Below are 558,662 nucleotides of genomic sequence, written 5' to 3' on the forward strand. Positions count from 1 at the left end.
TTTATCTCTCTCTCGGTTCCATCTTTACGGTATCAAATTGCCTAACATCTACCTGTGTGTTAGTCACTCAGTCATGTCCGACTCCTTGTGACCTCATGGACTGTAGCCCGCCAGGCTCCTCTGTCCATGGAATTCTCCAGGCAAGAATGCATTGGAAGGACTTATGCTGAAGCTGAAGTTCCAATACTTTGGCCACCTGACATGAAGAGCCAACTCATTGGAAAAGACCCTGGTGCTGGGAAAGATTGAGGGCAGGAGGAGAAGAGGGTGATAGAGGATGAGATGGTTGGATGGCATCACTGACTCAATGGACATGAGTTTGAGCAAATTTCAGGAGATAGTGAAGAACAGGGAAGCTTGGTGTGCTTCGATCTATCAGGTTGCAAAGAGTCGGACACAACTTAGCGACTCTCCATGGGATTTCCCAGGCAAGAATACTAGAGCAGGTTGCCATTTCCTACATTACACTTAATTATTTATTGGAAACATTAAACAAAAGGTACATCTAAATGTTAAAAATCCAAACCATAAAGTTTTATAAGATAAAGAAATATATCATCACAACATTGGAGTAATGGAAGTCTTTCTAAGTAGGACACAAGTACCAACTTTTTATAAAAGAAAGAAAAAAGTAATACAAACTTGACTACATAAAGGAAAGAAGTGGTAAATTTGACTACATTAAAATTTAGAATTTTGGATAATCAAAAGCAGAGCTGCCACTGTTATGTAATGCATTATATAGGTGATCTGCACAAAGACATCTGACAGAAGCAAGTGAAAGTTGAAATTCAGCCCACATTACACTTACCAAGCCATCAGAAAGGGAGCATTTTTATAAATTGTACAAAGGTATCCAATGTACTAGACACAGTCTCAATCAAAAGATGGATGCCATAAGCAAGTGAAAAAGCAAGCCACAGATTTGGGGAAGATACTTATAATACTTTATCCAACAAAGAACTAGTATCCAGAAAATGTAAAGAATAACTACAAATCAGTAAGAAAAAGACAGATAATTTAGTTTATCAGAAGGTAACATAGATAGATAAAAGACAGTCACTTCAGAAAATAAGCATATGAAAAGGTATTTGTCCACACTATTTCAGAATTCAAATGTTAGTCATTTATGATTTAAGGCAGAATGAAATGCCTCACTCTAGCGCATGAATTTAAAACAGAAACTAAATGTATATTGGGCTTCGCCTCGTAGCTCAGTCCGTAACAAATTTGTTTGCAATGCTGGAATTCACTTGCCATGCAGGAGTCTGGGGTTCAGGTCCTGAGTCTGGAAGATCCCCTGGAGAAGGAAATGGCAACCCACTCCAGTATTCTTCCCTGGAAAATCCCATGGACAGAGGAGACTGGCGGGCTGCAGTCCATGGGGTGGCAAGAGTCGGACATGACTTGGCGACTAAACACCCACAGATGTGTTTACAGGGTTTTTTAAATGCAAAAAGCAACAATATTTCAGTTAAAGAGACTTGATTTCTTAAGCTAAATTAGAGTTTCCACAGAGATATTGCAAAAGGACAGTGATAATTTGGCTGAACGTGGCATGGTAGTTGTATACCGTGTGCTTCATCATTTTCAAAGGCACTGAAGTCACACCCGGCTGTGTTAGATTGGGAGCAAGATCATTGTTGTAGATTGAGAACTATTTCACATCCACAGCTAGACTTGGAATCTTCCACAGAAGAAGGATAAAAGTAAGCCATGTGTCCTATGTCTTAGAAAATGAAGTACCTCTACAGCCTCCATCTAAAAAACTAATCATTTACTATTATATATTCCAACTATTTCCAGTGCATTTAGTCCCTTCTCCTAATGGGAAAGAACAGTACAAGGTAGGACTAGCCAGTTAGGTGCAGCATAGCAGAGCTGGTATGAATACAGGCCTCTGAAGTCAGAGTGAGTACTGGGTTTTTATGTGTTTTTTAATTTTTTTAAAAAGTAGTATAGAGAAAGAAATCAACAAAGCAATATACCGTGAGAAAAATAATGGATTGAAAATTTAAATATAAACTACTTACTTATCTGTCATTCAAAAGCAGGCAAGAGGTCAAGTGTTCAGGATACAAACAGCACAATTTGGAGAGGTCAAGAGTTACTATGAAGAGTGACATGATTTTCATGGGTCCCAGTTGCTTTTGTGTGAATATTGATAACTTCCTAAGTATGATTATAAGACTTAGTGATGTGATCTACTACCCAATTCTCTCTAGTCTCACCCATAGTGAGACTCCCACATAAACTGTCAATTTAAGGTAATTCTTTAAGCAGCCAGCATACATTCATTATCTTTCTTTGCGTCTCTGGGAATCCTCATGTTCTGTTTCCTCTTTATAATTTTCAGATTAGAAAAATCTTCCCTCATCTAAATCTTTCCTAAATTGCAGATTTTCCCCAACCTGAATCACTACTCTTTATTTTTTTCTTTTATTTTATCTTAATTTTATTTTTGTCTTCACTGGGTCTTTGTTGCTGCATGTGGGCTTTCCCTAGTTGCAGCTAGCAGGGGGCTACTCTCTAGTTGCTGTGTGCAGTCTTCTCATAGCAGTGATCTTTCTTGTTGCAGATCACGTGCTCTAGAGTGTGGACTCAGTAGTTATCGATCATGGGCTTAGTTGCCCCATGGTTTGTGGAATCTTCCCAGAGCAGAGATCGAACCCATGTCCCTTCCACTGGCAGGTAGATTCCTAACCACTGGACCACCAGGGAAGTCCCACTACTGTTTATTTTTATGACATCTTTCAACATTTAGCCCAAATGCCACATCAGGGAAGCCCTTACTGCTCAGCTTAGACTTTAAAGAAGTTAATTGTTTTATCTTAGAGTTCATTGAATCCTTTTTTTTTTTTCTTATTCCTGTTGTAATCTAACAAGAACATCCTCCCCCTGTAATAAGGGACAATTCTATGAAACTTGTGGAGATGTTTATTTTTGTTGCTCTTCAATTCAACAGCTACTTATTGAGAGAGTTCTAGGTGCAAAATTATTTTAAAGGCTAAAAAGCATAGTAGTGGACAAAACCAACAAAACTTACTGTCCTTATGGATTTCACACTTAAGTTGTTGCAAACGCGTACATACCAAGGCAAACCAGTACTGACACAAATTGGGGAATTCTAAAGAGAAAGCGCTGTATAAGGAACCAAACGATTGGAGTGCAACTTGACCTGAAGAAGTCTCTGGAAGGAACCAATAACTAGGAAAATGACTAAGATTCTCTCTTTTCCTTTGCTCATCTATCCCCTAAGATTATGATTTATTTTTTTCTACAATCTCTCTCTCTCTCTCTCTGAAGACTGGATTTTTAGGTACCCTATACATAACCACCTACATAATACAAAAATTGAATCTCTTTTCTTCATTCTGGGAGAAAGTTTTCTGATTGCACTAGCTTGGTCAATATTTGATTTATGGTTTATCAACTGTGACTGGGGCTAGTGGCATGATTAAATTGCACAAAATGGTACAAAATAGCTGTCAAGACCATCATCTCATGAATAAGATTTTTTAAAAAGCGGTGATACTTCAGAGCTCAGATCTCTTGGTCGACCTTAGAATGTCCTTATGGATGTAGGATTTGGGGTATTGGTTTTATGTCTATACTGGCTCCCAGGGAAAAGACAAAAGGTATTTATCTCCGGCCTCTCATATTCAGATGTTCAGGCTATGCACTGTACAACCTCGTAATATCTATTGTATAGACACAATAGATTTATGTATGTATTAAGACAATTTCTCCACAGATGGCAGTGGAAACTCATGCACTACAACTGAGGTTATATTAATAGATTGGTACAACTACTTTGGAAGACAATTTGCCTGAAATGCAGTACTTGGATGCAATCTCAAAAATGACAGAATGATCTCTGTTTGTTTCCAAGGGAAACTATTCAATATCACGGTAATCCAAGTCTATGCCTCAACCAGTAACATTAAAGAAGCTAAAGTTGAACAGTTCTATGAAGACCTACAAGACCTTCTAGAGCTAACACCCAAAAAAGATGTCCTTTTCATTATAGAGGACTGGAATGCAAAAGTAGGAAGTCAAGAAACACCTGGAGTAACAGGCAAATTTGGCCTTGGAGTACAGAATGAAGCAGGGCAAAGGCTAATAGAGTTCTGCCAAGAGAATGCACTGGTCATAGCAAACACCCTCTTCCAACAGCACAAGAGACGACTCTACACATGGACATCACCAGACAGTCAACACCAAAATCAGACAGATTATATTCTTTGCAGCCAAAGATGGAGAAGCTCTATACAATCAGCAAAAACAAGACTGGGAACTGACTGTGGCTTGGATCATGAACTCCTTATTGCCAAATCCAGATTGAAATTGAAGAAAGTGGAGAAAACCACTAGACCATTCAGGTATGACTTAAATTAAATCCCTTATGATTATACAGTGGAAGTGAGAAATAGATTTAAGGGACTAGATCTGATAGAGTGCCTGATGAACTATGGATGGAGGTTCGTGACACTGTACAGGAGACAGGAATCAAGACCATCCCCAAGAAAAAGAAATGCAAAAAAGCAAAATGGCTGTCTGGGGAGGCCTTACAAATAGCTGTGAAAAGAAAAGAAACGAAAAGCAAAGGAGAAAAGGAAAGATATACCCATTTGATTGCAGAGTTCCAAAGAATAGCAAGGAGAGATAAGAAAGCCTTCCTCAGCAATCAATGCAAAGAAATAGAGGAAAACAATAGAACAGGAAAGACTAGAGATCTCTTCAAGAAAATTAGAGATACCAAGGGAACATTTCATGCAAAGATGGGCTCAATAAAGGACAGAAATGGTAGAGACCTAATAGAAGCAGAAGATATTAAGAAGAGGTGGCAAGAATACACAGAAGAACTGTACAAAAAAGATCTTCACGACCCAGATAATCATGATGGTGTGATCACTCACCTAGAGCCAGACATCCTTGAATGTGAAGTCAAGTGGGCCTTAGGAAGCATCACTACCAACAAAGCTAGTGGAGGTGATGGAATTCCAGTTGAGCTATTTCAAATCCTGAAAAATGACGCTGTGAAAGTGCTGCACTCAATATGCCAGCAAATTTGGAAAACTCAGCAGTGGCCACAGGACTGGAAAAGGTCCGTTTTCATTCCAATCCCAAAGAAAGGCAATGCCAAAGAATGCTCAAACTACCACACAATTGCACTCATTCCACATGCTAGTAAAGTAATACTCAAAATTCTCCAAGCCAGGCTTCAGCAATACGTGAACCGTGAACTTCCTAATGTTCAAGCTGGTTTTAGAAAAGGCAGAGGAACCAGAGATCAAATTGCCAACATCCGCTGGATCATGGAAAAAGCAAGAGAGTTCCAGAAAAACATCTATTTCTGCTTTATTGACTATGCCAAAGCCTTTGACTGTGTGGATCACAATAAACTGTGGAAAATTCTGGAAGAGATGGGAATACCAGACCACCTGACCTGCCTCTTGAGAAATCTATATGCAGGTCAGGAAGCAACAGTTAGAAGTGGACACGGAACAACAGACTGGTTCCAAATAGGAAAAAGAGTACATCAAGGCTGTATATTGTCACCCTGCTTATTTAACGTATATGCAGAGTACATCATGAGAAACGTTGAGCTGGAAGAAGCACAAGCTGGAATCAAGATTGCTGGGACAAGTATCAATAACCTCAGATATGCAGATGACACCACCCTTATGGCAGAAAGTGAAGAAGAACTAAAGAGCCTCTTGATGAAAGTAAAAGAGGAGAGTGAAAAAGTTGGCTTAAAGCTCAACATTCAGAAAACGAAGATCATGGCATCTGGTCCCATCACCTCATGGCAAATAGATGGGGAAACAGTGACTGACTTTATTTTTTTGGGCTCCAAAATCACTGGAGATGGTGATTGCAGCCATGAAATTAAAAGACGCTTACTCCTTGGAAGGAAAGTTATGACCAACCTAGATAGCATATTCAAAAGCAGAGACATTATTTTGCCAACAAAGGTCCGTCTAGTCAAGGCTATGGTTTCTCCAGTGGTCATGTATGGATGTGAGAGTTGGACCATTAAGAAAGCTGAGCACCAAAGAATTGATGCTTTTGAGCTGTGGTGTTGGAGAAGACTCTTGAGAGTCCTTTGGACTGCAAGGAGACCCAACGAGTCCATCCTAAAGGAGATCAGTCCTGGGTGTTCATTGGAAGGACTGATGTTGAAGCTGAAACTCCAGTACTTTGGCCACTTGATGCGAAGAGCTGACTCATTTGAAAAGACCCTGATGCTGGGAAAGATTGAGGGCAGGAAGAGAAGGGGACGACAGAGGATGAGATGGTTGGATGGCATCACTGACTCGATGGACATGGGTTTGTGTGGACTCCGGGAGTTGGTGATGGACAGGCAGGCCTGGCATGCTGCGCGGTTCATGGGGTTGCAAAGAGTCAGTCACGACTGAGCGACTGAACTGAACTGAGTAAAATAAAAGATATTTATGCATACTCTTTGATCCAGGAAACCTCCTCAGGGACATGAGCATCAGAATACTTATACAAAGCTTTTAATATTGGCCTTGACTTCCCCGGTGGCTCAGACGGTAAAGCTTCTGCCTATAATCCGGGAGACCCGGGTTCGATCCCTGGGTTGGGAAGATCCCCTGGAGAGGGAAATGACAATACACTCCAGTACTATTGCCTGGAAAATCCCATGGTCGGAGGAGCCTTGTAGGCTACAGTCCATGGGGTCACAAAGAGTCGGACACGACTGAGCGACTTCACTTTCACTTTCAATTTATCCCTAATTAGGAAAAACCAGAAACAGTATAAATGTCCCTCAGCGATGGAGTATGTAAATAGGTTATGGTACATTTATATACTGGATGCTAGCAATAAACTATAGTCACATACAACATTAATGAATTTTTCAAACAAATATTAATTTTTTCTTATTTTTCTAAATCTTTTTAGAACTCAATGAACTGTGTAAAGCCCAAAATATATATAAATGTATTGTGAGGTTTATAACTTATGTATAAATAAAGCAAATGACAACAATAACACAAACAGTGGAAGAGGGGCAGTGAAAGAATCTTGCTGCAAGATCTCATACTCTTCATTGAAGTGGCACAATACTATTTAAAAGTAGGCTATTACCATAGTGTAAAACCTAAGGCAAACGAAGAGGCACAGCTTGTAAGCCAACAACAAAGATAAAATGAAATCATGAAAGACAGTTACTCCAAAGAATGTAGAAAAAGTTTTCCATTGCTACCGCTTTCAAATTCCAGAGGACAAACTGGTGATGCCTCCCTGGAGGAGCCACCCCTGCCTCTGTGAGTCCTGGCTGCTCACAGTACAACCCACACCAAAGTCATCTCCCACTCAAGCCCCTCAGTCACCCATTCTGGGAAAGTTAATGCCTCATCAATCTCAGTGTGTACATACATGCTCAGCACTCATGCACAAGCATATGTGTACATGCACACACACCACACTTTTCACTGTCACCCAAATGCCCCTTCCTGCCTTTGGCTGACCCCCAAATTGCAGGAGCTCCTTCCCCTCAGTGGAGCCCCAGGTCATCCCAGTCAGTCATCCCCAGTCTGTTAGTCCCCTGGGATGGAAGCCTCCCTGAACCCTGACTTGCTCTCTCTGAGTCTCTAATGGCTCATCTGTAAAGTGGGGGAACCCCTCTGCAGATGTGACCACTCTGTGAGAAAAAGCTGGAGCCATAGAAATAAAAATGTTAGTACACCATCATCTCCACACAGCCTCTCTCCCTCTCTCCTCCTTCAATTCTCCTGGGTTTCTCATTGATTTCTCCTTTGAGTCCCTGGAAACACTTACCCACTAGGAATCTCATCCTCCACTGGGAATCCCCTGGAGACACAGGTCTACTTATCCATCCCTCCCCTCAGCCTCATAGCGCAGTCTCTTGGAGTTGGGCACAGACCTCAGGCCTTACCTTTTCAGAGGTGATACCAAAGCCATAGCAGGCCACCACCCAACAGGAAGCGTTCTACAGGCTGCCACAGTGAGGCTGGGCATGAGAAGACAAGGGACTTATGGGGAGTTTGAGGCAGGTAAGCCTGAGATTGGCATTGAACTTCACCACTGGCAAACCTACATCACATCCCAGCTATCATTTAACATCTATGATACTTTAATAAAATTAGTTATTGTCTTTGAGCCTCAGTATTAATGTCTGTAAACTGGGTTAATAAATAGTATTCATCTCTTAGTGTTGCTTTGAATATTACAGATACCAAATGGAAAAGCCTTTGGAACCATGCCCGGTATGCAGTAAGTACTCAATAAATTTTAACTCATAGTATTGTTGCTGAGGCTAGGACTGCTTGGAGCCTGTCCAGTGCTATCTCATGTGTGGATGTGAAGGAAGAAGTGTGGTACAGACAGAAGAGTCCAAGAAGACCTAGATTTGAGGCCTGGCTCTTCTTGCTAGGTGAGACGAAGCAAATCACTTGGTATCTCTGAGCCTTGATAGGGTTTGTTTTTCATTCATTCACTCATTTATTCATTCAACCTCAAAGAGCTACTCTAAGTTAGTAGTACATGAGAATGTTTATTAAAATTCCTTGGTGCATTATGTATTCTTGCAACACAACACTTACTGAGCAGGTACTCTGCAGTGGGCTCTATGCCGGGCACTGGGACAGAGAGGAGAGAGGAGTAAGACACGGTTGCCCCACCAGCAACATCTTCAGTCTAGTGGGGAGCCTGATCAGCAATTCAGCGATTATTGCATGATAAAGGCATGTCCAGGGCCTTGGCTTCAGGGGTGAGGAGAAAGATTGAAAGCTTGAGGACTGAATGAAGTTATGGAAGAGTTTATTTTCACCAGACAGACTTGAATTCCATATTCAAGGGATACAAAGAGGAGAAGTGGAAGATATCCTGAGGACGAAAGAGAGGAGAGGGACTTCCCTGGAGGGTCAGTGGTTAAGATTCCATGCTTACACTGCAGAGGGCTTGGGTTCAATCCTTGATAGGGGAACTAAGATCCCACATGCTGCATGGTGCAGGAAAAAAAGAGGGAGTGGGGAGAGAAAAGAGAGACTTCTCTTTTACTGGGAATCTTACTGGGAACAGAGGAAGAGAGAAAGACGAGCGCAGTAGCCCAAGTGTGAGGAGGGGGGAGTTCAAGGAGCTCTTGTCTGCAGTGTTGATTCTCACAGTGGAGGAGCCGTGCTTCTTTCTGCAGAAAGCACACGATGTCTGGCCTCTTCATCTCAGCCCTCTTACCTGTTCCCTCCCCTACTACTCAGAACAATAAGCTTTGCAGGGTGACTTAGCTGTGTTGATCTTTTGCCTCTGTGTGGTGGTTTAGTCCCTAAGTCATGTCTGACTCTTGCAGCCCCATGGACTATAGCCTGACAGGCTCCTCTGGCCATGGGATTTTCCAGGCAGGAATACTGGAGTGGGTTGCCATTTCCTTCTCCAGGGGATCTTCCAGACCCAGGAATCGAACCCCAGTCTCATGTACCCCAAGAAAATTCCTACATTGCAAACAGATTTTTACCAACTAAGCTATGAGGGAAGCCCACAGTCGTGTCCGACTGTTTGCAACCCCATGGACTATACAGTCCATGGAATTCTCCAGGCCTGAATACTGGAGTGGGTAGCTTTTCCCTTCTCCAGGGTATCTTCCCAACCCAGGGAACGAAGTCAGGTCTCCCGCACTGCAGGCAGGTTCTTTACCAGCTGAACCACAAGGGAAGCCCAAGAATGCCGGAGTGGGTAGCTTATCCCTTCTCCAGCAGATCTTCCCAACCCAGGAGTCAATGTGGTCTCTTGCATTGCAGGCAGATTCTTTATTGACTGAGCTATTCTTTACCGTGAAGCCTCCAAAGCAGCAGAACCTTTCGTCCTCTGGTTTCCAGAATCCCGTTTGCTCCTGGCTCTCACTCCATCTCTCTACTCTTTATGTCTCCTTCACTGACACCAGTTATTCTGTCTGTCCCTCAGGATTCTATCTCATGCCCTTAATAAAATTATCATCCCCATCTCTAGTTTCAATCCTTCATCTGAGCACTCCACTCTCATTTCCAGTTGTTGATGACTGGACATCTCTTCATTTGTGAGTTTTCACAACATCCAAATGTGTTTATTGACTGTACCTCCCAACACCCCAACCCTGTTGCTCTTTCCTCAGGTTTTAGCAGCTTCAATGTAGTCATCATAGCTGAAAAAAACAAAAAGAAACCTTATAATTTTTGATTCCTCTGTCTCTCTCCACTTCCAGTTGGTTCTTAAGTCTGATTGATCTGTCTCTAGAAACATCTCTTTATCTCCTTTAAGACCTTCATTAGACAGTAAACTGATCTCCTCATCTTTCAGTCTTTTCCATCCCTTCTGCCCCTCCTTGAGGAGATTGTTATTCTATCTTTCCTCTCCTGGATGCTTTAGGGCCCAGTGTCAAAGAAGCTCTTTTACTAGTTTACTTAAGCAATCTTAAGATAAAAACAGAAGAGCAAAGTACAGTTCACATGATGGAGATAGACCACCCTTGTGAAAGGGTTGTGGGCAGCCCATGCCAGCTTTTTCTCCCCCTCAAGGGACCACCCTGGGGCATTTGGGAAGAAGGAGCACGGGTCCCTGAACGTCTTCTTGGCCTCTGCTCCTCCAGGTTGCATTTTCCTCCTCACCCCTTTATTCTATCACAGGTCACCTCTCACCTCCTTCGCTCACAGATTCTCAATTCCACCCCACTGGACCATCTTCAACAGAACTCCCCTAAGGATTTTTACCACCTCCTCACAGGGTAGTCTGGCCCAACCACAACAGAAGTCCACTTCCCCAAATCTGAGTTATTCTGTCTAAAACAATGCTCTAAGTGTTCCAGAAACACATTCCAGGGTGGGCCCTGGAATTCCAAATCCAATTCCTACATAGAGGGCTCCCTGTGAACTTCGGGATGTTTCTCTGTACTCTTCTGAGTATACAGAGGGTGGCTATAGTAACACCAGTATAAATACTGATTTTCAGAGACACTACATTCAAACCTCTAAGAAGGAAGAATGTTTCTTTCTGGCTGCTCTACAAGTTATGTTGTTATTGTTGCTTAGTCACTAAGTCATGTCTGACTCGTGACGCCATGGACTGTACCCGCCAGGCTCCTCTGTCCATGGGATTTCCCAGGGAAGAATACTGGAGTGGGTTGTCATTTCCTACTCCAGGGGATCTTCCTGACACAGGGATCAAACCCAAGTCTCTTGTGTTTCCTGCATTGGTAGGTGGATTCTTTACCACTGAGCCACCAGGGAAGCCCTACAATTTATGAGGCTTCTCTAATCTTCAAGGTTACCAGTGATAATAGTAAAATGATCAACTGCCTGGTTTGCCTGAAAACTTTCCTGGGACCCCACATGTTCAGCTCTAATGCCAGGAACACCTCAGGCACAGCAGGACAAGCTGATCATCCTGATGTTGTTAAGAGCATGCACTCCGGAGTCTGACTTCAAAGCCAGGTCTGCCATTTAACAGCTGTAGAACTAGAGTTAATCCTCTCTGTGCCTCACTTTCTTTTTCAGTAAAATTAAGAAGATTGGAAAATTAATAAATGAAAGCATTTAGAACGCTACCTGAAATAAGGTAAACAGTTACCTCAGTGTTAATTCCTCTTATCATCACACCTACCACCACCAAATGGTGCTCCCTAAGATTCCCTAAGAATCTGGGTAAGATGTGGGCCCAGTACAGAATTACACATCTTTTAATATCCTAATTATACAAAAACCAGGCCAAAGCATTGAAACTGCTGCTCTTCAGAGCCCAGCTGACTAGCTTCTTACCACCTTCTCCCTTTTCCTCATTCACCTACTCAACAAGCAATGTTCCAGCACCTCCCCTGTGCCTGTGGTGGCTCTGTGCTTGGAGCACCAGAGAACACAACAGAAGGGTGCTGTTACCCCTGCTCCCCCAGAACGCACATTCTGAAAGGAAAGCAAGCATTATCCACTGGGGGCAAGCCCAGGCAAGAGGCCCCTCAGCCAGTCGAGAGGGTCTTAAGAAGAGACAAGTCTCTGTGGCCCATGCTTTGTGTCCAAGAAGACAGAAGTTCTGCTCAGCAGCTTCCTCTATCCTTGACATAGAGTGTACCCCAGGCACAAAAGGGAGACCGTCATTCCTCACCGGTGCTTCACTCCAATAAACCCCTACATGGTCCTTCCCAGGTTTCTTAGACCCAATGTGGGGGCTCCCCAGGCGGTGCTAGTGGTAAAGAACCTGCTTGCCAATCCAGGGGACCTTCCCTGGGTTGGGAAGGTCCCCTGGAGAAGGGCATGGCCACCCGCTCCAGTACTCTTGCCTAGAGAATCCCATGGATAGATGAGCCTGGTATTTTCCTCACTCCCCAAAACCCTTACTTGGTCCTTCCCAGGTTTCCTAGACCAAAGATTCTTCATATACTTTTCTTCCTCCTAATCAAGGATCTTCTTCATCCTTTTTAGTGCCTCTGGGCCATCACTCTTTTTTCTTCTCTCCTACACCATACCTACTTTCCTCTGAGCCTTTTTACTCAGCAATCGAATATCAGGAATATCACAGAAAGAGTATCTAGTTCCCAGACCAGGAGTCAAACCTGGGCCCCCTGCATTGGAAGCTCAGAGTCTTAGCCACTGGACCACCAGGGAAGTCCTGATAAACAGTATCTTGTAAGTTTATACCTCATGTACATAATCTAAGAGCTCCCTGAAGACAAAGAATGTCTTTTTCATCTTTGTAGCTCCCATTACGTCTGACACAATACCTGTCTGTTGCCCCAAAGAGTGGCCATAGATATGGCCATAGATACATGAAGAGGTGGATCTTCATCACAAACCCCTCAGGCCTCAAAATAGCAATAGAAATCGGCTTTCTTCACTGACCATTTTGTTATAACAGTCTCTGATCCCCACTTCTGGGGCCAGCCCAGGGCCAAAGCCAATGAGTGAGGATGGAAATACCAGCACCTTCAACATTTCCTACACCAACTTCTTCCTGGTGGGCTTTCCTGGACTGTCAGAGTGGAGGCCCTTCCTGGTCCTGCCTCTTACTTTCCTCTATGTGACCATCATCTCTGCCAACGCCCTGGTCATCCACACAGTGGCAGCCCAGCGGAGCCTGCACCAGCCCATGTACGTGCTCATTGCCCTGCTCCTGGCTGTTAACATCTGTGCTGCTACAGCGGTCATGCCCAAAATGCTGGAAGGCTTTGTGCATTATGCTAATCCCATATCACTGCATGGCTGCCTGGCCCAGATGTTCTTCATCTACTTCACTCTCCTTCTGGACTACAACCTCCTGCTGGCCATGGCCCTAGACCGCTATGTGGCCATCTGCCACCCACTCCGCTACAGTGATCTGATGACCTCCCATTTGCTGGGTGTGCTGGCCTTTTTCACCCTGACACGGAGCTTGGGAGTGGCAGTGCCCTTGGTGGTGCTAACCTCACGAGCTCGATTTTGCCGGACAGCAGTGATCCGACATTTCACCTGCGAGTACATTGCACTGCTGAGTATAGCTTGTGGAGACTTGACCTTCAACAACCATTTGGGGCTGGCCATGCGGTTGGCCACTGTGAGCTTTGACCTAGCCCTGCTGGGGACCTCCTACACGCGCATCATCTATGCTGCCTTCCGAATATCTTCCGGGGGAGCCCGAGCCAAGGCCTTGCACACGTGTGGCTCCCACTTACTGGTCATCCTCACCATCTACCTCTCTGGTCTCTCCACTTCCATCGTGTTCCGAGTAGCCAAGACTGTGTCTCAGGATGTCCAGAACCTCCTCAGTGCCATCTATTTGCTGCTCCCAGGAACCTTGAATCCAGTCATTTACGGGGTGAGGACCAGAGAGATCCGGCAACATATAGAAAAGATGCTCTGTGGAAAGGAAATAGCCCGGGAAGTTAGGGAGAAGCCAGAGAGGCTGCAAAATACTAGAGTGAAAGGGAAACTTCCAGGGTGAACTTCCTCAATATGGGAGACTGGGGCTGTGACCTCTGGGAACAAGAGATAAACAGGCAGTACTGAGGGACGGGCTGGAATTTCCTGAGATTACAGGCTCAACAGCGGGTTCACTGTTGGTAAACTATTCCTTTTTGAATCCTTAGAATGCTGTTTTCAATCTAATAATAAAATTGTTTTTCCCTATTTATCGCTGTTAGTTTCATTTCTCTGTCCTCTTCTCCCTGACTCCTGAGAAAGTCCCCAGTAAATACTTGGATATATGGAGCTCCACTGGAAGTTCTATAAAGTCATGCAGATAATCATTTGCCCTGAACACACAGTTTGAAACAATACTGGACAGACCCTTCCCTGGTGCCCAATCAGTCCCAAATATGGCATAAGACTTGACATGAAGCCCAGTCTGACCAAATATCCAGGTCAGTCTTGATGCCTAGGTCCAGTCTAATGCAAGCACACAGGCTGGATTCCAGAGTTCAGGCAGTTCCAAACACAGGTGAGGCTCTGCCTGATATCCCCATCTGACACGGGCACACGGGTCAGACCTATCCCAGGTGTCCAGTCTAGCCTAAAGAGTTCAAGTCCAGCCAAGGGGCCCAGCAGTCGGAGACCACCAAACCAGGTCTTCTCTTGGGACCCAATTTCATCCAAAGGCCAGACTAGGCCTTATCTGTACTTGACCTTGACCCAAACCCATTGGTCAGGACACTCTTCCCATAGTACCCAGTGTGATTTATCTAAGTCACCCCTACTTGAAAGATCTCCATAACTGTCATCTATGGAATGGAGTGTCCTTTAGGGATGTCCCCAAAAGAGGTGTCCTGTACTGTGCAGAACCAGCTGTAAACCACCCAAGTTTTCTCTTCCTCTGTCAACTGATTATATGGAATGTCCCATGAGGCCATGGTGCAGGCTGGGAGAGAAGCAGGAGTGATGGGCATTTGGGCCACTTCTTCAGTAGATTACTTGTGCATCCAGGGCCTGCTTGAGGCCAGGCTTGTATATACAACTTCCATTTGATGATGCTATGTAATGCTACTACACATGCCAACTTTAGGTTTTGTGGGCAGATAATACCCAGTTCATGATAGCAGTTCAGGCTGCATAGGAACTTGGTCTTTAGTTAAGCAGTCTTGAGGCACAGCAAGTAGCAGCCAAAAGCTGTCTCTCTCAAGGGATCGAAAGAGGATGGTTACTGATATTTGAGTAGGTTGCATGACAGGTTGGACATGTTGCAGAGCCTTCTTTGTTCTGGGCCCCACTCAAAACTAGCAGCTTTTAGGGTCATACAGTAAATGGGTCAAAATAACACACCCAAATGAGGAGTATGTTACCATTTTGTCTCCAAAGTCCATAGAGGACCACTAGGCTTTATGCCTCTTTTGATTGTAAGAGGAGTCAGAACAATTTATCCCTTACCATGGAAAGAATACCTCAACATGCCTCATATCAGTGACCCCTAGAAATTTCACTGATAGAGGTGCCTTAATTTTTGTCAGACTTATTACTCTGATACACAAACGTCGTACTGGTAAGTCTATAGTAGCTGCTTCTTTTCGCTCACTAGGTCCAACCTGACCTCAATGTAATGGAGCAGTGTGATGTACCGTGGAAAGGAAAAGTGATCAAGATGAACTATTAATTACGATACTGGGCTGGAGAGCTGATATATCCCTGAGGCAGAACACATACACGGTAACCCAGACCCTTGCCCCTTGTATTTGATTAGGAATATCCAGTGATGGTATTCTGCATCTCTATTGCCACATCACCCCATGGGCTATCAGAGCTCTCTTCACTACTGAGAAGTCATGCTTAAATCCCATCAAATTAGATAACCAATTCAGGAAATTCATCTTCATTCCAATAGAACCATTTTCAGTACCAAAAACTTTATTAGTCAGGGCTCTCATTCTCCAGAGAAAATAAGGTGTGTGTGTATATATATATACACACACATATACTATCTTATCTATATATTCCCTTAACCCTTGAACAATGCAAGGATTCGTTCTAGGACATACCAAGGATATGAAAATCCATGGATGTTCAAGTCCCATGATACATCCATGGTTCCACATCCAGATTCAACCAAACACAGATTGTACAGAACTGTCATATTTACTGAAGAAATCCAAATATAAGTGGGCTCATGCACTTAAAACTCATGCTGTTCAATGGTCAACCATTATCTCTCCCCCTTCTCTATATATACACATATATAAAACTATGGAACTGGGAAATCCAAAATTGGCAGAGTAAGCCACCAGGATGGGGACCCAGAGAAGAGCAGATATTGTAGATCAGTCCAATGGCAGTCTGGAGGCAGAAGTCCTTCTTTCTCAGAGGACCACAGTCTTCTTCCTCTTAAGGACTTTAACTGATTGGATGAGGCTACCCACATTTTGGAGGATGATCTGATTTACTCAAAGTCAATAAATTTAAATGCTAATTTCATCTAAAGAAATACCTTCATAGATCTATTTAGTGTTTGATCAAATATCTAGATACTATGGCCTAGCCAGTTGACACATAAAATCAACCATCACATTGCTTAGGCTCAGAGCAAGCCTGGAGAAGTATGAGAGTGTCCTAGCACAGAGCCAATCTGCAAAGACCTAGGAAAGCTATCAGAACATTAACTGAACATACTCTGAAGAGCAGACTTCACTGCAAAAACATTTTGGAAATGTCTCAGAATGTTTCAACAACAAATATCACAAGCATTATAAAGAAACAAGAAAACATTCAAAGGAACAAGATAAACTGACAAAAACCGCTTCAGAGAAACTCAGCCATCAGACTTTCTAGACAGACATTAAAACAACTGTCTTAATCATAACCAAAGAGCTAAAGGCAAACAATGTAGTAACAAAGATTTTGTAGTAACAAAATCAGACTATCAACAAAGACATAGAAATAAAAGGAACCAGACATTCTAGAGCTGGAAAGAGCAATAAGTGAAATGAAAATTTCACTAGAGGGGCTCAACAGCAAAGTTGAGGAAGAAGAAAGAATAAATGAACTGGAACATAAGACAACTGAGATTAGAGGAAAAAATAGGATGAAGAAAAGTGAACAAAGCCTAAAGGACCCGTTGAGACACTAATAATGTGGACTGACAAATGCAACATAGACATCCCAGAAGGAAAAGAGGGAAAGCAGCAAAATCATTATCTGAAGTAATAATGGCTGAAAACTTCCCCAATTTAACAAAAGATGTGAATCTACTATACCAAGCAGCTCAATAAACCCTAGTTAGGATAAATTCAGGGACCCACACCAAGACACATTATAATCAAACTGTCAAAAGTCATTAGTACAGTTAGACAGAAGATTACCAGATATTCCAAGCACTGAACTTCTAGTACATACCCAAAAGAACTGAAAGCAGGAATTCAAACAGACTACTTGTGCATCAGTGTTAACAGCAGCATTATTCACAATAGACAAAAGGTGGAAACAACCCAAATGTCCATTAAGGGATGAATGGATAAACAAAATGGGGTATATATATATGTGTGTGTATATACATATATATATACACAATGAGGTATTACTCATCCTTAAAAAGATATGAAATTCTGACATGTGATACATAAATGAACCTTGAAAACATTATGCTAAGTGAAATAAGCCAGATAGAAAAGGACACATATTAAGATCCCTTCTACTTGAGATACCTAGAATAAGCAAATTTAGAGATAGAAAGTAGAATAGAAGTTACCAGGCAATGACAGGAGAAGGGGATCAGGAATTCATTGTTTTATATATAAACTTTCTGTTTGGGACGATGAAAAAGTTCTGGAAATAGTGGTGATGGCTGTACTTTGTATATGTACTTAATGTCACTAAATTGTATACTTTAAAATGGGTAAAATGGTAACATTTAGTTATGCTTATTTTACCACAGTTTTTTAAAAAGAGGAAAAAGGCACATATTAAAATCAGAATTCTATATGGTGTCTAAGTAATTTGTCTTAAAATTTCTTCCCTGAACTCTCAAAGAACAAAAAATGCTTTTACAAATTTGACCTTTGAAAGAAAATAAGTGACAAAATTAGTCTCACACAGTCATTTAGAAATGTTTATTATCTTTATTTCAGAATGACCTATTTAGACCACACCCAATAAAGGCCCCATCAGCACTTCTCACAGGTTATGACTCATTTTGTTTCTATGCACACACCAAACTTTCCTTACCAAAATGGAAGTCACCAGAAAAGGGGTGCCAGATGGGTGATAAAAACCCTACTTAATCACTCCCTATTTGCAAAATGACTTCTTTTGCATTTCTAAAACATCTAGTTTGATTCCCAATATATCAATTAAAAAAAATCATTACTTTCACACTTATACAGAAACAGTACTTTAAACCAGTTGATCTTTTTGCTGCAAAAAGGTCCAGCAAAGCCTTACCACTTCAAGCAAACCTACTGCACCTATCTAAGCTCAAGAAGTAGTTTGGCTACTGAGGAAGTGCTGGTCTCTTCTAAGCCCTTCCTCAGGACCCACACATCAGACATTCATCTCTGTTCTCCAAAGAGCACACCATGGCTGCTGTGTTCCTCTCCTTCTCTTCTTCTTTCGATACCTTTTCCTTATCTTTCAGCTTTTCTTTATTTAGAGTGAACTGGATTGGATTAGCGGCTGGTCTTGTCCTTAAATAATACATCCCAGTCTTCAAACCCTGAAAGGGAAGTAAGTACAACTAATTAGGAGAAGCTGTGAGAACATTAAACATTCAAGACCAATGTTTAAAATACATTTTCATAGACCAGGTCAAACTGCTTTCTAAATCTGGAATTATATCTCCTCTAGGAAGCCCCAGCTGTTTTTTTATTTGGGCTTCCCTGGTGGCTCAGCTGGTAAGAATCCGCTTGCAATGCGGGAGACCTGGTTCGATCCCCAGGTTGGGGAGATCCCCCGGAGAAGGGAAAGGCTACCCACTCCAGTATTCTTGCCTGGAGAATTCCATGGACAAAGGAGCCTGCTGGGCTGCAGTCCATGAGGTCACAAAGAGTCGGACACAACTGAGTGACCAGGCAGAGCACACACACAGCACAGGAAGCCCTCTCAAAAACGCTGAGAGAGAGAGAAGGAGACAGACAGTACCCGCTACCCTTTTCACCACTAAAACAAGCTTATCATTTTCAAAATGTCAAATATTTTTGTTCTCTAGTCTTTTTTTGTTTGTTTACGTGCACGACTTCCAGGAGTTCCTAAGAAAACATGTCTGCTTTAGATTATAACTATTTAGAGGTCTAGACCATTTCTCTGTATAAGTACAGATGACAACTATTTCATGGTTAAGAACCATCACCTTCTATTCAGTACCCCTAGTCCTGGAACACAGTACAAGTTCAATAAAAGTTTGTTAAATAAAAGGATAAAATTATAATTCTATATAAATACCTAGAACATTGTTAGGGAATAAGAATACATTATAGGGACTTCCCTGATGGTTCAGGGGTTAAGACTCTGCCTCACAATGCAGGAGACATGGGTTTGACCCCTGGTTCAGGAACTAAGATCCTACATGCTGCAGAGCAACTAAGCCTGCACCACAACTACTGAGCCCGCACACTCCAGAGTCCAAGCACCACAACTAGAGGGTCTGCGGTCTGCGTGCCCCAACAAAAAAGAACCTGTGTCACAACTAAGGCCCGATGCAAGTCAAATAAATAAAAATAAATACTCTTTTTTTTAAAAAAAGAACACATCATAGACTCACAGGTCTTTACAGTTGGCAGTGACTAGCTAAATGATTGGCTTTTATTCTGTTTTAAAGCTGGGAAACAATGGGTATTTTTGAATAGGTGGTTGATGTATAGTTTTATTTTAGGAATGGTAGCAGGACACAAGCTGGCCTAGAGTAAAGATACCAGAAGCAAAGAGATCAGGTAAGAACTTAAGAATAAAGGTGGTGGCGGTGATGGAATAGAAAGAAAGGCATTCAAGAAACAGTACAAACGAACAACCAACAGCACACGGTGAATGACTACATGGGAAGTAAAGGAAGGATCATAGGTAACGCCTATGAGCCTACAAGCTTTGAATAAAATAATCCCACCCAAAATAAGAAAATTCAAAGTGAGAGCTTAATCTAGTATAAATCCACATGTTTTAACATATTGGACTTAAAGTGAAAGAACTTCCAGGTGGCAATATTTAATAGGTAGCTAGAAAATAAAACTCTGTTCCAATTCTAAAGTATTCTAAGTTGGTTGACTTCCTCCACCAACCTGTTTCCAGCCGTAGAAGTGCATACTAGTGAGTTTGCCATAGTTAGGCTCAGCAATATGTATGTTCAAAGACTGGCTTTGATCAATGAAAGCGCCTCTCTCAGCGGCCATCTTGAGCACGGTTTTCTGAGAGATTTCCCACACAGTCTTATAAAGCTGCTTCAGGTCATCAGGAATTTCTGGTATGCTCTGAAGAAGGTAAAGCAGATGCTATTGTACTCTGGTTGAAGAAAGCAGTATAATTAATAGAACGATGCCCCAGGGTCTGGCTGTGATTCTACTTCCAGTCAGATCTGATCCTAGCCATTCCATTTAATACAGTATGATCCTTATCAAGTTTCCTAAGACTACTCACTTCCAGCTTATAAAGTCTAATAAAACCCCATCTAACCAACAAAATATCAATCTGGTGGTAGTTATGTAAGATTCATTTTTAATTGGTTAATGGCCAAAACATTCACTGTTTTAGAGGCACTTAATAAAGAAAGGCGGAGAAGGCAATGGCAGCCCACTCCAGTACTCTTGCCTGGAAAATCCCATGGATGGAGGAGCCTGCTAGGCTTCAGTCCATGGGGTCGCTAAGTCGGACATGACTGAGAGACTTCACTTTCACTTTTCACTTTCATGCACTGGAGAAGGAAATGGCAACCCACTCCAGTGTTCTTGCCTGGAGAATCCCAGGGACAGCGGAGCCTGGTAGGCTGCCGTCTATGGGGTCGCACAGAGTCGGACACGACTGACGTGACTTAGCAGCAGCAATAAAGGAAGGCCAGATCAAAGCTAAGCAATAAAAGACCCTTGAGTTTTGCAGAAAATATAAAAATTCAGGGCTGTAACTCACAGAAACATGACCCAAGGAAGCAATGACACAAAAACCTTTTAAATATGGTAGGACTCCACAAACTCCACTCGAAGTCAATAGAAATAAGGCTTTCTTATTTCTTAGGTCTAGGGTTAGCGTGCATCAAAACATAGACTGGCTAATGCTACAGTTTCTATCAGCAAATACAGAAATGTTACAGGAATCTTTATCTGTGTTGCTGAGCAGACCAATATCTAATAAGTGGCCTCTATCTACAAATAAATGCTTCTTGATTCTCAATTGCACATATTTTATTGTTAAACACTATTTGTGGCTCTGACTTTTGAACTATCAGTCTTCAATCTCCATCAAACTTTTTAATTAAGTTTGACTCTAATTTCAGGCTTTACATCACTGGTCTCCAAACTCTGATGCACTTTGGAATTATCTAGAGAGTCTTTAAAAAATGCTGATGCCTGAACTCTCATTCCCAGACATTTAATTGGTATGGAAACAATCTAAGCTTCAGCTTTAATAGCTCTTTAATGTATTCTAACATGCAGAGAAGTTGGGAACCATTGTTTTATAGTGCTGCACAAACAAGAGGGTAAGGCCTGGATATATGACCAGAGTGAACAGCCATTCTTTCTCTGTATTGCCTGGGATAATCGAGAAGGTACCAATGTTCAACTTAGCTCCTGAAGAGCACACTTTGTTTTTTTTGGTCATTCTGTACCTGGATGGACCCATTGCATGCAATAATCTGATTTTTCATCTCTTCATTCCACAAGCCCCGCTCAGTAAGATCTTTCAGTAAGTGAGGATTTACAATCTGAAAGGAAAAGGAGGAAAAATGTGAAAGAATAAACAACAACAGGGCCTGAAGAGGATTACACACTTGGAGTTTAACATTAGATTGCTTGGTAAATTCTATTTTTTATGAAACTGAGTGACATATCCCATCACATGAAATATTCCTCTAAAATCCTGATACCTGTTATTCAAAACATAACATACAGTACTGCAAAAGTGAAAGGAGCTAACTGCCTAAGCTGGGTATGTAGAATGATTCTTTTCTTGTTTTAAGTATGGACACAATAAATACTTGAGAAAATTGTAAATGTACCCAACCCAAACCTTACAGAAATTTACTTCAGAATATCTGTAAATTCACAAATAAATATCTGTTAAATTAGTGGTTCTCAACCTGCACACAAGAATTACTTGGGAACCTCAAAAAAAAAAAAAAATAAAGTGGTCCTTCCAATCACAAATTCCTAGTTTGTAACCAAGGCTGAGAACCACTATCTTAAAAGATACTTCTATACATCTGGAGTATCATCAACTTAAGCATTTGAGGCTATAGTATATGTGTTATAGTTTAGCACACGTAGTAAAGCGTAGTATATGACATATACTACATGATTAAAGAATGGTTACACATTACATGAACTCTAATATCAACAAACTGCTTTCATACTCAACCCTCAATCCTTCATTCTTCTGATAGATATTTATAAAATGTCTATTATATGCTGAAATAACATAAATAACATTAGAGATGACAGCTCACTTTATCAAAACTTTGCCCCCATTCTAAGATAGAGGGGCATCTTAAATATGAGCAGCATTTACTCCTAACATCAGGCTTCTAAAAGACTTTCCAGTACGTCTGGTTGTAATCTTCTCACCTGAAATTCTCCTGACAAGACTCTGCGAGTGTAGATGTTACTGGTATAAGGTTCAATTGACTCATTATTTCCCAATATCTGAGCAGTTGAAGCAGTAGGCATCGGGGCAATAAGTAAACTGTTTCTTACACCATACCTGAAGAAAAGGAGATTATTAGGTGCTGGTCCTTATGCTACTATCTGTCAGGAAGACAGCTACTTTAATCAACGTAGTAAAGCAGTTGCTGTAAATACCATACATGCACCACACTCACATGCTGACATTTGCATTTAACCCCTACAGGGATGCAACTCTACAGTATGCCCTTTTCCTAAATGAATGATTGATTCCTAAACAGAATTAGCACAACTTTTACTGCTGACAACCTTTATCATGCCATGACTTATGCCACTTAAGAATCACAGCACTTGATACACCATCTTGCCTAAGGAAACACTCAAATGGCTGTTGGAGAGTCCCCACCTGTTACAGGTACACTCATTTAACCCTCACTCTTTTCTAAGAGACTATGTGATCACTGTGCTAGGCTCTTTAAGGAAACTTAATGATGTGAAAGTGGTAAGACCCAAACGTCTATCACCACAACTCTTCATTATACTGAATAAGATAATGAATACAGAAAATGACGCTCAAAGTATAATATTCCTGACTTCCTCTATCACCTCGTTAATTAAAGTTCCTAGAAGAATGCTAACCTCTTGACTCCGTTCAGTGCCAAAGAGAATGCTTAAAAATGTAGTATCTGAGCTCTGAAAATCTTCAAACTGTGCTAAGCACATCTTTCAAAGCTCAGCCTAGGGAATTCCCTGGTGGTCCAGTGGTTAAGAATCTGTCTTCCAATGCAGGAGATGGGGGTTTGATCTCTGGTTGAGAAACTAAGATCCTACATGCCTCAGGGCAACTCAGCCCACGTGCCTCAATGAAGAACCAGCACAGCCAAAATAAACAATAATAGTAGTAATAAAATAGTAATAATAAAAACCTTAGCTGAAGAGATACCTATGCTAAAACATCTTTCCTGATCAGGCAGACAACAGTAAGTAAAAATGTCAAATACAAGTATGTGCATTGCAAATATTTTTTATGACCTGTACCTTTACGTATATTTTATTTGTGTACATGTCTCACCTTACTTAGTTTCTCGAGCACAAAGAGCTTGCCTTTGCTGCATTCCATACCTCTAGATTCATACAGTACTTAGCACCGAGCCTCATATCCTAATGGAGTGTATACAACTGAAATTTCAACTTCTCTATGTCACTTTCACCAGGGCTTCCCTGGTGGCTCAGATGGTAAAGCGTCTGCCTGCAATGTGGGAGACCAGGGTTCGATCCCTGGGTCAGGAATATCCCTGGAGAAGGAAATGGCAACACACTCCAGTACTCTCGCCTGGAAAATTCCATGGACGGAGGAGCCTGGTAGGCTACAGTCCACAGGGGTCGCAAAGAGTCGGACACGACTGAGCTAATTCACTTTCACTTTCATGTCACTTTCTAGTTGTGAGGCATCAAGTAAACCACCAACTAGCTCCATGTCTACTCCCTCAGTAAAGTGGACAGTGGTTTCTTGTCCACAGATAAGAAAATGTTTTGAAAAGTCACATACATCCAAACTATGGAATCATCTGTAATCACTAAAAACATTAAATAGATTTGCATGTACTAAAAGAGAAAGATCTCCAAAATAAATCACTAAATAAAAAGTCTCAGAATGTGTCAAGTTTGATCACATCTGCAAATGAACTGAAAAAGGTCTAGAAAAACATACACCATTCATGTTGGTGATCTCTGAGAAAAGAAATAAGTTGTTTTTTTGTTTGTTTTGTAGGACAAGTGGTTGGTAGAAGAGGTATAAAAAAGGGCTTTTACTTTCTATTTTGTTTCTGTACTTGAACTTTATTAACAATGAATGTGTATTTATGTTGAAATTTTTATTTTAATTTTGAAACTTTAAAAAGTTATACATAAAAGACATTTAAACTACAGTATTTTGAGAAAAAAACAAAGTAAAAATAGAGTTCAGGGGCATTTTTTAAAAAATTGAATTTGCATGTAAATACACATATATATACAAAACCAGAAGAAAGTCTGAGGATGACAGACAAAAAAATACAAACAGGTGGTATTGGGGTAATTTTCATTTTACTCCCTTTTCACTTGTATGTTTTTCTAAATTGTCTAACATATATTATTTGAGCAATGAAACAATCTGAAGGTAAACGGGTATATTTAAAGAGCATTTAAAGCTACTGCTTCCTTCTGCAAACATTAAACACTATGTATATTCATCAACCTGGACGTGTCAGACAGTCATGATAGAAAGCAAAAGCAACCTGTTTCATTATTGACTCAGAAAAACATTCTGCCTGCACTCAAATTTCTTATGTTTATTAATTGAAAAGGCCTACAGACTCAATTTTTACATTTTTCTCTCCAACAGTTTAATATATTAAACCCTCCAAAAGCTCTTTAAATTCCCTAATGTAGTCCTATGATAATCAATTCAGTGAAAGCCATTTATGGGCCCAATGTAATTAAGCAATAAATAAAAGTGGAAAACATTTAAAAAGCAAACACACTTGGAAATATGAATGCTTAATGAGAAAAAGAATTACCCATTCTTGCTAGTTAAGCCCTAAAACAACATCAACTAATAATACCTACCAGGTACTAAAATGTTTTCATTGCAGACTACTGTACATATATTGTCCTAGGAAGTATTTTCACAATAACAGTTCTATAGATAGGTCCTTTTAGTCCCATTTAAAAGAGAAAAAGATGAATTTCAGAAGATAAAATAACATACCTAAGTTTGAAAGAGCCAGGATGAAAACCTGAACCCAAAGCTACTTTACATCTCTACTTACTTTGCAATCTTCTCCTTGAGAAGGTTCCAGTCCCACAGGTCTGTAGGAGTAACATTCCACATATCATACTGAAGGATCTAAGGAACAAACAACCCAAATTGATGATAAATCATTCAATGACCATCTGAAACTATGACAAAAACCAAGCAAATGACTAATTGCCATGTCCCCATATCCCAACAAATGCTGTCATGTAAGGAGTATAAGGCCCAGAGATTTTCCTAGACAAACTGCTATGTAGTCATATTGATTCAAAGCAGGCTGACTAAGGCTTACCTCTTCCCCTTATCCCTGCTGAGTCCTCTCAGAAGACCCATATCATCTCTACAAACCAGGAAATTTTAACAAATGAAAGCATGTTGCTGAAATGTATTCTCTTTTTGTACAATAAAAGAATTACTCTACCCTCTACCTTCATCTTTCTTTACAGCCTTGATCTATCCTATCTCTAAATATTATCTACTTAGCTAATTAACACCTATTTTCAAACAATGTAGAGTTCCTAAATATCAGTAGGAACTGTGAGAACTAAATCTAACATCTTATTTTACAGGGAAGAGAATCATCCTACTGGGGATAAAGGCAGTGTGATGGCAGAATGCTAGGACAGCACTCAGATTCCCACCTCCTGGGGTATAGGCCCTCAAACTCTCCTCCTCTTCAGTATACACAGGACCTGGAAACACGATGGATGTCACTCACACAATTGTGACAAATGTGAAGGGTTTCTGCAGATGCAATTAAGGTTGAGAATCAGTTTAATTTTTTAGCAAAAAGGGAGATTATCCTGGGTGGCCCTGACCTGACAAATGAAAATGCCCAAATTGGTGACTGGACTGGGCTCTTGAAATGAGGGACTCTCCCTCCTACTGGCTTTGAAGCATCAAGATGCCATGAGCTCTAGAACTGCAAGGAAATGAACAACCAGGAGGGGTTGGAGAACTGTGCCTGAGATGAGATCACAGCTTCTACTGACATCTTGACTTTGAGAGACCCAGAGATTAAGCTAACCCAAGTCTGCACTCCTTACCCATGGAAATTGATACTGAATGTACATTGTTTTAATCTGCTAAGTTTAGGTATAGAAAACTAATACCTGGGAGTTCCCTGGTGATCTAGTAGTTAAGATTCAGTGTTTTCACTACTGTGGGCTCAGGATCCCTGCTCAGGGAACTAAGATCCTGCAAGCCATGCAAGGTACCACTCCCTTTCCCCACCCATCCAAAAAGAAAAAAAAAACTAACTCAGCAGTCTTCCTATGTCTTTTAGCAATAATTAGTTTTAAATAAAAGAGATTTAAATAGAATATACTTTTTACTCCAGAGAACAAAAGGACTATATGAGCTTCAGATGTCTGGTGTAACAGATTACAACTTTAGTGGCTTAAAATAACAAAATTTATTCTCTTGCAGTCTTGGAGGCCGGAAGCCCAAATTCAATATGTTGGGAAGGCCCCCTCCATCCCCAGAGTCTAGGGGAGATTCGGTTCTTTGCCTCTCCCAGCTTCTAGTGGCTTCAATTCTCCTGGGCTGTGGCTACAGCTCTCCAACCTCTGCCTCTATGGTTGTGTTGCTCCTTCTTCTCTGTGTCTCTTGTAAGGACAACTGTGACTGTATTTAGGGCCCACCTGGATAATCCAGGATAATCTCCTCAATTACATCTGCAAAGATCCTTTTTACACCAAATAATTTAATAGTCAGAGGTTCCAGACATTAGGATGTGAACATCTTTTTGAGGGCTACCATTAAGCCTACTACAGGAACCCATAGGCAAAGACAAATTTCATCCATATACTTACTCCTTTGCTGACTGGAGAGCCCTCATAGGTTTCATATGGGCCATACTCCTTGGCCAGGTCACAGCTGGCTTCCAAGGCTCCATAATAAATGGTTTCAAAGATCTGCTTATTCAATAATTGGGCCTCTGGACTCTCAAAAGGGTACCTCATCAGAATAAAAGCATCTGCCAGACCTTGTACCCCAATTCCAATGGGGCGATGGAGTTTATTCGACAAGCTAGCCTTTGTGCCAATAGATTTAGAAAAGAAAGAGATGACATTAACGATCAGTAAAACCAACATTCTGTACCAAATGACACACTCTCTATCTCAGTTTTCTCACACCATTCCAATCATTCCAATGATAACATGATGACTAGAAGACTATGATCAACTCCTTCCACCTTGGATTTCAATTATCACCAATAAGCAGAGAAATCTATTCATACCTCTGGGACAGGGTAGTAGTTAATATCAATAATTTTATTCAAGTTTCGGACAATGACTTTGGTGACTTCGGCCAACTTTGTAAAGTCATATGTGTGTTCTGATGTGACATACATATTCAGGGCCAGGGAAGCCAAGTTACAGACTGCAACCTAGAATTTGAAGAAAAAGGGTCAAGAATCACATGATTTTTATTTCAATGACACTACCCTGTACACCTCTGACACTTGTTGACATTAAAGTTTTAGTTTCTATCTTTGACTGCTTCCTCTTCACCATTCACCTGTTCATTTCTAAACCCCAGGACCTATTCCCATGTGTGAATGGTTACATGCACCAGTGAGACAGCTTAAGATGGGGGAAGAACCGTACACTCCATAGTACAAGGCTCTTTACCAGACGTATGTCACTGTGCTATAATTTTTTATGTATGTCAGTAGATGTGCACTGTCTAATACAACAGCCACTAAATAAAAACTACATGAAATTTAAAATTGTTTCTCAATTGCACTAGTTATATTTCAAATGCTCAGTAGCCACCCAATACAGAACATTTCTATCACTGTAAAAAGCTGTTCCAAATTACCCATGTCTACCTCATCCTCACTGAGACTCCAACAGCCCATAACAAAGGATCCAAGTTTGAATTTTAAAAAAGCTCTTTAGGTGATTCTTACTATACTAAGTGGTGAGCATTTTCAGGTTAGGGATCATATCTTTTTTATCCTTACATTTTCAGGACTAGCACCACCACACCTGGCATATAGCAAATGCTAAATAATACTGAATGAATATACTTCCTTCACCATTTTGATTATGACTCTCCCAATCCAAACTCTCAACTCCTTTCACCTAGACTCCCTCATGCCCTTCATACCTAATCAATTCTACACATGGTGACAAAGTACCCATTTTTAAAACATAGCTCGAATCACATAAGCCTGATAAATGCAAGGGAGAAAAATAAGGCAGGAAATTGGGGCTAAGCATGGAAGGAGTGCCATTTTTAAATAGTCATCAAGGGAGACACCACTGAGAATGTGACATATGAAGAAAGAACTGAAGAAGTTAGAAAGCAAGTCACATGGCTCTCTGGGGAAAAGAGCATTTTACCACTCAAAACTCCTGCAGCAGGAGTATGAGAAATGGCAATGAAATTAGAAGGGTTGGAGCACAGTGAGCAAGGGGAAAAATAAGAACAGATGAGGTGGGATACTCAATTGTGTACCATCTCACAGGGCATTATAAGGACAGAAATGAGGTAATGATACATACTACAGCATGGACAACTGACACAAAAGGCCCAATATTACATGATTCCATTCATACGGAATGCCCACAATAGACAAATCCAGAGACATAAAATAGATCAGTGTTGCCAGGGGATGGGTGAAGAGGGGAACAGACAGTGAATGCTAACAGGTACAAGGTTTCTTTCTGGGGTGGTGACAATGTTCTAGAATTAGTTATCAGTGATAGTTGTACAACTTTATGAATATACTAATAAAAAATCACAGAACTGTATCCTTTAGAAGGGTGAAATTTATGGTATGTGACTTATATCTCCATTTTTAAAAAATGAACAAACTCTGGATGGGTTGGAAAGTCAAAGATAAATATTGCGCAGAGAATGGTATGATCTGATTTTTTGTTTTTAAAAAAGGTCATTTTATTCTCTGTAATACAGTCTAACTATATAACAATATAAATATATGCCAATTTCCTCCAACTGAATTGTAAGTTTCTAGAGGGCAGGGATTGAGCCACATTCATTTGTATCTCAGAGCACCTAGTCCGGTGTCTTACATATGCCTGGTGGTCAGTAAACTTTGTTAAATCAAACTGCAAGCTCAGCAGTATGTTCAGCTCACTTACCATTTTCTTTGACTTTTCATCTGTCATGTTTTTAGGTCCTAGAATTCAGGATCTGTTCCTTCCTCCTCATTTTCATAGCTTACATCCAATATCCACACAGTCTGTCATCTGACTAACGCAACAATCTCTATAAAGTAACTTCCAACTGCTTCTCACACCAAGCCATTCTATAACCAGAATCAAGAGCTATCCTTCCCATCCTAGCAATGCTATTTTCCTTTCAAAAATCTACAAGGGCTTTCCTATGTCTGAAATATGCCAGCTTTCACGTACTTTCTCTCTTCCCTCAACCACAGCCATCCCTCCTTTAATATATCTGCTCCATCACAATAAACTTACTTTCCACTCCCTGCGCAAAACCTATCCCTGTCTCTAATCTGTCATACTGGTGGTTCTTCCCAAATAGAAAGCTTTTTCATAAACTTCTTTTTAAAATAACCAAATCTATATCCCATTTCCAGCCTTGCCTCTTCTATGAATGGCCTTAAAGATTTGAGATGAGAATTTTGTCTCACATTCACTGAAAGGACTCTCATGCTTACATATTTTAAACTGAATACACACTCTAACACGTTACTGTGTTTGTCCTAACTCTAACCTAAATAATTATGTATTGCTATTTTTCTCATGAAAAGATTATTACAACAATGTGTGTGTAAGAAAAAGTCTACAGTCTTTTCTATATGGCTCAGACTAGAAGATTTTTAAGGGCACACATCATACCTCTTCCTTCCTTTATAATCTATTTCAGTGCCCTTCTGCTTACAGCAAGCTATGAATACTCCCTTCACTCAACTCAAGGGAAATCAAGTGAGAGATTCACAAACAATTCACAAACTCCTAAGATTCTTCTCTCAGTACCTGAGGCAGAAGTTTTTCTACCTACCTCATCTTTGCTGGTATACTCTACTATTTCTGTGCACAGGTTGCTGCATTTGATGGTTCCCAAGTTCTGCTGGTTGCTCTTCCGATTACAGGAATCTTTGTAGAGCATATACGGGGTACCTGTCTCTGTCTGAGACTCAATGATGGCATACCAAAGCTGCTGAGCTTTTATAACTTTGCGGACACGACCTTCTTTCTCATACCTGGAAGGCAAAGCTAGTATTATTTTAATATTCCCTAAGAAAATCTTTATTGCAGACAACATGAAGAGAAGCACCAAAATATAAAATATTGAAAACTCTTAAATTTTTACTAAGTTTTGCTAAGGGAAAAAAATTAGGAATATGATACACATTTTACTATGGCTAAAGCCAGACTCACTAAATCAATAATACCTTCCTTAATAAAAAGGAACAAAGACTGAATTAGTTAAATAGTGCCATTGTGCTACAGCAGTACTCTGGTGCTATTACTTAATGAACTTCTGACACGTGCACCCCAGTTGCTCTCAATTCCTGTGTATAATACAAAAGCATAACTTGCTTTATCAAATGTACTTTATAACAAAGCAAATTAATAACTCTGCATTAATTGTTTAGAGGATCTATTAAAATATGATTTAACTTGAACACCTATTTACATGTCCCAAAGATTTTTGTTCTGTTTCTTAATAATTATCTTTTGTTATATTAACAAAGAAATATTTCCAGGGCCCACCTGGTCTGCTCCTGCACAGAAAGGGTTAACTTTCAACATTCGATTATCAGGGTACTGGGATGCGGGTGGTAAGGAAAGGCAGACTGGCAAGAGGGAGGGCGCTTAACAACAGAGAGGGACAAGCCAATGTGTAACTGCTGCTGCTGGGGGCCCTCCAAAACATCCAAAACAGAAAAGGGGGAGGGTGCCTGTTAGAGACAGAACCAGTGGTGTCCCAAGGGTTGTCATACTTCTGTTCCCTGTGTCTAATGCTCTGGAGTGATCTGTGCTTTCAGAGACCTCTGTGAGGTTCCAATGTCAGGATCCATCCTTTCCTCACAGTCCCAGCACGTTCAACTCACAACACAGTGTTTAAGGAGCAGCCCCTCCCCAAGTAAGAGGAAAGCTGTAGGTTCTTCCTGAGAGGAGGGTATTCTGGGGATGAGCCACTCCTGGGGTCCCCCTTCAGTCCCTAACCAGGCAGTAAATGTGATGCTGGGCACCCTGTTCACTGGTAAAGACCTCGAAGATGTAGGCAGTGCAGAGCAGCAGTTCCTAGGTGTCTCTGTGTCACCACCCGGAGGATGGTAAAGTTCTCCAGGATGCTGTTCATCGCATGGCGCTCCAGCAGCTGCCGCAGCTTGTGAGAAAATTCACCAGGTGCTTGCACATGGGTGAGTGCAACATGTGGTACACAAACCTCCCATCCTCCATCAGGGCATGTTCTGTCTACACCTTTTCCACCACCTGCTTGTGAAAGGAGTAGACCTTAAAGGAACAGGCAAGGGTCACGTGGTCCAGGCTCTCATACTGGCTGCTCTCTCCACAGAAGCCACTGCTGCCGCTGGCGGCCCCACCTCCTCACCACTTGGGCCCTAGGTCAGGTCCACCCAGAACCTGACCAGGAAGAAAGTATGGCTGGCCCCACTGTCACACAGCTCCTATAGCCCCTCTTTTTTCAGGGAATTTGTCATAGATCTGTCAGATGTCCACATTCTCGAGGCAGGGCACTCCAGGGTTGGGGCAGTGCAGGCTGATGTGTACAAACAGGTGCTGTGACCGAGCAGTGCCCAGAGCCCAAGCCTACCAGGCTGGGGGTGATGTGGCAGGTGGGAGCAAAGCAAAGGATGAGAGGGCTTGGGAAGCTCATACCCTGGCAGAGCAGTAGATGGAGGATTCAGTGACAAGAACAGTGTTTTGAGAATGGCTTCACATCTGGAACATTCCAGGAGGGCCCAGAAGCCCCGACCTAAAATGGAAAGGTTCTGGGGCCTGAGGACTGGTGGGATCCAGTCTGGCCTGCAGGGAAGGTGCTGAGATGAGCTGGGCAAAGGACACAGAAGTCATTGTCTGGAAAGCCTTGTCCTTGGAAACCTGGTCCACATTCAGTGCCTTGAGCATCAGCTGGATTTCCCCAGACCTCCCCTGGACCAAAGCCTGGACATGACTAGAGACTGTTTGCGAGTTTAGGTCTTCCATGTTCTCAGTTTGATGTTGCAGGCAATCAGTTTATCACAACCATACAACCTGACTCCATTGAATAGGATTTTCCACTGGCCACAGGATAGGTAAGAGGCCGTGGCCTCCTGGAAGCTCTGCTCAATGTCTGTACTCCAGACACCCTCTGTATCTGTCAGGGCCCTCATCGCCCCCCACCCCCTCACTGCCCTCCTCGCTTCCTTCCATACTTTCTGTCCAGCCACTGCCATTGGGGGTGTTCCCCTACCTGGGCATCCTGGCCATGGGGCTGGGGGGAAGTTTGTCATGAGTAATTTTTTTGGCCATGCCACGCAGCATGCTGGATCTTAGTTCCCCAATCGGGGATCAAATCTGTGGCCTCTGCAGTGGTAGAGTGGAGTCTTAACCACTGGACAGCCAGGGAAGTCCCTCCAAAGTTTTAAGAAAGACAAACCAAAATTTTGGTGAAGATTCAGGAAGAAAACACACTAAAACAAAATTACTAGTCACATTCTCTTCTAGATGCTTCTGAAGAATCCTAGAAACTAGGCTAATAATTGACATAGTTTTGAAATTTACATCCTATAAATAAAAGAAACAAGGTTAAAACATTATTACTTTTGTATTTTTTCCATACCTTTCATATAGCTTCTCAAATTCTTCTCCCCAGACCTCATCCAGACCAGGACATTCATTTGGACACATCAAAGACCAGTCCTGCCAAGGGAAGAAGAATACCAACCATAAGAAACTTCAAATAACCAATCACACATGGTCCATTAGGAATACTACAAGGGAGAGGGTGGCCTCCATAGACTGTCTTAAAATTCTGCTTCAGAAATAATATTTAGGCTCAAGTCCAAACATCTAGTTCTGCCTATTTGTTCGTGACTCCTAAAGCATTTAGAGCATCTGCTTTAGAAAATAAAAATCCAAGAAGGCAAGAAAGGCCATCTCTTGCTCAGCATGCCTTGCTGTTGCATAACATATAGGTAGATTCTTCCTAAGCATGATTTAAGATGATTGAGGAGAAAACTCATATGAACCAAGTTGTTATTACTAACAAGTAACTATCTCTCACCTGATTAGTCTCCACTCGCTTCATGAAGAGATCTGGAATCCAAAGGGCAAAGAAAAGGTCCCTGGCACGCTGCTCTTCCTTTCCTGTGTTCTTCTTTAAATCAAGGAACTCAAAGATGTCTAAATGCCAAGGTTCCAGGTAAATAGCAAATGCCCCAGGTCGCTAAAGGTAAATAAATCATCATTCTTTTCAGAATCAGAATGAAATAAAGGAACTTCATATTTTCCAAAGCACTTCAATAATATCTTCTTGGATCTTCACTACAATTAATGAATTACATGAGATAATACAAATAAAAGTACTATAAAATATAAAGTAGTAGAAAAATACTACTACTTTATATTTTATAGTATACAATACAATCCTAGGTGTAAAAAAGAACAATTAACACAAAGAAAATGTAGAACAAGAAAGACTAAATAATTTATCCAAAGTGACACAGTGAACTAGAGATGAAGCTTCCTCTTCAGCTGTCATGCAGCTCACTTTACACTCTGTGACGTGTATGTAAAGCCCCAAAAATTGCTTTAACTTTGACAATAAGTTGTGCTTTTTATTAAAGATCACAAAAAGGTGGTATGTCTTATCAAGGTCCTCACAGATTCCATTAGATAGGCTAGATGGCTGCAAAGTATTCTGCTGATAACATTGGAAAAATGGCCCAGTACTCTCTATTTTTCCCTCTATAAAACAGGCCAAGTTTTGCTTTTTGTCTTTTTTTTTTTTTAATAAAAACCTAGAAAAAATATTACAACCCCTTTTCAAGATTAGGTATCAATATGTGCTTAATTGCTCAGACGTGTCCAACTGTTTGCGAGCCCATGGACTATAGCCTGCCAGGCTCCTATGTCTATGGGGATTCTCCAGCCAAGAATTCTGGAGTGGGTCGCCATGCCCTCCCTCCAAGGTTATCAATATGAGTCACCACTTTAGAAATTCTTTGCAAATAAACTGTCTTGTAAGAAAGCTGACTAGATCACTGGCTGCCTGGAGCCAAGGATAACGTATGTATGTGTAGGAGTGATGGATGATTAATACAAAGGTACACAAGGAGACACATTGGTGTCTGTGTTCTATGGCTTGACTGGTATATATGTATAATATATATTGTATATGTATACTTCAAGTGTCTATACTTTAAGTAAAAAGTATACACACATTAAATTGATCATAAAAGTGGAAAAAAACAGAGTTGTTAGAAACATACATAGTGAGCTATCTTATTATAGCTTATATGAGATTTTCAGTTCTGATTTCTAGGGCTTTCACTCACAAAGCATACCTTGTTTCCACCTTGATCCACATATCGAGCTGTGTTGTTATATACTCTCAGCATCGGTACAAGACCATTGGAATTGCCATTAGTCTGAAAAAGAAACAGGATAAAGTCATCCGGAGGAACAAGAGGGGGTCAGCAAGGAAAAGAAGAAGATGGCTCAACAGCAGGCAAATTACTCTCTCCCAGTCTAGTGTCATCTGCTCCCCATCTCTACCTCTGCTTTGAAAACATAATGCCCAACATAAAACTGTGGAATAAATTACAAATATGTACAACATTATTTCATGGCATCTCTAGCTTACGATGAGAAATAACTATAAGTCAAACGAATCCAAAATCAGCATAGTTGAATTTAAACCCCCATACTTTCAAAAGGTCATCATATAATGAAATACTTTGGGTAGAGTAAAAACCCTACTACAGTATATTTTTCCCAAAAGAATTCAAGGCGATTTATAGTAAGAATTATATGCAGTGGATAAATCAAGACAATAAGGCAAATGGAGATTCTCCAATAAATACATTCTAGAATGAAGATGAGATACCTATCAATTTTTTAAAATAATCATTCTAACCCAAGGCAAGCCTTTAAGCAGAAAGGTAATGAACACCACATAACAGAATGGTTTTCTTCTGGACTCTCTTTCTATAGGGCAAGACATTTTCTTCACCTTATAGAGGAGGAAGCAACTCAGAGAAGTAAAATAACTTCTACTAGGCCACACTACTAGTAATTAGTAGAGACAGGATTTAAATCCAGGTCTTACTCAAAATCATTACCTTTTTTCTTTTGTTTTTTAAATTGAAGTATGGTTGATTTACAATATTGTTATTAGTTTCAGGTATACAGCATAGTGATTCAGTATTTTATACTGAATGTGATTTCAGCATATTATACTCCATTATACGTTATTATAATATAATGGGCTATAATTCTCTATTCTATACAGTATATCCTTGCTTAAATATTTTATATATAGTAGTTTATATATCAGTTAATGCCATATCCCTAATTTGTCACTCCCTGCTTCCCTGACCATTTGGTAACCACAAGTTTGTCTTCTTTATCTGTGAGTCTGTTTCTGTCATGCATACGCATCCATTTGCATTATTTTTAAGATTCCACCCAAAACCATGATCTTGACTCCCAGTGAATAGTGAACTAAAAGAGCTGAAATTTCCCTCATAAAGTATTAATGATTAAGCTTGAACCCTGGCTCTATCACATATTAAATGACTAATCTCTGGAAGTAATTTAACTTTGTAAGCTTCAGCTTCCTCACTTGTAAAATGAAAACAACAGTGGCTATACTCACAAAGTCACTGTAAGGAGTAAAGTTTACTGTGTTTGTAATATCTATCTATCTCATAAGGTTGTAGTAATTCACATAAAATTTTTATAACATTTAGCATATAGTAAGCAATGAATCCGAAGAATCGATGCTTTTGAACTGTGGTGTTGGAGAAGACTCTTGAGAGTTCCCTTGGACTGCAAGGAGATCCAACCAGTCCATTCTAAAGATCAGTCCCTGGTGTTCTGTGGAAGGAATGATGTTAAAGCTGAAACTCCGTACTTTGGCCACCTCATGCGAAGAGTTGACTCATTAGAAAAGACTCTGATGCTGGGAGGGATTGGGGGCAGGAGGAGAAGGGGACGACAGAGGATGAGATGGCTGAATGGCATCACCGACTCAATGGACGTGAGTTTGAGTGAACTCTGGGAGTTGGTGATGGACAGTGAGGCCTGGCGTGCTGCAATTCATGGGGTCACAAAGAGTCGGACACAACTCAGCGACTGAACTGAACTGAAGCAATGAATAATAAAAGCTATTAATATTATTATTGCTAAAGTAAATCAGAATTCCAAAATCTGAGCTAAAAAGGACCCTGCTGCTGCTGCTAAGTCGCTTCAGTCGTGTTCGACTCTGTGCAACCCCACAGACGGCAGCCCGCTAGGCTCCTCTGTCCCTGGGATTCTCCAGGCAAGAATAATGGAGTGGGTTGTCATTTCCTTCTCCAATGCATGAAAGTGAAAAGTGAAAGTGAAGTCGCTCAGTCGTGCCCGACTCTTAGCGACCCCATGGACTACAGCCTACCAGGCTCCTCCGTCCATGGGATTTTCCAGGCAAGAATACTGGAGTGGGAAAAAGGACCCTAGAGCCCAACTAACCAACCTCTAATAAGATAGAAGTAGTGAACTCACTCATTGTAAGTTGCACAGCCAGCTAGTAATTAACAGAGATCCAGGTCTCCCACACTCCCGCAAATGCCTTCTCAACCACAACCCTGGTTGTTTATGGACTTGAGTCCCTCCAGCCACATATTTTTAGTCACACAACAGAAGCTTACCCCAGCAATGTAGCTGCCAGTAGCTCGAATACAACTCACAGCAACACCAATTCCACCAGCGGACTTGGAAATCAATGCACACTGCTTTAGAGTGTCATAAATGCCTTCAATGCTATCATCTTTCATACTCAGAAGGAAACAGCTATAGGGGGAAAAAGTCACAATTCAGCAAGGAAATGAAGGAGAGTCAAAAAACAACTATGTAATTCAAAGAGAATAAGGCAAATAAATGATCTAAAACTTACAAATTTTTTTTTAGAAGGAAAAAAAAATTTTTTTAGATGTTTTTAGAAGGAAAAAGAACCAAAACCTGGATATGACACAATGAAACATATCAGCATACATTGTTTTAAAATCATCTTGCCATCTACTCTAGATGATGAGCCTACATGAAAGTCTTAGGGATAGGTAAATATTAGCTTACCTATTCACCGGATTACAAATGTGTCATTATAACATTTTCTGATATAAATTCCTAAGCATACTTAACATCTTTTCAAGCCAAGAAATTTAAACATTTATGAAAAAAAACCCCACCAATCCAATAATGAACCAAATTTGATATGTCCATCAAAATTTAGCTCCCTTACAGTCTTTTTAAAGACAATCCTTCTACCTGTGATTTGGATCTCATCCTCCTACTCCAGGACCCTTATTCTACCAATGATTCCTTTTACCAACTTTAATATTCATCCAAACAAATAGACTTTATCTTTTGACTTTTTCTACTGAATATTCAGACATTCACAAATAACAGAGAATTTATAACATATACTTTGTACTTACCATCTGCCTCAAGAAATTTGATACTACAAATATAACCTAATATAATATATATATATAATATATGCTGTTTCCATGCTTTCTACGTTCCTTTAGCATTTACATATGTTCCACATTTTTTAAAAAATTTCTGGTTTCATACTATTGTTCTGCAACCCACTTTTATTTAACTCAGTATTGTTTTAGAGAGTCATTCCTACTGATATAGGACTAGTTTATTTTCATTGCTGTAAGGTATTCCATTGTATGAATATACCAATATATTTGTCCATTTGCCTGCTGGTGGACATTTAGATTATTTCCAACTTGTTTGCTATTCTAAACAATGCTCCTGTGGAAGTTTTTAAACATATCTCCTTGTGTTTACATCTAAGGATTGTCTATAGGGTGTAAACCTAGGAAAGGAATTTCTGAGTCAAAAGATATGCATGTGTTCCACTTTACTAAAGAGTCTCCAAAGTGAATGAGTAAGTATACTATATCAATCAATGCATGAGCCTGCCCACATGCTTACCAATACTTAGTTCATCAGCCTTTTAACTTGTATCAATCTGTTGGGTATGAAATATCTCATTATGATGTTAATTTTCACTTTCTTAATTAAAAGCAAAGTTTAACATCATCTCACGTGTTTAACAGCCAATCAGTTTCTTCTACAAATTAGCCCATGTTTCTATTTGGTTTTGTGTCTTTTTCTTATAATCTTTCAACAGTTAACGTACATTGCAAGTTTCCTCTCACCGTCTGAAATCTTTTTCACTGTATTTGGTTTGCTGAAGTTTAAAATTTTAATGTAGTCAATTTGTCCTTTATGTTGTTTGCTTATTATATCTATTTTAAGAAACCTTTCACTCCTCGGAGGTCATATATATTCTATCAAGATGTAAGTTGATAGTTATGACGTCTGCAACTCACTGTCAAATGACTTAGCCAAAAATATTTTTAATTTTAAAGACAAAAATAAAAAATACATGTATATGCAAAATATCAGTACTTTTTAAAATCTAGGCATAAGTGGGTGTATGAGTGGAGTTCACTCCTTTTCTTCAAATTTTTCTAAATGTTTGAAATTCATATTAAAAAGCTGGGGAGGAAAATATTTATTTTTTCTACATGTTCTTTTAAAAGATTTTACTTTCATATTTATATTTTTTTCTTGAATTTATTTCTGTATATGACATGAAGAAAGGAAATCTAATTATACATTTCCCTATAGGATAACCGATTTTCCTAGCACTGTTTTCACAATGAAATGCAATGACATCTGTTATTCATCAAGTTCTCACACAATCCACAAAGTAGGGTGTTTACTCTAGGATAGATAAACATAGATTTATAGTAGTCCTGAATATAGCAGGACTTTTTCTTCAAAACTATCTTGCTATTTATATTAATTTCTTGTGGCTACCCTAACAAATGCCACTAACTTGGTGGCTTAAAATAGAAATTAATTCTCTCACAGTTTAGGAGGTAAGAAGCTCAGCATCAGTTTCACTGGGCCAAAATCAAGAACATTCCTCCAGAGGCTCTAGTGGAGAACATTCCTAGACGAGCCAGCTTCTGGGCTCCTCTGCTTATAGCTACCTCACTCCAATTTCTGTCTCTATCTACATACTGCCTTCTTTTCTCTGTATGTCTTATATTTCCCTTAGCCTCTGTCTTATAAGGATATTTTTTATTAGATTCAGGGCCCACCTGAATAATTTGGGATAATCTCCCTATGTCAAGATCTTTCTTGGAGGGGGAAAATGACAACCCACTCCAATATTCTTGCCTGGAAAATACCATGGACAGAGAAGCTTGGCGGGCCACAGTCCATGGATTTGCAAAAGAGTCAGAAACAACTATCTGACTAAATAATAATATGGATTTGTCAGTTTCTGTTTTGTGGATACTCTAAGAAGCTAAATAATTAAAAGTATTATTTGTGATTAAAAAAAAAAAAAGATCTTAGTCATACCTGAAAAACTGTTTTTCCTTATAAGGTAACATTTATAAATTTCAGGGATTAGGATTTGGTGTATTTGACCAGCACTAGATTATTCTTAGCCATTTGCTCCTCCATATTTATTTTAGAATCAGCATGTTGAAATTCTGACTGGAATTACACTGAATCTGTAGATTAACTTGGGAAAAACTGACATTGTTACAACATTAAATCCATTTATGAAAATATGATCACTCTCGATTTGTTATATAACGTCCTTCAATTACGTTTTAGAATTTTTTCCTTAAAAGCCTTGCACACCTTTCATTAGATTTATTCCTGAGTACCTTCCACTATTACACATTTTAAAATTTAAATCTTCTTTTTTTGGTTTCGTTTTTTATTTGCTGTGTCCAACTCTTTTGCAACCCCATGGGCTGTAGCCCACCAGGCTCCTCTGTCCATGGGATATCACAGGCAAGAATACTAGAATGGGTTGCCACATCCTTCTTTAAGAGATCTTCCCAACACAGGGATTGAACCCATGTCCTCTGCATTGGCAGGCGAATTCTTTATCACTGAGTCATGGGAAGCTCCTTAAATCTTCTAACAGCTAAAGTACAAAAATTCAATTAATTAACTTATGTTGAATTTATATCCAGATATTCTACTGAAGGGCTTCCCTGGTGTCTCAGATGGTAAAGAATCTGCCTGCAATGCAGGAGACCCAGGTTTGATCCCTGGGTCAGGAAGATTCCCTGGAGAAGGGAATGGCTACCCAATCCAGTATTCTTGCCTGGAGAATTCCATGGACAGACGAGCCTGGCAGGCTATAGTCCATGGGATTGCAAAGAGTCGGACACAACTGAGCAATTAACGTACACACACACACATTCTGCTGAAATCCTTTTACTTCTAATAACTTGTCTATAGATGCTCTTGAGGAATCATTAGTTTCATTCCCTCATTTCCAACCATTTTTTTTCTTATCTTACAATTACAATGCTGGCTCAGGCCTCCACTACAATGCTAAAAACAGAGGTCCAACAGATCTAAGTTTTTAGTGGATATCTTTTACCAAAGAAAGGAAGTTATTTTCTACATCTATTTTGCTATTTTTTTATGAAAGTATTAAATGATATAAAATGTTAGGGCAATGAATTACATTAATACACTTTTTGATGTTAGCATATTCTTCAATTCCTGGGATAACCCAACTTGCTTAGGGTGTATTAGCTGTTTTTTTTTTTTTTTAATACATTACTGGACTCTGTTCCAGTGTTTCCTTTCTCAGAAAATGACACCATAATAAATCTTGTTATTTACCCATAAACTCAGGAACCACTCTTTGAATGACTCATTCAAATCATCAATTCTGTCAATTTTACCTCCTAAATCTCTTAAATCAGTCTACTTCTCTCAATCTCTACTTTCACTTCCCTAACCCAAAATATCTACTCTCATACAGACTACTACTAGAATCCTCTAATTATTATCAGAAAATACTTTATTGAGATATAATTCACATACCATACAATTCTCCATTTAAAGTGTACAACTGATGGGTTTTAGTATATTTACAGAGTTGTACAACCATCACCAGAAACAAGCTTAAAATTTCACTACTGGCGTTTGTCTCTCATCAATTTGTTTACCACAATGCAATAAGAGAGTTTTTCAGAAAGTAAATCTCATTTAATGATTAAATGTTTATCAAATTAATTTTTATGTGATGAACTGTCTAGTTTCTTCAGGTCAAGGTTTATTTCCCTAGTCAAAAGCATTTTAGGATGTTAAAAGTGACTATAGGTGACATATACCTAGAAAGTTGTGGGCGGTTGGTACCAGCATTGAAGAGAGTGGGAGAGGCATGGGTAAACCACTTCTCAGAAAGAAGGTTGTAGGTTTCAATAGCAGCATCAATATCTTCTTTGTGAATCCCCACAGATACCCTCATCAACATGTGTTGTGGTCTTTCAGCCACTAAAAACAAGATAAATTTTTCACATGAAAACTAGGCTGAGATATGTACTTGAGTCTAAAAAAAGGAACAACAAAAGAAATTTAAAAAATTTTATACCAATAAGCAGCAAGATTATTCATAAACTAAACCTAAAGTTTAAAGTGTTACTTAGAGTTTAAATAGAAATGTTAAGGCAAATAGCTTAAAGTTCTATTTTCAATACAATGAACAGAAAATATAACACACAAACACATTCATGTCTCACCCTTCCCATTGATCTTCAACAAATAGGATCGCTCCAGTGTCTAGAAAAAGCAAAACAACCGAAAAACTTCCAGAGCATAGTTTTTAAAGACATAGTAGACATATCATTCACAATATGCAACTGTTTAAATCTACTCAGTTTTTAAAATAATCTTAAATGACAAGAATATCATATTTATATTTACTAGCTTTAGCTTAGAACATTATCAATTGACTATTTTTTTGGAAAAGAATGCCTGAAAATTTCTGGAAAAAGCTAACTCTACATTAATATGTATAATGTTAATAGCAGAAGTTGTGGTATTCACTATATTATAATGGTTCATATCATTAACATTTATAAAATCCTTATAACAGCCTAGGTACTGATCAAAGCAACAAACACACACTCACTTAAACTTCAAGAGCATTTGATATTGAAATTTTATTATTATCCCCATTCTAAAGATGAGAAAACTGAAGGACAAAGGGATTAAGTACCTTGCTAATAAGAAATGAAGCAGTGATTTGAACCTAGGTGGTCTGACATCAGCATCCACATTCTCAATCACTATATAACAGTTTATCAACAAAAAAGTACCTAGAAAATCACTTAGCACATAGTAGGAATTCAATAAATAGTTGTTGCATATACAGAATAATATTGAATCATTCTGACAAATTACTTGCATAACTCCACAGGTATCCAGAAATAGTATTTGGAAAATTTGAAAACTGCAAATGAATAAGCTATCTTTCTTTAATTCAAACAATCACCACTACCCTAACCACACTAATCCCTCAGGACCATCCCAACTCCCAACAAATTACTACCTTTATAATTATATCACTAAAACATAAACAAAAAACTGCATTTCCTAACTGAAGAAGGAATTCCCACTTATTTGAAACCCATTATTTACCTTAAAGCCAAAGTAATTATAAGAGAAATCTCGGTCATAGATAATTGCAGAATTCAGGCGCTGGTGAAGGTTTAAAAAAACAAAAACCCATAATTAAGATAATTAGACTTATTTTCACAAAATTTGTTACCTTTCAGCCCTGATTTCAGAACTAAAATTGATACAGGATACAAGAGATAACACTAAGTATTATTGTTGTAGAATAGAAATCCATACCTAATATTAAGGGAAAAAATTATATAAATTGAGTATCCTAACTAGGCTTAAAAACACGTACATTAAAAGACTAGAAGAAAACATATAAGTTGTACATAAGTAAAAACATAAATGTGACTTTCCCTATTGTGCTTACAGTATCTCTAAAAAGGGAAAGAATATGAGCATAAAAGGGACTATATTATCATCCTAAAACATGTTTTTAGATTGGCTATTAATCCAAAAGTATTGGAGCCATATAAATACTAATACATATCTTTATTTTCCATTTTAAACTGTACATAACAATATATGATAAACAATTACATTAATTCTAAGGCTAATCAAATCCATAGTCCTTTAACAGGTTTTGAACAAAATATTGCTGTGACAGTGATGTTTTAAAGCAGAACTGGCCATTGTTACAGAGCTTTTGTAGGCTATAAAGCCATTTAAAGGAAAGAAAGCAATTAGGTACTAATAATCATTTTGGATAGAGGAAAATAGAGCCAATTTTTCAAAATACTATCAGTGTTGCCATATAAGGATCCATGTCCGAGGACTAGAAAAATCTATACAAAACTCCTCACTTTCTCTTAAACTTTTAAGGGCATCTTTGTTGCCAAAGGCAGGTAGGGGCTTTGCATGATTTATGGAGAACTGAGATACTTGATTATCAAAATTTATATTTTAGATACAAGTTTTTGATGTCATTAATTTTTGTTTCTCACCTATCTTCAAGATAATACACATGAACACAAACAACTCACTCAGTTTTCTCTCAGTCTCTTTAACATGTGATACATATTTACAGATAGCCAACGAATCACTCTATTACCTTCAGTTAAAACTGATTTCTAATCTGTGCAGATATGCATGGTAAATAAATTCCGTGTGCAAAGGGCCTGGCTGGATCTACCCATCTTTCCCTCTGTCCTCTGAAATGTAGTTAAGAAAGGAATTGAAACACAAATGGATAATTTTTAAGTTGCTGTGCAAGAAGATCTTCCAAAATTTTATCTGAGCAACCTTTTTGGAAGTCAGTTTGGCAATGTCTACCAAAATTTTGAACGCACATACTTTTTGGCTCAGCAATTCCACTGAAGGGATTTACCTCACCAATATACTCATCTATAAGCAACTCACTACCATATGAGAATAGCGACTGCAGTGATAAATGGAAACAAATATTCATCACTAGATCAATTCTTACATATATATATATAGTGATGATATGGCTATAGGATAGAATGCTATGCAGGTGTTAAAAAGAACAAGGTAAATTCATAAATGCTAATAAAGAACTATCTCTAAGATACACCTGTAAGTGAAAAAATATTAGAAAGAATAGTATGCACAGTACATTACCACTAAAAGGCAAAATAAATGTACATACACCATGTGTTATAGAACAATTCTGGAAAAATACATTTTAAAATGACAAAGTGCTATTCTTTCTAGACAAGAAAACTAGGATTCAGAGAAGGAGAATTACTTTTTACCTCTATCACTTATCATAGTGTTTAAATTTTTTAAAATGTGTTCATTGCCTTAAAAAAAAAAAACCTATAAAAGCTTTTTCACCAGAAAAGCATTCTACATACATCTTTATTTGCCAAAACAATATCCAATGTTGACTTGGCCACCATGGGAGAGTGTTTGCCATTGTGTGGGTTTATATAGTTGAAGAGGTCTTCCATTACATCTAAAAACAAAACAACAGAAAATTAAAATACCAAAATCACTTAACAGCAAGTTCAATACTCAGGTTAACAATTTAAAAGTGGTTCTCAACTGTTTTTCATCCCAACTCACCTTAGTACCTAGCAAAGACAGTGCTCAATGGACAAATACATGTTATATAAATATACACGGAAATTTACATAAGTAAAATAAGGAAACCCTTAAAGAAATAACTTTCCAGAGTTGGAGTGAGCATATGCTCTTATAGTATAGCATATGCTCTTTGAAAAAGACTGCCAGATGATTCTAACATCTTACCCCATTAAGGATTTATTAGGTGAAAATAAATAAAAGAATAAATTATAATCTCAAGTTTTCTTTTATCCTAACAAAACAGAAACTCAACTTAAAATTCAAAATCTATCATCTCAAGGATTTTACTTCTATAAATGCACATTGAGTAAAAAGCTCTCTCTCTTTCAGACATCATAGCAGATATTTGGTCCCCTGAGTTTACATATAATACAGACACATACAAAGCTGGCATTCTGACACTGACTTGAATCCATAGATCAATTTTGGAAGATCTGATATCTTTACTCTTATAAATCTACTGAAGAGGGAGATATAATGTTTAAAGTCCCACATAAAAGATCTGGAATTGAGAGCCAAAAGATTTCTACTCTCAGTCTACCAGCTGACTTCTTACATATCACTTTTTATATACTTAACAAATTATTTAACTGTCTTTTGCCCACATTCTGAGCTGTAAAATGGGAGTGATGACTAATGGTGACAAAAGACTAACTGTAACATTTTGTTTAACCTAGGAATTATCAATAATTTTTTTTTCCAACCATACCACCACCAAGTATGTAAAGAGGAGCTTCAAAAAAAAAAAAAAAAAATAGAGAGAGAACAAAAAGATAAAGAAAAGTTTTCACTGACCCTTCCATGCAGCAGATGAGCAGCATGGAGAAACAGGAAGTTCTAGTCTCCCTCTGCCATCAACTTGCACACTTCGCTTTTTTAAACAAGATATAACTTTTCTTTTGATACTCAAGGTTTCATTCTAGTATGCCTATACATTTTCTGAGAATACTAAAGTCTTTCTTTTTCTTCTAGACTCACCACTGAATACTTTCTTGGTTTCTTTGTGCAAGTTAGAGACGGCAATCCTTGCTGCCAGGATGGCATAGTCAGGGTGCTTAGTAGTCAAGGTTGCGGCTGTCTCAGCAGCCAAAGTATCCAGTTCCACAGTAGTGACCCCACTGTATAAGCCTTGGATTACCTTCATAGTGATCTGAGCCTATAAAAGCAAAGCTAAGAATTACTTGTGCTTTTCCAAAAATCAACATCTTCCTTAAAAGAGCAATGAAGAAAACAATCAAATTTATATCAAAATAAAAGATAATTTCCTTTTATGAAAAATCATCTTTCAGAATTGTACGCTGTGGAAAATTTAGTAATGAGACTTCATAAGTGAATAGAGCTGCTAGAAAATGCATACTACATATATAATGAAGCGTCCAAAGAAAGAAGGAAGGAAAGAGGGAGAGGGGTGAGGGAGAGAGAGAGGGGAGAGAGGCAGGGAGTGGGCAAGGGAGGAAGGAGTGAAGAAAAGAAGAAAATTAGTTTTAAAGTCTAAGTAGAGCTTTACAAAGATTAACAGACACATAGGGAAACAGCTGAAAACAGACCAATTTTTCTATAAGTATTTTCCCATCTTTCATTCAAATTTTCTGTATATAATCATGGTTCAGGCCATATACTTACCTATTTTCCCCCAATTATTCCTAAGGACAAGTACAGGAAAGCAAACAAATCAAACTTTAATCAGTCTAGTGAAAGGAGATCAAAGTGTAAGCTAGAATTGGGGCTGAGCAGTTAGATAATTTAATGGCTACCCTTTAACACCTCCCTGGTGTGAATGGCTTCCCTGGTAGCTCAGACGGTAAAGAATCTGCCTACAATGCTGGTTCCATCCCTGGGTCAGGAAGATCCCCTGGAGAAAGGCATGGCAACCGATTCCAGTATTCTTGACTGGAGAATTCCATGGACAGAGGAGCCTGGCGGGCTACAATCCGTGGTGTCGCAAAGAGTTGGACACAACTGCATGCCTTTCACTTCACTTCACTTCTTTAACACTTCACAAAATATCTCAACTTTCATAATCTTCTCTGACATTTCACAATTACCTGTGAGATGGGTATTATAATTATCCCCACTTTACATGAGGAACCAGGTTACGGGGACTTGCCCAAGGTTTTTAATGTCTAAGTCTTCTGGCTCCATATCCCATTCAACCTCACTACATTTCACTGTTTTCAAGACCATACTGTAAGAGGCACCCCTTTTTAAAATACACAATGCCCAAGTCAAGAAAGACAAATTCTAAGTTGTATGTTGCTGCTGTTCAGTTGCCCAGTTATGTCCAACTCTTTGCAACCCCATGGACTGTAGCACACCAATCTAAGCTGTATATGTGTATGTATTTACTGAATCTCAAAAAAAAGAAAAAAACAGATTAGGGAATCCCTGAATGTCCAGTGGTTGGGACTCCGAGCTTCCACTGCAGGAGTTCAATCCCTGATGGAAACTAAGGTTGCCCAAGCTGTGTGGCCGCAAAGGAAAAAAAAAGATCAATCCAAATAGGAAAAGGAGTACATCAAAGCTGTATATTGTCACCCTGCTTATTTAACTTCTATGCAGAGTACATCATTAGAAACACTGGGCTGGAAGAAGCACAAGCTGGAATCAAGACTGCCGGGAGAAATATCAATAACCTCAGATATGCAGATGACACCACCCTTATGGCAGAAAGTGAAGAGGAACTCAAAAGCCTCTTGATGAAAGTGAAAGAGGAGAGTGAAAAAGTTGGCTTACAGCTCAACATTCAGAAAACGAAGATCATGGCATACGGTCCCATCACTTCATGGGAAATAGATGGGGAAACAGTGGAAACAGTGTCAGACTTTATTTTTCTGGGCTCCAAAATCACTGCAGATGGTGACTGCAGCCATGAAATTAAAAGACACTTACTCCTTGGAAGGAAAGTTATGACCAACCTAGATAGCATATTCAAAAGCAGAGACATTACTTTGCCAACAAAGGTCCATCTAGTCAAGGCTATGGTTTTTCTAGTGGTCATGTATGGATGTGACAGTTGGACTGTGAAGAAAGCTGAGCGCCGAAGAATTGATGCTTTTGAACTGTGGTGTTGGAGGAGACTCTTGAGAGTCCCTTGGACTGCAAGGAGATCCAACCAGTCCATTCTGAAGGAGATCAGTCCTGGGTGTTCTTTGGAAGGAATGATGCTAAAGCTGAAAGTCCAGTACTTTGGCCACCTCATGCGAAGAGTTAACTCATTGGAAAAGACTCTGATATTGGGAGGGATTGAGGGCAGGAGGAGAAGGGGACGACAGAGGATGAGATGGCTGAATGGCATCACCGACTCGATGGATATGAGTTTGTGTGAACTCCGGGAGTTGGTGATGGACAGGGAGGCCTGGCATGCTGTGATTCATGGGGTCGCAAAGAGTCGGACACAACTGAGCAACTGAACTGAACTAAATCCAACAGAAAATGAATGTCATTTCCCAGTTGACCAAAGCATGCCTCTGTCAAAAAAAAAAGTGTAATTACTAGTTTAAAATTTATCCCAATTACATGTTAGACCTAAACTCAAGTTCCTCCTGATCATTTTCTTCTCAGCAGATAGTCATGTTCAGTAAAAGAGTAATGAAGTCTTCTAAACACTTTCTGGTGCTACAAGGCAAGTAATCAGAACTCAGAATAAAACAACATCCATGTGCTAATAACCACTCCATATAAGCATGGAGATTTGTTCATCTACCCTAGAATGCTCATGTTGGCTCCAGCACCCTTGCGCTCTGAAATGTATGCAACTGGCAACAGAACACCTAGGAGTCAAGATACCAATATTCTTCTTCCTATACTCTCACTCACTTGTACTAGTCATCCCCCTTCTCTTTGAACCTTTCTTATCTATAAAACAAGGGAGATAAGATGATCTCTCAGGTTTGTTCCAACTCTAATATTCTAAATGTAAAAGGGAAATGTAGTATTTAAATGTAAAAGGGAAATGATAATAAATATATCTTAAAGCTGTATAAAATTATTTTCTTTCGACCATTTGGTCAATTCAATATTTATCAAGCTTCTACTTATGTATGTGTTAAGCATTGTGGATATCACAAGAACAAGATACAGGCCTCCTCAACAATTCTGGGGGAGGCTAGGAACATATAGTTAAATTCTATACTAGGTGGTTAATGCTATGAGGCCAGGGCAAGTGCTACAGTAATACAGATGTTGTTGTTCAGTCACTAAGTCATATCCGACTCTTTACGACCCCATGAACTGCAGCATGCCAGACTTCCCTGCCCTTCACCATCTCCCAGAGTTTGCTCAAACTCATGTTCATTGAGTCAGTGACGCCATCCAACAATCTCATCATTTGTTACCCCCATCTCCTCCTGCCCTCAATCTTTCCCAGAATCAGGGTCTTTTCCAATGAGTCAGCTCTTCAAATCAAGTGGTCAAAGTATTGGAGCTTCAGCGTCAGCATCACTCCTTCCAATGACTATTCAGGATAGTAATATAGATAAAATATCTAAACAAGGATGGGGCAATATGAGTTTTAAGACAAAGATTATTAGAGACTCTATTTAGTAAGATCATTTTGAAAGTCATGTGGAATATGGATTGGAAGATGGCAAGGTGAGGAAGACCTGGAGGACAGTTTGGAGACCACTATGGACAGCAGTCTAGATAAGGGATGCTGCAGGTCTAGAGTAGAGGAGTTACAGAAGCTGAGGAGAAAAGCAGAGCAACTTGCTTATGGCTCTCCTGAATTTAAAGGTTGGCTGTGAACTCTATATTACTTTAACGTATCCTTTCCATATGGATAACAAAAAAAGCAAATTTCAAACCAATTTCTACCCAAATGACCACAATTTCAAACAAGTTTTACTACAGATTTTTGCACTTATGAATAAAATAATTTACTCAAGGAAGCCCCTAAGTGAAATGTTAATGTCAAGTTTTCCTCTTTCCTCAGCTTTATAGTTCTCTGAGAAGTCAGAATTCACAGCATAAACAAAAATTTAGGGGAAAAAGTGAGTTTTTTGTTGCTTGTTGTCTTTTTGTTTTGTTTTTTTTGCCATGCCACATGGCTTAGGGACTGAACCCGGGCCACAGCAGTGAAAGCCCAGAGTCCTAATTACTGGATCACCAGGGAATTCCCATAATAAAAAAAAGTTTTAAACAATAAATTCACATTTTACAACCAAGGCTGTAAGAGAATACCACACCAAAATATGTATATATAGCAAGAGAGTGAAGGGGAAGAGGTAAGAGACAAGTAAATGGAATCACATGAAACAAGCAACACAAGATATAAATCCTATTTACTTACAGGATCAACAAAGTCCATATTGAGCCCATAACAAAGCTTCTGGATTCGGGATGTAATTTTGTCGAACATAACTCGCTCTTGGCGGCCATCTAAAGAATCAAACCATACAATTCGTATTAGCACTTACTAAGTTAGCAATACCAAAGAATCAAACATAATCAGCATGTAAACTTTTTCAACTGATCAAAACGAAATGCTCTTTTGTAGACAAATGACTCAGACCCCCAAGAGATTCATTGAGAGATTATTTTTTCATCTTCAAAAAGGAGAGACTTTATATTGAGTCTTCCCTTACATTACATACCAGATGGATTCTTGCAATAAATTTCCCAAATGATCTGTCCCCCCCAACCCTTGTCCCAAATGACAGGCATAATTATTCTTTAAAACTTAAGTCAAAACCATGTCATTACTCTACTGCCAAGAGTGGTTTATCATCTGTTTCAGAATCAAAGTCAAAATCATTACAATAGTCCACAGAATCCTACACAACCTGTCCTGTGAGCCCCTCCTCCAGGTCACCTCCTACTGTCCCACCTGACCCTGGCAACCTTGACTGCTTACTATATATACCTCTATTAGATCTTTGCTCAATGTCAACTTCTCAATAAGGTTTTCCCCAATCACTCTATTTTAAATTCCAATGCCCCAAACACAACCTTGCCCCTCTTACCCTTCTTCTATGCTTTATTTTTCTCCAGAGCACTTCTGATCATCTGACATGCTCTACATTTTACCTGTGTATTTGTTTATTGTATGACTCTTTCACTAGAATATAATTTCCAAAAGGAAAAAGATTTTGTTGTGATTTATTTATCAATGTATTTATTTCCCAGTGCCCAGACCAAAGCTCAAGGCCTAGCACATAGCAGGTACTCAAATAACTATTGAATGCTAAATGATTTATAAACCTGTCTCCATCCTAACACCTTCATGATAAATATGGCTTTTGTACTCTCCTAGAGTAATTAATGATTTGAATTTACTTCATACCATGTAAAGAAGTACTTCTTTCTACTTGTAACTCAAAACAATCTTCCAGAGGCAACCTGTTATTTTTTATTTTGGGGATATGGAAGCACATACATATGGACCTTATATAGTTAGTCCTTTCATGGTTTGGACTTATATCCTACAGCTCTTCCTTCTTCCTAACAAAAAGTCCGGCTGGCCCAAGGACTTTCTCAAACGTTTGATAAAGAATAATGAACAATAAGAAACTGTTAGTAACCCATCATCAATAAAAGAAGTTAGTTTTTCTTAAACACTAATACATTAACTAAGACAGCTCTTCTCTTTCTGATTACCACTGTGATCTCCTTTTCTAACCAGACTCACATATGCATTGTTTAACTCTGAAATAAAGTAAATTAGTTGGCACACACCAGGACTGAGCCCTTAATGCTATACTAACTGGTTAGGCAGATAGGTGACCACAAGGCAGCTGAAAATTTGCAGCTGTCAAATTAATCAGGAAACTGACAAAAAGTACAAAACCAACTCTCTAAATTCACACTGGGAAGAGGAGGCATACTAAAGGGCTAAAGGATCAGTGATCCACTGTTCTCTAGCCTATCATTTCACTTGGTCATTTTTTTTCAACCCATAAACTGATTTCATCATTTCACTAATCCCTGCTTACATTATCCTCTTCTCTCAAACAAGGCCCACCTTAATTTGGCCCCACATCTCTTCTGCTGATCCTTGTAAAAGGATCCTAATAAGGATCCTACATTCTAATAAGGCCTCCCATTCCCACATCCATATAACTGATTATACCTTACTCTGCCCAAAAGTCCTTCTTCCACCTTTCCATACATCTAACTCCTACTCACTCTCCAACTCTCACCATATCCGTGAAACCTGCCCCAAACACTGTAACTCACATTGCCCTCTTCCTCCTGTGAAATCCTCTTGAACACTAATTGTCTGATTTCCTCTTGGGTATAAGCTGTCTTTTTAAATTCCTCTCTTCAGGAAGACTTTGCTAATACTGTAAGACCAAGTATATGCCTCTTCTGCAAGATATGAACTTTCTATTCCCTCTACCTACAAAGTTCAGCTCACATATCTTCACACAGCTGGCTCTTAGTATTATTCAGAGCTCAGCTGAAATGTCACCTCCCTACCTGAGGATCCAATCCAAGGTTACCTTTTCATTCATCTTTATCACATTACCCTGTTTTACCACCACCATCTCACAAACCACTATCTGGAATTAACTCATTCTTACTTGTTTCTTGTATACATTTAACTACTGTCAGTCACTCACAACAGAATGTAAACTCCAGTCAGAAAAGAATTTAGCTTGTTTTGTTCACTGCTGAATCCATAGTACCTAACACAGTTCTCGGCATAAAAGAGATGCTGAATATAGTCAGTCCTCTGAATCCACGGGTTCCACATCCATAAACAGTATATGATCTGTGGTTGGCTGAAGCCCTGGATGCTGAACTGGAATTTGCACATGAAGAATCCACAGAGACTGAGGGGTGACCATGAGACTTGAGCATACACAGATTTTGCTATCCACAACAGGTCCTAGAACCAAATGCCCCATGGATACAGGGGAACGACTGTAAATACTTTCTGAATAATTGAATGAATGGGCTGCTTAGCCTGTATTTTACATATTAGAATACTGATCACCTTATGTTAATGTTTTTGTCTATTTTTCTCAATTGATTGTAAGATCTTTGAAAGCCAAACTATTTCTGCCTACTCACAATAACCTCAGTGCCGAGCACAGTAGCCACACAGATCTGTAAAATTATACAGTGGGCTGTTAAGGGAATGAGAAAGGATGGGAAGGAAGAAGGGAGAGGAAGGGTGGTGCGGGGAGAGAGAGGATCTGGAATAGAAGAGATTATCAGAGTGCAAATAGATGCTTTAGAAAGTATTATTTTGAAAACTTTGTTTCAGTTTTACATAAATACTTACATATACATGTGTTTACTCAGTCATAATGGAAAATAATTTTTACTGTGGGTTACAAAACCCAAAGTTTTGAAAACACTATACTGAATTTCAAAGCACATTTTACAACTCGGCTACATTGCATTTATTCCAATGGTTCTCAACTTTTAATCTTAACCTCCTTGAGCAATACGATGCTGTCCCACCAAGAATAACAAGACAACAAATAAGAAAAATTCATCTACTATTCCCTTCTGTTATCTAATACTTTTCATATAGATTATTCCTATATCCCTAACACCCCTAAGATCATGGAAGATGGAGATGCCTTCTCCCTCTGCTATTTACCTCATGGTGCTTGGCAAGACATTACTACATTCAGTAAGTATTTTAAGTTTACTGCAGTTGCCCTACTGAATAATTATACTACGATTGGCAAAAATTGCATGTGTTAGTCTGCTTCTATACTATCATCCCAAAAATAAGGGGAGGAGAAAATACCCTAAACAAATTAAAGATGAAAAATAAAATTAACCTAAGTACAACTTTGTATATGAACAAGGCTTGCTGAATGTTACTTGCAGTCTAGCAGCAAACCATCTGGATCAAATTATGTTCTCTGAGGGAATTAGAAACAAAATAAGACCTGCCTTTTGTTGTAGGTAGTACTTTTTAAACGACAGTACTTGAAAGTGGACCCAAAAGGTTAAAAATGTAACACAGAGGTGTTACCCACTCCAGAGATTTATGACCACAAGTTTTTGATTCATCTGTTACAGATGTATCTTAAGAGCTTCTCATCCTTCCATATCTTTTTCTAAAGGTCTAAAAAAACTGAATCGTCCCCTCTCACAGGAATCAACCAACAAAAGTGCATTATGTGTTTCGGTCTTTGGTCTCGACAGCTAAAATGGGAGACTACAGAAATGGAGAGAATGATGTTTCAAAGATACTAATGACAAGAAGGGCCATAACTCTATCTCTAGGCTGTAAATGACCTAGTTACAATCAAATCAACTACATTCCTACTTACAACACTCATCATATTCTATATTTTAAAGTATTAGTTTGGTACAAAAGTAATTGAAGTTTCAGACTGTAAATTTTAAATCATTATAACTAGGCTCAAACATCTTTATTAATCAAAATAGGAACCATTACAATCAACACATTTTTGCTAATTAGAAATAAGTTCCTTTATTCCTGTAGTATAAAAATCTGTGCTTCAGGATTCGACGAACTCTTGGAAAGTATTTTCTGCCTCCTCAGGTTGTGGAAGCGTTTTGCCTGAAAACAGTTGTGGAGATGTTTTAAGAAGTGGTAGTCAGTTGGCGAGAGGTCAGGTAATGGTGGATGAGGCAAAGCTTCGTAGCCCAATTCATTCAACTTCTGAAGTGTTGGTTGTGTGACGTGCAGTCGGGCATTGTAGTGCAGAAGAATTGGGCCCACTCTGTTGCCCAATGCCAGCTGTAGGCGTTGCAGTTTTCGGTGCATCTCATCGATTTGATGAGCATACTTCTCAGATGTAATGGTTTCACCAAGATTCAGAAAGCTATAGTGCACCAGAGCAGTAGCAGATCACCCAATAGTGACCATGACCATTTTCTGGCGAAAGTTTGGCTTTGGAGCTTCTTCTCTGTTCAACCACTGAGCTGGTCATCACCAGTTGCCATATAAAATCCACTTTTCATCACATTTCACAGTTCAATCGAGAAACGGTCATTGTTGCATAAAATAAGAGAAGATGACACTTCAAATTATTTTTTTTTAATTTTCAGTCAGCTCATGAGGCATCCATTTATCAAGTTTTTACACTTTTTCAATTTGCTTCAAATGCCAAAGGACCACAGAATGGTCGACTTTGAGTTCTTCAGCAACTTCTTGAGTGGTTGTCTAAGAGGATCAGCTTCGATGATGGCTCTCAATTGTCATCAACTTTCAATGGCTGGCCACTACACTCATCTTCAAGGCTCTCTTTGCAAAACTTCTTTAACCACCACTGCACTGTACATTCATTAGCAGTTCCTGGGCCAAAGTAATGCTTAAAATTCTCCAAGCCAGGCTTCAGCAATGTGTGAACCGTGAACTTCCTGATGTTCAAGCTGGTTTTAGAAAAGGCAGAGGAACCAGAGATCAAATTGCCAACATCTGCTGGATCATGGAAAAAGCAAGAAAAGCAAGATGTTCCAGAAAAACATCTATTTTTGCTTTATTGACTATGCCAAAGCCTTTGACTGTGTGGATCACAATAAACTGTGGAAAATTTTGAAAGAGATGGGAATACCAGACTACCTGATCTGCCTCTTGAGAAATCTGTATGCAGGTCAGGAAGCAACAGTTAGAACTGGACATGGAACAACAGACTGGTTCCAAATAGGAAAAGGAGTCCGTCAAGGCTGTATATTGTCACCCTGCTTATTTAACTTATATGCAGAGTACATCATGAGAAACGCTGGACTGGAAGAAGCACAAGCTGGAATCAAGATTGCCGGGAGAAATCTCAATAACCTCAGATATGCAGATGACACCACCCTTATGGCAGAAAGTGAAGAGGAACTCAAAAGCCTCTTGATGAATGTGAAAGTGGAGAGTGAAAAAGTTGGCTTAAAGCTCAACATTCAGAAAACGAAGATCATGGCATCCGGTCCCATCACTTCATGGGAAATAGATGGGGAAACAGTGGAAACAGTGTTAGACTTTATTTTTCTGGGCTCCAAAATCACTGGAGATGGTGATTGCAGCCATGAAATGAAAAGACGCTTACTCCTTGGAAGGAAAGTTATGACCAACCTAGATAGCATATTCAAAAGCAGAGACATTACTTTGCCAACAAAGATCCGTCTAGTCAAGGCTATGGTTTTCCCTATGGTCATGTATGGATGTGAGAGTTGGACTGTGAAGAAAGCTGAGCGCCAAAGAGTTAATGCTTTTGAACTGTGGTGTTGGAGAAGACTCTTGAGAGTCCCTTGGACTGCAAGGAGATCCAACCAGTCCATTCTGAAGGAGATCAGCCCTGGGATTTCTTTGGAAGGAATGATACTAATGCTGAAACTCCAGTACTTTGGCCACCTCATGGAAGAGTTGACTCATTGGAAAAGACTCTGATGCTGGGAGGGATTGGGGGCAAGAGGAGAAGGGGACAACAGAGGATGACATGGCTGGATGGCATCACTGACTCGATGGACATGAGTCTGAGTGAACTCTGGGAGTTGGTGATGGACAGGGAGGCCTGGCGTGCTGCGGTTCATGGGGTCACAAAGAGTCGAACACGACTGAGCGACTGATCTGATCTGATCTGATCTGGGCCAAATGCGCTGTTGATGTTGCAAGCTGTCTTTGCTGCTTTACAACCCATTTTGAACTCAAAAAAATCGCTCAAATTTACTTTTTGTCTAACATCATTTCTATAGTCTAAAATAAATATAAAAATAAATAGCAAATAATCTTCAGCAAAAAAAGCACAAAGTGAGAAATATGCATTAAAATGATATATAACATAACCACATTTATTTAAGAATTATTCCAATACCAAACAGCAAAGTTCAAAAATGTAAAACCGCAATTACTTCTGCACCAACCTAATTATCTCACCCACTTCTGGAGCCTCTATTCACGGGCAGGTTCAGTAATAAATTTGGGCATAAAGTCCCCATCTTTGAGACACTCACAACCTAGTGGACAAAACAGTCAGTCAACCAGTATTTACTAAGTGCCTACAATTTTGAAATAACTTTAATGCTTTAACAGAGGCATACTGAGTAGACTCAAAACTTGTTCCTATCTGTCCCACATGGTTCTCTGTTAAAAGTATGCTTTGCCCTTGTTTTTCGAACCTGATTATAAACCTTTTCCTGAGGCAAGTCTGTCTCCTCTTAAAATTAATTTCACAGAATCAAGCAAAGGACTGACACAAACGAAGTCCTCAGCAAGTCTAACGGAAAATGTGTCGAGGAAGAACACAAGTTCCTGGCTCTTCTCGGTCCCCACCCTGTCAGAAGATGTCTTGGCCACCCTACTCTTAATTCCCTATCTCTTCCTATCAAAGGTAAAGCCAACTAGTCCCGATCCCAAACTCCTCTGGGGCTATTCTTCCAACAATGGAAACACGGAGCGACAACTCTGTGGAGATGTCTGTGTCTGAGACTGACTTTTTAACCCCACAAAAAGAGATCAGGAAGCTGGTAGGTGCCCGTAGAATGCAGAGCCCCTGATTACCTAGCTTCCCCGGGGCCTAGGTTAGGACAGGCGACCATCTTTTTTTTATTGTTGTGACCAACAACAATAAAACTGTTGCTGGCTACGGGTTCGAAGTCCGGTATCACCAGCATCTAACTGGGTGACAATGCAGTTCGGAAGCCTCTCTCTGCCCGAAACGGAGCTAATAATCCCTACCTCAGGGGCTCGCGGAGAGGAATAAAGTACCGCCTGCAAAGTGCTGGGCGCACACAGTTACAACTCGCTAAGGGAAAGGTGTTACTACTCTTTAGATACGCGGCTGGATGACAGAGCCGAGGGGCGCAGATTGAAGCTCAGAACGGGGTTTGGGACAGACTGACGAAAGGGCAGGAGGCCGAGCGGCTGACAGGGCGGGAAACCGCTGCCGGTAGCGCGGGAAGCGGCAGAAGCCGGCGGGAGCGGCTAACTGCAGGGCGGCGGCGGCCCGCGTCCCTCACCCGCCAGCCCCTCCCCGGCCTCTCACCTCGCTTGATCACATGCATCGCAGCTAGTAACTGAGGCGCTGAGGGATGCGACACGAGACTGCAGCTCTGAGGCTCCGGTGCGATCGAGAAGGTGGCCGAGCACGGAGGGTCAGGCTCGAAGGTTTGCTCGGGTGCAGGGCCTGGAATTAGGACCAGAGAGCACTTTCCTCCACAGAGCAGAGGAAGGCAATCCGAATCCGCTTCCCGCTCCCGCCAGCCGCGACGCAAAAGCAGCGCGACCAAGCTCCAGTGACGTCACGTGACGCAGCCAGCGCTGCGGCCGGTGGGCAAGGCTAGCGTAGCAGAATCGGCCTGGCCCCACAGCCACCATGTTAAGTGTGGGCAGGGCCGAGGAGATGGCGCCTCTCCTACGGCAGCGTTGGCAGTGAAAGCCCCTGGCGGGAACGGAGATATCCCGCCGCCATGTTGGATGTGGGCACAGCGGAATTCTGGGCTCAGCCCGCCGGGTCTTGCCCCGCCCCTCGAGTGTATTGGAAATAGCAAAACTCCATCCATCCACTTTTTCGTGTCTTGACGGTTGTTAAATTATGATAACCCAAGACTGTCGTCTGAGGTGGGCTCTAGCCGGAGATACGTAGACGGAAGCTGGGAGCCCCAGGGCCCTTCTTAGGTGGGCCTGAGTCCGGTTGGGGAGAGAGCCTTGCTATGCCAAGGAAGGGCCTTTGTATTTTATCCTGATAGAAATCGGAGCGAGCTTTGGCAGAGTTTGAGTGGGGCAAGGCTATGATCCGTTTGCTTTTAGAATTATCAAGTGGGTGGTGGCAGAGATAGGGTCAGCCGTAAGGCCTTGGGGAGGTAGAATGGACAGGACTTGGTGACCGAACGTGGGGAGTAAGCATAGGTGAGACATGACTCACAAGTCTGGTGTAGAACCTTCAGCTTTGGGCTAGGCAAACTAATTTTTATGAAATCTCATGTGGCATCTCCACTGTAAAATCTTTCATTGGTTCCTTATTGCCATCAAGGTGATCCCAAGGTTCCTGTGAGGCATAGCAATACCTCAAAGATATTGGTGATTTGGTTCTCATAGGGACAGAGTAAAGGGACAAAATAGGTAATTAGTTAATCCCACTAGGGGATTGTAAGTAGAATAATTATGGGAGACCCCATAAGTTAATGATTACTCAAGAAAGCAGACTTGATTAGCAAGAAAACCATGCAACACAGCATGAGACATGTCCCCAAACAATGAAACAATGATGGCATGAGCCCCACATCCTGCCCCATGAGCTAAGTAAGTTAATGATTCCTAGGACATGGTCTCTGTACACATTAAAAAAAAAAAATTATGGACCTAGCTTGACTGTTTAGGAAAACACTCCCCTGCTCAACTTGGAGGAGGAGCTAATGATGTCTACTCAAGAAAGACAAAAAAAGTTCTCCTCCCTGCCTTTCCTTTGATTATAAAACTGTAGCACAGTAAGCTCTTGGGGCACAGCACCCCCCTCCCTCACCAGCCTGCTCATAAGCCTCACAAGCATCCTATTCTAATAAATCACCTCTTATATATCACTTTGCCTCTTGCTGAGTTCTTTCTGCACTGAGACATAAAGCACCAGGAGTTCTTCAGAGCCCCCTGAAATGACACCGAATGGTCAGTTCCAGACCACTGCAATACAGCAAATATCATGATAAAGCAAGTCATGAAATTTTTGGTTTCCTGGTGCATATAAAAGTTATGTTTACACTATACTGTAGTCTTTTATGTGTGCAATAGCATTGTCTAAAAAAAATGCACAGCTTAATAAAAAATACATTACTGCTAAAAAACATTAACCACCATCTGAGCCGTCAACAGTGGTAATATTTTTCCAGGTGGAGGGTTTGAACTACTGCAAGAATTACCAAATGTGACACAGAAACATGAAGCAAGTAAATGCTGTTGGGAAAAACATAAGACTCCCTTGCCACTAATCTTCAATTTGTAAAAAGTGCAATACTTGCAAAGTGCAATAAAATGAGATATGCCTGTAATTCTAAAAGTCATAGGTGATCAGTGAAGCTATAGGATAGATAGGATCAAATAGCCTAGAGGTAGGGTTGCCAGGTTAAGCTAATAAAAATTTATCCCTAACATTTCATAGGACATAATTACATTTTTAAAAGTTATTTGTTTAATATTCAAATGTAACTGAGTATCCTGTATTTCATCTGGTAACCCCACCAGAGAGTTTTGGGTAAGTGTATTAGAGTTTCATTTTCCCTTGGCAGAAGAGAAATGTCCCTTCATCCTATCTGCTATGCCACAAAGAGCACAGAGAACACAATGAGAGTCAAAGCCAGCAGAGGTTAAAATCTCCTACATGCTTTATTGGACTTCAAAGAGTCTTATGAAATAACACAGAAAAACCCATGTGAGGTTGTCCAGGGGGTACAAGGCAGTCTGCAGCCTAGAACCTCCTAAGACCAGCCCCAGGTGCCCCCACCCCAGGCCCAAAATAGGATCCCAGAGTAAAGATGGCAGGGAGTGGGGCAGAGGGAAAATACCTTTACAGCCATAGCAAAAACAGGTAAGGGAGAGAGTTGTCTAGAGGGTGGGAAGGGTGAGGGAGAAGTGGTCACACAGCCACCTTGACCTACACCAGCTTCCTCAGCCACCCCCATCCCTAAACTGGCTGTGTCCTTGAGCCTCTAGCCCAGGCTATGCAGTAACATGAACACAGGTCTGACGGGGAGTATGTGGTGCAGGCACTTGGGAAGTTCAGGAGATTTCAATTTTAAAATGTCTTTTGGTTCAAATGTGACGACACTCTGCCCAACAGCTTCGGGGCCCCATTAGAGCCCTCTATCATAGCTGAGGCTCCTATGGTTGGGGAGCCGACTGTCCTGAGCCTTAGGAGTAATGATGCTTGGGGAGCATTTGGGAAGCATTTCTTACAGCATTTCTTACCCCTGCAGTGTGGGGCAGTGGGGATAAGAGAGAAGCAGGTGTGGGTGAGAGAAGAGAGAAAAAGTGACTGCCTTGTAGCCCACATCTCTGGCTCCTACTCATCCTCAGACTAGAAGTTGCTTCCAATCTATCCCTGAGCCTAGCCTCTCTTCAAAACTCTAGTGACTTGTTCTCTGGGAATTGGTTTTACTCCCCCATGGACCCCTGGAGTCCTAGTAAGCTCCAAGCCGAGGTTACCTCTGGCCTACCACACTTGCAGAGAGCAAACCTCAAACATTAAGTCCTAGGCCCCAGTCTGGGGCAAAGAGAACCATCGTCAGTGGCGGGGTGGGGGTGGGGGTGCAGGGATAGAGATCTGAGGCACAGGTGTCAGAAGTTACTCCCCCATCCTCCCCCGCTAGCTGCTAGGGGAAGTTGGGGAGTGGTGGGAGGGAGAAGCCTGAAAGCAGGAGACAGAGTAACAAGAAACCAAACCTCAAAACTGGGACAGCAGAGACACAGCAGCCGGACCCCAGAGGTGGTGCTGGGAGCCGAGGGCACAGCAACCAAGACATGCACTGAAGCGGAGAGGGGGTGACAGCAGCAGCCCATGTTTGGGAGGGAGGCAGGCCATGGTGGTCAGTTAATAAATAATGTTGAAGGACCCAAGGATGTGGGAGGCAGGTATGTACAGTGCCCAGGCCCCAGAGCCAGCCCCTCCCAGGCCCTGTGCTGGGGGCCAGGTATCTTGGAAGGGAGGGGAGGGGAGGCAGAAGACCAGGGAAGGACAAGTTGTCCCACCACTGCCACCCCCATCCTGTCTACTTCTTAAGAGGCTTCTTAAAGATTTTGAGGGGAAACTTCTTCCGGCCTGGGCTGGAGTCTGTCTCCTCGCCAATGGAGCCATTATCCTCCTCAGCCGCGGCCTTCTTGCCAGCCAGGTGGGGGATACGTGTATTTCGGCTAGCCTGGAGGGCTCGGCTGTCCCCAGCTGGAGATGGTGTGTCTGGGTCTGGGGGACTTGGGCTGTGAGAACGGGAAGAATCCAAATGTGGAGAGCCACTAGGTAGGGCCGGGGAACTCAGCTCCATCAGGCTGTGGGCCTTGTCCAGCCCGTGGTTCAGCGCCAGCAGTGCTTTCTTGGCCAGGGCAGGGCTGTCAGGCAGTTTCTCCACCAGAGAGCCGGGGTGGGCCCCCTCAATCAGCCGGTGGCTGCCGTTGGAGGTCATGGCGCTGAGAGCCTCATCTGCAGCACGGATCATCTGAGGAGGTTTGGGGGCCAGACGCTGGCGGTCACTCATGTGGAGGGAGGACTCCGAATCGGAATGGGTCAAATCCCTGCAAGAAAGGTCAGAGAGGAAGAAAGAGACACAGAGGAATGGGGCACGGGGGCGGGGGGGTGGGGAAGGGGGTTGAAGAGGAGAGGGACCACGGAGAAGACAAGAGCAGGGTAGGAAAATGGGGATGAGAGAGGGGCGGGAGAGAGCAAATAGGGTGCCCAGCAGGTGGGAAAGAGGGAAGAATGGGAAACAGAGGGAAGTTGACACGGCACAAGAGAGGATGTAGGAATAGGGAATAAGGATAGATTGGAGAAGAGATAAGGAGAAAAGAGTAATATGGGGGGGGGGAGGACATGGGGAGCAAAAGGAGAAGCAGGTAGAAATACAGAGGACCAAGGGAAAGAAAAAAAAGAGGGAAAAGTGATGGAGAGAAAAGAGAAATAAGAAGCAAAAACAAATGTCATTATACCATTAACTCTCTGGCTAAGGGCTTTCGCAGGTCTGGCCCCCACCCCTGATGACTAGCCAGGCCTTAAACCAAAACAGCCATAGGCTTCAGTGCTACACGCATCCTCCTCAGCAAAACCTCTGCTTCCAGAGCTGGTTAGACTTCTTAGGACTCAACCCTAAGCTAACATACATAACTCCCATCCCACCCAAGGACACATCCAGTCTGGGCCAGGCCCTGAGGAACAGGAAAACATGCAGTCAGTGGGCCTGACCCGGACTAGGGAGAAAAAGACTAGAACAGCCTTGCAAATAATCCCTCACCCCCCTGAAAGGCCAAGATGCTGCCTCTTCCAACCCTCTCTCAGGATTCAAAGAAGGTCACAGAGAAGTGTTTTGGAGTTCAAAGTTGGTTGGCAATAGGAAGACTGGGGTCTTTTTCAGAGCTCTGCTGACAGGGAGAATGTATGGAGGTGCAGAAAGACAGGATATTGGCCTTTGAAGAGCAGTGGTTCAGAAGAGCTGCCCACTGGAAGTCCCAAGGTCTATTTCAATTTCCACTTCTGCCTGATACTTGCTGTGTGACCTTGGACAAGTCATATAACCTTGCTGGTCCTCAGTTTTGGCCAAATGAAGATAACATTGATTCAATTATTTTGCAAGACTGTTTAGAGGCCCAAGTATGTTGGCAAAGCACTTGAAAATGTAGAAAGAATTGTGGGAATGAAGATGATGAGGCCAGTCGAGCAGGAAGACCCTTCCATGGGCCACTCACAAGAGGCTTCTTTGCAAGGCTGAGCTATGCGGACATGGCACTGCACACTGGACATGCACACAGAGGTGGTCCAGCATAGTTGAGACCCTTTAAAGGGCTGGCTATTCCTAAGAAGACCATGAACTAATTCTGGATGCCACCCCTCCTACCTTACAGACAAAAAGGTAGATACAGGAGTCCCCTGCCAATCCTTTAATCCTTCCACTTTCCCAGAGGCCCTAGACCCCATGGCAGGGGCAGAGGAGAGGGCTAAGGGAAATGTTTAAACATCCACATCAGAAAACTAAAGGGAAAGGGTCATGAGTGGGAGGGGAGAGGACAGCACAGCAGGACCTAGAAAGGAGAAGGCTGTGGGTAAAAAATTAGGGAGGGCACCGGGCTCCAAAAACAGGCAAAAGCAGGAGGCTGGCTAATAGTTATTATAGGTTTAATTCTCAGTAGGAAACAATTAACCAAGCAGCCACTCTGTGGGCCAGTACCTTCCTGGAGACATGGAATAGCAGAGAACAATCTCAGTTCCAACTTCCAATCCAAACACTGTTCCAGCCACCTACTCTAGTATTTTACCAAGTGTCTCCCATTTGATTTCATAGTTCTGATGGTGCCCCTCTTCTATCTAAATGTGTCCTTGTTTCTCTAAGTCCCAAGATGATCCTCTCCATACCCTGCCTTTTCCACACAGATATGAACCACTGAGCAAGGTGCCAAGGAAATTCTGGGAGCAGTCACACTGGGACAAGGGGCCTTCTAGACTGAGGAGGTGAGGATTCTAGGAGACTGCCTTTTCAATGCCAAGGAAGGAAGAGAGGTCAAGAGGTTGGGGTACACTCAGACTCACTCCTCCTGGCCTATTGCCCCATTTGGTCATAATTCCCAGCCCTCAATGCCTCCATCATCAACAAAAGCTGAGACTTCCAAAGCAAGAAAAGAACCTAGGAGGAAGCCTGGGTGGACATGTGAGGGAAAGGCCCCACTGAGCAAGCTCACTTTCCCTCCCTGAACCTCTGAGACAATTCAGGTCATGGGTGTCCCTCCCCAAAGGCTGGGCTGCCTTGGGCTCCCATCCCAAGCTACTAACCTTACTAGAGAGCCTGTTTGCCTTTAGAGATGATCCTCTGATGCATGGTGTGAAAGAAAATTCAGTAGTGAACAGGCCAGGTGGATGCAGGTACTCCTCCCCTTCCCCCCGCCCACTGCCCTCAGCCTGGGCCTTTGAGCATGAGATTTACAGCATCCTCTAGTACCCCCACACCACTTTGATCCTGTCCATCTGTACTTGGAAGGGCAGTCTCCCTGTCTAGGCTTCTGGATGAAAATGAGGATGAGGATGAAAATGAGCAACTCTGCTGAGTGATAACACTAGGAAAGGCTGTCCTTTTGTGAAAGAGAAAGGAACAGACTTCAAGGATAACCATCCAGAGGTCCAAGGGGCAGAGCTAGAAAGACTGGTATCCAGAGTGACGCAGGACCAAAAGGAAGCAACAGGGTAAGCTGCAGCTCAGAGGCCAGGGCTAAACCGTGGTCACAACTTCAGAGATGACAGGTGCTTCCTGAAGGTCTTTCTGAGGGTCCTCTAAGCTTGTCCAGGCAGGGTCAAGGCTACTATCTCTTACCGTAGCCTGTTATCTTGAGGTGTGAGCAGGGCAAGTCCCTGCGGCTGCCAGACCAGGCTGTGGGAGAAAGCCTGTCATCCGTTCTTACACAGTTCACTTACTGAGACCTTGTGGAAGCACAAACATAACCAACAGAGCATCCTGGAATGGAGAGCCAAGGCCTAGTCTGTGTTCTGCTCCTAACTAGCTTTGGGACCTGGGGAAAATTACTTAACCTGCAGAATCTTAACTCCTTCTCTGAACAGGAGTGTTTTTATGCCTGCCTGACATAAAGCTAGCTTGTCCAAAATCCTTAAATCTGTTTCTTCCTCCCTTCTGAAGAGTAATTTTATGAAGGGTACTACAGTTTTCCTGTCACCCAAGCTAGAAACCTGGGCATCATCCTAAATGCCTCCTTCTCCTCCACCCCTCAAAGTCAGTTACCAATTAATACTCTTGTTTTTACCCCCAAACCTCATTACCTCCCCTGGTGGCCTACTGCAATGACTTCCAAGTTCTCTAGTCTCCCCATTCTTTCCTATATACAGGCTATAAAATGTTATTTCTAAAATGCAAATATGACCAATTCACTTCCTTCTAAAAGCCCCTTTGCAGTTCTCCATCTTAAAGGGTGATGGCCCAAGCTCCTAGCCTTTCAGAGCCCTGCATCATTCTAGCCTCCTTTGCTACCCTGTCCCATCAACACATAGCCAATGTTCTAACCACACATAGATCAGATTCTCATGAACTTCCAAGCCTATATATGTGTTCCCTCTGCCTAGAATACCCAATCTCCTTTTCCTACACACAGGGTGTTGGCATAAATGTCATCTCTTTTGTGAAGCGTTCCACCCAGGTTCACACTGTTAGTCATTCCCTCTTCAACACCCCCATAGCACTTATCAACTGTTCCAGAATCATTTATGTACCTCTCCCAGATCAGACCATGATTCTTGATGGCTGAGATTGTATCTTATCATCTACAAATCCCCAAGCCCAGCAGTCTGGCAGAGAGTAGGTATCCATAAATGTTTGCTGAGGGGATAAAAGAAGTGAGAACTCCACTGAGATAACAAGTTTAGGCCAAAGTGCTATAGGACCGTGAGGGAGGGGTTCTGTTACTCATTTTTAGAGTCAGCAAACCCCAAGGAGAGAAGGGAAGAAAGGTATAGGGCATTAGGCTGACCTCAAGGAGGAGTCCCAGGCTGGGAAAAGACAGGACAAGGAGAAGGTACCCCAATCCACAGTCCCCACAGCCCACCAAGCAGCAGCCAGCAGGCAAAGGCCAAGGTAAAGGCAGCAGAGAGGCACGGACAGGAAGAAGGGGAGAGAAGAGAGACAGCTGATACCCCAAGCTCTCTGAGTGCCAAGGCATCACAGCGGTGCTGTCAGAAGGGGGTGGGTCAGGGTAGGGCTCCATCTGGAGGAAATAGGAAGTGCTGTGGTGGTAATAGACAGGGTGGACATGGACGGTGGTGATGGAGGTGGTGGTGGTGGTTGTGGTGGTGGTGGTGGTGGTGGTGGTGGTGGTAGTGGTGGTGGCAGAGGAGCAGGAAGAAGAAGCAGAGGCAGGTGGAGCGCTGGTCCCGAGGCCTTCAGAACTGAAAGACTGTCCAGATGAAAGGCTGCGCATTCGCCGCAGAGAGACCCGGCTTGTCAAGAAGTGGCCAGCCTCGCCCTCTACCAACCTCTGAGACCCCAGGCCATGTTGTGGCTCCGTCAGGCGCTGCCGGACGCTGCTCTGCAGGCTGGGAGCTGCAAGGAGAGAGAAGAGAGTGTGAGGAAGGGCCACCTGCTCTGGGCTGGCCGGGAAACAAGTTTGCCCGTGGAGAGATGCTTGCTGGAGACCACTCTGGGTCCTTGGTCCCCAGTCTGGAGAATGGGGCACCTCCTCCCAAGAACCTCCCACCAGGGATCCTAAAGGAGGGGCCAGTTGAAAATGAAGTGCCCAGGTCAATTTCAATGGCAATTCCAATGGAAGGAGACCTAGGGCCAACATTACTAGGAAGGGAGGTGGTAAGGCAGTTAGCAGGAGGACACAGGCAGGACGGGGTAGGACAGGGGTTTGGGACAAGGTCCGGGAGGGCACAAAGAACCAGCCTTTTTAGAAAGCCAAAGTTGGGACAATAGTCACAATTCAGAAAAGGATTTATACATAAACATGTTTATCACACCTTTATTAATAATCATATGAAAGCAAAAATAAAGGTGGAATGACGAGAAAATGGTAACACATCCAGTTACTGGAAGGTTATACAGCTATTAAAAATGCTACTTATGGGAATTCCCTGGTGGTCCAGTGGTTAGGACTTGACACTTTCACTGCCAGGACTCAGGTTCAACCCCTGAGAAACTAAGATCCCATAAGACTTGCAGTGCAGCCAAAAAAAACTGCTGCTTGAGAAGACTTTTAAAACACAGAAAAAGGCCTATTAAAATGCTCAGGGGAAACAAAAGGATACAGATTTCCATGTACAAGGAATACCTTGAGTAATAGAATACAAAGGACAAGAGTTTGAAACCAGGTCTTTCTATTTCTAGCTGTGACCTTGATTAACTTACTTCCCCATTTTAATTCCTAACTTATAAAATCCTACAGAGTTGTCATGAGGCTTCAAGATAATATTTTTAAAGTACCTGACACAGTTCATGGCACTCTGTAAATGACAGTGGTTACCATTATCTTGACTACATAAAAAATTACTTAAAAATTCACAAACAAAAAACTGCTCAAATATGGTGGGAACTACATGTGCCTTTTAAAGCCCATATTTACTCTTTTTACTTTCCAAACTTCCTCTAATAAGCATTTACACAACAAAGAACCAGCTCTTGGATCAATGCTTCAAATCAGGCTCTTAGAAGATGGTGGCCACCATGCCCAGAGAAGGGGTATATGGGTACCAGGTAACTTAGAGACATGCTAGAGCATCCCTCTTGGGCTCACTGCCAGCTCCAGATGAAAATGGAATTCACACTTTTGTTTTTTCTCCTCTGCCCTGATAGATGGGCCTCCCTTCCTTCTCCCTAAAGATGGGAGAAAGGGTCAGGTTACACGGATGGCAGAAGCCTTGGAAGGGCCACCAGGAAGAGAGCACAGCTGCATGGTAATGGAGAGCTAGCGAGGTAGGGCCTCTAAATGGCTGGTGGCTTTCAAGACATCAAAGAGAGGCTTAAGGGGAAGAGGAAACGTGGAATAGGGATGGACAAAGACAGACAGAATGGGAAGCAGAGAAAGAGAAAGGAGGAGGCGGCTCTCTCATTCCTTCTTTCCATCTCAGCCCAGCTAGATGAAGGGCCACTGGGACATCAGTTGAGCTGGGCTGAAAGGAGAAGCCGAAGCCTCCCATCACCACGGCTGTTCCCTCTCCAGGCCTCAGCTGAGCAGGCTGATTCTTCTCACCCCCCGAACCCTTCCCTGAAGTTAGTAGGGACTGTAGTGAAGGAACAGAGGGAACAGGCAGGGGAGTGATGCAGGCAGGAGAAGGGGCCCGTGGGGTGGGAGTGCTGGTTTAGTCCCCAAAGTCGGAAAAAACAAAAGCCCCAAAGGGGCTCCTCAAACCCGGGTATTTCCAGAGGGACTGATCGTCCGAGCCGGCGGATGCTGAGCAGAGAGAGCGGTCACTGAACCTACGCCCCATCAGCCAGGCAGCATCTAGGGTCCAACAACCAGGCCGAAAGGAGAAGAGAATCGGATTCACCGAGGGCTTCACCCTGCCCCCATGGGTAAGGGAAGGGCCAGGGGCAAGGGGGGAGTGGCTCAGAGCTCATGAAAGTCCCTCCCAACCCGGAGAACACAGGAGTCTTTAGAGCAATATGTCAAAATCAAGTTCTACTTGCTCGTGACCTTAACCTTCTTGGGCCTTTAATGAAAGCCTTGCAGGGCATCAGTCCACAGAAAGAAGAGGCTTGGCCAGAGGCAAACTATGGCTGAAGAAACTTACAAAAACATCCAGCCTGATTAAAGATCTGGCTATCTCAAAGTGAGCCCCTAACCCAGCCCAGGTTTCCATCATCCCCCTTGCACGCATGGGATATGGGCCCAGGACAAGAGCTTTTCCATAAAAGTCTATTCTGTTTATAGACTCTGATCCACAGAAAAATTCAGCGGGTCACTAGGGGGTGTGTCCCTTCCTTCACTGAAGAATTCCCACAGAGTGCTGTCTTCCTCGACTCTGCTCTACTCAGCTCTCAACACTTGCAGGGAGAACAGGGAGAGGGAAGACCCAGGACAGAGGTCGGAGCGGGCAGGGATGGCCAAGTTCAGATGGAAAGGCGGAAATGCTTGTGCAGGAGATCCCTCCTGGACAAGAACGTCTTTCTGGCTTGGAGGATTTGGGGCTTTATCACTGTAAGGGACTATTGCTTCCTGGGGCCTCACGTGAAAAAACAGAAAGAGACATCATTTATCTACTTAGCAATTAAAAATAAGGAATATAAAATTAAAACAGGTAAAAGCAACAGTCAAATGAATGCCATTTTTATGTTATGAATCTCTAAAGGAGGTTATTTTTATAAAGGTAGATAGGAACGGAAGGGGGGAAGGAGAATAAAAGGATTAAAAAAACATAGAGAGTGAGGGAGACACGCTTAACACAATAGACCCATAGGGCAGATGGAGCATACAGCAAGGGAAACCACTAACAGGACAACCATAAAGGAATACCTGATGCAGGCTGTGCTTTATGAACCAAGGTAATGAGTTAAACCATCTTGGCTTCTGCCCCATATCTGGCTTAAGCACGGCAGAGACCAGCAGACTTCCCAGTCTGCACATCAAAGCCTCCTTCCCTCATCCCTACCCAAGAGGTCACCTACACTGCATGGACAAGGGCGACACAATCTCCTCATCCATGTCATCCACGTCGTCAGTCATGATGAAGTGGGTGGGGTTGGGGCGTGTGCTACCCATCCAGCTGGGGTCTATGTTGAGGGCAGCCACCAGGGAATGGATGCCGGGATTATTGACAATCTGGAAGCCACAAAGGATCTCAATCTGTTGCCAGCGGTGCAGGCGCTCCCTCAGTGCTGCTGTCACCTCGCTCAGAGCTTGCCTGGAGAGAGAAGAAAGAAAATGGGAGGCATGGGCTGGGCTTAAGCCCCAGGAGAAAGGAGTCATCTTCTCAGAGGAACAAGTTGCAGGGGCAGGGGGCAGTACGTGTATGTAAGAAGCACACTTAAATCATAGACTTAAGAGCAGTGTGGGAGGTAGTTAAGGGCTGAGGCAGGAGACCAGAGCTGTACCTCTTCCAGTGAAGAAACAGAATCGGGACTGGAGGCCCTGGACACCCTCCAACTCTGAGGATGGGATGGACATCGCCAGAGCTGGGCAGCAGGTGTGACTTACTTAGCTGTTAAGATTTTGTGATCCACATCATCCAGGGAAGAGCTGTGGGCCACATGGAAGGTGCCAAAGAGTGTGTTTCTCTTCTTTTTTATCTTCTCAGCCTGCAAAGATGAGGCCCTCAGCTTAAAAAGAGCAGGGAGTATAGGCTGGAAAAATTAAAAACATTATTTTGTGGCTGGCTCCCCCTCCTCCTAGCACAGTTTAGGAGGCATGAGAAAAAGGAAGAGAATATGGGAAAGAAAAATGGAAGCCAACGGAAGAGGAAAGAGTAGGGAAAGAAAGAAAACAGAAGCAATGAGAGGAGCCGAGGGATCCTGACACCAGGAGTCTGTCCCTGTGTCAGTCTGGGGCCAGCAGAGACTTCCCTCTACCTGCCTCCACCACACCTTTCCCAAAAGGCAGGTCGGAGTAGCCCTGCACCCTCGTTCCCTTCTCCAGGAGCTTGAGGACATTATTAGAAACTGTGCATCAGGAAAAGAAACAAAACCCAACACCAGGATGTCTTTTTGTCCAACAGAGGGATATAGAGAGGCAGAGAGGAGGAAAAAGGGCAAGTGAAGGGAGTGGGGCAAGGAGGAGAGAATAGTGCAGCAGGAGGGCAGGTCTCACCCCCTCCTTGGCCACCAGCAGCTGCTTCTCGGCATTTTGCTTCTTGATATTGTAGTACTGCACCTCCACCTCATGGGTCAGCTGCAGCCACTTCTGAAGGGCCTCTGGAGCATACCATGAGCTATGCGATTCCAGCTCCTTCTCTGCTTTCCTCAAGGCCTCCCGTACCTGTGAGGCAAGAGGATATGAGTCCTTACTATTACCAAGGCCCTCTCCAATGCCTCCATATGATACATCAGCCTTCTTTTCTTCCATCTCATCTAAGCTTCACCACTCTCACAAGAGGGAGAAAGGGCAAGGATTATTTTCTGTATTTTATATATAAGAAACCAAGCTAGGAGAAGGAAAGTAACCTACTCAAGGTCAACATATTTAGAAGTGTCAACCAGAAGGCAAATCGAGACTTTTTTTCCTTTCTTTGATTTATTTATTTATTTATTGCTGCCAGACTAGAGGATTCTTTTCTCACCTATTAGTCACTTCTCCTGGTCATACAGCCAATCTCAGCAATTTTCCCTGCTCTCATGAGGTACAGGTTATCTCAGTGAATCCTCTTCTTTCTGAGAGCTGGGGTCTATTCTTGAACCCAAGCCTTCACAATGTGGCAAGAAAAGCACTTGGGTGGGAGTCTGGAAATCTGACCTGGTCCCTGGTCTGTCACTCAACTGGCTGTGTGACCATGTGCTTCCTAAAGCAGATCTCGCTCGGTGTAAGGTCTTATCCCAGGCAAACCCAAACCGTAAGCAAAGTGATGATGTCAGGAGACAGTGAGCTCCCTATCCTGAGAGGTATGGAAAAAGCTCATGTCAGAAAGACCTTCAAAATGATTGCTACTGCAGGGGGCAACTGGCCTGAACCCTCTCCAAAGACTCCTCTAGCCCAGAGACTTTGTGATTCCCTCACTGATTAGGGTGGGTAGGCTGTAATGGGCACTCTCTACAAGGCAAGAAAACAACAAGCAAGGTTATACCTAACATGGGTATTGCCAACAGAGGCCAAGATCAGAAAGGACCAATGTGTAAGCAGACATCTCCTCACTGACTTCTAAGCAAGGAGCATAAAATAAAGCAGACGGCCACAAAGCACTTAAATATGAAAGGTCTGGAAAGTACTGTACATACAGAACCCATTATCTATGCTGAATTCCTTCTATCTCATCCAGGCTACCAGTATAAACAATCCCCAGCTCCCCCATCTGAACACTGACTTTTCACTGTTCAGAATCCCAGAGAAAGGGGATTGAGAGCAGTCTAATGTCCAACTTTAGCCCATGGGGAAGTATCCCACAGCAGGTCTGGGGTCCTCCCCTGAGCCTAATATAGACCAGGAGGGCCTTAGCTAAGGACAAAACACCTTCATTCCTCTGAGAGCCCATGAGAGGACCAAGCTTCATTGGGTTTTTGTTCCTTGAAAAGGAAACTACAAAATAGCCCACTCCTGGCTTTATAGATTTAAAACGAGGAACAGACACCTTAGCGACTAATACACTGAGTCTGGAAATGTAGGATCAAGTTCTACATTAAAAACAGTTGAAGGATTGGGATCAGCTAAAGAGAGAATGGAGAGAGAAGAGAGAGCAAGTAGATGGAAGTATGACAGTTGGGGAGGCACATGAAAGGGCTGGTCAAACACACTCAAAAACTGTGTAATGAGAGAAACAGTTACAAAACAGGGAACACGGGGATCATGAGCATTTACTGCACTCTGGAGCTGTGCAAGAGAATAGGTAGCTAGGCCAAAGAGTGGAATAAAATATCCCATAATGTCACAATGCTTAGGAGACAAGGCATTGCAAGAAAGAAGGGATCTGACTCAAGCACACAGCCAGTCCCCTCCTCAAGAGAGCTGCAAAACTTGAAAGTTATGAGGAGTAGGAGGCCAAAGAGCTAACTTAAAAATGTCCAAGGGGCAGAAATAATCTCATAGTCATTCAGGACTGGGAAGAAATAAATTCACCAGATCTCAATAAAAAGTCAGGAAGCAGAATGCCTGAGGAAACAGGGACAAATGAGGCTTGGACCAACTCTTACTAAACTACAGCCCAGTTCTGACACATTTCAGTCTCTCATTGGCTTGAGATGACCAGATCCTTACCCAGCATACCTAACTAAACCCTATATCTGACAGAAGATGAAAATCAACTGTGGCCTTTATTATTCTTTATGCACACTATCCACCATGTACTAAATTACTAGACATGAGAATAGAACAGGCAAATAGAAGTAATAATCAAGAGGAAAAACAAGCAGTCCCACAAATGATCCAGATGTTAAGAGTTACCCGTCAAGGACTTTAAGACAGCTATGACTAAAATGTTAAAGAAAAATATGGGAAAATTCTAGACAGGGAACAGAATCAATAAAAGAGTAAAATGGGCATTCTAGAAAAATACATTACCTGAGAGTAGGATTCCACTGTATGAGCTAAATACCACAATGTTCTTGGCAAAATACAGGATTAGGGAACTCAAAGACAGATTAATATAAAATAACCAAACCAAAGCACAGAGGGAGGAAAAAAGAACAGAACTAAGCATAAGAGACACGTGGAATAGAGTTAAAAGGTCTAACATAAATACTGGATACCCAGAAGGAGAGAGAATGGAGCAGAAGCAACATGTAAACACTACAGTGAATGTGTATTCTGCGGCTGTGGGGTAAAACGCTCTACATGCAGCAATGAGGTCAAATTGATCAGTCATGTTTAAATTTTTATATCCTTACTGATACTTTTGGCTGCTTATTATTGGGAGGGGGATGCTAAAAATCTCTAACTTTGATTATGAAATTTGTCTATTAATCCTTTTAGTTTTTCTTAACTTTTGCTTTATATACACACACATACACACACACACACACACACACATATACACACACATATATTTTAAACTATATTATTAGGCGCATCCAAATTAAAGGTTGTTATATATTACTGTTTAATTCACATATTTATCTTACATGAAATGTCCATTTTTGTCTCTAGTAATACTTTTTTCTCTAAGTCTATTTTGTCTGACATTTACATAGCTACCCTTGCTTTATTTTCCTTAGTGTTTATTGTATATTAGTATCTTTTCTCATCTTTTTACTTTTAACCATTTTGTATCCTTATTTCTAAAGCATGTCTGTTGTAAACAGCATATACTTGGGTTTTGTTTTTTATCCAGTCTGACACTCTTTGCCTTTTAGTTGTTTTCTGTAGTCTGCTTACATCATCCAAGTTTCAACATATTTGAAAGGACTGGAACCTGTGGTCAAAGCACATGTTCTTTGAACACAGCAAAGTTAAACTGGAAATCAATGAGAAAGATAAACAGAAAAGTCCCCAAGTGTTTGACAATTAGGCAACACACTATTAAATAACCATGGGTCAAAAAGAAATCACAATGGAAGTTAGGAAATGTTTTTAACTGAATCCCAATTTCTTAAATTAGAAGATTCCCAAATAAAGTCATCAATAAATTTATGAAAAGGTATTCAATATTATTGGTCAATAGGAAAATTAAAATCACAACAAGATACTATTATATCTACATCATAATGTATAAAATGAAAATGCCTAAAAATACTCAGGCTATAGCTCAACTAGAACTCTCACACTATCACTAGTGGCAGTACAGATTGGTACAGTCATTTAGGAAAATCACCAATTTCTTAAAACTAAATATATGAATGCCCTGTTACATATTCAAAAGAAATAAGTGATGCCCACAAAGAAGTTTTAAAAGAAAACAAACTTGCAAACAATCCAAATGTCTATCAATAGGAGAATGGATAAATAATTTATAGTATATCCATATAAGGGATTAACACTCAGCAACAGAAATAAATTAATTATCACTACATGCAATAACATGGTTGCCTCTCACAGATATAATGTTCAATGAAAGAAACCAAACACAAAAGAACACATACTGTATAATGCTATTTACATGATGTTAAAAATCAGGTGAAACTAATCTGCTTTAGAGGTCACGACTGTAGTTACCTTTTGGGTGAAGTATTGACAGGGAGAAAGGGGAAGCAGAAGTGAGCCCTCTGAGTGCTTACGAGATTCTGTACCTTGACGTGGATGGTAGTTACACAGTACATGCATATGTAAAGTGTTCCAGCTGTATACTTATGATCTGTATATGTAAATACCTCAACTAAAAAGGGACAGAATAACATCAGCTAGTTATTCACTGTGCTTTCACAACCGCAGTGATCATTTTTGCAACTTTTCCACGACTCCTGGCCAGACCTTTGGCTCCTGCCCTTTGACCCCAGCCCCTCGGGACTGTAGACTCTCCTACCTGCTCCAACTCCTCCTCGGCATACTTCTGGCGGCTCCGCTCATTCTCCGTTCCCTCCCGCAGCTCCTTCAGCCTCTGGGCTTCCTGCTTGGCAAGGTTGATCTCATCGCGCAGCTTCTTCTCCAGGTGCACCTTTTCCACCTCCACCGTACGGTGCTCCTCCTGGGCTTTGTGCAGCCTGGAGACAATGTGGGGAGCTGGAGGAGGCCAGGCAAGGCAGTGCCCACCAACTAGCCACAGGGCATGGCATCCAAGAGGAAGATGAAGCCTCCAGCACTCAGAATATATTCTCCCTACTCTGCCACCTGCCTGGCCCTGGTGAGGCAGCTCAGGATCAGCAGAAACCATGTCATTACCCTACTTACTTGGACCATCATTCTGCTGCCAGTAACAAAGGCCAGTAACAAAAGCTTGTGAAGCCAAGGTTCCAGGGTATCTGAATCCTTCCTTCTAAGGTGTTGGGGAGACAGTGAAGGACAAGAGAGCCTGGAGCGCTGCAGTCCATGGGGTCGCAAACAGTCAGACATGACTTACTGATTGAACAACAACAAGATGTCTCACATACTCAGATCATAACAACTACTATCCTCCCTGCAGATAATGATATATTGTACAATTATCAGCCTGGGACAGGTATGGACACAAAGGCTTAGGAAAGGGAACAGATGGCAGACAGAATTGAGACCAGAATTCTAATCTTTATGTGTTCAAATTGCACAGTTACTACCCTTATACCAAGGTATCTGGAAGGTACAATCAATGTAGAATACTCTGAAACATGGACCAAAGACCCAGGGAAAGCCTGATGGTGAAATATGCTGGGGGTGATGGTCATGGCGGGATTTAAGGAAGATGAGAAGGGAACTATTGAGTTGTACCTCTTGGACTCCTGAGTACCTAAATCCCAAAAGCACAGAAACATGAAATTCATGCTAAAGGGGCTGGGCAGGATTTGGGGGAGCCCCTCATGCCCCTGACCTTAAGTTCCCTTCCTAAGCACATTCCTTCTCGAGGGCATCACTTATAATGAAAATATGCCCTTGGACCCACCCACACATTCCCTCTGTTTACTGACAAAATCCTTCATCCATCCGGCTAAACTTCCTTCCTTCTTCCCACTACATATCTATGTTTATTCATTCATTCATTCACCTTTTCCTTCACCTAGTACTTTAAAGTGTCTACTAAATGCCAAGCCCTGTTGTGACTCCTAGACATATGGAGATGAATGAGAAGACTGTCCCTGCCACTGAGGTGCTCATGGCTTAGTCCAATATAGACAAGTAAACAAGGGCACACAGTGTGATAAGTTCTATAATAGAGAAATAAAGTGTTGGATAGACCCAAAGGATGGGGTGATCAACTCTGCCTGAAAGGAGTAGGGGAAGGTGAGGCCTGGGTTAGACCCAGAAGAAAGAATAAGCATTAGCTGGTCCCTCTGGAAGAGGGAAAGGACTTAGCTACTGTCAGGTCTTCCTACCTGAGTAGGAACCACTATGTTACAGGATAAGAGGGGAAAGGAAGAGGAAGAAAACAAGTGATATATGGCTTAGACTTGAGGTACAGAAGAGAGAGGATAGGCTGCAGAACAAGTAGGGAAGCACTGACCACTGAGTTAATTAAGCAGGTAACAGAAGAGGTAGAAACAGAATTGAACCTCTAAAAAAAATCCCAAGTCCAGATCTGTCAATGACTGAAGCCTCAAAAGATGTGGCGACAAGTAAGGAGGGAAGAGGAAAAATGCCTAAGCTGCAAGCTTTCTGCTGACAAATTGCAGCCTTCTGCGCACTTTATCCCTGGAGTGAAAAGGAATTGAACCTCGTCAAGGCACTCAGCAGGTGGCGCTATGTGCACAGCTAAAAACAAGTCAGGGGCGCCATTTCCAGCACAATCTCCCTGCCCTGAATATCCTCCTTTATTGTACTCTCCCATGACTCAACTGCTTGAAATTAGGGATTCAATTCTTCACTGAAATATTATCCTCTCTGAAAGCAGCCTCTTCTGAAAAGTCTATGATATGCCTCTCTTCTTCATACAATAGGGAGTTCCTTTAAAGTAGAATCAAGACTGACCCATTTTGGTCGTAATAGAGATGAAGATCAATAAATACTACTGGGTGAAGAAATGAGCTAATAAATGTACAGTCGAGCCTGGGCCCACCCCGTCTCCTTCACAGAAGACTGAGCATCTTGAAGGCGACAATCAGTTACCATCAGAAGAAAAGCAGGCAGTCTGACCACAGCTCGGATCTACGCAGCTGTGTGACTGTGGACAAGTCTGTTCCCTGGACCAGGCCTGTTTCTTCCTTTTTAAGTGGGACTCAAAATTCCTGCTTGCCTCAAAGAATTATCTTGAAACCCAGTGAAATCTTAACTGGAATGCACATATAGCATTACATTTACTCACCTAAAGCATCAGAACTCTGGAAAAAGCTCTTTGGTGACTGGCAGTGTAGGCCTCCAAAGTAAGGAGGCGCAAAGAGGCACATGGGCCCCTGTGTCAGAGGAGGATATGTGTGTGCACAGGTGTGGGCCTGTCTTGGGTTGGGAGGCGTGTGCATTCGTTTCTCAAAGTGCCACAGTGGCCGGTTAGCTCTGGAGGCCTTGGGGAGCAGAGAGGGCTGGGAGTTTAGTTTTATCCCCAAACTTGGAATGCCTCCTGCCTAGATTCTTTGCCTTTGGAATGAAAACAGTACATGTTTTTCAGACAAATGAAGAATGGGGACTGCCCACATAGCAGCATTTAGCCCCCCGTTGGAAAAGGGCCCAGGAACAAGGGGCCCAGCAAAGTAGCCAGGAATCAGCTCAAAGATAAAACTCCTCTTGCCTCCTAAAAGCCCATGGAAACGAATCTGCTAGGGGTGCCTTTACTGAGGCAGCAGCCTGTGGTTAAAGAAATTCCTAATTTACTACTTATGGACACTCACCCTCTCCGAGGCTTCATTTCTTCACTCTAAAATTGGGATAACAATACCTACCTAAGGGGGTTGTGGTGATTACAAACAATAATGCTTAAATGTACTTAACAATATCCAGTTCTTAAGAAACCATTTCCCCATCCTTCCAAAGAAAATAGTATCTATCATTTAAAAATAATAGAAAAGAGACAAACTTCACTTCCTTTTACATGGATTCCTGCAAAGACTCCCCAACAGGAGTCCCTAGGCTGTCGGAATCATTTTCTGACAAAACACTCCTGAAGTAGGCCTCTCCTCTTCTTAAAACCAAAACAAAGCAAAAAAGTCAAATACCCACATTGATTCTCTATTGCCTTTTGCATCCTACTAATGTGTGAGTCCGAAGGTACCAGGGATCTGGTCTCACTCTATACACTCAACCACAACCACCAGGTTAATCTTTCCTACGCATCTTTCAAGGCCACCTCCTCAGACTCCACATCCACTCATCTCCTGCCTCTGTGCCATTCCAGTCCTTCCAGCTCTCTTCCTACAGGCTGGCACTGAGTCACTGCTCCTTCTTAAGTGTGTGCTCTGTGGCCCAGAAGCAGTGACTTCCTTCCAATTCCCCACACAGACCTGGTTCCTAGATGTCAGGAAGTACTTAGGTCGGCTGGCAGACTGTCACCTTCCCTTCACAGCTAGATCTTCTACAATAGTTTCTAAGCCATGCTTTATTCAAACAGAACCTCAGACTATCAGAGCTAAAATGTCCTGGTATGCTCCTAGTTCAACTCCTTTACATTACTAATGAGGAAATATATCCCAGAAAGGAAAGGGATTTACCCAGTCATACAACAGTGGGCGCTTCCCAGGTGGTGTTAGTGGTAAAGAATCCGCCTGCCAACACAGGAGATGCAAGAGGCATGGGTTCAATCCCTGGGTTGGGAAGATCCCCTGGAGTAGCAAATGGCACCCCATTCCAGAATTCTTGCCTGGAAGATTCCATGGGCAGAGGAGTCTGGCAGATTACAGTCCATGGGCTACAAAGAGTCAGACTGAGCACAGCACACATACAACAAGTGAATACTCATGAGATTTAGATGCCATATAAGACAGCATGAAAGGTATTAGGAAGACAGGTTTGCGAGGTTTCTTTGGGAAACAGAGAAGGACAGTAATCATGTCTACTTCTATGGAAAGGGAAGCAGTCAAGAGGTGGGATGGAGGATGGAATGACCCCACACAAGCCATCCAACCAGGGAAGCTCAAGACCTTCCAGCAGCTCCACACTTCTCCCTCTGAAGCTCCGGGGGAGAAAGGATAGAAATAAGCTTCTGCCCCGGGGAGGGATACTTGCCTGTGTGACTGGAACGGCAGGAACCTAGGCTCCAACGCAGGTTTGGGAGGATGACACAGCCTGGGCCACCATGTCAGCAGGGTCTTGGGAGCCAGACGGCCCGCATCTTAGGTGGAAACTGGAGGCTCCCAAGAGCTGGCAACACCAGGGTCAGGGGGCAGGGACAGGGCCTTACCTTTCCTGAAGGTCATGCAGACTCTGCTCGGCTCGGTGTAAGCCCTCCAGGTCCTTCATCATCTTCTTCATGTGCTCCTTGGAGTAACGGTTCTGGATATAGGCAAACCAGCAGCCACCCACACCAATAACGATAGACACCACCAGCATGAAGTCCTTGAGGTGGTTATGGCGGGTCACTGCCAGAGAGGAAGGGCACAGTGAGTCAGGGTGCCCACTGCCTGCTCAGCCTCACACACTCTGCGTGTCTCCTCCTCCACAAAGCCTTCCCACTCAGGAGGAATTGGTTTCTCTTCTTAGACACACACTCACCACACTCTGCTTATTTCTCTGCTAAGTCAAGGCCTAGTTTGGAAAGATGAGAGGCCTTAGAGCAATATAGGAAGCTCACTGGATCACACTTCCCTAACGTGCAGTGAAGAGAACTAGTGCCTTCTCAGTACATCCCAGCCATTCTGGGCTGCAGCGGGCCCATGTGCCCAGATGCAGTGGCTTCTGCCCTACAGGGTAAGAAACACTAGGATACTATAGTAGGCGGAAGAGGGGTGGCTGGTAAGGGTACAAGCAAAGTCGCTGGAGCCTGAGGATTGGCTGTGGGACTGAGGTTACTGCAGGAGCTGGGTCTCCCAGACCATGAGGCTATTCTAGGTGCAAGGTACAAAGACTAGATCATATAGAGGTCTGCAAGTCTCATCTACAGAGAGCATTTCTATCTAGGCTGTGGTTCAACCAGAAACCATGTAGAACGGGAGCAGCATCAGGATGTCCCGGAACAGAGGGCCAGGTCTACCTCCAGAGAACACCTGGCGGCTATTGGTGAAGTGCCAGGGCCCTGTCCACCAACTGGGGTTCAAAGCAATGCTTTGCTCTGGAGAGAGCGACACCGAAAAGCTAAACAAGGAATAACATCAGAAGATAAGAACAAACGCCGTGTCCCAAGAACTGAGCTGACCAGAAGAGGGGCAGTGCTGGAGCCTGAGACCGGTCCCCAGTGTGCCAGACCTAGGCTCTGGGGCACAGCACAGAAGACTGAAAGAGATACCAGGAGGGAAAGAGGCTGCTATTGTATGCCCCACATGCACTGTACTCCACTAGAAATAGAGCCGCAATGGCTAAGAAAAGCCCCAAAGGGAAAGAGGTAATGACCTCCTGTGCACGGTGGCTCACCTGGTGTTGGGGAAGGGGTGGTGGGACTGACAGGATCTCACTGCCCAGGAAGGGGCTGAGGGGGACCCAAAAGGACCCAGTGGAGCCACCAAGTTGGGGCAGGATCTAGACAGACAGCAGGAAAAGACACATGTAGCTGACATTCTACCTCATGAAGCTGATGCCCACTTTGACAAAAAGGGTTATATTCATGGCTCCTCATTGGACATGGGGATGGTGTGAAATCAAGGACAGATTAGCACATGTTATTTCCGTCCACGGGAGGGGAATTACTAGGCCCAGGGTGTAGCCATGTCCTTGACATGTCTATGCCAGACCATACAGAGGAACTGGTGGCTTCCTTGGTGGCTCAGATGGTAAAGAATCTGCCTGCAATGCAGGAGACCAGGTTTGATCCCTGGGTCAAGAAGCTCCGCTGCAGAAGGGAATGACAACCCACTCCAAGATTCCCATAGACAGAGGAGACTGGTGAGCTACAGTCCAAGAGGTCACAAAGAGTTGGACATGACTGAGTGACTAACACCTTCACAGAGCAACTGAGGGCCCTCCAACAGCCACGCTCCAGCTTCCTGGAAGGTCTACACTTGCAGCCATGCTCACGTCCCCACTCCCCTGTCCTTAGATCACAAGAAGCAATATCTCTGCAGTATAGGGAGTTGTCTTACTTTCTGGAACACACCTACCTCCTATCCAGCCTCCACCACAGGCTAGGGTACTCTTTGTCTCCCCTGTTTTTAAGGACTTTTCATCTTGGATTCCCAGGCTTTCTCACCTCCAACATCCCCAACATTCCTATCCAAAGTCTAAGGTACTACATTCCAACAATTCTTCATGTGACTAGCTCCCTCCCACTATTGCCTCCAACACTTCAAAGCCCTTGAGGTGGACACACATGTCTCAGTTCCTTATTCTACCTTGTCCAGATCAATTTGAAACAAGATCCTGTTTTTTCCAGCTTCATATTCTCATCCAGCTCATGAATAAAAATATTGAATTACCAGGGACAAGGATAGGATCTATCCATCACCCCCTCTTCTAAGGTAATACTGTTCCACCTATCGGTACCCTCTGGATCTCTTCAGTGAGTTTTGACTCCACTTAAATACATAAGCATTTATCCCCTATATCCTTCTGCCTTGTCAGATACATAGCTGAAACTCAGACATGCTGCCTATCAACAGCCTGTGGGCTACCAAGTTTGGTGGGAAGAAAATGAGCCTAATCTGGTTGATTTACTCTGTGGCCCCTACCGATCACTTCTCTGTAGGCCAGCACTGACCAGCACATAGAAGCCACTCAATAAATATTTGTGGGGTTGAATCTTCACTGAAAAGCCTTAAGTGTGATAGTTCCCTCTCTTTAATCCACATAAGAAGGAATTAAAAAAAAAGGGGGGGGGAAATAGAGAAAACATAAAATGTATCAGGTATTTACATTAACATTTCAAATTCTCACAACTAATCTATACAGTAGAGTATTCCCAGGCTGTAGACCAGAAAAGTGAGGTTCCGTAGAGGCACTGACTTGTCAGAGTCCATGAAAAGTGACAGAGCTGGAATTCAAATTTTCTCATCCTCATGCAGCAGGGATTGTTTCTGTTTATTACATGCAAACATGTCTCACCAGGGTACACCTATATCCCCTGATCTCGCCCGAGTGCAACCATAGGAATTCCACGGCCTAAGTTTCCCCCTCAACCCTCTGGGAACTGACTGTGGCACTGCCATCAGAGAGTGAAGATCCAAAAGCTGAATGGCCAGGCCTTTGAAGTTAAAAATAAGGCCTCGTGTAGAGAAATTTTTATTTCAACAAAGGAAGCATCTTGCATGAAGTATTAGGAAGTTTGAGTTCTATCCTTGCCTCTGCCCCAATTTGTTATGAAATTCACTTCCCCCATCTCGGTCTCAGCTTCCTCAGCTGTAAAATGCATTATCACAGAATTGCTAAAAGATTAAATGCCTAGTTGTAAATGAAAGTACTTTGAGGTGTTCAGAGAAATAGATGTGAGAATTGTCAGTTCCCTTCAGTGGGGTCCACAGTCCTAGTTCAGTTCAGTTCAGTACTCAGTCGTGTCCGACTCTTTGTGACCCCATGGACTGCAGCACGCCAGGCCTCCCTGTCCATCGCCAACTCCCAGAGTTTACTTGAATTCATGTCCATTGAGTCGGTGATGTCATCCAACCATCTCATCCTCTGTCGTCCCCTTCTCCTCCTGCCTTCGATATTTCCCAACATCAGGGTCTTTACAAATGAGTCAGTTCTTCATCAGGTGGCCAAAGTATTGGAGCTTCAGCATCAGTCCTTCCAATGAATATTCAGGACTGATTTCCTTTAGGATGAATTGGTTAGATCTCCTTGCAGTCCAAGGGACTCTCAAGAGTCTTCTCCAACACCACAGTTCAAAAGCATCAATTTTTTGGCGCTCAGCTTTCTTTATAGTCCAACTCTCACATCTATATATGACTACTGGAAAAACCATAGCTTTGACTAGATGGATTTTTGTTGGCAAAGTAATGTCTCTGTTTTTTAATATGCTGTCTAGATTGGTCATAACTTTTCTTCCAAGGAGCAAGCGCCTTTTAATTTCATGGCTGAAGTCACCATCTGCAGTGACTTTGAAGCCCCCAAAATGAAGTCTCTCACTGCTTCCACTGTTTCCCCATCTATTTCCCAAGAAGTGATGGGACCAGATGCCATGATCTTAGTTTTCTGAATGTTGAGTTTTAAGCCAAATTTTTCACTCTCCTCTTTCACTTTCATCAAGAGGCTCTTTAGTTCTTCTTCACTTTCTGCCATAAGGGTGGTGTCATCTGCATATCTGAGGTGATTGATACTTCTCCCGGCAATCTTGATTCCAGCTTGTGCTTCTTCCAGCCTAGCGTTTCTCATGATGTACTCTGCATAGAAGTTAAATAAGCCTTGATGTACTAATTTCCCAATGTGGAACCAGCCTGTTGTTCCATGTCAAGTTCTACCTCTGTTGCTTCCTGACCTGCATACAGATTTCTCAAGAAGCAGTCAGGTGGTCTGGTATTCCCATCTCTTTAAGAATTTTCCAGACTTTGTTGTAGTCCACACAGTCAAAGGCTTTGGCATAGTCAATAAAGCAAAGTAGATATTTTTCTGGAACTCTCTTGCTTTTTTGATGATCCAATGAATGTTGGCAATTTGATCTTTGGTTCCTGTGCCTTTTCTAAATCCAGCTTGAGGATCTGGAAGTTCACGGTTCACATACTGTTGAAGCCTGGCTTGGAGAATTTTGAGTTCTAAGGGAATCCCTAATGGTTAACTTTATGTGTCACCTTGATTGGGCTAAGGGGTTGTCTGGATAGATGATAAAGAATTATTCCAGGGTGTGTCTGTGGAGTTGTCTTCATATGAGATTAATATTTGAATCAGTAGACTGTGTTAAGAAGGTCATCTTCATTAATGAGACTGGGCATCAACTAATTGTTCACATGGCACTAAGGGTCTGAACAGAACCAAAAGGCAGAGGAAGGGCAAATATGCTCTCCAGCTTGAGTTTACACATCCGTTTTCCTCTGCCCACCTATATCAGCACTCCCAGCTCTTGATCTTCAGACTCACAGGGATTCACACCATCAGCTCCCCTGGTCCTCAGCCTGCAGACTCAGACTGAATTACAACCCCACCTTTCCTGGGTTTCAGCTTATATATGGAAGACTGTGGGACTTCTTGGCCTCCAAGATAGCGTGAATCAATTTTCATAATAAATCTCCTCATATACATATCTATATATATATCCTATTGGTTCTGTTTATCTGAAGAACCTTGACTAATACAAAAATCTATAAACTACTGTGTCAGGAAAAAAGAAGGAGAAACAGGGAAACTAAGAATCTAGTATGTACCTTATTCATGATGTTTTTCTTCCTATCATAACCCGAGTCCCATTCTTCGATTCCTACCACCTTCCCAGCCCACCACAGTTTACAGAGACCTGACCATTCCTTCTCCTCTGGACTAGGATTCCCTGACCAGCCCACTCACTGGACAGCTAAAAACATGTATTTTCTCAAGGATTGCCCTGTGTGCTTTTCAGCTTTCATATCAGTCACTGTGGGTTCCTCAGGACCAGGGCACAAGACTTATTTATCTCTGTAGCCTCACACTTAGCATAGAGCCTGACCAGAGCAGGCACTTAGCAAAGGTGGAAAGGAGGCAAAAAGGAAGAAGAAAGCGAGATTCTAGCAGGAAAGGGGGGAGAAGGCAATGGCACTCCACCCCAGTACTCTTGTCTGGAAAATTCCATGGATGGAGGAGCCTGGTAGGCTGCAGTCCATGGGGTCGCTAAGAGTCGGACATGACTGAGCGACTTCACTTTCACTTTTCACTTTCAGGCATTGGAGAAGGATACGGCAACCCACTCCAGTGTTCTTGCCTGGAGAACCCCAGGGATGGGGAAGCCTGGTGGGCTGCCGTCTATGGGGTCGCACAGAGTCGGACATGACTGAAGCGGCTTAGCAGCAGCAGCAGAAAAGGGGAGGTACAATATAAAGTGCATACAGAAGGCAAATACCAGCTCCTGGGAACAAGAAGAGTCTGGCAAAGTGGGAGTTTGATGTATGATGCAGAGAACCCAGAGCCAGTGCTCTGTGAAAATCTGGAGGGATGGGATGGGGAAGGAGGTGGGAGGGGGGTTCAGGAGGAGGGGACACATGTATGCCTATAGCTGATTCATGTTGATGTATGGCAAAAAAAATCACAATATTGTAAAGTAATTATCCCCAATTAAAATAAATTAATTAAAGAAAAGAAGAAAAGTCTGGCGAGCTGTCCTCACAGCCTCTACTGGAACTCAGCTCTCAGAATCCACCTGTCACCAGTGAACACAGCCATGGACAATGAGAGCAGACATGGCCAGTGAGATGAACAGAACTAACCCAGGGAAGCTGGTTAGGGCCTGGGGAGCCAGAGGGTGGCAAAATTCCCAGGCTGAGTGCTACAAATAGATTTTAGCAAAATGAGGTCAACTGTTAACACAATCAGGCTTGAGGCAAGGGAGGAGGGTGTAAACAAATGAGATGCTGACATGTGAACAGAGTGCGGAGTGATAGAATTTTCAGGGTGCCAGTTTTCAGGGTGAGAATGTGAGGCTCCAGTAATTATCACGTTCTGGAATCCCCTCTCCCCATGTATTCTATCTGCTTCTCTACTGCCCACAGTCCCCTGTGCCTGACAGATACAGATACTCACTCCTCATTGCCACAGTAGGTGCTAGGAATTTCTTTTGTCATTTACATAGCCTTCTATGCTGAGCTGTCTGTTTAACCTGTAAGAACTATTTCTGGGCCCTCTTTTCTTCTGATTGTAGCCCCCCAAAAAATGCCTTAGCTGCCCCACTGGTGCACAGATACTACACGGGGAGCAGTTCTCCACACAGCTAAGCTGAGCCAGACTCTTCCCCTACTTCCCCCAAGCCTGTAGCTTCGGAGAGGCCCAGCCTCCTCCTGTATAACTTCCATCTCTTTCTTGCTGGGTTTTACGCTGAGTGGCAACGACAGATGAACAAAGCTGTGTCTACCCTCAAGGAGTTTCCAGTTTAAAGAGTAGCAGACAGGAAAACAGATTGTTATACAGAAAGCAGATACAATTACTTTTCTGTGCTCCTGAAACTAACACAATATTGTACTAGTATAATCAATTGATTGATTGCACTAGATACTACACAGGGAGCAGTTCTCCGCACAGCTAAGCTGAGCCAGACTCTTCCCCTACTTCCCCCAAGCCTGTAGCTTATCCCCCGTATAATCAATTATACTTTCAATAAAAGAGAGGGAAATCTGAAATAACAAACAAACAAAAAAGCAGGTACAAAGGGCTGTGGATCCCCAAGGGAAAGTGGAAAGTAAGAGGGAAGGGTTGAGCATGCCCAGGAAGAGGCTGGAAAGGCATCCTAGAGAAGGAACATAACAAAAAGGAGAAAGCAGGTAAGAACAGAGCAAGCTGTGCCAGACAGGCAGCCCCTCCTGCTCACTGATGACTTCCCCTATTACCTGAGCCACTGTGGAAGGAAGACAAGGTGCAGTCTTTGTCTTTTCCTCTTCACAAGTCCCCCCAACCCCATGATTACTGTGCAGGCCTCTTTCTGCACCTTTAACAACACAAAGGGCACCCAGCCCTGAGTCCAAGACAGTGATACACACTAACAATAGCAGCTACCACGTAGGGGAAACTGGGACACAGAGAACCTTAGGAATGTCCCCAAGGTCACCAAATGACTGAGTGATAGAGCCAGTCTGTTTGATTTCAGAGCTGGGACTCTTACATCTTGTCTCCTCTAACAGAAGTGGAGGGTGGGATAATATAGTAGAAAAGAGAGCTGAAATATAAGCTAAAAATCTAGGTTTGAGTCATGGCTCTGCTGTTTAAAACTCGCCTCATTTTAGCCTCAGTTTCTCTCTCAGCGAATCATTTGCTGCCATAATGAGAGATCAGCTGAGACCCCAAACTGAACACTGTCTTTGGGCCTCTGTGTCTCAGAGCACACCTGACATCTGGCCACCGGCACTGTCAGGAGAGCCCCAGCTGGGCCAGCCCAGAGCCAGCTCTGCTGGCAGAAAAGACAGGAAACACCTGTGCTGCTCTGTGGCCCACGTAGGGAGGGCCAAGCTGTCTTCTATGGTCAGGACTCCAGACTAAGCCAGTCTGATCCTCCTTCCCTCTTCCCAAGCTCTGAGGCTCCTGCGGGCAGATGGATCCACTCACTCAGCAGACCCCACAGCTACTGTAAACAAAATTGTGATTTGCAATTTCTCAAGCCTCAGACTGGCAGTGGGACTTCATTAATATGGGCAAGGTAGCCACAACTGCAACTGAAGCCAGCCCAGGTGCTCAGAGGGTGTTCACTGCAAGCCAGTGGGGAGGCCTGAGACCACACCATAACAGCTCACCCTGGATGCAGAACCCAGGTCCAAGCTAGCACAGGCCATCACTCTAAATCCTGCATGGGTGCTGGACAGGGAAGAGCACTGACTAGGGGTTTTAGTCCATGTGCAAATGGAAAAACAGAACCTAGGGGACTCAGGTCAAGGAATTCTCTGCAGGCACCCATCAGGGGTGGCCCACTCTTGCAGAAGTCTCCTGGCAAAGAGCTTCCTAGTATCTTCCTTAGGTTCCATCTGATAATTTTCTAAATTTTTCTTTAAGAAGCATCAGCAGGAAAGTATAAAAAACAATCTCTGCCATCAGGACAGCTGCTGGATTCATCTTAGCTCCCAGGAGAACACCAATTCTGAGTTCTTAAATGAGAGAGCCAGTAAGAGCCTAAATGACCGAGACCATTTCACAGATAAGGGAAGCCAAATCTAAGCAGAAGTGAACTGCCAAAGGTCACGTGATAAGAAAATGGCTGAACACAGAAGTCCTAAAAGTACAGGATACAGGCAGTAGGGGGAAAGAACAGGCCTCCCACCTTTTACACAGAATCCTTATCAACCAAAGGGTTTCTCCCCAAAACCATGGAATGTCACAGCTGAAAGGAGTCATAAGGATCCTTAAGTTCAGTTGTTTCATGATACAAACCAGCAAATATATACTGAGAAAAACAATCTACACAAGGTCACACAGTGAGTGGCAATTATGAAAAGAGACCAAGGTGCTTCCCTAGGTTTATAAGAAGTTCTCTAAATGGAAGTCTAAAGGTTATAAAAAATCAAGTTGTAATAATGATGATGATGACGATGGGAGACATAATCCACATACTCTAAAATTCATTCTTTTAAATTAAACAATTCAGTGATTTTAGTGTATTCACAAGGTTGTGCAACCATCAGCACAATTAACTTTAGAACCTTAATCATTATCCCAAAAGAAATCCCACACCCATTATCAGCCACTTCCCATTTCCCACTCACTCTAGCCCCTGCCAGCCACCAATCTTAATTTGATCCCCATGGATTTATCTATTCTGAATATTGCATATAAATGGAATCATACAATACATGTTCTTGCAGCATGTAATCAGAACTTCACTTCCTTTTATGGTTGAGTTATATTTCATTGTGTTTATATACTACAACTATTTATCCATTCATCCATCAATGTATATATGGGTTGCTTCCACCTCAGCTATTGTGAATAATGCTGCTATGTACATGTACTTGTTTCAGTACCTGTTTTCAATTTTGGGGTACATTCCTGGGTATGAAATCGCTGAGTTATATGGTAACTATGTTTAACTTTTTGAGGAATGATGAGACTATTTTCTAAAGTAGCTGAAGCTTTCTCGTTATCACTAGAAACGTACAAGTGTTCTAATTTCTCCATCTCCCTGCCAACACTTACTTTCTGTTCTTCCCTCTGTTTTCACTTTTATTGTAGCTCTCCTAGTGGATGTGAAATATCTTCTTAACTCTAGCACCTCTGCTCTGCCTACCTCAGAAACAGTTTTCTGCTAACCTCTGACCTCCTTTAGATTAGGTTACAGGCAACCTAGAGGCTAAATGAAAAGAGTCTAGGAGAAGATACTCCTGTCCTCGTATCAGCCTAACCAAATTCACTGGGGCTCCCCTTGCTGGCTCTGACCTCCAGGACCCAGTACCATGTACTCAGGATTCTGATTCTCATGCTCTCTAGACCTAGCTGATTTTTCTCTTTTTTTTAATTTATTTATTTTAATTAGAGGCTAATTACTTTACAATATTGTACTGCTTTTGCCATACATTGACATGAATCCGCCATGGGTTTACATGTGTTCCCCATCCTGAACCCCTCTCCCACATCCCTCCCCATACCATCCCTCTGGGTCATCTCAGTGCATGAGCCCCGAGCGCCCTGTATCATGCATCAAACCTGGACTGGCGATTCATTTCACATGTGATAATATACATGTTTCAGTGCCATTTTCCCAAATCATCCCACCCTCTCCCTCTCCCACAGAGTCCAAAAGACTGTTCTATACATCTGTGTCTCTTTTGCTGTCTCGCATACAGCGTTATCATTACCATCTTTCTAAATTCCATATATATGCATTAGTATACTGTATTGGTGTTTTTCTTTCTGGCTTACTTCACTCTGTATAATAGGCTCCAGTTTCATCCACCTCATTAGAACTGATTCAAATGTATTCTTTTTAATGGCTGAGTAATACTCCATTGTGTATATGTACCACTGCTTTCTTATCCATTCGTCTGCTGATGGGCATCCAGGTTGCTTCCATGACCTGGCTATTATAAACAGTGCTGTGATGAACATTGGGGTACACGTGTCTCTTTCAATTCTGGTTTCAGTGTGTATGCTCAGCAGTGGGATTGCTGGGTCATAAGGCAGTTCTATTTCCAGTTTTTTAAGGAATCTCCACACTGTTCTCCATAGTGGCTGTACTAGTTTGCATTCCCACCAACAGTGTAAGAGGGTTCCCTTTTCTCCACACCCTCTCCAGCATTTATTGCTTATAGACTTTTGGATGGCAGCCATTCTGACTGGCATGAAGTGATACCTAATAGTGGTTTTAATTTGCATTTCTCTGATAATGAGTGACGTTGAGCATCTTTTCATGTGTTTGTTAACCAGCTGTATGTCTTCTTTGGAGAAATGCCTATTTAGTTCTTTGGCCCATTTTTTGATTGGGTCATCTATTTTTCTGGAATTGAGCTGTAGGAGTTGCTTGTATATTTTTGAGATTAGTTGTTTGTCAGTTGCTTCATTAGCTATTATTTTCTCCCATTCTGAAGGCTGTCTTTTCACCTTGCTTATAGTTTCCTTTGTTGTGCAGAAGCTTTTAAGTTTAATTAGGTCCCATTTGTTTATTTTTGCTTTTATTTCCAATATTCGGGGAGGTGGGTCATAGAGGATCCTGCTATGATGTATGTCAGAGAGTGTTTTGCCTATGTTCTCCTCTAGGAGTTTTATAGTTTCTGGTTTTACGTTTAGATCTTTAATCCATTTTGAGTTTATTTTTGTGTATGGTGTTAGAAAGTGTTCTAGTTTCATTCTTTTACAAGTGGTTGACCAGTTTTCCCAGCACCACTTATTAAAGAGATTGTCTTTTCTCCATTGTATATTCTTGCCTCCTTTGTCAAAGATAAGGTGTCCATAGGTGCGCGGATTTATCTCTGGGCTTTCTATTTTGTTCCATTGATCTCTTTCTGTCTTTGTGCCAGTATGATACTGTCTTGATGACTGTGGCTTTGTAGTAGAGCCTGAAGTCAGGCAGGTTGATTCCTCCAGTTCCATTCTTCTTTCTCAAGATTGCTTTGGCTAGTCGAGGTTTTTTGTATTTCCATACAAACTGTGAAATTATTTGTTCTAGTTCTCTGAAAAATAACGTTGGTAGCTTGATAAGGATTGCATTGAATCTATAGATTGCTTTGGGCAGTATACTCATTTTCACTATATTGATTCTTCCAATCCATGAACACGGTATATTTCTCCATCTATTAGTGTCCTCTTTGATTTCTTTCACCAGTGTTCTATAGTTTTCTATATATACATCTTTTGTTTCTTTAGGTAGATATCTTCCTAAGTATTTTATTCTTTTCATTGCAATGGTGAATGGAATTTTTTCCTTAATTTCTCTTTCTGCTTTCTCATTGTTAGTGTATAGGAATGCAAGGAATTTCTGTGTTTTGATTTTATATCCTGCAACTTTACTGTATTCATTTATTAGTTCTAGTAATTTTCTGGTGGAGTCTTTAGGGTTTTCTATGTAGAGGATCATGTCATCTGCAAATAGTGAGGGTTTTGCTTCTTCTTTTCCAATCTGGATTCCTTTTATTTCTTTTTCTGCTCTGATTGCTGTGGTCAAAACTTCCAAAACTATGTTGAATAGTAGTGGTAAGAGTGGGCACCCTTGTCTTGTTCCTGACTTTAGGGGAAATGCTTTCAATTTTTCACCATTGAGGATAATGTTTGCTGTGAGTTTGTCATATATAGCTTTTATTATGTTGAGGTATGTTCCTTCTATTCCTGCTTTCTGGAGGGTTTTTATCATAAATGGATGTTGAATTTTGTCAAAGGCTTTCTCTGCATCTATTGACATAACCATATGGTTTTTACTTTTCAATTTTTTAATGTGATGTATTACATTGATTGATTTGCAGATATTGAAGAATCCTTGCATCCCTGGGATAAAGCCCATTTGGTCATGATGTATGATCTTTTTAATATGTTGTTGGATTCTATTTGCTAGAATTTTGTTAAGGATTTTTGCATCTATGTTCATCAGTGATATTGGCCTGTAGTTTTCTTTTTTTGTGGCATCTTTGTCAGGTATTGGTATTAGGGTGATGGTGGCCTCATAGAATGATTTTGGAAGTTTACCTTCCTCTGCAATTTTCTGGAAGAGTTTGAGTAGGATAGGTGTTAGCTCTTCTCTAAATTTTTTTGGTAGAATTCAGCTGTGAAGCCGTCTGGATCTGGGCTTTTGTTTGTTGGAAGATTCCTGATTACAGTTTCAATTTCTTTGCTTCTGATCTGTCTGTTAAGATTTTCTATTTCTTCCTGGTTCAGTTTTGGAAAGTTGTACTTTTCTAAGAATTTGTCCAGTTCTTCCATGTTGTCTGTTTTATTGGCATATAGTTGCTGATAATAGTCTCTTACGATCCTTCGTACTTCTGTGTTGTCTGTTGTGATCTCTCCATTTCATTTCTAATTTTGTTGATTTGATTTTTCTCCCTTTGTTTCTTCATGAGTCTGGCTAATGGTTTGTCAATTTTATTTATCTTCTCAAAGAACCAGCTTTTGGCTTTGTTGATTTTTGCTATGGTCTCTTTTGTTTCTTTTGCATTTATTTCTGCCCTAATTTTTAAGATTTCTTTCCTTCTACTAACCCTGGGGTTCTTCATTTCTCCCTTTTCTAGTTGCTTTAGGTGTAGAGTTAGGTTATTTATTTGACTTTTTTCTTGTTTCTTGAGGTAAGCCTGTATTGCTATGAACCTTCCCCTTCATACTGCTTTTATAGTGTCCCATAGGTTTTGGGTTGTTGTGTTTTCATTTTCGTTTCTATGCATATTTTGATTTCTTTTTTGATTTCTTCTGTGATTTGTTGGTTGTTCAGCAGCATGTTGTTCAGCCTCCATATGTTGGAATTTTTAATAGTTTTTCTCCTGTAATTGACATCTAATCTTACTGCATTATGGTCAGAAAAGATGCTTGGAATGATTTAAATTTTTTCGAATTTACCAAGGCTAGATTTATGGCCCAGGATATGATCTATCCTGGAGAAGGTTCTGTGTGTGCTTGAGAAAAAGGTGATTTTTCCATTTGCAATTCTTGCTTAACCTGTTTTTAACACACCCTTTCAGATACAGTAAATACTATTTCGATACAGACCCTGTGTATGCTACATTGCTTCAGTCGTGTCTGACTCTTTGCAACCCTATAGACTGTAGCCTGCCAGGCTCCTCTGTCCATGGGATTCTCCAGGCAACAATACTGGAGTGGGTTGCCATTTCCTTTTCCAGGGGATCTTCCTGAACCAGGGATCAAACCCACATCTCTTATGTCTTACGTCTCCTGCTCTGGCAGGGTAGGTTCTTTACCGCTAGCACTAGCTGTCTTAACAGTCTATTAGTATATCTCAGAAGACTAAAGAAGATTTCAGGCTGCCAAAGGCCTCCCTATAACTGCAGGGTGACATGGGAGAGCCTCTGAAAAAATAACCTAGCTTTCACTGCTAGGTTTGATTCTTCTGGTATAAACGTTTTTGCTGGTGTATACAAAGAGAGGGGGATAGGCTGATAATAAAGAAAGTTTAATAAGGCCACTTCCCATTTTTCAAGAGTCAGCTCAAGAGTGATCCTTTCCATAAAACTTCTTGGTCTCCAACTGAAAACTCCTCCCTACTTTGTGCTCCCATCTGAACTATGGAATGACTTATACGACTGTTATACCACTGTATCTGTTGACCATTTACTGAATTTGTTGACACGCCAATGTTCATTTAGATGGAACTTCCTGAGAGAAGAGACTGTCATTTAGTGGTGCACTGTAGGTGCTTTAAAAATGTTGGTAGATGACCCAATCAAAAAATGGGCCAAAGAACTAAATAGACATTTCTCCAAAGAAGACATACAGATGGCTAACAAACACATGAAAAGATGCTCAACATCACTCATTATCAGAGAAATGCAAATCAAAACCACTATGAGGTACCATTTCACGCCAGTCAGAATGGCTGCCATCCAAAAGTCTACAAGCAATAAATGCTGGAGAGGATGTGGTGAAAAGGGAACCCTCTTACACTGTTGGTGGGAATGCAAACTAGTACAGCCACTATGGAGAACAGTGTGGAGATTCCTTAAAAAACTGGAAATAGAACTGCCTTATGACCCAGCAATCCCACTGCTGGGCATACACACTGAGGAAACCAGAAGGGAAAGAGACACATGTACCCCAATGTTCATCACAGCACTGTTTATAATAGCCAGGACATGGAAGCAACCTAGATGTCCATCAGCAGACGAATGGATAAGAAAGCTGTGGTACATATACACAATGGAGTATTACTCAGCCATTAAAAAGAAAACATTTGAATCAGTTCTAATGAGGTGGATGAAACTGGAGCCTATTATACAGAGTGAAGTAAGCCAGAAAGAAAAACACCAATACAGTATACTAACGCATATATATGGAATTTAGAAAGATGGTAACGATAACCCTGTATATGAGACAGCAAAAGAGACACAGATGTATAGAACAGTCTTTTGGACTCTGTGGGAGAGGGAGAGGGTGGGGATGATTTGGGAGAATGGCATTGAAATATGTATAACATCATATATGAAACGAGTCGCCAGTCCAGGTTCGATGCACGATACTGGATGCTTGGGGCTGGTGCACTGGGACGACCCAGAGGGATGGTATGGGGAGGGAGAAGGGAGGAGGGTTCAGGATGGGGAACACATGTATGCCTGTGGCAGATTCATTTCGATATATGGCAGAACCAATACAATATTGTAAAGTTTAAAAATAAAATAAAATTAAAAAAAATGTTGGTAGTACAGAGGTTGGGCCTCACAATTAGAGCCTTCATTGTGTCATTTATTCAAAACTTATAAATGAATGATAAGAAAAAATGTGTCCTAGGACCAAAAAGGAGAAGGCAATGGCACCCTACTCCAGTACTGTTGCCTGGAAAATCACATGGATGGAGGGGCCTGGTTAGGCTGCAGTCCATGGGGTCGCTAAGACTCGGACACAACTGAGCGACTTCACTTTCACTTTCCACTTTCATGCATTGGACAAGGAAATGGCAACCCACTCCAGTGTTCTTGCCTGGAGAATCCCATGGACGGAGAAGCCTGGTAGGCTGCAGTCCATGGGGTCGCACAGAGTCAGACACGACTGAAGCAACTTAGTAGTAGTAGTAGTATGACCAAAAAGGCTTCCCTAGTGGCTTACACATAAAGAATCCACCTGCGATGCAGGAGAGCTGGGTTCAATCCCTGGGTTGGGAAGATTCCCTGGAGGAGGGCATGGTAACCCACTCCAGTATTCTTGCCTGGAGAATCCTTATAGACAGAGAGGCCTGGCGGGCTACAGTCCATCAGGTTGCAAAGAGTCGGACATGACTGAGTGACTAAGCACATAGAACAGGTTCAAAAAAGGCAACAAAGCAGATGAAAATGGTCTTCTCCCATGTTGCTCTGTTTCACACTTACAAAAGGTATAGACCTTCTGAAGAAGACAAAACTATGGAGAGGTTAAAAAAAAAAAATCAGTGATTGCCAGGGGTTGAGGAAGAAAGAAGGATAAACAGGTGGAGCACAGAGGATCTTTAGGGCAGTGAAAAACCATTCTTTCTGACACCACACAGGTGGACACAAGTCATCATACATTTGTCCAAACCCACAGACCGCACAATACCAAGAGTGAATCTTAATGTAAACTATGGACTCTGGGTGATAATGCTGTGTCAGTGTAGGTTCAGCAGTTGTTACAAATGTACCACTGTGGTGAGGATGTTTTTAATGGGGAAGGCTATGCATGTATGGGGGCAGAAGTCTATGGAAAATCTCTGTACCTTCCACTCAGTTTTGACGTGAACCTAAATCTACTCAAAAAAATAAAATCTAGGGACTTCCCCAGTGGTAGAGTGGTTAAGACTCTGCTTCCACTGCAGTGGCATGGGTTCAACCCCCGGTAAGGGAACTATGATCCCACATGCCATGCAGCATGGCTAAAAGAGAAAAAAAAAATTTAATGTTTTAAATTAAAAAATAAAAATAGGGGATGTCTTGGTGGTTAGGACTTGGGCGTTCACTGCTGTGGGCCTGAGTTTGATCCCTGGTTAGGGAACTAAGATCCCACAAGCCCTGTGGCCAAAAACTAAAATAAATAAATCTTAAAAAATAATAAAAATAAAGTCTATTAAAGCTTTTTTAAACCAAAAAATTATGGACCTATCCACCTCTATTGAGATATCAGCTTGGGTACTTGTCAAGAGAAATGTCACACTGCCACTGACCCTGCCTGCCGGCAGCTTCTCTGGACTGGTGTTGGGCTTCACAGTATCCTGCTGCTGGCATCTTCCGCTGGGGTCAGGCTGGTGCCAACAGCTCCCAGAGGACACAGAGTAGGCCGTAAGAGCCTTCTGGTCAAGGCAAATTTTCTAAGAAATTTTACTACTCTGTGTTGAGTTCACTTAGAATAAAAAAGGATAGCAAGGTTGATCATTCCCACCTGACAGATGTTCAGGAGCTGAAGCACCTAATCCCCGCAACTGACCCTGGGCTGAAGAGACCAACCTGCCCTAGTCCAAGATATCTCTGTTGCTTCAGTGAAAGCCTGCTTAGCCCTGTTTGGTTGTTCAAGGACACAAAATGTTCAGCAATCAGTCCATGGCCTCTGCATGTCCAGTGACAGCAGGAACAGCTAGACGGCACTCAGCCTGCTTCAGGTTGTTATCCCTGAGCATACCATTCATATTTAGTGTCTGTATTCTCACTCAGGTTGTTTTCTCCACCTAGACTGCCTTCTCCTGGCTCCTCCATGGAATAAAGCCCTACCCATCTTTAAAGGCAGAGGTCACATGCCACCTCTTTTATAGAATGCCTTCTTTAACCTTCTGATGTACCTCTGTAGAATATTCATTTTATCCCTTTGGGGCAGACCCAGGACCTCAACCCAGCCGTGGGGTCCATGGCACATCAGCAGCCTTCCCTCTCCCCCGACTCACAGAGAGGAGGCCCAAAGAGCACCGTGTCCAGGGCCTTCAGCTGCAGCTTCTGCCGATGGCTCCGGTCTGTCATCTTCAACACAGTCCCTGTCATGGTGGTATTGGTTACAGCGAGCCTGTGGGGGCAAACAGGAGGGGCTCAGTTCCCTGCCGACAAAGCAGAAAGGATCCTGGTAGGATTACACACCTCCTCCAGGAACACTTCCATGAATTCTAGCTCCTAGTGCTTGCTCCCCTCTGCACTCTAGTATACAGAGTCAACACCAGTGGATCTCAACAAGCAGTAAAGAGAGCACATAACATTCACCAAGAATTTGTTCACCTTTCTCCCCATGTCCATCATCTCCTGAATATCATATTTTCTAAGGATTAACTATCTGTGACCATTCCCATACTCAACTGTAAATTTTCTGTTGTGCTTCTCCTCCCAGGGATTATCCACCAAACACCTGTCTCCACACTCCACCATCTGTAAACGCATTCTCCTGTCCAGCCCAGGTCAAAATGTTACACCACATGACCCAGGGATTCTGAGGGCCTCTGAATTTACCTGATCCTAACTGTCATTAAATATAAATCTGCTGACAAAGAGCATTGCATTAGTCTTGTCATCTTGTATTTGAGTAATAGTAATTGACTCTCAATCACATTACTATATTTTTTATATTCTTCAATCATACTGTTAATGAGAGGAATATGTATATTCCTCTCTTATTAAGTTATTATTAACAGTATGATTATAATGGTATATGATTATATACCATTTCCAAGGAAATGGTATAGGAAAAACTGGACTTTGTTTCTCTTCTGCTTGAATTTAGTGGGTATAGAGGGGAGAGGAGTGTAAGACATGAAAGGCTGAAAAACCACTGGTCTGGGTCCCACAAGTGAGGATGATCTACTATACTATGGTTTGTGCTCTTTTCTGATTCATAGCTTTGTTTCCCTAGATAAAGAAAAGCTTCTGACATCAGTGTGTCATTTACACTCCTGCCTGGGCATGCAGGCATAGTTACTTCTTTCTCTAGTCCTGGGAAGCAACCAAGCCCATCTATAAAACAGGCAGTGAGATACCCTGATGTGGGTGAGGGTGGGGTAGGGGTGGGGATGGTCAGGAGATTCAGCTTCTGGCCCCAGCTCCATCAATGATTCACTTGTCTGACATAAGCTGCTTAATCTCTTCCCTGGGGCCTCAATTTCCTTCTGTGTAAACTTAAGTAAATCCAATGCTTCTCACAAACTTGGGAGTTCTTGGGGCTCTCTTTAGAGCACTTCTAACAAGTGTACTGGCCTTCATCTAACTGATCAAAGTTAAGTATCACCTTTTCTACAGTCTATTTGTCAAAGAAACCTATGAATTTCTAAGCAACAAGAAATGAGAAAGGAACTAACATTTATTAAGCAGCTGTGTATCTCATACTATTCTGACACTTTACATACAATACCTCATTTAGTCCCCACACTTTAGGAACCCAGTTCTTTTATTAGCAGCTCCACTTTACGATAAGAAAACTGAGACTTAGGGATAAGTAATTTGCCCAAAGTCACACAGCAAGTAAGTGGCAAAGGCAGGATTCAACCCAAATCTGCTAGATTCATCCCATTATACCATGCTGCCTAGTGATAGGCCTAGAAAAACACCCCCACTCCACCTCACACTCCCTGCTCTGAAGGCTCCAGGCTTCCTACTGTCACTGAGGCACCACAGTTTGGCTGCCTCTACCCCTGCGCCCAGCCTGGCCGGGTCTGGTCTCAGATCTAATCCTAGTCACAGAATGGCCAAGTGAGCTCAGTACCTGAGAACTGATTCCTCATCTATGTTTTCCAGCTTAATCCAAGCCATTGCCATTCTTCAAGATGGAATGGGTCAGGGATCCATAAGGTAGGTAATACTGCTATTTCCATGAGAAAGAACCTAAATCCTGGAGCTTCATGGTTAATCATCTGTTTGATTGTCTGTCTCTTCCACTAAACACAGAGTTCCTCAAGGCAAATGTGGGGTCTAATGTGTTTCTTTGTCCTCAGGGCCCAGGAGAGAGCATGACACAGGGTATGCTTGGTAAAGTGTTGTTAAATAGAACTACACTGAGTATTTCCAGGATGCCTATGTTCAACTACATGGGGCAAGAGGAAGATGCAGTGAAAAAAGCAGGGCATTTAGAACCAGGCAGACCTAAGTTCAAATCCCAACTCTGCAACTTACTGGCTTTGATAAATCATAAAATATTTGAAATTCAGTTTGTTTGCCCAAAAGTTGGGATAATAATTCCTTCCTCCCAGAATAGTGGGACTCAACTGAAATAACAGGTAGGAAAGAAACTCTATAAAGGGATGTACAAACATTAAGATTATTACTCTCTCTACAGTAGGGAGAAGCCGTGAAGAAGAGGCTGCGGGCAGCAGAGGAGGGACCAGCCAGCTCAGCTAAGCCTGGACAGCACTGCCCGGTAGCTCTATGGCTAGAGGCTGCAATGTGTGGATATTCCAACAGCTTCACCTTCCCCTTTTCCCTTTGCTGAAGCTCATAACCAGATGCACCTACATAATAAGATGACAGGTTATACATAATGAGCACTTACCAGACAGTAAGCCCTTTGAGGGGAAGAGCAACTTGTTGCCATCTTTATTCCCAGCACCCAGCATAAGTGCTTGGCACAGAACAGGTACCCAGTAAATATTGATTGAATGAATAAGTAAATGGATTAATCACTGGATGATATACGGCACTAGTTGACACAACAAGAAGTCCAAGCAGTACTCTAGCCCCTCCCCACACCACCCCAAGTCCTAGCATACTGTATCTGTAAGAGGGGCAGAGTTAGGACACAACAGGTGTTGGAACAGTCACTCCAGAGAGGAGGCTGGGGCCAATGCTAGTTGGCCCCCATCTCTGCACCATTTTTTTAGAGTAGATAAACTGTGTATGGGTAACTCAGGGGAAGTTAAAGGAGCCCCGGGGCCCTAGTGCCATGGGCAATAAAAGAGACAGCTGCTGGGGGGAGCCAGAAGAAGAAAAGAGAAGTAGCACAGGCTTTGAAGTCTACCCAGATCTAGGTTCAAATCACAGTTTTGCCTCTAACTAGCCATGTGGCCTTGGAAAAGTTACTTAGCCAGGCTTACCACCTAGACACATTAATATCTACCTTACAGGACTGATGTAAGAATTAAATGATACTGTATATAAAGTGTTGAGTACAGTGCCTGGCACGTACTAAGAACTCAATAAATGGCAGCCATTAGTACTCTTCCCAGGATTGATAGAAATATTAAATAAGAGAATAGATGTGAAGTGCCCATTATGCTTTATAGCAAGTATACAGTAAATGTGAGAAAAGAAGTCTACAAATTCTGCACTGAAAGGACTGAAACTTCATTTAACACATGAGAGCAACCAGAAGGCAGGCCAACCCCATCCCATTCCCTACACCCCAAGTGAGAAAACCCACTCTCCTCCTGACCTTGGCATGGCATGGCCACTGAGCTGCAGCTTCCGGAAGGTCTCCTCATACTGAGGCAGCTCCACATATGTGATCAGCCACTGCACCACCTCATCCACGGTCCAGTTGTATACTGCAGGAAGAGATAAGTAAAGCCATGATTCCGGAATGCAAGCAATGCTTGCAACTTACTGTCATAGTCACAGTGACCTTAACATTCGCCACATCTATGTGTTTTCTCCCATAAAATCCTAACTATGAAAGGAATACATACAGTACTTTTTGTTTTCTTGGGTTCCAAAATCTCTGCTGACAGTGACTGCAGCCATGAAATTAAAAGACGCTTGGAAGAAAAGCTATGACCAATGACCAATCTAGACAGCATATTAAAAAGCAGAGACATTACTTTGACGACAAAGTTCTGTCTAGTAAAACGTATAGTTTTTCCAGTAATCATGCATGGATGTGAGAGTTGGACCATTAGGAAAGCTGAGTGCCGAAGAATTGATGCTTTTGAACTGTGGTGTTAGAGAAGACTCTTGAGAGTCCCTTGGACTGCAAGGAGATCAAATCAGTCAATCCTAAAGGAAATCCACCCTGAATATTCACTGGAAGGACTGATGCTGAAGCTGAAGCTCCAATACTTTGGCCACCTGATATGAAGAACTGACTCATTGGAAAAGACCTTGATGCTGGGAAACACTGAAGGCTGGAGGAGAAGGGGACGACAGAGGATGAGATGGTTGGATGGCATCATCAACTCAATGGACATGAGTTTGACCAAGCTCCAGGAGCTGGTGATGGACAGGGAAGCCTGGCATGGTGCAGTCAATGGGGTCGCAGAGAGTCAGACACGACTGAGCAACTGAACTGAACTGAATTGATAGAGAATGGATTTTTTTCTTGTACTATCCTGGTGTATCTGGGATAAAATAATCCTGAATTACTATATCATGACTTCCCTGGTGGCTCAGATGGTAAAAGCATCTGCCTACGATGCGAGAGACCCAGGTTAGATCCCTGGGTTGGGAAGATCCCCTGGAGAAGGAAATGGCAATCCACTCCAGTATTCTTGCCTGGAAAATCCCACGGACAGAGGAGCCTGGCAGGCTACAGTCCATGGGGTCACAAAGAGTCGGACATGACTGGGCAACTTCACTTCACTTCACTTCATATTATATATTTTTATAATAATAATAAAATGATACTAATAGAATCCATCATTTACATAGCACTTACTTTATAACAGGAACTGTGCTAAGTACTTTACATATATTAGCTCACTAATCTTTTTGACAACCATGTAAAGGATATATACCACTTTATCCCTATTTTACAGATGAAGAAACTGAGGCACAAAAAGGTTATGTAACTTTCCCAAAATTATCCAGCCAGGAACTGGTAAATATTGAACTCAAGCAGTCTGGCTTCATGACTTTCCCTGGCCATTATGTCATAAACATCATATGTATATAACATTCTTTAATTTATATAAGAATATACATAGAGATTATTTATACACACACACACACACACACACACACACACACACATTCTCCCTGACACTGCAGGAAAGCTTCATACAAATCTGAGCCAAGAGATGGATCCAGATGACATCACTTAAGTTCTGAATGAGATCATACCTATAGATAGCCCTATTCATATATTTTTCAGTTCTGTGCAAAAAATAAATTTCCCCTTTTGCTTATATCAGGTTGAAAAGATTTTCTCTCACAAGAGGAGTCAATTCTACCTGAAACAATTACTGAATGATCATTCATAATATTGCAAATCACATCATTACCATATGTGGACCACTGTACCTAATCATTTCCTCAATGTTATAAGACTATGACTTTTTTTTAATGGGAACTATAAAAATAATAGTTTAAAAATATTTTAATAGTTGTGTGGTATTTAGCCACAGAGATAACAAATTTATCTCCATGTTTTGTCAAGAATCAACAATAAAGGAATAGAAGGGGACTTAATGTGCAAGGAATATGTTCAAGCCAAGAAAAGGTCAAGTGAAATCATGATGCATCATATAAAACAAAGTTTCATAGGAGCTTGAATACAGAAAAATAGTGGGAGGACTGAGTCACCATATAGCACCCAGTAATACACCCATGCTGAACTTAAAGAACCTTGGGTGGGAGCAGTCGGGTTTCGGCAAAAATATATCATTTTATTGGATTTGAAATGTGCTTTTATTTAAAGTATCAGTGTGTTTTTGTTTGTTTATATTTGTACACAAATTTTATATAGCAACTTAAACTTTATTTTATGTTTGTACATATTTGAATGCTATTAAATAAAACCAGCTTTGCAGGCCCAAGATAAATGATTTGCCTTAAAAGGAATTTGTACATTCCTCAAGTTTGAAAACTACTGCTGTGAGCAGCAAGAAGCCAAAAAAGTTTTGAAGCAGAATGAAATGGTGAGATTTATTACCATCCTCTTTTAAGATCTATATCTTTCCCCAAAACTGTCCTGCATGAGAAGGCTTTCTAATTTCCCCTTAATGGTCAGGAGAAATTGAAGGCAGGGACCATGTCCTTTTCTGTTTTGCTCACCTTCTTTGTCTCTAAAATAGTGTTTTTTATACAGTGGCATCAATAAGAATTTACTCAAAAAATAACTATCCTAAATGAGGCGTTCCAGAAATGTTCTGAATGTGTGCCACCAAACAGCAACAACAATCTTCCCAGACAAATATACAGCCCAGGTGGAGGTTAACTTCTGAAACGCGTGACCAAAAATCAGCATTCCTCTGATTGTTGTTGTTCAGTCACTCAGTCATGTCAGACTCTTTGTGACCCCATGGACTGCAGCATTCCAGGCTTCCCTGTCCTTCACTGTCTCCCAGAGTTTGTTCAAACTCATGTCTACTGAGTCAGTGATGCTACTGGTATTCCTCTGGTAGGCACACCTCAGATCTTAGGTTGCTTCTGCCACTCTATTTAAACTAGAGAAGTTACAAGTCTGGGCCCTGTCCCTTTATCCTTCTCCTCCCCCACAGTGGAGCCCAGCACATGGTATAAAGCAGACACTCAGAAAGAACAAAACAGTGGAAGACAAAAGTACTCTAGTCTCTCTATGTCCCCCCAAAACCGCTGGGGCTCAGGAGAAAAGTTCTAAAGCCAAGAGACTTTGGAGGTAGCTTAGACCATTCACAGAGGCACAGGAAAGGTTCTGCGAGAGGAAATGAGGCAGATCTAGCGCATTCAACTGCATCCTAGAAAACAAGGTCCTGGAGGCTTAGGTGGAGACTGCTTAGTCATCGCCTGGTTGAATTTCTAATTTCCAGACTAGAATACACTGGAGGGAAGAGAGAGATTAATTTCCAAGAGATATGCTCAAATCATAGGGCTTAGGAAAGGAGGGATGACAGAACAGGCATTAAAGATGTGCTGAGGAAAGTACAACGGATTGGCCTTTTATTCCTGAAAATGAATATATCTCCACATACATTGTAAACATGATCACTTGCTATCATCCAGAGTGTTAGGTAATGAAGACCGAGCAGAGTGGCACAAGATGTGAGGTGGACAGACAAGTGTCAACCTGCAAAGTGCAGGGAACACATTCCTGCCTGTATTGTCAAAGGAGCTTGGCCTCACCCAGCATGACGTATGGAGTAGAAAGGCCACTTCATGTCTTGTTGCTTGAAAGGTCCACAGCCAGAAGTGCCACAAGAGTCTTTTGTCTACAGGGAAGACACCCTGATACAGGCCTGAGCATAGACCCTTGGCAGGCAGGAACTTCACTGCTTGTGCCCTACACTGCAGTGGAGACAAGCAGGAGTCAGTCTAGGCTAGGGTTTCTTAGTCTCTGCAGCACTGACCTTTTGGACAGGTTAATTCTTTGTTGTAGGGGGCTGCCCTATGCACTGTACAACACTTAACAACCCTGGCATCTACCGACCAGATGCCAGTAGTATGCTGCCAATCATAACAATCAAAACTGTCTCGAGATACTGCCAAATGTTCTCTGGGGAACAAAACTGCCCCCGGCTGAGAACCACTGCTCTTAACACATGGCAGAAGGTCTATAAGGAGACCTCCAATGAGGACAGTCAGTCTCTACAGAGCTAAGCTTTGTGGAAAAGGACAAAGACTCCAACATATTAGGACAAACCTCAAGGCAGTCGTTTTTTGGGCTATGCGTCCATATATTATTCTGTTATCCGGCAGATGCCCTACCTAGGTAAGGCTTGCCAGTAAGGTGTTGCCCACTCGGAATCACTGCAATCTGAACAAAGTAAGCCAGAGTGAGCTGTGTCCTTGTCAGACAGCAGCCCTGTGTCCCAGCATGATATCCCACCATTTAGTCAAGGCGGGGTGCCAGGACCTTGTTCCTAAGGTTCAAAGTGCCTAAAAGCTAAAAATCTTGTTCTGTTTTCTCATTCCAAAAGAGAAAATGGGAAGAATCCCTGGCCCAAAGTGAGGAAGAAGGCAACACCAAGTACAGAGAGCTGTGGCTGTCAGTAAGGGGAGACAGAATTTGGCCAGGAGAGCTTAGTACCGAGAGAGATGCCAAGTGATTCACATGACCAAATCCCAGGAGGACATGCAAGCAAGAGACAGTCTTCTAAAGTCATGATTCTCTCATCCCCTTAAGCCTCTGTCCATTTGGCTCCTAAAGACATCAAAGACTACATCTCTGGGCAAAATGACAAACAATATTACACAAAATTGGAGAAGGCCAACCCCTGGAGTTTTCAGCAACACATAGTCCTTCATAAAAGAGATGCACAAGGTGACTAACTTTGTAGTCTCCAACATTTTTAATGACATAATCTGCATGTAAAAAAATTCAAGCACACATTACCATATATGAATATATATTTATAAATTAGATATATATACTGACATTGCTGCTGCTGCTAAGTCGCTTCAGTCGTGTCCGACTCTGTGCGACCCCATAGACAGAAGCCCACTAGGCTCCCCCGTCCCTGGGATTCTCCAGGCAAGAACACTGGAGTGGGTTGTCATGTCCTTCTCCAATACTGACAATAGGTATATTGTAAAAATATATAAAACTTAAAGAATGAGACGGAGAAGGCAATGGCACCCCACTCCAGTACTCTTGCATGCAAAATCCATGGACAGAGGAGCCTGGTAGGCTGCAGTCCATGGAGTCGCTAAGAGTCGGACACGACTGAGCGACTTCACTTTCACTTTTCACCTTCATGCATTGGAGAAGGAAATGGCAACCCACTCCAGTATTCTTGCCTGGAGAATCCCAGGGACAGGGAGCCTGGTGGGCTGCCGTCTATGGGGTCGCACAGAGTCGGACATGACTGAAGCGACTTAGCAGCAGTAGCAGCAGCAAAGAATGAGATAAAAATAAATGTAATATAAATACACACTATTATATTCTCCTGTTGACCCCAGTTGATTGTCTTGTGCAGTTGGAAACCACTGGCCTTTGAGCCATGTAGATGCTTGAGAGAAGGGCATTTCAAGCAGATGGAAGAGTAAGTATTACTCCCTAGCACATGAGCTATAGCAATACCTCCAGGGATATACCAGAACAGATCTCTGGCCTTGGCCAATCCTTTTTCTTGTCAGAGAAAGAATAAGCAGTAAGAAATGGGCTCCTAAATCATAATGTTTTTTCCCCTGATGGACCAGTGGTGCCTCCAGATAGAGCCCCCACTCACCTTTGTAGTTTCAAACTCACAGCCCAGAACTATGTCTGGCAGAAGAGTTACCAGTACCTTCTCTGCCTCTCTTTCACACAACTGTTAGTCACTTACTTAGCTACTCAGTTAGCCTTTGGTCAGTCTTTTGTCAACCTTTTGGTCACCTCTAGCACCATGGTTAAGGATTTGGACTCTAGAACCAAGTGATTTGGATTGAATTTGAGATCTGCTACTGACTAGATGTAAGGTCATGAACAAGTTACTTTTTTCAACCTCATTCTGTCACCTACAAAATGGTGAGAATCAGAGTTCCTACATCATAAGAATGTAGTGAAAATATGAGAAGTTCCTAGCATACAGTAAGTGCTAAAAAAAAAATAAGCTATTATTATCACCATTCATTCACTCACTAAGCTTTCACTGGCTTCTACTCTAATAGATCCCTGGTTGGTTACAAGATACAGAGATCAGTCTGAATGATCTCCATCATCAAGGACTCTTTTCTAGAGAAGGAGACATACAGGAAATTAAATGAATATAATACAATGTGACAAGCGCTAGGTAAAAGCAATGTATGGGATGATGTGGGAGCACAGAGGAAGGAGCGACTGCCAGAGTGAGTCAGAAAAGGCATCACAAAGCCTAGATTCTTATCTGGCTACTCAGGAGACAGCATTCCAAGACACCTACAGAATCTCATCAAAGGGGCCCTCCCTAAAGACAGTTTGTAGCCTAGACTTGTGATTTTTCTCTAAGTGGTTTCCTTCTGGCTCTCACTAGCAGTTTGCCATCTGAGCCTAGAATGAGGCAGATATCATGTTAGTTTTCTAACATGGAATCAATACCAAGCTTTAAACCATTATTGCAAAAAGAACCTGGCCCTTTCACCTAGGACTCATGTGATAGACCCACTAGGCCCCTGGCAAAAATCAGCTCTGCCAGTGTTCAAAAGAACATACTAGTGAACACCATCCCATAGGAAGCTACTTGGCTAGCAGAGACCAGATTAGAGAAAGACTAGCAGCATGGCTGCAGAATATTATGAGAACCTAAAGTTTGGAATGTTAAATGAGTCAAATAACTTGTATAAGATCACACAAAGGCAGACTCCTGTCTTCTACATCCCTGCTCTGGGCCAGCTCCCACACTGTGAGTTAAAATATGGAATCATATCTTTAGGGAATGAAATCATATAGGGACTTCCCTGGTGGTCCAATGGTTAACAATCTGCTTTGGAATGCAGGGCATTCAGGTTCCATCCCTGGTCGGGGAAGTAAGATCCCACATGCCACAGAACAACTAAGCCTGCACACCGCAACTACTGAGCCCATGTGCCACAACTAGAGAGTCCGTGCACCACAACTAAACACCTCATATGGCACAACGAACTCCTGTGTGTCATGACAAAGACCCAAAGCAGCCAAATACATTTTTCTAAAAAATATGGAATCATGTAAGATAATGCCCTCAAGCATTTTTGTGGGGAAATAAAAAGGCAGGTAGCCAAGAACTTCCAGATGTACAAGTTGGATTTAGAAAAGGCAGAAGGACCAGAGATCAAATTGCCAACATCCATTGGATCATAGAAAAAGCAAGACAATTCCAGAAAAATATCTACTTTTGTGCTTCATTGACTACGCTAAAATCTTTGATTGTGTCAATCACAACAAACTGTGGGAAATTCTTAAAGAGATGGGAATACCAGACCACCTCACCTTCCTCTTGAGAAACCTGTATGCAGGTCAAGAAGCAACAGTTAGAACTAGACATGGATCAACAGATTGGCTCCAAATTGGGAAAGGAGTATGTCAAGGCTGTATATTGTTATCCTATTTATTTCACTTATATGGAGAGTACATTATGTGAAATGCCAGGCTGGATGAAGCTCAAGCTGGAGTCAAGCTTTCTGGGAGAAATATCAATAACCACATATATGCAGATGACACCACTCTAAAGGCAGAAAGTGAACAGGAACTAAATAGCCTCTTGATAAAGGTGAAAGAGGAGAGTGAAAAAACTGGTTTAAAACTCAACATTCAAAAAACTAAGATCACGGCATCTGGTCCCATCATTTCTTGGCAAATAAATGAGGAAAAAATTGAAACAGTGACAGACTTTATTTTCTTGGGCTCCAAAATCACTGTGGGCAGTGACTGCAGCCATGAAATTAAAAGACTTGCTCCTTGCTCTTGCTCCTTGGAAGAAAAGCTATGACAAACCTAGACAGTGTATTAAAAACCAGAGACATCACTTTGCCGACAAAGGTCTGTGTAGCCAAAGCTATGGTTTTTCTAGTAGTTGTGTACAGATATGGAAGTTGGACCATAAAGAAGCATACTTTCAAACTGTGGTGCTGGAGAAGACTCTTGAGAGTCCCTTGAACTGCAAGGAGATCAAACCAGTCAGTTCTAAAGGAAATCAGTCCTGAATATTCATTGGAAGGACTGATGCTAAAGTTGAAGCTCCAACACATTAAATACTTTGGCCACCTGATGCAAAGAGCTGACTCACTGGAAAAGACTCTGATGCTGGGAAAGATTGAGGGCAGGAGGAGAAGGGTGCAACAGAGGATGAGAAGGATGGATGGTATCATCGATTCAATGGACATGAGTTTGAGCAAACTCCAGGAGTTAGTGATGAACAGGGAAGCCTGATATGCTGCAGTCCATGGGGTTGCAAAGAGTCAGACATGACTGAGCTACCGAACAACAAATTAAAGAAATTGATACTGTAAAAAAGAAAACAGAAAACCTTCCCACAAGGAAAACACCAGGCTCAAATTGCTTTACTGGTGAATTCTACCAAATATTCAAGGAAAAATACACCAATTCTGCATGAAGTCTTCTGAAAATTGATGAATACTTACCAACTCATTTTATGAGGCCAGCATTATCCTGATAAAACAAGAAAAGAAAATGACAAACCAATATCCCTAAACCCCTAACAAAGGTCCACAAGTTTGAAACAAAGTTTTAGCAAATATGAAATATTAGCTTTTAATAGTGACAATCTGTAAAAAAAAAAAAAATACAAAATTGCTATGCTGTATGCCTGAAACTAATAAAATACTGTAAATCAACTATATCTCAATTTAAACATTTTAATAGAAAAATAAAAATAATAAAATTTTAACAAGTAAAATCCAACCATATATTTAGAAAATGACCAAGTGGGGTTCATCCCAAGAATACAACTAGTTCAACATGGAAAAATCAGTCAATATAATTTATCATATTAGCAAACAAAAGCAGAAAAACCAGGCAATCAACTCTGAAACTCACTGGATAAAATCCAACATCCAGGACTTCCTTGGTGGCTCAGTGGTAAAGAATTTGCCTGCCAATGTAGGAGACGAGTGTTCCACCCCTGATTCAGGAATATTTCACATGCTGCGGGGCAACGAAGCCCATGCGCCACAGCTACTGAGCCTGTGCTCTAGAGCCTGGGAGCCACAACTTCTGAAGCCCTCGAGCCCTAGAGCCGTGCTCCTCAACAAGAGAGTCCATTGCAGTGAGACGCCCACGAACCATAACTAGGCAGTAGCGCCCACTCACAACTAGAGAAAAGCCTGTTCAGCAACCAAGACCCAGAACAGCCAAAAATAAAATAAAGAAAATTTAAAAAGAAAATCCAACATCCATTCCTGATCAAAGTTCTCAGCAAACTAGGAATAGAAGGTAGCTTCCTTGATCTGACGAAAGGTTTTTTATAGAAAACAAACAAAAACAACCAACTAACCAACCAAAGAGCAACAGCTAATGTTATATTTGAGGGCTTCCCTTGTAGCTCAGTTGGTAAAGTATCTGCCTGCAATGCAGGAGACCCACGTTCAATTCTTGGGTGGGGAAGATCCCCTGGAAAAGGAAATGGCAACCCACTTCAGTATTCTTGCCTGGAGAATCCCATGGACAGAGGAGCCTGGCAGGCTACAGTCCATGGGGTCGCAAGAGTTGGACACACCATTATATTTAATGTTATATTTAATGGTGAAAGACTAAATGATTTCCCTTTAATATCAGAAACAAGATGAAGATGCCTGCTCTTACTGCTTCTCTTCAATACAGTACTGGAGATACTAACCAGGGCAATCAGATAAGAAAAATATTTCTTAAAGGCATCCAGGTTGGAAAAGAAAAAAATTAAACTTTCTTTACTAGCAGACATAACTGTCTAATTTGAAAATCTGATGGTATCCTACTAGTAAGTGAGTTTAACAAGATTGCAGAGTACAAGATCAATATATAAAATCAATTATGTTTTTCTTATAAAGCAATAATCAAAATTAAATTAACATCACTTAATAGTAAAATTTGGGGTGGTCAAGTGGCACAGTGGTAGAGAATCTGCTGCCAGTGAAGGAGACACAAGAGACAGGGATTTGATCCCTGGGTTGGGAAGATCCCCTGGAGTAGGAAATGGCAACCCATTCCAGTATTCTTGCCTGGAAAATTTCATGGACAGAGGAGTCTGGGAAGCTACAGTCTAAGGGTTCGCAAAGAGTCAGACATGACTGAGTGACTGAGCATACACACACACAATAGTAAAATTTACATGATGTATATTTTACCACAATTTAAAAACTACTACTCACAATACAATCAAAACCTGTGAAATACTTATAAATAAATCCAACAAAAGATATGAAAGATTTGTATCCTGAAAACTGATCCTGAGAGGGACTTCCCTGGTGGTCTAGTGGCTAAGATTCCGAGCTCCCAATATAGGGGGCCCAGATTCAACTCTTGGTCAGGGAACTAGATCCTATACGCCACAACTAAGACCCGACACAACCAAATAAATTAATAAATTAATTTTAAAAAACATGCTGAGAGAAAATGTACCTCCTAAACAAATGTAGCAATATACTCTGTCCATAGGTCAGAAAACTAAATCTTGTTAAGATGTCAGCTCTTACACACTGATCTACAGATAAAATCCCATAGGGATTTTTTTTTTAGAAATTGACAAGCTGAATTGAGGACAAACAGCCAAAACAATTTTGAAAAAGAAAAACAAAGCTGGAGGGCTAACACTATCTGACTGAAAGAATTACTATAAGACTATTGTAACAAAAATACCATGGTACTGACACAAAGACAAATAGATGAGTAGACAGAACAGAGTCCATAAGTAAACCCACAGTTATATGGACAACTGATTTTTTACAAAAAGTGCAAGGCAACGCAGTGGAGAAAAGACAGAATTTTCAACAAATGGTTCTAGAACAACTGGGACATCCATAAGCACAAAAATAACTAAAATCCATACTTAACACCATATACAAAAATGAATACAAAACAGATCATAAGTCTAAATGTAAAACCTAAAACTATAAAACTTCTAGAAAGAAATACAGTAGAAAATGCTTGCACAAGTGTGGGTTAAGCAAAAATTTCTTACAAATGACACCAAAAGCATGATCCATAAAAGAACTAACTGATAAACTGAAGTTCAGAAAAAAAGTAAAACTTTCTGCTCTTTAAAAGATACTGTTAAGAGGATGATAAGACAAACCATAGACTGGAGAAAATCTTTACAAAGCATACATCTTATAAAGGCTTTTTTTTTTCCATAAAGAATTTATATCCAGAATATATAAAGGACTCTTAAACTTCAACAATAAAAAAAAAAAAAAAAAACCCCACAAGCCAATTAAAATATAGACATACAATTTGGACAGATAATTCACCAAAGAAGATATGTGAATGGCACATGAAAAAGATGCCCAATATCAATAATCATCAGGAAAATGCAAAATAAAATCACTATGAAACAACACTATACTGTTAGAATAGCTAAAATTTAAAAGACTGACCAGGAACTTCCCTGGTGGTCCAGAGGCTAAGACTCCGAGCTCTTATGGTAGGGGCCCAGGGTTCGATCCCTGGTCAAGGAACTAGATACCACATGCCACAACTAAGAGTTCGCTACAACTAGAGATCCCATGTGTAGCAACTAAGACCCAGCACAGCCAAAAAAATAAATATTAAAAAAAAAAAAGAAAAAAGAAAGACTGATCATACCAAGTGCTAGCAAGGATGTGGAAGAACTGCAAGTCATACACTACTGGTGAGAATGTATAATGATACAACTACTTTGAAGACAATCTGACAGTTTTTTAAAAATATATACCTACCAAATGATCTAGCCATTTCACTCCTAGATACTTACCTAAGAGAAAAGAAAATATATGTCCATAGAAAAACTTGTATGTGAATGTTCATAGAAGCTTTATTTATAAGAACCGAAAACTGGATATAACTCAAATGTCTGTCAGTAGGTGAATGGATAAATAAATTGTGGTATATTTAGAGAATGGACTGTTATACTATTAAGCAATAAAAATAATTAAAATATTTATATATGCAACAACATGAATGAATCTCAAAACAACTACGCTAAGTGAAAGAAGTACATATTTAAATACCTATTATATGACTCCATGTATGGAAAATTCTATAAAATGCAAGCCTATAGTGACTGAAAGAAGATCAGTAATTGTCTGAGAGGTAGGAAGGGAAAGATCACAAAGGACTGTGAGAAAAACTGTAGGGGTGATGAATATATTCACTATCTTGATTGTGGTGATGGTTTCACAGTTGTATACATGTGTCAAAACTTCAAAAACCGTACACTTTAACTATATTTTATTGTCAATTACAACTGAATAAATCTCCTTTAGAAGAGGTAGTTGAGTGAAAACAGTATCATAGGAAATGCACATAAAATATATTAAAGAGGTAGAATCCTCTGGACTTGGGAACAGAAACAGGTGAGAGATGCTCAGTTTCCTTTATTAAATGGGGATGCAAGTAGGACATTTTTACCCTCAAGTGACTATTAATATAAATAGAAAATGACTGTGGTTTGTTCAATTTTTTTTAGATAACAAATACAACCAGCATTGATGCAATGATTTTAACACTTATCACAGTCATTTTACATTTATACCTGAAAGAATGTAAGAGAAAGAAAAAGCCAAGTGTATCTTTTTTCCCCAAAAAATGTAGCCACAAACAACTAATGGTTGAGGAATTTAACTAAATGATTTGAAGATTCACTTAGCAAAGTAATTTTTAAATAGCTAAAAGAACAGAATAAATAGATCTCTTGTCGGGTTTATGTAAAAGCAAAAAAGGGGATGTCTGCTCTTTTATATTGATCTGACTTCTGAAATGGTTTATGCTAAATTCCAATGCCACCGGGTCCCCTGTGTTATGTCAACAGAGAGGCCAGTTCTGCTGAGTTTTCTTCCTGAAACCCTTCTGGTTCTCCAATATTGCTCTACAGCTCCTGTAAAAAATCCTGTCCTACGATGAACAGCACAGATAGAACAGGAGGACAGTCAGCTTATTTTCTTATTTCCAAAAGCCTAGTAGAAAACAAACATCCTCTCAAGACAAAGTTCTGAGTGATACTAAAATACCAAGTTCTTTTGCTTTTATCTGGAATCATATTCCTTAGAATCAAACTTGATAGTTAAGGTGCTTCTGATCCATAAAAATGGGTAAGAAATTATTACCAAATATGCTTTGTTCAACAGACAACATCTTTTTAAACCTCATGTTCAGGAAAGGGAGAAGAAACAGTAAAACAGCACAATTTGTTTAAAGAATGGAAGCCCCGCTTTAGAAAGTAATTCTCTTGGGTCAATGCCTCCCCTCACTACAAAGGGCATAGTTACTGTTTTCACTGGCTCAAACAAACAAACAATTCTATTTCTCAAAGATCCTACAAAATTCACTCAGTTTCTCTTCCGTTAAAGAACTGCCACTCCCCTTACCTCAAGGATCTTAAAGGGATTCGGATTTACCGCACCCTCCAGCACCGCTCCCCCCTACACACATACTCTCTCACTATCACTATCATACGGAAGGCTGTGATCCAAACTGTGCCAATCTGATTCTCCCTCCACCATATCTGACTCTTGAACAAAGACACTTAGAGATGAAAAATGAATATAGCTGAGTCATATGAGAGTTACCAGTTCAGTTCAGTTCAGTTCAGATCAGTCGCTCAATCGTGTCCGACTCTTTGCGACCCCATGAATCGCAGCACGCCAGGTTTCCCTGTCCATCACCAATTCCCGGAGTTCACCCAGACTCACGTCCATCGAGTCAGTGATGCCATCCAGCCAGCTCATCCTCTGTCGTCCCCTTCTCCTCCTACCCCCAATCCCTCCCAGCATCAGAGTCTTTTCCAATGAGTCAACTCTTCGCACAAGGTGATCCAGAGTACTGGAGTTTCAGCTTTAGCATCATTCCTTCCAAAGAAATCCCAGGACTGATCTCCTTCAGAATGGACTGGTTGGATCTCCTTGCAGTCCAAGGGACTCTCAAGAGTCTTCTCCAGCACCACAATTCAAAAGCATCAATTCTTTGGCGCTCAGCTTTCTTCACAGTCCAACTCTCGCATACATACATGACCACTGGAAAAACCATAGCCTTGACTAGATGGACCTTTGCTGGCAAAGTAATGTCTCTGCTTTTGAATATGCTATCTAGGTTGGTCATAACTTTTCTTCCAAGGAGTAAGTGTCTTTTAATTTCATGGCTGCAGTCACCGTCTGCAGTGATTTTGGAGCCCCCCCAAATAAAGTCTGACACTGTTTCCACTCTTTCCCCATCTATCTCCCATGAAGTGATGGGACCAGATGCCATGATCTTCGTTTTCTGAATGCTGAGTTTTAAGCCAACTTTTTCAGTCTCCTCTTTCACCTTCATCAAGAGGCTTTTTAGTTCCTTTTCAATTTCTGCCATAAGGGTGGTGTCATCTGCATATCTGAGGTTATTGATATTTCTCCCCGCAATCTTGATTCCAGCTTGTGCTTCTTCCAGTCCAGCGTTTCTCATGATGTACTCTGCATATACGTTAAATAAGCAGGGTGACAGTATACAGCCTTGACGTACTCCTTTTCCTATTTGGAACCAGTCTGTTGTTCCATGTCCAGTTCTAACTGTTGCTTCCTGACCTGCATACAGATTTCTCAAGAGGCAGGTCAGGTGGTCTGGTATTCCCATCTCTTTCAGAATTTTCCACAGTTTCTTGTGATCCACACAGTCAAAGGCTTTGGCATGGTCAATAAAGCAGAAATAGATGTTTTTCTGGAACTCCCTTGGATCTGTTTTCGATGATACAGCGGATGTTGGCTATTTGGTCTCTGGTTCCTCTGCCTCTTCAAAACCAGCTTGAACATCAGGAAGTTCACGGTTCACGTATTGCTGAAGTCTGGCTTGGAGAATTTTGAGCATTACTTTACTAGCGTGTGAGATGAGTGCAATTGTGCAGTAGTTTGAGCATTCTTTGGCATTGCCTTTCTTTGGGGTTGGAATGAAAACGGACCTTTTCCAGTCCTGTGGCCACTGCTGAGTTTTCCAAATATGCTGGCATATTGAGTGCAGCACTTTTACAGCATCATCTTTCAGGATTTGAAATAGCTCAACTGGAATTCCATCACCTCCACTAGCTTTGTTCGTAGTGATACTTTCTAAGGCCCACTTAACTTCACATTCCGGGATATCTGGCTCTAGGTCAGTGATCACACCATTGTGATTATCTTGGTCGTGAAGATCTTTTTTGTACAGTTATTCTGTGTATTCTTGCCAGCTCTTCTTAATATCTTCTGCTTCTATTAGGTCCATACCATTTCTGTCCTTTATTGAGCCCATCTTTGCATGAAATGTTCCCTTGGTATCTCTAATTTTCTTGAAGAGATCTCTAGTCTTTCCCATTCTGTTGTTTTCCTCTATTTCTTTGCAATGATCGCTGAGGAAGGCTTTCTTATCTCTTCTTGCTATTCTTTGGAACTCTGCATTCAGATGTTTGTATCTTTCCTTTTCTCCTTTGCTTTTTGCTTCTCTTCTTTTCACAGCTATTTGTAAGGCCTCCCCAGACAGCCATTTTGCTTTTTTGCATTTCTTTGCCATGGGGATGGTCTTGATCCCTGTCTCCTGTACAATGTCACAAACCTCATTCCATAGTTCATCAGGCACTCTATCTATCAGATCTAGTCCCTTAAATCTATTTCTCACTTCCACTGTATAATCATAAGGGAATTAATTTAAGTCATACCTGAATGGTCTAGTGGTTTTCTCTACTTTCTTCCATTTAAGTCTGAATTTGGCAATAAGGAGTTCATGATCTGAGCCACAGTCAGCTCCTGGTCTTGTTTTTGTTGACTGTATAGAGCTTCTCCATCTTTGGCTTTGAGTTACCAGTTAGAAGAGGCCAATTCCCCAGTCCTGGCTGCTGGGATCCCTGGAGTTGCCCTTGTTCTCAACTCTTCCTCAGCCCTACTAGTTCAGCTCTCCCTTACTTAATGACTTAACTGTGTATAATAAAGAATTTGGTTGTTTTTTATCTTAAGGTCATTTTCCTTGATGATAGGAGTATCTTTGTTATTTGTGGTGGGCCCTGGATCACACTTGAGTTCATACTAATAAGAGAACTCTGGATCGGGGCTGGTCACCAGAAAGATCAACCATGTGACTAGAGGATTGGGACTTTGAGTCAAGTGACATCAGCCCAACCTTTGGAGAGGAACAGGGACCTGGAGATTGAATTCAGTCATGTGTGTCAATCAATCACGCTTATATTATAGGAGACCCCAATAAAAACTCTTGACAATGAAGCTTAGCTGAGCTTCATGGTTGCATTACGACTCATGCGCCAGGAGGGTGATATGTTCTGATTCCATGGGGAGAGGGCACAGAAGCTCCACATTCAGGACCCTATAAGACCTTGCCATATGGGTGTCTGTCTTTCTTTTGCTGGTCCTAATTTTTATCCTTTATAATAAAATTACAATCATAGGCATACCACTTCCCTGAATCCTGACAGTCATTTAGTAAATTATTAAACCTGAGGGGATTGTGGGAACCCCTGCTTTTGTAGCCAGTTAGTCAGAGTACAGGTGGTCTGGAAATACCTAAAGTTTACAGCTATTAATAGTTTGGTGTCTGAAATGAGAGTAGTCTTGTTAGGTACTGTACCCTTTTCTTATGAAGTCTGCACTAACCCTGGACAGTGAGTAACAAAATTGCATTACATTATTTCACTTAATGACTCTCTCTGCTTCATCTTCCTCATCTGTAAATGGTGACAATTGTAATAAGTGTACTCCATAAGCTTTTTGTAAGAAATAAATGAGCTAATATACGTAAAGCACTCAGAACATTGCCTGCTGCTGCTGCTGCTAAGTCACTTCAGTCCTAGCACATGTTAAATATCAGTTTTTTAGTTGTTATTGTTTTTTATTATTAAAGTTAAGAGCTGGCTAATGTAGAAATTATCGGGTTTTTGGCTTAAATCTAAATAACAGAGAAAAGACTGGCTCCAACATTAGTCAGAAAATGTTAACAACACTAATCACATAGACGGTACTGACATTAGTCAGCTAATGTTCTGAATAGAAATGACCACTGCTAATAACTACATCATCTAGCAAAACCCAGGCCAGCAAGTTTGAGCCAGTGCCAGAATAGCACATGCTTTTTGTAGCCCTGGAAATTGTAACTCTAGAGAAATTAGGAGCTTTACTTGGAATAATGAAACAAATTGTTTGGAGAAATAGTACATAAGATTTTCACTTTTAGTTTGTCAAACCATCAGGCATGACACATGGTGAGCAAATCCAAAATTGTATGTATGTATCATTTCTAGCTTAGCTATGAGCAACATCACTGCAATGAAATGCTTTTCTCTGCTCATCAGTGATGGGTACAAACTCTTAAAAACTCACTCCATCATCTTCCATCTTCCTGTCATTTAGAACATGTTTGGAAGTGTTCCAATTAGTTGCTAAGTTCAGAAATAAAGTCCTTAACCAGAAAATTGCCTTGAGCTGTTTTCTAATATTATGATTTTGTCCCTCTGTTTCTGCACTCTCTTGGTCACTTTCCCTTCCCAGTTTTTCTCTGTGGCTTTCAGAGAAGGCCAGGAATGTTCTCCCTGCCATCTTTCATTCTAAGTTCTTACTTATGACATCCACTCTTAAAACCCAGGCGCCATGGCCTCAAGTTATTACAAAAAAAGAAGAAAACTAAAATTAAATGGTAATGTTAGAAGATTTTTCCTGGCAGTGCTGGTATCATTCCAAAGATCATTTCTGTGCTTGATCTCTCATCAGTAGACAGCCTGAGTTGCTCAGGAGCCATTAAACAAAAGCACCCCAAGGAACTCAACTTCTAATGATTTCCAGTAAGCTATGTATATAGCTAAGTTATGATTCTTCTAAACTGATTTTTTTAAAAATAGAGTTAACAGGAAGTATCAGCCTGTCCATCCTACAATCAGGATTAGCATCTAGGTCTTACTGTTTAAATTACTGTTTTCCATCTACATTATAGATGATCCCTTCCAGAACTGAAATTCCATAATCCTAGGTAAGAATTTAAACAAAAATAGAAACTGCCTCATTCCTACCAAAACTAATCTTCTCTACAGCCAGATCAGTGCTTTCAACCAAGGTGGTATGGAAAAACAATGGCCTAGAGAGCAGAAGGCCCAGGTCTAAGTCCTGGCTCCACTATTTACTAAATACAATGAACAAATAACTTTATAAATCTAGGCCTAAGGTTCCTCATCTGAAAAACCAGGGACTCTGGTGGTCACTTACGTTTAATTCTTCTTAGCATCAAGACCTACCCTCAGGGAGCCAAGGGAGAGATTGCCTCCATTCTTGTTCATATCAAAGGACATTAGCCACAGACACAAATGGAAAGGAGGCTAATGCACTTTTTTTCCCTTCCCTGTCAAGTCTCACACAGTTAGACATGCCCTTTCACTTGGAATTCTGAAGCAAATGCTCTAGGAAAAACAACCCCTCCCCCAAGAAAAGGTACTCTTAGTTTAGTAGGGTTTCCCAAGTGGCCCAGGAGTAAAGAAGCCACCTGCCAATAAAGGAGATGCAAGAGACACGAGTTCAATTCCTGCGTCAGGAAGATCCCCTGGAGGAGGGCATAGCAACCTACTCCAGTATTCTTGCTTGGAAAATTCCATGGACAGAGGAGCCTGGCGAGCTACAGTCCATGGGGTCACAAAAAGTCAGACACGACTGAGAGACTGAGCACACAATCATAGTTTAGCAGTCTTACACAAGAAAAGGATCTAAAGAGCTAAAGCTTTAATAAGTTCAACATGAGTCTGCAGAGTGATATGACTGCTGAAGATACCAGCAGCTAATCAGACTGCATTAACAGACACACAGGGCATCTCCGTGCTGATCAAACTATACCTGCAGGTCTGCGTCCAACTCTAGGAGCCATGACCTAAGAAAGACATTAATGAAAGTATTTACAAGAAGGAGACCAAGATGAAGAGTAGGATGGGAAAAAAAAAATGTTTTCTTCTCACTAGGTCTATTTTACCTGGAAGAGAAGACTCAAGAGAGAGTCTTAACTGTACTTTGACCCAATCTTTGAATCATCCAGGACTCAGCAGAGCCAGGACCAAGTGGGGATCTTCAGAAGCAAAGGCTGCTTCAAAAAGCCAGCAGGCTCCCTGTCTCTGGAGATGAAGCAGCCAAAGCTGTGGGATTCCTCTGGGGGATGTGGGGAGCTAGTGAAGAGAGGGGGTAGGGAAATAGGATGGTACTAAATCCAAAGAGTTGGGTTTGTTCCTTAGTAGAATTCTCTCACCACTACTATTCAACATAGTTTTGGAAGTTTTGGCCACAGCAATCAGAGCAGAAAAAGAAATAAAAGAAATCCAGATTGGAAAAGAAGAAGTAAAACTCTCACTGTTTGCAGATGACATGATCCTCTACATAGAAAATCCTAAAGACTTCAACCAGAAAATTACTAGAGCTAATCAATGAATATAGTAAAGTTTCAGGATATAAAATCAACACACAGAAATCCCTTGCATTCCTATACACTAATAATGAGAAAATAGAAAGACAAATTAAGGAAACAATTCCATTCACCATTGCAACGAAAAGAATAAAATACTTAGGAAGATATCTACCTAAAGAAACTAAAGACCTATATATAGAAAACTATAAAACACTGATGAAAGAAATCAAAGAGGACACAAATAGATGGAGAAATATACCATGTTCATGGATTGGAAGAATCAATATAGTGAAAATGAGTATACTACCCAAAGCAATCTATAGATTCAATGAAATCCCTATCAAGCTACCAATGGTATTTTTCACAGAGCTAGAACAAATAATTTCACAATTTGTATGGAAATACAAAAAACCTCGACTAGCCAAAGCAATCTTGAGAAAGAAGAATGGAACTGGAGGAATCAACCTGCCTGACTTCAGGCTCTACTACAAAGCCACAGTCATCAAGACAGTATCATACTGGCACAAAGACAGAAAGAGATCAATGGAACAAAATAGAAAGCCCAGAGATAAACCCACACACCTATGGACACCTTATCTTTGACAAAGGAGGCAAGGATATACAATGGAGAAAAGACAATCTCTTTAACAAGTGGTGCTGGGAAAACTGGTCAACCACTTGTAAAAGAATGAAACTAGAACACTTTCTAACACCATACACAAAAATAAACTCAAAATGGATTAAAGATCTAAACATAAGACCAGAAACTATAAAACTCTTAGAGGAGAACATAGGCAAAACACTCTCCGACATACATCACAGCAGGATCCTCTATGACCCACCTCCCAGAATATTGGAAATAAAAGCAAAAATAAACAAATGGGATCTAATTAAAATTAAAAGCTTCTGCACAACAAAGGAAACTATAAGCAAGGTGAAAAGACAGCCTTCAGAATGGGAGAAAATAATAGCTAATGAAGCAACTGACAAACAACTAATCTCAAAAATATACAAGCAACTCCTACAGCTCAATTCCAGAAAAATGACCCAATCAAAAAATGGGCCAAAGAACTAAATAGACATTTCTCCAAAGAAGACATACAGATGGCTAACAAACACATGAAAAGATGCTCAACATCACTCATTATCAAAGAAATGCAAATCAAAACCACAATGAGGTACCATTTCACGCCAGTCAGAATGGCTGCGATCCAAAAATCTACAAGCAATAAATGCTGGAGAGGGTGTGGAGAAAAGGGAACCCTCTTACACTGTTGGTGGGAATGCAAACTAGTACAGCCACTATGGAGAACAGTGTGGAGATTCCTTAAAAAACTGGAAATAGAACTGCCTTATGACCCAGCAATCCCATTGCTGGGCATACACACCGAGGAAACCAGAATTGAAAGAGACAGGTGTATCCCATTGTTCATCGCAGCACTGTTTATAATAGCCAGGTCATGGAAGCAACCTGGATGCCCATCAGCAGACGAATGGATAAGAAAGCTGTGGTACATATACACAACGGAATATTACTCAGCCATTAAAAAGAATACATTTGAATCCGTTCTAATGAGGTGGATGAAACTGGAGCCTATTACACAGAGTGAAGTAAGCCAGAAAGAAAAACACCAATACAGTATACTAATGCATATATATGGAATTTATAAAGATGGTAACGACAATCCTGTATGCGAGACAGCAAAAGAGACACAGATGTATAGAACAGTCTTTTGGACTCTGTGGGAGAGGGAGGGTGGGATGATTTGGGAGAATGGCATTAGAATATGTATAATATCATATAAGAAACGAATCGCCAGTCCAGGTTCGATGCAGGATACAGGAAGCTTGGGACTGGTGCACTGGGATGACCCAGAGGGATCGTATGGGGAGGGAGGTGGGAGGGGGGTTCAGGATGGGGAACACGTGTACACCTGTGGCGGATGCATGTTGATGTATGGCAAAACTAATACAATATTGTAAAGTAAAAAAAAAAAAAAAAAAAAGCCAGCAGGCTCCCTGTCTCTGGAGATGAAGCAGCCAAAGCTGGGGGATTCCTCTGGGGGATGTGGGGAGCTGGTGAAGAGAAGGGTAGGGAAATAGGATGGTTTTCAATAAGAATTCTACTAAAGAACAAACCCAGCTCTCTTTGGAGCATCTTTCCCCATTCTCAACAGAGTGACTCTACTCAGTGTTATTCAGTCTTGATACAGTCTCTTTTCAGTGACTGGACATAGAATCATTTCAGTAGTTTGCTCTTTACTAAGCATTTTTACTCATGTCCTTTTAAAGCCAAATTGCTACCCATCTTCTCTCTTCTCTAAACCTTCCAGGAACTAGCATTGACAACCAAGCTATTAATTACCTTCTGAAGACTTCCATGCCTTCCACAGGTCCTCCACGCTGATGAGCTTATCCTCACCATGGAAGGTGCTGTGTTTCACTGTTGGGTCATGGTAATTGAGGTCTTCCCTCAGGAACTGCAAGGGAAAAGCACACAAGTCATAAGAGACCCCTGGGCACCACCCCACTAAGATCTCGTCACAGGTCACAGCACATCCCATCTGCCAGATGTACAAGTGTATCACATCATCTATGTGTCCTTCCATGGGAATACGTCCTACTTGCCAACCAGACTGCCTTTTCTTCTTTGTTACATGTTTCACTCAAGAAAAAAATATAAGAAATTCCTTCCTCATATTTTTTAATCATGGAAAAAGGAAGAGGAATTAACAACTTTGAGTGCTTATTTATACACTAAGCAACATTCCAAGAGCTTCTATTTTCTCATTTAATCTTCACAACCAATGGATTATATCATACCTATTTTACAAATGAGAACAGTAATACCCGATAAGAACACAATTTGTCCCCCAAATTTTGCCTCAAAACATTAAGTTTAAAGAGATTAAATTACTTGCTGTGAAGATTTTAAAATATGTCCCCAAGTCTTTGACAATCCTCCCACAAAAGTTGAACTTGAACTCTCCCCTTGAACACAGACTGACATTAGTGACTCGTTTTCTGAAAAAGAGAATGTGGCAGCAATGATGTCGAATGACTTCCCAGGCTAGGTTAGAAACGGCAGTATAGATTCCACCTGGCTCACTCCCTTTTGGGATACATGCCTTGGGAGCACTGAGCCAACATGTAAGAAGCCTGGCCACCCTGAATCTGTCATTCTGGAGAGGTCATTTGCAGAGACTACAGAGAGCTAGCGATGCCTGAGCAGGCCCAGATGTCTGAGTCTTGCAGCCCAGGAACCAGACAAATGAGTGACTGAGACTTTAGGTTATTCTAGTCCCCAGTTTTTGAGTTACTTCACCTGATGCCAAGCGGACACAGAGGAACTGTGCAAGAAGAGGGGGTCAAGTGACGAACGTAGGCTGATGGAAGCTATACCTAAAGGAAGGGCCAGATGCTGAGTGGAACCTCTTTAGAGAACAAAGAAGTGGGGCTGCAACCATCAAGCCTTAAGGAAGGAAAGGAGTGTACTGTAAATATAAAAAGTCAGAACCTATAGAAACAGACCATTTCCTGTGCGACTTTGGGGCAAGCAACTCAGCATCTCTGAGCCTGTTTTCCCCTCAAAATGAGGGCTAATTATCCCTCTCACTTGAGTGTGGTAAGAATTAAATACGTCATGTTTGCAGAAGTCATAAACTGCCTTTGCACATGTCTTTTAATAGTCCACAGAGCATTTTATAAATTGAAACTATACTTAAAAAATCAAATTTCACCCAAAAAGTCCAAATCTCATTAAAAAAACAACCTAAAGTTCTAAGAACACTGAATTCCAGTGACAACTCTAGAATTTTATTTAGGAGAGGCTTAAGGGCTGCAGTTTGATGGGAAGGGAGGGTGGTGGCTAAGGGACTTGTCATAAGACTGCTTGCATAACAAGCACATTGTTTTTATGTAGATTGCTCATTAAAATTAATATTATAATGCAAAATTTTATAAAGATGCTTTTGTTTAAATTTTACTTAAAATAAGAAAAAATTAACTGTCCATATCAAACAATATGATGTCACAGTTGGGGCAGCTTAGAGGTGGGGGAGTGGTACTGAGGAAGATAATGAGGGCTTCTTGATCAAAGATGATAATTCTGTGCTCCCACGGCCCCTATGTATACCTTTTTCAGTCTTGTTATGGGTCTATCTCCCCTACCAAACTGTATAGCCTATGATAGACAGTCCCAGTTACCTAGCTATAAACACAGCATTGGAAAATGTTGTGTAGAACCAGAACTCTGAGGTCCAATATACTTGAAGCAGGCATTATCCCATATCACTCTGAACTGTCCCACATTCAGCTAATAGCTAAAGTCTAATTTAAGACAAAGTTTAAAAGCAACAAAAAGGCAGAAACAAAACCAAAGAGGCAACTCTCAGCTCCCACAACAAGGATTTACTATCTCAGACTCAGAACAAGCAGCTCTTCTGTCAGGAAGGTCTAAGAGGCTCCGTGAGAGTCCTGCCTCGCCAGGGGGAATGTAGCACTGGCTAGAGCTGTAGCTCAGCAGCTCTCTGAAGAGCCAAGGGACCAGTTGTCACTAGGTAAATTTAGTTCTGTGAGCTCAGAAAAGTGATTTCCCTGGCAGTGGCACAAAGTGTGCAACCCCACCCCAAGTGAAGCAGTAGTGAAGGGGTGTGGGTGAGAGCAGACAGGAGGGGAGACATCTCTCCAGAATTCCCAACAAAATAGGTCCATCCAGCTTCATCAGGGAACAGAATTCACTGAGGTAATGCTGGAAGAGCAGCAGCACATCTTTGGGTGCAGGAATCAGGCAGGCCTCCTGGGTTCTTCCCTGGAAGCAATTCTCCTCCTTCCCCTTTTCACCTTGTTCCCCACTGCTCACCCTCCATGTTTCCCAAACCACACCACACCACCTGCCCTCTCACTTCTCCATACAATGTTAATAACCCACAACACACGTACCTCAGGTCTGAGAAGCTTCCCAACTCTTGTTTACTCCTTGAATATCTAGCAAGGACCCACATTTTAGCTACAACAGCTCTGTACAACATTGGTACTGATTGCTGGGACATGAACATGTTGGGGGTGAAGTATCTGTTCTCAGTGAGACCAGGAGCTATTGCTCAAAGTAAGGGAGAAGGCAGTTATTTCTCATTCACCTTTATACATCTAGTCTTACTCCTGACAGCCCAGCTACCATACTACTCACCAAAATGAGATTTGTAAAGTATAAATCTAATTATTCCAACATACCCACTTAAAACCCCATGACTCGCCATAACCTCCAGGATAAAGCCCTAGTTTCTTGGCCTTACATTCAAGGCCTGTTCCAATCTGGCCCATAGAGTAACTTCTCAGTCAGTTTCCTGGCCATTCCCCCTCCCTACCAGACATCTACAGTCCAGGCCAGGGGTCGAGAAACTACAGTCATGGGCCAAATCCATCTTGCTGCTTGTTTTTTTAAATAAAGTTTTATTGGAATACAGACACGTCATTCATTTATGTACTGCTCTCATGCTTCCAAGGCAGAACTGAGTTGTTGTGACAGATTATATGGACAGTAAAGCCTAAAATATTGACTATCTGGCCATTTATAGAAAAAGTCTGCCAACATTTGCTCTAGATACATCAAGCCACTTCAGGTTCCTTGAACAAACCGTGCTCCTTTATACTTCTAAGCTTTTACACAAGGTGCTCCATTTAATATATATCTCCTCTTCCATCTGCTGAAGAAAAAGTCTCTGCTTCTGTGAAGTTTTCCAGATCTCTCCCAAGCAAGTTAATTGCCCTATCCTATTTGTTCTCTTATTCTCGGGGTCATCCATCTGTGACAGTACTTATCCCATTAGACCATAATTGCTATTTAATTACTCCCCTTTTACTCCCCCTAAGCAACTCAAATATAGAAACTGTATTTTATTTGTCATTTATCTCTTTATCCAGCACCTTGCAAATTCTCTGGAACACCTAAATAAATAAGTAATTTAGCTCTGTAAGCCAATCTCCAGGCATAGAGCCTGGCACAGAGCAGGGTATGGGGTTATTCAATAACTGAATGAGCGTCTCTCATTTGAGCTTGCCCTACAAGACCCAGAAGAATGCTTAGTTTACAATAGGTAGTCAACGCATATTATGTCTACTATATAGAAGAAAGAAAAGAGTCTCCAAATTGCCAGCCAATCTAAAACAAAGGTATTCATCTAGGAGCCAGGGGATTATACTGGCTTGGGTTCAATATAACATGATGGGTTCAAGCTTGGTTCTGGAGCCAGTATTATAAATGGTATTATAAATGGATTAATTCACATAAAGAACTTAGACTAGTACCTGGCACAAAATAAGCTCTCATATGTATGAACTGAGCTCCACTAAATATTAATACATTTAATATACTATAAGAGGAATATAAGGATACTAAGAACATTCAATCCTGGAGCTTACTATTACAATGATGCTGATCTCTCATGTGTAAAGAAGACACAGAAGAGGTAGAAGACAGATAGTTCCTAAGTGCTTGTTATTCAATATATCAGGACCATGTGCCAAGCAATCAGCAATAGACAAGGCACTGTAATCTACTGCCTTCTAAGGCCCTTTCTATTCTATTCAATGATTCTTACTTTGAAAGCTTTAACTCCATTTAAAATAGAAATTTCACAACCTTGGCAAGACCCTCCCTGCCTTATTTGCCATATTAACTGTCACTTCTTCCCATCCCCAGTAATAATGAAATACTTGAAATTCCCTGAAAGTACCAGGCTCTTGGCAGTTTTCACATCTTTGCACATACTATTCCCTTAGCTAAAACACTCTCCTTCTCCTAATCATTCCAAATCATCCTTTTCAGATTCAAATGACACATTAGCAACTCTGTACATGGGTAAAACTAACTTAACTCTTCCTCTTCTGTGACTCCATCATAATATGCACTTATCCTTTTTATATCCTTATCTGTTTACACAGCTATTTCCACAACCAGAGGAACATTCTAGGCAGCAACTTCACCTTTCCTTTTACTTCCATATATCTAGTACCCAGCACATGCAGGTATATAGAATCTCTCTGAGGTCAATAATATAGTTTAATCCTTGTCATGGAATTCTCTTTGATGTCCTCAGGCCATGACATTGGTCATATGATGCAGATCAAACCTTAGAGGAAGCATCTAAAGTTGCAACTTGCTAAGTACCTGGCCAGAATGGTAAAGACTAATAAATTTAACATCTCCAGTCTTGAAAACTATCAGGACCAAAGTATCCCTAAACAAGCCAAGGACTACTGCCTGGGGATTCTGATGAGAGGGGGATGAAGATGGATCACTAAAAATATTTCCCCAGAGAAAAAGGATTATCTTCTTAATTGGGATCAATTCTGCTATATTTTGGAGAAGGTGATGGCACCCCACTCCAGTACTCTTGCCTGGAAAATCCCATGGACGAAGGAGCCTGATGGGCTGCAGTCCATGGGGTCGTGAAGAGTCGGACATGACTGGGTGACTTCACTTTCACTTTTCACTTTCATGCATTGGAGAAGGAAATGGCAACCCACTCCAGTGTTCTTGCCTGGAGAATCCCCGGGATAGGGGAGTCTGGTGGGCTGCCGTCTATGGGGTTGCACAGAGTTGGACATGACTGAAGCGACTTAGCAGCAGCAGCAGTAGCAGCTGCTATATTTGGGGTTGCCTGGTGGCTCACTGGGTAAATCAGCCTGCAATGCAGGAGACTGCCTGCAATACAGGATTACCTGGATTTGATCCCTGGGTTAGGAAGATCCCCTGGAGAAGGAAATCACAACTCATTCCAGTATTCTTGCCTGGGAAATCCCATGAACAGAGAAGCCTAAGGGGCTACAGTCCATGAGGTCATGAGAGTTGGACACAACTTAGCAACTAAACCACCACTGCTATATTTATATAGGATGAATACACAGCACGGTACAGAATGTGCTATGGGTAAGAATGTTTTTAAAAACTGATGAGTTAGAGGGGACTTCTGGCTTGACAGTGTAAGGAGCTCCACAGACCCACTCTCCAGTAAACGTAGCAAAAATTACTTTCTAACAGCAATCATTTAAAGTCTCTAGAAATGGTCCTAGGGCATATAGCAAATGAAGAAACATTTGCTCAAGATCTACTAAAACTCAGGAAGAAGAGTGACAGTCTGTAGTATTTTAATTAACACTTGCTTTCTCTCTTCCTCCCCACTTTCAAATCAGTAAGATAGAAACTCCATTCCAGGCTGATGCAGCCAAGAACAGAAGGCTCCCTCTTCCCCAGGCTCCCAGTTGGAGGGCTATCTGCTTAAGAGAAGCAGATGGCAGCATGTCTCCTCCCATCTTCAGTTACCTGTTGCTAAAGCTAAGTTCTAGGTGAATCCAGCCAAGAAGTGGGCCTCCCTACTTCCACCTGCTGCTGCTGCTGCTGCTGCTGCTGCTAAGTCGCTTTAGTCGTGTCCAACTCTGTGTGACCCCATGGACAGCAGCCCACCAGGGTCCCCCGTCCCTGGGATTCTCCAGGCAAGGACCCTGGAGTGGGTTGCCATTTCCTTCTCCAATGCATGAAAGTGAAAAGTGAAAGTGAAGTTGCTCAGTCATGTCCGACTCTTAGTGACCCAATGGACTGCAGCCTACGAGGCTCCTCCGTTACTTCCACCTAGGTCCCACTTATGGGGCAGGGACTTCACCTTGGATGCAGAGCCACAGAGGATATTGGGGAGTTGACTGCCATTTTCCTAGCTTACAAGACAGCAATTATACTCTGGGAGAGGTAAGCCAAGAAGGGTACTGCCACCCTTCCATCAAATGCTCGGCTACTAAGGTGGGGGTGTCAACTGACCTTCAATTCCAGAACCAGAGCTCAGAGATTTTCCTGGTGGGAGAAGCAGGGTTTAAACAGAGAGTTTTTAACCTCCCCCTAAAGGAAATTATTTTATTTGCAACAGAATGTGAAGAAGTTCAATACTTACTAAGGGCTCTCTGAAAAACAGTGAAAGTTGTGGTGAAAGGCAATTGAGAGGAGATGGGTGGATTCATTAGAGATATAGGTTAAACTGTAGGCTAAAGAATTTGCTGATGAGAACAAGGAAAAGAGACAGCTGGGAGGAGCCCCCCTGGATTAGGAACAAATCTCTACACTGATCTCAGGAACTATCCTTTCAAACGAGCTCTAATATGATTGGATCAGTCTGTGGAGAAAACTTCTGCCCCAGGGCACTGTTGAAAGCAATAGAGTAACAATCAAATGACAACTAACAGCACTTAACAGCTGAGTGTGGCCAGGAAAAGACAGTCAAAGACAGCCCTGCCAAAACCACTGCCGTGCAAAGGTGACTGCAGGCTTATCCAAGGCTGCACCCTCTGAGAAGCAACATCAGAGGCTTCACATTATAAGGAGGTGGTGGGAATAGACCACTGAAATAATCTTTCTAGTCACCAAACAAATAAACAAGTAAATAATAAGCCTCAGAGGAGTTGGGAGTTGCAGCCAGAGTTGCTACAGTATAGTATCAAAAAATCCACTAACAACATATATATTGTGCATGTATGTATATGTGTGTATATGTGTGCATGCTAAGTTGCTTCAGTTGTGCCCGACTCTTTGCAACCCCATGGACCATAGCCCGCCAGGCTCCTCCGTCCACGGGATTCTCCAGGCAAGAATACTGGAGTGTGTTGCTGTGCCTTCCTCCAAGGGATCTTATCAACCCAGGGTTTGAACCCACATTTCTTATGTCTCCTACATTGGCAGGCAGGTTCTTTCCCACTAGCACTACCTGAGGACCCATACATATATAGATATGTCTCTCTTTCTCCCCCACCCCATATACATATATGGCATGCAAAATAAGTGTGACCCATACACCAGGAAAAAAGCACACAACAGAAATTGTGAGAGCAACCAAATTTCAAACTTAACAGAAAAAGGCTTCAAAGTAACCACTATAAATATGTTCAAAGACAAAAGGAAACCATAAGTAAAGAAGTAAGGGAATGTGTGATGACAATGTCACATTAAATAAGGAATATGAACAGATAGAAATTACAAAAAAGAACCAAAGGGGTGCTGTGGAGTTGAAAAATACAATAACTAAAATGAAGATTTCAGAAGAAGAGCTCAACAGCAGCTCTGAACCAGCAAAGACAGAAGTAGCAAATCTGATGATGGACTAAAAGAGACTATTACACAATCCAAAAAGACAGATGGGAAAAAAGGATGAGAAAAATGAACAGCTTCAGAGGAATGTGGAATACCACTTTGCTCACATGCATAATGGAAGGATCAAAACGTGAGGATGGGGAGTTCCCTGGTGGCCTAGTGGTTAGGATTCTGAGCTTTCACTGCTGTGACCTGAGTTCAATCCCTGATCAGGAAAATGAGATCCTGAAAGCCACAGAACATGGCCAAAAGAAAAAGGAGAGGATGAAGAGAAAGCAGCAGGGAAAAAAATTAGGGTTTTTCCATAGCACAGGAAAACCAAACAAACTTTTTGGCCAACCCAATACAAAAAAAATAACACCTGAGAATTTCCCAAGTTTACTGAAAAGCATTAATCTAGTCATCCAGAAAGTTCAACAAACTTCTAAGAGAACAGGATAAATGCAAAGAGATTCACAAACAGACACATCATAGAAAATGTTAAAAGCCAAAGGCAAAGAGAAAATCTTAAAAGCAGCAAAAAAAAAAAAATCATTGCACATCAAGGAAGTTAAATAAATCAACAACCTACTTCTCATCAAAAACAATAGATGCCATATATCCATAGAAAAAACATGGTCCAAAAGGATAGATGTACCCCAATGTTCACTGCAGCACTGTTTACAATAGTCAATACATGTTAACAACCTAAATGTCCACTGACAGAGAAATGGATAAAAAAGATGTGGTACATATATAAATAGAATATTACTCAGTCATTAAAAAGAATGAAATAATAACTCATATGTAGCAAGATGGATGGACTTATAGATCGTGATACAGAGTGAAGTAAATCAGACAGAGGAGAAATACTGTATTACATCCCTTATATGCAGAATATAAAACGAAATAATACAAATGAACTTATTTATGAAACAGATTCACAGACTTAGAGAACAAATTTATGATTCCCAGGGGGGAAGGGTAAGGGAAAGGGATAGTTAGGGAGTTTGGGATGGACAGGTACACTCTGCTATATTTAAAATGGATAACCAACAAGGACCTACTGTATAGCACAAGGAGTTCTGCTCAATGTTATGTGGCAGCCTGGATGAGAGGGGAGTTTGGGAGAGACTAGATATATATATGTGTGTGGCTGAGTCCTTTTGCTGTCCACCTGCAATGATCACAACATTGCTAATCAGTTATACTCCAATACAAAATTAAAAAAAAATTAATGCTAGAAGGCAGTGGGATTACAAGTTTTAAGTGCTGAGAGAAAAAACTGTGAACCAAGAACCCTGCATTCAGCACAACTATCTTTTAAGAGCAAAGGCATAATAAAGAAAAACAAACACTGAAAAATTCATTGCTAGATGACATACCTTATAAAAAGCCTTAAAGGAAATTCTTAAGGTAAGTAAGGGATGCCAGATAGTAATTTGAATCCACATTTAAAAAAAAGATTTTTTAAAATAGATTCATTCATTCATTTAATATATATTGAGCAGGCACTATTAATATATAATGAGCAGCACTGAGCCAGGCACTGTTCTAGGTACCAGGGACTCAGCAGTAAACAAAACAGTTCCTTTGCCCTTTTGGATTAAATGATACAATTCAGAAGGGGATTACAACAAGCAAACAAATAAAAAAAGTCTAATGTATAATGTTATATAAAAAAAGTGTGTATATATATGTATAACATATATAAAAAAGTATAACAATGACCAAGGTGTCAGAAATGGGGTATACTTGCAGATTTCGTTAGTAAGTAGCATAGTCTGAGAAAGACCTCACTAATAAGAAGAATGAGAAAACACAGAATATTTGGAAACATGAGGAACTTATCAAAGAGGATACCTGGGGGAAGACTATTCCAGACAGAGGTAAGAGCTAGAACCAAGGCCCTAAGATGGGGGGTTGGGAGAAGGGGAGGGGGGAGGAATGTTTGAGAAACAGCATGGAGTGTGACCGGAGTAAAAAACTAAGAAAGTGAAAGTGAAGTCGCTCAGTCATGTCCGACTGTTTGAGACCCCATGGACTGTAGCCTACAACGTTCTTCTGTCCGTGGGATTTTCCAGGCAAGAGTACTGGAGTGGGTTGCCATTTCCTTCGCCAGAGGATCTTCCCAACCCAGGGATCGAACCTGGGTCTCCCACATTGTAGGCAGATGCTTTACCATCTGAGCCACCAGGGAAGTTCATGCTTAACAAAATAATAATAATAATAATAAGGGAGATGTAATAAAGAGGAGGAGATCCTAATGATAAGTGGGAGTCAAGTCACATAGGACCTTGCTGACTCTTGTGTTAACTTTGGCTTTCACACTAAAGGAGAAACAAGGCTATAACAGTGTTTTGAGCAGAGGAGTGAAATGATCTCGTTTACATTTTTTTAAAGCTCTCTGGCTGCTACACTGAGAATAGATTATAGACATGGTGATTTGTTAAGAGGCTGTTGCATCTCAGTGCCTGCAGGGGAGTAGTGGTGAGAAATGAATAAATTTTGGACACATTCTGAAGGTAGAACCCACTGGATTTATCAATGGATACAGTGCATGAGAGGAATTAATGGATGATTCATAATATTTTTTGGCCCAGGCAATGGAAACAATGGAGTTGCCTTCAACTGAGATGATGAAGTTGGGGAAAGAGCAGGTTTTGGATGAGGTGATATTTAGAACCTAGTTTGGGTCATGGCAAGCTTCAGATGCCTTTAAAATTCTTAGAAGAAAAAATCAGGGTAAATCACCATGATCTTGGATTTGGCAATGGATTCTTAGATATGACATCAAAAGCATACACAATTACAAAAAAAAATTAAACTGGACTTCACTGAAGTTTAAAATTTTTGTGCCTCAAAAGACACTATCACGAAAGTGAACAGTTAACCTTAGAACGGGGTAAATATTTGCAGATGATGTACCTCATAAGGGATAAGGGACTTGTATCTAGAATGTAAAAAGAATTTTTACAACTCAATAATAAAAAGACAAATAGCCCAATTAAAAACTGGGAAAAGGATATGAATAAAACATGGATGGACCTGAAGATTATCATATTCAATACTGAATGAAGTAAGTCATACAGAGAAAGACAAATAGCATATGATAACATTTATATGCACAATCTAAAAAAAATTATACAAATGAAGTTATTAACAAAACAGAAACAGACTCACAGACTTAGAGAATGAACTTACAGTTACGAGGTGAGAAGGCTTGGTGGGGGATAGATTGGGAGTTTGGGACTGGCATGCAGACACTGCTGTATTTAAAATAGATAACCAACAAGGACCTATAGTATAGCATAAGAAACTCTGCTCAATATTATGTAATAACCTAAATAAGAAAAGAATTTGAAAAACAATAGACATATGTATATGTTTAACTCAGTTTGCTGTATACCTGAAACTAACACAAAATTTTTAATCAACTATGCCCAATATGAAATAAATTTTTTTTAATTTCTCAAAAGAAGATATACAAATATCAATAAGCATATGAAAAAATGTTTGGAAAAATTAATCACCAAAGGAACGCAAATCAAAACCATAATGAGATATTATTTCACATCCAGTATGATAGTTATAATTTTAAAAATCAGATAAAAACAAGTGTTAGTGAGGATATGGAGAAATTAGAACCCTCATGCACTGCTGACATGAATGTAACAACATTCAGTGACACTGTGGAAAAAGTCTGGTAGTTCCTCAAAGGGTAAACATAGAATTACTATATGACCTAGACCCAGCAATTCCACTCCTAAGTATACATTCAAGAGAAATAAAAACATCTGTCCACTGGGAATCCCCTGCTAGTCCAGTGGTAAGGACTATGTGCTTTCACTGTCACGGCCTGGGTTCTATCCCTGTGTGGGGAACTAAGATCCCAGAAGTTGTAAGGCATGGCCAAAATAACAATAATACAAAACTTTTTTAAAATTTTAAATAAAAAAATAAAATAAAAGTAAAAATCTGTCCACAAAAAACTATACCATGGCAGAACTATTCATAATAGCCAAAAGGTAGAAACTACTCAAGTGTCCATCAACTGATGAGTGAATAGCAAAATGTAGCATGTCCATACAATAGAATATTATTTAGCCATAAAAAGGAATGAAGTTCTGATATATGCTACAACATGGATGAACCTGGAAAACACTATATTAAGTGAAATAAGCCAGTCACAAAGCACCACATATTACATGACTCAAATATGAAATGTCTAGAATAAGCAAATCTTCAGAGACAGAAAATACATTAAGATTAGGGGACTGGGAGGCAGGAGGACAATAGCCAACGTGTACTAGTTTTCTCTTTGAGGTGACAAAAATGTTCAAAAATGGACTCTGGTGATAGTTGCATATATCTGTGAATATATTCCAACTCTTTGCAATCCCATGGACTGTAGCCTACAACACTCCTCTGTCCATGGGATTTTCCAGGCAAGAGTACTGAGTGGGTTGCCATTTCCTTCTCCAGAGGATCTTCCCAACCCAGGGATCAAACCTGGGTCTCCCACATTGTAGGCAAATGCTTTACCATCTGAGCCACCAGGAAAGTCCATAAATAACCATTAAATTGTATATTTTAAATGAGTACAGTATGTGAATTATATCCCAATAAAGCTGATTTTTTAAAATGGTAGGTTCAACCAGGGGCCAGGCAAACTTTTTTGTAAAGGATCAGACAATAAATATTTTAGACTTGGTGAGTCATACAGTCTCAGTTACAACTACTCAACTCTTCTCTTCTGTGAAAGTAGCCAGGGACAAGATGTAAATGAGTAAGAGTGGTTCTATGCCAATGAATCTTTACTTATGGACACCGAAATCTGAATTTCATGTAGATTTCACATGTCATCAGAGAAGGCAATGGCACCCCACTCCAGTACTCTTGCCTGGAAAATCCCATGGACGGAGGAGCCTGGTGGGCTGCAGTCCATGGGGTCACTAGGAGTTGGACACAACTGAGCGACTTCACTTTCACTTTTCACTTTCATGCATTGGAGAAGGAAATGGCAACCACTCCAGTGTTCTTGCCTGGAGAATCCCAGGGACAGGGGAGCCTGGTGGGCTGCCATCTATGGGGTCGCAGAGAGTCAGACATGACTGAAGCGACTTAGCAGCAGCAGCAGTCACATGTCATAAAATTCTTCCATGGGTGTTTTTCCCCAACTATTCAAAAAAATGTAAAAGCTAGTCTTAGTTTGCAAATGTTATAAAAACCAGGAAGGGGGTCATAGAGATGCCTCTGGACTAAATGCACCTAGTTCTCCCTCCATTATGGCTTCAAGTACTAAGGAAATTTCTCTCCCTTAACAATCCCCATGAACAAGAGTCAATTTTTATTTCCTTTTCAGTTTTCTCCCCACAGCACTACCACCCCTATGCGTGGCTTTCCAAGACCCTGGGAAATACAAACCCAGCCAAGCACTCAACAGCAGGAAAACCTCCTGGACCCCATTTCCAAAATAGAACACCAATTTATACCAACTTGCTAAGAGTTTAGGGCTCACCATGTGTTCCTTATAATGGCCAATCACCATTGGGCAGTGAGTAGGTAGAGGAAAAGGCTTGGGAACAGAGAATTTAAAAGCGTAAGGCAAACTCATGTCCCCTTTTTAAGAACGCTCTGGCTCTTAATTCTAAGAGCCAGAATTAGAATTAAGCTTACATTTTTTAGAATGTAAGCTTATGTGTCAATGAGCAATATTAAAAAAAGAAATCCTTAAGAACAAAATCTCATATTAGAGCATTATGGTACCACAAGAGAAGGCAGAAGGGAGGAGTAAACACAGGAAGCCTCTATTAAGAGGCATTTGTTTATTCATTTGCCCAACCAGCATTTACTGAGCAGTGACCACGTGTCATGTCCTATGCTGGGATCTGAGGACACAGGGATTAATCCTGCTGAAAAGCACCTGGATGAGTCAGATATATGGCGGAAAGTCAGTCCTTGAAGGCAAGAACTACTGTCCTATGTGGAGGAAAGGGCTATGGTTCAATCCCAGAGAAACACCTCTCCAATCCTCTTAACCCCACACTGCCTGAGACCTCACAGTTTTCCACTGAACTAACCAGGGAGCTTGCTCACCACCCAGAGGTATCAGAAGGCTTGTGAAGGGACACATGGGAAAAAAATCTCACAGATACAGACTCGAATCCCATCGGAACCACTTACTCACCACATCACTTTAAGCCTGAAAAATGCAGATGACCTCACAGTTACAATGGGGAGACAATGAGATCATGGAAGGCGCAGTCCCTCACACTTCCTACATGTAGAAGGTGCTTCATGAATGTTTGACTATTCTGAAGCTGGGTCGCTTGGCTCATACTGTGAGAAATGATGTAATCTGGGTGAACCAGCACTCAGCCTCTGAGTTCCAGCAACTTCTAATCTCAGCCTTTCCTCCTCGAGATGCGGGACTGCTAGGTGACAAAGGGCCTAGTTCTCACCAGTCATGCCATGTTGCTGAGGCGCATGCCTACCTGACCTACACCTGCAAGGGCCTGATGCTGCTGGGCACTGAGGGAGAAGAGGACAAAGCTGGGCAATAACTACCACTACGGAAATGTTCACACTGCATTACAGTTTACAGATGCTTCTTTACATCCATTATCTTATTTGAGCCTTATGCCAGCAATCAAAGGGATGTATTGATATTACTAGTATCACTATCTTGTAGATGAAGAGACTCTTCGATAGACACCTTCCTTCTTGAAGGAAGTGTCCCTTTTTTTTCTTGCCTCCTGCCTTTACTCACAAAGTTCTTCTTTCCTGGAATGCTCCTCCTCCTTTTTTCATTGGTAAACCCTGCTCTCCTTTAAAAGACCAAGTTCCAGTTTTACCTGCTCAGCAAGGCCTGCTCCTGACAAACCTTCAGTCAGAATTAGAGCCATCTCTGTTTAAAATCCTTCAAGCTCATCATCTTTGGGATGAAATCCAACTTTCTCAGTATGGCTAGAATCTGGCTGGCTCATGCCTGCATCTCCAACCACATTTTCAGCCTCTCCCTCCCTGCTCCACCATTACTTTCTATGCTCACAGTAAAAGAACCACTGAGTCACAGATCCCTAAGGACATCATACTCATTCCTTCACTTGCTATATACCCTTCTCATCCTCAGGTTAACTCCTATTCATCTCAGGCATCATCTCTTCTGAGTCATCTTTCCTGGCATCCTAGAATGGGTTAAACTGAGTCATCTTTCCTGGCATCCTAGAATGGGTTAAATTCCCTATTCTGTGTTTACAGATCATGCAGTGCTCCATCTCTCACCACAATACCTACTAGGATTGAACACACAGTCTTTCTGCCTCACTAATATGTGAGCTCTCTGCAGGTAGAAAATTCGTCTTCCTCATTAGTCTTTGCATACTCAGCATCCAGCACAGAGCAGACAGTAAATATGTCTAGAGAAGGAAGACAGAAAAAAAGGGTGGGGAACACAAGAACAAATAAAGGGGGTGGTGGCGATCCTGGGTCCTCAAGTCAATGAGACACTGCACTGGCAACCAGTTGTTTCTAATGCAATTAGGTACACTGAATGTGATGCACACGTCGATACAGACATGCACAGAGAGGCTGGCATCAACACAAACACCAATCAGGTATGAACACAAGCAGGACCTTGGAAGCCAGTGGCCAATTCCTCCGTAGACAGGAAGATCCAGAAGCTTACTTAATACCTGAAACAGAACTTTTCTCTCTTCTGGCTTGACCATTTTGGGCCATAGACTACCCTTGCATTCTACTACCACATTATAGGGCCCAGATCCTGCCTGGACTAACAGCATCTTTGGGTCCCTGATTATACTTCTGGCTCTGTGTTTACCAGGTCCTGCACACTGTACTACACCCTCACCTTTCTCTCCTAATCTTTTGCTTCATCTTTGACCTGGTTTATGTGTCTTCTCTGAGCTCCTTCCTTGGCTCAGTGTTCCCTCCCTCCTCCACTTCTTATGCACACCACCAGGGAAGCCTTCATATGCACACAGATAACACCTAAATACAAAAAGACACATACAAATACAGAAAGGCAGAAAATGATGTATACACACACACAATGGCACAGACAGACATATACACATATATAGACACACACAGAGAAGCCTTACAACTAACCCCTGCCATTAATAGGACTGCCATCCAGAACAGACAAAGCAGACTCACCAACAAAGACGGAAGGAAGGAAAACAACAGTCTGCTTGGTGAGAAAGAATTTCCTTATCTATCAAAGCAAACCACCGTCTGGGTTTTCCTGGAAACATGAGCGAAGCCATCTGGGGGAGCTGCTGCTTCACCCTGTATCTGGCTAAGGAGCTGGGACAGATTGCAAACGATGCCTACTCCCTCGGATGTGTAGCTCAGCTTGTCTAGCAACAGCTACCCTTCCCTGAGTGCTGGCTGACAATGTGTCTTCTGCTACACCAGCACATGTTAGATTACCTCACCCCTATTCCTCTTGAAATTCCCACAGTCTCCTGTGCACGCCACCATTACAGCCCTGAAGATGTGATGTTGTCATTGCCAGTTTACATAACTGCCTCTCTCATTAGCCTGAGGGCTTAAGAATGGCAAAGGGTATCTTATTTCCATCTCTATTCTATTCTACAGATGAGGCAAGTGAGCCTCCAAATTACTTGGTCATACAGCTAGTACACTGGCAAGCTTGCATTTGAACTCAGGTCAGACTCCAAAGTTCATGTTTAGGCTTTTTAAAAGTCAATTTCCAAATATTTTAAGAAACCCACAAAAACACCATGAAGCCCTCATAAAAGTTAGAGCAAGGCCACAGACTTTGGACTCAATGGGGTTGCAGCCCGGAAGCTGACTGTGAGCCAGCCCTGGTAAGTGAATGCTACAGCCGTCCATTAAGTAGGTATTTACAAGGAAAATGAGGATAGGTCCTTTCCCTAGCCGAAAGAGCAGGTTTCACCTGACGAACGATACCATTCACTTATTCATCATCCCTGTTCTGTCGAAAGGGCCCAAGCAGACTTCAGTTTGTGCTCTGTCCAAATTAAGGGCAGGGGTCAGCATGTTCCACAAGGCAGGAGATAAGATGGCGACTGCACCAGGAGATAGGCAGGGAGCTAGAAGGCAAAAAACCCATGGGGTGCCTCCATACTGTAACAGTCCTTTAGATCAAAGAAGAAGAATTGTAGCAACAGAAAGGTATACATCAAAACTTATGCTGAGGTTATTTGAATAATTGTGTGTAATTATTTTCTTCTGCCCTACTTTACATGTAGTAAACTTAAAAAAAAAAAAAAAAACCTTCCGGCTGTCAAAATTGTTCCAAGAGGAAGCAAGGAAAATCCATGTTCAGGACTGGGTCCAGGGGAGAACTCTGCTTCTGACAGGCAGCATGGTAGCAGCAGTAGAAATTAGAGGAAGGCCCTGAGCACGAGGCAGACCCAGGAAAAATAAAACTGGGGATAATAGCCAGCTGCCTTTGACATCTCCCCTTATGGAGTTCCATATGATAAGGGGCTAGAATTTGATTCGGGTCCCTGGTCTGTGGGTGAGAGGGAATTATTACTAGGGTTCTCCTTTAGCTTCCCTAGAACTACCAAAAAAGAGAAATGAAGGGATAGAGGGCGAGAGGAAGAGGGAAAGGAATTCTCCCAAAGGCTCTTCAGTCTGGTGTCCTCAAAGCCATCTACACCTGCCTAGAAACAGAGACAACTTAACTGTCGGCTAGCTAACCAGGGATCTCTGCTTCCAGAAACCATGGTAATTTGGACTTGGAAGCACCTCGGCATATCTGTCAAAGTAAGGAGAGGGAGAAATAAAGATAGAAGTCAACAGAGTTTTCAATGTGTTTTTTAATAGAGCCCTAGGGATTCTTATGGGTTGGGCTACAGAAAGGCAAGTAGGAGGTGACCACTACTCCAACCAAAATAGTGACACTTTTACTTTTTTAACATCTTCACTGAGTTATAATTCACTACCAACTTAGTATACAACTGAAGGGTTTTTAGTAAAATCACAGAGGTGTACAACCACAAGTCTGAAATACTCTCATCAGCCTGAGGCAGATCTGAGTTGCAATAACCCCAAAAAATGGATTACTATGAGCTACTTCAGTCTCAGTTTCCTTACTGGTTATATGGAAAAATTACTATCTAGCCCACAGTAGAGGTTTCTTGTAAAGATGATGTGAGCAAAGCACCCAGCACCATCACAGGTGTGTAGGAATAGCAAAAGAAGTAGTAATACAACTGCTGCAACTAAACCACAGGCTGGGGACTCTTATACACAAGTTCATTTCATCTTTGCCATAATCTTACAAGGTAAGGATTACTATCCCCATTTGACAGCTAGGAAACGTAAGCTTACAGAGAACTTTCCAAGGTCACCAACTATTAATTGGTGAAAGTACACCTAAAACCCTAATTTTTCTTGCTCCAATGCCTATGCATTTCTTTGCTCAGTCACACAGCCTTTTAGCAGTCTCAGTATCTTCCTTTCTTAAACAATACGCCTCTTGTATGTCTTTCTCTAAGTCTTTCCTAATGCTTTGACTATAGTGATTTTACCTCCATTCAGATTCTGTATGTGATTCACAGAACAGAGCTGAAGGGCAAAGAAGGGGTCACAAACATGTCTGGAGTCCAGACCCTAGCAACTCCTAGACACAGCCCACCATTGACTTAGCTGCTATCCTGGCCAGGAACTCACAAGTCAGAAGCACCCTGTCCCCCATATCATTGACCAGCTAACTCTATACTCTCACTCTGCCCCAGAGAAACAATTTAAGGAGCACACAGCAATAAGATAGGATCTTTGCTTTCAAATTAAAAAACACATAACTCATCACTTTTGTGTGTAAGACCCTGCGACAAGCACTGTGGGAGAAGCAGTGATGGATGAGACCTGGTTCCTGTTATTGGAGGCACTCACAATCTGGAAGGACAGACAGATGAATCCAACTAATTTCAATATGGAGCAGAGCAATATGCCAGATGAGGGCTTCACGCCCAGTACTCTGGAGCATGGGAGAGGAAGGATTACTTCCCAATGTAGGGGAACAAATAGGATTTCTTGGAGGAAACATTAAATCTAGGGCCAGTAGTTCTCTACTGGGAGAAATTCTATCCCCAGGACAACTGACAGGTGCCCAGTTGCTCAGTGGCGTCTGCATAGACTGCAGCCCACCAGGCTTCTTTGCCCATGGAAAATTTCCAGGCAAGAATACTGGAGCAGGTTGCCATTTCCTCCTCCAGGGGATCTTTCCAACCCAGAGATTGAACCCTCGTCTCCTACACTGGCAGGCAGATTCTTTACCACTGCACCACCTGAGAAGCCAATTGACAACTGGTGATAAAAAGTTTGGAGTTACCACAGTTTGGTGGGGTTGGGAACATGGTGGCTGCTAGTAGTGGCCAGTGTGTAGGGATGGTGCTAAATATCCTACAATCTGGCCCAAAATGTCAATAATGCTTGCAGCTGAAAAATCCTGATCTAGGCCTTGGTGGACAAGTAGAATTCTCACAGGCAAAATTGGGAGACAGAGTGATGCCCAGATGAGGATTTATCCGGAGCAAAGGCATAGCGATACTAGGAGCATGTTTGAGATGGCTGCAGCATAGAGTAAGAGAGAGCAGGGTAACAAGGACTAGTCAGGTGAGCTAAAGTCAGACTGCAGGAGCACTGATAGGCAGGTCAGAACTTAGTTTAGTAAGTGAAGGTAGGCCACTCTCTTATCATTTCATCATCTCTATACAGAGTTAATAAAACCTAGCTCTTAGAGTGGTTGAGAAGTAAATGAAACTGTATATGTACTCAGCCGGCAGAGGACTTGGTACATTCTATGAGTGCTCCTTTTCCACCATTATCCCTTCACAAGGTAGACTACGGTTCAGAGCTGTGCTCTAGAAATTCCAGTAGTAGTACAAAAAGGCAAACTTTTTGGCAATAATACAATCAAAATTATCAGGGTACAAAGCAAGTCATTCTAATAAAGTGCTAAATGAGCGATGGAGACTGCACTGCAGGAGTTAATACTGAGATGACAGAGATCAGAGGGGTGAGAAAGTCAGGGAAGGTTAACGAAAAGTGAGCCAGGGGTATTCCAGAGGACAATCTAAGACTGATACAGACAGAACCAGGAAGGGATGTGAGAACTTAATTCCCAGAAAGGAGAACTATCTGAGCAAAGGAAGGCACCTGGAATAAACACGGAATGACTATGAAAAGACAAGTGTCAGATCAGAGTGGTAGGAGATGTGTCTAATGCTGGGAAATTCCCTGGCGGTCCAGTGGTTAGGACTTGGTGCTTTCATTGCCATGGCCTGGCTTCAATCACTGGTGAGGGAACTAAGATCCTGCAAGTTGGCAGTACAGCCAAAGGGAAAAAAAAAAAAAGGCTAAGGCCAGATTTGAAGGGATAGAGTGCCAGGCACAGGAAGTTGGATGGAAAAATAAAAGGAAACTCAAATGAAACTTTGGAAGATCACTCACAGCATGGACATATGCTGGTGGAGGAGAAACTAGAAGCGAGGGAATACTGAGAAGAGTCCACAGCTACCCAGATACAAAGAACTGAGGTCCCAAGCCTGAGGAGGGAATAACAATTATTATTAGTCATGATGATAACTTATGAGCATAATGCAGCCATTTATCTTCATCCAAATTAGCGCATGCTGGCCACAGCACTGGCTCTGTGTGAGAAGCACACAGGGCCCTATGGACCACTGCCCCTCCAGTTCATTCCTACTGATCCTCTGGCTATCTGCAAGTGGAACTGCCAGCTGCCCCTCTTAGGGTTTAGTTTGCCCAGGCCTGGTTCCACCTGGGGCCAGAGTCCATTCTTCCCCAAGTCTCACAGCCTCCAAGGACCTAGCATGCCTCTTGATGGAATAATTTAAAACAGGTAAGAAGCAAGTCAACTTTCATCCTGCTGAAGTCAAGGAGATCTGATGACCCTACCACAACACAGCCTTGTTCAAAATCCTCTACCCTTCCAGATAGGTAGGAGGAAATTATAAGTTCTCACCTGCTGCTTTTGATGCTGCTAAGTCGCTTCAGTCGTATCCGACTCTGTGAGACCCCATAGACAGCAGCCCACCAGGCTCCCCCGTCCCTGGGATTCTCCAGGCAAGAATACTGGAGTGGGTTGCCATTTCCTTCTCCAATGCATGAAAGTGAAAAGTGAAAGTGAAGTCGCTCAGTCATGTCCGACTCTTAGCGACCCAGGCTACCAGGGTCGCTACCGACTCTGTGAGACCCCATAGACAGCAGCCTACCAGGCTCCTCCGTCCATGGGATTTTCCAGGAAAGAGTACTGGAGTGGGGTGCCATTGCCTTCTCCGAGTTCTCACCTAGACCTTTTCAAAAAATAAAGGCATAGGCAGGAGGCTGAGTGAGCTGATAGAGAAACTGTGCCCCTAGAAACATGTGTCCCTGCTCTATCATTCCCCATTTCCCTTAACATCAGCCACTTGGATAACTATCTCCTGCAGCGGCCTGGCTCTTGGCATGTAGGCCAAGCTGCTGGGGGTGGCTCCCAGAGTTGAATGCACTGGTGCCCTGGGATGATGAGGGAACTGATTTGGTATTCTTGTGATAGAGGCTAGCCCTCACTATCTGTATCATCATGCTGAGGGAGGGATAAAACATGAATTTGGAACCTATCATATGCCAGCCTTTGTGCTTGGTGCTTTGCATACATTAACTTCTTACAACCACCATGCAGAGAGTCGCCCTCCTCAAATATTAATAGCTGAATAACTGAGGCTCAAAGAGAAGTGATTTGCCTATTGTCACATAGCCAGTAAGAAGCTAGTAAGAAGTTCAAAACCAAATTTTGAACACAGGCCTATCTATATCAAAATGCATGCTCTTTCTGAAGATAACAACAAAAACTCATGGAGACTCTTCTATAAGCCAGGCATTGCACTAAGTGTTTTATATGCACTATTTCTTTTTTAATCTTTATTTATTTGGCTGTGCCAGGTCTTAGTTGCGGCACACAGGATCTTTGATCTTTCTTGCAGCATGAGGGCTCTTTGGGTGCAGCATGTGGGACCTAGTTCCCTGACCAGCAATCAAACCTGGGCCCCCTGCATTGGGAGCGTGCAGTCTAGCCACTGGATCACCAGGGAAGTCCTTATGTGCATTATTTCACTTAATCTTCACAATAACTTCATAAGTGCCTCATATTATCGCTCCACTTCTAATGAGGAAACTGATGCTCAAAAAGATTAAATAACTTCTCAAAGTTTCCACAGCTGGTAAAGGGAGTGCCAGATTTAAACCTAAGTCTGTGACTCTGCAGCACAAGCTCTTAACCCTATGCTATATTCTATAGCAGACACAACAGGCACTAACGGAAGCTTAAGTATATTTTGCAACTTCCCAGTTCAGTTCAGTCACTCAGTCATGTCGAACTCTTTGAGACCCCATGGACTGCAGCACGCCAAGCTTCCCTGTCCTTCACCAACTCCCAGAGCTTGCTCAAACTCATGTCCATCAAGTCGGCAGTGCCATCCAACCATTTCATCCTCTGTCATCCCCTTCTCCCACCTTCAATCTTTCCCTGCATCAGCGTCTTTTCCAGTGAGTCAGTTCTTCGAATCAGGTGGCCAAAGTATTGGAGCTTCAGTTTCATCATCAGCCCTCCCAATGAATATTCAGGACTGATTTCCTTTAGGATTGACTGGATTGATCTCTCTGCAGTCCAAGGGACTCTTGAGTCTTCTTCAACACCACAGTTCAAAAGCATCAATTCTTCAGCACTCAGCTTTCTTTATGGTCCAACTTGCACATCCATACATGACTACTGGAACAAACCATAGCTTTGACTATATGGACCTCTGTCAACAAACCAATGTCTCTGCTTTTTAATATGCTGTCTAGATTGGTCATAGTTTTTCTTCTAAGGAGCAATAGTCTTTTAATTTCATGGCTACAGTCACCATCTGCAGTGATTTTGGAGCCCAAGAAAATAAAGTCTCTCACTGTTTCCATTGTTTCCCCATCTATTTGCCATGAAGTGATGGGACCGGATGCCATGATCTTACTTTTTTGAATGCTGAGTTTTTGTTTTTTTTTTGAATGCTGAGTTTTAAACCAGCTTTTTCACTCTCCTCTTTCACTTTCATCAAGAGACTCTTTAGTTCCTCTTCACTTTCTGCCATAAGGGTAGTGTCATCAGCATATCTGAGGGTATTGATATTTCTCCTGGCAATCTTGATTTCAGCTTGTGTTTCATCCAGCCTGGTATTTCGTATGATGTACTCTGCATATAAGTTAAATAAGCAAGGTGACAGTATACAGCCTTGATGTACTCCTTTCCCAATTTGGAACCAGTCTGTTGTTCCATGTCTGGTTCTAACTGTTGCTTCTTGAACTGCATACAGGTTTCTCAGAAGGCAGGTAAGGTGGTCTGGTATTCCCATCCAGTTTGTCATGATCCACACAGTCAGGCTTTAGCGTAGTCAATGAAGTAGAAGTAGATGTGTTTCTGGAATTCTCTTGCTTTTTCTATGATTCAACAGATGCTGGCAATTTGCTTTCTGGTTCCTCTGCCTTTTCTAAATCCAGCTTGAACATCTGGAATTTCTTGGTTCACATACTGTTGAAGCCTAGGTTGGAGAATTTTCAGCATTACTTTGCCTGTGTGTGAGATGAGTATAATTGTGCAGTGGTTTGAACATTCTTTGGCATTGTCTTTCTTTGGGATTGGAATGAAAACTGACCTTTTCCAGTCCTGTGGCATTACAGCTTCCGAGGCTCATACTAACCTATTCAGCTTCATCCCCCAAAACGTGTGATCACACCCTTGTGTAAGACTCCCATCTCAGACTAACAGCATGCTTGCTACAATGATATTAGTCAGTCATTCCACACACGAACATTAAAATACAAGTGTCAGATGTAGGTAGCTTTCCTGGAAATATAGAAGAAAACAGAACAGCAGCAATAAGTAGCATTCACTGAGCTTGAATTGTGTGTCATTGCTATGCTAGGAACACTTTTCTTAATTAACATATGATTAAATTAACTGTAGTGGAGGGGGGCAGAATATCTTCTTATGAGTTTTAGTACATATGTAAATTCTTATAACTGCCCCACAACCCAGACACAGGACAGTTCTATTATCAAAAAAATTCCCTCATGCTGTCCCCTCATAATCAAACCCACCCCATATCCCTTATCCCAGGTAACCACTGATCTGGCCTCCATTCCTATAGTTTCTCAGCAAGTCATTAGATGTTATCATATATTAATAGTATGTAACTATTTGAGATGGCTTCCTTCCCTCAGCATAATGCCTTTGAGATTCCTCCATGCTGTGTGCATCAGCAGCTCACTTCTTCTATTGCTAAGTAGTTTCCCAAAGTTTGTTTTCTCCATTTACATATTGAAGGACATCTGATTTGTGTCCAATTTCTGGTGATAATGAGTAAAACTGCTAAAACATTTGTGTAGAGGTTTTAGTACAAATATAAATTTTCATTTATCTCCGGGGTAAATACCTAGAAGTAGAAATGCTGAGACACGTATTAAATCATGTTGTTCAGCTTTATAAAAACCTCTGTAAGAGTTCAAGTGACTCTTCCTCATCACAGGGTACTTGGTGTTGACCGCTTTTTAATTTGAGCCATTCAAAGAGGTGTGGAATGATATCTCATTGTGGTTTTAATTTGTACTTCCCTTAGTAGCTAACAATATTGAGTATTTTTTCATATGCTTGTTTATCATCCATATGACAATAAGAATTGTTTAATGGCTCAACAAATGTCCTTTATTTTCTATGTAGGTGCCACAGAAGAAAATAAAACTGCCCTCAAACTGTCTGGTCCAGTCAAGGGGCCAGTGTTTTTTTTTTTTTTTCCCCAAGCACCAGGCGAGCCATGCTGAGCGCCTGCGCCGCCACACACTCCAGCCGCCGCCTCACCGCCGCGCCGCACCCCCACCGCCGCCAGTGTTTTTAGGAAGGCTCTTGTCTACACACCTCAGACTGTCAGGACAGGCTGAAATGCCATACTATGGCTGCAAATCCTTTGTCCAAAGGCAGTGTCTCCACCAGAGGTTTCAGTAGAACACAGGTCATGAATTCCCACCCTGCCAGCCTGCAAGAACTCCCTATCAGCTTTACAAAGAGGACACCAGTGTCAGTAATGCCATCTTGCTCATCTGAAGGGCCCTCAATCCTTGGCTGCCTAGGACAAAAGCAAGCAAGGATAGCACTTGAGAAGCCAAATCCTCCACACAAATGACTACATATTTTCTGTAAAATGGTGGCTGAATCTCAGTGTACTATAAGTCTAACTTCATAGCTCATAGCAGAGATAGAACAATTAGAAATGAGAATGAATCAAAGAAGAGACAGGAAACTATAAAAAGAAATCACAACAATGCATACGGGAATGCGGGCACTAGGCTAACAGTGCAAGAGGCTGTGCAGGCCTGCTCTGAACGATCCAAAGAAAGTTAAGACTGTTCACAATAGTCTGTAAGACGGAAACCTGGCCTCAAGAATGGCTAAAATTTTTAAATATCTAGAAATCGGGTTATAGTTCAGTTATCTGAAAAACTTACTGATATGAGGCTGAATAAATGAGGCCTGAATACAGTATCCTCGCAGACTGCTACTAGGCTCCTTGGGTAATCAGCAGTTCTGTTAAATGGGTCATAAAAACCTCAGGTCCTTGATCACTAGCACAACCAGGGTTTCATCTCTGCTGTCTCGGAGTCCATAATCCAATGTACCAAGCTCTGACCTGTCTACCCAATGGGTCTAGTTAGATCCTGAACTCCATATATGTTGAGACTATCTTAAACACATAGACTTTGCTACCACGACTATATGTTTCAAAAAGAAAGTAGCCTGTAACTGATCATGAGAAACCCAGACTGGCAGGCCCCTCTGCCCACCAGAGGCCTGACACTGCAGGGAGAGCAGATGAAGAAGCCCAGGCAGGCAGAAGCTCCACTGAAAAAGAACAGCTCACCACTGGCACAGGGAAGAGCAGGGTGACAGCTTTTGTGTTATTTTAGAACAGTTTGTGCTGATGAGCTTTTTGTTGTGGTACATTCCTCTAAAAAGAACATTTTCTTCCTCCTCTCATTGACAAAGTAATTCAGCAGAAAGTGAAAAAAGAAAGAGGAGCAGATGACAAAGATATCCAGGAATTTGTGAATCTTGGAACACATCACCTTCTTGACTGTGATGCCATGCACCTCCCAGTTGGGTGGCCAGGTCCTTGGAGAGACGTCAGGAAACCTCTCAGCCTCTCTCACCACCAGGAACATGGCACTATTCCCAGCACAGACAAATAAAATTTGGGTCCTTTGAAAGCCAGTGACACTTCTAGATGTGACCAAAAGCTCAGATACAGTCATCATGGCTGTTGCCCTTAAAAACCTACAGCTGCCAGATCGTATACGTATCTCAGCCTGGTTGCCTGGGCCCCCTTTCCTCTTCAGGTTTTTGTCCTGTGGTTTTCCACCACAGTCACTCTGTCCCACCAAACCTACCAAAAATGCTTCTTCCTGCCTCCACATCTTTGCTCACGCTCCTTCCTACTGCTCAGGCTGCCCCATCCCTTTCCACTCTATCCCAATTCTACGTTTCCTCTAGGAAGTCTATTTTTCTCCTCTCATTAGACATTATCTAGTTCAACCTGATCAAGGATCCCCTCAGTAGACCAATCAGTGGAGGTTTGTGTTCCACTTGCCGATCTTCAGTGACAGGGAGTTCACGATCTACCTACCAAGGAAGCCTCTACTGTGACGAGATAGAACTGTTAGGTGATTCTTTACTCCAGAAGAATATGCCTACATTTTACTTTCCCCACAGTGTTCCTGGTTCCGCCCTTAGAATAAGAGAGACAATACAGCAGTACTTAACAGCATAGGCTTTAAAATCAGATCTGTGCTCATACTCAGCGTGTCCTTGAACGAAATGCTTAACCTTTCCAAAATTCCAGTCCTTGACAATAATACCAACTTCATAAGGCTGTTAACAAAGTTAAAAGAGTAACTATGCAAAGAGCTTAACACTGTGCCTGGCATAGAGTAAGAATTTCATTGCTAACCATTATCATCTTTTAAGCCTGATTCCTCTACTTCTATTTTATTTGAAGATAGGAATTGTATTATCTGAATCTCTTCTTTTCCAGATTAAAGTTTCTTCATTAGATTGTAAATTATATAAGGACAGCTGTATCGCTATGTAATTATAGGTATTTACTGTCACATTCGCCACGTCTATAACAGTGCCTGGCACATATATAATAGATACTTATAGACACTGAATTGTACTGAATGCTCTCCATTTCATGGTTTTCACACCCCTCATCAGTCATGTCACCCCTCCGTACAGGCTTTCACTGCTTCAAGATGTTTCTGACAATGTGAAATCCAGAACTGAATTCAAAATTTAAAAGCGGACTAACCAGCAGGAAGGAGAGACCAGAATTACCTCCTCCCTCAAGATATACACCATATCACTACTAGGATTGGGCATAATTTGGCAGCTTCACCAAAGTGCTGGCTCAAGTTGAGCCTGAAAACAACTGAAATTTTTCAATCTTCTCACACATGATGACTTTGTACTCTGGGCTCTGTACTCTGGGCTCTTTGTACTCTGTACTTTGTACTCTGTGGAACTGGAGCTGTAGTAATGCCCAACAGGGCTCTTCCATCCAGAGATTCCTCTCACTCTTGCTGTCTGGACCACTCAACTGACTTCTAGCAGTTGCAACCTGGAATTCAGAACGACCTTTCTAGGAACCTCTGTCTCTTCTTCACAAACAGTATAAGTTTCCAAAGGGCAAGATCTGACTGCCTTGCCTTCTCCTCCACAGGCCAGCACAGGGTTGAACACAGAGTCAGGACAGATGGGTGCCCTCCACCTCCAGCAGGAGTACAATAAGGACGCAGGCAAACTGTACAGACCAGCCTCAGGGCTCCCTCTCCCTCTCAAACAGCACAGCTCGGTCAGCGTTGTGCTTCCAGCTGGCAGGCAGACGGGGGCCGGTCCAGACACAGACAGAGAGGTAAGGCCTGCTCCTCGAGGCTGCTCTGCTGAGAATCACCTTCCCTGGTAGGGATGCGACGCTAGAGAACAAGCCAGTAGCAAGAACACCTCTCCCCAGGGAAGAGCCTGTCTAGACAGCTTCAGGGACTGTTCGCACAGGAAGAGAAGAGAGCCACGCAGGGTGAGGGAGCTCACCTCATCACTTTCTTCCACATCCACATCACCATTGGCATCATCATCCATCAGCTTGTGGATGCTGCGGACTGCATCAAAGCTGAGCTTCTCATCCTCACTGTGGCACAGGGGTTTGTCGATCCGGCAAAACTCTGTACAGGAAAAGCAAGAGACAATGTTACAGGGGGCTGCCGCCCAGCTCTATTACCCACCTGTCTCATTGTCCCTAGCTTCTAACATCTGACTCCACTTAACAGCGAGAAGAGTGTTTCTTATTAACTGTCTTCCCCATTTAGGAACAATGCTTTATTATCCTAATAGTTTCTTGGCAGGGAAGTCAAGCATAGGACTAGGAATACACTGGGATCTACACAAAGAGCATGAATAAATAACTCAACAAGAAAAAAAAATACAAATGAGAGAAAATACAAATAGTCAATGAACACAGGACAAGGTCTCCCTAGTAATCAAAGAAATACATATTCAAAAGAAACAACAAACAAATGTAAATTAATACAATCTCTCTAGAAATAGGAAAACAGCCCATTTGTTCCAATGCCAGAGTACTACATAGCTTTCCTCTTTGTTCGCTTTGTCACTGCCTCTATACATAATGCCAGTCACAGGCTACTCAGGGAAACCCTTCACATCGGACGCCTTCTCCGAGCCAGCCTTCAGCTGTCTATTAGACATCTAAGGTCCTAAGCATGCCTGACACAACTGCATGGGAGGTGTGGAGTGAAGCCTCCTCTGCCCACCACCATACAGTTATACAGCAAAAAAACCACCCAGTCCACTTCATGACACCTAATCCTCTCATGAACCTGGAAAATGCCTAGCAGAAAGAGCCTGGAATCTAGTTGTAGCTCTACTATGTGACTCTAAGATCACTTCCCTTCTTCAGGCTTCAAGTTCACTACTTGAAAAAGACATTTTAACTAAAGTTTTTGGCATTTCTTCCAATTCCTAGAGTGTAAACTCCTCTTTTTTTTTGACCTTGATCTTGAAAACTACTTTCTAGGCAAAATACTCTTCAAATCATCCCCAATGAAGATAGAAGAAAGATCCTGATTTCCCAAATAGAAGTAGTCACAGAAGAGGAAGCAAAGACAAGGTGAAGAAGCTGTGGCTGCGAAGCCTTCTAGAAAGCCCTGATCAGAGACCTGAAATGCTCTCATCCATCTAATCATTTACTTATCTGCTGGTCAGAAACAGAGACAAGATCAGACAGGTCACCTCTTTATCACTTGCTAGTCACTCAAATCCTTTTCAAAATGAGGAGGGGTATAAATATCAAATTTTTTAAGTCTCAGATGCAACTCAATAAAAATGTGTTGAATATTGAAGCTCACAGATGTTAATAGATGTATCCCAAGTCAAAAGCCACTATAGAGGCACAACAAGAGCCCAGGTCTGCTGACTCCTAGGCCAGCACTTCACCTGCCTGCCTTTACACCAAGGTAACCAGATAGCTTTAAGTTAGTTGTATCTTCTGGAAGCCACGGATGGTAATGCTGGTAAGAACCACACTGAAAAAATGGCTTTAGAAAAGAAAAAATAAGATAAATAGTATGCATACAAAAGAAATAAGTACCTCCATAGACTCTATGTTCCTCTATCTGTCCTGGCAAGCTGGAGCAGAATATGGAAGGTGAGGTAAAGGTGTGGTGGATACTGAGGGAAAAGAGTAGAAAATAGCCCAAAATTAAGGCACTGTTTCTAGTTTCCTCACCAACAAGAGCTCTTAACACGATTGCTTTATTCATGGACTCCTATCCACTACTTATCCCAAACAAACTGCAGTAAGTAATGACTAGTTTGGAGATGAAGCAAACAGCACTGAGATTAGGATAACCAACATAACATTTTTCTTCCCTTATTCCTGTATTTATACTACTCAAAGGCATATATAATTGCCTATAATAGCTTTTTTGATCAGCATATGATATGCCCATTCAAACAACATTTATTGAGTTCTGTTTATATGTCAGGGTCTATAATCAGCCCAGGGGATGAAAAGATGAAGCAGACCTCATCTTTGCTCTCAAGGAGCTCAGTTATAAAAGCAAGGGACTCTGCCAGGACCAGCTTGAGTGAGCCTCACAGTGTTGCTGTACATGCTTTTATTATAACATTTATTGACTCATATTTAAATTATACATGCTCATGCCTGTCTTTTCCACTATACTGTGGGTATGAAATGCTTCAAAAAGTAATATATTAGATTTGAAAAAAAAGTGGGGGAAATAGGCAATTAAAATACCAAGTGCTAAGTGCCATAATAGAAAGAACTGAGGTTATGCTAAGAGTCAACAGCTTCTTCGGTAAAAGGCCAGACAGTAAACAATTCAGGATTTATGGGCTATACAGTCTCTGTTGCAGCTATCTAACTCTGTCACAAAAGCAGCCAAAGACAAAACATGAGTAAGAGAACTCAACTGTGCTTCAATAAAACTTTATTTACAAAAACAGACAGTGGGCTGGATTTGGCCCTTGGACCATACTTTGCTGACACCATTTCTAGAGCTCCCTAGGTAGTACAACTGAAGCACACTGGATCAACAGATTTTTGACCCAAAACAAAGAAATCTAATCTTTTCACTAGCCTGTATCCACACACAGGATTATCTGAAGTAAAGCACTTCTATTAGGCTTTTAAAAATAATGGAAATAGTTTACCAAGCTCTAGGGACTGGGGTCTCCAGGCTGGGCCTGATTGGCCTACAACAGGTCCAACATGTTTAGGCTTCAAACATCAGCCTCTAGTTTGTAACCTGATCAGACAGACAGGTGACTTTTGCTTCTGGCGTCATTTGGCACAGAGAAAGATTAAAGGAATTGAGGATAAGGGAATACAAAGTCTTGATGCCCTATATTGCCATGGAATCCTGTCCAGAAAAATCATCAGACAAAATTCACAAAAAATCCCTTCAATGGAGCATTGCCTATGAGGTCTCTCCTTCCTGAGATCTTTACTATCTTTCTTAATACATTCCAACCTGGCAAGGTTTCACAGATCCATCTGGAAATTACCTTAAAAAATCCACACTTTTAGCAACACATTATTACTACAGTACAAGAGCCCTGCCCTTGGAGTCAGAATACATATGTCAAAATTCTGGCTTCATCAGTTACAACCATATGATATTGGACAAGTTGTTTAACTTTTCCCAGCCTCCAACATCTCACTTACAAAATAAGGATAATTAATTCTGCTGCATATGGTTTTGTTAGAATTAGGTGTTGCGAGAAGACTCTTGAGATTTTTCATGGACTGCAAGGAGATCCAACCAGTCCATTCTAAAGGAGATCAGCCCTGGGTGTTCTTTGGAAGGAATGATGCTAAAGCTGAAACTCCAGTACTTTGGCCACCTCATGCGAAGAGTTGACTCATTGGAAAAGACTCTGATGCTGGGAGGGATTGGGGGCAGGAGGAAAAGGGGACGACAGAGGATGAGATGGCTGGATGGCATCATCAATTCGATGAATGTGAGTTTGAGTGAACTCCGGGAGTTGGTGATGGACAGGGAGGCCTGGCGTGCTGCAATTCATGGGGTCACAAAGAGTCAGACACGACTGAGCGACTGAACTGACTGACTGACAATTGTTAAAGCACTTAGCATAGGGCTTGCATGAAATTGACACTAAATATATTTGTTATCTCTTTCTTTCCTGCCAGAGCAGCAAGTAAACAGTTCCCATCTTTCACTAACTTCAGCCACTTTCCCTCTATGGACCATAAAGAGTCAAATAAAGGAAGTACAGTCCAATCAAATTGCTCAAAAGAATGTTTCTAGGTGAGCTGGCAAGTGAGTGTCTGACAATAGCCTGTCTTCCCCCAGTATTTACATGTCTATCACTGGTAACATTTATCACACAGTATTGTTGTTGTTCAGCGCTCAGTCGTGTCAACTCTTTGCGACCCCATGGACTGCAGCATGCCAGGCTTCCCTGTCCTACACCATCTCCCAGAGTTTGCTCAAATTCATGTCCATTGAGTTGGTGATGCCATCCAACCATCTCATCCTTTGTCATTCCCTTCTCCTCCTGCCATCAATCTTTCCCAGCATCAGGGTCTTTTCTAAGGAGTCGGCTCTTTGCATCAGGTAGCCAAAGTATTGGAGCTTCTGTTTCAGCATCAGTCCTGCCGATGAATATTCAGGACTGATTTCCTTCAGGATTGACTGGTTTGATTGCCTTGCAGTCCAAGGGACTCTCAAGAGTCTTCTCCAACACCACAGTTCAAAAGAATCAATTCTTTTTTTTTTTTAATTTTATTTTATTTTTAAACTTTACAAATTGTATTAGTTTTGCCAAATATCAAAATGAATCCGCCACAGGTATACATGTGTTCCCCATCCTGAACCTCAAAAGCATCAATTCTTCGGCACTCAGCTTTCTTTACGGTCCATCTCTCACATCCATACATGACTACTGGAAAAACGAGAGCTTTGACTGTATGGACCTTTGTCAGCAAAGTAATGTCTCTGCTTTTTAATATGCTGTCTAGGTTGGTCAGAGCTTTTCTCCCAAGGAGCAAGCGTCTTTTAATTCCATGGCTACAGTCACCATCCACAGTGATTTTAGAGCCCAAGAAAATAAAGTCTGTCACTGTTTCCATTGTTTCTCCATGTATTTGCCATGAAGTGATAGGACCGGATGCCATGATCTTAGTTTTTTAAATGAGTTTTAAGCCTGCTTTTTTAGTCTCTTTCACATACAGTGTTATAGTTGTTTAACCCATCTTCCCCATAATGGCTTGAGACCATGTATCCAGCAGCAAGAAAAAGCCAGGTTCTTGATAGATATTCAACAAATGTTTTTTGAATGAATAACTAAATACTAGTTCTACAATCATTTAAGGATTTTTGGAGGCAGAAAAGAGAATTTTAGGTAGAGAGAAGAGCACAAGACCAAGTTTAACTTTTTTTTTATCTTAGGACCAATTTTTACACTTAAAAACTGAAACTCCCCAAACTGATTGATATTTACTATATTAGAAATTAAAATATAAACCCCATATATATTATAGAAGCATGTTTTATGAAAAAATAATTGTTTTCTGCAAAAAAATTCATGAGGAGAGTGGGACTGTTACACATTTTTATAAATGTCTGGCTTGATAGAAACAGCTGTTACAGCCTTATTATATCTATTTATGCATTCAGTGTGTTGTTTTGCCTTCAATCAAAACATAGATATGCAGTTGGAAAGCAGGAGTATTTTAATAATTTTTCAGATAATTGTGGTCAGTCTTCTTTGATACTTCACCAAAACTTCAACAAGTAGTAGGTTTGTTAAAGGTTACAATGTGAAATCTGAAACTATACAGGTGAACTTTTTGTACTCTGTCACAGTAAAATCCATCTTCTATCTTGTAGTCTATCTTGCATTTTGAATGGATCTTTTATCCATGGATGATTCTGAAACAACATATCCTAATCATTTGGAAACTAGTGATTCAATGAGTTAAGCAGAGTTTCCAAATTTGACACAGTTCATTATTCAATATCAAAATAATCACAACTATAAAAAAAAAGGCTGTAAATTTAGGGAAGCTGTCAAGTTATTGTGGCAGGTACAAGTTTTCTGAAACTTTTATTTTCAATTAAAAGCTAGAAGTTTATCATTGGCAACAAATACTACCAGTTGTTCTTAAAGCAGTACACTTGCTTCATTCATTTTCAAGAAAATGTCTGCCAAAAACACAACTCTCAGTAATTGTGATTTGTCAGTTATTCTTTCAAGTGAAAATAGTGTTCCCTGAAAAAGGGAGGTAGTTTCGCTCAATTGCACAAATGCATTTCCTTGAGATAAACATCAGGCTTCGATATGCAGCATTAAGTGCTTAAAGTGTACTTCCTGTTTTATCACACAGAATACTACAGAAACAATTCAATAAATTATAAAAAATTTTTAATTCTCTATTAAAAACTTTAAAAAACCTGACAGTGCATGGAGCGGAGGATGCAATGGTTACTGGCACAATTTTGTGACAGTCATGATTCCTGTTAAGATGCCAGCAGTTTTACCTACTAAGTTCTTCTGCACCAACAGTGCAAATGTACACAGGATGGGAAAAGCAAATACTATCTTAGCATTATTATTAAGATGGCTTTGACCTTCTGGACCCCCCCAAAGACCTTGGTGACCCCCAATGGTCTGCAGACCACACTCTGTGACCCATGGGCAGATAAAATGACAAAGACCTTTCCCTCACATCCAAAGCTCCTCTCCTTTCTCTAGACAGACCTAATCATTTACTGCTCTATGTTCCAAGCACTTTGTACCTAACTCTGTTATATTAATTCTCATGCTCTGAGTTGTTTGCATGCCACAGCCAGAAAAGGGCAAGGACTAAATTTGACTCACTCTATCCCCCAGGGCCCAGTATGGCACGATCCTAATAACCACCTTGTCAAGTATGAAATCAGTAAATGCTGGCTGAATGAATGAATGCATGAATGAATGGATTTATAACAAACCATATCCCGCCAAAAGACAAGAGAATTCTTGAGTGTAGCCTCCCAATTCCCACCACCAATATCCAGTATCCACCTAATGCCTCTCCCTCTCCCAGCCACTTTCATTTCTCGTCATAAACACTAACTCATCCCCAGAGAACACATATCTGAAGGCATGCAAAGCAGAGCCACTGTAGTTGAGCTGGACAATGGATTGTCTGATGTGAGACACAAGCTCAGAGGGAAAGAAGTGAGAAACAGCAGTCAAGGAAGAAAGCATAGAGAGAGAGAGGAGAAGGACACTGATCAGACTGTTCCTCAGTGCTTGGCTGGAACCCGAGGAGAATCTGGAAATGACTAAATTGTAAATGTAAAACAAACAGGGGCTTCATCTCTGAAAATAATTTCTCCCCCTTCACTCAGGCTCTGTAGTGACTCTGATGGGATCAGAATCCACACTTACCCTTAGAAAAGGCTCAAAAGAGTATATGACTGAGACCATGAACCCTGAGAAGACGTTCAGATTTGATCAAGACCATGAGGTTGCAGAGATAAAACAGCCTGGAACCTAGAATGAGGATAGGACTGAAGGGAGAGCAGGGGACCCTCTAGATGAAAATGTAAAGGCTGAGAAGATGAACTGGCTTGGGACCTGGAACTAGCAAGAAAGGTCTCCCCTGGAATACAGCACATAGCAGGCCTAACCACAGAGAAAAGAGGAGTCAGATTCCTGGGCTGTGTAAAACCCAGCCTACCTGAGGGATGTTCCTATCCCTGGTAGAACATCATGCTCAGTTGCTCAGTTGTCTCTGACTCTTTGCAACCCTGTGGACTGTAGCCCACCAGGCTCCTCTGTCCCTGGAATTTTCTAGGCAAGAATACTGGAGTGGGTTGCCATTTCCTCCTCCAGGGGATCTTCCCAACCCAGGGACTTGAACCCACATCTCCTGTGTCTCCTGCATTGGCAAGCGGATTCTTTACCCATGAGTCACCTGGAAAGCCCCAGTTAGAACATCACATCCTCGTATCCAAGAAGAGGCCCAGCTCGTCTCAGCAGGGGACAGGAATTGAGAAGAGCTTTCCTTCTGGACAAAGCTGGCACTGGTTTCAGCTAACTAAGCAACGTTAACCCAAAAGGCTTCTAACCATGCTCATTTCTCCTCCAAGAGAGAACACATCAAAAATAACCTATATAGCACCAAGAGTGAACCCTAGGGTAAACCACGAGCTTTGGGTATTATGATGTGTCAATGTGAGAGACTTTTTTTTTTGGAGGGGGGCTCAAAAATCACTGCAGATGGTGAGTACAGCCATGAAATTAAGTCATGCTCCTTGGAAGAAAATTATGACCAACCTAGACAGCATGTTAAAAAGCAGAGACATTACTTTGCCGACAAAGGTCCGTCTATTCAAAGCTATGGTTTTCCTAGTAGTCGTGTATAGATGTGAGAGTTGGACTACAAAGAAAGCTGAGCACTGCAGAATTGATGCTTTTGAACTGTGGTATTGGAGAAGACTCTTGAGAGTCCCTTGGACTGCAAGATCAAATCAGTCAATCCTCAAGGAAACCAGTCCTGAATATTCATTGGAAGGACTGATTCTGAAGCTGAAACTCTAATACTTTGGCCACCTGATGAGAACTGATTTCTTGGAAAAGACCCTAATGCTGGGAAAGATTGAAGGCAGGAGGAGAAGAGAACGACAGAGGATGAGATGGTTGGATGGCATCACTGACTCTATGGACATGAGCTTGAGCAAGCTCCACAAGTTGGTGATGGACAGGGAGGCCTGGCGTGCTGCAGTCCATGGGGTCGCAAAGAGTCAAACTCGACTGAACTGAACTGAATGTAGCACCTACTACCACCTCACATGATACATTTGTTCACTGATTTGCTTATTGTCTGTCTCCCTCCAATATATGTAAGGTTCACAAGCAGGGACTTTTTTTGTACGCTGCAGTATCCTCAGGGACTCTCACAGTGCCTGGCACATATTAGGTATTCAATATAGATTTGCTGCATGAATGAATGTACAGATAAATGGATCTTTGCCTTTCTTAATGTACAGAATTCTCCTTTCTACCTGACTATTAAACGTTGGAGTTTCAAAGAATTTGAGTTCAGTTCTAGTCTCTCTTTTCATACTGCACTCTCTTCTAAATAATCATCTCTCCTCATAGCTTCAACCACCATTTGAAGAAATTACTAGGTATTACCAACTCCCAAAAAACAAAATGATGTTTCTGGTTCAAGTTTCACTTTTGGCCCACAGAAACCCAGACTCCAACTACCTACTAAACATCTCCACATGGATGTCCAAGAGGCACTTCAACTCATAATGTCTAAACCTCAACTCGTTACCTTTCCCCCAAACTTCCTACTTCACCAGTTGTTTGTGTCAGAAACCTTAACATCTCACTCCCTCAGTCTGCACATTCATTCAGTCACCAAACCCAGTTCAAGATTCCTCAACTATTTCAAACCTCATTCTCCACACATCATGTCACTCTCAGCAGAGATATTCTAAACACTTAATGAGCAGTCAACAGGAATGCTGGCTATAGGCAGTGCTAGTACATACCAGCTGCACACCTGCACAAGTCCTCTCACTTCCTACAACCCTTCAACGCTTTTCATTATTCTTAAGATAAAGTTCAACTTCCCTACCTGCCAGGCCCAGAACAATCTGTCACCTATTACCTTTCTGGTCTCATGTTCAGCAACTTCTCCTGCTTCCTGTAACCCTTCTTTGATGGGTCAAGTTTCTTCTCTCCTTTCTACACAGCACAGGGATTCTCAGCTCTGGCGGCGTATTAGAATCACTTAAGGAGCTCTTAAACTGCTGACACGAAGGCCCCAGTATCTCTATGGTTGAGACCGAGGTATGGGTTTGGGGGCAGGGTTTTTTTCTTTTTCTTCTTTAATTGAGAAATAACACACATAGGGGACTTCCTTGGTGGTCTGTTGGTTAAGAATCCACCTTGCAATGTGGAGGACTCAGGTTCGATCCCTGGTCTGAGAGGATTCTACATGCCACAGAGCAGCTAAGTCTGTGTGCCACAATTAGAAAATCTGTGCACTGCAATGAAAGATCCCACATACCACAACTAAGACTTGACACAGCCAAATAAATAAATACTTAAAAATAAATAGAAATAACACACATAAAATAAAGTGCATAAATAAACCTAAGAACCAGACTTCCCTTATGGTCCAGTGGTTAAGAATCCACCCGCCAATGCAAGGGACACAAGTTCAGTCCCTGTTCCAGGAAGATCCCACGTGCCACAGGGCAACTGAGTCTATGCACCACAACTGCTGAGCCAGCGCTGTAGAACCCATGTTCCACAACAAGAGAAGCCACCACAGTGAGAAGCCTGGGCACTGCAACCAGAGAGCAGCCCCGGCTTGCTTCAGCTAGAGGAATCCCATGAACAGCAACAAAGACCCAACACAGCCATAAACCCATCCATCACTAAATTTTAAAAATACAAGGATCAATTAACTTATATATATATTATGTATAAGTTTATAATTATATACTTATATTTATATAATTATATATAATATATATATCCTTTAAACTTCCACCAAAATCAAGATATAGAGCATTCCTAACACTATGGGAAGACTCTCTCCCTTTTCCTCTCTCCAATCAGTGCTACCATGACCCCATAGTGGTAATCACTATTCTGACTTTCAACATCATAGGTTAAGTTTTACCTTTTTTTTTGACGTTTATTAAAATGGAGCATGGGTATTTTCAGGGTACAGTTGCACACAATAAAATGTCCCAAATTTTAAGTGTAAACAGTTCAATGTGTTTGACAAACATAAGCACTCACGTAACACTAACCTGTTTAAGATCTAGAACACTTCCACTGTCACAAAATGCTCCCACTCAGTTCCTCAGTGCCAACCTTCATCCTCTTCCCCACACAATCACTGATCTGATTTCTATCATTAGAAATTAGTTTAGCCTCTTCTGGGCCTCCCTGGTGGCTCAAACAGTAAAGAATCTGCCTGCAATGCGGGAGACCTGGGTTCAATCCCTGGGCTGGGAAGATCCTCTGGAGAAGGGAACGGTTACTCTGGCCTGCAAAATTCCATGGACCGAAGAGCCTGGCTGGCTACAGTCTATGGGGCTGCAAAGAGTTGGACACGACTGAGACTTTCATTTGCCTGTTCTAGAACTTCAAATAAATATAATAATAACTCTGTAGTCTTTTGTGTTTGGCTTCTTTTGTTCAGTGTGATTTAAGATTCAACCCTGCTATCACATGAATCAGTAGTTTGCTCCAATTTATTGCTGAGTAGGATTCCATTGCAGAGAAGGCAATGGCACCCCACTCCAGTACTCTTGCCTAGAAAATCCATGAATGGAGGAGCCTGGTAGGCTGCAGTCCATGGGGTCACTAAGTCGGACACAACTGAGCAACTTCACTTTCACTTTTATGCATTGGAGAAGGAAATGGCAACCCACTCCAGTATTCTTGCCTGGAGAATCCCAGGGACGGCAGAGCCTGGTGGGCTGCCGTCTATGGGGTTGCACAGAGTCGGACACGACTGAAGCGACTTAGCTTAGCTTAGGATTCCACTGACGGAGCAGGCAATGGCAACCCACTCCAGTATTCCTGCCTGGAAAATCCCATGGACGGAGGAGCCTGGTAGGCTGCAGTCCACGGGGTCACTAAGTCGGACACAACTGAGCGACTTCACTTTCACTTTTATGCATTGGAGAAGGAAATGGCAACCCACTCCAGTATTCTTGCCTGGAGAATCCCAAGGATGGTGGAGCCTGGTGGGCTGCCGTCTATGGGGTCACACAGAGTCGGATACAACTGAAGCGACTTAGCAACAGCAGCAGGAAGATTCCATTGAATGGATATACAACTTGTTTATCCATTAACCAATTTCTAGCTGTTACAAATAAAGTGTTATTAATATTAGTGTATAAATCTTTGTGTGGACACTTGTTTTCATTTTTCTTGAGTGAAAATGAGGTGTTTTCTTTTCCTTAAGTTCCACTAGGGATGGAACTGCTGGGTTATACAACAAGGCCATGCTTACCTTTCTAAGTAACTGACAAACTGTTTTCCAAAGCAGTCATATCACTTTATACTCCCATCAGTAAGCACAAGGATGAGGCACCAGTCCAGTTGCTTCATATACTCTTTATTTGGTGATGCTAATGTCTAGCCCAGGTTAAAATCCACCTAGAATTCCTTTTATATGAAAGACTCTTCTCTTTCTTAAGGTGCACATTGTGACTCATACTGCTAGTCTCAGCTTAAACATTTTCGTCTTCCAAGAATCTTCTTTGATTCATCTTCTTTCCCAAACTAGTTTAGGCCCACATTATATATCCCCCAAAGTACTCTGTATTTTTCATTTCTAACATTTTTCACAATCATGATTATGTGATACTTTGCTAAATATTTGTCTTCTTCACTACACTGTAAGCGCCACTGCAGCAAGAATCATGGCTATCTTCATGGCTGAATCCTAGCTTCTAGCACCTAGTACAAAAGTTGGGCTTCAATAAACATCTGTTGAATAAGCAAATAAATACCCAGAAGAATAAATACCCAAATACCCAAAAGAATTTGCTACACGAAGGAGCAAAATCAGAGATGAACAAATACAGTCCTTGCTCACAGAAAGTACTAGAATGAGCATAATTCATGTGTTACAAAGACATGAAGTAGAATATGGTACAGGGTCAAGAGACCAGAGTGACAGGAGATGGCGCAGCCTGAACAACAGGCAGAAGACGGCGGGGGTAGAAGCAAAGGCTATCCAAGCAAAGCAACCCAAGAGCGAGGAGCACAGCGTCTCACACAATTTGATTTATTAAAAGACTCCAAGTCAAAGGGGGTTTTTTTTGCCAGTTGTGCAAAAGGTCCTGGCAAAGAACAGGTGTAACGGATATTGGGATCCCTCATCAAACTCTAACTCTACATGGCAGAGTTAGAAGAGCTTTGGTTGGCATTAAGGGCCACTGCTCACTTTACAACGAGAGTAGGAAACTGAGGCCATGAAATGGGTTTGTTTTGCCCTAGGTGGGCTGGCAAAGCAGTGTCAGAACCAGATTAGAAGATTCACTAAATTCTTTTTTTAATTTATTTCATTGAAGTATAGTTGATTTACAATGTTGTATTGATTTCTGCTGTATAGCTAAATAGTTCAGTTATATATATATATATATATATACACATATAATTTTATGGTTTATATATATATATATATACACATATAATTTTATGGTTTATATATATATATATACACACACATAATTTTATGGTTTAACACAGGATATTGAACATAGTTCCCTGTGCTTTACAACAGGACCTCATTGTTTAGCTATCCTACATCCTATATATAACCGTTTGATTCTGCTAACCCCAAATTCCCAATCTATCCATCCCCCACCCTCCTTCCCCTTGACACACACAAGCCTGTTCTCTATGTCTGTGAATCTGTTTCCGTTTCATAGATAAGTTCATTTGTGTCATACCTTATATGTATAAGTGATATCATATGGTATTTGTCTTTCTCTTTTTGACTTACTTCACTTAGTGTGATAACTTCTAGTCCATCCAGGTTGCTACAAATGGCATTACTTCATTCTTTTTTATGGCTGAGTAGTATTCCATTCAGAAAAGACGATGGCACCCCACTCCAGTACTCTTGCCTGGAAAATCCCATGGATGGAGGAGTCTGGTAGGCTGCAGTCCATGGGGTCGTGAACAGTCGGATATGACTGAGCGACTTCACTTTCACTTTTCACTTTCATGCATTGGAGAAGGAAATGGCAAGCCACTCCAGTGTTCTTGCCTGGAGAATCCCAGGGACGGGGGCGCCTGGTGGGCTGCCGTCTATGGGGTCGCACAGAGTCGGACACGACTGAAGTGACTTAGCAGGAGCAGTATTCCATTGCATATGTATACCACATCTTCTCTATCCATTCATCTGTCAATGGACATTTAGGTTGCTCCCACACCTTGGCTATTGCTAAAAGTGCTGCTATCGACATAGAGGTGCATGTATCTTTTTGAATTTTAGTTTTTTTCTAGATATACACCCAGGAGTGGGATTGCTGGGTCACATGACAACTCTATTTTAGTTTTTTCAAGAACCACCATACTGTTCTCCATAGCGACTGCACCAACTTACATTCCCACTCACAGTGTAGCAGGGTTTCCTTTTCTCCACACCCTCTCCAGCATTTGTTGTCATCTTTTTAATGAGAGCCATTCTGACTTGCGGGAGAGCCCTCACCAACATCTATGCCATGTATGTGGCAAGATTATGGCTGATAGACAAGATGAGCCTTTGCAAGAGGGCTTCTTAAAACTACTAACTCTTACTCTCCATGGCCAACAAAGCAGGGGGTAGAGGGTGGGCAGGAGGGTTCCATCAGGTTCTTTTTGTCTATTAAGGGCAATCACAGAAGCCTTAACTGAGCTTGTGCCACTCCCCAAGAAGAGTAAAACAGAACTTCCTGGGTTTGCCTTAACTTCTTCAGTGCCCAGCACTAGCCAAAGACCCCTTCTCTACTAGGACTTAGAAACAAAGTTTAAAAGACACTAGGAGGGCACTTAGTCACCCCTTTGTGTCCCATTTCTACCATCTTCCTCCTCCAAGTATTCTTTTCTTCAAATTCTGATCTAACAAGAAGCCTCTTTCCAGAGTAAGATGGCTAATCCTCAAAGTTAGTCCCCACAAAGCAGCCCATGACCTCAATAACTGAGGCTTCTGGTGCAGGAGCCTTCTTGTTGTTCTGACTCCCAGTGTATACTCCTGGGTGCCCTCCATTCTTACCCCGAATTATTAAAATATATACTGAATAACAGAGGTGGTAGACGTAGGTCTTTGAATTCAACTTTCTTATACTCTGACTACTTCTAAGGATTAATTTTCTTGTCTGAAAAATCAGTAAAGTTCTTTACAAACAGTAAACCCCTATTAAAATACCAGTCATTCATTTGTCACTTCTCTGGTCTTTGCTTTTTACCTGTGAGTCTGATGTTCCCAACTACAGCAAGAGGAGTCTGATTTTTCTGGCGTCCCTTGTTTCTGGATTAGGGCTGGGCAACACAGTACCTGGCCTAGTGACAACTGAAAGCTGTGGACTGACTTGGAAGATCTGCTTTCTCAGCTCTGGGGTCCTAAACACCATAGGTCTTTACACTCTTTGCATTCTAAAGGTATCTGAGCCAAGAAGCATGACAGTCCCAGAGAAATTCAACACACATTTGTTCAAAAGCCACCCCAAATTCTCTGACCTGGAGCCTGACCCAAACATTCCTGTGTCCTGGCCAGTACTTGTCAGGGTCTGAGATAGCCAAAAAAATAATTACAAACAACTCAAAAGAGTGTTCTGCTAGGAAGAGTTTTCTAACAATGCTGGAGTAAGTTCCAAGGACCTGCCCAGATAGGGACTCTGCACAGTGCCCAGGGCAGATGTGCAGCCTATTAGTGGATCCTCTAGGATTATACCCTCGGGTTCAGAAGCTGGGCTGGCTCCTAACAATCAGTGCTTATCACAGCAGCCCCAAGAGCACAGTGATAAATGCCTTGAAGATATAAACACTGAGGAGCCAGGCACACCATGGCGTGGGGTAAAAACAATGTGGATTCCAGTTTCCATAGCAATAAGAGGTCATCCTCAAGTCTCCCAGACCCACTGCTGGCTGGCTTACCAGAGAACACATTCCTAGGCTCCAAAAGAGATTGGGACTAGGAAAGAGCTTCTCACCATCTTTCTGCCCCACGTAAGCCACCACTTGGACAATACAAGAAGCTAACTGACCCCCCTTCCTATTTTCTTGAGAGAAGATAATCAAGAACACCTACTGAAAACCCTGGCAGTCTGAGGATCATGCCAAGAACCAGGTTCACAGCCCTTCCTCACCCGACGCAGTTCTCAGCTATGGTAGCGGAGCTGTTCCTGTGAACAGGGACTACGAGGAATGAGTGTGCCTGAGGCTCCTCACAGTCCAGGCTCCCCGACCCTGATATCACCCTCATGTGCACAAGCCTGATGCGATTTCTGAGGAAGGGCCTCTCTGGCAAAGCACATTCCATCTCATAGAGAACAGAGCTCAGGTCTCGATGAGTCTTGCCAGGGTTACTACAGTAGCTTCCTCACTGATTTCTCCATCTCTGCTATAGTTTCCCTTAAACTCATCCTCTACCAAAGCAGTCAGTATAATTTTTCTAAAATTCAGATCTGACCAGACCACAGTCTTGAATCAAATCACTCACAGGTTACCATAAAAACCTGTACACAAATATTCACAGAAGCTTTACCTGTAATAGCCAAAAACTGGAATAGGTCTGTATGTCCTTCATTCGTTTACACTCTAGTACTTACATACTACTCAGCAATAAACAGGAATGAAGGGATGATTCACATAACTACTTGGGTGAAGTCCCAGGGAATTATGCTGAGCAAAAAGAGCCAATTCCAAAAGGTTACAAACTCATGATTCTATTTATATAACATTTTTTAAAGGACAGAATTTTAGAAATGAAGAGTAGAGGGATTAGGGACATGGAAGGGAATGGGAGGGAAGGGTGTGATTATAGAAGGACAAAATGAAGGAACTCTCTGGTGGTCCGGTGGTTAGGACTCAGTGCATTAACTGCCAAGGGCCCAGGTTCCATCCCCACTTGGGAAACTAAGATCTCACAAGCCATGTGGGCAGTTAAAAAAAAAAAAAAACTAGAACAACAATATGAATGACCCTTATGGTGTCAGACTAGAACTTGGTACACACAAATACACACACACAAGTACATGTAAAACTGAGGAAATCTGAACAAGATCAGTGGGTTGTGCTAATGTCAATATTCTGGTTGTGATATACTACAGTTTATCAAAATGCTACTGTGGGGGAAGTTGCACAAAGTTTCCCAGTGATCTTCCTATATTATTTCTTAAAATCACAAATAAATCTATAATTACCTCAACAAAAATTTTAATTAAAAAAATTCTTTGTAATGCTCCCAAGTTCCTACAACTGTGATTCCTAGCTTTTTTTTAATGAGTAATTCAAAAAAGCTGCATAAATAATAGTTGTACTTTTAGTAACCCCCAACTGAAAAATGACTGTGGAAATAACATGGATTCACAAGACACTCCTCAAGGACCTTTACAGGGCTTCAAATCTCCAAGACTGGAAACCAGTGAAAACCTATGGCTCATATAATGAATATAAAAAAACAAATCACACAAGGCTCCTCAAGAGGCAGTCCCTAACCAAGTTCTCTAGCCTTATCCCTCACCACTCACTCACACACACCCCACGCTCCCACCACACTAAACCATTTTCAATTACATAAATAAAATAAAAAAGCAGACTCACTTTGCAGCTCTGTACATGATGTACCCTCTGCCTGCAATATCCTTGCCCCATTCTTCACCTGACTAACTCCTACTCAAGTTTCAAGATTCTTTTCAGGCTTTTTCCAGTTCCTCTAACAGGTCTCTGCACTGAATCTCCTCGGGTTATACTAGAGCCCCTCTTGTGTTCTCGTAACCCCTGTGCTGCCCTCTATCACACTTAGACCAATGACAACCTCTTGATGCCTCATTTCACTTTCATTGTTGTTTTTTTTGTTGTTGTTGCACTGCACAGCTTGTGGAAATCCTACAGAGTTCCCCAACAAGGGATCAAACCCAGGACCCTGCAGTGGAAGCACAGAGTCCTAACCACTGGACCACCAGGGAAGTCATCTCATTTCATTATCTTAAAACAAGTAGAAAATAATATGTACCTACCTCATAAAGTTGTGCAAATTAAGTGAGTTACTACATCTAACGTATAATACTTCCAATAAAGCATGGCACATAGTAAGCGTTTGATTACTACCAAGTGGTTTTTGTCTAATTGTCTAATTACTACACTAAAAGATCCAAACATAAACCAGTATTTGCATCCATCTCTAGGTATATATAGCATATAGTACGTGCTTGATCAATATTTGGGAAAAGAATTAAGGGTTCTAAGTTTAGGTAAGGCGGTAGAATTTAAGTCAACAGTAGAACTGGAGATTTAGAGAATTGGAAATTTCTACTAAAAGCAAGAGATGAATATAGGGTGCAAGCCAGGAATAAGATAGCCATCTCAGAAAAATAAGCACTATTACAGATTACTGAAAACTTGGGTGAATAAACAGAACTGAGAACTGCTAAATTATACATATCTCCTAACCCAGCTTTGACTATACTCAATTATCATGAAGAACTCCTTTGACTTGTCATTGTAACTTGTTAACATTGACCTGAAAAAGTTGTTCAACCTTTTGGAGGCACTGTTTCTTCATCTGTAAAATGTGGCATAAAAACCATAATGTTCTAAGTGTTTAAAATTATGCAAGCAAACTTTACCTTGCCCACTGATTGAAGTAAAACTAGTTTGGTCTAGATAAATGTTATGTCTTCTTACTGCCTTAAAATTTTTTTTCTCTTAAAAACTTAAATCTCTTGAATAATAACTACCTAGCTGAAGGGAGAAGGAAGAGATGTATGTGAAACTGACCTATCCAACATGCCAGCTTGACAGAGGATATAGGTGGGTAGCTAACCCTACTCACCCCCCAGCTATTCATGTTTAAGGCTTGCTAGCCCTTCAAGGCCCAGGGAAAGTCCATCTCCACCAGGAAAGCTTCTTGAACCACTCCAGGTCAGAGCACTGAGCCCAGTCTGGGCCAGGCACCACCTCATAAGGTTTCTTCTGCTCATAATTGAATTATATCCCAGGTGGCCTGTTAGCTCCTCTGGAGTGGGACTTGAGAGTCCTACCACTATTTCCGCAAGAACAGAATTAAGGACATTATAACTACCTAAGGGAGAAAGGGAGGATGAACAAGACAGGAACTATGCTGTGACTTCTACACATGGTGTCTCTTTTATTATTCTGTGAATTGGTACCTTTATCATTCCCAATATAAGATGAGGAAGCTGAAGCCCAGATACACTACATGATCTACTCAAGTCACATAAATGGTGAAAGTAGGGGTGGAACTGGGATATTATCTATCTACAGAATCTTAATAAGAATAAATACATATTGGTGCCCACTTGGTTACCCACCATACAGCTGGTTTGTTAGGCAATTCAGTCACACCAGCCTTCTACCTCAACTCCTTTTTGCTGCCAGTTTGGGCCTGAGATGCTGGTTTGACTTTCTTTCTTACTCTTATTTTATCTCACATGGAAAATGTGAAGGGAGCTCCCCAGGGTCCCTTCCAGGGTGGAGTATGTGGAAAAAACAGGCTAAACAAAGGGTGCTTCAGGGGGAATTAAAAAAAGGAGGCAAATATCCATACCCTATAATATCAGAGCCAGAAAGACTCACTAGTTAAATTCTTTGGTTTTACAGATGAAGATATTGAACCCTAAGAGGCAAGGTTATTTGCCTAAGGTCACACAGCTGAGTGGAGACTGAAATCCTGTCTCTCAACTTCCAAATTAGTACTCACTTGGGTCTACCCTGCACCAGGCTATGGAGACAGAACTGGAGTATGACCTGTCAGGCCTGTCACTAAGCAAAAAACCCAAACGCTGTAAACACAGGAAATGGGCTGGGATGAGGTTCAGAGGGAGTAGCAATCTTTGCCAAGTTAGAAGTGTTCAAGCGTTTCCTGTCCACAGCTGCTAACTGTCACAGAAATGTTCCAGAAAGTAATACAGGCAGAAAAAAAAAAAAGGAAAGACTAAGGCCTAGAACTGACTATAAATTATTCAGGCTAACCCACTTAGTTTTACAGATGAGGAAGCTAAGACTACCCCCCAAAAGAAAAATGACTTGACCAAACTCACACCATAGAATTCAAAGATCCTTAGAAACCACTTACTTGGTTCAAATCCTTCACTTTAACGATGAAGTATCTGAGCCCCAGAGAGGGAAAGAGCCTTGCCCAAGGTCACACAGCTAGACTTGTGTCACAGCCAGCACTGGAACTCGGGTCTTCTACCTCACAGGCCACTATGCTCACTAGTTAGAGTGAGCAAGATAAAGGGCTCTGCTCAGATGATTTGGGTGCTATTTTGGCCTTGAAAAAAAATACAACGTGTCAGGAAACTGAAAATAAGCAGGATATACTAATAGCTAATGAAGAATGACAAGGGCCAAACAGAGTAAGCTTAGAGGAGCCAAAACAAAAGTGGTCTGGTTGCTTAAGACTTTGGGAAACTAAGAGGTAGAAAAATATTATGGCTATTCTAGGAACTTAGAATCCAAAGGAGAACAATCAGGGAAAACAGACAGAAAAGGCCGGAAACACTAAGGGAAATCCCAAGGTAATGGTTCTTTCTTCTGTCCTAAGTCAAAATATCCAGAAAACATCACTGCAGGAGCAATCCTCGGCTCACTAGGCCACTAAGGGGTACAACAGTAATTGGCAGATTCCTGGGCCCCCATTCTACACAGCTCATGGGTATGGAGGGAATTATATTTACACAATTCCTAGCAGTTCATATATATTCAATCTTCACATCAGCCCTGCATGACAAGGACCATGATTGCCATTTAACAGATGAGGAAACTAGGGCTCAGAGAAGACAAGTCTCTTGGTCACAGTCACAAAGTTAGTATTATATATGGCAAATCAAATTGTTGTTGTTGTTTAGTTGCTCAGTTGTGTCCAACTCTTTGCAACCCCATGGACTGTAGCCCACCAGGCTTCCCTGTCCATGGGATTTCCCAGGCAGGAATTCTGAAACGTGTTGCCATTTCCCACTCGAGGGGATCTTCCTGACCCAACCCACATCTCCTGCATTGCAGGTGGATTGTTTACCACCTAGCCACCAGGGAATCCAGTATTCACACTTAAACTCTCCTTCCAGAAATTCTTAGCAAATGTCTGCTGCTCCAATCCTACGGGATACAATGAGGAAATGGATATGCTCCTGGCCTACTGGCATTCCCATCAGAGATTGGAGAGTTAAGTAATTATTATAACAACACATAACAATTTTGAATGCTTACTAATATGGCAAGTGCTATTCTAAGCTCTCCACGTATACTGCTGCATTTAATTTACACAGGAACTTAGTGAAGTGGTTACGGTTTTGGTTTTGTTTTTCTGTTTTTGGTCATGCTGCATGGCTTGCAGGATCGTCATTCCCCTATGAAGGATTAAACCTGGCCACAGTGGTGAAAGCACTGAGTCTCAACCACTGGACTGCCATGGAATTCCGACATCATTACTATTATTTTCCTCATGTACAGATAGGAAAACAAGGCACAGAGAGTAACTTGCTTAAGAGCACACAGCAAGTAAGTTGTAAAAGTAAGGATTCAAACCCAGGCAGCTTGACTCTACACCTCATAGTCTTCTTTTTTTAAATTTATCGAGTATAGTTGATTTACAGTGTTGTGTTCATTTCTACTTTACAGCAATGTGATTCAGTTATACATATATTCTTTTACATATTCTTTTCAATGATGATTTATCACAGGATATTGAATATACTAGTTCCCTGTGCTATACAGAAGAACCTCATTGTTCATCCATTCTGTACATAATAGTTTGTATCTGCTAACCCCAAACTTTCAAGCCATCTCTCTCCCAACCCTCCCTTGGCAACCACATATGGTTCTCTACATCAGTTAGTCTGTTTTGTAAATAAGTTCATTTATATCCTACTTTATATTCCACATATAAGTGATATCATATGATATTTATCTTTTTCTGACTGACTTCACTTAGTATAATAATCTCTAGGCCCATCCATGTTGCTGTAAATGGCATTATTTCACTCCTTTTATGGCTGGGTAATATTCCATTGTATATATGCACCACATCTTCTTCATCCATTGATCTTTTGATGGACAATTAGGTTGTTTTCATGTCTTGACTATTGTGTATAGTGCTGCTATGAACATAGGGGTGCATGTATCTTTTTGAAGTATAGTTTTGTCTGGATATATTCCCAGGAGTGAGATTGCTGGATCATATGGCAACTCTATTTTTAGTTTTTTTTAGGAACCTCCATACTGTTTTCATAGTGGCTGCACCAATGTACATTCCCACCAACAGTGTAGGAGGGTTTCCTATTTAGAGCCTATACTCTTAACAGCCACTTCCAAATAGGCAATGCCAAGGCACCTCGGTTAGGGCTCTGACAGAGGGAGGCCAGAGGCAATGGAGGGCCTTGCTGGGACAACTGTAATGAAGAATGACTATCAAGAGGCTGGAGAGCACAGAAAGGTCAGAGAAACCTGAACATCAAGAACTGGGCTACAACAGTTGGTTCTTCCAGAGACAAGACTCTGGTCAGAAAAGATTTGAACGGTGACCACAGACATTATACTTATCTCCTGCTTTGATAATGGCACCTCTGTTCTGCAGAGCTTTCTCATCCAACATCTCACCAATCCTCATTACAGTCAAGGGAATTAGGCAGGGCAGAGATTCCCAATTACACTTGACAAATAAAAATGAGAACAATAGAGCAGCAGCAATTTGTCCTAGATATGAGCTAGTGGCAGAAGAAAGTCAAGTCTCTTGACTTCTGCTCTTTCTACTAACCTACTCTGACTCTGATCAGGAAAACCCAAAACATGGTACTGAGGAAGAGTTTAAAACTCTAGATTTCTCTGAACACTCTTTTCATCTTACCATCACTCCTACCACTCCATTCCCTCCACCACTCACTCTACGTGCACATAGAGTTCTTGAACTCTCCTTACATATACCCATGCTCCCTCCCTTGATGCCTCAAAGTCAGTGATTCAATCAGTGAGTTATTCAACCACAAAGCCTTGACTGCTATTAGACACCATGTCCTCGGGGAAACATTCTCCTCCATCAGTTCATTCTCAGAATGCAGATGTTTAATGGCAATTAAAGAAAAGAGAGAAATGCTGAAAAAGGAAAGGCCAGGGAGAAACACCCTATTAGGGGAGAACATTTCAAATGATTCTTAAGTCTGCACAGGAGACATCAAATTTAACCCCAGCCTGAGGCCCAATCACAAAATCAATGCAGTTAAGGTCTTGAGCTTTTAATAAGGAAAAGAACTAAAAATCCACCAAAAAATCTTAAATCATTCATTGATTTATTCTTCATTATTGATGTTTACCTTGTATACAACTCAGGTGCTAGACACACACACAAACACACAAAACAACAACTTCTGCCTTCAAAAAGCCTAAGTTTTAGTTTATGCTCCATTGTTGTAGACAAAGCCATCTTTTCACTAACTCATTTGCTTCTAACGCCTATGTGAGTTTTATACATACAAGTGATAATTTGTGTTCTTCAAGTCTTAGTAATATAACTATGTGAGTTACACAGAAAGGAAGCATGAAGGAAAGGTATGTTTGTTCTTGATAAATTTTTTCATCTATTTCAGAAAATTTTTTTAGAAACTTGAGTTGGCCTGAGGTTCCTTTTGGAAAGAGCTATGTTCAGCAGTAAATAATCTTTTTTTATTAAAAAAAAAAAATCAATAGATTTACCAGAAAAACAAGAACAAAACCTTACCTTCTAGTGGAGACAGCAGGCAATCAGGATATAAACAAGGGCTACAATCAAGGGAAATACCAAGTTCTGTGGAAGCAAGATGAGAAATTCTCCTTTAAGGGGCAGGGAAAGGCTTCCCAGAGAAGAATGATTGGCCATTGACTTGGCCTTAGAGAATATGGAACATCTGGATACTGGAATGCTGGATGCTTGAGTCCTGCACAGACAGGACTGGAGAGGTCTCTAAGGGCAAACTAGAGAGTCCTAGGTTGGGAATTCCCTGGATTTCCAGTGGTTAGGACTCTGCTAAGCCGTGCAGCGTGGCCTAGATTCCTAGTAGAGGTGTTGCCTTGGGATAAAAGGAATACGCTATAGCCCTGGATGCTTCAAAAACTATATTACCCCTCTGGGGCATCTCCTTCAGGTAAAGCTCATCAAACTCTGTAATGGCCCAAGCTCTACCCTGCACGCAAACAGACCCAAAGCTCTGAGCATAAGCTTGAGACTCTGCATGAGGCTTCTCTATCTTGCCCTCACACACTTCTTCCTGCCTTGCACACAGCCTCCCACAGAAACCAGAGCCACCTTATCTCACAAAGAGCTCTGCTGGTGGATACCAGCATAAGACCATTAATGGTCTTAAGACTTAAAACTTAAAGCCAGCCAATATGAGAAATTGTTCCATTCAAATGCAACCTTTAGTGATTTAACCTTGAGCAAGCCAAAGATGAAAACAAAAGTCCTTTTAATGCTTCATAAACACAGAGCAAAGCAAACAACTCATACCAAACCACAGTTCATTCAAGGGAAGCTCCAAATTTGGTAGTCCCTGCCACCCTACTGCCCCATCACCAAACCCATGTTCCAGCAAGGCCCCGCCTAGGCACACAGCACAGGCAGTGTGGAAAAAAGCATGGGGCGGGGCAGGGAGGAACAGGTCCTCAGATCCTTTCCTGAAGCCCTATCCAAATGGAAGAGAGTAACTACACCTTTTCCATATCCCACTCCAGCCCCACAGAATGCCAGTTCAGCCTGGCCCTTGTGGGACTTGAAAATCTGCAAAGAAGCTAGCAAGGTGCCACCTGAGCACCACAGACCACACTTCTCGGAAAATGGGAGCTACTTTTGCAGTTCACATGATGAGACCGCCACACACAGTCTGGAAACAAGTGGCTAGTTAAGGAGCGATGCTCTGGAATAGAGAAACTGGGTCCAAGTTTGGCTCCTAACTTGATGATATTCTATATCCATTCTCACCTCCCTGAAGTCTGCAGTAATCATATCCTAACCAACCTTCAAGCCCAATCCACCTACTATGTCCTCTGGGGACACCTTCCAGTTTCCTACAGTACTCCATCATCCTATTTTATTCGGACATTTACTTACTCATAAAAATGTGCAGTCATGTTTTTTCTAAGGCAACACTGTTTACTGTGGGTACTGTGCCTTTCCCTCACCAGAACTCAAGTTCTTTGACAAGGCTGCCCAAGGCCTACACTTCTACTGCCTAACTCCACCAAGAATTGCCTCCAAATGCAACAAATCTATTATCCTAGATGATTTCATGTGGACACACCCTAAAACCCAAGCCCAAGCTCCACATTCCAAGCCCACTGCCAATTCTCCTCTCTCTCCTTCAGACTGCACCTCCCAATCAGATCTTGCTTATCACCACTTTTGCAGGTTCACCACACTGATGACTCTTCATTAACTAGAACAGAGGTCTTCAAAGTACAGATGCCAATCCCTCAGTTAATAGATCAGCCTTTTTTTTTTAATTATCAAAGTTGATCAGTGTATCAAAGGGCGTACACTATTTTCAAAAAGTCTTCTTTCATTTAAACAATAGTTACAATAATTACTGGAGAAGGAAATGGTAACCAACTCCAGTATTCTTGCCCGAGAAATCCCATGGACAGAGGAGACTGGCCGGCTACTACAGTTCATGGGGTTGCAAAGAGTCGGATACAACTTAGCAACCAGAACAACAACAAACAACAATAATTACAGCAGCTAACATGTATGTAGTACTAAGTGACAATTACTATTCTAGCACTCTTTACTTTTTATCTCATTCATCACAACAACCTTACAAGGTATCATTATTATCACCTCCAGTTTTCAGATCAGGAAACTAAGGCACAGAGAAGTAAACTAAGTGGTAGCATTTAGAGACAGGTAATCTGGCTCCAGACCCAAACTCCTAGCTACTATACTACACTGCAGAATATAAAAAGGGCTTTTCCATACATATATACACACCAGTATACAGAGCTCCAAAAAACAAAAAAACCTTCCCTTCCCATGACAACATGTCCTTTAAATAAAGCCTAAACTTCAGTTTCTTTAGCTTTACTCCTCATTGCTTCTTTCACGTGCCCTCCACCCCCACCAGACTGATAGATTCACGGGACCTGACCATTCCCATGACTCCTTTTCCCATCACCCTTCTTCCACTCTTTCCTGCCCCCAAATCCAAATCAACCTTTCAGGCTTAGCTCCTCTAGGAAGCCTCCTGGAAAAGGGGAGGAGGGAATTACCACTGGTTTTATGACTACCATATATCAGACATTATGCAGGTACTTTAGACTCATTAAACATCATTTGATCTTCACAACCTTATAAGACTGCTATTACTATGCCCATATCAAAGAAAAGAGAAAAGTATTAATAGTTCAGAGGGTTAACTTGTCAATGGCCCATAATACTAAAGCACACACTCTTTCTACACACTATACCTTCTAAGCCCCTAGGACTTATTTTCCATGTTTAAATATTTGTAGGTATACAATTTGATTTTTGTATTTTATTAAAAACTGCCTCACAGTATTTTCTTGTTTATAGATGTGCTTTATCTCTCCAGCTGAACTCTGAGCCTCTTACCCCAAGGACTTCCCCTATATAATACCTGACACATAGCTAAGCACACAGTGGCTACAAAATTTTACCAAACCAAAGCAATGTGTCTGGCCTTAGCTAGAAGAGAGGATTCTTGTGTTCTGGGTAAAGCTGCTGAACACCTGTGCCTTAATCACACATAATTATTAATTAATTTCTTCTAGAGCTAAGGAAAAAGTTCCCTTAACCAAGAAAATAACATAGTGAAGTCTATGAGTCACTCTTGTCAGCAATAACATGAAGATCCAAGAAAACAAGTAACAAAAAAAGAATCACAGTGGGTGGAGTGTTTTTCCCTTCTCACTTTGTAGGGAACACAATTGGGATGATGCTCTACAACGAGTGCACACAGATTCAGCTATGGAATGAGGGAATCCCAAAGGAAAGGCCAGCAGAACCCAGCCAGTCCTAAAGTTGCTCACAGAAAGGACCCAGAGGGCTCAGAATAACACAGTAGCAAAATACTGGCCAAGGAAACAGAATGTAGACTCCAGTTCTGCTTCATTCACTTATTCAACAATATGTATTAAAAGTACTAAGGATAACAGTTGTCTAGCATGTAATTCCAGAGAAGGCAATGGCACCCCACTCCAGTACTCTTGCCTGGAAAGTCCCATGGACGGAGGAGCCTGGTAGGCTGCAGTCCATGGGGTCGCTAAGGGTCGGACACGACTGAGCGACTTCACTTTCACTTTTCACTTTCATGCATTGGAGAAGGAAATGGCAACCCACTCCAGTGTTATTGCCTGGAGAATCCCAGGGACGGGGGAGCCTGATGGCCTGCCGTCTATGGGGTTGCAGAGAGTCGGACACGACTGAAGCGACTTAGCAGCAGCAGCAGCATGTAATTCAGACAAGCAAGTTGCTTAACTTCTCTGGACCTCAATTTCTTCACCTCTAAAAGAGGTTAAAAAAGAGTTTTAAAAAGAGAGTTTACAAAAAAGATCTTCACAACCCAGATAATCATGACGGTGTGATCACTGACCTAGAGCCAGACATCCTAGAATGTGAAGTCAAGTGGACTTTAGGAAGCATCACTATGAACAAAGGTAGTGGAGGTGATGGAATTCCAGTTGAGCCATTTCAAATCCTAAAAGATGATGCTGTGAAAGTGCTGCACTCAATATGCCAGCAAATGTGGAAAACTCAGTGGTGGCCAAGGGATTGGAAAAGGTCAGTTTTCATTCCAATCCCAAAGAAAGGCAATGCCATGAATGCTCAAACTACCCCACAATTGTACTCATCTCACATGCTAGTAAAGTAATCTCAAAATTCTCCAAGCCAGGCTTCAGCAATACGTGAACCATGAACTTCCAGATGTTCAAGCTGGTTTTAGAAAAGGCAGAGGAACCAGAGATCAAATTGCCAACATCCGCTGGATCATGGAAAAAGCAAGAGAGTTCCAGAAAAACATCTATTTCTGCTTTATTGACTATGCCAAAGCCTTTGACTGTGTGGATCACAAGAAACTGTGGAAAATTCTGAAAGAGATGGGAATCCCAGACCACCCAACCTGCTTCTTGAGAAACCTATATGCAGGTCAGGAAGCAACAGTTAGAAGTGGACATGGAACAACACACTGGTTCCAAATCAGGAAAGGAGTCTGTCAAGGCTGTATATTGTCACCCTGCTTATTTAACTTATATGTGGAGTACATCATGAGAAACGCTGGGCTGGAGAAAGCACAAGCTGGAATCAAGATTGCCCGGAGAAATATCAATAACCTCAGATATGCAGATGACACCACCCTTATGGCAGAAAGTGAAGAAGAACCAAAAAACCTCTTGATAAAAGTGAAAGAGGAGAGTGAAAAAGTTGGCTTAAAACTCAGCATTCAGAAAACGAAGATCATGGCATCCGGTCCCATCACTTCATGGCAAATAAATGTGGAAACAGTGGAAAGAGTAGATTTATTTTGGGGGGCTCCAAAATCACTGCAGATGGTGATTGCAGCCATGAAATTAAAAGATGCTTTCTCTTTGGAAGAAAAGTTATGACCAACCTAGACAGCATATTAAAAAGCAGAGACATTACTTTGCCAACAAAGGTCTGTCTAGTCAAGGCTATGGTTTTTCCAGTAGTCATGTATGGATGTGAGAGTTGGACTATAAAGAAAGCTGAGCACCAAAGAATTGACGCTTTTGAACTGTGGCGTTGGAGAAGACTCTTGAGAGTCCCGTGGACTGCAAGGAGATCCAACCAGTCCATCCTAAAGGCGATTAGTCATGAGTGTTCATTGGAAGGACTGATGTTGAAGCTGAAACTCCAATACTTTGGCCACCTCATGCAAAGAACTGACTCATTTGAAAAGACCCTGATGCTGGGAAAGATTGAGGGCAGGAGGAGAAGGGGACGACAGAGGATGGGATGGTTGGATGGCATCACCGACTCAATGGACATGAGCTTGGGTAGACTCCGGGAGTTGGTGATGGACAGGGAGGCCTGGCATGCTGCAGTCCATGGGATAGCAAAGAGTTGGACACGACTGAGCAACTGAACCGAACTGAAAAAGAGTTTAATGAGCACTTTCTTGCCCATTTCACAAGCTGTTTAAGTTGTCAAATGAGAAGACAGAGCAACATCATGGACAAAATACAAGGCTGTGGGTTTTCTTAACTGTGTAAAACATACATAACACAGCGGCTCAGTCGCTCAGTTGTGTCTGACTCTTTGCAGCCCCATTCACTGTAGCCCACCAGGCTCCTCTGCCCATGGAACTTTACAAGCAAGAATATTGGAGTAGATTGCCATTTCCTACTTCAGGGGGTCTTCCCAATCCAGGGATCAAACCTGTGTCTCCTGTGGCTCCTGCATTGCAGGCAGATTCTTTACCACTGAGCCACCAGGGAAGCCCCATACAAAACACAAGAGGCTCTATTTCATATCTGCATTTCTCTGGCTTAAGGAGAGAGCAGCTGAGGGGAAAAACGGGGAAGTGAGGTCAGTGGTAGCCTCAACTGTATCATATCACCCACTTTACTGACCCCCTGTTGGGCCCGTAAGATTTCCAGAAATCACTGCCCAAAGTCAGTTCTAGAATTTGCAGGATGGAAAAGCCTAGAAGACTCATAGAATCTCAGAGCTAGAAGTGCTTTTCAGATGAAATGCATCCTAACCCACATCCATTTGTCATCTTTCTTCCATCCCATGACCAGATAACTGTCATGGCACTACTGATCTTCTGAGAGCCTCAGATATCAAACAGCATTTTATAAGCCAGCCTCTCTAGTTTCAATAATTATGTTTAGAGTCCTATTGCCATGTCTGAGTCTATAAAAAATTGTTGTCTAAATTTTGTGTAGGACTCAGTTACATTAGCCTATCAGGTTCCTCCATCCATGGGATTTTCCAGGCAAGAGTGCTGGAGTGGATTGCCATTTCCTTCTCCAGGGGATCTTCCCAACCCAGGAATTGAACCCAGGTCTCCTGCATTGCAGGCAGACGCTTTACTGTCTGAGCCACCAGGGAGGCCCAGTTACATGATAGTGTAAAAAAAAAAGTTCCTATACTCAACTTGGACCTAAACATAAAAGGAAAGAGGTACCTTCCTGAAGCGAGTACGGTGGTATTAACAGCACAGATGTTTAGTAAGAGTCGCTCCATGGAAGAAACGGTTTCAAGATTGAGGCTCAGATGACATGGTCCAGCTGCCCCTTCTTACATCTTCTAATGCTAACCTTACTTATTCTGGATGGTGGTCTTATCATATTAAGGAATTCAGCATTTCCTCACAGTGGCCCTAGGTAGCTAGTCTCTTTTTAACAGCTGTAATGTCAAAGCGCTATCTCTGTGTGGCCCACTCCAACGATCAGGAGTTACAGTACTTCAAAAAAATCTTCCTTGTGTATTAAGGACCAGATTAAACAACAATTCAAACTACTTTAGTTAGAGAAAAATGGCCATTTTAAAAGTTATCAGCCCTTCTCTGTCTTAGAAACATCAAGTCATCTTGGGGCACATCACTGTTCCTGAGGGGCTTTTTTAGCCCCCATTAACTAAATAAATATAAGGCAAGTAGGCACATTTCACCTTTAAGGAAAAGGATGCAACAGGATCTGTGACTTGGCAAAGACCATCCCCAATGCCCTTTGGTAGGCAAAACTGGGGAAAATGAATATGAATATACACAGGGTTCAAAGTCCCCCAGGAACAAAGACTGAAACCTTGACCACCTTTCCTTTGAGGTTCAATACTATTAGAATTTCTCAGACTGACTGAGATTTTAAGTCAAGTTAAAGGAAGAAAGAGGCAGTAATGGCCTACAGTAAGTACTCACTCCTGAGGAAAGAGAACGTCCAAATGGGTGTTCCAAACTCAATACCATAACCCAAATGATCATGGAAGAAGGCTGGCTATGAAACACTTCAAGACCCAGCCAACCAGAGACTGAACGGGCTCCCTTCTCCAGTGGATGAGTACATATGGACATGACTTGGAGGGGTCAAGCACCGCAGAGCCTAGGCCAAATGACACTTAAGGAGAACTATCATCCTTCCTCAAAGAACCACTGTCACTTAGGCAGAACCAAGTCCCCGCAGCTATACTAAATAAGGAAACAACATTCCGTGCAAAGTCCGTTTTTAAAAGCCACACTGTGTTATCATCAGCAGAAGCTAAAATATGGGGCCCACAACCAGAACAATACAATTCTCTAGTCCTCTATCTGGAACTAAGCCTGAACCCTTAGATTTCTTGAATAGTTTGACAAAGAGAAAGAGTAGGGACAAAAAGCCCCAAGAGAAACATACTAAATTTCCTGATAAGTTCAGTCATTCAAGAGATTAATCTTAATATTGGAAAGACATTTGACCTTATTTGTATTTCAAGCAAATGACAAGCTGATGAGGTATTTCATATTCACTGCACTTTAATTTTTCCAAAATATGCTACACTGGTCCACCCAAAAGGCTCTGGTTATGCCTTCTGAAGCCACACAGAAAAATAAGATTTTTTTTTTCCTCTTCCAAAGAACAGCCTTTCAAGGACAGGAAGACAATGATTACTTTTTCTCCAGGAATTCCAAACCTGGCTCCTTCAACTCCTCTTCAAAGCACTAGATTTCAAGGCCCCTCTCCACCTCACCTCCTTTACATATGCTCTGGCCTGTCCATGGTGCCCTTACAGTGCCCAGTGCCTCTCACTGTAGCCTACCACAGACAGCAGTCTCAGAGCACGTGAGACTACTGTGTCTTATCATCTATATTTCTATATCTTGTTCTGTGAGCCTTGGAGCCAGGCCCTTTTTCAGACACTATATTATACCCTTGTTAGCAGGCTTGTAGTCCACCCCACTCTTCATAGGCCTGGAGAGGCAAAGGCTGGGCATAGTAGTTCTGCCTACTCTGGTCTTGAGATTCTAAGGGTACTTATAGCTGTCTCATCCCTCCCCACTGCCTACCTCTGGGCTTTGTGCTCCTCCAGACCCCTTTAGGGCTTAGACTTTAAGCCTATGTCATCTTACTCCTTAATGCACTTAATTACTTAATGCACCAGGGCAAGGCAGGCAATGGCTGGACCACGAAAGAAGAGATGGAAGGCAGAATAGCACAGCAGTTAAGAACATGGGCTCTGGAGTCAGACAGCCTAGGTTCAAATCCTGGTTCTATCACAAGCCATGAGACCTTGAACAAATCCTTTAAGTCTCTGTATCTCAGATTCCTCCTTGTAGAATGAAGACAATAATAGTACCCACTGATGGAAGCATTCTGTACCTCGATTGCAGGGGAGGTATATATATTTTTACAAAGCTGTATATATTTATCAAAACTCAAACTGAACACTTAAAATGAGAGCATTTTACTCTATGTAAACTATATCTCAATAAAGTCAATTTGAAAGGCTTGAAAAAATTGTAGTAACTTCTCATAGAGGATTGTGAGGATTAAAAGAATTTTGAAATACCTAAAACAGTTTCCTAAATCACAGTAAGCACTCAAGCAATGTTATCTACTTGTAATGGAGCCAGCAAGGCTGCACCTCATCTCTATGTCCTGTGATTGCTACTGGAGAGCAAGGGAGGGTCCTGAAAACCTGAAGGCATCCTCAGTGGGCTGAGACGTGGTATTTTCCCAAAAGTTTCATTACAGATCTGGCTTTCACCAGATAAAACACCAGGGTTACAAACCACACCTCTTCCATGCTCCAGCCAAGGGTGCGTTTAACACTAGGAAAGCCAAACCACAGGAATCATCACCAAAACCAAAGATATTCCAGTGAAACTGGGAGGGATCTTCTTTCTTTAGTCTCCTCTGGCTTAGCCCATGAGGTCTTCCTGGGCCAATTTAGGTTTCTGTTCAGTACTTCACCACATCTTCCCTGAATGTCTTCTCTGCCCAGCCTGTGCAGGAGGAGGGAGTGACAGAAGGAAAAGATATCAAGTTTCCTGGCTCCCTCACCCCCACCAAGTTCACAATCTACAGGAATTACAAATAGAAAGAGGAAACTGATATTAGAGGCAACGAGGCACAGGGAAGAGAACGCTCTGCAGGGAGCTGGATGACCGGTGTCTAGCCTCAACTGACACTTACTAGTCACATGACCATGAGCTAGTTCCCATGTCACTGTGAACTTCAATTTCATCCCCTATAAAATGAAGGGATAGGAATAAACACTCTCAGTCTGTGGCCTGACGATGGTAGAAAAACAAGTGTAATAGGACTTGTTTCAGGCTCTCAGTTCTGTGAGAAATCTCAGGGTGAGCCAAGTGAGCTAATGTAGAAGAACTGATTGTCTCAGACCCAGAAGACAGTAAGGGGAGTGAGTGCCTCAGGGCTGTGGCTGCTGCAGCAACAGTGATGGTGGGCAGTTCAGCCACTATTACAGGGAACAGGTTCATTTCCATTTTCTCACCTTGCACTGCCCCACAAGACCAAACCTGCAAATTAAGGATTCAGGATGCCAAGAGTGGCTCATTTCTGGCATTTCCTCCCTATTCATTCCCTGGATCAGGCCCAGGGGCCCAGAAGAACACTGTAAGGTGAAGGGCAAAGTAGACAAAGATAACATCTATAGAGCACGACACTGTTCTGTCTGGAAATCAGCTACTGCGGTGCATGTTTGAAAGACTATGGGGCCTAGAAGATAACACAATACAGTGAATTATGCAAGAGAATCCTTTTTTAGTTTATGGAGGTACACAAGATAGTTGTACAACCATCTAATTCAGGCATCAATGTAGTTCAGTTCAAATTTCTTGATATTCTAGTCTCCCTCTGGCCCTGTGCCTGCTAAAGAGAGATGAAACCAACTCAGACGCTTGCTCTAAAGAGGCTCAAGATGTGGACAGGGAAGCAGTGAGGAACATGGTACAACAGAGGCCTGTACAGAGTGCCGTGGGGGCACAAAAGTAGGGGTGCCTACCTCCACAGAGAGAAGCACTTACAGGCAAGTCACTGAAGAGGTAACATCTAAACTGAGTCTTAAGGGACTCCCCTGGTGGTCCAGTGATCAAGAATCTGCCTTTCAATGTAGGGGATGCTGGTTTGATCCCTGGTCAGGGCACTAAGATTCCACACGCTGCGGAGCAACTAAGCCTGCAACACCACAACCAGACAGCCGTGCAACAGCTGGAGAAGCCCACATGCCACAACAAAGACCCAGTGTATTCAAAATTAAATATATATTTTATATATCGATACACTGAGCCTTGAAACGATGAAGAGGTAAACATGGAGCAGAGAAGACACAACGGACATCGTCCCTCTTTTCTAGGGATGGAAAGGACAGAGGGAACAGAATTCAGGACCTGCAAGCAGTCTGGGGGAGTTGAAGCACAAGCTAGGTGGGTCCAGAGGCCTTCTGTTACTTAGACCCTACTTCTCAAACAGGACTGCAGAGCTGCCAAGAGAAAGGAAGGAAGGAAAGAGTACTGAAAAGCAAGTGAGGCAGTGAATACACACCCCCCACTCCCCTCCTGCCTTCCCCCAGACTCTGCCTGACACAGCCTTCTCCCACACCACACACACCCCTGACAACTCCAGGAAGGAAAAGCCCTTCCCACTCTAAGGTCAGCAGCTCCAGACACCCCAAGTGAAGAGGCATGTCCTCTCCTAAAAGAGAAAACAAGAACCATGGGTCCCTGGCAAAGGGACATTAAATTCTAATTTACAAAGAGCCAAACAACCCTAGCAGCCATGCAACTCAGAAAGGATGAAGGAATTGCATCTCATCACCCAAGCTCAGATCTAATGTCTTTTTCACCCCAGCTCATCTTCAGTGAGCCATCCCCAGCCTCTGTCCTACTGAGAACATTATGGGAGCTGGAGTGAGAAAAGCAGCCCAACAAATCCAGAGCTGACTTATCCTTTAAAATGACTAGCTACAGTTATATCGTTGCCTCCTGCTAAACACAAAAATAAATTTTAGATGGGAAAAAAATGACTCTAGAGCATCTCTGAAGCAGGACACATTCCTGAGCCTCAGCCAGGCTGAGGATCCTGAGGTTACTGACACAGGGCGGCCAGGCAGATAAGTCAAATCAGACAAGGCCAAGAAAGCCATGGAAACAAGATGACACGCAAGACCTGAAGTCTATGACCATGCTGGGAAACAGCTGGGAGTGGGAGAGAAGCACGGACTTCAGTCAGACCCAAGCTCTAATTCCAAGGCACCACTCACTAGCTTCACCGAACCTTCAGTCTTCTCATCTGTAAACAAGAAGAACAATGCATTTACCTCAGAGAATTACTGAGATTATCAAATGAAGTAAAGAATATAAACCACTAGCTTGAGGCACACAGTCAGAGTTTAAATAACTTCTCTTCCCCTTATCTAGACACAACAAAGCACTGCTACACAATTAGGGAGGCGTGACCCATTCACAACACAGTCTATATAAACAGTACACCCTGAAGTTAGGCAACGCACAATCCAAGGCAACTAGCCACTGAGACTTCTGCCTATAAGCGGAGCCACAGCTCAGAATATCAGTGCTAAAACACTACCAAAGATGCATTCAAGACAATGGATGGGCCTGAAACCACACAATCAAGTCAACTAATAAATACAAGGCACCAGGGGCACAGAACCCTGACAACCATTGTAACTCCATCTTAGCCAGAAAGCCTCTTCTATGCTCCTGCAGGGGTAAAAGCCAATTTCTCGACCTCCATCAACCTCGAATCTGTAGATGAACACAGATTAACCAAGGATCTGGCAAGTGTGAAGCCAGGGATGAAAGCAAATGCTACAAGTTTGCAGCTGAGGTCTACATCCTCTTTGCTTGACAGGTGGGACAAATACTCAAGGGCAGGCAGTGCCACTAAAAGTGTTAAGTCTTGTCCCATGAGACCCAGGAGACTGAGTCCAAGACCTAGGATGACCTTAGCACCCTAGTTACCAAGGAGTAATGCCACCACTCCTGAGTGTCTCCAGGATAGGTAGAGACCATGTCTGATTGTTTTATATGTCCCCACACACTAGCACAGTGCATGACATAAGCCACCAGCTGTAAATGGTTGCTTAATGAATGAACCAACGTGGATGTGGCCTTATCCCTATCACTGGCCTCTGAGTCTCTGCATATATTCTACCTGTGGCCTAGAATTTGCCTTTCTGAGCCCCATTACTTAGGTATTTTTTCTCAATTTTCAGGTCTGTATTTAAATGTCAACTAGTAGGGTAGTGTTGAGGTCTTTTCCAACACCCTAAACAATATTAAGTTCTCCTGCAATGTGTACCCTCTCATCACATCCCTTATTTTCCACTGCATAAGTCATCAGACTTCACTGTGATTATCGGCTTCATTTTTGCCTTCTCTGCTACAGTGTAAGCTCTAGCAGAGCAGGAACCACATCTGTCTTGTTCATTATGCTGATTCCCAGAGCCTAGTGCAGTACCTGGCACAGAGGGAAAGCCCAGTGTTAGAATGACTGAACACACGAATGAAGGAATGCGAGCGCTCCAGTACAAAATGACTCTGGAGGGACTGGGGATTCAAAACTGGCTACACAGCCCTAAGCTGTCAAAGGTTACTTTTTGACTCGTATCTTAATACAGCCAAAAATACATGGAAAATGACAGCAGATTTGATAAACAATAGGATAAAGTAATCCCATGGACGGAGTAGCCTGGTAGGCTGCAGTCCATGGGGTCATGAAGAGTCGGGCACAACTGAAGCGGCTTAGCAGCAGCAGCAACAACAGCAGCAGCAGCAGGACAAAGTACAGTTTGTTTCAAAGAAGCAGTAAGAAGAGATAAAGTAGGAGTTATGGGACTTCCCTGGTAGCTCAGTGGTAAATAAAGAATCCCCTTGCCAATGCAGGAGGCTCACATTTGATCCCTGATACAGGAGGATCCCACATGCCAAGCAGCAACTAAGCCCACGTGCCACAACTACCAAGCCTGTGCTCTAGAACCCCGGAGCCACAACTACTGAGGCCACATGCCACAACAGCTGAAGCCTGTGCGCCCCAGAGCCCGTGCTCCAAGAGAAGCCACCACGATGAGAGGCAAGAACACCACAACTAGAGAGTAGCTCTCAGTCGCCACTAGTAGAGAAAAGCCCGTGCAGGCAAACATTGTTAAAACATAAACAATGTTTTTAAAGTAGGAGTTATAAATCAGAAACCCCGCCTTGGAGTGCCTTAAATGCCATACTAAGGAATATGGTTTATTAGCCTACAGGACAGCACTATCTGACTTGAGTTCACTAAGGGCACACAGGCCTATGCTAGGTACCATCCTGCTATAGCCAACCACTGAGTTCCCTCTGATGCCCACAGACTGACAGGGCTTCTCCCCCTCCCTTCAGGTTCACCCCATTTCTCTGAGCCAAATGGACTCATTCAATAACACAGGTGCCCCCAAGGATAATTTACTAAAGAAAGTTGTAAACTTTACTGTCATTTAAGAAAAACAAGATCAGAACGCCTAGATTCAAGTTGTTTAGCTGTGTGACAGTAGGTTAGTCAATTTTATAGAGGAGTTTTAGTAATCTCTTCTATAAAATAACAATAATAGGGACTTCTCTAGTGGTCTAGTGGTTAAGAATCTGCCTTGCAATGCAGGGGATGCAGGTTTGATCCCTGATTGGGGAACCAAGATCCCACATGCCATGGAGCAACTAAGCTAGCGCCACAGCTACTAAGCACTCAGGCCACAACTAGAGAGTCCATGCATTGCAACAAGAGATCCCACGTGTCACAACTAAGACCCAATGCAGCCAAATAAACAGATCAATATTTGGAAAAAAAAATAATGCCTATCTCACAAGGTTGTAGAGAAGGTTGAAATAACACATTCAAAGGACCTAGTTCAGTGTACTTCATATAGTGAGGGTCCAACATAGGTTTACTTAAAAAAAAACAGTCCCACCTAGGGCAGAAGACTATTATTTCCTCCTAAGTACTAAGCACTTTCACTTAACCTAATATAGCACAGAGACCCATAAGGCCAGAGGTTACTCATAAAGAATTGGGCCTGCCTTACCTCCTAAAAGGGGATGGGCGTATTGCCCTGTTTCCATTCTCTCTCAAGCCGTCTGAGCACTGAGGAAATTACAAGCAGGCAGGCTGTTGGGAGTGGGGAGGTAGGGGAAGAGCTGAGACTCTCCCAGAACTTGAGCTCTATTAATCGCCTGGTCACATGTCTACAGAGGCACAGGATTGTTGTCTATAAACTTGGTAACCTATGGACCAAGACAGGCAACTTAGGACTGGGGTGTGTTCCAGACCAAAGACTGCAAAATGGGGTCCACTCTGCAGTGAAGTGTGGAGCAAACTAGAGCAATAAGAACTAAGGTGTTGACTTAGGTCAACACCTTCAACTAAGGTGTTGAATTCATACGATTCAGGGAAGGAAACTGCAGAATAAATCCTTCACCCTCCCTAACCCTGCTAGCTTTATGTTACAGGAAACCTAAGATGGGGCTCAGTGTTCACAGGACTTTGGTTTGCCCTTGAGAATATATTTAGATGCTCACTTGAGCCCTGACTGCATCACCTTGGACAAGTCACTACCCTCTAGGCTTGTTTCTTTTGAATACATCTGAAACTCAAGAAGGGAGGGCCAGATGATCCTGCCTCTTGATGAGCTTGCTCACAAATCTTCACCACAAAGTCCCAGCCCTGATTTGTGAGAACACAAAGTCTACAACACTGTGTTCTAGAGATGGAGAGAGAACGATCTCCAGTATACTGCCCTCTGCAACCAGCCTCAGCCACTCCACCAGGAAGACAGGCAAGGACCCTTAGGAACCGAGAACAGGCCACCTCAACCTCTCAAGTCCAGCGTCAGAAGGGCCTCATCCTATGGCCCCCAGGGAGGGGCTCAGTGAATATAAACAAACAACCAGAATGTGGGTGCAGACTGTCAGTTCCCTTACAGTTTCTTCAAGAGAAGACCTGGAACAGAGGAAAAAAAAGAGAGGACAGATAGGGGAGTTAAGGGACCTGTATTTTTTGCCTTTCCCAATCTCACACCACCATCAGGGGAAAAGCAGGACATCTGTAGGAAACTTACCTACTTAAAGTCATCAAGTTATTAGATTTAAATACACACATGTACAGAACTGTCTGTGGGCATATGGTCTTTTCTTTATTCCACAAAAAATCTCATGAGAAAGAGTCAAGAAATGATGGCTTCCAGAATGCCAGGAAAGAATTTAAGTCCTTGTCAGCACTTTGTGTATGCTATACACACATACATACATGCAACACACAATCACAGATAATCATGCATCCCAAGGCTAAACTAAAAAGTGCACAGAGCACAGATAAGCCAAATGAGTTTAAAAGACAAAACAGCTCCCAAGCCAGTAAAATGAAACTGTTATATAGGGTTGCTGCTGCTGCTAAGTCGCTTCAGTCGTGTCGGACTCTGTGTGACCCCACAGACGGCAGCCCACCGGGCTCCCCCGTCCCTGGGATTCTCCAGGCAAGAACGCTGGAGTGGGTTGCCAGTTCTTTCTCCAATGCATGAAAGTGAAAAAATAAAGTGAAGTTGCTCAGTCATGTCCGACTCCTAGCGACCCCATGGACTGCAGCCCACCAGGCCCCTCCGTCCATGGGATTTTCTAGGCAAGAGTACTGGAGTGGGGTGCCATCGCCTTCTCCATTATGTAGGGTTACATATGTATTAATACACCTAAAGAAAAAATCTGTACTTCATCAGGGAGCTTTGGACAGCTGTGGAAGCTGAGAAAAAGCAGAGTCACAAATACACATACCAGCCAACATACAAATAGGTTCACTGGCAGAATGAACCCAACACTCATTCATTCCACAGTTTTACTGAGCACCTCTTATATACCAGGCACAACCACAGACCCTGGGAATAGTGACCCTAACACTGTGAAAAAGAGAGGAAAAACAAAAAAAAAGAGAGGGAGCCAATGAAGTTCAAACATTCCAGTTGCTTTCCATCCCTACTATGATATGAATGCATCAGGTATGAGATGAATGCATCAACTTGGATCAGTATCAGCCAGAGTCCTTAGTTGCAGGAACAACTTAGCTGGTAAATTCAACAACTGAAACTAATTCTGCATAGTCTAAGCAGGAAAAAAAAATAAAAATAAAAACATTTTAAGAACAGCTCACTCAGCTGGAGAAGTGGAAAACCCAGGAATGGATGCCAAGAATAATGCCTAAAATCAGGAAGCAGAACTAGTCTGGTCAGGACACCTCTGCCTCCACTGCCAACGTCCACTGTCCCTGGCCACTATGATCCAGCCTGAAACACCACTCCACTGCTGCTCCAGAATCTCAATCCTGCTACACATACCACACCACCACAGTCCCTGCTTCCCTTCATACCAGCTCTTCAGAGTCAAAGTCCATGGTGAGCGGATCAGACCAAAAGAACCTATGAAAGTTGAAAGTTTAATCGCTCAGTCGTGACCGACTCTTTGCGACCCCATGGATTGTAGACTACCAGGCTCCTCCATCTACTCTAGATTTTCCAGGCAAGAGCACTGGAGTGGGTTGCCATTTCCTTCTCCAAAGGATCTTCCAGACCCAGGGATCGAACCTGGGTCTCCCACATTGTAGGCAGACACTTTACCGTCTAAGCCACCAGGGAAGTCCCCATGGCGAGCTACAAAAGAGGCTGAAAGTAAATGTCTAACGTTTTAAGTGGAGAAATTCTTAAATACAGGAAAAGGTAATAAACATTCATTTTAGCTATCTTGGCATTATACACAAAACACTGGATTCATCTAACTAAAGCCCCTAATCTAGAGTCCATGTTCAGCATAAGCTTTATGGTGAGGATTTGGTGTTCCATGTTGCCACCCAACAGTAAAAACGCACTGGTCATACCAACAGACCATACCACAGGCATTCTTGAGGTTTTTATATATTAGCCTCATGAACTTAGTCAAAAGAGTCTGCTTGAAGAGGTAAATATTCTCAGTATACCGACAAAATCTGAACCTTCAAAAAGTGAAATACTAACAAACATTCATTGAGCACTTCATATGTGCAGATACTACCCTAAGCACTTTATATGGATTAACTAATTTTTCATAACAACCATATACATTGGATACCATTCTCCTATATAACATAAGAGAAAACTGTGACACAGAGAGTTTAAAATAAGCATGCTTAAGAATACACAACTAATAAAACAAGGAGTCCAGAATTTGAACAAGGTAGTGTGACTCCATCTTTTTGTCAACTTCCCAAAGTAAATCCCCACTTAATGAAGCCTGTTAGGTGGCTTCTTGCTCACTGCAGTGCTTCTGGTGGGTTACAGAATGGCAGGAAGACACAGACCTATAACCTCCACTCTACGGTCCCGTTCTTGATTTACTTAGATACAAACTCTTACTGGAAGAGAGATGGTTATCCACACAGGACAAGAACAGATGAAGCATCTAAGCGAGGCTTTGTTTGGCCTGCGGATTCTCTAACCATAGCTGCTGATAGTATTATTCACACAAGATAGTCTTTGCTGGACTTCAAGCTCAATTCTTCTCAATGGAAAATCTTATCTTCTCAATGGAAAATCTTATAAAGGTTGCTACATACAACCTTTTATTTATATTCAGGAATTATGCCTACATTCAGAAAGAATTTACACAGACAATACATATTAAGAGAGTTATCTCCAAAGTGGGATGCTCAAGACTTTCCAACAAAAGTACAGAAAGAAACGTTAAAACTCTTATTTTAACCTGTTTTTATCCTTAAAATATAAGAATTATGCTTTACTAATATTAAGTATACAGACGAACAATGATGCCCTCTCTGAGTCTGTCAAATGTTTCTATAGCATTTATTACATATAAGATGTCCTGAGAATAGAGTGGGAGTTCCACAGTGTTTGAGGGAGAAGAGTGTCTGTCTGCACTCACTCGTGTGCTCTCAGGATACCATGACATAGGGAAGTTAATACATGTCTGACTAAATAAACTTATGAATTATGGTTTCTATTTTTTCCCCACTAAACCAACCTCCATCACACAGATAAATGATTTTAAAGGATTCTTGCAAATAAATAAACAAAAATAAAAAATAATCCCCATGAGTTGAAGACAATATTAAAATTACACACAAAAATAAATAACAAGAAAGTGACAGAGCTGACCTTTCTAGTCATAATTTAAGCTCTCTATCAGCTACAGGGTAAAAACAATCTGCTGCTGCTGCTGTTGCTAAGTCACTTCAGTCGTGTCCAACTCTGTGCGACCCCATAGATGGAAGCCCACCAGGCTCCTCCGTCCCTGGGATTCTCTAGGCAAGAACATTCGAGTGGGTTGCCATTTCCTTCTCCAATGTAGGAAAGTGAAAAGTGAAAGTGAATTCGCTCAGTCGTGCCCGACTCTTCGCGACCCCGTGGACTGCAGCCTACCAGGCTCCATGGGATTCTCCAGGCAAGAGTATTGGAGTGGGGTGCCATCACCTTCTAATTGGTTCAAATAATAAGTTTGCCAAAAAGATTCAAAATTATTATTTTTTAATCTCTGAAAAGATGGATTTACATTTATTATTAACAATGAACTACATCCTTAGTGTATACTGTGCCTTAATATACTACACTAAATCAAGGGGTCAGCAAACATTTTCTATAAAGGGCCAGACAGTAAAAATATTAGGCTCACAGGCCATATCTCCTCTATTCTATTGTGACTAAATAACTCTGCCATTATAGTACAAAAGTAGTCATAGATAATATACAAGTGAATATGGCTTTATTTATAGAAGCAAGTGCAGTTTGCCAATCCTTGTATTAAATAAAGATGAAATAAAGCTATCATGATTAAAAATACATTTAAAAATTAAATTTAAAGATAAACCTCTATAAATATTCTGTGATGTTTAAAATCTAGAGATACTGAATTCAGTTAAGAAGTTTCTATATAGGCTTTCCACTTACTTGTGAAAAATGCAAGGCACAGATCACTGGTGAAACACTATTTCCTTCTTGCTGCAGTGAAAAATGGGATTAAATAGAACGTGAAAAGCAATCTTTTTTAAATTTCATTTGTAAGCAAATGTAATTTGAACAAACATTTCTTAAGATTAAAAACAAAATTACAAACTATGGAGCATGGGAGATTGCTATCCAGTAAATATAAGTTTTCCTTCATGTTCCAATTAAACATATCTGCTACCTTCTGTTAAACGGTGAAATTCAAAAGGAACTGCCTTTGAAGAGCCACTAAAGGAAAAATACACAAGAAAAAATAACCTCTATAGTATAAGAATTCTTTTATAAAACAAAGTTTTATTTTAAAAATTATAAATAAAGTTTTTTTTAAAATAAGTATAACCATTGATAAGGCATCTGATATAACTGTTAATTTAAAGGGATTCTAGGTGAGATTAAAGAAACAACACTCCACACACAGAATCATCTATAAGGAAGCTATTGTAGCAAAGATACAACAAAGAGGAAAGTGCTGAATGCTAGGAGATTTCCTTAAAATTATTTATTTCATTTTCAGAAAAAGACCTTTAAAATTTAGTAGTTCCATTTACTATAGCATCAAAAACACATCAAATACATACACATATGTATATGCATACGTGCGTGCTCAGGCACTCAGTAATGTCTGACTCTCTCTGACCCCGTGGACTGTAGCCCGCCAGGCTCCTCCGCCCATGGAATTTTCCAGGCAAGAATACTGGAGTGGGTTGCCACTGTCTACTCCAGGGGATCATCCTGACCCAGAGATCAAACACACGTCTCCTGCACTGGCAGGTGGATTCTTTACCACTATGCCACCTGGGAAGCACCACAGATGTAGACAGATATACATAAAAGAAAAGATGCTCTACTTCATTAATCATTGGGGAAACACAAATTAAAACCACAATATGAGAATACTACACACTAACCAGAATGGCTAAAATGACAAAAATAGGGAAATCCTAGGTGTTGAAAAGGATGTCAACTAGAACTCTCACGCATAGCTTGTGGGACTGTGTATTACTGTCTCCTGTTATATAACAAATACCCTAAAATTAAGTTGCTTAAAACAGTAAACATTTATTACTCACACTATTTCTGAGAGTCAGGGACAGAGAGAGTGACTTAACTGGGTGGTTCTGGCTCAGGTCTCACACAAAGATTCATAAAGGACTATAGCCACTGAAGGCCTGATTGGGGGACTTTCCTGGTGGCTTATTGGTAAAGAATCTGCCTGCCAATGCAAGAGACAGAGGTTCATTCCCTGATCCAGGAAGATCCTACATGCCATTGAGCAACTACTGAGCCTTTGCTTTAGAGCTCGGGAGCCACAACTACTGAGCCCATATGTCGCAGCTACTAAAGTGGTCATGCCCTTTAGGGCCCGTGCTGCACAAGAGAAACTACCACAGTGAGAAGCCCATGCACCACAACTAAAGAGTGGTCCCTGCTTGCCGCAACTAGGGAAAAGCCCATGCAGCAGCAAAGTCCCAGCACAGCCCCCCAAATAATAATAACTAATTAATTTAATTTAAAAAAAAAGACTTGACTGCAGCTGGAGGATCTGCTTCCAAGATGGCTCACTCCACAAACAAAGGAAAATTACAGGTCAATATTACTGATGAACACAGATGTAAAAATATTCAACAATATACTAACAAACCAAATCCAACTGTACATTAAAAGGATCATCCACTGTGATCAAGTAGGATTCAGCCAGGAATGTAACAATTCTTCAATATTCGCAAATCAATCTATATGATACACCACCACATTAACAAACTGAAGAATAAAAACCATATGATCATCTCAATAGATGCAGAAAAAGCTTTTGACAAAATTCAACACCCATTTATAATCAAAGCTTTCCAGAAAGTGGGACTAGAGGGAACTTACCTCAACATAATAAAATGCCAAATATGTTTAACTCACAGCTAACATTATTCTCAGCAGTGAAAAACTGAAAGCAATACCTCTGAGATCAGGAACAAGGCAAGGATGTCCACTGTCATCTCTTTTTTTAACATAGTTTTGGACGTCCTAACCACAGCAATCAAAGAAGAGGAAATAAAAGAAATCCAAATCAATGAATTCAGAAAAGTTGCAGGATACAGAATTAACACACAGAAATCTCTTGCATTCCGATACACTAAGAATGAAAGATCAGAAAGAGAAATCAAGGAAACAATCCCATTTATCATCCCAGCAAAAAGAATAAAATATCTAAGAATAAACCTACCTAAGGAGACAAAATACCTCTATTCTCAAAATTCTAAGAAGCTAATGAAAGAAACTGGAGATGACACAAACAGATGGAAGGATATACTATATTCTTGAGTTGGAAGAATCAATACTATTAAAATGACTATACTACTCAAAGCAATCTACAGATTCAATGCAATCCCTATCAAATTACCAATGGCATTTTTCATAGAACTAGAACAAAAAAATTCTAAAATTAATATGGGAGCACAAAAGACCCCCAAATAGCCAAAGCAATCCTGAGAAAGAAAAACACAGTTGGAGGAATCAGACACCCTGACTTCAGACTATACTACAAAGCTACAGTAATCAAAACAGTAATGGTACTGGCACAAAAAGAGAAATACAGATCAATGGAACAAGATAGAAAGCCCAGAGATAAACCTACACACCTATGGTCAACTAATCCATTACAAATGAAGCAAGAATATACAATGGAGAAAAAGTCTCTTCAATAAGTGGTGCTAGGAAAACTGGACAGCTACACGTTAAAAAAAGAAAGAAAGAAATTAGAACACTCTCTAACAACATACACAAAAACAAATTCAAAATGAATCAAAGACCTAAATGTAAGGCTGAACACTATAAAACTCTCAGAAGAAAACATAGGAACAACACTCTTTGACATAAATAGCAGCAATATCATTTTGGATCCACCTTCCACAGTAATGGAAATACAAAACAAAAATAAACATAAATATTTTGTTTATGAAAAACAAAATAAACAAATGGAACCTAGTTAAAAGCTACTGCACAGCAAAGGAAACTATAAACAAAATGAAAAGACAACCCACAGAATGGGAGAAAATATTTGCAAATGATGCAACCCACAAGGGATTAATCTCCAAAATATACAAACAGCCCATACAGCTCTGTCAAAAAAACAACCCAATCAAAAAATGGGCTAACCAAAATTAATATTTTTCCAAAGAAGACATATAGATGGCCAAAAAGCACATGAAAAGATGCTCAACACCACTAAATATAAGAAAAATGCAACTCAAAACTACAGTGAGGTATTACCTCACACTGGTCAGAATGGTCATCATCAAAAGTCTACAAACAAATGCTGGAGAGGGTGTGGAGCAAAAGGAATCCTCCTACACTGTTAGTGGGAATGTAAATTGGTACAACTGCTATGAAGTAAAGTATGGAGGTTCCTTTAAAAAAAAAATAGAACTACATATAATCCAGCAATCTCACTCCTGGGCAAATATCCAGAGAAAACCATAATCCTAAAGGATATATGTACCCCAAAACTTACTGCAGCACTGTTTACAATAGCCAAGACATGGAAGCAACCTAAATGTTCATCAACAGAGGAATGGATAAAGAAGATATACAATACATATATATGGTGGAATATTAGCCATAAAAAAAGAATGAAATAATGCCATTTGCAGCAATGTGGAAGGACCTAGGGATTATCATACTAAGTGAAGTGAAAGACAATATATGATATTGTTTATATATGGCATCTAAAAAAAATGGTACAAATGAACTTATTTACAAAACAGAAATAGAATCACAGATGTAGAAAACAAACTTATGCTTACCAGGGGATAAGTGGGAGTGAGCGAAATATTAGGAGATTAGGACTGACATATACACACTACTAGATAACATTTACGGAACTACTGTATACCACAGGGAACTCTACTCAATACTCTATAATGACCTATATAGGGAAAGAATCTTAAAAGAAGGGGGGTATACGTATAACTGATTCACTTTGCTGAACAGCAGAAATTAACACAACATTGCAAATCAACTATACTCCAAAAAAAATTAAAAGAAAAAAAAAGATGGCTCACACACACTCTTAGCAAGTCAGTGCTGGGTGTGGTCAGGAAGCCTCAGTTCTTCTCCAAGTGGGCAGTTCCATAGCCTGCTTCAGTGTGCTCACAATATATGAGTGGGCTTCTACCAGAGTGAGTGATCCAAGAGACACTGAGACAAACAAACGGTAGTACCTTTTATGACCTAGTCATTGAAGTCATACAACATCAGTTCCATGCAGTTCAGTTGTTCAGTCACGTCCAACTCTTTATAACCCCATGGACTCAGCACACCAGGCTTTCCTGTCCATCACCAACTCCCGGAGCTTGCTCAAACTCACGTCCATCGAGTTAGCGATGCCATCCAAACATCTCATCCTCTGCCACCCAACCATCTCATCCTCTGTCATCCCCTTCTTCTCCTGCCTTCAATCTTTCCCAGCATCAGGGTCTATTCCAATGAGTCAGTTCTTCACATCAACTGGCCAAAATATTGGATTTTCAGCTTCAGCATCAGTCCTTCCAATTAATACTCAGGACTGATTTCCTTTAGGAAATCCTTTAGGATGGAATGGTTGGATCTCCTTGCAGTCCAAGAGACTCTGACAAGAGTCTTCTCCAACACCATAGTTCAAAAGCATCAATTCTTCAGCGCTCAGCTTCCTTTATGGTCCAACTCTCACATCCATACATAACCACTGGAACAAACCATAGCTGTGACTAGATGGACCTTTGTCAGCAAAGTAATATCTCTGCTTTTTAATATGCTGTCTAGGTTGGTCATAACTTTTCTTACAAGGAGCAAGCGTCTTTTGCTACAGTCATCATCTGCAGTGATTTTGGAGTGCCAAAAAATAAAGTCTCTCACTGTTTCCACTGTTTCCCCATCTATTTGCCATGAAGTGATGGGACCAGATGCCATGATCTTCATTTTTTGAATGTTAAGTTTTAAGGCAGCTTTTTCACTCTCCTCTTCAACTTTCATCAAGAGGCTCTTCAGTTCTTCTTCACTTTCTGCCATAAGGGTGGTGTCATCTGCATATCTGAGGTTATTGATATTTCTTCTGGCAATCTTGATTCCAGCTTGTGCTTCATCCAGCCTGGCATTTTGCATGATGTACTCTGCATATAAGTTAAATAAGCAGGGTGACAATATACAGCCTTAACGTACTTCTTTCCCAATTTGGAACTAGTCTGTTGTTCCATGTCCAGTTCTAACTGTTGCTTCTTGACCTGCATACAGATTTCTCAGGAAGCAGGTCAGGTGGTCTGGTATTCCCATCTATTTCAGAATTTTCCACAGTTTGTGATGATCTACACAGTCAAAGGCTTTGGTGTAATCAATAAAGCAGAAGAAGATGTTTTTCTGGTATTCTCTTGCTTTTTCAATGATCCAGTGGATGTTGGCAATTTGATCTCTGGTTCCTCTGCCTTTTCTAAATCCAGCTTGAACGTCTGAATGTATCGGTTCACGTACTACTGAAGCCTGGCTTGGAGAATTTTGAGCATTACTTTGCTAGCATGTGAGATGAGTGCAACTGTGCGGTAATTTGAACATTCTTTGGCATTGCCTTTCTTAGGGATTGGAATGAAAACTGACCTTTTCCAGTCCTGTGGCCACTGCTGAGTTTCCAAATTTGCTGGCATATTGAGTGCAGCACTTTTACAGCATCATCTTTTAGGATGTGAAATAGCTCAACTGGAATTCCATCACCTCCACTAGCTTTGTTCATAGTGATGCTTCCTAAGGCCACTTGACTTCGCATTCCAGGATGTCTGGCTCTAGGTGAGTGATCACACCATCATGGTTATCTGGATCATTAAAATCTTTTTTGTATAGTTCTTCTGTGTATCCTTGCCACCTCCTCTTAATATCTTCTGTTCCTGTTAGGCCCATATCATTTCTGTCCTTTATCGAGCCCATCTTTGCATGAAATGTTCCCTTAGTATCTCTAATTTTCTTGAAGAGATCTCTAGTCTGCCCATTCTATTGTTTTCCTCTATTTCTTTGCATTGATCACTGAGGAAGGCTTTCTTATCTCTCCTTGCTATTCTTTGGAACTCTGCATTCAAATGGGTATATCTTTCCTTTTCTCCTTTGCCTTTAGCATCTCTTCTTTTCTCAGCTACTTGTAAGGCCTCGTCAGACAACCATTTTGCCTTTTTGTATTTCTTTTTCTTGGGGATGGTCTTGATCACTGCCTCCTGTACAACGTCAAGAACCTCCATCCACAGTTCTTCAGGCACTCTATCAGATCTAATCCCTTGAATCTATTTGTCACATCCATTGTATAATCGTAAGGGATTTGATTTAGGTTATACCTGAATGGGCTACTGGTTTTCCCTACTTTCTTCAACTTAAGTCTGAATTTGGCAATAAGGAGTTCATGATCAGGGGACCATACTTTGAGCATCTCTGCTTTAAACTAAGGAGAAGGCAATGGCATCCGACTCCAGTACTCTTGCCTGGAAAATCCCATGGACAGAGGAACCTAGCAGGCTGCAGTCCATGGGGTCGCTAAGAGTCAGACATAACTGAGCAACTTCACTTTCAGTTTTCACTTTCATGCATTGGAGAAGGAAATGGCAACCTACTCCAGTATTCTTGCCTGGAGAATCCCAGGGACTGGGGAGCCTGGTGGGCTGCCATCTATCGGGTCGCACGGAGTCAGACATGACTGAACAGACTTAGCAGCAGCAGCAATTCATGATCTGAGCCACAGTTAGCTCCAGGTCTTATTTTTGCTGACTGTACAGAACTTCTCCATCTTCGATTACAAAGAATATAATCAATCTGATTTCAGTATTGATCATCTGGTGAAATTCATGTGTAGAGTCTTCTCTTGTGTTGTTGGAAGAGGGTTTTTGCTATGACCAGTGAGTTCTCTTGGCAAAACTCTGTTAGCCTTTGCCCTGCTTCATTTTGTTCTCCAAGGCCAAATTTGCCTGTTACTCCAGGTATCTCTTGACTTCCTGCTTTTGCATTCCAGTCCCCTGTGATGAAAAGGACATCTTTTTTGGGTGCTAGTTCTAAAAGGTCTTGTAGGTCTTCATAGAACCGTTCAGCTTCTTCAGCATTACTGGTTGGGGCACAGACTTGGATTACTGTGATATTTAATGGCTTGCCTTGGGAAAGAACAGAGATCATTCTGTTGTTTTTGAGATTGCACCCAAGTACTGCATTTTGGACTCTTTCTGTTGTTCTTTTGTTGTTCATACACCATCACTTTCACTTTATTCTATTTGTTAGAATTGAGTTACTTACGTCTAGCTGAGTTAAAGGAGAAAAATTAGGTTCCACCTCTTGATGGGAGGAGTATTAAACAATCTGTGGACATATTTAAAAACAACTAATCTCAAAAATATACAAGCAACTCCTACAGCTCAACGCCAGAAAAATAAATGACCCAATCAAAAAATGGGCCAAAGAACTAGACATTTCTCCAAAGAAGACATATAGATGGCTAACAAACACATGAAAAGATGCTCAACATCACTCATTATCAGAGAAATGCAAATCAAAACCACTATGAGGTACCATTTCACGCCAGTCAGAATGGCTGCCATCCAAAAGTCTACAAGCAATAAATGCTGGAGAGGGTGTGGAGAAAAGGGAACCCTCTTATACTGTTGGTGGGAATGCAAACTAGTACAGCCACTATGGAGAACAGTGTGGAGATTCCTTAAAAAACTGGAAATAGAACTGCCTTATGATCCAGCAATCCCACTGCTGGGCATACACACTGAGGAAACCAGAAGGGAAAGAGACACGTGTACCCCAATGTTCATCGCAGCACTGTTTATAATAGCCAGGACATGGAAGCAACCTAGATGTCCATCAGCAGACAAATGGATAAGAAAGCAGTGGTACATATACACAATGGAGTATTACTCAGCCATTAAAAAGAATTCATTTGAATCAGTTCTAATGAGGTGGATGAAACTGGAACCTATTATACAGAGTGAAGTAAGCCAGAAAGAAAAACACCAATACAGTATACTAATGCATATATATGGAATTTAGAAAGATGGTAACACTAACCCTGTGTACAAGACAGCAAAAGAGACACTGATGTATAGATCAGTCTTATGGACTCTGTGGGAGAGGGAGAGGGTGGGGAGATTTGGGAGAATGGCATTGAAACATGTATAATATCATGGACGAAACGAGTCGCCAGTCCAGGTTCGATGCACGATACTGGATGCTTGGGGCTGGTGCACTGGGACGACCCAGAGGGAGGGTATGGGGAGGGAGGAGGGAGGAGGGAGGAGGGTTCAGGATGGGGAACACATGTATACCTGTGGCGGATTCATTTCGATATTTGGCAAAACTAATACAATATTGTAAAGTTTAAAAATAAAATAAAATTAAAAAAAAAAACAAATACACTGACTTTGGCAAAGAATGTGGCAGTACCCACTTACCCACAGTGGAGGACCTGTATCTTACCAAGGCCTCTGTGTGCTAATCTCCTCTTATGCATGCTGTGTGATTAGCATGATGTTGTCAAAGTAACAGATGAAAGTGATGTTCTATGAGATGGCCAAATGGTCCAAGTCTCTTTTGACTATATTGTGAGAAAATTAAAAGTCTGGAAAGGTTTACATAGCCTCCAGCAAAACTATGAAGGTGTAATGATATCTGTACCACATGAATACAAATGGTTTTTGGTCTTTTTTCCAACTGAGATAGAAAAGAACACATTCACCAAATCAATACCCACATACCAAATTAATCTGCTCTAGCAAAGATACCGTATCTATCCAGCAGTCATAATTGAGGATACTAAATGAAAATTACTAAAGTGGAGGGTCTCCAGAATCCATCCAGTTTTGCAAAGAGGGCAGACTAAGTAATTAAATGTAGACATAAGAGAGACCAACACCCCTGTATTCTTAAGATCCTTAATGGCAGCACTAATCTCCATCAACCGTCACAGAATGTAATATTGCTTTTGATTCACCATCTTGGCCAGAGGAGAAAGCAACAGTTTCAAAAGCTTCCACTTGGCCTTCTCCACTTAGCTCTTATTTGACAGGTCAAGGATCTGATGTGGGTGCTACTCCAACAGTTGAGTATGTCCATCCCAATTATACGTTTGATGATAGGTCTGTGGGATAATTCTACTTCTAAAAAGAAAATAATTAGGTAAATATATGCTAACATTACATTAAGTGAAGCTAGACGTGATTCCATTTACATGAAATGTCTAGAACAGGCAAATCCACAGAGAAGGGAAGTAGATTAGTGGTTGCCAGGGACTACAGAATAAGGAGTGACTGTTTAATAGGGATGATGAAAGTGTTCTGGAATTACATAGTCAGATGCTGCACAAAATTGTTTAAAACCACTGAATTGTACACTTTAGAGTGGCAAATTTTATGTTATATGAATTTTAGCACATTAAAAAAAGTCAGTTGTTGGCTGCCTGATGACCTGGCTGGTGGATGAGGGCTGCTTTCCCCCTCACTCAGTATACAACACAGAAGCCAGCTCATGGCACCGTACATTCTAGCACCCTGAGCCCTTGCAAAATGCTGAGGATAGAAATATATTTCATCACTCACATTAACCAATACATTGTGAAGCCACTTCCTCCTGTTTTCTAGGAGTCCCTATTCACATTTGAAAGGCTCATGGCTTAAAAAAACAAAAAAGTACAGTTTGGTGTCCAGGTTAAGCAAGGTTCTTGGCATCTTCAACCCCCAGCAGTGACTGGCTCTGCTACTAACCTCACTCTCTCAGATTTTCTTTTTAATTTTAATTTTTTTTTTGGTTGCTCCGGGTCTTCACTGCTGTATGTGGGCTTTCTCTAGCAGTGGCGAGCGCGAGCTACACTCTAGTTTCAGTGCACGGGCTTCTCTTGTTGTAGCACTCAGGCTCTAGAGAGTGTGGGCTCAAGAGTTCTGGCCCATAGGCTTAGTTGCCAAACAGAACGTGGGATCTTCCTGGATCAGGGATGGAATTCATATCTCCTGCATTGGCAGGCATATTCTTTACCATTGAACCACCAGGGAAGTCTATACTCTACCAGATTTGAAGGAAAATACAATCTCTTCTACAAAAAGCCGGAAAGATAGGAAGAAAGGATTCAGAAAATATCACATCTCAAACAAGTATTTGTTGGACAAATTGTCTAGCAGTTTTCAAATTATGCTCTGCAGATCCCTCCTCCCACTAAGGTATCTTGATATGATCGACTTCTTCAAGCAGAGTAGCTCTGCTTTGTTGAGTTTTAAACATTAAAAGCATGCTTTAAAAAACTTTAATGGCTCAATTATGAAGCAGATATCTGTGAATTTTGCTGATTTAATTATCTCCCCACCTCCAAACCCTCTGTAAGTACATGTACCTTGATCTTCCCTGAGGGAACCATTCCTCCCCTGCTCTCAGTCCACATGACTCCAGAGGAGCTGACCCTGATCCCTGGGTTCCATGAGTATAATATACCTGTTGGCTAATGAAAGTCCAGCATTCTTCCAACCACAGTAATACTTCAGGGTGGGCAAATGACTCAAGCCAAAATCACACCTAGGACTGCCAGCACCATCAGGAAACAGGTATTATCTTTCCAAAAGTGGTTGCTTAGCTGGTAGATTACATACCCAACTATCTTTGCCACTACATGGGTGGAGCCTGCCTAAGACCAAAACAAAGAAAAGCAAAGCCAAGAGGAGAGAGATTAGGTCCAAATGACATCATTCAAGTCCCTGGATCTTGCTGTGTCTAAAAGTAAATGGCTTTTTAGTCACTTCAGTCTTAAGTCCCTCTTATAAGTCAGCATGAATTGTATTTCTGTCACTTGCAAAAGAGTCACAACAAATTTAAAATTATTTGCAAAAAAATATTGAAAAACCTCAATTTGGTCAATAAACCTCAAACCTTTACTATAAATCAATAGTTGGGGAAAGAATTTTTAAAAAAAGAAAAACAAAAAAAATGTTACCAGTAGGCTTAGTCTCCTCCTTAATTCCACATTACATTCCCAAAATTACATGGGATTTTACAGTTTCCATTGATAACTTTGAAAGTGAAGTCGCTCAGTCGTGTCCGACTCTTTGCGACCCCATGGACTGTAACCTACCAAGCTCCTCTGTCCATGGGATTTTCCAGGCAATAGTACTGGAGTGGATTGCCATTTCCTTCTCCAGGGGATCTTCCCAACCCAGGGATCAAACTGTGTCTCCCACCTTATAGACAGACACTTTACCATCTGAGCCATCTCCAAAAACAAAACCACTCTGTGAGGTCAGCATTCACCTTGAAGACACTTAGGCCCAGAGAGAAGATGACCTGCAGTCATCAAATTTGAAATCAAGGCTTCTGTCTCCAAATTATACCTTTTTACTCCCCATTACTGCTTTGCATAGTTCTCAGCAAGTCATACACAAGGCTGGGAACCTGACCAGGCTCAGTACAGACTTGCCACCTGACAGCATTGTTCCCCTGACCCCTGCCAACTTTGCTCTGTTTCAGTAAGGCCTCACCCTGCTGCTTTCCACATAGCCTGAGATACAGACAAGCTCAAAGCACAGCATCCCACTGTCCGCACATAAGGGTGTGTCACTCAACTGACTGGCAACACAAAGTCAGTAGCCTTAACTCTCAAAGTAGCCCTACAACTATCAAATGCACATCAGTAGACAGACCTTATCTAAGGAGGAAGAAATGACTCCTAAGTTATACCTATGATAAGAGAAGCTACAATTCAGCTAACAGCAACTAATACAACTTCTGTAACTATTGGAATCTGAAGATCCAAAAATCATTACTGACTAGAAAAACCCCAACAGCATACATTCAGAGTTTAAAAGTACATTAGGCTTACACTATATGCAAAAATTAATTCAAAGTGGATCAACAACCCAAGAGCTAAATCCATAAAACTCTTAGAAGAAAACAGGAATAATCTTCACTGCCTTAGATGTGGCATTGGATTCTTAGATATAATATAAAAAGCATGAGCAACAAAAGAAAAAATAGATAAATATGACTCCATAAAAATTAAAAACGACTGTGCATCAAAGAACATTATTAAGAAAGTGAAAAATCAATCTACAGAAGGGGAAGGAATATTTACAAACCATATATTTGATAAGGGTCTAGTATCCAGAATATACAAAAAATTCTAACAATTCAATCACAAAAAGACAGACAACCTAATTTTAAACAAATAAAGGACCTGGACAGACACTGCTCCAAAGAAGACATATACACAGCCAACAAGTACATGACAAGATGTTCAACATCATTAGCATTAGAGAAATGCAAATGAAAACTACAATAAAATGTCACTTCACACTCACTAAGATAGCTGTAATTAAAACAAACAAACCGAAAAATAGCAAGTGTTGGCAAAGATATAAAGAAATGGAATCCTTATATTTGCTGATAGGAATGTGAAATGGTGCAGTTGCTATGGAAAACAGTTTTGGCAGTCTCTCAATAAGCTAAACATATATTACCATATAACCCCAAAATTCTACTCCAAGGTATATAGCCAGAAGAGTTGAAAACTGATACTCATACAAGTACATGTACAGACATGTCCACAGCAGCACTATTCATTCACAATAGCCAAAAAGTGGAAACAACCAAAGCGTCCAGCACCAGATGGATGGATAGACAAGTTGGGGCATTTTCCAGCCATATAAAGGAACAAATCGTTCTGGTACATACTACAACATGGAAGAACCTTATAGACATTATTCTTAAGGAAATAAAGCCAGACACAAAAGGATATAATTGTATGATTCCATTTATATGAAATATCTGGAATAGACAAATTCATGGAGACAGAAAGTAGATTAGGATCTAACAATATCTAGGAGGAGGGGAAAATGGGGAGTTATTGCTTAACGGGTAAAGAGTTTCTGTCTGGGATGATGAAAAAGTTTTGCAAATAGATAGTGATGGTTGCACAACAGCGTGAATGTAATTATTGCCACAGAGTTATACACTTAAAAATGGTTAAAATTGCTAATTGAATGCTATATATTTTACCACAACAATAACAAAAAACTTGAAAAAGAGAAAAAAAGAATGACATGCTGACCCACGCTACAAAATTTTATGCTAAGTTAAAGAAGCCAGGGGGCTTCCTAGGTGGCGCAGTGGTAAAGAATCCACCTGCCAGTGCAGGAGATGCAAGAGACGTGGTTAGGTCCCTGGATCAGGAAGATCCCCTGGAAAAGGAAATGGCAACCCACTCCAGTATTCTTGCCTGGGAAATCTCATGGACAGAGGAGCCTGGTGGGCTACAGTCCATGAGGTCACAAAGAGTCAGACACGACTGAGTGACTGATTGAGCACACATGCACGCAAAGAAGCCAAAAGTAAAAGGCCACATATTGTACGACTCTATATAAACATCCAAAATAGGTAAACCCATCAAGACAAAAATGCAGACTGATGGCTGCAGGGGGAGGGAGAAATGAGGAGGAACTGCTGACTGGTGAGATGTTTTACTGTGGAGTAATAGAACTGTTTCGGAACTAGACAGAGGTGGCGGTTGTATACAACACTGTAAAAGCACCAAATGGCACTGAATCGCTCAATTTAAAATGATTAATTTTATGTTATGTGACTTTCATCTCAATAAACGCATTGAAAGTACACAAGAGAACTCAGGCGATCACCTGGGAAGGAGAAATTAGGGCTAAGTAGCAAGGCAAGGCCAACAAGTTCTATGGTCTACAAATAAACACTTCTTTTAAAAAAAAAGAAAGAAACAGTGAGAGCTGTCTCTGGGCAGTACTGTCACAGGAGCACAGAAAAAAAACCTGTATGGCACCTGTCTTTGAAAAACTCCCAATCTATGTGGCAATCACATATAAAGCAATGACAAAGCAGTGAGATAATTAACAGAAATAGACAACTTAACGGAAGAATAACATTGGAGGGGACTGTCTGTCTATGATGGGAGAACAGAGAAGGGTTCAAAAAAGTGGTAATGCTGGAAAATAGTATAGAAGGATGAGTTTACCAGATAGAAATGGCAGGAAGATATTCAAGCAAGATGAATGAGTAAAGCATGAATAAAAACAAGCAAGATATTTACAAGAAAATACGCAGGAGTCATATCATGGAATGTCATGAAACCAGATTCCATCAAAGGTTGGATTTTATAATATGCAGAGAATGGGAAAGCAACAGAGATTTCTTAGCAGAGAAAGGCAGGGGTTAGATTAACTTGTTACTATGGGAATTTTTCTAGTGGTTTGGTGGCTAAGACTCTGTGCTCCCAATGCAGGGGGCCTGGGTTCGATCTCTGGTGAGGGAACTAGAGCCCACAGGCTGCAACGAAGACTTTGCATGACACAACAAATACCCAGCGCAGTCAAATAGGTAAGTAAATTTGTTTTTAAAGTTAAAAAAAAAAAAAGATGACTGTGGCAGCCAGTAGGAAGGATGGACAAAAAGAGAACATGGGGCTTCCTCGGCAGCTCAGCAGTAAAGAATCTGCCTGCCACTACAGGAGACGTGGGTTCAATCCCTGATCCAGGAAGATCCCACATGCTGAGGAGCAACTAAGCCTGGTGCCACAAGTGTTAAGAGCCCAGAAACCAGGACTATTGAGCCCACACACTGAAACTACTGAAGCCTGTGAGCCTAGGGCCTGTGCTCCACAACAAGAGAAGCAGCTGCAAGAAGACCTCACACCACGAGGAAGAGCAGCCCCCAGTCGCCACAACCAGAGAAAAGCCCACACAGCAGCAGTGAAGACAGCCCAGCCAAAAATAAATCAAAAGGGAAAGAGATCATGGATTGGACACACACCCCTCCTGCTATGCCTAGTTCCAACCTGGACTCCCCAGGACCACCACCAACACGACAAACCCTTACAGAAAAAAAAAAAAAAATCAGTCATAGAATGTCAGGCCCAGACCTACAAAGACTGAGGCAGGATGAGGTTCTTAGTTTTGTAACAGTAACCATTTTTAAGTGAACAGTTCAGTGGCATATAGTATATTCCAGTATATTCCCAATGCTGTGCAGCCACTGAAGTTCTTAGTTTTGGATGAGGTCCAGAAAAGCCTCTGTGGTTTCACTGAGGTCAGGCTCTACCCACACTTGCCTGGAGTCCCATGGCTGCCATCCTCTCTTCTATCTAGCCTTTCCTGACCTGACGTGAACACAGGGCATATTGACCAGAAGCAAATTTTACTCTATCTCTTACTTAAAACTTTTCAGTGGCTCTGCTTTGCCCCAGGAACAGTTTCAAATCCTGAATATGACACACAAAGCTCTCTGCAACCTGGCAGCTGCTTGCTCCCTCCCCTAATCTAAACACACTGCATAAAGTCCTTTCCTCTCACTCTGCTCCCCTTGCTACTGGAGCTGCTGCTTCATGCTCTTCTCTTTCTCTCACCCTGGTAATGGTATTGCCACCCCCATACCCTTCCCCTCTTTGCTTACCCTACCCTGGGGAGAGTTCTCATCCTATTTTCATTACTTCCTGGGAACAGCTCTGCTCCCAGTTCATTTTACCCTGGGGGCCACTCTGAGCCACACTTTGCTCTTCACTGTTCTCTGGATACATCACTGCTCATATCATACCACAGGATGACGTTTCTCTACCTCCTCTTCTTCTACTTCTGTCATATTACTAAGAAGAACTTTACCCTGAAGAATCCACTTCTGCTCCCTCTGTCTGGGCCTCCTATAAGCCCAGAGCTTCACTAGGTTTCACTCCAAAGTTACTGATATGTAGGTCTGAGTACATTGTCAAAATCAGAGACGGGAAGCAGAATGGTGGCTGCAGGCCTAGAGAGAAACAGGAATGGGGAGTTACTGTCTAAATGGGTACAAAGTTTTTGTTTTACAAGAAGAAAAGAGCTTATAGGGATGGTGATGGTGGTAATCGCACAACATTATGAATGTATTTAATACCTCTGAACTATGCATTTCATGATTAAGATGGTAAATCTTATGTGTATTTTACCATAATTTTTTAAAATTTGGGAGGAAAGTTACTGGTACCTGAGACTTAGGAGAGAGATACACTATATCCCAGTCAGCTGGGGGGTTGGCTCCTGGTCCCATTCTCCTTCACCCTCCTTTCTGAAAGAATGATGTACCTCTTTTAGGATGGCATGTGAACCCAGAGACATTTGACCCTGGAGACAGCTCTGACTACAGTCTCAGCTTACTTTGGGGACAGCTCTGATCTAGGCCTTCTCAGTCACAACACCACAAAGAAAGTCACACTACAGGATACCCTGAAGATGGTTTGCACTCTGACTCTGGATGACATTAAACCTCAGGAAAGAAAAGTGATATGAAGCAATAAGCCCAAAATAACCTTAATGCTATTCCAAAATAGGGAAAGAAGGTCTTTCCCAGGGAGTGGGGGAGAAAATTTTCCAAATTATCATAAAACTCTTCTGATTTTCTGCATACACAAAGCCAAAAGTGTGTCAAAGCGGTGCACAGGAAGACCTCACACAAAGGCTCTTCTCCAGGTGTTTTAGGCTTCTAACTGCAGCAGCATCACAAGTATCCGTGTGCTTCCACGTGAGTGAATGAACAATGCCCAATTTGGGCATTCGGTCCTTGCCTTTCTTCTGGTTTCTAGGCCTATGGTTTAAACACTCCATTCAGAAGCAAAGAAATAATATTTAGACTCCATCCTCCTAAAATATTTTATTTGAATTTGGCAATGTTTTAAGTGGAACAGATCTAGGCTTTCAACTTTCTAGCCATGAAATCCTAGGCACATAACTTTCCTCATTTGTAAAATGGGAATATTTTGCAGGGTTGTGAAGAAAATTAAACAAATATATATAAAGCATCTGCCTGTGTACCTGGCCCAGAATATTTCATTTAACAAGTATTTACTAAGCATATGTCATGTGCCAGTCACTGAGGATTCACCAATGAACAAAAATGACTGTTCTTATGGAACTGACAGGGAGCAGGGAGCAAAGTAAAGGGCCTGGCGAACAAACATGTTTAGAAAATGATAAATGCTATAGAGAAAAATTAATGAGAATAGAGATTAAGGTGTGCTATAGGGGAGGGTTTGCTATTTTTTAATAGAATGACTGAAGAAAGCCTCGTTGAGAATACGACATTTGACCAAAGAATCTGAAGGAAATGAGATAATAGGCAACGCAGAGGGGAAAGAGGGGAGAACAAATGCCAAGGAGGCACAAGCATACCTGCCTTGCTCAAAACAGACTGCAGAAGCCAATGGGGCAGGGCGAGCAGGTGGAGAGGGGGATAAGCCAGGTAACTGGAGCCTGGTCACTCTAAGGACTCTGGCTTGTTCTCCACGAGATACGGGAAACCTCTAAAAGATGCTGATCTATATGACTGGATTTACGTTCGAAAGGATTGCTCTGGCTGCTCTGAACTGTAGGCAGGCAAGGGCAGAAGCAGGAAACTAATCAAGAGGCTATTATTTCTCCAGGCAAGAGACAATGGTAGCTTGGGTCAGGGTGGTAGGAGCAGAGGCCCTGAAAAGTATCTGTTGATGTACTTTAAAAGTAGAACCAATAGGATCTGCTGACAAGAGTGAATGTTAAGTGTGAACCTGTTAAATTAAAATGCCAGTTAGACATCCAGAATGTCAATTAAGGGATTGGATATGCAAGGCTAAAGTTCAGAGAAAACATCTGAGCTAGACACACAAATTTGATAATCATCAGTTAACAGATGATAATTAAAATTGTTTAAGTGGTTTTTAATTGCCATTTACTCATTACTCAATAAATGAATTACCCAGTGAATAGTAACTGCTATTATAGCCCCTTTGTTTTCTTAAGGTGCTTGAAATACTTGTCAACTCTTACCATGAATACTTAAACTTCAGTGCCCAACCTCTAACCCCACCCCCAAGCCCTCAATTCCCTTCCTTCCTTTTGAATTTTCAAATAAAATAGAAGATAAGTGGAGGCATTGTGGTGTTAAGTGGTAAAGGCACCAACTTTAGAGTTAGACAGAATTGGGTTTGAATCCTCCATCCTCCATCTTAGCCACCTACTAGTTCTGTGACTTGTGAACCTCAATTTTCTTATCTGTAAGACAGGGCTAATATTAGCTATGTTACAGAACTGTTGTAATAATATGACATCCATTCATTCATTTGTTCAACAAATACTCGCTGAGTACTCATCACATGCTCAGCACTGCGCTTAGCACTAGAGTTAGAGTAGTAAACAAGCACAGATACCGTCCTCATGAGCTTACTGCCCAAGGATCCATAATATTTCTAAAGGACCAAACAGAAGTTTTAAATTTAAAAAATCATCTAAATCAAATAAATATGTAAAGCACCTCACACGGTGCCTGGGCAAAAAGCAAATGCTAAATAAATGACTGTACTTATTAATTTATAATTAAAGCATATCAATCTTCATAGAACTATACACTTAAAATTGAATGACTTTTAGAAATTAAAAGGTCCAATTCCCTCATTCAACAAAGGAGCAAATTAACTTACTTCACAATAAACTCACTCAGGACACCTCTTCAGTCAGGCCATATGCCAGGTATGCGGGATACAGGGCTGAGTAAAACAGTCCCTACCTTATGTCAAGTAAACAAATGTAGAGGAGGCAACTTGCCCAAGGTAACCTGGGCAATCACTTAGGCTGGAAACCAAGTCTTCTAATTATCACTGTTTTGATCTTCCCACCAATCCAAAATTATTCATTTCAAATAGAAGTACTTCAGGAAGAAGACTGCCCTGTGCCAAAGAGAGTGCCGTCCTACAGCTCATTAATTCCTCTCAGGTAGTTTGTTGGAAAGGATAAGCCCCTTGGGCTTAGAAGTGGTATATTTTTTTTTCTCTATAAACCATCAATAACAGGCAGCACCTGGAACCTCAGAGGCTCTGGTAGGAAGTTACAGAAAGATGGAGAAAAAGAGAGTGAAAGCCTGCAGTCACTGAAGCCACTGGCTAAGCAGAAAGAAGGCAGGGCAAGGCCAGACCAAGATCCTTCTTCTTCATTCAGAGATTAAGTCGTGTTCCCTCCAAGTTAGAATCAACTTCTGAACCCTGGCTTCCCTGATAGCTCAGTTGGTAAAGAATCCACCTGCAATGCAGGAGACCCCAGTTCGATTCCTGGGTTGGAACTCCATAAGATCCCTTGGAGAAGGGAAAGGCTACCCACTCCGGTATTCTGGCCTAGAGAATTCCATGGACTGTATAGTCCATGGAGTCACAAAGAGTTGGACATGACTGAGCGACTTTTACTTTCACTTTCTTTCTGAACCCTACCTTTGTCCCTCCGGCCCATCCATCCCTACTCTCCCTTCCAGCCGTCCTTAGAGTCTCAGCATTGAGTTATTAATGGAAGACAGCACTGTGGAGTAAAAAAAACACATCCTGCAGTTTCACAAACCTGGGCTGAAAGTTTGACTCCACCACTAATTGTATGCTCAACTTCTCTGTTTCTGCCTCTGAAAACTGGCAACAATCCTTAATTTCTGGGAGTTGTGGTGAGTGTTAGAACTGCATCTACTGTTTAGATGCATCTAGAAAAACGCCTTGCATACAAAGGTTACTCAATACATGGTGCTGTCATTAATTGTTATGAATGTCAAGGTCTCTCTTGTCTACCCTTCTAGTGACTGCAGGCCTCAGCGAAGCGCCACAGTTTAGGGATCCCACAATAATATGGAGCATTCAGAGAGCCATAGCACCTTTACTTGACCACCTTCCTCTATGTCTTGTCCCGCAACCTATATCAGCTCAGGTCCCCATTCCACTCCCCAACTCTGAAAAAAAACAAAACCTTTGAGCCTGTCTCCCCTGGATCCTCTTCAAAATATTACCCTCTTTCTTCCTTTCTCTTACCATTACATTTCTCAAAAGAGAAGTCTGTGCTTGCTGCCTCTAGATCCTCACCTCACATTCACTCCCTGAGCCACAGCCATCTAGCTTCTGGCTCTGCTCCTTCACTGAAACTGCCCTCACCCAGTTACCAATGACCCAGCAACCCCGTTTCAGGGCTCACCCTACTTGTTCTCAGCTCCATAAACACTCACCTCCTTCTACAAATTCTTCTCATTCCTGGCTTCCCAGATGATACTTTGTCCTACCCCTCTGCTCCTCCTCAGATGCCTGTCCCAACTTTTCTGGCTACACATATTAGAGTTCCTCTGAGGCCTACTCGCAGCCTCCTTTCATTCCCATTTTTTTGGGTTTTACTCAAGCAATTTCATCTGTTCCTCTGGTTTCCATTCTCACTTAGAAGTTACCCTTTCTATATCTACGATCAATCCTACCCTTCTCAGGAACTCCAAAACTCCTATCTTTCCCAAGTGAGTGAGTGATAGTCACTCAGTCCTGTCTGACTCTTTGTGACCCCATGGACTATAGCCTGCCAGGATCCTCTGTCCATGGAATTCTCCAGGTAAAAATACTGGAGTGGGTTGCCATTTCCTTCTCCAGAGGATCTTCCCGACCCAGAGATCTTCCCGACTGAGGGATCGAACATGGGTCTCCTGCACTGCAGGCAGATTCTTTATCATCTGAGCCACCAGGGAATTCTCCTGAATGTCACCCATGAGCTTCTCAAAATGAACATTCAGTTCGGTTCAGTTTAGTCACTCAATTGTGTCCAACTCTTTGCAACCCCATGGACTGCAGCACACCAGGCTTCCCTGTCCTTCACCAACTCCCGAGCCTTGCTCAAACTCATGTCCATCAAGTCAGTGATGCCATCCAACCATCTCATCCTCTGTTGTCCCCTTCTTCTCCTGCCTTCAGTCTTTCCCAGCATCAAGGCCTTTTCCAAGGAGTCAGTTCTTCATATCAGGTGGCCAAAGTATTGGGAGTTTCAGCTTCAGCATCAGTCCTTCCAATGAATATTCAGGGTTGATTTCCTTTAGGATTGACTGGTTTGATCTCCTCACAGTCCAAGGGACTCTCAAGAGTCTTCTCCAACATCACAGTTCAAAAGCATCAATTCTTTGGCACTCAGCTTTCTTTATGGTCCAACTCTCACATTCATCATGACTACTGGAAAACCACAGCTTTGACTAGATGGACCTTTGTCCGCAAGTAATGTCTCCACTTTTTAATATGCTGTCTATGTTTGTCATAGCTTTTCTTCCAAGGAAAGTGTCTTTTAATTTCATGGCTGCAGTCACCATAGGCAGTGATTCTGGAGCCCAAGAAAAGAAAGTCTGTCACTATTTCCATTGTTTCCCCACCTATTTGCCATGAGGTGATGACACTGGATGCCATGATCTTAGTTTTTTGAATGTTGAGTTTTAAGCCAGCTTTTTCATTAACTCCCCTAAACCAGCTCTCCAGCCTGTATTTCATGTGTTAATAGCATCACAGTGCTTCCCAGGTGGCACTAGTGGTAAAGAACCCACCTGCCAATGCAGGAGATATAAGAGAAACAGGTTCAATCCCTGTTTCAGGAATATCCCCTGGAGGAGGGCATGGCAACCCACCCCACTATTTTTGTCTGGAGAATTCCATGGACAGAGGAGCCTGATGGGGTACAGTCCATAGGGTCACAAAGAGCCAGACATGACTGAAGCGACTGATCACACAATACCCAGACATCTAACATTTCTTCCTTTAGTCACACAATTCAAATCAACACCCATGACCACTGCCTTGGTTCCAACCTCATCATTTGCTACTGCAACAGTCTTCTGGCTGGTTTCCCTGCCTCTGGTTTAATCAATCTATTCTAATCCTCCTAAGCATAGGCGTCAGAGATGTTTTAAAACACCACTCTGACCATGACATTCTCCATCTTAAATATCTACAGGAAAGCTCAACTCCAATAGGATTTAAGGTCTTCTATTCAGATTTCCTCCCAAGCAGTCCAGCATGATGAACAACTCCCCATTCCTTGAATATGAATGCACTTACATATTTACAATGCACAGAATGCATTCCAGGACCCTCTCTGTCTGGCATAATTCTGGTCATTCTTAAAGACCCAGATTGAATCTCTCTGAAGCCTATGCTAACTCCTTCTTTGCCAAGCATTTAGACCCTCCTTCCTTTCTCTCTTAGTAAGTTTTTCTATGTCCCTCTATTACAGCACTTGTAACACTATATTAATTGTACTTTCTTATGTGCTATTTTCTTCTCAGTAATTTGTGGATGGCTCAAAGACAAGGATCACGTCACATCTCTGTACCTCAGCATACCTGCCCAGTCTCTCAAGATGAGCAATCAGGGGGCTTCCCTGGTGGCTCAACATTGGTTTGATCCCTGGTCAGGCAAGATCCCACATGTCCTGGAGCAACTAAACCCGTGCGCCACAAGTACAGAGACTGTGCTCTAGAGTCCGAGAGCTACAACTACCAAAGCCTGTGTGCCTAGAGAAGGTGCACAAGAGAAGCCACGGCAATGAGAAGCCCACGCATCGTAACTAGAGATAGCCCTCACTCGCTGCAACTAGAGAAAGCCTGCACAGCAATGAAGACCCAGAAGAGCCAAATAAATAAATTAAAATCTTAAAAAAAAAAAAAAAGATGAGCAATCAGGTTCACTATCAATTATAACAGAGGATTCTCTACCCCACCCCACCCCTTATCAGGAGAGCAAACTCTGATGTCAACAGGAAGTCTTAATAGGTTCAACTTCCCCTCTTGCAAATGCTTCCAGATGCTACTTGAACTCTTGACTCCAGAAGAGGCATTCCTGATCTGATTCCTGGGGCCCCTCTTCCTGGAATAGGCAGGGGAGAGGAGAGATTCCTACAGATTAAAATTATTTGGAAAATGATTTCTAAAATGGGTTGAAATTAGAGGTAGCACTGGGAACTACCAGATCCATCTCAGAAAGTAATTTGTGAAATACCATCTTTCTACACCTTCAAAAGCAACTGAGATGATTATTACAACAAATGCGACAAGTTTTCTTGCCTTCAATTCCATTCTTCCTTAGGAAATTGCCCTGCACTAAAAGCAAAAGAGTTCCAGAAAAACATCTATTTCTGCTTTATTGACTATGCCAAAGCCTTTGACTGTGTGGATCACAATAAACTGTGGAAAATTCTGAAAGAGATGGGAATACCAGACCACCTGACCTGCCTCTTGAGAAACCGATATGCAGGTCAGGAAGCAACAGTTAGAACTGGACATGGAACAACAGACTGGTTCCAAACAGGAAAAGGAGTACGTCAAGGCTGTATATTATCACCCTGCTTATTTAACTTATATGCAGAGTACATAGGGAGAAGGCAATGGCACCCCACTCCAGTACTCTTGCCTGGAAAATCCCATGGATGGAGGAGTCTGGTAGCCTGCAGTCCATGGGGTCCCTAAGAGTCAGACACGACTGAGTGACTTCACTTTCACTTTCCACTTTCATGCATTGGAGAAGGAAATGGCAACCCACTCCAGTGTTCTTGCCTGGAGAATCCCATGGACAGAGAAGCCTGGTAGGCTGCAGTCCGTGGGGTCGCACAGAGTCAGACACGACTGAAGCGACTTGGCGGCAGCGGCAGAGTACATAATGAGAAACGCTGGGCTGGAAGAACCACAAGCTGGAATCAAGATTGCCAGAAGAAATATAAAAAACCTCAGATATGCAAATGATACCACCCTTATGGCAAAAAGTGAAAAGGAACTAAAAAGCCTCTTGATGAAAGTTAAAGAGGAGAGTGAAAAAGTTGGCTTAAAGCTCAACATTCAGAAAACGAAGATCATGGCATCTGGTCCCATCATTTCTTGGGAAATAGATGGGGAAACAGTGGAAACAGTGGCAGACTTTATTTTTCTGGGCTCCAAAATCACTGCAGATGGTGATTGCAGCCATGAAATTAAAAGACACTTACTCCTTGGAAGGAAAGTTATGACCAACCTAGATAGTATATTCAAAAGCTGAGACATTACTTGGCCAACAAAGGTCCATCTAGTCAAGGCTATGGTTTCTCCAGTGGTCGTGTATGGATGTGAGAGTTGGACTGTGAAGAAAGCTGAGCACCGAAGAACTGATGCTTTTGAACTGTGGTGTTGGAGAAGACTCTTGAGAGTCCCTTGGACTGCAAGGAGATCCAACCAGTCCATCCTAAAGGAGATCAGTCCTGGTTGTTCATTGGAAGGACTGATGCTAAAGCTGAAACTCCAGTACTTTGGCCACCTCATGCAAAGGGTTGACTCATTGGAAAAGACTCGGATGCAAGGACAGATTGAGGGGCAGGAGGAGAAGGGGATGACAGAGGATGAGATGGCTGAATGGCATCACCAACTCGATGGACATGAGTTTGAGTGAACTCCGGGAGTTGGTGATGGGCAGGGAGGCCTGGCGTGCTGTGATTCATGGGGTCACAAAGAGTCGGACACGACTGAGTGACTGAACTGAACTGACATTACCTACAAAAAGCTGCCTCACTAGCCAGAAATATATGGTGGCTTCTCACTGTATGATATATGATGGCCTAAAACTGTGTAACATGGTGAATTAAGAGCAAGGACTCTGGGGACTTCCTTGGTGGTCCAGTGACTATGACTCCTTGCTCCCAATGCAGGGGGCCCAGGTCTGATCCCTGGTCAGGAAACTACATCCCACATGCCTCAACTAAGCGTTCACATGCCGCAGCTGAGAGTTCACATGCTGCAACTAAAGATCCCACAGACCACAACAAAGATTGGAGATCCCATGGGCCACAACTAAGACCGACGCAGCCAAATAAATAATCAATAAAAATTTTAAATAATTTTTAAAAGAGCAGACTGGAAAAAATATCACCCAAGCATGAATCTTAACTTCATCATTTATTAACCATATGAGTTTGAGCAAATTATTTAAATTCTCCAGGTCTCAGTTTTCTCACCTTTAAAATAGGAAAATTATAGTACCTACCCTCTTAGAGCTGGTATTGAATATAAGATTTAGACATACTACTAAGAATTAAATAATGAAAAAAGAATTAAATATTAAATAAGCTTAGCATTAAAAATGCTAACAGTGCTTGGCACATGGAAAGAAATTATATATAAACATTTTTAGGTTTCAAGTCTTCTGTCATTCATAGCCTGAGATATGAATTGTTACCCTAACCCATTTCACGCTCTTCAACTCCCTGGTTCCCTATGCTTTTAACCTCTGACTTCATCAGTTATGATCCTTTCCTCCTACCCACAATAACAATCTGCTTCTGCTCAGCCCGTCCCTCAATCCTTAGCTGCAAGTTCTCTCTGGCAGTGCTATCTTCAACTGCCCCAGAAACAAGCCCCCTCAGCAGAGTGCCCATGGTAGATGCCACGGCTAAGAGTAGTACAGAATATCACCTTCTCCTGAGCACTGGCTATTTATTCACTCCTACCTGCACTCAGGTCACGTGCACATCCAAATGCCTCCCTGAACTTCTGTAATACAAAAACTTTACAGTTTTGGAGACTAAGTCACACCATCTCCAGGAAGCCTGCTAGACTACAGTGACTCATACAAATGTCTGCCTTCCCTCAACTATTAAAATCTTAATCTATAACACACACTTCCATACTCACATAATGTAATCATCTCTACTAGATTAAGTTCCTGAGGCAGGGTCTGCTTTCCAATCACTACATTCCCATCACCCTAGAACAATGACTGGATCGCAGTAAATGTTTAATAAATACTTATTGAATGTAATCAATCTAACACAACTTCTGCATCTTTAAATAAGGAAACCAAGGTTGAGAAGGGAGAAGTACCGCACTTAAAGCAAAGTGAGACTGGAACCCAGAACTCCATAAGACTGAAATATTGAATGCAACCCCTGCTTACCCAAACCACTTCTCAACCAGCTGTAATTAACAAGAGAGCAAACAGATAGTTCTCTGACTGAACTCAATATTATTCCCTCAGAGCAGAGCACTGATCTCCTCCTCTAGAAGCAGTAAGCAAGGCCAACTACAGAGGCTTTACTAGCTAAATCTCCTACCGTTGAGTCGGGGACTTAACCAGGGACTTGTGGATTAACCAAGATCTCTAGCTTTCTGTAACAATCCCTCAGTCTATGAAAAGAAGGGGAGTCCTGGAGGTACTCTGCCAGTCAAAAGACAGTTTACCATTCTACTTCTTCAAGCCCAACTAACAGAAGATTAGGGGGCCACTTTGTGCTCATTTTACCTCTTGTGTCTCATGGAACACTGGCATTTTATGAACTATCAAAGATGGGTTGTTGGTTTTATTTGGGGGTGGGGAGAGCAGCGATTCCATGATCAAAACATGTAGAATTAGGACTTCCCTGGTGGTACAGTGGATAAGAATCCATCTGCCAGTGCAGGGGACATGGGTTCAATCCCTGGTCCAGGAAGATTTCACATGCAGAAGAGCAACTAAACTACCGAAGCCTGTGCGCCTAGAGCCTGTGCTCCACAAGAGAAGCCCCCACAGTGAGAAGCCTGTGCGCTGCAACTAGAGAGTAGCCCCCGCTCTCCACAACTAGAGAAAGCCTGCACGCAGCAACAAAGATCCAGCACAACTAAAAATTAAATAAATAAAGGAAATGAAATTGAGTTTCTTTTTTTTAATGTAGAATTATTTACACTTCAATTTTTTTTTTAATGTACAAAACTCTGCATATCTTTTCTTACCATATTACAGACTCCCAGCTTTTCCAAACTTGACCTCAAAGGTCTTTTAGAGACTAATACTTACTGTCTTTTCATATGACAATGACGCTCTAAAGAACACTTATTTTAAAAGAGTACACTGTAAAATATATAAAGGTCCTGTTATTCCACTGTTACCCAAAGTAGACAAGATCCTACAGTAGGAGAGAATCCCTAGACCACTTGGACTACTAAAACTGCATTACTTCTTCCATCACAGAAAATTTGTGAGAAGGTTAGCCTAGATTCAGATCTAAGTCTGTTTGACTTTAAAGTCTGTGTCTTTCCATCATTACACTATATTTCTTGACAGTTGTTTATTCTAAAAAATCTTTATTGAGCTTCAGGTGAAATGTTAGGTACAAGGGATACAAGGAAGCATAAGCTTTAGCAATCTCTGCTTTCATGGAACTTATAACTTGGTGATGTTCTCTACTATGACGGAGGGAATAGGAAAACAGGGATAGAGAGAAGGATGGGGGTAATGGGAGCTCAGGGGGACCCTAATCATTGTGCAGGGGAAGCTGTTAGGTAAGGCTTCCCAGAGAAGTTGGTACCTTGGCTGGTCTAGAGATGAAGGACATCAGCTCTAGGGGGAAAGACCAGTTTCTACAGGAGGCCAGCTTCCAGACTATCCAATGAAGAGAGAGCAGAGAAAAGAGGGGTCTTTTCAGGCATACAGCACTTACAGGGGCCAACCAGAGATGGCTTTAGGGAGTACAAACTAGGTCAGGTTGTTGCCAGATACAAAGTTACTTGCCAGTTGCCCTCCAGGAAACAAACCAGGCAGTTTTTACTTTGACAGAATTTTAGACCTGAAAGAAATCTTTGAAATCACCTAAATAAAGCCCACTTCATTGACAATAAGAGGTCCTAAGATAGCCTGGTTTCATTTGTCCCCACAAGTTGATGATGGAAAAAACACACATTAGACAATGATAATTATAACGGCTGACAATTAATGACAGTTTATTGTGTGTCAGAAAGTGCAAGTGAAAGTCGCTCAGTCCTGTCCAACTCTTTGTGACTATATTCTCCAGGCCAGAATACTGGAGAGGGTAGCTGTTCCCTTCTCCAGGGGATCTTCCCAACCCAGGGATCGAACCTAGGTCTCCTGCATTGCAGGCAGGCAATCTGTTAAATGTTTGACATGGATTATCACATCTTAATCATCACAACAGCCCACTGAGGTGGATAATATGATTATCTCCAACTTAGAGATCAGGAAGTAAGCTCAGAGAGGTTAAGTAACTTACCGAAAGTATTACTAGCAAGTGATGGGACCCAGGCAGACCAACCCCAGGGTTCATGTCCTTCATCACGCAACTAAGGTACCAACTTCTCCGGGAAGCCTTCCCCGACAACTTCCTCTCCCACCAAAAATGAGGGGGCCTCCGGTTCCCACTGCCCCCACCCTTCTATCTACCCCTTTGTCCCCATCCCCTCTATCAGAGCAGTGAGCATCACCAAATTGAGTTCCATGAAGGCAGAGATTGGCAAAACGGAAGCTTCCTTGTATCTCTCATACCCAGCACTACATTTGCAGCTCAGTAATGCCTTTAGAATAAACAACTGTCAAGGAATATAGTTTAATGATAGACACAAACTTCAAGGTCAAACAGATCTGAATCCAGGCACAATCCTTTTTAGCTGTATGATCTTAACTGTGACTTAACCACTCTAGGATTCAGAGTGGTAACATTTTTCACCATAAAACTTTCTGAGAAAACTAAACCAAGCACCTTATAGAGTGCCTCACACACATCAATAAAAGTCACTCAATTTCATTTACCATCCTCCTCCTTTCTCCTTGTCCTACATATATCAGTAGAAAGAACACTAGTCTGGGAATCCAAAATCTAATTAGCTATAATCTTTGTTACTTCTCCTTTCTGGGCTTCAATTTTCTCATCTGCAAAGCACAGAACTATTGGTCTGGAACAAATGAAATAAAATGTACTTCACTGGTTTAAAAGCCCTGCACAGATGGAAGGAATTTTTGTCATACCACCTATCCGACTTTTAATCAGCTTTGAACCACACTGCACACAAATGTCTTGAAGCTCACAGAAGAAGAGTGATCTCTCAGAGATCAAAAACTAAAAAAGGAGAGTACATTTGCACTGTCACTAGGGGAAGGAGCCAGTCCCACTGAGGAGCTGAGGTAAGACACTGCCAAATGGCTTTGCTCCAGCAGTCCCTAGCTAATTAAGGCCTTACTCCCCTGCCTTGTCTGCTGGTGACCTCTGCAAAGGCTAGAGAACACCAAGTGCTTCACAGAAGCTCTTCTCTTAGCCAGAGTGACAAGGTATTGCCAGCTAAGGATCAGCCATAGTTTTTGCTAAGAGGTTCTTTGCCCTTGGGCTTCCTTAGAACAGAGCCAAAATAGGGAGCCCTCAGGCTGTCCTGAGGTTATCAGTTTAGAATTCCTAAGAGTCAGTCCTAAACACAGCTACCAGGACTCTGGCTCTGAAATATGTCAGATGTGACACAACTGAGGCCTGGCCAGCCAGGCCCTCTGGACAGATGAGGGAGTCCCCTCGTGCTGTGGAATAAAGAGCTAAGGATAAAGGGTTCAGTCTTCCCATTCTCAGCTAGGAGTAATTCATCTTAGATGCACCCAAGGCCATTTTGCAAGTTCCTCAGGCTTCACAGGCCCCAGAAACTTAACTGCTTCTTTCTCCTGGTGACTCAGATGGTAAAGAATCTGCCTGCAATGCAGGAGACCCACGTTCAATCCCTGGGTCTGGAAGATCCCCTGGAGAAGGGAATAGCAACCCACTCCAGTACTCTTGCCTGGAGAATCCCATAGACAGAGGAGCCTGGGGGTCTACAGTCCATGGGGTTGCAAAGAGTTGGACACGAATGAGCAACTTTCACTTTCACTTTTTGCTCATTAAGGTAGAACTCTCACTCTGCCCCTTAAGGCTTCCTACCCCAAGCCAGGGTCTGGGTTTAAACTGTCACTCCATTTATCTCAATCTTCAACAGTTAAAATGTATGGACCCTTTTTGTTGTTAAAGGTTTAACTGTTGGGTTGGGAAAGACTATAGGACACAAACAACACACATGAGGAAGTGAAGAAGTTTAAAAAGTCTTACAAATTAGTTACAGTCACTGTCCTCATTTCATAGCTCCTGGTTCATGTCCTAACTGGTGCTTTTAGAGAACAACTACAAACAGATAGTCTTCAAACTATTTTCAAACAAAGTTTAAACATTGTTTCAAACAATGCATTTTTCAAATGCAGTTCAAATTAAACCCAATTAGAAGTTTCAATAGCTACATCTAATTAGGCCTCTAATGAAGTAATGGATCTAGGCAGTAAACATCAGTTCAGTTCAGTGGGTCAGTCATGTCCGACTCTTTGTGACCCCATGAATCGCAGCACACCAGGCCTCCCTGTCCATCACCAACTCCCGAAGTTTACCCAAACTTATGTCCATCGAGTCGGTGATGCCATCCAACCATCTCATCCTCTGTCGTCCCCTTCTCCTCCTGCCCCAAGTCCCTCCCAGCATCACGGTCTTCCAATGAGTCAACTCTGCATGAGGTGGCCAAAGTATTGGAGTTTCAGCTTCAATATCAGTCCTTCCAATGAACACCCAGGACTGATCTCCTTTAGGATGGACTGATTGGATCTCCTTGCAGTCCAAGGGACTCTCAAGAGTCTTCTCCAATACCACAGTTCAAAAGCATCAATTCTTCAGCGCTCAGCTTTCTTCACAGTCCAACTCTCACACCCATACATGACCACTGGAAAACTATAGCCTTGACTAGACGGACCTTTGTTGGTAAAGTAATGTCTCTGCTGGTAAGGTAAACATCAATGGCTCCTAAAATCACTGACAAAAAGCTGATGGGAAATATTTTAATGAATAGATCAAGTGAACTCTTCCTCAATCTTAGCATTACAAATAGAAAATCAGATATTTGAAAATAAACATATTTTCAAAAAAGGAAAGAAAGAAGGAAGGAAATTATTGATTCTGAATCTGATCAAGCCTTAAGATTTAAATACTAAATTTATAGGCAGTATAGAGGACTTAGGGACATGCTAAATGCCATAAAGAAGGCTGAGCACCAAAGAATTAATGCTTTCAAATTGTGATGCTGGAAAAGACTCTCAGGAGTCCCTTGAACAGCAAGGAGATCAAACCAGTCAATCCTGAAGGAAATCAACCCTGAATATTCACTGGAGGGACTAATGCTGAAGCTGAAGCTCCAATACTTTGGCCACCTGATGCAAACAGTCAACTCACTGGAAAACACCCTGATGCTGGGAAAGACTAAGGGCAAGAGGAGAAGGGGGCAACAGAGGATGATGGTTGGATGGCATCACTGACTCAATGGACACAAGTTTGAGCAAGCTCTGGAAGACAGTGAAGGACAGGAACGCCTGGAGTGCTGCAGTTCATGAGGTTGCAAAGATTCGGACACAACTTACTGACTGAATAACAACAAGAGAGATAATCAGCAAAATCCAGAAATTGGGAAACTCTTCAGGACAAATGATTCAGTTTCTTTAATATAAAGTTGTAAGGAAAAGAAAAGAAAGAGGGGGAAGGCTATGGATTAGATGAGACTCAAGATTTAGATCAATCAATGTGTAGAACTTCTTTGGATACTAATATGAATAAACTAATTTTTTTTTTTAAATTTTGAGTCATGAAAAATTTAAACACCAGTTGATGATATTAATGATTATTATTATAGTTTTAAGCATAACAATGATATTGGGCTAACCCAATATTTTGCTTATTTTTTCACTAAAATGTTTGTGAATGAAATGATATGTCTTGAATTTACTTCAAAATAATCCAAGGGGGTGGGAGGATAAAATGAAACAAGAGTGGTAAGATAAGCCATGAGTATGTAATTGTATATGGAGAGTAACAGACACATTGGGGTTCATTATACTGCCTCTCTAGTTTTAGATACGTTCAAAATTTTCCATAATAAAAAATGTGTTTTTTTAAGTTAAAAAATAAGCTGAGTGCAGGGGAGTTACAGTTGTGATATGTAAGAAAAGTCCAGAGCTCTTTCCATGACTCACCTCTCCCTCAGGTGATTCCTGAGGCACCTCTGAGAAACCCTATGACCCCTTGAAACCGTTTCAAAACCACTCCTGCATTATAAGGAACACGGATACCTGGGTAAGACAGCCTGGTTTCACATCTTGGCTCTGCTGCCTTAACAGCAGTGCGACACCTTAGAGAAGGAACCCTCTGAGCCTCATCTTACCCTTGTGCAAACAGGACTAGCAATGATAGCAATGAGGATAAAAGAAAATAAGAGACTGGAATCCTTTATACTCTTATCATACATGTGATCATTCTTTCTAGGACCACTAGGGAGAGAATTTGCCTTTTTTTCTTGACAGTGAAGTTCCTCAACCCCCACCCCACCCTAATCTTCACGCCAATCCCTTCCAATCCTCACAAAATACACATAAATTCTGTTAAGACATGAGAGGCAGTGGGAAGTAAGGACCACTCGGTGGGCAACCTCTGTGTGCCTGACCAGCTTTAGTGTGTGTGTGTGTTTGGGGGCTGGGGGGAGGGCAGGTAATGGGAAAGTGTCCTAGAGATTACTGAAAATTTACCTTGAACTTTGGATCTAGGTCTTTAAACTACAAGTCCCAAATGAAAACAATGGGTTAAACATACTGTGATGGAGGCCAACCATTAAGGGAAAAAGTTTAGTGTTAGTGACAGGGTTTAGATGCCTATTCTTGACTCAGAAGTAATAGGACCCATTCTTTTTATCAACACTTCATTTTCCTTTCATAGCTCATGTTTTGAATGACTCTGTCTATATAAACAAAGCACATTTATTGAGAAATAATTCAACATTCTCAGCTGTATTTATTATCACTATTTTCTCTTCAAAATGCTGGTTCAGACTTTAACCAACCATCTACAATTATCAGAACTTCATAACAATATTGTGAAACCACACATCTCTCCATCCTGGCCTTGATGCTAAACGAGCAAGAAAGTGAAAGTAAACACGCAGGCCTTCCAGCACGGAGCCCTGCTGCCAGCTGCTTATTTTGGCTCTGTACTTGTGTCCAAGGTCATTCACTCACTGGGCAGGTTTATGTCCTATGATGCCATCAACTGCCACTCAAAGTACCAATACGCACAAGGAAACTACTGTTGCCACGCAGCACTGGCACCACTGAAACAAAAAGCAGACGCTTAAATTGTATGCAAGCATACCATTTCCATTAGGCTACTGACATACTGAAAGCAACTTAAATTCATTCATTAGTTTAAAAACAAATATTTAATAAGCATCCCTGTCTAAGACCTTATGCTAGCTGGGCCCTAAAGGCAAAACAAATAAGACATAGTTCACAGCTTCAAGGAACTATGAGGGATTCACACAAATAAACTCTTTACTGTTTCATGGATCTCCAATTTCCATAGACCACAGGCCACCAAAATTGTGCTGGAAGGGATGACATTTTTAATCCCTGATGAATATGAACAACTTGTGAAAAGGCTACCGGCCTCAAGAAATACCTCTCAAAGCACAGCCCTACTCTGGAGATACAAACTGGTCCGCTACTAGAAAATCAAGAAAAGGGTTTTGGAGATCAAGGTCTTTATCTATAATTCAACAGACATTTACTGAGTTTCTATTTTATCCATGGGTACTTGTGCTAGATAAGAAATAAGCAAACTGTGGCCCTCAGGCCAAACCTGGCCGAACACCTGTTTTTGAAGATAAAATTTTACTGGAACACAGCCATGCATGATTATTTGCATGTTGTCTGTGACTGCTTTCCTCCAACAACCTGCCACTTCAACAAAAACCGTATGGCCCATCAAGCCTGAAATATTTATTATCTGCTACTTTACAGACAATGTTTGCCAGCCTCTATGTTAAACTCTGAAGCTGCAGAAGTGTATCTGTATCTTGATCTGGCCAGTAGTTACATGGGTATACACATATGTACAAATTCATCAAGCATTTCATTCATTTTATTGTATGTATGCAATAACTTCATTTTTTAAATGAAACAAAGAATATTGAAATGTTCTTTCAAATTAAATAAATAAAGAAATTGGTCCCTGCCCTCTAGCAACTCAAAATCTGGTAGAAGTAAATAAAAGTAAACATCTGCAGCCCAATGGTGATTAGAATCATAATGGAGAGCTATACTAATTACAGTATTGGTACAGAAGAGAAAACAACAACCAAGATAGGAATGCAAGGCCAAGTCTTCACAGGGAAGATAATTGAAGTATACCTTGAAGAATGAGTAGGTATACCAGGAGGGCAGTGGAGTGCAAGAAAATTGGAGGTGAAAGAAACAGATCATTCCAGACGGAGGGAATAGCATATGCAAAGGCTCAGAACTGAAGAAAAGGGGGAAAAAAAAAAAAGAACGCCTTTCAGGAATAACAAGTAACTCACAGAAACACTTTGATAAGGTGTTAGCAAAGCAATGTCAAAAGATGAGACTAGAGCAATACGAAGGGGTCAGATCATGGAAAGCCTCATATGGGGTGGCCACATAATTTATGATCTAAACAGGTTCACTTCTGAAAGAAAAGAGAACCAGAAAAAGAGCTGTAAACAAGGACTATTCCAGGAAAATATCACCATCCTATTATATACCATAGTAAAGAACTTGGACTTTGACCTACAAGGTAGGACAAGTTAATAAAGGGGTTTTTAGAAAGAAATGCCAAGATTTATGCTATAAAAAGCATAAATGTATGTGTGCATGTATGTGCTAAGTTGTGTCAGTCATATCCAACTCTCTGTGACCCCATGAACTGTAGCCTGCCAGGCTTCTCTGTCCTTGGGATTCTCCAGGCAAGAATACTGGAGTGGGTTGCCATGCCCTCCTCCAGGGGATCTTCCCAACCCAGGAATGGAACCCTCATCTTACATCTCCTATATTGGCAGGCAGATTTTTACCACTAGCACCACCTGTATGAAAGTCTCAGTCATGTTCAACTCTTTGTGACCCCTTGGAATTATCCAGGCCAGAATACTGGAATGGGTAGATGTTCCCTTCTCCAGGGGATCCTCCCAACCCAGGGATAGAACCCAAGTCTCCCTCATTGCAGGTGGATTCTTTACTGTCTGAGCCAGCAGGAAAGCCCATGCTGCTGCTGCTGCTGCTAAGTTGCTTCAGTCGTGTCCGACTCTGTGCGACCCCATAGACGGCAGCCCACCAGGCTCCCCCGTCCCTGGGATTCTCCAGGCAGGAACACTGGAGTGGGTTGCCATTTCCTTCTCCAATGCATGAAAGTGAAAAGTGAAAGTGAAGTCACTCAGTCATGTCCAACTCTTAGCGACCCCATGGACTGCAGCCCACCAGGCTCCTCCATCCATGGGATTTCCCAGGCAAGAGTACTGGAGTGGGGTGCCATTGCCTTCTCTGGGAAAGCCCATAAATGTATCTATTTAACGTATACACAGAGTACTTATATGCCAGGCCCTGCCATAAGCACTTTGCAAATATCACTTACCAATCCTCATAACACCTTGTGAAATAGATACTATTGTTTTCCTCATTATTCAGATAAAAGGCACAAGCTAATTAAGTAACTTGCCCAAAGTAGCACAGTTAAAGAATGGCAGAGCCAGGATTTGAATGCAGGCAGTCAGGCCCCACAGCTTGTGCTGTTCCCCTACTCATGACTCAGAATCCTGAGTCCCCAGTTGGTATTAGGCCCCTCTGTACAGGAACCCACCACACCTTACACTTCTTCAGAGCACTCAGCATATTTCTAAGCATTTGTTTAAAAATCTATCTTCCTCACTAGACTACAAATTCTTTAAGGACAGGACTGAGATTATCGTGTTTACCACTGTATTCCCACAGCTTGATACGTTTATTAGCCCTCAATTTAGAAATAATAATAACAGCTAACATATATTGACCACTTACTCTGTGCTAGGCACTGTTTGAAGAGCTTTAAGCATATTAATCCATTTAAAAGAGGTTGAATAACTTGTCCAAGGTCACAAAGCTATTAAGAAGTGGAGCCAGGATTCTGGATCTAGTTCAATGCTCTTAACTTTATGCTATACCACCTTTTTATTGAATAAAACTATGAACTAATAAAATTAGTGCCCCTGGTATCTAAACAGTGCCTGCCACTCAGTGGGCATTGAAAATAAATAACCCAGGTGTTAAGGAAGAGATAGCCTGTAACCACATCTCTTTCCTCCCAAAGAGGCAGCCTGGCCCACAGCATATAAGCATTTTTCCAGATCACTGGGGAAACAGCAACATAGACTTTGGAATTAGAACATGAACTTTCTAATTAGGTTGAGTCCCATTTCCACCAGGCTTCCCTAGTGGCTCAGTGGTAAAGAATCCTCCTGCCAATGCAAGAGACCCAGGTTCAATCCCTGAGTTGAGAAGATCCCCTGGAGAAGGAAATGGCAACCCATCCCAGTATTCTTGCCTGAGAAATCTCATGGACAGAGTAGCCTGGCAGGCTACAGTCCATGGGATCACAAAAGAGTCAGACAGGACTTAGCAACTAAACAACAACCCAATTACACCAATTACTAGATATATGATCTTAGATTCATCATTTATAAAATGAGAATAACAATATCTACCTCACTGACTATTGTGAGAATAAGGTAAATGCAGAATTATATCTAACACATACATTTGTTTTTTATCATAATATTAACAGTACTGTTTTTATTATCAATATTATCATTAACTTTTGTTTGATTAGTGGTGGACTTAACTATCACTCAGAGTTCCTGTAACCTCCCCCTAGGTCCCTTGAGACCCCCTCCCCACATCTTAACAAAGTCGAGTATTTTATTATATTAATACAAGTTTAGAGCTCAAGTGGGTATTGTGCACAGAGTATTTCATGGAGCTTTAGACTTCCAACCCAAAGCCTGGAGAGATGAAAGTCCTAAGGGTGGGGTCCCAATCCCCAGTGCCTAAGCCATGACTTTCGAAAGCATAATAAAGAAACCATCACCTATGTTGATCAAGATGATAATGAAGGAAACTACATGAGAAAACATATTTAAATACAATATCCCCTTGAGCTTAAAATCTAAGTCAAATCTTAACTGTCAGGCTAGAAAGTCTGACTCAGTCTAAAGAGAAACCAAGAGCTTCTGTCAGTACTGCTGGGTCTAACAGGGGTGATGGAGAAAAGTCTTAGGCTTTTGAGGTGCTATAAAACACTCTCGGAGAAGGCAATGGCACCCCACTCCAGTACTTTTGCCTAGAAAATCCCATGGACGGAGGAGCCTGGTAGGCTGCAGTCCATGGGGTCGCTAGAGTCAGACACAATTGAGACTTCACTTTCACTTTTCACTTTCATGCATTGGAGGAGGAAATGGCAACCCACTCCAGTGTTCTTGCCTGGAGAATCCCAGGGACGGGGAAGCCTGGTGGGCTGCCGTCTATGGGGTCGCACAGAGTCAGACAGGACTGAAGTGACTTAGCAGCAGCAGCAGCAGCAGCAAAACACTCTCAGCAGTCTCTGTGACAAACTGAATTTAAAGCCTGCTGGATGCCCAGTCCTATATTAGGACTAGAAGGATAAGATCACAGAATTGGGAAGTAGGCAGACCTCCAAACATCACCACCTGGACTGGCCCCTGCTTTCAGACTGTAATATACCCAGCTATCATTAGTCTCACTTTACAGATATGCAACTGAGGTCTGGAGACAATTAACTGACACAGCCCAGGTCAGATATTGAGAAGCAACAAGGTTAAAAAAAAAAAAAAAAAAAAAGCACCTGCACCTAGTCTCAAGGATGAAGTCCTGCACCTAGTTTCAAGGATGAAGTCTTGACGACAAGGTAAAACTCGCGAAATTGGTAAAACATGCGGTCTTGAGAAATCTGTATGTATGTGAGGAAGCAACATGTATGCAGGACATGGAACAACAGACTGGTTCCAAATAGGAAAAGGAGTACGTCAAGGCTGTATATTGTCACCCTGCTTATTTAACTTATAGGCAGAGCACATAATGAGAAATGCTGGGCTGGATGAAGCACAAGCTGGAATCAAGATTGCCAGGAGAAATATCAATAACCTCAGATATGCAGATGACACCACCCTTATGGCAGAAAGTGAAAAACTAAAGTTAAGCCTGTTAATTAAAGTGGAAGAGGAGAGTGAAAAAATTGGCTTAAAGCTCAACATTCAGAAAACAAAGATCATGGCATCCAGTCCCATCACTTCTTGGCAAATAGATGGAGAAACAGTGGAAACAGTGGCAGACTTTATTTTTTCGGCTCCAAAATCACTGCAGATGGTGATTGCAGCCATGAAATTAAAAGACGCTTACTCCTTGGAAGGAAAGTTATGACCAACCTAGATAGCATATTAAAAAGCAGAGATATTATTTTGCCAACAAAGGTCCATCTAGTCAAAGATATGGTTTTTCCAGTAGTCATGTATGGATGTGAGAGTCGGACTATAAAGAAAGCTGAGCACCGAAGAATTGATGCTTTTGAACTGTGGTGTTGGAGAAGACTTTTGAGAATCCCTTAGACTGCAAAGAGATCCAACCAGTCCATCCCAAAGGAGATCAGTCCTGAGTGTTCACTGGAAGGATTGATGTTGAAGCTGAAACTCCAATACTTTGGCTACCTGATGCAAAGAACTGACTCATTTGAAAAGACCCTAAGGCTGGGAGGGATTAGGGGCAGGAGGAGAAGGGGACAACAGAGGATGAGACAGTTGGATGGCATTACCAACTCAATGGACATGAGTTTGTGTAAACTCCGGGAGGTGGTGATGGACAGGGAGGCCTGGCGTGCTGCAGTCCATGGGGTCACAAGGAGTTGGACACAACTGAGCGACCGAACTGAACTGAACTGAACAGGTGGTAAGGGAGATTTCTATGAGGAGCTATAGGTAAAAACAAACAAAAAACAGGTACAGAAGGCCTCAGAGTAAAAGTCCCTGCTCACAGCATCCCTCACAAAGTAAAAGGGTCCCTCTGTACTTTTATGACTCCTTTAACACCTACCACCCTATAATATCTATCTACCTATCTCTCCCATTAGATGGTCATTCCTCAAGATTATACACTTTCTATTATCTTTATCTATATCAGCAACATCCAGCCCAGGATACGGATGTTCACCTAGAAAAGGCTCAGACTAGCCCTACTCACAGACACAATACTAAAAACAAGTCACCCGTATGCTATTAGGCATCTGCCAGGATAAGAGGCCAGATCCTCAAGAAAGAGGCTAGATGAGGCTAAAGAAAGTTAGCTTAGCCTAGTAATTTAACCTCTCACTTGTTCATCTGTAAGATACTGACAACAATAATCATCTCGGAAGATTGTTTTTAAAAAAGTAAATGTCTTGACATTTGACAGAAAACAACAAAATTCTGTAAAGCAATTATACTTCAGTTAAAAAATAAATAAATAAATTGTGCTTAGAGAACAAACATTGTTGCTGGGGAGTAGGGAGAGGGAAGGATGAGGGAAAGGGTAGTTAGGGAGTTGGGAGGGACATGTACCCACCTGCAATATTTAAAATGGATAACCAACAAGGACCTAATGTATAGCACATGGAACTCTGCTCAGTGTTATATGGCAGCCTGGATGGGAGGGGAGTTTGGGGGGGAAATCGAAATGTATACATATGGCTGAGTCCCTTCTCTGTTCACCTGACACTATTACAACATTGTTAATCAGCTAAACTCCATTACAAAATAAAAAGTTAAGGAAAAAAGTAAACGTCTGAATGCACTTTAACACAGTACCTGAATACAGTAGGCACTCAACTGTTAGCTCCCTTCTCATACCCCTTCTGAGTTCCTATTTAAAAAAAAAAAAAAGAAGGAAACCCAACATCTATTAAACCACAAGTATTTATTTAAGTGTTGAGTACTGTGTTAAGCCTCAAGAGTAAGACGGTGATCTTATCTGAGGCTTCTTTGATGGAACATCAGCATCTAGCATGGTACCCACGATAGCTGCCTGGACCCAGTAAGCACTCACTAAACAGGGAACTCCCGAGAAGATTACTGGACACAGACCACTGATGGGTCGCTTGCCAATACAGCAAGGCCAAGCCATCTGCTCAGCTAGCCTTAGAGACATGCAGACACAGAAGAGATCAAGTCCCTGGCCAGCAGCAGGCCTACACGTGTACAGAGCCCCTCCCATAGCAGAGCCAGGCCATCGAAGTGACCAGAAAAATACAAGAAGGGTCCAGAAGAGTTCCTCAAAACAGCTTGAGACACCATATGGCAACGTTCCAAACTACACTACATCTCCATGTAGAACCTGGGTTGGAATATTAAACTGAACACCCACCGTCACATTTCCTATGCTCCCCATTGAGAAGGAAGGAAAGCCTCCTTCCTTTTAGCACTGCTTGTTTAGAAAAGCTGATCTCCTGGGAAATGGCTGGGCCCATACCCTGGCAAATAGGATCTAGCAAAAGCCTGAACCCCACAAAAGCATCTCAATCATTCCACCTTGCTGGGCTCCAGGGCTGAAAATAGCCCCAAATGAAAAACAAGCTGTGTGGACTACTTATCCAGTTTCATTGCAAAGGCAGGCCTTAAGTTGGCTGAAGACGACAAACCCCTTACTCCTTAACTCAACAGGGCTAGAAGCCTCACCTGTTTCCGGCCCCATAGCAACTGGCATAGCTCTGGCACATCTCAAGCTTCATCTTTCCAAAACAGCAATGAAACAAGTGCAGGACAGACAAGGGCCTTCTGCAGTCAGCTCAGCACTGCCTGAAGGGGTGGCAGGGAGAGAGAGAGCTATTCCCGAACACAGATCCTCTATTCTTTTGTCAAATCTGAGAGCAAATGAAAGACCTCCAAAGCAACCTACACCCCAAAAAAGAGAAGCATTCTATATCTCTGCTTCATCTTTTGGCAATGATCGTAAGAGGCTTCTCCACCAAGGCCTGTCTCAGGGCATATTTAAGGGTAGCCTTACGGAAATGGCAATCCACTCCAGTACTATTGCCTGGAAAATCCCATGGACAGAGAAGCCTGGTAGGCTACAGTCTATGGGGTCGCAAAGAGTCGGACACGACTGAGCGACTTCACTTTCTTTCACTTTCTTTCTTTACCTAACCCCAAGTCAGAGTCAATCAGCCTGCAGCCTTACACACCAAGTCCACCCCTGTCTATTACACACCCTGATCCATGCCGTTAGAGTTAACTGTCTCCAGGTCTGTCTCCTCCAACACATTAAGCAGTTTGAGAGACAGGGCTCAGCTCTCATAACGCCAGTGTCTCCAGTTTTGCCCAGCACAGATTAGGAGCACAAAGGCCTATTTGTTGTAACGTGAAAATGAGCAGGAAGTGTAACAAACAGGACAGGAAGTGTAAGGACAAGAATGTATCTGCTTTACTCTCCCTGCAGTCCCCACCCAGAACATGCTACCCTCCTGGGGCCCTAGATTCAGACTTCCTCTCTTATCACCAACCTCACAGCCATCTCTCCCTCTTTTGGCTGTGCACAATCCTGTCTGAACCCCTGGATGCTTCTTGACATCCGAGCTGTTTGTTTCATCTCCTGGGTGTGTCTGGGAACTCCTTGAGCACAAGACCCATGGACCAGCCACAGGGTAATCCACCAATAGCTGTTTACCATGTGAAGAAAAAGAAAATCAACTTCCCTTGAGCTTTCAGCGGCTCATCTGTGAACAGGTGAAAAGTGTATCTATCACTGGCATTTCTCACCTGGTTTCACCTTTCCCACAGGCTGAGATTCTCTCTTTCTCCATGTCCTCAGCTGGTTCCCAGGGAATTCTCCATAAAGAATTCAGGCCAAACGGTTCGGCACCTATATTTGGCCTACCACTGTGTGACACTCAGGATGTCATCAGAAAGGAGATGACAGCTCATTCTTCACATCCCACATCCCTCACGCTATAGGGGGTGACTCATCCATGCCCATCCCAGCCAAAGGCAGGCAAAGTCCCCTTGAACCAAAGCAGGACTATGCTGTACCCTCCACCCACCCACTGGTGAGCCCATGCCTAAGATCCTGTTCAGGCTCACATCTCAAACTGGGAACAGACCCCTAAGTCCTCACCTTGGTGGGCTGAGGTCCTGGGGGGAAACTTTCAATCAGAAAAGAAAATAAATTATAACTTTTTACAACTGTGTTAAAACCAACAGTTTTTAGTACACCCAAATTATCTTTGTTTTTATTTAGATACAATTCATCCACTTAAAGTACATAATTCAGTGGTTTTCGGCATACTCACAAAAGTCATGCAGCCATTATCACAATCTAATTTCAGAACATCTTTATCACCCTCAAAAGAAACCCCATATCCACTAGCAGTCACTCCCCATTTTGCCTACCCTTTAGCCCATGGCAACCACTCTAATCTGGTTTCTTTCTCTCTCTCTAAATGCATACAGATATAGATATATATACCTATCTTGGGCATTTCATTTAGATGGATCATATAATATGTGACCTTTTCACCAAGCATAATGTTTTCAGGATTCATCCACATTGTAGCATGTATCAGTAAGTCATTCTACTTTATAGTTGAATAATATTCAATTATATGGATATATCACATTTTGTTTATTCATCAGTTGATGAACACCTGGGTTGTCTCCACTTTTTAGCTGTTATGAATAATGCTACTATGAACATTTGTGTAAAAGTTTTTATATACACGTTTTCAGTTCTCAAGAGTATATACCTATAAGTGGAATTGCCAGTTCATATGGTAATTCTGTGCTCAACTAGAGATGGGCGAAATTACCTTTTAAAACACTTTAACTCACTCCTCTGCCTTCCTCACTGTCAGGACTTTCCATGGTCAGCATACCTGCAGAAGCCCAGTGGCTACCATCTTAGCTGGTGCTTACTATATTGGACAATAAAGATATAGAACATTCCAATCATTACAGAAAGTTCTACTGAACAGTGCTGATCTAGAATAAAATAATTAGAACAATTACAGCTAACATTTAATAGATGTTTACAAGGGATCAGACACTGCACCAAGACCTATGCAGAGATTATCTCTTTTAATCATCAAAACGACCTCATGTATCATTCCCACTTTACAGATGGGAAAATCAAGGCTTTTAAGAGTTAAATAACTTGCCTAAAGTCACACAGCTAGTAAATAGAGCCATGATTTAAATCCACAAAGTCTGACTCCAAAGTCTGTCTTTTTAATGGCTGCAATACACCCCAATGCTTATAATAAGATGTGTTAATGGCACAAACGAATTCCAAAAAACAGCTAAGGGACATCAAAAGAAAAGTCACATCAGGATATGGGGGTGGGAGAACACTTCATTAAAGAAGCATGAAAAAGAACCATTAATCTAAATCTATTCATTCTATACTGAAGGCCTATTCAAGCACCATCTCCTTCAGAAGGTCTTCTTAAATTACTCCAGTCCACACTATTCTCTCCTTTTATGTTTTATATTCAGTTGCTCTCCAACTAGTTAAGAAATTTTCTGATTTGTCCACTCCCCCAAAACAATAATAGAGACCATGTTTCAGTCTCTTCTGTGGCCCACAGTACAGCAAAAAGCTGAACTCAAAGCAAGCAGTTCAATCTAAATGTTTCTGGAGGACTGCTGATCACTGTGTGTGCATGCATGCTAAGTCTTTGCCGTTGCGTCTGACTTTTTGCAACCCTATGGACTATAGCCCGCCAGTCTCCTCTGTCCATGGAATTCTCCAGGTAAGAATACTGGAGTGGGTTGCCGTGCTTTCCTCCAGGGGATCTTCCCGACCCAGGGATCAAACCTGTCTCTCTTACATCTCCTGCATTGACAGGTGTCTTCTTTACCACTAGTGCCACCTGGGAAACCCACTGATCACTATAACTCCCTTCTGTTGGATTCAGACATAGCAGGAAATAAGGTCAAAATGACACAGAGCAAGAGCGAGAGTAAAAGAAAAAGACAGAACACAAGCACGGCACTGGAGAGTAATGACATTTTTCTTCCTGGGGGCTGAGCTAACCAGTCTTCAAATTTTCTAGGCTATTCTCTTTTTTATTTTTTTAACGAGTTTTTATTTTGTATAGGCGTATAGCCCATTAACAATGTTGTGATAGTTCAGGTATACAGCAAAGGAACTCAGCCATACATACACACATATCCACTTTTCCCCAACTCCCCTCCCATCCAGGTTGGCACATAACACTGAGCAGAGTTCCATGTGCTATACAGTAGGTCCTTGTATACTATCCATTTTAAATATAGCAATGTGTACTGTTGATCCCAAACTTCCTATCTCTTCCCCCTATACCCCACTGCAACCATAATTTCATTCTCTAAGTCTGTGAGTCTGTTTGTGTTTTGTAAATAAGTTCACTTATATCATTTCTTCTTGATTCCACAGGTATGGGATGTCATACAATATTTTTCCCTCTCTGTCTGACTTACTTCACTCAGTATGACAATCTCTATGTCCATCCATGTTGTTGCAAATGGCATTATTTCATTCTTTTTAATGGCTGAGTGATACTCCATTGTATGTATGCACCACATCTTCTTTATCCATTCATCTGCTGATGGACATTTAGGTTGTTTCCATGTCTTGGCCATTGTAAACAGTGCTGCAGTGAACATAGTGGGGGGGCATGTATCCTTTCAGACCATGTTTTTGTCCAGGAGTGGGACTGCAAGGTCATATGATAGCTCTATTTTTAGTTTTTTAAGGAACCCTCATACTGTTCTCCACAGAGGCTGTACCAAGGTACATTCTCACCAACAATGTAGAAGAGTTCCATTCTCTCCACACCCTCTCCAGCATTTTGCCAACTTACATAGAGCCCCACTTGGAGTATGGGTTTCACTCTCAGTGTGGTGAGAATTGTGGTGTTGGAGAAGTCCCTTGGACTTTGAGGAGATCAAACCAGTCCAACTTAAAGGAAACAAGTCCTGAATATTCATTGGAAAAACTGATGCTGAGGCTGAAGCTCCAATACTTTGGCCAGCTGATTCGAAGAACTGACTCATTGGGAAAGACCCCGATACTGTGCAAGATTGAAGGCAGGAGGAGAAGGAGATGACAGAGAACAAGATGGTTGGATGGCATCACCAACTCAGTGGACATGAGTTTGAGCAAGCTCTGGAAGATGCTGAAGGACAGGGAAGCCTGGCGTGCTGCAGTTCATGGGGCTGCAAAGAGTCAGGCACGACTGAGCAACTGAACAACAACAACTCAGCCCCTGAATGAGGGCTTCATCACCCAGTGTTCTGAATAAGGTGACAAAGCAGTTTCTACTGTAAGCCAGTCCCCTGGTCTTCAAGGTGCTGAAAACACCTGGCTGGCTCCCACATCACTCACTCATTCTCCTGACTCAAGAAAGGAAGAGCCAAGCATCAGGCTATCACCACTTAAAGTGTCCATAACTTTCAACGTCCATTAGATCACTGAATCTTTACAATACTCCCCCTAGTCCCAAGACAGGGATTCCTGCCCACATTTTATACACGAGGAAACTCCAACCTTGAAATGTAAGTAATTGTGCTAGGTCACAAAGGTACAGAGACAAAAGAAGAACCCAGATCCTCTGATTTTTGGTCCAGGCCCCAGTGAATTGACTTCAAGAGCCATGTTATTAGAGGCTTTCTATGACCATTCTACCTAAAATAGTACCCTCATCACTGTAAGCCTTTGCACTGCTTTATTTTGTTTTCTAGAAGTTATTACTACCTGAAATTATATTACATGTCTACTCATTTATTGCCTATCTTCCTATTTGACTATAAGTGCCTAGCAGAGTTCCTGGCACACAGTAATGCCTTAATATGTATTATATGAATGAATAATTCTCATGCAGCCCCAATTGATCCCCTCTACACCATTTCTGCTAAGTAAGCCTAGTATACACTCAAATTCCAGTCAATGCTCATTTCATTCAGTATTTATTAACCTTCACTATATGCCAGGCATATGCTAGGTGATAAGGACAGAAAGGAATCAGAATACAATCCCTGACTCTCAAAATACAATCTAGTGGTTTGAAGCAGACAATGAAAAAGTGCACATTATTAGCAATTTTCACAGAAGAAGGCATCTAACTACTGGAAGAAGAAAAAAGGGCCTGGGAGAGCTTCACAGGGGAGGTGACATTTGACCTGAAGCTAGAAGAACAATTATCATTTCAGTCACCAGAGAAGGAGGGAGGAATATTCCAGACAAAAGGAAAAACATAAGCATAGGCTGAAAAGACATGAAAGATCAACGAATGTTGAAAGATCAGTGAGTAATTTTTTTTCTTAAGTTGTGGTGATTTACAATGTTTCAGGTATATAGCAAATTGATATATATATATATATATCTTTTTCATATTCTTCTCCATAATAGGTTATTAAAAGATGTCAAACATAGTTCCCTATGCTATACAGTAAGTCCTTGTTATTTATCTATTTTATGTATAGTAGTATGTATCTGTTAACCCCAAATTCCCAATTTACCTTTCTCCCCATCTTTCCCCTTTGGTAACTGTATGTTTGTTTTCTGTGTCTATTATTAGTGAGTGATTTTTAGGTCAAGGAAGGTTGGCTCCAAAATAAAGTTTTTATAAAAGATCTAGTATCCAAAATATATAAAGAACACTGCAAATTTTATGTTAGAGTTCTCCAGAGAAACAGAACCAATAGGATAAGCATATATGTAGATGCATATATAAGAGATTTATTATGGGAATTGGCTCACACAATCATGGAAGTCAAAAATTCCCACGCTCCGCCATCGGTAATCTTGAGAATGAGGAAGCTGGTGGTATAATTCAGACCAAGTCAAAAGGCCTGAGAATGGGAGGGGGTTGAGGGAGTGCGAGCAGTGACGGCATAAGCCCCAGTCTGAGTCCAAAAGCCAGGAGCTCCATCATATGTGTACAGGAGAAAACGGACATATCAGCTCAAATAGCAAGAATAACTCAGCTCCCTCCTCTCTTTGTTCTATTCAGACCCTCCATGGACTAGATTATGCCCATCAGCACTGCTAAGGGTGATCTTTTTCTTTTTTTTTTTAACATATATTTATTTGTCTGTGCCGGGTCTTAGTTTTGGCATGTGGGATCTAGTTCTCTGACCAGGGATCAAACCCATGCCCCCTACATTTGGGAGCATAGAGTCTTAGCCACTGAATGATCAGGGACGTCCCAAGGGTGATCTTCTTTAATCAGTCTACTGATTCAAATGCTCATAGATTCCAAAGATACCCTCACAGATACACCCAGAAATAATGTTTTATCAGTTATCTAGGCATCCCTTAGCCTAATCAAGTTCACACATAAAGTTAACCATTACATAATTCAATAACAAAAAGACAAAACCCATCTTTAAAATGGACAAAAATTTCTCCCTAAGTGATATACCAAATATACAAGTATAGGAAAAGATGTTCAAAATCATTAGTTATTGGGGAAACACAAATCAAAACCATAATGAGATACCATTTCATACCCACTAGGACGATAATAAAAAATCAAAAAAAAAAACAGAAAACAACAAACGTTGGTGAGAATGAAGAGAAATTGGACCCCTGTATATTGCTGGTGGGGGTATAAAGTGGTTCAGCCACAGTGGAAAATAGTTTGGCAGTTCCTCAAAAACTTAAACATAGAATTACCACATGACCCACCAATTCTACTCCTAGTATATACCCAAAAGAATTGAAAATAGGTACTCAAACAGGTACATGTACACACATGTTCTTAGCAGCACTACTTACAACAGTCAAAAGGTGGAAATAGCCCAAATGCCTAGTAACAGATGAATAAATAAATTGTGGTATATACATACAATGGAATATTAGCTACCCATAGAAAGGGATGAAGCACTGCTTCATTCTGCATGCTACAACATGGATGAACTTCCAAAATATTACACTACAGTAAAAGAAGCCAAACACAAAAAGTCAGAAATATGACTTCATTTATACAAAATATCCAGAAGAGGGGTAAATCCATGGAGACAGAACACAGATTGGTGGCTGCAAGGGGAGGGGAGAGGGAGGAATGGGAGCAACTACTTCATGGGTGTGAGTTTCCTGCAGGGTTATGAACATGGTTTGGAACCAGATAGACACGGCGGTTATAAAACACTGTGAATGCACTAAATACCACTGAATTGTGTATGCAAATGGTTAATTTTATGTTATGTGAATTTCACATCAATTTTAAGAAAAAAATAAATGGCTCATGGCATCATGTTCTAAAAGGAAAAACTCAGAAGCCACTGTTTCTATACCCCACTGCTCCTCCCTGCCCTTCCAGGAAGCTTGCCTCCCATCCTACAGTCATCCAAACCTGCCATTTTAGCAATGAGTTATGTTCCCTTGTTCTCATTTTCTAGTCATTCCCTGTGTCAAGCCGTCAGAAGTCCCCAAGGAGAAAGCAGATCTTCCTGATCCAGGAATCAAACCAGGGTCTCCTGCATTGCAGGCGGATTCTTTACCAACTGAGCTATTAGCGTAGCCAAGAGAAAGCAAACTTGCTTATGAATAAGGTCCGTGGGTACCTGTTCTGTTTCTCCTACAGTACAAATCAGGCATGGGTGGAGCAGGGGGCAAGGGGCTGAATGGCCTCTCTTGAAGCAGCAGTTTGGAGCTGTGCTATCTCTGAGAAAGGAGCTAGAAGCCAGGTGGCCAGGGAGACCAAAGACACAGGCATCACTCAACAATATGAATTTGGTTTCTTTCCTTTGGGGTAGGGACAGGAGTTCAAGAAGAATAGAGAAGTATTTAACAAACAATTTTGGAACAAAATCTGGTTTCAGAAATAACAAAAATCTCTCAATAACAAGTAGGTTCTCAACTTTTCCAAAGCAACCATTCTAACGCCCAAGTCTTTCAGAAAAGCAATAAAGATTTAACTCCCAAAGTCTGACCCTTAAGCCATCCCCTAGCTAACCACAAGCTGTTTTTATTGCCCTCAGGAGGCACTGGAGACTTTGGGCTCAGCATTCAAGCTCAGCCCTGTCAGCCAAAAGGCTACAGCATAACAGGCATATCATCTCTGAAGCCTGGAACTCAAGCCATGAGGAGTAACCTGCAAGGGTCACGGGTACATCTTCCCCAGGCTCCTCAGGCTTTATATTTATAGTTATATTGACAATAAAAGCCACCAACAAATACTTCTTTTCTTAAGGACCACTATGTGGCCTTTAATTACATTCTCACAACAGCCCTAAGGCTCATACAAAGCTTCCCTCGTGGCTCAGATGGTAAAAGCATCTGCTTGATCCCCTAGAGAAGGAAATGGCAACCCACTCCAGTAGTCATGCCTGGGAAATCCCATGGATGGAGGAGCCTCGTAGGCTACAGTCCATGGGGTCGCAAAGAGTCAGACATGACTGAGTGACTTCACTTTCAAGGCTCATACAGATTAATGTTTTGCCTGGGGTCACAAGGCTAATAAACAATGGCAAAGCCAGATTTTAAACTCTGGTCTGCATGCTTCCAAAGTTCATGCCATTGCAGGACACAAAACTGGCCAGCATCACATATCCCACCCCAACTATTTCCTGGTTGTCCATGAGAAAATGCTCTGGCCACTCAAAATAAATAAATGCTTTCCAGTTTAACATTAATCCTAGTAGCTCTGGGACAGGATCTCTCTTAGGCAGTAGCAACCCAGGGTATTGACACTAGCAAGAAGTACCTGAGATCGCTATCTAGCCCACTCCACCATTCCCGAGGTCGCCAACCAAGCCTTCTAAAAACCTAAACATAGATATTCTTCCTTGGATGGCCCTTGAAGGTAGAAGGAGAAATGCCAGGGAGAAACGTGGAAGGCACAGCACACCAAGCTGGAAATCAGCAGACCAAAGACCTAGTCTCAGTTCTGCCCCTAATTAGTTATGTGACCTTGGGAAGTCATCTGCCTTCTTTGCATTTATTTTTCCTGCTATAATCTGGAAATAACAAATTCCTTTCATCAAATTTCACAGGTTTGGTATTGACATGACAATCAAAAAAAAAAAAACAAACAAGTCTTAAATAAGAAAGTGCTTTGAAAAGTGTGAAGCACCAATTAATCTGACAGGTCATTATAATATGATTATCACAAGCTAGCTGGAGAGAAGATTAATGTCCATGAAACAATTAGAAGGTGAAACAGTATAGTTAATTAGGCACCAAATGATATGGCACAGACTTAGAAGATTATAGTTTGGATAGGACCAGTCTCTGGGATTAGTCAGAGAAAAGGACAGACAGGATTGAAGGGGGCTGGAGAATCATTTGTTCTCCATTTGTGGAGAACAAATGGTGGCAGCAAAAATCAAGAGCCAGGGAAAGAGGGGTGAAGAAGCGAGAGAGCAACAGAGGTGGTTCAGACGCTGTGTGCTGAGAGGTCAGGGCGGCCACAACGGGCAGGGAAGATAAGGCCAGACTGGAGAGAAGACAGTCAGGCCAAGATGCTGGGGCAGAATGTAGTCAGCAACTGGGGGCAATGGGGGAGAGCAGAGCTGGATTTCATGGCAAACATTTACTGAGTGCTGATAATATGATCAGTTAATAATATGATAGGCGCATCATAGATTATAAGGATGCAGAGATGGAATAAGACATGAACCTTGCTCTCGTGACTCTGTATTTGAATCCTACTCTTCTAGCTGCAGTGACATGGATATCAAAGAACAAGCTTTATAATCACAGAATTCTTGGTGGTGGGGACGGGGTTGTTTTTCAGTCACACCGCTTATGGGATCTTAGTTCCCTGATCAAGGACTGAACCAGGGCCCTTGACAACTAGAGCACAGACTCCTAACCAATGGACCACCAGGAATTCTCCATAATCACAGAATTTTGGATTCAAGTCCCTGTACCGCTATTGCTAGATGAGTGATCCTCATCAAGTAACCAAAGTTCTCTAATTCCCAGTTTCCTCATTTGTAATGCAGAAGTAATAATAACCTTTTATAGGATGGTGGTGAGTGCTAAATATAAAGTACTTAAAAAAAGAAACTTGGTATGTGGCATCTTAACATACAACAAATGGTAACTATTACCATTATCATTCACCAGCTCTGTGACCTTGGGAAAACTGCTGAAATTCTAGGGACTTCACCTGTAAACTTCACCAGGTTGTTATAAAAATTAAAGGAAATAACTGTTCTAAAGCACCTAGCATAAAGCAACATCTCAGCAAAGTTCCTTTTCTTCCCTCCATCTTCTTTCCTTAAGTCCACATGTGAGATCTCCCTTGTGGCAATGCTCAGGTCCCCAAGGAGGGCACTGAGGACACAGCCAAAGCACCTACAAACTCTATGCTAGAAGGCAGGTCCACTTAACCCCCAAACTAGCCCTAACTTACCCAATGCCTGAATACCCCTGTCCGGAAACATGTTCTTCACCCACTTCTTGCCAAGTGGCTTCAAGTCAGTTGTCTGATGGCCAGACAATTCCTCCCTGCTTACTCATCCTCCAAGAAATTAAACCAGAAGAGAAAGCTCTGAAGTCTAAATGTTTATAAAAGAAAAGGACAGTGATATGTCCAGTGTCACAGGCTAAAAGGGAGAGGTGCTGACCACTCTTGCTGAAGGGCAAATAGACCCCACTGGTATGATAAGGGCAGGGAAACCTGCGGCAGCGTCCAGCAGTTTCAGGAATGTCTCAGAACGAGGCCATCAGCCTACTGGAGTCACTCAGGCATAAGGGAAAATTAGGTTTTTACTAGCAAAGGTCAACTCGTAAATACCTGATTAACTCATGCAAACACACTCTGCTCCAAGTTCTGTGAGAATTTATAACTGATCCGGAACAGAAGTCAAGCCGAGGGCACCTTTCAAAGGCTATAACTAACAATAACTGAAGGGGGGGGGGGGGGGCGGGGGCGGGGGTGTGTGTGTGTGTGTGTGCGTGTGTGTGTGTGTGTGTGTGTGTGTGTGTGCAGCGGGGGGGCGGGGGGGGGGTGAGCCTAATCCAAATCAGGTGAGTCCAGACTCTCCAGGGTAAACTACTCTTTCTGGAAACAGCCTCTGCACAAACCAGAAGTGCAAACATTACCTTGCCTTGAAAGACAAGAGCCAGCCCTCCCACCAAGACATGGGAAACACAGAAGCAAAGCATATTCATTTCAACACTGCTGCTCAATCCCAATGACTTCCATTTGTGGGGAAATAATACCAAAAACTCTAATCTCACACATTAGAAAGACACGGTCAGGTCAAACCTGTGAAGTCATTAGCCAGGCTCTCCGAGCAGATCTGCTGTATCCTTGCTGCTTCCATTATACTTTGCAAACCAGGAAGGGAAATCAAAAGGAACTGCCTTCCACTGAGCACTTAAAAGGACTTGTACAAAAGTTTTAAAACTTTTTATTGTAAAGTTATAAAATAAAATAAAATTAAAATTAAAAAAAAAGAAAATCCCCCCAAAAATCCTCTATGAGAGCTAATCCTAGTCCCATATTATAAATGAGGAAACTCAGCATCAGAGAGATTAAGCAATTTGCTCAGGGAAGGGGCTGGTGAAGGGCACAGCCCACATATGAACCCAGTCTGTCTGATTCCAAAACTCAGCCTTTCTTTCCACAAATATTTATTGAGAGCCTACTATGTGCCAAGCACTACTCTTGAGTAAAAACACAGCAGGGTATAAAACAGACAAAAACTCCTGTTTTTATGGTGCTTTCATTCCTAGGCCAAGAATCCTCTGTATTTAGCATACCAGACATTTAATAGGGACACGTCTGTATTTCTTTCTCCTCCACCAGGCAGGACTCAACAGATACAGGATGAAGGGATGAACGTGGCCGTTTCCCTCACCTCACAGGAATTCCTCTTAGGTGCTGCCCAAACAGAATTCAATGACTTATTCATCAACTCAGCACCCTTCTTCCCACCTATGTCACAGGTTTAAGCCATGTGCTGTGCTTAGTCACTCAGTCATGTCTGACTCTTTGGGACCCCAGGGACTGTAGCCCACCAGGTTCCTCTGTCCATGGGGATTCTCCACGCAAGAATACTGGAGTGGGTTGCCATGCCCTCCTCCGGGGTATCTTCCCAACTCAGGGATCGAACCCAGTTCTCTCGCATTGCAGGCAGATTCCTTATCGTCTGAGCCACCCGGGAAGCCGTATCTTAAACCAAAAGCTTTCTGGCAGTGCTAGCAAATTGGCTCCAGTCACCCACTGAGTACACGTCTTCCCAGGTGGCGCTAATGGTAAAGAATCTGCCCCCAGTGCAGGAGACATAAGAGAAGCAAGTTCCATGCCTGGGTCAGGAAGATTCCCCCGGAGGAGGGAATGGCAACCCACTTCAGTATTCTCGCCCAGAGAATCCCATGGACAGAGGAGCCTGGTGGGCTACAGTCCATAGGGTTGCAAAGAATCAGACACGACTGAAATGACTAAGCACGCACCCAGGCACCCACTGAGTATGACTACAACAGTACTTGAGGGTTTACAAAACACTTTACCTACATGGTCTTATTTAATCCTCATAAAATTAAACAAGGTAGGTATTGCTTTCATTTAACATGGAAACAGACACGCAGAAAGTATTGACTAGTTACTTGTGTCCTTAGACACAAATAAGTAGTGGAACTAACCCTAATCCTGGAACAGTTCTCTCTAGTCCCAGAACGCATTCTTCTCCCCTTGGCCTAAGGACATCTCATATCTGTTCTTAATACTGGAGCAATAAAATGGTGTCATGTCACTATCTACATCATTCTGTTTGATTATGCTATTTCAAATTTCCCATTGTATCTAAACAGAATAAAGAATGCTGTGTTTCAGCCTATTTATTTTGGAATTTATTTTGATTATCATTAATATTTTTATTACTTTTTCCTGTTAAAGGTGTTTATACTTTGTTATGTTCTAATTTGCCATTTATTCCTGAAAGAACAAACGTTTGGTGTTAAACACTAAACATATACACTACATGCACAGAAAAAGGCACAAAAGTACTTTTATAATGTGTTTCAAGTCAAGAGAAAGATAATTCAACTTATAAAAATGCCTTCACAGGCTTGCCTTCTTTAAGAAAGTCTTTATCCTATGAAATGAGGCAGAGCAGTAGGCAAAGGCTGCAGAAACCATAAGACCCAAATACAGGGTTAATAACTTAGCCTGCTCTTTGCAAAACAAACCCAAGTATCCGCAGTCAGCAGGAATATTCCAGCAACCACAGCCAGGCCAAGGGCGATCACACCACTGTACTCCAGGGAACACTGCTCTAACTCTTATTAATCACAGGGAGACTATAAGAAGGAAACTGTAAAGCCAGATACCAAAGAAAGGGACCTGAAGTTAGAGAGGCCTGCTCCTTGGGAACCCAAAAAGCATCTTGCCTAGAAGGCCCTACTGTCTCCAGAATAACACAGCACACTGGGGCAAATCAAGAAGAGAGAGACCTGACTTTATGTGGGAATGAGCCAAGACTATGCCCCAAGCCTCCCCTTTACCAGTCTGTCAGAATGACTGAAACTTCAACAATACAACTTCCTTTGGGCTTTTGGTGAACACATCCTGAGTACCATACCTTGCAGGAGTGGGAGCAGTCAAGTGAGAGAAGTATATCCATGCCTCACTGGGTATCAGCCAGAATAGAGTGAAGGGCAGAGTGCTCTGGAAAGAAAATAATTCTGGCTGTAGGAACTGGATAAGACTTTCCAGAGGCAAGAAATGTGCTATTTAGAAAGATAGGAGGGACCCCCCTGGTAGTCTAGTGGTTAAGAGTCTGCCTTGCAATGCTGGGGACATGGGTTTGATCCCTGGTTGGGAAACTGAGATCCCACAGCCACGGAGCAACTAAGCCTGCCCACCACAACTAAGCCCCTGCGCCACAAGGAAAGATCCCACATGACACAATGACGCTCCATCGCAGCCTAATTAATTAATTAATTAATTTTTAAAAGAAAGGATATGAAATTGTGCTGCCTTAGGAAGGTACGGAGAAGGCAATGGCACCCCACTCCAGTACTCTTGCCTGGAAAATCCCATGGATGGAGGAGCCTGGTGGGCTGCAGTCCATGGGGTCGCTAAGAGTCGGACATGACTGAGCGACTTCACTTTCACTTCTCACTTTCATGCCTTGGAGAAGGAAATGGCAACCAACTCCAGTGTTGGCTTCTTCAAAAGGCTTCAAAAGGCTTCTTCAGTGAAGCCTCTGACCTTCACTCAGTTCAGCCAATTAGATCTGCTCAAGTGCCCTAATTTTTATCACTGAATTCCTGGGGGAATCAGGCCTCGCCTAGCTCTGACTTCTGCCTGCAGAATCCCAGGGATGGGGGAGCCTGGTGGGCTGCCGTCTATGGGGTCGCACAGAGTTGGACACAACTGAAGCGACTTAGCAGCAGCAGTAGGAAGGTAACTAGAGGCTTTGAGAGAGACATGGGTTTGAATTCTGGTTCAGCTGCTTACAGGCTGTAATGACAACCAAACAAATTATTTCCCTTTTATGAGTATTTTCTCATCTATAAAATGGGCATTATGAAAAGATATGGCCATATCTCAAGAGACAGCTGTGTGAAACACCAGCCCTGACCTGGCACATGGCAGGACTTATCCATATCCTTTTTCTGGTTAGAACAGGAATGCACGAAAGGGAAGACAACCCCAGTGCAATGGGAATTACTTGCCAGCTAACAGACCAAAGCCCACTGGGGGCTAACAGAACAGACAGTTGACCTGAAAGAGCACTTTGGAAGTCTGGAGAGCAGCAAATCCAGGCATACCTGGATCCAGGTCTCAGCCTACATCTCTCTCCACCATGAAATGTGTGGGAGCCCATTCTACACAAATATTATTACATTATCATGCCTTTCATTAGATGAAGACATGGAAACCCACTCCTCAGTTCCCCAGGAAAGACAACCCCATGCCAACTTTTGGTACTCCAGGAGGCTGGAGCAGGACCTAATGCAAGGAAAGTATTGAGTCCAGCTGCCAACATTTTAATTAGCCCAACCTGAAAAGTCTATAACTACAGGAGATTAAAAGGAGCCCCCAGGGAAAGCCTCTGACCTTCACTCAGTTCAGCCAATTAGATCTGCTCAAGTGCCCTAATTTTTATCACTGAATTCCTGGGGGAATCAAGCCTCACCTAGCTCTGACTTCTGGCTGAAAGTACAGGCACAAGCTCAGCTCAGGCAGAGAAGCCGGGTGTGGGCTATAAGACAGGCAGCATCAAATATGCCTGAGGCCTTGACACCTTTCTCGAATTAGTAAACTAAGAACTGCCCTCTGGAAGGCTCTATCCTCCACCCCAGATTCTCACGTCAAGGGTACCCTCAATCCAGTAACGCTTGTATTTTAAAGGGGGATTCTCCAAAATGAAAATGACTTAAAGCTCACAAGAATCAAGCTGCATGGTACACAGGGGGCAAATGTGAAAACTAAGGCACAGAGGGATAAAGAGTCTTGTTCAAGTTAATGACAAGATGTTATACTCAAAAACCAACAGACGTCACTTTCCCTAAGGCTCAGCCCTCTGCCTTACAACTGTGCAAGTGTGGCCATACTTGTCTGATCGTCATTAAGAGTCAAAAAGCAAGGTTATAAGGAAAAGCGAGAACCTAGGAAACATAAGGTAGTAAAAAGAGGGGAAAAACCAGAGAACTGGATACATGATCAGATAATTCAGAAGAGGAAAACTAATAATAATAAATTACACACATTTGTATAAGACACTTGTCACATTATCTCATAAACTCTGCATGCATTGACCTTGTGAGATCGGTTCTGTTACTCCCCCAAATACCAGGCATGGGGAAACTGAGGCCCAGAAAGATCAACAGTATCACAGCCCAAGCAAATTCCTAGTCTAGTGTTCTTTTTTTAGTAAACTAGGTTTTTCATAAAGAAAGCCATGAAGATTCAAGAGGACTAATCTAGAAAGAGGGAAGAAAATGAAAAAAAGGTTCAAGAAAAACAGTGGGGAAAAAATGCTTTAAGACAGAAGCTACAAAACAGTAAATAGGTATTTTATTAATCAGAAAACCTTGAGAGGGTGTGTGACAAAACATCAGACAAGATGGCCAGTTTCAGGCCTGCTCTTATGACAATGAGTGGACACAACCACAGACCAGACCTGATGATACCCAAGCAGCCTCCTCCCCATCTCAAGAGGACTCAGGAACATGTATGCTAACCAAAAAGATGACCACAAGAGGACTCCAGGCACTAGCTTTGACCAACAGCTGCACCCGGGCACCTCTGTCCCAAGCCAGGGCTTACTCTAGTCTAACAGGAGCTTCCCCTCAAAACATAGCCTAAATTCAGCTAGCACTCTGCCCCCACAGACCTTGAAGGTTGGTAGAAACTGAAGGCTGGTAGAAGAGCCTGGGGGAAAGTGATAATAATCGCCTTCTCTCAAGCCAAGAACACCTGGAAGGGTATAAATCACTTAATGTTCCTTCTGCAACTTCATTTCACACTAGAAAATTAGAGATGTGTGACTGTGGAAAACTTAGCATGTTCCCAGATCTGAAAGCCCCCGAATGAAGGTAAGTTAGTTGCCTAGGAAGCCTAAAATGAAAGACCTTCCACAAAAAACTGCGAATTTAAAGTCTGCTCTCACTGGGCCAAAATACTCACTATACATATGGCTCCAAACCAAGTCAAAATCCTAGAATAACACCCTCACACAGCCCTTGAGGGTTTTACAAAGTGCCTTATCTTCCATTGTCTGTATGAGGTAGAGATTAATACTCTCTTTACTGCAAATTTGGAAACTAAGGCTCAGAGAAAAAGCAACCTGTTCAAGGTCTCACAAATGGAAAATGGCAAAGCCTGGAACTAAACCCAGGTTTTCCTATCTGCAAGAGTCTCTGATTTTCCTGCAGTAAAGGCCCAGCTTTGTTAGGAAGCTTAACAGGTAAAAGCAAGAGATCTGGATTCTCAGACTTGGAATCCACCAAGTAGTTCCTGTGTGACCTTAGACAAATCCCTTGACTTCTTTGGGCATCAGAAAACTCATTCAAAAATGGAGTGAAGTGAAACAAGCACAAAGAGAAGAGAATTCTTTGGTTCCTAGAGTACAGTGAAGTGTAGCCCTCGCCTATCACTTCAAATGAAGTCAACCAGCCCCCTAGTCATCACACCCTAGCACTGGCCCTCCTTCAGACTGCCATTTTCTATTACTGGCACCACCAGGGACCTCATTGCTGCTGCTGCTGCTGCGTCGCTTCAGTCGTGTCCAACTCTGTGTGACCCCATAGACGGCAGCCCACCAGGCTCCCCCGTCCCTGGGATTCTCCAGGCAAGAACACTGGAGTGGGTTGCCATTTCCTTCTCCAATGCATGAAAGTGAAAAGTGAAAGTGAAGTCACTCAGTCGTGTCCAACTCTTAGCGACCCCATGGACTGCAGCCCACCAGGCTCCTCTGTCCATGGGATTTTCCAGGCAAGAGTACTGGAGTGGGGTGACATTGCCTTCTCCCCACACTCAAAACATGGTTTTGACTCTTTTCTTCCCTCCCTACACTTAAACTCTGAGTCCTACTGAGTCTACCTCCACAATGCAGACCCTGATCCCTGCTCTTGAACAACTGCAAAGCCTCCTGTGCAGACTTCCTGCCTCCAACCTCATCCCATCAATGCCTTGTGTGTAGTCCATGAGATTAATCTTCCTAAAGCAAAATTCATGTCATGTCTCTCCCCTACTCAACACCTGCAAAGCCTACAAAGTCAAGTCTGAACTCTTTAGCCTGACATTGAGGTTCTCCATTATCATTCCTCAGTCTTTTTTTTTTTTCTTTTCTTTGCCTTATTTTATAGTACTCTCCATCATAAGTGCTTCTCTCCAGCCAACCTGGACTAGCTAATGTCCCCAGGGCTCTTCACTTTGTCCCACTCCATGCCTTTATTCATGACACTTCCTCTGGGTGGAATGCTTCCCAGCCAGAGGAAACCTTCTATTTCTACCTGGAGTACCTGAAGACCCTCCACTTCCTCCTCCATACGCAACCCTGACCTCTCCAGGTGGAAGTGATCCCATTTTCGAACAGGACCATAGGACACTGAACCTAGATTGCCTTACATGATAAGCTATAAAATGGGAGACGCATTGTGAGGATTAAACAAGATAATGTATGTGAAAGTATTTAACCCAGTCCTGGTATAGAGTATGTGCTCAATAAAGAGGAGCTCTTATTAGGATAAAGAAAAACAATGGTACACATCTAACTTCCCTATTATACTCAATCCTTTTCCCAGGCAGGGTATAACACACGTGTTAAACGTTAACTGAAGAGGTGAAGAATGCTATATATATGTATACAGACCCTATCCCAAAGCTTATATCCACAAGAGCTCAACCATAATGCTACTTCTGGAGGCTAGAGACTGAATACATAGCACTCTGTAGCTACACTTTTCATCAATGTGAGGCTCCCATGCAGAATGTATAAGTCAATACACTTTCTCACTCCCTCTCCCATCTCCTACAAATTCTAATCCCAGTTTATTCCAGACCACTTAGGTGACAGAACAAACTAATGTCACTAATGGTCTGATAAGCTGTATACTTTTTAATCCAAATGCACATCTCTACTAAAATTCATATAAGTGTCTCCTTCCCTTCTACGGTTATTAAAAACAGAAACAGCACTGGCCTTTGGGTCAGATAAACCTAAAATTCAAATCCTGGCTTAGTCATCTTGGGAAAATTACTTAAATTCTCAGAGTTAGTTTCCCCATCTGCACAATAAGAAAAATGCCCACCTTTAACGGCTGTTGCACAGATGTAAAGTACCTACCGCAGTGCCTACAACAGGTGCTCAATAAATGGTAGCTATCACGCCATTCTTATCATTGAAGTTATCTGAGTTGTCTTACTTACACACTTATCTCTTTAGTGATATGCAATATGAGCTCCAGTGAACTTTGCCCTCGTCAGCAAAGGTTTCTTGAAATAAGACCTGATGTCTGGGTGCCCAGGTACACACACGGACACAAGCTGCTTTCTAACTTGTGTATGTGTATACCTGAAGTGCGCCCAGCTCCCCTGTTCCCTGCATTCTAGACGCTGGCTCTGGGAACTTGGAAAACACTAGCACACTTGTTTTAACATACACAGTGGTGATGAGAGTTCTGAGAGCTTCGTGAGAGCCCTGAGATAACCCAGAGAGGCCAATCAGGAGCAGAGCTACTGAATCTCACTGGAGAAAATCAGAGGCATATGAGATTTGGAAGCCTGCCTGCCTGCCTCAGGCCTGCCAGCCAGTGAGATTTCTGGTCATTACCTCGGCCAGAACTCAATACAAGGCAGCCAGGAGCTCTGTAAACCTGGCTCATGGAGAAAGGGACAGGTTCATCTGGGTTGGGCCATGCTGACAGCACAGCTGGCTCTCTTAGGCCTTTGTTCCTTTACCAATTCTCCCTAGAGGCCCCTCCCCAGTGTCTTGAAGGAAAGCTGGTGTGATGTCTGCTCAGGCTGGAGTTCTCTGAGGCCCAGGGAGTTCTCAGAATCAGAGACAACATTTACAACACCAGTGATCTTCACTGGACTATCCTACCTCCCTACTGCACAACAAGCCCAGTATGAAAGAAGGCTCCCTTCTCCATCCCACAGGACAGGCTAAGAAGAGTAGTTCTGTTCATTCAGCTATCTCATGCTTGCTCTGTGGTAAACCACGGCGTCCATGGAACCGAGGACAGAGAGCAGCAGGGCCCAAGGAAGCCCTGCCTCAGGTCTCATATCAGGCCTCCAGGAGCTCAGCCCTGCTCCACTCCTACGACAGCCACTGTCTCAGGGCAGCCAGTGCTGCGGCAAATAGAAACTGCCAGCCAGAGTCAAGGGTGGACCCACCTGCTGAGTTGTCAGCGTGACTGATAACTATCTCCAAGTGCAGCTTCAGTAGATACTCAGTAAATAGGGATGAAGTACCATGGGGTCGCTAAGAGTCGGACACGACTGAGCGACTTCACTTTCACTTTTCACTTTCATGCACTGGAGAAGGCAATGGCAACCCACTCCAGTGTTCTTGCCTGGAGAAACCCAGGGACGGCGGAGCCTGGTGGGCTGCCGTCTCTGGGGTCCCACAGAGCTGGACACGACTGAAGCGACTTAGCAGCAGCAGCAGGCAGTAGAAAAACACTGAATGACTACAGAGCTTCTCAGAAAGCCCCCACGTGAACTCTACCCCTTACCTCAAAGCACTCTTGTCAAAGTTTTTCCTAGGAACTGATAACAATTTACCTGGCACTCTCCCTAGATGACTATTCGGTCCCAAGATCAACTCATTATTATTCATCCATTTATTCAACAGATATCTACTGGGCACATACCCTCTGATCCATGCTGTGATAGATACTAAGGATGGGTGCTATGGTTAAAAAAAAACAGACATGGCTCTTACCCTGAGAGAGGAAAATATGCAAAAAACAAACAAACAAAAAAGGCTTTAAAAGCTATACAACCACTTCATACACATTTTAATCCTGTTTTCAAGGGAGGAGACTGAAGTTTGGGTTGTGATGTCAGTAAGAACTCAAGTCACGCCCAGTGCTCTTGATTCCACATCAGGCTATCTCTTGTTTTAAGTGGCATAAGCAGGGTGAGAAGTGCACAGAGTGTTGTAGATAGCAAGTGCTACTGGAGTCCAGAGATGAGAGGGAACTTGTGGCTAGCATTAATGGCAGGGAACACTTCACAGAGGACTGAGAGGTTAGGCAGGAGAGGGGAGGACATTCTGGGAGGCAGTAAAATGGTATCTGTAAATAAAGGCAAAAGAGAAGCAGGATAAAGTGTGTTCTGCAGACCAGGACAAAGGAAAAAGCCTCACTAGGCCAAAATGTAAAGAGGGGAACAGAGGAAGATGAAGTGGGCAAAGCAGTCTGGGCCCAGAAGGAAAATACCACCCCTAGAGGGATTTTAGGGAGAAGGCAATGGCACCCCACTCCAGTACTCTTGCCTGGAGAATCCCATGGACGAAGGAGCCTGGTAGGCTACAGTCCATGGGGTCGCTAAGAGTTGGGCACGACTGAACTTCACTTTCACTTTTCACTTTCATGTATTAGAGAAGGAAATGGCAACCCACTCCAGTATTCTTGCCTGGAGAATCCCAGGGACAGAGGAGCCTGTTGGGCTGCCATCTATGGGGTCGCACAGAGTCAGACACGACTGACGCAACTTAGCAGCAGTAGCAGTAGCAGAGGGATTTTAAAGCCTGCACCATCTCCAGTCCAAACTCCCCAGCAGAAAGCGAAAGTACAGTGCTGTTGACTCATTTCAGGTTTTTCCTTGCAGGCCTCTCATTGACATAAATCTGCTGCGCTCTGATCAACACGACAGGACCACAGCTATCCCTATCCAAGTCTCACCTGCCTTAGCAAGTTGTGCCAAAAGAGGCATGGCTTCTGTCAAATTCTCAGTGCTCAGAAAGCACCCCCTTGGCACTTCACAGGGCTTTAGATACATTTACCCTGCCTGTGGAGGCCCCAAATCTATATATAATGTGACAAGCTGAGCCAAACAACGATGACAATCTTAGTACAGCACTCTGACCCACCTCCTTCAGGAAGTCTGCTCTGTACATCCCAACAAACAGCTCTCTCCTTGCTTTGAACTGAGATTGCCAATGGAGTGTAGAATGCAGGTATTAGTCACCATATGCCACAGATATTACTGAGCTTCTTTTTCTGTGCCTCACATAAAAGCTCCCTAGCCAGGCAGGGAAAGCTCCTCAGAAGCAGCACTGACTTGACATAGCCCCAATCTGCCCAGTGCAATTTCTATGAACACTATACAGTACTGTGAACTGCTTTCTGCTCCTCCTCTGTATGGGTCTCAGACCTCCTAACAACCCAAACCGGCTGCATTAGGATAAAGAGTCTCCACCACAGAGTGGGAACAGCATGTGAATGATAATTAGACAAAATCAGATTATAGACCCAACTGAGACCTTGGGCAAATCTGTTCCTGTCATATGTCAATTAAAGAGTTTAGGAGCAATGGGACTTAAAACCCCTGCCAACTCTGACATACTAGGATGTGAAGTCCTGGCACCCAACACCAACAACGCAAAAGGTCAGAGTAAGTTTTCCAGCTGTCAAGGTGTAAGTCCCAGTTCAATGGCACTAATATGTCGAGCTCTCCAAAGCCAAACTGGGGCAGTGAAAGCTCCAAGGTCAGTGGCTATACAATGAGCTCCAGAAATGAACATACCAGACAATGAGTTGGGACACATGACTAGAACCTAGAATAAAAATCTAGTTTAGAACTGGGTTGAAAACAAGGGAGGAATACAGACAGAAGGGCCATGTCAACTCTACATGTCAAAGCAATGAAGTCATACATGAACCAAACAGACATACCACCAAAGAGAGTAGAAAGACTCCACAAGACTCTAAGGAGTAGGCAAAGGAAGTCAGAGAAAAGTTCAGAGGACTCAGCACCCAGAAGCCACTGTTCCCAAGATCACAGCCCTAGAATGATGTCACAGGCATCCTCTATGATGGCCCCCAGGGATCCCTACCCTCTTCATGCTACTGTATAATCCCTTGGGAGTAGAAGGGCGCATTTAAGCTTAAGTGAGGGCTTCTTTTAGCAAGGGATTTCCCTGGTGGCTCAGGTAAAGTGTCTGCCTACAATGTGGGAGACCTGGGTTCAATCCCTGGGTTGGGAAGATCCTCTGGAGAAGGAAATGGCAACCCACTCCAGTACTCTTGCCTGGAAAATCCTACGTACAGAGGAGCCTGGTAGGCTGCAGTCTATGGGGTCACAAGGAGTCCCAAACGACTGAGTGGCTAAACTTTCACTTTCACTTTCACCTGGAGTTCATGCTAGACTTACTGACTTGCTTCTAACATATAGAATATGGCAGAAGTTGTGGCCCATTAATTGCAAGATTAGGTGATGAAAAGACTACAGCTTCCACAGAGGGCACTCCCTCTTACATTACTTGTCCTAGGGAAAGCTAACTATCACGTCATGAGGCAGCCCAGTGCCAAGGCCCATGTGGCAAGGGCCCAAGGCCTACCAACAACATAAATGAGCTTGAAAGCAAATACTCGCCCCCCCAGTGAGCCTTTAGCCCTAGCCCAACAACTTGACTACTGCCTCATGAGAGACCTTGAGCCAGAGGCACCCAGCTAAGCAGCACCCAGATTCCCAACCCACAGAAACTGAATATAATAAATGTTGACTATTTTAAGCCTCTACATTTGAGGATAATTTGTTATGCATCAACACAGGTAGGGACTAGACCAATCTGGTCAGCCATTTCAAGTCTGCAGGTGGGGCTAGGGAAGTGGTTACAACCGGTAAAAGGAAGGGGGTATAGGCCGGAAATGAAATACTAGCACCCAGACATTATCAACAGCGTTCCTGTGGCCTAGAGTAAGCCTTGAGTTAAGGGTCTAATTTGTCCACACCCAGAGTCCATATAAGTCTAGAGGGTACACCTGAAGTAAAATATGAACTGCAGCAGGTTCAGAGAAGTAACTTTCATTAGAAAGGTGCCACCAAAAGGAGCTGAAGCTCCAACACTCTGGCCACCTAATGCAAAGAGCCAACTCATCGGAAAAGACCCTGATGCTGGAAAAGACTAAAAGCAAAAGAAGAAGGGGGCAGCAGAGGATGAGATGGTTAGATAGCATCAATGCGCACGAATCTGAGAAAACTCTGGGAGATACTGAAGGAAAAGGAAGCCTGATGTGCTGCAGTCCACAGGGTCGCAAAGAGTCGGACACGACTTAAGCAATTGAACAACAACAACCATAAAACACTCAGGTTCTGACTAAGACTTTTCAGGCTCATAAACCTGAGGTGCTGCTGCTGCTGCTGCTAAGTCGCTTCAGTCATGTACGACTCTGTGCGACCCCAGAGATGGCAGCCCACCAGGCTCTCCTGTCCTTGGGATTCTCCAGGCAAGAACACTGGAGTGGTTTGCCATTTCCTTCTCCAATGCATGAAAGGAAAAGTGAAAGTGAAGTCGTTCAGTCATGTCTGACTCTTAGCGACCCCATGGACTGCAGCCCACCAGGCTCCTCCATCCATGGGATTTTCCAGGCAAGAGTTACTGGAGTGGGGTGCCATTGCCTTCTCCGTCTACAAGGCCCACAGGGCTGGAATTCTGAAGCTTCCCTAGATCCAGGTATTTATGTCTGTTGACCATGGCCAATTTAGATCCTTCTGACAACCAAAGTTAATCATCTCATCTAGGCTTCTACCCAGGCCCACCCACTCAATTCCCAACTTTCTTCTCCCCATTACACATAAGTCCTTTCTGCAATTAGACAGTTTCCAGCTACTTTTAACTGCATTCTCTTGGTAAGGGCTGCAACAATAAAAGTCTGGTTTCTTTAAAATCCTTGACAAACTTCTTCCAAGTGAAGTGAGGCTGTTACACTCAAACTGATCTGAATGACTTTTTTAACAAAAGCAAAAAATGAGAAATTCTTTTTGTTTGTTTGTTTTGCCTCACCACACAGCTTGAGGGATCTTAGCTCCCTGACCAGAGATCAGAACTAGGGACTGAACCCAGACCCCACCAGTGAAAGTGCTGAGTCCTAACCACTGAACCATCAAGGAATTCCCAAAAAGTGAGAAATTCTAAAGCAATGAACTTTCTAAAGAAGTAAAGTTTATTTCTTCAACTTTATCTAACCCTTTCAAAGGAAAATTTTTTCAATTTCTAAGCAAGTGCCTAGTAACCTACAGTAGAAACAGAACCAGACAATAAATCCCCTCCAATTCAGTTTTACAACCTCTACAATATGTAAAGTATACCACACGCCTAGCCTTTCGCTAACGGAGAAGGCAATGGCACTCCACTCCAGTACTCTTACCTGGAAAATCCCATGGACGGAGGAGCCTGGTGGGCTTCAGTCCATGGGGTCGCTAAGAATTGGACATGACTGAGCGACTTAGCAGCAGCAGCAGCAGCCTTTTGTTAGAAGTTTTTTGTCCTAACCCTTGAGGAGTTTATATCAAGCAGGCGGGGCACATACACAGAAAACTCCAACAGGGCAGCATGATTGATAAGATTATAGACTCCACCATCCTCCAGAGCAGCACTTTGTGATAGGTGACTAGACTATTCAAACACCTTTGTTAACACAGCTATGGCCAGACTGGTGCTTCCCTGGTGGCTCAGATGATAAAGAATCTGCCTGCAATGCAGGAAACCTGGGCTCAATCCCCTGGAGGAGGGCATGGCAACCCACTCTAGTATTCTTGCCTGGAGAATCCCCACAGACAGAGGAGCCTGACAGGCAATAGTCCATGAGGTCACAAAGAGTCAAACACAACTGAGCGACTAAGCACAGTATGGCCAGATCATTGAGGTTAAGCTCTGCAAGCCAGACTGGTTAAGGATATATTGACAGATAAAGCGTTTTGATAAAAACAAGGGCTGGATACACTGATCCCCAGAGTTAGGGTTCTGAGCCTGCCACTTTTTCGCTATGTGACCAACAACACAATTTTCTCAGCTATAAATCCTTCACCTTTAAAATAGGCTTAATGGGAATTCCCTGATGGTCCAGTGGTAGGACTCCATGCTTTCACTGCAGGGAGCATGGGTACACTTCCTGGTCAGGGAACTAAGATCCTGCCTGCTGTGTGGTGCAGCCAAAAAAAAAAAACAAGCATAATAATAAAAACAGCTCTACCTACTTCCAAAGTTAAGGATAACATAAAACAGTACATTGAAAAGGGAAAACAGATCTGAGCTTCAGTGAAAATACAGAGTGCTCTGGGTGAGCAACACCTCCAAGTGTTGAGGAAAAGCCCAGAATGGGTACCAAGATATACGAAAAGCTTTGAAAGGAAGAGAGAAAATGCAATCCATTCAAACAGGCCCTGATTCCAGCTTTTCTAACAAATTTTAATAGAGGTTTTAGGTTGGGCCCAATAAAAACAGATATAGACAAAGTACAACCCCTCCTCCCTTCTTCCACAAAGAGCTTATACTTGCAAGAGAGCAAACATCTGTACAATGTGCCATGTGTTACATTAGAACTTTATATGTAGTATCCAGGGGTAATAAAGAAAGCTCTGTATTATTATTAGTTGACTTCTTAAACTGTGGTGTAGCACATGGGTATTCAATGCATTATTCTTTATATTTAGTTGTATATCTTCATAGATTGTATTTTTTTTTTTTAATTAGCAGTAACAAAAAAAGAAAGCTCTGTTGGAGACCCAGTTTGGTATCTTTCTCTCTCCCAAAAAGTGTGACAGCCAGAGCTACAGGGTCTCCTGGAGAATCATTTCTCACAAAGGGTAGTATACCACAGTATGCCCATGAAATCACTCAGGACTGTATCTCAGTCCTGAGATACAGTATGGAAATGAAGGCTTTGAAATACAGGAAATGAAGGGCCCCTGGGGCTCAAAGACAAGTCCTTTGGAGACCTAGGAAACCCTCCCCGTAAGACCTCATCTCCTCCTTGTCAGAGAACAGGAGTTCTTAGCATGAAGGCTCCACATTCCTAAGGCGCCCATGAGAAGAATTCAGGAGGGCTTGTGAATTTGAATGGGAAAGAAATTATATCTTATTTTCAGCATTCTCTTACCGAAAGTTAGCATTTCCTTCAATTATATATTAAAACCAACCACAATATTATTAGCACCACCTATGATTTTGTCACCAACAGAAATTACAGACATTCCCATGCCACATTACCATTGGTGAAGACATCTCCAAATATTATACACAATCATCATTACTTCAAAATTATAGTAGTTATCAGAACTGCCACAGATCACACGTGACTGCAATCTTCCTGTCTACTGGCTTTCATGTGAGGTAGTTGGCCAACTATGAAGCAACTCTGCCCAGTTATTGTTCAGCCGCCAAAGAGACCCCGTGCACTCACACTGGTGCTCCAGACGTCTACAATACCCCCTTTCCTCCAGCAATCCCCAAGTCAGGCTACTCCCCACCAAGTTCTCTTTTGCCTCCGCCCAACCCCTCCTTCCAGGAAGCCCTCCCCAGCCACCTTAGCCTAGCTCAGCCCACACAGAGCTCTTTTAATCCTTAGCCTACACTGTCTTCCCTGCTTGCTTCATTAAACTTGTGTATTATGTTGTATTTAATATTCTCTAAATACATATCCCCACCCCCACTCCCAAACTAGACTTCTTTGTAGCCCTAGGTTCCTTCCAATTGGACTTGTGGTTTGAATAACTGATTAAGCCTGGGTCCCTGACTCAAAGGTCTTTGTCTAGTTCTACTAATAACCCACTGTGGAATTTCTGTGTGATGCCCCTCTGGACATCAGTTTCCTCACATGTAAAAAATAAGTTGAACTAACTGATGTTTCCACCTCTAAACTTTTGAGTTAAGCAACCACTTTTTATCTCCCCAAGATCTGAGAAAAATTATGGAGGAAACTGAGAAGCCTCCCCCAGTTCTCCCAGGCAGGGTTAGTCACTTGCTCCTCTGGGCTTCCCACAGCCTTCTGTATGTATATATTATACCTCTACTATAGCCTTTATCACAAAGTTTTGAAAGAGTGTATAACCCAGTGGCTGAGGTGGAGGTGGGGAGAAGAGTCAGACTGCCAGAGTTCAAACTCTGGCTCTATTCCCTACTATCTGCACAACCTTGGACAAGTTACTTGACCTCTTTATGATTTCATTTCCTTACTTATAAAACAGAGATAATACCAAGCACACACAATGGTTTTAAGAATTAAAAGAAATATTTGGAATAGTGCCTGCCACACAGTAAGCACTAAAAAATGTCCATTGCTATTACTGTTGATGTTAGTGATGTTATTGATGTCTTACCAGGCACTAGGTTCCTATTTTAGCTAGCTCTCTTTCCTCCTCTCGTTCTGTGCCACAGCACTCCATGTTTTCTTCCAGAGTACCTACCACAAGATACTACATTTATTTATTTATTTTCTATCTTCCCACTAGACTCTAAACTCCATGAGGCCAGAGAACATGTCCGTTTTGTTCATCCCAACACCGGAACTTCCCTGGTGGTCCGGTGGCTAAGACTCCCAATGCAGGAGACCAGGGTTCCACTCCTGGTCAGGGATCTAGATCCTACATGGCACAACTAAGAGTTTGCATACTGCAACTAAGAGCTCGAATACAGCAACTAAAGATGGTACATGCCCCAACAAAGATCAAAGATCCCGCTGTGTGCCGCAACTAAGACCCAGCGCAGTCAGATAAATAAATAAGCAAACAAACAAATATTTAAATAAATAAACTCCCAACACCAAACACAGAGCCTGGCCCAGAGAAGACACTCAAATATTTGCTGAATAAAGAGCACATGAACTGGCACTGTCCAATGTTTGCTAAATAAATTAACCTAGTTAAGGATGACTGTCAAAGCTGAGGTATAGGTGCAGATGATGTCCTAGCTGCCCTAGGATTAGAGTGACCCTCTGCCCATCTCCCAGTATTAGTCTCAGCCAAGCCCCACCCACCTGCTGTTGGCCCCAATCCAGTTCCGGGAGCTACCCTCAGCTAAAATTAGCATAGCCACCAAGATGGCCAGGCCATTTATAGCCTTGGAGGCAGCAGCAGCTAGCTGGGTGGGCAGGCAGGACTCTGGCCTCCCACTCCATTAGCAGTTGATTGAGAAGCCAACCTGCACTCTGTAGACTGCCTAGATGCCTTTCCTCCAAGGCCCTGTTCTAGCTCTGCTGAGTCAAACCACAGTTTCTGAGTAGAGGCCCTCAACCAACACTGGCAGTCACAACCCCAGACTCATGTGGGACCCCTCACACACATTCTGCAGGAACATTTTGAGTTTCTAGAGACAACAGGGTCCAGAGACTAAGAGAGGTTCCAGGCATCAATTTCAGGCCAGTTTCACAAGTGCCAGCCCCAGAGCAGCACCACCATCAAGCACAGATCTTTACTGAAAAAGTAATTTAGCACAGCTGGGTATACAGGCACCAAAGAGCCAGAGGTGACAGGAATGGCTTCTCTACAGCTCAGTAAGTTCTCCTAGCAGAGCACTGCCTTCCCTAGAGAGCTAGACCTTTATGATAGACATATATACATCCAACAAGACAAAAAATGCAATTTTCGGGCCCCTGCAGAAGACCCTCCAGAGGAGAAAAATAAAGCCCTTTTATTGGATCTTTCACTAGGGCCCACTAACTCACCAGGAGGAAACTAACATTCTCTTGCCCTTGCTTAGTGCTCCTTTAACAGGGCAGGGCCTGCAAAGTTGGAAGAAGGCTAGGTCCTAAGATTAGAAAACTGAGCATAGGACCCAGTTTCTTCAACAATAAAAACAGGGATAATACCACCTGCCCCACATTCTAATTGAGCATTTGCAAGACTTTCATGGGGAAAAATAGCTGTGTGGTTGTAACATACAAACTTTAGAAAACCTACAAATTGACTAGATATGTTGACTCTGACTTAGAAAAGTGGCTGTTTTAAGGCTAAGTAAAACTCCTGAGTTCTGAGGATACAGAGGGAATCGAAAGGCTGTGTAAAAACCTCCTCACCAAACCGAATCCACGAGCCCAGACTACCTCTCTGCAGAAACAAGTTCCTATCTGAGTCGGAGACAAAGCCCCAGACAGGCGCAAAGGGACAACCTACCAGGACAACAGTGCTGGGGCCTCCAGTTTACCACAAACCATAGCCATTCCCAGCACCTGGGTCTCTAAGATTTCCTGCCTGGGGTTCAATATTATTGTGACAACAGAAAGTAATTTCTGAACTGAGAGGAAGAAAAAAACCAAAAGAGAAGCTTTAGTATAATCAACATAACCAGGCCTCTAAAATACATTGTGTGGAGGGCTGTCTCCGTAAGCTTCATTCAGGGGGTGGTTATGAGAGATGAGGAATGCCTCTTACCTATGGCATACACAAACACACAAATCTTCCTGACAGCTAGCTAGTGCCTAAATTCAAAACTTCATCCCTTTTAGCACGTGTCTAAAATATAGAACTGTTCCTCACTGACCAAAAAAAAAAAATATATATATATATATTCATTTTACATCAGGCACTCCTATTTTAGGGTGAAAAAGGAACATATTATTAGTTACAAACAGGGATGTCACTGGGACAGCAGAAATGCTCCTCAAGTCTTCTTCACAGTTTGACCTACATCGGCCTACTAGTCTTCCCCTTCACAGCCCAGTGAGAACCAAGCTTTCAGTTAGTTTCAGGGGCCAAGGAGACAATGTGTGGCGAAACAGGATCAATATGCAAGGAGGTCCTATCTTCAAAGCTACATCCTAGGTGCCATGCTTATACATAAGGCAACTTCTGGCCTCATTTGTAAGTTAACCCTTGAGGTACCTATAATCACACCCAGCCCAGTCAAGGAACTTAAAGGGGGATTACCTAAGAAAGGGTCTACCACCAAAGCCAGCCCCAGAATCCATCCATGAAACTTCCTGGCCACCATGACACTTCCTTTTCCTCCTTGTATCAATGGGTATTCACCGAGGCTACCCCTCACCTGAGCTTGCCCATCCGTAGAAAGAATCCAGCTATAAATTCTCCTTACTCTGCAGCCCACTGCTTTGGGCAGATCCCAGTGACAGTGTGAGAGACATGAGGGTAAAAAACTGGATTCCTTCTAAGCCTTGTATAAAACAACTGAATTTTAAAGGTGCTTTTTTTTTTTTCCTGCAACAGAGCACCAGGGCTCCTACTTTTTTGACAAGGCTCGATGAGTACACAGGAAAAAGCAGGACAGATCAAAAATATTGTGGAACTCCTACCATCATCAGTCAGAAGAAACAGAGTAAGTCAACAAGTGGTCCCAGGAATTATATCATGCCTATGTCAAGAAAAGTCCATTTAACTCCCTAGTGATAAACAGCATTCCATCTAAGGAACTGCTTTGATATTTCAAATGGGCACAGCTAGGAGACAGCAGATTACCTAAGGGCAGGGAGGAAATAGGGTTCCCACACTCACTGGAATAGCAAGGCACACCTCAACACTAACTTACAGAGTAATAAAGCTGGCTCAGTCCTGACTTTCCCTGCCCAGTCCAAGTAGCCTCAACCTCCCCTGTGCTGCCAAGTGCTGAAACTGGCCAAGAGCAATAGACTTATCATCTGCCCGGGCCATTATTCCAGACAAGTAGTCCTGAGACAGGGTCTTGACTCGCTGATCTGAAAGGCCAAGGTGCGCCAGAAGCAAACCGTCTTTCTCTGCCAACAAAAGACATCCTGAGAAGGGATGAAGAAAGTTGTTCAAAAGACATCAGCAATAGCTCCTGAACGGAAAGAACTCCCTGGACTCCTAAAAACTGGCAGTGTCATGAGTGGGTCCTCCATCAATCACAAGTGTAGAACCGACTGTTCAAACTTCCCCACTTGGGCAACTCAGTTCTTGCCCGTGGCAAGGCCTTACCTGCTGCAGTGGACTCCTCAGAATTGGCGCCGGAGCCGGTCGCCTTCTCGCTGTGGCTTTGGCTGAGGCTCTGGCCGTGATGCAGGAGGAGCCCCCAAAGGAGCCACAGGGCAAGACGAGCGCACACATCCATGACTCCAGGTCTCAGTCAACATGCGCCTGATGGAGACACCTCAGGATCTCAGAGGCAAAGTCGGGAGCCCGGTCCTGGAACCCCAGGCAAGATGCCCTCGAGGTGCCGCAGCTGTCCAGCCACCCGCGCGTCTGCCTCCTCCGACAGCCAAAGGTCAAGTGCTCCAAGTTTGGGAGCGGGAGGAAGGCCGGCGTCTCCGGCCCAACTGTGGGTCCGCTGGAGCTGCGACGGCCTGAGTGCCCTGTCAGCTCGAGCCGCTTCCGGAGAGTTTGGACAAGGTGGCCGCGGAGCCGCTGTCCGCTCCGCAGCCGGCTACACCCCTTGGGGAGTGGGTGAGCGGGCGGGACCTCCCGCGGGCACCGGAGTGGGGGAGGGAGAAAAAGGAGGAGAAGAAGGGGGCACCTGGCTTCGCCCCGCCGGGAATCCGCGAGCAGCGCAGGTTCGGGGAGGGCGTGCGACTTCGAGGCCCCCGCGGGAGCGGGTGGCTCGGGGATCCCAGGCCTCCAAGGCCGAGGTCAGCGATCCCGCCCAGTCCCGTGCCCCGGCCGGCGGTGCCCAGGTTCAGCAGGCGGACGCGCACGGGCCAGGCCCGGGATAGAGGCTCGCGGGCGTGCGGCGGGAGGCGCGGGGCGGGCCCGGGGCGGGCGGGGGCGTGCTCTCCCGCAGGCCCGCCCAGCGCCGCCCGGCCCCCAGCGAAGCCCGGGCCCGCCCCAGCGCCGGGCTTATCCCGGAATAACCTGTTGTAGGCAGCCGTCCGGCACCCACAGACCCCGGAGGGCTCTCCCGGCCAGCGCTAGTCTCCTCTAGGATCCCTCTCCCCAGCCAAGGGTCGGGTCCCAAGCCTCCCTTTGGCCCACTAGAGTCTCTCCCGTGCTAACCGCCCGCAAACGGACGGGCTGGCTGGCCCTGACACGCAAGTCGCTCAGGTAACCCAGGCCTGCGGCGGCGGCGACGATGATGACAGTAGCCCGGATCTCCGGGCCTCGGTGCCGATCCACTCGCCTCAGCTCTAGAGCCGGGCAGGGCAGAGGGCCTGGACACTACGACTGCCGCCGGGTACTGCCCGAGGCCACAACGACCCGGCCCGGTTCAGCCGGGGGCGCGTTCCCAGCCCCCTACTCCCGGCCGGCATCCCAGGCTCCGCCCCTCTCGCCGCGCCCCGCAGCCAATCGGCTTCCGCCTCTCTGCAGCTTAGGAACCCGCGCGCTTAGTCACCCCTGTGCAGCGGCCCCTGGTGGGCAAAGCTAGGTTATGCGGCCCGGATCGGAGCTCGCTGGGAGGCCCTGCCCCTTTGCAGAGGGCTGAGGAATTAGAGCGAGGACCCGCCCCGGGGGGAAACTCATTGGGGCCTGCTAGTGTTTTCAGAAGGAATGATGCCAGAAAACAAATCGAAGCGTCCAAACCTGTATAGGTAAAATGGCCCCACACATTCCTAAATGGCCAAAGGGCCCCATATCTGCCTTCCTGACCTGCTTCCCCCCACTCCTCCCGCCATCCAAGCTAAGTAGGATGCCCTCCCTTAACTCTCTCAGCCCGTTTTCCTACCCGTCCCCCTACCCCCTCCCCTCTGAGGTTTCTGCGGGTAGGGCCTGTGTAGGTTCCTCCCTGCATCTCATTCTCCCAGCTCTGTGTGTGGCTTGAGGGTGGTAGCGACTTGAGAACGAGTGCCCCTATAAAGAGGGAGAAGCGTCTGGGCCTCCCTCAACAGAGCCTGCACTTCCTGTTCTCTTCTCAAGTGTGCTGTCAGCAGATCTTTACTGAAACCTGCTCTGTGCCCTGCCCTGTCCTTGGCACCGGCGGCAGGAGAAGGGATTAGGCCCCGGCCCTACCCTGACCGTGCTAAGCCAGCTACCTGTTCTGAGCAAGCCCTCTGAAGATCGGGAACACGGATTTGCCCAACAGCTGCCGGGCTTAAGAGTTAGGCTGTTAATATAAAAATACACCTCCGACGTCATCTACTACCACTCTCCCCACTCTCTTATTAAACTTCGGTAACACTGGTCTTAAGTTCCTCAAGCACATGGAATCTCAGCCACCTCCCAGCCCTCGTAGCTACTGTGGCTTCTACCTAAAACACTCTCTTCCCCTCCAGGGCCCCCCCATCAACTCCCTCACAAGGCTGACTTCTCATTCTTCCAGATACAATTCAAGGGACTTCCCTGGTGGTCCAGCAGCTGAGTCTCTGCACTCCCAAGGCAGGGGAGTAATCCCTGGTGAGGGAACTAGATTCCACATTCTGCAATTTAAAGATCCTGCATGCTTCGACAAAGATGGGATATCCCACGTGCTGCATCCAAGACCCAGCACAGGCAAATAAATGAATAAATATATATTTTTTGAAAGATACAGTTTAAGATCTTCTCCTCAGAAACTTCTACTCAACCACCTCAAGTCCAGAATTGGACCATATACATATCTGTCTTCCACCACCCCACTGGATTATGACTTTTCAGACGTTAGGGCCTGTGCTTTATTCATCTCTGGGAAATGGCCATCCAGTCACAGGCCCTATATGTAGTAAGTGCTCACAAAAGCTAGTTGACATAAGTTAATTCATTTGATTGTACAAATATTTATTAACAACTGTATGTTGGAAAACTGGCCCTAACAGAAGATAAGCCCCTGATAAACTCATAGCCTTAAACTCAAACAGCAAAGTGGGAAAATAGCTAATCTTATTGACAGAAGTAGATGAGAGCAATAGGGAGTGGTAGGGACTGGGGCACCCTGGGGGCAGGCAGGAAGGTGGACTCAGTATTGCTGGATCATCTTTAAGAGAAGATGGAAGTCTGGACTTTTAAATGATATAGCCCCTTTATCAACAAGGACCTACTGTATAGCACAGGGAACTCTATTCAACATTCTATAACAACCGGCTCAATGGTAAAGAATCTGCCCGTCAATGCAGGAGATTCAAGTTGGATCCCTGGGTGGGGAACATTCTCTGGAGTAGGAAATGGCAACTCACTCCAGTATTCCTGCCTGGAGAAGCCCATGGACAGAGGAGCCTGGCAGGCTACAGTCCATGGGATCACAAAGAGTCGGACACAACTGAGTCACAAATACACATGCTCTAGAGCCCAAAATTGCAATTACTGAGCCCGCCCTAGAGCCCAGGCTCAGCAACAAGAGAAGCCACTGCAATGAGAAGCCTGCGTACTGCAACTAGAGAGTAGCCCCCACTCTCTACAACTAGAAAAAAGCCTGCGCAGTAACGAAGACCCAGCACAGTCAAAAATAAATTTTTTAAATTATTTTTAAAATTTATAAAAAAATATTCTGTAATAACCTTTATGGGAAAAGAATCTCTAAAAGAACGGATATATGTATATGTACAACTGAACAAAGTGTATATTTGCTGTACACCTGAAATGAACACAACATTGTAAGTCAGTTATACACCAATATAAAAATTAAATTAAAAAAATTTTTAAAGACAAAAAAATGATTCAGCCCTTTAAAGGTATGAAACCCTTTATAGGCCACATAAAGCGCATCTGTAGCCTAAATTGATCTCAGACTATAAGTTTATAATTTCTCCCTGACCCAGTCCACCTGCCTGCGCACTCATTTGTGTAAAAGAACACAAAAGAGGAAAGTAAATCAAGCTTAATACAGCTCTTTTAAATTCAAGTGCATCATTTCTCTTAGCTACCATGTGATTTCTTTGGGGGTATGGGTGCAAAACCCATTTGGTACAAAGAGCTGGGGTCTTGGAGGCAGGAAGCAAGAGTCTATTACCAATTCACACCAAGACCTTGAGACTCTCGGAGCCTGTTGCATTTCCTGTGAGGCTAAAATGGTGTCTGGGAACTAAAAATAGAATTACCATATGCTGCAGCAATTCCACTTCTGGGCATATGCCAAAAGAAATTGAAAGCAGGGTCCCAAAGAGATATTTGTACACTCGTTTTCATAGCAGCAATATTCACAATAGCTGAAAGGTGGGAGCAACACAAGTAAATGTCCATAAATGGATGACTATATATATGTGTATATATGCAATGGACTATTATTCAGCTTTAAAAAGGAAGAAACTTCTATATGCTACAACATGAATGAACCTTAAGGACATTATGCTAAGTGAAATAAGCTAGTCACAGAACGACAAATACTATATGATTCCACTTATATAATATATATTTTTATATATTTTAATATATATAAATATATATATATTTAAATATATATGTTCCTCGTGCCTCATGCTGAGTTGCTTCAGGCGTGTCTGACTCTTTGAGACTTTATGGTCTGTAGCCCACCAGGTTCCTCTGTTCATGGGATTTTCCAGACAAGAATACTGGAGTGGGTTGCCATGCCTCCTCAAGGAGATCTTTTCTCCTGACCCAGGGCTTTAACCTGCATCTCTTACATCTCCTGCATTGGCAGGCAGGTTCTTTACCACCAGCGATATAAGTTTCCTAGAGTAGTGAATGAAGAAGGCGATGGCACCCCACTCCAGTACTCTTGCCTGGAAAATCCCATGGCGGAGGAGCCTGGTAGGCTGCAGTCCATGGGGTCTCGAAGAGTCGGACACGACTGAGCGACTTCACTTTCACTTTTCACTTTCATGCATTGGAGAAGGAAATGGCAACCCACTCCAGTGTTCTTGCCTGGAGAATCCCAGGGACTAGGGGGGCCTTGTGGGCTGCCGTCTCTGGGGTCACACAGAGTCGGACACGACTGAAGCGACTTAGCAGCAGCAGCAGAGTAGTGAAATTCATAGACACAGAAAGTAGGATAGTGGTCACTAGGGCTGAGGGGAAGGGACGATAGGGAATTGTTGTTTAAGATATAGTTTCCATTTTGCAAGATGAAAAGAGCTCTGGAAATTGGTTGCCAAACAATATGAATGTACTTAACACACTTAAAATGTAAATTTCATGTTATGTGTATTTTACCACAATTAAAAATAAATGGTGTCTGAAAGCAAAAACCATGGCCTGGACAACAGGAGAAACATTCTTGTCTCATCTCTGACTCCCAGATCATGATGTGACATCAGAAAAGCTAGTTTCCCTCTGGATCTCAGTCTCCCCAACTATAGGATGGGTAGGTACCCAGTTATTGATCCAGTTCAGCTTTAATATTCTACAAGGTAGGAAAGGACTTCCCTGGTAGCTCAACTGGTAAAGAATCCACCAGCAATGCAGGAGACCTGGGTTCAATCCCTGGGTTGGGAAGACCTCCTAGAGGAGGGAATGGCAACCCACTCCAGTATTCTTGCTTGGAGAATCCCCATAGACAGAGAAGCCTGGCGGGCTATAGTCCATGGGATTGCAAAGAGTTGGACACGACTGAGCAACTAAGCACAGCACAGCAAGGTAGGAAAAACCTGAGACCTCATGGATCTTTCTGGATCAGAAGCTGTGACTCTCACCTCAATTGACCTTACATTGTGTTCTCATCTAAGTGTAGCCTCCGTAAGAGCCCCTCACCACATTGTGAGTCTCAGGAGGAAACCAAGAGATTGGTTTTGCTTTGTTTTTTCATCTTGGTGTCTTTTTTTTTTTTTTTTTTAATGTTGGGTTTTTTGGCTGTACTGGGTCTTCGCTGCCACATGTGGATTTTCTCTAGTTAAGGTGTATGAAGGCTTCTGTAGTTGCAGCACACAGGCTTAGTTTCCCAGCAGGGGATCAAATACAAGTCCCCTGTATTGGAAGGCAGATTCTTAACCACTGGACCATCAGGGAAGTCCCCTCAGTGTTTTCTTAAAACCTATATACCAAGCCTTTACCATATACCAAGATTATCTCCCTTGCATCACTCTACATTCGGCAGATGTTGGCTAAATCAAACTAATTAACAATTTTTATGCCTCTATTCCACTATTTGCAAGAGCTTTCACATCTGTTATCTTATCTCTCCCTCACAAGACCTCTGCTAGGTAAGTCAGAGACTACACTTATTCTACAGATGAAGAAACTGAACCTAAGATGAATTGTGTCATGTTCTCTTTCTCCTTTGGGATTTCCTCCCCATCCTTCAATTCTCAGTTCAAGTAATATAAATCAGCCATGCCTTGACCACTGATGACAGTATAGCATGAACCAAAAGCTCAAAAAAATAATAAAGTCAGCTTAAAAGTCACCTTCCTTCCTTTGACTCCCTCTTTGACTTACCTTGTCTCTCCTGTCTTCTGCTATACCTTAGGGTACTTAAATAGCTAAATTATGATTATCTAGTAAGTATCTGTCTTCCCCATTAGCTTCTGAGCTCATCAAGGACTTCATTTCATTTACCATTGTATACTCTCAGGCTAGGACCATACTCAGTACAGAACTGGTACTTGATAAAAGTGAATGAATGAATGATGTGTGTTCTTTATAGTAGCTTAGCTGTCCTTTCTCCACACCAGAGGGTTTCTGATTACCAATAGCTTTCATCTGGAAAGTGAGAATCTTCAGAAGAAGTGTGCTAAAGAGTCCGAAATCTGCTCAGAAAAATTTAGGAATCTGTGAGTTTAGACTGTATTATCTATCAGTGCTGCTCCCTGGTGTCCAAAAATGGCAAGTACAGCTATCACTAAGAAGCTGCCCAAAGTCTGGCTGAGTAGGGAATGAGGACAGAAATCTCGGCTTCTAACAATTTTTTCCAGGCCAGCTTCACAAAGAGAATCATCTCCCTTTGCAGAAGCCCTGCTAGACTCTTAATGCCAATGTTCATTCATTCATTTAACATCTACTGAGCCCCTGTTTGTAACAACCCAGTTCATACCCCCAAAGAGCTCAGTTTTTAGGGGAAATATATAGATGAAGAGTAATTAGAACTTGTTGATAATGTCTTGAGAGAAATCGATATGGGGCAGGTGAAGGAACACAGAATTACACAAGTAACTGCCTACAGCAGTCAGACAAGCTGTGTACAAGCACTGAGGCGAAGAGGAGGGTGTCTGGAGTCACACTGACTAGATTCACATCCTGGCTCTGCTGCATGACTCTGGGCAAGCTGAGCCGCTCCTGGAAAATACCAGGGCTGAAGAAGAAAGAATTTCCCAGAGGGGAGTACGCCAGAAGACCTGGGTACCACCTGGTTTGGAGAATCTCAAAGATGCAAAGATGTCCTGGAGGCAAACAGGACAACTATTGTACTGCCTGTCTGAGAGGAAGGACACTCCTGAAGGGATTGGGCATGTGCTTAGTTCCCCCTCCCCCCATCCAGTTATTTCCTTAGAGGGAATCAAGAACAATGGATCGGAGGATACAATGGATCAGAGGATGCAACTCCAGACATTTGTTTCATTTGCCACTTCCCGTTTGTTCTTTCTGCTATCTCCTGTTCTGTCCATCATGTTCTCATTTCATGAAATGAGACGTGTTTGTCTTTGGGGGTAGCAATAAGAAGAGTGAGGAGGGGGAGACTCCCATTTCTACTCAGGCAGGTTGAGAAAGGGAAGACCAGGGAATCAAGACAATTGAGTCCCTGGAGCCACATCAGAGAAAAAGAGCTCAGATATGTTGTCTCAGACTGTAAAGTATGAGCCTACAAAGCAGGAGACCTAAGTTCGATCCCTGAGTCAGGAAGATCCCTTAGAGAAGGAAATGACTACCCACTCGAGTATTCTTGCTGAAGAATCCCATGAACAGAGGAGCCTGGTGGGCTACAGTCCACGGTGTCACAAAGGGTTGGACACAACTGAGCAACTAAGACTTTCAGATTTAGGGTTAGCTTGAAGAGGCTGGGACTAGGACTGAGCAGAAGATCCTATGTGCCACTGGTGGGTTATAGAAGCTGGAACTCAGTGAGGACCAGGCTGGAAAGACCCATTTGGAAAACATCAGGGCAGGGGTGAGACCAGTGAGGGGCCTTTCTCCTCCTCTCTGTCTCCATCTTGCGCTTTTAGGGGAACTGAATCAGCTTTAGCATTTGACCTTGAGAAAGAAGGAAAAATTATCAGGGGGAATAACTTGAAAACAACATGAGTGAATGGAGAAATTAAGTAATGTTTATTCATTGTACCCTGGGCAATCTGCTAGACTCTTGGCTTGCTCATTTCACTGAATCCTCATAATCCCACAAAGTACACAGTATTGTCATTCCGATTTTAAAATGAAACTAAACGGCTCTATCATATACTCTTACAGCACTCTGTACTTTTGAATCATTACCTGTTTAAGATTTATCTTCCTCGCTAGTTACATCAGGATAGGGGCTTGTCTTTTTGTTTTCACCACTGCATCACTGGCATGTGACACTATACCTGGCCCAGAGGTTTTCGATAAATATGTGTTTAAGGAATGAATAAGAGAGGTCATGTGACTTGTCAAAAGCCACAAGGTAAGTGGTACAACAAGGATTTGAATCCAGGACCGTTTCCCTCCAGAACCTGTCTCTGACCTCTATCCAACCTCACCAAGTCCTTTCATATATTGTCTCACTTCTAAATGTCCTAGTTCAGTGACCTTTTCTCTCAGCTGCTTGTGAACACAAATGTACACTGTCTACCAAGGATTCACCCATTCAGGGAAAGCAAATGAAAGAAACAGCCCATCTGGGGTTGTGCCCTCTTCCTACCCTCTTTGTCTCATTATCTTCTTCCTCCAAGAAGCCTTTGCAGACACTCCACCTGTCTACCTGTCTCCCTCTCCTTTGGCCTTATTGGCCCTTCCTAAACCCATGCCATAAAAGTAGCCTCAACTCACCTGGCCTCTGACGCGTCCACACATATTAGTTATGGGTTATTAAGGCAATTTTGTTCCACAATATACTGAAGGCAAATGTGTGCTCAGGCCTGTCTGTGCCAGGCCCAGTGGGTGGACACTGAGATGAATCAGACACAAACTCAAAGGATGTATATTTAGTGGAGAAGGCAGACATTAGACACAGATACAATTAACTGGAGCACAAAGCAAGATGACCTAAATGGTATTAAAGAAGTATGAGCAATATGTTACATGCATAAACCTTAATTACTTAATGATTATTTTGAAGAATGTATCATAGAAGGTCACAGCTCAAAGGTATCATCTTGGTTCAACTCCTTGCTTCCCAGTGGAGGATTCTGGGACCCAGAGTAAGGCAAGACCATGTCTGAAGTCTCACAAGCCAGTCTGACTGAGGCAAGACTAGGCTTCAGTTCTTCTGAAGCCTAGCCCAGGGCCCTTTCCTTGTTTGCGATTAGCTTGATATATAGCAGTCCTGGATCCCATTAGATCATGACATTCTCAAGGCCAAGTCAGCTTCTCCCACCTAAGCAAGCTGAACCAGGACCAGGCATGAACAAGACCAATGCCTTAGGAAATGCAGTCATCCCAAGCTGCCAATCCAGGCTTTTGGCCTCCTGCACCTATCTTTACTGCTATGCTTCTAAAATTGACTTTCGAATATTTTTGCAGAAAACTTTTTTTTTTTTAATGAGACTTTTATTCAGAACACTAGTATGTAAGTTAGACAAAAGCAAACCAATTCTAGTTGAAGGGAAGGAAGGCCAGAGCCCCACTATTTTCCCACACTCAAGTTCTGGGAAGAGAACTTTAGAAACACAGTTCAAACACCTTTGTTCTAGGACACAATTTTTTTTTTTCAGATTAATTACTTTATTCAATATTTTCATAGACATCTACTAATACTGAAGGCCAGTCATAGACACTGGTCTTTTGGAATTACAGCTTTTCATTCTCCCAATTTGTGACATTTGTCTCTTCCTATGAAATTGTCAGTAGACATTCCTCATCACTATAAGCTACACTTTCTAAACTTTTCTGCATATTTTTAATTCTAGAAAAATTAATTAATGGTGAACGTTGGGATCCAACTCAAAACCTTCCAACTGCTTATTTAGGTTGTAATGCCTTACAGTAGTTTTAAGGACAATATGGCCTTGAACTATTTTCTATATACCCTCAGAGCTGCCTGTGTAACACTTTTGCTCCAAATTTCAATCCTTTCCAATCATTGAATAGAAACATTTTCCTGTTTTTTTTTTTTTCACCCTTGTTCTGCTGTCTATTTATAGTCATTGTCATTCTCTTCATATTTCAGTTATTATTTCTAAACCATGGGGTAGATAATCCTCATGAAATTTCTACTTATCTACCTGATTGAGAAGTAATTTCACTCACTTTTGAAATATATACCTATTAGTGGTGGTGGTTCAGTCACTAAGTCATGTCCCACTCTTGCAACCCCATGGACTGTAGCCTGCCAGGTTCCCCTGTCCATGGGACTTTCCAGGCAAGAATACTGGAGTGGATTGCCATTTCCTTCTCCATAGGACACAATTTTTAATGGCTTCATGAAAGCCATTTTAGTATGTGGTCCTCCACTAAACCCTGTCTTTAATGGGAACTCACAATGCTTCCTTCATCATCAGATGCCAAGCACCAACCATGGGCTCCCATTAGAATATGGAAGGAAATCAGATTTTCCCCTTGTCTTTCCTGGTTTCTTCTCCTCCACAGAGAGGAGTATGTCTCAAGTGTTGTGGGGAGGGAGGCTGCTGCTGCTGCTGCTAAGTTGCTTCAGTCGTGTCCAGCTCTTTGCGACCCCATAGACGGCAGCCCACCAGGCCCCACAGTCCCTGGGATTCTCCAGGCAAGAACACTGGAGTGGGTTGCCATTTCCTTCTCCAATGCATGAAAGTGAAAAGTGAAAGTGAAGTTGCCCAGTTGTGTCCGACTCTTAGCGACCCCATGGACTGCAGCCCACCAGGCTCCTCCATCCATGGGATTTTCCAGGCAAGAGTACTGGAGTGGGTTGCCATTGCCTTCTCCAGAGGAGGGAGGAGAGAGACCCAAATTCTGCCTGGAGGTTCTGAGGATGCTTGAGCAGAAAAATCATGGAGAATGAATTCATCCACTCAGTCATTTACCAGCCTGAATCTGATGGAGGTTTTAACATCTCTGTTCCCATACCCACTAGCTACATGTACCATCAAGCATTTGAAATGTGTCTAGCTAAAATTCAGATGTACTCTGAGTGTAAAACATACACTAGATTTCAAAGACTTAGCACAAAAAAAGAATATAAAATAGCCTATTCATTTTCATAATCAATAATTTTATACTGATTACATGTTGAAGTTGAATGACAATATTTTGCATATGTTGGGCTAAGAAAAATATATTAGTAAAATTAAAATTTACCTGTTTCTTTTTAATTAAATTGGGGGAAGGACTTACAGCTGATGGGGTCTTAATTCCCTGACCAGGGACTGAACAGGTGCCCCCTGCAATGGAAGGGTGGAGTCCTAACTACTGAACTTCCAGGGAATTCCTTCTTTTTACTTTTTAAAAAAATGTCAGCACTAGAAAATTTTAAGTTACATATGTGGCTCACATTTCGATTAGACAGCACTGGGAGAGACTACCAAGTGCAAGGCAGAGGTGGTGTGTGTGTGTGTGTGTGTGTCTTGTTGGAGGCAGTGGTCCATTAAGGACAGATTGTGAAAGGCTGAGCCTATTTCGCCTGGCAGTCAATACAGAAGTTAGGCGGAAGTAATAGAATGCACAAAGACCCCAAGATGTGGGGAGGCACGTTGTGTTTTGGGAACTCATTCTTACATTAATATGATTTTTAAAAAGAGAAAAAGAAGTATTTGTTGAGTGTTTACTGTGAGCCAGCCACTGGCAGCAGGCCTTTTACATCCATTCTCATCTTCACAACTACAGGATGACGGGGATGTCATTCTATATCGCCAAAGATAAAATGGAGGCTCAGAAAAGTTGAACAGTTTATTCTAGGAGTTGTTCTTCCTCTTTCTCTGGAAAGCCTCTTGGAGACAAGGAGCCTTTCGTTAACGTCTCTGTTTTCCTCTATAGCACCTAGCACGCAGCCCTCCACGTGGTAGGCACTCAGAAAGTTTGTGTTGGACGAAGAATATTTTCTCAAGTCAGAGCTCCACGCGCAAGACCTAAGAGCAGAAGCACCAGAGGGCGCCCACGAGTCCGCCCACCCGCCCGTCCCCAGGGCCCCGGCAGGATTCAGGGCTGGGTGCGGTCCTTCTGTCCCAAGCAGTTGCGCGCCCCAGCGAGAAGAGGGGGCGAGGGGAGCCCCACGTCCTGGCCCCGCCCCGCCTCTTCCCCGGAGCCCAGGCGCGCGGAGCCGCCGGGTGCGGAACAACGACACGACATCCTGTTTTTGGGGCCCGCGGCTCCGCCTGCGCCTCTGCTGATCTTGTCTTTCCCCGGGTGCTGACGCCAGCTCCCCTTCCCCCAGTCTCCGCACCCTTCCCAGGGGTCTGGGGCCTTCCCACTGCTGAATCACCGCCACCCCGCGCTCCCCCGGGGCTCGGGGCAGGGGTGGGGACTGTCCCAGCCGGACCCATTCTAGCCAAATCCCAGCCTGGGCCATCGCTCGATCCCGGGGCTTGACTGAAGGCACCAGGCCTAGGGGCGCCCGTTCTCAGCATCTTCTCGCAGGGGTGGGTGGGGGCGAGATACGATGAAGGGGGACAAAACCCAAGCGCCTAGGCTAGGGCCTCTGCTGGGGTGAGGGTGGCAAGAAGGAGGCTGGGAGGACTGACCTTAGACGCCCTGACCTAAAAGGCCTCAGAGGTAAAGGGCTGGGGTGAGGGAGCCCAGCACCGGGGGCCAACCGGCTGGGGGCGACCGGGGGTGGGGGGGACCGGCCCGCTGACTTCCTGGTAGGGCCCCGCCCCGGCCCGGCCCGCTCCCGCGCCCCGCCCCGCCGGCGGGCCCGCCCCCCCCACTTCCTCCGGCCTCCCGCTCTCACTTCCTTCTCAAGCCCCGAGCAGCTGCCGCCGCCCCCGGCTCCCCCGCAGCGGGGAGGGCACCAGGTGAGGCCCGGCACCGGCCGGCGGGCTGAGGGTCCGGGGAAAGGGAGCCCGGCCGGCCCGGGACTGGACGCGAGCCCAGGCCCGGGAAGTTTGGCTTCGGGAGGCCGCGGCGGGAGGTGCTCGGCTCGCTCCAAGTTGGGCGGGCGCGGCCGGCCGGGCGGGGCGGGGACGGGCACGGGCCACTGCGAGCCGGCGACGGCTCCGGGAGGGTGGGGGTTCCTGTACCGATGGCGGCGGTACCGGCCCCCGGGAGCCGCGAGGGACTCCTGAGGTCGGAGGGGCTCCCGCTCCGAGAGAAAAGTCTCTGAGGGGAAGAGCTCAGAGCTGGGAGATGGGACTCAGAGATGGGGTGCCCCCAGGAGTTGCGGGAGGGCTGTTCTGAAGTGTGTTGAGGGGAAGGGGCCCCTGGGCTAGAGAACTGCTTTGGCAGTTGTGACACTTGTGAGGTAGAGGGAGAGGCTGTCTATTGCCTCTGAAGCCCTGGGCTGCGGAGAAGGAGCTCCTTCCTTGGAAGATCGACGCCGGTCCAGACTGCAGCCCAAGGGTCCCCTGTGCTCAGGAGGGTGGGGGACCCCCGGCCGACCCCAGTGCTTCTGTGTGTCTCTGTCTGAAGCATAACCTCTCCATCCCTGGAACGGAGAAACAAGTATTGTAGTGAGCAAACATCGGCTATGCCTAGCTGGCCGTTGCCTGGCACTGCTCATTGGCGGGGTAGACGGAGGAAGGAAAGGAACCAGGTCTTCCCCTATTACAGAAGTGGAAGGGCTCTTACTCGGAGGTGCTGATCATCCTTAGCGAGAGGGCCTCACTGAGAGCAGGACTGTTTGTAGGAGATGGGGAGAATAGGGCTTCTGGGAGGCCACAAAGACTCTCGCCTTGGAAAATGATGAGCCATCTCCTAGTCTTCCCTCTCCCCCATTGTTAGTCCCTGAACTCTACAAGTTCTCATTCTGTCTTCCTCCATTCCTTCTTCAGACTCTACTCTCAAAGCCTTTGTCACCCTCTTCTCGCATCCTCTCCAGTTGCTTTTCCCCCAAACACACAGTCATGCCTGGCCCCTGACCTCTCCCCTGCCCTGCTTCTCTGTCCATCCTTGTCCTATCCCTGTGGCCTCCCTGCTGCCTTCTTTGCCCAGCTTCTGGCTCTGCACACATATCCACCCTCTTGATTCTTCCGTCTGCCCTCACTTTGATGGATCCCTGTCTTCTCCTTCCGTTTCAGTAAAGAATCTCCAGCTTTGGGGAACCTTTCAGACCACCCTAATTCAGAGAGGCGGGCTGCAGCCTCCCCTTGATAAAAGTGATGAAGGGTTTGGAAAACCTCTGTAGATGTGTATGTGCGTGCAAGTGTCTACACGTACATATCTTTATCTTTTGGAGACAAAATAACTGCTCTCAGCCTTGAGAGGGCCCAGAGCAGGGGAAGCCAGCAGAATGAAGGGAACCTGCAGTGGGTGAGGTTGTGGTTAGGTAGGAGGAAGCAGTCTGTAGCATTCGGAGTATCAGGGTAGAGTGACACAATATTGAATAGGACTGGTGAGAGAGGCCGTGGGAAATCAAAATCTCCCAGACCCTTAGGTGCTTAGTCAAGAGGCCAGGCCTGGAGCCTGGGGGACAGCCTAAAGGTCCCTGACTGCATTGCTCACTGGTTCCAGCACCGCCTGGTGGGGAGAAGGGAACCAGGTCAGCTAGGTGTGACGGAAGGAAAGTACAGGGTTCAAGAGGGAAGACTATGGCTGGTTTAACTTCAATCTTAAATGTCTTAGTTCCAGTTCAGGAAAAAAAGAGGGGTATGAGGCAAAGGTGTCTGCCTGCTCTTTCCTGCTGCTTTCAGGGCTGCCCAGGCCAGATTCCCACGTGCCCTGGGCTGCATCAACGCCTTGGTGACCAGGAAGCTCTCTAGAGTTCTGCTTACCCCTCTTCCTCAGGCATCCTTAATATTCTCCCTCTCACCTAAGAGCCTGTTCCCTCTCTGTCGGGAATTTCTTCCGAGTCTAACTGAAATCCGGCCTGGCTCTTTGTAAGCCTTGCTGTCCCCATTCTAGAGCCTTTGGGATGCATGCTGAGAGATCATGCTTCCCTCTGCCTTCTCAGGTCTACTCTATTCATTTCTCTCCACTAGAAGAGAAGTGGAGGACAGCAAGTGCTACTTTTGTGGGATTCCCAAGCACAGCTAGGTTTAAGGACCATTCCTGTACCCCATTATGTCTCCTTCCCTTCTCACAGTTGTCTGTTCCCATGATTGTTTCTTCCTCCGCACTCCTGTCTGTCCTACTGACATTCTGGGAGGTATAGAGGTTTGACCCCAGCAGGAAGTCCCAAGGACCTGCATAAAAATCCCAGCTCAGGGGAGGACATATATGCAAGGAATTTCCCAGCATCAGGGCTCAGTTAAAAAACCACCCAGGAGTCCTGACTTCCCACCTACCAAACCAGTACTTTAGATAAATGAGCAACCAACAGAATTCTAAGAGTAAAGATAGGATGGATGAAACAGGGGTTCTCCCAGACAAGACCTGGCCCCACTGAAAGTTTGAGCTAATTGCATGAAAGCCACCACCGGAAAAATATAACCAAGGTGGGAGGAATCTAAGTGGGAAAATATTTTGCAGAGGGTGGGGGTGAGGAATATGTACCTGCTATAGGAGGCTACCATTGAGGTCTTGGCTAAAAAAACTATGGTCAGGGTCTTTACGTGAAGAGAAGTGACTCAGGTCAAGATCCTGGTTGAGAATCTAAGATATGGAGAGTTGTTTCTGGCAAGATGTTACGGCAGATGAAGTGGCTGGTGTAAATTTTTAGGGGGTCATGAGCAGGAAGATTTGAGAGGTTGTGGCTGTAGTGAGACAGTTGGGAAGATATTAGAATGCAGGTAGCTGAGCAACTGAAAAGAAGATGGGGGCCCAGACTAAAGACCCCTCCTGCATACACAGTGTATACCTGTGAGTGGTGAGGCTCATAGGGTTCTGTGAAGAGGGAAACCAAAGACAAAGCCTGGGCCGCCTCCCCAGAACAGATTGGTTTTCCTGTCCAGGGTCCAGCTTCCTCTTTTGTCCTCATGTCATGGGGGTAGGGCATCTCCCCCGGAGCTCCAGCCTAGAGGAGGCTCTCCTCAGCTGGGAGAGTGGCTGTCTGTCCAGTAATGTCAGTTCTGAATCACAGATGCCCCAGCACTGGCTAGGCATGAGGGCCTGGAAGCAAAATAGGCTCAGATGTCAACCTGGCCCCTTTGGCCCATTTCCTGAAGGGATAAACTATGGTAGGGTCATCCTGAATGAGGTCAGAGCAGTGGGCCCATTCCCAGGCTAGAGGTCAGGAAACCCAGGTCCTTGTCCTGGATTTGCTCACAATCCTGTAACTAACTCTTGTCAGCTTTCTGTCTTGTGGCTCAGCTTCAGAAGTAAGGAGTTGCCTATCAATAGCTCCAAAGAGCATACGGAATACTGATAGCTCTGACTCTCCTTCCCTCAAGAGGCTCCTCAGAGCGGGGCCCCCAACTCTGGACCCCACCTTGAACAGGTCTAAGTAGCTGTCTGGGTGTGTGGCCCCTTTCCCCAAAGCACAAGAGAAGAGGCCAGAGAGTCAGGGACTTTGCCAGGGGACAGCAACATGGGGGAGTACCCGATGCCCGGCTCCAGCTCTGCCCCACTGACAGTGGAAAATAGATGCCGGAGTTTCCTCCCTGATGTGTTTTTCCCTTGTGGAAACCCCCTCAGGTCTGGGGCGGTGTTGAAGTGTCTGGGCAGCCCTGGGTCTCTGGGTATTTTCAGGTGGGGAGGCAGGATTGGGAGGATGGCACTTCTGTACAGCCTCGTGTGAAATGAGCAGAGGCAAAGGAAGTGCCACTTCACGGGCCTTCCGTGGGGCCCCAGGACTGCTGAGCTGCTGTTAGTGGGGAGGAGGAAGGAGGAGGAAGCAAGTGTTCAGCCTTCCTCTGTGCTGCCTGGTGGGGGAGGAGGGCAGCCTCCTTAGCTCCCCCAGCCTGCTGCGCTGGCCCTGGGGCTGGCTGTATGTGGAGCACCCCAGGTGCTTGGACACCAGGAGAAGGAGAGGAGCTGGGACTGAGTGAAAGGGCCCCAGCCTCCCACACCCCTCCCAACTATATCTGTCTTGTACCCTCCTCCTCCCCGATCCCTAGTGGGTAGACTCAACTCCCTCCATCTCCTACTCTGTCTGCAGGATCCTCCACGGGGGCTAAAGGGTGGAGAATGGAAAGAGGTGGAGAATTCTCCAGCGTGAATTTTTTTTTTTTTAAGGCTGGGAACTAGGCTGTCTTGGGTTCTGTCCCTGCTGATGGGAGAAGGGGAAGAAAAAGCAAGACTCAGCCCTTGGCTTGGTCCCAGCCCCATGCTGACCTCATGTCTCCCCCAGCTTCCTCCTGCTAGCCCAGCTGCAGCCCCTTTGAGCCTCTTCGTACCATGCCTCTCCTACTCCCCTCTTCAAACAGACAGACAGACTGGCAGAACTTCTGAAGCTGTTTCTAACACTGACCATGACCATGACCCTGACCTCATCTTTGACCAGCCCTGGTCTTCAGATATTCCAGTCCTTAGCCTCATCAGTACCACTTTTCCTACCACTGGACTAGAGCTATGCCTGCTCCAACCCCTCTCACTCTTCCAGCTGAGGGACAGGGCACTCCCTCAGTTACCCTAAATCATACTCAAGGGGAGGAAATTAGTTACCCTTGTCTGGTGTCTCCTGGGCCTGGAGGCCCTTCCTTCTTCCCAGAATCAAAGTCTGAATTGATGAGAGAGGAGGTGTCAGTCAGTCTGCAGCTTTTGCTCAGCCCTCTGCTGGGCTTGTGGAAGTAGGCAGGACAGATTTCCCTCCTCATGAAGCTCATGTTAGTTCAGCACAATGAACCTAAATAACAGTACTGGGGGAGGTGGGGCAGAAGGGATGCTGTCCTTGAGAAGCTGGGGAATGGAGCTGGGCCCTGAAGGACTGGGAGGCTGTGGAGTGGGGTGACAGTGGAAGGGGAGCAGAATTCCAGAAAGAGGAACTCCCATGTGCAAAGACATGAAGGACAGATTGAGTTCTTTCAGCTATTTACTGACAGCCACTGCATGCCATGCTTAGCCCAGAAAGACATGGCCAGGACCTTACCCTCTAGGCCTTCCCAGTCTAGTGACAAGAGATTCAGATAAGCTTCCACATGACTGAGATAGACTGCACCTGTGAGAAAATCAGGACCCAGACCTTGGATGGAATAAGTCATTGGTGACTTGGGTGGTTTACAAAAAAACTTTCCTGGAGGAGGTGGCAGTGGTGCTTGGCTCTGGAGGACAAATTAGGGGATCCTTTGAGGCAGTTGGAGTCTTCTGAGCTGCTGAGTGGTAGACTGAAGGGTGGAAATGGAGAAATGCTGGATTCTCACCAGGACAGTGAATATGGCTACTTGATGTGTTCTACAGAAGAGAATGTGGAGGCTGCTTGTGGAGAGGATCTGGGTGATGTGCCAGAGCCTAGGATCAGAATACCCCGAGTGATGTATAGTTAGGATGAGTTTCAGGGAGGACTGCAGGAGGGGATCTCCCGTGTCAGGGAGGCAGATTAAAAGGCTCCAGTAAGTTCCCACTGCCTTCATACTCCCCCAGCTCTTAGGGCCTATTCCTCCCCTCCCCCACTCCCAGTTGGGACACTTCCCCTGCTACAACTGCCACAGAGATCTGGCAATCAGGCAATATGCTGCTTCCTTTCCCTTCCCCATTCTGGGCCTGCCTGGGCCACACCCCAAGACCAGGCCCCACTGGGTACAGGCTAGGCTCTGGGGACTATGCTCAGATAGGATGAGCCCCTTGGACTGTGCTCCCTGCGGGAGCCAGGTCAAACTGACACTGGGAGGAAAGATTCTTGCCTATCCCAGTCAAAGCTTTTGGCTGCCACTCCTGTCCAGTAAGATTCAGCACTGCAATTTGGACTATGGAGGTGTCAGTCCAGTTCTGGGCTTCTGACCTTTTTATGCAGATCTCAGTAACTGAAACAGAAGCATGCAGATCAGAAGCCTGTACTCAGCTTTTTGGTGGGGGAGTCGAGGAGGTCAAGCTTCAGTATTGGTCAGGGGGGCATCCACAAGCTAAGGAACTTGTATGTGACTACTGCAGAAGGATCGTGACTCAGAGCCAAAGGAGGGTTACAAGGGTGGCCATACTGTGGAAGTTCAAAGAAAGGAGAATCCAGTAGTCTCTTGGGACCATGAGACTTAAGCTAGGTCTTGAGTCAGTAAGATTTGAGAGGGGAGAAGGAGTGGCAGCAGAGAGAAGAACAGGAGGAAAAGTTCAGAGGCCAGAATGATCCTGGCCTGTTTACATAGGACAGTGAAGACCCCTCTGGACCAGGGAACTCCCATTTCAAAGTACCTGCTTAGTACATACACATTGTGTATCAACGCACTTCATCTATATAACAGCCTTATAGGGTTGATACTATTAGGGTTAGCTCATCATGGCAGAACTAGGATTTAAACCCAGCTCTGTGGAATGTGTAGAGTGCTCAGTCACTCAGTTGTGTCCAACTCTTTGTGACCCCTTGGACTGCAGCCTGCCAGGCCCCTCTGTCCATGTGATTCTCCAGGCAAGAATACTGGAGCAGTTGCCATTAACTTCTCTAGGGGATCTTGACCCAGGGATCGAACCCGAGTCTCCTGTGTCTCCTGCGTTGCAAGCGGATTCTTTATCTGACTCCAAAACCTTTGCCAGATTATGAATAACTCTGAAAGCCAAGATGAGGGACCAGGCATGATCTGAATTAAGCTGAGAATAGAAAGCCAGAACAAGTCATTATAATATGGCTAAGACTATACTAATCTGCAAATGTTTATTTACATACTAAACAAAAGTTCTTTTTTTTTTAAGTGACCTAGTGAATAAGTTACAGTCGATCCCCCAACCCCAGGCAGGCCATTGTCCTTGTCTGGCCTCCTACAGCATTGACTGTTCTTTATCCTGCATGGTACAGGCTAGATCCTACCTTTTGAGCATGCGCCCTCCTTAAATGAGCTATGGGAACTTATTCGACCTAGTTCAGGCCATAGGTGTTCAGAGAAAAGAGTTGTCCTGGGAGAGAGGATAAGGGTCTGAACTGTCCCTGAATGGGGAGAATTGGGCTGCTGCCACCTCTCAAGCACCTGTATACTCAATGATTCCAGCCTCTCGGTAGGAAAGGCTTTGCCTTTGCCACCTTCTATGTGCAGCCCACGTCCAGGTTTATAAAGCATGTTCATCCCTGTGCCCAGGATCTTCCCTGCTGCCCTTTGAGACAGGGAGGGTGAGTTTTATCACGCCTGTCATACAAATGAAGAAACTAAGGTTCCAGGAAGGGAAGTGAGTTACAGGCTTAAGGTCACAAAGTCAGCTGGTAAGGGTAACTTGGAGGCTGTGTGACACACTGAGGAAAGCATAGGGCTTTGGATTGCAAAATTGGAGTCTGTGTTTAAAAAAAGGGGGGGAGGGTCCTGTGCTGACTAGCTGTGTGATGTTGAGTTATTTTAACTGCTCTGGGTTTGTTTCCTCATCTGCAAGTATGAATAGTACCAATGAGTTGTTAGAAGGATGAAAAAATGTAATACCATGTGGTCTGTAAAGGGTTGTACCGTGGAGGGCTTTTAATCAAGGGGTAGAGTCAGCAGGTGATCCCAGAAGGTCAGAGTCAGGGATCTGGTGCCCTTGGCCCTATGTTGTATTGCCTCTGCCCTGCCTGTTTCTGGACACTGCCTCCCTCGTGATCCTTTTCCGGTGTCAGTCCCTGTTCCCTCACCAGCCCGGAAGCTTCCTGCTCCCTCCTCGCTCCTTTGAGGGCTGATTTACTGATTGCTGGTTGATAACCCCTCCCTAGAAAGCTGCCTGGAGCCAGCTGTACTTCTGGTCTCTCTGGCCTTGTGACTGTCAGCCAGAGTCCCCTCCTTGCCTTCCTGCCTAGGCCAGCCCAGTGCTGGGCTTGGGGGGAGGAGTTCCTGGTCACACAGCCATGGCCACTCCCCTGCTTTGTGTGCAGCTAAAGATTTACAGGCCTAGAGAGCATCTGCTCTTCAAGATGCTGGGTTCTCCTCAACTTTCCAGTGGACACGAGAAATGGCACCAACACCGCCTCCCCAAGATGCTGTCTCTTCCCCCAAGGAAGAAGCCACAGAATCCTGAGAACATGAACATGCCCTGATTTGAGCTCAGGTGCCAAGGTCTTAGGCGTTTGCTGACTGATTCAACCTTCCCACCCCGACCCTGTGCTCCCAGGGGCCTTTCCTATCTCCATCATCTTGTCCTCTGCCCCCAGGCTTCTTAGTGTCTCATCTCATCCACTTAGTATCCTTGCACAGGCTTTTTTCTCTCCATTTCACAGATTGGGAAACTGAGGCCCAGAGAGGGTAAGTGCCTCTTGCTTGGTTGCAGTGAGTTGGCAGCAAAGCAGCCCTGGGGCTAGGACTTGGCTGAGTTCTCTTGACTTCCAGTCCCAAATCCTCAAGTGCCCTAGAGGGTCCTTGTCTTCTTTCTGGACCCATACCCTTGAGGCCCTCTATCTGCTCTTCTGAGGTTGAACACACATTTATTCATGCAAATAAGATGGAAATATTTTTACTGTAAACCAGAGAGGCAGCCTCATAGAATGAACTCACTTCCCTCCCAGCTGGTCCCAGGGGAAGCTGGGGCCTGGGAGGGGGAGCTGGGAGGGACCAAGCCCTGGATTCTATGCAGGTTCCACACCACCAGGATTCCTTTTCTACTTTCCAGTGGTAGATTCCCCCTGGTCCCTCCAAATTTGATTTTTGAGGCTTTGGGACCAATAGTTGAGAGGACAGGTTGGAGGATAAGTGTTGGCAGACCAGGGTACAGTTTTGCTGTGTATAAAGTGAAATGGAGAAGATGGGCCAGGGATGATAGCGCTTGGGTGGAGCAGGAGATAGCTAAGAGAACTGGGTGTGTCATACTGTCATACACAGAGCTGTCCCCTCCCAGGGAGCAGGGACCTGGTTGTGAGAGAGCTGCAGGGAAAGGAAGTCACATACTAGCCAGAAAAAGTCCCCCGTGGCTGAGAGGAAGTAGTCAATTAGAGGACTACCCTTGCCACAGCAGTATAAATAATCACAGGGTTTCCGGAAGCTCTGTTCTGTTCCAGAATTCGGAAGAGCAGTTCCTCACCTCAAGGGCCTGTGAGCTTCAGAGGTGACCAGGTGATGGTTGGAAGGGGGACTCCTCTCAAACTTACCCCACAGATAATTACAGCAGCTGACTTATTTGCCGCTTCCTGTGTGCCATGCCTCATGCCAAACACTCTCTACATGTTAGCTTATTTTATAGTCTCACCAGCTCTATCCCCATCTTACAGATGAGAAAATTTGAGGCTTAGGAAACTTAAATATGTTGCCTGAGAATCATATTTGACTAGTTAGTGGAGCTGTGATTAGAATCCTTGACCAGTCTGATACCAGCATATCTTCTCAGTGATAGTACTTAATGACACTGTTCTCTGCCCAAAAGTCCAGAAGCCGCTCAGATTCTTCAGAGGCACAGGCCATGATCTCAGGAAAGGGATAGAAGATTAAGGGGAAAATCAAATTTTTGTCTTATTCTTCTGTTCATCCCTCTTGGCTGGGCTTTAACCCTCCTTGAGAGAAGATGCAGACGTCTGGGACCCCCGGCCTCTGCCTCGCTCATCATTACACACCCAGATTCCAGACCAAATCCCAGCCTTGGCTCTATCTCCAGTGTTCCCCTGCACTGAGTCACCAGCCTGGCTCTGTGTGTCCAGATAGGGTTCCCCTGCTTCCACGAATGATGGTGTAAGCTCTCCCTCCTTTTCACCATTCCCAGGGCACCCTAGTTTGAGATTGGCAGCTGCCTAGAGAATTGTGCCCCTTACTCAACAGGCTTCTCATAACACATTTCGGTTTGCAGTCAGTAGCCAAGATGTCATGTTTGGAATTGAAGTGTCAGTGCTCTGGGGCTGGTGGGTCCTGAGATGGGAGGCTCCACCCATGGCTGCATCTCAGAGTAACCTGTGCCAGAAGCGGTCTCCAGTATACCAGTGGGAGGGGTGCATATCTGATAGAGGGTCTAGTAGATCCCTACACATCTGCACCGTCCTTTGGTGTCAGTACTTCCTAGAGGAAAAATCAGTTCAGTTCAGTTCAGTTGCTCAGTCGTGTCCGACTCTTTGCGACCCCATGAATCGCAGCACGCCAGGCCTCCCTGTCCATCACAAAGTCACGGAGTTCACTCAAACTCAAGTCCATCGAGTCAGTGATGCCATCCAGCCATCTCATCCTCTGGCGTCCCCTTCTCCTCCTGCCCCCAATCCCTCCCAGCATCAGAGTCTTTTCCAATGAGTCAGCTCTTCGCGTGAGGTGGCAAAGTACTGGAGTTTCAGCTTCAGCATCATTCCCTCCAAAGAAATCCCAGGGCTGATCTCCTTCAGAATGGACTAGTTGGATCTCCTTGCAGTCCAAGGGACTCTCAAGAGTCTTCTCCAATACCACAGTTCAAGAGCATCAATTCTTTGGTGCTCAGCCTTCTTCACAGTCCAACTCTCACATCCGTACATGACCACTGGAAAAACCAGAGCCTTGACTAGACGGACCTTTGTTGGCAAAGTAATGTCTCTGCTTTTGAATATGCTATCTAGGTTGGTCATAACTTTCCTTCCAAGGAGTAAGCGTCTTTTAATTTCATGGCTACAATCACCATCTGCAGTGATTTTGGAGCCCAAAAAAATGAAGTCTGACACTGTTTCCACTGTTTCCCCATCTATTTCCCATGAAGTGGTGGGACTGGATGCCATGATCTTCGTTTTCTGAATGTTGAGCTTTAAGCCAACTTTTTCACTCTCCACTTTCACTTTCATCAAGAGGCTTTTGAGTTCCTCTTCACCTTCTGCCATAAGGGTGGTGTCATCTGCATATCTGAGGTTATTGATATTTCTCCCGGCAATCTTGATTCCAGTTTGTGTTTCTTCCAGTCCAGTGTTTCTCATGATGTACTCTGCATAGATAAATAAGCAGGGTGACAATATACAGCCTTGACGTACTCCTTTTCCTCTTTGGAACCAGTCTGTTGTTCCATGTCCAGTTCTAACTGTTGCTTCCTGACCTGCATACACATTTCTCAAGAGGCAGATCAGGTGGTCTGGTATTCCCATCTTTTTCAGAATTTTCCACAGTTTATTGTGATCTACACAAAGGCTTTGGCACAGTCAATAGAGCAGAAATAGATGTTTTTCTGGAACTCTCTTGCTTTTTCCATGATCCAGCAGATGTTGGCAATTTGATCTCTGGTTCCTCTGCCTTTTCTAAAACCAGCTTGAACATCAGAAAGTTCACGGTTCACGTATTGCTAAAGCCTGGCTTAGAGAATTTTGAGCATTACTTAACTAGCATGTGAGATGAGTGCAATTGTGCAGTAGTTTGAGCATTCTTTGGCATTGCCTTTCTTTGGGATTGGAATGAAAACTGACCTTTTCCAGTCCTATGGCCAAAAGTAGCTAATACTTATTGAATGCTTATTATGACCAGCTGCTGCTGCTGCTAAGTCACTTTAGTCGAGTCCGACTCTGTGTGACCCCATAGATGGCAGCCCACCAGGCTACCCCGTCCCTGGGATTCTCCAGGCAAGAACATTGGAGTGGGTTGCCATTTCCTTCTCCAATGCGTGAAAGTGAAAAGTGAAAGTGAAGTTGCTCAGTCATATCTGACTCTAGTGACCCCATGGACTGCAGCCCACCAGGCTCCTCTATCCATGGGATTTTCCAGGCAAGAGTACTAGAGTGGGGTACCATCGCCTTCTCTGTATTATGACCAGACCCTGTACTAAATGCTTTACACGTGTTAATGTATATAATCCTCACAACAACCCAATGAAGTAGGTATTATTTCATCCCCATTTTACAGATTAGGAAAATGAGACATAGAGAGGTTAAGTAATTTGTCCAGGGTCATAAAGCTAGGAGATAACAGAACTAGATTTTGACCTTAGTCTGCCATCAGAACTTACATGCTTCACATAATATATTACACATTAGTGCCAGCCTCCTTATTCTTGAGCATCCTTGCTTGGTCTCAGGACCTGTCTCCCATTTTATGTCTGTCTGTCTGTGGTCTATCTTGATGGGATTGCAGGATGGTGTCAGGTTAATAGAACTGGAGCTGGTTCCCCTCTGTATGCCCCCATCCTTTCTTCTTAGGACTCCCTAACCGAGAGTATCCTTCTCGTCTGTCCATAGGTCACTGCATCCAGAGGGACCCAGAACGGGAAGGAGGCACAGCCTCCAGCTGCACCCACGATGCAGAGCATCAAGTGTGTGGTAGTGGGCGATGGAGCCGTGGGCAAGACATGCCTGCTCATCTGCTACACGACCAACGCCTTCCCCAAGGAGTACATCCCCACAGTGTTCGACAATTACAGCGCCCAGAGTGCAGTGGACGGGCGCACGGTGAACCTGAACCTGTGGGACACAGCGGGCCAGGAGGAGTACGACCGCCTCCGCACACTCTCCTACCCTCAGACCAACGTGTTTGTCATCTGTTTCTCCATTGCCAGCCCGCCCTCCTATGAGAATGTGCGGCACAAGTGGCATCCAGAAGTGTGCCACCACTGCCCTGATGTGCCCATCCTCCTGGTGGGAACCAAGAAGGACCTGAGAGCCCAGCCTGACACCCTGCGGCGCCTGAAGGAGCAGGGCCAGGCGCCCATCACGCCGCAGCAGGGCCAGGCGCTGGCCAAGCAGATCCACGCTGTGCGCTACCTCGAGTGCTCGGCCCTGCAGCAGGACGGCGTCAAGGAAGTGTTTGCCGAGGCTGTCCGGGCTGTGCTCAACCCCACGCCTGTCAAGCGTGGGCGGTCCTGTGTCCTCTTGTGACCCTGGCACTCAGCTTGGAGGCTGCCCCTGCCCCCCCCCAACCAGTTGTGCCTTTGTGCCTTGGCGCCTTGTCTGCCCCCAGCTGTGCCTTAAGGACTAACTCTGGCACCCCTTGCCAAGGGGGCTCCCCGAGTGCCTTTTTCTTCTGAAGGAGGCCCACAGGGAGAGGGGCTTTGGGCCCTGCCCTACTCTGCTTGGGAACACCAGGTATTCTTGAGACGGGCCCCTCCCCAAGAAGCCAACCAGGTGCCCCCTCCCCATTTCCCCCTACTGACCAGATGTTGCTGCCTATTGTGGTGCCTTCTCTCAGGTTAGGAGCGCTCTGCCATCCCTAACCTCTCCCTCGCTGCTCTTCGATTGCTCCGCCCTCATGATGCGCTCTCCCTGCCCCAGAGAAGGAGCCACAGAATCCTAAGAAGATGAATGTGCCCTAACCTACCCTCATGTGCCTAAGCCTTAGCATCCGCTGACTGACTCAGCCCCACCCCCACACCCTCCGGGCTCCTGGGGGCCCCTCCTACCCCCATCAGCATCAATAAAACCTCCTGTCTCCAATGGCCCTGGCTCCTCCCTGTGTGCTGGGCATTGGGGGTTGGGCAGGGACCAAGCATGGGCTAGGACTCCCCAGAGACTGGGAGCCTTTTGTTTCCTACAAGAGGGGACAGGGGACAATAGACTTCATTGTGGTCCCCCCACCCCCCAATTTCCCTAACAAAGCTCTGGGCTCCCTTGGAGGGGCCCCAGTCTTGTCCTGGGGCCCAGCCACAGATTCTGCAGTAGTCTGGGATGCAAAGCAAGAGGAAAAACTTCCTTATCTAAGGCTCAGAAAGGGAGAGGCTGAGTCATCAGCCTGCAGGTAGGTGCTCTCACAGTCATGCCCTGAGAACTGTCTTCTTATACCCCCAGGGGGACAAATCTTTACTGACAGAGTTGGGGCTAGCACTCAGGCCTTTGCCTCAACGGACACGACTGAGCAACTGAACTGAACTGAACTGAAGGCTCTCCCAGGTATCAGAGCTTCCAAGCCTGGAGTCACTGCAGAAAAAGTCACTCCTGCTCATCAAAATCGGCTTAGACTGTGGGAGAGTCCAAGGCCTAAGTGTGTGTTTGGTCGGGGTGGGGCATACTGGTCATAGACTATTCCCTCTGTCCTGGAGCCTATTCCCCACCTCAGTTCCATGAAACAAAGAGATGAGGCTCCAAACAGGTAAGCCTAGCCCAGATTGTTGACAAAAAAAATTTATTTCCCTTTGAAATAAAATGTACAACCCAAAGAGCACAGGGCCTAAGGCAGGAGGGAGGATGGGGGGGAACACCAGAGAGCCCGTTTCGGGGCAGGAATCTGTGCCTCTGAGCCTGCTACCTGGCACCTTTGCCAAAGAGGAAGAGTCTTAAGTCAGCAATTTCAGAAGGGAAGGGAAATACATGTTGTGTCAGGGCTTTTTCTGGAGGTCATCCTTTAGGTACAGACCACCTCCACAGGGAGAAGCAGAATGGCACAGCCCTCGCAAATCATACAGCCCCCCTCCCCCGCTGCACCCCCCGCTTCATCCACAGGGACATATGGAGGCACAGCTAGGGAAGGGCACACACCAAATCAGAGGTGAAGTCAGGACTAGGACACCTGGGCAACCTTAGCAAGAGCCTGTGGTCACAGGCCTGAATGTGCAGAGCAGATGATTAGCACATGAGTCAAGTGAATGACCCCATGGGGAGAAATGGCTGTGGTTTTCTGGTAGCAGCCGCTGCTCAGTGGTCCCTGACCTCAGCGAGAGGTGGCTATGTAAAGGCCAAGAACCGGATGGTGGTTATGAACCTCAGGACTTTTTTTAGCACCAGATGGTGGAGCTCTCCTGCCAGCTCAGCTTCTTGGGGCTTCTCAGGTACAAGTGGTGCTGCTTAAAGGCCTCTGTGCCTACACGTGGAATGGGGGAAAGAAGAACCCAGCAGGGCTGGGTGAAACCTTGTCCTGGGCCCTTCCTCCCTCCTTCCCCTCTCCCCTAGCTTCAGTAGGGCTCAGAGAGGACACAGGGTGAGGGGAGGCCAGAGTGGTATCTTGTTCCTAGTTTCTGGGCAGTGGGCCTCCTCCCCAGCAGGAGGAGAGAAGGGTTTAGAACCGTTTTTCCTCAGGCTGGGAGGTAATGAGCAGCTCCTTGTTCCCGAAGTCCCACCACGCTGTCATGTGGAACGCCATGTTTGTCAGGACGACCGTGTACTCCAGGATGGCAAAGATGGTGTATACTGTGACAAGGACACAAGGAACAGGGCCTGATCAGCTTCCTTCTCTACCCTCCAGCGGCCTCTTGCTAGACTACCACCACCGCAGCATCACTACACAGAGTCTGGAACACAATGGCAGGCAGCCCCCAAGACCATTGCCCTATCACACATGACACAGGAAGCATCACAGCCATCCCAGGGCCACTGTGAGCACCTAGGAATCCTCGCCTGGTCTCACCTCCAGCCTCACAATACATGTTGTGCCGAAAGTAGACAGCCAGAGCCGTGAAGAAGGAGACGAAGTTGATGATGAAGAGCCGCTGTTTCCAGTTGTAGGACTTGCGGTCCTAGGGGGTGAGGTCTGTGATCATTCTGCAGCTTGTTAGATGTGTATGGACAGTCTCCCCTCTTGGCCCCAACTCCTGGGCTGAGTCTTAACCATCCTTAGTCATGGAAGGGGACACAGCCATGGGCAGCAGAAATGATGGGCATTTCATAGCCCTGCATTTGGGGGTGTAATGAGGCCAATGAGGCAGTGGGTCCCTCCCATTTCAGGGGGACAGAGTAAGTTACCTGGAGTTATCTACCAACCCAACACCTCCAGATACTGTGGGGAGAAGAGAAGTGGAGGGGGGAGGGGTGGTGGGGGTAAGACTGGAATGATTACAGACCACAAACCAGGACTCAGTGCTCTTAACCTGCTGCAGCCTAGGTGCTGCCCCTCCCTCTACTCCCATATGGAGCCTCCATCTCTTCTAGAAATGTTCTCCAGGTCCTCATATTACCCAAACCACGCCAGTTTCTGACCCATCACCCTCCCCGTCCCCAAGTCCAGCCCTAGCCCCAGTTTGCCACAGAATTCCAGTTTCCACCTCACCGTTACCCACATCCTGAGGACGAGAGTCCTTGACTGTCCTCTGGGCCGCCTGGAGCCCCACTAGGGGTAGACCGTACCTCTTGACTTACTGTGTGCTTCTTGGTCAGCCGCCAGAGGATGCAGGTGAGGAGCATGTGACTGAGGGATGAGGCGATGAACACAATGAAAGCATTTTCATGGATGGCTGGAGGGAGAGAGGAGGGATGGGAGCACGCCCTGCAGGGAGCACCCAAAGCCCCACGTCGGGAGGTCCCGGGCAGGGAGGAGGCAAGGACATCCCTTCCCCGAACCCTTCCCCGCTCCTTCTTCCCTTGTCTGGACACCCACTGAAGTCCTCAGAAGAGGAGACGTAGGTGAGCACTAGCAGCGCGACGTTCTCCACGACATTGAGGCCGAAGTTGAGGCGGCAAAGCGGGCGGTAGCCGGCACAAGGGGAGGTGCAGCTGAGGTAGTGGTTCCAGTAGGCGAAGGCCACCAAGAAGCGGGGCGCCGAGTGCAGACCGATGCAGAAGCGCCACACGTAGCGCTGGGGCACCTCTCCGCCGATGGCCGAGCTCACCGACGGCAGGTAATTGGGCACCTAGAGAGTTGTGACCCATCTGGGCGCTGACCCCCTGATGCCCCGCCCACCTTGAGATCTTTCTCTTCCAATAAACACCTTGACACTCAGAAGGTTCTGCTCCAGTCCCTTCCCTCCAGGAAGTCCTCCTTCAAAGCCTCACAGCTCTCCAGGGAGACCTCCCCTTCCAAGTCCCAGACCCTCCTGTGCCTGGTTCTGACTCCCCAGCCAACCTGGGGTTCATGCGGGTGCAGAGTGGGACAGTCTCCATCTCCCTACAGATGGCTGCGAAAGCTACAGCCAGGTTCAGATGTTCTTTGAGCCTACAGCACAGGACTGTGACTTGGATAAGGAACTGTGGGAGGGTCCATGACCCCAGCATCCCAGATTCAGTCCCAAGGATGGAAACATCTAAGCCTCCTTGGGACAGAGCTGGATTCACTTCCCAACCGAGCCTTTCCTGACTGCTTTCAGTTCACTTGTTCTTCTGGTCAGGGGTAGCAAGGCAATAGAAGGTGCAGGGAGATCCCAAGGGAGCTGGGCCAGAAGAATACCCCCATTCTGATCATGTTGAAGAAAGTGGGTGTTTCTAACCTGGTGTAGTCTAAGAAAATGACCCTGTTCTTATGTATATCTCTCATCCATTTTTCTCAAAGCCTGGAATTCCTCATTTCTTAAGGAAATGGAATGTCATTCTTTGAAGCTGAGGAAGGAGGAGATAATATCACACAACTGCAAGGACTGGTGTGTTGTTTATATGAGAGTGAGAGAATGCAGGGTAGGTAAACAGTAGTTTTGATGGGAACAGGAAGACCTTGAATGGGAGGAGGATCTCTTAGACTCTAGACTCTAGATCTCTTAGACTTTTAGACTCCAATGCCTAAAGAGTCTCTTTGACTCTAATGCCTCAAACTTTAATATGCATACAACTCATCTGAGATTGTGTGAGAATGCAGAAGCTCTGGAATCTGAAAATCTGCATTTCTAAAGGGCTCCATAACTATGGAAGTTACCAGTCTGTTGCCCACACTTTCTGTGGACTCTTTTAGACCTTCAACAAGAGCCAGAGCAGTACCAGAGCCCAGAAACCCAGAGAGGGAATGACCCTGCTGTGATGATAGCAGGACCAGTCTTCAGAGATGGAGTTCTGGAAGATCCCTTCCTGTCTGCCAGTGGGGATGCTGAATGGATCTCAGAGTGGCTGGGAAGGCAGGCAATGATGGAAGCAGCTCACGGGGCCGGGGAGGGCCTGGGGTGGGACCAGCCAGAGCCTTCTCAAGCCTTCACAGAAAAGGAGATGGATTCCCCCCAGCACTGTCAGAGGCAGCTGAATGCAGAGCTTTCAGAGAGGGTGATGCTCTCAAGGTACAACTTGAGATACCAAAACTCAAGATCAGTCTCAGATATTCAGTGATGAGGCAGCTTGGAGGCAATGGGTGTGCATCCCAGCTCTGCCTTTCTAAGCTGGGTGACCTTGAGCAAGTCACTTTACCTCTCTGAGCTTTTCCTCACTGGCAAAATAGGGATATCACCTGCCTTGCAGGGTGATGGTGAATACTAAATATAATGTAGGCAAGGCATCTGCAGTGAGTATAAGCAATGGCTTTCAGAAGACAAACTTTCCTGAAAAGCCTGCCAAAAAAAGGTGTGATCTATGTGGCTACTGCAGAGAAGGCAATGGCACCCCACTCCAGTACTCTTGCCTGGAAAATCCCATGGGCAGAGGAGCCTGGTAGGCTGCAGTCCATGGGGTCACGAAGAGTAGGACACAACTGAGCGACTTGACTTTCACTTTTCACTTTCATGCATTGGAGAAGGAAATGGCAACCCACTCCAGTGTTCATGCCTGGAGAATCCCAGGGACGGGGGAGCCTGGTTGGCTGCCAACTACAGGGTTACATAGAGTCGGACACGACTGAAGCGACTTAGCAGCAGCAGCATGTGGCTACTGACCATGGGAAGGCTGGCTTCTGAGTGACAGGTGGGAGTCATATCTGGACTGGACACTGCTGAGACCTCCAAGCCTCTTCACTTGACTTTCCTGCTTCTCTGGGTAGGTCCCCTGTGTAGGGTTAGTGGGAGTGTTGTCTTCACTTCCTAGAATATTCATTCTGAAAACACCTGCCCCAACCTCAGCTACTTTAAGGAGAACTGTACCAACATCTAAGGCTTGGCTGGGAGAGCCCAGAGCACTCAAGGACCCAGAGTCCTGACTGATGCTGGGAAATAGGTAAAGGGTAGAGATGATACAGAGTTTGGGGGAATGCCTCAGGAGGATTAGAGAATTAGGGCCCTGTGGCTACTCGTCCCATCCTCGCAAGCTCCTCTCAGGTTAGGGGTGGGCACAGCATTCAAAGAGTAAGAACTGCCTCCCTCATCAACTCACTCAAACTCTCTCTCTCTCTCTCTCTCTCTCATACACACACACACACACACACACACACACACACACACACACACACACACACAATCAGGTATAGGTACTCATATTCACCCCTGCCATCCCAAGTATTAACGTTCCCCACTCACCAACTATGCCAGCAACAAGCAACAGAGAAGCTATCAGAGCCCAGGTACACAGTACCCAAATCCCCCTCCCCAAAAAGCCCAGAGCTAAGGGTACTGAGAGACAGGAGCATTCCTTTCCCCAAGAGTAGGAACCCTTTGGCCTGGAGGACATGACTCAGTGGATCTATGGCAGGGCAACAGATCAGAAATTCACATGGTGTAAAGGGAGAGGGTCCAAAAACTTCCTTATCATAGCATGTCATGTTTCACCATTAGAGATTCATTCTTTTGCCCTTGGATAGAAGTCCCCTGACTTTTATGGATGACTTTTCTTTATTTCCTACCACCCATCCTCTTCCCCATCCCTTGCCAACTGGATAAAAATTCCTATTCCTATGACAATGCAGAGTACTAACCACTATATGTTCACAGCTCCCATTCCTATCAGAACTACCTGCTACTCCTCTCTGAACTCCATCCCCTCTACTCTAACCTCATAGTCCCCATCTCAGCTCCGGAACCTCCTGTACCATGAACTAAACCCCTGTACCCTGCTCTTGCCCTGCTGCCCTTAAATCTGTTCTGCACACAGGAGCCAGAATGGTCTTCTAAACCTCAAATCTGATCATGTCCCTTTCTTGCTTAAAATCTTTCCAAAGCTCCCCATTGTCCCCTGGATAAAATCAAAAGTTGTCAACCTGGCACTCATGAAAATCCTTCTTCACCCCCACAGCAACAATTCCCACCCACATCACCCCCACTGGACCCTCACTCCCCTCCCCCCACCCGGACCCTCACTCCCCTTCCCCCACCCCAACCCTCACTCCAGGAAGGAAGTCTCTGATTTCGGAGCTGGGTGAAGAGCTTCTTCTGAACCCACCATCTCTGTGCTCCTTTTATCACAAAAGGAATCTCATTTCACAGTGCTGGGAACATCTGTGCCTAAGTCTGTCTCTTGCAGGAATAAGATGCTAAGGGCAAGTCCATGTTCAACTCCATGCCTCTGATACAGAACCTGCGTCCCCCTGGGCCCTCAGGAAAGCCTTGGTGGACTGCTCTTAGAAGCAGGGGCTCCTTTTAGGTTTCCAGCTGGCAGAGCTCTGAGGATACAGGTTGTGGGGCCTGAGACTGCCAGAAGAGAAACCAAGCTAGAAGAACACAAGGTAGGGCTGGGGTCTTCTCAGGTCAGACCTCTTGTTAGGGCTAAAGCCACTCGTTACTTCTCCTCACTCCTGGCCTCATCTTAGCCCATAGTCCTGGCTTCCTTTCCAGTCTGGTCTTTCTTCAGCCCTCTTCTCCCTCTCGAGATCTCTCCTGCCTATTCCTTCTCTCTTCCTTTCCCCCTCCTCCCCTTCTGCCACCTTGCACCCTCTACAATCCTCTTCTAGTCTTGGAGGACTGTGACTCTACTTTCCCTGGCTCTGTCTCCTCAAAACACACCCCCTGACTTCCCCCGCCACAACCATCCTTTTATCCCCCTCCCCTCTCACCCTCTGCCTTCTCTCTGACTCTGACATTCTACCGTTATTGCCATCTCTTGAACTGGCCCTGACCCAGGCGCTGGGGAGCCTGGCACTCACCCCACAGTCAGTGGCCACTGTGTACTCAAAGTGGAACACCAGAGACCAGATGATGCAGAAGAAGAAGCCGAACACAGGGAAAGTGATGACCCATGAGACCATGGCTTTGAAGCGGAGCTGGAACACGGTCCCATCGGGGTCCAAGGGCTGGGAGGCCGCAGAGAACATCCTGTAGGGAGTGGTGCTCAGGCAGGGCAAGGGACACAACCTGGGGCCTGGTGGGGATACCTGGGCCTGGGAAAGTGGGGCATTTTCTAGAGCTAGCTCCTCAGAGGACAGGGAAGAGGCAGAGTAGAAAGAGTAGGAAGGGCATAAAGGAAAAAGAAAATGCGGAAGAGGAGGTACAAGGTGGAAGGGCCAGGACAGCAGAGAGAGGCACAGTCAGCTCATAGGAGTCCCCTTGGCACATTGCTCTTGTAGGTTCACCTCTGGAAGAGTCTGGAGAATCGAGGTTCCCAGTGGCCTGGACATGGGAGTTCTAATGGCCTGCCTCATTCCCATGACCCTCATAACCACTCAGGAAAAGGGTCAGAGGATGGAAGGGTTATTAGTCCCATATCACAGAAGGGAAGACCAAGGCCCAGAACTATGCAAGGATTAAACATTAGGACTAAGGCCTCTTGCCACCTGACAGCTTAAGTCTCCAAGCCAAGGCCTTCTTCAGGCCAAGTAACCCAGACAAAGGACCCTTGGCTCAGAGTGGCCCAAGCTCTCCTACTGACCCTGTCTGACCACATTCCTGCTCTTCACCCAAGTTCAACTAGGAACAATGGGAGGGCCCAGAACCTATTCAATGGGACCACAGGCTATCAGCCATCCCACCCCCAGGCTCAGAATGATCTAAGCCTCAGGCCAGCAGTACCCTGACCCCCAAGATACAAGGGTCTCTCCGGTGGCCCAGAGTTCTATCTTCTTCCTCTCTGAGAAGACCATGTCACCCAATTCCAGGTTTTCAGGAATCTGGGGGTCATGGGATTCTTCTCTGCTCAGCTTGAGCCTGCCATGCTGGGCCAGACCCAGGAAACAGAGACCTAGACGGAGGGGGTGGGTTTTTTCTGCTCCCTTCTTCCCCTGGACAGAGAATGCCCTCCCCAACTCCCCTTGACCACATGACCCTTCAAGCTGGGCTTCCTTCTGGGGGGCAGATGGAGATGGCTTTGGATTAAAAGGCCTAGAACCAAATCTCCCCATGGGAATCAGACCTCCCTCCATTAAGGGAACCCCAGTCCACACTAGTCCAGCTCAGTTTCGGGGAATTGGGGTGGGGGTAGGTGCACAAAGCAACACTCACACTGGGTGCTGAAGGATCCGGGGCTTGGGTTGAGGGCTCTAGCCAGACTGAGACTGCTCTAAGACTTCAGGGTCCCACCCCCAGTTCCCTAGGGCCTGCCTCCCGCCCACAGTGCCCAGATCTCCACGCCTGCTGAGGCACACAGCCTTCCCAGGACCAACAAGGCCGTGTCATAAATCCCAGAACACTCTGCAAAGGTAAGAAGTGATAGCGGCCAAGGTCAGCCCACAGCAGATCCCTTTGCCAGAGATGGGGGTGGGGACTTTTCTGAGGGTTGGGTCCAGGGATGTAAGCAGGTTTCTGGGAAGGGAAAGGGAGAAAGCAGAATAGGATTTAGCCCCTTTGTGTTTGAGCAGAACTGAATATGTCTGCTGGGCCCATCAGAGAGCTAGCTAATCTTAAACAATAGATTCAGGGTCCAAAAGAGATCTGGAGGGGGCTGAACATGCGGTATCAGTGTCCAGCCTGCACCTGTGCAGAAACACCTCGTGGCAGCACAGGCTGCGTTCACAGAGGTCTAACAGCCAGTAACAGGAATAGAACAGTCCTGTTTTGGGCTGAACTGCCCAGGCCATAGGAAGTGCTATGCTCAGATCAGGGCCTTGAAGACAGTAGTGATTAACTGGGCCAAGCCCAGGGGCATATGTCTTATAAGGATTGCCTGACGGACTTGGAACCATGCTACCTAAGAAGAGAAAACTCAAGGGCCCCTGCATTACTGCCTTCCCATCTCTGCAGGGCTGTCTGGAAGCCAGGTGGAAAAAGCAGCTCCAAGGGTCTTAAAGCAGAGCCAGAGCTAGGACAGATACCCACCAGAAAGAGAGGGTGTGCTCACTGTAAGAAAGAGCTTGCTAATTGTTAGTTACCAAGTCTCCCTGGAATCGACTGCCTGGAAAGGAGAGAAGCCCCCCACCCCCCATCACTGGGGACATGCAAGCAGAGGCAAAATCATCTAATTACAGACTAAAGATACTTCTTTAGTATCTGGGTGAGAAATCCAGATCATATATGAAAATCTCCACGTGGATCCATCACAGTACTCCCAAGGAGTAGGGACAAAATACCCCTGGGGTCCCTAGGCCTAGTCCTGCCCAAGAGAGGCCAAGTACCCTTCCAGCAGCTACCTATGCCTTAGCTCCCCAAGGAGTATGCTGAGAATGGGTTATAAGTATGCTGAGGTTATTGATCCCATTATCCCTTGGAGCCTGCCACAAGGGCCAGAGCAAACACCCTATTCCGTCTAACTCCATATGCCATACAAATATTATAATTTTCTGTATGGACTATGACTACATTATATCATGCCTTCCTTTTCCCAGGACAATGGGCTGCTGTGTGTTGGGGTGGAAGGCGGGTGTCCTATCCATTTATTCAACAAATACTTTTTGATTCAGACACAATGCCCACCTTCAAGGAGCTCCCAGCCTAGTAGGAAAGAGAGACACACATGCAGTGTGACAGAACTGTATGAGAGAACACCAGTTCTACGAGCACTCAGAGGAAGGAGTGATTAAGCTTGCCCCATGGAGGCTAGAGAAGCCTATCGGAAAGAAAAGACACCTGAGAAGGGTTTTGCAAGATGAAGAGGAGTTGGCCAGGGTAAAAGAATACTGGATGCATTATCTAAAGTGAGAACCAGGTCAGGAGAGGCTGTTGGATGAATCCTTTCTGATCATCCGCTTCAGATCAACTGGTCATCCCTTTTTCTTCCAGTCCTGTTCTTTCTGATGGCTCCTAGTTCTAAGTCTCACCATACTGGCTGCAACTCAAGGCCCATATCCACCCACTGACAAATCAAGAAGAAGGATATTCTTGATTTCCTTTATTTGTATATAATAAATAAATAAAGTGGGCCCCCACACCTGCCAGTCAGATCCCAGTCGTGGTTGTACCCCATATTCTCGAGCAGATGCTCTTTATACGAAGGTGGGAAGCTCAGCTATTTGGGGGCCTTCTGAGCTCTCTGTGAGGCTGGTCCAAGGGTTCATGTAGTCTTTCCCACTTAGAGACTCTTGGCTAACTTTCTCTCCTGCCCTGTCTTCCAACTTGACAGTCTCCTTTTCCTTTTCCTCCTTCTGCTCCTCACGCTTCATATTTCCCAAACCATCTGCCCATCTCCTCTACCTGGAGTTCTACACTAACCCTGAGAAGGAGGAGAACAGGAATTCTCAACCCTGTTTTAGACATGGGGAAAGTGAGGCTGTCCCTGAGTCTCAAGTAACACAGAGTCAGCGGATGAACTAGGAAGATAATAAAGGTTCGCAGAGGTCTTACCCCATTTATTCCAATAATCTACAGAGAAAGAACTCACAACTTTCTTTCTAGCCCAACATCCCATATCCCTATCCAAGAGGGTGTATGGACACCTAGGGAACCTCAGAGGTCATGGGACCTACCCCAGAAAACACATGTACATACATATAATCAGGTCCCCAGTCAGACAGGCACAGATAGTCTCTCTCACACACAGACCCCAATCAAAGCCATTATAGTCATGTCCCTCACAGTTAACACACACACTTACATAATCACATTCCCATGGAGACAAGCACAGCCCACAACAGAGCCACACTAAGAAGCCCCAAGTGCCCTCTAGCCCAGTCTTATTCTCTACCCTCCAGAAAACCCTGGGGCTGCTGAATCTGCCCCTCTGTGAAGTAAGGATTGGGTTCTGGGTTCTGGAGCTACCCAACTTTAGGGACCCTGTCCCCCAGTGACCTCCATGAAAGGTGGAGGGAGACTAGTCCTTGGGACTTCCATTTGCAGGCACCCCCAGCAGCCCAGTAATGTGTGATGGCTAATTCTTTTACAAGAGATTCAGGATTCAAAACAGATCTGATTAGGCCTGAATACAAGGTATCAATGCCTCCCCCCCAACAAACCCTACCCCACAGTGTGTGGCCGTAGTCTCCTTGAAGTGGAAGAGCAGGGACCAGAGGACGCAGAAGAGGAAGGCGACAAGTGGACAGCAGACCGTGACCAGGGCCACCAGGGTGAAGCGGAGCCGGACCAGGGTCCCATCCCGGTCCAGCGGCAGTGGAACCTGGTACATCTTGTCAGACCTGGGGATGGAGTGGTGTGCTGTCAGGGCCCAAGGTAGTGAGGCTGGTACTCAGTGGGGAAGCCAGCCCTTGTGCTCAGTCCTCAGTTTAGCTGTGGGGTGGGGGGAATCTGAGAAGGAAGCCACCGAGCCCCTAAGCTTGGACAGCTACTGCCCAGGACAAGGAAGATGGACTCAGACTCCCATGAGAACATTCACCCTCCATTTCAGAGGAAAGAATGAACCCACTCTATGCTAAGATGAAGCTTGAGTAAGTCAGGAAAACTTCTCATCCCTATGCCTGGCTTGACAGGAGCTGGTTGAACTAGTCTCTCTTGTTTCAGGAACAATCCTAAAACCTCCCAGTGGTCAGAATGGCCCATCTCCTCCCCCAGACCTTGGAGCCTCCATGTTTCAGGGCCTCCCATCGGCTCTCTCAGCTTCATCCATCGGCTCAGGACCCTTCTGCACCTTCAGTCCCTTCCCAGGCTCTGTGTGCTCTGTGTGCTTGCACCGCAGTCCACAGTGGCAAGGACTCCATGGAAGCCAGCAGAATGCCAACCCCCTGCCTGTCCCCACCCGCTGCCTCACGTGTTTTGAGACTGAAAGGCTTTGCAGCATCAGGCCTGGTGCTAGCCTAGGCTTGCTGTTTGCTGAAGAGAGCTGCCTGGTCAGCTTCTGGAGGCTTCCCAGTCCCCAGGGGCCTGTCCACTCTCCTCCAGGAGCTAGGTAAGGTCTGAGATTTGCCCCCCTCCAATGAGATGAGGATATCTAGGGTCAGGCCTTATACTACCAGCCAAGTATACACCAGCAATCCTAGTCCAGCCCCAACCCCAGGGCACTGAAGAGGACACTGAGGCCAAGAGACTGGCAGGACTCAGGGACTGGACTGGCTTGGGGTCACACAGCAAATAGAAGGAAGAGCCAGCAGTGAGGAGACATGGCACTCAACATCACACACTGCACTCTGGCCTTCCTTGACCCCCTCCTCCCTGGGCCAGAGCTCTGGGCAGAAGGGTCAGGTTAGGAGGGGAAAGAGAAGGGGAAACTGTCCCTAGGAGGAAAAAAGCTAAAAAAACAAATCCTATATAGATGAGTTAGCCCTGTTCCCATTTTAAAGACGGAGAAACCAAGACACAGAGAGAGGAAGGTCCTTTCTCAAAAGGACATGCTGAACCTGAGGGAAAGCCGTCCTCAGAACTTAGGCATCCTGTTGCCAAACTATGGCTGACTCAGATACACAAAGAGCCCGCAAAGAGCCCGCCCTTCTGGACTCCAGGGCCTGGCCTGGAGACCAAGCCCCAGCTCTGCCTGGCCCCGCCCTCAGGAAGAACTCTGACCTCCTGGAGGCCAGCCTCCTCCTGGAATCTGGAAAATGCCAGGTGGATATGCCTCTCATCCATCTTCCTCCACCCACCCCTCTGCCAGGCTCTGTCAGGCAGCCTGCCGCAACTGCTCAAGCTCCAGTACTTCCGGGGGGCTAGACGCTTCCCAGAGAGTGGTGGAAGTGGCTCTGGTGGCCCTCCCAAATTAAGCACATTCTGACATTGTTCGGATCATCCCCAAAGACCTTCCCCACCCAGCTCAAATCCAAATTCTGTGGTTGTAATGGTACTAGTGCCCCTTTCCAACATCCCTTCCTGAAGCCAGCTGCTCTGGATCACTCAGGAATCACTGGGACCCCCAAACTGAAGAGCAGATCCTCAGGGAATGAATAGGCAGTGCCTAAGACAGGGGATGATAAGGTTTCAGGAATAGTCTGTTCCATTTCTTGGAGGTATACCTAACTTCCCTTTTAGCTGTGTGACCTTGGGCAAGTCACCTAACCACTCTGGGCCTGTTTTCACAGTTATACAACATGGGATTGTGTGATCTGGATTACTAATAAGTCCATACCAACTGGGTCATTCTACTCTCCCAGGCCTCAGGACAGAGAGCTCCCTATCTGAAGGGCAGCTGTTCAGCCCCAGTCAACTCTAACTTCTTTCTACACAGGTACCACTCCATTGAAAACTGCTTTCTCAGGAGTATCCCTAGTTTATTTCCAGAGATCCTCAAACATCTTTTCAGGCTCCAGTCCAAAATCCACACTTGTTGGATGAGTACTAGGCACCCTGTTCAGAACTAGATATACATTGTTTCTTTCAATCCTCACAATACAACTCTATGAGGTAGGCACTATAGCCTGTATATTTCCATTTTACAGAAGAGGAAAGTGAGGCTCAAGGAGGTTAACACTCGCTCAAGGTCATAGGCTAATGACTGGCAGAGCTGGGATTTGAAACTCATCTCTGGGGTTGCAAAGCACCCCCGCACCTCCCTCCTGGTATAATCTGGACCAGGAGTCGCTGCGGAGTGAAGCGGGGAGAGCTCACTCCGGCACATCGGGCACGTGTCGGGGAGCAGAGGGAAAAGGGGTCAGCTCAGCCAGCGAGGAGAGGAGAGCAGCGGTTCCTGGGCAGGTCGCGGGACCCCCACAGCCTGGGGCCCGGCCCTGCGGAGGCCAGACCGCGTGACGGAGCTCCTCCAAGTGGGGCTGCAGGCAGCCCCGAATACCCATCCCCATACTCACCCAGGCTGCGGCGGCGAAGAGGCCGCGCCGGCGCAGGCCGGGAGCCGGGAGCACCGGGGGGAAACCCAGGCCCGGCCCGGGGGGCGAGCGGCAGGGGGCGGGGCGGAGCGGGAACGGCGGGGGCGGGGCCGGCGCGCTCGAGGCGGAACTTGGCAAGGAAACTGAGCCCAATTGCTCTGCTGGCCCCTCCCTGCTTCTGCGGCCCAGGACCCAGAGCTGTCCCCCTTAATCTGGCGTCCCCTCATGCCATGCCGATCCAGCCCTGGTCTGCCCCACTAATTCCGGCTGCGTGGGGGCAGCCGGAAGAGCCCCGGACAACTGGGTTTGCCACGCTGGATAAGCCACCTTGTCACCTTACCTCTCAGCAGCGTTCCATCACCTGTTGAAAGAACATACAGTTAATTCAGGAAGGCCCCGAATTCTCTCATTTCCTGACCCCGGTGTCTATCCACCCCCACCCCAATCTAGACGAATTATCCAGCTATCCAGCTTCGTCCTTTTAAAACACTAAACCAGTTTGGCCCCAGCCTCGGTGCCCCTCCCCTAAACTTTACTCCCCAGAACCCAGTCGGGGCATTTCAGCAAAGGGAAGAGCACATAATAAGGAGTGAGATCCCGTGGGGCCCACCCCCGAAACTCTGGGCCAGAGCTATTCCTGCCCTTGATCAGGAGAGGGCGCCTGGTCACATCTGTCATAAGACAAGAGAGCTGATCTCCTTCCTTCGCCCAGTCCCGGGTCTCTCTTCACCGTCAGGGCTGATCCCCAGAAACCAGCCTCCACGCGGGCTTCCTTCCCCATCCTGACGGATCCCTGAAGGGGACTTGTGGCTACCTTTATAAAGACCGTTCTACCTCAATAGGGAAAAAGGATGAAGAGGCCAGTAATCCCTCCTCTAGTTAAAATGTGGGGTTGTCTGAGCACATGCAGCAGGTGCAGGATGCCTGAGGTAGACACTGTTTCCATCACATCGTTCCCATTTACATCCACACATTTTGAGCACCTCGTGTGTCCCAGGCACTCTTCTACATTTTATGTGTTATCCCATTTAATCCTCATAAAAGCCCTATGTGGTAGATACTATTAATATCTCCATTTCACCAATGGAAAACAGAAGCCAAGTTACCTAATCACACAGCTAGCAAGTGTCAGAACCAGGATTGGGTCTAGCACCTAAGGGCATTCCCTTAATCACTATACACTGTTAATTCCACAAGGTAGCTATCATCATCACTTTGTAGAAGGGGAAACAGAGGCCCAGGTTTGATTAACTTGCCAGAGCCCTTTTGCGTGCATTCACTCTTGTTCATTTACTCAGCCTAGGCCCTCTCTGTGGCAGGCCCTGAGCTGAGCAATGGTGGGGGACCCAGAGGTATCCTGCTTACTACTGGGGGCTTCAAATCTACAAGGAAGGTGTCTTATTAAAAACTACTTTTCTTGACTTGAATTCTCCCCAACACTGTCCTTTAAGGTCCCAGGGCAAGTGAGCAATTAGTAAAACTTTAGTGAAAGAACCACTCCTATTTAGTTTTGAAAACAATTTAGGTTTTCTTCCTTAGGGCTTCCTGTCATCCTCTTTGTCTAGCTCCAACCCACACGTGCCTGCTCCTGGCCCTGCTCCTGGCCCTTGCTTCCTATCTTAACCCCTTATCTGTTCCTTTGACTCTAAGTTCTGTTCCCTGGGGCTGGGTCCTTTCTCCCTGCCTCTAGACTACCTCTAATGCCTGAAACTTGAGGCACTCTAACTGGCATTTAATTATCTGGTGATTTGGACGATTCCCCATCATACAGTCTGGAGTCTCAGTTTCCTCATCTCTAAAATGGTTTTAGGAATATCCACATTATAGGGTTGTAAGAATTAGATAACATACATGCCAGGTATGTGGAAGGTACTTAATATACCACGTTAACTACAGCTAGATGTGTCAGCTACAGCAGGAACTTGTCCTGATTGAGCCTTTTCTGAATTGTCTGACCTCAGCAGTCACTGATCCTCTCTGAATCTGTTTCCTCCACTGTCAGTTTCAAAGACTGATTCCTACTTGATTTATATGGGGAAAAGTGGAAGAAAAAGATAAGTTCTTACTATGTGCCAGGGATTTCATATGCATTCTCTTAGTCGATATTCTTAATAATCTGGTGAGCTAAGTTTGATGAAAGCCATTTTACAGAGAAAGAAGTTGAACAAGCATCTAAGCTTCTAGTCTCACCCTTATTCAGGAGGCACTCGATGTTTGCTGAACTGGCGTTTATCCATTGTCCAAATAGCTGCTGCTTTTGTTGAAGCTTTCCAGTGTCTCCTGACCTCCCAGTTGGTTTGCCTGGTACCTAGACATACCCCAAGGAGACCTGTGCCTGAAACACCACCACCATCTTTAAGACCTTAGCCATGATCACCGCTCCAATCCCCTTTGCACATATGCATACCAGATAGTCCAAGCTGTCTGAGAATTTGTTTTCAGGGTTGTTCCAGAAGCATGGGGTGGTGCAGAGGTGGAGTGGGCGGTGGAGCAGAACAGGGGAAGTGAATGTGGGATGTAGTTGTCAAGGAATGCTCTCCCTGTAGGAGATCTCCTTCTCTACCCTCCTACCTCTCCATCATCTTCCCCTTTACAGTCACATTGGCTCTTTTAATGACACAGAACTGATCACATCTGGCCCCTGCAGCAAATTAGTAAATCCTCATTCCTTTGGGGGCTTCCCAGGTGGTGCTGGTAGTATAGAACCTGCCTACCAAAGCAGGAGACATAAGAGATGCAAGTTCAATCCCTGGGTCTGGAAGATCCCCTGGAGGAGGGCATGGCAACCCACTCCAGTATTCTTTCCCGGAGAATCCCATGGACAGAGAAGCCTGGTGGGCTATAGTCTATAGGGTCACAAAGAGTTGGACACACTGAAGTGACTTAGCAAGCACATACACATGCCCTTTAGGATCTAGGGCAAACTCCTTAGTGCAGTATTGAACATCTTTCACAATCTGGTCATCCTCTGTTCCAGCAACCACATATTTTAACTATACTCACCTCTTACATGGAACTCTGCTTAACTTTCTCCTTATCTCTCCCTATCCCCATGATCTGCCCACTCCACAGGCAGTCTCTCATGGCTTTCCATTGCACCTTTTTTAGGGCTCTGACCACAATTAAGCAAAATAACTTGCTGCCTATTCCCTCCATCTTCCTGCCTATTCCCTCCATATTCCTTCCTCCATCATCAAATGAGCAATAGTTCAGAACTCATTTAAGGACAGAACCTCCACCTATTTCATTTATTTCTGAATCCCTCAGCTCAGTTTGGGACAGGCATACAGTAGGAGCCCAGAAAATGTTTGCTGGATTGATGTAATTGAATTGGATTTTGAAGGATGGGTAGAATTTAGATATATCAAGAAGAGATTTAGGAACTGCAAGAAAGGCAGCTGAAGAATGACTGCTGGTGATAGAGGGTGGAGGCAGAGGGAGCATGGCTTGGAGATAAGTGAAGTGGCAGAGACAGAGGCAGTGTGAAAGCATCTGGCCACATCAGGCCAAACTCTGCCCTGCCTCCTAGGCAGCCTCAGGAAAGTCTTCCTGGGTTGAAGAAGAGTGTTCTTTGTTCTTAGAAATTTTTTCAGGGCAGAGACATCTTTCTTGGATGGCTTTAAACTACTCACCCTATGCTGACCCATCTTTGCTCTAGCTCCACTCTGCCTCAGAGAGCAATTACATCTTCATTGTTCTGCAGAACATTTTTTGGCTCCTATCACTTCTAAGATGAAGTCCCAGTTTGCACCCGTGGATACACTGGGCTCTTTTCCGGTCCTACATCTCTGTCCTCCCTGTTCATCTGGCCTGGAATTCACCTTTTCCTTGTCTCAGCAAAGTCTACCCTTCCTAAAAAGGTATTGATTAGCATCATACCTTAGTAAGTTAGAAATGCATGTGGTAACTTCTAAGGCTATTACTAAAATAATAGAAAAATAATTTAATTTCCAAACCAATGCAGGAAGAAAAATGAAATAATCCAAGACTGCAAGAAAGGAGATTTAAATAGCCAATAAGCACATGAAATGATGGTCAATATCATTAGTCATTAGGGAAATGTATTAAGAAAACCCCACAGTGAGATGCCATTTCACACCCTCTAGCATTGCTATAATTAAAAAAAAAAAAAGGAAGAAAAAAGAAAATTACAAGTATTGGCAAAGATGTGGAGAGATTAAAACCCTCATACATCACTGGCAGGAATGTAAAATGGTACAGCCACTTGGAAAATAGTTCAGCAGCTCCTTAAGTTAAACATAGAGTTACTATATGACCCTATAGCAAATTTACTCCTAGGTATAAACATAAGAGAATTAAAAACACATGTCCACAAGAAACTTGTCCAAGAATGTCCATAGCAGTATTATTTATAGTGGAATAATCATTATTTATGGTGGAAACAACTCATGAATGCATAAACAAAATATGGTTTATTCATAAAATGGAATATTATCCTACTTATAAAAAGGAATGAAGTACTGGTGCATGCTACAACTTGGATGAACCTTGAAAACATTATGCTAAGTGAAAAGAAGTCAGACACAAAGGCCATGTATTTTATGATTCCATTTACATGAAATGTCCAGAATAGGTAAATCCATTGAGACAGAAAGTAGATTAGTAAATTGCCAGAAGCTGGGAGGAAAGGGAGCTGGGACATTATTGCTAATGGGTCTGGGGTTTCTTTTTGGGATTATTAAGATGTTTTGGAATTATATAGTGGTGGTGGTTTCACAACCTTGCAAATATAATAAAAACCTCTGAATTGTACACTTCAAATGGGTGAATGCTATATTATGAAAATTATATCTCAATTTTAAAAATCTGGCAAAGAGCTGGGCCTCAGTAAATGGCAGTTATTCTTACCAAAGAAACAGAATTTTTTAAAGTATATTTTAAAAAGAAGAGAAACAGAAACAGAACATCTGGAGGAAAGAGAAAGTCTAAAATGTTAGATAAAATCATAAATATACCAGTAAATTTATTAAACGCAATTGATTAAATGCTCTAGTTAAAAGTCAAAGATATTCACAAAAGATTTATATATTGATAAATCTAGTTATATGCCATTTATAAACATCACCCTTCCTTATCAAGTTATAGGAAAAGAAAAAGGAAATCAGTATTTACTGTATGCTTACTATGTGCCACACAGGGGCCAAATCTTTTGCAAATTCTATGATCATATTGATATTGTGCCCACTTTATAGACAAGGAAACCGGGGTATAGGATAATTAAATAATTTGTGTAAGATCTAAAAAGTGGCAGATCTAGGATCTGAACTTACATCTGTTTGAATCTAACTCCACTGCTCTTTCCAATGTACCGTATAAGAAATGGAGAATCATCTCACTGGAAGAAAGTCTCTTGCTCTTTTATGATTCTTTAGTCCTTAGTGGTCTGTCTTCTCCCTGGATTGCTGCATAGAGTGAGTTCTCAGGACGTGTGTAAGAGAGACTGGGAGCTCCTAGGATAGAATGGATTTTACTTAGCTTTGTCTCTCTTGGTTAGTGCAGTGTTGAGCAAGGGACATCTCTGAGCTCCTGATACTCAGGACAAAACCTGGCTCAGCAAACTTTGGTGAACATGCACCAAACTCCTTGGCTTTACAGGGGAAGAAGGAAGGTGATAACAATCAAAAGGGGTGTTATCAGAATTAGGCAGAGTAAGAGTATGTGGACCCAGGAAGCCTTGGCCCACAAAGAAGTCCTTCCTGGGGCAGAAGTCCCTGGGAATGATGAGCCTGTGGGCCACATGCCTACCAGAGTATGTAACAAGAGGTTCTTCTACTTAGAAATCACCATGGTGATAGGAAATTCCTTCTGGAGCACTTCTTGTCCAATGTCTCCTCCTCCAGTCTTCCAGTAAGTATACACTACTTAAGAGGCTCAGCTCCTACACACCTGCTAATACTCTGGACTGAAATACTCACTCATATAAGGCACATTTCTGAGCTTCTTGTCTGTGTCTGAGTCCATGTCTTAGAATGGGAGTTTCTTAACCTTTTTAAAGAATACAAATAATACCTACTATTTATTGAGGGTACCAGTGTACCTGGTACCATATGCCTTATTTCATTTAATTCTCACAACTCTGTAAGGCAAGTACTGATATTATCCCCATTTTACAGACAAGAAAACTGAGGTTCAGAAGAGTTAAGAAATTTCCCCAAGTTCATACAGCTAATACATGGTTGGGCTCAGATTTAAAGGCAGGGTTCTCTGACTCAAAAATCCCATACTTTTACTTAAGAAAGTAATTCACTCATTTCTGCATCAAACATTTAATGTGCACCTGGCCTCAGGGTGATCAAAATAAGTAAGTAAAGAAAAGGCTTAAACAGAGTTGGGTTTGAGGATTGGAAAGTGAGAAATCAAAGATTCGGGAGGGCAGTGAGGAAGTTGCTGTAACCCTCCAGGGAGACTTAATGACTTTCTGATGCTGAGCACAGGAAAGGGAGGGTGGAGGGAAAGGAGTAATACTTTGATGGAGGAGTTAGGGGAAGGTGTCTGGAGTCAGAAATTTAGCTTTACTATTTGATCATCCATATATTTACTTTTTTCTTCCTTCAAGCATCTACTGAACAACTACAATGTACTAGGTTTCTCCCACCCATTATCTTATCTTCACAACTACTCCACTTTTTAAGTATCTCTAATCCCTTGCCACCACTGAAAACCCACAATTTAGCTTTATCCATGTTTTGGCTCATTTCAATCTTGTATTAATGTCCCAGGAGGAGGGGGCGGTGGAGTGGTTATCCTAATAGGTTCTGCTTTCTGAGCACAGTACCTGCTATTTTGTGTGGAACCCTTAGTCACTTCGGGCTTCCCTTGTGGCTCAGCTGGTAGAGTCCGCCTGCAATGCGGGAGACCTGGGTTCGATCCCTGGGTTGGGAAAATCCCTTGGAGAGGGGAAAGGCTACCCACTCCAACATTCTGGCCTGGAGAATTCTATGGATTGTATAGTCCATGGGGTCGCAAAGAGTCAGACTGAGCAACTTTCACTTTCACTTTCCACTTAGTCACTAGATCTAGTTTCTAGAACATGTTCAACTCACCCCTTTGAGATAATCTGTCTCCTGCTCCCCCAGGCTACACCCTGGGGGAAAAGGAAAAGTGAACCCGCTCAGTCGTGTCCGACTCTTTGCGAACCCGTGGACTGTAGCCCTCCAGGCTCCTCTATCCATGGGATTCTCCAGGCAAGAATACTGGAGTGGGTTGCCATTTCCTTCTCCAGAGGATCTTCCCAACCCAGGGATCAAACCCCTGGATCAAACCCTAGTCTCCCGCATGGCAGGCCGATGCTTTATCCTCTGAGCCACCAGGGAATACAAGGCAAAGGAACACCAATTTGAAAAAGAAGCTCTAACCTCCAAGAGCCCCGCCCTGAAGATAAGACAGTAAGTAACAGAATACAAAGAAACAAAGCTGTAACAGAGGCCTGCCCAAGCATCACCCCAACTCGCTGGAAAGGCTGATCCACAAAGGTATCCCAGGGGAGGCGGGATCATTTCAATTAGAACTTTAGGAACCCCTAAAGTGCAGGTGGGAAAAAAGTCCCAAGAATTGTAATTTGTACCAAACCCTAAGCTGAGCCACTCCCTTAGGGCATCACTAACACTCCCAATGTCTATGCTATGGATTCAGAGAGGGAGAGGTTAAGTTGGGCTGGCATGTATCAGGAGACAAGAAGGCCAGGTTTGGGGGCCTTGGAGCAGCTGCAGGCGAGCTACGCAGATAGACCTAGGCGGGCTCTCCAGCTCCGCACGTGGTCTGGGCAGGAAATGAGGGCCGGACGACAGGAGAACTTTCCCATGACCACCCGCGGACTGAGGCAAAGGAAGGGTAGAAGAATTACCATGCCATCCTGGAGCTTCACTCTGATTGGCCCGAGTCTCAGCAGTCTCGGTGTCTCCGCTCCAGAGAAGGGCGGAGCCTCGGCATAGCGTCATCACCCTTATCCCACCCCCCGCCCGATGTAGCCACTCACCAGCCCACTTCTAGGGGCCCTATGTGACGTCACTACCCCCTCCCAGCCAACCGCAGCGACGAGGGGCAGCACTCCATGTCCCTCCTTACCGCCCTTCCCCTTTTCTCCCCCTAATTCCTTCGGTCCCGCCTCTTCCCCTCTCCTAGTCTCCCAAAGACAGCCCTCACGTTCGGTTTCAAAAGACCCGTGGTCCAATGAATAACAGGGCGGATGTAGAGTGGCGGCGGCGTCTGCCAATGCGCAGACTGCGAGGGCGGAGCGCTAGCAGCGAGCCTCTGACGGAGGGCGGCGTGTGACGCAGTCGGGCCCTCTACGCGCTGCGCCCGGAGCGGCGGTCGGTGGTGGCGGCGGCGGCGGCGACGGTTTCGTGGCGGCCGCGCGCTGCTCTCTGAGCGGCGGGTGGTGGTCCGGCCTAGGCCCTCACTCCTGACACTTCCCCTCCCCCACCGCACCGGGGTAAGTCGGGAGCCGGGGTGGTGAAGGCCGGAGTCCGGCAGGCTCCTCCTCCACTCTGGGAGGGCGGGTGCGCGGGGCGTCCCAGGCCCTCTCCGCGCCCGAGCCTCGCGCCCTAGCGCGCACCTTCTGCCCTGAGGGAGGGGGCGGGGCCCGCAACCTGCGGGCCCAGAGGCCTGGCCCTTCTAGCTCTGAGGAGGGATCGTTCTCTGTGGGTTCTGGGCCTGGGGGTCTCGCGTTGAAGCCTCCCTTTAGTGAGCGTTTCTCTAGCAGGTTGTACTCATTCATTTGCCCGTCAGTGATTAGGTGGGCAGGCCCTTGGCGGGGGCAGCGCCTTGAGACCCTGAGGGACGGTTTCCTCAGCACTTCACTGATCATCGTGCGGGATTGGGCTTTATTTGCTTTGGCTTCTCCAAGGGGAAATTTGCAACCCCAGGGGAGGGTGAGTGGGTCGGGAGTTTGTGAGCTTATTAAAACTGTATCTGAGAATTAAGGTCATTTAATAGAGTGAAACCGTACTTTTTGTTTTCCCACGTGTCCCACATAAAGTTAGACGAGAAACAGGGTGAGGTTTCTGGATTACTTATTTTAGCCATAAGGACCTTGGAAATTAAGTCAATTCTCCTACCCTATATCACGTGCAAGTTTCACAGGTGGAGAAGCTGAGGCCCAGAGAAGAAACAGTACTAGAAAGTGCCAGAAATTTTTCTACTATACTGCCCTCCCTGGGCGTTCTAGCCCCCCATTACTGAGAATTCCCTTTAGAAAAGTGGAGGGGTTAAGATTGTGACATTGAGTAGTTGGAAGCAGAAACCTAGTTTTCAGTATCGTTTCCGATTTGGTTGCTACCCGCCCAGTTCACCTTAAGGCAAACGCTTCGTTAGTGGAACCCTAGACTAGACCATGAGAACTAAACTTAAAAGTTGAAGAACATCAGGGGTATCATGTATTGGGAATGAATTGATAAGGCTACATATTAGTGGCTAGTTCCCTGATCTAGGTCTGAAATTTTTATTTGTGTCAGCTGCTGAGGATTCAGAAGAAAGGGTCCAGTTAGTGAGCTACAGTAGAGTTGAAATAGAAAACAGGAAATATAGACAAAACTTAGAAAGATACACAGCAGTCATTTGGTACTTCTTGTATCTTGGGACTCATAACTCCTCTCTTACGGAATTTGAAAACAGAATAAGGTGAGAAAATTAAACTATTTTGGGAGAAGAAGCTAGGGAAGAAAGAAGAGAGCAATGATCATTCCCTGTGATAGTCTTATAAATTCAGAAAGAAACACTTGTTAGACAGATGGTGTGTTTGGAACTTGTTGAAGAAGTTTAGATATATAGAAAACAAACCAGAAGTTGGACAGGAAGGAGGTTCTAGGAAATACTTTTGGTAAATTTATTTTTTGACTCGTCACTTTCCTCTTGTTTTGATGACGGAGCAAAAATTGAGAAATGTAGTATCTAAGAGCGGGAGAAAACTGTAGTCTTAATACTAAGGGGTGAACACAGGGTGTGTTTTCTGTGCCATTTTCTCTTTTGGGAAGCCTCTCCCGGCATTCTTTCCCCTGCAGCCTTCTATAACACTTATTTGATAATTCTGTTTATGACACCAGTCATTTTGTATTTCAGCTGTGTCTTTTTATTAGACTGGTAAAAAATTTTTTGTCTTGTATTCAGTTTGCTTTTCACATAGTAGGCCCTCAGTAAGTGTGCTTGTCTGAATGGATAAACAAATTGGAGGAGTTAAGCCTAAAAATAGTGTATAAAGAGGCTAGGTATTTGTGTACTCCTGAAATACCAGGCCCAGATAAGAGGACCCATACCGTTTGTGTGTTACGTTGTACTTTGATATCTGACTATTCATGTCCACTTGCTCCTAGACAGCTAATAACAAGCACAACTTTTAGGGAACTGAAGTCATAGCTTGGAAATGTTACTTCCTTGTGATATTTTTACAGTAGCAAGTAACCTTAGGAATGGAGAAGGCAATGGCACCCCACTCCAGTACTCTTGCCTGGAAAATCCTATGGATGGAGGAGCCTGGTAGGCTGCTGTCCATGGGGTCACGAAGAGTAGGACACGACTAAGCAACTTCACTTTCACTTTTCACTTTCACGCATTGGAGAAGGAAATGGCAACCCACTCCAGTGTTCTTGCCTGGAGAATCCCAGGGATGGGGGAGCCTGGTGGGCTGCAGTCTGTGGGGTTGCACAGAGTTGGACACGACTGAAGCGACTTAGCAGCAGCAGCAGCAACCTTAGGAAGGGGTAGTAATACTGATGTTTAATTTCCAGTAAATATCACATCTGTAATTATGCAATCTGTTCAAAGCTTAAGGGAATAAGAAATTGAGAGATTTAACAATAGGTATTAGAGACAAAGTATATAAACAACGTTTCTTGAGAATTTGGCACATTCTGTGTGTTTAGAATTGAACCTAAGTATTTTTCATTTATGTATTGTATTTTACCCATTAGATACTCATAACACCCCCTCCCCAAGATTTAACAATCAAGAATGTCTTCAAACGTTGTCAAATGTTACTTAGGAGGCAAAACTGCCCCTCAGTGAGACTGCTGCTCTACAGAGAACGTTCCCAATATTTCAGTAAAAAATCTTACCTTTATCATACTTTGTCTATGTTTGTGGAGTCAGCTAATAAGTTGTATTTGGTTGAGATATCCTTGAAAACCCTTAAATTGTCAAAATCTGGGATGGGAAGCTAAAAAGAATACTAGAGTTGCTTCCTTTAGTTTCTCATTTCATGTCTGTGGTAGCCTCCCTTTCTCTGGAATAGGAGAAATTAGAGTCCTGTTTGAAAGGGGATAGGTCATTGGGTAAATAGAGCAATATTTATTTCATTTTTTGTGGAAGAAGCCAAAAGAGCTTGTACTTGAATTGATACAATTAAATGGGATGCTATATCTGGTCCTAAGAGTGAAGCTGGGAGGTAGTAGGGTGAGTTGGAAGATGTGAAACTGGAGTCAGACGATTCGAAGGGGGCCCTAACAGTTCAAGTTTGAGGTCTTGGGACTTCTTTATATTTTTAAGAATCATTGCAGACTCCAAACAGCTTTTGTTTATGTGGCTTAGTATTTACTGTACTGGAAACAGACCAATTTTGAAAAGATTTATTGATTTAAATAATAAATTATTTTGCTAATATAAATAACTTTATGAAAAGTTACTAAAAAATTTTGTGATAAAAGTGGCATTGTTTTGCATTTTTGCAAATCTTTTTAATGTCTGGCTTAACAGAAGACCACTGAATTTGCAGATTTTATGCATTCAGATGGTTGGTATGTTATTTTAGTTGAAGTATGTGACGAAAATCCAGCCTTATACAGGTCCATAGTAATTGGAAAAGGGAGGAATGATTTATTATTTTATTTATTTATTGGCTGCACTGGGTGGCATGTGGGATCTTAGCTCCCTGACCAGGGATCAAACCTGTGCCCCCTACAGTGGGAGTGTGGAGTCTTAACCATTGGACCGTCAGGGAAGTCCTGGAAAAAGTGCTTTAATAACCTTTTCACATAATTGTAGATTTCTCCTTTGACACTACACTCAAACCTGAACATGTGTACAATGTTTACATTAAAATTCATTGGTCTGTCTTGCACTTCGAATGGGTGTTTACCCGAGCATGATATTATGACATCATATATTGGAATGATGGAATTAGGAATCACTGGGCTTCCCAGGTGGCTCAGTGGTAAAGATTCTGCCTGCCAATGCAGGAGATGCGGTTTCAATCCCTGGGTCAGCAATGTCCCCTGGAGAAGGAAATGGCAACCCACTCCAGTATCCTTACCTGGAAAATCTCAGGGACAGGAGACTAGCAGGCTACAGTCCATGGAATTGCAAAAGAGTCAGACATGACTGAGGGACTAAACGACAACAAGGGAATCATCGATTCACTGAGTCATGGAGCTATTCCAAATGTTGACAGATTTACGGTTGTTCATATTGCCACACATTTCATCAGATAAGTCTTTTAAAAATTGGGAAGCTAACAAGCTCGTAGTGGTGTACACAGGTTTTCAAGATTCCAGTTTTTGCTTCAAATCTTAAGTAAACATAGTTTGTCATTTATTCTTTGAAATGAAAATGTTGTTCCATGAAGAAAAATCTGTTGGTTCCACTTTGTATTCACAAGTAATCACCCAACTGTTTTTCATTGGGGCAGCCCTTATAGTTCAACATGTAGAAGTGCTTTTGAGTATTTCCCACTTCATCCCCCAGAATAATTGCACACATTATTGAAAAGATGTGGCCTGAAATGTTGAGTTAATACAGTCAATAATTTACTGCTCTATCAAGGACATTCAGGAGAAGGAAATGGCAACCCACTCCAATGTTCTTGCCTCGAGAATCCCAGGGAAGGGGGAGCCTGGTGGGCTGCCGTCTATGGGGTCACACAGAGTCGGACACGACTGCAGCGACTTAGCAGCAAGGACATTCAAGCGCATAGGTTTTTATGTTTTATGTGCTGTAAGTGAGTGGCAGTGAAGAATCCAGTGACTCTACAGTTTGGGGCCAGTGTTTTATGTTCAGTTCTAGCAGTTTTATATACCATTAGATGCAGAGGTCAGTACAGTTTTTGGTTTTTAATATATATATTTTTTAATCTTTTGGCTGTGGGGCATGTGGGATTTTAGTTCCCTGTCCAGGGATCAAATGTGCACCCCCTGCATTATCAGCACAGAGTCTTAACCACTGGACCACTACGGACATCCCAGCACAGTTTTTTCAAAAAGACAAATAATGTCTTAGGATTATTATAAAAATAGCTTTTACTTCATGGGCCCCCTGAAGAAGGTTTTGGGGACTTCTAGGAGCCTTGAGAACCACTAATCTAAGACAGTGATTTTTCACACTTGGTTCATACAGCCATAAGTTTCTTTGAAAGTGTTCACTGATGAGGTTCTGTTGTGTCCCCATCCCTCTTTACTTCACCAGAACAGCTTTTGTGCTCTCTGTTTTATGAAAGGCACTTCTGATCAAGGGGAATATAATTGCCTGAATTAGCCTGTTCAGGAAGAAAACAATTCATCCTTCATGAGTGTGTATCAGAATCACTCATCACTTCACACCTTTGTTTAGACTACTTCCATGTACTTCTTTTACACAAAGATTACTAGTATCTGCACACATAACCTTCTTGCTAGATGGAATAAGCTTAAGAAATAGGCAGATGATTTTGTAAATTAAAAAGACGTGAGGATTTCCCTGGTGATCCAGTGGTTAAGAATCCACCTGCCAGTGCAGGGGACACTAGATTCGATCCTTGGTTCAGGAAGATTCCACATGCTTTGTAGCAGCTAAGCCCTTAGCCACAGCCGCTGAGCCCATATACTGTAGAGCCCATGCTCTGCAGCTCTGCAACAAGAGAAACCACTGCAATGAGAAGAGTAGCCCCTGTACACTGCAGCTAGAGAGAACTCTTGGGCAGCAACAAAGACCCAGCATGGCCAAATGTAAATAAATACATAAAATTTATATATTAACGTGAGTAGTTAGAAATGAGGCTGCAAATGTGAGATGAGCAGAAGTGAATGAATAATCGGAGTGCCCTCAGTATATTGTTTGGGGAGGTAATTGTTTTAATTTTTGCTGTGGTGCTTCACAGTTGTTTTAAATGGTCAGTAGGTGACACCAACAGTATTGGGAAATAAGTCATATTATGTATGGAGTTCTGGCTTGGCACTGATCAATCAAAGTTTGAGTGATTGATTTTATAATTTAAAATATTGTAAAACTAGACTGAAATCTGCTCTTGAGGAGCTCTAGTTTGAGGCATCTTTGTTCTAATAATCCTTTGGCGTAGGCTGTATAAGCCCTACCATTCAGGTATAGAAATTGAGATCTGAGGTTGAATATCATAACTACAATTACAGAGTAGCAAGTAGCAGCAGTTTTTTATTCCTTCTTTACCTTTTTATTTTGACTTAATTTTAGATTCACAGAGAATTAATTGCAAGCATACTAAATGGCAGAGAGTTTTAAATACAGATTTGTCTCTAAGACTAATGTACTCTTCACTACTTCAGTTTGTAAAATGAGTTGTTAAGGGGATGAAAAATGCTACTCAGCACTATGAAGAAGGAGCTTTATTAGGTACTCTGGATTATTTTAAATTAGTTTTGCACACTAATGGGAGAAATTGAGGGAAATCACAATACTTTTGACTAGGGCAGCAAACAGCTTACACACTCAAGCAGCAGGTATGACAGCAAATATATTGCATAACTAAAAACAGCTGGGAGGCATTAGTTTATGTAATCAGGGTTGGGAAGGGGAAGGGGAAGTATTTTTATACTGATAGGAGTCTGAAGGGTGTAATCTGGGACTGTCATGTTGAGGCAGGTGAGGCTTGAGTAGCAATTTTTAGAAAGAGAAGGGGACATAGTTGTTAGAAAATGTTATAACAAAAGGTATGGAGAAGGAAATGGCAAGCCACGCCAGTATTCTTGCCTGGGAAATCCCCTGGACAGAGGAGCCTGATGGGCTACAGTCCATGGGGTCACAGAAGAGTCCAACACGACTGAGTGACTAAAAACAACAGCAGCAAAGGGTATGGCTTGATCTGGGGATCAGTTACAAGGAGACTAAAACAAGAGAATAGTGAGTGGTTTTGCTGGGATATGTTATTAGGTGATTAAGAATAAGCCAATCTGTTTTACCTGAAGCTCTTACCAACTCCCATCCCTCCTCTCCCACCCAAGGCAAAAATTAGCAGTCATTCAATTCAGTTTTCTGTGGATGATAATTTCTGTCTTTTTTAGTACTTCTGTGAAGATGAGAGACTGTATGAAAAAGTACTTTGTAAACTAAAGTACTGTACTAGTCCATTCATCTAACAAATAGTGTTTTTGCTCTTTACTGAGTTGGATACAAAGGAACTCAGTGAAGCGGAAAGAAAAAATTACTTCCCATTTGTGTAATTTTCTGTTGTCAGAGAGCAGCAAACTTGCTTAGTCATTCAGATAGCACTTAAAGTTGGCAGTTGACTGGGTGTTACCATGTTTCAGGGTCTGTCCATCATTTTTCTGGAAGATAACTGAGTTTTGTTGTCGAACCCAGAGTTCACAAAGCTCACAAAAATTGGACATCAGTTAATTGAGCTTTAGTTGGGACAGTGGGGAATACTGGACTACTGTTATCTGTTATTAAGGCTACCTCTTGTATCTGACAGTCTGAATTATTACTTAGAAGATTGAACATAGAGAACAGAGTAAATTTAAGGACATTGCTTCTTTCCATATAGTACTATTGCATTTTTATTTATTCTTTGTAAATATGTCTTATATACCAAAGAGAGAAAAATTGCAATGAAAATAAGTCAGTTCATCCTTAAAGGAAGTGGTTCATCTTTGTAGGAAAGTTCATTGAGATCATGGCAATATCTTATAAATTGTTGATCCACAAGAGAGATTACCTTCCTGGTGACTAGATCTCCCATATTTGCCAGAGAAGTGTCTCTTTCTTCTAATGGTGCTGGATCAATACTGCCAAGTTTTGGTCTCATAGGTTCCCTATTTGTAATGAACGCAAAGTCAATTCCCCTTAGTTGTCAGTGTTCTTTCTTAAGGCAGTCTAGACTGTATAGACTCTCAGAGCATAGCTTCTGGAGTTAATAATAGCTTTGTGATTTGGGGTAATGCAAGTTATTTCTGTCTCAGTTTCACCATTTGTAAAATAGGGATAAAAACACCTATTTCATTGGACTTTGGGGGATGTTTATAAGAGATAATTCATTAAAAAAAAAAACAGAACAGTGCTTGGGACACAGTAAGAAGTCAAACTTTAGCTAGTATTTATTCTAGAAGGATTTCAGTTTGGCTCAGGTTAATATATTTGAAAGGATAAAGATTTGAATGTGTGCTTTGCCTTTAAATGTGAATGAATTTAGAAGTTCCACACCTTTCACTCACTTGGATTACTTCTTTTTCTTTTTTGAATAGATTTTTTAAATGGAAATAGAGTTAATGTAAATATCTGCATCCTCTAGATCATTTGTTATTGATAATAGAGAAGTAGACATTACCGAGAAGTTTGGATCCTCTGAATTCTCTGCCCCATGTCTTATTCCCCTTCCTCTCTCCAGAGGTAACCACCTTCATGTGTTTTACTAGTCTTTTTCTTTTACTTTTACTATGTATATATGTATCCATAAATAACTGTGTTATCTTTTCTATTTTACATAAAGAATCTGCCAGTTGTATCTTTTTGCAACTTCCTTTCTTTTGTTGAACATCTTTTACTTGAAATAATTCTTTTAGGGTAACTTTGTTCGAATGTTTTGATGATGCCTTATTTTTAGCTGAGTGCCCTGATTCACTACTTTAGTTGAGTAATTTAAGGTTGATGACATCATTACATAATAAACTGACAAGTACATTTATTATGTGTTTATCATATGAGGGAAACTGATATGAGAGGTACACAGATAACCCATTCTTGTTTTTGCAATATTTTAATTTTAATTTTTTTTAACACCAAAAACATTGTGTATTGGGTATAGCCGGTTAACAGTGTTGTAATAGTTTCAGGTGAAGGACAAAGGGTGAACAGCCATACATACACAGGTATCCATTCTCTCCCAAACTCCCCTCTCATCCACTGCCACATGATGGTGATAATATATCCCTACTTTAAACATTATCAGCTAGTTCAAGATAATATATACATATACATAAACATTTTAAAATACATATGTGTGTGTATACTATACTATACACACACACACATACTTATATATATATATATATATATATATATACACACACACAGGCCAAAGAAGTGTCTGCTGGTTGTGTCCAGCCATTTTGTGATCTCTTCCTTTTAGCAACCTCATTAGATGAAAAATTCTGCCAAAAATCTTTCCTTTCACAGCTTTGTTTTGTTGTGAGAATTAATCTAGCATAATTTTATTTTTAAGTTAGAAATTACTTCTAAAGTAACTTGATCATTCAGACTGAGTTTTTTTTTTTGTGTGTGTGTGTAATAAAGTTTTATTAAAGTATAAAGGAGATAGAGAAAGCTTCTGACATAGGCATCAGAAGGGGGCAGAAAGAGTCCAGACTGAGTTTTAAAAGCACATTTGTGGTGATTGCCATTAATTTAGAAAATGAGTACAACTGTTTCAGACTGCTTGTTGGGTTCTGGGGTAGTAAACAAACGGTACTGTTCCTATCCTGGAGTTCATTGTGTGTTGCAGGTTGTGTTGGGGGAGGTTGAGAGGTTGGCGTCTTTGGGAAGCAGACTCTGAATTGGAGATAATCCTGCATGAGTTTTATTGGAGAGCGCACTTGGGATCACCGCTTATGGGAAAGAAGAGAAGGAAGTAGAATGGGCTGAGGGAGAAACTGAGTTGTGATAGTATCTTAATGAAGGCCTCAGCCAATCCATGCAGGCTATGAAGCTGAAATCACCCTTCAGACTTATCCTAAGCTGGAACAAAGATGTCTGGCTTTTAGATATGGTCTGTCCCCTGAAGAGCTATGACAGACCTTGAGAGCGTGTTAAAGAGCAGAGATATCACTTTGCTGACAAAGGTCCTCTGAAGAGGATCTGACCCTTGGTGAGGCAACTTTTTGCATTAGAGGCAGTTCTGAAGAGGACTGACAGCTGAAAGCTGTCTTTTGGTAGTACGTCTCAGCAGCTGGGACAACGAATCCTTCAGTCCTCAAGGGAGATCTGTGTAGTTGGTGCTATCATAGGGTTAATGGTAGAGAGAGTCAAGATAGATATGTGTAAATAAATCATACTCTGTACTAAGGAATCCCAAAGGAGTGACTAACAGGAGTTAGGAAGAGCTTATAGAAGAGATGACATTTGAGCTAGGTGTTGTTGTTGTTGTTGTTGTTTTTAACATTTTTATTTTATTTATTTATCTAGGCTGCAATGGGTCTTCATTGTGGCGTGCAGGCTTCTCTAGTTGTGGTGCGAGGGCAGCATGTGGGATCTAGTTCCCTGACCAGGGATCAGACCTAGACTCCCTGCATTGGGAGCACAGTGTCTTAGCCACTGGGCCACCAGGAAAGTCCCTCAGCTAGGTTTTGAAGAATGAATTAGGAGGTTATTTGGTAGGAGCAAGGGTTCGGGGGGTGAGGGGGCATTTTTTATTGAGTCACTGACATTTCATAGCAGAGTCAGGAAATTGGTTTATTTGAAGTGCAAAGGGTTTAATATATTAGCTTTTCTTTAATTTCTAGCAATCATGATAAAAATAATGAAGCTGTTTGTAAAATCTTGGTTTGCTTCCATGGGGATAATTTTTTAAAAAACACTTAGAATCCCAGTATGATCAGACTTGAGAGTAAGCCAAGCTCATCCTTGCCAGAACCATAAAGACAGGCTGAGCTTGAGTGAGAAGCTTTTTTTTCCAAGAGTCTAAACTGTGTTGGCCTTTTTCTTGAGTCTGGAACAGATGAATTTTCTTAATATACTGCACATGTTCTTGCTTGTTGCTTAGTATCTTCCATCCTAGGATTGAGGGTGTCCATGGGAAGTCGGAGGTTAAACTGGAGTGCTACTGCTTATCCCTTTTTTGACCTTGGGGAAACTTGTTGAATACCTGATCCTGTTCCCTCATTTGTAAAATACAGGTGGTGAGGCATAACCCCCCCTTTTAGGGTTGTTGAGATAACCTATAAGAGATTATAAACTGTGAGATATTTCTCAGGATATTTTATTACTCCTTAAAATTCCTTTGTGGAGTATATGTGTGATGCTAGGTTTGTATGTTAGGATAAGACTATTAGAAATCAAATTTTGATCATTAGAAGTTGTGGATTTGGTCTGGAGAACCTAGTGCCACAGAGGCACTAGTGCCAAACTGACAGAAATCTTCTATATGAGGATTTGAGTCCTGACATGTCTACTCTGTGGAGGATGTCAGACTTACACGAATAGATTGCTGTTTATAGGGTTGAATAAGAAAATGAATGGAAGATTTAGCATGATAATGGTATTACAACTCAGTTTTTGCCTTGTTGGTGATGGATGAAAAATTTTAGTCAGCAGATAAAGGAAAGTGAATTTCCTCTATCTGTAGGGCCTGTGACCCAAGACTGCAGTATAAGAGAGAGAACAATCAAAATAAGTTGGTCCAGACATCTGACCCCAGCACAACTGTCAGTTCTGAATGAACTGTTTAGTACTTCCAAGAATTATTTCCCCTGAAAGGGGAGTCACCAGTTGATAACGGTAAAGATCCAGTTCATCACTTTGTGACACCTGGTAGATTGAAAAGGCAGGAAAATTCAACTACATCTTACTGCTGACTCAGAAATGATGGAATGCCTGAAATACAGCCCCCAGTTCCAAGGAAATGCATTAGAATCATTTGAGGAGGCTTTCAAAATACAAATGCCTCCATCCTAATCCTGGACATTTTGGTTTCTGACTTCTGGAATGGGGTATAGGGGGGTGTAGTTAGAAAAACTTGCATCTAATTCTGATGTGGCCCTCTTGAACTACTGGTTTCAGTGAGCTCTGTTTAACTGAAGAAGTTATTAAATTCCTGGATGTTCGAATAAAGAGCTAAGTGTTGGAAATTTTTTTCTAGGGAAATATGGAGGGGGGCAGAACATTGCTTTCTGTATTTATTTCGTCTTTTCCAGTGTTGCACGCAGTGTTGCGGGTGTTAGTGCTAATGGGACTCTGGAACATTGTGGGCACACCCCAGCATGTTACATTTAATTCTATTATATGAATGAAGCATATGATTTTACTAGGAGAAAAAAAGTGCTTCGTTATGTGTAAATAATAGAAAGGCCATAGTACCTATCACAATCTAAACAAGCATGATTGTCTATTTTCTGAGTTTTAATATTAAAAGTAGTTTACTTAAGGCTTCCCTTGTGGCTTAGCTGGTAAAGAATCAGCCTGCAATGTGGGAGACCTGGGTTTGATCCCTGGGTTGGGAAGTTCCCCTGGTGAAGGGAAAGGCTTCCCACTCTGGTATTCTGGCCTGGAGAATTCCATGAACTGTCCATGGGGTCTCACAGAGTGGAACATGGCTGAGTGACTTTCACTTTGACTTTTACTCCTTATTTTCTTGTCTGCTGGCAGGTAAGTGGTAGCAGATATTTTAAATTTAAGGAAAATTTGTTGACCAGGACGGGGCAGGAAGTGTTTACTTTTTTGTAAAACTATACCTTTACCTTGTTTTCATTCAAATCTAGGGGGAAAAAAACTTTGACTTTGGCCAATGCATTAAGTGACTATGTACATAGTTTGGATATTTTAGGGGGCTCATTCATGTGAAATGGAGGTTTTGACCAAAAGTTTTCTATAATATTCCCAAAAGTAGGAGAAGATAGGTAAGCAGGGGACCATAGAGAATAGTGTTAAGAAGTAATCTCAAAAAGAATGTCAGGATACCAGAATCTCAGGTTTAGAGATGGGAGGAGGGGGTGTACATAGTTTGAAGAACAATACTACAGCATTTATATACCAAAAAATACAGGGAAAAACTTTTTACAGTGCAAACTATTGAAAATAAAGCCTGACAAAAAATTTAGCTTCTCTGTTTGGGATAACAGAATGTCATTGTAATTTTTAAGGAGTATCAGCCTAACTTCCTACATGGGGCATACCAAAATAGGGCACAGTAGACCTGATGTCTTTATTAAAGGGGGGCTTAATTTTTTTTTTTTTTTTTTTTATTTTTTCCTCCCCCACGCCCCACCCCCACCTGGGCTTAATTTTTAAAAAGGTCAAAAAACATTGTTTTAAAGGGATGGTTGTGGGTGTGATACAAGGTTTACTTTCACATTATGGTACTGATTGAATTTAGCTCAGTTTTACAAAGTCTGTTTTATCATATAGAATTTTAGGATATTGAACAAGGGTGAACATTGTGTTACAGTTTGAATGGGCCGATTTAAATTTGTAGAATAATACATTTTCTGAAAAAAATTCCACTGCATTTTATGGTCTTTAAAAAGTGATAATTTTTTCTTCTTTCCAGCTTTCTGAAGATTTTGAAGATGTTTAATAAGTCATTTGGAACGCCCTTTGGGGGTGGCACTGGTGGCTTTGGCACAACTTCAACATTTGGGCAGAGTAAGTTTTAAAAAATAACAAATGAGGGAGAGAAATCTTAAGCTGTTTTAAGAACAAATCCACTCCAATAGTTTTAGGTAGGAATTAATTTATACTTTGATCTTTATAATAACTTGAAAAATAACCAGGATAAAATCTTGTTAAAATTTTCTAAAACATAGAAATACATTCTGAGTTTTCTTGGTTTTCTGATCCTTAGTAGAATGTACTTACTGTTATTAATTGGCTATTTTATCAGAAAGTTATACTTTGTTACTAATTTTCAGACCAGGAAATACTTTTTTAAACATTGACCTGGTTTAGATTTTATTTTGATTCTGGAATTTGCTTCATCAGATACTGGATTTGGCACTACTAGTGGAGGGGCATTTGGAACATCTGCATTTGGTTCTAGCAACAATACTGGAGGCCTGTTTGGAAATTCACAGACCAAACCAGGTAAGGATTTTATTTGGAATACAATTGGTTTATTCATAGCTGGTATAGGATTTCATTTAGTGACTCCAATCTGTGTAACTCTTCCCCCCCCCCACCCCCCCCCTCTCTCCAGGAGGCTTATTTGGTACCAATTCATTTAGCCAGCCAGCTACCTCCACAAGCACTGGCTTTGGGTTTGGCACATCAACAGGAACATCAAATAGCTTGTTTGGAACTGCAAGCACAGGAACCAGCCTCTTCTCATCCCAAAACAATGCCTTTGCACAAAATAAGCCAACGGGCTTTGGGAGTAAGTAGTAAATCTTTGGACTTCTGCCTCTAACAGTTTGATTTTCTTATTGAATGTGTTCTGTCTTCCCCTTTTCCCTGTGTTCATCCACCCCCCTTTTCTCACCAGACAGCAAGAACATGGAGAGGAAAACTTCAAAATGTATTGAAAAGTTTAATAGGCTGGAAGGGAAGGGGTTATGTACATCTCTCTCTGAATGGAAGTCTGAGGAGGACTAGTGTTTAAGGAATATGCAGAGGAAGAGGCACCTGATACAGAATGGCCAGAGAATAAGATGAAAGGCCAGGTCTGAGTACTTCATAGGTATCAAGAAGGAAGAATTTCAAGGAAAATGTGTGTAGTCAACCATAATACATATCAGGGACACCTTCTTCCTTTGTTTCACTTCTGGTTTGAAGAGACTAATGCAGAAATGATAAGTACTGGGTGTGACATAGTTATGTCTCCATTCCTTAGCCATGGCCAATTTGTTTAATTGGTGGCTTCTTTCTCTTTAAGTCTAAATGTGTCCCAGGGATACTTCACACAATTCTTTGAGGCAAAAACGTTGCTAGTTGCACAGGTGTGCCCTGTGAGTTGATGCCATTCTGCCACTAGTATGGCAGAATGAGTAAGTTAATCAGCTATCATTATTTTATAAAGGGAAAGTTGTTTGAGGGAATGTTGAAATATTTAACCATGATGGTATAAAATGTGTTCTAAAATACTCATTCAAAAGAGATGTGGCTGTTTACTTTAAACTGTGTTTTAGGACATGTTTTTAGAAAAGAAATAGTTGACTGCTTGTGAGAAATCAACATTCCTCTTAACTTGGTGTTAGGATTTATTGTATTGGCAGATAACTTTGTATTGCTTACTGCTATTTCTGGTACAAAGAAGTCATATTTTATATTTAGAAAAATATATTCCTTAGATAGCAGTTACATTCTCTGTTACATAATTATTTAAAACTCAGCTTTAGGGAAAAGTAGATTTACTTCTGTAAATGATCAACATGCCTACTGATTTTTCTAAATTATTTTTCTGGGTGAAATTTTGTATTAACATATGTTTGATTACCCTAATTGGACCATTTGTATGTTTCAATGTTGTGATAAGACATTGTCAGGAAGACAAGTTCATTCAGCATATGGTCTTACCAAGAGAAATGAGATAAAATATTTGATAAAACAGAATACTGTTTCTTTCAGTTTGTTGTGTGAGTATGCCCAAGAAGGACTTTATGGACACTTAGCTGACTAAAAGATTCAGATTTTGTTTTACTTCCGAGTTTTGAGCCTAGAACTTAACTCTGTGTGTGTGTGTACGTGCGCGCACAATATCCATTTGAAAGTACTTGCTTGAGAGATTTGAAAGTAATGCTGCTCTAATGCCACAGCCCAATTCCAAGATAGCTTACAGATTCTTAAATTCTTTACTGTTACCGTCCCATTTTTCTTTCTAATTTATAGATTTTGGAACAAGTACCAGCAGTGGGGGACTTTTTGGAACTACAAACACCACCTCTAATCCTTTTGGTAGCACATCTGGCTCTCTCTTTGGGCCAAGTAGTTTTACAGCTGCTCCTACTGGGACTACTATTAAGTTTAACGTAAGTATTTTCCAGTCTTTGTGGAGTATTTTTGTCTCCTGTATATTTTTTTGCAGGATGAATTATAAAATTTCCTCTCTTTCCAGTTAAGCATAGGTTAGTCTCACTCTTCCTGAAATGTGTTAAGAACAGTATCTGGTAATAGTTGTAAATCCCATGGACAGAGGAGCCTGGCGGGCTACCGTCTGTGGGGTCCCAAAAGAGTCCGGTATGACTTAACAACTAAATAACAAGACAGGGAAAGTCATGAAACATAAATCTAGATTATAGTTTATATTTGAATTATAATCAAACTAGTTAAATTTGTATTTATAAGGTTGATTAAAGTAGCTAGTATCAGGAGTTCCCTGATGGCTTAGTGGTTAGGATTCCAGGTTTTCACTATCATGGCCTGGGTTCAGTCCCTGGTCAGGGAACTGAGATTCTGCAAATCATGCCATGGCCAAAAAGGGAAAAAACTAGTACAAGGTTCAGCTTGTATTTACAGAGTTCATAATTGACCTTTGAATGGTCAAAAATTCTTTATAGAAATAAAGAATGATGGGGCAAACTGTAAAAATCACTGAAAGTAAGGACTCTTTAAGGAGCTATATGGTATATCTCAGTATTCTATGTGCCAATTAGAAATAAAATTTTTGTTGCTGAAATGGCAGATTGAGGCAATAGAGTTTAGTGTTTTCTTCAGCTTTTTTGAGAGAATTTGGATAGAGAGAATGAAAGATTTTGTTTATGAAAATCTATGGACTACCACTTGATGTAAGATACCACTTGATGTGATTGCTTGGGAGATACTTAGGATAGGCTGGCACTGCAGTTAGCCTAATGGAAATCTCTGGCAAAAATAGGGATTGGAAAAATTTGTTAAAATTTACTCCAGAAAATAAAGAATTTCTTAGGCAAAGTAGTGAATTCATATTGCCGAAGTTAGAGTCTTGAATTTAAAGTTAAATGTAAATGATAGTGAAAAATATTGTCTGTTGTCTCTTGGAAAGTACAGTAATTGAGAAAATGTCATTATAAGTAGGAATCTTTAGTTACTAGTACCTTTGCCTCATAAGCTTATAGGAGGAAAAACCAGGCTTCCATATTTCTTAAATCCAACGATAGTCATAAAGCAGACACTTCAGAGCAGAATAGGAATTAGAACTCAGAAATAGAGGTTAAACGTATATATTGGGTAAATTGGATAAAGCTTTCCATACGCATATATTATTAAGTATATTTTAGTAGATAAGTGGATGGCTTGGTTATGGGATTAATCTCTGGGGGTTTTTTTGTTGTTTTTTTTCTCTGAATTTTGGATAGCAGTTACTGAGATTGACTTATGCAATAACCTTAATAAAAGGTGAGATTAGAAATGCAGAGTATTTAATCAAGTGCTGTTAAAACTGTCTTGTTCAGTAAAAGACGTAGGGGACTGGTTATAGAGTTCAATAGTTGAAGAATTGTGTCTGGGAGAGTAGGGTTATAAAGCTTGAACTTAAACATTTGCTTTAGACTTACAGATTTACTTTTATCTTCCTTTGCAGCCTCCAACTGGTACTGATACTATGGTTAAAGCTGGAGTTAGCACTAACATCAGTACCAAGCACCAGTGTATTACTGCTATGAAAGAATATGAAAGCAAGTCACTAGAGGTCAGTAAAATGCATTACAGAGTATCACCCTAACCTTTTGATTCTATTAGGGAGCAGCTTTTTTAAATGTTTCTGATTATGTTTTAGGATTTATGTAAAAAACTAACATCAACCAGTTTTTTTTTAATTAATATATTATTTATCGGTTATTTTAGACAAGGATGATATTCAGCTTGTATGTACCAGTATAGTTTACTAATAGTCTACTCTGATTGATAGCATTCTTTAGCATAGTACGTTTTACTGAGTGAATACGTCCATGTAATCAGGCTCCAAATCAAGACACAAATCATTACCAGCATCCCTAATGTCCCCTTTGGCCCTGCCAGAAGTCACAGTCCTCCCCTCCCAGAGGTTACCACTATCCTGACTGCCCATGTTTTGCCCATTTTTGAACTTTATATAAATCTTGTGTGCTCTTAAGTGTGTCTGTCAAGATTGTGAAGTTTATCCATTTTGCATGAGGCTGTTCATTATGGCTGTGTAATTGTTTGTTGTACATTTTAACTGTCATCTCTGATTGTCTTCTGCATCCCAAATTGTGCTTGCTTCTTTGGAGTATACAGAAACACACTTACTTGTGAGACAGAACTCTTAAACTTTGTTGCTACTTTTCCTAAGTTTTCTGAATTTCTCAGTATCCTCCATCTTTTAATCAGCTAATCTTCACATTTGGGCTGTAAGTAGATAGGATTATTGTCTAAATGAAAGTATTATTGTCTATAAAAGAAAGTTTAAATTAAGATGTAGTTGTTTGGCCTGTAGTTTTCATGGTAATTATGGTGTGGATTTTAATGTCCATTATATGCTACTGAAAATATTTTTCTATAATTATAATAAGTTAACTATTCCATAGTTTTCTGTTTTTTAAATCATGGTTCCTATTTGAACATAGAAACTGAATACTAAATTCGAATCTTTAGTCTCCTAAATAATTTTTTTGACTGTGAATAGATTTGGAAAATGTTTTCCCTTACTCTAGGAGCTTCGTTTAGAGGATTATCAGGCCAACCGGAAAGGCCCACAGAATCAGGTGGGAGCAGGTACCACGACTGGCTTGTTTGGGTCTTCTCCAGCCACCTCCAGTGCAACAGGACTCTTCAGCTCTTCCACAACGAATTCAGGCTTTGCATATGGTCAGAACAAAACAGCCTTTGGAACTAGTAAGCACTTGACATCATATTGGGCCCTTTTGAGGAGAGATGAACCACTAAAAGTAATACATAATTGTCATTTTTGTGTCTAAGTGCTATGGAGAAAAATGATTCAGGGGTCCTGAAGAATAGGAAATATCTGATATGTCTGTATGGGTGGGGAGAAATAATAGTATTAAGTGTATATGGTTAAGACGGGCTTCACTGATAGGTGAAGTTTGATCAGTGACCTGTCTGAAGAAGATGAAAGATAAAGCTATACAGAGTTCTGGGGGAATTCCAGCCAGAGGAAACTAGAAGTCTAAAAATCATTTTGCCAAATAGGAGAGAACAAGGGGAGGTACTGGAGGATGTAAGGAACTTCATAGGGCTTTGTAGGCCATTGTCAAGATTTGAATTATTGAGTCTGGAAGCCATTAGAGGGTTCAGGTAAAGCACAAGATTATGAATAAAGGATCATTCTGAAACTGCTGTATTAAGCATGTTGAATGGGGGCAAGGGTGGAAACAAGTCAGTTAGAAAAGCTGTTGCCCTATCCACATGAAAGGTGATGGTGACTTGAAGAGAAGGGTGCTGTGGTGATTGGTAAAAATGCCAGATTCTGAAACAAGTTTGAATGTAGAGCTGAGGAGATTTATTTATGGATTGATTTGATGTGGGATATGAAAGAGGGAAGTCTAGGATCGTTACTAAATTACTTTATAAAAGTATTACTTTTGTGAAAGTAATACATATATATGATATAAAATTCAAAAAATACATCACCAAACATCCTTTTTTTACCTCTAGTCACCAGTTTGCTTCTGTTTAAAAACAAGCAGATATTCTTCTATAGAGATACATATACAAATGAATACATATTTAAGTGGCATTTGTATTCTTTTCAGTTTTGGTGTTCTTTGATTTAAATTAGCCACATATTCATTAAATGCTACTATTGTGTTGTATCCTATGTTGGATACATTGCTATAAAGAGACAGCCCCTGTTTTGAAGAAAAACTTACTCCAACAAGGTTAAAGTACCCAAAGATAAGTGTGTTATCTTTGTAAAAGAGACAAAAAGCTGTCAGCTCACAAAGGAAGATTACTTAGCCCAGACTGGGTTCTTAAGATCAGAGTATTATTGTAGGAATTAGTCTGAACCAAATCTGGAATTAGGTGAAGGAGGATGAAAAATGAAGTGGTTATCCAGTTTGAGTAGTAAATGAATTTAGGGTAATTTAGGTATGTAATCAATAGCAAACTATTGCAGAAACTAGATACTGTGAGGCTTGGCATTCTGCCCAGCCCCCCAACCTTCCCATTTATTTTTTCTTGAAAGGTACAACTGGATTTGGAACAAATCCTGGTGGTCTCTTTGGCCAACAGAATCAAACTACCAGTCTCTTCAGCAAACCATTTGCCCAGCCCACAACCACCCAGACCACTGGTTTTTCCTTTGGTAATACCAGCACACTAGGACAGCCAAGCACCAACACCATGGTAAGGAAACAGGTCTTGTTTGTAGAGCTAAGTAATGAGGCTTCTATATATCTGTCATATAAACTTGGAAAAATGGCAACTATTATTAATATTCTAAAGACAACTGACTATTTTAGGATATCTTGTAATCTAGATCACCTTTTTCAGGGTCTATTTGGAGTAACTCAAGCCTCACAGCCAGGAGGTCTTTTTGGGACAGCTACAAACACCAGCACTGGGACAGCATTTGGAACAGGAGCTAGTCTCTTTGGGCAGACCAGTACTGGATTTGGTGCTGTTGGTTCGGTAGGTTTTTACAGTTCGCTGTAATCTGAAGATGTATATAAAGCTGCTAAAGGAATTTCTAAGAAAAATTTGTCTTTTGGGAATTTCCTGGTGCTCCAGTGGTTAAGACTTGGTTTCACTGCCTGGGGAGGCAGTCCCTTGTTGTAGAACTAAAATCCCATAAGCCACATGGCACAGCCAAAAAACAAAAAAAAAACCCCACCAAAAAAAAAAAAGAATGCTGAATTTAAGAAAAGCAAAATCTGTCTTTCGAGTATTTTGGGGGAGTAATATTGTATGACTTGATACTGATAATAACCGAAAGCTATTTAGTACCCAAAAATAGGTAACTTTATAATTGGTTTATTTTCAGAAACTAGGTTCTTATTGAAACTTCTTTGTTTCTTCTGAACTAACCACTCCCATTGGTTAAATTGTGGAGTCTAAGTTGAGAGGCTTTTGCCCTTAAAATCAGATAATTTTAAATTCCTGTTTCTAAAAAAAAAAAGAAAAAAATCCTGTTTCTACCTTCTGTTTTGGGTGATAAGTTGGTATCATATTTGTTAATTATATATTTTTGGTGTTGATCAAGTTACTAAAATTTTATTCTTAAAGTTTTCATGCTGCTGGAGGCTTAACAATTTTTTTTTCTTTTTACATCATTTAAGGAAGACATTACTATTTAGGAGTACACTTGACTTAAAAAACAATAGTAAATACCTTTTAAAGAAACTAGGTGTCTATATTATGTGTCCATTACAACAAGCTTTGGACTCTAGTTTAAAAAAAAAAAAAAAAAACACCAAATCATGTGGTGGTTTTCATGGAGATTGAAATCTGTTATATCTTATTTAAGGTGAGAAATTGAGAAAATTATCTTTAAAAAATGCTTCAGAAAGTTCTTATTTTTTTTAACAACTTTATTGGGGTGTAATCCACTTGCCGTACAGTTCACCCTTTTGAAGTTTAAAATTCTTTGGCTTCTAGCTTATTCACAGATTGTGCAACTATCACCATAATCAATTTTAGAACATATTTGTCACCCTAAAAAGAAATGTCATCCCCATTAATAGTCACTTCTCGTCCCAGTCAGTTCAGATCAGCTGTGTGTGTATTTACCTATTCTGTGTATTTCCTGTAAATGGAATCACATCTTTGGTGACTGATTTCTTTTACTTAGCATAATGTTTTCAAGGTTCATCCATGTTTTAGCTTGTTTAAATTTTTTACTGTAACTTGCTGCTGGCATATTCAGTACATGATAACATTTTTGTTACCAGGTAAAAAATAATTTGATTGTCTTGTTACTTTTTTATTTGTCTTACTGAAATACTACGTTTGGTGAGGTGTTATCATTAACTTCTCAGGCTAGGAGCGTTCTGTTTGTTAATCTTGCTCAGATTAGATATTTTTCTGAGAGCCATTATTCATCCTTCTTCATACCTTTTTCATAAAAATTATGACATCTTCTCTCCCTTACCACAGACCCAGTCCAGTATACCTGATTATCTATTTACTGTTTAGAGTACGTATTACATACTACTTAAAATTTTCCTGTGTTGTGTTCTTTTTAGACCCTGTTTGGAAATAACAAGCTTACTACGTTTGGAACCAGCACAACCAGTGCTCCTTCATTTGGTACAACCAGTGGCGGGCTCTTTGGTAACAAACCAACCCTGACTTTAGGAACCAATACAAACACTTCCAATTTTGGTACATACAAAAAGCAGGTTTGACTCTCTTAAAGTTACACTGACTATACCACACATCATTCTCCTGATTCATATTATTGGGAATATTTTAAAATTTGCAGGTAAGCTCTGACTTGATAGGAGATTACCAGAGGGAAAAGCTTAAACTCAAGGACTTGGGTTAAGATGCCTGGAAGAGATATAAATTGCCTTAACTTATATTCTTTGACTCCCTGCTTTGGATAAAATGGAATATTTAATGGATGCAGTAGAGGTATCTTGCAGAATGTTGGTTCTCTGATGGAGGTAGATTATTTTCAAAATAAGAAAACATTTTCGTTGGATTACCTCATCAATAATTGAGAAACAAAAAGTGAAACACATTTGGTTGAGATAACACATTGTTTTAGACCAAGTTCTTTCACACAGGAAGGTAGTGAACAGATGAGATTTGATGATCCTTTTTAAACTTTTTATTGTTTTGTGTTTTGTTGTTTTTTTGAGATTTGAGGATTCTTATTGAAAGTTGAAGCCTTTCTGATTTGAGGGATTGTTCAGTAATTTTCCTATAGTTGGCAAAAATGTTTTATTTTGAATACATATTCATGGGGAAAAAAATTGGGCAATAGCAGGTAAGATTGAATGACAGAAAAACAAACTTTAAACTGCTCTTCAGAGATATGCTGGAAATTTTTTAATTTGTTTAATAGAAACTTTATTATTTTAACTGTAACTATCTAAGTAAGTTTTCAAACAGTTTCACCATATTTTGAGTTAAATCAGTCACGGAAAGTTCATTTCATTACCAAAGGAAATAGTGATTGAAATACTTCTTTAAAGTATTTCATGTACCAGACATAACATTAGGCTCTGGATATCTAGTGGGAGATGAGTACAAGCATATCGTTATTTGCCTTAAGTCAGCAGTTAAATTTTTTCAGTGAGTTTTTTAAATGATCTTGTATTGGAAAAAGAGGCTGCATTAACTATCTATTGGAATGGTATATGTTTTCATAGAAAGGAGCTATGTGAAGGGGATAGATAAATCTTTGTCAGGTACCAGTTCTTAATGTATTAATATTTGATTTGATTTTTATAACCCCTTTCATTGTTATAAAGTGAAGTGTGAAGAGTGAAGTTGTTCATTCACTCCTAGTAATGCTTATCATTCTACGTATAGACATTCTACCTTTTTGTCTGTACTCTATGAAAGAATGGTCTTGAGACAGTGGACTTGGTTAGCATGGATATCAGTTTTGTGTATTTGTTTCTTATCTATGAAATAAGATGAGAAAGATAACTTAAGGGTTAAATCAGTGTTTTTCAGCCTTTTTAAATCACTGTCACTCCCTTTTCCCCAGGGATCCTTTGTAGACCTTTTTCATGCTCACCTCATGAAATTTTAATACCTCGTATATTCTGTGTTATTTGTTTATGTACTGTGGCTCTTTGGAAGACCATAAACCATTTTTAATTGATGATAATTGCTTTACAATATTATGTTGGTTTCTGCCATACGACAACTTGAATCAGTTGTAGCCCTCCCTCTTGAACCTCCTTCCCACCCCAACTGCATAAACTATTTTATCTATGATTTTTTTCTCCCCCTTAAGAGGTAATTTTGATCCCTTTGAAAATGAATGTTTTTTTGGTAGCACACTTGATGTTCTGAATTAAATATATTTTCTATCTGACAAGGTATTTGTGTAGACTACTTAATTTGGAAATGAAAACTCTCATCTTTATTTGATGTGCCTCACTAACTTATGTGCTGAATTGTCCTTTTTTTTTTTTAAATCCTTAATGCTGACCTAGTGCCTGGCATAGAGTAGGTGCCCACTAAGAGTTTATTAATGAATAAGCCCTGAGAGGAAAGACTCCCAAGAAATACAGATTGCAGGGTGACAGGTTTTGTTTTACTCTTGGGTGAACTTAATCATTCCATTACCACCGTAGAGGGATCCAGATCTAAGTGAGACTTTCTTTGTATTCCTCTTGTCTTGGGAAGCTGTCAATTTGATGTTGTGGGCAGAGATATTCTTCTGATTTGGAAATAAGTCATATAACAAATCTGGAATTGGAATAAGGTTGCACAAAGATTTGTTGCATTGTTATATCATTGTTCGTTGCATGTTACCCAGTATGGGATTGTGTTTCATTATGGTAATGATAAATCCAGAGTTTAAAAGGTTGGAATACTTGCTACAATTGATGTTGCCACACCCTTAAGTCATTCTTTAGAGTCATCTGTTCCTTTTCTTAGTAATTATTCCTAACAAGGACTAGTTTAAGACTGAGTGTATGACAGTGTCAGTTTCTGAATGAAAGGAATAGTTTAAGGAGAGAAATTACAGGCAGGATGTTAGCACTGGTGAGCAAGTTAGGTTGAAGATCTTTTGAGTATTGATCTTTTGAGTGTTCAATTCAGTTCAGTCGCTCAGTTGTGTCCAACTCTTTGCGACCCCATGAACCGCAGCATGTCAGGCCTCCCTGTCCATCAACTCCTGGAGCTTTGAATAAATTATTGGTTATTCATGCTACATGGGTAAGGTTTGAGTTATTTGTACATAAACATCTGATTTTTTTTAAGCTTTTAAAAAAATTGATACATAGACATTACATTTCAGATGTTTAATGTAATAGTCAAATATTTGTATATATTGTGAAATGTTTACCACAGTAAGTCTAAGTAACGTCTGTCATCAATAGAAATTTTTTCTCATGATGAAAATTCTAAGATCTCCTACTCTCTTCAGTTCAGTCGCTCAGTCGTGTCCGACTCTTTGCACCCCCATGAACTGCAGTGCGCCAGGCCTCCCTGTCCATCACCAACTCCCAGAGTTTACTCAGACTCATGTGCATCGAGTCGGTGATGCCATCCAGCCATCTCATCCTCTGTCATTCGCTTCTCCTCCTGCCCTCAATCTTTCCCAGCATCAGGGTCTTTTCCAGTGAGTCAGTTCTTCACATCAGGTGGCCAAAGTATTGGAGTTTCAGCTTCAGCATCAGTCCTTTCAATGAATATTTAGGACTGATTTCCTTTAGGAAATCCAGGGCTCCTTTAGGATGGTTTAATCTCCCTGTAGTCCAAGGGACTCTCAAGAGTCTTCTCCAACACCACAGTTCAAAAGCATCAATTCTTCAGCGCTCAGCTTTGTTTATAGTCCAACTCTCACATCCATACATGACTACTGGAAAAACCATATATACCTACTCTGTTAGCAATTTTCAGATATGCAGTGCAGTATTTTTAACTATAGTCAGCATGCTATGCCTTAAAATCCCAGGAGTTATTTTATAGCTCTAAGTTTGCCCCTTTTGACTCTCCGTCACCAATTTTCCCTGTCACCCACCCTCTGCCTCTGGCAACCACTGATCTGTTCTCTGTATTGGTGAGCTTATTTTTGTTGGTGGTGATTTTGTTTTTTAAGATTCCACAAATAAGTGAGAACACTTGTCTTTGTCTTGTGTCACTTATTTATATTTGATTTTCTTTGCCTTGCTTAATTCACATAGCATTATGCCCATAAGGTCTCCCCATTTTACACAGATGCAAAGTTTTCTTTGTATTTTGTGGCTAAACAATATTTTGTTACACATATATACCATGTTTTCTTTACCCACTCATCCACTGATATGCACTTAGGTTGCTTCCATATCTTGGCTATAGTAAATAATGCTGCTGTGAATATTGAGGTACATATTTGTTTTCAAATTAGTGTTTTCGTTTTCTTTGGGTATATACCCAGGAGTGGAATTGGTGAATTGTATGGTAGTTCTATTTTTTAATTTTTTGAGAACCTTCCATACTATACTGTTTTCCATCATGGCTGCACCATACATTCCCACCAACATTGTAGGAAGGGTCCCCCTTTTCTCCACAGTCTCACCAGCACTTATTTTTTTTTATTGTATGATTTCATTTATATAAAATGTTCAGAATAGGCAAATCCATAGAGACACAACATAGATTGCTGCTTGCCCTGGGGTTAGTGGGGGTGTTAAAGGGATATGAAGAGCAGCTGCTAATGAGTACTGTACTGGGTCAGATAGCACCCCCCACCCCCAATTTAGAACAAAAATGTTCTAAAATCGATCATGGTGATTTTGCACATCTTTGTGGATATACTAAAAACTAAAAATATACTAAACTGTACATTTTAAATGGATTAATTTTTTGGTGTGTGAATTACATCTCAATAAAGTTGTTATTAAAAATATTTAAAACTATAAAAAAATACCAAAGAACGAACAAGGTCCTTGAGTAATCCCAACACAGAGAACTTCCACTTTCAGTCAGTATATTAAAGTGTGACGAGGTTGAGAGTTAAATACTGCTGCTGCTGCTAAGTCACTTCAGTCATGTCTGACTCTGTGCGACCCCATAGACAGCAGCCCACCAGGCTCCCCCGTCAAGAACACTGGAGTGGGTTGCCATTTCCTTCTCCTCACCAGCACTTATTATTTGTTGTCTTTTTAGGTAGTAGTCGTTTTGACAATGGTGAGGTGATGTCATTGGCTTTGATTTGCATTTCACTGGTGATTAGCTATGTTAAGCATCTTTTCATGTACCTGTTGGTCATCTGTATGTAGTATTTAGAAAGACGTCTGTTCCTGTCCTCACTGCATTTTTTTAATTGGATTTTTTGCCATTAAGTTGTGTGAATTCTTTATGTAGTTTTGAATTTTAGCCACTTATCATATATATGATGTGCAAATATTTTCTCCCATTCAGTAGATTGCCTTTTCATTTTGTTGTAGTTTCCTTTGCTGTGCAGAAGCTTTTTAGTTATAGTCCCGCTTATTTATTTTTCTTTTGTTGCCTTTGCTTTTAGTGTCAGATCCAAAAATCATGACCAAGGCAGATATAGAGGAATTTACCCCCTATGCTTCCTTTTAGGAGTTTTATGATTTTAGATCTTGTGTTCAGGTCTTTAATCCATTTTGTTTATGGTGTAAGATAATGGTCCAGTTTTATTCTCTTATGTGTGGTTGTCCAGTTTTCCCAGTGCCATTGGTTGAAGAAACTGTCCTTTCTCCATTGTGTATTCTTGGCTCTTCTGTTGTAAATTAACTGATTGTTGATTAATTGTTCTTAATTTTAACTTAAAGTTGTTTTGAAATAACTGAGTTGATAAACCTTTGTCAGTGAGAATCTGTGGAAATGTGTGGTATAAACAGTGTAAGTTGGGACTTATTTCCCTCCTGTGGGTTTGAGGTAGTTCACAAGTATCTTGTTTTCTGCTGTTTATAGGACTGGAAGATCTTTTTTGGTAAAATTTTAACTCAGGAAAACAAAGAACATCTCCAGTACACATTCTGGTTTTTTTGTTTTGTTTTTCTTTAAAGAAAATTGATTGTGCTTGAGCAGGCAGTACTCCATTTTTGTGGCATGGCTATTAAGACAATTGAAAAGATTTAATGAACGCATGAATTAAATATATTGGAAGTATGTCAGATTACTTGCTTGGATTTTTAAATGACATTAGAAATACGTTTTTAAAAAACTTTTAAAGTAAAAGTTGTTTTAAAAACTTTTAAAGTTTTAAATTAAATTAAACTTTAAAAAAAGTTTAAACTTTTTTTCTTTGCATTTTTAATTTAGATGTAAATTCAAAACTGGCATGACACAGTAAAATATTCTTAGTTGGTGACACTGATATATATTCCAAAACACTTTATTCTAATGTGTTTTAAACTTGTTCACCTCCATGATACCTTTATAAAAGACTTCAAATGTTTCATAAGCAGATCTTGATGGCCAGTGGTTAGTTTTTCCCTCTTATCAAAAGAAATTAATGGTATGTTCATTAGCTGTTTTGTTGATGTTTAGCTCCAAAAGGAGCACAGAAGTTGTAGACATATGTGAACAAAAGAGAAATAATAGCAGCAGAGGTGTGATATGTACATGTCTTTGTGGGGAGACCTCTGGATTTTAGAAGGGAATCACAGGATTTTCTTTAAACAGTGGGGTCTCAGTGAAAGGATGGTTTGGTTCAGCTCTCCATCACCTCTGATAATGAAATAATTCAACTCAAAGTTATTCATAGATACTATTCATTATCTCTTTTTAACTGTTAGCTAGCTGAGTCCTTGCGTGCTCCTATAAGCTGATTGAATTTGACACCATTAAAGCTTCTCAATGTGTGATTACAGCCACACATTACTATCCATACAAGGTCCATCTGTTCAAAACAGAGCCTGCTGTAGAGATTTTTATAGGTAATCTTCACTTAGCGAGAATCTTTAGGTTCAGTGAAGTGTCTTGGTTGACTGTCTTATTTTTCAGTGAAAATTTGAGGGAATTATTTTTCTTCTTCTATTAATTAAGCATGAAGCATAGAATGGAGGCTTTGAGAGGACTTTTCTCGTGGTCCAGGGATGTGGGTTTGATCTGTGGTCAGGGAACTAAGAATCCCACATGCCAAGCTACAACTGAGACCTGAGGCAGCCAAATAAATTAACTAAATTTAAAAAGAACAATGGAGGCTTTGAGTCTTACAAAGGGAATGTTCCCCAAGCTCAAGCACAATCACTTTGCTTTAATATTGGGTATTATCCTATACTGAATTAAGTCTAAAATGTAATTAAGTAAATAGGAAGACTGGGGTCTGTTTATGGTTATCAAAAAAAATTTTTAAGTTAAATTAGCCTGCCATTTAAGATTTCTAAATGCCAAAAAATGAAAGGATGTAAAACTTACGGTCAGACTGCTTTGTTTTAAATTCCCTTGTACAGGAAATTGAGAATTGTGTTAAAGTACAGTCTGCTCACTCTTGTGTCCTCCTAGGATTCGGCACAAATACCAGTGGGAATAGTATTTTTGGAAGTAAACCAGGACCTGGCACTCTGGGGACTGGGCTTGGCGCAGGATTTGGAACAGGTAAGGGATTGTACCAGGAGACTCAGCAAGTGACACAACTTGGCTTTCCACCTGCTGGAACTTAAGCCTTCGTTTCATCATATGTATGAAAATAAGAGGCCTGTAGATTTTCATTTTCACAAACGGATTTATAAAACATTCCCATATGCTTTATTTACCGGGCTTTAAAACACTGGCTCATTTATCTTAGAAGCTGAATATTCATTCCTTTTCTACAAAATGTTCTCTGATAGTCCTGGTCTCCCTGGGATTTTCAGTACTTAATGTGAGACCTGTCAGTATGATGACAAGTCCCTGAGACCCTGAACTGTTAGTTAAGTAAGCTTTATTACCCTAATAATTATGCAGCAGTAAGAGCACATGCTGAAATAATTAACATACAGATTGAGGTTTTGCAAGGTCTGTGCATGCTTTTCCATTCTTCTCACTGTGTTATAGAGCTAAAATGTCAAGCCTTTGTCTCCATTCCTGCCATTGATAATTGTTTTTCAATGCTTTTGAAGACGTTGTTCCTTCTACCTGCCCAGCTGTTTTAAACAGTTGGAGAGGGTGATGGTCATAAAATGAGTAAGTGCTTACAGGGTCATTTAAGCATATAGTTTTGTCTACTTCCCCAATTCATCTGACCATAGGTGAGTCACTTAGTTGCAAATCATGTATTTCTGTGGTCTCTGCTTCTATTGTCCAGTTATCTGTCATCTCCTTTTTAATAGAACCTCATTTTGTACTCTCTGAACTGTTTCCCTTTGTTTTCTTTTTAAAATAAAAGATATAAGGTCTTAAAAAGTCAGTAACAGAAGTAACATGAAAAGCCTACACTTTTCAGTAGTGAAGTAACAGCTATTGAAAGTTTGGCATGTATATTGTCAGACTTCTTTATATACACTTTTCATATATGTGTATACACACATGTATGTTTGTATGCTGTATGTGTTTGATATAGAGAATTTTTGTGATACTCTTGAAAGGAAGCCATGTCCTATACCAGTGTTTTTTAAACCAAAGGCTGAGATATATCAGGTGATATAATATTAATGTAGTTGATTGCAACCAGCATTCTTTAAAATGAACTAGAATTTAAAAATCATTGTATATTGCAAGGTTAAATACTGATTTAACTTTTAGTTTTATATATGTGTGTGTGTTGGGTCTCAGTGTGTTTCATATTATGTGCTGTGGTCAAAATGTTTCAAACTGCAAGCAGCTTCCTTATTCTGTATTCTTTGTTTGTTTCTTTTTTTTTTTTTTTTTTCATTTCCCACGACATTTTGGGCATATATTTTTTCTTTGGGTTGGTATACGTAGATCTAACTCATTTCTTTAAAAATAAGTATTAAGTGTTCCATTGTATACATACACACACACACACACACACACACACACACACACACAACACATGAGTAGTTACATGTGCCATAATTTGTTTGACTTTTCTCCTATTGATGGTCATTTGAATTATTTGATTTTATTAGCAGTGAGGTAGTGAAGATCTGTGTTATATAATTTTGTGTATGGAAGTGTTACTCTAGGATTGAATTGGGAATTGTCAGAAGATACACACATTTTTGAATTTTGGTCAGTCTTGCTAATCTTAATTTGCCTTCCACAAAGAATGCCAGTTTGCATTTTTGCTCATATTTTATAAAAATGCTCCCTTTTTCATACACTTTCCATGTTGTTTGTTTTCTTCATCTTTGTGTGAATAATAGTGAAAGGTGGTTCTAATTTGCACTGTGCTGATTACCAGTGAGGGATACCTTTGTGTATGTTTACTGGCTGTTTGCATCTTTCAGTTCTCTATTTATATTTGATCTTTGTTTATTGTTGATAATGTTTTATATATTGTGGATATTAAATCTTTTTGGTTGTATGGAAAACTTTTTGAGCTTTTGAGCTTCAAATTCCACAACATATATTTTGCAAGAAATGAAAACTGAAAATCTGTGGGTTTTTGTACAATGTGTTCCTTAAACTTAAGCAGAATATAACTTCTGACATCAGTGTTCTTGTCTAATCCCAGAGGAAAGGTTAGCTTTGGTTTGGGCTTTTTCAAGGTAGTTTTGACTCTTAATTTATGAACTGTAAACCTAAGCTTGGGTAAGGTGCTACTCCAATGTCTGTTACCAGATATTTCCACTCTGTCTTTATTGTTTAATTTTGTTTATGGTATCTTAATGTACCAGTTTTATTTTTATGTGGTCAAAAGTTGTCATTCTCTCCACTTTGGTTTCTGGGTCTTGCAGACTATGATTTGCAGTACTGTATTCTGTAGTACAAGATTATAAAGTGGTCTATAAGTCTTTTCTTGATGCTGTTGTCTTCTGTTCCACAGTAATGTAATGTCTCAGTCTTTTTCTTTGTTTGAATATATTTGGTTTTCCTTGAACAGTTGAGCCTCACAGACAGTGAATCTTATTTTCATTGCTGTTATATAGTCCTAATTGATGCCTTGCCCATAGAAACTAAAAACCAAATACAATCAATAAAGAACTTTACACCCCTAATCACAGCACCAATAGATGATGTAGGGAAACGAGAGTTGTGATCACTGAGTACACACTATTGAAATTCTTTGATGGTTACATCTGCTAAAGCAGGCTTTTGTCTTTGAGAGGAATGTGTCTAGACACTATTAGGTATGCGTAGCCTCATTAGTGAATTCTGCATTGCATGATATCACAATTAGAATAACATTGTAGCTTTGGACTATGTTTTAGGGAAAGTGAAAGTTACTCAGTTGTGTCTGACTCTTTGCAACCCCATGGACTTTATATAGTCCATGTAATTCTCCAGGCCAGAATACTGGAGTGGGTAGCCTGTCCCTTCTCCAGCGGATCTTCCCGACACAGGAATCAAACTGGGGTCTCCTGCATTACAGGCAGATTCTTTAACAACTGAGCTATCAGCTATCATATCAGCAGTTGGAAATGTTCTTTACCAACATTTCCCATGTTTGAAGGAAACATTAAGCCTTTGACTGTGTGGATCACAATAAATTGTGGAAAATTCTTAGAGAGATGGGAATACCAGACCACCTTACCTGCCTCCCGAGAAGCCTGTATACAGGTCAGGAAACAACAGTTAAAACTGGACATGGAACAACAGACTGGTTCCAAATTGGGAAAGGAGTACGTCAAGGTTGTATATTGTCACCCTGCTTATTTAACTTATATGCTGAGTACATCATGCGAAATGCTGGGCTGGATGAAGTGCAAGCTGGAATCAAAGCTTACCAGGAGAAATATCAATCAGATATGCAGATGACACCACCCTTATGGCAGAAAGTGAAGAAGAACTAAAGAGCCTCTTGATGAAAGAGGAGAGTGAAACAGTTGCTTTAAAACTCAACATTTAAAAAACTAAGATTGTGGCATCCTGTCCCATCACTTCATGGCTAATAGATGGGGAAACAATGGAAACAGCGAGAGACTTTATTTTTGATGGCTCCAAGATCACTGCAGATGGTGACTGCAGCCATGAAATTAAAAGACGCTTGCTCCTTGGAAGAAAAGCTATGACCAACCTAGACAGCGTATTAAAAAACAGAGATATTACTTTGCTGAAAAAGGTCTGTCTAGTCAAAGCTGTGGTTTTTCCAGTGGTCATGTATGGATGTGAGAGTTGGACTGTTAAGGAAGGTGAGCACCAAAGAATTGATGCTTTTGAACTGTGGTATTGAAGAAGACTCTTGAGAGTCCCTTGGACCGCAAGGAGATCCAATCAGCCCATCCTAAAGGAAATCAGTCCTGAATATTCATTGGAAGGACTGATGCCGAAGTTGAAAATCCAATACTTTGGCCACCTGATGCGAAGAACTGACTGCTTGGAAAAGACCCTGATGCTGAGAAAGATTGAAGGCAGGAGGAGAAGGGGGTGACAGAGCATGAGATGGTTGGATGGCATCACAGACTTTATGGGCATAAGTTTGAGCAAACACCAGGAGTTGGTGATGGACAGGGAAGCCTGGCGTGCTGCAGTTCATGGGGTTGCAAAGAGTTGGACATGACTGAGCAACTGAACTCAGCTAGCTAAATGGGTATTCTTATATAGCTTCTTGCTTTGAGTGATAGAGATTCAAACTCATGCCTCAACAGAAGTACATTTTCATGTAACTTAGGCCTTTGGGTACTTCATGACCAGTAGGCTGTAGAAACCTTAAATGTCCAAATACATAAATTTTTTGTACACTTAGATTTAAGTGACCAATCAGTATAAAATGTTATAGTATTCTTTGACATGAATTTTTTTTTTCTCCCAGTGTGCTCAGATTAAGGAACACTCATTAAATTATGGTGGGTCAGTTTCTTGTTTCACAGGGATAGTAACTGTTTCACAGGGGTATCAGTAGTATGCCATTTTCTTGGTAATTGCTTAGTAATATTACTAAGGGGTTTTAGTGTTTAATATTTTCCATGAAGTAGTGATAAGTTTAAGGGGGTGTGTGTGTTTTAGTCGTTCAGTTGTGTCCGACTCTTTGCGACCCATGGAGTGTAGCCTACCAGGCTCCTCTATCCATAGAATTCTCCAGGCAAGAATAGTGGAGTGGGTTGCCATTACCTTCTCCAGGGGATCTTCCCGACCCAGGAATCAAACCCACTCTCCTGCTATGTGGGATTTAGTAAAGTTTGTTAGACTAAGATATACAAAATAATCTACCCAAAGCTAATATGTTCTGACATTCTGATATATATAATTACATTCTGATATTCATTAGAAGGTCTCAAAGGAATATATTTTTACTTATTCCTTGAGCATACTTGGAGTTTTTAAGAACACTGTTACCATGGTGCCCCCAGTATATCTTCCTTATAATTCCTACAACAAATCATGAATATGACACATTTCATAAATTGACATTATCCCATCAGAGTATCCCTCAACTTGTGTAAGTCCTTTAATTATGCATTTTTATTATTTTGTAGGCTTTACTGAAATACAGTGATTTTTAGACTGTTTCCTGATTCTTCCTTCAGGGCTAATGCAAATACACACCCATCCAGAACAGAAATTTTTACCCATTTTATATACTCAGGTTTTATCTAAGCTTGTATTTAGGGGTAAGGAGGTGTTTGTTACCTGGGGGGAAAAAAAGAATCCTGAAATGTTTGCTGTAAGCTGTGTCCTTTGAAGGAATAATATATTTTTAGTTTTTCTTCGGATTTTCACCAATTTCTAATGGGTTAAGTCTTATTACCTGTTTCAAAACTGGGTTTTTAAAGATGAAATAATCCCATTGCTGTATTGTTATCTTCTTAACATTATTAATGAGGTTGAACAGTTAGGGAATGTTTTGTTCATGTTGGAGTCACCCTCATTAATTTACATTGTATGCTTCTCTGTGTAAAACTGCCTGTCCTTTTTTCTGGTTGCATCTCACAGCTGTTTCCATTTGATATTTTTGATATCCCAAGTAAATATGTTTGAAGTGATTTTCCTGGTAAACCATATCTCTCAGGAAGCATTGATATGTTGAAAGGAACTTCAGATCTTCCAAATTGCCAATAACTATAACTTTTTTGAGAGTGGCAGGCTAGTGGAAAAGTACCTTTAATTTATGCCAATAGCTTATTAAAAAACTGAATTCTCCCCATTTTACACTTTAAAATCATTACCAACAACACAGTTCATAAACACGATTCATTAGGCTTTAATTGGTTCAGTTGAATGTTTTGATTTGCAGATGCTGAAATTTAAGGAGAAATGACAATTTTAAAAATTCTTTACAAATCTGTTTTTACTATACAGTAGCAGTTAAGAGCCCTGGCTGATTGTCAGATGCATTGAGGTTTGAACTCTGGTTTTACCACTTACTACATTTGTGACTTTGAACTAATTTATTAAACCTTCCATTTTCTCTTCTGGAAAATGGGGATAATAGTTCCTATTTCAGATTTGTAAAGGTTAAATGATATGATAGTAGCTAATATTTAATGGATGTTAGTCTCTACCAGATTCCTAAATGCTTAATATATGTGTATTATTTTAATCTTAGGATAAATACCTAAGTTATATATTATCTCATGTTATAGTTGAGGAAGCTGAAGCACAGAGGGGTTAAGTATTTTGCCTCTGACATATCTATCTCAGAACAGTGCCTGGCATATAGGTAGCATTTACTGTATTAGCTTTTTTTGTTGAAATGAGTGGTTATTATGAAGTTTCCAAATGTATTATATTTTTAAGTAACTGACCTCTGACATAACATTCAAAGGATCCTCTGTGGCGCTTTTTCTTTCCTCTTGTCTCCATAGCTCTTGGTGCTGGACAGGCATCTTTGTTTGGGAACAACCAACCTAAGCTCGGAGGGCCCCTTGGTACAGGAGCCTTTGGGGCCCCTGGATTTAATACAACGACAGCCACTTTGGGCTTTGGAGCCCCCCAGGCCCCAGTAGGTAAGTGTCAGTCACTTTAGAAGGTTTTTGCTAATACTTAACTTGCTGACTTGAATTTCCATGCTACCCTATTCCGTCCTTCCTTAAGCTGTACGTACATACAAGTCATTAAACAATCATGTAATGTGGAAGGACTTAACAATAGATCCTGGTTTTGCCCGCTTCCTCACTTCTAGTCTTACGCCCCCAAAGAAACCACTTTTGTTGCAGCTTTTAATTGATCTGGTGTATAAATAAGTTCATATCTGTAAGTGATATGTTTATATTGCTGTATTTTGCTTAAGTCTACATATATTTAACTTGTTAATGATAGATGAGAATGTAACTCACTGATCGACCTCTGTTCTTTATTCACTTCTCCCAGTATATCTATGTGTACTGAGTTCCTGAAGTTTTATCTATTAAAGTTTTTCATATTTCATTCATTTGAATATCCCTTCCCAGTTTTTGTGATGTCTGCTTGCCACTTTATTATTATTTCTAACTTAAAATTAACTTACTTTGTGAGTTACAGATCTTGTTTTTTTTTTTTTTTTAATTGTTCATTTCCTTTTGTTTCTTTATTTTTTTATTTTCTTGGCCACACAGTGTAGCATGTGGGATCTTAGTTCCCTGACTAAGGGATGTAGCATGTGGGATCTTATGCATCCCTTGCATTGGAACCTCAGAGTCTTAACCACTAGACCATTAGGGAAGTCCCTTAAATACCTTATTTTAAAGAAAATTATATTTTACCAAAAATAAGAAACTGATATCACCTGGCAGATAGGGAGTAACTGAGATGGATGAAGGAGAGGTATAATCCTCATGTTTCACATTTTGAGAAGCCTTTGCAAATTTAAGCTATGTCCTTACATACTTTTCTTACTCTGTCAACTAGGAGATAGTATTTCTTGAGTCTCCATGATCAAGTAAGGCTAATAGTACCCTTCCTTACCCTTCTTTTTCTCTCATTTCTTTGCCCTTTTTATATTTTTGTATTAATAAAGTACTTTCTCCTAATACTTCCTGTCTTCTTTTCTTTGGGGAAAGAATAAAAGTTGTAAAGGAACACAGCATTTTATTATAACTATGAAAACATTGCTTCTTAGCCACATAAGTTGTTCTCATACAGCTATTTCTTTCTCCTGGAACTTCTAATTTTTTTTTTTCCTTGCGTTACTCACCCATATCACCTTACATTAGTCCAAATTCTTAAGGGTGGTACCAGAATTCTTTTACCTCATTCTTTAATCTCTCTGTTCTGTAGCAATATGAACTCTGTTTACTACGTAGGCCTTCAGCATTGCTCTGGGATATTCCCTTCACGTCTGCTCACTGGAAACTGATATGTCTTGGATATAGGTTTTTTCTCTTTATTTCCTAAATTTTCTGGAATGTATCTTCAAGTTAAAGTTATATGAAAGATAAACTTTGACTGCTTACAGTTCTGAAAACATCTTCATTTGTTCCATACACTTATTATGAAACTGGTGTGAAAGTAATTCACCCTCAGAATTTTGACTGTATTTCTTGCATTAACCGTTATTGGTAAGTTTCATGCCTTTCTGAAACTTGTTCCCCCACCCCCACAAACGTTTAGGATTGTCTCTTCTGAAATTTCTGTGATTTGCTTATACCTTTTCCTTTTTTTTTTTTTGGCCACACTGTGAGTCTTGTGGCATCTTAGTTCCCCAACCAGGTTTCACACATGGGCCCCAGTAGTGAGGGTGCCGAGTCCTAACCACTGGACTGCCAGAGAATTCACAGACCTTTTCTGTCCTAATGTTTGATTTTTTTTTTAACTCTTGTTTCTACTTTCTACAAGGTTTTTTATTGTCTTCTGAATCATCTTTTTGGATTTTTATTGTTTTCCTCATTCTCTGAAAGTTCCTTCTTTTAAGCATCCTGTTCTTAGATGCAATTTTTCATTAAAACTCTGATTAGGAAGATGACAGGATAGAGTAGTTGTTTTGTATATATACTTTGTATTGATTATTTTTTCACAGTCTCACTTTCTCAAATGTAGTAGTCTTAAATCACTAGGCTTTCTGGGATTAAGGCAGAAAGTCCCCATTTTGACTATTATCCAAGATACAGTTTACTTTCTTTTTCTTTATCACTGTCTCCACTTCTTTCCTTAGACATTTGTTATGTTTTCTCATCTGTTCATTTACACCTTCCTGTTCTTTGTCATTATGTGTTATGTAGATAACTTACTTTGTTTTAACCATAGATTTTAATTAGGTCTGTGAAGGTACTAGAGGTTAATTAGAACTCTTAATTTCTGTGTGAAAAATTAAAGTCAGTTTTATCATTAAAAGATATTTAAGTTTTATTTCTTTTCCTTAGTTTTTATTTCAGTAAGTGGTAGCACAAATATCATAACCTGCTATTTTTACTTTGATAGCTTTTGATTGGTTTTTTAATAATCCATCATTTCCCAAAGCCAGTTAAAAGTTCCTGACATGAATTTGATATTGTAGTTCCATATAGTAGTGTTACGGCCCATTTAAATGTAGGTATATTGATTTAGAATGCATATCTTTTGCATCACAGGATATGAAAGGTGCTTTAGAGCTTGTTGGAGTCTCTTACTTAAAAGCCTCAGCTGTGGTGGCTTCTTTACATGTCAGGCCAGTACATTGTTCAGGTTGTTTAGAAACCAAAACCTGCCTTTTTAGAGTTTCAACTCAGTGGTTCTACTTTTAGAGTGGGAAATGGAAATCCCATGGACAGAGGAGCCTAGAGGGGTTCTACTTTCACCTCCTAAACCCAAGCAAGATCAGTCTCCTACAGTTTCTTTGTGGTAACCCTATTGCCTTTCTTTCAATTAAAGTATCAATTTCTTCTGTTCTCAGAAAACTTGATTTTTAATCCTTCTATCTCTTTAATCATTTGATCATGATGTGGTTTTTCAGCATGTTTTCAACTTTTATGACCAGAACTGACTATTAACACCAATCAATGTGGCTTCACTAATGCTTATGTTTGCTTGTTCTCTTATTCTTGCTAACTAATCAGCTCTTTACCCCACTCCAGTACTCTTGCCTGGAAAATCCCATGGATGGAGGAGCCTGGTGGGCTGCAATCCACGGGGTTGCTAAAGAGTCAGACACGACTGAGCGACTTCACTTTCACTTTTCACTTTCATGCACTGGAGAAGGAAATGGCAACCTACTCCAGTGTTCTTGCCTGGAGAATCCCAGGGACTGGGGAGCCTGGTGGGCTGCTATCTCTGGGGTCGCACAGAGTCGGACATGACTGAAGCGACTTAGCAGCAGCAATCAGCTCTTTTCTGTATTTGAAATAATCTAGTTAACATAGAGTGGATTTTATATTTAAACATACAGAAATAAAGATATCCTTGCACACATTCCTAATTATGTTTGGATTAGTTGAGGAAGTTTTTATTTGAGCATGCCCAGGAAAGGTGACCTATACTTATTAAATGCTGGTCCTGATCAGTGGCTTTTTTTTTATTTTAATACATAATTGATTGTCAGGTGACAAACTGATTAGTGAATATTAGAGTTCTTTAATAAATAAAAGTATTCAGGCTTTCTTCAGTCTCGTATAGTCCACAGAAAAACATCATGTTATTGTGCAGCCCTGTGTATCAAAAGCTACTTCCTATATATTTTTCTCAGCAGTAGTCTGAAATTAGATTTAGGAACTTTCTGAGCACAGACAATTTATGATCTTCAAATTGACATCTCTCCTGGGTTTTGCACTCCTGAGCAAATTTGTACTCTATCTTTATACATCAACATACAGTGTTTTAGTATTGAGTGAATACATGCAGTTTTAAGAAAGCTCAATTTGACTAAGGTGGATCTACCTCGTTTTCATTAATTTTACTTTAATTTTCTGTTCTAGGTTTGTTGTTGGTGCTACTCTTGTCTTTCTCCCCCGTTTTAAATTTTTCAAAATCTTTTTGTTTATGGTACCCCCTTTATATTAATTACTTTATCATATTTGGGGTTTAGCCTTATTTTAAATGTTTATAAAGAAAAAAGTATTTTATTTCTAAAAGTGAAATCACTGTGATTTTATTTTTTATCAGTATTTGGTTTTGAAATATTTATCTTGCAAAGAAGTTCCTTGATCAGTCAAGGTGCAGTGCACATAGTTGTGGGACTACTTGTTGCTGGTTTCTTTTTACTGTGTATGATTGTAGATCATTGTTCCTGTCTCTCATAAGGATGAAATACAGCCATTTTCACTTTTGTTTGCTACCTTTCTTCCTCTTTGTTCTCAGTGTACTTAATATTTTTTATTCTGGAATTTTTTACTTATTGAATCAAAGATACCTTATTTCCACATTGCCATTTTTAATATCTAGTTAATCCATCATGTTGATGAATCATGATTTTTGCAAGTGTTAACTTAATGTCGGACATAGATTGTTTCCAAGTCTTGACTATTGCAGATAATGTTCAGTGAACACTTGCAAACATTTCTTTATTTTCTTTCTAGTTTAATTCAGTCTTTGGGTTAAATTTCCATGATTGAAATTATTAGGTTAAAAAATATAAAAACAGTACTTGCTCTGTGTACTGTCATTGTTTCTTTTAGACCAATTAAACCAGTTTGCAGTGTTTCTGAAAGTCATACTGTATCCACAGCTGAGCCATTGATAATGAAGTGGATATAAAATGTCTTCAAGGTTGTTGTGGTTTACATTTCTTTGATTATTAGCAATAATGAATACTTCAGTAAAATTTTATGTGTGTTGTCTCTTGTGAAATGCTCCCCATATCTTTGATCTTTTAGATTGTTTAATTTTTTTCACAGTTTGCTCCTCTGCTCTCTACCAGTAATGCTACTGAGTGAGTCTGAACATTTTGAAGGGAGCCTTGAGTTCTCTTGATTTAAGGCACTGGATCCTTGGACTGACGTGTCTTGCCTTTTCTTTCCTTTTTTACAAAGCTTTGACAGATCCAAACGCTTCCGCTGCCCAGCAGGCTGTTCTCCAACAGCACATCAATAGTCTGACATACTCACCTTTCGGAGACTCTCCTCTCTTCCGGAATCCCATGTCAGACCCTAAGAAGAAAGAAGAGGTAAATTTAAGGAAGTTTCAATAAAATTAGTTCTCAGAGTAGGAAAACTTAGGTGTAATTTTTTTTTTTAACTTAATTTTGATTGGAGGACAATTGCTTTACAATCTTGTGTTGGTTTTGTAATTAAGTTTTTAAGACATGTTATTTATGCTTTTCAGTAGGCCAGGGGTACAAAAAAGCTAAATTATTTTTGTATCTGGAAGGCAGCATGACGGTGAAAATGAGTGTTAGACTGAGGTGAAGGCTGAAACTTTTTAAGGCTGAGCCCTGAAATAAATCAGATATTATACGCTTACAGTTGAGCAAACTAAGGTTCTTGGAGGCTGATTTCTCTAGCATCATAATGTCTTTCTTTTTTTTTAATGTCTTAAATGGCAAATCAAAATTTTTTTCTCCTGATTTCTACATAGCATTGTCTTAGTCTCGTAGGCTTTAGAAATGATCTGCTCACTGTGGTGTAGCGTTAAAAGTAGTCTTTGGTCCATTTAATCCTTATTTTACCACTTACAGTCTGTGAGATGTTGGGGATCTCTTTTTGCCTCTCTGAATTTTATCTGTAAAATGGCAATAGTAATTCTATTCAGTGTTGAGAATTAAAATAAGTTGCTCAGTATACAGTTATTATTTAGTCATTTATGTCTGACTAGTCATTGTGTTGAGCACTGAGGGTACCTAATGAAAATAAACAAGAATATTTTCTCTAAGAGCTTGCTATCTAGTGAGGACGATCAGACTTGTACATTATTAAATTTACCCAGCTTTAGTTTAGTATATGCAGTAATAGAGTACATCAGCTGATGAATGGATAAACACAGTGTTGTATATCTGTATGATGGAATATCATTTCAGCCATAAAATGGAATGAACTAACAATATATGCTACAGTGTGAATGAATCTTGAAAACAATGCTAAGTTAAGCGAAACATAAAGACAATGATTCCATTTATAAAAAATGTCTAGAATACACAGATCCATAGAGACAGTAGATTTATGCTTGCCAAGAGATAAAGAGAGGCATTAGGAGGCACAGGGTTTCTTTAAGTTAATGTCTATATATTTTTCAGTGATTTATATTGCATAAAAGTTGTTTATGGCTGTGTCTCAGTTTTTCTGGATTTTTTATTTAATTAAATAAATAATAAAAAACTTAATAAAATAAGCTTAGAATTTTGATGTTATATTTTCTTAAAATGAACATAAATATTGTCATCTTTGTTTTAGAAAGCAAAACAATTGCAGGCTTTTCTCTTTTGTAAGATGAAGAGAAATGCACAAGGTATATTAATATGTTCTGTTAAGACATTTTGATTTGTGAAGCACTTCAAATGGAATGTCTTGATTATGTTTTGAAACAAGTCAGACAAACCCATTTGAAATGGGGCTGGTGAGATGAATGAACATCAGTTGTAGAGAAATAAAGGCAGTTTAATTAGCAGGCCCACATTCATACAAAGTTGGGTGAGAAATCCTTGTGTTCTGGGAGCTGAGACTCCAAAAGGTATCTAGCTGGTGAATGGCAGAGATGAGATGTGAAAGCTAGTCTTCTGGTTTTTAGGGCCAGTACCATACTTGAGTTAAACTAGAGCTACCCTTGATTTTTTTTTGTTTTTCAGAGATTGAAACCAACAAATCCAGCAGCCCAGAAGGCTCTCACTACGCCTACTCATTATAAACTGACACCCCGCCCTGCCACCAGAGTCCGACCAAAGGCTTTACAAACAACAGGCACAGCCAAGTCACATCTTTTTGATGGACTGGATGACGATGAACCATCCTTAGCCAATGGAGCATTCATGCCCAAGTGAGTTTATCTGTTTTACATATGATAGTGTATATGTTTCCATGCTACTCTCTCCATTCAAGAATATACTATTTTTTCACAACTCAAATTGGCCAAACTAGTTAAGAAAAAACCTCTCTCTTTCTGTATTTTATATATATGTATAATATATACACGTACGCACACACACATTTGTTTGAATTCTCATAATACAGATATTAAATAATAATAATTAAACAGAACACAGGAAAGTATATAAAAGAGTTGGTAAATATTGAAAATTATAAAGTATACACACATGCCTTATTAGAGTTTTGGTATATACACACAGGGGTAAAAACAAGAAAAATGCATACCAAAGTATTAACAATAGTTACCATTTGGAGATGTAATTTTAGAGCATTTCATTTCAAAGTTTATTTTTCTAGAAGTAATGTACACACATATATGCACACACACACACACAGGCTTTTTTCAAACACCAAGTACTTTTCTAATCATAAAGCTTTTTTTTTTTTTTTAAGGCTTTGGGGGTAAAATGAGAGTTCATCTCTTGTAGTTCTTTGTCTATGAGTGTTAATAGAGTATGAAAAATTATCACTCCTTTTTGTCCTCATAAGAGTATAGTGGACTGCTGCTTAAGAAGAAACAGAAAGCTCAATTTTATACATTTCTTAGAATATCATTGGATTATTTCCTGTTTATGTCCCCAGCATTTAACACATTGTTTGGTATAGAGTAGATAAAAAGGGCTTAGGTTCACCTTATTTAGTCCAGTCATCAGATCAGCAACTTTCAGGGCAGTATCACCAGGTCTTGTAATCTACAAGTATGATAAACAAATAGAAGGAATTGGAGTGGAAAGGCAGACATTTCAGACGTACACGGTTCACCCATCACGTCTCCTTGATTTACTTCTCTAGTTTTGTTGTTGTTGTTCAGTTGCTCAGTCGTGTCCTACCCTTTGTGACCCCATGGACTGCAGCACACTAGGCTTCCCTGTTCTTTACCATCTCCCAGAACTTGCTCAAACTCCTGTCCATTGAGTCGGTGATGCCATCCAACCATCTCCTCCTCAGTCATATCCTTCTCCTCCTGCCTTTTGTCTTTCCCAGCATCAGGGTCTTTTCCAATGAGTTGGCTTTTTGCTTCAGGTGGTCAAAGTATTGGAGCTTCAGCTTCAGTATCAGTCCTGCAGTGAATATTCAGGACTGATCTCCTTGCAGTCCAGGGGACTCTCTGAAGTCTTCTCCAACACCACGGTTCGAAAGCATCAATTTTTCTGTGCTCAGCCTTCTTTATGGTACAGCTTTCACATCTGTACATAACTATTGGAAAAACCATAACTTTGACTATACGGACTTTTGTCTGGAAAGTAATGTCTCTGCTTTTTAATATGCTGTCTAGGTTTGTCATAGATTTCTTCCAAGGAGCAAGAGTCTTTTAATTTCACGGCTGCAGTCATGTTTCTAGTTTTACTCCTACTTAACTAGTTGCTCCTCCTGTCTCCCTTGCTGGTTCTTCCCTCTTCTTCCTGATTCCTAGGCTCAACTCTTGATCTCATTATCTTTATTCACTTCCAAAGTGATTTAATATCTGTAGTCTAATTCTCAAACATTTATCTCCAGCCTGGACATCTCCCAAGCTTTGGGGAGTCTTATATCCAATATGCAGCCATACTCAACATCTCCACTTATATTTATATCCAAATTAATGTGTCCAAAATTGAACAAACTCCTGATCATCTCCTTCAAAGCTGTTCCACCCAAAGCCTTTCCTGTTGCATCTAATTGCATTTTTGTCACTCTAGTTGCTCAGGCCAAAGTTTTTGGAATCATCATTGACTTTTATCATACACCTAATATCTAAGCCTTTAGCACATCTTTGTTCTACCCTTAAAAATTATCAAGTATCTGACCAATTCATACCATATTCACTGCCACTAATTACCTTAATCCAGGGCACCATCATCTCTTGATTGAATATTACAATATTCTCCTAACTAATCTTTCTGCTTTTATCCTTGTTTCTTTGCATTCTGTTCTGAAATACAGTTAATAGTGATTCTTTTAAAGTGTAAGTCAGACCACGTCAGTCTTCTGTCCAAAACTCAGTAGTGGTTCATACTTCAACATATAAAAGCCAAGTTGCTTATAGTGGCATATAAGGGCCTCTAAGAACTGACCTTCCATTACTTCTGTAAGCACATCTACTACTGTCTCCACTGTTTCAGTTCAGTTTGGTTCATTTGCTCAGTCATGTCTCACTCTGTCCATCACCAACTTCCGGAGCCTTCTCAAACTCATGTCCATCACGTCAGTGATACCATCCAACCATCTCATCCTCTGTCATCCCCTTCTCCTCCCGCCTTCAGTCTTTCCCAGAATCAAGGTCTTTTCCAATGAGTCATCGGTTCTTTGCATCAGGTGGCCAAAGTATTGGATTTTCAGCTTCAGCATCATTCCTTCCAAAGAAATCCCAGGGCTGATCTCCTTCAGAATGGACTGGTTGGATCTCCTTGCAGTCCAAGGGACTCTCAAGAGTCTTCTCCAACACCACAGTTCAAAAGTATCAATTCTTTGGTTCTCAGCTTTCTTCACAGTCCAACTCTCACATCCATACATGACTGCTGGAAAAACCGTAGCCTTGACTAGACGGACCTTTGTTGGCAAAGTAATGTCTCTGCTTTTTAATATGCTGTCTAGTTTGGTCATAATTTTCCTTCCAAGGAGTAAGTGTCTTTTAATTTCATGGCTACAGTCACCATCTGCAGTGATTTTGGAGCCCAAAAAAATAAAGTCTGCCACTCTTTCCACTGTTTCCCCATCTATTTGCTTTATTTTATTTATTTTATTTTTTATTTACTCTAGGAGGTGGGTCATAGAGGATCTTGCTTTGATTTAAGTCATTGAGTGTTCCGCCTATGTTTTCCTCTAAGAGTTTTATAGTTTCTGATCTTACTTCAGGTCTTTAATCCATTTTGAGTTTATCTTTGTGTATGGTGTTAAGAAGTGTTCTAATTTCATTATTTTACATGTAGCTGTCCAGTTTTCCCAGTACTACTTATTAAAGAGGCTCTCTTTGCCCAATTGTTTATTCTTGCCTCCTTTGTCAAAAATAAGGTACCCATAGATGCATGGGTTTATTTCTGGGCTTTCTATCTTGTTCCATTGGTCTATGTTTCTGTTTTTGTGCCAGCACCATATTGTCTTGATGACTGTAGCTTTGTAGTATAATCTGTAGTCAGGAAGGTTGATTCCTCCAGCTCCATTCTTCTTTCTTAAGACTGCTTTGGCTATTTGGGGTCTTTTGTGTTTCCGTATGAATTGTGAAATTTTTTGTTCTAGTTCTGTGAAAAATGTAGATGGCAGAGAATTCTGATGGCCAGCACTAGAACTGAACTTGGTTTGCTCTGCAAGATGAATTTGATAGCTTGACAAGTGTGAGAACCTTACTGGTGTCGTGTCTTGCCTTTACGTCATAGTCAGAGAAAAGTTTCTATAGAACAAGCCATTAATATTTTTTATTCTGAATGACAGAATTAGAAATATTCTTTAATACCTCTGTTCATTCCTTTATTCACCAGACATTTATCACAAACTACTACATGCAAGTGTGATGGGCTCTGGGGATCCAGCTGTGAACCAGACACATTCCTCTGTCACAGTCTGTGGGGGAAGAGATGCTGACAAAGAATAATCCCAAGTGAGACAGGTTACAGAAGGAAGTAGAGCTTGCCACTGTGAGAGAGACCAGTAGAGAATACTGAAGGAAAGCTTGTCTGAGGATGTGTTGTTTAAACTGAAGACGGATTGGGAGAACTGTCAGGCAGGGGGAGTGTTTTGATATGTTTATGGTTTTAAATACACATATTATTTTCAAACAGAATTTTATTTTCCAGCTTTCTTGTCAGTGTTTGAAACATGACCTGACCGAATGGTATTCTGTTTATTAGTTACTAAGCTAGCCCCCATCATCCTCTCACATTTGCCTGGCACTGTTTTTATGTTCCATATTTAAGCTCCTTGCCTTCTAGTCATGTGTTCTTCATGTGAAGCATTTAATTAAACCATCTTCTTCACTCTCCCCACCTCCCTCACCCCTGTTTGTTGCGTTTCTATCCGTTGCAGCTGTTATTTTCTGTGCTGATGAGGTTGTTTTTTCTTTGGCCAACAGGAACCCTTTCATGTTGGCTCCTAATTCCTTTCCAAAGTTCCTGACAGTGTTCAGTAACTTGCTTGTAGGATTCACTGTGTAAAATTTTGTCCAGGATTTTTTTGTTTTGTTTTTTGCCTTCGGTGTTTCTGATTTAGATTGGCTTGGGTGTGCTCCTTTCTTAAAGTTTTCTTACCCAGTTTTGGTATAAAAGTTATGCTGACCTCACAAACAAATTGGATCATTTCCTCTTTTCTGGGAGGCTTGGTGTAAGATAGGCTTCTCCTCTCCCCCATTAAATGTTGGATACTGGTGAAGATACTGTTTGCAGTAAGCTGTTTCATTTTAATTGTTGACTTTAAAGTTATAGAACTTAAGCTTTTTCATTTTTTGTGTCACTTTTGATGAGTTATGTTCTTATAATATTCATTTCAGCTCATTAAAATTGCAAACTTATTGGCATAAAGTTGTTTAAAAATACCCTTACCGTCTTTTTTATTTTAGTGGAATCTGTAGGAATGTCTCTGTTCATTCCGTGACATGGTGGTGGTTTGTGCCTTCTCATTGTAGCAGTGTGGTTAGGGATCTGCCAGTTTCCCATTGTTTCAAAGAACTAACCTTCTGGCATTACTGATGCTCTCTAGTCTGTGTTCCTTTTTCATTAATTTTAATTATCATATTTTCACTAATGTTTAATTTTATTTTTAATCCCCCCCTTTTATTGGTATATGTTTTCTGTCCTTTGTTTAAATCAATGCTCACTTTTTATTTTTAATTTTGCTCCTTTCCAAATACATGCTTTAGAGATGTAAGTTTCCCTTTTATTAATAGTTCAGCTGTATTTATACTCTATAAGTTTTGATATGAAGTACTCTTAACATTCAGATAATGATTATATGATAAATGCTTTCTGATTTTCATAGAGTTTTTTGAGTCTTGGGTTATTCAAGAGTATAAATTCTTAACATGGAGATTTTTCTGATCTTTTTTATTGTTTTACTTATTAATTTTTACTGTGGTAAGATATACATGAAAATGGTTTAAATGGTAAAATATGTGTTCTGTCAAGTACAATTCAGTGATGTTAAGTATATTAATAATATTGTATAACTACCACCACTGGTATTTCCAGAACTTTCTGCCATGCAATAATTCTCTATTTTATTCTTCCTCCAGTCCCTTTTAACCTCTATATTACTTGCTATCTGTAAGAATTTGCCTATTTTAGATACTACATGTGCAGGGAATCATGCAGAATTTATTCTTTTGTGTTTGGATTATTTTACTTGGCATAATGTTTTAAAGATTCTTTACTTTTTTCTTAAGTTGTAGCATGTATCAGAACTTCATTCTTTTTTTAAGGCTGAACAATATTCCATCATATGATTATCCCACATTGTGTTTATCCATTCCATCTATTGATGGACATTTGGGTTGTTTCCACCTTTTAGCTGTGTGAATAGTGCTCCTGTGAATGTTGATGTATGAGTAAAGAGTCCCTGGTTTCAGTTCTTTTGGCTATATACCTAGGACTGAAATTGTTCGGTCTTACATTAATTCTGTACTTAACCCCCCCCTTTTAATATAATTTATTTATTTATTGGCTGTACTGAGTCTTCATTGCTGTGAGCAGGGTTTCTCTAGTTGGGGAGATGGGGGCCACCCTCTAGTTGTGGTACTCAGGCTTCTTAATGCGGTGGCTTTTCTTGTTGCGGACCATAGGCTCTAGTGTTTTCGGGCTTTAGTAGTTGTGGTGCACAGGCTTAATTGCTCTGTGGCATGTGGCATCTTCCCCGACTGGTGATTGAACCCATGTCCCTTGCATTGCAAAGCAGATTCTTAACCACTGGACCACCAGGGAAGTCTCTGTACTTAACCCTGCCAAACTGTTTCCCACAGCAGCTGCAGCATTTTACATTACCTCCAGCAATGCACATTGTTTTCATTTTCTCCGTACCCTTGTCAGCGCTTGTTTTCTGGTTTGTCTATCAGCTTACAACAGTCATCCTGGTGGGGGTGAAGTGGTACCTCATCCTTGTAATTTGCATCCCCTTTATGATGTTGCATAACTTATGTGCTTATTGGCTATTTATCTTTTTTGAAGAAAACTGACAGTAATGAGTTCAAGGATGCTGATATTGATCTTAAGAGTTTTTTTTAATGACAGGTGCTTACTGAGATGAGTCAAAGCTGAGCTTCACACCTTGTGTGGCTCTAGATTCTAGTCTCTGCCTTTCTAGTCCCACAAGACTGTCAAGTTCACTATCAGCCTCTTAGCCTTGCCCTTGGAATCAGAAAAGTCTCCAGGAGAACAGCAACCCCAAGTACAGGACACCTCCCTGTGCCACTGTCCCCTTAAATTACTAGTACTGTCATTTTTTACCATCTTGTTGGCTCTTCATACCTGGAACGAGTTCTGAGTTTTCTGTTGATCCTCCCTAGGAGAATTAGTCCTCATTATCTTAGTCTACCATCAGTAGAAGGGCAAGTTTTATTTTTCATGAAAGTAATAATTTTTTGTTGTCAATTGCCTCTTTCATTGGCGTACTTAATATTTATTTAATAGCACCATTACAATGAGGAGTATACCTAGCATACATAAGTAAGGAACAGACACCACAGTGTGTGGGTTTTTGTTGGGTTTTTTTTGGCCATAGCACATAGCATTGCTGGAGCTAGTTCCTCAACCAGAGATTGAATCCATGCACTGGAAGCACAGTGTAATCACTGGACCCCCAGGGAATTCCCAATGGTTGGTTTTTTTCTTTAAAAAGAGGGAATGAAGTGTATTAGTTAATTCAGTGACTTTTTAAGTGGAGGTTGATTAAGATCATTTTATATGTTTTTTCTACTTAAAGCTGGTATACTATAGAGGTTCTTGCTTTAAGTAAAACTTGTTGTACACAAACTTGAATGTTTTAGATATTCATGGTCATTTACATCATTGGACAGCAGAGGTTTTTACCCCTCTTTCTTGTCTTTTTTTTAAAGAAAACGTTCTCATTTAAACATATCTTCCTTCAGTGGCTTCCCTGGCAGTTCAGTGGTAAAGAATCCACCTGCCAACAGGAGACATGCGTTTGCTCCCTGGGTCAGGAAGATCCCCTGGAGAAGGAAATGGCAACCCACTCCTGTATTCTTGCCTGGGAAATCCCATGGACAGAGGAGCCTGGTGGGCTACAGTCCATGGGATCGCAAAAGAGTCAAACAACAGTCTTTCAACACAACATGCCAAGTTCTATACAGGAGCAGTCATAAATCCTGACTGCTAAAAAAATTTTTTTAATTTTTTTAAAGAGAAAAAAGGCATGTAGAAAAATAATTGAAATGCATGACAGTGTGGGGAGTAAACTAGTGTCTAGACAGATTCTTACGGAGTTCAGCAAAGGAGTATTTTGAAGCATATTTCTTACTTGATTTTGATGTGCTTTATTAGCTTATTCTTCTAAATACCAGAGTGTAATATATCTGAGACCTTATGTTCTAGTTATTTATTTATGAGCTGAGTTGGTGAACTGAACATGTTAGGTCAGTTTTAGGTGCACATGAGTTGAATAATCTTGTTCCCTTTCCCACTTGAGGTTTTAAGATAGTCTTTAGTGTAATTTTGTATGCCTGAGTTCTTTTTTTTTATCTCTGTTTATAGGAAGAGCATTAAGAAGTTGGTTTTGAAAAACCTTAACAATAGCAGTCTATTCTCTCCTGTTAATCGTGATTCAGAAGATCTAGCTTCACCATCTGATTATCCAGAAAATGGAGAGAGGTAAGCTGAATGCTCTTTTGGGTTATTTCTGGTCGAGAGCCTTCTTCTCATTTAGAAGAGGTTCTGAGCTTAGTAGTTATTCATTCAACAAATTTTACGAAGTTGGAAGTACAATGGCATGTGAGCGCTAGAAGTTATGTCATGTATTTACCTCTTGAGCACCATAGACACTACAATTATTTTTTTTCTGATTCAGTTTTGCAAAACTTTTTTGGTATCCATGTATGTTGTTTTGGAGAAGGTTAATAATATGCATGTGACTCCCCTTATCCCTCTTAAATAAGATTTTGTTTGTGATAGTTATTAAAGTGATGTACAGCTGTAACCAACACCCACCTCAAAGCAGTATAGAAATATATAAAGGAGAAAGTACAAGTGTATACACTAATCCTTAATAAGTCAGCATATTTTCTAATGGTTTAGAAATTTATTTATTGAGTATATTCTTAAATATTATAGTGATTATGCATGAAATGGTATTCTGTAACCATTTACTATCAACATGATATGGCTAACCTGCCTCTTTTTAAGTGACTCTATAACCATTATCATGAATGTAAGATAATTCAGTCAGTTCTCTTTTAGAGGATATTTAGATTATTTTGGTGTTCCTGTATTCAAAATAACGCTTCAGTGAAAAATCCTTATATATATGTCTTTGCACTCCTATTTTTTCCTCTTTGGATGAAATTTAGTTTGATTTTTCAATAATGAAGCATTTTCTAATACTCTATTGATTATAGTATTAAATTTAATTTTTTCAGTTTTATATTATGAAATTCACTACTGATTATTTGACCCCCACATAGTAGACTCCCTCCCCTCTTTAAAAATTTTGGCACTCAGATTCATTCATTTCATTAAAATAGATCAGTTAAAGGCAGGGAATCTACATTCAGTCTTCATGGGTTACAGTGCTAACTCTAGCACTTATAGCTTTGTGACCTTGACAAGTTATTTTTCTGTGTCTTGAGTTTTCTGACTCAGAAAATACAGAGAATGATAGCAGCCTATTTTATAGGATTACCGTAAGTATTAAGTGAATTTTTAATACATGGAATTACATAGAACAGTGTCAGATACTTAATGAAGGCCTAGTAATGATTGATTGATGCTGTTTTACTACAAGGGGCTAAAACAGTATTTGTTTACTTTCTCCCTTTTCAGATTCAGTTTTCTGAGCAAACCAGTGGATGAGAATCATCAGCAGGATGGAGAAGATGATTCTCTTGTGTCACGTTTTTATACTAACCCTATTGCCAAACCCATTCCTCAAACCCCAGAAAGTGCTGGAAATAAACATAACAGCAGCAACAGTGTAGATGATACTATCGTTGCATTAAACATGCGTGCTGCCTTGCGAAATGGACTGGAAGGAAGCAGTGAAGAGACCTCTTTTCATGAGGAGTCACTGCAGGATGACCGAGAAGAAATTGAAAATAATACTTACCATATACATCCAGCAGGTCAGATTCAGATCTCTTACCAGTCATTTGAGACCTCTTATTGATCACATATTTTCATCGTAATAGAAGTTAGCTATCTGAACTTGTAAATATTTTTTATTGCATTTTTATGAAAGTTAACATATGAACATTTGTCACTAATGCTGTGGTTGATTTGGAATTCACATCGTTTTGTACTTTTGGAGTAGTCAAAATTCATTTCGTTAATTATCCTGTTATGGTTTAAATACTTCCAAGTTTGGTAGCAAGAGGGACTATCCTTATAACTTTTCTAACTTCATAAATTCACATATATTGCCTATTCATTTTTTAATTAAAATTACAGCAGTAGTTACTTGCACGATTTTTGAGATTTGAGTTAAAGTATACAGACCATAATGCCAGACTAGAGTAGGCATTCAAACGTTAATGGTTGTTTGGTTATTATCACTTCAGTTCTGTGTTTTTCTTTTTTGTCCCCAACAATGAACTGACTAGTTTATGCCAACTAGTCTGTGACATAGCATAAATTGGATTGAAGTATCTTGATGGGATGCTTAAAGTTCCTTTTTTCTCTCCTGACTTACCTCATTTGGGTTTTGACAATATTTTTACATTTCCCCTTCCCCTTTTCACTGAGATACAGTTTACATGTAGTGAAGTATATAGGTCTTAAGTGTTCATTTCAATAAATTTAGACATATATATGTGTGTATGTATACTCATATATACAAACACATACACTCAAGAGAGAATATTTCTTTAACCCTGGAAAGTTCCTTTGTGTTTCCATCTCCAGAAATCAACCATAGTCTGGTTTCTGTCACATAGATTAGTTCTTCCTAGTTTTTTTTTTTTTTTTTAATTTATGTTTTGGCCATGACACATGACTTGTAGGATCTTAGTTCCCCAAGCAGGGATCTAACCCTACCCTCAGCAGTGACAGCACAGAGTCCTAACCACTGGACTGCCAGGGAATTCCCTTTCCTGTTGTGTTTTTTTTTAATGTGTTTTTTAAAACATTTAATTATTTACTTATTTTTGGCTGCACTGGGTCTTCTTGTTGCACATGGGCTTTCTCTAGTTGCAGCAAGCTGGGGGTACTCTCTGGTTGCGGTGGCTGCACAGGCTTCTCATCGTGGTGCTTCTCTTGTTGGAGAGCACAGGCTCTGCGGCATGCTGGCTTCAGTAGTTGTGGCACACAGTAGCTGTGGTGCACAGGCTTAGTTGCCCTGAAGCATGTGGGATCTTCCCAGACCAGGGATCAAACCTGTGTCCCCTGCATTGGCAGATGCATTTTCTTATGAGATTTTATCCATGATGTATATTTATCAGCATTTGGTTCTTTTTATTACCATGTAGCATTGCATTATATAATTACGACAAATTTAGTTTCTCCATTCTCTTAGTGAACTTTTGGGGTTATTTTGCAGTGTATATTAATGTGTCTGTAAACTTCTTCTATGTCTAATTATCTTATTGTCTTTGTATTTATCTTCTGGTCACATGGAACACTAAAGAAACAACTTTATTCTTTAACATTAAGAGTCCTGTGTTATCTGTGTTTGTATTTAGACACCTACATGAGTTCATTATGATACTACATCTTAAATACTCAGTCAAGATTTTTTAAAATTGTTTCTAGTTTTTCACTGACCTTCTTTGTTGCCTCCCAATTTAGAATTCCAGTCTCAAGAACACTCTAACAACCCTCTAAACCTTAAGCATATTGAGTGGGCATTGCTGGAGACTAATTTAATCTTATATGGGCCTTAAACTCTTGTATGGGCCTTTCTCAGAAGCAGGTTAGCCTGATCTCTGCCTGTTAATGGAACAGGAGTGATTAGAGCAAGCACACTCATGTTGTATTTTCTTTGATTTCTTCTGCTATCTACCTAGTTAGTACTTAAAGTTTCCATTTGTCTGCGTGACTTTCTCACGCAGGATTTTTCATCTTGATTTCCGTGAGTTTTAAGAATGTGTAATATACTGTCATATGTATGTTCTCCAAACTTACCTAACCATGTAAGTAAGGTTTTTTAAATCCTTGGTTTCTTTTAAATACTTGGTTTCTCTTAGGAATGGTGTTTCTTAAAAAATCAGCTGGGGTCAGGGGTGAGCAGAAAAGAAAACCAGTTTGGAAAAATGCTTTATTCCTGTATATTTTCTTTTTATATAGTAATTTATTTACTGATTGTATCAGGTAATTTTTTAAATTATCCACTCTAAAATTTTTTTTACAATGAAAAAGTGAAATGAATATTGCTGAAAATTCCTCTAACCGATGTCAGTCACAACCAGTACTGTATTTTTGGTTTCTTTTGTCATAGGCATCATTCTCACTAAGGTTGGCTACTATACTATTCCATCCATGGATGACCTTGCTAAAATTACCAATGAAAAAGGAGAGTGCATTGTCTCTGACTTCACTATTGGTCGTAAAGGTGAGTCTGAATTTAGGAGTTAGTAGTGCATAAACCGGAGAAGACAATGGCCACCCACTCCAGTACTCTTGCCTGGAAAATCCCATGGATGGAGAAGCCTGGTAGGCTGCAGTCCATGGGGTCGCAGAGTCGCACACGACTGAAGCAACTTAGCAGCCGCAGTGTATAAGCCAGAAATCTGCACCTTGTCTTTGTATTTAAGTGAAGGAAGTGCTTGATAGCTAAATTTGTTTTTTACCTACATTTGGACCACCTTGGCCTGAATGAACACTTTGATTAACAAGTAACAAAAAGACTAAAACTTTTTAATACTCTTTGGCAAGTATTTGGCTCATTGCAATTTTCTACAATTAAAATACTATAAACAGCAAATACTAAGTGACAAAATTAATGAGATGGGTAATAATTAGGTTGTTTCATATTATTAAGTTACTACAGATAAAATTTTCTTGGGGAAGAAAGATCTCATCTTGCTGTATTGTATTAAAAGAAGAGCTCAAGTATTTTAATTCATACTATAGGCTAGGTGCCAAGGGTTGCTTATATAGGAGCCATACAGATACTTAGGGCTTCCCAGGTGGTACTAGTGGTAAAGAACCTGTCCCGCAGTGCAGGAGTTCTCAGAGAGGCAGGTTTGATCCCTGCGTTGGGAAGATTCCCTGGAGGGAGGACATAGCAACCCACTCCAGTATTCTTACCTGGAGAATCCCATGGACAGAGGAGCCTGGCAGGCTACAGTCCATAGGGTCGCACAGAGTCAGACACACTAGAGCAACTTAACACGCATGCACGCACGCATACAGATACTTGGGAAGAGATTTTAAAAGGCTTCTTTGAGGATAACATAAGTACTGTAAAAATGCATATTAAGCCAGGTAACAGTGTATTTGATGTCACCTTCTAATATTACAGATGAAATAACTCATTCAAGGAATTGCTGGGTGATTTAAAATATTGATTAATGTTTAAAGCTGCTTGCTCCTTCACTGGAAGTATAAAGTGGGTAGGACGAGTTTCTAACTCTTTGCTCTGATTTATAGGTTATGGTTCGATCTATTTTGAAGGAGATGTGAATTTGACAAATCTAAATTTAGATGACATTGTACATATCCGAAGGAAAGAAGTGATTGTCTACTTAGATGATAACCAAAAACCACCTGTGGGTGAAGGACTAAATAGGTATGAATTTATTTACATATTTAACAACTAATCAGCTAAATCACAATTTTTTTCTGTTAACACAGGTATATCATATTATGTACATTTTCCTGCAACTTGTCTCTTAGACTTACTATGTGATTATTGTATGTGATTATTATTTCTGTGCTTTCACTTAAAAACATAAGTGATATGGGACTTCCCTGGTGGTCCAGAGGTTAAGAATCTGCATGCTAATGCAGGGGACACAGGTTTGATCCCTGGTCCGGAAACTAAGATCCCTCATGGTGCTGGGCAACTAAGCCCATGTGCCACAACTACTGAGCCTGCGCTCTAGAGCCCACAAGCCACAATTACTGAAGCCCGTGCATCCAGAGCTCATACTCCACAACAAGAGAAGGGACCACAGTGAGAGGCCTGCACACAGCAACTAGAGAGTAGCTCCCGCTCGCCGCAGCTAGAGAAAACTTGTGTGCAGCAGCAGAGACCCAGCGAAGCCAAAACAATAAAAAGTATAAGTGATAAAGACATGCTACACTTTTACTTTTTTGACTCCTTTCCCTAATATTATCGGATCCAATTGTTTCCAAAACCTTTTGGAAAATATTTTTAGTAGTAATTTTCTTCTTTTTTTAATTATTTTATTTTTGGTTGCACTGGGTCTTCATTGCTGTGCGCAGGCTTTCTTTTCTTGCAGTGATTGAGGGCTGCTGTTCACTGCAGTGCATCGACTTCTCATTGTGGTGGCTTCTGTGTTGCAGAACACAGGCTCTAGGCACGTGAACTTCAGTAGTTGTGGCTTGTGAGCCCTGGAGCACACAGGCTTCAGTAATTGTGGCATGTGGGCTCAGTAGTTGTGGCGTGAGGGCTCTAGTTGTTCTATGGCATGTAGAATCTTCTTGAACCAGGAATCGAACTCATGTCCCCTGCATTGGCCGGTGGATTCTTTTCCAGTGTGCCACCAGAAAAGTCCCGTAATAGTATTTTTTTTCCCCCTTGTTTCTGCTGTGATTGTGCTTAACTCTTTTTCTGTATTTTTAGTGTGAGATACTAGCTTCTAATGCAGGCCAGGTCAGAGAGCCATAGTTAAAATCCTTTATGTTCACAACCCACTGAGATTGAACCAGGAAGAAACAGAAGATCTGAAGAACCCTGGAACTAATAAGGAAATTGAATTAGTAATCAATATCCCCTGCTTCTCCAGCTCTACCAAAGCCCTGGACCAGATGGCTTCACTGGTGAAGTTTACCAAACATTTAAAGAAGAATTTATACCAGTTTTCCTCAAACTCTTCCCCAGAATAGAGGAGGGAGCATTTCTAACTAATTCTGTGAGGGAAACATTTCCCTGAGTCCAAAGCTAAATAAAGGTGCTGTAAGAAAAGAAGACTACAGACCAGTATGTTTAATATATATTAATGTAAATACCCTCAACAAAATAACTATCAAACAGAATTCAGTGGTGCATCAACTGAATTACACACCATGACCAAATAGGATTTGTTTCTGAAATGCACAGATGGCTTAACATATAAAAATTGATGAATGTAATGCATCACATTGACAGGACAAAAGAAGAAAAGCACATGATCATCACTGTTGATGATGCAGAAGAAGCACTAGACAAGATTTAACACTTTTCATGATAGAAAACAGAGTTAGAAGGAAACTACTAAGCATAATAAAAGCCATGTTAGAGAAACCCACAGTGAACATCATTTATTATTGTTCAGTCGCTAAGTCATGTCCTACTCTTTGCGACCTCATTGTAGCACGTCAGGCTTCCCTGTCCTTTATATTGAGTTGGGTGATGCCATCCAACTTTATCATCCTCTGTCGCTTCCTTCTCCTCCTGCCTTCAGTCTTTCCAGCATCAGGTTATTTTTCCAGTGAATCCAGTGAATCCACTCTTCACATCAGGTGGCCAAAGTATTGGAGCTTCAGTCCTTCCAATGAATATTCGGGATTGATTTCCTTTAGTATTGATTAGTTTGATCTCCTTGCTGTCCAAGCATCTCAAGAGACTTCTCCAACACCACAATTCAAAAGCATCAGTTCTTCAGCTCTCAGCCTTCTTTAGGTCCAACTCTCACATCCATACATGATGACTCCTGGAAAAGCCATAGCTTTGACTATATGGACCTTTGTCAGCAAAGTGATGGCTCTGCTTTTTAATACGCTGCCTAGGTTTGTCATAGCTTTTCTTCCAAGGAGCAAGTGTCTTTTAATTTTGTGGCTGCAGTCACCGTCCACAGTGTCTTTGGAGCCAAACAAAATAAAATCTGCCACTATTTCCACTTTTTCCCCATCTGTTTGCCATAAAGTGCTAGGACTGGATGCCATGATCTTAGTTTTTTGAATGTTGAGTTTTAAGCCCGCATTTTCACTCTTCTCTTTCACCTTCATCAAGAGGCTCTTTAGTTCCTCTTTGTTTTCTGCCATTAGAGTGGTATCATCTGTATATTGGAGGTTGTTGATGTTTCTCCCAGCAGTCTTGAGTCCAGCTTGAAATTCATCTAGCAGAGCATTTCTCATGATGTACTTACTCTACATATAAGTTAAATAAGCAGGGGGACAGTATACAACCTTAACATACTCTTTTTCCAAGTTTGAACCAATCTGTTAGTCCCTGTCCAGTTCTAACTGTTGCTTCTTGATCTGCATATAGGTTTCTCAGGTGGCAGATAAGGTGGTCTGGTATTCCCATCTCTTAAGAATTTTCCAGTTTGTAGTGATCCACACAGTCAAAGGCTTTAGCGTGGTCAGTGATGCAGAAGTAGATGTTTTTCTGGAACTCTGTTGCTTTTTCAGTGGATGTTGGCAATTTGATCGCTGGATCCTCTGCCTTTTCTAAATCCAGCTCGTACATCTGAAAGTTCTCAGATCACGTGCTGCTGAAGCCTAGCTTGAAGAATTTTGAGCATAACCTTGCTAGCATGTAAAATGAGCACAATTGTATGGTAGTATGAACATTCTTTGGCATTGCTTATCTTTGTGATTGGAATAAAAACTTATCTTCTTCCAATCCTGGGCCACTGCTGAGTTTTCCAAATTTGCTGACATATTGAGTGTAGCACTTTTAACAGCATCATCTTTTAGAATTTTAAAAGCTCAGCTAGAATTCCATCACCTCCACTAGCTTTGTTCGTAGTAATGCTTCCTGCGACCCACTTGACTTCACACTCCAGGATGTCTGGCTCTAGGTTAATGACTCCACCATCTTAGTTATCTGAATCACTAAGATCTTTTGTAGAGTTCTTCTTTGTGTTCTTGCCACCTCTTCTTAATCTCTTCTGTTCTTTTAGGTCCTTGCTGTTTCTTTTATTGTGCTCATCCTTGCATGAAATGTTCCCTTGGTATCTCTAATTTTCTTGAAGAGATCTCTAGTCTTTCCCATTCTGTTCTTTTCCTCTATTTCTTTGCATCGTTCACTGAAGAAGTCCTCATCTCATCACTGTTCTCTGGAACTCTGCATTCACTTGGGTATATCTTTCCCTTCTTTGCCTTTTGTTTCTCTTCTTTCCTCAGTGAACATCATAAAAAGAAGAGAAAGTGTTAGTCACTCAGTTGTGTTCCAGCCCATGGGTTGTAGCCCACCAGGCTTCTCTGTCCATGGAATTCTCTCAAAGTGGATTGCCATTTCCTTCTCCAGGGGATCTTCTGTAGTTAAAGACTGAGAGCTTTTCCTGTAAGATGAGGAATAAGACAGTAATGTTTGCTTTTGCCACCAGCATTCAACATAATACTGTAAGTCTTAACCAAAGCAGTTAAACAAGATAAAGATTAAAGATATTCAAATTGGAAAGAAAGATGTTATGTTTTCTCTCTTTACAGATGATGTGATCTTATATGTAGAAAGCCTAAAAATTCCACACCAAAAAACTTATAGCTAATGAACAAATTTAACAAGGTAGCAAGATGCAAAATCAACACAATAAAAATCAGTTTAGTTTCTGTACATTGACAATCTGAAAAGGTAGTTATGAAAACATTTTTGTTTATAATGGCATCACAAAGAATAAAATACTTTAGGAATAAACTTAACCAAAGAGGCGAAAAACTTGTACACTGAAAACTACAAAACATTGTTAAGAGAAATTAAAGAAGGCAAATAAATGAAAAGATATCCCATGTTCATGGATTGGAGAACCTAAAATTGTTAAGTTATCCATGCTACCCAAAGCAGCCTACTGACTTAATGTAATTCCTATCAAAATCCCAGCTGCATCTTTTGCAGAAATAGGAAAAATGATCCTAAAACATAAAGAATCTCAAGGGTACCATGAACAGTCAAATTAACCTTAAAAAACAACAAAGCTGGGGGAATCAGACTTTGTGACTTGAAAACAAAGGTACAGTAACTGAAACAGTGTGTTACTGGCATAAAGACAGACGTATATATATGGAACAGAACAGAGAGCCCCCACATATTAGGGAGCCCACACTGGAGACCTCACATAGATGGTTAAATGTTGACAGAGTTGTCAAGACCATGCAATGGGGAAAGAACAGTTTCTTCAACAAATGGTTTTGGGAAAACTGGATCTACGTAACAGAAGAATGAAGTTGGACCCTTACGTTATGCTATAAATAAAAATTAATTCAAAATTGATCAAAAACCTAAAGCATAAGGCTTAAAACTATTAAAAAAAAAGGTATAATATGTTTCACACTATATTTGACAAGAATTTCCTGGGTATGATACTAAATGCATAGGCAACAAATAGTGAAAATAAACTAGACTACATCAGAATTTTTAGGGCTTCCCTGGTAGTTCAGATGGTAAAGCGTCTGCCTACAATGCGGGAGACCCGGGTTCGATGCCTGGGTCGGGAAAATCCTCTGGAGAAGGAAATGGCAATCCACTCCAGTACTCTTGCCTGGATAATCCCATGGATGGAGGAGCGTGGTAGGCTATAGTCCATGGGGTCACAAAGAGTCGGACACGACTGAGTGACTTCACTTTCACATCAAAATTTAAAACTTCTATACATCAAAGAACCCAATCAACAGAATGAAAAGTCAGCAAACCATGTCTAGTGTAAGGGTTAATATCCAGAATATGAAGAACTATTTAAAAAACCATTTAAAAAAAAAGCAATTAAAAATGGTCAGAGGATTTGGGTTCACAATATGATAGACAAATGGCCAACAAGCATATGAAAAGATGCTCAACATTGATAATAACCCATTAGGAGGTTAATTTAAAAGAAAAATAACGCTTTTGCAGGAGTATGGAGAAACTGGAACCTTTGTGTATTTTGGTGAGAATATAAAATGTGGTGCAGCTGTTGTGAAAGAGTATATGGTTCCTCAAAAATTAGGAGTGACCCAGCATTTCCACTTCTGGGTATATATCCAAAGCAATTGAAAACAGAGTCTTGAAAAATGTACATACCCATATTCACAGCAGCACTATTCATAATAGTCAAGAGATAGAAGAAACCCAAGTGTCCATGAATAAACAAAATGTATATGCACACCATGGAATATTACTTAGTCTTAAAAAGGAAGGAAACTTTGACATGCTGTAGAATGGATGAACCTTTAGGACATTATGCTCAGTGATTTAAGCCAGCTGCAGAAAGAAAAATACTGAGAGTCACATGATTTGAGGCATCTAGAGTGTCAGATTCATAGGAGCAGTAGAATAGGGTTAACTTTTATTATACCTTCTTACCTCAATAGAAAATAATGTTAAAACTCATCTGTTTTTATATGGTAATCACTGTACTAGATCCAAGGCATACTGAATGAATAAGGGCACAGTCCTTTATCTTAGATGTTGCTATTAGAAGGAATATATTACCATTATTATTATCAATTCACACTCATTTAATGGTTAATGTTAATATTGTGATGCTCCTGATACCTCATTCTGCAAGCTTTTGTCATTAATGGTAGTTAGTTGCTATTATTACTGTTGTTTTTACAAAGTACAGTAGTAGTATAAGACCTTCACTGAGATTTAGGTCTTTGCACTAGACTTGGTCAAGGATGCATGGCTTAAGAGTTATTAAAATTAAATTGTAAATAATTGATGTGCCATGGTAGTTTGAAATAACTGGAGTTTGATGCTCTTGAACCAGATATTTAGCTAGTTGATATGGGGGTAATTCCTTACTCTTAACGCTAACTACCTTTGGAGCCAAGACTCAGGTTTATGAAACATCTGCAGAATAATTCCAAAGTAACACAGGTACCTTTTTTGCTGTATATATAGATGTTACTTGGCTTTCTGGTCATAAATATGAAACATTTACATTTTACTTGATTGTACATTACAGAAAGGCTGAGGTTACATTGGATGGAGTTTGGCCAACAGATAAAACATCTCGTTGTTTAATAAAGAGCCCGGATCGACTTGCTGATATCAACTACGAGGGAAGATTGGAAGCAGTTTCAAGGAAACAGGGAGCTCAGTTCAAAGAGTACCGTCCTGAAACAGGTTCTTGGGTGTTTAAGGTATAGTTGCTCAACCTTGTTCTCATAAACTGTAGTTAGAAATTATAAACGCTGTATAGTATATAAGTTACATAGTTCTGATAAACTGACAAAAAAGTTAGGGTTAGAAGAAGTCTTTTCTTAAATTGCTTTTACAGAGTAGGAAAAAGATTTAAAGATTGATGTAAAGATACACTGTAATTTACTTCAAATTAGACATCACATTAAACCCCAGAGCAATACGGAGCTATTATAAACTTCATGAGCACATGATTCAAATTCTACATCCTATCTTATGACCACTTAGATACACTTCTTTGGTGTGGTTTTTCTAATTCGGGGATATCAGGCAAAATTTTTGTCTCTTGATAAATCAGTTCTTCCCAAATAATTGTTCTTTTAAAGATTTCTGGGGTGTAGAGGTTGACTTGGTCCATTCCTTGCTTTTAGTCCAGTGGATTCTTTCTCTTCTAGACCAGTTGGATTATTTAGCTTGTTGAAGGCCTTTGTGTAGGTTGAGAACAACTGGGCAGTGGTATATATATGTAAAAATAGTAATGGCTCTTTTGGATATTTTTTTCTGCATTAATGTAAAGTTGATTATATGAGCAATTAACACCTACCAAACACCATCTAAATCTTAGAGAAACAATAAAATGTGGTTAGGTGACATTTCACTGTGCTTTAAATACTTTGATCTCCCTCTCCGTTATTATTTTTTTAAAGCTAATTCTGCAAGATTACCGCCTTTCTGAATATAACAGTTTTGAAATTGATTTTGTTGGATTCTTCTCCTCCTTAGGTCTCTCATTTTTCTAAGTATGGTCTTCAGGATTCTGATGAAGAGGAGGAGGAACGGCCATCCAAAACTAGTACAAAGAAGTTGAAGACTGCCCCTTTACCTCCTGCAGGCCAGGCCACCCCATTCCAGATGGCTCTTAATGGCAAACCAGCACCTCCACCCCAGGTAGAGACGGGACAATGAATTTGAATGGAGTCCATGATACAGAAGTTGAAAGCAAGTCATTCAGCTAGTACAAAGCTGTTCTATGACCGCTCGAACTTTGAAGAGTACAAATGTATTGGCAGTCACGTTAAGAGAAGTACAAGGGGGAGGGCATGAGGTGGTACTGGCATCTGATGTTTACTTCAGAGATTTAAAGAATTCTCTTGCTGTTTGGATCATTCCTTCTACCGATTGTCATTCTTAAACACCTCCCTCTCTTTTCATTTGGACTTGCTGAATTCTGTGCTCAGTGATCAACTTAAGATAGTATTTTGCTTGTGTGGGTTAATGCAAAGTAAATTCTACTTTTGTTGACTACCTAATGTGCAGTGCAGTTTAATCTTGTTACCTCCATGGTTTTTTAAAAGTTCAATTAGCTTTCTGCAAGGATTTTTAACTCCATTTTTCTCAAGTTGTTTGCTTATACTTCAGGTAATCTCTTAATATTTGTATTTTAACAATACATAATCTTTATGAAAATACATAAGCTTTACAATATAAGTGAATTACTTGGCTTGGGGAGAGTAGGGGCTGCTTTATTTATTGCAATTGTATCATACTCTTTTGGTATTGTTAAGCCAGTATAAACCTTTTGTCCTTGTAAGGAAAGGTTTGTAATTTAAATATCAGGTAGTGTCTTTGCTGACTCATAAAAGAGTTTTACTTTCATTTGGATGTTGTTTATTATTCAATCAAGTTATAACATTTTTTTTTCTCTGCTGCCATATTCCTTCAAAGAAGAGAATTTGATACAAAATTTCTTTGTAATGCATCCTCTACCTCTCAGCTGCTAAAAGCAGGATCTTTGAAATTTTCCATGCTACAATTCTTAACGGCTGCTGAAATGTGCGATTTTTATGATTGATTAAATAATTTCTTGGGAGGCAACTTTCTTGAGATTTTTGTGTATATGTGTTCATGTTTGCGTGTATTGGGGAGGGGGAGAATATGATATCAGTGGGAAATGGGAAATATGTTGACTTTTATGTTTATAATTATAGCATTTAGAATATCCCTCTATTTAGAATACATCTCTTCCGAACTAAAAAGCTGTAAATGAACTCAATTTTCCAGTTACCTACATTCATTTGGTCTGAATCATATGCTTTGTATAATCTCCCTTTCCAACATGGTTTTTAATCTTACAGTGTATGTATTTCTTAGGATAAGAATCAGATAACCTTCTTTTCTAGCAATAAAAGTAATATGTAGGGTCCTAAAGATACAGTTGAAAAAGAAAAGCTTCATCTTGTGGACAGATCAAATTTATACAGTGTTGGCCATCAGTGATTTTTAGGCTCTTTAATTTCCAGAATACAAATAGTAAATAACTATAAAATCTTGTGATGGCACTGCAGTAGGTAAGAGTCTTAAAAACTGAGCACCAGAAAATTTCAGGAGAACAAGGTTCTAGGACTAAGGGAGGTGGTAAGGATCAAAATCGGAGAAGGCAATGGCACCCCACTCCAGTACTCTTGCCTGGAAAATCCCAAGGACGGGGGAGCCCGGTTGGCTGCCGTCTATGGGGTCGCACAGAGTCGGATACGACTGAAGCGACTTAGCAGCAGCAGCAGCAAGGATCAAAATGGGCAAAGAGAATATCGTGAATAGGTGTTTTTTTCAGATAGTCTCATTTGAGGAAGTGGATGGTCCTCCTTTTGGATGGAGAAGGGAGAAGTGGGTAGACTTTTTTAGATATTTGGGCTAATGTGTTAGAGGAGAAACAGGGAGCTCTGGAGAGCTTTTTTGTCCTAATGCCTAGTGACCTGCATGATGTTAGGAGAAACGCCAGTGGCTGTGCAGTTTTTAAGTTATTAGCAACAGAAGCTACATTTTACTTGGCATGAGGAAAATAACCTGAGCCATCTGAATAAACTGGAAACAGCAGTCTTCTCATCCCAGCAACAAGATGACTGTCTTCACACTATCACCCGGCTCCCTGAAGAGATTGATTTCTGTAATACTGTGTTGCTTAGGTCTGTTCTAGCTGTTTTTCTCTGACTTGGGGCAAGGGTTGGGCGGTTCCCTAAGGCATTAGGAAGATACATAGTTTTGTTTAATGATTACATGTATCCTACCATCTATTATATAATTTCCTCAGTCCCCTCTTTGCAGTTCATTCTTAAATCCTGCTTTGTTCCTAAAAAAGCAGGTGAAACTGTTTAAAGGGGAAAAAAAGGATTAGAATTTAGAAGAAAATTCTGTTTTATCTTGTATTTACTTTAAAAAAAAGAAATTAAGTGGCAGCTATCTAAATTTAGCCTGTTGAAGAGTGGAAGTTTCTAAAAACTTTAAAGGTTTCAGTCCTGAAACCTCACCTTCCATATATCTAAAGAAAGTCACTTTACAGATACTGTCTGTTTACTTAGTATTTGTAATGGGCTTCTCAACTCCTCACCCCCCACACTCTTCTTACCTTACTCAGTTTCTTCTGTATCACCAGTTTTTTATTAGTCTGCTTTTCTTTCTAGGGCTGGCTCTGAAGAAGCACCTGATCTCCAAAGATTTCTCAGAAAATAACGTCTTTTGGGGTAGTTTATTGCAATTACTTAGATATACATAAAATTCACACATGAGGGTTCTAGGAGTTTACCAGGTCCTCATAGTTTAATAGTGATTCACTTCCCCCATCCACTTACTAGATGATATTAGTTTTGAAGTCAGTGCATGAGGATGAAGCAAATAAAACCTTGATTGCAATAGCATTCTTAAAGATAGTCTTGAGTCCCTCAGTCTCCAGACTTTGATAAAATCCTACCAGTTTGCTTCTAAAAGTGTTCTAAATGAGCACCTCTTTTTGTTACCATTAGTCCTTTGTTGAATAGTATAGTAAATTGAAATTCTCCTCCTCCTCCTTTTCCTCTCATCTATACTTGCTCCTTATCCTTTCATAGTTACTAGCCTTTTCTCCTGTGTGGCAGGCACTGCATTAAATAACTAAATGTTGTGAATTTAGCAATGTCGTTAGTGTTAGATATAGAAAATAGTAGGCTATATCTGCTTTCAGGTGTTTACAATCTGGTGGGACAAAATAGTATATACATGAAATTATAACATACATTGTATAAAATAGGTATAGACAAGGTATTATGGGAGCCCAATAGAAAAGAGTATCCTGACATTTTGACAAAGGATGGGGAGGGTTACAACTTTTCTTAAAAGTGAATTTGTTAAAAATGAACATACCAGGGGCGGCATTGGAATGTTCTTCCAATTCCTGTAATTATAATGGTAGGATCACCACCAGGGCTTTTAATTTTTTTTTTTTTTTTAGAATTTTAAAGCATCAAAGTAGCTTGCCTGTAGCCTCCCCAATAGGTTTAAATATATATATATATATATATCACTTTTGTTTTTTAACCATTTAGCCTCCAGTTTTGTTAGAGCAGTCTTTAGGGATTGTTCACAACATAAGTAACAATTCACTACATATCCAACACCTCAACATTTCTACAGTTATAGATGGCAGTAGTCATTCTTCTAGTAAGGATATTTGTTAAAGGAATTCACGGGAGTAATAGATAATATACCATTGAAAATAAAGTTTAAAAAGTTACACTAATGGTCATTTCTTGGTTCAAAGAAATCATGAAACTTTTTTTTAACCACTTATTGTATAATTGGATCCATTGGAAGTCTACTGTGAAACAGGCCACTCATGAAAGACAAACCAGAAATTGTGGAAGGTTAGTAATCTACAGATGATATATTATGAAAGAAAAATAGGTAGAACAACTTTTAGCTTTGAGAATGTTTCATAAATTAGCATAGCCATTTGTTAACATTTTACCAGATCATGTGTGAGTTTAGGACATATTTAATGTGAATTTGCACTGAGCCAATTTTAGAGTATGTTTCAGCTTTCTGAATGTTTACCTTTTCAAACCATAGACTGTTAATCATGACTATATCTTTAAAACTCCCTAATAATTGTAAATCTAACTCTTGACACATTTAAACATATTTAAACCTGAAAGAACTATTCCCAGATTAAAATTGTCCCTAGTAGTACTTTGTTTTTTTCTTTTGGGAAACACATTCTTCATCTGATACACTATTCCATGTGATACTGCACAGGTGGAGCTAACCTTAGGATTTAGTCTCCCAAAAAATAAATTCCAGGCCCAAAATTATGTTTGTGATAACTAGAAATTTATTTCTAAATGCTTTTAAGAAAATGAAAAGGTACTAGAGACTTTGGTATTTGTGTCTTTTATTCTGTCTTCCCCATGGCTTCTGGCTGCAAGGCACTGTGAGGTCATGGTAACTCTGTATAAATCAGAAAATTATAGTTGCTAACTAAATCAAGTAAGGCATAATCATAGTCTGAGGTTGACTATTTTTTCAGTATGGGTGCTGGCTTAGGTCCAGGGTCCAGACCATAATATTATGAAAGGGTAATTCCATGAATCTGCATTTGGATCCCAAGTAATAATAGAGGAGTTTTGGGGAAATTGTTCTTCAATACTCTAGCAAATATATTACCTCACATTATAATAGAATGGGCAGAATCTAATGTTGTTATATCATATTTTGAATAAAGTAAATATGGTCTAGAAGCTCTATGTCTGTCTGGTGTCATTTAATGATCCTTCCCTGATCTTTCTGCTGTCTACAGAGCCAGAGCCCAGAGGTGGAGCAGTTAGGGAGGGTTGTGGAACTGGACAGTGACATGGTAGATATCACCCAGGAGCCAGTTCTGGATTCCATGTTAGAAGAGAGCGTGCCTGAGGATCAGGAACCTGTGTCCGCCTCAACACACATTGCATCTTCACTGGGAATTAATCCACATGTGTTACAGGTGAAGTCCTAACCCACCCTTATTATAAGAATCTAAACTAGTATTCATCTTCCTTTCTTAATACCAGGCCTTTTCTTTCATTAGTCCCTTAACGGCATTGAACAGTCACTGGAATGAGAAAAAAAAACAGGAAAATGGCCCATGTTCAGGCATCATTTTGCCATTGGAAGGAAGGCTATATTGAGATTCAGAAGACCTAGATTCTAGGCCCAGTTTTGTAACTATTACTGTGTGACTTTAGGCAAGGCGTTTAACATCTGTGAGCACTGATTTTTCTCTATAATAACTTCATTTACAGAGAGGTTTTGAGGCTCTGGAAAGTGCTCCACAGAAGTGTTTTGTGGTTTTTTTTTTAATTATAGTTACAAGTTTCTTTAAGCTGTCTCAATTTCTCCTTGCCTATGCCTCTTGTCATTATATGAATTTAGCCTTTGGCTTATATTTAACTTAAAATTAATTCATTCAGCAAATATGTAAGCTGCTGCTGTGTGCCAGCCTCTGGTGAAACTATATACAAAGCAGAGAAGTTTTATATAACTTCTGTCCTTCAGGCACATACAGTATAACAGAGTTAGTCACACAAATGTTGTACTAGCTCTGGACATGACCTGAGGCAGAGCTTTTTAATTGGTTGTTGTAAGCTGCGTTTTTCTTTTATGGCCTTTGGATTTGGGGGAGCACATTCATTCTGTAGATATTGCTTTTTTAGATCATGAAAGCATCATTGCTTGCTGATGAAGAAGATGTAGATACGGTCCTGGATCAGCGCATCAGTCACCTTCCTTCTAAAGCAGATACTTCTCAAGAAATATGTTCTCCCAGGCTCCCCATCTCAGCAACTCACTCATCAAAACCTCGTTCATTAGGTACTGTAAAAGATGCTCTTTTACAAGAAAGCTGTAAAGTCTGGCTTTTCACATTTCTTCAAAGCTGAGTCAACTTCTGTAGCAAACAACTCCAAACTATGATCACTGGTGCAGATGCAAAAGTTGTATGGGAAAAAAAAACATTTGTGTTTTGTTTAGAGGTTTGTTTTTATTTGCTTATGAATGTGGCTTAGATAGTAAGGTCAGTTCTCCTAATTTTTATCAGACCTTAGAAGAATCAACAAGTTGTTCTGTACTGTACTTTTTGTGCAATTCTAACACTATCCTTATTGTTTTCTAGGGACAAATGTTGCTTCCTATCATGTATGAAACTTTTCAGATTTCTGCTCTCCCCTGAAATTTGCCAAATTTCCAGGAAAGCAATTTCCTGTTTTATTTTAAAGCTTTTCTTATCTCTTCTAGTGGACTTATAATTATGTGGGATTGGAGCTAGAGTATTGATATCAATAAAAGAGTTAAGTAGGTATAATTTCAAAACATTTTGAAAGCCAGAGGACCTACCAGTAAGGGATTTGTTTATGTTACCCTAAAAACTGTTTATTTTTCAATTCTTTTGAGTACTCTTATTAACTTTCCTTTAAAAAATGCTTTAATGAAGCATCAGTTAAACATTTATAAGCTTTTCCATAATGAACACTACACGAAAATCTTATACTTCAATCAACGATTCCTTGCTTTAAACAGGAAGTAGATAAAACTGAAAAACAGGCAAAAGTAACAAAAACTATCCTTCTGAAAGGCATATATGCAATTACAAGATATCTCAGTGGGTTTGGTTTCTTAATTCTGGCATTGAGCACTGGAAGTGGTAGGAATTTTGAGTTTTGATCTTATCAACTTTTTATATTGACTAAAGAGGAAACATTTGCATTTTGATAAGGGCATGAACATTGGTGTCAGATTTACCTGGGTTTATCTGTCAGTACTGCCACTTGGTAGCTTTGTAGATTTGGACAAGTCATTTAACTGAGCCTAGTTTTCTCATCTATAAAATGAGGACTGCAATGTTATTTAAAGTTATTGAAGGATGAAATGAAACAGTGTATACAAATGGATTATATAGAGTCTACTTCAGATAAGTGCTAGATAGATTTTTTAAATAATAGCAATAGTGTTGTTATTGTTGTTGACATCATCAATAGAATTCCTGCCTTGATTTCCCATGTGAAAGTTATTTCTGCAGTCTGATATAACCTGCTCTTAGTCATCTATATCTGATTTAATTATTGATAGTTTAATAAAACTATAATTTCAGCCTTGCTGGTTGTGATTGTTTAAGAATCAATAGGCTGTATTTTCTAATAGTCTTTTTTTCCTCCTTATTTTAGTAAGTGGGTTACTACAATCAAAATTTACAAGTGGGACTTTCCTTTCACCAAGTGCCTCTTTACAAGAATGTCGTACTCCCAGAACATCATCGTTGATGAATATACCGCCCACATCCCCTTGGTCTGTTCCTCCACCCTTGACTTCTGTGTTTACGGTGCCCAGCCCAGCCCCTGAGTTTCAGTTGAAAACAGTGGGTACCCGCAGACAACCAGGCCTAGTCCCTCTTAAAAAGTCTGTCACCTATGGAAAGGGGAAGCTCCTGATGGACATGGCCCTATTTATGGGACGATCATTTCGGGTTGGTTGGGGCCCCAACTGGACGCTTGCTAATAGTGGAGAACAGCTGAGTGGTTCTCTGGAACTGGAAAATCATCAGATTGCTGACTGTATGGAATATGGATTCCTGCCTAATCCAGTAGCTGTTAAATCGTGAGTCACATTTCCTTGTTTTCTGAGAAAGGCAATGTGGTAGGTGAACAAAAGCTTTTCATCACCAGGAGACACAAGGTCAGGGCTCCACTTTGTGATTTTCTAGATATATCCTTAGCACAGTTTTATTGGCATAATTAAAAATTATGTAATACTTACCTAATGATAACTATTTAATAACTTGCCATTAATAACTCCATTTGTATCATCAAGGTATGAAGAGTATATTAATTCTTACCTAATGGTTAAACTTCAGTTAGAAAAGATAATAGACCCAAAGCTAATTGCTATAGCATTCCTTGAGTTTTCATCCTTTTTATTGCATTAGTCATTTTTCCATTTTCTCACTTAAGATATTTGTAATTTCTTCATATATAAGGTATATTCTCAATAAAGCACCTTCTGTGTATCTTTGACCTAATAAGGTAAATGTATAAACGATGGATAATCCTTTATAGTTTGATATTAGGAAACAGAATTTTTTAAAAATCACAGAATGTTTGTATCCAATTTTGTAATTAGATAAAAAGAAAGATTTTATTGTAGGAACATTCTACCACCTGTCTTTATTTTCTGTCTTATTTGTTAATTTGCCCTTGTAGCCTAACTGAGTCTCCATTCAAAGTTCATTTGGAAAAACTTAGTTTGAGGCAAAAGAAGCTGGACAAAGACCTGCAATTATACCAGACATCTCTGGAGCTTAAATTAAAACATAGCACTGTTCACGTGGATGAGCTGTGTCCTCTTATTGTCCCCAATCCGGGAGTTGCTGTCATTCATGACTATGCAGATTGGATTAAGGAAGCATCGAGAGATTTATTGGAACCACAAAGTGAGTATGGACTGTGCTTCTAACCTTTGATGTCCCAGGAACAGGAGTAGCAGCATACGTTCATAGCAGGATGTATTTCCTCATGCCAGTGTAGTGGATGGATGCCTGAGCTTGGACTTAATCTGTAGTTGAGTTGTGATGAACAGAATCTCAAACAGGGAGAAATCCTATCATTTTTTATCATCACTTTTACACCACTGTTCAGAGGAACTGTAGCCAGTTCCTCTCGTGAATTTATGAAATTAGATCTCTTACCCCACCCAGAGAACATAGAGTTCCTACCTAAGTCCTACTCATTCTTCCATGTCTAATTCAAGTCCCACTTGTTCTTCCCACCAACTTTGTTGATTATGACTTCTCTTCCTGTCCTCTCTCACTATTACCTTTCTATAACGATTGTGACCGTGTTTTTCTGAACCCATACTTTGATTAAGGGCTTTTCTAATTTGGGCACTTAATTTCAAGGAAAATTAGAAAAGTTTAACATGTAGAAAAATTACATGTTTCACACATCAGTTCATATCACTTTTATTGCAAAATGGGCACTATTTTAGAATGTTCTATACCACACATTTTGGAACTTGCTTATGTTAATTTCTTTGTGTTTGCTTCAGTCGTCTCATCTCTTCAAATATGTGAGTTGTCATCCCAGTGCGTATTTGGTGAATAGCATAAAGTGGTAAACAGTGCTCCCTTTTTGTTCTCCCTCACCATGGGCAATATAGCATAGTGACTAAGAACTGGACTCCGATTACTTGAATTTGAATCCTGGCTCTGTTACATCTTGGCCTGTAATTTTGAGCAAGTCACTTAAAGTTCCATACCTCAGTTTCCTCATCTGTAAAATGAATGGTAGCTATTGTAGTTATATTGTGTAGATAGAGTTGGTTTGCTCTTAAGGACATTGAACAGTATCATTTAAACTCACTAAATTGTTAGGCTGTAGCAGAGAATAATCCTTCACAAGTTCTTAGAGCACTATTTTCTTAATAAAGCATTTGTGAACAAAATTTGATCAAATCAGAGGATTTTTCTTTATCATTTGAGACTATATTAGCCATAATTAGGCTAGAGGAGTCTGTTTAAAGGAGCGTAGAGTTACATTTGTAAGTGCCATGGAAACGTGGAGTAAGCAGGCAGTTACACCACACACCTCTGGAGCTTGTAAGACACAGCTGAGTGAGATGCAGACAGAGAAAGCAACTCGAGTCATTGTTGGGGGTATTCATTAACTGATGTAATTTTTAATGCCACAATTAAAGTGATCCCCTCTCTGTAGTTACTGTATGACTTTGTGTCATCGCATTGTTTTCCTGTCCGTTTCTTAGTTGTGAAGCACTGGAGCCTAACGTGGACATTATGCGAAGCTCTGTGGGGCCACCTAAAGGAGCTTGATAGCCAGCTGGATGAGCCCAGTGAATACATTCAGATTCTGGAGCGAAGGAGAGCTTTTTCTCGCTGGCTGTCCAGTACTGCCTCACCTCAAATTGAGGAAGAAGTCTCCTTGACCCGAAAAGACAACCCTATGGAGGCTGTCTTCAGCTACCTCACGGGCAAGAGGATCAGTGAGGCCTGCTCCCTGGCCCAGCAGTCAGGTAGGACATACAGTCCTTTGCACTTCTGCCTACTTCCTATTCACTGTCCCTACCCTTAATTGTGGGTTTGCCCTTTTCTTAATTGTGGGTTTGCCCTTATCTTCTAACCTGAATATTAAGCATAAACTTCGCAGCAAGATTTCTGGTTTCTCCAAAATAGGTAGGGACTGTGCCTTCTGGTTTTCCTTTTATAACCTTAAATCTTAAATTTTAATTAAAGTTATTTTAATTTTATATGCCACACATGCATTTGCAGTAAAAGTAGAAAATGCAGATAAGCACAGGGCAGTAAACCAAAATCACCTGAATCCTTTACTACTATTCACTGCAAACATTTCAATGTGCAGTTTGTATTTAAAATGTTTACTTTGTAATATATATAAAGTATATACAAATATGTGCATACAGAGCAACAGTGCATGTATTATTTTAAAAGATAGTATCCTGTTTTTTATATATATACATTTTTTTCATTTTTTTTCATGTAATACATCACAAATGTTATATAGATATTATAGTCAAATACTTCTTAATTTCTTTCATACATAAAATGTGCCATGTTAGCAGATTTCTTTTGACATTTAGGTCCCCCTACTGAACTTCATAAACATATATGTTTTGCACTGATTCACTTATTTCATTCAAATAAACATATTGAAGTTTAATTTTTGGACTTCTCATATATATATGTGTATGTATTTTTAGTTCCACATTCATTAGTGAGAGGCATTCAGCAAGTAGTTACTAAGTGTCTAGATAAAAATCTTGATAGGATTAAAGGATGACATGCTGCTGCTCCTGCTGCTAAGTCGCTTCAGTTGTGTTCGACTCTGTGCGACCCCATAGACAGCAGCCAACCAGGCTCCCCTATCCCTGGGATTCTCCAGGCAAGAACACTGGAGTGGATTGCCATTTCCTTCTCCAGTGCGTGAAAGTGAAAAGTCAAAGTGAAATCGCTCAGTCGTGTCTGACTCTTAGCGACCCCACGGACTGCAGCCTACCAGGCTCCTCCGTCCATAGGATTTTCCAGGCAAGAGTACTGGAGTGGGGTGCCATTGCCTTCTCCAAAAGGATGACATAGTTCAGTTTAATATGTATATAATTAGATCCTTGATCAAACTTTACTGAAACCTTGTTTACTGAAGCCAACTAATTGGAGCCATCAACTGGGTTTATTTTCAATTTGTGCCTTAGGTAATCTTCATACATTTATACAATGAAAACTTGTCTTCAGGATTGACCTTCTATAAAGTTATAAAGGTTATGAACCATTTAAGAGATACACATAGATGTGAGTGGAACAGGATTGCCGGAAAGTCAGGTCCTTAGATTTATTCATTCACAAACTCTACTTTTCCTCCCCTTTTTTTCTTACCCTAAGATTAAGCTTTTGGCAAGGCACTATGTTTTAGCTTATTAAAAACTTTTGCTTCTCTTCCTACCTCCACTTTCAATAATTGATAGAGAACTAACTAAACAAAGTCAAGAATATAGTATACTTAAAACACTGTCAGTAAGAAGCATTACTTGGTACCTACTCAACAAGAAGAGACTCCTCAAATTATAATCTAAGCTTCTATGTTGAGGAATTAGCAAAAGAAGAGAAAACTAAACCCAAAGGTAGAAGGAGGAAATATTAAAGATTAGAACAGAATTCAGTGATAATGAAAACATTAGAGGAATGATAATAGAAACAGTAGAGGAATTGATAAAACCAAAGTTAGTTTTTTGAAAAGATCAGGAAAGTTTATAAATCTTTAACTACACTGACAGTGAAAAAAAGAGGAAAGATAACATTGCCAAAAATAGGAATGAAAGAGTGACCATCGCTACTGCAGAAAAGGAAATACTATAAGCAATTCTATGTCAACAAATGCAACAATTTGGATGAAATTGAAAATTCCTAGGAAGGTATAATTATCAAAATTCAAGAAAAAGTAGAAAATCTAAATAAATCTGTAAGAAGTTGAATTAGTAATTTGCAATTTTCACTTAGAAAAGCTCAGGCCCAGATGTCTTACCTGGTGAATACACTTAAGCTTTTAAAAGAAGAAATAATACGAAGGGATTCCCTGGCAGTCCAGTGGTTAGGACTCCACTGCCGAGGGCCCGGGTTCAGTCCTTGGTCAGGGAACTAAGACCCTGCAAGCCGTTCATTGCTGCAAGAAGAAAGAAAGAATACCAATTTTCTACAACTGTTCCAGAAAATAGGAGGGAGCACTTTTCACCTCACCTATGGCAACATTATTGTCCTGGTATCAAAGCAAATATACCAAAAAAACTGCATCTAACATCATACTTAATGTTGAAAAGATAGGATGATTTCACCCTAAGATTGGGGACAGCAGTCACAGCAATGTGGAATCAGCATAAGGATGAACATTCACATCAATGGAACAGAAATGAGAATCCAAATATAAAACTGTTGTGCTTACAGTCAGTTGATTTTTGACAAAAAAGTGCCAAGATAGTTTAAATGTGAAAAGGACAATCTTTTCAACAGATAATGCTGGAATAGTTGAATGTTCACTTGTAAAAGATGAATTTAGATCGTCACATCACACCATACACTAAAATCAACTTGAAGCTTTCTAGACTCCTTCCATTTGTTCAAGCACATGTTCTTGTCATTCAGGAAAGTCTTATGTGAAAAGTCAAGGATTGGTGGAAGCTAAATTGGTTATCAGAGCCAAGAAAAATGACCTTAATGATTGAGTCAAGATATGATATACCAGTTTCTTATCAGAACTTGTCCAGTAGATACACAGAAATAACCTTTATTCCTTTATTGTGATTCATTTAGAATACTAGCAGCTCATGGTCAAATGGGCTGCAACATTTACTGCATGAATCATAGCCCAGTCATGTTTTGGTTACTTGTATACAGGTAAGCAGGGAGACGGCTTGACCTATTAACATATTTCCAGATGTGTTCCTGATGCATGATTTCTTTCCTCCAAGTGTCTTTAGTGTGTTAAGGAAACGCTTTGTGATGAGAGCCTTAGTTTCCGGGCAGGACATCGTACTTTAGTCATGTAAGCACTGACCCATATCCAAAAACAAAAGGATAAGGAAAAGGAGCATTGACTTTAAGGAGGTCAGTTAGGGATGAAACAAAGAATTATTCTCTTAATTTATGGTCTAATTCTCTGTGTACTGTACAGTCTGTATGTAATTAGGTTAAGCTACTTTGAAGATTTTCTACCCTAGTCAAAAATTTTCTACTCAGTCTTTCAGCACTACTGCCAAAAGCAGTCAGAAGTGTTTCTGGGGGCCAGAAGAAATAAGATAATGCCCCTACGTATTTTTCCAAGTCTGTAAATTCTCAGTATCACCAAAGAACTTCTGTTTCTCTTGTAGGTGATCATCGTCTTGCTCTTCTTTTATCCCAGTTGGTTGGCAGCCAATCAGTTCGTGAGCTGCTTACTATGCAGCTGGTGGATTGGCATCAACTCCAGGCTGACTGCTTCATCCAGGAGGAGAGACTGCGCATCTTTGCCCTCTTGGCTGGAAAACCGGTATTTTCTTCTTTTCTTGTGAACTCACATAAATTTTTTCATAGATTCAGGATTACTTGAAGTTAAAGCAAAGAGCTATCTTTTAAGTTGTGCATTGTTACCTGTAACTAAGCAACTTGTATTTAACTTTGAGCAGAAATATTTTCAAATTAGAAAGGTACAGTATGTACATTGTGGGGGAAGAAAATACTGGTTGTATAGAAATTAAAATGTTAAAATTTGCCATAACCCCTATAATAGTGATAACATAATTCATTATCTGTCTTTCTAGACATATTTTAAGTATATTCTGACATATAAAGCATGCACATTTATACCTGTATATATTCAAATAGAATTATACATAGTTCTGCAACTTTTCTTGGGAACTTACTGAATATGGACACTTTTTCATGTTGTTTGGCCTCTCTTTTTTTAATAGCCACTTCTCTTTCATTTTATGTATGATGTATCATAATGACTTTAAGCCAGTTTTCTTCCTGCCTACCTGTTTTACTTGCCATCAATTTCCAAAAACATAGTCACTGATCAGAATTTATTCACGTCTTAAAAAGTTGACCACTGTGGGCAGTGAGTGGTTCTCATCACTTCTCAGTGCACTTATTGTCTAAGTGCCTCCTATTTAGCCCACCCAGTCACCTGCCACCAGGGAACTGTGTAGTTTATATCTGGGCCATTAACACTGCTATTTAAATCATTTTAAATGCAACTTAAATAAGTGAGCAGCATGCAAGCCTGGGCAATAACAAGGTAATATATAATGTAGAGCTGTGGTGGTGATTTTGCCTCCTGCAGGTGTGGCAGCTCTCAGAGCAGAAGCAAATCAATGTGTGCTCCCAGTTGGATTGGAAACGCTCCCTGGCTGTCCATCTTTGGTATTTGCTTCCACCAACAGCTTCCATTTCCAAGGCGCTCAGCATGTATGAAGAAGCATTTCAGGTACATGTATCCAGTAGAACCAAGCACAAGTTCTGGTAGGAGTTCTGATTTTACTAGAAAAGTACTCCAGAGGAAAAAAAAAACCATCAAATCATATTTCACAATACTTTTTTCTAACTACTTTTTTGAAATTACTGTAAAATTGAAATGGACACAGGAAATGATGGGAAATTTCTTCAAATATCTGCTTATGTTTTGCTTAATACAATGAGTTTCCATAGTTTACTCTTTTTTTTTTAAGTGATTGTATTATTTTCTGCTACGCTGGGTCTTTGTTGCTTCCCTCAGGCTTTCTCTAGTTGGGCGAGTGAAGGCTACTCTTTAGTTGCAGTGTGTGGGCTTCTCATGGCGGTGGCTTCTCTTGAGGAACACAGGCTCTAGGGCATGTGAGCTTCAATAGTCGGTGACACACGGGCTCAGCTGCCTCTTGCCATGTGGGATCTTCCTAGACCAGGGATCGAACCAGTGTCTTCTGCCTTGCAAGACAGATTCTTAACCACTGGACCGTCAGGGAATCCCATAATTTATTTTCTTACTGCTGTTTTCCTGCACCATCATCAGAGGGTTTTTCTTCATTCCTAATGCTGTTTTATTCCTTCAGGAATTCCCTGAGCTACAGCCTGACCTTGTGTTTAGTATAGCCCCAAATTAGCACGTCTGAAATTTGCCTCTAAATATCATTATATTAATATTTCATATTCCTTGTGTATTTGGAGGTTAAAGTATTCTTAATGTTTTTAATGCCATTATTTGGTTCTTTTCTTACTGTTAATTTGTATTGTCATTGATATCATTTGCCAGAATTATTTGTCAGGGAAAAAAGAACACTAAAAAAACCCGAGTGTAATGAAGTTTAAAATCCTTGAAACAGTCCTTTAGCGGATGTCACACCATTCTTAATACACATCTGAGTAACTGAGACATATCATCATCTAGTGAAACATACTTGGAGCTGACGTATTGTTTTATCAAATTCTTAACTTCAGAATACCTCTGATAGTGACAGATACGCCTGCTGTCCACTTCCCTCATACCTGGAGGGCTCTGGATATGTGGTAGAGGAGGAGCAAGACTCACAGAGACCTCTTCAAGATGTCTGCTTTCACCTTCTAAAACTCTACAGTGACAGGTAAATCAGTCATGTGTTATAATCACTTTTGAGGGTTCCATGAACCTTAGGGAGTTCTTTCCCTTTTATATGTGGTCAAATTGCCATAAGATTATATTAATCACAAAATAAAACTAATGGAGTTCAAAGAGCATGGGAACTAGAATTAGAAATCTAAAAATTTACATTTTAAATCAATTATATTTTAATAAAAATTTTAAAAACAAAATTATTTTAATCAACTTCAATGAGATACAATTTATATATATTGATAATAAAGTGTGTGGTTTCATATTTTTTAATGTAATATAACTACCATCACTATCTGATAGCATTTACATTACCCTCCAAAAGTTCCCTCATGTCCCTTTGCAGTCAGTCCACACCCCAGACAACTACTGACTTTTCATTATTGTAGATTACTTGGCTATTACAGAATTTTTTATAATTCTGTATGTTATCTTTTGTGCCTGCTTTTTTTTTTTTTACCCAACATGGTGATTCTGCGATTTATCCATATTAATATGTATATCAGAAATTTAATTTTTATTCATTTGTTAGTGAACAATTTTTTTTGTCTTAGGATATACTAAGAATAAAGCTGCTATGACCACTTGTGCTTAAAGTCCCATCAAGATCTATAATTGCTCCAAATCCTCCTCAAAATTTGTTATTATTGGCTTTTAAAACTTCATCATTTTAGTGGGCATATACTGGTGTCTCTTTTTTTGTGTGCTTAATAAGAAACTAATATATTAACATGTTGTTATATCTAATCAAATAATTTAAACTATCTCAGAGCTGTCTTTTTACCTTACATCAGAAACACTGAGCAGTTTTCTCTAGTCAGTAGTAGCTCACATCTCACTTCAGATCTTTAAATACTTTCTTTTAAATTAACTATACTAATTTTAGAATAATAGTCTCTTGTTGTAAAATACACATAACTAAAACTGTGTTTTAATTTGCATTCCCCCTAATACCTAATGATGGCAAGTGTTTTTTCATGTGTTTATTTACCATCTACATATCTTCCTGAAATGTCTGTTGAAATCTTTTGCTGCCGCCCCCCACACCCTGCCACTTTAATGGGGGTATCTAATAGTTCTTTTTTATGTTGTAATAGTTTTTTTCTTGAGTCAGTTTTGTTCATTTGTTTTTCCTAAGGAATTTTTCTGTTTCACCAAAGTCACCAGATTTATTTGCATAAAGTTATTTGTAACTTGTCCTTATTCTTTTTTAATGTCTGTAAGAGATTGAAAAGACAAGCTACAGATTGGGAAAATATATTTTCAATTCATATATCTGATAAAGAACTTTTATCCAGAACATGTAAAGAACTCTTTGAACTCAATAATAAGAGAACAGTCCAGTTTAAAAATGGGAAAATATTTCAAAGATGCTTCACCAAAGAAGATCTACATGTCAAGCCCATGAAAAGTTGTTTAACATTGGTAGACATCAGGGACATGCAAATTAAAGCTGTCGTGGGATGCCACTACCCATCAGTTAGAATGGTTAGAATTTTTAAAAGACCTTTACCAAATGTCATCATGGATGTGGAGCAATTGAAATTCTCAACACTGCTGGGGGAAAATATAAATAATACTGGCACTTGGGGAAAGAGTTTGGTAGCTAAAAAAAAGTTTAACATACACCTACATACCATATGTGATTCAGTCATTATACTCCTCTAAGTATTTACCTGAGGGCAATGAAAATATATGTCTGTGTATGTGTTGATAGCAGTTTTATTTGTAAAGGTTCAAAACAGGAAACAGCCCAAATTTCCATCAATAGGTGATTGGATAAGCCAATTGTGGTACGTCTCTACAATGGAAGACTACCTCACCAGTAACTGTTGATAACACACAGCAGCAATGGCGAATTATAAAGTACTTTTACTTAGTTTTGAAGAGACAAAAAAAAAAAATACTTCCCCAAACTATACCTACTGTTTGATTTCAATTTATATAATACTGTAAAATGCAAACTAATCTATAATGATAGAGGAATCAGTTGTTGAGTGGGAAGAATAGGTGTAGGGATAGGTAGGAGAGAGGAATCACAGAGGGGCTTCTGGAACCTTTTGGAGGTGATAGGTTAGCTTGTTATCTTGATCTTGGTGGTAGTTTCACAGGTGTATATATGTGTTTGAACTTGCGAAAACTGTATATTCTAAATATGTATAGTTATTGTATGTCACCTCTTTTACTGTCAAACAAGAAAAAAGAGGAAGAAAAAAAGCATATATCTCAATATGCCAGAAACCAAAGCCAGACTGAGATAGAAAATCCTAATCTTAGTTTAATTACTCATTCGCACTAGCCATATTTCAAGTGTTTAATAGCCACACATGGCTAGTGGCTATCTTATTGGTCAAAGCAGATTATAGAACATTTCCATTATCACACAAAGTTCAGTTTGACAGTACTGGGCAAGAAAAACTACTCATTACTTGGCAAGGTGTAGGTACTTGTGAGATGTCTGGGATCTTAGGTGAAATGGAAACACTCTGGTTGGTAAACCAACGCCTAGATCTTTAAAGCTTGTGGGTATGGGATCTTCATTCTTACTGTTCTTACGGTCTGGGATTTGGAAGTTAAGAACATCACACACAAACTGGTCCAGAATCATTGAGATCCTTGGGCCCCCTTGCAGAAGAAAAAGCAAAAGCCTTAGGGAGACTTTCAAACCTTGGGTACTTGGATTTCTGTATAAAGAATAATACCAACTGTAAAGCAAAAGGAAGGACATAACCATCATTAAGACTAGTCAGGTGTTCAGATAAACAGGTGAAGTAGCACTTCAGCAACTTCAGATAGTAGAACAATGTGAAAGATACTGAGGAAACTTAAATTTTTTTTAATGGTTAAGGAAAAGACACTATAATAATGAAAGGGTGAAAGTTGTGAAGACTTCCTGTACCAGAATGGTAAAAATAGACCAAAGAAATACCATCAGACTTATTAGAAGAGCCTGAGAAGGGAAGTTCCTTGGTTTTTGGTAGGATCTGTAATCTGGCTAAACCTAGAGGAGGAAGACTGTAAGGCTTATGATGCTTCTGCTCTAGGGTACTTGCCTTTATTGTTTTCTAAGCTGTGGCTGAAAGAGTTAACCTATCCAGTGCAGGTGGTCTGCTGACTGGGTTTGGTAACTCAGCACATTCTCCTTTGCAGACATTATGACCTCAACCAGCTGCTGGAGCCTCGAAGCGTAACTGCGGATCCTTTGGACTATCGCCTAAGCTGGCACTTGTGGGAGGTGCTGCGGGCTCTTAACTATACCCATCTCTCAGAGCAGTGTGAGGGTGTGCTGCAGGCCAGTTATGCTGGCCAACTGGAGAGTGAGGGCCTTTGGGAGTGGGCCATCTTTGTCCTCCTGCACATTGACAACTCAAGGTGAGTGAGAAGCCATCAGATGCACTGGGTGCCTCTAGCCCTACAGGGCAACAAAGGAATCAGTCTAAACACCTATTAAATCGGTATGGGAAATAAGTGGAAAGGAAGGATATACCTGGGTGGAAAAATCCCATTAACTTAGGCACAAATTCCTTGAATGTGGTATGTTTAGAATTATGCAGAAGTAATGCTGGCTGTGTTGCTTCAGTGGATCCGTAAAGGTTGGCAAGGAGTACCCCTTCTTTGTCTCTGTCCACTGGCTTTCTCTCTTCCCTTGCCATCCATTCCTCAAGTTTGATAGTGTTGTGTTTACCTATTTACCAATACAATCTTGCCCAGATGCATAATGTTTTGGTTCTCTGTCCTGAATGAAAACCAGAGAAACACCTTTACTCCCTGCTGTGAACTGTATAAAGCCGGAGGTTTTTTGTTATTGATAGCGGCATGGCATATTACTAAGAACAAAAACACTTAACACAATGCTTTGTTATATAATTTATATAATGTTTTTATATATCTTTCTATTCTGTTGTAAGTACTTTAAATATATTAACTTGTTTAATGGTGATAATGAACCTATGAGATAGACATTCTTATTGTCTGTTTATAGATGAGCAGCTCAAGGCATACAGAGATTAGATAACTTTTGTTCAAGATCACATAGCTAGTAAATGGCAGAGTGAGGCTTTCAATTCAAGATACCCAGAATCTGTGCTCTTAATCATTGTACTGTACTATCTGTCATTCCGTAGGGCATGGAAAGTTGTTTTGTAGTCTGGTCTTTCTAAATTCTGGCTTCAGCATGTACTCACTTTGACCTAGGGTAAAACGTACTCATTTTTGACTTAGAGTCAAGATAGTCTCTAGGCCTCAGTTTTTTAATCTGTAAAATCATAATATTGCTAATCTCTGTTCAAAGGTGACTATGAAATTAAAAGAGTAAAAATATAAAGCATCCAGCACAACCTTCCCTTTAAGGAATTTCTCTTTCCTCTTCCTCCTTACCAGGAGGCAAAATGACCCCAGAATTTCCCTCTGCGTTTATTTAAATACACTCTTGGAGAATTTCGCATGGTAGAAGGCTGGCTGATGGGATGATTGATGACTGGCTGTGGGAAAGCAGATCCTGCTTCCTAAAGAGGAGAGGAAAAGGAGGCAGATGTCCTGAGACTGGGAATTCTTAAAAAGCCTAGGCGTTGACAAAAGAATCTAAGATGAGAATAGCTTTGATCTGAAATTCAAATGAGAGATCCTTTGGCCAGAAGAAGAAATCTCTTTAAGTGGACTTAAGAGCAGAAAGAGTGAGTTTAGCCTAAGTCTAGGAGTAAAGAGAAAATGAATTAGGAAGCCTGATGGCTATAAGGGAAAAAACAGGACCTAGAAAGGACCTTATGTTGTAAAACTGTCAACTTTGTTTACTTACACTGACCATGTGAGAGAAAGGGCAGAGAGGAGGTTGAGAATGGACTGCAGAGGACTGCTCGGTGGGTCCAGAATTCCCCTATCTCATCCTTCATCTCCTGTTCTAGAAAGGAAACAAAGAAATGAGCCTGCTGGGATGAACCCACACACACTCTGTACTGTATATAAGATGGATAAGCAACAAGGACCTGCTCTATAGTACAGTGAGCTCTGCTCAATATTCTGTGATGACCTATATGAGAAAAATTAAAGAATGAACATATGTTGCTGTACACCATTGTATAGCAAACATTGTGCAACATCAACGATATTCCAGTATAGTTAGAAAAGAGAAATGAGCCAGTGAGGACAAAGCCTTTTGGGGGCAGTGGACAACCTTCCCAAGAGTATTCATCCTCAGACTGTTTTGACCATGAAAATACAATGTGCTTCTGTTCTATTTCATTTTAAAAATTAATGCTGGTATGTCACCTTAAGTGAAGCTTGAGGTGATCCTCTATGGGTCAGGACCTGCAGTTTAGGAGACTGCCTCAGGGGCCACTTTGAGCCATCTGAGGCAGCCTTCTCCGTCAGTAAGGATGAGATTTATCCCAGCTGACGTTTCCTCCTATAGCACGCGGGAGAAGGCTGTTCGAGAGCTGCTTACCCGGCACTGCCAGCTGTTGGAGACCCCTGAATCTTGGGCTAAGGAGACTTTCCTGACCGAGAAGCTTTGTGTGCCCGCTGAATGGATTCATGAGGCCAAAGCAGTGCGAGCACACATGGAATCCGACAAGCACTTGGAGGCCCTCTACTTATTTAAAGCAGGACACTGGAACAGGTGCCACAAGCTCGTCATCCGGCACTTAGCTTCTGGTGAGTGCTTCAGACCAGTGTCTGTGTCTCCTGGGATCACCCCCAATTCTTCAAACCTCTGAGCCCATGATGAGTCAGGCCAGGGACAGTGATCAGTACAGAGCATGGCAGACTTGAATCAGATCACACTTTGTAAAAGCTCCCTGTGCAGAAGATGCTTAGTGAGGGTGAGGGGCAGAGGTCAACAGCAATATCTATTATATTCCCATCTGCCAGGAATATTCTTGATGGGTACTAATTGCGTTAAGCTCATTGTTTAGGGAGTTTCATTCAGCAACACCAGAGATCGCTATTTGGGAAACTGAAACCAGGAATTCTTTACAGTTTCTTTAAGAGAATTTTGAAATATCTACTGTAATTCTCAAGTCTGACCCAACATAATTTTCCTTTTCATCCTGTCGTGGATTTCTGCCATCTCCTTCCTCTGTACACTTTTGGTCAATATTTTGTTTCTTCAGATGCCATTATTAATGAGAACTATGACTACCTGAAGGGGTTCTTGGAAGACCTGGCACCTCTGGAGCGCAGTGGCCTAATCCAGGACTGGGAAACATCTGGGCTTGTTTACCTGGACTACATTAGGGTCATTGAAATGCTCCGTCATATACAGCAGGTACCTGAGCTCCTTAAACCATGGCCTGGTTTTCTTTTTCCCTGGCCCATAAAGCCACAGAGACAGCCAAAGGCTTGAGCAAGAACTTGAAAAACTCACTGACAGAGATAGCACTGTCAGTGCAGGAGAGATGTTTTGATGAAACAAATTTGATGTAGCTATTATGACAGCTCTATCAAAACTTGAAACATTTTTTTATGGCTTATTGTTAAGTAGTGTGTAGTGGACATGCCTAAGACTTGTCCTTAGTCAGTCCCCTCCCCTTGTCGACCCTTTTCCACTAGTTTTAAGTGAGAAGCTTTGGGTTGAGAGATCCAGTAAAGATCAGAGATTTAGTGTAGATAATTCTTTCACATAATATTTGGCATGTTTTAAATTGAAAGTGTTATGGGGGCATTCTGGTGACACCTATGGATGGATCTCTAATGTTTTTAAATGCCTAAGATATAAATATATAGGATTACAAAAGAAAGCAATTATATTAAGATAGAATTATCAAAGTATTAAAAACTTGTGCTATGTAATAAGTGCTTTATTAACATCCTAAATAAGAAGCTCTAGCACTGTAATTTTGAAATATTTAAAGATTACCAACAGCTGTAATACCAGGGAAGCCCATGGTATGCCCACCAGTGCAGGAGACGTGAGTTTGATCCCTGGTTTGGGAAGATCCCCTAGAGGAGGAAATGGCAACCCACTCCAGTATTCTTGCCTGGGAAATCCCGTGGATAGAGGAGCCTGGTGGGCTACAGTCCATGGGGTCAGAGAAGTCAGGCACGACTTAGCAACTAAACAACTGTAATGTGATAGGAAAGGAAGTGATTTCTGTTGATAACAAAATCACAGTTGCTGTTGATATCTACATTAATTATCAAGTGCTAATTCTTAGTTGGAGTCAGAAGAAGACCTAAGTTAAGTGCTAGTTTGGGCTCCACGTCTCATTGTTGTGCTTTTAAGTCAATACCATGTCTCTGACCCAGATTTATATAGATTTTTGGTGCTATGTTGAAGCTTGCTAATTACATGGTTCATGAATGGTGATTTCACAACTTGCCCAGTCCTAGGCCCTATACACTGTATTGCTTTCCTGTTGTGTATTGCTAAGATCCTGTCTTGTCTTCAGCAACTAGGCTAGACGGTGGGAACATGACATTGCTGGCCAGCTTCTTGGGTTTTCCCCTCCCTCACCTCACTCTCATTTCAGAGGGTTGCATAGCCAGTCTGTGGATAGGATTGGAGTGATGGGAGTTCCTTTGGCCTAATTGGTTTCCCTGCTTCTTTGTAGGTGGATTGCTCAGGTTATGAACTCGAGCAGTTGCACACCAAAGTGACCTCACTGTGCAACAGGATAGAGCAAATCCAGTGTTACAATGCCAAGGACCGCCTGGCTCAGTCAGGTCAGCCTCTCGCCTTCTCTCCCTGCCTGCCTGCTCACTGCCTGTCTTTGTGATTATTATACCCCTGCCTCACCCCTTCGTTTGGTGCTCACTCTGCTCTTTTCTCCAGACATGGCCAAACGTGTAGCCAACCTGCTGCGGGTGGTACTGAGCCTTCAGCATGCCTCTGATACAACCTCCGACTCAACGCCAGACCCTCAGCGAGTCCCTTTGCGCCTGTTGGCTCCCCACATTGGCCGGCTCCCCATGCCTGAGGACTATGCCTTGGAGGAACTGCGCAGCCTCACACAGTCCTACCTGCGGGAACTGACTGTCGGGAGCCAGTGAGCCCTGGGCTCCTCCCACCACACTCACATGCTTGTTCACACTCACCACACAGAGGGCTCCTGCATCAAGTTGATTGCCCTGTTTGCCGTTCTCTGGCTTGGCCATGGAATCTCCCCTCCCTTCCTGCTGCCCAAGCAGCAACCTCCAGTTGTTCAGGGCTTTCTTAATACTAAACGTAGCATAAGGGCTTTTGGAACCCCCCAAAAAAGGAGCCAAGTCTCTCTTTACCATCCTCAAGAGCCATTCTTTTTTTTTTCCTTTTTAGAAATGGTCAATAAAGCACCTTTGGCAGAATTCCCCAAAGAACCAGGGAATGCTTTTCCTCCTTCAGCCATTCTGAATCTTGTGACTGTCAATGCCAACCGCTACCCTGCTCCTACTCCTGCCCTTTCATCCCCAGACTCTTTAGAAGGAGTGGGGCAGGGGTTGGGACAAATGTGTTGACCTAGGACCTTCCTTAACAAGTGAACTATCCACAGAAGGAAGAGACTCTGTCTCTGGAGTAGATTGATGATTTGCATGACTTTTGGAATCAGGAGAGGATTGAACTGAGGAAGCAGAACAGGGTCTTTCTGACTCATTTAAGGTAGAGTGAGTGCCTGCTATGGAGCCATGGGGCTTCAAGGCTTGATTGTTCTTCCTGCCTTGAATGTTCCCGTGAACACCACAACTTCCCTGTGCAGGAGCCCTTGGTCTCAGACTCCAGGTCTCTGGGAAACTCCCAGAACTCATTTTGGTGCCTGGTTTTCAGTCATCTGGCAAGGCCTCCTGCCTGAATTTCCCTGATGAGTTTCAATGAAACGTGGTAGATCGGGTAGCCCTCCCTTTCCCTCCCATTCTAGCCCAAAGCATTTCCCACCCTCCATCTACAGTTGCAGAAGGTAAAGCCCTCACTGAGGCAGGGACAGGCAGAGGGTCTTCTCTACACTGTAGCCAGCTCTGGGGAGCCCCAGGTAACCACCGGAGACTGCTGGTGTGCGGGCTATCATGGACAGCATGGCCACGCCTGGGTCTTTATGCATGAAAATTATGTAAAGGTTTTTATTAAAAAGTATATATATATATATATATATATAAACGATCTAGATTATTTTCCTCTTTTTCTGAAGCTACTTTCTTAAAAAAAATAAAATGAAATGTTTATAGCATACTTGGTATTGGCTTTCTTTTGTGTTTTTGAGCCTTGTTGTCCCAAGGAGCTTTATGACGGCCTTGTTTAATTTGCAGTCTAAAGGGAGAGACTGGCCATGGGTTAATGAGAGAATAGTTGCAGACTAGATCAAAGGCTAGGTTTATAAGAGTCAATTTGGGGGTGAGGGGGTTGAGATTGATGAATCCTGACTGCTGTACATTTATTTATTTATATGTGTTTGGACTCCCAATGGGGGATGGGGCAGGGTTTCAAATTGCCCAGTGGAATATATTTAGTATTCAAAGTCTCTTTGCTCTTCTTCTCTGGGGTTTTTTAAACCTTGGCACTTCACCTTTCAGTTTCCATTGTGTAAAGGAGATGATGATCACTGATATGCTGTTTAACAGGGCTGTTCTTGAGAGGGACCAAATGAGGCTGATGAGTAGTAAGTAGGTTGGTGGGTTGGTTCTGTTATTGAGCAATTTCCAGTTAGGATTAGGCCAAAGATTTCTGGGATGCTGAGGAGATGAGAAAGCTGAGTAGATCTTCCTGGTAGCCAGGGCTTCCCTTTCATTTGGGCCCCTGAGGACAAGGGTTACTCAGCTGGGAATCTCCCTCTGTCACTGACTGTGAACCTGTGCAAGTGAGTCATGGAGCACTGCTGCCCTTCTAAGAATTTGTTCTGTTTCCTCACCAGAGGTGTTCTGTGAAAAGTCAATGCTGTAAAAGTGGTTAGTCTTTAGAAGTGTTAAGAACTGTGAATATGGGCAGTATTTCCTCTTCAGTTCAGTTCAGTCACTCAGTCATGTCCAGCTCTTTGCAACCCCATGAACTGCAGCACGCCAGGCCTCCCTGTCCATCACCAACTCCTGGAGTCCACCCAAATCCATGTCCATTGAGTCAGTGATGCCATCCAACCATCTCATCCTCTGTCATCCCCTTCTCTCTCATCAGCTCTCTGCATCAGGTGGCCAAAGTATTGGAGTTTCAGCTTTAGCATCAGTCCTTCCAAAGAACACCCAGGACTGATCTCCTTTAGGATGGACCGGTTGGATCTCCTTGCAGTCCAAGGGACTCTTCAAGGGTCTTCTCCAACACCACAGTTCAAAAGCATCAATTCTTCAGCGCTCAGCTTTCTTCACCGTCCAACTCTCACATCCATACATGACCACTGGAAAAACCATAGCCTTGACTAGATGGACCTTTGTTGGCAAAGTAATGTGTCTGCTTTTTAATAATGTTGTCTAGGTTGGTCATAACTTTCCTTCCAAGGAGCAAGCGTCTTTTAATTTCATGGCTGCAGTCACCATCCGCAGGACAGGTTTTTCCCTTTAAAAAAAAAAAAATCTCTAAATCAAATATTTATCACTGCAGCTATACTGCATCACAGAGAATAGACTCGCAGTTCAAAGCACATGATAAAAGATGAACAGTGCTTCCCTGGTGACTCAGTGGTAAAGAATCTGCCTGCCAGTGCAGGAGACACAGGTTCATTCCCTGATCTGGGAAGATCCCACATGCCACAGAGCAACTAAGTGTATGTGCCCCAACTATTGAGCCTGTGTGCTGGAGCCCCAGAGCTGTGACTACCAAAACCTGAGTGCCCTAGAGCCCGTGCTCCACAAGACAAGCTACCACAGTGAAAAGCCCATGCACCACAGCTAGAGAGTAGCCCAGCTTGCTGCAGCATCAGAGACCCAGCACAGATAAAAAAATTTTTTTAAAGATGGAACAGTCTCCTATATTTCAAACTACATTGAAATATATGTTTAAAATTTTAAATTTCTCAAAAGTATAAAAAGAATTAGTTGTCTCAACACCCAACAGAGCTGTGGAATCCACAAACTCATACACTGTGCAGAATAAGTATTTCCTCCGCACAACGCTGGAATAATGCCAAAATAATGTTAACAGAAGCCTGGAGATTAAATGCAGGCATCATCAGAGCCAACATCTTTTTTAGGAGCTTTACTCTGACTTATTTTGTTACTTTGTATTTCTAGAAAATTTCAGAGTTTTAATTTGTTGTCTCTTAAAGAACCAGTTCTCAGACCTAATGGTTTTACTGGAGTTCTGCCAGAGTTCTACATTGTAATATATTAACTTGTGCTTTAAAAATTCATTTCTCCTGCTTTCCTAAGGGTTTTTTAAAAATCTTACTGTAAAAATTTTCATCCATACAAAAGTAAAATGATGTCTTAATTTAATCTTAATCTTTACCCCAATTCTTATTCCTACCCACCCCAATGGGATTTCTAAGGGAGGTCATCATTTCATCAATACAAAAGCATTCCTACCATAAATTTTTATAAATATAATACCATTGTCATACCTAACACAAGAATAATTCCTGAATATTAACTAATATCCTCATTTCCAAATTTCCCCAGTTGTCTCAGAAGTAAAATTTTATTACAGTTGATTTGATTGAATCAGGATCTAAACAGGGCCCACATTTGGTTGATAAATTCTCTCTCTTTTTAAAATGCCCTTTATTTGATGCAGTACCTGAGATGTTCGTCCTTTAGTATAGAGGGCAGGGGCTTCTAGATTAGACTGACTGTGCCTCTACCTGCCTTACTTGCTACGTACCACTGGTTAGATCTAGAGACTTGATTAGACTCATGGTCCTTCTCATTAGTGGTGCTGTTTTTCATCACTTGGGAAGACACTTGTCTCGCTGTCCCACTTTTAGTGATGTTAAGATTGTTGATTCAGTTGTTGTCAGCCTCATTTATCCTTTATAAAGTTTCCATCAAGCTTCCACCTAATAATCATGCCAAAATTCATTATGGTACAGTCCTTATCTTTTTATATACGATTCAGTATTTTCAAAAGTGAAAGTGGCTTAGTCGTGTCTGACTCTTTGTGAACCCATGGACTATACAGTAATGGAATTCTCCAGGCCAGAATACTGGAGTGGGTTGCCTTTTCCTTCTCCAGGGTGTCTTGCCAACCCAGGGATCAAACCCAGGTCTCCCACATTGCAGGCGCATTCTTTACAGCTGAGCCACAAGGTAAGCCCAAGAATACTGGATAGGGTAGCCTATCCCTTCTCCAGGGGATCTTCCCGACCCAGGAATCGAACCAGGTGTTCCTGCATTGCAGGTGGATTCTTTACCAACTGAGCTATCAGGAAAGCCCAGTATTTTCAAAATATAGGCTTAAATCACTTATTGTTCAGGTGTGTTTTCTTTTCTTCATAATGCCTTTTTAAAAATTACCAATTTTTATAATTATTTTTTCAAACTAACATTTTCACCCCAAAACACTATATATAAGAAATATTTCAACTTTTTTTTTCAGGTAAACATACCAATTTTTCTATAACTGATTCAGTCAATTTATGCAGGTGCTATTTCCAAGTGTTTTGAAGCACTCTTGAATTTAGCCTTTATTTTGCTCTAAAGGTATTGTGCTGCAAAATGTTATTTTTAAGTGTAATTTGAGTGTAAGACAACCTTGTGCCCCCAAATGGTTGCATAACTGCCGCTGAAAATGGTACAGAAAGAAAAATGCATCTTTCACCCCACATCCAACCCTACACCATCTACCACTCACTCTTGTGTCACGTTGTCCACCTTTGTTTTTGTTTTGTTTGTTTTGGTCCTGCTGCTGCTGCTGCTAAGTCGCTTCAGTCGTGTCCGACTCTGTGCGACCCCATAGACGGCAGCCCACCAGGCTCCCCCGTCCCTGGGATTCTTCAGGCAAGAACACTGGAGTGGGTTGCCATTTCCTTCTCCAATGCATAAAAGTGAAAAGTGAAAGTGAAGTTGCTCAGTCATGTGTGACCCTTAGTGACCCCAAGGACCTCAGCCTACCAGGCTCCTCTGTCCGTGGGGTTTTCCAGGCAAGAGCACTGGAGTGGGGTGCCATCACCTGTGCCCCTTCCATGGGAAGGAAGGAGTCCTAAACACTGGACCCCCAGGGAACTCTCATTGTCTTTCCCCTTTGGCAAGTACAATAACCCTGGATTTTATTAATTATGTACAAACTATTTTCTAAATTATATAAGAAAATTCACTTGGTGTGCAGTTGTTAATTTTAACACATACAGATTTGTATAACTAACCACCCCACAATCAGGATACAAAATGTTTCATTACCCCCAAAATCTCCCTTTTCCTATCTCTTTACAGTGACCCTCTTCCTATCCCTTATTCCTGGCAACCTGTTCTTTACTGTAGTTTTGTTTTTATACAATGTAATGTAAATGGAGTCATACAATATCTGATTTTTTGTTACCAATTTCTTTCACTTAGTATAGTGTTTTCAGAGTTTATCTGTACTATGTTGTTGTTGTTTAGTCTCTATGTCATGTCCAACTCTTTTGTGACCCTATGGACTGTAGCCCACCAGGCTCCTCTGTCCATGGTATTTCCCAGACGAGAAAGAAAACTGGAGTGGGTTGCCATTTCCTTCTCCAGGGGATCTTCCCAACCCAGGGATCAAACCTGAGTCTCCTTCACTGGCAGGTGGATTCTTTACCACTGAGCCACCAGGGAATCCCCATCTGATAGCATATATCAGTACTTCATCCCTTTTTTAAAAAAAACTTTATTAAGATTTTAGTTTTTTTAGAGCAGTTTTGGATTCACAGCAAAACTGAGTGGAAAGCACAGAGATTTCCCACAAACCCCTTGCCCCAGCACATGCATAGTTTCCCCCAGTAGCATTTTGTTGCGTTTGATGAACCTACACTGATACATCTTCATTAGTCAAAGTGCATAGTTTACTTTACATGTGATGATGCTTAGTGTTGTCAGTTCTATGGGTTTAGACAAATGTATAAAGACATGTATCCATCATTATGGTATAGAGAGTGTTTACCATACAGAGAGTATAGTCTTTTCACTGCCCTAAAAATTCTGCTTTCTGTTGAGTCTTCTCCCATAGTCTCCTGAAACTCCTGCCAACTACTGAACTTCCTACTATCTTCATAGTTTTGCCTTTTTCAGAACGTCATATACTTGGAATCATATAGGATGTAGCTCTTTCAAACTGGCGTCTTTGACTTATTAACATGCATTTAAGGTTCCTCCATGTCTTTTCATAGCTTAATAGCTCATTTCTTCTTAGCAATGAATACTAAATATTCCATTGTTTGGCTTTACCAGTTTTTTATCCACTCACTCACTGAAGAACATTTTGTTTATAGGTTTGGCAGTTATGAATAGAGCTGCTATAAACATTCATGCATGAACTTTGTGTGACCATAAAAGTTGCTACTTCTCTAGGCATTGGATTCCTGGGTCATATGGCTAAGCATATGCATAACATTCCAAAAAACTGCCAGACCATTTTCCAGTGTGGCTGCGCCATTTTTGCATTCTCACAACCCATATATGAAGGTTGCAGTAGCTTCACAACCTCTCCAGCAATTGGCATGGTTAATATTATTTTAGCCATTCTAATAAATATGGAGTATCTCACTGATATTTTAATTTGAATGTCTCTAATATATAATTATGTTCACCACTTTTCATGTGTTTATTGGCAGTTCTTATCTTTTCTTCATTTAAATGCCCAAATTCCTTTGCCCAGTTTTTTTTCTTTTGTGTGTGTTCTTGTGTTGTTTTTAAATTTTTTGCTCATTTTAAAATTTGATATGGTTTATTATTGTTCAGGTGTTTTTTTTTTTTTTAATTTTTTATTCCTTTATTTCTCATGTGTTCCCCATCCTGAACCCTCTTATTGTTCAGTTTTGAGAAATTTTTATAGGTTCTGGATACAAGTCCTTTGTTGACTATGTGATTTGTAAATATTTTCTTCCAATCTCTAGCTTGTCTTTTCATTCTCTTAATAGTGTTACAACCCCTGCCTTTTAATTAGTGTATTTAGACCATTTACTTTAATGTAAATACTGGTAAGTTGACTTTAAGTTTGTGAAGTGAAAGTCGCTCAGTCGTGTCCAACTCTTTGTGACCCCATGGACCCCACAGAATTCTCTAGGCCAGAATACTGGAGTGGGTAGCCAGCCTTTCCCTTCTCCAGGGGATCTTCCCAACCCAGGGATCGAACCCAGGTCTCCTGCATTGCAGGAAGATTCTTTACCAGCAGAGCCACAAGGGAAGCCCAGAAATACTAGAGTGGGTAGCCTATCCCTTCTCCCAGGATCTTTTCCAGGAATCAAACTGGGGTCTCCTGCAGTGCAGGTAGATTCTTAACCAATTGAGCTATCAGAGAAGCCGACTTTAACACTTTATTTGTTTTCTGTTTGTTTCCTGATTTTGATTCCTCTCTTTCTCATCTCTCATTTCTTTAGTGCTGGGTCTCCCCATGCTTTCTAGTTTCTGAGACTCCAATTAAATATATATTTAACACATTCTTTCAGATTCTTTCCTGTTTCCTAAACTCATTTTCTTTTTGTCTCCCCGTGTTGTATTTTGGTAATTTCTTCATCTGTCTCTGAATTCATTAATTGCCTCTTCATCTGTGTCTAATATATTAATTTTAATAAATTAATAAAAATTAAATTAATTAAATATATATTGATTTGGAGTCTCAGAAAGAGAAACTAGAAAGAATGGGGAGAGAAATCTACCTGCTCATTCTTGATAATCCACTTGCTCTTTCATTTTTCAATCCTCATTTCTTAAATCATATTACACATACTTCTGTGTTATTTTTAAAGTCACTCAGTGGTGCCTGACTTTGTGACCTCATGGACTGTAGCCCACCAGTCTCCTCTGTCCATGAGATTTGATCCCTGGCCAGAAAATTAGATTTGACATGCCCCAACTAAGAAAGATCTTGCATGCCTCAACTAAGACTTGGGTGCAGTCAGATAAATAAGTAAATATTTTTTTAAAAAAAAAGAACTCAGCAAAGATGACAGAGCTGTAGGGACAGTTGCCATCCACAGGCCCTGTCCCTTCACACCTCTAAGCCCCAGTCTCCTGCAGATTCTGACCCTGGAATCTCCAATCCCCCAAGTTGGGCCTGAACTATGCCTGAGTGCTACCTTACAGAATTTGAATAATTCAGGTCCCAGTGACCTGAGGTGTCAGTTTCAGTTGCTCTGTTCCCATGGACACAGGTGTCCCAACTCTGTAATTAAGCTAATAAAAGGAAAAGGGGGCCGGGCCTGCTGTCCTGTGCCTTGGAGGGACAGAGTCCCGGCCCCCCGTACTGCTGAGAATGCACCAGGCTCACCTAGAGTCGTGAGGGGAAGGCCTTAAGGAAGTCCAGGGAGCTGAAACAGAGGTAGGAGAAAAGGAGAGAAAGTGGAAAGAGGAAGACCAGGATCAGGGAGGCAGAGGGACGGAGAGCAAGACGTAGACGGTTTAGGGGACAGAGAACAGGCCAGAGGCCAGGAGAGGCAAAGACCAGCAGAGAAGGAGAAACAGTAGATGCCAAGGCCTAAGTACTTAAATTCCAGGGCCGGTACAAATAGAGGGTGAGGTAGCTGGAAGGGCTGCAGGGCTACCTGGAGGTTAACTGTGCCCAACAGAGATCCCAGTCTTCCTTCTGACTTCCAGGGACTGTCCACACCACGCTTGCCAGCAGGGCCTGGCACTGCCACAGGTCAAGCCAGGAGGCTCACTCCCAGAGATCTGCCCCTCCTCTGGCTGTGGCAAGGCCATGGGGCCCGGGAGCCACCACCTCAGCCTCGGCCTCTCTGTCTCCAGCCTGGGCCTTCTGCTCCTGCTCCCACTCCTTCCAGGTATGAAGCTCAATAGACCAGTCCTGGCTTCTCTGGGCATTGCTGTTCTTCCCCTCCTCCCCAAATCTCTCTCCACATGCTCTCTCTTCATTCCTGTGCTGGGAAAAAGCTCCATTTGGCGAATTTGGAAGAGTGGGAGCTGAAGAGGGCAAGATGGGGCTTGCCTAGCTGGGGTGGGAGCAGTTGGGGGCGCTCCCAGGGATAGGGCGGGAAAAGCCAGGTGGACCAGATCATGAAGGGTGAGTTGGAGCTTTATCTAACAGGCCTGGGGAGCCATGGCTCAGACAGTAAACAATCTGCCCAAAATGCAGGAGACCCAGGTACCATCCCTGGGTTGGGAAGATAGATGCCCTGGAGAAGGGAATGGCAACCCACTCCAGTATTCTTGCCTGGAGAATCCCATGGACAGAGGAGCCTGGCAGGCTAAAAAGTTCACAGGGTCACAAAGAGTTGGACACAGCTGAGCAACTAACACTTCCACTTTCTTTCAAGCAGCTACTGATCTAGCTGAATGTGTCTCTTTAAAAGCGTGATATCTCAGGAGCTTCCCTGGTGGTCCAGTGGTTAAGATAGCGCTTCCAATGCAGGGGCCATGGGTTGGATCCCTGGTCGGGAACTAACATCCCCCATGCTATGTGGCACCTGGGACTCTTGTGGTCTAATCCAGCATCTGTGGTGGGGCAGGCAGAATCCAGGTACTTAGGAAGGGGCAGGTGGAGCAGAAACCCATCCGCCTTGCTTCAGAAGACAGTAACTATTCACACTACAGCCTCATTGCATCTGTCCCGGAGGCAGGCAGGGAAGAACTAGAGACAGAACAGGGAGTTAGACAGCTGTGAGACAGCGAAGGCACTGACAGGGCCTCAGTCTTGTGGAGAGTAGAGGGTGTGAGCCGAGGCCCCTGCTCCGGGGCCTCCGTGGACACCCCTTCTTACTGGTCCTCTAGAGTGCTTGGGAGCCGAGGGCAGGCTGGCACACAAGCTGTTCCGAGACCTCTTTGCCAACTACACAAGTGCCCTGAGACCTGTGGCAGACACAGACCAGGCCCTGAATGTAACCCTGGAGGTGACACTGTCCCAGATCATCGATATGGTGCGTTGCTGTACAACCACAGAGTGTGCTGGAATGGTTGGAGGACGAAGGAATGGGAAAGGAATGGGGGACGAGGAACTTCCCTACTGGTTCAGTGGTTAAAACTCCAAGCTTCCACTGCAGCAGAGCATGGATTCTGTCTCTGATCAGAAAACTAACATCCCGCATGCTGTGTGGTGAGGTTAAAAAAAAAAAAAGGAATGGGGAATGGGAGACTAGGATTACTCTCCAAACAATTCTTTCCTAGAAACATTAATATAACAGCTACCACGTGTTGGCTATTAACCATTGGGTATCCACAATGTGCCCAATACTTGCACACTCGAGTTTCTGACTAGCAGAGATTACCACCCATGTCACTGCAGAGGAAACTCAGGCCCAAGGGAGAAGGGCCTGTCAAGGTCACACAGCAAGACTGTGTGGGGACTGGACTGTGTGGGCAAGTCAGGTCTGGGGGTGCTGACCAGAGCTCTGCAGTTGAGTGTGCACACACAGGGCAGGGCATGCACAGACGTGTGTCCACATCTATGCCTGCTCTCTGCCCCCAATTAGGATGAGCGGAATCAGGTGCTGACCCTGTACCTGTGGATCCGACAGGAGTGGACAGACGCCTACCTACGATGGGACCCTGACACCTATGGTGGTCTGGATGCCATCCGCATCCCCAGCAGTCTCGTGTGGAGGCCGGACATCGTACTCTATAACAAGTACTGCCTGCCTGGGTCCCTCCCCTCCACCCAAGAGATGCCCTTGGCTCTGGGGATGCACTTATCTCCCCATCCCCCACACCAAACCTGACTCTAGGGTGCCCAGTAAGCTTTGCCCTGGGAGCCTTCTAAATGGCCAGGAACGTGTCGGCAGTGGTGGCTGTGTGGTGCAGGAGGGCTTCCTGACACCACAGCTCATGGCAACGACCTACTGGGGGGACCTCACAGTCCCTTGATAGCACCCCCAAGCCAACCCAGGCTGAATGTCTCCCAGGAACCCTCTGTGTGGTTCAGGACTAGTTCTATATCCCTCGCAGCCAGGGTTCTGGGGCACACATACGTCTTTATGTCACATTTCACCCTTCTGGGCTTGAGTCCGTACATTTTCCCCAGGGCCGCTCCAGGCACTTTGCAGATGGCACCCAAGAAAAGTTACCGTGCATCCCGCGTCCCCTTTAGGACTAGACCTGTCTCATTCTGGGCCGTGCAGGCCCTGGCCCCATTAGGCCTCCAAAGACACAGAGGGCCCTCTGTGAGTTCCCCAGAGGGTTGGAGTCGCACCCCCTCCAAGGGTCAGCCCCGACATCCAACGCTGCGGCGCCTCAGGGAGCCCCCACCCCCAACCCCTGCCCGCAGGGCGGACGCGCAGGCCCCGGCCTCGGCCAGCACCAACGTGGTCCTGCGGCACGACGGCGCCGTGCGCTGGGACGCGCCGGCCATCACGCGCAGCTCCTGCCGCGTGGACGTGTCGGCCTTCCCGTTCGACGCGCAGCGCTGCGGCCTGACCTTCGGCTCGTGGACACACGGTGGGCACCAGCTGGACGTTCGGCCGCGCGGCGCCGCCGCCAGCCTGGCCGACTTCGTGGAGAACGTGGAGTGGCGCGTGCTGGGCATGCCAGCCCGGAGGCGCGTGCTCACCTACGGCTGCTGCTCCGAGCCCTACCCGGACGTGACCTTCACTCTGCTGCTGCGCCGCCGCGCCGCCGCCTACGTGTGCAACCTGCTGCTGCCCTGCGTGCTCATCTCGCTGCTGGCGCCGCTCGCCTTCCACCTGCCCGCGGACTCGGGCGAGAAGGTGTCGCTGGGCGTCACTGTGCTGCTGGCGCTCACCGTCTTCCAGCTGATCCTGGCCGAGAGCATGCCACCGGCAGAGAGCGTGCCGCTCATCGGTGGGCTCCGAGGGCCCCAGGGTGGCCAGAGAGGGACTAGCGGGGAGGTTGCCCCCCACCCCGGGGGCTGGCGCATGTGGCCCTCCGCAGGTGCAGGGGCCATAGCCGGACTGGCCTGGGTCAACTGAGGCACCCCGCTGAGCATCTTGGGGCCCGGCCTTGTTGTGAAATGGAGGGGGAAGAGATAGGCCCCTTCCTGGGAAAATAGCCCTCCCCTCACTTGTAGGGGTGGAGGAAGGAGTTGGTCTCTTTTGGTTTTTTAATTGTATTTATTTATGTCTGTGCTGGGTCTTCACTGGCGCATGAGGGCTTTCTCTAGTTGTGGAGAGTGGGGGCCGCTCTCTGTGAGCACGCAGATTTCAGTAGTTGTGGTGCACGGGCTTAGTTGCTCGGCAGCCTGTGGAATCTTCCTGGACCAGGGATGGAAACCCCCTGTCCTCTGCACTGGCGGGTGGATTCTTACCCACTTGTGCCACCTGGGAAGTCCAGGAGTTGGTCTTTATTCAAGGACTTGTTGGAGGATGATCGACATTTACCAGTATTAGAATAATAGGTGAAACCTTTTAAGTACTCACTGCATGCCAGACATTCTCTGGAACACTTCAGTTGAGTTCAGTTTAGTTGCTCAGTCGTGTCCGACTCTTTGTGACCCCATGAATTGCAGCATGCCAGGCCTCCCTGTCCATCACCATCTCCCGGAGTTCACTCAAACACGTCCATTGAGTCGGTGATGCCATCCAGCCATCTTATCCTCTGTCGTCCCCTTTTCCTCCTGCCCCTAATCCCTCCCAGCATCAGTCTTTTCCAATGAGTCAACTCTGCATGAGGTGGCCAAAGTACTGGAGTTTCAGCTTTACATCATTCCTCCCAAAGAACACCCATTTATTAACTCAGGGGAGCAGCACCACAGACCTGTGTGCATGCGTGCTAAGTCGCTTCAGTCGTGTCCGACTCTGTGTGACTGTAGCCTGCCGGACTCCTCTCTCCATGGGATTCTCCAGGCAAGAATACTGGAGTGGGTTGCCATGCCATCCTCCTGGAAATCTTCCCAACCTAGGATCGAACTGGAGTCTCTTATGTCTCCAGCATTGGCAGGGGGTTCTTTACCACTAGCGCCACCTGGGAATCCACCAGGAAGGTTCTATTGTAACTTGCCCAGGGCATGGTGGTTCTATTTAAGAGTGTGACTTTCAGGGGACTGTGGGTGAGTCCAGGGAGGGTATCAACCAGGGAGCAGGAAGCTTCTGAGAACCAGATGTGGGGATGTGGGAGGGGAGATGTTGGCCCTTACCTCCTTCCCACTTTCTTCCATTTTGCTTCGAGGGTCCTGAGAGCCTGATGGGGGATGCGCTCATTCCTCCTTGTGTTCAGGCAGCTGGGGAGCTCTGGCCCCCTGAGCTCTTGTTTTGGGCCTCAGTTCCATTTCTCTCTTTTGCAGGAAAGTACTACATGGCCACCATGACCATGGTCACCTTCTCCACGGCGCTTACCATCCTTATCATGAACCTGCATTACTGTGGTCCCAGTGCCCGCCCCGTGCCAGCCTGGGCTCGGGCCCTCCTGCTAGGACGCCTGGCACGGGGCCTGTGTGTGCGGGAACGAGGGGAGCCCTGTGGGCAGTCTAGACCACCTGAGTCATCCCCCAGTCCCCAGCCTCCTGACAGAGGCACTGGCCCCCCAGCAGGTCCCTGCCATGAGCCCCGGTGTCTGTGCCATCAGGAAGCCCTACTGCGTCACGTGGCCACCATCGCCAACGCCTTCCACAGCCACCGGGCTGCCCAGCGCCGCCATGAGGACTGGAAGCGCCTGGCCCGGGTCATGGACCGTTTCTTCCTGGGCATCTTCTTCTCCATGGCTCTGGTCATGAGCCTTCTGGTGCTGGTGCGGGCCCTGTGAGTCCCGGGGGTCTGCTGCAGCCACAGCACCTCCATATGGGTATGGATCAGCCAGGCCAGGTGGTGGTCGACCCTCAGGCCACCCGGCGTCTCTCCACTGGGCCTAGGAGCCTGGGACATCCTCTCTTCAGCACTACTCACTTCATGGACCAAGAATATTCATCGTCTCCTCCAGACTCTAAACTCTAAGGGAAATCAGAGCTTGCTGCACCCCTGATTCCTGCAGAGGAGGAACTCTGAGAAGGGTCAAGATCGAAGTGCAGTTTGGGAGGGACAGAACTGAACTTCCGTGCTGAGTTTAGGCACTTTCAGTGGGGAGCGTGCAGGCATGACAGCCCTGCCCCATTTCCTGTCTTCTCTTCCTTCCCCTGTGGCTGCTGTTAGAGAGACTCTGTCTAGCCTGACCCTGTCTAGGGGCTCAGAGAAGGTGACTGGGGATTCAGGGTTCCTGTTCCACTTTCCACAGCAGGAGGCCACATAAGGACTTGGCCCCAAAGCTCCAGCTCATAATAAAGTAATGTGTGCCTTGCATCTCCTCCGTGTCCTGTCTTACCCTTAGGCTCTTGGTGCTGCAAGTTGGGAATCCAGCCTCTTAGGGACCTGAGGACCCATGAATCAGAGTGGAAATTACATCTTTGCTGATAAGAAAATGATTAGCATTTGACTGAGATCCCTAAAGGTCTCTCTGCTGTTTCCCTGCTCTCTCCTCTCTGGATTTAGGTCCAATCCTTCTGCGTTCTCACTGTGTGAGCATCACACAGTGACGTCCAGAGAGCTTGACGGTGCCCAAGGTAGGGGCAGGACAGGGACCAGCCACTCACAAGGTGTTTGTTCCTTTCTGACTGCCACGTGTGTTCTGGTACCACCTGCGTACCTTGGACGCAGTCCCTGCCCTCAGATGGGAGACCAGAGGCAGGGCCCCTAACCTAGCAAGGAGGAGAGGTCAGAGAAGGCTTCCTGGAAGAGCGAAGAGGAGCTGTCCAGGTGCACATGGGAGGCATTTGAGTAACAGCAGTGAATACCACAGCCAAGTACTTTCTCCCCAATCACCAGGCCTCCGAACTACTATAATCTATCTCCAGGTGAGTGATTACCTGTCCTGCAGTCCCCCCACCTCTCTTCAGTGTCTGACTCCTAGACCCCTGGGAGAGGCTTAGTCCCCACATTTTCTCCTTCCTGCTCTCAGGCCTGGCAGCTGCCAGAGAAGGTCCCAGAGTTTCCTGCAGATGGAGTTACCCCAGATGGTGGCCACACTCAGAGCACACATGTGGCTGACATCCTCATGTTGGGCAGAGGCTACAGGCAGAGCCATTCAGCAGCTGACGGATTAGAGGAAGCCTGGACTCTCTGGAAAGACTTCGCCAACAAGGAACCAGAGCAGCAGTAGAAGGGACCAGACTGCAGAAAGGGGGCTCTGACCCACGGCTGCAGGGAAAACAGAGGCAGAGAGATTCAGGGACAAAGTGAGGAAGAATTTAGGGAGAAAGGTAGACAGAGATGAAGAGACAAGGAGAGTCCCACTTCCCTTTCCAGAGGTCATTAAGTTTATGCCCCAGCCTCCTGTTGACACCACTGAAGCACTGCAGGGTGAGATGAAGTGGGGTAGAGATCTGAGTGAACTCTGGTGAAGCTGATCTTTGCTCCTCTGCCCAGACTCTGGTGGGAGAGGCACTGGTGGAGGAGAGTCGGGGCTGGGGAGGGGGAATCCTAAACTTTCCCAGTGCCTGAAATGGCATTATCAGAACTCAAGCCAGGTTGGAAGCTGAGACTTGGCTGGTCTTGACTCTGCCACAGATGACTCTGTCATCTGGAGCAAGTCACTTCTGTCTCTGGGCCTCACTTTGTTATGTAATGAGGGCAGTATTTCCTGTCCCACCTCCTTCCAGTTGATTATTGCGCAGTAAGAATAACGTGAGGTGGGGGCCCCCCTGGTGTGGTGGTTCAGAGTTGGGCTCCAGGGCCAGGCTGTCTGGGCCCCATCCCTTGCTAGGTCTGTGTGTGGGGCCGGTTGCTTCACCTCTCTGTGTCTGTCTCATCCGTGGAACAGGGGTGATGACAGTATCTGCACCATCGGGTCACGGTGAGGACTCATGTGCCCGGAACCCTGAGTGGTATTGTGCCATGGAGAAGGGTGGGAGCAAAGTGGAGGCTGAGGCTCCTTCCTGCCCACTGTTCTAAAAGCCTTGAGGGAGGAGGCAGGACCCCAGGGTGAGGAGCAGCTGTGATTTCTTCCCTGAGAATGGCCTGTTCCCAGCTGGAGAGGTGATGCCTTAGGCAAACCCTGGGCCAGCAAGTGTTCAAGAGAAGAGAAGACTCATGGCCACAGAGAATCTGGGGACCATCTAGTCCAATATGCTTATGCTACAGATAGGGAAACTGAGGTTCAGAGAGGAAAAATTGGTCACAGAGTTGGGGCAGAGCCTGGGTTAAAGCCCAGGTCTCCAGCACCCATGACCTGACCTTGACCTTGGGAGGTGGTCTGAGGGAGTTCTGAGCACAGTTATAGACAGAGGGCTCCCCCGCGGAAGGAGGAGAAGGCCTGGGGAGAGCTTTGTGGAGTGGCCCTTCCCACTGTCACCTCAGTGCAGCCTGGAGCTCCCTGGGGTCTGATCAGTGACCTCCTGTGAAGGAGGGGCCTGCCCCAGGCCCGGGTGGAGGGGAGCAGGTGTGTCAGCTCGCCACGTATACACCCCACGTATCCCAAATATACACCCTGTGGGAAAGGTTAGCAACCCCCACAGGTGTCTGCTTAAGAAAGTCTAATTTTCATTTTAATAAAAGACGGTTGTTTTTCATTTAAGGGGGATGTTCACCCAGGAAAGGGGCCCAGACCCAGAGCAGTCAGCTCATCTCCGAACAGAGTCCTGCCGATGCCTGCAGCCCTTACCTGAGTTACCCAGACGGCAGCGCTCAGACTTGCATTGCTTGTCTGCAGGAAAGAAACAGCAAAGAATCAAAGGCTCAATAGATCTCAGGACAGAAAGGGACCCCAGAGTACCTCCCTGACTAGCTCTCAGAGAAACTGATGCCTTTTCCCCTAATTCTGCTTCCTTACAGTGGGACCACCCTTGCCTGGGTTTGACTAGACCCACGAGCAGCAGGGCCAGGAAGGCCCCAGCCCTCAAAGCCAGGGTGATCTGGGCTCTCCTTCTCCTCCCTTGGCCTGTAACTTTACCTCTATGCCGCACCCACCGCTCCTTCTCCCCTGTCTTGTCCCAGCCAAGGAGGGGCTAGTTTATGTTCTTTGCCAGTCTTGGTCACCTTCCATCAAACATGCATGCTCATGATGCTGTCCACGGTGGGATCTGAAGCCACAGTGGACCTACTCCCACTTGAGATGTGCTCGGTGGATCCAGCCAACAGCCTGCCTGGCATCCCTCAACCAGGACCAGCAGCCCACAGCCCTTCAGTGACTAAGGACCTGTGCCCATCCTCACAATTACTCCTCTGCCTGGTCCTGTGATGGTGGAGAGGAAAGCACCCGAGAACCCAAACTGCCAGAACCCAGACTGCCAGAACCCAAACTGGAACTTAGCGGGATGGCACCCAAATGCTGTCTCACCACCTCACTGTCACCTTGACCCAGTACACGCACAGCCCAGGGTTTCTGCTCAGTCAAAAAACACACTCCTCTCAGAAAACATGGTAGGGGCCCACACTCATTTCTGGCAACAGCTTCCATCTGGGAGAGAAGCCTGATCAAGGCTGTTTGGCCCTCAGATGGCCAAAAACACCTGTACTGGTCAGAAAACCCTCTCAGCAGGCAAGTGCCCAGCTCTGGCTTAGACTGTGTACGTGTCCCCTGAAAACGGGACGGGGAAGCCCAGCTTGTGCACAGCTGCTGGCTGACATGTGCCCTGCTCACCTTTGATGTACTCGCAGTTGTATGTGCTGCGCTTGCCCACGGCCCGGAGGTAGATGCGGGAGGGGCCCTGGGCTGGCCTGCTGGCGTTGATCACCTGGAAGGTCTCAAAGGGAGGGATCAGCACTTCCTCCTCCCCAGGGAAGAAGGAGTAGCCCTTGATTGGGGCCCCAAGGCAAGTCCAGATGCCAAAGAAGGTGTCTTCCCCAAAGTGCTGGGCCGCAGCATCCTGCAGGGACGCGGAGGCAAAGCCCCCCAGCCTGACAGTGGCCCCAGGCCCGGCCGGCCGGAAGCGCAGGCCCTGCACCCCTCGGAACACCTGGTGGCACTGGGGTGGACGCTGGCCGCTGCTCAGCAGCTGCAGGGCTTCGGTCAGCAGGAAGTGGAGTGTCTTGAAGGAGAAGTGCTGGAGGTAGTGAGCCCGGGAGCGACCCGCCTCACGCACGGCCGCATTGAATTCTTTGTGCAAGGGGCTGTTGGCCGTGTAAGCCAAGAGGGCCACCCCGTGCTCTTCTCGGAAGCCCAGGGGGGCGAGCAGACGGGTAGGGCTGACGCCCCACTCGGGCCCCCAGGCCTGGCGCTCCCGCCACTGGCTGCTTGCCTGCACCCAGCCATCAGGGTACACTTTGTTGGCCTGGAACTCTGTGCGGTTGAGTTCCGGGAGAGCCGCTGCCATGGCTGTGGCACAGCCAGCATACTGGTCATCAAAGGAGGCCAGGGCCATATCTAGGGGCATTTCTCGAGAGAGGAGGTCTCGTCGTATGACGGGGTGGCTCTGGGCCTGCGAGAGGGGGAGCAGCAAGGATTGAGAGGTTAGGCCCCAGGAGAACAGGAGCCCTGTTATCCAGCTCCCCCCTTCACTAAGCTGAGTGGCTGAATGAGAGGAAGGGCCCCAAACACACTTGGAGGGGAAGTGAAGTGAAAGTCTCTCAGTCATGTCCAGCTCTTTGCGACCCCATGGAGTATACAGTCCATGGACTTCTCCAGGCCACAATACTGGAGGGGGTAGCCTTTCCCTTCTCCAGGAGATCTTTCGAACCCAGGTCTCCCACATTGTAGGCAGATTGTTTACCAGCTGAGCCACAAGGGAAGCCCTGGAGGGGAAGGGGATTGGGAACTACCAGCAATGGATGCCCTGAGACTGGGCTCCAGGGCTATCCTCTCAGACTGAGCCATCCCCAAAGGAAGCACCCGGCAGAGTTCAGAAGCCAGCACCTGGGGGATGGGGACAGCAGAGGATGACCGTACCTGAAGTGCTTCCATGAGGCCCATGGACACAAGCAACAGAGACATCACGGCAGGGCTCTGCATGTTGGAGATGACCCTGCTCAAATCAGTCTCTGGGCCTCAGTTTCCTCACCTGGAAAAAGAGAATCTGCACAGTTCAATAAGGACAAATTGGAACTTCCTGGTGGTCCAGTGGCTAAGACTCCACTCTCCCAATGTAGGGGGCCCTGGTTTGATCCCTGGTCAGGGAACTAGATCCCACCTCTGCAACTGAGAGTTCACGTGCTGCAACTAAAAAGATTCCACGTGCCACAGTGAAGGTGGAGGACCCTGTGTGCCACAAGTAAGACCAGCGCGGCCTAAATACATAAACAAACAAACAAAAAACATGAATTGATACCTGGTCTGGGTCACTTACACTGCTTGGCACAGGGTCACAGCATAGAAATGGAGGCTCAGAAGAGAGAGAGAGCCCTTCTTGCTGGAAGGAACATGGGAAACTTCCTGGAGGAGGAACATGTGACTAGGGTCTTACGGGATAAAGAGGAGAATAAGGCTTCAGTCAATGGAGGTGGGAGAGAAAAGACTGGAGTCTGGAGAGAGAAAAATGTTAGGGGCAGCAGGAATGGGAACAGGAAAGGTACTATAGGTAGGAACTCTCACGATGTAAAGAGTGAAAGACACTTTTTCTAGTGCAGCAGGTGCAGGGTGGGAATGTTGGAAAGCTTGGGGTCAGTCCTGAAGGAGCTTGACTTCCAAAGTGAGAGGTCCGGGCTTCCCCTCGTGGGGACCTGAGGCTGAAACAGGGCAGATCCAGGAGTGGTCAGCTGGTGAGGCCACAGCAGGACCCCAGGGACAGGCTCAGAGCAGGGCTCCAGGAAGGGGTTCCAGCTTTGGGTCAAGATTGGAACAGTTTCCAGGTTGGTGGTGCTTCTTTATTTCTGTTTATTACCAAGTAATGCATGCTCATTGTATATGAATGAATCACAATGCCCAAGGCCCCCATTTATTCTTCTCCCTCCATGTCCCCTTTGCACTATTACCCAGGCCTGCTGTTTTCCTGGTAATGGGACCCTTCACGACCTTTTTTGATGTACATACAAATAATATAATATTTAAGTATATATACACACATAGTTTTCTGTGTGCAGCCTATTTTTGGTTTTCTTACTGTCACTTTTTTCAAAAAGAAAAAGGAAACATGCTTACACATACACGTTCTGCAACATTTTCCCAGGAAATAATGTACCATACACTTCCTTCCATGTCATACATGCGTATCTACCTTGTTCGTTATAATGGCAGCATGGAATTTCATAGTAGAGTTAGTCCACAATTTATTTAACCATTTCCTTATTGACGGGCACTTAGTGTTTTTTCCTCAGTCTTTGATATTGCAAGTGATACCGCAGTGATCAGTTGTGTATATAAATCCTTATCTACTTGTCTGCATGTTTTTAAAGGAAAAATATCAAGGTGATATTTAAAGGATCTGAATAGTGTTCCTTTAGATAGCCACTGCCAAGTTGCCATCCCAAAATGTCCCTCTTCACCTCCCACCAACAGTGGACAAAAGTGCCCTTTTCTCCAAGTCTTTGCCAACACTGGCCATTATGAATCCCTTAATTTCCATTTAACTGGTGGGCACAAGTGGTGTCTAATTTCTAGTTTACCTCTTGGCTCACTAGCAGAGTGAATCATAATGTTATTTTGGGGGGGAGGGGTACACCTGAGGTGTAGCCTGGCATGCTGCAGTCCTTGGGGTCGCACAAACACACAGGCTGTGAAATGTGGCAAAAAAAAGTAAATAACATTATGATTCATCCTGCTAGTGAGCCGAGAGGTAAATTCCCCAACTTGGGATGGAATCCCGGGCCCTCAGCCAGTGAAACTGCAGAGTCCTAAGCACTGCCAGGGAACCCCCATAGCTTTATTTTTTAATATTATTACGTTTTAAGTTTCAAAAAGTAGTACATTTTCATTTTTCATAATTTATAGTCCACAAGGCATGCAGTGAAATGTCCTTCTCTCTGATTCCTCAACCCCATCCCCTCTCCCCAGAGGTACCAGTGTTCCCATTTCCTGTCATCCTGGCAGAGATACTCTAGGTGCATATCAGCAGATTCTTAGGTATTTCTGTTTTCCCTCTTTTATCCAAACCATAATATAGTTAGTGGTTTTTTATCTGTGGAGATCTGATGAAAACTGAAAGTTCTCAGAAGATGGATCTGTGTGCCTTCACACAGACCTTACACAACTCTCAGGGTGGATGTACACCCTCCCTAGTCTTGCTTAGGTTAAGCATCCCTGTTCCCTAATCCCCTCTTGGTGAGACCTAAGTTTTGATAGATCAATGACCCTAGGACATGGAAATGTTCTGTGAGTATAATTTTATGTTTCCCAATCTAAGATCTTATCACTGCCAATTCACAGTTTAAATTGAGGTGTGAGCCTCTCTGGGCAAGGGAGTTAACAGCAGGTTTTTATCAAATTTAACATGTTCCAAACTGAACTCCTTATCTTCCCTCCCTCAAAACCTGCTTATTCATTCATTCAACAAAATAATAATTTAATTAATTAGTTTGTATTTGGCTGTGCTGGGTCTTCGTTGCTACACGGGCTTTTCTCTCCTCGCGGCGAGCAGGGGTTACTCTCTAGTTACGGTTTTCAGGCTTCTCACGGCAGCGTCTTTTCTTGTTGTGGAGCACTGGCTCTAGGGCACTAGGGCTGCAGTAGTTGCCGTACCCAGCCTCCAGAGCACAGGTTCAGTAGTTGTGGTGCACGGGCTTAGTTGCCTTGTGCACCATATGATCAGGGATCCGGGATCTTCCCAGATCAGGGATCAAACCCATGTCTTCTGCATTGGCAGGTGGATCCTTTACCACTGAGTCACCAAGGAAGCCTCTCAACAGAAAATTCTTGAGCATCCTGTAATGTGCCAGGAGCTGAGGATAAAACTGTGATCACGAAACAAAAACAAAACCCACATCCCTGCTTCTTTAAACTCTTTTAAGATGGAGACAGAACTGGAATGGGGAATTTCAAGTAGCATGTGATGTATGTTACAAGAAGCCAAAGAGCCTGATGAAGACACTTTTGCACCAGAAGTGGGTTTAAATGATGAGCTGTCTAGAGGAGAAACGGAGTAGATAGAATTGAAAATGGCATCACAATGGGGACTAAAGCATGAAATACTGCTCCCTAGTTCCAGGATAGAATGTGAATGGGCAGAGTATATAGCAGCAAAAAGCTACTTGAACTCTTGTGGTCTTTTGGAATCCCCCAAAGAAACCTGAACTTCTATAATAGAGCCTCTTCTTATGGAAAATCCAGTCCATGGGTTTACTGGGGACTTTCCTAACTCTGTACCCTCATGAGGGGAACATTAGACCCCCAAACCGGTACTCTAATGCCCTGGTCATTGCGATTGGTTAACGTTTGGACACATAACCTAAGTGAGAAACTCAGAGTCCTTCCTGGGATTTGATATTCTTAATAATAGATGGATGCAGTATAAAAGAGTATACCTGCCACTGCTGATTCATAGTATTGCCTCAGCTCACCTTCAGGTTGAAACACAGGAGCAATGAATAATTCTCAAGCATCTGACAGCTTCTCACCCCTACTACTACTACTACTACTAAGTCACTTCAGTCGTGTCCAACTCTGTGCCACCCCATAGACGGCAGCCCACCAGGCTCCCCCGTCCCTGGGATTCTCCAGGCAAGAACACTGGAGTGGGTTGCCATTTCCTTCTCCAATGCATGAGAGTGAGAAGTGAAGGTGAAGTCGCTCCGTTGTGTCCGACTCTTAGCCACCCCATGGACCTAGTGCTCCATATATTCCTGTGTCCAAGCCTTTCTGCATCACCTGGGGAACTTGCTCAGGGAAGCCCCAAAGTGCAGGAGATTTAATGTTCCCAGAACAACTCTCACCCAGTGAGGGTGGAACGTCAGATTCCCTGGTCCACAGAGGGTCCCCAGAGAGACATAGTTGACCGCAGTGGTCACACACTTTTTGCAGGGGCATTTGTCTCTCTTCTCTGTCTCACTTTGCCACTCCTTTATTTGTACTTCCTGAGACCACCTTACAAATAAGATCACTACACCCAAGTCCTTGCCTCTAGGTCTGCTTTGGAGGGAACCCAAACCAGAGAGAAGGCCTTCTTTTTGGGTCAGAGACCATCAGAACATAGCCCAGAACTGTTCCTCCAGCCTGGGACCCCAGAGGAGCAGATGTGGGCTCAGCCCACAACAAAGAGGCGCCCAGCTGAGGCAGGCTGGCAGCCTGAGGCAGAGCTGCCCATCCAAGCTCACTTTAGCCCATCTACATTCAACCTGAAGACCCAGGAGCATGAGAATAAATGTTTGCATGCCACTGAGATTTTGTGGCCCACAGAAAAATGGTCATGCAGCAAAAACATGAAGCCAACTGTATATCTCACTGCCTCTCCATTGCCCTGTCTCTATCCTGCAGAAACACAGAAATAAAAGATTTCAGAGGCTTAGAATAGGGAAGGAGAATTATGAAGTCAGACTGAGGACACTGAATCATGTGGCCTAAGGTATTGGTAGTGAGAGTGGACCCTACCTCTCTATGTAGAATTTATTGGACATGGTATCTGATGAGATTTAGGAGATGAGATGGGGAAATCAAGGCTCACACTCAGGTTCCCATGCTGTAAGTTGGAAATACAGAGGAAAGCAGACTACACTTTGAAATCTTATCTTGCTCATCTCAACACACAGTAGATGATCAATTAAAAAATGTACTGAATAAATGATCACATAGTTCAGTTTGTCCTGTGTGAACATAGGACAGTTCAGTTTGTCTGCAGGGGCCAATGTCTGAGAGGGAGCAGAATGGACAACAAGAGACATTTGAGAATCACAGGTGTACTGAAGTCAGGGAGAGATGAGGTCCCTGGGGAAAGAAGAAGGGCGGGCTGAGGAGCAAAGAGAGTGACTTGAAGCCAAAGTGCAGGCAGAGTGAGGCACTTCCTTGGGTTTCCAGAGACTCTTCACTTCTGGCCTTTGGGTACCGAGAAATACCCCGGGACCCTTGTGATGAATTTCTCTTTGGGTTTCATCCAGCTCAAGGTAGTTCCTCTGAATTTTCCATCAGAAAAGTGTCATGTAATCTGCCATCCTTGTTATTCATTCAGTCACCCAAGACGATTACTTGGCTTTCCATTCACTCATCGAACACTAGATTGGTTACCAAGGAGTGCTGTGCAGAGTATGAGTTAATCTTTGATGGTCCTTCCCTTTCCCCATCACCACCTCCCCCACCAAGGCTCCGGTCAGCTCCTGCCTCCTCCCTGGTCTCCTGCCTCCACTGTCGCCCCTGCAACTCCACACTCCCCTGGAGCAGGGAGAACAGTGAGTCTGAAGCACAGCTGATGATGTTCCTCACCTGCTTCAGAACCCTTTGTGCCAAACCTGCTGCGAGAAATATCTCAAAATACAGACATGAAAGAAAAAAGAAGGCAATATAAAACAAAACTTCCCTCTTACCCTCAGGACAGAGTGCTGGCATTTGAAGCCTTCTATGACCTGACCCTCCCCAGCCTCTTCAGCCTCGTGCCCTTCCACCCTTGCTTCACATGGATGGCACAGCACGAAGTCCCAAATGAGGCACTGCTGCTTCCCTCCACGTGCTGGGGCTGCCCTTCTCCTGCTACCCACTCTTCCAGGAGTAGCTCAGGGGCCACCTCCTCCAGGAAGCCCTCTGACTCCTCTGACCTCCTGAATCCCCTGCGCTTTCCTCTGTCACTGTGCTAGTCATACTGTGCTGCCTTCCGAGTCTGCCTCCCCTCCTGGCCTGTGAGTTCCTTGAGGGTAGGACTAGATATGACCCACTCTGTGTCCCCAGGGCTCAGCCCAAGGCCAGGCACACATGAGGCCTCCTGGAATGTTTGTTGAAAGTCTGAGAGGCTTTCTGGGTGTCACTAATAATGGAGACCCCTGCAGAGCAGGTGGATTGATGGCTTAGTGACCGGTTTGGGGGCAATGGTGTGGGAGCCAGAGTGGTGGGGAGGGCCTGGGAGGTCAGGAAGTGGAGGCACTGGCAACCCCTTTGCCTCTCCCAGCTGCTGCCCTTCTGTCCTTCCTGTCTTCCTGCTCAGGGCATCTCTCTTGTTGGTTTCCCCTCATCCAGGCCCATGATGAACATCCCCTAATGGGGATATTTTCTAGTTTACTTTAAGCTTGTTTTGTGTGAACTCTCTAGAAGTTTCAAAATGGTTTTTGGGCCAAAAGCATTAAAGCTGTGACCTAAGCCTGTGCTCAGTTGCTCAGTCCTGTCCAACTCTTTGCAACCTCATAGACTATAGCCTGTCAGGCTTCTCTGTCCATGAAATTTTCCAGGCAAGAATACTGGAGCAGGTGGCCATTTTCTACCCCAGGGGATGTTCCCAATGCAGGGATTTAACCCACGATCCTGGGTTTCCTGCATTGGCAGAGGGATTTTTACCACCAGTACCACCTGGGAAGCCCTACTGGGACTGGGACTCCAAATCCCTCCCTGGAAGTCCCCAAGTTTCCCAATGGCCTCAGCCTCCCTAGTATCTCAGACCTCTTTGTCAAATATGCAATGGTCTGCATGTTTGTGTCTCCCCAAAATTCATAGGCTGGAATCCTAATGCCTGATGTGATGGTATTAGAAGGTGGGGCCTTTGGGAGATCATTAGTTCATAATTCATGAGCCCTCATGATTTGGGATTGCTGTTCCTATAAAAGACACCCCACAGAGCTCACTAGCTTTTTCAACTTGTGAGGGCCCAGTGGGGAAGTGCTGGCTATGACCAGGAATAGAGCTGTCATCTGACCAGGCTAGCACCCTGATCTCAGACTTTCAGCCTCCAGAACTTTTATATATATATATATTTGTTGTTGATAAGATACCCAGTCTGTAGTATTTTTGTTATAGCAGTCTGAACAGACAAAGATAAAAGGTTTCTTGAACCTTTTCTTAATGATTGCTATAACTCTGCCAATAACACCCCAAATTTTGCATTTCAGAAACAGCTTTCTGTGCCCAGTGCCCAGGAGGAGGGTCGTATGCCCCTTACCTAGACCTTCTCCGGGGCTTGGAAGCTGGTGTTGGTCTCCAGTGACAGCCTCCAGGGAGGAGGAGGGCAGGTTTCTCTTTTATACCACCCCTTGTACCTTTCCCACACAGCTGCTCAGAAATGTGACACTCTCCCATCTATTTCTGGACATCTCTTCTAGGCTCAGGAATACTAGCCTCTGCCCAGGGTGTTCTGGGCAAGAGCTCTTCCCATGAAAAAAGCGAATCCCTGAACCCAGAGAGAAATCAAAGATCCAGGCTGGAACAACTGTCTCCTAATTGGGTTTGCTCCTGCATTCAGCATCCCTGGCCTCAGGGAGTATCTCCTCATTGATCCTTTCAGGTGATGGAGACTCATTTGAGGAGTAAGGAGAGATTTCTGAGTAGAGAGTGAGTCCCAGCTGCAGTGCTCTTGGTCATGTGATCTTGGAGGACTTTCCACTTCACTCTAGACCACTGTTCAATGACTAGATTTGAGTCCATCTCTTGGGGTCTTTCTTGGGGTGCCAGGTCTCAGGATAAGTGAAGCAATTCCCCAAAACCAGAGAATGGAGAGAGGAGGAAACTCTGATACCAGATCTGGTCCCGTGTTGTGTCCCTGCAGGCCTAGCTATCCAGACAGTATAGTATCTTCTGTTCCAGCAATTGCCAATTCTCAGGACCCTCTAGGGGGAGAGGCAGGCAGGATATGTAGATGAGTTGCTGTTTTTTCACAGTAATGGAGAACAGCAGAGTGACTCCTGATTTTCTGATTTTGGAGTGCTTTGGGGAAGCCAGTCTAAATTAGAAGGGGATGAAGAACTTGTCTGGATTTGTTGTGTTTGCCTGAGGAGCAGTCCGGTTTCGGGACCACGTCTCTTCTTCTTCGTTTGGTCATGCTTCATGGTTTGTGGGATTTCAGTTCCCTGACCAGGGACTGAACCTGGGCCACAGCAGTGAAAGCCTGAAATCCTGACCACTGTGGCACCAGGGAAATCCCTGGGATATGCCTCTTTTCACCTCCCTCCCCACCCTCCCATAAGCCTGGACACAGTTTATCTTCCTTTTTGATCTACAGGAAGAATTTCTGGAGGAAATGGGATTCTAGGTGAAATTTTTTACTTGTCTGGCAACCTAAGTGGGTGGGGGAACAAAGATAGGGCTAAATTAATGAGCCAGAGCAGGACAAGTCCCCGGGGTGAGTTTAACTTTCTTCGCCCTTCTCAGACACAGCAGGCGGCAGGCACATCTCTTAAATCCTGGATTCTGGACCCCCAGGTCCTTGGACACTCTGAAAGAGGAATCCTGCCACTCCAAAAGCTCATGCTGCCAGAAAGCTCTTCCCTGAGCTGCTGACTGATGGGAGCATCCAAAACACAGAGCTAGGGTATTTATAGGCAAGCCCAGGGAGGTGAGGGGAAAGGCTAGTGTTTATAAACATAGGTCACCTGAGTCTGAGAGTCAGGGGACTGAGGGTCTGTGGAGGGCCGAGGTTGGCCCCTGAGGATGTGAGAGAGAGCTCTGCATCTGGGCAAGGCTTACTGAAGGGAAGGGGCTTAAAGAGAAAGGAGAAGGGTGGGGGCCCCTCAAATGCAGGAGTACACGTGACCCAAGGAGTTGGCCGTATGCAAATTGTATGCAAATAAAGGAGCACACAAGAGGTGAACTCTCAGCAGGTATAACTTTCTTGGTCCTCTCAGACTTCTGGTGTGGAGGCTGGGCCTTGGCAGTCACAGATTGCCTGAGGGAAAAACACTTCTCACAGTTCTCTTGCTGTGTGTAGCCTTGGTCTTGCTAGGAGACAAAGAAGGTCCTGGAGAAAGGCCTCGCAGTCCAAGGCAAGGGGAGTTATAGCTCTGGGCCCTGCTCCCGCTGGGTGTCTGTTGTCAGGGAAGGGAGGTGTCGGGTCACTGCCTGGGTGGGGGGCTGTAGTTAGCCATGGACACTGTAGATCAGCGGGACACAGGGGACAGGAGATAGTGCAGCTCCTGAGCAGACCCCAGGGCCTGCCACCCAGAACTGTCAGCGCTCCTTCTTGTTTTTGGCCTGCTACCAAATCCAAGGTCGCTCTGCTAGCCACACAACAGCTCAATAAATTGAGAAAGGAAGTGCTGAGACAAGGAATACGACTTTATGTGGAAAGGCAGCTGACCAGGAAAATGGCAGACGAATGTCTCAACTAACTATCTTATAGGGATTTGTATTGCCAGGTTATTTTTTTTTTTAACGGCAGAGAAAGCGAGGTGAGGAATAAAGTAAAAAGGCAAAACAGAGAGGGAGAGGCTGGGCAGAAGTAAAGTAAAAAGCGCCCTGAGTTTTGCAAAACATCTCGGAGGAAATGCCTAGCCTATGGAGAAGATATGTTAATCTCTTCTTTTTTGCAGCCATTCACTGGCATGGGAGTTAGATTATTTTCCTGTGAGCTGAACAGAGGTACTTTAGTTTAATAGTCAGGCTGAGAAGCAGGGTTCTCTGAGGCAGGATTTCGTGTATAATTATAAAATCTGAAGCAACAAAAAGCAAGTCAAAGAAACAGTTCCATCCTAGAGTTAGAGCTGACTAGGAGAAGGCAATGGCACCCCACTCCAGTACTTTTGCCTAGAAAATCCCATGGACGGAGGAGCCTGGTAGGCTGCAGTCCATGGGGCTGTGAAGAGTTGGACATGCCTGAGCAACTTCACTTTCACTTTTCACTTTCATGCATTGGAGAAGGAAATGGCAACCCACTCCAGTGTTCTTGCCTGGAGAACCCCAGGGATGGGGAAGCCTGGTGGGCTGCCGTCTATGGGGCCGAAGAGTCGGACACGACTGAAGCAACTTAGCAGCAGCAGCAGCAGCTTCCTTCTAACAGGCCTGGGCCGCCTCCAGTTGGGCCTCTGACTCCAGGCCCCGCCTGACTCTAAGTAGAGCCAAATCACCTCCCCTCCTCAACCCCCACCCCTGCCTTTATCATTCCTGTGCAGATGGCTCTAAGCAGTCCGGGAACCGGGCGGCAGTGAACAGAGACCAATGTTGTGCTGGGTGGAGGTGGGGGATGTTATAATCCAACCACACCCACTCACTCAGGCGGCGCTCTTGGACCTGCCCACGCCCTGCCCGGCCAAGTCCTGGGCCAGGGACCCTTCACACAGAGAAGAAAGGCTCCAAGTCTCTGTCACCATCCCAGCAAAACTGAGACTCCACCATTGCTGGTCCCACCCTCAACTGGATCTCACGCTCCAAGTGTCTCTGAGGATAATGCTGGCGGCTCTGCTGATCTCCCTCAGCTGCCTCAGCCTCCACACCCTGGGCAGCCATGGGCAGGCAACTGGGGAGAGCCTTCTGCTGCAGCAAAGGGAACACTTGTGGAGTGGGGGAAACCCAGGGCCTGACTCCTCAAAGATCCCTCCCAGGGATGCTTCTCTAGGATGCCATCCTCTGAATCCTCTTCTCAGGAACCTCCACCCCTGCAGGGAGCCCCAAGTTCCCATTCCATCTCCCAGAACCCCACCTCCACCCACTGGTCCTCCTCTGACCCCTCCTGCCTTCATACCCTCCTCCCTCGGGACAGCCTCCAGCTTCCTCCTCTCACTTCCCATCTCCCACCCATGGCCCAGCCTGCACACTCTCCTTAAGGTTACCTGTGTATGGCCCTCCTGCAGCCCCTCCCAGACCAGGGCTTGACCTCCTCCCCACTCCTACCCAGGCTGGAGAATGCAGGCTTCTAGAGCAGGAGAGGACTGAGTCTCAGAGCTGACAGGGACATGGTGTGGTATCTACACACCTGTGTGGGAGAGGGAAAGAGTCAGTCTGGGCATGGGGTCAGGTCATTGGAGATTGAGTGTATATTTGTATGTCATCCGCACAGTAAGTCTCAGAGCCAGAAATGTGCTTGGAAGTCATCCAGCCCCACATCCGAAGTGCAGGAACCTCTCTAATAATAAACGACCCTCTTAGTTAGTACATAGAGAGGATCTATACGTGGTCCTGACAATAACCCTGTGAAGTCAGGAAGTATCCTCAGTGTATAGGGGGAGAACCTGAAGCCCAGAAAAGTTGAGATTTGCCCAAGATCTCACAGTCAGTAGCTGGAGAATTCAGAACTGAACCCACATCTGTCTGATTTCAGTGCCTATTATTTAAGTTTTTGAGCTCTTGACAAAGTTCACACTCTAGATATTTGAGCATAAAAATGAGATTCTGTGTTTCTGAACTGAACTGCCCACAGGACCTCTGTTCAGTACCCTGAATTTACATGTTTTCCTGTGTGGCTCCTCTCTTTCTTTTCTCCATATGCCCAGGATATTACCTCCAAGGACCTGGATCTGGCTCCAGACACCTTTGATGATTCCTATGTGGGCTGCTTGGAAGAGATGGAGGAGGTGGCAGTCCATCTGCTACAGAGGGAGATGGTCCACCACACCTGGCTGTGGGATGCCTGGGAGACAGCTAGGAAGTATTGGGAGCAAAAAAGTCCAGGGCTCAGCCCGCCTCCGGGCTTCAAAACCGAGCATGGAATCGCCATTGTGCTCTATACCAACTCATCCAACACTTTGCACCAGAAGCTGAACGAGGCTGTGCAGACAGGCGGTGGCTCCTGGGAGTCCTACATGAACCAGTTCCACTTCAAGGCCCTGCATTTCTACCTTACCCGGGCCCTGCAGCTGCTGCAGGGCAGTGGGGTCTGCAGCAGGGAACCCGGGCAGATGGTATTCCGAGGCGTGCGCACAATTCGCTTTGAACCTAAGAGGCTGTGGGACTCTATCCGCTTTGGCCAGTTTGCCTCCAGCTCCCTGAATGAGGCAGTGGCCCGCAGTTTTGGTAATACCACCTTCTTCTCCCTAAGAACTTGCTTTGGGGCCCCGATCCAGGACCTATCTGTCTTTCCGGAGCAGCGTGAGGTGCTGATCCCCCCACATGAAGTCTTCGTGGTTACTGATTTCTTCCAGAACGAAACCCACAGCCTGGTGACTCTCTCCAGCACCAATCACATCTGCAGCCACTTTAACTGCGCCTATCTGGGTGGTGAGCCATGCATGAGGGAAGCAAGACTGGCAGGAGACCCCTGGTTGACTTAAATGTCTAGGGCCTTTCAGGAGACCCATGTGACTAATGGGGAAGTTGAAGGCCAGAAATTAGCTGAAGTTATTTTCTTTGTCTCAGGTTCAGCCACTCAGACAAGGCCCCATGGGGTTTACTGCATGTGTGAATATTCTCAGATGATTCTCTAAATGTCCTCAAAATGTTCTTCTGCTATACAGTCTAATAGACCAAAATACCTAGTTAAGGAGGATGCTAAGCAGAGGAAAGTGGCAGGAGTGCGGCTTCAGGAGGCTCTGGGTGTAGTGGGGCTGACAGGACACACGGATGCTATTCCCCAGTGCTGAGGAAGGGACCCAGGGATTGGGGCCAGGGTGGGGCAGGGATGGAATGGCAAACGGGGAAGATTTCTTGGGAGAAGGAGGAGGAATGGGAGTCAGAAGTATATTTGGGAGAAGGGAAAGCTGGATTGAGATGGGACATGGCTTTGCCAGGGCTTGGTGGGAAGGGAAGTTTGGGATGTGAGGGTTTGTCTACGTGGAGGCCTCACTGTGCTGTCTGTTTCAGGGAGGAAGAGGCCGAGATGTGAGTCTGTGCCAAGTGAGTCACCCTCCTGCCCCTCTTTCCCTTGCTTTGACTCCCCTGGCCCTGCTGACCATTCACTGCCTTTTCTTCTTTCTCTAGCAGGAGGGCAGGCAGACTCACTCTCCAAGGGGGCCTTCTCTCTGCTTTCCTGGCAGACCCTGCTCTTGGCCTCTTGGGGATTCTGGCTCTTAGAAACAAGGATCTGAAAGTTCAGGACCTGCCACTTAGGAGTCCTGGGACCATGTGACCTCCATATGAAGAAGGGAGGCTTTGAAGAGCCTGGAGAAGCAAGAAGGTGGTTTCAGACCCAGACTTAGCAGCTATGTCTCCAACCAGGATGTCGGGGGATGCTGCACTGTGATGACATCAAATTTCATGTTTGGTGTGGGGATCAGAGTGTTGGGAAGGGCCTGGAAGGCCAGGAAGTGGAGGCACTGGCAACCCCTTTTCCTCTCCCAGATGCTACCCTTCTGTCGTTCCTGTCATCCTGCTCAGGGCACTTCTCTTGTTGGTTTCCCCTCATCCAGGCCTGTGATGAACATTCCGTACTGGGGATGTAGCTCCAAATCCCTTCCTCAGTTCAGTTCAGTTCAGTCGCTCAGTTGTGTCTGACTCTTTGCGACCCCATGAATTGTAGCATGCCAGGCCTCCCTGTCCATCACCATCTCCCGGAGTTCACACAAACTCACATCCATCGAGTCGGTGATGCCATCCAGCCATCTCATCCTCCATCATCGCCTTCTCCTCCTGCCCCCAATCCCTCCCAGCATCAGAGTCTTTTCCAATGAGTCAACTCTTCACATGAGGTGGCCAAAGTACTGGAGTTTCAGCTTTAGCATCATTCCTTCCAAAGAACACCCAGGACTGATCTCCTTTAGAATGGACTGCTTGGATCTCCTTGCAGTCCAAGGGACTCTCAAGAGTCTTCTCCAACACCATAGTTCAAAAGCATCAGTTCTTCGGTGCTCAGCCTTCTTCACAGTCCAACTCTCACATCCATACATGAGCACTGGAAAAACCATAGCCTTGACTAGACGGACCTTTGTAGGCAATGTAATGTCCCTTCCTAAAAACCCCCAGATTACCCAATGGCCTCAAACCTCCCTAAGTATCCCAAAGTTCTCCATCCAATGTGCAAAGGTCTGAATGGGTCTCCCCAAAATTCAAATGCTGGATCCCTAATGCCTGATGTGATGGTATTAGAAGGTGAGTCATGGGGAAATCATTGGTTCATTAGTTCATGAGCCCTAATGACTGGAATTTTGTTCTTGTAATAAAAGACCCCACAGAGCTCCCTAGCAGCTTCCAACCTGTGAGGACCCAGGGGGAGGTGCTGGCTATGAACCTGGAAAAGCCTTCATCTTACCAGGGTGGCACCCAGATCTCAAACTTTCAGCCTCCAGCCTCCAGAACTGTTAAAAATAAATGTTTGTTGTTGATAAATTACCTGCTTTGTTGTATTTTTGTTATAGCAGCCTGAACAGACAAAGAGAAAAGGTTTCCTGAAACTTTTCCTAATGATTGCTATGACTCCATCACTAACAGCCCATATTTCCTGTTTCAGAAACAGCTTTTCTTGCCAAGTACCCAGGAGGAGGGTCGTGTGCCCCTTACCTAGACTTGCTCTGTGGTGGGGAAGCTGGTGTTGGTCTCCAGTGACAGTCACTGGGGGAGGAGGAGGGCAGGTTTCCCTTTTATGCTGTCAAACCCCACAACATTTGTGCCTCTCCCACACAGCTGCTCAGAAATGTGACGCTCTCCCATCTATTTCTGGATATATCCCCTAGGCTCAGGAATACTAGCCTCTGCTCAGGGTTCTTTGGGCCAGAGCTCTTCCCATGAAAAAGGGAATCTCTGAATCCAGAGACAAATCAAGGATTCAAGCTGGAACAAGTGCCTTCCCACTGGGTTTGGTCTTGCATTCAGTATGCCTGGCCTCAAGGAGTATCTCATTGATCCTTTGAGATGAGCATGGAGACTCACCTGAGGAGCAAGGAGAAATCCCAGACTAGATAGTCTGGGTCCCAACTCCAGCGTTGACTGGCCATGTGATCTTGGAGGACTTTCCACTTCACTCCAGACCATTGTTCGATGACTAGATTTGACTCCATCTCTTGGGGTCTTTCTTGGGGTGCCAGGTCTCGGGATAAGTGAAGCAATTCCCCAAAGCCAGAGGATGGAGAGAGGAGAAAACCCTGATGCCAACAGGTCTGGCCCCGTGTTGTGTCCCTGCAGGCCTATTTGTCCAGACAGTATGGTATAGTACCTTCTGTTCCAGCAACTGTCAGTGCTCAGGACACCCTAGGGGGAGAGGCATCAGGATACGTAGGTGAGATGCTGTTTTCACAGTAACGGAGAATGGGAGAGTGACTCCTGATTTCTAATCTTGGAGAGTTTACGGGGGCCAGTCTCATAGGAAGGGAACAAAAGAACTTGTCTTGATCTTCTGTGGTCTTTGACAAGCAGTCTGGTCTTTTGGACTGCCTCTCTCCCTTTTTGTTTATGCTCTTTGGTTTGTGGGATCTCAGCTCCCTGATCAGGGATTAAACCTGGGCCACTGCAGTGAATGCCTAAATCATAACCCCTAGGCCACCAGGGAACTCCTTGGGATGCCCCTCTTTTCATTTCCCTCTCTCAACCCTGGACACAGCTTGTCTTCCTTTTTGGTCTACAGGAAGCAGGATGCTAGGTGAAGGAAATTTTTTGTCTGGCAAACCTGAGGGGATAGGGGAAAGAAGATGGGTCTGAATTAAAGAGCCAGACCAGGACAAGGCCCTGGGGTGAATCGAACCTTCTACGCACACTTCAGACACAGCAAGTAGCAAGTACATCTATTAAATACTAGCTTCTGTCCTTGTCCACTCTGAAGTCCTTGTCCACTCGGAAGGAGGAATCCTGCCACCCCCAGAGGCTCACGCTACCAGAAAGCTCCTCCCAGAGCTGCTGACCGATTCCTCAGCTGGCCCCTTCTCTCATTACCTCCTGCGAGGTATCCAAAACTCAGAGCTAGTGTATTTATAGGCAAGCCCAAGGAGGTGAGGGGAAAGGCTAATGTTTATAAACATGGGGTCGCCTGAGTCTGAGAGGTCAGGGGACAGAGGGTCTGGAGAGGGACAAGGCTGGCCCCTGAGGATGTGAGAGAGAGCTCTGCATCTGGAGGAAAGGGAAGCTCACTGGAGGGAAGGGGTATAAACAGAAAGGAGGTGGGTGGGGGCCATTCAGATGTTGGACAACATGTCACCCAACTGTTGGCCGTATGCAAATTGTATACAAATAAATAAGTGGAATAAACTATATGAAACAACTGACTGGTTCAAAACTGAGAAAGGAGTACAACAAGGCTGTATATTGTCACCCTGTTTATTTAACCTCTGTGCAGAGTACATCATGTGAAATGCTGGGTCGGATGATTTACAAGCTGGAATCAAGATTACCAGGAGAAATACCAACAACCTCAGATATGCAGATGATACCACGTTAATGGCAGAAAGTGAAGAGGAACTATAGAGCCCCTTGATGAGGGTGAAAGAGGAGAGTGAAAAGGTCACCTTAAAAACTCAATATTAAAAAAACTAATATCATGGCATCCAGTCCCATCTCTTCATGGCAAATAGAAGGGGAAAAGGTGGACGCAGCAACAGATTTTCTCTTCTTGGGTCTAAAATCACTGCAGATGATGACTGCAGGCATGAAATTAGAAGACAATTGATTCTTGGATGGAAAGCTATGACAAACCTAGCGTGTGTGTGTGTGTGTGTGAGTCTCTCGGTTATGTCCAGCTGTTTGCGACTCCACAGACTGTAGCTCACCAGGCTCCTCTGTGCATGGAATTTTCCAGGTAAGAATACTGAGGTAGGTTGCCATTCCTTTCTTCAGGGGATCTACCCTACCCAAATTCTTCCACACTGGGGGCAGATTCTTTACTTTCTGAGCCACCAGGGAAGCCCACGAGAAACCTAGACAGTATATTAAGAAGCAAAGACATCACTTTGCCGACAAAAGTCCGTATAATTAAAGCTATGGTCTTTCCAGTAGTTATGTATGGATGTGAGAGTTGGACCATAAAGAAAGCAGATGGCCAAAGAATTGATGTTTTTGAACTGTGGTGTTGGAGAAGACTCTTCAGAGTCCCTTGGACAGCAAGGAGATCAAACTAGTCAATCCAAAAGGAAATCAACCCTGAATACTCATTGGAAAGACTGATGCTGAAGCTGACGCTCCAGTACTTTGGCCACCTGATGTGAACAGCCAACTCATTGGAAAAGACCCTGATCCTGGGGAAGATTGAAGGTAGAAGGAAAAGAGGGCAACAGAGGATGAGATGGTTGGATGGTATCACCGATTCAATGAACATGAACTTAGGCAAACTCTGGGAGATAGTGAGGGACTGGGAGGCCTGGCATGCTGCAGTGCACGGGGTCACAAAGACTTAGTGACTCAAGGACAACAACAGTGCACAAGTGGTGACCTCTCAGCAGGCAGAGCCCTCTGGGTTCCCTTGGCCTAGTGCCTTGGAGTTCCAACCATGGCCGAAAGGGCCCACCCAAGGGACAGACCACATCTCACAATTCTCCTCCTCTAGCTCTGGTTTGCAGGGAGAAAAGTATCCTGGAGATAGACCTCGCAGTCCCTGGGAAGGGAAGTTACAGCTCTCAGCTCGGTTCCCCCCACCCCGCTGACTGTTGTTGGGGAAGAGAGGTATGGGTATCAGGTTACTGTTTTGATGCTATAGTTAGCCTCGGACTTGGCTGACCCTAGGGACTCCCGGTTCACAGCACAGCGCAGCACCTGTGCAGACTTCAGCCCCTGCCATGCAGAAGCTTCAATTCTCCTTCCCTCTCTCGACCTGTTACCAAGTCCAAGCTCGCTCTGCTTGCCGCCTGACAGGTCAATAACTCTGAGAAATGAAGTGTTGAGGCAAGGAATATGACTTTATTGGAAAGTCGGTTGACTGAGAAGATGGCAGACTAATGTCTCAAATTAACTACTTATGGGGTCCGTATGCCAGGTTCTTTTATAAAAGAGCGGGGTGGGGGAGGTGAAGAACAAGGTAAAATGGCAGAATAGAGAGGGGGAGGCGGTGAGGAAGTTAACCTTTCAGGAAACACCCAACCTGTAGAAAAAGTGTGTTAATCTCTCCTTTTTTTGCAGCCATTCACTGGTGGAAAGGTCAGCTTCTCTTCCTGTGAGTTGAACAGAGGTATTTTAGTTTAATAGTCAGGCAGAGGGGCAGGGTTCTCTGAGGCAGGACTGTATGTATGATTATAAAAACTGAAGCAACAAAAAGCAAGTCAAAGAAACAGTTCCATCGTGGAATCAGAATTGACTCTTCCTTCTAATAAGCCTCTGCTGCCTCCAGGTGGGTCCCTGACCCCTGTCCCCTCCCCACTCCAGCAGAGCCATCATTACCCTTCTACTTTATCATTCCTGGGCAGATGGCTCTGAGAACTCCAGGAATCAGGAAGCGGGAGCACAGGCTATGGTTGTGCTGGGGTGGAAGTGGGGGATGATATGATCCAAGCTGAGTCCACTCACTTAGACGTGCCCTTGGACCAGCCCGTGCACTGCCGGGCCAAGTCCTGGACCAGGGATCCCTCACACCAGAGAAAAAAGGCTCCAAGTCTCTGTCCCCCAGCCCACTGAAGCCAAGAAAGACCATCGCTGGTCCCACCTTCATCTGGATATCACCCTCCAAGAATCCAGCAAGAATGATACAGGCAACTCTGCTGATAAGCCTCAGCTGCCTCAGCCTCTACACCCTCGGCAGTGGTGTCCGCCACTATGACCCTGGGCAGGTAACTGGGGAGAGCCTTCTGCTGCAGCAAAGGGAATACTTGGTGGGGTGGGACCCAGAGCCTGACTCCTCAAAGATCCCTCCCAGGGACGCTTCTCTAGGATGTCATCCTCTGAATCCGCTTCCTCTCAGGAACCTCCACACCCTCAGGGAGCCCCAAGTTCCCACTTCATCTCCCAGAACCCCACCTCCACCCACAGTTCCTCTTGTGACCCTCCTGCCTTCATACCCTCCTCCCTCGGGACAGCCTCCAGCTTCCTCCTCTCACTTCCCATCTCCCACCCATGGCCCAGCCTGCACACTCTCCTTAGGCTTACCTGTGTATGACCCTCCTGCAGCCCCTCCCAGACCAGGGCTTGACCTCCTCCCCACTCCCAGCCCAGGAGGATGCAGGCTTCTAGAGCAGGAGGACTGAGTCTCAGAGCTGACAGGGCCCTGGTGTGATATCTACATGCCTGTGTGGGAGAGGGAAAGAGTCAGAGGCTGGACATGGGGTCAGGTCATTGGAGATTGAGGGCATACATATTTGTATGTCATGCCCACACAGTCTTAAAGCCAGAATGGTGCTTGGAAGTCACCCAGCACCACATTCCACCAAGGGCAGGAACCTCTCTAATGATAGATGACCCCTTTTAGTTAGTTAAGATCTATATGCAGTCCTGACAATAACCCTGTGAGGTTGGAAGTATACTGACTTTATAAGTGGAGGACCTGAAGCCCAGAAAAGTTAAGAGACTTGGCCAAGATCTTACAGGCAGTAGGTGGTGAATTCAGGATTTGAACCAATGTCTCTCTGACTTCATTGCCTGTTATTTAAATCCTTGAGGTCTTGCCAAATATCAGACTTCAGATATTTGAGCATAGAAATGAGATTCTGGGTTTCTGAAATAATCTGTATCCAGGACCTTATCCAGTACCCTGAACTTATACCCTTTTCTGTGTGGCCCCTTTCTTCCTTACCTCTGTATGCCCAGGGTGTTACCATCCAGTACTTGAGCCTGGGTCCAGATACATTCGATGATGCCTATGTGGGCTGCTCGGAGGAGATGGAGGAGAAAGCAGTGCTTCTGTTAGAGAAGGAGATGGCCAACCATACTCGGTTGCAGGAGTCCTGGGAGACAGCCCAGAAGGCCTGGGAGCAAAAACATCCAGGGCTCACTCTGCCTCCTGGCTTCAGAAGCCAGCATGGAATTGCCATCATGGTCTACACCAACTCATCCAACACTTTGTACCGGGAGCTGAACCAGGCTGTGCGGACTGGCAGTGGCTCCTGGGAGTCCTACATGAAGTACTTCCCTTTCAAGGCCCTGCATTTCTACCTGACCCAGGCCCTGCAGCTGCTGGGGGGTGGTGGGGGCTGCAGCAGGGAACCTGGGCATTAGGTGTTCCATGGCGTCCACAGGATGGACTCAAGAGTGTGGGGGACTCTATCCGCTTGGGCCAGTTTGCCTCCAGCTCGCTGGATGAGGCAGTGGCCCGTGGATTTGGTAGTGCCACCTTCTTCTCTCTAAGGACTTGCTCTGGAGCCCCCATCCAGGCCCTGTCTGTGTTTCCTGAGGAGCGTGAGGTGCTGATCCCCCCATATGATGTCTGTGGTGACGAGTTTCTCCAAGGATGGAAACAAAAGCCTGGTGACCCTCTCCAGCAGTGGTCAGATGTGCAGTCACTTTAACTGCGCCTCTGGGTGGTAAGCCATGCATGAGGGAAGCAGGACTGCCAGGAGGTCCCCAGTTGATTTCAGTCCCCAGGGCCTTCAAGAGACCCACGTCATTAATGAGGAAGTTGAGGGCCAGAAGCTAGTTGGAGATATTTTTCTTTGTGGCTCAGGTTCTGCCAGCTCAGTGGCAGTCAGATAAGTGTTTTCTGCATGTGTGAATATTCTTAGAAGATTCTCCAAATGTTCTCAAAATTTTCCTTCTGCTGCACAGTCTAATAGACCAAAAGAACCTGGTTAAGGAGGGCAATAAGCAGAGGAAAGTGGCAGGAGCACTGCTTCAGATCCCAGGAGGCCGTGGGCGTAGTGGGTTGATGGGACGCACATCTGCTATTCCCCAGTGCTGAGGCAGGACAGAGTGACTGGGCCAGAGTGGGGCAGGGATGGAAAGGCAAAAAGGGAAGATTTACTGGAAGAAGGAGGAGGAAGGGAAGTCAGAAGTATATTTGGGAGAAGGGGAAGATGGATTGAATTGGGAATAGTTGTACCATGGCCTGGTGGGAAGGGAAGTTTGAAGTGTGTGGGACTGTCTACCTGGAGGCCTCACTGTGGTGTCTTTTGCAGAGAAGAAGAGGCTGAGCTGTGAGTCTGTGCCAAGTGAGTCACGCTCGGGTCCCTCCCTTGGCTGTTTGACTCCCCCATGGTCCTGCTGACCATTCACTGCCTTTTCTTCTCTCTCCAGAAGGAGGGCAGGGAGACTCACTCTCCAAGGGGGCCTTCTCTCTGCTGTCCTGGAAGACCCTGCTCTTGGCCTCTTGGGGGTTCCAGCTCCTAGGAGCTGGGCTCTGAACATTCAGTGCCTGCTACTTAGGAGTCCTGGGAACATGTGACCTCCAAAGGAAGAAGGGAGGCTTCAAAGAGCTTGGAGAAGCAAGAAGGTGGTTTCAGACCCAGACTTAGCAGGCATGTCTCCAACCAGGATGTTGGGGGATTTGAGCCCATGGTAGGGTGGAGGGAGCCCTGCTCTGTGGTGGGGACCCCAAGAAAAAGCAAGGGTAGTGCTGTGATGGCTACTCCATTAAACAGTGCTGCAGTATGGTGACATCAAATTTCATGACTGGTTCATTTCATGAGACTGGACTCTGCCCTGCTTTGGTTTTATGGGACTCAGGGACTCAAATGAATGACTTCTTGATCACTTTTAGACATGGTCCAGGTGCAGACCCTTGTCACACACCATAGCCTGCAACCCCAGATGCTTTAATAAACAGAGGTTCCTCACAACAGTCCGGAAGGCAGGAAGGGGGACAGATGGCTTCCTCAGCCATTTGTCTGACAAGAAATGCAGAGCCAGGGAAGGAAGTCAGAGAGGTTGTTTCCAAACCAGAACCCCTGCCCCCCACCCCCCACCCAACCCCCATCTCAGTTCCATCACATTTCTGAAGGAGCTCAAAGTAGGATCCTAAGCCCAGGACGTCGGGTCCCCAGAGCAAGCCATTTCTGTGTGTCTTCTCCCACCAGGGTTCATTTCAGGATTGGCAATCTCAAAACATCATGAGACACAGTTTAACACACTCTGGATGAAAGTGAAGGAGGAGAGTGAAAAGGTTGGCTTCAAGCTCAAATTCAGAAAACTAAGATCATGGCATCTGGTCCCATCACTTCATGGGAAATAGATGGGGAAACAGTGGAAACAATGTTAGACTTTTTTGGGGGGGCTTCAAAATCACTGCAGATGGTGACTGCAGCCATGAAATTAAAAGACATTTACTCCTTGGAAGGAAAGTTATGACCAACCTAGACAGCATATTAAAAAGCAGAGACATTACTTTGCCAACAAAGGTCCATCTAGTCAAGGCTGTGGTTTTTCCTGTGGTCATGTATGGATGTGAGAGTTGGACTGTGAAGAAACCTGAGCACCGAAGAATTGATGCTTTTGAACTGTGGTATTGGAGAAGACTCTTGAGAGTCCCTTGGACTGCAAGGAGATCCAAGCAGTCCATCCTAAAGGAGATCAGTCCTGTGTGTTCACTGGAAGGACTGATGTTGATGCTGAAACTCCAGTACTTTGGCCACCTCATGCGAAGAGTTGACTCATTGGAAAAGACCCTAATGCTGGGAAGGATTGTGGGCAGGAGGAGAAGGGGATGACAGAGGATGAGATGGCTGGATGGCATCACCGACTGGATGGACATGGGTTTGGGTGGACTCCAGGAGTTGGTGATGGACAGGGAGGCCTGGAGTGCTGCAATTCATGGAGTCGCAAAGAGTTGGACATGACTGAGCAACTGAACTGAACTGAACTGAACGGAATGGAGACATTTGCGCTCCAGAGCAGAGACTTTATTGAGGCAAGAAAAGCAGCAGTGGTGCCTATGAAGTGACCCTGCCCTCAGCTCTCTAGGCTGCTCTAGTCAGCAACAGAAAAAGGGACCCTCCCCCTGCATCAGGTCCCCTGGAAGACCATGCTGGGCATTGAGGTCTGCCTCCTGAGGCAGGTCGCCAGCCCCCACTGATTCTTGCTCCCGGTATACTAACATGTGAGCTGGGGAGGAGGGTCCAGATTCCCCAGAAGCTGGAGCCTGAGCCCCTCCCCTCTAGTGTCCAGAAACCCAGTTTCTGAGGACCCCTGGGACCCCACCAACCCTGGCACAGTTCTGGGGTCTCAGGAATGGGGGGCCCCAAGTTCTGGAAGCTGTTGTGCACTTGGGTGATGGAGCGACTGAGGATGCTGGCTCATTTGGCGGCCAGCGTGGCCCTGCCTCCCCCAGAGCCTGCTGCATACCTGCTACCTCACTTTGCAGCCAAGACACTATCTTGTTCAACTCTTTTTAGTCTGTTGCCCAGGTCTGGAGGGTAGGAGTAGTGAGGGGGAGGTCTCTCTGAAGGTGAGTCTTCTCCGGTCCATGTCCACCCTCTACACAACCCCAGGGAAGGGTATGCCGGGGGACCCTGAGGCAGGAGAACTGGAGGAAGCGAGGAACTGGCACTGGGTTGTGGGCCAGGTGAGCAGACTGCGTCAGGGTGGATGAATCAGCAGGGTGGTGTGGTTCAGAGATACCAAGAAGGAATGTCTTATGCACCAGACAGGGGGTCGTGAGTCATAGAGGTGGAAATTTCTACTGGATCCAGAAGGTCCATGCCTCCCTCATGCCTACTGCCAACTGAAAGTGAAGTCGCTCAGTCATGTCCAACTCTTTTCAATGCCACAGACTGTAGCCTGCCAGGCTCCTCCATCCATTGGATTTTCCAAGCAAGAATACTGCAGTGGGTTGCCATTCCCTCCTCCAGGGGATCTTCTCCACCCAGGGATCGAACCCAGGTCTCCCACACTGCAGGCAGACTCTTTACCATCTCAGCCACTAGGGACTGGGACCCTAAGATGATTTCACTTAGGGACCTCCAGGTTGTGAGGGTAGTGGGGCTGGATAGGGCTGAGTCCAGAGGGTAGTGCGTCCCTATGGAAGCTCCCTATACCCTGGTGGTGGGCATGCTGAAGGCCTGAAGTGGCTCCAAGAAGGCGTCCCTGGTTTGGGTCAAGATTGGAACAGAGTGTTTCCACTTTGGTGCTTTCATTTCATTTTATTTCCAAGAAACGTGTGCTTATTGTGTATGAATGAATCACAGAGCCCAAGTCCCCCTTTGCTTCCTCTTCCTCCACGTCCCTCTTCTCACTTTTACCCCTGCCTGCTGCTCTTGTGCTAATGGTACCATTTAAGACCTTTTTTGATGCACTACCAGTATATAATATTAAATATAGATGTACACAGTTGTCTGTACAACCTATTTTTGTTTTTTGTTTCATCTTCTTTTACTTTCTTAAAGAAATTTTTATTAACTCATTTTTATTTTATTAACTTTACTAACTTATTGATTTTATTAACTTTATTAAAATTTATTAATAAATTTTATTAATTCATTCATTTATTTGGCTACACCAGGTCTTAGTTGTGACCGGCAGGATCTTTTTTGAGGGGGTGTTTTTTCTTAAATTAATTTATTCTTTATTGAAGGATAATTGCTTTACAGAATTTTATTGTTTTCTGTATACCCTCAACATGAATCAGTCATAGGTGTACATATATCCTCCCCCTTTTGAACCTCCCTCCCATCCCCTTCCCCATCCCACCCCTTTAGGTTGATACCGAGCCCCTGTTTGAGTTTCCTGAGTCATACAGCAAATTCCCATTGGCTATTTTACATACAGTAATATAAGTTTCCATGTTACTCTTTCTATACATCTCACCCTCTTCCTCCCCTGTCCCCAGGTGTATAAGTCTATTCTCTATGTCTGTTTCTCCACTGCTGCCCTGTAAATAAATTCTTCAGTATCATTTTTCTGGATTCTGTATATATGCATTAGAATACAATATTTGTCTTTCTCTTTCTGACTTACTTTGCTCTGTATAATAGGTTCTAGGTTCATCCACCTCTTCAGTTCAATTCAGTTCAGTTCAGTTGCTCAGTCGTGTCTGACTCTTTGCGACCCCATGAATCGCAGCACTCCAGGCCTCCCTGTCCATCACCAACTCTCAGAATTCACCCAGACTCATGTCCATCGAGTCAGTGATGCCATCCAGCCATCTCATCCTCTGGCGTCCCCTTCTCCTCCTGCCCCCAATCCCTCCCAGCATCAGAGTCTTTTCCAATGAGTCAACTCTTCGCATGAGGTGGCCAAAGTACTGGAGTTTCAGCTTCAGCATTATTCCTTCCAAAGAAATCCCAGGGCTGATCTCCTTCAGAATGGACTGGTTGGATCTTCTTGCAGTCCAAGGGACTCTCAAGAGTCTCCTCCAACACCACAGTTCAAAAGCATCAATTCTTCGGCGCTCAGCCTTCTTCACAGTCCAACTCTCACATCCATACATGACCACAGGAAAAACCATAGCCTTGACTAGACAGACCTTTGTGGGCAAAGTAATGTCTCTGCTTTTGAATATGCTATCTAGGTTGGTCACCTCTTCAGAACTGACTCAAATGTGTTCCTTTTTATGGCTGAGAACTATTCCATTGTGTATATGAAGAGCCGAGGCCCGTGCTCTGGGGCCTCCATGGACACCCCTTCTTACTGGTCCTCTAGAGTGCTTGGGAGCCGAGGGCAGGCTGGCACACAAGCTGTTCCGAGATCTCTTTGCCAACTACACAAGTGCCCTGAGACCTGTGGCAGACACAGACCAGGCCCTGAATGTAACCCTGGAGGTGACACTGTCCCAGATCATCGATATGGTGCGTTGCTGTACAACCACAGAGTGTGCTGGAATGGTTGGAGGAGGAAGGAATGGGAAAGGAATGGGGGACGAGGAACTTCCCTAGCGGTTCCGTGGTTAAAACTCCAAGCTTCCACTGCAGCAGAACATGGATTCTGTCTCTGGTCAGAAAACTAACATCCCGCATGCTGCGTGGTGAGGTTGAAAAAAAAAAAAAAAGGAATGGGGAATGGGAGACTAGGATTACTCTCCAAACAATTCTTTCCTGGAAACATTAATATAACAGCTACCACGTGTTGGCTATTAACCATTGGGTATCCACAATGTGCCCAATACTTGCACACTCGAGTTCCTGACTAGCAGAGATTACCACCCATGTCACTGCAGAGGAAACTCAGGCCCAAGGGAGAAGGGCCTGTCAAGGTCACACAGCAAGACTGTGTGGGGACTGGACTGTGTGGGCAAGTCAGGTCTGGGGGTGCTGACCAGAGCTCTGCAGTTGAGTGTGCACACACAGGGCAGGGCATGCACAGACGTGTGTCCACATCTATGCCTGCTCTCTGCCCCCAATTAGGATGAGCGGAATCAGGTGCTGACCCTGTACCTGTGGATCCGACAGGAGTGGACAGACGCCTACCTACGATGGGACCCTGACACCTATGGTGGTCTGGATGCCATCCGCATCCCCAGCAGTCTCGTGTGGAGGCCGGACATCGTACTCTATAACAAGTACTGCCTGCCTGGGTCCCTCCCCTCCACCCAAGAGATGCCCTTGGCTCTGGGGATGCACTTATCTCCCCATCCCCCACACCAAACCTGACTCTAGGGTGCCCAGTAAGCTTTGCCCTGGGAGCCTTCTAAATGGCCCGGAACGTGTCGGCAGTGGTGGCTGTGTGGTGCAGGAGGGCTTCCTGACACCACAGCTCATGGCAACGACCTACTGGGGAGACCTCACAGTCCCTTGATAGCACCCCCAAGCCAACCCAGGCTGAATGTCTCCCAGGAACCCTCTGTGTGGTTCAGGACTAGTTCTATATCCCTCGCAGTCAGGGTTCTGGGGCACAGGTACCTCTTTATGTCACATTTCACCCTTCTGGGCTTGAGTCCGTACATTTCCCCCAGGGCCGCTCCAGGCACTTTGCAGATGGCACCCAAGAAAAGTTACCGTGCATCCCGCGTCCCCTTTAGGACTAGACCTGTCTCGTTCTGGGCCCTGTAGGCCCTGGCCCCATTAGGCCTCCAAAGACACAGAGGGCCCTCTGAGTCCCCCAGAGGGTTGGAGTCGCACCCCCTCCAAGGGTCAGCCCCGGACATCCAACGCCGCGGCGCCTCAGGGAGCCCCCACCCCCAACCCCTGCCCGCAGGGCGGACGCGCAGGCCCCGGCCTCGGCCAGCACCAACGTGGTCCTGCGGCACGACGGCGCCGTGCGCTGGGACGCGCCGGCCATCACGCGCAGCTCCTGCCGCGTGGACGTGTCGGCCTTCCCGTTCGACGCGCAGGGCTGCGGCCTGACCTTTGGCTCGTGGACACACGGCGGGCACCAGCTGGACGTTGGGCCGCTCGGCGGCGCCGCCAGCCTGGCGGACTTCGTGGAGAACGTGGAGTGGCGCGTGCTGGGCATGCCAGCCCGGAGGCGCGTGCTCACCTACGGCTGCTGCTCCGAGCTCTACCCGGACGTGACCTTCACTCTGCTGCTGCGCCGCCGCGCCGCCGCCTACGTGTGCAACCTGCTGCTGCCCTGCGTGCTCACTTCACTGCTGGCGCCGCTCGCCTTCCACCTGCCCGTGGACTCGGGCGAGAAGGTGTCGCTGAGCGTCACCGTGCTGCTGGCGCTCACCGTCTTCCAGCTGATCCTGGCCGAGAGCATGCCACCGGCAGAGAGCGTGCCACTCATCAGGGGGCTCCGAGGGCCCCAGGGTGGCCAGGGAGGGGCTGGCGGGGAGGATGACCCTGCCACCCCGGGGGCTGGCACATGCGGCCCTCCACAGGTGCAGGGGCCATAGCCGGACTGGCCTGGGTCAACCGAGGGGCCCCGCTGAGCATTTTGGGGCCCGGCCTTGTTGTGAAATGGAGGGGGAAGAGATAGGCCCCTTCCTGGGAAAACAGCCCTCCCCACACTTGTAGGGGTGGAGGAAGGAGTTGGTCTCTTTTGGTTTTTTAATTTTATTTATTTATGTCTGTGCTGGGTCTTCACTGGAGCATGAGGGCTTTCTCTAGTTGTGGAGAGTGGGGGCCGCTCTCTGTGAGCACGCAGATTTCAGTAGTTGTGGTGCACGGGCTTAGTTGCTCGGCAGCCTGTGGAATCTTCCTGGACCAGGGATGGAACCCTCCTGTCCTCTGCACTGGCGGGTGGATTCTTACCCACTTGTGCCACCTGGGAAGTCCAGGAGTTGGTCTTTACTCAAGGACTTGTTGGAGGATGATCGACATTCACCAGTATTAGAATTATAGGCGAAACATCTTAAGTACTCACTGCATGCCAGGCATTCTCTTGAACACTTGACATTAACTCAGGGGAGCAGCACCACAGACCTGTGTGCATGCGTGCTAAGTCGCTTCAGTCGTGTCCGACTCTGTGTGACTGTAGCCTGCCGGACTCCTCTCTCCATGGGATTCTCCAGGCAAGAATACTGGAGTGGGTTGCCATGCCATCCTCCTGGAAATCTTCCCAACCTAGGATCGAACTGGAGTCTCTTATGTCTCCAGCATTGGCAGGGGGTTCTTTACCACTAGCACCACCTGGGAATCCACCAGGAAGGTTCTATTGTAACTTGCCCAGGGCATGGTGGTTCTATTTAAGAGTGTGACTTTCAGGGGACTGTGGGTGAGTCCAGGCTTTAGCAGTGAGGGTATCAACCAGGGAGCAGGAAGCTTCTGAGAACCAGATGTGGGGATGTGGGAGGGGAGATGTTGGCCCTTACCTCCTTCCCACTTTCTTCCATTTTGCTTCGAGGGTCCTGAGAGCCTGATGGGGGATGCGCTCATTCCTCCTTGTGTTCAGGCAGCTGGGGAGCTCTGGCCCCCTGAGCTCTTGTTTTGGGCCTCAGTTCCATTTCTCTCTTTTGCAGGAAAGTACTACATGGCCACCATGACCATGGTCACCTTCTCCACGGCGCTTACCATCCTTATCATGAACCTGCATTACTGTGGTCCCAGTGCCCGCCCCGTGCCAGCCTGGGCTCGGGCCCTCCTGCTAGGACGCCTGGCACGGGGCCTGTGTGTGCGGGAACAAGGGGAGCCCTGTGGGCAGTCTAGACCACCTGAGTCATCCCCCAGTCCCCAGCCTCCTGACAGAGGCACTGGCCCCCCAGCAGGTCCCTGCCGTGAGCCCCGGTGTCTGTGCCGTCAGGAAGCCCTACTGCGTCACGTGGCCACCATCGCCAACGCCTTCCACAGCCACCGGGCTGCCCAGCGCCGCCATGAGGACTGGAAGCGCCTGGCCCGGGTCATGGACCGTTTCTTCCTGGGCATCTTCTTCTCCATGGCTCTGGTCATGAGCCTTCTGGTGCTGGTGCGGGCCCTGTGAGTCCCGGGGGTCTGCTGCAGCCACAGCACCTCCAGATCGGTATGGATCAGCCAGGCCAGGTGGTGGTCGACCCTCAGGCCACCCAGCATCTCTCCACTGGGCCTAGGAGCCTGGGACATCCTCTCTTCAGCACTACTCACTTCATGGACCAGGAATATTCATTGTCTCCTCCAGACTCTAAGGGAAATCAGAGCTTGCTGCTCCCCTGATTCCTGCAGAGGAGGAACTCTGAGAAGGATCAAGATCGAAGTGCAGTTTGGGAGGGACAGAACTGAACTTCCGTGCTGAGTTTAGGCACTTTCAGTGGGGAGCATGCAGGCGTGACAGCCTTGCCCCATTTCCTGTCTCTTCTTCCTTCCCCTGTGGCTGCTGTTACAGAGACTTGGTCTAGCCTGACCCTGTCTAGGGGCTCAGATAAGGTGACTGGGGATTCAGGGTTCCTGGTCCACTTTCCACAGCAGGAGGCCACATAAGGACTTGGCCCCAAAGCTCCAACTCATAATAAAGTAATGTGTGCCTCGCATCTCCTCTGTGTCCTGTCTTACTCTTAGGCTCTTGGTGGTGCCAGTTGGGAATCCAGCCTCTTAGGGACCTGAGGACCCATGAATCGGAGTGGAAATTACATCTTTGCTGATAAGAAAATGATTGGCATTTGACTGAGATCCCTAAAGGTCTCTCTGCTGTTTCCCTGCTCTCTCCTCTCTGGATTTAGGTCCAATCCATCTGCGTACTCACTGTGTGATCATCACACAGTGACATCCAGAGAGCTTGACGGTGCCCAAGGTAGGGGCAGGACAGGGACCGGCCACTCACAAGGTGTTTGTTCCTTTCTGACTTCCACGTGTGTTCTGGTACCACCTGCATACCTTGGACGCAGTCCCTGCCCTCAGATGGGAGACCAGAGGCAGGGCCCCTAACCTAGCAAGGAGGAGAGGTCAGAGAAGGCTTCCTGGAAGAGCGAAGAGGAGCTGTCCTGGTGCACATGGGAGGCATTTGAGTAACAGCAGTGAGAAGGCGATGGCACCCACTCCAATACTCTTGTTTGAAAATCCCATGGACGGAGGAGCCTGCAGTCCATGGGGTCTCGAAGAGTAGGACACGACTGAGTGACTTCACTTTCACTTTTCACTTTCATGCATTGGAGAAGGAAATGGCAACCCACTCCAGTGGTCTTGCCTGGAGAATCCCAGGGATGGGGGGTGGGCCCCGTGGGCTGCCGTCTCTGGGGTCCAACAGAGTCGGACACGACTGAGGTGACTTAGCAGCAGCAGCAGCAGTGAATACAACGGCCAAGTACTTTTCTCCCCAATCACCAGGCCTCCGAACTACTATAATCTATCTCCAGGTGAGTGATTACTTGTCCTGCAGTCCCCCCACCTCTCTTCAGCATCTGACTCCTAGACCCCTGGGAGAGGCTTAGTCCCCACATTTTCTCCTTCCTGCCATCAGGCCCAGCAACCGCCAGAGAAGGTCCCAGAGTTTCCTGCAGATGGAGTTACCCCAGATCGTGGCCACACTCAGAGCACACATGTGGCTGACATCCTCATGTTGGGCAGAGGCTACAGGCAGAGCTGTTCAGCGGCTGATGGATTAGAGGAGGCCTGGACTCTCTGGAAAGACTTCGCCAACAAGGAACCAGAGCAGCAGTAGAAGGGACCAGACTGCAGAAAGGGGGCTCTGACCCACGGCTGCAGGGAAAACAGAGGCAGAGAGATTCAGGGACAAAGTGAGGAAGAATTTAGGGAGAAAGGTAGACAGAGATGAAGAGACAAGGAGAGTCCCACTTCCCTTTCCAGAGGTCATTAAGTTTATGCCCCAGCCTCCTGTTGACACTGCAGGGTGGGATGAAGTGGGGTAGAGATCTGAGTGAACTCTGGTGAAGCTGATCTGTGCTCCTCTGCCCAGACTCTGGTGGGAGAGGCACTGGTGGAGGAGAGTCGGGGCTGGGGAGGGGGAATCCTAAACTTCCCCAGTGCCTGAAATGACGTTATCAGAACTCAAGCCGGGTTGGAAGCAGGAGACTTGGCTGGTCTTGACTCTGCCACAGATGACTCTGTCATGTGGAGCAAGTCACTTCTGTCTCTGGGCCTCACTTTGTTATGTAATGAGGGCAGTATTTCCTGTCCCACCTCCTTCCAGTTGATTATTGCGCAGTAAGAATAACGTGAGGTGGGGGCCCCCCTGGTGTGGTGGTTCAGAGTTGGGCTCCAGGGCCAGGCTGTCTGGGCCCCATCCCTTGCTAGGTCTGTGTGTGGGGCCGGTTGCTTCACCTCTCTGTGTCTGTCTCATCCGTGGAACAGGGGTGATGACAGTATCTGCACCATCGGGTCACGGTGAGGACTCATGTGCCCGGAACCCTGAGTGGTATTGTGCCATGGAGAAGGGTGGGAGCAAAGTGGAGGCTGAGGCTCCTTCCTGCCCACTGTTCTAAAAGCCTTGAGGGAGGAGGCAGGACCCCAGGGTGAGGAGCAGCTGTGATTTCTTCCCTGAGAATGGCCTGTTCCCAGCTGGAGAGGTGATGCCTCAGGCAAACCCTGGGCCAGCAAGTGTTCAAGAGACGAGAAGACTCATGGCCACAGAGAATCTGGGGACCATCTAGTCCAATATGCTTATGCTACAGATAGGGAAACTGAGGTTCAGAGAGGAAAAATTGGTCACAGAGTTGGGGCAGAGCCTGGGTTAAAGCCCAGGTCTCCAGCACCCATGACCTGACCTTGACCTTGGGAGGTGGTCTGAGGGAGTTCTGAGCACAGTTATAGACAGAGGGCTCCCCCGCGGAAGGAGGAGAAGGCCTGGGGAGGGCTTTGTGGAGTGGCCCTTCCCACTGTCACCTCAGTGCAGCCTGGAGCTCCCTGGGGTCTGATCAGTGACCTCCTGTGAAGGAGGGGCCGGCCCCAGGCCCGAGTGGAGGGGAGCAGGTGTGTCAGCTCGCCACGTATACACCCCACGTATCCCACATATACACCCTGTGGGAAAGGTTAGCAACCCCCACAGGTGTCTGCTTAAGAAAGTCTAATTTTTTTTTAATCAAAAGAGGGTTGTTTTTCATTTAAGGGGCATGTTCACCCAGGAGTGGGGCCCAGACCCAGAGCAGTCAGCTCATCTCCGAACAGAGTCCTGCCGATGCCTGCAGCCCTTACCTGAGTTACCCAGATGGCAGGGCTCAGACTTGCATTGCTTGTCTGCAGGAAAGAAACAGCAAAGAATCAAAGGCTCAATAGATCTCAGGACAGAAAGGGACCCCAGAGTACTTCCCTGACTAGCTCTCAGAGAAACTGATGCCTTTTCCCCTAATTCTGCTTCCTTACAGTGGGACCACCCTTGCCTGGGTTTGACTAGACCCATGAGCAGCAGGGCCAGGAAGGCCCCAGCCCTCAAAGCCAGGGTGATCTGGGCTCTCCTTCTCCCTTGGCCTGTAACTTTACCTCTATGCCGCACCCACCGCTCCTTCTCCCCTGTCTTGTCCCAGCCAAGGAGGGGCTAGTTTATGTTCTTTGCCAGTCTTGGTCACCTTCCATCAAACATGCACGCTCATGATGCTGTCCATGGTGGGATCTGAAGCCACAGTGGACCTACTCCCACTTGAGATGTGCTCGGTGGATCCAGCCAACAGCCTGCCTGGCATCCCTCAACCAGGACCAGCAGCCCACAGCCCTTCAGTGACTAAGGACCTGTGCCCATCCTCACGATTACTCCTCTGCCTGGTCCTGGGATGGTGGAGAGGAAAGCACCCAAGAACCCAAACTGCCAGAACCCAAACTGCCAGAACCCAAACTGGAACTTAGTGGGATGGCACCCAAATGCTGTCTCACCACCTCACTGTTACCTTGACCCAGTACACGCACAGCCCAGGGTTTCTGCTCAGTCAAAAAACACACTCCTCTCGGAAAACATGGTAGGGGCCCACACTCATTTCTGGCAACAGCTTCCATCTGGGAGAGAAGCCTGATCAAGGCTGTTTGGCCCTCAACGTGGCTAAAAACACCTGTTTTGGTCAGAAAACCCTCCTCTGTCTCCCAGCAGGCAAATAAGTGCCCAGCTCTGGCTTAGACTGTGTACGTGTCCCCTGAAAATGGGACGGGAAAGCCCAGCTTGAGCACAGCTGCTGGCTGACATGTGCCCTGCTCACCTTTGATGTACTCGCAGTTGTATCTGCTGTGCTTGCCCACGGCCCGGAGGTAGATGCGGGAGCGGCCCTTGGCTGTCGTGTTGGTGCGGATCACCTGGAAGGTCTCAAAGGGAGGGATCAGCACTTCCTCCTCCCCAGGGAAGAAGGAGTAGCTCTGGATTGGGACCCCAAGGCAGGTCCAGATGTCAAAGAAGGTGTCTTTCCCAAATTTCTGGGCCACACTACTCTTCAGGGACGTGGAGGCAAAGCCCCCCAGCCTGACAGTGGACCCAGTCCTGGCCCGCTGGAAGTGCAGGCCCTTCACCCCTCGGAACACCTGGTGGCACTGGGGTGGATGCTGGCCGCTGCTCAGCAGCTGCAGGGCTTCGGTCAGCAGGAAGTGGAGTGTCTTGAAGGAGAAGTGCTGGAGGTATTGAGCCCGGGAGCTACCCGCCTCACGCACGGCCGCATTGAATTCTTCGTACAAGCTGCTGTGGAGTGTGTAAGCCAGGAGGGCCACCCCGTGCTCTTCTCGGAAGCCCAGGGGGCGAGCAGACGGGTAGGGCTGACGCCCCACTCGGGCCCCCAGGCCTGGCGCTCCCGCCACTGGCTGCTTGCCTGCGCCCAGCCATCAGCGTACACTTTGTTGGCCTGGAACTCTGTCCGGTTGAGTTCCGGGAGAGCAGCCGCCATGGCTGCAGCACAGCCAGCATACTGGTCATCAAAGGAGGCCAGGGCCATGTCTAGGGGCATTTCTCGAGAGAGGAGGTCTCGTCGTATGACGGGGTGGCTCTGGGCCTGCGAGAGGGGGAGCAGCAAGGATTGAGAAGGTTAGGCCCCAGGAGAACAGGAGCCCTGTTATCCAGCTCCCCCCTCCACTAAGCTGAGTGAGATGAAGGGCCCCAAACACACTTGGAGGGGAAGTGAAGTGAAAGTCTCTCAGTCGTGTCCAGATCTTTGTGACCCCATGGAGTATACAGTCCATGGACTTCTCCAGGCCACAATACTGGAGGGGGTAGCCTTTCCCTTCTCCAGGAGATCTTTTGAACCCAGGTCTCCCACATTGTAGGCAGATTGTTTACCAGCTGAGCCACAAGGGAAGCCCTGGAGGGGAAGGGGATTGGGAACTACCAGCAATGGATGCCCTGAGACTGGGCTCCAGGGCTATCCTCTCAGACTGAGCCATCCCCAAAGGAAGCACCCGGCAGAGTTCAGAAGCCAGCACCTGGGGGATGGGGACAGCAGAGGATGACCGTACCTGAAGTGCTTCCATGAGGCCCATGGACACAAGCAACAGAGACATCACGGCAGGGCTCTGCATGCTGGAGATGACCCTGGTCAAGTCACTCTCTGGGCCTCAGTTTCCTCACCTGGAAAAAGAGAATCTGCACAGTTCAATAAGGACAAATTGGAACTTCCTGGTGGTCCAGTGGCTAAGACTCCAGGGGAGGGGGCGGGCAGGTTTCTCTTTTATACCGCACCTTGTACCTTTCCCCGGAGAAGGCAATGGCACCCCACTCCAGTACTCTTGCCTGGAAAATCCTATGGACAGAAGAGCCTGGTAGGCTGCAGTCCATGGGGCGCTAAGAGTCAGGCACGACTGAGCGACTTCCCTTTCACTTTTCACTTTAATGCATTGGAGAAGAAAATGGCAACCCAATCCAGTGTTCTTGCCTGGAGAATCCCAGGGACAGAGGAGCCTAGAGGGCTGCTGTCTATGGGGTCGCACAGAGTCGGACACGACTGAAGCGACTTAGCAGTTAGCAGTACCTTTCCCACACATCTGCCCAGAAATATGACACTCTCCCATCTATTTCTGGATATCGTCTCTAGGCTCAGGAATACTAGCCTCTACCCAGGGTGTTCTGGGCCAGAGTTCTTCCCATGAAAAAAGCAAATCCCTGAACCCAGAGAGAAATCAAAAATTCAGGCTGGAACAACTGTCTCCTAATGGGTTTGCTCCTGCATTCATCATCCCTGGCCTCAGGGAGTATCTCCTCATTGATCCTTTAAGGTGATGGAGAATCACTTGAGGAGTAAGGAGAGATTTCTGGGTAGAGAGTCTGAGTCCCAGCTGCAGTGCTCTTGGTCATGTGATCTTGGAGGATTTTCCACTTCACTCTAGACTGCTGTTCAATGACTAGATTTGAGTCCATTTCTTGGGGTCTTTCTTGGGGTGCCAGGTCTCAGGATAAGTGAAGCAATTCCCCAAAGCCAGAGAATGGAGAGAGGAGAAAACAGACTCCAGATATTTGAGCACAGAAATGAGATTCTGGCTTTCTGAAATAATCTGTGTCCAGGACCTTATCCAGTACCCTGAACTTATACACTTTTCTGTGTGGCCCCTTTCTTCCTTACCTCTGTATGCCCAGGGTGTTACCATCCAGTACTTGAGCCTGGGTCCAGATACATTCGATGATGCCTATGTGGGCTGCTCGGAGGAGATGGAGGAGAAAGCAGTGCTTCTGTTAGAGAAGGAGATGGCCGACCATATATACGAGGAGCCAGCACAGGAGTTCCCACCCATGACAAAGGTCATGTAGAGAGGCCTGATATGCAAAGGCGAGTCAGGACTCCAGGGGCCCCACCCGGACCTGCGTGAGCATCTACCCCAAAACCAGAATCTGTCTGTTTTACTATTTTATGACTTTCACCAACTCCTCTGACATTAACAGGGGGCTATCCCTGACCACCTTTCTCTGAAGGAAATCAACTTAGAGCTCTAGTTAGTTAGCCTCCTGGGCATAATAGGAGTGTTTCAATCCAAACCCCTCAAATGGCTCTCTAACTTGCCTGACAGGTTTATCCAGACTCCTACAGCTACACATATGATTGTTTACAGTCTCCCAACCACAAGAGGCCAGAGAAGGCAATGGCACCCCACTCCAGTACTCTTGCCTGGAAAATCCCATGGATGGAGGAGCATGGTAGGCTGCAGTCCATGGGGTCGCTGAGAGTTGGACATGACTGAGCAACTTCACTTTCACTTTTCACTTCCATGCACTAGAGAAGGAAATGGCAACCCTCTCCAGTGCTCTTGCCTGGAGAATCCCAGGGACGGGGGAGCCTGGTAGGCTGCCGTCTATGGGGTTGCACAGAGTCGGACATGACTAAAGCAACTTAGCAGTAGCAGCAGCAACCGCAAGAGGCACGGGAAGCTTAAGATATTCAAATAGTATAGAGCATCTCAGAGACTTAAAAATTGTTAGAATAGAACTAGTAGAAGATTTCATTGTTGAGCCAGTGCTTGCTGCCAAGTTTCCACATCCCCTGTATTATGTTCTTGGGAGTATATTAATTAATATAGTTGGTACATAGAAAAAATAAGTAGTGACCTTTGGTGCTAACAACTTTAGACCCTTAAGGTAATAAATTCTTTCCTTGTTGTAAACCCACTGCACTTTGTCCTATAGGAATAAAACTTTATCTAACACCTTCAGAGGATGGCGCCAAACTTTAAAATAATTACTCTTAGAGAAAATAAGTCTTATGGTTGACAAATCTTTATCAGAGTCATAAAATGTTAACAGGCCTTCTGGCCAGAAGATGATGTAAATCACCTAAACCATTTGTATACGATAAGTTTGCAGAAAAGAAAACCCGGTCTCAATAAGGACCTAAGACTGCTGACTTTGCATGATTTCACACCCCCTATTATCCTCTGTGCACAACTTAAGGTATATAAGCTCCCTTTGAAAATAAAACTATGGGCCTTGCTCATCAGGCTGGTCTCCCCGTATCGTTCTTTCTTGCTTATTTTTCTCTCCTTTTCTCCTCTGTTCTTCCTTCAGGATGACTGACTTGGAGCATGGGGGCTCTCTGAGACCACTTACTTTCCTCAGCTTCTAAGACCCAATCGAGAAGGTGCCTAAAGTGGGGCACCTTCTGCAAATCGAGAGGGTGCCTGCAGCCTCCGTGGTCAGAGCAAACCTGATGTCACAGGTTTTATTGGTTTCCCATGTAAACCAATCAGATCAAGCCTCTTTCTCTCCCCTTTTGCTATTCTTTCACCTAAGCCGTCCTCCTGAGGGAATCCCTGGATCCAACCAGGGCAGGACCCTGGGACATGCCCTGCTGTGAGAGTCCTGGGAGACAGCCCAGAGGCCTGGGAACAAAAACGTCCAGGGCTCAGTCTGCCTCCTGGCTTCAGAAGCTAGCACGAAATCGCCATCATGGTCTACACCAACTCATCCAGCACTTTGTACAGGGAGCTAAACCAGGCTGTGCAGACTGGCAGTGGCTCCTGGGAGTCCTACATGCACCACTTCCCTTTCAAGGCCCTGCATTTCTACCTGACTCGGGCCCTGCAGCTGCTGCGGGGTGGTGGGGGCTGCAGCAGGGAACTTGGACAGGAGGTGTTCCATGGAGTGCGCAGGATCCACTTTGTACCCAAGAGTGTGGGGGACTCTATCCGCTTGGGCCAGTTTGCCTCCAGCTCGCTGGATGAGGCAGTGGCCCGTGGATTTGGTAGTGCCACCTTCTTCTCTCTAAGGACTTGCTCTGGAGCCCCCATCCAGGCCCTGTCTGTCTTTCCTGAGGAGCGTGAGGTGCTGATCCCCCCATAGGAAGTCTTCATGGTGACAGGTTTCTCCAAGGATGGAAACAAAAGCCTGGTGACTCTCTCCAGCAGTGATCAGATGTGCAGCCACTTTAACTGCGCCTATCTGGGTGGTGAGCCATGCATGAGGGAAGCAGGACTGCCAGGAGGTCCCCAGTTGATTTCAGTCCCCAGGGCCTTCGAGAGAACCACGTCATTAAAGAGGAAGTTGAGGGCCAGAAGCTAGTTGGAGATATTTTTTCTTTGTGACTCAGGTTCTGCCAGCTCAGTGGCAGTCAGATAAGTGTTTTCTGCATGTGTGAATATTCTTAGAAGATTCTCCAAATGTTCTCAAAATTTTCCTTCTGCTACACAGTCTAATAGACCAAAAGAACCTGGTTAAGGAGGGCAATAAGCAGAGGAAAGTGGCAGGAGGGCTGCTTCAGATCCCAGGAGGCCGTGGGCATAGTGGGTTGATGGGACGCACATGTGCTATTCCCCAGTGCTGAGGCAGGACAGAGTGACTGGGCCAGGGTGGGGCAGCGATGGAAAGGCAAAAAGGGAAGATTTACTGGAAGGAGGAGGAGGAAGGGAAGTCAGAAGTATATTTGGGAGAAGGGGAAGATGGATTGAATTGGGAATAGTTGTACCAGGGCCTGGAGGGAAGGGAAGTCTGGAGTGTGTGGGTCTGTCTACCTGGAGGCCTCACTGTGGTGTCTTTTGCAGAGAAGAAGAGGCTGAGCTGTGAGTCTGTGCCAAGTGAGTCACCCTCGGGTCCCTCCCTCGGCTCTTTGACTCCCCCATGGCCCTGCTGACCATTCACTGCCTTTTCTTCTCTCTCCAGTAGGAGGGCAGGCAGACTCACTCTCCAAGGGGGCCTTCTCTCTGCTGTCCTGGAAGACCCTGCTCTTGGCCTCTTGGGGGTTCCAGCTCTTAGGAGCTGGGCTCTGAACATTCAGTGCCTGCTACTTAGGAGTCCTGGGAACATGTGACCTCCAAAGGAAGAAGGGAAGCTTCAAAGAGCTTGGAGAAGCAAGAAGGTGGTTTCAGACCCAGACTTAGCAGGCATGTCTCCAACCAGGATGTTGGGCGATTTGAGCCCATGGTAGGGTGGAGGGAGCCCCGCTCTGTGGTGGGAACTCCTGAGAACAAGCAAGGGTAGTGTTGTGATGGCTGCTCCATTAAACAGTGCTGCAGTATGGTGACATCAAATTTCATGACTGGTTCATTTCATGAGACTGGACTCTCTGCCCTGCTTTGGTTTTATGGGACTCAGGGACTCAAATGAATGACTTCTTGATCACTTTTAGACATGGTCCAGGTGCAGACCCTTGTCACACACCATAGCCTGCAACCCCAGATGCTTTAATAAACAGAGGTTCCACACAACAACCCAGAAGACAGGAAGGGGGACATGTGGCTTCCTCAGCCGTTTGTCTGACAAGAAATGCAGAGCCAAGGAAAGAAGTCAGGTTGTTTTCAAACCAGAACCCCTGCCCCACCCCCAGCCCCCATCTCAGTTCCATCAAACTTCTGAAGGAGCTCAAAGTAGGATCCTAAGCCCAGGATATCGGGTCCCCAGAGCAAGCCATTTCTGTGTGTCCTCTCCCACCACGGTTCATTTCGGGATTGGCAATCTCAAAACACCATGAGACAGAGATTAACACACTCTGGATGAAAGTGAAGGAGGAGAGTGAAAAGGTTGGCTTAAAGCTCAACATTCAGAAAACGAAGATCATGGCATCAGGTCCCATCACTTCATGGGAAATAGATGGAGAAACAGTGGAAACAGTGTCAGACTTTTTTTTGTGGGGCTCCAAAATTACAGCAGATGGTGATTGCAGCCATGAAATTAAAAGACGCTTACTCCTTGGAAGGAAAGTTATGACCAACCTAGATAGCATATTAAAAAGCAGAGACATTACTTTGCCAACAAAGGTCCGTCTAGTCAAGGCTATGGTTTTTCCTGTGGTCATGTATGGATGTGAGAGTTGGACTGTGAAGAAAGCTGAGCACCGAAGAATTGATGCTTTTGAATTGTGGTGTTGGAGAGGACTCTTGAGAGTCCCTTGGACTGCAAGAAGATCAACCAGTCCATCCTAAAGGAGATCAGTCCTGGGTGTTCTTTGGAAGGACTGATGTTGAGCTGAAACTCCAATACTTTGGCCACCTCATGTGAAGAGTTGACTCATTGGAGAAGACCTTAATGCTGGGAGGGATTGGGGGCAGGAGGAGAAGGGGACAACAGAGGATGAGATGGCTGGATGGCATCACCAACTCGATGGACATGGGTTTGGCTAGACTCTGGGAGTTGATGATGGACAGGGAGGCCTGGCATGCTGCAATTCATGGGGTCGCAAAGATTAAGCAACTGAACTGAACTGGAGACATGTGTGATCCAGAGCAGAGACTTTATTGAGGCAAGAAAAGCAGCAGTGGTGCCTATGAAGTGACCCCTGCCCTCAGCTCTCTAGGCTGCTCTCAGAAAAAGGGACCCTCCCCCTGCATCAGTCCCCTGGAAGACCTGGGCATTGAGGCATCGAGGCATTGAGGTCTGCCTCCTGGGGCAGGTCCCCAGCCCTCTGATTCTTGCTCCCGGTACAGTAACATGTGAGCTGGGAGGAGGGTCCAGATTCCCCAGAAGCTGGAGCCTGAGCCCCTCCCCTCTAGTGTCCAGAAACCCAGTTTCTGAGGACCCCTGGGACCCCACCAACCCTGGCACAGCTCTGGAGTCTCAAGAATGGGGGGCCCCAAGTTCTGGAAGCTGTTGTGCACTTGGGTGATGGAGCGACTGAGGATGTTGGCTCATTTGGCGGCCAGTGTGGCCCTGCGTCCCTCAGAGCCTGCTGCATACCTGCTACCTCACTTTGCAGTCGAGACACCGCCTTGGTCAGCTCTGTCAATCTGTTGCCCAGGTATTGGGGGTGGGAGTAGTGAGGGGGTGTTCTCTGTGAAGGTGAGTCTGCTCTGGTTCATTTCCACCATCAACACAACCCCAGGGGAGGGTATGCCAGGGGACCCTGAGGCAGGAGAACTGGAGGAAGTGAGGAACTGGCACTGGGTTGTGGGCCAGGTGAGCAGACTGCGTCAGGGTGGATGAATCAGCAGGGTGGTGTGGTTCAGAGATACCAAGAAGGAATGTCTTATGCACCAGACAGGGGGTCGTGAGCCATAGAGGTGGAAATTTCTACTGGATCCAGAGGGTGCATGCCTCCCTCATGCCTACTGCCAACTGAAAGTGAAGTCGCTCAGTCATTTCCAACTCTTTTCAAGGCCACAGACTGTAGCCTGCCAGGCTCCTCCATCCATTGGATTTTCCAAGCAAGAATACTGCAGTGGGTTGCCATTCCCTCCTCCAGGGGATCTTCTCCACCCAGGGATCGAACCCAGGTCTCCCACACTGCAGGCAGACTCTTTACCATCTTAGCCACTAGGGACCGGGACCCTAAGATGATTTCACTTAGGGACCTCCAGGTTGTGAGGGTAGTGGGGCTGGATAGGGCTGAGTCCAGAGGGTAGTGCGTCCCTATGGAAGCTCCCTACACCCTGGTGGTGGGCATGCTGAAGGCCTGAAGTGGCTCCAAGAAGGCGTCCCTGGTTTGGGTCAAGATTGGAACAGAGTGTTTCCACTTTGGTGCTTTCATTTCATTTTATTTCCAAGAAACATGTGCATATTGTGTATGAATGAATCACAGAGCCCAAGTCTCCCTTTGCTTCCTCTTCCTCCACGTCCCTCTTCTCACTTTTACCCCTGCCTGCTGCTCTTGTGCTAATGGTACCATTTAAGACCTTTTTTGATGCACTGCCAGTAATATAATATTAAATATAGATGTACACAGTTGTCTGTACAGCCTATTTTTGTTTTTTGTTTCATCTTCTTTTACTTTCTTAAAGAAATTTTTATTAACTCATTTTTATTTTATTAACTTTATAACTTATTGATTTTATTAACTTTATTAAAATTTGTTAATAAATTTTATTAATTAATTCATTTATTTGGCTACACCAGGTCTTAGTTGTGACCGGCAGGATCTTTTTTGAGGGGTGTTTTTTCTTAAATTAATCTATTCTTTTTTTTTAATTTAATTTTATTTTTTAACTTTACAATATTGTATTGGTTTTGCCATACATCAAAATGAATCTGCCACAGGTATACATGTGTTCCCCATCCTGAACCCTCCTCCCTCCTCCCTTAAATTAACCTATTCTTTATTGAAGGATAATTGCTTTACAGAATTTTGTTGTTTTCTGTCTACCCTCAACATGAATCAGTCATAGGTGTACACATATCCCCCCTCCCTTTTGAACCTCCCTCCCATCCCCTTCCCTATCCCACCCCTCTAGGTTGATACCGATCCCCTGTTTGAGTTTCCTGAGTCATACAGCAAATTCCCGTTGGCTATTTTACATACTGTAATATAAGTTTCCATGTTACTCTTTCTATACATCTCACCCTCTCCTCCTCTTTCCCCAGATCTATAAATCTATTCTCTATGTCTGTTTCTCCACTGCTGCTGCTGCTGCTGCCAAGTCACATCAGTCGTGTCCGACTCTGTGCAACCCCATAGACGGCAGCCCACCTGGCTCCTCTGTCCCTGGGATTCTCCAGGCAAGAATACCGGAGTGGGTTGCCATTTCCTTCTCCAATGCATGAAAGTGAAAAGTGAAAGGGAGTCGCTCAGTCGTGCCCAACTCTTTGGGACCCCATGGACTGCAGCCTTCCAGGCTCCTCCGTCCGTGGGATTTTCCAGGCAAGAGTACTGGAGTGGGTTGCCATTGCCTTCTCCGTCTCCACTGCTGCCCTGTAAATAAATTCTTCAGTACCATTTTTCTAGATTCCATATATGTGCATTAGAATACGATATTTGTCTTTCTCTTTCTGAGTTATTTGCTCTGTATAATAGGTTCTAGGTTCATCCACCTCTTCAGAGCTGACTCAAATGTGTTCCTTTTTATGGCTGAGAAATATTCCATTGTGTATATGAACCACAACTTCTTTATCCATTCACCTGTCAGTGGACATCTAGGTTGCTTCCATGTTCTAGCTATTAAAATAGTGCTGCAATGAACATTGGGGTACATGCGTCTTTTTCAATTTTGGTTTCCTCAGGGTATATGCCTAGGAGTGGGATTTTGGGTCACATGGTGGTTTTTTCCCTAGTATTTTAAGGAATCTCCACACCGTCCTCCGTAGCGGCTGTATCAATTCACATTCCCAATAACAGTGCAAGAGCGTCGCCTTTTCTCTGCACCCTCTCCAGCATTTATTGTTTGTAGACTTTTGGATGTTTGCCATTCTGACCAGTGTGCAGTGATTCTCATTGTGCTTTTGATTTGCATTTCTCTAATAATGAGCGATGTTGAGCATCTTTTCATGTGTTTGTTAGCCATCTGTATATCTTTTTTGGAGAAATGTCTGTTTAGGTCTTTTGCCCACTGTTGATTGGGTTGTTTGTTTTTCTGGTATTGAGTTGTATGAGCTGTTTGTATATTTTGGAAATTAATCCTTTGCCAGTTGTTTCATTTGCTCTTATTTTCTCCCACTCTGAGAGTTGTCTTTTCACCTTGCTTACTTTCCTTTGCTGTGCAAAAGCTTTTAAGTTTAATCAGGTCCCACTTGTTTACTTTTGTTTTTATTTCTGTTACTCTAGGCGGTGGGTCACTGAGGATCTTGCTTTATGTCATCGAGTGTTTTGCCTGTGTTTTCCTCTAAGAGCTTTATAGTTTCTGGTCTTACATTTAGGTCTTTAATCCATTTTGAGTTTGTATTTGTGTGTGGTGTTAGGAAGTGTCTAATTTCATTCTTTTACATGTAGTTGTTCGGTTTCCCCAGCACCATTTATTGAAGAGTCTGGGGGGTGGTTTTTTTAATCGGCTTTTTTTTTAAGCACTGTAATTTATTTCTTTTCAATTGAAGAATAATTGCTTTACAATATTGTGTGTGTTTGGGTGTTTCTCTGCCACTCTTTTCAAAAAGAAAGGAAACGTGCTTACACGTACATGTTCTACAGCCTTTTCCCTGGAAAATGTTGACTATAGTCTTCCATGTCCTACATTCATATCTACCTTGCTCATTATAATGGTAACAAGGAATTTCATAGTAGAGTTACCATAATTTATTTAACCCTTTCCTTGTTGATGGACACAGAATTTTTTCCCTAGTTTTTGATGTTCCACATTTGATCACAGTGATTTATCCATGTGTATAAGTCCTTTTCTACTTGTCTGCATAATTTTATAGGAAAGATATAAAAATATGATATTTCAAGGAACTGAATACAGTTCATATATATATATATATATTTTTTTTTTTTTTGACTATGCTTTACTTTTGACTATGCCGTCTGCATTGCTGTGTGGGCTTTTCTCCAGTTGCTGAGAGAAGGGGCTGCTCTGTTCCAGTGCTCGGGCTTCCCACTGTGGTGGCTTCTCTTGCAGAGCACCAGCTCTAGGGTGCGCAGCTTCAGTGCTTGCAGTTCCTGAGTTCTAGAACACAGGATCAATAGTTCTGGCAATCAGGCTTAGCTGCTCCGTGGGATCTTCCTGGATCAGGGTTGAACCTGTGTCTCCTGATTTAGCAGGCAGATTCTTTACCACTGAGCCAGCAGGGAAGCCCTGAATAGTGTTCCTTTAGGCAGCCACCGCCAAGGTGCCATCCAAAACGCCCCTCTTCACCCTCCCACCAAGAGTGGATAAAAGTGCCCGTTTCTCCGTGTCCTTGCCAACACTTGCAATATTAATCTCTTTTAATTTCCATTTAACTGGTGGGCACAATAACTACCTAGTTGTTAATTTACGTCTCTGCTCGCTAACAGGATCAATCGTAACTTTATTATTATTTTTTTGGCGGCACCACGCATTGTGGGATCTTAGTTCCCCGAACTGGATCAAACCCAGGTCCTTGGCCATGAAAGGCCAGAGTCCTGACCTCTCTACTACCACTCATGTCATAACTTTAATTTTAATATGATAAAGTCTTAACTTAATTTTCAGAAAGGTAATACGTTTACATTGTTCAAAATGTACAGTCCACAAGGCGTGCAGTGAAATGCCCTTCTCTCACTGATTTCTCAACCCCACCTCCTCTCCCCAGAGGTCCCAGTGTTCCCATTTCCTGTCATCCTTGCAGAGGTATTCGAGACACACACCAGCAGATTCGCAGGTATTTCTGTTTTTCTTCTTTTATAAGAACCGTAATGCAATTAGTGGTTTTTAATCTTTGAAATCTGATGAAAGCTGAAACTTCTCCAGAAATGGATCTGTGTGCCTTCACATCGATTTTACACAAATTTGAGGGTGCTTGTGCACCCGGCCCCAGTCTCGCTCAGTTTCAGCACCCTGCTCCGTAATCTCCTCTGGCTCTTGGTGGGGGTTTAATTTTGAAAGTTCCATGATCCTAGGACACTGGGATGTTCTGTGGCTATAATTTTATGAGTCTCCCAATTGAAGATCCTGTCACTGCCAACTCACAGTTTAAATTGAGGTGTGAGCGTCTCTGGGCAATGGAGTTAACAGCAGCTTCTGGCAAATTCAACGTGTCCCAAACTGAACTCCTTATCTTCCCTCCCTCAAAACCTGGTTACTCTTCATTCAACAGAAAACTCTTGAGCATCTTGTGTCAGGTGCTGAGGATAAAATTATGAACAGAAATAACTACAAAACCCATATCCCTGCTTTTTAAACTCTTTTAAGGTGGAGACGGAGCTGGAGTGAGGAATTTCACGTAGCACGTGATGCATGTTCCAAGAAGCCAAAGAGCCTGATGGAAACACATTTGCACCAGGAGTGGGTTTAAGTGATGAGCTGTCCAGAGGAGATATGAAGTAGGTAGAATTGAAAAATGGCATCACAGTGGCATGTAAAGCATGAGGTTCTTCTCCTTAACTCCAGGATAGAATGTTAGTGGGCAGAGTATGTAGTAGGCTAAGAACTACTTGAACTCTTATGGTCTCTTGAAATCTACCAAAGACACCTGATCATCTATGATAGATCGTCTCTTTGTGGAGAATGCGGTCCATGGATTCTGTGGGATTTTCTTCAATCTGCAACTCTTGAGGGGAACACATGACCCCAAACAGGTGCTCAATGCCCTGGCCACTGTGATTGACTCACAGATGGACACATAATTCAAGCAAGAAACTCTGAATCTTTCCTGTTATTTCATAGAGGGATGTGGTATAAAGGAGACTGCCAGTGACAGTCGATTCACAGTGTTGCCTCAGCTCATCTTCAGGTTGAAACACAGGAGCAATGAATAATTCTCAAGCATCTTGCAGCTTCCCACCCCTCAGTTCAGTTCAGTTTAGTCGCTAAGTCGTGTCCAACTCTGCGACCCCATGAATCACAGCACACCAGGCCTCCCTGTCCATCACCAACTCCCAGAGTTCACTCAGACTCACGTCCATCGAGTCGGTGATGCCATCCACCCATCTCATCCTCTCTCGTCCCCTTCTTCTCCTGCCCCCAATCCCTCCCAGCATCAGAGTCTTTTCCAATGAGTCAACTTTTCACATGAGGTGGCCAAAGGACTGGAGTTTCAGCTTTAGCATCATTCCTTCCAAAGAAATCCCAGGGCTGATCTCCTTCAGAATGGACTGGTTGGATCTTCTTGCAGTCCAAGGGACTCTGAAGAGTCCTCTCCAACACCACAGTTCAAAAGCATCAATTCTTCAGAGCTCAGCCTTCTTCACAGTCCAACTCTCACATCCATACATGACCACAGGAAAAACCATAGCCTTGACTAGACGGACCTTTGTTGGCAAAGTAATGTCTCTGCTTTTTAATATGCTACCTAGGTTGGTCATAACTTTCCTTCCAAGGAGTAAGCGTCTTTTAATTTCATGGCTGCAGTCACCATCTGCAGTGATTTTGGAGCCCCAAAAAATAAAGTCTGACATTGTTTCCACTGTTTCTCCTTCTATTTCCCATGAAGTGATGGGACCAGATGCCATGATCTTCGTTTTCTGAATGTTGAGCTTTAAGCCAACTTTTTCACTCTCCACTTTCACTTTCATCAAGAAGCTTTTCAGTTCCTCTTCACTTTCTGCCATAAGGGTCATGTCATCTGCACATCTGAGGTTATTGATATTTCTCCCGGCAATCTTGATTCCAGCTTGTGTTTCCTCCAGCCCAGCATTTTTCATGATGTACTCTGCATATAAGTTAAATAAGCAGGGTGACAATATACAGCCTTGATGTACTCCTTTTCCTATTTGGAACCAGTCTGTTGTTCCATGTCCAGTTCTAACTGTTGCTTCCTGACTTGCATACAGATTTCTCAAGAGGCAGGTCAGGTGGTCTGGTATTCCCATCTCTTTCAGAATTTTCCACAGTTTATTGTGATCCACACAGTCAAAGGCTTTGGCATAGTCAATAAAGCAGAAATAGATGTTTTTCTGGAACTCTCTTGCTTTTTCCATGACCCAGCGGATGTTGGCAATTTGATCTCTGGTTCCTCTGCCTTTTGTAAAACCAGCTTGAACATCAGGAAGTTCACTGTTCACGTATTGCTGAAGCCTGGCTTGCATAATTTTGAGCATTACTTTACTAGTGTGTGAGATGAGTGCAATTGTGTGATAGTTTGAGCATTCTTTGGTATTGCCTTTCTTTGGGATTGGAATGAAAACTGACCTTTTCCAGTCCTGTGGCCACTGCTGAGTTTTCCAAATTTGCTGGCATATTGAGTGCAGCACTTTCACAGCATCATCTTTCAGGATTATGTTCCATATATTCCTGTGTCCAAGCCTTTCTCCATCATCCTGGGAACTTGCTCAGGGCAGCCCCAAAGTGCAGGAGATTTAATGTTCCCAGGTACAACTCTCACCAAATGAGGGTGGAACATCAGATTCCCTAGAACACAGAGGGTTTCCAGAGAGACATAGTTGACCACAGTGGTCACACACTTTTGGCAGGGGTACTTGTCTCTCTTCCCTATCTCACTTTTCCACTTCTTCACTTTTAATTCCTGAGCTCACCTTACAAATAAGTTTAGTTCACCCAAGTGCTTGCCTCTAGGTCTGCTTTAGGGTGAACCCAAATCAAAAGAGAAGTGCTGGGAGCCAGCATGGGAGTTCCCACCCATGACAAACGTCATGCAGAGAGGCCTGATATGCAAAGGTGAGTCAGGGCTCAAGGGGCCCCCCTGGACCTGCCCGAGCATCTACCCCAAAACCAAAATCTGTTTTGCTATTTCACGACTTTCACCAACTCTTCTGACATTAACAGGGGGCTATCCCCGACCACCTTTCTCTGTAAGAAAATCAACTTAAAACTCTAGTTAATTAAAGTCTCCTGGACATAATAGGAGTGTTTCAATTCAAACCCCTCTGATGACTTTCTGGCTTGCCTGACAGGTTTGTTCAGATTCACAGCCTCCCAACCACAAGAGGCAGGGTAAGCTTAAGATATTCTAATAATGCAGAGCTTCTCAGAGAGTTAAAATTGTTAAAATAGAACTAGTAGAGGATTTCTTTGTTGAGCTAATGCTTGCCGCCAAGTTTCCATATCCCTTACCTACTGAGTCCCTGGGAGTGTATCGATTAATATAGTTGGTGTATAGAAATGTAAGTAGTAGCTTTAATGTTTGTAACCTTGGACCCTTGAGTTAATTCTTTTCTTGTTATAGCCCACCACGCTGTTGCCCTATAGGAAAGCAACTTTATCTAATGCTTTCAGAGGCTGGCACCTGACTTTAGAATAATCATCTTTAGAGAAAAATAAGTTTTCTGAAGAAAGGGTCATAAAATGTTAACAGGCCTCCTGGCCAAAAGATGATGTAAATCACCTAAAGCTTTTGCATATGATAAGTTTGCAGAAAGAAAGCCTGGCTTCGATAAGGATCAAGGACTGCTGACCTTGCATGACTCTACCTCTTCCCCCATTATCCTCTATGCACAACTTAAGGTATAAAAACTACTTTGGAAAATAAAGTTGCAGGCCTTGCTCACCGAAGCTTGGTCTCCCCATGTCGTTCTTTCTCTTTTCTTTTCCTATTCAGGCTGATTCCAAGGAGCGCAGGGGCCCTCTGTGTTCACTTTCCTGCGTGGGCTTCTAAGACCCACTCGAGAAGGTGCCTCAGTTGGGGCACCTTCCGCGATTCGAGAGGGCGTACGAGGCCTACATGAACAGAGCAAGTCCCGTGCTGGGGCTTTATTGGCTTTCTGTGTAAACCAAGGAATATCAGCCTCTTTTCTCTCCTCTATTTTCTTAACTGCAAAATTCTTTCCTTATCTCTTTCTCTTTTTTCTATCCTTTCGCCGACACCGTCCTCCGGAGGGAATCCCTGGCTCCTACCGGGGCTGGACCCCGGTAGAAAAGGTCTCCTTTTGGGGTCAGAGACCATCACAACATGGCCTAGAACTGTTCCTCCAGTCTGGACCCCAGAGGAGCACATCTGGGTCCAGCCCACAACAAGGAGGCGGCCTGCTGAGGAAGACTGGCAGCCTGAGGCAGAGCTGCCCATCCAAGCTCACTTTAGCCCATCTACAGTCAACCTGAAGACCCAGGCTGCTGCTGTTGCTGCTAAGTCACTTCAGTCCTGTCTGACTCTATGCGGCCCCATGGACTGCAGCCTACCAGGTTCCTCCGTCCATGGGATCCTCCAGGTAAGAGTACTGGAGTGGATTGCCATTGCCTTCTCCGTGAAGACCCAGGAGCGTGAGAATAAATGCTTGTATCCCCCTAAGATTTTGTGGCCCACAGCAAAATGGTCATGTAGTGAAAACCAGAAGCCAATTGTATCTCTCACTGCCTCTCCATTGCCTTGTTTCTGTCCCCATCTCTGCCCTGCAGAAACACAGCAATAAAAGATTTCAGGACAGGGAATGGTGAAGTCAGACTGAGGACACTGAATCATGTGGTCAGACTAAGGTATGGGCACTGAAAGTGCACCCATTGTTACCAGGTAGAATTGACTGGATGTTATGTCTGTACAGTTTAGGGGATGAGATAGGGGAAATGAAGGCAAGCACTCTTGGAAACACTCAAGGAAAACAAAGTTCACATGCTCTAAGTTGGAAATACAGAAGAAAACAGAGTAGAATTATAAGCTTATCTTTCTCATCCCAACACATAGTAGGTGTTCAATAAAAAAAAGTGTATTGAGTAAAGGATCAGTTTTGAGGGGATGTGATGAGTTCAGTTTGGCACATGTGGACTCTCCAGGGGCAGATGTCTGAGAGGGAGCAGAATAAACAAGAAGAGACATTTGAGAGTCACAAGTCTACTGAATTCAGGGAGAGAAGAGGTTCCAGGGAAAGAGGCAGGGAGGGCTGAAGAGCAAAGACACCAAGGCATAGGTGAAGTAAAGCACTTCCTTGGGTTTTTAGAGACTTCACTTCTAGCCTTTCAGATCAGATCAGATCAGATCAGTCGCTCAGTCGTGTCCGACTCTTTGCAACCCCATGAATTACAGCACGCCAGGCCTCCCTGTCCATCACCAACTCCCGGAGTTCACTCAGACTCACGTCCATTGAGTCAGTGATGCCATCCAGCCGTCTCATCCTCTGTCGTCCCCTTCTCCTCTTGCCCCCAATCCCTCCCAGCATCAGAGTCTTTTCCAATGAGTCAACTCTTCTCATGAGGTGGCCAAAGTACTGGAGTTTCAGCTTTATCATCATTCCTTCCAAAGAAATCCCAGGGCTGATCTCCTTTAGAATGGACTGGTTGGATCTCCTTGCAGTCCAAGAAATACCCTGGGATCCTCGTGATGAATTTCTCTTTAGACTTCATCCAGCTCAGGGTGGTTCCTCTGAACTTGGCACCAGAAGAGTCTCATGTAATCTACTACCTATTATTCATCCAGTCACCCTAGATGGTTACTTGGGATTGCATTCATTCAGTCATTTATCAAACAGTAAATTAGTTGCCAACTAATGTGTGCACAGTATGGGTCCATCTCAATTGTCCTTCCATTTCCCCATTGCCACCTCCCCCACCAGGGCTCCAGTCAGCCCCTGGCTCCTCCCTGGTCTCCCTGCCTCCACTGTGGCCCCTGCAACTCCACAGTCCCCTGGAGCAGGGAGAACAATGAATCTGGAGCACAGCTGGTCATGTTCCTCACCTGCTTCAGAACCCTCTGTGCCAAACCTGCTTTGAGAAATATCTCAAAATACAGACATGAAAACTATGAGGGAAGGGTTGAGAATACTATGAGAAAGATAAAAAGAAGGCAAGAGAACAAAGCAAAACTTCCCTCCTACCCTCAGGACAGAGTCCAACCTCCTGGCGTTGGGATTTGAAGCCCTCTGTGACCTGGCCCTCCCAGACCTCTTCAGCCTCGGACCTCTTCAGCCTCGTGCCCCGCCACACCTGCTTCACATGGATGGCACATCATGAAATCCCAGATGAAACACTGCTGCTTCCTTCCACGTGCTGGGGCTGCCCTTCTCCTGCTACCCACTCTTCCAGGAGTAGCTCAGGGGCCACCTCCTCCAGGAAGCCCTCCGACTCCTCTGACCTCCTGAATCCCCTGCGCTTTCCTCTGTCACTGTGCTAGTCATACTGTGCTGCCTTCCGAGTCTGCCTCCCCTCCTGGCCTGTGAGTTCCTTGAGGGCACGATTGGATATGACCCACTCTGTGTCCCCAGGGCTCAGCCCAAGGCCAGGCACACATGAGGCCTTCTGGCATATTTGCTGAAAGTCTGAGAGCTTTCTGGGTGTCGCTAATAATGGAGACCCCTGCAGAGCAGGTGGATTGATGGCTTAGTGACAAGTTTGGGGGCAATGGTGAGGGGGCCAGAGTGGTGGGGAGGGCCTGGAAGGTCAGGAAGTGGAGGCACTGGCAACCCCTTTGCCTCTCCCAGCTGCTGCCCTTCTGTCCTTCCTGTCTTCCTGCTCAGGGCACCTCTCTTGTTGGTTTCCCCTCATCCAGGCCCATGATGAACATCCCCTAATGGGGATATTTTCTAGTTTACTTTAAGCTTGTTTTGTGTGAACTCCCTAGAAGTTTCAAAATGGTTTTTGGGCCAAAAGCATTAAGGCTGTGACCTAAGCCTGTGCTCAGTTGCTCAGTCCTGTCCGACTCTTTGCAACCTCATAGACTATAGCCTGTCAGGCTTCTCTGTCCATGGTATTTTCCAGGCGAGAATACTGGAACAGGTTGCCATTTCCTACTCCAGGGGATGTTCCCAATGCAGGGATTTAACCCACGACCCTGGGTCTCCTGCATTGGCAGAGGGATTTTTACCACCAGCACCAACTGGGAAGCCCTACTGGGACTGTGACTCCAAATCCCTCCCTAAGTGAAGTCACTTCAGTCATGTCTGACTCTGTGTGACCCCATAGACGGCAGCCCCACAGGCTCCCTCGACCTTGGGATTCTCCAGGCAAGAACACTGGAGTGGGTTGCCATTTCCTTCTCCAATGCGTGAAAGTGAAATGTGAAAGTGAAGTCGCTCAGTCGTGTCCGACTCTGTGCAACCCCATGGACTGCAGCCTTCCAGGCTCCTCATCCATGGGATTTTCCAGGCAAGAGTACTGGAGTGGGGTGCCATTGCCTTCTCCGAAATCCCTCCCTAGAAGTCCCCAAGTTTCCCAATGGCCTCAGCCTCCCTAGTATCTCAGACCTCTTTGTCAAATATGCAATGGTTTGCATGTTTGTGTCTCCCCAAAATTCATAGGCTGGAACCTTAATGCCTGATGTGATGGTATTAGAAGGTGAGGCCTTTGGGAGATCATTAGTTCATAATTCATGATCCCTCATGACTTGGGATTGCTGTTCCTATAAAAGATACCCCACAGAGCTCGCTAGCTTTTTCAACCTGTGAGGGCTCAGTGGGGAAGTGCTGGCTATGACCAGGAATAGAGCTGTCATCTAACCAGGCTAGCACCTTGATCTCAGACTTTCAGCCTCCAGAACTTTTTTATATATGTATTTGTTGATAAGATACCAGTCTGTGGTATTTTTATTATAGCAGTCTGAACCGACAAAGATAAAAGGTTTCTTGAACCTTTTCTTAATGATTGCTATAACTCTGCCAATAACACCCCCAATTTTGCATTTCAAAAACAGCTTTCTGTGCCCAGTGCTCAGGAGGAGGGTCGTATGCCCCTTACCTAGACCTTCTCTGGGGCTTGGAAGCTGGTGTTGGTCTCCAGTGACAGCCTCCACGGGAGGGGGAGGGCAGGTTTCTCTTTTATACCACCCCTTGTACCTTTCTCACAAAGCTGCTCAGAAATGTGACACTCTCCCATCTATTTCTGGATATCTTCTCTAGGCTCAGGAATACTAGACTCTGCCCAGGGTGCTCTGGGCCAGAGCTTTTCCCATGAAAAAAGCGAATCCCTGAACCCAGAGAGAAATCAAAGATCCAGGCTGGAACAACTGACTCCTAATTGGGTTTGCTCCTGCATTCAGCATCCCTGGCCTCAGGGAGTATCTCCTCATTGATCCTTTCAAGTGATGGAGACTCATTTGAGGAGTAAGGAGAGATTTCTGAGTAGAGAGTGAGTCCCAGCTGCAGTGCTCTTGGTCATGTGGTCTTGGAGGACTTTCCACTTCACTCTAGACCACTGTTCAATGACTAGATTTGAAGCCATCTCTTGGGGTCTTTCTTGGGGTGCCAGGTCTCAGGATAAGTGAAGCAATTCCCCAAAACCAGAGAATGGAGAGAGGAGAAAACGCTGATACCAGCAGATCTGGTCCCGTGTTGTGTCCCTGCAGGCCTAGCTATCCAGACCGTATAGTATCTTCTGTTCCAGCAATTGCCAATTCTCAGGACCCTCTAGAGGGAGAGGCAGGAGGGATATGTAGATGAGTTGCTGTTTTCTTCACAGCAATGGAGAACAGCAGAGTGACTCCTGATTTTCTGATCTTGGAGTGCTTTGGGGAAGCCAGTCTAAATTAGAAGGGGATGAAGAACTTGTCTGGATTTGTTGTGTTTGCCTGAGGAGCAGTCCGGTTTCGGGACCACGTCTCTTCTTCTTCGTTTGGTCATGCTTCATGGTTTGTGGGATTTCAGTTCTCTGACCAGGGACTGAACCTGGGCCACAGCAGTGAAAGCCTGAAATCCTGACCACTGTGGCACCAGGGAAATCCCTGGGATATGCCTCTTTTCACCTCCCTCCCCACCCTTCCATAAGCCTGGACACAGTTTGTCTTCCTTTTTGATCTACAGGAAGAATTTCTGGAGGAAATGGGATTCTAGGTGAAATTTTTTACTTGTCTGGCAACCTACGTGGGTGGGGGAACAAAGATAGGGCTAAATTAATGAGCCAGAGCAGGACAAGTCCCCGGGGTGAGTTTAACTTTCTTTGCCCTTCTCAGACACAGCAGGCGGCAGGCACATCTCTTAAATCCTGGATTCTGGACCCCCAGGTCCTTGGCCATTCTGAAAGAGGAACCCTGCCACCCCAGAAGCTCATATTGCCAGAAAGCTCTTCCCCGAGCTGCTGACTGATTCCTCACTGGTCCCTTTGCCTTTACCTCCCAGGTGGCATCCAAAACCCAGAGCTAGGGTATTTATAGGCAAGCCCAGGGAGGTGAGGGGAAAGGCTAGTGTTTATAAACATAGGGCGCCTGAGTCTGAGAGTCAGGGGACTCAGGGTCTGTGGAGGGCCGAGGCTGGCCCCTGAGGATGTGAGAGAGAGCTCTGCATCTGGGCAAGGCTTACTGAAGGGAAGGGGCTTAAAGAGAAAGGAGAAGGGTGGGGACCCCTCAAATGCTGGAGTACACGTGACCCAAGTAGTTGGCCATATGCAAATTGTATGCAAAACAAGGAGCACACAAGAGGTGAACTCTCAGCAGCTCTAACTCTCTTGGTCCCCTCAGACTTCTGGTGTGAGGCTGGGCCGTGGCAGTCACAGATTGCCCGAGGGAAAAACACTTTGCACAGTTCTCTTGCTGTAGCCTTGGTCTTGCTAGGAGACAAAGAAGGTCCTGGAGAGAGGCCTCGCAGTCCAAGGCAAGGGGAGTTATAGCTCTGGGCCCTGCTCCTGTCACGTGGGTGTATGTTCCTCGGTTCTTTGTCTCGTCACAACAAAGATTTGGAGCAACGGACATCAAAGCCCTCGGTGCGTCACAGCTCTCAGGTCTTGGACAAACCGTGCTACAGCTCTTAGGCAAATCAGTGTTACAGCTCTATTTTATTTAGAAGATAGCAGGAGAGAAAGAGAGAGAGAGAGAGAAAAGAGCGCATGCACGTGGGAGAGAGAGTCCGTGAGAAACAGCTTTGGCTCCTCTTTTATATGTTTTTTTCCTCCACCTGGGCCTGCCCTATGCAAATTTGGCTTAGCCAGGAGTGCTGTTTGTTCTGTTTGTTCTGCCTGAAGTCTTCACTCTGGTCCTCGGACCTTCCTTGTCTTTTAGCCACCGCCATTTTGGACTCCTTTCCCCTATTCTACCTACCTAACATTCCCCCCTCAAGAGATGGGAGGCCCAATTCTTTGGCAATAGGGGTGTCGAGGTCTTTCTGGCTACTTCCTGCTGAACTGGGGCGGCGAGGGGTATTGGGCCTCCCCCTCTTGCTAGTCTCAAGCCTCAGAGTCCTTATAGTGGTGTCCAAGGGTGTGTGATATTTTCCGTGGTCAGCTATAGTTTTATATCTTTGTTGAACTGGCACTGCATGTTGTAGCTGGTTGACCTGGGCAGAGACAAAACAGGTTAGACAATTGACAGTACATGGAATAATCATAAGCATCATCAATATGGCATAACAAGGACTAGTAGGGACATTGGTCAATTTTAAATTCACATTGCCAGGATAGCTCAAGTCCCTCCTTGTTCAGGAATCAGAAGATCTATCTCCTGTCTGTCTTGGAGTACAGTCTCTGTCAAACTGTGTTGGCTCCTTAGAGTTATCCTGAGAAATCTTATCCCCAGAAACCAGGTTTTATGGATGTTCATTAGAATGACACTCATTGGTAGTTCTGAATAGGTATCTGAGATCTCCCAGGGGCTCACAGGTGTATTGAGTGTCCTCTTCTGTTTTCTTCCATGGCTTGACTCGTGAGTAGTGAATCCAGGAGTCATGTCCTGGTACCTTGACTGCTGTGGGGGTAGAAAGTATTACAGGGTAGGGTCCCTTCCATGTGGGCTGGAGTTGAGCTTTTGGGGACCCATCTTTCCAGACTTTAATAAGGACTTGAGTTCCTGGAGCATATAGTGGTGACTCTTTAGAGTCTTTTGGGTCCTGGTTCATACCCCACAAGCGTTTTTCCTGTTGGAATTGCCCAATGGCCATGGTATGACTGGAGGGTCTGAACCTCTGGATCTAGGAAGAGGTCATTGACATAAACAAAAGGTCTCCCATATAGCATCTCATAAGGACTAAGACCAACCTGTTCCTTAGGGGCAATGTGGGTGCAGAGGAGAGCTATTGGTAAAGCCTCCTTCCATCCCAGGGAGGTCTCCTGGGTTATCTTTTTTATCGATGATTTTAAGAATTGATTGGCTCTTCCTACTTTTCCTGAAGATTGAGGCCTCCAGGCACAATGGAGATAATTAGTAATGCCCAATGCTTTCGAGACTCCTTGGATGACCTTAGAAGTAAATGATGTCCCATTGTCACTTTGTAATGAACTGGGCAGACCAAATCTTGGAATGATTTCATGGAGCAGCTTTTTTACCACCTCCTCAGCCTTCTCAGTCCGGGTGGGAAAGCCTTCAATCCATCCTGTGAATGTATCTATCATGACTAATAGTATTTATACCCTTGAGAAACTGGCATCTGGGTGAAGTCCATCTGCCAGTCCTCTCCTGGGTAGGCCCCATGTCGTTGGATGGGCTGGGCCAGCTGGGGTCTTTGAGCTCCTTGAGGGTTATTTAATTGGCAAATGGGACAAGAGGAGACCACCTGTCTTATAGTTGTTTGGAGGCCTGTTCCTCTGAAGGACCTTTCTAGTAATCTTTGGAGGGCCTTTTCTCCTAAATGAGTAGTGGCATGTAAGGAGTTAACCAACTTCCATTGGAGGTTTCCAGGCAGAAAAACGAGTCCCTCCTTTTGGAACCACCCCATATGATCTTCTTGAAAGCCCTCGCTCTTAGCTTTAAGAGTCTCACCTTCAGTATATGATTCTGGCAAATTAGTCTGTGGAACTAAGGTGGCAATCCCTATTAGGTCATGGTTCTGTAATGCTGCTCTCCTAGCTGCCTGATCAGCTGCTTGGTTCCCTCGTGCCACTTCCATGTTCCCTTTTTGGTGTCCTTTACAGTGGGAGACTGAAACCTCAGTGGGCAGATGGACTGCCTCCAAGAGTCGAAGAATCTGATCACTATATTTGATTGGGGACCCTCGGGTGGTCAAGTGGCCCCTTTCTTTCCAAACAGCTGCATGTGCATGTAGCACCAGAAAGGCATACTTGGAGTCAGTGTAAATGGCTATTCTTTTTCCTTTTCCCAGCTCTAAAGCTCGAGTCAGGGTTATGAGCTCAGCTAATTGGGCTGAAGTACCTGGTGGCAGAGGCTTAGCCTCTATGGTCTCAAAATTGGAGACTACTGCATACCCAGCTCTTCTTTTTCCATCCAAGACAAAGCTGTTTCCATCAGTGTACCAGATTTCCTCAGGATTGGCCAGAGGATCTTCTGACAACCCCTCTCGGGGTTTTGTCCAGTGGTCCAAGGTTTCTAGACAAGAGTGAAATGGGAGAGAGCCCTCGGGGGTAGGTAGGAGGGTGGCTGGGTTAAGAACCTCACAAGGGGATATAGTGAGGCCTGGATTTTCCATCAGCATTACTTGATATCTGAGGATTCTTTGATCAGACATCCATAAGTGGCCTCTCCCATTTAGGAGTTGTTTTACTTGGTGACTGGTAAAAATAGTTTGCCACCAAAGGAGAGTTTTAGAGCATCTTCTATCATGATTGCAATAGCTGCAAGATTTCGAAGGCAGGGGGGCCAGCCTCGGGAAGTTGGATCGAGCCTCTTGGATAAGTAAGCTACAGGCTGGGGCTCAGATCCCAACCTTTGAGTTAACACTCCCAAGGCTATTCCCTCTCTTTCATGGACATAAAGTTGGAATGCTTTTTCTGGGTCTGGCAACCTCAAGGCAGGTGCCTGAGTTAAGGCCTGTTTTAGTGTAGCCTCTGCCTCCTTTTGAGGAGTTCCCCACATCAGTGGGATTGAATCATCTCATCCCTTTAAGCTTTCATATAAGGGCTGGGCAATTAGACCGTAATTGGGTATCCAGATTCTACAATAACCAGTTAGCCCCAGGAAAGCTCGCAATTGTTTTCGAGTCGTGGGGGAGGGCAACTGGAGAATTCCTTGTACCCGATCAGAGGACAGCCTCCTGGACCCGTGTGTAATCTGAACTCCCAGGTAAGTGACATTTGTCTCGACCATCTGTGCCTTAGCACGGGAGACTTTATATCCCCTTTCTGCCAAGAAGTTTAGAACCTGAATTCCATGTTGTTGGGCACTTTTCTCATCTGGAGAGCAGATTAGTAGGTCATCTATGCATTGTAATATTTTCCCATTAGGTCCCAGGTCCAGATCTAGGAGATCCCGGCTAAGGGCCTGTCCAAACAGGTCGGGGCTATCTCTGAACCCCTGAGGTAATACTGTCCAAGTCATCTGTTGGTGTTTTTCTCCTGGGGCCTCCCACTCAAAGGCAAAAAAGTATTGGGATTCTTTAGCCAGTGGTATGCAAAAAAAATGCATCTTTGAGATCCAAGACTGTAAACCCTTTGGCATTGGGTGGGATTTCTCCCACGATTACATAGGGATTGGGTACTGTGGGATGGAGGGGGACTACAGCTTCATTTATAATCTGGAGATCTTGAACCATTCGCCAGGTTCTGTCTTTTTTCTTTACTGAGAGGATTGGGGTGTTACATGACGAACTGGTAGGGACCAATAAGTAAGGAATTTATTTATTAAAGGCTGTAGTCCCTCCCAAGCCTCTCTTTTGAGAGGATATTGTTTCCGGTTAGGAAACTGAGTGGGATCTCGGAGGACAATGATGACCGGTTCAGCTTGGTGGGCTCGCCCAGGAATCCCCTGATCCCACACCTTGGGGGTTAATTTTGTCTTTCCATAGTTTTTGGTCCCTCTCTATTGAAGGTGTAATGGGTTCTTCAGTAGTAGCCAGGAGCTGTAGAGCTCTAGGGGCTGAAAAACTTCCCATCACAAGGGTGGTCCCCAGTTTAGTGAGTATATCTCTTCCCAATAAGGGGGTAGGACACTCAGGGACCACCAGAAACTGGTGGGAAAATATTTGTCCATCCCAGCAACAAAGAAGTGCTCGGGTGAATCTTTTAGTAGTTGCTTTTCCTGTAGCACCCAAAATGGTACAGGTTTGGGAGGAGAAGGCTCCGGAGTAGATGATCAAGACAGAGTAGGTAGCCCCTGTGTCAACCAAGAAATTCTCGGACCTACCTGCCACATCCAGTTGCACCCTTGGCTTCAGCCCCGTGATGGTTATCTGTGACAGGCGGGCTGGCTGGAGCGGGCCGCTTCAGTCCTCTTGAACCATCATGAGGGTAGGCTTGGCGCTTGACCTTGAGGCTCTTGGGTCCCGAGGGCAGAGTGCCGCCCAATGTCCCAGTTGATGGCATTTGTGGCAAGCCGTTCTAGGAGACTTGTCACGGTTTGGACACTCTTTGGCCTAATGCCCCGCCTGTCTACAGATCAGGCATCTGTCTTGTGCCTTGTCCTTCAAGGACTCGGGGTTTGCCATAGGGCTTCTCTGGAGGGCGGCCAGCATCTAGGCATGCCTTGTCTCTTTCTTTCTCTCCTTCTCCTGGGCCTTGGCCTCCTTCTCCTATTCCCTGTTGTAAAAGTTATTGGTGGCTGTCTGGACCGTCTCATCTAAAGAGGCAGCAGGGTCCTGCTGTTGTAGTTGCTCTAACTTAATTCTGATATCTGATGCACACTGGGACAGGAATTTGTCCTTTAAAATCACCCGTCCCTTGTAAGAGTCTAAGTCCAGGTTGGTAAACTTTTGGAGTGCCTCTCTTAGCCTCTCCAGAAAGGCAATGGGGTTCTCATTGGGCTCCTGAGTTATTGCTGAGACCTGGGCATAGCTAATTACTTTTTGTTGGGCTGCTTTCAGTCCTGCCTTCACATAGATTAGAAAATGATCTCTTTCCCAGACGTGCTCAGGGTCATTATAATTCCAGTTAGGATCGGAGAAGGGGACTGCAGTTTCCCCTACTGGGTATCTATCACTGGACGTGTGGAGCCCTGTTGCATACCTCCGGGCTTCAGGATCAGATAAAGTTTGACTAAATATGACCATGATGTCTTTCCATGTCAAGTCAAAGGCCAAGGTAATATGTTGGAATGTATCTATATATTTGCCTGGGTCATCTGTATAACTTCCCAGGTCTTGTTTGATCTGCCTTAGTTTTAAGAGGGAGAAGGGCTTATGGACCTGGGTTGGTCCGAATTCTCCTCTAGTTTCAACTAAGGGACATACTCAAGCTGGCTTTTGTGGAGGAGGTGCTCCTGGATATGGGGGCACGTTTGGGTATGAGGAAGGAGCACCAGGCAACTCGGGAGCTGTGGTAGGTGAGCCTTCACGAGGGGGTTCCTTTTCTTGGTTGCCTGTGCCTAGCACCATTTGCCTAGTGGGCTCACTTTTAAGTACTACAATCCCATACTTAAGACAGAGTTCTTTCATATCTCTTAGTCGGAAGAAAATTTGGACATGGGGATCTCTGTCCATTTCCCTTGTCTTTTGCAGAATAATTCTAATTGCAAGATGGTATTGTAATTTAAACTTCCATCCTCAGGCCAGTGTTCCTCGTCCCCCAGTGGATACTGTGGCCACGCAATGGCACAAAAGAATTTCAAACGACTTCTCCTTAGAGCTAGAGGGTCGAACAGCTTCCAGTTATCAAGGATACATTTCAAGGGCGTCTGCCGGAAAGTGGATTTGTTATTTCCCATCTGAAAGACAGTCATGACAGGGAGAAAAGAAAAAGACCTCTTTCGATTTAAGCTTGTCCTACCCAGAACTGTTGCAACCTGAGAGCCAGGCGTCCCCGGGTCAGGGTGCAGATCCCCAGGCAGACTGAGGCGTGACAGCCTCCTAGAGATCAAATCCCCGGGCAGGTCGAGGCGTGACGACCTCCTGGGACCCCTGGGACTAGAGGATCCCCGAACAGGTTGAGGCGTGACAACCTCTCGAAGACCGATCCCTAGGCAGGTCAAGGCATGATGACCTCCTGGGACCCCCCGGACTGGAGTTTGGGCGTCCCCAAGATCTCCAGTGTTACCAATGCTGGGTAGAATTAAGAGGTTGGTTTATAGAGTATTTCCCTCCCAAGGCCAGCTATTTTCTGGTTGTCTCTCCAGAAGATTGTAGAGGTAGTCTTGTGGGTCTGGATGGGGCTCAGGAAAAGAGCATGAAACAGGAGGGAAGGGGGCAGAGCACAACCTTTGAAAGAATGACATAGCACAAGGGTATAATGTAAACCAATTAAAATCAATTGGGTCCAAGATGACAAGTCAAATTCAAGTAAACCTTAATCCCCAATCTATAAGCCAACAGATACACCCAGAGGTGGCAAGACAGCTCCAAGGCACAAGGTCAGAAGAGGGAGAAGTGGGTGGTTCCCCAATGGCTGGGATGATCATATGAATTCCATCCCCTCACAAAACCTAGCCAGGCCTAATTCCATGGCCGCAGCCCTTGCCCTCGGCAATGGTTCACACCCCGAAGGGTGGCTTCTCTCTGGATCCTAACAAATCTACCTCTTATCACTTTGTCTCTCAATGAATTTTTTCAATGAGACATCAGAGCCTGAGTTTCATTAGTTTTGGCTGGGCTTGAGTCCCGGGAGAGGGCTGAAGGACAGGAGGAAAAAGCAGTGGGAAAAACATGCCAAGGAATCCCCTTCATAGCCCACTGGAAGATTTGCTAAATATCTGACAGATGCTCACAGTTTCATTGGTCTGATTTTTGGCACAGAAAAGAGAAAGGACAGAAGAACCCCCACCGGCTTGGGTAACAGCTACTGGGGCTCAGCAGATAGCGCCTTTGGGACATGCTGAGGAGTAGCCTCTCCAGAATCCCTCAATTGTGCCCCTGCCGCCCGCCTGTTAGTGGGAGGTTCGAGGAAACAAGAAACGAGAGATTGTAAAGGTCCCTCCAGCCATAGGAGCAAGGATCTCTTACCTTAACCGGAGGTCTTCTGGAATCTGAGACTGGGCCGCGTGAGCTTTCTGCTGAGTTCGTTTTTCACTGTCCCGGTTTCCAGCACGATGGGCCTTCCCCTGCGCTGGGTTTCTTCGCCTTCCACTTCTAGCGCGGGAGCTTCACTGAGCTGGGCTCCTGTTGTGCTTGGCCTCTTCCACGAAGAGGTTGTTTCAGCCAGGTTATATCCGAGTCACGGCACCATAGATGTCACGCGAGTGTATGTTCCTCGGTTCTTTGTCTCGTCACAACAAAGATTTGGAGCAACGGACATCAAAGCCCTCGGTGCATCACAGCTCTCAGGTCTTGGACAAACCGTGCTACAGCTCTTAGGCAAATCAGTGTTACAGCTCTATTTTATTTAGAAGATAGCAGGAGAGAGAGAGGGAGAGAGAGAAAAGAGCGCATGCACGTGGGAGAGAGAGTCCGTGAGAAACCGCTTTGGCTCCTCTTTTATATGTTTTTTTCCTCCACCTGGGCCTGCCCTATGCAAATTTGGCTTAGCCAGGAGTGCTGTTTGTTCTGTTTGTTCTGCCTGAAGTCTTCACTCTGGTCCTCGGACCTTCCTTGTCTTTTAGCCACCGCCATTTTGGACTCCTTTTCCCTATTCTACCTACCTAACACTCCCACAGGGTGTCTGCTGTCAGGGAAGGGAGGTGTAGGGTCACTGCCTGGGTGGGGGGCTATAGTTAGCCATGGACTTTGTAGATTTGCAGGACACAGTGGACAGGAGACAGGGCAGCTCCTGAGCAGACACCAGGACCTGCCACCCAGAACTGTCAGCGCTCCTTCCTGTTCTTGGCCTGCTACCAAATCCAAGATCGCTCTGCTAGCCACCCAACAGCTCAATAAATTGAGAAAGGAAGTGCTGAGACAAGGAATATGAGTTTATGTGGGAAGGCCGCTGACTGAGAGAATGGCAGACTAACGTCTCAACTAACTATCTTATACGGGTTTGTATTGCCAGGTTTGTTTGGGTTTTTTTTTAGGTCAGAGAAAGAGAGGTGAGGAATAAAATAAAAAGACAAAACGGAGAGGGAGAAGCTGGGCAGAAGTAAAGTAAAAAGGGTCCTGAGTTTTAAAAAACACATCTCAGAGGAAATGCCTAGCCTATGAAAAAGATATGTTAATCTCTTTTTTTTTTGCAGCCATTCACTGGTATGGGGGTTAGATTGTTTTCCTGTGAGCTGAACAGAGGTACTTTAGTTTAACAGTCAGGCTGAGGAGCAGGGTTCTCTGAGGCAGGATTTCATGTATAATTATAACAACTGAAGCAACAAAAAGCAAGTCAAAGAAACAGTTCCATCCTAGAGTTAGAGCTGACTCCTCCTTCTAACAGGCCTGGGCCGCCTCCAGTTGGGTCTCTGACTCCAGGCCCCTCCTGACTCTGCTGCTTCTACTACTGCTGCTAAGTCGCTTCAGTCGTGTCCGACTATGTGCGACCCCATAGACATCTGGCAGCCCACCAGGCTCCCCCGTCCCTGGGATTCTCCAGGCAAGAACACTGGAGTAGGTTGCCATTTCCTTCTCCAGTGCATGAAAGTGAAAAGTGAAAGTGAAGTCGCTCAGGCATGTCCGACTCTCAGCGACCCCATGGACTGCAGCCTACCAGGCTCCTCCATCCATGGGATTTTCCAGGCAAGAGTACTGGAGTGGGGTGCCATTGCCTTCTCCACTCCTGACTCTAAGTAGAGCCAAATCATCTCCCGTCCTCAATCCCCACCCCTGCCTTTATCATTCCTGTGCAGATGGCTCTAAGCACTCCAGGAACCAGGTGGCAGGGAGCAGAGTCTAAGTTTGTGCTGGGGTGGAGGTGGGGGGTGTTATAATCCAAACCACACCCACTCACTCAGACGCGCACGCTCTTGGACCTGCCAATGCCCTGCCCGGCCAAGTCCTGGGCCAGGGACCCCTTACACCAGAAAGAAAGGCTCCAAGTCTCTGTCACCATCCCAGCAAAACTGAGAATCCACAGTCGATGGTCCCACCCTCAACTGGATCTCACTCTCCAAGTGTCTCTGAGGATAATGCTGGCGGCTCTGCTGATCACCCTCAGCTGCCTCAGCCTCCACACCCTGGGCAGCCATGGGCAGGTACCTGGGGAGAGCCTTCTGCTGCAGCAAAAGGAACACTTGTGGAGGCAGGGAACCCAGGGCCTGACTCCTCAAAGATCCCTCCCAGGGATGCTTCTCTAGGATGCCATCCTCTGAATCCTCTTCTCAGGAACCTCCACCCCTGCAGGGAGCCACAAGTTCCCATTCCATCTCCCAGAACCCCACCTCCACCCACTGGTCCTCCTCTGATCCTCCTGCCTTCATACCCTCCTCCCTCGGGACAGCCTCCAGCTTCCTCCTCTCACTTCCCATCTCCCACCCGGGGCCCAGCCTGCACACTCTCCTTAGGGTTACCTGTGTACGACCCTTCTGCAGCCCCTCCCAGACCAGGGCTTGACCTCCTCCCCACTCCCACCCAGGAGGATGCAGGCTTCTAGAGCAGTCTCAGAGCTGACAGGGACGTGGTGTGGTATCTACACACCTGTGTGGGAGAGGGAAAGAGTCAGGCTGGGTATGGGGTCAGGTCATTGGAGATTGATTGCATATTTGTATGTCATCCGCACGGTGAGTCTCAGAGCCAGAAATGTGCTTGGAGGTCATCTAGCCCCACGTCTCACCACGCGCAGGAACTTCTCTTATGATAAATGACTCCTCTTAGTACACAGTGAGGATCTATATACGGTCCTGACAATAACCCTGTGAAGTCAGGAAGTATCCTCAGTGTATAGGGGGAGAACCTGAGCCCAGAAAAGTTAAGAGACTTGCCCAAGATCTCACAGTCAGTAGCTGGAGAATTCAGAACTGAACCCACATCTGTCTGACTTCAGTGCCTATTATTTAAGTTTTTGAGCTCTTGACAAAGTTCACACTCTAGATATTTGAGCATAGAAATGAGATTCTGTGTTTCTGAACTGATCTGCCCACAGCACCTCTGTTCAGTACCCTGAATTTACATGTTTTCCTGTGTGGCTCCTCTCTTTCTTTTCTCCATATGCCCAGGATATTACCTCCAAGGACCTGGATCTGGCTCCAGACACCTTTGATGATTCCTATGTGGGCTACTCGGAAGAGATGGAGGAGGTGGCAGTCCATCTGCTACAGAGGGAGATGGTCCACCACACCTGGCTGTGGGATGCCTAGGAGACAGCTGGGAAGTACTGGGAGCAAAAAAGTCCAGGGCTCAGCCTGCCTACGGGCTTCAAAACCGAGCATGGAATCGCCATTGTGCTCTATACCAACTCATCCAACACTTTGCACCAGAAGCTGAACGAGGCTGTGCAGACAGGCGGTGGCTCCTGGGAGTCCTACATGAACCAGTTCCACTTCAAGGCCCTGCATTTCTACCTGACCCGGGCCCTGCAGCTGCTGCGGGGCGGTGGGGGCTGCAGCAGGGAACCCGGGCAGATGGTATTCCGAGGCGTGCGCACAATTCGCTTTGAACCTAAGAGGCTGTGGGACTCTATCCACTTTGGCCAGTTTGCCTCCAGCTCCCTGAATGAGGCAGTGGCCCGCAGTTTTGGTAATACCACCTTCTTCTCCCTAAGAACTTGCTTTGGGGCCCCGATCCAGGACCTATCTGTCTTTCCAGAGCAGCATGAGGTGCTGATCCCCCCACATGAAGTCTTCGTGGTTACTGATTTCTTCCAGAACGAAACCCACAGCCTGGTGACTCTCTCCAGCACCAATCACATCTGCAGCCACTTTAACTGCGCCTATCTGGGTGGTGAGCCATGCATGAGGGAAGCAAGACTGGCAGGAGACCCCTGGTTGACTTAAATGTCTAGGGCCTTTCAGGAGACCCATGTGACTAATGGGGAAGTTGAAGGCCAGAAATTAGCTGAAGTTATTTTCTTTGTCTCAGGTTCAGCCACTCAGACAAGGCCCCATGGGGTTTACTGCATGTGTGAATATTCTCAGATGATTCTCTAAATGTCCTCAAAATGTTCTTCTGCTATACAGTCTAATAGACCAAAATACCTAGTTAAGGAGGATGCTAAGCAGAGGAAAGTGGCAGGAGTGCGGCTTCAGGAGGCTCTGGGTGTAGTGGGGCTGACAGGACCCACGGATGCTATTCCCCAGTGCTGAGGAAGGGACCCAGGGATTGGGGCCAGGGTGGGGCAGGGATGGAACGGCAAACGGGGAAGATTTCTTGGGAGAAGGAGGAGGAATGGGAGTCAGAAGTATATTTGGGAGAAGGGAAAGCTGGATTGAGATGGGACGTGGCTTTGCCAGGGCTTGGTGGGAAGGGAAGTTTGGGATGTGAGGGTTTGTCTACGTGGAGGCCTCACTGTGCTGTCTGTTTCAGGGAGGAAGAGGCCGAGATGTGAGTCTGTGCCAAGTGAGTCACCCTCCTGCCCCTCTTTCCCTTGCTTTGACTCCCCTGGCCCTGCTGACCATTCACTGCCTTTTCTTCTTTCTCTAGCAGGAGGGCAGGCAGACTCACTCTCCAAGGGGGCCTTCTCTCTGCTTTCCTGGCAGACCCTGCTCTTGGCCTCTTGGGGATTCTGGCTCTTAGAAACAAGGATCTGAAAGTTCAGGACCTGCCACTTAGGAGTCCTGGGACCATGTGACCTCCATATGAAGAAGGGAGGCTTTGAAGAGCCTGGAGAAGCAAGAAGGTGGTTTCAGACCCAGACCTAGCAGCTATGTCTCCAACCAGGATGTCGGGGGATGCTGCACTGTGATGACATCAAATTTCATGTTTGGTGTGGGGATCAGAGTGTTGGGAAGGGCCTGGAAGGCCAGGAAGTGGAGGCACTGGCAACCCCTTTTCCTCCCCAGATTCTACCCTTCTGTCGTTCCTGTCATCCTGCTCAGGGCACTTCTCTTGTCGGTTTCCCCTCATCCAGGCCTGTGATGAACATTCCGTACTGGGGATATAGCTCCAAATCCCTTCCTCAGTTCAGTTCAGTTCAGTTCAGTTGCTCAGTCATGTCCGACTCTTTGTGACCCCATGAATTGTAGCATGCCAGGCCTCCCTGTCCATCACCATCTCCCGGAGTTCACTCAAACTCACGTCCATCGAGTCGGTGATGGCATCCAGCCATCTCATCCTCTGTTGTCCCCTTCTCCTCCTGCCCCCAATCCCTCCCAGCATCAGAGTCTTTTCCAATGAGTCAACTCTTCACATGAGGTGGCCAAAGTACTAGAGTTTCAGCTTCAACATCATTCCTTCCAAAGAACACCCAGGACTGATCTCCTTTAGAAGGACTGCTTGGATCTCCTTGCAGTCCAAGGGACTCTCAACAGTCTTCTCCAACACCATAGTTCAAAAGCATCAATTCTTCGGTGCTCAGCTTTCTTCACAGTCCAACTCTCACATCCATACATGAGCACTGGAAAAACCGTAGCCTTGACTAGATGGACCTTTGTAGGCAATGTAATGTCCCTTCCTAAAAACCCCCAAATTACCCAATGGCCTCAAACCTCCCTAAGTATCCCAAAGTTCTCCATCCAATGTGCAAAGGTCTGAATGGGTCTCCCCAAAATTCAAATGCTGGAACCCTAATGCCTGATGTGATGGTATTAGAAGGTGAGTCATGGGGAAATCATTGGTTCATTAGTTCATGAGCCCTAATGACTGGAATTTTGTTCTTGTAATAAAAGACCCCACAGAGCTCCCTAGCAGCTTCCAACCTGTGAGGACCCAGGGGGAGGTGCTGGCTATGAACCTGGAAAAGCCTTCATCTTACCAGGGTGGCACCCAGATCTTAAACTTTCAGCCTCCAGCCTCCAGAACTGTTAAAAATAAATGTTTGTTGTTGATAAGTTACCTGCTTTGTTGTATTTTTGTTATAGCAGCCTGAACAGACAAAGAGAAAAGGTTTCCTGAAACTTTTCCTAATGATTGCTATGACTCCATCACTAACAGCCCATATTTCCTGTTTCAGAAACAGCTTTTCTTGCCAAGTACCCAGGAGGAGGGTCGTGTGCCCCTTACCTAGACTTGCTCTGTGGTGGGGAAGCTGGTGTTGGTCTCCAGTGACAGTCACCGGGGGAGGAGGAGGGCAGATTTCTCTTTTATACTGTCAAATCCCACAACCGTTGTGCCTCTCCCACACAGCTGCTCAGAAATGTGACGCTGTCCCATCTATTTCTGGATATATCCCCTAGGCTCAGGAATACTAGCCTCTGCTCAGGGTTCTTTGGGCCAGAGCTCTTCCCATGAAAAAGGGAATCCCTGAATCCAGAGACAAATCAAGGATTCAAGCTGGAACAAGTGCCTTCCCACTGGGTTTGGTCCTACATTCAGCATCCCTGGCCTCAGGGAGTATCTCATCGATGCTTTCAGATGAGCATGGAGACTCACCTGAGGAGCAAGGAGAAATCCCAAACTAGATAGTCTGGGTCCCAACTCCAGCATTGACTGGCCATGTGATCTTGGAGGACTTTCCACTTCACTCCAGACCATTGTTCGATGACTAGATTTGACTCCATCTCTTGGGGTCTTTCTTGGGGTGCCAGGTCTCGGGATAAGTGAAGCAATTCCCCAAAGCCAGAGGATGGAGAGAGGAGAAAACCCTGATGCCAACAGGTCTGGCCCCGTGTTGTGTCCCTGCAGGCCTATTTGTCCAGACAGTAGAGTATAGTGCCTTCTGTTCCAGCAACTGTCAGTGCTCAGGACCCCCTAGGGGGAGAGGCATCAGGATACGTAGGTGAGATGCTGTTTTCACAGTAACGGAGAACGGGAGAGTGACTCCTGATTTCTAATCTTAGAGAGCTTAGGGGGGCCAGTCTCATTGGGAGGGAACAAAAGAACTTGTCTTGATCTTCTGTGGTCTTTGACAAGCAGTCTGGTCTTTTGGACTGCCTATCTTCCTTTTTGTTTATGCTCTTTGGTTTGTGGGATCTCAGCTCCCTGACCAGGGATTAAACTTGGGCCACTGCAGTGAATGCCTAAATCATAACCCCTAGGCCACCAGGGAACTCCTTGGGATGCCCCTCTTTTCATTTCCCTCTCTCAACCCTGGACACAGCTTCTCTTCCTTTTTGGTCTACAGGAAGCAGGATTCTAGATGAAGGAAATTCTTTGTCTGGCAAACCTGAGGGGATAGGGGAAAGAAGATGGGTCTGAATTAAAGAACCACACCAGGACAAGGCCCTGGGGTGAATCTAACCTTCTACGCACACCTCAGACACAGCAAGTAGCAAGTACATCTATTAAATACTAGCTTCTGCATCCACAAGTCCTTGGCCACTCTGAAGGAGGAATCCTGCCACCCCCAGAGGCTCACGCTACCAGAAAGCTCCTCCCAGAGCTGCTGACCGATTCCTCAGCTGGCCCCTTCTCTCATTACCTCCTGCGAGGTATCCAAAACTCAGAGCTAGTGTATTTATAGGCAAGCCCAAGGAGGTGAGGGGAAAGGCTAATGTTTATAAACATGGGGTCGCCTGAGTCTGAGAGGTCAGGGGACAGAGGGTCTGGAGAGGGACAAGGCTGGCCCCTGAGGATGTGAGAGAGAGCTCTGCATCTGGAGGAAAGGGAAGCTTACTGGAGGGAAGGGGTATAAACAGAAAGGAGGTGGGTGGGGGCCATTCAGATGTTGGACAACATGTCACCCAACTGTTGGCCGTATGCAAATTGTATACAAATAAATAAGTGGAATAAACTATATGAAACAACTGACTGGTTCAAAACTGAGAAAGGAGTACAACAAGGCTGTATATTGTCACCCTGTTTATTTAACCTCTGTGCAGAGTACATCATGTGAAATGCTGGGTCGGATGATTTACAAGCTGGAATCAAGATTACCAGGAGAAATACCAACAACCTCAGATATGCAGATGATACCACGTTAATGGCAGAAAGTGAAGAGGAACTATAGAGCCCCTTGATGAGGGTGAAAGAGGAGAGTGAAAAGGTCACCTTAAAAACTCAATATTAAAAAAAACTAATATCATGGCATCCAGTCCCACCACTTCATGGCAAATAGAAGGGGAAAAGGTGGACGCAGCAACAGATTTTCTCTTCTTGGGTCTAAAATCACTGCAGATGATGACTGCAGGCATGAAATTAGAAGACAATTGATTCTTGGATGGAAAGCTATGACAAACCTAGCGTGTGTGTGTGTGTGTGTGAGTCTCTCGGTCATGTCCAGCTGTTTGCGACTCCACAGACTGTAGCTCACCAGGCTCCTCTGTGCGTGGAATTTTCCAGGTAAGAATACTGAGGTAGGTTGCCATTCCTTTCTCCAGGGGATCTACCCTACCCAAATTCTTCCACATTGGGGGCAGATTCTTTACTTTCTGAGCCACCAGGGAAGCCCATGAGAAACCTAGACAGTATATTAAGAAGCAAAGACATCACTTTGCCAACAAAAGTCCGTATAATTAAAGCTATGGTCTTTCCAGTAGTTATGTATGGATGTGAGAGTTGGACCATAAAGAAGGCAGATGGCCAAAGAATTGATGTTTTTGAACTGTGGTGTTGGAGAAGACTCTTCAGAGTCCCTTGGACAGCAAGGAGATCAAACTAGTCAATCCAAAAGGAAATCAACCCTGAATACTCATTGGAAAGACTGATGCTGAAGCTGACGCTCCAGTACTTTGGCCACCTGATGTGAACAGCCAACTCATTGGAAAAGACCCTGATCCTGGGGAAGATTGAAGGCAGAAGGAAAAGAGGGCAACAGAGGATGAGATGGTTGGATGGTATCACCGATTCAATGAACATGAACTTAGGCAAACTCTGGGAGATAGTGAGGGACTGGGAGGCCTGGCATGCTGCAGTGCACGGGGTCACAAAGACTTAGTGACTCAAGGACAACAACAACAGTGCACAAGTGGTGACCTCTCAGCAGGCAGAGCCCTCTGGGTTCCCTTGGCCTAGTGCCTTGGAGTTCCAACCATGGCCGAAAGGGCCCACCCAAGGGACAGACCACATCTCACAATTCTCCTCCTCTAGCTCTGGTTTGCAGGGAGAAAAGCATCCTGGAGATAGACCTCGCAGTCCCTGGGAAGGGATTCAGCCCGATTCTGTTTTGGGGGAAGAGAGGTATGGGTATCAGGTTACTGTTTTGATGCTATAGTTAGCCTCGGACTTGGCTGACCCTCGGGACTCCCGGTTCACAGCACAGCGCAGCGTCTGTGCAGACTTCAGCCCCTGCCATGCAGAAGCTTCAGTTCTCCTTCCCTCTCTCGACCTGTTATCAAGTCCAAGCTCGCTCTGCTTGCCGCCTGACAGGTCAATAACTCTGAGAAATGAAGTGTTGAGGCAAGGAATATGACTTTATTGGAAAGTCAGTTGACTGAGAAGATGGCAGACTAATGTCTCAAATTAACTACTTATGGGGTCCGTATGTCAGGTTCTTTTATAAAAGAGCGGGGTGGGGGAGGTGAAGAACAAGGTAAAATGGCAGAATAGAGAGGGGGAGGTGGTGAGGAAGTTAAGTAAAAAGGGCTGTTAGTCTTACAAAACATCTTGCAGGAAACGCCCAGCCTGTAGAAAAAGTGTGTTAATCTCTCCTTTTTTTGCAGCCATTCACTGGTGGAAAGGTCAGCTTCTCTTCCTGTGAGTTGAACAGAGGTATTTTAGTTTAACAGTCAGGCAGAGGGGCAGGGTTCTCTGAGGCAGGACTGTATGTATGATTATAAAAACTGAAGCAACAAAAAGCAAGTCAAAGAAACAGTTCCATCGTGGAATCAGAATTGACTCTTCCTTCTAATAAGCCTCTGCTGCCTCCAGGTGGGTCCCTGACCCCTGTCCCCTCCCCACTCCAGCAGACCCATCATTACCCTTCTACTTTATCATTCCTGGGCAGATGGCTCTGAGAACCCCAAGAATCAGGAGGCGGGGAACACAGGCTATGGTTGTGCTGGGGTGGAAGTGGGGGATGATATGATCCAAGCTGAGTCCACTCACTTAGACGTGCCCTTGGACCAGCCCGTGCACTGCCGGGCCAAGTCCTGGACCAGGGATCCCTCACACCAGAGAAAAAACGCTCCAAGTCTCTGTCCCCCAGCCCACTGAAGCCAAGAAAGACCATCGCTGGTCCCACCTTCATCTGGATCTCACCCTCCAAAAATCCAGCAAGAATGATACAAGCCACTCTGCTGATAAGCCTCAGCTGCCTCAGCTTCTACACCCTCAGCAGTGGTGTCCGCCGTTATGACCCTGGGCAGGTAACTGGGGAGAGCCTTCTGCTGCAGCAAAGGGAATACTTGGGGGGGTGGGACCCGGGACCTGACTCCTCAAAGATCCCTCCCAGGGACGCTTCTCTAGGATGTCATCCTCTGAATCCGCTTCCTCTCAGGAACCTCCACACCCTCAGGGAGCCCCAAGTTCCCACTCCATGTCCCAGAACCCCACCTCCACTCCACAGTTCCTCTTGTGACCCTCTTGCCTTCATACCTTCCTCCCTCGGGACAGCCTCAGCTTCCTCCTCTCACTTCCCATCTCCCACCCGGGGCCCAGCCTGCACACTCTCCTTAGGGTTACTTAAGTGTACTACCCTCCTGCAGCCCCTTCCAGACCAGGGCTTGACTTCCTCCCCACTCCCAGCCCAGGAGGATGCAGGCTTCTAGAGCAGGAGGACTGAGTCTCAGAGCTGACAGGGCCCTAGTGTGGTGTCTACATACCTGTGTGGGAGAGGGAAAGAGTCAGGCTGGGCATGGGGCCAGGTCATTGGAGATTGAGGGCATATTTGTATGTCATGGGCACACAGTCTTAAAGCCAGAATGGTGCTTGGAAGTCACCCAGCGCCACATTCCACCAAGTGCAGGAACCTCTCTAATGATAGATGACCCCTTTTAGTTAGTTAAGATCTATATGCAGTCCTGACAATAACCCTGTGAGGTTGGAAGTATACTGACTTTATAAGTGCAGGACCTGAAGCCCAGAGACTTGGCCAAGATCTTACAGGCAGTAGGTGGTGAATTCAAGATTTGAACCAATGTCTCTCTGACTTCATTGCCTGTTATTTAAACCCTTGAGGTCTTGCCAAATATCAGACTTCAGATATTTGAGCATAGAAAAGAGATTCCGGGTTTCTGAAATAATCTGTGTCTAGGACCTTAGTCCAGTACCCTGAACTTATACACTTTTCTGTGTGGCCCCTTTCTTCCTTACCTCCATATGCCCAGGGTGTTACCATCCAGTACTTGAGCCTGGCTCCAGATACATTCGATGATGCCTATGTGGGCTGCTCGGAGGAGATGGAGGAGAAAGCAGTGCTTCTGTTAGAGAAGGAGATGGCCAACCATACTCGGTTGCGGGAGTCCTGGGAGACAGCCCAGAAGGCCTGGGAACAAAAACGTGCAGGGCTCACTCTGCCTCCTGGCTTCAGAAGCCAGCATGGAATTGCCATCATGGTCTACACCAACTCATCCAACACTTTGTACCGGGAGCTAAACCAGGCTGTGCGGACTGGCGGTGGCTCCTGGGAGTCCTACATGAAGCACTTCCCTTTCAAGGCTCTGCATTTCTACCTGACCCGGGCCCTGCAGCTGCTGCGGGGTGGTGGGGGCTGCAGCAGGGAACCCAGGCAAGAGGTGTTCCGTGGCGTGCGCAGGATTCACTTTGTACCCAAGAGTGTGGGGGACTCTATCCGCTTGGGCCAGTTTGCCTCCAGCTCACTGGATGAGGCAGTGGCCTGCGGATTTGGTAGTGCCACCTTCTTCTCTCTAAGGACTTGCTCTGGAGCCCCCATCCAGGCCCTGTCTGTCTTTCCTGAGGAGCGTGAGGTGCTGATCCCCCCATATGAAGTCTTCGTGGTGAGCAACTTCTCCAAGGATGGAAACAAAAGCCTGATGACTCTCTCGAGCAGTGATCAGATGTGCAGCCACTTTAACTGCGCCTATCTGGGTGGTGAGCCATGCATGAGGGAAGCAGGACTGCCAGGAGGTCCCCAGTTGATTTCAGTCCCCAGGGCCTTCAAGAGACCCACGTCATTAATGAGGAAGTTGAGGGCCAGAAGCTAGTTGGAGATATTTTTCTTTGTGACTCAGGTTCTGCCAGCTCAGTGGCAGTCAGATAAGTGCTTTCTGCATGTGTGAATATTCTTAGAAGATTCTCCAAATGTTCTCAAAATTTTCCTTCTGCTACACAGTCTAATAGACCAAAAGAACCTGGTTAAGGAGGGCAATAAGCAGAGGAAAGTGGCAGGAGGGCTGCTTCAGATCCCAGGAGGCCGTGGGCGTAGTGGGTTGATGGGACGCACATGTGCTATTCCCCAGTGCTGAAGCAGGACAGAGTGACTGGGCCAGGGTGGGGCAGGGATGGAAAGGCAAAAAGGGAAGACTTACTAGAAGAAGGAGGAGGAAGGGAAGTCAGAAGTATATTTGGGAGAAGGGGAAGATGGATTGAATTGGGAATAGTTGTACCAGGGCCTGGAGGGAAGGGAAGTCTGGAGTGTGAGGGTCTGTCTACCTGGAGGCCTCACTGTGGTATCTTTTGCAGAGAAGAAGAGGCCAAGCTGTGAGTTTGTGCCAAGTGAGTCACCATCAGGTCCCTCCCTCGGCTCTTTGACTCCCCCATGGCCCTGCTGACCATTCACTGCCTTTTCTTCTCTCTGCAGTAGGAGGGCAGGGAGACTCACTCTCCAAGGGGGCCTTCTCTCTGCTGTCCTGGAAGACCCTGCTCTTGGCCTCTTGGGGGTTCCAGCTCTTAGGAGCTGGGCTCTGAACATTCAGTGCCTGCTACTTAGGAGTCCTGGGAACATGTGACCTCCAAAGAAAGAAGGGAAGCTTCAAAGAGCTTGGAGAAGCAAGAAGGTGGTTTCAGACCCAGACTTAGCAGGCATGTCTTCAACCAGGATATTGGGGGATTTGAGCCCATGGTAGGGTGGAGGGAGCCCGCTCTGTGGTGGGGACTCCTGGGAACAAGCAAGGATAGTGCTGTGATGGCTACTCCATTAAACAGTGCTGCAGTATGGTGACATCAAATTTCATGACTGGTTCGTTTCATGAGACTGGACTCTCTGCCCTGCTTTGGTTTTATGGGACTCAGGGACTCAAATGAATGACTTCTTGATCACTTTTAGACATGGTCCAGGTGCACATCCTTGTCACACACCATAGCCTGCAACCCCAGACGGTTTAATAGACCTAGAGGTTCCTCACAACAGCCCAGAAGGCAGGAAGGGGGACAGATGGCTTCCTCAGCCATTTGTCTGGCAAGAAATGCAGATCCAAGGAAAGAAGTCAGAGAGGTTGTTTTCAAACTAGGACCCCTGCCTCCACCCCCCACACCCCACACCCCTGTCTCAGTTCAATCAAACTTCTGAAGGAGCTCAAAGTAGGAGCCTAAGCCCAGGACATCGGGTCCCCAGAGCAAGCCATTTCTGTGTGTCCTCTCCCACCAGGGTTCATTTTCGGGATTGGCAATCTCAAAACACCATGAGACAGAGATTAACACACTCTGAATGAAAGTGAAGGAGGAGAGTTAAAAAGTTGGCTTCAAGCTCAACATTCAGAAAACTAAGAGCATGGTATCCGGTCCCATCACTTCATGGGAAATAGATGGGGAAACAGTGTCAGACTTTTTTTGAGGGGCTCCAAAATCACTGCAGATGGTGATTGCAGCCATAAAATTAAGAGACATTTACTCCTTGGAAGGAAAGTTATGACCAACCTAGATAGCATATTAAAAAACAGAGGCATTGCTTTGCCAACAAAGGTCCGTCTAGTCAAGGCTATGGTTTTTCCAGGGGTCATGTATGGATGTGAGAGTTGGACTGTGAAGAAAGCTGAGCACCGAAGAATTGATGCTTTTGAATTGTGGTGTTGGAGAAGACTCTTGAGAGTCCCTTGGACAGCAAGAAGATCCAACCGGTCCATGCTAAAGGAGATCAGTCCTGGGTGTTCTTTGGAAGGACTGATGTTGAGCTGAAACTCCAATACTTTGGCCACCTCATGTGAAGAGTTGACTCATTGGAAAAGGCCCTAATGCTGGGAGGGATTGGGGGCAGGAGGAGAACGGGACAGCAGAGGATGAGATGGCTGGATGGCATCACCAACTCGATGAACATGGTTTTGTGTAGACTCTAGGAGTTGATGATGGGCAGGGAGGCCTGGCGTGCTGCAATTCATGGGGTCACAAAGAGTAGGACATAATTAAGCAACTGAACTGAACTGAACTGGAGACATTTGTGCTCCAGAGCAGAGACTTTATTGAGGCAAGAAAAACAGCAGTGGCGCCTATGAAGTGACCCCTGCCCTCAGCTCTCTAGGCTGCTCTAGTCAGCAACAGAAAAAGGGACCCTCCCCCTGCATCAGTCCCATGGAAGACCCTGTTGGGCATCGAGATCTGCCTCCTGGGGCAGGTCCCCAGCCCCCACTGATTCTTGCTCCCAGTACAGTAACATGTGAGCTGGGGAGGAGGGTCCAGATTCCCCAGAAGCTGGAGCCTGAGCCCCTCCCCTCTAGTGTCCAGAAACCCAGTTTCTGAGGAGCCCTGGGACTCCACCAACCCTGGCATTGCTCCGGGGTCTCAGGAATGGGGGTCCCAGGTTCTCGAAGCTATTGTGCACTTGGGTGATGGAGCGACTGAGGATGCTGGCTCATTTGGCGGCCAGTGTGGCCCTGCCTCCCCCAGAGCCTGCTGCATACCTGCTACCTCACTTTGCAGTCGAGACACCGCCTTGGTCAGCGCTGTCAGTCTGTTTCCCAGGTCTTGGGGTGGGAGTAGTGAGGGGGTGTTCTCTGTGAAGGTGAGTCTGCTCTGGTCCATTTCCACCCTCAACACAACCCCAGGGGGTGGTATGCCGGGGGACCCTGAGGCAGGAGAACTGGAGGAAGTGAGGGACTGGCACTGGGTTGTGGGCCAGGTGAGCAGGCTGCATCAGGGTGGATGAATCAGCAGGGTGGTGTGGTTCAGAGATACCAAGAAGGAATGTCTTATGGACCAGACAGGGGGTCATGAGTCATAGAGGTGGAAATTTCTACTGGATCCAGAGGGTCCTCCACTCTCCCTCATGCCTGCAGGTAACTGAAATTGAAGTCGCTCAGTCATTTCCAACTCTTTGCGATGCCACAGATTGTAGCCTGCCATGCTCCTCCATCCATTAGGTTTTCCAAGCAAGAACACTGCAGTGGGTTGCCATTTCCTCCTCCATGGGATCTTTTCCACCCAGGGATCGAACCGAGGTCTCCCAGACTGCAGGCAGACTCTTTACCATCTCAGCCACTAGGGACTGGGACCCTAAGATGATTTCACTTAGGGACCTCCAGGTTGTGAGGGTAGAGGGGCTGGATAGGGGTGAGTCCAGAGGGTGGTGCTTCCCCATGGAAGCTCCCTACACCCTGGTGGTGGGCATGCTGAGGGCCTGAAGTGGCTCCAAGTAGGCGTCCCTGGTTTGGGTCAAGATTGGAACAGACAGTTTCCACTTTGGTGCTTTCATTTCATTTTATTTCTAAGAAATGTGTGCTTATTGTGTATGAATGAATCACAGAGCCCAAGTCCCCCTTTGCTTCCTCTTCCTCCACGTCCCTCTTCTCACTTTTACCCCTGCCTGCTGCTCTTGTGCTAATGGTACCATTTAAGACCTTTTTTGATGCACTGCCAGTATATAATATTAAATATAGATGTACACAGTTGTCTGTACAACCTATTTTTTTGGTTTTATCTTCTTTTACTTTCTTAAAGAAATTTTTATTAACTCATTTTTATTTTATTAACTTTACTAACTTATTGATTTTATTAACTTTATTAAAATTTATTAATAAATTTTATTAATTAATTCATTTATTTGGCTACACCAGGTCTTAGTTGTGACCGGCAGGATCTTTTTTGAGGGATGTTTTTTCTTAAATTAATGTATTCTTTATTGAAGGATAATTGCTTTACACAATTTTGTTGTTTTGTCTACCCTCAACATGAATCAGTCATAGGTGTACATATATCCCCGCCCGTTTTGAACCTCCCTCCCATCCCTTTCCCCATCCCACCCCTCTAGGTTGATACCGAGCCCCTGTTTGAGTTTCCTGAGTCATACAGCAAATTCCCGTTGGCTATTTTACATACGGTAATATAAGTTTCCATGTTACTCTTTCCATACATCTCACCTTCTCCTCCCCTCTCCCCAGGTCTATAAATCTATTCTCTATGTCTGTTTCTCCACTGCTGCTGGTGGCCGCAGTCCATGGGGTCGCTAAGAGTCGGACACGACTGAGCGACTTCACTTTCACTTTTCACTTTCATGCATTGGAGAAGGAAATGGCAACCCACTCCAGTGTTCTTGCCTGGAGAATGCCAGGGACGGGGGAGCCTGGTGCGCTGCCGTCTATGGGGTCGTACAGAGTCGGACACGACTGAAGCGACAGCAGCAGCAGCAGCAGCCCTGTAAATAAATTCTTCAGTACCATTTTTCTGGATTCTGTATATATGCATTAGAATACGATATTTGTCTTTCTCTTTCTGACTTACTTTGCTCTGTATAATAGGTTCTAGGTTCATCTACCTCTTCAGAACTTACTCAAATGTGTCCCTTTATATGGCTGAGAAATACTCCATTGTGCATATGAACCTGAACTTCTTTATCCATTCATATGTCAGTGGACATCTAGGTTGCTTCCACGTTCTAGCTATCATAAATAGTGCTGCAATGAACACTGGGGTACATGCGTCTTTTTCAATTTTGGTTTCCTCGGGGTATATGCCTAGGAGTGGGATTGCTGGGTCACATGGTGGTTTTTTCCCTAGTATTTTAAGGAATCTCCACACCGTCCTCCGTAGCGGCTGTATCAATTCACATTACCAATAACAGTGCAAGAGCGTCCCCTTTTCCCCGCACCCTGTCCAGCATTTATTGTTTGTAGACTTTTGGATGTTTGCCATTCTGACCAGTGTGCAGTGATTCTCATTGTGCTTTTGATTTGCATTTCTCTAATAATGAGCGATGTTGAGCATCTTTTCATGTGTTTGTTAGCCATCTGTATATCTTTTTTGGAGAAATGTCTGTTTAGGTCTTTTGCCCACTGTTGATTGGGTTGTTTGTTTTTCTGGTATTGAGTTGTATGAGCTGTTTGTATATTTTGGAAATTAATCCTTTGCCAGTTGTTTCATTTGCTCTTATTTTCTCCCACTCTGAGAGTTGTCTTTTCACCTTGCTTACTTTCCTTTGCTGTGCAAAAGCTTTTAAGTTTAATCAGGTCCCACTTGTTTACTTTTGTTTTTATTTCTGTTACTCTAGGAGGTGGGTCACTGAGGATCTTGCTTTATGTCATCGAGTGTTTTGCCTGTGTTTTCCTCTAAGAGCTTTATAGTTTCTGGTCTTACATTTAGGTCTTTAATCCATTTTGAGTTTGTATTTGTGTGTGGTGTTAGGAAGTGTCTAATTTCATTCTTTTACATGTAGTTGTTCGGTTTCCCCAGCACCATTTATTGAAGAGTCTGGGGGGTGGTTTTTTTAATCGGCTTTTTTTTTAAGCACTGTAATTTATTTCTTTTCAATTGAAGAATAATTGCTTTACAATATTGTGTGTGTTTGGGTGTTTCTCTGCCACTCTTTTCAAAAAGAAAGGAAATGTACTTACACGTACATGTTCTACAGCCTTTTCCCAGGAAAATGTTGACTATAGTCTTCCATGTCCTACGTTCATATCTACCTTGCTCATTATAATGGTAACAAGGAATTTCGTAGTACAGTTAATCCATAATTTATTTAACCCTTTCCTTGTTGATGGACACAGAATTTTTTCCCTAGTTTTTGATGTTCCACATTTGATCACAGTGATTTATCCATGTGTATAAATCCTTTTCTACTTGTCTGCATAATTTTATAGGAAAGATATAAAAATATGATATTTCAAGGAACTGAATACAGTTCATATATATATATATATTATTTTTTTTTTTTTGACTATGCTTTACTTTTGACTATGCCGTCTTCATTGCTGTGTGGGCTTTTCTCTAGTTGCTGAGAGAAGGGGCTGCTCTGTTCCAGTGCTCGGGCTTCCCACTGTGGCGGCTTCTCTTGCAGAGCACCAGCTCTAGGGTGCGCAGCTTCAGTGCTTGCAGTTCCTGAGTTCTAGAACACAGGATCAATAGTTCTGGCAATCAGGCTTAGCTGCTCCGTGGGATCTTCCTGGATCAGAGGTTGCACCTGTGTCTCCTGATTTAGCAGGCAGATTCTTTACCACTGAGCCAGCAGGGAAGCCCTGAATACTGTTCCATTAGGCAGCCACCGCCAAGGTGCCATCTAAAACGCCCCTCTTCACCCTCCCACCAAGAGTGGATAAAAGTGCCCGTTTCTCCATGTCTTTGGCAACACTTGTAATATTAATCTCTTTTAATTTCCATTTAACTGGTGGGCACAATAACTACCTAGTTGTTAACTTACATCTCTGCTCACTAACAGGATCAATCGTAACTTTATTATTATTTTTTTGGCAGCACCACGCATTGTGGGATCTTAGTTCCCCGAACTGGATCAAACCCAGGTCCTTGGCCATGAAAGGCCAGAGTCCTGACCTCTCTACTACCACTCATGTCATAACTTTAATTTTAATATTATAAAGTCTTGACTTAATTTTCAGAAAGGTAATACATTTACCTTGTTCAAAATGTACAGTCCACAAGGCGTGCAGTGAAATGCCCTTCTCTCACTGATTTCTCAAACCCACCTCCTCTCCCCAGAGGTCCCAGTGTTCCCATTTCCTGTCATCCTTGCAGAGGTATTCGAGACACACACCAGCAGATTCGCAGGTATTTCTGTTTTTCTTCTTTTATAAGAACCATAATGCAATTAGTGGTTTTTAATCTTTGAAATCTGATGAAAGCTGAAACTTCTCCTCCAAAAATGGATCTGTGCCTTCACGTCGATTTTACACAAATTTCAGGGTGGTTGTGCACCCGGCCCCAGTCTCGCTCAGTTTCAGCACCCTGCTCCGTAATCTCCTCTGGCTCTTGGTGGGGGTTTAATTTTGAAAGTTCCATGATCCTAGGACACTGGGATGTTCTGTGGCTATAATTTTATGAGTCTCCCAATTGAAGATCCTGTCACTGCCAACTCACAGTTTAAATTGAGGTGTGAGCATCTCTGGGCAATGGAGTTAACAGCAGCTTCTGGCAAATTCAACGTGTCCCAAACTGAACTCCTTATCTTCCCTCCTTCAAAACCTGGTTTCTCTTCATTCAACAGAAAACTCTTGAGCATCTTGTGTCAGGTGCTGAGGATAAAATTATGAATAGAAATAACTGCAAAACCCATATCCCTGCTTTTTAAACTCTTTTAAGGTGGAGACGGAGCTGGAGTGAGGAATTTCACGTAGCACGTGATGCATGTTCCAAGAAGCCAAAGAGCCTGACGGAAACACATTTGCACCAGGAGTGGGTTTAAGTGATGAGCTGTCCAGAGGAGATATGAAGTAGGTAGAATTGAAAAATGGCATCGCAGTGGCATGTAAAGCATGAGGTTCTGCTCCTTAACTCCAGGATAGAATGTTAGTGGGCAGAGTATGTAGTAGGCTAAGAACTACTTGAACTCTTGTGGCCTCTTGAAATCTACCAAAGACGCCTGAGCATCTGTGATAGATCGTCTCTCTGTGGAGAATGCGGTCCATGGATTCTGTGGGATTTTCTTCAATCTGCAACTCTTGAGGGGAACACATGACCCCAAACAGGTGCTCAAAGCCCTGGCCACTGTGATTGACTCACAGGTGGACACATAACTCAAGCAAGAAACTCAGAATCTTTCCTGTGATTTCATAGAGCGATGTGGTATAAAGGAGACTGCCAGTGACAGTCGATTTGTGCACAGTGTTGCCTCAGCTCATCTTCAGGTTGAAACACAGGAGCAATGAATAATTCTCAAGCATCTGGCAGCTTCCCACCCCTAGTGCTCCATATATTCCTGTGTCCAAGCCTTTCTCCATCATCCTGGGAACTTGCTCAGGGCAGCCCCAAAGTGCAGGAGATTTAATGTTCCCAGGTACAACTCTCACCAAATGAGGGTGGAACATCAGATTCCCTAGTCCACAGAGGGTTTCCAGAGAGGCATAGTTGACCACAGTGGTCACACACTTTTGGCAGGGGTACTTGTTTCTCTTCTCTATCTCACTTTTCCACTCCTTCACTTGTAATTCCTGAGATCACCTTACAAATATGTTTAGTTTACCCAAGTGCTTGCCTCTAGTCTGCTTTAGGGTGAACCCAAATCAAAAGAGAAGGTCTCCTTTTGGGGTGAGAGACCATCACAACATGGCCTAGAACTGTTCCTCCAGTCTGGACCCCAGAGGAGCAGATCTGGGTCCAGCCCACAACAAGGAGGCGGCCTGCTGAGGAAGACTGGCAGCCTGAGGTAGAGCTGCCCATCCAAGCTCACTTTAGCCCATCTACAGTCAACCTGAAGACCCAGGCTGCTGCTGCTGCTGCTAAGTCACTTCAGTTGTGTCTGACTCTGTGCGACCCCATAGACGGCAGCCCACCAGGCTCCCCAGTCCCTGGGATTCTGAAGGTAAGAACACTGGAGTGGGTTGCCATTCCCTTCTCCAATGCATGAAAGTGAAAAGTGCAAGTGAAGACGCTCAGTCATGTCCGACTCCAAGCAACCACATGGACTGCAGCCTACCAGGCTCCTCCGTCCATGGGATCCTCCAGGCAAGAGTTCTGGAATGGGGTGCCATTGCCTTCTCCGTGAAGACCCAGGAGCATGAGAATAAATGTTTACCTCCCCCTGAGATTTTGTGGCCCACAGCAAAATGGTCATGTAGTGAAAACCAGAAGCCAACTGTATCTCTCACTGCCTCTCCATTGCCTTGTTTCTGTCCACATCTCTGCCTTGCAGAAGGACAGCAATAAAAGATTTCAGGACAGGGAATGGTGAAGTCAGACTGAGGACACTGAATCATGTGGTCAGACTAAGGTATGGGCACTGAGAGTGCACCCACTGTTACTAGGTAGAATTGACTGGACTTTATATCTGTACAGTTTAGGGGATGAGATGGGGAAATGAAGGCAAGCACTCTTGGAAACACTCAAGGAAAACAAGGTTCCCATGCTCTAAGTTGGAAATACAGAAGAAAACAGAGTAGAACTGTAAGCTTACCTTTCTCATCCCAACACATAGTAGGTGTTCAATTAAAAAAAAATGTATTGAGTAAAGGATCAGTTTTGAGCAGATGTGGTGAATTCAGTTTGGCACATGTGGGCCCTCCAGGGGCAGATGTCTGAGAGGGAGCAGAATAACAAGAGACATTTGAGAGTCACAAGTCTACTGAATTCAGGGAGAGAAGAGGTTCCAGGAAAAGAGGCAGGGAGGGCTGAAGAGCAAAGACACCAAGGCACAGGTGAAGTAAAGCACTTCCTTGGGTTTTTAGAGACTTCACTTCTAGCCTTTGGGTATCGAGAAATACCCTGGGATCCTCATGATCAATTTCTCTTTAGACTTCATCCAGCTTGGGGTGGTTCCTCTGAACTCGGCACCAGAAGAGTCTCATGTAATCTACTACCTGTTATTCATCCAGTCCTCCTAGATGGTTACTTGGGATTGCATTCATTCAGTCATTTATCAAACAGTAAATTAGTTGCCAACTAATGTGTGCACAGTATGGGTCCATCTCAATGGTCCTTCCATTCCCCATTGCCATCTCCCCCACCAGGGCTCCAGTCAGCCCCTGGCTCCTCCCTGGTCTCCCTGCCTCTGCTGTGGCCCCTGCAACTCCACGCTCCCCTGGAGCAGGGAGAGCAATGAGTCTGGAGCACAGCTGGTCATGTTCCTCACCTGCTTCAGAACCCTCTGTGCCAAACCTGCTTTGAGAAATATCTCAAAATACAGACATGAAAACTATGAGGGAAGGGATGAGAACACTATGAGAGAGAAAAAAAGAAGGCAATAGAACAAAGCAAAACTTCCCTCCTACCCTCAGGACAGAGTCCAACCTCCTGGCGCTGGCATCTGAAGCTCTCTGTGACTTGATCCTCCATGACCTCTTCAGCCTCGTGCCCTGCCACACCTGCTTCACATGGATGGCACAGCACGAAGTCCCAGATGAGGCACTGCTGCTTCCCTCCACGTGCTGGGGCTGCCCTTCTCCTGCTACCCACTCTTCCAGGAGTAGCTCAGCGGCCACCTCCCCCAGGAAGCCCTCCCAGTCCTCTGGCCTCGTGAATCCCCTGCGCTTTCCTCTGTCACTGTGCTAGTCATACTGTGCTGCCTTCTGAGTCTGCCTCCCCTGCTGGGCTGTGAGTTCCTTGAGGGCAGGACCAGGTATGACCCACTCTGTGTCCCCAGGGCTCAGCCCAAGGCCAGGCACACATGAGGCCTCCTGGAATATTTGCTGAAAGTCTGAGAGGCTTTCTGGGTGTCACTAATAGTGGAGACCCCGGCAGAGCAGGTGGATTGATGGCTTAGTGACCAGTTTGGGGGCAATGGTGTGGGAGCCAGAGTGGTGGGGAGGGCCTGAGAGGTCAGGAAGTGGAGGCACTGGCAACCCCTTTGCCTCTCCAGCTGCTGCCCTTCTGTCCTTCCTGTCATCATGCTCAGGGCACCTCTCTTGTTGGTTTCCCCTCATCCAGGCCCATGATGAACATCCCTTACTGGGGATATTTTCTAGTTTACTTTAAGCTTGTTTTGTGTGAACTCCCTAGAAGTTTCAAAATGGTTTTGGGGCCAAAAGCATTAAGGCTGTGACCTAAACCTGTGCTCAGTTGCTCAGTCCTGTCCAACTCTTTGCAGCCTCATAGACTATAGCCTGTCAGGCTTCTCTTCCCAAGGAATTTTCCAGGCAAGAATACTGGAGCAGGTGGCCATTTCCTACCCCAGGGGATGCTCCCAATGCAGGGATTTAACCCACAACCCTGGGTCTCCCGCATTGGCAGAGGGATTTTACCACCAGCACCACCTGGGAAGCCCTACTGGGACTGGGACTCCAAATCCCTCCCCAGAAGTCCCCAAGTTTCCCAATGGCCTCAGCCTCCCTAGTATCTCAGACCTCTTTGTCAAATATGCAATAGTCTGCATGTTTGTGTCTCCCCAAAATTCATAGGCTGGAACCCTAATGCCTGATGTGATGGTATTAGAAGGTGGGGCCGTTGGGAGACCATTAGTTCATAATTCATGATCCCTCATGACTTGCGATTGCTGTTCCTATAAAAGACACCCCACAGAGCTCGCTAGCTTTTTCAACTTGTGAGGGCCCAGTGGGGAAGTGCTGGCTATGACCAGGAATAGAGCTGTCATCTGACCAGGCTAGCACCCTGATCTCAGACTTTCAGCCTCCAGAACTTTTATATATATGTATTTGTTGTTGATAAGATACCCAGTCTGTAGTATTTTTGTTATAGCAGACAAAGATAAAAAGTTTCTTGAACCTTTTCTTAATGATTGCTATAACTCTGCCAATAACACCCCAAATTTTGCCTTTCAGAAACAGCTTTCTGTGCCCAGTGCCCAGGAGGAGGGTCGTATGCCTCTTACCTAGACCTTCTCTGGGGCTTGGAAGCTGGTGTTGGTCTCCAGTGACAGCCTCCAGGGGAGGGGGAGGGCAGGTTTCTCTTTTATACCACCCCTTGTACCTTTCCCACACAGCTGCTCAGAAATGTGACACTCTCCCATTTATTTCTGGACATCTCTTCTAGGCTCAGGAATACTAGCCTCTGCCCAGGGTGTTCTGGGCAAGAGCTCTTCCCGTGAAAAAAGCGAATCCCTGAACCCAGAGAGAAATCAAAGATCCAGGCTGAAACAACTGTCTCCTAATTGGGTTTGCTCCTGCATTCAGCATCCCTGGCCTCAGGGAGTATCTCCTCATTGATCCTTTCAGGTGATGGAGACTCACTTGAGGAGTAAGGAGAGATTTCTGAGTAGAGAGTGAGTCCCAGCTGCAGTGCTCCTGGTCATGTGATCTTGGAGGACTTTCCACTTCACTCTAGTCATTGAACTAGATTTGAGTCCATCTCTTGGGGTCTTTCTTGGGGTGCCAGGTCCTCAGGATAAGTGAAGCAATTCCCCAAAGCCAGAGAATGGAGAGAGGAGAAAACGCTGATACCAGTAGATCTGGTCTCGTGTTGTGTCCCTGCAGGCCTAGCTATCCAGACAGTATAGTCTCTTCTGTACAGCCATTGTCAATTCTCAGGACCCTCTAGGGGGAGAGGGTTATGTAGATGAGTTGCTGTTTTTTCACAGTAATGGAAAACAGCAGAGTGACTCCTGATTTTCTGATCTTGGAGTGCTTTGGGGAAGCCAGTCTAAATTAGAAGGGGATGAAGAACTTGTCTGGATTTGTTGTGTTTTGCCTGAGGAGCAGTCCGGTTTCGGACCACGTCTCTTCTTCTTCGTTTGGTCATGCTTCATGGTTTGTGGGATTTCAGTTCCCTGACCAGGGACTGAACCTGGGCCACAGCAGTGAAAGCCTGAAATCCTGACCACTGTGGCACCAGGGAACTCCCTGGGATATGCCTCTTTTCACCTCCCTCCCCACCCTCCCCTAAGCCTGACACAGTTTGTCTTCCTTTTTGATCTACAGAAGAATTTCTGGAGGAAATGGGATTCTAGGTGAAATTTTTTACTTGTCTGGCAACCTAAGGGGTGGGGGAAAAATAGGACTAATTAATGAGCCAGAGCAGGACAAGTCCCCGGGGTGAGTTTAACTTTCTTCGCCCTTCTCAGACACAGCAGGCGGCAGGCACATCTCTTAAATCCTGGATTCTGGACCCCCAGGTCCTTGGCCATTCTGAAAGAGGAACCCTGCCACCCCAGAAGCTCATATTGCCAGAAAGCTCTTCCCCGAGCTGCTGACTGATTCCTCACTGGTCCCTTTGCATTTACCTCCCAGGTGGCATTCCAAAACCCAGAGCTAGGGTATTTATAGGCAAGCCCAGGGAGGTGAGGGGAAAGGCTAGTGTTTATAAACATAGGGCGCCTGAGTCTGAGAGTCAGGGGACTCAGGGTCTGTGGAGGGCCGAGGCTGGCCCCTGAGGATGTGAGAGAGAGCTCTGCATCTCGGTAAGGCTTACTGAAGGGAAGGGGCTTAAAGAGAAAGGAGAATGGTGGGGGCCCCTCAAATGCTGGAGTACATGTGACCCAAAGAGTTGGCCGTATGCAAATTGTATGCAAATCAAGGAGCACATAAGACAGACGTGAACTCTCAGCAGGTATAACTCTCTTGGTCCCCTCAGACTTCTGGTGTGGAGGCTGGGCCATGGCAGTCACAGATTGCCTGAGGGAAAAACACTTTGCACAGTTCTCTTGCTGTAGCCTTGGTCTTGCTAGGAGACAAAGAAGGTCCTGGAGAAAGGCCTCACAGTCCAAGGCAAGGGGAGTTATAGCTCTGGGGCCCTGCTCCCACAGGGTGTCTGCTGTCAGGGAAGGGAGGTATCGGGTCACTGCCTGGTGTGGGGGGCTATAGTTAGCCATGGACTTTGTAGATTTGCAGACACAGTGGACAGGAGACAGGGCAGCTCCTGAGCAGACACCAGGGCCTGCCACCCAGAACTGTCAGCGCTCCTTCTTGTTTTTGGCCTGCTACCAAATCCAAGATCGCTCTGCTAGCCACCCAACAGCTCAAAAAATTGAGAAAGGAAGTGCTGCGACAAGGAATACGACTTTATGTGGAAAGGCAGCTGACCAGGAAAATGGCAGACGAATGTCTCAACTAACTATCTTATAGAGGTCTGTATTTCAGGTTTTTCTTTTCTTTAGGGCAGAGAAGAGAGGTGAGGAATAAAGTAAAAAAGGCAAAACAGAGAGGGAGAGGCTGGGCAGAACATCTCGGAGGAAATGCCTAGCCTATGGAAAGGATTTGTTAATCTCTTCTTTTTGGCAGCCATTCACTGGCATGGGGGTTAGATTGTTTTTCTGTGAGCTGAACAGAGGTACTTTAGATTAATAGTCAGGCTGAGGAGCAGGGTTTCTGAGGCAGGACTTCATGTATAATTATAAAAACTGAACCAACAAAAAGCAAGTCAAAGAAACAGTTCCATCCCAGAGTTAGAGCTGACTCCTCCTTCTAACAGGCCTGGGCTGCCTAAAGTTGGGTCTCTGACTCCAGGCCCCTCCTGACTCTGCTAAGTCGCTTCAGTCGTGTCCAACTCTGTGTGATCCCATAGACGGCAGCCCACCAGGCTCCCTGTCCCTGGGATTCTCCAGGCAAAAACACTGGAGTGGGTTGCCATTTCCTTCTCCAATGCATGAAAGTGAAAAGTCAAAGTGAAGTCGCTCAGTCGTGTCTGACTCTTAGCAACCCCATGGATGCAGCCTAACAGGCTCCTCAGCTCATGGGATTTTCCAGGCAAGAGTACTGGAGTGGGGTGCCATTGCCTTCTCCTGACTCTAAGTAGAGCCAAATCACGTCCCCTCCTCAATCCCCACCCCTGCCGTTATCATTCCTGTGCAGGTGGCTCTAAGCACTCCAGGAACCAGGTGGCAGGGAGCAGAGTCTAAGTTTGTGCTGGGGTGGAGGTGGGGGATGTTATAATCCAAACCACACCCACTCAATTAGACAAACCCTTGGACCTGCCCGTGCCCTGCCCAGCCAAGTCCTGGGCCAGGGACCCCTCACACCAGAGAAGAAAGGCTCCAAGTCTCTGTCACCATCCCAGGAAAACAGAATTCACCGTCGCTGGTCCCACCCTCAACTGGATCTCACTCTCCAGGTGTCTCTGAGGATAATGCTGGCGGCTCTGCTGATCACCCTCAGCTGCCTCAGCCTCCACACCCTGGGAAGCCATGGGCAGGTACCTGGGGAGAGCCTTCTGCTGCAGCAAAGGGAACACTTGAGGAGTGGGGGAAACCCAGGGCCTGATACCTCAAATATCCCTCCCAGGGATGCTTCTCTAGGATGCCATCCTCTGAATCCTCTTCTCAGGAACCTCCACCCCTGCAGGGAGCCCCAAGTTCCCATTCCATCTCCCAGAACCCCACCTCCACCCACTGGTCCTCCTGACACCCTCCTGCCTTCATACCCTCCTCCCTCGGGACAGCCTCCAGCTTCCTCCTCTCACTTCCCATCTCCCACCCCGGGGCCCAGCCTGCACACTCTCCTTAAGGTTACTGTGTATGGCCCTCCTGCAGCCCCTCCCAGACCAGGGCTTGACCTCCTCCCCACTCCCACCCAGGCTGGAGAATGCAGGCTTCTAGAGCAGGAGAGGACTGAGTCTCAGAGCTGACAGGGACATGGTGTGGTATCTACACACCTGTGTGGGAGAGGGGAAGAGTCAGAGGCTGGGCATGGGGTCAGGTCATTGGAGACTGAGGACGTATTTGTATGTCATCCGCACAGCGAGTCTCAGAGCCAGAAAGGTGCTTGGAGGTCATCCAGCCCCATGTCCCACCTCGGGCAGGAACCTCTCTAATGATAGATGACCCCTTTTAGTTAGTTAGAATCTATATGCAGTCCTGACAATAACCCTGTGAGGCTGGAAGTATACTGACTTTATAAGTGGAGGACCTGAAGCCCAGAAAAGTTAAGAGACTTGGCCAAGATCTTACAGGCAGTAGGTAATGAATTCAGGATTTGAACCAATGTCTCTCTGACTTCATTGCTTGTTATTTAAACCCTTGAGGTCTGGCCAAGTATCAGACTCCAGATATTTGAGCATAGAAAAGAGATTCTGGGTTTCTGAAATAATCTGTGTCTAGGACCTTAGTCCAGTACCCTGAACTTATACACTTTTCTGTGTGGCCCCTTTCTTCCTTACCTCCATATGCCAGGGTGTTACCATCCAGTACTTGAGCCTGGCTCCAGATACATTCGATGATGACTATGTGGGCTGCTCGGAGGAGATGGAGGAGAAGCGGTGCTTCTGTTAGAGAAGGAGATGGCCGACCATGCCCTGCTGCGAGAGTCCTGGGAGACAGCCCAGAAGGCCTGGGAGAAAAAACGTCCAGGGCTCACTCTGCCTCCTGGCTTCAGAAGCCAGCACGGAATTGCCATCATAGTCTACACCAGCTCATCCAACGCTTTGTACTGGGAGCTGAACCAGGCTGTGCGGACTGGCGGTGGCTCCTGGGAGTCCTACATGAAGCACTTCCCTTTCAAGGCTCTGCATTTCTACCTGACCCGGGCCCTGCAGCTGCTTCGGGGTGGTGGGGCTGCAGCAGGGAACCTGGGCAGTGGTGTTCCGTGGTGTGGGCACCATTCGCTTTGAACCTAAGAGTGTGGGGGACTCTATCCGCTTGGGCCATTTACCTCCAGTTCCCTGGATGAGACAGTGGCCCACGGATTTGGTAATGCCACCTTCTTCTCTATAAGGACTTGCTTTGGGGTCCCCATCCAGAACCTGTCTGTCTTTCCTAAAGAGCGTGAGGTGCTGATCCCCCCACATGAAGTCTTCGTGGTTACTGATTTCTTCCAGAACAAAACCCACAACCTGGTGACTCTCTCCAGCACCAATCACATCTGCAGCCACTTTAACTGCGCCTATCTGGGTGGTGAGCCATGCATGAGGGAAGCAGGACTGCCAGGAGTCCCCAGTTGATTTCAGTCCCCAGGGCCTTCAAGAGACCCAAGTCATTAATGACGAAGTTGAGGGCCAGAAGCTAGCTGGAGATACTTTTTCTTTGTGACTCAGGTTCTGCCAGTGTTTTCTGCATGTGTGAATGTTCTTAGAAGATTCTCCAAATGTTCTCAAATTTTCTTCTGCTACACAGTCTAATAGACCAAAAGAACCTGGTTAAGGAGGGCAATAAGCAGAGGAAAGTGGCAGGAGGGCTGCTTCAGATCCCAGGAGGCCGTGGGCGTAGTGGGTTGATGGGACGCACGTGTGCTATTCCCCAGTGCTGAGGCAGGACAGAGTGACTGGGCCAGGGTGGGGCAGGGATGGAAAGGCAAAAAGGCAAGATTTACTGGAAGAAGGAGGAGGAAGGGAAGTCAGAAGTATATTTGGGAGAAGGGGAAGATGGATTGATTTGGGAATAGTTGTACCAGGGCTGGTGGGAAGGGAAGTCTGGAGTGTGAGGGTCTGTCTACCTGGAGGCCTCACTGTGGTGTCTTTTGCAGAGAAGAAGAGGAAGAGCTGTGAGTCTGTGCCAAGTGAGTCACCCTCGGGTCCCTCCCTCGGCTCTTTGACTCCCCCATGGCCCTGCTGACCATTCACTGCCTTTTCCTCTCTCTGCAGTAGGAGGGCAGGCAGATTCACTCTCCAAGGGGGCCTTCTCTCTGCTGTCCTGGAAGACCCTGCTCTTGGCCTCTTGGGGGTTCCAGCTCTTAGGAGCTGGGCTCTGAACATTCAGTGCCTGCTACTTAGGAGTCCTGGGAACATGTGACCTCCAAAGGAAGAAAGGAGGCTTCGATGAGCCTGGAGAAGCAAGAAGCTGGTTTCAGACCCAGACTTAGCAGGCATGTCTCCAACCAGGATATTGGGGGATTTGAGCCCATGGTAGGGTGGAGGGAGCCCCGCTCTGTGGTGGGGACTCCTGGGAACAAGCAAGGGTAGTGCTGTGATGGCTGCTCCATTAAACAGTGCTGCAGTATGGTGACATCAAATTTCATGACTGGTTTGTTTCATGAGACTGGACTCTCTGCCCTGCTTTGGTTATGGGACTCAGGGACTCAAATGAATGACTTCTTGATCACTTTTAGACATGGTCCAGGTGCAGACCCTTGTCACACACCATAGCCTGCAACCCCAGATGGTTTAATAAACAGAGGTTCCTCACAACAGCCCAGAAGGCGAAGGGGGACAGATGGCTTCCTCAGCCGTTTGTCTGACAATAAATGCAGAGCCAAGGAAGGAAGTCAGAGAGGTTGTTTTTCAAACCAGAACCCCTGCCCCCACCCCCATCTCAATCCATCAAACATCTGAAGAGCTCAAAGTTCGATCCTAAGCCAGGATATCGGGTCCCCAGAGCAAACCATTTCTGTTTGTCCTCTCCCACTCCCACCAGGGTTCATTTCAGCGTTGCCAATCTCAAAGTATCATAGACAGAGATTAACACACTCTGGATGAAAGTGAGGAGGGAGGAGTGAAAAAGCTGGCTTCAAGCTCAACATTCAGAAAACTAAGATCATGGCATCTGGTCCCATTACTTCATGGGATATAGATGGGGAAACAGTGGAAACAGTGTCAGACTTTTTTGGGGGGGGGGGGCTCCAAAATCACTGCAGATGGTGATTGCAGCCATGAAATTAAAGACGCTTACTCCTTGGAAGGAAAAGATACAACCACCTAGATAGCTTACTTAAAAGCAGAGACATTACTTTTCCAGCATACTTAAAAGCAGAGACATTACTTTTTACAAAGGTCCATCTAGTCAAGGCTATGGTTTCTCCAGTAGTACATGTATGGATGTGAGAGTTGGACTGTGAAGAAAGCTGAGCACCGAAGAATTGATGCTTTTGAACTGTGGTGTTGGAGAAGACTCTTGAGATCCCTTGGACTGCATAAGATCCAACCAGTCCATCCTAAACAAGATCAGTCCTTGGTGTTCATAGGAAGGGACTGATGTTGAAGTTGAAAGTCCAGTATTTTGGCCACCTCATGTGAAGAGTTGACTCATTGGAAAATACCCTAATGCTGGGAGGGATTGGGGGCAGGAGGAGAAGGGGACGACAGAGGATGAGATGGCTGGATGCATCACCAACTCAATGGACATGGGTTTGGGTAGACTCTGGGAGTTGATGATGGACAGGGAGGTCTGGTGTGCTGCATTCATGGCCTGCAAAGAGTTAACACGATTGGAGCGACTGAACTGGACTGAACTGAACAAGAACTGGAGACATTTGCCTTCCAGAGCAGAGACTTTATTGAGGCAAAAAGAGCGGCAGTGGCGCCTATGAAGTGACCCTGCCCTCAGCTCTCTAGGCTACTCTAGTCAGCAACAGAAAAAGGGACCCTCCCCCTGCATCAGTCCCATGGAAGACCCTACTAGGCATTGAGGTTGCCTCCTGGGGCAGGTCGCCAACCCCACTGATTCTTGCTCCCAGTACAGTAACATGTGAGCTGGGGAGGAGGGTCCAGATTCCCCAGAAGCTGGACGCCTGAGCCCCTCCCCTCTAGTGTCCAAAAACCCAGTTTCTGAGGACCCCTGGGACTCCACCAACCCTGGCATTGCTCCGGGGTCTCAGGAATGGGGGTCCCAGGTTCTCGAAGCTATTGTGCACTTGGGTGATGGAGCGACTGGGATGCTGGCTCATTTGGCAGCCAGTGTGGCCCTGCCTCCCCCAGAGCCTGCTGCATACCTGCTACCTCACTTTGCAGTCGAGACACCGCCTTGGTCAGCGCTGTCAGTCTGTTTCCCAGGTCTTGGGGTGGGAGTAGTGAGGGGGTTCTCTCTGAAGGTGAGTCTGCTCTGGTCCATTTCCACCCTCAACACAACCCCAGGGGGTGGTAAGTTGCCGGGGGACCCTGAGCAGGATGAGAACTGGAGGAAGTGAGGGACTGGCACTGGGTTGTGGGCCAGGTGAGCAGGCTGCATCAGGGTGGATGAATCAGCAGGGTGGTGTGGTTTCAGAGATACCAAGAAGGAATGTCTTATGGACCAGACAGGGGGTCATGAGTCATAGAGGTGGAATTTCTACTGGATCCAGAGGGGTCCTCCACTCTCCCTCATGCCTGCAAGTAACTGAAATTGAAGTCGCTCAGTCATTCCATCTTTGTGATGCCACGGACTGTAGCCTGCCATGCTCCTCCATCCATTAGATTTTTTTTTTTTTTTTATGCTTTTTGGTATTTGATATCAATTTTATACCTGTATTTTCTTTATAATTTTGTGATTGTTTGTATTTTGTTTGTTTGTTTTCTCTCTTTATTTTTCTTCTTCTTTTTTTTTTTTTGAACATTGTATTTTTTTTTTTGATAAATTTAACGCCTTTTATTGCCATACCTCATTTTACTGTGCTTTGCTTTAGTGAACTTTATAGATACATGTTTTTGTTTTTTTTTCCTTGTTAATTTTCTGTTTAGTTGATCTAATCCATAAGTGTGAGTGGGGTATTAAAGTCTCCCACTATTATTGTGTTATTAGATTTTTCAAGCAAGAATACTGCAGTGGGTTGCCATTTCCTTCTCCAGGGGATCTTCTTACCAGGGATCGAACCCAGGTCTCCCACACTGCTGGCAGACTCTTTACCATCTGAGCCACTAGGGAACTGGGACCCTAAGATGATTTCACTTAGGGACCTCCAGGTTGTGAGGGTAGAGGGGCTGGATAGGGGTGAGTCCAGAGGGTGGTGCTTCCCCATGGAAGCTCCCTACACCCTGGTGGTGGGCATGCTGAGGACCTGAAGTGGCTCCAAGAAGGCGTCCCTGGTTTGGGTAAGATTGGAACAGACAGTTTCCACTTTGGTGCTTTCATTCATTTCCAAGAATGTGTGATTATTGTGTATGAATGAATCACAGAGCCCAAGTCCCCTTTGCTTCCTCTTCTCCACGTCCTCTTCTCACTTTTACCCCTGCCTGCTGCTCTTGTGCTAATGGTACCATTTAAGACCTTTTTTGATGCACTACCAGTATATAATATTAAATAAGATGTACACAGTTGTCTGTACAGCCTATTTTTGTTTTCTGTTTTATCCTCTTTTACTTTCTTAAAGAAATTTGTATTAACTCATTTTATTTATTAACTTTATTAACTTATTGATTTTATTAACTTTATTAAAATTTATTATTAAATTTTATTCATTCATTCATTTATTTGGCTACACCGGGTCTTAGTTGTGACAGGCAGGATCTTTTTTGAGGGGTGTTTTTTCTTAAATTAATTTATTCTTTATTGAAGGATAATTGCTTTACAGAATTTTGTTGTTTTCTGTCTAGCCTCAACATGAATCAGTCATAGGTGTACATATATATGCCTCCCCTTTTGAACCTCCCTCCCATTCCCTTCCCCATCCTATCCCTTTAGGTTGATACCAAGCCCCTGTTTGAGTTTCCTGAGTCATACAGCAAATTCCCGGAAGCAACAGTTAGAACTGGGCATGGAACAACAGACTGGTTCCAAATAGGAAAAGGAGTTCGTCAAGGCTGTATATTGTCACCCTGCTTATTTAACTTATATGCAGAGTACATCATGAGAAACGCTGGACTAAGAGAAACACAAACTGGTATCAAGATTGCTGGGAGAAGTATCAATAACCTCAGATGTGCAGATGACACCACCCTTATGGCAGAAAGTGAAGAGGAACTCAAAAGCCTCTTGATGAAAGTGAAAGTGGAGAGTGAAAAAGTTGGCTTAAGGCTCAACATTCAGAAAATGAAGATCATGGCATCTGGTCCCACCACTTCATGGGAAATAGATGGGGAAACAGTGGAAACGGTGTCAGACTTTATTTTTCTGGGCTCCAAAATCACTGCAGATGGTGACTGCAGCCATGAAATTAAAAGACGCTCACTCCTTGGAAGGAAAGTTATGACCAACCTAGATAGCATGTTCAAAAGCAGAGACATTACTTTGCCAACAAAGTTTCGTCTAGTCAAGGCTATGGTTTTTCCTGTGGTCATGTATGGATATGAGAGTTGGACTGTGAAGAAGGCTGAGCGCTGAAGAATTGATGCTTTTGAACTGTGGTGTTGGAGAAGACTCTTGAGAGTCCCTTGGACTGCGAGGAGATCCAACCAGTCCATTCTGAAGGAGATCAGCCCTGGGATTTCTTTGGAAGGAATGATGCTAAAGCTGAAACTCCAGTCCTTTGGCCACCTCATGTGAAGAGCTGACTCATTGGAAAAGACTCTGATGCTGGGAGGGATTAGGGGCAGGAGGAGAAGGGGACGACAGAGGAGCTGGATGGGCATGACTCGATGGACGTGAGTCTGAGTGAACTCCGGGAGTTGGTGATGGACAGGGAGGCCTGGCGTGCTGCGATTCACGGGGTCACAAAGAGTCGGACACGACTTGGGATGAGGCTGATCTGATTCTTTTACATACGATAATATAATTCCATGTTACTCTTTCTATACATCTCACCCTCTCCTCCCTCTCCCCAGGTCTATAAGTCTATTCTCTATGTCTGTTTCTCCACTGCTGCCCTGTAATAAATTCTTCAGTACCATTTTTCTGGATTCCGTATATATGCATTAGAATACGATTATTTGTCTTTCTCTTTCTGACTTACTTTGCTCTGTATATAGGTTCTAGGGTTCATCCACCTCTTCAGAACTGTCTCAAATGTGTTCCTTTTTATGGATGAGAAATATTCCACTGTGTATATGAACCTGAACTTCTTTATCCATTCATCTGTCAGTGGACATCTAGGTTGCTTCCACGTTCTAGCTATTATAAATAGTGCTGCAATGAACATTGGGGTACATGCGTCTTTTTCAATTTTGGTTTCCTCGGGGTATATGCCTAGGAGTGGGATTTTTGGGTCACATGGTGGTTTTTCCTAGTATTTTAAGGAATTCTCCACACCGTCCTCCGTAGCGGCTGTATCAATTCACATTCCCAATAACAGTGCAAGACGTCCCCTTTTTTCTGCACCCTCTCCAGCATTTATTGTTTGTAGACTTTTGGATAGTTTGCCATTCTGACCAGTGTGCAGTGATTCTCATTGTCTTTTGATTTGCATTTCTCTAATATGAGCGAGTGTTGAGCATCTTTTCATGTGTTTGTTAGCCATTGTTATCTTTTTTGGAGAAATGTTCTGTTTAGGTCTTTGCCCACTGTTGATTGGGTTGTTTGTTTTTCTGGTATTGAGTTGTATGAGCTGTTTGTATTTTTTGGGAAATTAATCCTTTGCCAGTTGTTTCATTTGCTCTTATTTTCTCCCACTCTGAGAGTTGTCTTTTCACCTTGCTTACTTTCCTTTGCTGTGCAAAAGCTTTTAAGTTTAATCAGGTCCACTTGTTTACTTTTGTTTTTATTTCTGTACTCTAGGAGGTGGGTCACTGAGGATCTTGCTTTATGTCATCGAGTGTTTTGCCTGTGTTTTCCTCTAAGAGCTTTATAGTTTCTGGTCTTACATTTAGGTCTTTAATCCATTTTGAGTTTGTATTTGTGTGTGGTGTTAGGAAGTGTCTAATTTCATTCTTTTACATGTAGTTGTTCGGTTTCCCCAGCACCATTTATTGAAGAGTCTGGGGGGTGGTTTTTTTAATCGGCTTTTTTTTTTAAGCACTGTAATTTATTTCTTTTCAATTGAAGAATAATTGCTTTACAATATTGTGTGTGTTTGGGTGTTTCTCTGCCACTCTTTTTCAAAAGAAAGGAAATGTACTTACACGTACATGTTCTACAGCCTTTTCCCAGGAAAATGTTGACTATAGTCTTCCATGTCCTACGTTCATATCTACCTTGCTCATTATAATGGTAACAAGGAATTCGTAGTACAGTTAATCCATAATTTATTTAACCCTTTCCTTGTTGATGGACACAGAATTTTTTCCCTAGTTTTTGATGTTCCACATTGATCACAGTGATTTATCATGTGTATAAATCCTTTTCTACTTGTCTGCATAATTTTATAGGAAAGATATAAAAATATGATATTTCAAGGAACTGAATACAGTTCATATATATATATATATATATATTTTTTTTTTTTTTTTTGGACTATGCTTTACTTTTGACTATGCCGTCTCATTGCTGTGTGGGCTTTTCTCTAGTTGCTGAGAGAAGGGGCTGCTCTGTTCCAGTGCTCGGGCTTCCCACTGTGGCGGTTCTCTTGCAGAGCACCAGCTCTAGGGTGCGCAGCTTCAGTGCTTGCAGTTCCTGAGTTCTAGAAACAGGATCAATAGTTCTGGCAATCAGGCTTAGCTGCTCCGTGGGATCTTCCTGGATCAGAGGTTGCACCTGTGTCTCCTGATTTAGCAGGCAGATTCTTTACCACTGAGCCAGCAGGGAAGCCCTGAATACTGTTCCATTAGGGCAGCCACCGCCAAGGTGCCATCTAAAACGCCCCTCTTCACCCTCCCACCAAGAGTGGATAAAGTGCCGTTTCTCCATGTCTTTGGCAACACTTGTAATATTAATCTCTTTTAATTTCCATTTAACTGGTGGGCACAATAACTACCTAGTTGTTAACTTACATCTCTGCTCACTAACAGGATCAATCGTAACTTTATTATTATTTTTTTGGCAGCACCACGCATTGTGGGATCTTAGTTCCCCGAACTGGATCAAACCCAGGTCCTTGGCCATGAAAGGCCAGAGTCCCTGACCTCTCTACTACCACTCATGTCATAACTTTAATTTTAATATTATAAAGTCTTGACTTAATTTTCAGAAAGGTAATACATTTACCTTGTTCAAAATGTACAGTCCACAAGGCGTGCAGTGAAATGCCCTTCTCTCACTGATTTCTCAAACCCACCTCCTCTCCCCCAGAGGTCCCAGTGTTCCCATTTCCTGTCATCCTTGCAGAGGTATTCGAGACACACACCAGCAGATTCGCAGGTATTTCTGTTTTTCTTCTTTTATAAGAACCATAATGCAATTAGTGGTTTTTAATCTTTGAAATCTGATGAAAGCTGAAACTTCTCCTCCAAAAATGGATCTGTGCCTTCACGTCGATTTTACACAAATTTCAGGGTGGTTGTGCAACCCGGCCCCAGTCTCGCTCAGTTTCAGCACCCTGCTCCGTAATCTCCTCTGGCTCTTGGTGGGGGTTTAATTTTGAAAGTTCCATGATCTAGGACACTTGGGATGTTCTGTGGTATAATTTTATGAGTCTCCCAATTGAAGATCCTGTCACTGCCAACTCACAGTTTAAATTGAGGTGTGAGCATCTCTGGGCAATGGAGTTAACAGCAGCTTGGCAAATTCAACGTGTCCCAACTGACTCCTTATTTCCCTCCTCAAAAACCTGGTTTCTCTTCATTCAACAGAAAACTCTTGAGCATCTTGTGTCAGGTGCTGAGGATAAAATTATGAATAGAAATAACTGCAAAACCCATATCCCTGCTTTTTAAACTCTTTTAAGTGGAGACGGAGCTGGAGTGAGGAATTTCACGTAGCACGTGATGCATTTCCAAGAAGCCAAAGAGCCTGACGGAAACACATTTGCACCAGGAGTGGGGTTTAAGTGATGAGCTGTCCAGAGGAGATATGAAGTAGGTAAGATTGAAAAAATGGCATCGCAGTGGCATGTAAGCATGAGGTTCTGCTCCTTAACTCCAGGATAGAATGTTAGTGGGCAGAGTATGTAGTAGGCTAAGAACTACTTGAACTCTTGTGGCCTCTTGAAATCTACCAAAGACGCCTGAGGCATCTGTGATAGATCGTCTCTCTGTGGAGAATGCGGTCCATGGATTCTGTGGGATTTTCTTCAATCTGCAACTCTTGAGGGGAACACATGACCCCAAACAGGTGCTCAAAGCCCTGGCCACTGTGATTGGACTCACAGGTGGACACATAACTCAAGCAAGAAACTCAGAATCTTTCCTGTGATTTCATAGAGCGATGTGGTATAAAGGAGACTGCCAGTGGACAGTCGATTTGTGCACAGTGTTGCCTCAGCTCATCTTCAGGTTGAAACACAGGAGCAATGAATAATTCTCAAGCATCTGGCAGCTTCCCACCCCTAGTGCTCCATATATTCCTGTGTCCAGCCTTTCCCATCATCCTGGGAACTTGCTCAGGGCAGCCCCAAAGTGCAGGAGATTTAATGTTCCCAGGTACAACTCTCACCAAATGAGGTGGAACATCAGATTCCCTAGTCCAAGAGGGTTTCCAGAGAGGCATAGTTGACCACAGTGGTCACACACTTTTGGCAGGGGTACTTGTTTCTCTTCTCTATCTCACTTTTCCACTCCTTCACTTGTAATTCCTGAGATCACCTTACAAATATGTTTAGTTTACCCAAGTGCTTGCCTCTAGTCTGCTTTAGGGTGAACCCAAATCAAAAGAGAAGGTCTCTTTTGGGGTGAGAGACCATCACAACATGGCCTAGAACTGTTCCTCCAGTCTGGACCCCAGAGGAGCAGATCTGGGTCCAGCCCACAACAAGGAGGCGGCCTGCTGAGGAAGACTGGAGCCTGAGGTAGAGCTGCCCATCCAAGCTCACTTTAGCCCATCTACAGTCAACCTGAAGACCCCGGCTGCTGCTGCTGCTGCTAAGTCACTTCAGTTGTGTCTGACTCTGTGCGACCCCATAGACGGCAGCCCACCAGGCTCCCAGTCCTGGGATTCTGAAGGTAAGAACACTGGAGTGGGTTGCCATTCCCTCTCCAATGCATGAAAGTGAAAAAGTGCAAGTGAAGACGCTCAGTCATGTCCGACTCCAAGCACCACATGGACTGCAGCCTACCAGGCTCCTCCGTCCATGGGATCTCCAGGCAAGAGTTCTGGGAATGGGTGCATTGCCTTCTCGTGAGACCCAGGAGCTGAGAATAAATGTTTACCTCCCCCTGAGATTTGTGCCCACAGCAAATGGTCATGTAGTGAAAACCAGAAGCCAACTGTATCTCTCACTGCCTCTCCATTGCCTTGTTTCTGTCCAATCTCTGCCTTGCCAGAAGGACAGCATAAAAGATTTCAGGACAGGGAATGGTGAAGTCAGACTGAGGACACTGATCATGTGGTCAGACTAAGGTATGGGCACTGAGAGTGCACCCACTGTTACTAGGTAGAATGACTGGATTTATATCTGTACAGTTTAGGGGATGAGATGGGGAAATGAAGGCAAGCACTCTTGGAACACTCAAGGAAAACAAGGTTCCCATGCTCTAATTGGAATACAGAAGAAAACAGAGTAGAACTGTAAGCTTACCTTTCTCTCCCAACACATAGTATGGTGTTCAATTAAAAAAAAATGTATTGAGTAAAGGATCAGTTTTGAGCAGATGTGGTGAATTCAGTTTGGCACATGTGGGCCCTCCAGGGCAGATGTCTGAGAGGAGCAGAATACAAGAGACATTTGAGAGTCACAAGTCTACTGATTCAGGGAGAGAAGAGGTTCCAGGAAAAGAGGCAGGGAGGGCTGAAGAGCAAAGACACCAAGGCACAGGTGAAGTAAAGCACTTCCCTTGGTTTTTAGAGACTTCACTTCTAGCCTTTGGGTATCGAGAAATACCCTGGGATCCTCATGATCAATTTCTCTTTAGACTTCATCCAGCTTGGGGGGTTCCTCTGAACTCGCACCAGAAGAGTCTCATGTAATCTACTACCTGTTATTCATCCAGTCCTCCTAGATGGTTACTTGGGATTGCATTCATTTCAGTCATTTATCAAACAGTAATTAGTTGCAACTAATGTGTGACAGTATGGGTCCATCTCAATGGTCCTTCCATCCCATTGCCATCCTCCCCCACCAGGGCTCAGTCAGCCCCTGGCTCCTCCCTGGTCTCCCTGCCTCTGCTGTGGCCCCTGCAACTCACGCTCCCCTGGAGCAGGGAGAGCAATGAGTCTGGAGCACAGCTGGTCATGTTCCTCACCTGCTTCAGAACCCTCTGTGCCAAACCTGCTTTGAGAAATATCTCAAAATACAGACATGAAAACTATGAGGGAAGGGATGAGAACACTATGAGAGAGAAAAAAGAAGGCAATAGAACAAAGCAAAACTTCCCTCCTACCCTCAGGACAGAGTCCAACCTCCTGGCGCTGGCATCTGAAGCTCTCTGTGACTTGATCCTCCATGACCTCTTCAGCCTCGTGCCCTGCCACACCTGCTTCACATGGATGGCACAGCACGAAGTCCCAGATGAGGCACTGCTGCTTCCCTCCACGTGCTGGGGCTGCCCTTCTCCTGCTACCCACTCTTCCAGGAGTAGCTCAGCGGCCACCTCCCCCAGGAAGCCCTCCCAGTCCTCTGGCCTCGTGAATCCCCTGCGCTTTCCTCTGTCACTGTGCTAGTCATACTGTGCTGCCTCTGAGTCTGCCTCCCCTGCTGGGCTGTGAGTTCCTTGAGGGCAGGACCAGGTAATGACCCACTCTGTGTCCCCAGGGCTCAGCCCCAAGGCCAGGCACACATGAGGCCTCCTGGAATATTTGCTGAAAGTCTGAGAGGCTTTCTGGGTGTCACTAATAGTGGAGACCCCGGCAGAGCAGGTGGATTGATGGCTAGTGACCAGTTTGGGGGCAATGGTGTGGGAGCCAGAGTGGTGGGGGAGGGCCTGAGAGGTCAGGAAGTGGAGGCACTGGCAACCCCTTTGCCTCTCCCAGCTGCTTGCCCTTTCTGTCCTTCCTGTCATCATGCTCAGGGCACCTCTCTTGTTGGTTTCCCCTCATCCAGGCCCATGATGAACATCCCTTACTGGGGATATTTTCTAGTTTACTTTAAGCTTGTTTTGTGTGAACTCCCTAGAAGTTTCAAAAATGGTTTTGGGCCAAAGCATTAAGGCTGTGACCTAAACCTGTGCTCAGTTTGCTCAGTCCTGTCCAACTCTTTGCAGCCTCATAGACTATAGCCTGTCAGGCTTCTCTTCCCAAGGAATTTTCCAGGCAAGAATACTGGAGCAGGTGGCCATTTCCTACCCCAGGGGATGCTCCCAATGCAGGGATTTAACCCACAACCCTGGGTCTCCCGCATTGGCAGAGGGATTTTACCACCAGCACCACCTGGGAAGCCCTACTGGGACTGGGACTCCAAATCCCTCCCCAGAAGTCCCCAAGTTTCCCAATGGCCTCAGCCTCCCTAGTATCTCAGACCTCTTTGTCAAATATGCAATAGTCTGCATGTTTGTGTCTCCCCAAAATTCATAGGCTGGAACCCTAATGCCTGATGTGATGGTAATTAGAAGGTGGGGCCGTTGGGAGACCATTAGTTCATAATTCATGATCCCTCATGACTTGCGATTGCTGTTCCTATAAAAGACACCCCACAGAGCTCGCTAGCTTTTTTCAACTTGTGAGGGCCCAGTGGGGAAGTGCTGGCTATGACCAGGAATAGAGCTGTCATCTGACCAGGCTAGCACCCTGATCTCAGACTTTCAGCCTCCAGAACTTTTATATATATGTATTTGTTGTTGATAAGATACCCAGTCTGTAGTATTTTTGTTATAGCAGACAAAGATAAAAAGTTTCTTGAACCTTTTCTTAATGATTGCTATAACTCTGCCAATAACACCCCAAATTTTGCCTTTCAGAAACAGCTTTCTGTGCCCAGTGCCCAGGAGGAGGTCGTATGCCTCTTACCTAGACCTTCTCTGGGGCTTGGAAGCTGGTGTTGGTCTCCAGTGACAGCCTCCAGGGGAGGGGGAGGGCAGGTTTCTCTTTTATACCACCCCTTGTACCTTTCCCACACAGCTGCTCAGAAATGTGACACTCTCCCATTTATTTCTGGACATCTCTTCTAGGCTCAGGAATACTAGCCTCTGCCCAGGGTGTTCTGGGCAAGAGCTCTTCCCGTGAAAAAAGCGAATCCCTGAACCCAGAGAGAAATCAAAGATCCAGGCTGAAACAACTGTCTCCTAATTGGGTTTGCTCCTGCATTCAGCATCCCTGGCCTCAGGGAGTATCTCCTCATTGATCCTTTCAGGTGATGGAGACTCACTTGAGGAGTAAGGAGAGATTTCTGAGTAGAGAGTGAGTCCAGCTGCAGTGCTCCTGGTCATGTGATCTTGGAGGACTTTCCACTTCACTCTAGTCATTGAACTAGATTTGAGTCCATCTCTTGGGGTCTTTCTTGGGGTGCCAGTCTCAGGATAAGTGAAGCAATTCCCAAAGCCAGAGAATGGAGAGAGGAGAAAACGCTGATACCAGTAGATCTGGTCTCGTGTTGTGTCCCTGCAGGCCTAGCTATCCAGACAGTATAGTCTCTTCTGTTACAGCCATTGTCAATTCTCAGGACCCTCTAGGGGGAGAGGTTATGTAGATGAGTTGCTGTTTTTTCACAGTAATGGAAAACAGCAGAGTGACTCCTGATTTTCTGATCTTGGAGTGCTTTGGGGAAGCCAGTCTAAATTAGAAGGGGATGAAGAACTTGTCTGGATTTGTTGTGTTTGCCTGAGGAGCAGTCCGGTTTCGGGACCACGTCTCTTCTTCTTCGTTTGGTCATGCTTCATGGTTTGTGGGATTTCAGTTCCCTGACCAGGGACTGAACCTGGGCCACAGCAGTGAAAGCCTGAAATCCTGACCACTGTGGCACCAGGGAACTCCCTGGGATATGCCTCTTTTCACCTCCCTCCCCACCCTCCCCTAAGCCTGGACACAGTTTGTCTTCCTTTTTGATCTACAGAAGAATTTCTGGAGGAAATGGGATTCTAGGTGAAATTTTTACTTGTCTGGCAACCTAAGGGGTGGGGGAAAAATAGGACTAAATTAATGAGCCAGAGCAGGACAAGTCCCCGGGGTGAGTTTAACTTTCTTCGCCCTTCTCAGACACAGCAGGCGGCAGGCACATCTCTTAAATCCTGGATTCTGGACCCCCAGGTCCTTGGCCATTCTGAAAGAGGAACCCTGCCACCCCAGAAGCTCATATTGCCAGAAAGCTCTTCCCCGAGCTGCTGACTGATTCCTCACTGGTCCCTTTGCATTTACCTCCCAGGTGGCATCCAAAACCCCAGAGCTAGGGTATTTATAGGCAAGCCCAGGGAGGTGAGGGGAAAGGCTAGTGTTTATAAACATAGGGCGCCTGAGTCTGAGAGTCAGGGGACTCAGGGTCTGTGGAGGGCAGAGGCTGGCCCCTGAGGATGTGAGAGAGAGCTCTGCATCTCGGTAAGGCTTACTGAAGGGAAGGGGCTTAAAGAGAAAGGAGAATGGTGGGGCCCCTCAAATGCTGGAGTACATGTGACCCAAAGAGTTGGCCGTATGCAAATTGTATGCAAATCAAGGAGCACATAAGACAGACGTGAACTCTCAGCAGGTATAACTCTCTTGGTCCCCTCAGACTTCTGGTGTGGAGGCTGGGCCATGGCAGTCACAGATTGCCTGAGGGAAAAACACTTTGCACAGTTCTCTTGCTGTAGCCTTGGTCTTGCTAGGAGACAAAGAAGGTCCTGGAGAAAGGCCTCACAGTCCAAGGCAAGGGGAGTTATAGCTCTGGGCCCTGCTCCCACAGGGTGTCTGCTGTCAGGGAAGGGAGGTATCGGGTCACTGCCTGGGTGGGGGGCTATAGTTAGCCATGGACTTTGTAGATTTGCAGGACACAGTGGACAGGAGACAGGGCAGCTCCTGAGCAGACACCAGGGCCTGCCACCCAGAACTGTCAGCGCTCCTTCTTGTTTTTGGCCTGCTACCAAATCCAAGATCGCTCTGCTAGCCACCCAACAGCTCAAAAAATTGAGAAAGGAAGTGCTGCGACAAGGAATACGACTTTATGTGGAAAGGCAGCTGACCAGGAAAATGGCAGACGAATGTCTCAACTAACTATCTTATAGAGGTCTGTATTTCCAGGTTTTCTTTTCTTTTAGGGCAGAGAAAGAGAGGTGAGGAATAAAGTAAAAAGGCAAAACAGAGAGGGAGAGGCTGGGCAGAACATCTCGGAGGAAATGCCTAGCCTATGGAAAGGATTTGTTAATCTCTTCTTTTTTGGCAGCCATTCACTGGCATGGGGGTTAGATTGTTTTTCTGTGAGCTGAACAGAGGTACTTTAGATTAATAGTCAGGCTGAGGAGCAGGGTTCTCTGAGGCAGGACTTCATGTATAATTATAAAAACTGAACCAACAAAAGCAAGTCAAAGAAACAGTTCCATCCCAGAGTTAGAGCTGACTCCTCCTTCTAACAGGCCTGGGCTGCCTAAAGTTGGGTCTCTGACTCCAGGCCCCTCCTGACTCTGCTAAGTCGCTTCAGTCGTGTCCAACTCTGTGTGATCCCATAGACGGCAGCCCACCAGGCTCCCCTGTCCCTGGGATTCTCCAGGCAAAAACACTGGAGTGGGTTGCCATTTCCTTCTCCAATGCATGAAAGTGAAAAGTCAAAGTGAAGTCGCTCAGTCGTGTCTGACTCTTAGCAACCCCATGGATGCAGCCTAACAGGCTCCTCAGCTCATGGGATTTTCCAGGCAAGAGTACTGGAGTGGGGTGCCATTGCCTTCTCCTGACTCTAAGTAGAGCCAAATCACGTCCCCTCCTCAATCCCCACCCCTGCCGTTATCATTCCTGTGCAGGTGGCTCTAAGCACTCCAGGAACCAGGTGGCAGGGAGCAGAGTCTAAGTTTGTGCTGGGGTGGAGGTGGGGGATGTTATAATCCAAACCACACCCACTCAATTAGACAAACCCTTGGACCTGCCCGTGCCCTGCCCAGCCAAGTCCTGGGCCAGGGACCCCTCACACCAGAGAAGAAAGGCTCCAAGTCTCTGTCACCATCCCAGGAAAACAGAATTCACCGTCGCTGGTCCCACCCTCAACTGGATCTCACTCTCCAGGTGTCTCTGAGGATAATGCTGGCGGCTCTGCTGATCACCCTCAGCTGCCTCAGCCTCCACACCCTGGGAAGCCATGGGCAGGTACCTGGGGAGAGCCTTCTGCTGCAGCAAAGGGAACACTTGAGGAGTGGGGGAAACCCAGGGCCTGATACCTCAAATATCCCTCCCAGGGATGCTTCTCTAGGATGCCATCCTCTGAATCCTCTTCTCAGGAACCTCCACCCCTGCAGGGAGCCCCAAGTTCCCATTCCATCTCCCAGAACCCCACCTCCACCCACTGGTCCTCCTGACACCCTCCTGCCTTCATACCCTCCTCCCTCGGGACAGCCTCCAGCTTCCTCCTCTCACTTCCCATCTCCCACCCCGGGGCCCAGCCTGCACACTCTCCTTAAGGTTACCTGTGTATGGCCCTCCTGCAGCCCCTCCCAGACCAGGGCTTGACCTCCTCCCCACTCCCACCCAGGCTGGAGAATGCAGGCTTCTAGAGCAGGAGAGGACTGAGTCTCAGAGCTGACAGGGACATGGTGTGGTATCTACACACCTGTGTGGGAGAGGGGAAGAGTCAGAGGCTGGGCATGGGGTCAGGTCATTGGAGACTGAGGACGTATTTGTATGTCATCCGCACAGCGAGTCTCAGAGCCAGAAAGGTGCTTGGAGGTCATCCAGCCCCATGTCCCACCTCGGGCAGGAACCTCTCTAATGATAGATGACCCCTTTTAGTTAGTTAGAATCTATATGCAGTCCTGACAATAACCCTGTGAGGCTGGAAGTATACTGACTTTATAAGTGGAGGACCTGAAGCCCAGAAAAGTTAAGAGACTTGGCCAAGATCTTACAGGCAGTAGGTAATGAATTCAGGATTTGAACCAATGTCTCTCTGACTTCATTGCTTGTTATTTAAACCCTTGAGGTCTGGCCAAGTATCAGACTCCAGATATTTGAGCATAGAAAAGAGATTCTGGGTTTCTGAAATAATCTGTGTCTAGGACCTTAGTCCAGTACCCTGAACTTATACACTTTTCTGTGTGGCCCCTTTCTTCCTTACCTCCATATGCCCAGGGTGTTACCATCCAGTACTTGAGCCTGGCTCCAGATACATTCGATGATGACTATGTGGGCTGCTCGGAGGAGATGGAGGAGAAAGCGGTGCTTCTGTTAGAGAAGGAGATGGCCGACCATGCCCTGCTGCGAGAGTCCTGGGAGACAGCCCAGAAGGCCTGGGAGAAAAAACGTCCAGGGCTCACTCTGCCTCCTGGCTTCAGAAGCCAGCACGGAATTGCCATCATAGTCTACACCAGCTCATCCAACGCTTTGTACTGGGAGCTGAACCAGGCTGTGCGGACTGGCGGTGGCTCCTGGGAGTCCTACATGAAGCACTTCCCTTTCAAGGCTCTGCATTTCTACCTGACCCGGGCCCTGCAGCTGCTTCGGGGTGGTGGGGGCTGCAGCAGGGAACCTGGGCAGGTGGTGTTCCGTGGTGTGGGCACCATTCGCTTTGAACCTAAGAGTGTGGGGGACTCTATCCGCTTGGGCCAGTTTACCTCCAGTTCCCTGGATGAGACAGTGGCCCACGGATTTGGTAATGCCACCTTCTTCTCTATAAGGACTTGCTTTGGGGTCCCCATCCAGAACCTGTCTGTCTTTCCTAAAGAGCGTGAGGTGCTGATCCCCCCACATGAAGTCTTCGTGGTTACTGATTTCTTCCAGAACAAAACCCACAACCTGGTGACTCTCTCCAGCACCAATCACATCTGCAGCCACTTTAACTGCGCCTATCTGGGTGGTGAGCCATGCATGAGGGAAGCAGGACTGCCAGGAGGTCCCCAGTTGATTTCAGTCCCCAGGGCCTTCAAGAGACCCAAGTCATTAATGACGAAGTTGAGGGCCAGAAGCTAGCTGGAGATACTTTTTCTTTGTGACTCAGGTTCTGCCAGTGTTTTCTGCATGTGTGAATGTTCTTAGAAGATTCTCCAAATGTTCTCAAATTTTCCTTCTGCTACACAGTCTAATAGACCAAAAGAACCTGGTTAAGGAGGGCAATAAGCAGAGGAAAGTGGCAGGAGGGCTGCTTCAGATCCCAGGAGGCCGTGGGCGTAGTGGGTTGATGGGACGCACGTGTGCTATTCCCCAGTGCTGAGGCAGGACAGAGTGACTGGGCCAGGGTGGGGCAGGGATGGAAAGGCAAAAAGGCAAGATTTACTGGAAGAAGGAGGAGGAAGGGAAGTCAGAAGTATATTTGGGAGAAGGGGAAGATGGATTGATTTGGGAATAGTTGTACCAGGGCCTGGTGGGAAGGGAAGTCTGGAGTGTGAGGGTCTGTCTACCTGGAGGCCTCACTGTGGTGTCTTTTGCAGAGAAGAAGAGGAAGAGCTGTGAGTCTGTGCCAAGTGAGTCACCCTCGGGTCCCTCCCTCGGCTCTTTGACTCCCCCATGGCCCTGCTGACCATTCACTGCCTTTTCCTCTCTCTGCAGTAGGAGGGCAGGCAGATTCACTCTCCAAGGGGGCCTTCTCTCTGCTGTCCTGGAAGACCCTGCTCTTGGCCTCTTGGGGGTTCCAGCTCTTAGGAGCTGGGCTCTGAACATTCAGTGCCTGCTACTTAGGAGTCCTGGGAACATGTGACCTCCAAAGGAAGAAAGGAGGCTTCGATGAGCCTGGAGAAGCAAGAAGCTGGTTTCAGACCCAGACTTAGCAGGCATGTCTCCAACCAGGATATTGGGGGATTTGAGCCCATGGTAGGGTGGAGGGAGCCCCGCTCTGTGGTGGGGACTCCTGGGAACAAGCAAGGGTAGTGCTGTGATGGCTGCTCCATTAAACAGTGCTGCAGTATGGTGACATCAAATTTCATGACTGGTTTGTTTCATGAGACTGGACTCTCTGCCCTGCTTTGGTTATGGGACTCAGGGACTCAAATGAATGACTTCTTGATCACTTTTAGACATGGTCCAGGTGCAGACCCTTGTCACACACCATAGCCTGCAACCCCAGATGGTTTAATAAACAGAGGTTCCTCACAACAGCCCAGAAGGCAGGAAGGGGGACAGATGGCTTCCTCAGCCGTTTGTCTGACAATAAATGCAGAGCCAAGGAAGGAAGTCAGAGAGGTTGTTTTCAAACCAGAACCCCTGCCCCCACCCCCATCTCAATTCCATCAAACATCTGAAGGAGCTCAAAGTTCGATCCTAAGCCCAGGATATCGGGTCCCCAGAGCAAACCATTTCTGTTTGTCCTCTCCCACTCCCACCAGGGTTCATTTCAGCGTTGCCAATCTCAAAGTATCATGAGACAGAGATTAACACACTCTGGATGAAAGTGAAGGAGGAGAGTGAAAAAGCTGGCTTCAAGCTCAACATTCAGAAAACTAAGATCATGGCATCTGGTCCCATTACTTCATGGGATATAGATGGGGAAACAGTGGAAACAGTGTCAGACTTTTTTTGGGGGGGGGGGCTCCAAAATCACTGCAGATGGTGATTGCAGCCATGAAATTAAAAGACGCTTACTCCTTGGAAGGAAAGATACAACCAACCTAGATAGCATACTTAAAAGCAGAGACATTACTTTTCCAGCATACTTAAAAGCAGAGACATTACTTTTCCACAAAGGTCCATCTAGTCAAGGCTATGGTTTCTCCAGTAGTCATGTATGGATGTGAGAGTTGGACTGTGAAGAAAGCTGAGCACCGAAGAATTGATGCTTTTGAACTGTGGTGTTGGAGAAGACTCTTGAGAGTCCCTTGGACTGCATAAGATCCAACCAGTCCATCCTAAACAAGATCAGTCCTTGGTGTTCATAGGAAGGACTGATGTTGAAGTTGAAAGTCCAGTACTTTGGCCACCTCATGTGAAGAGTTGACTCATTGGAAAATACCCTAATGCTGGGAGGGATTGGGGGCAGGAGGAGAAGGGGACGACAGAGGATGAGATGGCTGGATGGCATCACCAACTCAATGGACATGGGTTTGGGTAGACTCTGGGAGTTGATGATGGACAGGGAGGTCTGGTGTGCTGCAATTCATGGCGCTGCAAAGAGTTAGACACGACTGAGCGACTGAACTGGACTGAACTGAACAGAACTGGAGACATTTGCCTTCCAGAGCAGAGACTTTATTGAGGCAAAAAGAGCGGCAGTGGCGCCTATGAAGTGACCCCTGCCCTCAGCTCTCTAGGCTACTCTAGTCAGCAACAGAAAAAGGGACCCTCCCCCTGCATCAGTCCCATGGAAGACCCTACTAGGCATTGAGGTCTGCCTCCTGGGGCAGGTCGCCAGACCCCACTGATTCTTGCTCCCAGTACAGTAACATGTGAGCTGGGGAGGAGGGTCCAGATTCCCCAGAAGCTGGAGCCTGAGCCCCTCCCCTCTAGTGTCCAGAAACCCAGTTTCTGAGGACCCCTGGGACTCCACCAACCCTGGCATTGCTCCGGGGTCTCAGGAATGGGGGTCCCAGGTTCTCGAAGCTATTGTGCACTTGGGTGATGGAGCGACTGAGGATGCTGGCTCATTTGGCAGCCAGTGTGGCCCTGCCTCCCCCAGAGCCTGCTGCATACCTGCTACCTCACTTTGCAGTCGAGACACCGCCTTGGTCAGCGCTGTCAGTCTGTTTCCCAGGTCTTGGGGTGGGAGTAGTGAGGGGGTGTTCTCTCTGAAGGTGAGTCTGCTCTGGTCCATTTCCACCCTCAACACAACCCCAGGGGGTGGTATGCCGGGGGACCCTGAGGCAGGAGAACTGGAGGAAGTGAGGGACTGGCACTGGGTTGTGGGCCAGGTGAGCAGGCTGCATCAGGGTGGATGAATCAGCAGGGTGGTGTGGTTCAGAGATACCAAGAAGGAATGTCTTATGGACCAGACAGGGGGTCATGAGTCATAGAGGTGGAAATTTCTACTGGATCCAGAGGGTCCTCCACTCTCCCTCATGCCTGCAAGTAACTGAAATTGAAGTCGCTCAGTCATTTCCAACTCTTTGTGATGCCACGGACTGTAGCCTGCCATGCTCCTCCATCCATTAGATTTTTTTTTTTTTTTTATGCTTTTTGGTATTTGATATCAATTTTATACCTGTATTTTCTTTATAATTTTTGTGACATTGTTTGTATTTGTTTGTTTGTTTTCTCTCTTTATTTTTCTTCTTCTTTTTTTTTTTTTGAACATTGTATTTTTTTTTTTGATAAATTTAACGCCTTTTATTGCCATACCTCATTTTACTGTGCTTTGCTTTAGTGAACTTTATAGATACATGTTTTTGTTTTTTTTTTCCTTGTTAATTTTCTGTTTAGTTGATCTATCCATAAGTGTGAGTGGGGTATTAAAGTCTCCCACTATTATTGTGTTATTAGATTTTTCAAGCAAGAATACTGCAGTGGGTTGCCATTTCCTTCTCCAGGGGATCTTCTCTACCCAGGGATCGAACCCAGGTCTCCCACACTGCTGGCAGACTCTTTACCATCTGAGCCACTAGGGACTGGGACCCTAAGATGATTTCACTTAGGGACCTCCAGGTTGTGAGGGTAGAGGGGCTGGATAGGGGTGAGTCCAGAGGGTGGTGCTTCCCCATGGAAGCTCCCTACACCCTGGTGGTGGGCATGCTGAGGACCTGAAGTGGCTCCAAGAAGGCGTCCCTGGTTTGGGTCAAGATTGGAACAGACAGTTTCCACTTTGGTGCTTTCATTTCATTTCCAAGAAATGTGTGCTTATTGTGTATGAATGAATCACAGAGCCCAAGTCCCCCTTTGCTTCCTCTTCCTCCACGTCCCTCTTCTCACTTTTACCCCTGCCTGCTGCTCTTGTGCTAATGGTACCATTTAAGACCTTTTTTGATGCACTACCAGTATATAATATTAAATATAGATGTACACAGTTGTCTGTACAGCCTATTTTTGTTTTCTGTTTTATCCTCTTTTACTTTCTTAAAGAAATTTGTATTAACTCATTTTTATTTTATTAACTTTATTAACTTATTGATTTTATTAACTTTATTAAAATTTATTATTAAATTTTATTCATTCATTCATTTATTTGGCTACACCGGGTCTTAGTTGTGACAGGCAGGATCTTTTTTGAGGGGTGTTTTTTCTTAAATTAATTTATTCTTTATTGAAGGATAATTGCTTTACAGAATTTTGTTGTTTTCTGTCTAGCCTCAACATGAATCAGTCATAGGTGTACATATATATGCCTCCCCTTTTGAACCTCCCTCCCATTCCCTTCCCCATCCTATCCCTTTAGGTTGATACCAAGCCCCTGTTTGAGTTTCCTGAGTCATACAGCAAATTCCCGGAAGCAACAGTTAGAACTGGGCATGGAACAACAGACTGGTTCCAAATAGGAAAAGGAGTTCGTCAAGGCTGTATATTGTCACCCTGCTTATTTAACTTATATGCAGAGTACATCATGAGAAACGCTGGACTAAGAGAAACACAAACTGGTATCAAGATTGCTGGGAGAAGTATCAATAACCTCAGATGTGCAGATGACACCACCCTTATGGCAGAAAGTGAAGAGGAACTCAAAAGCCTCTTGATGAAAGTGAAAGTGGAGAGTGAAAAAGTTGGCTTAAGGCTCAACATTCAGAAAATGAAGATCATGGCATCTGGTCCCACCACTTCATGGGAAATAGATGGGGAAACAGTGGAAACGGTGTCAGACTTTATTTTTCTGGGCTCCAAAATCACTGCAGATGGTGACTGCAGCCATGAAATTAAAAGACGCTCACTCCTTGGAAGGAAAGTTATGACCAACCTAGATAGCATGTTCAAAAGCAGAGACATTACTTTGCCAACAAAGTTTCGTCTAGTCAAGGCTATGGTTTTTCCTGTGGTCATGTATGGATATGAGAGTTGGACTGTGAAGAAGGCTGAGCGCTGAAGAATTGATGCTTTTGAACTGTGGTGTTGGAGAAGACTCTTGAGAGTCCCTTGGACTGCGAGGAGATCCAACCAGTCCATTCTGAAGGAGATCAGCCCTGGGATTTCTTTGGAAGGAATGATGCTAAAGCTGAAACTCCAGTCCTTTGGCCACCTCATGTGAAGAGCTGACTCATTGGAAAAGACTCTGATGCTGGGAGGGATTAGGGGCAGGAGGAGAAGGGGACGACAGAGGATGAGATGGCTGGATGGCATCACTGACTCGATGGACGTGAGTCTGAGTGAACTCCGGGAGTTGGTGATGGACAGGGAGGCCTGGCGTGCTGCGATTCACGGGGTCACAAAGAGTCGGACACGACTGAGCGACTGATCTGATCTGATTTTACATACGATAATATAAGTTTCCATGTTACTCTTTCTATACATCTCACCCTCTCCTCCCCTCTCCCCAGGTCTATAAGTCTATTCTCTATGTCTGTTTCTCCACTGCTGCCCTGTAAATAAATTCTTCAGTACCATTTTTCTGGATTCCGTATATATGCATTAGAATACGATATTTGTCTTTCTCTTTCTGACTTACTTTGCTCTGTATAATAGGTTCTAGGTTCATCCACCTCTTCAGAACTGTCTCAAATGTGTTCCTTTTTATGGATGAGAAATATTCCACTGTGTATATGAACCTGAACTTCTTTATCCATTCATCTGTCAGTGGACATCTAGGTTGCTTCCACGTTCTAGCTATTATAAATAGTGCTGCAATGAACATTGGGGTACATGCGTCTTTTTCAATTTTGGTTTCCTCGGGGTATATGCCTAGGAGTGGGATTTTTGGGTCACATGGTGGTTTTTTCCCTAGTATTTTAAGGAATCTCCACACCGTCCTCCGTAGCGGCTGTATCAATTCACATTCCCAATAACAGTGCAAGAGCGTCCCCTTTTCTCTGCACCCTCTCCAGCATTTATTGTTTGTAGACTTTTGGATGTTTGCCATTCTGACCAGTGTGCAGTGATTCTCATTGTGCTTTTGATTTGCATTTCTCTAATAATGAGCGATGTTGAGCATCTTTTCATGTGTTTGTTAGCCATCTGTATATCTTTTTTGGAGAAATGTCTGTTTAGGTCTTTTGCCCACTGTTGATTGGGTTGTTTGTTTTTCTGGTATTGAGTTGTATGAGCTGTTTGTATATTTTGGAAATTAATCCTTTGCCAGTTGTTTCATTTGCTCTTATTTTCTCCCACTCTGAGAGTTGTCTTTTCACCTTGCTTACTTTCCTTTGCTGTGCAAAAGCTTTTAAGTTTAATCAGGTCCCACTTGTTTACTTTTGTTTTTATTTCTGTTACTCTAGGAGGTGGGTCACTGAGGATCTTGCTTTATGTCATCGAGTGTTTTGCCTGTGTTTTCCTCTAAGAGCTTTATAGTTTCTGGTCTTACATTTAGGTCTTTAATCCATTTTGAGTTTGTATTTGTGTGTGGTGTTAGGAAGTGTCTAATTTCATTCTTTTACATGTAGTTGTTCGGTTTCCCCAGCACCATTTATTGAAGAGTCTGGGGGGTGGTTTTTTTAATCGGCTTTTTTTTTAAGCACTGTAATTTATTTCTTTTCAATTGAAGAATAATTGCTTTACAATATTGTGTGTGTTTGGGTGTTTCTCTGCCACTCTTTTCAAAAAGAAAGGAAATGTACTTACACGTACATGTTCTACAGCCTTTTCCCAGGAAAATGTTGACTATAGTCTTCCATGTCCTACGTTCATATCTACCTTGCTCATTATAATGGTAACAAGGAATTTCGTAGTACAGTTAATCCATAATTTATTTAACCCTTTCCTTGTTGATGGACACAGAATTTTTTCCCTAGTTTTTGATGTTCCACATTTGATCACAGTGATTTATCCATGTGTATAAATCCTTTTCTACTTGTCTGCATAATTTTATAGGAAAGATATAAAAATATGATATTTCAAGGAACTGAATACAGTTCATATATATATATATATATATATTTTTTTTTTTTTTTTGACTATGCTTTACTTTTGACTATGCCGTCTTCATTGCTGTGTGGGCTTTTCTCTAGTTGCTGAGAGAAGGGGCTGCTCTGTTCCAGTGCTCGGGCTTCCCACTGTGGCGGCTTCTCTTGCAGAGCACCAGCTCTAGGGTGCGCAGCTTCAGTGCTTGCAGTTCCTGAGTTCTAGAACACAGGATCAATAGTTCTGGCAATCAGGCTTAGCTGCTCCGTGGGATCTTCCTGGATCAGAGGTTGCACCTGTGTCTCCTGATTTAGCAGGCAGATTCTTTACCACTGAGCCAGCAGGGAAGCCCTGAATACTGTTCCATTAGGCAGCCACCGCCAAGGTGCCATCTAAAACGCCCCTCTTCACCCTCCCACCAAGAGTGGATAAAAGTGCCCGTTTCTCCATGTCTTTGGCAACACTTGTAATATTAATCTCTTTTAATTTCCATTTAACTGGTGGGCACAATAACTACCTAGTTGTTAACTTACATCTCTGCTCACTAACAGGATCAATCGTAACTTTATTATTATTTTTTTGGCAGCACCACGCATTGTGGGATCTTAGTTCCCCGAACTGGATCAAACCCAGGTCCTTGGCCATGAAAGGCCAGAGTCCTGACCTCTCTACTACCACTCATGTCATAACTTTAATTTTAATATTATAAAGTCTTGACTTAATTTTCAGAAAGGTAATACATTTACCTTGTTCAAAATGTACAGTCCACAAGGCGTGCAGTGAAATGCCCTTCTCTCACTGATTTCTCAAACCCACCTCCTCTCCCCAGAGGTCCCAGTGTTCCCATTTCCTGTCATCCTTGCAGAGGTATTCGAGACACACACCAGCAGATTCGCAGGTATTTCTGTTTTTCTTCTTTTATAAGAACCATAATGCAATTAGTGGTTTTTAATCTTTGAAATCTGATGAAAGCTGAAACTTCTCCTCCAAAAATGGATCTGTGCCTTCACGTCGATTTTACACAAATTTCAGGGTGGTTGTGCACCCGGCCCCAGTCTCGCTCAGTTTCAGCACCCTGCTCCGTAATCTCCTCTGGCTCTTGGTGGGGGTTTAATTTTGAAAGTTCCATGATCCTAGGACACTGGGATGTTCTGTGGCTATAATTTTATGAGTCTCCCAATTGAAGATCCTGTCACTGCCAACTCACAGTTTAAATTGAGGTGTGAGCATCTCTGGGCAATGGAGTTAACAGCAGCTTCTGGCAAATTCAACGTGTCCCAAACTGAACTCCTTATCTTCCCTCCTTCAAAACCTGGTTTCTCTTCATTCAACAGAAAACTCTTGAGCATCTTGTGTCAGGTGCTGAGGATAAAATTATGAATAGAAATAACTGCAAAACCCATATCCCTGCTTTTTAAACTCTTTTAAGGTGGAGACGGAGCTGGAGTGAGGAATTTCACGTAGCACGTGATGCATGTTCCAAGAAGCCAAAGAGCCTGACGGAAACACATTTGCACCAGGAGTGGGTTTAAGTGATGAGCTGTCCAGAGGAGATATGAAGTAGGTAGAATTGAAAAATGGCATCGCAGTGGCATGTAAAGCATGAGGTTCTGCTCCTTAACTCCAGGATAGAATGTTAGTGGGCAGAGTATGTAGTAGGCTAAGAACTACTTGAACTCTTGTGGCCTCTTGAAATCTACCAAAGACGCCTGAGCATCTGTGATAGATCGTCTCTCTGTGGAGAATGCGGTCCATGGATTCTGTGGGATTTTCTTCAATCTGCAACTCTTGAGGGGAACACATGACCCCAAACAGGTGCTCAAAGCCCTGGCCACTGTGATTGACTCACAGGTGGACACATAACTCAAGCAAGAAACTCAGAATCTTTCCTGTGATTTCATAGAGCGATGTGGTATAAAGGAGACTGCCAGTGACAGTCGATTTGTGCACAGTGTTGCCTCAGCTCATCTTCAGGTTGAAACACAGGAGCAATGAATAATTCTCAAGCATCTGGCAGCTTCCCACCCCTAGTGCTCCATATATTCCTGTGTCCAAGCCTTTCTCCATCATCCTGGGAACTTGCTCAGGGCAGCCCCAAAGTGCAGGAGATTTAATGTTCCCAGGTACAACTCTCACCAAATGAGGGTGGAACATCAGATTCCCTAGTCCACAGAGGGTTTCCAGAGAGGCATAGTTGACCACAGTGGTCACACACTTTTGGCAGGGGTACTTGTTTCTCTTCTCTATCTCACTTTTCCACTCCTTCACTTGTAATTCCTGAGATCACCTTACAAATATGTTTAGTTTACCCAAGTGCTTGCCTCTAGTCTGCTTTAGGGTGAACCCAAATCAAAAGAGAAGGTCTCCTTTTGGGGTGAGAGACCATCACAACATGGCCTAGAACTGTTCCTCCAGTCTGGACCCCAGAGGAGCACATCTGGGTCCAGCCCACAACAAGGAGGCGGCCTGCTGAGGAAGACTGGCAGCCTGAGGTAGAGCTGCCCATCCAAGCTCACTTTAGCCCATCTACAGTCAACCTGAAGACCCAGGCTGCTGCTGCTGCTGCTAAGTCACTTCAGTTGTGTCTGACTCTGTGCGACCCCATAGACGGCAGCCCACCAGGCTCCCCAGTCCCTGGGATTCTGAAGGTAAGAACACTGGAGTGGGTTGCCATTCCCTTCTCCAATGCATGAAAGTGAAAAGTGCAAGTGAAGACGCTCAGTCATGTCCGACTCCAAGCAACCACATGGACTGCAGCCTACCAGGCTCCTCCGTCCATGGGATCCTCCAGGCAAGAGTTCTGGAATGGGGTGCCATTGCCTTCTCCGTGAAGACCCAGGAGCATGAGAATAAATGTTTACCTCCCCCTGAGATTTTGTGGCCCACAGCAAAATGGTCATGTAGTGAAAACCAGAAGCCAACTGTATCTCTCACTGCCTCTCCATTGCCTTGTTTCTGTCCACATCTCTGCCTTGCAGAAGGACAGCAATAAAAGATTTCAGGACAGGGAATGGTGAAGTCAGACTGAGGACACTGAATCATGTGGTCAGACTAAGGTATGGGCACTGAGAGTGCACCCACTGTTACTAGGTAGAATTGACTGGACTTTATATCTGTACAGTTTAGGGGATGAGATGGGGAAATGAAGGCAAGCACTCTTGGAAACACTCAAGGAAAACAAGGTTCCCATGCTCTAAGTTGGAAATACAGAAGAAAACAGAGTAGAACTGTAAGCTTACCTTTCTCATCCCAACACATAGTAGGTGTTCAATTAAAAAAAAATGTATTGAGTAAAGGATCAGTTTTGAGCAGATGTGGTGAATTCAGTTTGGCACATGTGGGCCCTCCAGGGGCAGATGTCTGAGAGGGAGCAGAATAACAAGAGACATTTGAGAGTCACAAGTCTACTGAATTCAGGGAGAGAAGAGGTTCCAGGAAAAGAGGCAGGGAGGGCTGAAGAGCAAAGACACCAAGGCACAGGTGAAGTAAAGCACTTCCTTGGGTTTTTAGAGACTTCACTTCTAGCCTTTGGGTATCGAGAAATACCCTGGGATCCTCATGATCAATTTCTCTTTAGACTTCATCCAGCTTGGGGTGGTTCCTCTGAACTCGGCACCAGAAGAGTCTCATGTAATCTACTACCTGTTATTCATCCAGTCCTCCTAGATGGTTACTTGGGATTGCATTCATTCAGTCATTTATCAAACAGTAAATTAGTTGCCAACTAATGTGTGCACAGTATGGGTCCATCTCAATGGTCCTTCCATTCCCCATTGCCATCTCCCCCACCAGGGCTCCAGTCAGCCCCTGGCTCCTCCCTGGTCTCCCTGCCTCTGCTGTGGCCCCTGCAACTCCACGCTCCCCTGGAGCAGGGAGAGCAATGAGTCTGGAGCACAGCTGGTCATGTTCCTCACCTGCTTCAGAACCCTCTGTGCCAAACCTGCTTTGAGAAATATCTCAAAATACAGACATGAAAACTATGAGGGAAGGGATGAGAACACTATGAGAGAGAAAAAAAGAAGGCAATAGAACAAAGCAAAACTTCCCTCCTACCCTCAGGACAGAGTCCAACCTCCTGGCGCTGGCATCTGAAGCTCTCTGTGACTTGATCCTCCATGACCTCTTCAGCCTCGTGCCCTGCCACACCTGCTTCACATGGATGGCACAGCACGAAGTCCCAGATGAGGCACTGCTGCTTCCCTCCACGTGCTGGGGCTGCCCTTCTCCTGCTACCCACTCTTCCAGGAGTAGCTCAGCGGCCACCTCCCCCAGGAAGCCCTCCCAGTCCTCTGGCCTCGTGAATCCCCTGCGCTTTCCTCTGTCACTGTGCTAGTCATACTGTGCTGCCTTCTGAGTCTGCCTCCCCTGCTGGGCTGTGAGTTCCTTGAGGGCAGGACCAGGTATGACCCACTCTGTGTCCCCAGGGCTCAGCCCAAGGCCAGGCACACATGAGGCCTCCTGGAATATTTGCTGAAAGTCTGAGAGGCTTTCTGGGTGTCACTAATAGTGGAGACCCCGGCAGAGCAGGTGGATTGATGGCTTAGTGACCAGTTTGGGGGCAATGGTGTGGGAGCCAGAGTGGTGGGGAGGGCCTGAGAGGTCAGGAAGTGGAGGCACTGGCAACCCCTTTGCCTCTCCCAGCTGCTGCCCTTCTGTCCTTCCTGTCATCATGCTCAGGGCACCTCTCTTGTTGGTTTCCCCTCATCCAGGCCCATGATGAACATCCCTTACTGGGGATATTTTCTAGTTTACTTTAAGCTTGTTTTGTGTGAACTCCCTAGAAGTTTCAAAATGGTTTTGGGGCCAAAAGCATTAAGGCTGTGACCTAAACCTGTGCTCAGTTGCTCAGTCCTGTCCAACTCTTTGCAGCCTCATAGACTATAGCCTGTCAGGCTTCTCTTCCCAAGGAATTTTCCAGGCAAGAATACTGGAGCAGGTGGCCATTTCCTACCCCAGGGGATGCTCCCAATGCAGGGATTTAACCCACAACCCTGGGTCTCCCGCATTGGCAGAGGGATTTTACCACCAGCACCACCTGGGAAGCCCTACTGGGACTGGGACTCCAAATCCCTCCCCAGAAGTCCCCAAGTTTCCCAATGGCCTCAGCCTCCCTAGTATCTCAGACCTCTTTGTCAAATATGCAATAGTCTGCATGTTTGTGTCTCCCCAAAATTCATAGGCTGGAACCCTAATGCCTGATGTGATGGTATTAGAAGGTGGGGCCGTTGGGAGACCATTAGTTCATAATTCATGATCCCTCATGACTTGCGATTGCTGTTCCTATAAAAGACACCCCACAGAGCTCGCTAGCTTTTTCAACTTGTGAGGGCCCAGTGGGGAAGTGCTGGCTATGACCAGGAATAGAGCTGTCATCTGACCAGGCTAGCACCCTGATCTCAGACTTTCAGCCTCCAGAACTTTTATATATATGTATTTGTTGTTGATAAGATACCCAGTCTGTAGTATTTTTGTTATAGCAGACAAAGATAAAAAGTTTCTTGAACCTTTTCTTAATGATTGCTATAACTCTGCCAATAACACCCCAAATTTTGCCTTTCAGAAACAGCTTTCTGTGCCCAGTGCCCAGGAGGAGGGTCGTATGCCTCTTACCTAGACCTTCTCTGGGGCTTGGAAGCTGGTGTTGGTCTCCAGTGACAGCCTCCAGGGGAGGGGGAGGGCAGGTTTCTCTTTTATACCACCCCTTGTACCTTTCCCACACAGCTGCTCAGAAATGTGACACTCTCCCATTTATTTCTGGACATCTCTTCTAGGCTCAGGAATACTAGCCTCTGCCCAGGGTGTTCTGGGCAAGAGCTCTTCCCGTGAAAAAAGCGAATCCCTGAACCCAGAGAGAAATCAAAGATCCAGGCTGAAACAACTGTCTCCTAATTGGGTTTGCTCCTGCATTCAGCATCCCTGGCCTCAGGGAGTATCTCCTCATTGATCCTTTCAGGTGATGGAGACTCACTTGAGGAGTAAGGAGAGATTTCTGAGTAGAGAGTGAGTCCCAGCTGCAGTGCTCCTGGTCATGTGATCTTGGAGGACTTTCCACTTCACTCTAGTCATTGAACTAGATTTGAGTCCATCTCTTGGGGTCTTTCTTGGGGTGCCAGGTCTCAGGATAAGTGAAGCAATTCCCCAAAGCCAGAGAATGGAGAGAGGAGAAAACGCTGATACCAGTAGATCTGGTCTCGTGTTGTGTCCCTGCAGGCCTAGCTATCCAGACAGTATAGTCTCTTCTGTTACAGCCATTGTCAATTCTCAGGACCCTCTAGGGGGAGAGGGTTATGTAGATGAGTTGCTGTTTTTTCACAGTAATGGAAAACAGCAGAGTGACTCCTGATTTTCTGATCTTGGAGTGCTTTGGGGAAGCCAGTCTAAATTAGAAGGGGATGAAGAACTTGTCTGGATTTGTTGTGTTTGCCTGAGGAGCAGTCCGGTTTCGGGACCACGTCTCTTCTTCTTCGTTTGGTCATGCTTCATGGTTTGTGGGATTTCAGTTCCCTGACCAGGGACTGAACCTGGGCCACAGCAGTGAAAGCCTGAAATCCTGACCACTGTGGCACCAGGGAACTCCCTGGGATATGCCTCTTTTCACCTCCCTCCCCACCCTCCCCTAAGCCTGGACACAGTTTGTCTTCCTTTTTGATCTACAGAAGAATTTCTGGAGGAAATGGGATTCTAGGTGAAATTTTTTACTTGTCTGGCAACCTAAGGGGTGGGGGAAAAATAGGACTAAATTAATGAGCCAGAGCAGGACAAGTCCCCGGGGTGAGTTTAACTTTCTTCGCCCTTCTCAGACACAGCAGGCGGCAGGCACATCTCTTAAATCCTGGATTCTGGACCCCCAGGTCCTTGGCCATTCTGAAAGAGGAACCCTGCCACCCCAGAAGCTCATATTGCCAGAAAGCTCTTCCCCGAGCTGCTGACTGATTCCTCACTGGTCCCTTTGCATTTACCTCCCAGGTGGCATCCAAAACCCAGAGCTAGGGTATTTATAGGCAAGCCCAGGGAGGTGAGGGGAAAGGCTAGTGTTTATAAACATAGGGCGCCTGAGTCTGAGAGTCAGGGGACTCAGGGTCTGTGGAGGGCCGAGGCTGGCCCCTGAGGATGTGAGAGAGAGCTCTGCATCTCGGTAAGGCTTACTGAAGGGAAGGGGCTTAAAGAGAAAGGAGAATGGTGGGGCCCCTCAAATGCTGGAGTACATGTGACCCAAAGAGTTGGCCGTATGCAAATTGTATGCAAATCAAGGAGCACATAAGACAGACGTGAACTCTCAGCAGGTATAACTCTCTTGGTCCCCTCAGACTTCTGGTGTGGAGGCTGGGCCATGGCAGTCACAGATTGCCTGAGGGAAAAACACTTTGCACAGTTCTCTTGCTGTAGCCTTGGTCTTGCTAGGAGACAAAGAAGGTCCTGGAGAAAGGCCTCACAGTCCAAGGCAAGGGGAGTTATAGCTCTGGGCCCTGCTCCCACAGGGTGTCTGCTGTCAGGGAAGGGAGGTATCGGGTCACTGCCTGGGTGGGGGGCTATAGTTAGCCATGGACTTTGTAGATTTGCAGGACACAGTGGACAGGAGACAGGGCAGCTCCTGAGCAGACACCAGGGCCTGCCACCCAGAACTGTCAGCGCTCCTTCTTGTTTTTGGCCTGCTACCAAATCCAAGATCGCTCTGCTAGCCACCCAACAGCTCAAAAAATTGAGAAAGGAAGTGCTGCGACAAGGAATACGACTTTATGTGGAAAGGCAGCTGACCAGGAAAATGGCAGACGAATGTCTCAACTAACTATCTTATAGAGGTCTGTATTTCCAGGTTTTTCTTTTCTTTTAGGGCAGAGAAAGAGAGGTGAGGAATAAAGTAAAAAGGCAAAACAGAGAGGGAGAGGCTGGGCAGAACATCTCGGAGGAAATGCCTAGCCTATGGAAAGGATTTGTTAATCTCTTCTTTTTTGGCAGCCATTCACTGGCATGGGGGTTAGATTGTTTTTCTGTGAGCTGAACAGAGGTACTTTAGATTAATAGTCAGGCTGAGGAGCAGGGTTCTCTGAGGCAGGACTTCATGTATAATTATAAAAACTGAACCAACAAAAGCAAGTCAAAGAAACAGTTCCATCCCAGAGTTAGAGCTGACTCCTCCTTCTAACAGGCCTGGGCTGCCTAAAGTTGGGTCTCTGACTCCAGGCCCCTCCTGACTCTGCTAAGTCGCTTCAGTCGTGTCCAACTCTGTGTGATCCCATAGACGGCAGCCCACCAGGCTCCCCTGTCCCTGGGATTCTCCAGGCAAAAACACTGGAGTGGGTTGCCATTTCCTTCTCCAATGCATGAAAGTGAAAAGTCAAAGTGAAGTCGCTCAGTCGTGTCTGACTCTTAGCAACCCCATGGATGCAGCCTAACAGGCTCCTCAGCTCATGGGATTTTCCAGGCAAGAGTACTGGAGTGGGGTGCCATTGCCTTCTCCTGACTCTAAGTAGAGCCAAATCACGTCCCCTCCTCAATCCCCACCCCTGCCGTTATCATTCCTGTGCAGGTGGCTCTAAGCACTCCAGGAACCAGGTGGCAGGGAGCAGAGTCTAAGTTTGTGCTGGGGTGGAGGTGGGGGATGTTATAATCCAAACCACACCCACTCAATTAGACAAACCCTTGGACCTGCCCGTGCCCTGCCCAGCCAAGTCCTGGGCCAGGGACCCCTCACACCAGAGAAGAAAGGCTCCAAGTCTCTGTCACCATCCCAGGAAAACAGAATTCACCGTCGCTGGTCCCACCCTCAACTGGATCTCACTCTCCAGGTGTCTCTGAGGATAATGCTGGCGGCTCTGCTGATCACCCTCAGCTGCCTCAGCCTCCACACCCTGGGAAGCCATGGGCAGGTACCTGGGGAGAGCCTTCTGCTGCAGCAAAGGGAACACTTGAGGAGTGGGGGAAACCCAGGGCCTGATACCTCAAATATCCCTCCCAGGGATGCTTCTCTAGGATGCCATCCTCTGAATCCTCTTCTCAGGAACCTCCACCCCTGCAGGGAGCCCCAAGTTCCCATTCCATCTCCCAGAACCCCACCTCCACCCACTGGTCCTCCTGACACCCTCCTGCCTTCATACCCTCCTCCCTCGGGACAGCCTCCAGCTTCCTCCTCTCACTTCCCATCTCCCACCCCGGGGCCCAGCCTGCACACTCTCCTTAAGGTTACCTGTGTATGGCCCTCCTGCAGCCCCTCCCAGACCAGGGCTTGACCTCCTCCCCACTCCCACCCAGGCTGGAGAATGCAGGCTTCTAGAGCAGGAGAGGACTGAGTCTCAGAGCTGACAGGGACATGGTGTGGTATCTACACACCTGTGTGGGAGAGGGGAAGAGTCAGAGGCTGGGCATGGGGTCAGGTCATTGGAGACTGAGGACGTATTTGTATGTCATCCGCACAGCGAGTCTCAGAGCCAGAAAGGTGCTTGGAGGTCATCCAGCCCCATGTCCCACCTCGGGCAGGAACCTCTCTAATGATAGATGACCCCTTTTAGTTAGTTAGAATCTATATGCAGTCCTGACAATAACCCTGTGAGGCTGGAAGTATACTGACTTTATAAGTGGAGGACCTGAAGCCCAGAAAAGTTAAGAGACTTGGCCAAGATCTTACAGGCAGTAGGTAATGAATTCAGGATTTGAACCAATGTCTCTCTGACTTCATTGCTTGTTATTTAAACCCTTGAGGTCTGGCCAAGTATCAGACTCCAGATATTTGAGCATAGAAAAGAGATTCTGGGTTTCTGAAATAATCTGTGTCTAGGACCTTAGTCCAGTACCCTGAACTTATACACTTTTCTGTGTGGCCCCTTTCTTCCTTACCTCCATATGCCCAGGGTGTTACCATCCAGTACTTGAGCCTGGCTCCAGATACATTCGATGATGACTATGTGGGCTGCTCGGAGGAGATGGAGGAGAAAGCGGTGCTTCTGTTAGAGAAGGAGATGGCCGACCATGCCCTGCTGCGAGAGTCCTGGGAGACAGCCCAGAAGGCCTGGGAGAAAAAACGTCCAGGGCTCACTCTGCCTCCTGGCTTCAGAAGCCAGCACGGAATTGCCATCATAGTCTACACCAGCTCATCCAACGCTTTGTACTGGGAGCTGAACCAGGCTGTGCGGACTGGCGGTGGCTCCTGGGAGTCCTACATGAAGCACTTCCCTTTCAAGGCTCTGCATTTCTACCTGACCCGGGCCCTGCAGCTGCTTCGGGGTGGTGGGGGCTGCAGCAGGGAACCTGGGCAGGTGGTGTTCCGTGGTGTGGGCACCATTCGCTTTGAACCTAAGAGTGTGGGGGACTCTATCCGCTTGGGCCAGTTTACCTCCAGTTCCCTGGATGAGACAGTGGCCCACGGATTTGGTAATGCCACCTTCTTCTCTATAAGGACTTGCTTTGGGGTCCCCATCCAGAACCTGTCTGTCTTTCCTAAAGAGCGTGAGGTGCTGATCCCCCCACATGAAGTCTTCGTGGTTACTGATTTCTTCCAGAACAAAACCCACAACCTGGTGACTCTCTCCAGCACCAATCACATCTGCAGCCACTTTAACTGCGCCTATCTGGGTGGTGAGCCATGCATGAGGGAAGCAGGACTGCCAGGAGGTCCCCAGTTGATTTCAGTCCCCAGGGCCTTCAAGAGACCCAAGTCATTAATGACGAAGTTGAGGGCCAGAAGCTAGCTGGAGATACTTTTTCTTTGTGACTCAGGTTCTGCCAGTGTTTTCTGCATGTGTGAATGTTCTTAGAAGATTCTCCAAATGTTCTCAAATTTTCCTTCTGCTACACAGTCTAATAGACCAAAAGAACCTGGTTAAGGAGGGCAATAAGCAGAGGAAAGTGGCAGGAGGGCTGCTTCAGATCCCAGGAGGCCGTGGGCGTAGTGGGTTGATGGGACGCACGTGTGCTATTCCCCAGTGCTGAGGCAGGACAGAGTGACTGGGCCAGGGTGGGGCAGGGATGGAAAGGCAAAAAGGCAAGATTTACTGGAAGAAGGAGGAGGAAGGGAAGTCAGAAGTATATTTGGGAGAAGGGGAAGATGGATTGATTTGGGAATAGTTGTACCAGGGCCTGGTGGGAAGGGAAGTCTGGAGTGTGAGGGTCTGTCTACCTGGAGGCCTCACTGTGGTGTCTTTTGCAGAGAAGAAGAGGAAGAGCTGTGAGTCTGTGCCAAGTGAGTCACCCTCGGGTCCCTCCCTCGGCTCTTTGACTCCCCCATGGCCCTGCTGACCATTCACTGCCTTTTCCTCTCTCTGCAGTAGGAGGGCAGGCAGATTCACTCTCCAAGGGGGCCTTCTCTCTGCTGTCCTGGAAGACCCTGCTCTTGGCCTCTTGGGGGTTCCAGCTCTTAGGAGCTGGGCTCTGAACATTCAGTGCCTGCTACTTAGGAGTCCTGGGAACATGTGACCTCCAAAGGAAGAAAGGAGGCTTCGATGAGCCTGGAGAAGCAAGAAGCTGGTTTCAGACCCAGACTTAGCAGGCATGTCTCCAACCAGGATATTGGGGGATTTGAGCCCATGGTAGGGTGGAGGGAGCCCCGCTCTGTGGTGGGGACTCCTGGGAACAAGCAAGGGTAGTGCTGTGATGGCTGCTCCATTAAACAGTGCTGCAGTATGGTGACATCAAATTTCATGACTGGTTTGTTTCATGAGACTGGACTCTCTGCCCTGCTTTGGTTATGGGACTCAGGGACTCAAATGAATGACTTCTTGATCACTTTTAGACATGGTCCAGGTGCAGACCCTTGTCACACACCATAGCCTGCAACCCCAGATGGTTTAATAAACAGAGGTTCCTCACAACAGCCCAGAAGGCAGGAAGGGGGACAGATGGCTTCCTCAGCCGTTTGTCTGACAATAAATGCAGAGCCAAGGAAGGAAGTCAGAGAGGTTGTTTTCAAACCAGAACCCCTGCCCCCACCCCCATCTCAATTCCATCAAACATCTGAAGGAGCTCAAAGTTCGATCCTAAGCCCAGGATATCGGGTCCCCAGAGCAAACCATTTCTGTTTGTCCTCTCCCACTCCCACCAGGGTTCATTTCAGCGTTGCCAATCTCAAAGTATCATGAGACAGAGATTAACACACTCTGGATGAAAGTGAAGGAGGAGAGTGAAAAAGCTGGCTTCAAGCTCAACATTCAGAAAACTAAGATCATGGCATCTGGTCCCATTACTTCATGGGATATAGATGGGGAAACAGTGGAAACAGTGTCAGACTTTTTTTGGGGGGGGGGGGCTCCAAAATCACTGCAGATGGTGATTGCAGCCATGAAATTAAAAGACGCTTACTCCTTGGAAGGAAAGATACAACCAACCTAGATAGCATACTTAAAAGCAGAGACATTACTTTTCCAGCATACTTAAAAGCAGAGACATTACTTTTCCACAAAGGTCCATCTAGTCAAGGCTATGGTTTCTCCAGTAGTCATGTATGGATGTGAGAGTTGGACTGTGAAGAAAGCTGAGCACCGAAGAATTGATGCTTTTGAACTGTGGTGTTGGAGAAGACTCTTGAGAGTCCCTTGGACTGCATAAGATCCAACCAGTCCATCCTAAACAAGATCAGTCCTTGGTGTTCATAGGAAGGACTGATGTTGAAGTTGAAAGTCCAGTACTTTGGCCACCTCATGTGAAGAGTTGACTCATTGGAAAATACCCTAATGCTGGGAGGGATTGGGGGCAGGAGGAGAAGGGGACGACAGAGGATGAGATGGCTGGATGGCATCACCAACTCAATGGACATGGGTTTGGGTAGACTCTGGGAGTTGATGATGGACAGGGAGGTCTGGTGTGCTGCAATTCATGGCGCTGCAAAGAGTTAGACACGACTGAGCGACTGAACTGGACTGAACTGAACAGAACTGGAGACATTTGCCTTCCAGAGCAGAGACTTTATTGAGGCAAAAAGAGCGGCAGTGGCGCCTATGAAGTGACCCCTGCCCTCAGCTCTCTAGGCTACTCTAGTCAGCAACAGAAAAAGGGACCCTCCCCCTGCATCAGTCCCATGGAAGACCCTACTAGGCATTGAGGTCTGCCTCCTGGGGCAGGTCGCCAGACCCCACTGATTCTTGCTCCCAGTACAGTAACATGTGAGCTGGGGAGGAGGGTCCAGATTCCCCAGAAGCTGGAGCCTGAGCCCCTCCCCTCTAGTGTCCAGAAACCCAGTTTCTGAGGACCCCTGGGACTCCACCAACCCTGGCATTGCTCCGGGGTCTCAGGAATGGGGGTCCCAGGTTCTTGAAGCTGTTGTGCACTTGGGTGATGGAGCGACTGAGGATGCTGGCTCATTTGGCAGCCAGTGTGGCCCTGCCTCCCCCAGAGCCTGCTGCATACCTGCTACCTCACTTTGCAGTCGAGACACCGCCTTGGTCAGCGCTGTCAGTCTGTTTCCCAGGTCTTGGGGTGGGAGTAGTGAGGGGGTGTTCTCTCTGAAGGTGAGTCTGCTCTGGTCCATTTCCACCCTCAACACAACCCCAGGGGGTGGTATGCCGGGGGACCCTGAGGCAGGAGAACTGGAGGAAGTGAGGGACTGGCACTGGGTTGTGGGCCAGGTGAGCAGGCTGCATCAGGGTGGATGAATCAGCAGGGTGGTGTGGTTCAGAGATACCAAGAAGGAATGTCTTATGGACCAGACAGGGGGTCATGAGTCATAGAGGTGGAAATTTCTACTGGATCCAGAGGGTCCTCCACTCTCCCTCATGCCTGCAAGTAACTGAAATTGAAGTCGCTCAGTCATTTCCAACTCTTTGTGATGCCACGGACTGTAGCCTGCCATGCTCCTCCATCCATTAGATTTTTTTTTTTTTTTTTATGCTTTTTGGTATTTGATATCAATTTTATACCTGTATTTTCTTTATAATTTTTGTGACATTGTTTGTATTTGTTTGTTTGTTTTCTCTCTTTATTTTTCTTCTTCTTTTTTTTTTTTTGAACATTGTATTTTTTTTTTGATAAATTTAACGCCTTTTATTGCCATACCTCATTTTACTGTGCTTTGCTTTAGTGAACTTTATAGATACATGTTTTTGTTTTTTTTTTCCTTGTTAATTTTCTGTTTAGTTGATCTATCCATAAGTGTGAGTGGGGTATTAAAGTCTCCCACTATTATTGTGTTATTAGATTTTTCAAGCAAGAATACTGCAGTGGGTTGCCATTTCCTTCTCCAGGGGATCTTCTCTACCCAGGGATCGAACCCAGGTCTCCCACACTGCTGGCAGACTCTTTACCATCTGAGCCACTAGGGACTGGGACCCTAAGATGATTTCACTTAGGGACCTCCAGGTTGTGAGGGTAGAGGGGCTGGATAGGGGTGAGTCCAGAGGGTGGTGCTTCCCCATGGAAGCTCCCTACACCCTGGTGGTGGGCATGCTGAGGACCTGAAGTGGCTCCAAGAAGGCGTCCCTGGTTTGGGTGAAGATTGGAACAGACAGTTTCCACTTTGGTGCTTTCATTTCATTTCCAAGAAATGTGTGCTTATTGTGTATGAATGAATCACAGAGCCCAAGTCCCCCTTTGCTTCCTCTTCCTCCACGTCCCTCTTCTCACTTTTACCCCTGCCTGCTGCTCTTGTGCTAATGGTACCATTTAAGACCTTTTTTGATGCACTACCAGTATATAATATTAAATATAGATGTACACAGTTGTCTGTACAGCCTATTTTTGTTTTCTGTTTTATCCTCTTTTACTTTCTTAAAGAAATTTGTATTAACTCATTTTTATTTTATTAACTTTATTAACTTATTGATTTTATTAACTTTATTAAAATTTATTATTAAATTTTATTCATTCATTCATTTATTTGGCTACACCGGGTCTTAGTTGTGACAGGCAGGATCTTTTTTGAGGGGTGTTTTTTCTTAAATTAATTTATTCTTTATTGAAGGATAATTGCTTTACAGAATTTTGTTGTTTTCTGTCTAGCCTCAACATGAATCAGTCATAGGTGTACATATATATGCCTCCCCTTTTGAACCTCCCTCCCATTCCCTTCCCCATCCTATCCCTTTAGGTTGATACCAAGCCCCTGTTTGAGTTTCCTGAGTCATACAGCAAATTCCCGGAAGCAACAGTTAGAACTGGGCATGGAACAACAGACTGGTTCCAAATAGGAAAAGGAGTTCGTCAAGGCTGTATATTGTCACCCTGCTTATTTAACTTATATGCAGAGTACATCATGAGAAACGCTGGACTAAGAGAAACACAAACTGGTATCAAGATTGCTGGGAGAAGTATCAATAACCTCAGATGTGCAGATGACACCACCCTTATGGCAGAAAGTGAAGAGGAACTCAAAAGCCTCTTGATGAAAGTGAAAGTGGAGAGTGAAAAAGTTGGCTTAAGGCTCAACATTCAGAAAATGAAGATCATGGCATCTGGTCCCACCACTTCATGGGAAATAGATGGGGAAACAGTGGAAACGGTGTCAGACTTTATTTTTCTGGGCTCCAAAATCACTGCAGATGGTGACTGCAGCCATGAAATTAAAAGACGCTCACTCCTTGGAAGGAAAGTTATGACCAACCTAGATAGCATGTTCAAAAGCAGAGACATTACTTTGCCAACAAAGTTTCGTCTAGTCAAGGCTATGGTTTTTCCTGTGGTCATGTATGGATATGAGAGTTGGACTGTGAAGAAGGCTGAGCGCTGAAGAATTGATGCTTTTGAACTGTGGTGTTGGAGAAGACTCTTGAGAGTCCCTTGGACTGCGAGGAGATCCAACCAGTCCATTCTGAAGGAGATCAGCCCTGGGATTTCTTTGGAAGGAATGATGCTAAAGCTGAAACTCCAGTCCTTTGGCCACCTCATGTGAAGAGCTGACTCATTGGAAAAGACTCTGATGCTGGGAGGGATTAGGGGCAGGAGGAGAAGGGGACGACAGAGGATGAGATGGCTGGATGGCATCACCGACTCGATGGACGTGAGTCTGAGTGAACTCCGGGAGTTGGTGATGGACAGGGAGGCCTGGCGTGCTGCGATTCACGGGGTCACAAAGAGTCGGACACGACTGAGCGACTGATCTGATCTGATTTTACATACGATAATATAAGTTTCCATGTTACTCTTTCTATACATCTCACCCTCTCCTCCCCTCTCCCCAGGTCTATAAGTCTATTCTCTATGTCTGTTTCTCCACTGCTGCCCTGTAAATAAATTCTTCAGTACCATTTTTCTGGATTCCGTATATATGCATTAGAATACGATATTTGTCTTTCTCTTTCTGACTTACTTTGCTCTGTATAATAGGTTCTAGGTTCATCCACCTCTTCAGAACTGTCTCAAATGTGTTCCTTTTTATGGATGAGAAATATTCCACTGTGTATATGAACCTGAACTTCTTTATCCATTCATCTGTCAGTGGACATCTAGGTTGCTTCCACGTTCTAGCTATTATAAATAGTGCTGCAATGAACATTGGGGTACATGCGTCTTTTTCAATTTTGGTTTCCTCGGGGTATATGCCTAGGAGTGGGATTTTTGGGTCACATGGTGGTTTTTTCCCTAGTATTTTAAGGAATCTCCACACCGTCCTCCGTAGCGGCTGTATCAATTCACATTCCCAATAACAGTGCAAGAGCGTCCCCTTTTCTCTGCACCCTCTCCAGCATTTATTGTTTGTAGACTTTTGGATGTTTGCCATTCTGACCAGTGTGCAGTGATTCTCATTGTGCTTTTGATTTGCATTTCTCTAATAATGAGCGATGTTGAGCATCTTTTCATGTGTTTGTTAGCCATCTGTATATCTTTTTTGGAGAAATGTCTGTTTAGGTCTTTTGCCCACTGTTGATTGGGTTGTTTGTTTTTCTGGTATTGAGTTGTATGAGCTGTTTGTATATTTTGGAAATTAATCCTTTGCCAGTTGTTTCATTTGCTCTTATTTTCTCCCACTCTGAGAGTTGTCTTTTCACCTTGCTTACTTTCCTTTGCTGTGCAAAAGCTTTTAAGTTTAATCAGGTCCCACTTGTTTACTTTTGTTTTTATTTCTGTTACTCTAGGAGGTGGGTCACTGAGGATCTTGCTTTATGTCATCGAGTGTTTTGCCTGTGTTTTCCTCTAAGAGCTTTATAGTTTCTGGTCTTACATTTAGGTCTTTAATCCATTTTGAGTTTGTATTTGTGTGTGGTGTTAGGAAGTGTCTAATTTCATTCTTTTACATGTAGTTGTTCGGTTTCCCCAGCACCATTTATTGAAGAGTCTGGGGGGTGGTTTTTTTAATCGGCTTTTTTTTTTAAGCGTTGTAATTTCTTTTTAATTGAAGAATAATTGTTTTACAATATTGTGTGGGTTTGGATGTTTCACTGCCACTCTTTTAAAAAAGAAAGGAAACGTGCTTACACGTACATGTTCTACAGCCTTTTCCCAGGAAAATGTTGACTATAGTCTTCCATGTCCTACGTTCATATCTACCTTGCTCATTATAATGGTAACAAGGAATTTCATAGTACAGTTAATCCATAATTTATTTAACCCTTTCCTTATGATGGAGACAGAATTTTTTTCCTAGTTTTTGATGTTCCACATTTGATCACAGTGATTTATCCATGTGTATAAATCCTTTTCTACTTGTCTGCATAATTTTATAGGAAAGATATAAAAAATATGATATTTCAAGGAACTGAATACAGTTCATATATATATATATATTTTTTTTTTTTTTGACTACGCTTTACTTTTGACTATGCTGTCTTCATTGCTGTGTGGGCTTTTCTCCAGTTGCTGAGAGAAGGGGCTACTCTGTTCCAGTGCTCGGGCTTCCCACTGTGGCGGCTTCTCTTGCAGAGCACCAGCTCTAGGGTGCGCAGCTTCAGTGCTTGCAGTTCCTGAGTTCTAGAACACAGGATCAATAGTTCTGGCAATCAGGCTTAGCTGCTCCGTGGGATCTTCCTGGATCAGGGTTGAACCTGTGTCTCCTGATTTAGCAGGCAGATTCTTTACCACTGAGCCAGCAGGGAAGCCCCGAATAGTGTTCCTTTAGGCAGCCACCGCCAAGGTGCCATCCAAAACGCCCCTCTTCACCCTCCCACCAAGAGTGGAAAAAGTACCCGTTTCTCCGTGTCTTTGCCAACACTTGCAATATTAATCTCTTTTAATTTCCATTTAACTGGTGGCCACAAACACTACCTAGTTGTTAACTTACGTCTCTGCTCGCTAACAGGATCAATCGTAACCCTATTATTATTATTTTGGTGGCACCAGGCATTGTGGGATCTTAGTTTCATGAACTGGATCAAACCCAGGTCCTTGGCCATGAAAGGCCAGAGTCCTGACCTCTCTACTACGACTCATGTCATAACTTTAATTTTAATATTATAAAGTCTTGACTTAATTTTCAGAAAGGTAATACATTTACCTTGTTCAAAATGTACAGTCCACAAGGCGTGCAGTGAAATGCCCTTCTCTCACTGATCTCAACCCCACCTCCTCTCCCCAGAGGTCCCAGTGTTCCCATTTCCTGTCATCCTTGCAGAGGTATTCGAGACACACACCAGCAGATTCGCAGGTATTTCTGTTTTTCTTCTTTTATAAGAACCATAATGCAATTAGTGGTTTTTAATCTTTGAAATCTGATGAAAGCTGAAACTTCTCCTCCAAAAATGGATCTGTGCCTTCACGTCGATTTTACACAAATTTCAGGGTGGTTGTGCACCCGGCCCCAGTCTCGCTCAGTTTCAGCACCCTGCTCCGTAATCTCCTCTGGCTCTTGGTGGGGGTTTAATTTTGAAAGTTCCATGATCCTAGGACACTGGGATGTTCTGTGGCTATAATTTTATGAGTCTCCCAATTGAAGATCCTGTCACTGCCAACTCACAGTTTAAATTGAGGTGTGAGCGTCTCTGGGCAATGGAGTTAACAGCAGCTTCTGGCAAATTCAACGTGTCCCAAACTGAACTCTTTATCTTCCCTCCCTCAAAACCTGGTTACTCTTCATTCAACAGAAAACTCTTGAGCATCTTGTGTCAGGTGCTGAGGATAAAATTATGAACAGAAATAACTACAAAACCCATATCCCTGCTTTTTAAACTCTTTTAAGGTGGAGACAGAGCTGGAGTGAGGAATTTCACGTAGCACGTGATGTATATTCCAAGAAGCCAAAGAGCCTGACGGAAACACATTTGCACCAGGAGTGGGTTTAAGTGATGAGCTGTCCAGAGGAGATATGAAGTAGGTAGAATTGAAAAATGGCATCACAGTGGCATGTAAAGCATGAGGTTCTGCTCCTTAACTCCAGGATAGAATGTTAGTGGGCAGAGTATGTAGTAGGCTAAGAACTACTTGAACTCTTGTGGCCTCTTGAAATCTACCAAAGACGCCTGAGCATCTATGATAGATCGTCTCTTTGTGGAGAATGCGGTCCATGGATTCTGTGGGATTTTCTTCAATCTGCAACTCTTGAGGGGAACTCATGACCCCAAACAGGTGCTCAAAGCCCTGGCCACTGTGATTGGCTCACAGGTGGACACATAACTCAAGCAAGAAACTCAGAATCTTTCCTGTGATTTCATAGAGCGATGTGGTATAAAGGAGACTGCCAGTGACAGTCGATTTGTGCACAGTGTTGCCTCAGCTCATCTTCAGGTTGAAACACAGGAGCAATGAATAATTCTCAAGCATCTGGCAGCTTCCCACCCCTAGTGCTCCATATATTCCTGTGTCCAAGCCTTTCTCCATCATCCTGGGAACTTGCTCAGGGCAGCCCCAAAGTGCAGGAGATTTAATGTTCCCAGGTACAACTCTCACCAAATGAGGGTGGAACATCAGATTCCCTAGTCCACAGAGGGTTTCCAGAGAGGCATAGTTGACCACAGTGGTCACACACTTTTGGCAGGGGTACTTGTCTCTCTTCTCTATCTCACTTTTCCGCTCCTTCACTTGTAATTCCTGAGATCACCTTACAAATATGTTTAGTTTACCCAAGTGCTTGCCTCTAGTCTGCTTTAGGGTGAACCCAAATCAAAAGAGAAGGTCTCCTTTTGGGGTGAGAGACCATCACAACATGGCCTAGAACTGTTCCTCCAGTCTGGACCCCAGAGGAGCACATCTGGGTCCAGCCCACAACAAGGAGGCGGCCTGCTGAGGAAGACTGGCAGCCTGAGGTAGAGCTGCCCATCCAAGCTCACTTTAGCCCATCTACAGTCAACCTGAAGACCCAGGCTGCTGGTGCTGCTGCTAAGTCGCTTCAGTCGTGTCTGACTCTGTGCGACCCCATAGACGGCAGCCCACCAGGCTCCCCAGTCCCTGGGATTCTCCAGGTAAGAACACTGGAGTGGGTTGCCATTCCCTTCTCCAATGCATGAAAGTGAAAAGTGCAAGTGAAGACGCTCAGTCATGTCCGACTCCAAGCAACCACATGGACTGCAGCCTACCAGGCTCCTCCGTCCATGGGATCCTCCAGGCAAGAGTTCTGGAATGGGGTGCCATTGCCTTCTCCGTGAAGACCCAGGAGCATGAGAATAAATGTTTACCTCCCCCTGAGATTTTGTGGCCCACAGCAAAATGGTCATGTAGTGAAAACCAGAAGCCAACTGTATCTCTCACTGCCTCTCCATTGCCTTGTTTCTGTCCACATCTCTGCCTTGCAGAAGGACAGCAATAAAAGATTTCAGGATAGGGAATGGTGAAGTCAGACTGAGGACACTGAATCATGTGGTCAGACTAAGGTATGGGCACTGAGAGTGCACCCACTGTTACTAGGTAGAATTGACTGGACTTTATATCTGTACAGTTTAGGGGATGAGATGGGGAAATGAAGGCAAGCACTCTTGGAAACACTCAAGGAAAACAAGGTTCCCATGCTCTAAGTTGGAAATACGGAAGAAAACAGAGTAGAACTGTAAGCTTACCATTCTCATCCCAACACATAGTAGGTGTTCAATTTAAAAAAAATGTATTGAGTAAAGGATCAGTTTTGAGCAGATGTGGTGAGTTCAGTTTGGCACATGTGGACCCTCCAGGGGCAGATGTCTGAGAGGGAGCAGAATAACAAGAGACATTTGAGAGTCACAAGTCTACTGAATTCAGGGAGAGAAGAGGTTCCAGGAAAAGAGGCAGGGAGGGCTGAAGAGCAAAGACACCAAGGCACAGGTGAAGTAAAGCACTTCCTTGGGTTTTTAGAGACTTCACTTCTAGCCTTTGGGTATCGAGAAATACCCTGGGATCCTCATGATCAATTTCTCTTTAGACTTCATCCAGCTCGGGGTGGTTCCTCTGAACTCGGCACCAGAAGAGTCTCATGTAATCTACTACCTGTTATTCATCCAGTCCTCCTAGATGGTTACTTGGGATTGCATTCATTCAGTCATTTATCAAACAGTAAATTAGTTGCCAACTAATGTGTGCACAGTATGGGTCCATCTCAATGGTCCTTCCATTCCCCATTGCCATCTCCCCCACCAGGGCTCCAGTCAGCCCCTGGCTCCTCCCTGGTCTCCCTGCCTCTGCTGTGGCCCCTGCAACTCCACGCTCCCCTGGAGCAGGGAGAGCAATGAGTCTGGAGCACAGCTGGTCATGTTCCTCACCTGCTTCAGAACCCTCTGTGCCAAACCTGCTTTGAGAAATATCTCAAAATACAGACATGAAAACTATGAGGGAAGGGATGAGAACACTATGAGAGAGAAAAAAAGAAGGCAATAGAACAAAGCAAAACTTCCCTCCTACCCTCAGGACAGAGTCCAACCTCCTGGTGCTGGCATTTGAAGCTCTCTGTGACTTGATCCTCCATGACCTCTTCAGCCTCGTGCCCCACCACACCTGCTTCACATGGATGGCACAGCACGAAATCCCAGATGAAACACTGCCGCTTCCTTCCACGTGCTTGGGCTGCCCTTTTCCTGCTACCCACTCTTCCAGGAGTAGCTCAGGGGCCACCTCCTCCAGGAAGCCCTCCCACTCCTCTGGCCTCGTGAATCCCCTGCGCTTTCCTCTGTCACTGTGCTAGTCATACTGTGCTGCCTTCCGAGTCTGCCTCCCCTCCTGGGCTGTGAGTTCCTTGAGGGCTAGATATGACCCACTCTGTGGGTCAGCCCAAGGCTCAGCCCAAGGCCAGGCACACATGAGGCCTCCTGGAATGTTTTGTCTGAGTCTGAGAGGCTTTCTGGGTGTCGCTAATAATGGAGATCCCTGAAGAACAGGTGGATTGATGGCTTAGTGACCAGTTTGGGCGCAATGGTGTGGGGGCCAGAGTGACAGGGAGGGCTTGGGAGGTCAGGAAGTGGAGGCACTGGCAACCCTTTTTCCTCTCCCAGCTGCTGCCCTTCTGTCCTTCCTTCATTCTGCTCAGGGCACCTCTCTTGTTGGTTTCCCCTCCTCCAGGCGAGTGATGAACATTCCCTATTGGGGGTGTGGCTCCAAATCCCTCCCTAAAAAGTCCCAAATTTCCCAATGGCCTCAAACCTCCCTAAATATCCCAAAGTTCTCCATCAAATATGCAATAGTCTGAATGTGTCTCCCTGAAATTCATATGCTGGAACTCCAATGCCTGATGTGATGGTATTAGCAGGTAAGGCCTTTGGGAGACCATTAGTTCATGAGCCCTCATGACTGGGATTGCTGTTCTTATAAAAGAAACCCCACAGAGCTCCCTAGCAGCTCCCACCTGTGAAAACCCAAATGGGAAGGTATTGGCTATGAACCAGGGAAAGTGCCCTCATCCGACCAGATGTTACACAGATCTGACTTAAGCCTCTTGAACCGTTGGAAGTAAATGTCTGTTGCTGATAAGCTATCTAATGTGTCGTATTTTGTTATAGCACCCTGAACAGATAAAGATAAAAGGCTCCCTGAAACTTTTCCAATGATTTCTATGACTCTACCATTAACACCCCAAACCATGAGACCAGTGGATCTGGTCCTCTGTTCTGTCCCTGCAGGCCTAGCTGTCCAGACAGTAAGTATCTTTTGTTCCAGCAACTGTCACTGCTCAGGACCCTCTGGGGAGAGAGGCATCAGCATATGTAGGTGAGATGTTGTTTTTCACAATAATGGAGAACAGCAGAGTGACTTCTGATTTCTACTCTTGGAGTGCTTTGGGAGGCCAGTCTCACTGGAAGAGGACAAAAGAACTTGGTTTGGTTTGCTGTGTTTGCCTGACTAGCAATCTGAATTTTTTAGACTGCTACTCTTTTTCTTCTTTTTTTCTCGGCCATGCTCTATTGTATGTGGCATTTAGTTCCCCAGCCAGGGATTAAACCTGGCCCTTGGCTGACTTTAATTTTCTGGGCTCCAAAATCACTGCCGATGGTGATTGCAGCCATGAAATTAAAACGATGCTTGCTCCTTGGAAGGAAAGTTATGACCAACCTAGACAGCATATTAAAAAACAGAGACATTACTTTGTCAACACAGGTCCATCTAGTCAAGGCTATGGTTTTTCCAGTGGTCATGTATGAATGTGAGAGTTGGACGATAAAGAAAGCTGAGTGCCAAAGAATTGATTCTATTGAACTGTGGTGTTGGAAAAGACTATTGAGAGTCCCTTGGACTGCAAGGAGATTCAACCAGTCCATCCTAAAGGAGATCAGTCCTGGGTGTTCATTGGTAGGATTGATGTTGAAGCTGAAACTCCAATTCTTGGCCAGCTGATGCGAAGAGCTGACTCATTTGAAAAGACCCTGATGCTGGGAAAGTTTGAGGGCAGGAGGAGAAGGGGACGACAGAGGATGCGATGGTTGGATGGCATCACCAACTCAATGGACATGGGTTTGGGTGGACTCTGGGAGTTGGTGATGGACAGGGAGGCCTGGCGTGCTGTGGTTCATGGAGTAGCAAAGAGTTGGACATAATTGAGTGACTGAACTGAACTGAACTGAATTTGGCATAAAAAGCACAAAACCCTAACCACTAGGGCCACCAGGGAACTCTCTGGGATGCCCATGATTTCATCTCCCAACTGCTGCCCTTCTGTCCTTCCTTCATTCTGCTCAAGACACTCTTCTTTTCAGTTTCCCCTCATCCAGGCCTGTGATGAACATTTCATACTGGGGATGTGGCTCCAAATTCTTCCCCAGAAATCCCCAAATTTCCCAATGGCCTGAAACCTCCCTAAGTATCCCAAACCTCTCCATATAATTTGAAGTAGTCTCCCCAACATTCATATGCTGGAACTCTAATGCCTGGTGTCATGATATTAGAATGTGGGGCCTCTGGGAGATTATTAGTTCATAAGCCCTCACGATTGGGATTGCTATTCTTATAAAAGAGACCCCACAGGGCTCCCCAGCAGCTTCCAACCTGTGAGGACCCAGTGGGGAGGTGCTGGCTATGAACCAGGAAAAGGCCTTCATCTGACCAGGCTAGCACTCAGGTCTCAAACTTTCAGCCTCCAGAACTGTTAAAAAGAAGTGCTTGTCGATAATTTACCCAGTCTGTGGTATTTTGTTATAGTGTTTTGAAAAGACAGATAAAAGGTGTCCTGAAACTTTTCCTAATGATTGCTATGACTCTACCATTAACACCCCAAACTTTCCATTTCAGAAACTGTTTTCCATACCCAGTGCCCAGGAGGAGGTTGGTGTGCCCCTTACCTCGACCTTCTCCGGGGCAGGAAAGCTGGTCTCTAATGACAACCACCAGGGGAGAAGGAGGGTGGGTTTCTCTTTTATACCATCAAATCCCACCCCTCTTGTGCCTCTCCCACACAGCTGCTCAAAAATGTGACACTTCTCCATCTATATAATAACCTCAGATATGCAGATGACACCACCCTTATGGCAGAAAGTGAAGAGGAACCAAAGAGCCTCTTGATGAAAGTGAAAGAGGAGAGTGAAAAAGCTGGCTTAAAACTCAACATTCAAAAAACTAAGATCATGGCATCCGGTCCCATCCCTTCATGGCAAACAGATGGGGAAACAACGGAAACAGTGACAGACTTTATTTTCTTGGACTCCAAAATCACTGCAGATAGTAATTGCAGCCACGAAATTCAAAAACACTTGCTCCTTAGAGGAAAAGCTATGACCAACCTAGACAGCATATTAAAAAGCAGAGACATTAGTAGTCATGTATGGATGTGAGAGATGGACCATAAGGAAAGCTGAGTGCCGAAGAATTGATGCTTTTGAACTGTGGTATTGGAGAAGACTCTTGAGAGTCCCTTGAACTGCAAAGAGATCAAACCAGTCAATCCTAAAGGTAATCAATCCTGAATATTCATTGGAAGGACTGATGCTGAAGCTAAAGTTCCAATACTTTGGCTACCTGATTCAAACAACTAACTCATTGGAAAAGACCCTGATGCTGGGAAAGATTGAAGGTAGGAGAAGGGGACAACAGAGGATGAGATGGTTGGATGGCATCTCCGACTTGATGGACATGAGTTTGAGCAAGTTCTGGGAGTTGGTAATGGACAGACAGCCAGCGTGCTGCAGTCCATGAGGTCACAAAGAGTTAGACATTCTGGATGTCTCCTCTAGGCTCAGAACACTAATGTCTGCCCAGGGTGCTTGGGCCAGAGCTCTTCTCATGAAAAAGGGAATCCCTGAATCCAGAGAGAAATCAAGGATCCAGGCTGGAACAAGGATCCAGTGGAACAGTGCTTCCCCACTGGGTTTGGTCCTGCATTCAAAATCCCTGGCCTTGGGGAGTATCTCCTTATTGATCCGTTCAAGTGAGCATGGAGACTCACCTGAGGAACAAGAAGAGATTCCCAGAGTAGAGAGTCTAGGTCCCAACTCCAGCATTAAATGGCCATGTGCTCTTGGAGGACTGTCTGCTTCATTCCACAAAGTGAAAGTGAAAGTGAGGTCGCTCAGTCGTGTCTGACTCTTTGCAACCCCATGGACTGTGGCCTACCAGGCTCCTCTGTCCATGGGATTTTCCAGGCAATAGTATTGGAGTGGATTGACATTTCCTTCTCCAGGTCTGCTTCACTCCAGACCACTGCTCAATTACTAGATTTGACTCCATCTCTTGAAGCCTTTCTTGACGCCAAGTCTCCCAATGGGAGAAGCAATTCCCAAAGCCAGAGGATAGAGAGAGGACAAAATACTGATACCAGCAGATCTTGTAACAGGGAGTGTCCCTTCATGCCTAGTTGTCCCAGACAGTATAGTATCTTCAGTTCCAGCAACTCAGTTCCAGTGCTCAGGATCCTCTAGGGGGAGAGGCAACAGGATATGTAGGTGAGATGCTGTTTTTCACAATAATGTAAAACAGCAGAGTGACTCCTGATTTCTAATCTTGGAGAGCTTATGGGGGCCAGTCTCACTGGAAGGGGATGAAAGAACTTGTCTTGATTTGCTGTGTTTGCTGACAAGCAGTCTGGTTTTTTGGACTGCCTCTCTTTTTTTGTTTATGTTCTGGTTTGTGGGATCTCAGTTCCCTAACCAGGGATTGAACCAGGGCCACCACAGTGAATGCCTAAATCGTAACCCCTAGGCCACCAGGGAACTCCTTGGGATGCCCCTCTTTTCACCTCCCTCCCTCAACCTTGGACACAGCTTGTCTTCCTTTTTGGTCTACAGAAAGGATTTCTGGAGGAAGCAGTACTCTAGGCGAAGGAAATTCTTTATTTGGCTGGCAACCTGAATAGATGAGGGAACAAAGATTGGACTGAATTAATGAGCCAGACCAGGTCTAGGCCCTGGGATAAATCTAACCTTTTACGCTTATCAGACACAGCAGGTAGCAGGCACGTCTCTTTAATCCTGGTTTCTGGACCCCTAGGTCCTCTGGGCACTCTGGGGGAGGAACCCTGCCACCCGCAGAGGTTCATGCTGCCAGAAAGCTCTTCCCAG

At 44.0% G+C, this 558,662-nt stretch overlaps 16 protein-coding genes and 4 pseudogenes across 47 annotated transcripts; 13 read left to right on the top strand and 7 right to left on the bottom strand.

Annotated features, from left to right (window-relative positions):
• Nucleotides 1-12,906: 12,906 nt before the first annotated feature.
• On the top strand, nt 12,907-13,973 carry OR55B1 (olfactory receptor family 55 subfamily B member 1). The gene has a single exon (XM_002693445.3). It carries the CDS (start codon nt 12,907-12,909, stop codon nt 13,924-13,926), a length of 1,020 nt encoding a protein of 339 aa, XP_002693491.2. The 3' UTR covers nt 13,927-13,973.
• Nucleotides 13,974-17,998: 4,025 nt separating this feature from the next.
• Nucleotides 17,999-58,359, bottom strand: RRM1 (ribonucleotide reductase catalytic subunit M1). The gene is given in 19 exon segments (NM_001113296.1): nt 17,999-18,615; nt 20,171-20,359; nt 21,709-21,804; nt 22,664-22,799; nt 25,531-25,607; nt 27,329-27,550; nt 27,757-27,906; nt 30,516-30,717; nt 33,306-33,385; nt 33,750-33,911; nt 35,032-35,115; nt 37,378-37,519; nt 41,908-42,070; nt 42,316-42,355; nt 43,217-43,276; nt 45,016-45,116; nt 46,226-46,403; nt 50,535-50,623; nt 58,150-58,359. Coding segments are annotated over 19 exon segments (2,376 nt in total). The 5' UTR covers nt 58,169-58,359; the 3' UTR covers nt 17,999-18,429.
• Nucleotides 30,724-33,299, bottom strand: LOC101904526 (transcriptional enhancer factor TEF-4-like; annotated as a pseudogene).
• A 2,101-nt stretch (nt 58,360-60,460) lies between the features above and the next one.
• Nucleotides 60,461-265,017, bottom strand: STIM1 (stromal interaction molecule 1). 11 transcript variants are annotated; one of them, XM_010812660.4, is made up of 14 exons: nt 264,281-265,017; nt 173,256-173,321; nt 150,311-150,441; nt 122,365-122,479; nt 100,578-100,689; nt 97,120-97,235; nt 79,816-79,993; nt 75,385-75,562; nt 71,091-71,258; nt 70,482-70,582; nt 69,953-70,188; nt 68,697-68,789; nt 66,823-66,889; nt 60,461-62,378 (listed from the first exon to the last, which is right to left on the bottom strand). In XM_010812660.4, the coding sequence occupies exons 1-14, from the start codon at nt 264,411-264,413 to the stop codon at nt 61,862-61,864; spliced, it is 2,211 nt and encodes a 736-aa protein (XP_010810962.1). In that variant the 5' UTR covers nt 264,414-265,017; the 3' UTR covers nt 60,461-61,861.
• A 10,375-nt stretch (nt 265,018-275,392) lies between these two features.
• LOC132342273 (basic proline-rich protein-like) lies at nt 275,393-278,198 on the bottom strand. The gene is made up of 3 exons (XM_059875025.1): nt 278,132-278,198; nt 276,877-277,486; nt 275,393-276,264 (listed from the first exon to the last, which is right to left on the bottom strand). Exons 1-3 carry the CDS (start codon nt 278,196-278,198, stop codon nt 276,036-276,038), a joined length of 906 nt encoding a protein of 301 aa, XP_059731008.1. The 3' UTR covers nt 275,393-276,035.
• On the top strand, nt 277,084-290,549 carry RHOG (ras homolog family member G). 2 transcript variants are annotated; one of them, XM_059874894.1, is made up of 2 exons: nt 277,084-285,316; nt 289,359-290,549. In XM_059874894.1, exon 2 carries the CDS (start codon nt 289,419-289,421, stop codon nt 289,992-289,994), a length of 576 nt encoding a protein of 191 aa, XP_059730877.1. In that variant the 5' UTR covers nt 277,084-285,316; nt 289,359-289,418; the 3' UTR covers nt 289,995-290,549. The 2 variants fall into 2 exon arrangements, with proteins under 2 accessions (XP_059730877.1, NP_001073774.1); NM_001080305.1 differs by having other exon boundaries at nt 277,084-277,149.
• Nucleotides 290,550-291,217: 668 nt separating this feature from the next.
• PGAP2 (post-GPI attachment to proteins 2) lies at nt 291,218-312,621 on the bottom strand. Of its 10 annotated transcripts, XM_059874940.1 has the most exons (9): nt 312,524-312,599; nt 309,951-310,130; nt 305,000-305,020; nt 301,917-302,091; nt 297,739-297,907; nt 293,419-293,671; nt 293,169-293,275; nt 292,453-292,561; nt 291,218-292,235 (listed from the first exon to the last, which is right to left on the bottom strand). In XM_059874940.1, exons 2-9 carry the CDS (start codon nt 310,009-310,011, stop codon nt 292,105-292,107), a joined length of 1,026 nt encoding a protein of 341 aa, XP_059730923.1. In that variant the 5' UTR covers nt 310,012-310,130; nt 312,524-312,599; the 3' UTR covers nt 291,218-292,104.
• Nucleotides 312,622-312,952: 331 nt separating this feature from the next.
• Nucleotides 312,953-399,846, top strand: NUP98 (nucleoporin 98 and 96 precursor). 3 transcript variants are annotated; one of them, XM_005216208.5, is made up of 33 exons: nt 312,953-313,111; nt 326,090-326,184; nt 326,521-326,622; nt 326,735-326,911; nt 328,363-328,502; nt 330,032-330,139; nt 331,122-331,302; nt 332,615-332,775; nt 332,923-333,060; nt 334,614-334,752; nt 341,521-341,613; nt 347,865-348,005; nt 352,917-353,050; nt 354,665-354,852; nt 362,633-362,749; nt 363,917-364,215; nt 366,525-366,638; nt 367,679-367,817; nt 374,083-374,260; nt 375,042-375,206; nt 379,864-380,046; nt 380,756-380,912; nt 382,262-382,691; nt 383,294-383,523; nt 384,852-385,118; nt 388,479-388,636; nt 389,432-389,575; nt 390,562-390,704; nt 393,863-394,084; nt 396,120-396,361; nt 396,820-396,974; nt 398,260-398,371; nt 398,481-399,846. In XM_005216208.5, exons 2-33 carry the CDS (start codon nt 326,109-326,111, stop codon nt 398,696-398,698), a joined length of 5,451 nt encoding a protein of 1,816 aa, XP_005216265.1. In that variant the 5' UTR covers nt 312,953-313,111; nt 326,090-326,108; the 3' UTR covers nt 398,699-399,846. The 3 variants fall into 3 exon arrangements, with proteins under 3 accessions (XP_005216265.1, XP_002693474.3, XP_005216266.1); XM_002693428.7 differs by having other exon boundaries at nt 334,614-334,701; XM_005216209.5 differs by having other exon boundaries at nt 334,614-334,677.
• A 91-nt stretch (nt 399,847-399,937) lies between these two features.
• On the top strand, nt 399,938-412,890 carry CHRNA10 (cholinergic receptor nicotinic alpha 10 subunit). The gene is made up of 5 exons (XM_005216210.4): nt 399,938-407,496; nt 408,443-408,588; nt 409,141-409,295; nt 409,932-410,464; nt 411,903-412,890. The coding sequence occupies exons 1-5, from the start codon at nt 407,415-407,417 to the stop codon at nt 412,358-412,360; spliced, it is 1,374 nt and encodes a 457-aa protein (XP_005216267.2). The 5' UTR covers nt 399,938-407,414; the 3' UTR covers nt 412,361-412,890.
• Nucleotides 400,041-436,942, bottom strand: ART1 (ADP-ribosyltransferase 1). 3 transcript variants are annotated; one of them, NM_001098098.1, is given in 6 exon segments: nt 400,041-401,159; nt 413,596-413,784; nt 415,247-415,288; nt 416,225-417,002; nt 417,470-417,581; nt 424,521-424,562. In NM_001098098.1, coding segments are annotated over 4 exon segments (981 nt in total). In that variant the 5' UTR covers nt 417,533-417,581; nt 424,521-424,562; the 3' UTR covers nt 400,041-401,159; nt 413,596-413,686.
• On the top strand, nt 428,242-430,834 carry LOC112441636 (ecto-ADP-ribosyltransferase 5-like). The gene is made up of 4 exons (XM_059875026.1): nt 428,242-428,249; nt 428,706-429,502; nt 430,085-430,117; nt 430,202-430,834. The coding sequence occupies exons 1-4, from the start codon at nt 428,242-428,244 to the stop codon at nt 430,306-430,308; spliced, it is 945 nt and encodes a 314-aa protein (XP_059731009.1). The 3' UTR covers nt 430,309-430,834.
• On the top strand, nt 432,859-439,706 carry LOC112441512 (ecto-ADP-ribosyltransferase 5-like; annotated as a pseudogene).
• Nucleotides 439,707-440,221: 515 nt separating this feature from the next.
• On the top strand, nt 440,222-446,284 carry LOC112441549 (neuronal acetylcholine receptor subunit alpha-10). The gene is made up of 5 exons (XM_059875027.1): nt 440,222-440,397; nt 442,575-442,776; nt 443,332-443,486; nt 444,122-444,675; nt 445,827-446,284. The coding sequence occupies exons 1-5, from the start codon at nt 440,222-440,224 to the stop codon at nt 446,282-446,284; spliced, it is 1,545 nt and encodes a 514-aa protein (XP_059731010.1).
• LOC407145 (GPI-linked NAD(P)(+)--arginine ADP-ribosyltransferase 1) lies at nt 444,906-452,838 on the bottom strand. Its single transcript, XM_002693429.7, is given in 6 exon segments — nt 444,906-447,972; nt 449,425-449,466; nt 450,414-450,953; nt 450,956-451,190; nt 451,651-451,762; nt 452,751-452,838. Coding segments are annotated over 5 exon segments (978 nt in total). The 5' UTR covers nt 451,714-451,762; nt 452,751-452,838; the 3' UTR covers nt 444,906-447,874.
• On the top strand, nt 452,584-456,046 carry LOC100336836 (ecto-ADP-ribosyltransferase 5). Its single transcript, XM_059875126.1, is given in 5 exon segments — nt 452,584-452,882; nt 454,459-454,491; nt 454,494-454,859; nt 455,656-455,688; nt 455,774-456,046. Coding segments are annotated over 5 exon segments (765 nt in total). The 5' UTR covers nt 452,584-452,656; the 3' UTR covers nt 455,881-456,046.
• Nucleotides 456,047-480,785: 24,739 nt separating this feature from the next.
• LOC784427 (ecto-ADP-ribosyltransferase 5-like) lies at nt 480,786-484,790 on the top strand (annotated as a pseudogene).
• A 3,228-nt stretch (nt 484,791-488,018) lies between these two features.
• On the top strand, nt 488,019-491,934 carry LOC618664 (ecto-ADP-ribosyltransferase 5-like). Of its 2 annotated transcripts, NM_001076515.1 has the most exon segments (6): nt 488,155-488,243; nt 488,537-488,744; nt 489,022-489,181; nt 490,142-490,865; nt 491,457-491,489; nt 491,575-491,934. In NM_001076515.1, coding segments are annotated over 4 exon segments (951 nt in total). In that variant the 5' UTR covers nt 488,155-488,243; nt 488,537-488,744; nt 489,022-489,094; the 3' UTR covers nt 491,682-491,934.
• Nucleotides 491,935-505,419: 13,485 nt separating this feature from the next.
• LOC112441474 (ecto-ADP-ribosyltransferase 5-like) lies at nt 505,420-508,417 on the top strand (annotated as a pseudogene).
• A 14,534-nt stretch (nt 508,418-522,951) lies between these two features.
• On the top strand, nt 522,952-525,950 carry LOC407148 (ADP-ribosyltransferase 5-like). Of its 4 annotated transcripts, none has more exons than XM_024975040.2 (4): nt 522,952-523,191; nt 524,170-524,689; nt 525,465-525,497; nt 525,586-525,950. In XM_024975040.2, exons 1-4 carry the CDS (start codon nt 523,126-523,128, stop codon nt 525,687-525,689), a joined length of 723 nt encoding a protein of 240 aa, XP_024830808.1. In that variant the 5' UTR covers nt 522,952-523,125; the 3' UTR covers nt 525,690-525,950.
• A 14,614-nt stretch (nt 525,951-540,564) lies between these two features.
• LOC112441637 (ecto-ADP-ribosyltransferase 5-like) lies at nt 540,565-543,562 on the top strand. Of its 4 annotated transcripts, none has more exons than XM_024975861.2 (4): nt 540,565-540,803; nt 541,782-542,301; nt 543,077-543,109; nt 543,198-543,562. In XM_024975861.2, the coding sequence occupies exons 1-4, from the start codon at nt 540,738-540,740 to the stop codon at nt 543,299-543,301; spliced, it is 723 nt and encodes a 240-aa protein (XP_024831629.1). In that variant the 5' UTR covers nt 540,565-540,737; the 3' UTR covers nt 543,302-543,562. The 4 variants fall into 4 exon arrangements, with proteins under 4 accessions (XP_024831629.1, XP_024831627.1, XP_024831628.1 ...); XM_024975859.1 differs by having other exon boundaries at nt 540,567-540,803; nt 541,782-542,505; XM_024975860.1 differs by having other exon boundaries at nt 540,567-540,803; nt 543,195-543,562.
• Nucleotides 543,563-558,662: the final 15,100 nt, after the last annotated feature.

Source organism: Bos taurus, chromosome 15 (genome assembly GCF_002263795.3).
Source record: "Bos taurus isolate L1 Dominette 01449 registration number 42190680 breed Hereford chromosome 15, ARS-UCD2.0, whole genome shotgun sequence".
In the NCBI taxonomy this organism is placed as follows: domain Eukaryota; kingdom Metazoa; phylum Chordata; class Mammalia; order Artiodactyla; family Bovidae; genus Bos; species Bos taurus.

Bases quoted from the DNA above. Each gene is read 5' to 3' on its own strand.
- OR55B1 (XM_002693445.3), top strand. From the start codon at position 12,907: ATGAGTGAGGATGGAAATACCAGCACCTTCAACATTTCCTACACCAAC.
- STIM1 (XM_059874870.1), bottom strand. From the start codon at position 264,413: ATGGATGTGTGCGCTCGTCTTGCCCTGTGGCTCCTTTGGGGGCTCCTC. The intron at 122,480-150,310 runs GTGAGCTCCCTC...TTTCCCTTGCAG, and splicing joins ATGTGGAAGAAAGTGATGAG to TTCCTGAGGGAAGACCTCAA. The intron at 70,189-70,481 runs GTAAGTCACACC...TTCTCTCTCCAG, and splicing joins CACAAAATCTTAACAGCTAA to GCAAGCTCTGAGCGAGGTGA.
- LOC132342273 (XM_059875025.1), bottom strand. From the start codon at position 278,198: ATGACTGTGTGTTTGGGGGAAAAGCAACTGGAGAGGATGCGAGAAGAG. The intron at 277,487-278,131 runs GTAGAGTCTGAA...CCCATCTCTGAG, and splicing joins GGGTGACAAAGGCTTTGAGA to TCCCATCTCCCAGCTCTGAG. The intron at 276,265-276,876 runs GTCAGTCCTCCC...TTCTGCTCTTAG, and splicing joins TTTAGGTCAGGGCGTCTAAG to GTCTTGCGCGTGGAGCTCTG.
- RHOG (XM_059874894.1), top strand. From the start codon at position 289,419: ATGCAGAGCATCAAGTGTGTGGTAGTGGGCGATGGAGCCGTGGGCAAG.
- PGAP2 (XM_010812665.4), bottom strand. From the start codon at position 312,617: ATGACGCTATGCCGAGGCTCCGCCCTTCTCTGGAGCGGAGACACCGAG. The intron at 302,092-304,999 runs GTAAGGTGACAA...CTCCATCCCCAG, and splicing joins TGATGGAACGCTGCTGAGAG to GTCTGACAAGATGTACCAGG. The intron at 297,908-301,916 runs GTAGGGTTTGTT...CACTCCCTACAG, and splicing joins CTACGGCCACACACTGTGGG to GATGTTCTCTGCGGCCTCCC.
- NUP98 (XM_005216208.5), top strand. From the start codon at position 326,109: ATGTTTAATAAGTCATTTGGAACGCCCTTTGGGGGTGGCACTGGTGGC. The intron at 341,614-347,864 runs GTAAGGGATTGT...TTGTCTCCATAG, and splicing joins TGGCGCAGGATTTGGAACAG to CTCTTGGTGCTGGACAGGCA. The intron at 398,372-398,480 runs GTCAGCCTCTCG...TCTTTTCTCCAG, and splicing joins GGACCGCCTGGCTCAGTCAG to ACATGGCCAAACGTGTAGCC.
- CHRNA10 (XM_005216210.4), top strand. From the start codon at position 407,415: ATGGGGCCCGGGAGCCACCACCTCAGCCTCGGCCTCTCTGTCTCCAGC. The intron at 407,497-408,442 runs GTATGAAGCTCA...CTGGTCCTCTAG, and splicing joins CCTGCTCCCACTCCTTCCAG to AGTGCTTGGGAGCCGAGGGC. The intron at 408,589-409,140 runs GTGCGTTGCTGT...GCCCCCAATTAG, and splicing joins TGTCCCAGATCATCGATATG to GATGAGCGGAATCAGGTGCT.
- ART1 (XM_024975441.2), bottom strand. From the start codon at position 417,532: ATGCAGAGCCCTGCCGTGATGTCTCTGTTGCTTGTGTCCATGGGCCTC. The intron at 417,003-417,469 runs GTACGGTCATCC...CCCCTCTCGCAG, and splicing joins GCCTCATGGAAGCACTTCAG to GCCCAGAGCCACCCCGTCAT. The intron at 415,289-416,224 runs GTGAGCAGGGCA...TCTTTCCTGCAG, and splicing joins CAACTGCGAGTACATCAAAG to ACAAGCAATGCAAGTCTGAG.
- LOC112441636 (XM_059875026.1), top strand. The intron at 429,503-430,084 runs GTGAGCCATGCA...TGTCTGTTTCAG, and splicing joins TAACTGCGCCTATCTGGGTG to GGAGGAAGAGGCCGAGATGT. The intron at 430,118-430,201 runs GTGAGTCACCCT...TTCTTTCTCTAG, and splicing joins GAGATGTGAGTCTGTGCCAA to CAGGAGGGCAGGCAGACTCA.
- LOC112441549 (XM_059875027.1), top strand. From the start codon at position 440,222: ATGGGGGGCCCCAAGTTCTGGAAGCTGTTGTGCACTTGGGTGATGGAG. The intron at 442,777-443,331 runs GTGCGTTGCTGT...GCCCCCAATTAG, and splicing joins TGTCCCAGATCATCGATATG to GATGAGCGGAATCAGGTGCT. The intron at 444,676-445,826 runs GTGGCCAGGGAG...TCTCTTTTGCAG, and splicing joins GGGGCTCCGAGGGCCCCAGG to GAAAGTACTACATGGCCACC.
- LOC618664 (XM_015474768.3), top strand. From the start codon at position 489,095: ATGATACAAGCCACTCTGCTGATAAGCCTCAGCTGCCTCAGCTTCTAC. The intron at 489,182-490,141 runs GTAACTGGGGAG...CCATATGCCCAG, and splicing joins GCCGTTATGACCCTGGGCAG to GGTGTTACCATCCAGTACTT. The intron at 490,866-491,456 runs GTGAGCCATGCA...TATCTTTTGCAG, and splicing joins TAACTGCGCCTATCTGGGTG to AGAAGAAGAGGCCAAGCTGT.
- LOC407148 (XM_024975038.1), top strand. From the start codon at position 523,126: ATGCTGGCGGCTCTGCTGATCACCCTCAGCTGCCTCAGCCTCCACACC. The intron at 523,192-524,169 runs GTACCTGGGGAG...CCATATGCCCAG, and splicing joins CCCTGGGAAGCCATGGGCAG to GGTGTTACCATCCAGTACTT. The intron at 525,498-525,582 runs GTGAGTCACCCT...CTCTCTCTGCAG, and splicing joins GAGCTGTGAGTCTGTGCCAA to TAGGAGGGCAGGCAGATTCA.
- LOC112441637 (XM_024975858.1), top strand. From the start codon at position 540,738: ATGCTGGCGGCTCTGCTGATCACCCTCAGCTGCCTCAGCCTCCACACC. The intron at 540,804-541,781 runs GTACCTGGGGAG...CCATATGCCCAG, and splicing joins CCCTGGGAAGCCATGGGCAG to GGTGTTACCATCCAGTACTT. The intron at 542,506-543,076 runs GTGAGCCATGCA...TGTCTTTTGCAG, and splicing joins TAACTGCGCCTATCTGGGTG to AGAAGAAGAGGAAGAGCTGT.